This window comes from Notechis scutatus, chromosome 1 (assembly GCF_049901735.1).
Source record: "Notechis scutatus isolate UNSWTSFEM ecotype Mainland chromosome 1, rNotScu1.2, whole genome shotgun sequence".
Taxonomy (NCBI): Eukaryota; Metazoa; Chordata; class Lepidosauria; order Squamata; family Elapidae; genus Notechis; species Notechis scutatus.
This window is the reverse complement of record NC_142009.1, coordinates 328,487,736-329,023,111: the sequence shown is the minus strand read 5'-3', so window position 1 is coordinate 329,023,111 and position 535,376 is coordinate 328,487,736. Positions and strand designations below refer to the sequence as shown.

General features: G+C 43.9%; 10 protein-coding genes, 2 long non-coding RNA genes and 1 other non-coding gene across 41 annotated transcripts in view; 6 read left to right on the top strand and 7 right to left on the bottom strand.

The window, feature by feature from the left end:
* NCAN (neurocan) overlaps window positions 1–79,699 on the top strand; it is a 162,895-nt gene extending 83,196 nt beyond the window's left edge. Inside the window, exons 6-15 of the mRNA XM_087952674.1 lie at window positions 9,507–9,800; window positions 22,957–23,940; window positions 35,250–36,626; window positions 43,893–44,009; window positions 44,880–44,993; window positions 60,062–60,220; window positions 62,175–62,257; window positions 69,263–69,407; window positions 77,087–77,269; window positions 79,464–79,699. Of these exons, the coding sequence (XP_087808800.1) occupies window positions 9,507–9,800; window positions 22,957–23,940; window positions 35,250–36,626; window positions 43,893–44,009; window positions 44,880–44,993; window positions 60,062–60,220; window positions 62,175–62,257; window positions 69,263–69,407; window positions 77,087–77,269; window positions 79,464–79,612 (3,605 nt within the window). The 3' untranslated portion in view covers window positions 79,613–79,699. The remainder of the gene's footprint in view (window positions 1–9,506; window positions 9,801–22,956; window positions 23,941–35,249; window positions 36,627–43,892; window positions 44,010–44,879; window positions 44,994–60,061; window positions 60,221–62,174; window positions 62,258–69,262; window positions 69,408–77,086; window positions 77,270–79,463) is intronic.
* A 16,376-nt stretch (window positions 79,700–96,075) lies between these two features.
* On the bottom strand, window positions 96,076–125,752 carry HAPLN4 (hyaluronan and proteoglycan link protein 4). Its single transcript, XM_026683169.2, has 4 exons — window positions 125,662–125,752; window positions 122,713–123,075; window positions 112,828–113,130; window positions 96,076–96,425 (listed from the first exon to the last, which is right to left on the bottom strand). The coding sequence occupies exons 1-4, from the start codon at window positions 125,720–125,722 to the stop codon at window positions 96,076–96,078; spliced, it is 1,077 nt and encodes a 358-aa protein (XP_026538954.2). The 5' UTR covers window positions 125,723–125,752.
* An 11,198-nt stretch (window positions 125,753–136,950) lies between these two features.
* On the bottom strand, window positions 136,951–164,486 carry TM6SF2 (transmembrane 6 superfamily member 2). The gene is made up of 10 exons (XM_026683164.2): window positions 163,980–164,486; window positions 152,899–152,996; window positions 150,484–150,581; window positions 149,249–149,352; window positions 147,507–147,589; window positions 145,834–145,958; window positions 142,634–142,735; window positions 140,460–140,552; window positions 139,816–139,935; window positions 136,951–137,653 (listed from the first exon to the last, which is right to left on the bottom strand). The coding sequence occupies exons 1-10, from the start codon at window positions 164,069–164,071 to the stop codon at window positions 137,453–137,455; spliced, it is 1,116 nt and encodes a 371-aa protein (XP_026538949.2). The 5' UTR covers window positions 164,072–164,486; the 3' UTR covers window positions 136,951–137,452.
* A 6,617-nt stretch (window positions 164,487–171,103) lies between these two features.
* Window positions 171,104–201,895, bottom strand: SUGP1 (SURP and G-patch domain containing 1). Of its 2 annotated transcripts, none has more exons than XM_026683162.2 (14): window positions 201,820–201,895; window positions 198,821–198,992; window positions 197,830–197,927; window positions 196,969–197,193; window positions 193,702–193,825; window positions 193,331–193,437; window positions 191,673–191,796; window positions 190,132–190,514; window positions 184,033–184,139; window positions 180,359–180,536; window positions 178,430–178,536; window positions 177,099–177,244; window positions 174,320–174,449; window positions 171,104–172,267 (listed from the first exon to the last, which is right to left on the bottom strand). In XM_026683162.2, exons 1-14 carry the CDS (start codon window positions 201,842–201,844, stop codon window positions 172,241–172,243), a joined length of 1,953 nt encoding a protein of 650 aa, XP_026538947.2. In that variant the 5' UTR covers window positions 201,845–201,895; the 3' UTR covers window positions 171,104–172,240. The 2 variants fall into 2 exon arrangements, with proteins under 2 accessions (XP_026538947.2, XP_026538948.2); XM_026683163.2 differs by having other exon boundaries at window positions 191,673–191,784.
* A 2,013-nt stretch (window positions 201,896–203,908) lies between these two features.
* Window positions 203,909–245,862, top strand: MAU2 (MAU2 sister chromatid cohesion factor). The gene is made up of 19 exons (XM_026683134.2): window positions 203,909–204,562; window positions 207,317–207,334; window positions 208,016–208,081; window positions 208,994–209,089; window positions 212,019–212,113; window positions 212,515–212,542; window positions 216,877–217,032; window positions 218,733–218,879; window positions 220,468–220,558; window positions 221,457–221,560; window positions 222,607–222,684; window positions 224,434–224,499; window positions 231,446–231,529; window positions 232,078–232,127; window positions 235,100–235,177; window positions 236,200–236,311; window positions 238,624–238,714; window positions 240,443–240,570; window positions 242,738–245,862. The coding sequence occupies exons 1-19, from the start codon at window positions 203,984–203,986 to the stop codon at window positions 242,810–242,812; spliced, it is 2,142 nt and encodes a 713-aa protein (XP_026538919.2). The 5' UTR covers window positions 203,909–203,983; the 3' UTR covers window positions 242,813–245,862.
* Window positions 245,863–249,847: 3,985 nt separating this feature from the next.
* GATAD2A (GATA zinc finger domain containing 2A) lies at window positions 249,848–356,008 on the top strand. Of its 27 annotated transcripts, none has more exons than XM_087952654.1 (13): window positions 249,848–250,063; window positions 304,000–304,074; window positions 314,658–314,795; window positions 320,534–320,811; window positions 338,440–338,569; window positions 339,967–340,098; window positions 340,593–340,685; window positions 343,168–343,299; window positions 346,562–346,729; window positions 348,152–348,434; window positions 349,348–349,640; window positions 350,821–351,004; window positions 354,693–356,008. In XM_087952654.1, the coding sequence occupies exons 3-13, from the start codon at window positions 314,763–314,765 to the stop codon at window positions 354,824–354,826; spliced, it is 1,860 nt and encodes a 619-aa protein (XP_087808780.1). In that variant the 5' UTR covers window positions 249,848–250,063; window positions 304,000–304,074; window positions 314,658–314,762; the 3' UTR covers window positions 354,827–356,008. The 27 variants fall into 27 exon arrangements, with proteins under 27 accessions (XP_087808780.1, XP_087808789.1, XP_087808795.1 ...); XM_087952669.1 differs by having other exon boundaries at window positions 249,982–250,063; window positions 350,821–350,935; XM_087952650.1 differs by having other exon boundaries at window positions 250,045–250,063; window positions 346,541–346,729.
* LOC148133538 (uncharacterized) lies at window positions 262,461–265,021 on the bottom strand. Its single transcript, XR_015746963.1, has 2 exons — window positions 264,717–265,021; window positions 262,461–264,165 (listed from the first exon to the last, which is right to left on the bottom strand). It is a non-coding gene; the product is annotated as an uncharacterized LOC148133538 (long non-coding RNA).
* LOC148133537 (uncharacterized) lies at window positions 331,835–333,974 on the top strand. The gene is made up of 2 exons (XR_015747436.1): window positions 331,835–332,176; window positions 332,479–333,974. It is a non-coding gene; the product is annotated as an uncharacterized LOC148133537 (long non-coding RNA).
* A 5,683-nt stretch (window positions 356,009–361,691) lies between the features above and the next one.
* NDUFA13 (NADH:ubiquinone oxidoreductase subunit A13) lies at window positions 361,692–372,963 on the top strand. The gene is made up of 5 exons (XM_087951524.1): window positions 361,692–361,880; window positions 364,314–364,392; window positions 366,442–366,513; window positions 370,760–370,829; window positions 372,752–372,963. Exons 1-5 carry the CDS (start codon window positions 361,781–361,783, stop codon window positions 372,869–372,871), a joined length of 441 nt encoding a protein of 146 aa, XP_087807650.1. The 5' UTR covers window positions 361,692–361,780; the 3' UTR covers window positions 372,872–372,963.
* A 56-nt stretch (window positions 372,964–373,019) lies between these two features.
* Window positions 373,020–387,309, bottom strand: LOC113422319 (uncharacterized). Its single transcript, XM_087951481.1, has 5 exons — window positions 387,192–387,309; window positions 384,633–384,776; window positions 380,827–381,545; window positions 378,486–378,643; window positions 373,020–375,505 (listed from the first exon to the last, which is right to left on the bottom strand). The coding sequence occupies exons 2-5, from the start codon at window positions 384,748–384,750 to the stop codon at window positions 375,316–375,318; spliced, it is 1,185 nt and encodes a 394-aa protein (XP_087807607.1). The 5' UTR covers window positions 384,751–384,776; window positions 387,192–387,309; the 3' UTR covers window positions 373,020–375,315.
* Window positions 387,310–393,161: 5,852 nt separating this feature from the next.
* On the bottom strand, window positions 393,162–393,268 carry LOC113422323 (U6 spliceosomal RNA). The gene has a single exon (XR_003372254.1). It is a non-coding gene; the product is annotated as a U6 spliceosomal RNA (small nuclear RNA).
* Window positions 393,269–394,186: 918 nt separating this feature from the next.
* TMEM259 (transmembrane protein 259) lies at window positions 394,187–424,386 on the top strand. 2 transcript variants are annotated; one of them, XM_026683157.2, is made up of 11 exons: window positions 394,187–395,854; window positions 398,947–399,222; window positions 405,400–405,571; window positions 407,255–407,365; window positions 409,634–409,756; window positions 414,050–414,150; window positions 415,673–415,730; window positions 419,076–419,159; window positions 420,149–420,281; window positions 421,911–422,010; window positions 423,165–424,386. In XM_026683157.2, exons 1-11 carry the CDS (start codon window positions 395,630–395,632, stop codon window positions 423,867–423,869), a joined length of 2,088 nt encoding a protein of 695 aa, XP_026538942.2. In that variant the 5' UTR covers window positions 394,187–395,629; the 3' UTR covers window positions 423,870–424,386. The 2 variants fall into 2 exon arrangements, with proteins under 2 accessions (XP_026538942.2, XP_026538946.2); XM_026683161.2 differs by having other exon boundaries at window positions 394,224–395,854; window positions 405,400–405,517.
* A 6,031-nt stretch (window positions 424,387–430,417) lies between these two features.
* Window positions 430,418–479,302, bottom strand: LOC113422320 (glutamate receptor ionotropic, NMDA 3B-like). The gene is given in 11 exon segments (XM_087951406.1): window positions 430,418–430,802; window positions 438,150–438,217; window positions 439,719–439,883; window positions 440,168–440,319; window positions 442,148–442,263; window positions 444,752–444,897; window positions 447,428–448,189; window positions 448,725–449,013; window positions 450,192–450,787; window positions 478,807–478,933; window positions 478,935–479,302. Coding segments are annotated over 11 exon segments (3,174 nt in total).
* Between the last annotated feature and the right edge of the window lie 56,074 nt (window positions 479,303–535,376).

Below are 535,376 nucleotides of genomic sequence, written 5' to 3'. Positions count from 1 at the left end.
GCCTTTCTTGCCCCGGTTGTTAAGTGAATCACTGCATTTGTGAAGTTAGCAACAGGGTTGTTAAGTGCATCTGGCTTCTCCGTTTCCAGAAGCAGATATTTCTCTCTCTGGGCACAATGAGACTATATCTGCTGAACAAAACTCCGCACTGGCAACAGGAAGGGCATCCGGCCAGTAAACACTCTGCTAGCTCCATTCAGTTGCCCAGACTCCACCCCACAAGGGATTATGGGGTTGTTAAAAGATGATGATGAAGTAAGACCGTTAAGTGAGTTTTGCCCCATTTTCTTGCCACGGTTATTAAGTGAATCACTGCAGTTAGTAATAAGGTTGTTAAGTGAATCTGGCTTCTCCCTCAACTTTGCTTGTCAGAAGGTCGCAAAAGGGGATCACATGACCCCGGGACATTGAAACCATCATAAATAGGAGCCAGCTGTCAAGCTTCTGAATGTAGATAATGTGACTGTGGGAATGCCGCAAGGGTTGTAAGTATGAAAAACAGTTGCAAATCCCTTTTTCAGTAACTTTGAACAACCGGAAAGCTCTAAAATGGTCCATTTTCAAGTTCAGAACTTTTCTGGCGTGTCTGGAATGGTATTAGACCAATTCCAGCACAACTGGAATCAGCAGAGGTACAGCCACAATTGAGTCCAAAATTCCTGTTGTTAATTGAGACATTTGTGAAATGAATTTTGCCCCATTTTACAACCTTTCTTCACACAGTTTTTAAGTGAATCCCTGCAGTTCGGTGGTGGGATTCAAATTTTTTTTACTACCGGTTCTATGGGCGTGTCTTGATGGGTGTGGCAGGGAAAGGATACTGCAAAATCCCCATTCCCTCCCCACCCCACTAACCTGCTTTCCAGCTCCGTTCTCCTGTGCAGGGCAACCAAAGAAGACCCAGCCAATCAGCTGGGATTCGGGAGGCGGAGAATAGATGGGGTGGGCGGGGCCAGTCAGAGGTGGCATTTGCCAGTTCTCCAAACTACTCAAAATTTCCACTACTGGTTCTCCAGAACTGGTCAGAACCTGCTGAATACCCACCTCTGCTGCAGTTGATAAGCTAGTAACAAGTTAGTTAGATAAGTTAGTTGTTCAGTGAAACCGACTTTGCTTGTCAGAAGATCACAGGACACTGCAACCATCATAAATCAGTTACTAAGTATCTGAATGTTGATCGTGTGATTCCAGGGACACTGCATCATTCGTAAGTGTGAAAAGTGATCATGAGTCACTTTTTTCAGTGCCATCGTAAATTTGAACGGTCATTAAATGAATGGAGAACTAGCCGTACTCTTTGGAGAACAACCAGAAGGCTCAGAATGGTTCATTTATACGTTCAGGACTTTTCTGGCACGGTTGGAACAGTATCAGTTCACCTCCAGCACAATTGAAACCCGTATTTTAAATTCTCAATCATTCTTTTGACTGTGAAATGGGGCATTTCAAGCTTGAAATATTTTGAGTTTGGAATGTCTTCCGGATCTCTGACTTTGTATCCCCCAAACTCCAAAGGATGGAATTTAGGCAGAAAATGCATAAAACATGCAAAGCTAATTCCCCAGGTAAGGAGGCCACAGGCTGTCTGCTAAAAGGTAGGTAAGGCAGAGATTAAAAAGTGAGCGGAGCTAGGAGGAGAAAAAAAACAAACACCCAGTGAATTAACTGAGTTTCATTTCCATTAAATTCATTAAATATTGTTGATTTAATTATTAGGGTTGTGGAGTATTTGGGCTTCCATCCAAAAGGCACGCGTTGAAGATTTCGGGGATGCAAATGTAGCACCTGCCTACAGCTTTTAAAACCCAGTTGCCTCTTTTGGTTTCTCTCTTTAGCCCTACAGTTAGTCCTCAAATTATGAGCATAATGGAGCCCGCCCATCATGCCCGTCATGATGGTCATAAATCAAGTCACCTGGGTGACTGCTCCAATTTTATGACCTTTTTGTGGCGGTTGTTAAGTGAATGCTGCGGTCATTAAGCAAGCCAATGTTTTTTTTTGCTGAAAAGCAGAAGTTGATGCTGGTTTTTGGTTTTTGGTCACACGTGATTGTGGGATGCTGTCAACGGCCATCAATGTGGGCTGTTTGCTGAACACCCAACATCCAGTTATGTGACTGTGGAGATGGTGGCCCTTAGACCTTCAGAACTGGCTTGTAGCTATCCCCAGGGAGGTCCGTCATAACCGGTCGTAAATTGAGGATGACTAGTCCTATTGGAATTTGCACGTTCTAAGCCAGGGGTGTCAAACTCAATTTCATTGAGGGCCGCATCAGGGATGTGTTTGACCTGGGGGCTGGGGTAGGCGTGGCCAGCATGACATCACTCGTGTCATGGGGGCGCCTGTTGTGGCCTGAGAGCTCTGCCAGCAAAAACAGGCTCCCGAGCTCTGTTTTCGGCTGCAACAGCCTCCTGCAACCCTCTGCCGGTGAAAATGGAGTTCAGGAGGGACATGGGGTGGGATTCAAATTTTTTAACAACCAGTTCTGTGGGCATGGTTTGGTGGTCATGTGACTGGCTGGGTGTGGCCAACTCAACATCTCTCACATCGAGGCATGCATCTTTTCGTTTGGCTTCTCATTACTGTGGGAATGCTGCAACAGTCGTAAGTGTGAAAAATGGTCATGTCACTTTTTTCAGTGCCATTGTAACTTTGAATGGTCACTCCACACAAGCAAAGTACCAGCAAAGGAGGGGAAAAAAACTCCAGAGAGGTTCCTGAGACAGGAAGTATAGTCCTGCCAAGAATGTAACAAGGGTTAACGGAGAGGCAGTTTCTGTAAGCAACACCAGAATGTTTCCTTCCTGCCTTCCTTACAGGATTAGGCCAGTAATTTCTTCTTACAACCGGTTCTCCGAACTGCTTAGAATGTTAACGACCGGTTCTAGCGAATAGATGCAAATCCTACCCCTGGGAGGAACGCATGCAGGTTAGAGCTCCGTTTTCACTGGCAGAAGCACTGTGGACCGATCCTTTGTTTTTTCCAAGGTGGCCCTGCAGGCCAGATCTAAACACCCCGAGGGCCACATCTGGCCCCCGGGCCTTCAGTTTGACACCTTTGTTCTAAGCTAAAACACAGAGCAAAATAAACCTCAAATATTTTTCACGGAAATGACTTGGTGCTGTTTTTCCAAAACTGGAAAGGGGTTTTATCATACATTTGCTCCCTGTTTATTAATCTGCCTCTAAACACCGCTTTCTAGCAACTCTAGTAGGACAGGCTATTGAGGCTTCTTGGAGACCTTTTATCGGTCATTCTGGGAAGCATTGAAATGGACTTCAAGGACCTATTTGGAGCAGATGGCTGTTGATTGAATGATACCTGCCAGAAGGAAATGAAATGCCACTCTGTTAGAGGCTCCTTGGAAACTCTTGTCACTGATTGTTAGAAAAGAGCTGAAGCTGGCTTGATCTTGGATAACTCAACTGAACATCACTTGTGTTGCAAAATGGAGTTTCTTCTGTCCCAGTCCTGCGTAAACCCAAAAGGTGTTGGCTTAAGCAAGTTGCTGAATCCATTCTTCACATAACTTGTGTACATCCCTTGTCTGTGTTTTCAGAGGAACATAAACAAATGAGAAATCCCCGATCCTTGGGAAATTAAAGTTAATTAAAACATAGAAGGGGACATAGGATGAGGTTCCATTCAGAACTGGGTTTGATGTTGGTCTCAAGCAAGTATTTGGCTTCCCGCAGGGTACCTATCCTGGCTAGCTTAATATAAAGCTCTGTCTGACCATTTTTACAGAGATTTGAATGTTGCTTCAGCAATAGAAATAAATCTAAGATGGACTAGACTTGTGGTTTGGCTAAAGAGCAATGAATAGGGAAGGAGAATTGGATAAAGATGAAAGAGAGAAGCTGAACAGAAGGTGGCATATAGAGAGGGAAGAAAAGAGACCAGAAAGAGAAAGAATAGCAGGAAGCAGATGATGGAGAACAGAGAATGAGGGGAAAAGAGAGGAGGATGAAGAAGAAAGACAAGGAAGATGGAGAGAGAGAAGCAGACATAGAAGATGCCGGTGAGAAAAGGAGGAAGGCAGAGAGGACATGAAGAAGGGGAAAAGAGGAGGAAAAAGAGAATGACTTTAGGATGAAATGGGAAGATGTTGATGGGGAAAACGAAGAGGCAGCTTGAGAACTAAACCTGTGAGTTTTAAAACTAAAAACACACACAAAAAAACCAACATCCTTGGAATAGAATGGAATGGAATGGAATAGAATTGTTTATTGGCCAAGTGTGTTTGGACACACAAGGAATTTGTCTTGGTGCAAATGCTCTCAGTGTACATAAAAGAAAAGATACATTCGTCAAGAATCATAAAGTACAACACTTAATGATAGTCATAGGGTACAATAAGCAATCAAATCATACTAGGAAACAGTCAATAAAAATGGTAAGGATACAAGCAACAAAGTTACAATCATACAGTCATAAGCGGAAGGGGATGGGTGATAAGGAGTGATGAGAAGATTAACAGTACTAGTAGTGCAGACTTTGTAATAGTTGAACAGTGTTGAGGGAATTATTTGTTTAGCAGAGTGATGGCGTTCGGGGAAAAACTCTCCTTGTGTCTAGTTGTTCTGGTGTGCAGTGTTCTATAGCGTTGTTTTGAGGGTAGGAGTTGAAACAGTTTATGTCTGGGATGTGAGGGGTCTGTAAATATTTGCATAGCCCTCTTTTTGACTCATGCAGTATACAGGTCCTTGATTGAAGGCAGGTTGGTAGTAATTGGTAGTTGGTAGAATCAAAACTTTAAAAAAAACCACGAATAAGGTCTGGAAATAAATGAAGTTGAAACTACAGAATCATCAGGTGCTTTTTCATGTAACCCTAGATTTAAATGTTGATTCTTGTACGTGACACCAAAACTTCAAATCCTGAAAAACATGCTCCAGGGGAATGAAATCAGCAAACAAAAGCTGTTCATGAAATATAATGATAACAGTGTTCAGGAACACATTTAAATTGAAAAGCTGTAAAAAAAAAAAAACTTCAAACCCGGAGCAAGATGTCCTTAATCCACTTCTCTGGCAATTATCATTTGTTCTCCCTAATTAAATGCAACATTAGTGGATTGATTTGCCATTGAAACCCATGAAAGGTTGCCAAGAGCCTTTTTTATTTACCACCGATCAATCATGTTTTCAAACCTGAAATTGGATCTTCTCGCTATTGTTCGGGCTCCCAAGATGCCAGCAGGCAAAATTTACAATCCCAAAAATGTCTGTGGCGGGCTGATAAATGTTGCTTGAGCGTTGTTTGGAAACAGGTGACAGTGACATGCAGACCCACACACGTTGACCAAAAGCGAATCCTGAAGGACTGTTGCATCGACCTCTCTGTTTCTTCCATCCAAAGGAACTGACGCGGCCATTTTGGGGGGGAAAATGTTCCTCATGAAATGAAAGAGGCCATCAAAACTGTTGTTTTGTCTCCCGAGAGCCTTGAGGGAAAAATCGGAAAGGCTTTGATAAATCGGCCTGCTGCTTAGCTACCTTTCTCTCGTTTATGTCTGGAGAGAAGAGGGCTGGGCAACTTATCTTCACTGAGCTTTGTTCCTTAAGTAATGAAGTTTTCCCCCCCCCAAATGCCTCTTTGAAACTGAATAACAAACCAAAAGTAAAGGCAGATTTAACCTAAACAACCAGAGGCAAGGGAATCTCATTGAAAACAGCCTCACCCTTTCCAATAAAAGTACTTTTTTCTGCCGGCAGCAAGTTGAGCTTCCTTTACAGATAGTCCTGGACTTAGGACCACAATTGAACCCAAAATTTCAATTGCTAAGCAATTGAAGTTGTTAAAGGGAGTAGAATAGGAATAGAATTATTTATTGGCCAAGTGTGATTGGACACACAAGGAACTTGTCTTGGTGCAAATGCTCTCAGTGTACATAAAAGAAAAGATACATTTGTCAAAAGTCAAAAATCATCAGGTACAACACTTAATAATAGTCATAGGGTACAATAAGCAATCAAATCATACTAAGAAACAGTCAACAAAAAAAGTAAGGATACAAGCGACAAAGTTAGTCATACAGTCACAAGTGGGAGGGTATGGGTCATAAGGAGTGATAAGAAGATTAATAGTAATAGTAGTGCAGACTTTGTAAATAGTTGGACAGCATTGAGGGAATTATTTGTTTAGCAGAGTGATGGCATTTGGGGAAAAACTGTTCTTGTGTCTAGTTGTTCTGGTGTGCAGTGCTCTATAGCGTCTTTTTGAGGGTAGGAGTTGAAACAGTTTATGTCCGGGATGTGAGGAGGTCTGTAGATATTTTCACAGCCCTCTTTTTGACTCGTGCAGTATACAGGTCCTCGATGGAAGGCAGGTTGGTAGTAATTGTTTTTCCTGCAGTCCCAATTGTCCTCTGAATTGTGTCCCATTTTATGACAGTTGCCACAGTTGCTAAGTGAATCGCTGAAGCTAAGTGAATCATTCGGTCGTTAATGCGGCTTTGCTTGTTGGAAGCTGGCTGAGAAGGTTACAGATGGTGATTATACAAGCCTGGGACAGTCACATACCCAAATTTTGATCACGTGACCATGGGGGAATGGTGCAATGGCCATAAGTGTAAAAATCGATCATAAGCCAATTTTTTCAGTGACGTTATAACTTTGAGTGGTTGCTAAACAAATGTAAGTCAAGGACTATCTATTGAATAAATCCATTTTTCATACAATATGCTGGACCATAAGTCAAGCAACCACCCCTGATTTTAGACATCTAATATGGAAAAGGCTAGGTGTTTCTAAAACCATGTGTGAATTTACGAGTAATCCTCGACTTACAACCGTTCATTTAGTGACCGTTTGAAGTTACAATGGCACTGAAAAATATGACTTAGGACTGTTTTCCACACTTACGACCGTTGCAGCATCCCTATGGCCATACAATCAAAATGTGGATGCTTTGCGACTTGCTGCATATTTATGATGGTTGCAGTGACCCCCTTTTGTGACCTTTTATTTTTATTTTTTATTTATTTATTTTTATTTGTCAATCACTTACAAGATAATAGGTATAAGTATATACATAGTTATGAATATATGAAATGGGTACATATAAGAAAAATAAAAGAATCAATAGGACAGGGACGGTAGGCATGTTGGTGCACTTATGCACACACCCTACAGATCTCTTAGGAAAGGGGTGAGGTCAATAGTAGACAGTCTAAGGTTAAAGTTTTTGGGGTTTGGGGAAGAAACCACAGAGTCAGGTAGAGTATTCCAGACATTGACCACTCTGTTGCTGAAGTCGTATTTCCTGCAATCAAGTTTGTTGCGGTTAACCTTGAGTTTGTATCTATCGTGTGCTCTTGTGTTGTTATGGTTGAAGCTGAAGTATTCATCGACAGGTAAGTCATTGCAATGTATGATTTTATATACCATACTTAGATCAGACTGAAGACGGCGTAATTCAAGGTTTTCTAGGTCTAGAATTTCAAGTCTGGTGGCATAAGGTATTCTACAACAAGTAGAGGAGTGGAGAACTCTTCTTGTGAAATATTTCTGGGCTTTCTCAACTGTGCTAATATCAGATACGTAATGTGGATTCCAGACTGATGAGCTGTATTCGAGTATTGGTCTAGCAAATGTTTTGTATGCTCTAGTTAGTAGTGTGTGATATTACCAGAGAAAAAGCTATGTAGGATTAGGTTAATGACTCTTAATGCCTTTTTGGCTATGTAGTTACAGTGGGCTCTAGCAATTAGATCATTAGAGATGAGTCCTTTACAGAGCTTGGATCATCAACAAGGTCTTGATTATTCAGCTTGTATTTTATTTTCTGATTTTTTTTTGCCAATATGTAAGACAGAGTATTTATTTGTTGAGATTTGAAGTTGCCATTTCTTTGACCATTCTGATACATAGTCAAGATCTTTTTGAAGGGTAGCACTATTGTCTGCGGCATTGAACAGCTTTACATCATCAGCGAAGAGAACACAATTGCTCTTAATATGATCACAGAGGTTATTTATGTAGAGTATGAAGAGAGTTGGTCCTAGAACACTGCCCTGGGGGACACCACTATTGACAGGTACAGAATTTGATAGGACACTCCCAATTTTGACCATTTGTTGTCTGTTTGACAGGAATGCTTCTATCCAGGTATGCAGTTGTCCAGAGATACCATAAGATTTTAGTTTTAGGAGTAGTTTGTCGTGTACCACTGAATCAAAGGCTTTACCGAAGTCTATGTAGATTGCTTCTATTGTTTTGCCCTGATCGAGTTGTGTAGTCCATATGTTTTTGCAGTGTAAGAGTTGCAGATTACAGGATAGTTTTTTCCTGAAACCAAATTGTTTATTGGAGAGTAGGTTGTTTGTCTCTAAGTGGAGGATAATGGATTGGTTAATAATTGATTCCATGACTTTACAGGTGACGCAGCATAAGGAGATTGGTCTGTAATTTTCAATTAGGCTGGGGTGCCCCTTTTTGAAGATGGGGATGACCGTGGCTTTGTGACCATAGGTTAGGCAAGGAGCTGGTCCTGAAAGATTTTTCAAAGATTATGCTTAGAGGTTCTGCTATGGCAGTGGATAGCTTTTTTAAGAAGTAGGCACATATTCCATCCGGTCCAATAGATAGAGATGGTTTTAGATTACATAGTGCTTTTTCAACATTGTCTTCTGTAAAATCGATATGTATTAGATCATTGTAGTTTTCTGTGGTTCGGCTAGGAAATACTGGGCATGATCCATTGCTGTTTACAAATACTGAGCCGAAGAATGTGTTAAAGATGTTGGCTTTAATGGTGTCGTCGTTGCAGTCTTTACCATCAGGTCCTATCAGGGGTGGGATGGACCTTGAGTCTTTTAGTTTGTTGTTTAGAAAATTGTAAAAAAGCGCGGGTGGAATTGGTGCGTAGAAGGTTTTCCTCTTGTTTAATGCGATAATTGGTGCATTCAGTCTTTATCTAGTGGCATAAATTTTTGTATCGGCTTTTGAAATTGGCAACGTGACCAGATTTGTTTTTCCACCAGAGTGATCTCTTTTTGGATTGAAGCAAAGTCCATGGGGAAGCCAGATTCACTTAACAACCATGTTACTAACTTAACTCCTGCAGTGATTCACTTAACAACCGTGGCAAGAAAATGGGGCAAAACTCACTTAACTGTCTTGCTTCATCATCATCTTTTAACGACCCCCTAATCCCTTGCAGGGCGCAGTCTGGGCAACTGAATGGAGCTGAGTATTTTACTGGCCAGATGCCCTTCCTGTTGCCAGTGCGGAGTTTTGTTCAGCAGATATATTCTCATTGTGCCCAGAGAGAGAAATATCTGCTTCTACCTAGGATCGAACTCACAGCCTCCTGATTTTGAGGCGAGAGCTCCACCTCTAGGCCATTGCCACCACTCCTAACAACTGTCTTGCTTAACAACATGAATGTTGGGCTCTACTGTGGTTGTAAGTCGAGGATTGCCTGTATACCAGTGGAAAACCGGAGGTGTAATAATGTCCTGTGTGGGTCCAACCTAATGAAGTTCTTCCCGCCATTTCAGGAAAAGTGTTTTATGCAACCAGCCCGGGCCGGCTGACATTTCAAATGGCCCAGAAGCATTGCCTGAGTCGAGGGGCTCAGCTAGCAACCACCGGGCAGTTATACCTCGCCTGGCAGGAAGGTCTGGACCAGTGTGACCCAGGGTGGCTGGCTGATGGAAGTGTGCGCTATCCAATCCGAACCCCACGGAAGAAATGTGGAGGAGATGAACCTGGTGTAAGGACAACCTACCAATTCTCAAACCGGACTGGCTTCCCGGATCCGGCATCCAAATTTGATGCTTACTGCTACAAAGGTTTGTAGGATTTGTTTCTTTTTTTTAAAAAAAATTACATCTCAATTTTTGTTGCTTCTGCTTGATTTGGATTCTGCTTGCTTGAAATGTCCTGGGCATGATGCAGTCTCCTTTTAAAAAAGATTTTAAAAGCACAGAGGGACTGCCAAGATTTTATAGATGCTTCCAGAATATATTATCTATCTATATCATCTCTCTCTCTCTCTCTCTTTCTCTCTCTCTTCCTCCCTCCCTCCCTCTTATCTATCTATCTATCTATCTATCTATCTATCTATCTATCTATCTATCTATCTATCTATCTATCTATCTAATCTATCTATCATCTCTCGTCTCTTTCCCCCTATATATATATATATATATATATATATATATATATATATATATATATGTATGTATGTATGTATGTATGTATATGTATATGTATATGTATATGTATCTATCTATCTATCTATCTATCTATCTATCTATCTATCTATCTATCTATCTATCTATCTATCTATATCTATATATATATATATCTATATCTATCTATCATCTCTTATATCTCTATATATATATATATATATAGTATTTAGGTTTCTTCGGGTATTTTCCCACTCTTAATATTTGTGCTTTTATTATAGCGACGTTTTGGCAGAACCTCATCTGCAGGCAGAGAATCTCTTTCCTGAACCACAGACCCCACTTAAATGCAAAGATTCTAGTTCACACGTTTCTGAATAAAGGGTGAATGCAATCCAGATCCATGAGGTCAGTGTAGGCTAAGAGATTTCTCCAGTCTGAAGGCAGAAATTGTTTTCAGCTACCCCCTATTATTCACAACCGTGAACTAGGAACTTTTCATGTAAGAAGCCGGTTTTCACCCTGAGTAATGGTTGCAATTATTTTCTCAGCAAAAGCCAGCTTAAATGGCCTCTCTCCCTGGTCTCTGTGTCTGCATTGCAAAAAGGCACAATTGGCCTATCGGTGCCTGGACTTTCAAGTCTCTGGGAAAAAGAGCATTGTTAATGTGAGCAATTCTCTGTCAGCATCTCCCAAAAGCATCCCTATTATTGATGGATTGATTTAATTTATACCCTGCTTTCCAGCTTGGCAAAACCATCAAAGTTGCAGTGACACAAATAGAAGCGAAGACACAGCTCACAAAGTAGAAAAGAATGATCTAATGCCAGTCAGTGTTTCTCGGCCCAGCCTACCTCTGAAGTTTCTTTTTTTATGGATATATAATTGGAAGGCAGAATCCTACAGAGCTACATAGACCTGCTGGGGGAAAGAGTGATGTAAATCCAATTAATCAAACAATAAATCAAGAAAAGTAGAAGATGAAACTCAAAACCTTCTTTAAGAATCAGACCTGGTCCAAAAGCTGTCCAAATGATATGGATTTGACTTTTTCAAATGCAATAAAAACAGGCAACAGTTTAGAAGTTTAGAAACAATTCAGGGTGAAGCTTTCTCCTGCTTGCTGACAATCAGAGCTTGTTAAAATAGAATAGAATAGAATTCTTTATTGGCCAAGTGTGATTGGACGCACAAGGAATTTGTCTTCAGTGCATAAGCTCTCAGTGTACATAAAAATACGTGCATTATGAAACATTACAACACTTAGTGATAGTGATAATCAAAGAATACTAAATAAGCAATCCAAATCAAACTAGGAAACTAAATAAAATAATATAAATTGTAAAGATACAAGCAACAAGGTTATAATCACAAGTAGAAGGAGATAGGTAATAGGAAGGATGAGAATAATAACAGTAATACATTCTTAGTAAATAATTTGACAGTGTTGTGGGAATTAGTTGTTTAAGCAGAGTGATGGCATGTGGGAGAAAACTGTCCTTGTGTCTAGTTGTTCTGGTGTGCAACGCTCTATAACGTTGTTGAAACTATTTATATCCAGTGTTTCTAGTTTCAATCTTAATGTCTGGAGAGGTTGCTAAGGTACTTAGGCTTTAAAATTAGTTAGCACTTTGAAGAGGGAAGCCAATATATTGAATTGTATTTGGAAAATAAGTGGCAACCAATCTAAATGTCTATCTCAGTCATCCAGGTCATGGTTGTCTCAAAGGTGCTTTTTCAAAACACAAATGGACTCCATAACAAGTAAAGAAGAGAACAATAAACGAAGCAAAGTTACCATTCCATACATTGCAGGAATATCCAAAAAAAGCTCAGGAGGATTTTCAACCAACACAGAATACATGCAAACTTCAAACCCAAGAATACACTAAGGCAGAAGCTTGTCCAACCCCAAGGATATCCCAAAGGTGCTTTTTCAGGAGGCAACTGGACTCTCTTGTTTTTTCTTTTGAAGATGTTTCGCTTCTCATCCAAGGAGCTTCTTCAGCTCTGACAGGATAGTGGGGAATGGAAAGATTTATATTCCTTGTAGACAGCTGGTAACCGGCATGCTTTTAAAAGGTACTTGAAGCACTTGCAGGTTTATCTGTGTCCTTAGAGTCACCTGAGTAGGGCTGTGGTCTGCCATCTTTCCTGGATGACTGAGAATCTCTACAAGACTTTTTAACCCCAAGGATAAAACACCCAGGTACAAACTGAGCAGTGTGATATATGCAGTACAACGCAGTGAGACTTGCGCAGATCTGCACGTTGGAGAAACAAGGCAACCGCTTCACACACATAGGATGGCACAACATAGGAAAACAAGGCCATCGGTGAGTGAGTCAGGTCTGATTTTTGCTGGGGTTGTTAAGCAAATCACTGAAATCGTTAAGTGAATCATGACATCATTAAACCAATCCAGCTTCCCCCATTGACTTTGCCTTGTCAGAAGCTGACTGGGAAGGTGGCCGATGTTGATCATGCATCCCTGGGAGACTGCAACCATAATAAATACACTAGTCCTCGACTTACAAACAGTTCATCTAGTGACCGTTCAAAGTTACCACTGCATGGAAAAAGTGAGTTAGGACTGGTTATCCCACTTACGACCTTGGCAGCATCCCCAGGGTCGCGTGATCAAAATTCAGATGCTTGGCAACCGGTTTGCATTTATTACCGTTGCTGTGTCCCCAAGGTCATGGGATCCCAGGGGTGGGATTCTACCTGTTTGGACCGGTTCTATAGAACCAGTTGTTAGGATGCTGCGCCGTTCGGGAGACCGGCAAATTGTACGCCTGGCTCCCCGCCCGCCCCTCCCAGTCAGCCCTTATCGCGCATGCGCGTCATCCCGTGCAGGCCCAACATCGCTGATTGAGTTCTCCCCCTCCCAGTCACTCCTTAAGGCAGGGGTGTCCAACCGTGGCAACTTTAAGACTTGTGGACTTCAACTCCCAGAATTCCTCAGCCAGCAAAGCTGGCTGAGGAATTCTGGGAGTTGAAGTCCACAAGTCTTAAAGTTGCCAAGGTTGGACACCCCTGCCTTAAGGTATTTCTTTTTTTCCCCTCCTGATGATCATCTGTTCTGACAATCAGCTGTGCCAGGATCCCCCTCACTGTCTTACTGCTTCGCCCAGGAAGCTTCCCTGAGGCCTAGGAGGCAAAGCGGGGCTTGCAGGTGGTGGGGAAGCTGCCCCCAGCGCTCCATTTTTTGCTTTCCTGGGCCTCAGGGAAGCCTTCTAGGAGCAAAACGCCCCCGGATGCTCCCTGAGGCCCAGGAGGCTCAAAACTGGAGCACAGGGGGGAGCTGCGCCCCTCAGGCTCCATTTTTTTCCTTCCTAGGCCCCAGGGAAGCCTTCTAGGAGCAAAAATGCCTCCCCAGGACACTCCCTGAGGCCCAGGAGGCAAACCCCCGAGGAGGGTTTGCTGCAAAAAAAAGAGAGAGCCACGTCCACCCAGTCACATGGCCACGCCCACCGAGCCACGCCTACCGAGCCACGCCCACAGAACCGGTTATTTAAAAATTTGAATCCCCCTCCCCCACGGGATCCCCTTTGCGACCTCCTGACAAGTGAAGCCAATGGGAAGCCAGATTCACTTAACAACGGAATTAGTAACTTATCAGCTGCCGTGATTCACTGAAGAAGGGTGGCCAGAAAGATTATAAAATGGGGGCGACCGATGTCACTTTAACCGATGTCTCATTTAACAACATAAATTTGGGGCTCCATTGTGGTCGTAAATGGAGGATTACCTGTAGATGCCAGTTGCCACGCACCTGAATTTTGATGACATCACCATGGGGATGCTGCAATGGTAGTAAGGGCGAGGACCAGTCCTAAATCACTTTTTTCAGTGCTGCTGTAACTTCAAAGAAATGACTGTAAGACAAGGATTTCCTGTGTTCTCTCCCAAAAGCAGAACTAGGGCCATTGTTGTCACATTGTCTCTGGTCACCTGCACAGAGGTGGGATTCTACCAGTTCGCACCTATTCGCTAGAACTGGTTGTTAACATTCTAAGCAGTTCGGAGAACCGGTTGTTAGAAGAAATTACTGGCCTAATCCTGTAAGGAAGGCAGGAAGGAAACATTCTGGTGTTGCTTACAGAAACTGCCTCTCTGTTAACCCCTTATTACATTCTTGGCAGGACTAGACTTCCTGTCTCAGGAATTTCTCTGGAGTTTTTTCCCCCTCTTTTGCTGATACTTTGCTTGTGTGGAGTGACCATTCAAAGTTACAATGGCACTGAAAAAAGTGACTTATGACCCTTTTTCACACTTACGACTGTTGCAGCATCCCCACAGTCATGAGAGGCCAGGCGAGGAGATGTGTGCCTCGATGTGAATGATATTGAGTTGGCCACGCCCAGCCAATAACATGACCACCAAGCCACGTCCACCCAGTCACATGACCACCAAACCATGCCCACCACCTAAGCCACGCCTATAGAACCAGTTGTTAAAAATTTGAATCCCACCCCTGCACCTCAGGCTGTGTCTACAGCAGAGGCATGCATGGGAGAGAGTCAATGACGATACATGTGCACAGATGTCCTCTTGCAAATGTCCCAACGTCTCTCCCTACATCAGATGTCAGGAAGCATGTATCTCACTGTTGTGGCCCTCCCGCAGAACTGGCGGCACATCCGGACAGTGAGGAGGTTGGGGAGGAACATGGGCCAGTCCTAGAGTCTGGGGAAGGCTCGGACAAGTGCTCTGCGTCAGAGGCGGAAATCGGGCCAGGGCCGTCTGACAGTTATCAGCTGCCTTCGGAGTCGGAGATCAGTGGGGCAGAAGAACAGCGGGAGCCTGTTCCCAGTGTGCATATGCGCAGAGCTGCCAGGAGAAGGGAACAGTTACGGAACAAGGACCGACTCAGGAGTAAAGGCTCAGGTGGACGGTGAATGGCCCCTCCCATAGGGAATAAAAGAGGAGCGGAAGGGGAGTGGGGTTTGCAGGAGACAATTAGTTCATTAGAGTGAACATCTGTTCTTGACTTCTTGCCAAGTAATTGCTGCTATAGTGTGGCGTTTAGAAGCGATTGGCCTGGCAACTCTCCAAGCCTGTTAAAGATCCGTAGTTGTGAAATCTCATGAAAGACTGTTTTCTGGGACTTTGCTGGAGAGGAATTCCCTTTAACCTGAATAAAAGGGGTTTTATTGGGACGAGGAGGCTGCTTCGTGGTCTTGGGAAGCCTGAGTCAGAGCAGTCACGGTGGTATTTGCATGACAATGCTGTAGTGTACACGTGGCCCTTGTGGCTTGCAGCTACAAATGCCCCTTGTCTACAATCTTCAAAACAGCCAGGGATGAAAACTGCTTACCTCAGTTGTTTCTACTTTGTGGGTCAGCATCACCGTTACACCAGGTCATCCTCGACTTAATAACAGTTCATTTAGTGACCATTCAAAGTTACAACAAAATGGAAAAAAGTGACTTGTGACCGGGTTTCACACTGACGACCCTTGATTGCAGCATCCCCGCAACCACGTGATCAAAATTAGGATGCTTGGCACAGCTGGTTCCTATTTATGATGGTTCCAGTATCCTGGGCCCATGGTGACCGTTTGACAAGCCAAGTCAACAGGGAAAATGGATTCACTTAAAAACCGTGCTGCTACCTTAACCATTGCAGCGATCCACCTAACAACAGCGGCACGAAAAGTCTTAAAACGAGGAAAACTCACTTAACATGTGTCTCCCTTAGCAGCAGAAATGTTGGGCTCGGTTGTGGTGGTAAGTCAAGAACTTACCTATATGTGTATGACAATGCCATAGTGCAGTGGTTGCCAACCAGTCAGCTGGGGACCGCTGGTGGTCCACGAGAAAATTTTGGTGGACCTCAGAGAAATGTCACCCCCAAAGCAATTAATCCAGGCTGCGCGGGAACACAAGGCTGCGCTGCCCACATGACCCGTGGGAACACAAGGCTTGTGTCACTTGCATTGCGAACAACACGAGGTAGTGAGGGGAGGGGGGAAAGGGCAGAAGTGGGGGAACTTGCCCCACTTGCCTCACACACCTGGCCTGGCCACCAGGCTGCTTCTTTCTGCTTTTTTCTTCTGCTTTTGGCTGCACGCAAGGAAAGCAGCAAAAGTCTTTGTTTCTCTCCCCTAAACTCCACCAGAAATGAGTCTTTGGGACCCTGCAAGGCATCCTACTCCAAGAGGCTGCACCGGCCAAGACTCATTTCTGGCGGAGTTTGGGGGAGAGAAAGAAAGACTTCTGCTGCTTCTGCTGCTTTCCTTGCATGAAGCCAAAAGTCTCTCCCTCTCTCCCCCTGAGAACGGAGCTGAAGTTGGTATCCTGCGATCCCAAATAAAGAATGATCGATCGGTAGGAAAACAGGGTGTAGAATTTTACTGCAGACTTTTTTGGGATTTTCCCAGGATCTCTAGTCCACAGGATTTAAAATTATGAGTTTGTTGGTCCCTGAGGTCCAAAAGGTTGGCGACCCCTGCCATAGTGCACACATGGCTCTTGTGGCTTGCAGCTGTGAACACCCCTGGCCTCCGGTCTTCAAAACAGCCAGGGATGAAAGGAGTTGACATCAGTTGTTTCTTCTTTGTGGGTCAGCACAACTGCTACTATTTCAGCTTGGGATTTCCTGAGGCTGCTCACCCATCATCCTTAATTAGCCGGAGCTTTTGTTCTGCTTCCCCAAATGCTTTTCTGGGGAGCCGAGAAGACTTTCGCCCCGAAGTTGTGAATTGCTTATTTGCAGCTGCATGGCATTTCCCCCTAAACAATTTCCTGGGATAACAACAAGGGAGGGGAAAAGGGACATGCTGGGATTTATCACCCAGCCTGAGATACCAGTAGTAAACAAGGGCAGGCGCTTCGTTTTATTTAAAGAGAGAGGACTTGAAAGAGGCGGCGTGCCGTGTCTGTCTCCCTCCTCTTTCCAGCAGCCCCTTCATAAATCAGCCCGCCTGGCCAGGGAATGCGCCAGCCTCTTTGTGTGACAAAAGGAAAATGGAGTCCCTGGGCCCACGAACCAGCATGCAGCTCAGAGCCTTTGCAATAATTGCCCATTAAATCCTGCCTTCTCAATCAGAGAGGCGTGGAGGGAAGTTGGCTCGGGGAAGCAGAGCGTGGGTTTCACCCAGAGAAAATTGAGGGTCTGCCCCTTCTCCTATTCTTCTCCATCGTCTGTTTTAGGAGTGGCTTTAGGAGAATAGCCCATCAGTACAGAGGTGGGTGTTCAGCAGGTTCTGACCAGTTCTGGAGAACCGGTAGCGGAAAGTTTGAGTATTTGGAGTAGTTTGGAAACTGAACAAGGAGAGATTTCACCTGGAAATAAGGAGAAACTTTCTGATAGTGAGAACAATCAACCAGTGGAACAGAAGTTGCCCTCGGAAGTTGTGGGAGCGTCATAACTTGAGACTTTCAAGAAGAGATTGGACTTTCATCTGTCAGAAATGGTGTAGGGTCTCCCGCTTGGGTGGCGGGAGGTGGACTAGATGACCTACAAGGTCCCTTCCAACTCTGATTATCTGTTATCTGTTATTTAATCAGCAAATCCCACCTTCTGACTGGCCCCACTCCCATCTATTCTCTGCCTCCCGAGTCCCAGTTGACTGGCTGCTTCTTCTTTTTTGCCCTGCACAGGAGAATGGAGCTGGGAAGCAGGTTAGTGGAGTGGGGAGGAAATAGGGCAGTGGTGGGATTCATTTTTTTTAATTACCAGTTCTGTAGGTGTGGCTTGGTGGGCGTGGCAGGGGAAGGATACTATAAAATCCCCATTTCCCTTCCCACTCTGCTAACCTGCTTTTCAGCTCCGTTCTCCTGGGCAGGGCAACCAAAGAAGACCCAGCTGATCAGCTGGGACTCGGGAGGCAGAGAATAGGTGGGGGCGGGGCCAGTCAGAGGTGGCATTTGCCGGTTCTCCAAACTACTCAAAATTTCCCCATACCGGTTCTCCAGAACTGGTCAGAACCTGCTGAATACCACTTCTGGAATGGGGATTTTGCAGTAACCTTCCCCTGCCACACCCACCAAGCCATGCCCACAGAACTGGTAGTAACAAATTTGGAATCCCACCACTGCTTCAGTTGCAGCTCCTTAAAAATGGACTCAAAACACCCCAAAGTTGATTAGGGGACTTGGAAGCTAAAACATATGAAGAACAGTTGCTGGAATATTAATGAAGTTTAATGAAAAGAAAGAAGGACTAGTGGGGTGACCTGATAGCAGTGTTCCAGTATCTCAGGGGCTGCCACAAAGAAGAGGGGGTCAACGTCAACCTATTCCCCAAAGAACAAGAAGCAACTGATGGAAACTAATCAAGGGGAGAAGCAACCTACCACTAAAGAGAAATTTCCCCGTCAGTGAGAACAATTAATCATTGGAACAACTTGCCTCCAGAAGTTGCGAATGCTCCATCACTGGAGGTTCTTAAAAAGAAATTGGACACTCTTAAAAAGTGTCCAATTTCTTAAAAAGAAATTGGACACTTTGCTTGAAATGGTATAGGGCATGCACCTCCCACCGGTCAGGTGGACATGCACATGTGAAGGGGACATGCACATGCACAGGGGCCATGCACACATATGCAGGATGCATGCAGGGACGAGGCGCATGCACAGGGGACACGCATGCATTGCATTTTGAGGGTGCGTGCACACTTTGGACACTCAGTCACTGGTATAGGGTTCTTGCTTGAGCAGGGGGTGGGACTAGAAGACCTCCAGGGTCCCTTCCAACTCTGTTATTCTGTGTTCTGTAAAAAGCCCATAGCCATAGAAATAATACAGACAGTCCTTGATTTACTTACAACTATTTATTTTGTGACTGTTCAAAGTTACAATGATACTGGGGAAAAAAGGGACTTATAACCGGTTCTTGCATTCATGACATGGCAGCATCCCTAAGGCCACATGATAATTTGGGGCGCTTGGTAAAAAGCATGCATGTATTTACGATGACTGCAGCATCCCATGATCTGTTGGAAGCTAAATCAACCCCCTGCAGAACCCAAATATGCTAATCCTCCTGATAAAGACCCATTGGAGTGTGTCATCCACTCTGGACTGTTTTCTATCCCCAACTGTGTTCACTGAATATGTTAAAGTTAGTTACTGCATTCTCATTTTCTCAGCTCATGGATACATTGAAGCATAAACTAACCAGCAGGCTCGGTTAAAATTTATCAGGCTTAGCATGTTGGTCCAGATGCGGTGATGTAACAAACCTACTTAAGCATTAAGTCATACAAACCCATGCATTAGGTTTGTTCACCTGTTGGACTACACTGTTTACTGCCTGAGTCAAAAAGAGGGCTGTGAAAATATTTACAGACCCCTCACATCCTGGACATAAACTGTTTCAACTCCTACCCTCAAAACGATGCTATAAACTGAGCACTGCACACCAGAACAACTAGACACAAGGACAGTTTTTTTTCCGAACAGTTTTTTCTTAACAGACAGGAAGCAGCAGGTGAAGCTAGGCAGAATCACATCTGATACCTGTACAATCAGCACAAGGGCCCCCCCGCCAAGGCTGTGTGCTTTCTCCACTTCTCCCTATATACCAATGACTGCATCTCAAACGACCCATCTTTTAAAATGCTGAAGTTTGCTGATGACACAACAGTGATTGGTCTCATTCGAGACAACGATGAATCCGCATATAGACAGGAGGTTATATAACTTGCCTCGTGGTGTAACCGGAACAATCTGGAACCGAACACACTCAAAACCGTAGAAATGGTGGTAGACTTTAGAAGAAATCCTCCCATACTACCACCTCTTACACTACTAGACAACACAGTATCAACAGTGGAGACTTTCAAATTTCGAGGTTCTACTATATCACATGACCTAAAATGGACACCTAACTTCAAAAACGTCATCAAAAAAGCACAACAAAGAATGTTCTTTCTGCGCCAACTCAGAAAGCTCAAACTTCCCAAGGAGCTGCTGATCCAGTTCTACAGAGGAATTATTGAGTCTGTCATCTGCACCTCTATAACTGTCTGGTTTGGTTCTGCAACCCAACAGGACAGACACAGACTTCAGAGGATAATTAGGACTGCAGCAAAAACAATTACTACCAACCTGCCTTCAATCGAGGACCTGTATACTGCACGAGTCAAAAAGAGGGCTGTGAAAATATCTACAGACCCCTCACATCCCGGACATAAACTGTTTCAACTCCTTCCCTCATAACGACGCTATAGAGCCCTGCACACCAGAACAACTAGACACAAAGACAGTTTTTTCCATGACCATGCCATCACTCTGCTAAACAAATCATTCCCTCAACACTGTCCAACTATTTACAAAGTCTGCACTACTGTTGCTATTAATCTTCTCATCACTCCTTATGACCCTCCCACTTGCGACTGTATGACTGTAACTTTTTCGCTTGTATCCTTACGATTTATATTGACTGTTTCCTAGTATGCTTTGATTGCTTATTGTACCCTATGACTATTATTAAGTGTTGTACCTGATGATTCTTGACTCTTGACGAATGAATCTTTTCTTTTGTGTACACTGAGAGCTTATGCACCAAAGACAAATTCCTTGTGTGTCCAATCACACTTGGCCAATAAAGAATTCTATTCTTACCATTCCCTTCCCCATCTCTCTGTGCTCAAAAGGATGGTAAAATAATGGTGGAAGGGGAATACTAGGAGTCCTCGACTTACAACAGTTCGTTTAGTGACCCTTCGAAGTTACAGTGGCACTGAAAAAAATGGCTTGCCCCCGTTTTTTACACTTACGACCTTTGCAGCATCCCCATGATCGCATGATCAAAATTCAGATGCTTGCCAACTGGTTCATACTTACAATAGTTGCAGCATCCAGAGGTCATGTGATTCCCCCTTTTGCAAGCCAAATCAACAGGGAAACCAGATTCACTTAACGACCAGGTTACTAACTGATCAACTGCAGTGATTCACTGGGCAAGAAATGTCGTAAAATGGGGCAAAAATCACTTAACAACCATCTCACTTAACAACATACATTATGGGCTCAGTTGTGGTCATAAGGTTGAGGACCACCTCAACTATAGAGATGGTTCCTGACTTATGACCACAAGCCCAAAATTTCTGTCACTAGGCTGTTAAGCGTGTTTTGCCCCATTTTACGACCTTTCTTGCCCCAGTTGTTAAGTGAATCACTGCAGTTGTTACTGTATATGAGTAACACAGTTGTTAAGTGAATCTGGTTTCCCCATTGACTTGGCTTGAACAAAAAGTCATAACAGGTAGATCATGTGACCCTGGGACATTGCAACCATCATAAGTATGAGTCAGTTGCCAAGCATCTGAATTTCGATCACATTGACCATGGGAATGCTGCAATAATCTAAAGCAGGTGTCCCCAAACTTGGCCACTTTAAGGCTTGTGGACTTCAACTCCCAGAATTCTCCAGCCAGCTATGGTGGCTGGAGAATTCTGGGAGTTGAAGTGCACAAGCCTTAAAGTGGCCAAGTTTGGAGACCTCTGATCTAAAGTGTGAAAAATGATCATAATTCACTTTTTTTCGAACTGTTGTCAATAAATGATGGGTTTTCTTTTTTCTTTTTTTTGCGGGGCTGGGGGGGGAGTGGAAACCCAAATGCCCATTTTCTGGCAACAAACATCAATCACTCGTGTGAATGTGGGACACTGCAAAGCGTCATAAATGCGGGCCGGTTGCCAAGGGCCCCAAATGTGGTCACGTGACCGCAAGGAGAGAGCCATTGGTACACTGGGTTGCAAGCAGCTGTCGGGAGGCCTGCCATAAGTTCAGGCAGCCGTGAAGTGACCGTCGTAAGGTGAGGACCCCCTGTCCTGATTCAAGTTCAACGTTTCTGTTTTCGACATTTAAGGGACCAAGATTCCTGCACACAGCTTGTCCAAGGTAGACTGGAATAATGATGAAGATCGTTTCTAAGTTAATTATCCTGGCACGCCAGCCTTCTCTGCGCTCACTCTTAATGCTCACACATGCACACCCACACGCTGGGCTTCAGGGAATGCCTATTAGTATGCCAGAGGCATTGCCTGGACGCATCTGTCTGAGCTGCACCAGTGAATGTTTCTCCCCTCCCTTCTCACCCTTTCCTATTTTGAATATAAATGCTTTCTATCCAATCTTTGCATGCCTCGCTGGCTGATTTGTTTTTTAATCTACCTTTTCTCTCTTTTAATTTTTTTCCAGAACAGTCATTTGCCAATTCTCTACCTCAGGTGTGCTGGACTTCAACCCCCAGAATACCTCAGTCAGGTCTGGGAGTTGAAGGGTTCTGGGAGTTGAAGTCCAGCACATTTAACAGAATAACAGAAGAGTTGGAAGGGACCTTGGAGGTCTTCTAGTCCAACCCTCTGCTTAGGCAGGAAACCCTACACCATTTCAGACAAATGGTTGTCCAATCTCTTCTTAAAAACTTCCAGTGTTGGAGCATCCACAACTTTTGGAGGCAAGTTGTTCCACGGATTCCTGACAGTTCTAACTGTCGGGAAATTCCTCCTTAGTTCTAAGTTGCTTCTCTCCTTGATCAGTTTCCATCCATTGCTTCTTGTCCTACCCTCAGGTGCTTTGGAGAATAACTTGACTCCCACTTCTTTGTGGCAGTCCCTGAGATACTGAAACACTGCTATCATGTCACCCCAGTCCTTCTTTTCATTAAATTAGACATACCCAATTCCAGCAACTGTTCCTCATATGTTTTAGCCTCCAGTCCCCTAATCCTCTTTGTTGCTCTTCTCTGCACTCTTTCTAAGAGTGTCAATTTGGAAAGCACCTGTTCAGAAAAGGTTTTGCTCCAGCGGTTGAGTTTTTCCTGAATCCATAATTCTCTTTTTATCCCTTTGCAGGGCATCAGTTGGCCAAGATACTGGACAGGGCAGCCTTTGTAGAGGAATCTGTCCATCAGGCCATGGACCAGTATTCGGAGGGAAGCCACGAATCAGGAATGGAGAACATCTTGGTGGAGCAGGATCCTGACCTGTCCTTTTTGAGCCAGAACGAGCTATTCCCCAGGGAAAACGAGGAAGCTATCGTGTCGGCAGATTCCAAAGAATCAGCCAAGGATCTTTACGACCCCTTGCACAAAATGGCGGTGCCGTTACTGGAAGAAGATGAGCAGCTCCAGATGGTAACGGCTTTCCCAGTCAGAAGAGAAAGCATGGAAGAGAGCTCCATGGTACCCAATGTCTCTTTCCTAAATGGAGAAGTTAGGGGGGCTGCCACAGAACCCTCGGTAGATGTTCTTCACGAGGGCAAATTATTCACCGTAGTTGATGATGCTGATACGATGAATGTCACAGAAGAGTCACCGAGCATGGTTTCGATGTTGGGCAAGACGTCTTTGGAGGGAGACGCTGAGGATGGCATCTCACCAGGCGCAGACCTTCATCTGGTCACTCCAACCTGGTTGCAGGGAAATACCGGGGGTTTATTCCCACAGGATGCTGCCTCTCCGCAACCATCTCAAGTTCCAATCCTAAAGGACCGTCCAACAATTCCCTTCCTAATTCCGTCCCCCGCTTCTTCAAAAGATCCCCCCGCTGCCACTGGGGCAACACCAGCTTCAGCTGGCATCCCGGAATCGAATCAGAACGTTTACACGGGACTGAACGGGCGGTACTTCCAGGAACAGTGGAAAGAGGAGCTGGGAAAGACTGATGGGAACCCAGAGGGTAGCACCATGCTGCCCACTACGTTGACCGCCTTGGCCTTGGCAGGGCATGAAATGGCAGACAATGCCATTGAGATGTCAGCTGGCATGGGCCCGAGTCCTTCCTCTGCTCTTGGGGGAGATATAAGCTACTCGCTGTCCAACGAAGTCGATGAAAACAGTAAGTTGACTTGGAATTTGATTTCTGCTGCAACATCCTTCCATCGAGCGCAGGGAGCCTGCAAATTGTGGAAGCACCTTGAGAAGAGGGGTCTTTCCTAATGGGAGTGGCTGGGCTTGGATCCCATTTTCAGAGCCATGGTGGCGCAGGCGTTAGAATGCAGCGTTGCAGGCTGGGTCACTGCCTACTGCCAGGAGTTCGATTCTGAGTGGCTCAAGGTTGACTCAGCATTCCATCCTTCCGAGGATGGTAAAATGAGGATCCTGATTTTGGGGGGGCAATAGGCTGACTCTGTAAACTGCTTAGAGAGGGCTGTAAAGCACTGTTGAAGCAGTATATAAGTCTAAGTGCTATTGCTATTGCTGTTCATATCCAGGGGTAGGATTCAAATGTTTTAACAACCGGTTCTGTGGGCATGGCTTAGTTGGTGGGAGTGGCTTGGTGGTCATGTGACTGGGTGGGTGTGGCTTGGTGGTCATGTGACTGGGTGGGTGTGGCCAATACAATATCACTCACATCGAGGCACACTTCTTGCCTGGCCTCTCATGACTGTGGGGATGCTGCAACAGTCATAAGTGTGAAAAATGGTCATAAGTCACTTTTTTCAGTGCCATTGTAACTTTGAATGGTCACTCCACACAAGCAAAGTACCAGCAAAGGAAGAAAAAAAACTCCAAAGATGTTCCTGAGACAGGAAGTCTAGTCCTGCCAAGAATGTAATAAGGGTTAACGGAGAGGCAGTTTCTGTAAGCAACACCAGAATGTTTCCTTCCTACCTTCCTTACAGCAGGGATCCCCAACCTTTCGACGCCGCGGCCCGGTTCCGCGCAGCTGGCGCAGCGGCCGGTTCCGGCGTCAGCTGGGCGCGCCATTTTGCGAAAAATCACTTCCGGTGCGTCACGGAAGTGATTTTTATCAAGCATGCGCAGCGCGGTGAGCTTTTTCGGGTAGAAATGGCTTTCTACCGGAAAAGCTCACCAAGCGCGCCGCCATCTTTTGACAAAAATTGCTTTTTTACCAAAAGATGGCGGCCCCAGCAACCAGCGGCCCGGTAAGGCTTGTTCGCGCCGGCGTCCGCGGACCGCGGTTGGGGACCCCTGCCTTACAGGATTAGGCCAGTAATTTCTTCTAACTAACGGTTCTCTGAACTGCTTAGAATGTTAACAACTGATTGTAGTGAATAGGTGCGAACTGGTAGAATCCCACCCCTGTTCATATCCCACAGTACTATGAAGGGATACTAAATCAGGATTGTTGCAGGACAAAATTACAGTAGCTAGACTTGGTACATAACAGGAAGTCCTCGACTTACAATCACAAGTGAGACTGGAAAATTCATCATTAAGCAGTGTAGATCAATGGTGGGATTCAAATTTTTTTTTACTACTGCTTCTGTAGGCGTGGCTTGGTGGGTGTGGCGTGGCTTGGTGGGCATGGCAGGGGAAGAATACTGCAAAATCTCCATTCCCACCCCACTCCAGGGGAAGGGAACAATATACTGTAAAATCCCCATTCCCTCCCCACCGCACTAACCTGCTTTCCAGCTCTGTTCTCCTGTGCAGGGCAACCAAAGGAGACCCAACCAATCAGCTGGGACTCATTGGGAGCCAGAGAATAGGTGAGGGCGGGGCCAGTCAGAGGTGGCATTTGCCGGTTCTCCGAACTACTCAAAATTTCCACTACTGGTTCTCCAGAACACGTCAGAACCTGCTGAATAACACCTCTGGTGTAGGTGTTAAGTGCGGCATCATGAGCCATGGTGGTGCAGTGGTTGGAGTGCAGTACTGCAGGGCTACTTCTGCTGACCGCTAGCTGCCTGCAACTTGGCAGTTCAAATCTGACCAGGCTCAAGGTTGACTCAGCCTTCCATCCTTCCGAGGTCGGTCAAATGAGGACCCTGATTATTGGAGGGGGGGGGTGATAGGCTGACTCTGTAAACTGTTTAGAGAGTGCTGTAAAGCACTGTGAAGCGGTATATAAGTCTAAGTGCTATTGCTATCATGTAAATGAACCTCCTTTATGAACCTTTTTATCACGGTCATCACATGATCACGATAACAGGCTTTGTTGAAAGCCTGTTACGAGCGCCCGGGCCGCCCCCAAACCAGGAGCGGGCGTAGTCTGCTTCCCCCAAATTGGAACGAGTAGAGGACTACCTATATACATTTTTTCCGATCAAGCGCCGCATTTCCATTTTCCGTCATCTCCAGATAAGGGAGTGGCAGCATTTCTTCGGCGCATTGCCCGTGGTCACCAAATTTAATTTAAAAAGAGGGGGGGGGTGGGAGAAGCAGAATTTTATTTTCTTTATAACATTTTTCATATACATTAATTGCTAAAGTTAGGAGAACACATGAGGAGTGCCATGGTAGGTGTGGAAGAATTGACTCACTCTCCATATGCTAATGAATTGCTTCCAATCTGGGGTAGCTGTGTTCAGCGTTTTACCCCGGAGGCTTCTCTGAAATAATCACTGCTTTCCTGATTTGGCTGGGTTCAAATCCCCATTCGGCCCTAAAGCTTCTATGCAAATTTTATCTCTTGCCTGCTTTACCTCACGGAGTTGTTGAGAAGGTTTTATAAGCAATCTCCTCTATCACTTGCGCAGCCTTAACATTGAACACAGGGGTGTCCAACACAAGGCCCACGGGCAGGGGGTGGGCTGCTGGTGGTTTTCAGGGGTTCGGGAGAGCCCCTAGCTAAGATTCAAGGCAGTCCGGAGAACCCCCAAATCCCACTCCTGGCTGGCCCCGCCCACCTCACCCCTCCCAGGAGGCCCGTTTTGGATGTAGGTAAGTGCAGGGTGTGCGCAGAGGGTTGGGGAGGGCGAAAAATGGGCCTCCCGGAAGTTCAGGAAGGCTGGAAATGGGCCTATTTCAGGGGTGGGATTCTACCAGTATGCACCCATTCGCTAGAACCGGTTGTTAACATTCTAAGCAGTACGGAGAACCGGTTGTTAGAAGAAATTACTGGCCTAATCCTGTAAGGAAGGCAGGAAGGAAACATTCTGGTGTTGCTTACAGAAACTGCCTCTCCGTTAACCCTGATTACATTCTTGGCAGGACTGGACTTCCTGTCTCAGGAACTTCTCTGGAGTTATTTTCCACTCCTTTGCTGGTACTTTGCTTGTGTGGAGCGACCATTCAAAGTTACAATGGCACTGAAAAAAGTGACTTATGACCATTTTTCACACTTACGACTATTGCAGCATCCCCACAGTCATAAGAGCCCAGGCAAGGAGATGCGTGCCTCAATGAGAGTGATGTTGAGTTGGCCATGCCCAGCCAATCACATGACCACCAAGCCACGCCCACCAACTAAGCCACACCCACAGAACCGGTTGTTTAAAAAAATTGAATCCCACCCCTGGCCTATTTCCAGCTTCCAGAGAGCCTCCAGAGCCCAGAAAGGCCATTTTTGCACTCCCGGAGGCTCAGGGAAAGCCTCTGGAGCCCGGGGAGGGCAAAAATGACCCCCTCCGCCATGATGCAGGAGGCTGACTAAGCCACACCCACCCAGCAACTGGGCAGAGAACCCGTTGCATTTTTGAAGCCTACCCCTGCTCACGGGCCGCATCTAGCCTGCAATGTGGTCGGATCTGACTAGTGGGGTCATCCTGGAAAATGTAAGGGGCCAGCCCATGTTGCTTCGGCCCAGTCTACCCAGTGCAAAGAGGACATATGCCAGTACTTTGGGAAGTGGCATCACGCTGGCCACACCCACCCAGTCAATGGCGCCAAGTGAATGGTATCAAGCTGGCCATACCTGCCCAGTTGACCACACCCTCCCAGTTGGACACACACACACACACACACACACACACACACACACACACCACTGAGGTCAACCACAGCCCTGAGCAATGGAACTGAGTATGACACCCCTGATTTAACATGAGCTGCGGTGACGCAGTGGTTAGAATGCAGTATTGCAGGCCGACTGCCCATTGTCAGGAGCTCGATCCTGACCTAATGAAGGTTGACTCTGCCTTCCATCCTTCCGAGGTCGGTAAAATGAGGGCCCAGATTTTGGGAGAGGGGGCAATATGCTCACTCTATCAACTGCTTAGAGAGTACCGTGAAGCAATATATAAGTCTAAGTGTCTGTGGAGATTCTCAGTCCTCCAGGTCATGATTGTCTCAAAGGTGCTTTTGCAAAAGGCAACTCGATTATATTTTTCCTTAGGCAAGAAGATGTTTCGCTTCTCATCCATGAACTGATGAAGCTTCTTGTATGAGAAGCGAAATATCTTCTTCCTCAAGGAAAGATGGTCCAGTTGCCTTTTGACAAAATTTCCTTTGAGAGAAGGCTAAGTGCTATTGCTATTTATCTATTAAATCTCACTATCGAGGGATTCTGGGTAGCTTGATATAGGACCATGATGGCGAACCTATGGCACACATGCCACAGGTGGCACGCAGAGCCATTTGGGCGGGCACGGGAGCCAAACTTACCTGCACCGTGCATACATGCGCCTCCCAGCTGATTTTGGGGCCATTTGTGGCCTTTTTCAGCCTCCCAGAGGCTTGAGGGAAGCCTCTTCAGCCTCGGAAGGCCGAAAAACAGGCCTTCCAGAAATACCAGAATTGCCGAAACGGGTCCGTTTTTCGGCCTCCAAAGGCTGCAGAGGCTTCTCTCAAACCCCCGGGAAGGTGAAAATGGCCTCCCCCGGGCTCCAGAGACCCCCGGGAGACAGAAAATGGGAACTTCCGGTATTTCCAGAAGGCCTCCTGAGGTTGTTGAGTGTCTGGGAGGCCGAAAAAGCCCTCAAACGGGCCGGAAATCAGCCGGGAGGCACGCACATGCACAGTGCAGGTAAGGGGCCAGTGGGTGGGGGGTTTGCGCATCAGATGGAATTCTCTTAGCCAGGGGTGGGCAACTATGGCCTTTTATGAATTATGGACTTCAACTCCCAGAATTCCTGAGCAAGCATGCCTTGCTCAGGAATTCTGGGAGTTGAAGTCCATAATTCATAAAAGGGCCATAGTTGCCCACCCCTGCTCTTAGCCCTCCAATTTCAAACCCACCCTGCCTCTGGGCTGCTGATTTTGGGTGGATTTTTAAAAACTCTCTTTTCCCTCTGCTCCAAAAAATAAAAATAAAAAAATCACAGTTTCCTGCGCAGCTTTTAAAACTCTGCCTCCTGAAAGAGCCTTAAGTAGCCATTGGTGCCAATTAGCACATGTTTGCAACCTGATGTAATGCACTCAGGCGTAATTTCAGCTGAAAAGTGTTAGCACCAATTAAGAGAGGGAGGAGAGAGAGGGAGAGAAGTCTCTGAAGACAGAGTTATTTTGCAAGCGTGCATAATTTTGACACTTACGGCTGCACAGAGGGTTGGGTGAATAGTTGTCGATGCTCCAATTAAGAATAAGCATCTGGTACAACGCTGAGCTGCTGAGCTGTAGGGTGGCAGCTGCCAGAGCTGGTGGGGGAAGGGAGGGAGGAATCGGGGTAGGAAGAATGGAATTCTGGAAAGTTAACCTGCTTGGTATACAACTAGTCCTCCTCTTAGGACCGGTCACTTAGCAGCTATTTTAAATTATGACCTACCTTAAAAGGGGGACTTATGACCCGGAGCCAAAGTACTGATGGTCCTCCCCCCCAGTCATATGACTGCACTATGGCGCTCAGCTGCATTTACGTCCATTTCCATCAATCTGTGGTCACATGACCAGGATTTAAGTTTTTGCCTGAAAATCTATATTTACTTTGATTTTTCAACAAATCCCTACCGTAGCAAACAACAACCATGGCATTCGCTTAACGACCACTGCAAAACATGTAAAACTGAGCTGGTTTACATGACTGATCTGTTTTACGACCATTACAACTTATAACTGTAATGGGCAGGCTCCATTAAGGTTGTAAATACTTGTCCTTCTGTGCAGCTTTCTTGCTTTCGATTCCCTTCCGTCAAAACCTGGAGCAGGGGGGGCACTGGATATTTTGATAACACCAATAAGAATATTAGGTTTATCACACCCACGTCAAGATGGATGGCTTTTAGTTGGATTCTTGGGAAAGGGTCCAGGGAGACTTGCATTCAGTCAATCTTCTCCTCTTGCCTTGCTTGTGGGATTCCTGCAGGATGCTGAACGAGGAAAACACTTGGTCTGTTCCAGTGCTATCCCTCGTAGGCTCTTAAAGGTTTTCTCTACAGCAACTGCCATTAAATCTTGTAGCACAAAGTGCTTTTCTTTAGCATCGCAACTTCTCCACTATGTATCCTATCCAGTCCCTTAACATTAAGAATTCAATATAACTTGGATGGCTTTATAAATGCCATAGATAGGTAGGTAAGTAGGTAGGTAGGTACGATAGATAGTTAGAGAGAGAGAGAGAGAAAAACAGACAGACAGACAGAGAATGATAGATGATGATAGATAGATAGATAGATAGATAGATAGATAGATAGATAGATAGATAGATAGATAGATAGATAGATACTCATAGAAAAAGAGAGATAAACAGATAGAGAATGACAGAGAGAGAATGATAGAGATAAATAGAGAATGACAGACAGATAGATAGGTAATGAGAGAGAGAGAGAGAGAGAGAGTGACAGACAGATAGATAGATAAAGAGAGAGAGAATGATAGAGAGATAAATAAATAGAGAGTGAGAGAGAATGATATATATATATAGAGAGAGAGAGATAAATAGATAGAGAATGACAGATAGATGGATAGATAGAGAGTGAGAGAGAGAGAGAGAGATGTGGATAGATAGAGAATGAGAGAGAGAGAATGATAGAGAGAGAGATAAACAGAGAGTGACAGAGAGAGAGAGAGAATGATATATATATATAGAGAGAGAGATAAACAGATAAAGAATGACAGATAGATAGATGGATAGATAGAGAATGAGAGAGAGAGAATGATAGAGAGAGAGATAAACAGAGAGTGACAGAGAGAGGGGGAGAATGATATATATATAGAGAGAGAGATAAATAGATAGAGAATGACAGATAGATAGATGGATAGATAGAGAATGAGAGAGAGAATGATAGAGAGAGAGATAAACAGAGAGTGACAGAGAGAGAGGGAGAATGATATATATATATAGAGAGAGATAAATAGATAGAGAATGACAGAGAGATAGACGGATAGATAGAGAATGAGAGAGAGAGAAGATAAAGGAAAGATAGGTAGGTAGGTAGTCAGCAGCCCTGTCCAATCAAGAGGAGGGGAGTCTCCTCCTTTACTGGTAGTCCTCGATTTACAATCACAATTGAGCCCAAAATTTCTGTTGCTAAGTGAGACAGTTGTTAAGTGAGTTTTGCTCCATTTTACAATGTTTCCTGCCACAGTTGATAAGTGAACCACTGCAGTTGTTAAATTAGTAGACACGGTTAAGTGATTCTGGCTTCCCCATTGACTTTGCTTGTCAGAGGTTTCAAAAGACAACCACACGACCCCAGGACAACCGTCGTAAATATGAGTCAGTTGCCAAGCATCCAAATTTTGATCATGTGACCACAGAGTTGCTGTAACAGTCGTAAGTGTGAAAAACGGCCATAAGTCACTTTTTTCAGTGCTGTTGTAACTTTGAATGGTCACTCTAACGAATGGTTTTAAGTCGAGGTTTTATCTGTACAAACCTAGAGGCAGTTTGACCTAAGATATTTATCTCTCTGCAAATCTTCGAGTTCTCTTGATCCTATTAATTGTGTCCTTGGGAAAATTTATTTGTTATGTTTTAAAAAATAAACACTGACAGTGTGAATGTCCAAATATTCTGAGCCATCCTGTTCAGGAGAAGTCTATCTGAACTTGGGCAGGCAACCATGCCCTGTGTTATGGCCATTTTGGAAAAAAGAACCAGATGGAATCATTATTGTTTTTATTTTTTAAATTAATCTGACTATATTCTTTTTGCATTCTTATGGCCCCTGGAAAAGTGATGTATTTATGGTCGCTTAGTTTTCATCCCTCATTCCAATGGGCGCTCAAAATAGCATACAGGGATCAGGTGCCACGAACAATATGAAATAATAAAGTGTATAAATCCCCAAATGAAAAGGGTAAAGATGAATTTTTCCTTGCTGGAACAGAGGAAAAGCCAATGATAATGTGCACAGATGCTTTTCATGCTGGCATATAAAACGACACAGCTTTGATATCTGGCATATTTGGAAGGCATTTCAGAGTCACGATCCTTCTGTAGAAAAAGCCCTCCTTGCTGTGCTCTGACACGGCCTTCTCTTAACAAAAGACCCATCCAGTAATCCTGCCAAAATAAAAAGTCAGGCTGCTTTCTATTGTAGACAGAGGAGTCTTGACCAGATCTGTCTGAATTTTAAATAAGAAGCATGTGTTGAAACTGACTAAGTATTCTGGACTGAGGGGAATACATTGTTTATGGGACTGGGAGAAAGGGAGGAAAAGGGAGATGAAGGAAGGAAGGATGTAGAGCGGAGGAGAGGAAAGGAAAGGAAAGGAAAGGAAAGGAAAAGGAAAGGAAAGGAAAGGAAAGGAAAGGAAAGGAAAGGAAAGGAAAGGAGCATGAGTTGCAGACAACCATAGAGAAGTAAATAGCTAGGCAAACCAATCATAGACACAGACAGGTACGGAGAAGATATTAGAGAGCAATTAATAGGTAGAAATATAAATACTGAAAGCCAATTCTTTAATTGCTATAGAATCTGTTTCCCCTTTCTGCTGTACATATTCTCTCTCTCCCTCCTTCCCTCCCTCCCTCCCTCCCTCCCTCTCTCTCTCTCTCTCTCACACACACACCCCCCCACACACACATAGTTGTCCCTACAAATTCCACAACATTCAAGGGTGTTCCTTCTTTCGTCTAACAGACTGTTCATCGTGCTCCACTTATCCCAGCCCTTCTTCTCTCTCCGCACTCTCCACCCCAGCCCTTAACCCTCCCAGGGAGATTAAGACCCTTAGAAATTTAGGAATCCCCCTGCTGAACCCTATTAGCTCAAAGGACCATCGCTGCAAGGCGATGCGGCTAATAAGGAGGCAGTTGCCACAGAAACCATTCCCACATGCTCCTCGGCATTGTAGCCGTTGCCAAATGCCTATGATGCAGCCCTTCCACACAGGCACTTTCGGAGGCCCAGATGGAGAGGTGCCAATTTCCTGTACTTATTAACACCCAGACAGATGGGCTGGCCATGGGAGAGTGAGCAAGAGGGGAAGGGAAGAAGCTTTAATAGAAGGTGGCATAGAGTCTGAAACTGTTAATTTAACAAATTTTAAGTCAAGTTCATCAAAATCATAGTGGGTAACTATGGCAAATTTATGACTTGTGGACTTTAGCTCCCAGAATTCCTGAGCCAGCAATGAACTTGGCATGCCATGGACTTAATTTCTACGTGGTATATTTTATTTGCATGATGGCAGCACCGTTATATGATGAAAATACCATGGTGCCCTTCGCTTCAATTTCATGGACTTTTCTAAGTTAGCGATAAAAAGAAAAAAAGGTTTCCCCTGCCCAGTTGTGTCTGTTTCTGGTGTGTGTCTGTCTGTGTCTGTGTGTGTGTGCTCGTCTCTGATTCACAGCCGAAGAATCAGTGTCACCCAGAAGATGCTTCTGTGGTCATGCGGCTAACAGGTGCACAGAACACTGTTATCTTTCTACAGAAATGGTACCTATTTATCTACTTGCATTCACCTGCTTTTGAACTGCTAGGTTGGCAGGAGTTGGGGCAAATAACGGAAGCTTGCTCCATCACGTGGCTCTTGAGTCTGGAACTGCCTACCTTCCGCTAGACAAACACAGCATTTTAACCGCTAGGCCACCGTGTCCCTCAAGTTAGAGATATCCCCTCACCATTACTGTACCAGTAGTCCTCATTTAACAACTGCCTCGTTTAGTGACCATTGACAGTTACAATGGTGATGAAAATGTAACTGTCAGCATTCTGAGTAATGCACCCATTGAAAGTAGAACTCTGAGGCAAGTAGATTCCTCAAAGAACAGGTTTATTGGATACATCATATTGGCACAACTGATAAAAACTGACACTAAAAGTTCCCGCAGTTTTTCACCTAATTAAAAAGTGAAAGTTTCCCCCCCCTTCCCCAGATCATCAGTTGCATGGTCCAATGAGGTGCTGACCAGTCACTTGGTTACTCCACTCCTCCTCTCTCAGCCACTTGTTTAAATGACCTTGGTTCCCACAGGTAACTTTTTGTTTTGACTGCCAAGCCAGGCTATTTACTTCCTCACTAACAGCATCATAACAGATAATCAGAGTTGGAAGGGACCTTGTAGGTCATCTAGTCCAACTCCCCCCCAAGCAGGAGATCCTACACCATTTCGGACAGATGGCAGTCCAATCTCTTCTTGAAGGTCTCAAGTGATGACGCTCCCACAACTTCCAAGGGCAAGCTGTTCCATTGGTTAATTATTCTCACTGTCAGAAAGTTTCTCCTTATTTCCAGGTTAAATCTCTCCTTGTTCAGTTTCCATCCATTGTCCCTTGACTGGCCTTTGGGTGCTTTGCAAAATAGCTTCATCCCTTCCTCTCTGTGGCAGCCCCTCAAATATTGGAAGACTGCTTTCATGTCTCCCCTGGTCCTTCTCTTCACTAGACTAGCCAGGCCCAGTTCCTGCAACCGTTTTTCATATGTTTTAGCCTCCAGTCCCCTAATCATCCTGGTTGCTCTTCTCTGCACTTTTTCTAGTCTCAACATCTTTTTTATAGTGTGCTAACCAAAACTAGGTGTGGTCTTACTAAGGCTTTATAGAGTGGTATTAGTACCTTCTGCCTTGTGGCAGCCATGAATCATCAAAAGATGGTTCTAGTCAGGTTGGCTTTAGGGTTGACAGTAACTTTATGACCAATCCTCACATTTACAATCTTTGCACGTTTACAGAGCATAGCAAAGGCTGAAGTAAGATCGTATGTACAGTTGCAGTTTCACTTAGCAGCCATTTTGTTTAATGGCCAGGTTGCTAGTCCCAATTATGGTCACTAAACGAGGATAACCTGTACATTAAAGTAAGGTTTCACTGTGTCTTTTTTACTGGATATGAGCCCATTTGTGTGTATCACAGGTATGCCGTACTTTGGATCCTGTTTCACACTGTGCTTTGGAGTACATGGGGATTTGAACCCAACATCTGTCCGTAACTCTTTAAAGCAGCTGCATCTTGTCCTAAGATTTGAAGCTGTCCCTGGTGTGTGATCCCAGAAAAAGACAGGGCTACTTTAAAAAGTTAGTGACAGATGCTGTTTTCACACCCCTGCATATTCTGAAACATTTTGAAAATTAAATTGGAAGCACTGTACACTCCTAATATATGCATCTGTTTTAATCCTGTGCATATCTTCCCAGGGTTGCCGTTACTTGAGAATCGAGGCCCCAAGGAAACCACCTTTTCTCCTGCGTCAACACCTCATTCTTTGGAAGACATGAGTGCTGAAAGAACCAACCAAGGATATTGGACCATGTCTGGGCCAAGAAGCCAGGAGAAGGACGTATACAATGAGCACGTTCCCATATCATTGCCGGTCTCGGATAATGTTCTACTTGATCTGCAGAAAGTTGCTGTGACTACAGGATATGATCCAGAAGATGCTTCCGTGACGACCAGCATGCGAAGCGACTATCTTCAAGGGGTGACCCAAGCTGGAGACCATGAAGATGAATTTTCTGGCCATGGACAGTCGGTTACCCCAGCAGAATCCCTTCTGTCCTCTGACCACTGGAGAAACAAGCCACACGTTGATGAGTCAAGTGGAGAGTATGATTACAGCTCCCGAGAAAGTCACATCAAGACAATGAGCTTTGGCAAAGAGCTTCCAGGACCTGTTTTTGAGGGCCACCAAAACTTTCCAGAGGATGCTGAAGAAGAAACAGAGCCGGAAATGCTCCATTTTGTTAACCAAGAGGAGACAATGAGTCTCCTCGATATCGCAGAAAAGGACGCCATCTTGGAACAGAGCAGCCAACATTCAGAAGCGGCGTCTGAACTGAGGGGACAAGAAGCTGTGACCCTCTCCCCAAAAGACATCATCTCCCCAACTCCAGGAAATGTGTATTTGCAGGAATCTCAATTCCTCCCTGAGAAAACTGAGGCATGGTTGGTGGACCACGACAATCAAGATCGTGTGGAGACCACCAGAGCAAACAAAGCAATCCTGAGACCTCCAGATGGTTCCACTTTCATGGAAGTCATAGATATTTCTGAGGCACAAGGTAGCTGGGAACAGGCTACTCAAAGCATGGAGAGCCACCTAGAATCCAGCATGGTAGAGCAAATTCACCACAAAAGCTCGGAGGAAGACAATGGTGGCTACTATTGGCCAGATGGTGCCACTACAGGACCTCCAGCTCACAATCACACCATCTTCTTTCCTTCTTCTCAATCCCTTCCGGATGAGGCCAAGAACGGAGAGGAGACCACAGCCCTGAGTTTGCCTGAGATGAGGACTCCATTCATACTCCACAGTACCTCAGAGTTTATACGCTTACCGCAGCCAGCTGCCTTTGAAAACTCGCTTGTGGTTCCAAGCTCACAACCTTCCATCTATCCCACCGAGAGAGAGGTGGAAGCCAAGATGGACCAGGAAGGGTACATCCCTTCTGTCCCTGGAGACTTCCTCCCAATGGAGACCGACAGTGGGAGCGGGGAAGAGAAAGAAGATGCACCGCCACTCAAAGGAATCCCCCGTCTGGTTTGGGCCCAGGAGATGAATGACAGCTTGCTTGGTAAGAATCCCGCCTCCTCTGTACTGTGTCTTTGTCGGGAGGGAAGAAGATGTAATGTGAAAACAGACAGACCTCAGCTCCGTTCCTTCTTTTAGACAAGTTCTTAGAAGGTCCCCATCCTTACATAGCCACAGGAAGGCCTTTTACAGGGAGTTAGTCCTCCAGAAGTGGGCTTAAAATTTTTTAGCAATGGGTTCTCTGCCCGGTTGCTGGATGGGTGTGGCCATGGTGGGTGTGGCCTAGTCAGCCTCCTGCACCATGGCAGTGGGGTGCTTTTGCCCTCCCTGGGCTCCGGAGGCTTTCCTTGAGCTCCAGGAGGGCAAAAACAGCCTCCCTGGGCTCCGGAGGCTCTCTGGAAACCAGAAACGGGCCCATTTCCGACCTTCTCAAACTTTCTGGAGGCCTGTTTTTTTTTGCCCTCCCTGAGCCTCCGTGCACACCCTGCACTTACCTGCCTCCAAAACAGGCCGCGTGGGGATTCCGGGGAGGGGAGGGGAGGGGCCAGCCAAGGAGTGAGGTTTGCGGGGTTTTCCAAACTGCACAGAATATCTTAGCTAGGGGCTCTCCTAGCTAAAGGGACTGACCTAAACAAAAGAATGGAGTTAACGTTGCTTTCACTTCACTTGGAAACCACTTCTGGACTTTGTGCTTGAGGTGTGTGGGGGGGGGGGAATGAATAGACTTTAACTCACAAAAATCCCAGCCACAGCCATGCTAGCTAGTGGAAGTTGAAGGGCCCACCCAAGATCAGGAAAATGCCTGAATTCAGGAATGGAGGCACTTTTATGAGAATGGTCTTGGTTGAGAATGGCTTCTGTTGTTTTAAATTGGTGAGGTTCAGGATGCAACTGATTAGCATAGAAAGTGTGTGTCCTGCCACTAAATCCCTTGAGATACCTGATGATCCTAGCAGATAGATCACAGGTATAATTTAACGTGCTCTGATCTTAGGCAAGCCGGGGTATTTTTCTGATCCCTGTTCTGTGATCCTTTTTAACAAGAATTGCGGGGATTCAATTTCTCGACTTATGACTGTAACGGAGCCTGCCCATCACAGTCCTAAGTCTTGATGGTCGTAAAATTTAGAAGCTTTTAAAAAGTGGTTATTAAGCAGCTGTCGTGTTAAGTGAACACGGCGATTGTTAAGTGAACCAACGATTCACTAGGAGTACGGTTCTGCCAAAAATGGAAATAAAACGCCTGTTTTGGGCAAAACCGTTGTAAAATGTGGTCACATGACCTCAGGATGCTGCAACTATCGAAAATACATGGTTGCTAAGCACCCCCAATTTTGATCCATGTGACCATGGAGTTGCTGCAATGGTTGTAACTGTGAGTAGAGATCATAAGTCACTTTTTTCGATGCCATTGTACTATTTTCCCCCGAAAAGAAGACCCGATCTTATTTTCTTTTGATTCCTGAAAAAACAGCTAGCGCTTCTAGTGGTCTAATTACTGACTCCCCTTGCTGCCACGGCACCGACCTGCTGCCAGCCCACTTCTTCTGTGGCCTCTTGGCACTGCTCATACGTGTCGACCCTGGCCTCCGTGTCACCGTTAGAGCCTTCCGGAAATAGACCTCCGCAACTGAAAAACGGGCTCCAGATTGATGCGTGTGGCACTCCCTGGCTTCCATTTCGCCTTCATATGCTTTCCAGAAGGCATCTGTGGCTGATAAAAAGAACTCCGGATCAATCCAGAGCTCTGTTATCAGCTGCAGGGGGCTTTCCAGAAGTCTCTGGTGGCGAAACGGAGGCAGGGGATGACACACACAAGCGGCGGCAAGTGGCCCATAGAAGAAGCGGGCCTGCGAGGCGAGGCAGGTGTCGGGGTGTGTGAGGCCTGGTAAGTAGGGCAGCTCCACCAGCACCCCCTATCCCCACCCTAGCTTAATTTTTACCCGTGCGTCTCGCTCTACCCCCTGTACCCTGGGGTGGGCGGGGGTCTTAATTGGGGCTAATTTTGGAGGTAGGGCTTAATTTTAGTGCATGCGTTCAAAACCCATGATAGGGCTTCTTTTTGGGGTGGGGCATATTTTTAGGGAAACGCTGAACAGTGACCAAACAAATGGTTGTAAGTTGACTTGCAACGTCTTCTCCAGGGGCAGAAAGCAACAGGGGACCCCCCCACCTTCCTTTCCAGAGCTGGAGAGGAGAGGGGGGGAAAATTGGCAGTTGGCATAACATTATTTGTGCTTTGCTGGCAGGGCTGCACTATTCAAGGCTCCCCGCTGTGTCAAGCGACATTTACAGCTAACTGAATCCTGTTCCCCCAAAAGCATTTTTTTGGATCACACACACACACACACACACACACACACATATATATTTCCCCTAACTTCAAAGGCTTCGAACAGCTAAACTCTTGGGACTCTGTCACTCGTTACTGATTCGAAACGGGGCTTTTGACACAAACGTCCTAAAGTCTCTGCTTCTGTTTTCCAAAGCTCGTTGTAATGCACTTTTGCGGAAAACACATTCGGGGTATTGATTAACTGGATTTATTCCCATGTTCCTAACGTCGTTACAAAGCAGAACATGTCCTCCTCACGCAGCCCAGATGACTAACACGGCTCCATAGATTCCCACCGCCCCTTGCTAAATATACAAAATGCTTCCGCATAGTTTCCTTACTCCCCAGAGACCCAAACTTTCCCCTGTATTTCTTCCTTTGGACCCCACAGAGCTGTGAGTACAGGTAGTCCTTGACTTACGACCACAATCGAGCCCAAGATGTCTGTTGCGAAGTGAGACATTTGTTAAACGAGTTTTAGCCCCATTTTACAATCTTTCTTGCCATGGTGGTTAAGTGAATCACAGCAGTTGTTAGGTTAGTAGCACGATTGTAAAGCAAATCTGGCTTACTGGTTGACTTTGCTTGTCAGGAAGTCGCAAAAGGTGATCACAAGAGCCCAGCCGTCATAAATAGGAGTTAGTTGCTGAGCGTCTGTAACAGTAATAGATAACCAGAGTTGGAAGGGACCTTGTAGGTCATCTAGTCCAACCCCATGCCCAAGCAGGAGACCCTACACCATTTCTGGCAGATAGGAGTCCAATCTCTTCTTGAAAGCCTCCAGTGATGAAGCTCCCACAACTTCCGAGGGCAACTTCTGTTCCATGGGTTGATTGTTCTCACTGTCAGAAAGTTTCTCCTTATTTCCAGGTTGAATCTCTCCTTGTTCAGTTTCCATCCATTATTTCCTAGTCTGGCCTTCGGATGCTTTCGAGAATAGCTTGACCCCTTCCTCTCTGTGGCAACCCCTCAAATATTGGAAGACTGCTATCATGTCTCCCCTGGTCCTTCTCTTCACTAGACTAGCCAAGCCCAGTTCCTGTAACCGTTCTTCATATGTTTCAGCCTCCAGTCCCCTCATCATCCTGGGTTCTCTTCTCTGCACTTTTTCTAGAGCCTCAATATCCTTTTTATAGTGTGGTGACCAAAACTGGATGCAGTACTCTAGGTGTGGTCTTACTAAGGCTTTATAGGGTGGTATTAGTACCTCCACTTGATCTTGAATTTTGATCACGTGACTATGGGGACACTGCAGTAGTCGGAAAATGGAAAATGGTCATAAGTCATAAGGGTCATGTCAATTTTTTTCAATGCTGTCGAGCGGTCACTAAACAAACTGTTGTATGTCGAGGACTATCTGTATTGCAAAACACAATGGTCATAAGAGCAATGATTACATACTTAACTTCCATAGGATCCTTGTGAGATGCCAAATGCCAAAGTGGGTGGATTCTTGGTCTGATCTAGCTCCACATTGCTTCTTATCTTCTTAGGACCTGTTACTTGAAGCAGGGAGATCTTCTATTTCCATGAGATTCCTCCTGTCTACCCTTTCCCTGGCAATCACAGTGTCATAATTCACTTTCTGGTCACACAACTGCGATTGCTTAAAAGATCCCAGTACAGGCAAATCCTCAACTTACAACCATTTCTTTAGCGACTGCTCAGAGGTACAGCAGCACTGAAAAAGGTGACCTCAACTTACAACTGTTGTGGCATCCCACAGTCATGTGAATAGAATTCGGGCGCTTGGCAATCAATATGTATTTATGACCAGTTGCACCATCCCATGCTCATCTGGTTGCCATTTGGGACTTCTCAGCCAGCTTCCAAAGTCAGTAGGAGAAGCCAGATTCGCTTCTGTGACCTGTGATTTTGTCCCAAAGGTGCTTTTTCAAGAAGCAACAGGACTTTCTGGTTTTTCTTGGAAGACGTTTCGCTTCTCATCCAAGAAGCTACTTTGGCTCTGAGAACACTTCAGAGCCGAAGAAGCTTCTTGGATGAGAAGCGAAATGTCTTGTCATGCCCCTGTTGGAATCTGATTCTGAGGGAGAGGTGGAACAGCTGACAGGGAGTGGGAGTGTGGCTCCAGTGGCTGTGGAGAAAACTGGAGAAGGGCACAGTCCGGCTGGGTATTCAGAGGAAGACCCAGGCCCACCCCCTCTTCATCCTAGGGCACGCAGGGAGGAACGGATAAGGGAGCAACATGGGTTATGGGGGAGAAAAAGGCCCTGATTTCCTTAATTAGCTGCAGCTGGGAAAACAGGATAAAGAAGGTTTGTGCACAGCTCCTTGCTGGAAGCAAAATGTGAATTATTTTGGTTTGTCAAGTCTGATCTGAGTTCTGGCATCCTCCCAACTGTGTGTGTTTCGTTATCTTTTGAAGTCTTCAATTCCTTATCCTGCCCTGTCTCGTTAATTGCTGCAGTGTGGTTTGTGTTGGTTTTTATTTATAATTTATATGTACTTTGAGTTCGGAGGGAATTTCTTTCCTTTGAAAACTGTTCTTAGGAGATTTTTTTTCTCCAGCCAAGGATAACTGGACATTGGGGGCCAAGTTGGAGGTATTAAAGGGACTTTACCTATTTTTGTGACTTTGTTGCTTTTGTGCCATGCCCCGGTCATCACACATCTTCCAAGAAAAAACAGAGAGTCCACTTTCCTCTTGAAAAAATACCTCTGGGGCAATCGTGACCTGGATGACTGAGACTCTCCATACAGACCTGTGATTTTCTTAACAATTGCAGTGATTTGTGGCAAAAAAAAGGTCATAAAAATTGGGCTTGCAACTCACATAACTGTCTTGCTTAGCGATGGCAATTCTGGTCTTCCTTGTAATGCTAAGTTGAGGACTATCTGTAATGAATCCCAATTAATTCTCCAAACAGATGCCATGGCCGTTCCACAGTGCATTGCGGTGGGAATTGGGCTTGTAAAAAAAAAAGGCCACTTGACACGGTTATGCTTTTCATCGAGGCAGAGAGGGGACACACTGGCGCACACAGCAGAGCCCTTGAGCTGGCGTTGTTTGCTCCGTCAGCATTGCAAAAATCAGACAAGGCCTTTGAGCGCGAGAGGTCCAACTGAGGCAGGGCGAAGCGACACACTCAGCCGCAATGTCACTCATCAGAGCAAAGGGCTTGCCTAGATATAATGGGAATCCAGGAGAGGAGGAGGGCAGGGAGGTGCCAATCTGGGTCAGAGGACTGGAATAGTTATACCCCTTGATAAGGCCACACGTGGAAGACTGCGTCCAGCAACAAAAAATGATTAGGGGACTGGAGGCCAAAACATATGAAGAATGGTTGCAGGAATTGGGTATGTCTAGTTTGTTGAAAAGAAGGGCTAGGGGAGACAGGATAGCAGTCTTCCAATATCTCCGGGGCTGCCCCAAAGAAGAGGGAGAGTCAAGCTATTCTCCAAGCAGTGGCACCTTTTTGTGCCGCCCAGTACCGGCACACAACCCGCCCCCGGCTCGCACGCAGGCAGGCGAGCGAGCGACCGCGCCAGCCGCCCGCTTCCCCCCACCTTCAACTCCTCCTTTGTCCTTTGTCGAGGGCAGCGCGGGCGGCCCCTCGCCTCCTTGGTGCGAAGACCCGCTTGTTGTCCCCCCCCGAGAAACTAGGCGAGGCCTCAGACAAACCCCTCACCCCCGGACGCCTTTTTCATCAAAACAGAGGCCCCGGCCCGTGGTTCCACGACCCCCCGCCTCCAAAGCACCTGAGGGCAGGACAAGAAGCAACACATGGAAAGTAGTCAAGGAGAGAACCGACCTAGAAGTAAGGAGAAATTTCTTGACAGAACAATAAATTTAGTGGGATGGCTTTGTCTCCAGAAATTGTGGGCTCTCCAACACTGGAAATTTTTAAGAGACCGGACAATCATTTGTCTTGAAATGGTATAGGCAGTGGTGGGATTCTACCAGTTCGGCCCAATTCAGGCAAACCGGTAGTAAAAAAAAAAAAACAGCTACTGGTTCAGCCGAACATTTTCTTTTTTGTTTTCTTTTCCTCCCGACGATCAGCTTCTCAGCTGTTCCAACAATCAGCTGTGATGGCGTCCCCTTTGCTGTCTTACTGCTTCCCTAAGGCCAAAGAGGCCGAACAGGAGTGTGTGTGTGTGTGTGTAAACGGAGTGTGTGTGTGTGTGTGTGTTGCTCCCAACCCCCGTTCTTTTTTTTTGCTTCCTGGGCCTCAAAGAAGCGTTCCTGGGAGCAAAAAACGCACCCTCCAGGAGAAAAAAAATAGAAGACACCCCTACCCAGTCACATGACCACACCCACCTAGCCACGCCCACAGAGCCGGTTTCCTGTTTGAGCAGAGGATTGTACTAGAACAGGGGTCTCCAACCTTGGCCACTTTAAGCCTGAGGGACTTCAGCTGGCTGGGGAATTCTGGGAGTTGAAGTCCTCCAGGCTTAAAGTGACCAAGGTTGGAGACCCCTGTACTAGAAGACTTCTAAGGCCCCTTCCAACACTGTTATTCTGTTATTTGACCCAGCAAGATGGGCAGAGGTGATCCCACAAACCACCTGGCCATGTGCCCTGTAAGGCTTTAAAGCATTAGGCCTCACGCGCAGGCCACACCCACTCCAGCTCCGCAAAGGGGTGGGTGGGAAATGTCACAAAACGTCAGGTGACAGCGACGTGACGTGGCAAGTTTGACACCCATGCTTTAAAGCTTGAATTGCACTCAGAAAGCAACCAGGAATCAGTGTCACTCATACAAAAGGGCAAATTATGGAGTATATTTGCTGCTTTATTCTAGACCCGATGTCATGACTTTTGGGTAGTCTTCAAGGGCAGACCTCCTGTTGAACATATTGCTGTGGTCCAGCCGGAAGATGGCCAAGCACGGATGACCTGAGCAATCCTCTCTGCAATCTGGATTTCCTAAATGATAAAAACAAACAACAACCCTCTCTCCTCATCTCCCGCTTGTTTCTTTTTTTTTTTCCTTTTTTTTTTTTTTGCAGCCGAAACTGACCCTTGCGATATCGATCCATGTTTGCACGGGGGCACCTGCCAGTCGAGTGGAAACCTTTCCAGCTGCCACTGCCTGCCAGGATTCACAGGCGAAAACTGTGAAATAGGTGAGGAGATTGGAAGGGAGGGGAGGGAATGGACAGCTTCCGCTGGAAAAGTTTACGGGAATTAATTCCCACACGGATACAGGTGGGTAAAATGAGGACCCAGATTGTTGGGGGCAATAGGCTGTCTCTGTAAACCGCTTAGAGAGGGATGTAAACGCACTGTGAAGTGGTGTACAGGTGGTCTGTCAGCATTCCAGCAAACCCCCATTCCAATCAGTAACTCCGAGACCAGCATAATCTCAAAAGTACTTTTATTAGAATAACACCTGGCACATCTGTGGAATCTCGAAACTAAACGTTTCCCGGACTTCCCACAATGTTCCAAACTACGATCCATGCCCTTTTCCCCCATCGTCACATCACATGGACCGATCACGATCAGTCCCAGTGTCACTTTTTTTCAGTGCCATGATAACTTTGGATGGTCACTAAGTGAACTGTTGTAAGTCGAGGACTACCTGTAAAGGCAGGATATTACAATAAAATAAAATATATTTAAAAAATCTATCGGGTTTCCTGGTAAACAGAACCTGGACAATTGGAAGAGGGACTTGTGAATTCCATGCAGCAGATAACAGATAAAACAGAGTTAGAAGGGACCTTGTAGGTCATCTAGGCCAACCCCCCACCCAAGCGGGAGACCCTACACCATTTCTGACAGATGGGAGTCCAATCTCTTCTTGAAAGCCTCCAGTGATGAAGCTCCCACAACTTCCGAGGGCAACTTCTGTTCCATTGGTTGATTGTTCTCACTGTCAGAAAATGTCTCCTTATTTCCAGGTTGAATCTCTCCCTGTTCAGTTTCCATCCAGCAGTAGCTGCCATAATGGGATGGAGTCCCCGCCTTCATACACGCTCTTCTCTCCACAGATATTGATGACTGCTTATCCAACCCTTGTCAAAATGGCGGGACCTGCATTGACGAGATCAACGCCTTTGTCTGCCTGTGCTTGCCCAGCTACGGAGGGAGCTTATGCAACCGAGGTGAGAAGGACCCTCTACAATTTTTTTTACAAAAACCATGCAGAAGAAGAATAAAGCATCCCAGAGCATGTTTAGCTTTTCTAGGGGTGTCTGGCCGAAAACCACAGCCATGGCAAAATGATGTCATGCATGTCGTGACCCAGTGGTGGTATTCAAAATTTTTTACTACTGGTTCTGTGGGCATGGCTTGGTGGGCTTGGCGTGGTTTGGTGAGTGTGGCTTGGTGGGCATGGCAGGGGAAGGATACTGTAAAATCTCCATTCCCTCCCCACCCCACTAACCTGCTTTCCAGCTCCGTTCTCCTGTGCAGGGCAACCAAAGAAGACCCAGCCAATCAGCAGGGACTCGGGAGGCGGAGAATAGATGGGGGTGGGGCCAGTCAGAGGGGGTATTTGCCAGTTCTCCAAACTACTCAAAATTTCCGCTGTCGGTTCTCCAGAACTGGTCAGAACCTGCTGAATACCACCTCTGTCATGACCTAATGGTGCAAATCACACAGTTGTTTAATGAGTTGACTGCGGCGTGAGGTGACATAACAGAAGTGCAGAATTTGTGCTGTTCATGCAAGGACACGCAGGTTGTCACATTCCCCAAACTTGTAGATACTCATGGCCATTGAAGTAAAGAGGAGAACCATCCTGTTTGCCTCCGTGGAGATAGTAATAGCAATAGCACTTAGACTTATATACCACTTTATAGTGCTTTACAACCCTCTCTCATAATTGCTCCCAACAAATTGAGTCCTCACTTTACCTACCTCGGAAGGATAGAAGGCTGAGTCAAACTTGAGCCTGGTAGGATTTAAACTGCCAAATTGTAGGCAGCTGGCTGCAGAAGTAGCTTGCAGTACTGCACTCTAACCATGCGCCACAGAGGCTCCTAGATGTAATAGTAAAGGAAGTGGTGGCCACCATCTAACTGGATGGCTTTTTTTTTTTAACTTCGCAGTCTAGTCCACAGAGAATAGAATAGAATAGAATAGAATAGAATAGAATAGAATAGAATAGAATAGAATAGAATAGAATAGAATAGAATAGAATAGAATAGAATAGAATAGAATACTTTATTGGCTGAGTGTGATTGGACACACAGGGAATTTGTCTTGGTGTAAATACTCTCAGTATATGTAAAAGAAAAGATACATTCGTCAGGAGTCGAGACAAGAGGATCTCTTGGTGGTCTCCCATCCCATCATTAGTCAAATGGCATCCTATTTTGTTTTTCAAGCTCAGAGAAGGCGGGCAAGGACAGTACCTTGTATTTAGATGTGTCAGTTGTATGTGTATATGTATATATGCGTATATAAACATACAGAGAGAGAGAGAGAGAGTCTTCAAGTTGCAATCATTTGTTTAGCAATCATTCAAAGTGACAAGAGCACTGAAAAAGTCCTCAAAATTGCAACCGCTGCAGCATCCTTGTTTTGTATGAATAGATTCAGTTGCTTGGCAACCGGCATGTGTTTATGACGGTTGTAGCATCCTGTGGTCGAGTGAACTCCAATTGCCACCTTCCCTGCTGGATTTTGACAAAGAAAGTCAATAGAAGCTGGCTTTGCTTAACATCCACTTGATTCACTTAACAACTGCACTTAACAGCCACGGCGGGATAGATCATAAAATCGGGCATTACTCACTGTTGCTTAGCAATACAGATAGTCCTTAACTTATGACCATAACTGAGTGCAAAATTTATGTTGCTAAGTGAGAAATTTGTTAAGTGAGTTTTGCTCCATTTTACAATTTTTTTTTGCCACATTTGTTAAGTGAACCACTGCAGTTGTGATATTAGTAACACAGTTGTTAAGTGAATCTGGATTCCCCATTGATATTTGCTGGTCAGAAGGTCGCAACAGATGATCACATGACCCTGGGACACAGCAACCATCATAAATGTGAGTCAGTTGTCAAGCATTTGAAGTTAAATCACATGTCCATGGGGATGCTGCCATATTCATACGTGTGAAAAACAGTCATGAGTCATTTTGTTCAGTGCCATCATGACTTCAAACGGTCACTAAGTGAACTGTTGTAAGTCAACAACCTGTATAGATCGTGGTCCCCACTGTGGTTGCAAATTGAGGACTGACTGTAAATCACTTTTTAGTCCATCGATCAATCCTCCCAGAGGAAAAAAGATTGAAAAGTTTTGAAAGCTCCACCTTATTGGAGACAATAACTTGGTCTTCAACACCAATTAAGACCAAGTAGCTTATATAGAAGGAACAGATCAGACATCCAACCCTTGCTTATCAATGGAGACCGAGTGGAACAAGTGGAACAAGTTTTAAGTTCTGGGTGTTACCCCAAAAGAGGACCTGACCTGGGGTGCTCACATTGCAGCCCTGGTCAAAAGGGCCCAGCAGAGATTATACCGCCTGAGACTTCTCAGAAAACAACAACTGAATGAAAAACTGCTGGTGACCTTCTATCGCTGCACCACAGAGAGTATCTTAACTTATTGCACCTCTGTATGGTTTGCCAATTGCACAGTGGCTGATAGGAAAGCACTCCAGAGGGTTAATGTCATTGCCCAGAGGATCATGGGTTGCCCTCTCCCCTCTTTGGAAGAGCTTTATAGCTCCAGCTGCCTTCAGAAAGCTCAAAACATTCTCAAAGATCCATCTCATCCTGGGAACCCCCCCCCCCTTTTTTTTTTGAACTATTACCATCTGGCAGATGGTACAGGATAATAAAAACAAGGACAAACAGGCTGAAAAACTACCCCAGGGCAGTAGCTCTGTTGAATTCTATTGCAGAGTGCAGTGTTGGTGTGGTGTTGGGATTTTCAATTCAATGTGTGGAGTGTGAAGGATGTGTGCTTGTGTTTATTTTCATGGTCATGATGTGCACTGAAGATGGTGTTTGATTTCATTGTATGAGGTGCAATGACAATAAACTAAACTAAGTGATCTCACTATTAGAGGACAGGAGAGATTTCCTATCACAGTTCTCCAGATTCTGTACTCTAACCCTTCATTCTTAGCATTAAAATTCACTCAAGAAGGTCTGGGTGAATCTTGTTTCCTTAACTGCACTCTGCATTTAATAGGTTTGGCAAGGCTGCTAAATGGCTGAGTCCACCCCACACTATTATCTTGGTCAGTTAATTAGTCCACCTTCTGTGTTCACTGAATCTTAATCAAGTGGGCACATCACACGGCACCCTATTGACTATCAGCCAAACTTTGTTCTTTGCGCAAAGGCAGCCAATACATCTTGAACCAATGTGGTTAAGTCAGCTGTATGAACCCAAATAGACGTCAAGCATCGTTTGAAAGGGGAATATTGCATCAATTTCCCCTGACAGAAGCTGCCCATTGAATCCAGAATCCTGTTGTGGTTTGCCAGCAGCAGATGCGGATGGCTGAGGTCTCGGAGAGCGAGGACTCAGATGAGGGGCCTGCCTGTGATACAGGGATGGGGCCAGGACCATCAGGGAGTGGAGTGCTGCCTTTGGAGATTGTAGAGGCTAGCAGCAGTGATGAAGAGGCCCCCGAGGAGCCTGTGCCCAGCGCGCATGCACGCAGGGCTGCCCGAAGGAAAGAGCAGCTGCAGCAGCACGGGCGACTCGGGAGAAAGGCTGCAAGGTAACGGCCCCTCCCAGAGGAGATAAAAGCCAGCTGAGAAACCGCAGTTCTTTGCAGGAGGCAAAGAAGTTCTACACTTGAGCCTGGTGGACGTTAGGAATATCTGAGTTGGTGTTGGAGACTCTTTGTGTTTGCATTATTGCTTAGTAACTTTATCTGGTGTTCTTGGCAGCCTTGCAAAACCTTGGCAAGGCTCTTTCTTATCGGAGCTAATTGGTTTGAAGCAGCCTTTTACCTGTGAAGGAATGGGATTCGTAAAGAAACATGAAAAGGTTGTGCTGTTACTTTTATCTCGTGTTTGCTTCCTTGGAACCAGGTTTGGGTCAGAACAAATCCTCTTTTTATAAAAAGGAAAAAAACACATGGCTTTGGAGTAAGCAATTCTTGGCAACCAAATCCAAGCCTCCTTTAAAATTGCTCCTACTATTATTCTTGTTCTTGTTTTTTGTGTCCGTCCCCCCCAGTTCCTACTATAGCTGGAACTCCCTCCTCCATCCACAGAGAAGCAATCACCTTCTTCCCATTTCTGTAAAGAGCTAAGTTTGTTTGGAGGGAGGGAGGGAGGGGGGAAGAAAGGAGAAAAGGAATCTTACTTGCAGTGTCATCTGAAGAAAGTCTTTTATTTATTTATTTTATTTGTCAAGCATGCATTAGGTAACAGGTATAATTAGGACATGATTATTGATTACATGAAATGGGTACAAATAAAAGAGGACATTAGGACAGGGACGGTAGGCACGTTGGTGCACTTATGCCCGCCCCCTACAGATCTCTTAGGAATCGGGTGGGGTCAACAGTAGACAGTCTAAGGTTAAAGTTTTTGGAGTTTGGGGCAGTAGTGGGATTCAAATTTTTTTACAACTGGTCCTGTGGGCGTGGCTTGGTGGACATGGCTTTGCTTGGTGGGCGTGGCTTGGTGGGCGTGGCAGGGGAAGAATACTGCAAAAAAATCTCCATTTCCACTCCCCTTCCCCACCCAACTAACCTGCTTTCCAGTTCTGTTCTCCTGTGCAGGGCAACCAAAGAAGACCCAGTCGATTAGCTGGTACTCAATGGGAGGCAGAGAAGAGATGGGGGCAGGGCCAGTCAGAGGTGGGATTTGCCGGTTCTCTGAACTACTCAAAATTTCCTCTACCGGTTCTTCAGAACTGGTCAGAACCTGCTTCAATACCACCTCTGGTTTGGGGAAGAAACCACTGAGTCAGGTAGTGCATTCCAGGCATTGATAACTATGTTGCTGAGGTCTTTCAGCTTGAGTTGTCTTGCCGTTGTCGCAGCCATGGTGTCTCTGAGTTCAATTTGTTGCCTGACTATCACAGGTCTATTAAAAAATACTTATACTGAAACAGTAAAATTAGATAGTAAAAAAAAAAAAGGAAAGATCCAAGCAATCTTATCAGTGCTGGTTCATTGATAAGACCACAGAAGGAAAACATTCCTGCTGTTTTGTTTATTTATTTAGTTTGTTTGTTTGTCAAGCATGTATGAGAAAACAAGTATAAGTATGAACATAACATATAAACATATAAGTATTGTTAGGGTTTGAGGATTAACCCCTAGAAAAGTATTGCAGCAGTAGTCAAGCCAGGCAACCAAAGGAGAGCGGAAGGGCCCCAGAGTATACACACACTGAACACAAACACTGTTTGTAGTTTAAATAGTTTTTAATCCAGTTAGAGTTTAAGCATTGTCATTCAGTCCATTAAGTCATTCACAGTATTTCCATCCAGTAAGACTCACTAGTATAGTCCAAGTTAAGAGTCCTTGCAATATCTTTATCAGCCGATAAAGATATCTTCTCCTCCTCCGGTTTCACTCTCCAGAGAAACAAACGCTGGATATTCAGTAAACAGTAGCAAACAATAACAGTTCAGTCACAGGCACTCACAGTCAGTAATCACAGTTAGTCGCAGCAGCACACAGTTACAGCAAGCACTCAGTTACAGTCAGTAACAGACAGTTAACTTTCCAGCTTCTAATGCTTCCTTATATTGTAATTTCTAGCCGCACCCTTAATCGGCTAATTGCCTGCTGCATTGTGCTTAAAGTGATAAGCACTTAAACCATGATATCTAAGTTTTATATATTTATTCACCCAAACCATATTTGGTATCAATGTTATACCTAACATACTCCCCTTTTGGGTGAAATAAATATATAATACCTTTACAATCTTATCCCATATTTTTCACAACTCTCCTGGTGCTTACTGGCACCTTGGGCTTTAGTAAAATTATCAGCTAAATTGTCCTCCGACATACAGTACTCTAGCTGAATCATCTTACTTCTTACAGATTGTCTCACGTTTAGGTATCTTAGATCTGTATGCTTGCTCCTTGTTTTTACTCCAATATTTGTGGCCATTTGAATTGCTGCCTGATTATCTTCATGAATAATTATAGGATAATCTACAGTTATACCTATATCAATTAACATTTGTTTATACATTATTAATTCTGTACATAACAATGATAAACAGGAGAATTCTGCCTCCATAGTAGACAAACTTATATGCTGTTGTCTTATTGACTTCCAGCCTATTAATGTCTTACCCAGCATTATGGCTGTACCTGAAGTCGACTTTCTAGTGTCTCTTTCTGATGCAAAGCTAGCATCTGCATATGCACTTAGAATTAAATCACCCTTTGGTTCTAAATACAATGAATAATTCATTGTCTTTTTAAGATATCTTAATATCCTCTTAGCTGCAATCCAGTGTCTTTCACATGGTGCAGAATTGAATCTAGCCAACTGATTCACGCAGTACGATATATCTGGTCTAGACCAATTACTAATATAACTCAAACTACCAATTAAAGATTGATAAATCACCTTATCAAACTCAGGGCTTTGTTCATCAGTGTTGCTAAACTCCTGACTCATTGGAGTCTTAGCTGGCTTACAAAGCTCCATCTTGTAATCTTTTAGCAATTTGCTTATCTTATCTTCCTGAGATATCTTATAACCTTTCCGTGTTTTCTTTATATTCAAACCGAGATACTTCTTTATCTCCCCTAATTGCTTGATCTTTATTCTCTTTCCTAATGATGCTATTATTTTATTTGCTTCATCATTAGTTTCAGTTATCAAAGCAATATCATCTGTGAATAGTAATAATAATGATACTTTCCCATTTGTCTCCTCTTAAACAGACATGGATCGGCTAAACCAGCTTTAAATCCTATATTGTCTAGTTCCTTTACAATATACTGGTTCCATTCATAGCCTGATTGTTTTAGACCATAGAGGCTTTTCTTTAACAACCAACAATCATTATTATCCTTATTTTCACTTTTAATACCAACAGGTTTTTTCATATAAATAATATGTTTTAATGGGGCGTGCAAGTAAGCAGTTTCCACATCTAAATGGTTAACTATATAGTTTTTACTAGCTGCCCACACTAAAGCTGCTCTCAAGGTTGCTGCCTTAAGACTAGGTGCAAACACCTCATCATAGTCATTAGCATTCTGCCTAAAACCTTGGGCTACTAACCTTGCCTTATGGATTAAATTACCATCTTTATCTATTTTTACCTTAAATATCCATTTGCAGCCAATGGATTTCTTTCCTACAGGTAATTTGGCATTTTCATACACCTTCATATCTCTTAATGAATTCAGTTCCTTATTCATTGCTGCATACCATCTTTCTTTTTCCTTATTAGGATACTTTTTAATTTCTTCAACAGAATTAGGAACTTCATTAATCTGACACACTGTGTTAGCCTGGTACCTATCAGGCGGTCTAGATATACGTGTAGTTCTTCTGGGAATTACAGGGCTTACAGGAGGACTTTGTTGAACTACTACCTGTTCATCTTCCTCATCCTGTTCAGCTATTGAATCTGTTTCTTCCTTTATGGGCACTATTTCATCCTGTATTTGTCTCTTTACTTTATTTTTAAAGTTACAGGGATAACTAATGGGATTTCTATAGGATTCAATAACTACATCTTTATTGGCATCCTGTTCTAATTTCTCCCATCCTTCATGTTCTAGAAATTGGGCACTAGCACTACATAACACTTTAGATGTGCCTTTCTCCCAAAATCTATATGCCCTATGGTTTGCCTGATAACCAACGAAGAAAAATCTTTTAGCTCTATGTTGCCCTTTTTTTCTGAGTTGTGCAGGAATATGTACCCATGCTGGTGCACCAAATGTGTGCAGGTAACTTAGATCAGGTTTCCTGCCATGCCATCTGGTAAATGGAATTTCACCTGTTGTTGTATTAACAACGTTGTTCAATATGTTATTAGCACACATTGTAGCCTCCCCACAAAGAATCAGGTAACCCAGAATCATTTAACATTGTTCTAACCATTGCCTGTAGTGTTTGGCCTCTTCTTTCAATAAAAGCGTTATGTTCTGGCCTGTATGGAGCAGACTTCTTATGCTCTATTCCAGCTATCTTAAGTCTGTTCTGGAATTTGTTATTAATAAATTCCGTACCATTATCTGTCACCAGGGTTATCAGTTGTCGTTTAGACTTTCTTTCAGCAAACCTAAGCCAATTGAAAAAATGTTGATATGTTTCAGTTTTGCTTTTCATTAAATAGCAAAACCCATATCTAGAATAATGGTCCATAATGCTCAGTATATATCTAGCACCCCCATACTGGGTTTCTTTGGACCTATTATGTCTGCAAATACTACTTCTAAAGGTTCTTTTGTTTTGAAACCATTTAGCCTATTTGCAGGCAATACCTTGCTCTTATCTTCACAGCAAACATTACAACGTAAATATTTATCACAAGATTTTAACCTTATTCCTTCAGATAACTCAACTGTACGTTTTAGCATTTTAAAATTTACATGCCCCAAACGCCTATGCAATAAATGGATACATTCTTCATGAGGCTTTATATTATTAAATACAGTTTGAGCCTCCCTTTCTTACTATTATCTAATACATATAATGTTCCATTTAAAGCTGCAGTTACCCTTTTGTTATCTTTTTCAATTATGCAATTATTATCCTTAAAAGTAATTACATAACCTAATTTATCTAATACCCTTACTGAAAGCAAATTAAACTTTAGTTGCGGTACATACAGCATTTTTATATCCTGGTTTATGTACGGACAACGTGCAAAACCTTGACCTTTCGCTTTCAGGTTCCAGCCATTTGCAAGTGATATATGTTGAGAACTTTTAGACATTTTTATAAATTTTGTCTTATCTCTTGTGATGCAGTGGGATGCGCCACTGTCAACCACCCATAAATTATTCTTCACATCAGAGTTGCCAAACGTGGCTAGTTCAAATGCTTTCTTTGGCTTTTTTACATTCTGGCTTTTTCTCTTTTTGCAGAACCTTGCCAAATGTCCTCTGTCTCCACAATTAAAACACTTTTTAATTGTGTATGCTGTCGAAGATAAATTCTCTTCTTCCAGGTGCTTTACTTTGCTTTGCTGGTTTCTTTCAAGCTTTGAAGATAATTTCTCTTCTTTCTTATCTTCTCTCAGCTCGTCACGCTCACGCCTTCTTCTGGCTTCTTCTAGTAGCCTGCCTGTAATCTCGGTTAATGAGAGACTTTCTTTTGGCAATACTTCCAACGAAGTCACATAGTCATCATAGCTTTGATCTAATGAAGATAATATTATGTAGACTTGTTGCAGTTCATTAAATATAAGCTCTTTTTCTTGCAAATTTTGAAAAATGCTCTTCATACAGTTTAAATGAACTAACATATCTCCATTCCTCTGAAGATGCGTTCGAAAAAGCTTCCGTGTAAGATTTATATGTGCTCCTACACTGTCCCGAACATAAATCTTCCTGAGGTTCTCCCAGCAGTTTGCAGCATTTTCTTCTCCACGAATATGGACAAGCTGCTGATCACAGAGAGTCAGTCCTATGATGCATAAAGCCTGCTCATTCTTCAGTTTAAAGTCTTGTAACTTTTCTTTATCATCATCATCAGCAGGATCCCATCTACTCACATCTGGTGGGTTTGCTATAATGTCCCACAAACCTTCTTTGCGTAGAAGTAAACTACATTTCATTGACCATGAAACATAGTTTGTTCCATCCAGCCTGGATATCATGGACAGTTGTGACAAATTTACTTGTGCCATTACTCTTCAGATATTTTGACTATTTTAAACTAATTAAAACAGTTTGTTTTTACAGTAATGTGCAACTCACACCAACTCTCTCTGCTATATCCTGGTTAGTTAGACTATGCTGCTGGGCCCATAACCAATGTTAGGGTTTGAGGATTAACCCCTAGAAAAGTATTGCAGCAGTAGTCAAGCCAGGCAACCAAAGGAGAGCGGAAGGGCCCCAGAGTATACACACACTGAACACAAACACTGTTTGTAGTTTAAATAGTTTTTAATCCAGTTAGAGTTTAAGCATTGTCATTCAGTCCATTAAGTCATTCACAGTATTTCCATCCAGTAAGACTCACTAGTATAGTCCAAGTTAAGAGTCCTTGCAATATCTTTATCAGCCGATAAAGATATCTTCTCCTCCTCCGGTTTCACTCTCCAGAGAAACAAACGCTGGATATTCAGTAAACAGTAGCAAACAATAACAGTTCAGTCACAGGCACTCACAGTCAGTAATCACAGTTAGTCGCAGCAGCACACAGTTACAGCAAGCACTCAGTTACAGTCAGTAACAGACAGTTAACTTTCCAGCTTCTAATGCTTCCTTATATTGTAATTTCTAGCCGCACCCTTAATCGGCTAATTGCCTGCTGCATTGTGCTTAAAGTGATAAGCACTTAAACCATGATATCTAAGTTTTATATATTTATTCACCCAAACCATATTTGGTATCAATGTTATACCTAACAAGTATAAACAGGTATAAGTATATGCATAATAAATGAGTACGAATAAATGGGAACAGTAGGACAGGGACAGTAGCAGAGGTGGTATTCAGCAGGTTCTTACCAGTTCTGGAGAACTGGTAGTGGAAATTTTGAGTAGTTCGGAGAACCGGCAAATACCACCTCTGAGTGGAGATTTTACAGCATCCTTCCTCGCCACGCCCACAGAACCAGTAGTAAAAATATTTGAATCCCACCACTGGACAGTAGGCACGCTGGTGCGCTTATGCACGTCCCCTTACTGACCTCTTAGGAATGGAGTGAGGTCCACGCTAGACAGTTTAAGGTTAAAGTTTTGGGGGTTTGTTTGAGGATGTAACCACAGAGTCAGGTAGCGAGTTCCAGGCACTGACCACTCTGTTGCTCAAGTCGTATTTTCTGCACTCGACTTTGGAGCGGTTTACTTTGAGTTTGTATCGGTTGTTTGTCCGTGTATTATTGTGGTTGAAGCTGAAGAAGTCGTTGGCAGGTAGGACGTTGTAGCAGACAATTTTGTGTACTCAGCTTAGATCAGACCGTAGGCAGCGTAGTTCTAGGTTGTCCAGGTCCAAAATTTCAAGCCTGGTAGCATAAGGTATTTATTTATTTACTGTTGCTGCTCCTCCATGTTAATCTCTAAAAACGGCATATAAAAATTAAAATTAAAATTAAAAAAAAGAAGCAAGGGTGATTAAACCCTGTTAAAAATTAGTTTAAAAGGCCTAAAAGAATAATTAACATATTGAAACATTAAAACTACATAGATTAAAAATTTTAAAACTAAATTGAACCAAACTCTTATTCTACATGCTGGCTAAAGCCAAGCGTTGATAACAAATGCATCATGGTTTGCAGAATCCAAAACGACTAAAATTTGGCAGTGTGTGGTCACTCTGAGAGTCTGGAATGGCATGCATTTTCACCAACGTGAGCTTCCTCATTCTACCACAGGGATTTTGAGAGAGAACACAACTGTGCCTGGCACACACATACACTCCTTCCAGACTCAGAGAGAAGGTGAGAGTGAAGGATGGGAGCCTCCATTTCTTTTCTGCTCTGCTTGCCAGCTGAAAAATTCCCTTTGTGTGGGAAATTACCAGCTCAGCAGCCGGAGAGAAAGAAGGCCATTAATCCAATGTGGCCCTTGACAGCCTATTTCCTTCCCTCCCAAGTGGCCTTTGGAGGCTGCTAATAACACAATAGCAAAGTTTCATCTATCCACCTGAATGAAATAAAAGGCAAAGATTACAGGCAGCTCACTGTTCTCTTGAGGGCCCTACCCAGGGGTGGGATTCTACCAGTTCGCACCTATTCGCTTGAACCGGTTGTTAACATTCTAAGCAGTTGGGAGAACCGGTTGTTAGAAGAAATTACTGGCCTAATCCTGTAAGTAAGGCAGGAAGGAAACATTCTGGTGTTGCTTACAAAACTGCCTCCCCGTTAACCCTTATTACATTCTTGGCAGGACTAGACTGCCTGTCTCAGGAACGTCTCTGGAGTTTTTCCCCCCTCCTTTGCTGGTACTTTGCTTGTGTGGAGTGACCATTCAAAGTTACAATGGCACTAAAAAAAGTGACTTATGACCATTTTTCACACTTACCACTGTTGCAGCATCCCCAGTCATGAGAGGCCAGGCGAGGAGATGTGTGCCTCGATGTGAGTGATATTGAGTTGGCCACGCCCAGCCAGTCACATGACCACCAAGCCACATCCACCCAGTCACATGACCACCAAGCCACACCCACCAACTAAACCATACCCACAGAACCGGTTGTTAAAAAATTTGAATCCCACCCCTGGCCCTATCTCAAGCCTCAGATGCTAGATAGGTGGGTCAAAAAAATTAACATGGCAGCCTAGATCAGGGGTCTCCAAGCTTGGCAACTTTAAGACTTGTGGACTTCAATTCCCAGAATTCCTCAGCCAGCTTTGCTGTGGATTTCAATTTCCAGCTTTGCGGGCTGAGGAATTCTGGGAGTTGAAGTCCACATGTCTTAAAGTTGCCAAGGTTGGAGACTCCTGGCCTAGACTATGTGATCAAAACCCTGCCTCTTTTGTGCGTGTGTTGTGGATGAGCCACATAGGGGCAGGAGTTCATTTTCAGGGTGGTGTCTGCTATATAGATATTGCTTACACAAACACACATACACACACACTCATGGATATACCACCTGTATGGACTGGGTCTTTCTTTCTTTGATACCCAGAATGGGCTTTCTGAGTGGTTCTTAGAGTACAATGATCTTCTAGAGCAGAGGTGCCCAACCTTGGCAACCTATGCACTTCAACCAGCATGGGCAGCCAGCCAGCACTGGCAATGTTTAAGACTTGTGGACTTCACCTCCCAGAATTCCCCAGCCAGCATGGCAGACTGGGGAATTCTGGGAGTTGAAGTCCACGTGTCTTAAAGTTGCCAACTTTTGGACTCTCTTGTTCTAGAGCAGAGGTCTCATTCTCGCGGCCTCACGGGCTGATTGCAGCCCGCTGGACGATATCCTGTGGCCCCCACCGTGATATGAAAGTATAATATTAGTGCGTTCTCCATGCGTCGCTAGCTGGCTAAACACTTCTATGTACGGCCCAGCCTCACCCAGACTCTGCCTCCAGCGGCCCCCAGGTAAATTGTGTTTGAGACCCCTGTTCTAGAGCAATCACCCCCAACCTGGTGCCTTCTCAATATGTTGTTGTTATTATGTGCCATCAAGTTGTTTTTTGATTCTTAACAATTACATCTTTCCTGGGGAACCCAGTGAACTAACTGAGAAACCTAGGAAGTGATTTACAGGTATTTATTTATTTATTTATTTATTTAGTCAACGATTATAAGATAATAAGTATAAGTATAAACATAGTTATGAATACATGAAATGGATACATATAAGAAAAATAAAAAGAAACAATAGGACAGGGATGGTAGGCACGTTGGTGCGCTTATGCACGCCCCCTACAGACCTCTTAGGAAGGGGGTGAGGTCAATAGTAGACAGTCTAAGGTTAAAGTTTTTGGGGTTTGGGGAAGAAACCACAGAGTCAGGTAGAGTATTCCAGACATTGACCACTCGGTTGCTGAAGTCGTATTTCCTGTAATTAAGTTTGGTGCGGTTTACCTTGAGTTTGTACCTATTGTTTGCTCTTGTATTGTTGTGGTTGAAGCTGAAGTATTCATTGACAGGTAGGACATTGCAATGTATGATTTTATGTACTATTCTTAGATATAGCCCTCATTTACCAAAAGCGTTAAACCCTATTCTCTATATGGACTCCTCCGTCAGCACAAATTGGAGGAAAGTATTCCTCAGGTTGGATACTGTCAAGAACAGCAGGCGTCCTAAGTCCTGTCTGACGATTGCCAACTCGTAAAACATTCCTATGCCTGTTTTTGAGTTGCCATAAACGGGGGGATCTAAAAGAGCAGTAGGGCAGTTTAAAACCAGAAGTACATTCCGCACTTATCTTACAAAGATCGTAGCTAGGCTACCGGATCTTCTGCCCGAGAAAATCCTTCATTGGAGAACGTGATTGATGACACCCAGACCGTGAATGTGCTTCATTGGATAATCTGATTTATGATATGCCCAGGGGGGAGGGGGGAAACAGGGTCATAGGTGACTGTAAATTACTTATGCCAGAGTTGGCTTCATTTAGGTTAATGCAGACATGTTGTTCCTAATAAATCTTTTGAATTCTTTTGAAACTTGGCTCGAGGCTCATGATTTAATTAGGGTAATTGCCGGAACCCTGACAACGATATCGATGGAGAAGTCTACTGTTACATGGCTGGCTTGGAAGACCATGTAGATTGGGAAATGATGACCAGAGACAGGCAATCCCACAAATCCAACCCCATATAGAAATGGACGGACTAGAGTGAAGGGGAGAGGAACCGTCCATTGCCTCCTTCCGAGGGCTGAGAAAGAGGGACTGGCTCAATCCCCTTCCCAAGGCAGGACTAGAAATCAGAATCACCTAATTTCTAGCTTAGTATCTTAACCACTTCACCAAACTGGCTCTTTTTGTAAGATCTTTTTGTAGTCCATGAGTCATGAGCACAACTGGCAACAAAATTTTCATTGCTAAGCAAGGGGATTAGTTAAGTCAGTTGTTGTTGATTTTATGACTTTTTATGCCACAGTTGTTAAGCGAACCACTTCAGTTATTAAGTGAATCCTGCGGACATTAAATAAATCCAGCTATCCCCCATTGACTTTGCTTGTCGGAAGCCGATGAGAAAGGTCGCAAGTAGTGATCACATGGCCCTGGGATACTGCGATCATCATAGATATATGCGTATAACCAAGTGCCCAAAATTTGATCACATGACCTTAGCAATATTGCAACGGACGTCAGTGCAAAAACCGGTCATAACAAGACCCTTCTTTCAGTGCTGTTGTAATTTCGAAGGATCACTAAACGGATGGTTATAAGTTAAGGACTACCTGTGACCTCTCTAGCACTCACGCAGGGTGAGAGTCATTAGTTCTTTTCATCCTACTCCGGTTTCACTTACCATAAAATGCCGTAAGTGATCAGGCTGCTTCCCGGCGTGATAATATCTTCCAACAGCTCTTCCGTCTGTCAGTTGCAAATTGGCACGCTCATTAAAAAGAAGATAAAGCTGACCTTTTCGTTGTGCCCCATTAGATGCTTTTTCCTCCCTCCAGACACAGAAGGCTGCGATCACACGTGGCGTAAGTTCCAGGGTCACTGCTACCGCTACTTTGCCCATCGGCGCGCCTGGGAAGACGCGGAGAGGGATTGCCGACGTCGGTCAGGACACCTCACCAGCATTCATTCCTGGGAAGAACATAATTTCATTAGCAGTAAGTAGGAACCAAGGGTGGGCTTCAAAAACGTTAGCAAAGGGCTCTCTGCCCGGTTGCTGGGTGGGCGTGGCCATAGTGGGGCGTGGCCTAGTCGGCCTCCTGCACCACAGAGGGTGGGTGGGTGCGTTTTTGCCCTCCCCGGGCTCCGGAGCCTTCCCTCAAGGCTCCGGGTGGGCAAAAACAGTCTCTCCGGGCTCCAGAGGCTTTCTGGAAGCCAGAAACAGGCCCGTTTCCGGCCTTCCCAAACTTCCGGAAGGCCTGTTTTTTGCCCTCCCCGAGCCTCCACACGCACCCTGCATCCAAAACGGGCCATGTGGGGGACTCCTGGGAGGGGTGGGGTGGATAGGGTGGAGCCAGCCAGGAGTGGGATTTGGCGGTTCGCCGAACTGCACAACTAGGGGCCCTTCCAAACCCCTGTGAACCCCCAGCAGCCCACGCCTGGTTGGAACTGTGGGAGAAGAAGGGAAGAAAGGAGCCACAGAAAGAGAGAGGATGCCCCCTCTGAGCAAGTTTACTAGTTTACGGCTAGCTGCAGTTTCATGTGAATTGAACACTGGGAAGCAATGTGTGGATTGATCATCCCATTTCGCCAGGGGTGGGATTCAATTTTTTTTAACAACCGTTTCTGTGGGCGTGGCTCAGTTGGTGGGCGTGGCCAACTCAATATCACTCACATCAAGACACGCATCTCCTCGCCTGGCCTCTCATGACTGTGGGGATGCTGCAACAGTCATAAGTGTGAAAAACGGTCATAAGTCACTTTTTTTAGTGCCATTGTAACTTTGAATGGTCACTCCACACAAGCAAAGTACCAACAAAGGAGGAAAAAAAAATTCCAGAGACGTTCCTGAGACAGGAAGTCTAGTCCTGCCAAGAATGTAATCAGGGTTAACGGAGAGGCAGTTTCTGTAAGCAACACCAGAATGTTTCCTTCCTGCCTTCCTTACAGGATTAGGCCAGTAATTTCTTCTAACAACCGGTTCTCCGAACTGCTTAGAATGTTAACATCCGGTTCTAGTAAATAGGTGTGAACTGGTAGAATCCCACCCCTGCATTTCGCCAACAAACAGAAAGAAAGGACCCTCATTTTAGAGGAATAGAAAAAAATGCACCCCCAAAAAATAATTTGTCTTATTCTTCCTTTGGAAGTGGTCTCTCCGCCCTGTGTCCCAGGGTCTTTCCCACATGCTACAACCACACCTTAGAGGGGAGGGAGGGAAGTTTTTGCAGAGCAGTACTGAGTAGTGAGGGATATGGTGGCTCAGTGGCTAAGATGCTGAGCTTGTCGATCAAAAAGGTCGGCATTTCGGCGGTTCGAATCCCTAGCACCACGTAACAGAGTGAGCTCCCGTTACTTGTCCCAGCTTCTGCCAACCTAGCAGTTCGAAAGCATGTTAAAAATGCAAGTAGAAAAATAGGGACCACTTTGGTGGGAAGGGAACAGTGTTCCATGCGCCTTCGGCATTTAGTCATGCTGGCCACATGACCACGGAGATGTCTTCGGACAGCGCTGGGTCTTCGGCTTTGTAATGGAGATGAGTAGCGCCCCCTAGAGCCGGAAACAACTAGCACGTATGTGTGAGGGGAACCTTTACCTTTACTGAGTAGTGATGCCAATCACCTCCAGATGGCAGCAAAGAGTTAGGAGGTTCTGTATCTATTTGCTGCCATCTACTACTTGTTTTGTTTTAGCAATCCTGATATGCAGTCCTTGCAATTGTGCAGGTTGTACACACAAGGACACACACACACACACAGACACACAAACACATGCACACCATCTCACAAGGCCATTTCCTTTCAAAATCCCATCCAATCCACCACACCCCATTTGGAATATTGGAGCGGCCTATAGACAGCTGCTGATCAATGAAGGAAATCAACAATCCAGGAAGAACTCAAGCTTCTGAGACATGCATTTTTCTTACTCCCAAGTTCTTCTCCCCCTCAGGTTTTGGCCACGAGAACACTTGGATCGGCCTCAACGATCGCATCGTGGAACAGGATTTCCAGTGGACGGACAACACCGGATTGGTGAGTCTATGGAAGAGGAGATTCGGTCTGGGTCAGTGCACCTTTTTTTGAGTGCCAAAAGTCTCTGGGTTGTGTCTTGGCAATTCAAGCAGCCAAGACTGGAGCTCCCAAATAGGAGATGACCAGGCTGAGTCCGATCAAACACATCATGAGTTTGGAATCTATATATTCCTGTAAGAAACCTAAATCCAGACCCCCCCTTGAAGTCTGTTGACTTTGTCAGGGATGACTTGACAGCAGTCTTCCAAAATCTAAGGGGCTGCCACAAAGAAGAGAGGTTCAACATATTCTCCAAAGCAGTGGTCGCCAACAGCTGGGCTGAGGACCACTGGTAGTCCGCGAGAAAATTTTGATGGTCCGCAGAGAAATGTCACCCCCAAAGCAATTAATCCAGGCTGGGCGGAAACACAAGGCTGCGCCGCCCACATGGCCTGTGGGAACACAAGGCTTGCGTTGCTTGCTTTGCGAACAACGTGAGATAGTGAGGGGAGGGGGGGAAAGGGCAGAGGGGGGGAACTTGCCCCACTCACCCCATGCACCTGGCCTGGCCACCGGGCTGCTTCTTTCCACTTATTTCTTCTTCTACTTTTGGCTGCACGCAAGGAAAGCAGCAAAAGTCTTTCTTTCTCTTCCCCAAACTCCACCAGAAATGAGTGTTTGGGACCCTGCAAGGCATCCTGCTCCAAGAGGCTGCACTGGCAAAGACTCATTTCTGGCAGAGTTTGGGGGAGAGAAAGAAAGACTTCTGCTGCTTCTGCTGTTTTCCTTGCATGAAGCCAAAAGTCTCTCTCTCTCTCTCTCTCTCTCTCTCTCTCTCACACACACACACACACACACACACACACACCCTCTCCCTCTCTCCCTGAGAACGGAGCTGAAAAGCAGGTTAGGAATGTGGCTGCATTGGAGGAGGTGTGGGGGGGGTATGAGGGACTTCTGTGTGTGTGTGTGTGTGTGAGAGAGAGAGAGAGAGAGAGAGAGAGAGAGAGAGACAGAGACAGAGACAGAGCTGAAAAGCAGGTTAGGAATGTGGCTGCCTTGGAGGGGTAAGAGGGACGTGTGTGTGTGTGTGTGTGTGTGTGTGTGTGAGAGAGAGAGAGAGAGAGAGAGATCCAATCTAACCTCGGAGGGCTGGCGGTGATGTTCTCTCTCTCTCTCTCCCTCCCTCTTTCTCTCTCTCTTTAATAATAATAAAAACAATTAAAATAAACTTTTATTTAAAAAAGAAGATACTTGTTTGCCACTTGCCTGAAATGACATAGGATAACCTGCTTCAGCAGGGGGTTGGACTGGAAGACCTCCAAGGTCCCTTCCAACTTGGTTATTCTGCAACGACTCTTATCTGTTCAGATTCTTGTGCATGGGTGGAATACACTCCTAGTATTTTTCAATCTTATCCCAAAGAATTCCTTTGAACCCTATTTCAAAGGTGTGTGTGTGTGTGTGTGTGTGTGTGTGTGTGTGCGTGGCCGGGGGGGGTATTATGTTTATTCTTTGCATATTTGCATATTTTTATTGATTGTAAGCTGCCTAGGGTCACTGAAAGTGAGTGGGCGGCCATATAAATTTTATAAATCAATACATCAATATAATGTGGGCGCCTGGTATGGTGGTTTGACATTGAAATGAGACACAGGGAACTGTCTCTGAGAAAAATGCCAACCCTGAGAGAACTCAGGTAGCAGTATTTATTGAGAAAAAACACAAGCAAAATATACAGTATGCATATTCAGAAAACAATGACCTCAACAGGAGATTACTTCACCAGCATGAGAACACACAATCTTGGAAAGTCCCAGATGTTACCTTGCTAGGATGAGATCATACAGCCACGGAAAGTCTCATGGGAAAGTTTGGAAAGTCCCATGAGAAAGCACAACTGTGTACCTTGTACCTTGAACTTTCACCCATTTTCCTATTCCTTCTAAACTGGCAGAATCAAAACAGAATGAGGCACTCTGAGCAAAGATACTCCTACCCCCACCAAGAATGCCCACATCTCCTAGACTTACTGCTAGTTATACAAAGGCCTTACAGAAAATGATAAAATGATTAATAAAATATATTACCACATTCCCTCCTTTTTTATTTATTCAAAGATAGGGGGTGTTTTAGTGGCATAGTACACAGTTCCCTCATGACCTGATCCCACACGCCGGAAGACTGAGGTACACATTTGTAATAGATTAGGAATACATTGAATAAAACAACATAATAAGATACATATAGCAATAATAATAACAACCCCTTGCAATAAGGAGCGAAACCATGATCCATCAGGAAGCCAGGACCACAGACTGTCCCAGAATGATGCATTAAACCCATCAGCTCCAGATTGATGCTGAGCAATACGATCTTCCATGTCCTGAACAGTCTTTGTAATGTTTGGCTCATAATTATGTATAAAAACACAACAATGCGAATGAATTAAAGCACAAACTCCTCCTTGGGCAGCTAACATAATATCTAAAGCATATCGATTTTGCAAAGTAACTGTACGAATTTCAGACATTTCTACATTAATCATCTTAATATTCTTTATAGTATCATTAAACATAGCAACAGTAAAATTATTTAAAATATGAATATCCCTATAGTTCATAGCAATTCCCAAAGGCGGGATAAGACCTCGAGAAATTTGTGTCCATAGATTACCTCCCATGGCTAGGATCTGGAATTGCTCTGTTGTAGCACAAGACAACTGTTTTCTCCAGGTTGCATTCTTTATTAAATCTTTTTCCTCAAAAGGCACTCCATGCAATGTTAGTCCTTCTCCCACTCTCCCAGGAAGGTGCATACACAACCAACAATTGGTGATGTTCAAGTTTTTGGCAGTTGAGCGCAAATCTTTAATGTAATTATTATCTGTCCACAAATCATCGCCCAAATCTCCGGCACGCTGAACATACTGTCGCTGCTCTCTCCGCACCCGAGCAGCCCAGGACAGATTAGGCAGAATCAGCAGGATCAGGAACCACAGATGCGCCATCCTGCTGTTCCGAAACTTCCTTCACAGGTGCCTGCGAATGATCAGGCCGAACGCACCGACCAGGAACCCAACGAATTTGACCAAGATGTTCAACTGCTGCATAACCACGTCCCCACGTTATCAGCTCAGCAGGAACCCATGCTGGATCTGGAAGGAACCGCACCAACACCCGAGGTCTCACCGCATCTGTAGAAGGAGAAGAAAAATGCCTGCTGGCCGCGCTCGCAGGGGGGTTACCAGACAAATTTAAAAAATTTAAAGTATATAAAGCTAGATTTAATTGATCTTGAATCGCCGGAAGCCCCAGGAGCTTCTCTCCTTTTTTATTTAATTTAGTCAACATGGTCTTGAGCATGGAATTATGACGTTCTACAATAGCCTGCCCAGTAGAATTGTATGGAATCCCAAATTTATGTTCCACGGACCATTGTTTGCAAAACTGATCAAAACCAGTGCTCCGATAAGCCGCACCATTATCAGTTTTTAAAGTTTTAGGTGTACCAGCAACTGAAAAAGTCTTAATGCAATGATTGATGACATGTTTAACCATCTCACCTCTTTGAGGGGTAGCCATTAAAAATCCTGAATAAGTATCCACAGTCACATGTATATATTTCCAGGGCGCAAATGATGGATATTGAGTAACATCCATTTGCCAAATCATTGAAGGTTTCAACCCTCTGGGGTTAACTCCCATAGGGATATTCGTGCCCTGCTTTGAACAAGTTGGACATTGTTGAATTATGGCAGCAGCTTCTGCAGTAGTAAGTTTGAATTGCTGTGCCAATGCTTTAGCGTTTTGATGAAAATAACTATGACTGTCCCATGGCTGGACAGTGAGGACTGAAGTTACAGCACTGTCAGCTTTGGCATTACCTTGTGATAAAATTCCAGGCAAATTACTATGACTACGAATGTGAGCAACAAAACACACATTCACACGCTGCTCCAAACATCCTTGTAACAGCAAAAGCAATCTTAAAATATCAGGTGATATTCCAGGAGACAAATAAGAACCTGCTACAAAGGGTAACAAATTATACACATACAATGAATCCACTATTAAATTAAAATCCTGATTGTGAAAATTTTGAAAAGCCAAAACTACAGCAGCAAGTTCTGCCTGCTGGGCAGACTTCTGCTCTGAAGTCACTTTTGTATGCCAAATTCCAGATTTATCTTTCCAAACACAAGCACCAAAAACTTTCCCTCCATCAGTAAAAACTGTAGGAGCATCTGATATGCCCAATGGTATCCTTTCTTACATTTTGGGCACACTGATTTAGGACGAACACCCTGTCCCATTGATCTCTTATTCTGCTGACTTTGATCTCCTCCAGGAGCCCGACATTGCGCTTTAAAATGTCCAGGCTTCCCACAATTGAAACAATTCCCCTTTTGAGCATGTCCTGTTTGTAAAGCCAGAGCTAAAGTCTCCATGTTAAAAGACTGACTCCCAACCTTTCTACATGCATTAATCAAATCCGCGATTTCTCGCTCTCCACTTGCTATAAGTGGATTTAAAATCTTTTTGCAATCTGTGTTAGCTTGTTCTACTGCTAACTTAAAAAGCAACTCTTTCTGGGCGAATTGATTATCAATTTGTCTTTCTATAGCCAATTTCAGTCTGCTAATGAAATTTTCATAGGGTTCATTGTTCCCTTGTTTGATGTTAGTAAAGGTCTTTTCACCACCTTCGCCGTCAGGGAGAGACCCTATGGCTTGAAAAATTATTTGTGGGAGAAGAATGAACCCTTCCTCAGGCATACCATCTCTCTGTTGTTCCACTGTTGTAAAATTACCAGCTCCGTAAAGCTGATCTGGGGTAACATTTGTTGTTCCCCTCTGGACTGCCAGCTGTCTCCATTTCTGATCTAACACCAAATATTGAGCTGGAGTTAAAATCATATTCAACAGAGCTTTCCAGTCAGCCGGAATCATTTTATTTCCATAACCAACTGCTTCTAACAATGCCTGAGTATATGGCGTTCTAACACCATATTCTTTTGCTGCTTGCTTAACTTCCCTCAAAATTCTGAGCTGTAAAGGCTTCCACTCCCGCCGCGGATTTAATGCAGCATCCATGACAATTTCTACTGGATTAAGTTGAACTTCTACTCCAAACTCCACCAAATCATCTCCTGATAATTCCCTCTATTCTTTGCTTCTTGAATAGCTGCAGTAACAGCATCCACCTGAACCCTTAAAGGTAAACTCTTATCCTCTGACAAAGTATTTCTAGCGCCGGACAGTCCCCCAGATTTATCTGGAGGTGCCGTCGGCGGCAACAAACGCACCGCATGGTAAAGCGGCAAACCTTCTTCGGGGGTGCTAGGAGCGGTTGTTCATAAGTAGCTAACGCATCCATAATCACCTCCAGGTTAACAAAATTGAAGAAGGGGCACGAGGTTCCTCGTGCAAAAATTTCCCTATCTTTTCCAGGACTCTACTTTAATACTACCTCCCTCCGGATATGACTTAATATTTTTCCAAACATACTGTAGTAAGTCCTCAATTTCTTTCTTTCCTACAGCACAACCCCTACTGCCAATTCCAAACCCAAAACTATTCCCAATGATCCCTCTCAATTCCCTGATGTGCTCTTTCTGAGCCTTCGAGAGATCTCCCCCATACTCACGAAAAGAATCTATCTTCGTCCAGCGAAGAAGATGAGGGCCCAGTCGACGTCCGCTGACGATGAGTATAGGATGCGGAAACGTATAGCTTCAAGCTATCACGTCGGGTCACCATTTATGGTGGTTTGACATTGAAATGAGACACAGGGAACTGTCTCTGAGAAAATGCCAACCCTGAGAGAACTCAGGTAGCAGTATTTATTGAGAAAAACACAAGCAAAATATACAGTATGCATATTCAGAAAACAATGACCTCAACAGGAGATTACTTCACCAGCATGAGAACACACAATCTTGGAAAGTCCCAGATGTTACCTTGCTAGGATGAGATCATACAGCCACGGAAAGTCTCATGGGAAAGTTTGGAAAGTCCCATGAGAAAGCACAACTGTGTACCTTGTACCTTGAACTTTCACCCATTTTCCTATTCCTTCTAAACTGGCAGAATCAAAACAGAATGAGGCACTCTGAGCAAAGATACTCCTACCCCCACCAAGAATGCCCACATCTCCTAGACTTACTGCTAGTTATACAAAGGCCTTACAGAAAATGATAAAATGATTAATAAAATATATTACCACAGCCTGGCATCTGTTGCAACAGGCAACAGATCACACCAAGCTAGACTCCCTCCCTTTCAGACAACTGTTCCTAGATTTGAGCTTTAAAAAGGGCCATGAAAAAGCTCTACCTGAATCAATAGCAAGCTGTAATCAATGGACAGAATACTGGAATGCATGGCAAAAATTGATTTTCCACTCTCAACCACTCTGGGTGGCTTGCAACAATCAAAGATATTACAATAAAATCATTACAAATAAAAGATGGGAACTACAACTGCCTGTTTTTATGTGAGTTGTATATTTTATGTGCAACACACATTAAAAAACCTGGCAAAGCTTCGATCCTACTCTTTGGGTTGCCACCTTAACTTTTTTGCTAAAACCCCTTAGAAACCACTTATGTGGTAGAAATGAAACAAGACATTTTCTCACTTAGAATAGTGGTGTCCAGGGAGGTACACAACCCAAGCAGCAAATTATAAAAGCAGCATTGTGCTGATGCAATGCAAGCACCATTCCTTTTGTGGCATGCATGAACTAGAAATCAGGGACGTCCAAACTTGGCCACTTTAAGACTTGTGGACTTCAACTCCCATGCTGGCTAGGGAATTCTGGGAGTTGAAGTCCAAAGTTTTAAAGTGGCCAAGATTGGACAATTGGCTGGGGAATTCTGGGAGTTGGAATCCACAAGTCTTAAAATGGTCAAGATTGGACATCCCTGATCCAGAATAAAAAAAATTAAAAGGAAGAGGCAACGAAGGTGCAATCTTGGGAACTATTTTTTTTAATTTCCGTGTCATTCTTTGTTGTTTGCTAGCAATACGAGAATTGGCGTGAAAACCAGCCAGATAATTTCTTTGCCGGTGGCGAGGATTGTGTGGTGTTGGTGTCCCACGAGACTGGCAAATGGAACGATGTGCCGTGTAACTACAAACTTCCATACGTCTGCAAAAAAGATACAGGTAAATACCGCAAGTCTGCAAAAAAAGGCACAGATATGCATTCACTATGGGTTTTTCTTTTAATTCTTTCCTCAGGACGAACTTGAAGAAACCCCATTGGCTATTGCTCACAGGATCATGTATTTTTTGGCAGCCCATCATTTCTTGTTCCCCTCTTTAAACAGGTAGTCCTCAATTTATGACCGGTCACTTAAAGACCGTTCTGACAGACCACCCAAGAGGTTCTTGTGAACGGTCCTGTTAGCTGTGTTCCCCCTCCCTGGGGTCACATGACCACATTTTGGGTATACAGTGACCAACCCGCATTTACTGTTCCCAGTGTCCCAGGCTTACATGACTGCAATGTACAATGGTTTTGCCCCGAAACAGCATTTACTTCTGCAAAAGCAAAAATAGCCCACAGTGAACAACGGGTTCACTTAATGATTGTAGTCTTTGTTTAACAACTGTCACTAAAAAGGTCATAAAAACAGGTCCTGTCATGTGGTGACCTACTTTACTATTGTCACAGCTTATAATCTTAGTTGGGAAGCTCCATGATGGTTGTACGTTGAGGGCTACCTGTATCAAAACGACTCAAGGTGGAGCAGTCTTGAGTTTCTTTTTCACAACTTCCTGTTTTCCTGGGCTGTTTCATATATTATCACCTATTCTCTTCAGTTTCACCTCCATGTTCTCTGACCCTATCCTACATTGCAATCAGCTATTGGGTGAAAAAGAACCCTGGATCCAAATAGAGGAAGTTTTAAAGTTATGACCATAACAGAGCCTGCCCATTGTGCTCATAACTCACAATGGTCGTAAACAGTGGTGGGATTCAAAAAATTTTTTACTACCGGTTTGTGGGCATGGCATGGCTTGGTGGGCGTGGCTTGGTGGGCGTGGCAGGGGAAGGATACCGCAAAATCCCCATTCCTTCCCCACCCCACTAACCTGCTTTCCAGATCTGTTCTCCTGTGCAGGGCAACCAAAGAAGACCCAGCCAATCAGCTGGGACTCGGAAGGCAGAGAATAAATGGGGGCGGGGCCAGTTAGAGGTGGCATTTGCCGGTTCTCCGAACTACTCAAAATTTCCACTACTGGTTCTCCAGAACTGCTGAATACCACCTCTGGTCGTAAATCAGGTCTCCCCTATGACCAACATGATTAAACATGATTTCTTTACAGCAATGATTAAACAAATCCACGGTTATTAAGTGAATGCTACAGCCGTTAAGCGAACCAAATGGTTTACTATGGGGGTGCATGCGGCTTTGCAGAAAAACCTGGAAGCCAATGCTGGTTTTCAGCGAAACCATCCTAAAGCAATGTCACATGATGGCAGGATGCTGCAAATGTCCATAAATGCAGGCCAGTTGCTGACTAACCGAAGTGACCACATGATTGGGGTGTGTGTTTGAAACTGTCAGAACTTTGAATCCAAATTGTTAAATAATCCCCCAAGGAGCTCCATTGTAACTTCAAACTCACAGGTTGTAAGTCAAAAGGCCGAATTCGACCGGTTGTAAATCGAGGACTATCCATATTAGAAGCAAATGCTGTCAGTCTCTGAGCTTGCCTACCTTGCCTTCTAATTTCTATTCAACCTGTCCTTGTGGAAAGGGGTGTGTGTGTTGAAACGAGTACCGTATTTGCCGGCGTATAAGACGACTTTTTTGCCCTGAAAAAGATGCCTCCAATTGGGGGGGTCGTCTTATATGCCGGGTCGTCTTATACGCCGGCAAATAGTAATTGGGAAGCACTGCGGCTGCCAGCGGCTGAGGCACTTTGCGCACCGTGGAAGCGAATCCTGTGAAGCCGAAAGGAGCAGCCAGCCTTCTCCCAGCTCCCAAGAAACGAGGCTCGCACCGCCCGAGCTCCGCTGAGGTATCCGGCTGGGGCTGTCAGGAGTTGTTACCGCTGGCGCGGCTCAGCGCGGCTCCAGTCCTGCGTTGCCTCGGGAAGGGAAAGGCAAAAGCCGCGGCTCTTCCTTTTGCCTTTCCTTCCCGAGGCAACGGGACTGGGCCGCGCCAGCGTAACAACTCCTGACAGCCCCAGCCGGATACCTCAGCGGAGCTCGGGCGGTGCGAGCCTGCTTCCTTGGGAGCTGGGAGAAGGCTGGCTGCTCCTTTCAGCTTCACGGGATTGCTTTCCAGGTAGACAAAAGTGCCTCAAAAAAAAAAAAGTGCAAAAGTGGAAGGCGTGCGGAAGAGGGGCGAGTATATAACAAGCTATATTTTGAGTGGAAATGTTGGGGGTCGTCTTATACGCGGGTGCGTCTTATGCGCCGGCATATACGGTATCTATAACAGGGGTAGACAAAATATGGCACCTTTACAACCCTGTGGACTTCAACTCCCAGAATTCCTGAGCCAGCATGGCTGGCTCAGGAATTCTGGGAGTTGGAGTCCACAGGTCTTTAAAAAGGGGCCATTGTTACTTTACCAGTGCTCAAAAAAGAAGGAAATATAAAACAATACTCAGGGGTGGGTTGCTGGGGGGGGGGTTGCAGGGGTTCAGGAGAGCCCCTAGCTAAGATTCTGTGCAGTTCAGAGAACCCCCAAATCCCATTCCTGGCTGGCCCCGCCCACCCCTCCCCTCCCAGGAGTCCCCACGCGGCCATTTTGGAAGTGAGATAAGTGCACTGAGGCTTGGGGAGGACAAAAAACAGACCTCCTGGAAGTTTGGGAAGGCTGGAAAATGAGCCTGTTTCCAGCTTCCAGGGAGCCTCCGGAGGCCGGGAGGCTGTTTTCGCTCTCCTGGAGGCTCAAGGAAAGCCTCTGGAGCCTGGGGAAGGCCAAACACACACACACACACACCCCTGTGGTGCAGGAGATCGACTAGGCCAGGGGTCTCCAACCTTGGCAACTTTAAGACTTGTGGACTTCAACTCCCAGAGTTCCTCAGCCAGCTAAGCTGGCTGAGGAAATCTGGGAGTTGAAGTCCACAAGTCTTAAAGTTGCCAAGGTTGGAGATCCCTGGACTAGGCCAGGCCCACCATGGCCACGCCCACCCAACAATCGGGCAGGGAGCCCTTTGCTAAAATTTCTGAAGCCCACTCCTGACACTACCCCAAGGATTAGTTGAAATGAGATTATTTTTTTATACCACACTTAATTCATACTTAACAGCTTCTTTAAAAAGAAAAGGAAAAAAAAAAGGTTAACTAAAGCTGTGGCTTTCCCAGCATCAGAGATTTTTTGTTGTTGTTGTTTTTTTTAAAAAAACCAACCCTGGGTGTCCTTACTCAGGGGTCCTAATTTCTCTGTTTTCTAGCTGGTGGAGGCCGAAACGAAATGAGCCTCTTTGGGGGGCTGTTTTCTCTCACTTACGTTAATTTGCCTTTGAAATTCTCCCATTAAAACTATTTAAGACCCTCCAAGTTGCTTGTTGGAAAAGTCACATTAACCTCCAGCTGTTTGTGACAGGCTTGAGAAATGGGTCTTCCGTTCTCCAGGGCTAATGATATATTAGCTCTGAGAAAAGTTGTTAATTTAAACATAGAAACCCCACTTCCCCCATGTACCCCAAGTACTGGAATACAACTTCACCCCCCAAATGGGCCCTTTGGCATCGGTTGGGTTTATAAAAGGTCCTAGAACATCTGAAGACATAAATAAATTGCTTAAGCAGAAAGAAAATCCTTGGGTGGGTCTTCAGAATTCAGGCTGTTGCTTCCTTTAAAGCCAGATTTGTAAAGGATGTGGTTCAGGGGTGGCCTTCAAAAATGTTAGCAACGGGGGTTCTCTGCCCAGTTGCTGGTGGGCGTGGCCATGGTGGGTGTCGCCTAGTTGGCCTCCTGTACTACAGCGGTGGGGCATTCTTGCCCTCCCCGGACTCCGGAGGCTTTTCTCGAGCCTCCGGGAGGGCAAAAACGGCCCCCCCCAGACTCCAGAGGCTCTCTGGAAGCCAGAAACGGGCCCATTTCCAGCCTTTTTGAACTTCCGGGAAGCCCGTTTTTTTGCCCTCCGTGAGCCTCCGCGCACGCCCTGCACTTACCCGCAGGGGTGGGATTTAAATTTTATATCAACCGGTTCGGTGGGCGTGGCTAGGTGGGCGTGGCCCTGTGACCGGGTGGGCATGGCCTTTTTTGCAGCAACCCCCTCCACCCCATTTTTGGGGCCTTCTGGGCCTCAGGGAAGCCTCCAGCACCCCTCTGTGCTCCGTTTTGGGGCCTTCTGGGCACGCAGCCGCTCCCTGCGCTCCGTTTTGGGGGCTCCTGGGCCTCAGGGGAGCCTCCAGGGAGGCGTTTTTGCTCCCAGGAAGCTTCCCTGGGGCCCAGAAAGGCAAAAAATAGTGGGGGGGGTGGGGAGGGGCACCCAGGAGTGGGATTTAGGGGTTCTCCGGACTGTGCAGAGTCTTAGCTAGGGGATCTCCCAAACCTCTGCAAACCCCCAGCAGCCTAGCCCTGATGTGATTCCCTCTCCTGCATCTCTTACAATGCGATAAAACACAGATTGTAAACTTTCTGAGGCAGAGATTCATCTTGTTCCCTCATTGTATTTTATAACGCAGAGCAATTTCAAATTTCAATCAGCATCATTGAACGCAGAACTATCCACAGAGTCAGGAGGAAAATAGTGAAGGCAACCTCAAATCCAGTGTCTCTGGTGACTTACAGGGACACTTTAATGTCATTTTTTTTTTTTTTTTGGCAATAGTATGAACACGTGGGGTCCTTGGTGCTCTCTGAGCTTGGCTGTTTTCCTGCAGACCTTTCATTACTCAACTAGGTATCAACATCAGTGTTAGCAGGTCGTCCTCATTTAACAGTTGGTGGCTTAATGACCGCTCAAAATCGACACTCAACAAATGTTACAGGGGGTGCTTGACTTACGACCTCAGTTGAACCCAAAATTTTTGTTGCTAAGAGAGACATTTGTTCAGTGAATTTTTCCTCAATTTAAGACCTTTCTTGCCACAGTTGTTAAGTGAATCGCTCCAGTTGTTAAGTTAGTAACACGGTTGTTAAGTGAATCTGGCTTCCCCATTGACTTTTACTTGTCAGAAGGTTGCAAAAGCTGATCATATGACTCCGGGACACTGCAACCACCATAACTATGAGTTATGGGGATGCTGCAACAGTCGTTAAGTGTGAAAAACGGTCATAAGTTCCTTTTTACAATACTGTTGTAACTTTGAACAGTCACTAAATGAGCTGTGGTAAGTTGAGGACTTCTTGAACTTACGTCTCATCCTCAAAGTTACAACTGCCAAATCCCTCCCTCATGGTCATGTGATCTCATTTCAGGTGCTTGGTCACCAGCTTGTATTTATGATAGGTTGCAGCATCTTGAAGTCCTGTGACCATACTTTCCGATCTCTTTTTGCTGTTTCCTGGCAGGAGATGGCAAAACCCACTCATTGGATATGCTGGATTCCTTTAACAACCATGTGATTCACTTAATGACTGCAGTGACTCACTGTAAAAGCAGTCACGTGGTGATCGACTTAATGACCACAATGACTTATTCCCAGGTTGCTTCTCTCCTTGATTAGTTTCCGTTCGTTGCTTCTTGTCTTGCTATCAACTTACAACCAAATTCCAGGCTCTGTTGTGCTCATAAACCGAGGACTGTGTGTTAGGGGGTCTGTGACAACTCGCCACAGCCAACTTTCTGCAGCCAACTCTTCCTGGGACAAGAGTTATACTAATATCAAATAAATAGTGGAATAGAATAATTAAAGAAAGGATGCCAAAGGAGGGACAAAATGAAATGTGGATGACAAACATTAAAATAATCTTTTAATTATTTTAAATAATTAAATTGAATTGTTGCATTGTCCTGTGGCGAGTTGGCTGTGATGATTGGCCGTGGCTAATTGGCCATGATGAGTTGGCCGTGGGGTCTTGCTCATGGCGAATTGTCCAATTCTGACCTGCAAGGCCCTCCACGCAATGATAACAGATAAACAGATAATCAGAGTTGGAACGGACCTTGTAGGTCATCTAGTTCAACCCCCTGCCCAGGCAGGAGACCCTACACCATTTTTGACAGGTGGGAGTCCAGTCTCTTCTTGAAAGTCTCGATGAAGCTCCCACAACTTCCGAGGACAACTTCTGTTCCATGGGTTGATTGTTCTCACTGTCAGAAAGTTTCTCCTTATTTCCAGGTTGAATCTCTCCTTGTTCAGTTTCCATCCATTATTCCTTGTCTGGCCTACAGGCGCTTTATAAAATAGATTGACCTTCTCCTCTCTGTGGCAGCCCCTCAAATATTGGAACTGTGCTATCCTGTCTCCCCTGGTCCTTCTCTTCACTAGACTAGCCAAGCTCAGTTCTTGAGTTCAGGGGCTTCTTCGGGGGGCGGGGGGACACAGGTTGCTCCCGTCGAAGGAGAGGGTCATGCATCAGTTCGAAAATCCCAAAGGTGCCTTTTTTTCAAGAGGCAACTGGACTTGAAGATGTTTCGCTTCTCATCCAAGAAGCTTCTTCAGCTCTGACTGGATGATGGAATCAGAGCAGTGGTGGGATTCAATTTTGTTTTTACTGCCAGTTCTGTGGGCATGGCTTGGTGGGTGTGGCAGGGGAAGGATACTGTAAAATCTCCAATCAGAGGTGGGATTTGCCGGTTCTCCAAACTACTCAAAATTTCCGCTACCGGTTCTCCAGAACTGGTCAGAACCTGCTGAATACCAATGCTGAGTCAGAGCTGAAGAAGCTTCTTGGATGAGAAGCGAAACGTCTTCAAAGAAAAACCAGAAAGTCCAGCTGCCTCATGAAAAAAAATCGCCTTTGGGACAACCATGACCTGGATGACTGAGAATCTCCCTAGACCAGCGGTGGGAAACTTGGCTCTTTTATGGACTTCAACTCCCAGAATTCCTGAGTGAGCCATAAAAGTTTCCCCATCCCTGGCCTACTGGTTTTTCAGTTGTGGAGGAAATCAATGTTTGACTTGAATGGGACTGTTTAATATATTATATATTCTTTATATGTCCTACATTTGTTTATTAAACAGTCCCATTCAAGTTAAAAATTGATTTCCCCCACAACTGAAAAACCAGTAGGCCAGGGATGGGGAATCTTTTATGGCTCACTCAGGAATTCTGGGAGTTGAAGTCCATAAGTGATAAAAGAGCCAAGTTTCCCTACTCCTGCCCTAGACAATCAGTTCGAAAAGATTTCCAAAAGACACAATGAGTATAAAATCTGACAATGTTTGCTCGTTACTGTAGAACTTTTTCTTTCTGCCCATTTCAAGAAGACAATCTCCACAAAGTCAGTGGAGTCGTGAACAATCAGACCTTACGAGTCACTAAAAAAGAATTATTATTACAGCTGCGGGCTTCAGGAAACGGATAACGTTACCGGAGCGAGCAAAGGTCTATCAGGGAGGTAACAAGCGAGCGAGTTGCGTGACTATCAGCTTATTGAAGTTATAAGCGGCAATAGTGCACCTGGGGCACCAAAGCACTCGCCCAAGGGTTAAATAGAGCTTGGTAGAATTGTTGCCTTATGACACCCACGGATGCTGAGGTAATTTAAAATGCGATTCCTAGTAAATAGGGTGAAAATGTCCCAGGAAAAGAATAAATTGTCCTGAGCTGGAAACCATAAGCCTAAAAACTGAAAAATTGAAAGGGAAAAAAACAACAACACAGTAACAAGAAGGCCGCCTTTTTGAAATCAGTCTCCGGCTGTTGACAAAGGGAGGTTTTCTATGCCTTTCCGTCTACAACTTGTATGGTCTTTGTAGTGCTGTGTGGGCCGCCCCCTCTGGTGGAAAACGCCTCCCCCATCGGAAAGAAGAAGGAGAGGTACAGCGTGCACTCGACCGTCCGATACCAGTGCGCAGAAGGCTTCCTCCAAAGACATTTGCCCACCATCAAATGTCACGTCAACGGCCTGTGGGAGAACCCCAAAGTCCTCTGCACAAAACGTGAGTCCCTGCCGCCCCTTTCAGAGATGAGGATGGAAACGGGTGGGTGGCTCAGAGGCTAAGAAATCTCAATCTTCCCCTTTCCCGCTTGTGCCCTCTTTGGCTGGGCAGGACTTCAGGTGGTCTGGGGCAGGGGTCCCCAACCACCGGGCCCCGGACCGGTACCGGTCCATGGAACATTTTCTACCGGGCCGCCGGTTTGCTGGGCGCCGCCATCTTGTTTCGATGAGAAAGTGCTTCCGGGTGAGCTTTTCCGTTTGGAAAGCGGAGTTTGGGTCCTGAAGGAATCGTCGCACCTTAGTTTCATCAAAGCGGGGAGTGGGTGGCTTCGAACGAAACTAAGGCGCGAGGATTCTTTCAGCACCCAAGGCAAGGCGAGCCGAGCGACCGTCCCGAAGCCGTCCCGAAGCCCATCGACAAAGGCACAAAGGAGGAGTTGAAGGTAGCGGGGAGAAGCGGGGGACAGCTGGCTGGCCGGTTGCTCAGCTCGCCTTGCCATGCGTGCTGATGCCGGTACCGGGCCGTGGATCATTTTGTGATGCCGGTACCGGGCCGTGGCACAAAAAAGGTTGGAGGCCACTGGTCTGGGGAAGGAAACCTGGGAAGAAGGGCTCGTGCAGAGGTGGGATTCTTGCGGTTCAGACCGGTTCTGGCGAATCCCTTGCCCCCCAAGATGAGCTGGCAGGGAACCGGTTCGCTATGACGAGCCCACCCACCCACCCACCGCCCCTGCTTCACTCCCTTTGGTGAGAGCACAGCTGATTCGCAGGGCAGAGTAGTTTGCCGCGCCTCAGCTGTTTTAGTCACAGGGACTGCAGGAGGAGGTCAGTCTATAAAAGCTTTTTGAAACGTGGAGCATGCGCACAGAGCGCGCAATCACCGAACCTGGTCGTTAGACCGTTGGAATCCCGTCCCTGGGCTCACGGTGCCTTTAGCATCGCGCTAAGTACCAGCTACTCCCGGGGTCGGAACTGAGAGAGCTCTTTTGCTCCTTGGGGTGAAAAAAAATAATTGGGTAGGTGAGATTCGGGACGGGGGAATGGGAAAAGGGCACCAGAGTGTGTGGATACAGGGAGAAAAGTTCTGGAAAAATAAATCCTTCAAATAAACCAGCTTAATTCTTGTTGTTTTTTTAAAAAATGAACATGTCGATGTACCTTCCTTCCTCAATTCCTTCAATTGTTTTTTTTATCCTTCCTTCCTTCCTCCCTCCTTCTTCTTTTTTATCCTCCCTTTCCTCCTTCCCTCCCTCTTTCTTTTTTATCCTTCCTCTCTCCCTGCCTCTTTCATGTTTTTTTCCTTCCTTCCTCCCTCCCTCCCTTTCTTGTTCTCCTTCCTTCTTTCCTCCCTTCCTCCCTCCCCCCTTTTCCTGTCCTTCTCTCTACTTCCTGCTGCAATAGTCATGGGATTTCCTAGTGGTCTCCCATTCTCAAGGTGTGACCAAGTCTGACTTGCCTTCAAGATCAGCCAAAGGCAGCTGCGGGCTCACACCTAGGTCAGAAAGAAAAATATTGGGGTGGGGGAGAGTGGCACTGGGACACATGTAGGAGGATAAATGAATATATGATATGGATCAGCGAGTTTCTTATTTATTTGATTTATATTCCACTTTTGCTTGTACAACTGCAATTGGCGCTCATAAGGCTTCTGCCTCCTCTTCCTACTACAACGGTCCTGTGGGGCGGGACAGGCTAGAAGAGAGGGACCAACCCAAAGTCACCCAGCCGACTTTCCTACCAATGGAGAGAATAGAACTCGGAATCTGCTGGCTTCTTGTCTGGCAGTTTTGCCCTTCTGTCAAACTGGCTCTTGATGTGTAATGTTTGTGCAGGCCATGCCTTTTAGAAAAGTTGGGTATAGGCAGTCCTCGTTTAGCAACCCCAATGGGCAACAACAGCCCAGCCATTAAATGAAAAGGTTGCTATGTGAAACCGCAGTGATGTTTTATGATCGTAGTTCAACTTTCCGTGGGTTTGCAGACCTGCCAAGGCCATAAAGGCAAGGGGGCTGGTTGCAAAGTTATTTATATCATCACCGCCGTAATTGCAAATGGTCACTAAATGAGGCAATGGTTAAACGAGGACTACCTTCATGTAGAACTGTTGGGTGGTAGCTACTCCTTGTTGCATTGACCACCTTAGTCTGGACTGAGTGACTAATGCCTCCGTTTCTCCTGGCTGTTGGTTCCTTGCAGCCCGACGGTCCCACAGAACTCGGCGGCACCATCGTCACCACCGCCAGCGCCGGCAGCACCACCATCGCAAATCGCGCAAGGACCGGAGGAAACACCAGAAGCAGCGTCCAAAGCTGGACTGGGCAGAGGATGGCAGCAACTACTTTTAACCTCTGACCCCAATGGAAGCACAAGCTTTGACAAACCCCCCCCTCCCCCTTCCCATATCTCCAGCCCCTTCCTCCCCCACCTTCCTCAGCCATCCAGGATGTGACGGGGATCCATATGTGATGGGAATTCTTCCCCTCTTGTATCTCTTCCCAGGGCCCGGCTGCAGGATGGCACAGTTGCGTGCAGTGCATACCCACTAGGCGTTCATGCAGATATGCTGAAAACCTGGCACTTAAAAACATAAATAAATTTGATTCCAGTCAGGTTCCCCATGGCTCCCACCCCCAGCAAAATTGGGGCGCAAAGCCCGGATTTCTGAGGATTAGCTCTCATTTTTAAAAGAGAAGTTGCAAAAGCTCGTCTTGGTTGCAAAGATCTTCTGGAAAATGGGGGCTTAAAATTCAGAGGGGCAATCAAATTGCCCAGTGATCGGAGGAGAGTTGGCTGGACGCAATGCAGTCCTGAATTGCCAAAATTGCTCATTCATTCTGTTCAGCATTTGAATAGCATAGAATAGAATCACAGAGTTGGAAGGGACCTTGGAGGTCTTCTAATCCAACCCCCTGCCTAGGCAGGAAACCCCTACACCACTTCAGGCAAAGCTGGTTGTGCTTTGGTCTTCTCAGCCTGCGCCTCACCTCTCTCGCCTCTCTCCCTTCCCCACATTAGAAACTTCTACAAATTAACAAAAGAAGAGCAAAAATTTTGCGTAATTTTAGAAGAGAAAAGGGAAGACGTTTTTCTCAGCACAAGATTCAGGCGGCCTATCTTGCCTCCTCCGAAGGTTTTGATGTCCCACCAGCATGGGCCTGATCAGGGGATGGGAATTGTCGTCCAGTCTATCTGGAGGCAACTGAATTGAACATAGCTGGTTTAAAACATTTCCTTTTGCTGCCAGTTCTCTCTTATTGCTACTTAGCCACCGTATGAAAGGATTTTATCTAAGGCAGCGGTGTCAAACTCAAAGGCCTGCCGGCTGGATCCAGCCTGCGGGGTGCTTAGGTGGGCCCGCGGTGCCTCTGCCAGTGAAAATGGAGCTTGGGAGGGCCAGGTGTGGTCTGCCCGGGCTCCATTTTCAGCCATGACGGCCTCCTGCAACCCTCTGCCAGAAAAAAACCGAGCTCAGGAAGGCCATATGTGGCCTGCCCGGACTCCATTTTTGGCTGCAACAGCCTCCTGCAGCCCTCTGCCAGTGAAAATGGAGCATAGGGAGGCTGTGCGCAGCCTTCCTGAGCTCCATTTTCACTGGCAGAGGGCTGCAGGAGGCCGTCACAGCTGAAAACGGAGCATCGATGAGTGACGTCGACCTGGCCACGCCCACCCCGGCCATGCACCCCTCCAGCCCTCCTGAGGTCAAACACAACCCTGCTGCAGCCCTCAGTGAAATTGAGTTTGAGACCCCTAATTTAAGGGGGAAAGGCAAGGCGGATTCTATTCAATTGCCATCTCTTCCAGGGATGAATGACATCTGCCATTCCCACTTTTAAGAAAATAAGTGCCCTGAGATATGCCTGGCTGGGGAATTCTGGGAGTTGAAGTCCACAATTCCTAAAGTTGCCAAGTTGGGTGACCCCCTAGTATATGGGAATGACCTTGGCAGATAAGAGGGAGAGTTACAGACTGGATAACCAGGTTGTAAAAGATGTCTCAGTCCACAGAAGGACAGAAACCTTGGGAAATGGTTTCTGTGGCTCCATTTCCGTCTCCCAAGGCCATTCTCACACACCCATTGCATAAACCAGCTAGGAAACTAAGTTCCTTAGGATGCAAAGACTTCCAGGGAAACGGAGCTCTTCTTCAAACATGGTCTGGGATTCTCCATTAACTAGTCTTTTCTCCAGAAACCTCAAACCCCCCCGCCACCTTTCTGATCTCATTTTTAATTCTATTGCTTCTTTGAAGCATCGTTAGGATGGGGAAGGAACATAGTACATGTTTCTCAACTTTGGCAGCTTTAGGATTCATGGACTTCAGCTTGACTGGTTGGCTGAGGAATTCTGGGAACTGAAGTCCATACATCTTAAAATGGCTAAGGTTGACGAGCACTGCTCCAAGGTGTTACGAATTTCCCACCATGCCCCACAGCTCTGACATAGCACAATCTTGGGCTATTAAAACAGATGCTGCCCGGCCCAGCAGCTACATTCACATGAATATACCGGCTCTAGGAAGCCTGAGTCTGGAGCATGATCTTAAAACAGATCGTGAAGATATTAGATCTAGTGATGCTTTCCCAATTCTCCTCAATTCTTCTTTTGCTTAAATTTTATTAGAAATTCTGTATTGTTCTTGTTCTTAGGACTAGCATATCTAGGTTGCAAAACTCACATAACCCACCAGATGGCAGGAAGGTGCTTGGGTTTGCTGTTTGCTGCCATCTGATGGCCATGAAGGATATGGCAACCCATATAAATAGTAATCTGGTTGTTTGCTCTCTTTATCCCCGGAAGCACAAGGCCCTCTGTTAGCAAAGTCCACTTGATCTACATTTATTTTTCATTCAAACATAATTTAAATTACCTGACTAAAATTCCCCAATTCCCCAATAATATCCCTTTCGGTCACATTAAAAAATAATAATTTAGTAACATTTGCCTGAGGCTGGATGCAGCTTTGAAAGGCAAACTGAATATTCCCAGAATAAAGCAATGGAAGGAAAGGAATATTTTCACCTTAAATCAGAAATGGGAAACTTTCAATCCAGAGGATTCAATCTGCAGGGAAGTCTGTGATCAACGCCCTGCCTCTTTTTACAATGGAGGGAAGGGGCTCAGTAGTATAAGTGTAGCCACCATCTTGACTTTTTTGACCTTGGGGACACTGCTGAATCCGATCTCTAAATGAAACATGAATCTTTTGAGCCAAAATATCTAGATTTTCCCTGTGTCACAGCCCACTTTCCTCAACATCAGCCCTTTGAGGTAGTCTATAGGTAGTCCTCATTTAACAACCACAACTGGGCCCGGAATTTTGTTCTTTGTGGTTGTTAAATGGACTAACACATGATCTAACTCAATTTTAGAACCAGTTTGTTCAAGGGTCGTAAAATGAGTCACCATAGTCATTAAGCAAATCAAGTGGTTGTTAAGCGAATCCAGCATATCCAATGCATCTTTTTTTTGCTGGAAAATGGAAAAGAAAACATTTTAAAATGTTGTCATGCAATGCAGGACATTGTAAAAGGTTGTAAATGCAAGCTGATTGCCAGGTTCCCCAAATGTTACACATGACTGCAACAGAGGTGCTGTAGTTATAACTTTGAGAATGGGTCATATGTAATTGTTGTAACATTGTACAATCGTTAAGTGAGAACTATTTGTAGGTGAGGAACCAGGTGCCCAAGGTATGCTAAAATTCAACTCTGTTGTTATAGGTTATCATAACAGAAAATCTTGATCTGGTCTCTCTCTTTTTGGTCTCATTACATCTATAATTCCATCCACTTTTGCATCTGGCTCTGGCCAGGGAGGATTTTAAAAAATCAAAATGGCAGGCGTGACTTTATGAAGGAAACCCCGTCCCCTTTTTACACGCATCATGCAACTGCTGCTGCCATCTTGACTTTTTTGACCCTCCCTGGGGACGTCCTTGGCAATGTTGCTGTGTGTGTTAATCGGACTCCTGTTTGCCCTGATGTCTTTCTCTACAAGGAGATGTAGGCCAGCCTTGACAAAAAATCTTTCAGTGGCCTTTGGATCCTAAGGCCACAATGGTGAAACTGTGGCCTTCCAGATCTATCAGCACTACAACTCCCATCATCGGTGGCCACTAAATACAATTCAGTCGATAGGTGCTTTGTGAGCCCTAGAGATGTGCTTGAATTGGCTGCAAAGTACATTTTAATTGAGGGTTTCCCAACCTTGACAACTTTAAGACCTGTGAACTTCAACTCCCAGAATTCCCCAGCCAGCATGGCTGGCTAGGGAATTCCGAAAGCTGAAGTCCATGCAACTTAAACTTGCCAAGGTCAGGAAATTCTGCTTTAATTCAAGACACAACATCCTTTGACACTTAATCAAGATCAAAATGTGTTGCAGCAGGAAAGCCTGAGACACCTGAGGGGAGAAAATGAAGATGGCAGCCTTAACTGAAGATGCCATTTTGACTTTTTTGACTCTCTCCCCGCCCTCGGCAGATGTCTCTGAGCAAAGTGACCAGGAGGGCAACATCCCCTTTCAAACCTTATCCCAGATTCACCAGGTGGCCTTAAAAAAAGCCACCTTCTCTCAGCCACAATTTCAGAACAAGGTTAATTCTAGTCCTGGCCTACCTGACAGGACAGTTGTCAGGCTAAGCCTTTGAACCCTCGAAAAATGGCGTGCTAATACTCAATATTATCATTGCTCTTATCAGTAGCCTCCATGCTGACCTTCGGTGCTCATTCAGAGACGAAGAGGAAAGTTTAGGGACAGGATGGCTGGGTGGGAGGGATGGGGGGAGGTTGTCAGTATGGATTGAAAGTTCATTTCATTTTTTATTTTTCTTAAATGGCTCTTAATGTTTCAATTCTTGATGTCTTTGGCTGAGACACGCTTGCAAGGATGTGTAGTTGAGGGAACAAGTGTTTATGGAAATTCTCAATCAACCACATCATGGTTGTCCCAAAGGTTCTTTTTTTTTTCCTTTGAAAACATTTTGCTTCTAATCCAAGAAGCTTTTTCAGTTCAGAAGCTTCTTGGATGAAAAGCGAAATGTTTTTCAAGGGAAAAAAAAACAAAAAAGTAAACTTGCATTTTGGAAAATTAGCTTTGGATTGAGGGAACAAGATGCAAGGGGGTGCAGGGGGGAAGGATATTTAACTCCTGGTCTCTTGCCGTGGCTTTCCAGCAGGTTTGCAGAGCGATAAGAGCAGAAAAGCAACCATGATATTGATGCAGTGAGTAGGAAGGAACTTAGAGGTCATCTAGTCCAACCCTAGGCCTCCTCCATGCAAGAATATCAAAGCAGAATTCAAGGAGATGACCTTAACTGTTTTCCACTTGAAAGAGCTTCCACCAGCCCCAGAGAAAATGTATGCCCCAACAAAGGACTCACAATTTGGAATCTCCCTCTAACAAAATGATGCAAAAGATTATTGTCACAGGTTGCAGCAATACCTTTTAGCCCCACCTCAACTGTCCCCATTTTTGGGGGAGGATGTGGCTGGAGGGTTTGGGGAGGATTACAAAGGGCAAAAAAAAACGCATGTCTTAAGTGATGCAAAGGCCTAAGGAAGCCATTTTGTCTCCTCCTCTCAATAGATACCATTTTTGGAAGGTGGCTCTGTCCACATGGAATTTTTGGAGCATTAAAATATGTGGCCCTACAATCATCAGCCACATTTTGCTCCAACATCTACAGTGCTAATTTGGGTGGGGAAAAAGCATTCTCGTGGTCCTTTGGATCAGATACTCCTGTGGGCAAAACATATGCCAGCCTTTTCATTGTTCCTCCTAGGGTTCCAACATCACTACATCTGTGATTCTTTGAAATACTTTGCATCTCTCTTATCAAAAAAGGAAAGAACTCTTTGGAAAGGATATCAGACTAATACAAGAGAGGAAGATAAGGTTTCTGGGTGAACATCCAGAGCTTCACCACCACCAGAAGTATTAAAGAACACTCCCCCCCACCTACAAAATAGGAATGCTTTTTGTTCAGTCTTTATGAGATTCCTCCCCCCACCCCCCAATATCTTGGCTATTCAGGGCACTTCCAGATCATCAAGGACACTTCCAGCTGTTTTTGATTTAATTCTCTTCTGGGATCCGGCCAAATTCTTTGGGGCAAAATGAAATTGGATTCTGCTGTCCCCAGGTTGCTGTGCGACGGAGGATATCTATAAAAGCTTATGGCAGTTTCAATTTCTACTCACTTCTGTGTAAGATAGAAGCCATCAGTAAAATACCAGAGAGAAGAATTCGTTCACGATTTCAATAAAATGCGGATTGAACCAAGACTTAGGCTAACCAATGTGATCAAGCACCACCGCAGAAGGTGGCAAACTGTCTCTTTTTCAAGAGACAGTTGGACTTTCTGGTTTTTCTTTGAAGACAAGGAGTATAAATCTTTCCATTCCCCGTCATCCAGTCAGCTGAAGAAGCTTTTTGGATGAGAAGGGAAACGTCTTCAAAGAAGGTCCAGTTGCCTCTTAAAAAAGCACCTTTGGGACATCCATGACCTGGATGACTGAGAATCTCCATACTCCAAATTGTGCTATCCAAAAGGGTGGGCGAGATGTTGAAAGTTAACATTCCTGTAAATAAAAATGTTAAATTCCTCCTCTGCTGCATTCCAGAGATGGCTTATGTTTTACATGGAAGTGAAGTGATTAAAAATCAAAAGTGCACAAAGTTTTATAGGCACCCTGTATGGAGGCTTCCTTTGCCATGAATTATACTATGCACAGGATAGACTCCATCACTATGAGATGCAGTCGTTCAGTGAGTCAGACCCATTTTTACGTCATTGTTTGCCATGGTCGTTAAGTGAATCAACATAGTTGTTAAGCAAATCCAGCTTCCCCCATTGACTCTACCTGTTGAAAGCCCACTGGGAAGTTTGCAAATGACAGTCAAATCGCCTCAGGATGCTGCAACTATTGTAAATACATGGCAGTTGCCAAGCTCCCAAATTTTGATCACGTGATTTTAGGATGCTGGGGTGGTTGTAAGTGCGAGGACTGGTTGTCAGTTGCTGTTTTTCAGTGCCGTTGTAACTTCATTCAATCATTAAATGGTTGTAGGTTGTAGGACGAGGACTTCCTGTACCCCTTGTACCCACCTATATTGATTTCAATGGGACTTGCTTCCAAGCCAAGGCCTAAAGCAGGAGTGGAGAGAAATGGCCTTTTTATGATTTGCGGACTTCAACTCCCAGAATTCCCCATGCTGGCTCAGAAATTCTGGGAGTTGAGGTCCACAAATCATAAAAGCGCCATCATTCCCCACCCCTGGCCTGAAGAATTAATGTAAAGATCTGGTGAAGCAAACCTGGACCAGGGATGGCAACTACAGGGAAGAAGGGGTCAAAATGGTGGCCATGCTCGTTATTGTGCCATGGCTGCCATCTTAATTTTTCTGACCACAGGGATGTCCTTGACAGGGAGAAGAGGTCACTTGAGGAAATCTTTTTATTTGTCTCAATTTTTTCCCAGTCCACTCAGTGGAAAAAGGAGAGTTCCTAAAGTGATGGACTTGTCTTGGTTGGTGGCTTTCATAGAACTACCGAGCAGTCAGACCTGTTTTCCAGCACTGGCATAGGGTTAGACTAGATGGCCTTTGAGGTCCCCCTCAATACTAGAGAAAGGAACAACCCAAGAATGGATGGCAGGAAATCTAATCCTGTCCCCTAAAGTGATCTACCTGAAAGCTTCTGGTGGGTGTTCCTGTTCCTGAGGTCATCTGCGCAACCCAGAAGACTTCTGTGCCAGCCACATCCTTTGCAAATGCAATTGCTTTTGCACCCTTTTCCCTGCACAAGCGAAATGTGTCACATCTGAAACTGGGTTTGATTTGTGGGTGTATGTACAAGTGTGAGTGTGTTTGTATGGGTGGATATGGGGTGCGCATACACAAAAGTGTGAGTGTGGTGTGTGCAGTCAGCACCTTTCCAACCTCTGCTGTTTCAACATAACTGCAGTGTCCAGTCCTCCTTTGTGTGTAACCCCTCCCTCCTGCCCCTTGGGTGGTTCCCCCCACAAAAAAAGGGGGGGAAGTGGGGGAGAGAAAACAAGGCCCTTTGCGGTTTCTGTACTGCTGGACATTTTAATAAATTTTTTTAACAGTTCCTAAGACCGCCGTCTGCTTTCTTCCATCATCACTCTCTCTTCCAGAAGATTCGCATCCAGGTTAAAGTGGCAGTTGTGCGAAATGTGCACACAAGGCTGCCCTTCCTGCAGAAAAGTGCCAGGGCAATGGACTTAAAACACATAGGACCATACCTGTCTGCAAAACACAACTGGCAATGAAACTCATTTCCCACCAATGTCCCTTTTAAAGTATAATAAATGACAAGAATGAGAAAACGATAATGCAGCCTGTAAATCATTTTTACGTGGGATTTGATTAGGGTTGCCAATGCAAACATTATTTGGCATAATACAGTCTCAGGGATTGGGGAAGTGAAATGAAATGCAAAAGATGGATAAACAAAATAAAAACTCTTGGGAAAATCCATTGAGCTGGAAAAGTGGAGTGGGGGGTGGAGAATCTGAAATCTAGGCAAACCCTTTCTCTTGGATCCACCAAAGTATCTCAAACACAAGGCAGTTTTTCCATCACAGAAAGAGGAAAGTGCAAAAGTTGGCTTGAAAGTCAATATTAAAAAAAAACTCAGATCGTGGCATTCGGTCCCATCCCTTCCTGGCAAATAGAAAGGAAAGAAATGGAAGCAGTGACAAGATTTTATTTTCTTGGGCTTTAAGATCATTGCAGACGGCGATTGCAGCCATGAAATCAAAAGACACTTGCTCCTTGGGAGGAAAGCTATGGCAAACCTAGACAGCATATTAAAAAGCAGAGACGTCACCTTGCCAATAAAGTCAAAGCTATGGTTTTGTGTGGCTGGGTCAAAAAGAAGGCTGAACGCCAAAGAAGGGATGGTTTTGAATTGTGGGCTTGGAGAAAACTCTTGGAGAGTCCCATGGGCTGCAAGGAGATCGTATCGGTCAATCCTAAAGGAAACCTACCCTGACTGTCCATTGGAAGGACAGGTACTGAACCTGAAGGTCAAATACTTCGGCCACCCAATGAGAAGAGAGGATTAATTGGAAAAGACTCTGATGTTGGGAAAGATGGAAGTGGGAAGTTCTTGGAGTGGGCTCATGATTTCAAAATTATACCACCATTGATATAGTCCAGGATCGCCCTGGCTCTTTGGGTAGCTGCAGCACACTGCTGGCTCATGTTTTAATCTGTCGGGGACAATGCCTCCATAATAAAAGCTAGTCTTGAGGATCTAGAGCACAGAAGGTCTTTCCCAGCCACTAAATCATGTCCAACTCTTCGTGACCCCCATGGATAATAGCACGACAGGCCCCCTGTCCTCCACTGTCTCCCCGAGTTTGCCCAAACTCACGCTCACAGCATCAGTGACACTGACCATCTAATCTTCTCATCCAAGAAGCTTCTTCGGCTCTGACAGGATGGTGGGGAACGGAAGGATTTATATTCCATGCAGACGCTGGTCATTTGCACTCTTTTAGAGGGTTGTTGAAGCATTAGGGCAGTGGTACCTAACCTTTTGGGGCTTCTGTGCCAAAAATTGTGCGTGTGCTTGTGTGCAAGCGCTCGCATGCCAGCAGCCAGAGTGCAATGCACACACACACACACACACACACCCTGCGCATGCACATGCAATCCCCACCCACCCACCCCCTTACCTGCACTGCGTCTCCCAGCTGATTCTCAGCCCGTTTGAGGCCTTTTTTGGCCTCCCAGAGGCTTGAGGAAAACTACTGCAGGCTTTGCAAGCCGAAAAATGGGCTGTTTCATCACTTCTGGTATTTCCGGAAATACAGGAAGTGACGAAACGGGCCTATTTTTGGGCCTGCAAAGGCTTTCCTCAAGCCTCTGGGAGGCGGAAAAAGGCCTCAAACAGGCCAAAAATCAGCTGGGAGGTGCGCACATGTGCAGTGAGGTAAGTTTGCCTGCAGCTCATGTGCCGGCACAAATGGCTCTACGTGCCACCTGTGGCACGTCTGCCATAGGTTTGCCATCATGGCATTAGGGGATTTATCTGTGTCCTTAGGGTCACCTGAATAGTAGTGCTCCTGGTTCCTGTAGTCTGCAATTTAATCAGCTTTCTGCAAGGAATATAAATCCTTCTATTCCCCACTGTCCTGTTGGACCTGGAGAGGCTTCTTGGGTGGGAAGTGAAACATCTTCAAAGAAAAGGATAGGAGAGTCCAGATGCCTCCTGAAAAAGCACCTTTAAGATAACAATGACCTGGATGGCTGAGAATGGAATTATTGTCAGTGTCCAAGGGTAACTTAAGAACTAACAGATGGAAGCTTGATAGAAGGATAATTCTCTTGATCTATAAGAGAGAATTTCCTGACAATGCAAGCTATGAAGCAGAGGGCCAGGTCTGCCTCTTGTAATCCTGGGAACTCCATCACTGGAGGTTTTCAAGCATAAATTCAGCAGGCATTTGTCTGTATTCCTCCCAGGGCAGGGGGTTGGACTAGAAGACCTCTAAGGTCCCTTCCAACCCCATGATACTGCCACTCTATGGTTGTCACTGGGACTAATCAGGTTTGGAGTCTTATTGCCATGAAGAAGGTCACTGAATTCAGGAAAATGTGAGGAAACGGCCATTCTGATAGCAGATCTGGGGTGGGGGGCAACTGATGCATACCTGGTCCCAGGTTGTTGGCTGTTCTCAGCTGCTTCATTTCATTTCATGGGAGGAGCCAAACAGGTGGGATGTTCACACAGGCATACTAGAATAGAATAATTTAGTGTATCTCTTGAAGGTTAATAGAGGCTGGAAAGCACCTTTTCCAACACATTTTATTTGAAAGCATAAGGGGTTTTTTTGAGCTGCAAACTGTCATAAAATGTGCTAGTTGGAAAAAAGGTGCCACCAGACCCATTCTGGGGTTGTTTGATAATATAGATCACGTGGTTTCAACCTTTTTGGTGGATGGAGAGAGGCTAGTCTCTTTGTGCCTTATAGACAGAGATTGATTAACAACAGTGCAGGTGAGAAGCCAGCACAGGAAGGGGCAACCTGTGAAAACCTCTCCTCCTATCTGTTGCCATTTGCCCAATGTGTGGTCAGATGGACTTATAGATGCAAAAGGATGACACAGAAAATAGGGGAAGGAAAGAAAGGGAGGAGGAGGAGAGAGGGAAGGAAACCAGGAGAGGGAAGAGGAAGAAGAAGAAGAAAAGGGAGGGTGGGAGGGAAGCAGGAGGGAGAGGAAGGAAAGGGAAACAAGGAGCTAGGGAAAGAGGGAGGGAGAGAGAGGGAGAAAAAGAGGGAACAAGGAGAGAGGGAAAGAGAAGGAGAGGGAAAGAAGAAAAGGAAGAGGACAACAGGGAGAGGGAAGGAGAGAAGAAAAAGAAAAGGAAGCCAGAGGGAGGGAGGGAAAGAGGTGTAGAAAGTTAGCACTCACCCCTCTCCTAGAAGAATGAAATATTTTGGGAAATATTTAAAAAAAAAAAGGGCAGAATATTATATTTCCCTAAAGGAGAAACATGCTCTTGGAAAGCAGCCCCCACCTTTGGTTAATAGCCCCAGCAGTACTGGGCCAGTTTATCTTACAAAACAAAAAAGATCTTCAGCTCCAGGGTGATGGATTAAGACAGGACTCTCCAGGATATTATAGGATTATCTAGCAGCAGGACTCACTGCAATGCAAAATCTAAGGACATTGCATCACCCAGCAAGCTTCCCAACCAGACAACCTCAGTTATGACCCCTGCATAAGCCCCATGGGAGTCTGATAGCAGCCACTAGAATACATATTCTTGCACAGGAACAGGAAGCTCAAGTTCAAAGCCCAAGAGAAAGTATAAATACCCCTCTCTCTCTCAACTCCATGTGGTCAGCTGCCCAAGACCTCAAACCCATATGGTCCTATCCATCAGTAAACCATCGTTCCAATTGGCCTCCGGTGTCTTTCTCCCCTCTTGGAACTGAACCCAGATGGATATTTCTTCCAACGGGGGGAGGGAAGGAAAGAGGGAGGGAGGAGAAAGAAGAAAAAGGAAGAGGGGGAGGGAAACATGGAGAGAGTAAAGAAAAGGGAGAGAGGTGAAGGAGAGAGAAGGAGGAGAAGTGGAGGAGGGAGGCAGAAGGAGGTGAAGGGATAGGGAGGGACCGAAAGAGAAGGGAACGAGGGAGAGAGGAGCTGCCTTCCAAGCCAACTTAGGCCAGGATCATCGCTTCCTGCCTCTTCTAGAGTTCAGTGAACTTCCCAGTGAACTTCTTTAGAGAAATCTGCAAATGATGCCCAGCTGTCAACGAGGTTGCTGGATGTTTTATATGGGGGGCCATTAACCAAGATGTGCTCATTATGCTGCAGCCTCCTCCAAGCAGGAGGCAGCTTTTCTGGTGCATTAATGAACTCACCCACTACCAGCCTGCATAAAACATATTCAGCTGCTCCAAAACCTGGGTGGAATCTTGCCAACCCTTAGAATGTGACATTAGCCCCTTTTTTCCAGCAAAAAAAGAGAAAAATTTCCCTGAATACAGATCATTAATTGGCCCATCACTCTCTGGTCATTTTTTTTTTTTTTTTGGCAATCTTTTAAAATTAAGGTTGCCTATTTATTACAATTCTGCTGCATAAGGGGCAAGATTGGACTCGCCAATAGAGTGAAAATGTTACCCTTATAAGATTTAGTTGTTTGTTTTCCATGAAATTTATAGCTTTTAGTCCCCAGTAATTGATCTTTGGGTAAATCAGTTGAACTGCTTGAAGAAATTCAGCAATTACTGGTCTTCAGATCTTGGTGTCAACTGCCTCTTTTTCCACCACAGAAAAGAGAGAAAAATAAAAATAAACACAAAAAAAAAGGCTCCAAAGTCTGCCACTGGCTTCATCAATCAACTGAAAAGTATCTTGTTTTCTTTTTCTAAAAGCAAGGGCCTATCCTCAAAACTCTTAAAGTTTTCATAGCTTTTATTTAATGATCGGTCTTTGTTTTTGGGGAGGAAAATAAGGGGGGGGGATTCTGCCTCTGCCTACCAGCATCCATTGGTAGTCATCTGGCTAGCGTCCTGTCAGTGTGTGAAAGAGTTGAGGGCTGTTTGGAAATTGAAACATGGAAACTGAAAGAGTATTTGCTGTGTGAGCAAGAAAAATACAGCAAGGAGCCTGGGCATGGCTTAGCTCAACTGTTCTGTGCAAAAGCTGGTTGCTGCTGTGAAACTGAAACGGAAACTCCTCTCCTCTGCTTGTGTTTTGCATTTGGAACAGATTTCTTTTCAGGTGGGGAGGGGGAGTAGAACTCCTTAGCATCAGAGCATGTTAATAATAATATAGGAAATACTAATGCTCTGATGATCATTTCGAAAAATCCTTTCTTAGTGAGCACCTAGAAGCCAAGAGGAACATACGTGCCAAATTTCAAGTTTGTAGGCTTTACGGTTCTGGAGATTTTGTGATGATGCGTGACTGGTATTTCGCTTTTAGATGATAGATAGATAGATGATAGATAGATGATAGATGATAGATAGATAGATAGATAGATAGATAGATAGATAGATAGATAGATAGATAGATAGATAGATGATAGATAGATAGATAGATAGATAGATTGAGATAGAGATAGATAGAGATATAGAGATAGATAGATAAATATATATAATTATATATATAATTGTGTGTGTGTGTGTGTGCGCGCGCACACGCACACATGCACACACCCATACTCCTACCCTTATATGTACTATCTGCAGGAATCTGAAATAGTAGTGACAATGAATAGGCAATGCAGCAAACATTGCTGGCTTGATGAGCTATGATTAGCAAAAGCTCGAATTCAATTACAGAAAGTGTGAGAAATTTCACAGTGTTTTCTGGACACACTCATGCCCTCTGGGTTGCAGGACCTGGCCACAAACATGTTTTTAAACAATGTAGTATAAGATCAAGATCGTGTAAAGTATATTAGTACCACTCTATAATGTACCAGTTAGACCACACCTTGAACTTTGGGGGGGTGGGGCTTGGCCAGAGGGCGTGGCCAGCTCAATGTCACTCATGTTGGGGGCGCCTGTGGTAGCCTGAGTGCTCTGCCAATGAAAACGGGCTCCAGAGCTCCATTTTCGGCCGCGATGGCCTCCTGCAACCCTCTGCCAGTGAAAACGGAGCTCGTGGGGTGGGGGGCACACGTGGTCCCTCCAAGCTCCATTGTCGCTGGCAGAGGCACCATGGATTGGTCCTTCCCTGTTTCCAGGGTGGCCCTGCAGGCCAGATCTAAGCACCCTTTGAGTTTGACACTCCTGAACTAAGAGAAGGACTAGAAGGGGTGATTCATTTTGTAATTTTCAGGAAGTTCCTTTCCATACAGTTCTCTAAATTCATGATTATCCCTGCTCAGAGAGGATTCTGAGGTAGCATCAGCTCAAGAAAAAAAAAATGTTCAGTAAAATCTAGAAAACCAGCCTGGTGTCATGGTTACGGTACTAGAATACAAAGCGGGAAGGCCACGAGTTCTGGTTCTCCCTTAGGCATGGAAGCTGATGGGATGACTTTGGACCAATCACCAGAAGACAGTGAGTTCTAGTCCCGCCTTAAGAATGAAAGGCTTTGGCCAGTCCAATCTACAAGGTTGTTGTGGAGAAAATAAGAAGTGAGAACATTACCGCTACCGGTTCTCCAGAACTGGTCAGAACCTGCTGAATACTGAATACTACCTCTGCTTTGGGTGCTTTGGAGAATAGCTGGATCCCTTCCTCTCTGTGGCAGCCCCTCAAATACTGGAAGACTGCTATCCTGTCTCTTCACTAGACTAGCCAGGCCCAGTTCCTGTAAGACATTACAGAGGGTGGTGAGCACAGCACTAAACATCGTGGGCTGTTCCCTGATACCACTAGATGACCTCGCTAGGGCTCGCTGCCTTAGAAGAGTGAGGAAAATTCTCAGGGACGACTCACACCCTGGTCAGCACTTCTTCACTCTCCTACTATCAGGTAAGAGATATATAGAAGCATAGCCAGCTGCACCAACAAGGCTGAAGAACAGTTTCTACCCGTGTCAGACTTCTGAACGGAAAATCACCTCATGTCAACGTAGTATGATAGATTTGTGGGGCTGGCATGTTGTGCAACAAGGTCACATAGTGTAATAAGATTGGGACTGGGTTAGGGATTTCTTCCTCACTGTGAGTTGTGTTGGGGAGGAGGGGTGCACGGAGGGAGGTTCAGCCAATCTCATTGTACACATGTTGTACTCTGACCATAAAGGTAATAATTAACCGTTCTTCATATGTTTTAGCCTCCAGCCCCCTAATCATCCTGGTTGCGCTTCTCTGCACTTTTTCTAGAGCCTCAACTTCTTTTTTTTACAGTGTGGTGACCAAAACGGGATGCAGGATTCTAGGTGTGGTCTTACTAAGGATTCTCCCTCTGCTCCAAGCCACAGTTGGATTACTATCTTTCAACTAATTGTGTGTGTGTGTGTGTGTGTGTGTGTTCATCTTTCAGCCACTCTTTGCAAACCCTGGGTGGAGACTGCCATTTGGGTCCAAAAATCCATCCTCATCCCAACAATATTACGCACAGGTTTTATTCAAAGCATCAGCTGAGTACACAGGATGGCTTACAGAGTCAATGCAAGCAAAGCAAACATACCGATGGAGGGGACCAAGTCCAGTTCTACAACCACTGGCTCATGGGAGAGTTTGGTTCACCTGTAAATTTTTTCAGCTTTGTGGTTTGAAGCCAGGACGGGCTGGGGAGCTTTTAACCGACAGTGGTTGCAACCTGAGAAAGCAGGACAATGGAAAACGTGGAGGAGAGCAAAGGAGAGAAATTTGGCTTTTCCGCTGTGGTCAATGCCTTCAGGATAAAAACATACAGATACAGATTAATGGAAGGGGTCTTGTAGGTCATCTAGTCCAACCCCGCTCCTCCCCCAAGCAGACCCAATACCATTTTTGACAGAGGGCAGTCCAGTCTCTTCTTGAAGAAAAAAAAAATGCTTCCAGGGATGAAGCTCCCATTCTGAAGAAGCTTAGGATGAAGTTGCCGCCAGAGGGGAGAAGGGATGGAATCCTCCTTTCCTGTTTTGTTTTGTTTTTTTCAACTCACTTTTGGCACACGGGGCAGCTCTCCAGATCATGCAGGAAAACACAGAATTGTCTCCTCCAACGACAGGGGCTCGGGGTACGGCAGACGAGTTGCCAAATGCAGCCTTTCACCAGTCCACTCTGCTCTAAGGAACCCAGGGGTCTCCTCTGCCCCTCTACCCGTGACAATCCCCCCACAGTAGCACCATCGGCAATGTAGCAGCAAATGCGAAAGGCATAAAGCAGAGGTCCTCAAACTTGGCAACTTTAAGACGCGTGGACTTCAACTCCCAGAATTCTCCAGCCAGCTATGCTGGCTGGAGAATTCTGGGAGTTGAAATCCACGCGTCTTAAAGTTGCCAAGTTTGGAGACCTCTGAGCTAAAGCGACCCTTTTCTTCTTCCGAGATGCTGAAGAAGATTAAGATGAGTAGGCAAGGATCAACGGGGTCAGCTCCAGCCTAGCGGTGATGCAGCACATGCCAGACACTTCCAAAGATTCTGGATGTTTCAGCCGAACTGCTGAGGAAGCAGGAATCCTTCCCTTTCCGTTGAGGACTATGCAAGCAAACTCCCACCCCTCTTTTCTCTTTTTTTTTTTGGGTGGTGGGGGAGGACACAAATAACAATTCCCCTAAAAAGAGGAGATGGAGACAGATCTCATCACCGAGACTCGAACAGCAAATAAAACAAGAGGCGCTGAGCTTTGGGCTGCCCCCGCCCCCCGTTTCTATTTATACATGGAACGCTTTCCATCTTCCTGGAGCATCTTTGTCCTTTTTGGGGGGCTTCTCCCCGCCCGCCTCTTTGAAGCAATAGACCCCAAAGAGTTTGTATTTCTTGTCGGGGAAGCCCAGGTTGCGAACACCGGGTTCCCGGCCCCCACAGCGAGACCTGGGGTTGACGATGGGGTAGCGGACGCTTCCATCCCCGACCCAGCCGGCCTCGCATTTGTCCAAAAGCTGGATCTTCCAGGCGGCGTAGAGCTGGCCCACTTTGGCTACCGTGGCTCCGTTTTGCTTGCAGGCCAAGACGGCTTCGGGGAAGCTGAGTTTGCGGTAGGTTTTGAGGAAGAAGACTTTGCCTGCAAGAGAACAGGAGGAGAAGCATCAGAAAAGGGTCAGGATCGGTTAGGTTTTTCCTGTCCGATGTCTAGGGGAGACATGATAGCAGGGTTCCAATGTATCTCAGGGGCTGCCCCAAAGAAGAGGGAGTCAAGCTATTCTCCAAAGCACCTGAAGGCTGGACAAGAAGCAATGGGTGGAAACTGGGGTGGGATTCAAAATAGTTCACTACCGCTTCTGTGGGTGTGGCTTGGTGGGCATGGCAGGGGAGGTTACTGCAAAATCCCCACCCCACTAACCTGCTTTCCAGCTCCGTTCTCCTGTGCAGGGCAACCAAAGAAGACCCAGCCGGTCAGCTGTGACTCAGTGGGAGGCAGAGAATAGATGGGGGTAGGGGGGGCAGTCAGAGGTGGGATTTCTCCGAACTACTCAAAATTTCCTCTACTAGTTCTCCAGAACTGGTCAGAACCTGCTGAATATCACAACTCTGGTGGAAACTAATCAAGTAGAGAAGCAACCTAGAACTAAGAAGAAATTTCCTGTTAGAGCAATTAATTAGTGGAACAACTTGCCTCCAGAACAGAGGTGGGTATTCAGCAGGTTCTGACCAGTGCTGGAGAACCGGTAGCGGAAATTTTGAGTAGTTCAGAGAACCGGCAAATCCCACCTCTGACTGCAGAATTTTTCCCCTACCACGCCCACCAAGCCATGCCGACAGAACCGGGAGTAAAACAATTTGAATCCCACCACTGCTCCAGAAGTTGTAAATGCTCCAACACTGGAAATTTTTAAGAAGTGATTGGACAACCATTTGTCTGAAGTGGTGTAGGGTTTCCTGCCTGAGCAGGAGGTTGGACTAGAAGACCTCTAAGGTACCTTCCAACTCTGCTATTCTATTCTATGATCCAGGGCCGTTTTAACAGCGTTATGGGCCCCTGGAAAGCAGTGTACTGGGGCCCCTACGACAGCTACTCAAAGAATAAAAATGTAAAGGGTCAATAAAATGAAAGATATATATTTGCATGTTAGTATTGATTTAAAAATGCAGTAAATGTAATAAATATAGCATATTGCTGTATTTATATGATACAAAGTGCATTGAAGGGTTAACATACACATATTAGTATGGGGCCCCTATACTTGTGGGGCCCACAAGCAAGGCCCCTTAAGCGTTAAGACAGCCCTGCTATGATCTGCAGCATATATGTGGACCTTTTAAGGTAATCCTCCACTTACAACCATTCATTTAGTGATTGTTCAAAGTTATGACGCCACTGAAAAAAGTGATTTATGACCGATTTTCACACTTACACCATTGCAGCGTCCCCACGGTTACATGATCAAAATTTGGATGCTTTTCAACTGGCATATATTGATGATGGTTTTTGCGACCTTCACTAACTAGCCGTGCCCAGTTCCTGCAACCGTTCTTCATATGTCTTAGCCTCCAGTCCTCTAATGTGCATTTATTACCATGTAATCACAATTTATTATTTTTGCCTAAGCCCAAGCATTTTCTTCTTAATTTTGCCAAAAAAATGCTGCTGGTGAACAATGGGTTTCTTTTAACAACTGCTTCAAAACAGGTCATCATATTGGGTTGGTCATGTTGGTGACCTGCCATTGTGACTTATGACCATAATGAGAAGGCTCCATTATGGTCGTAAGTTGAGGACTACCTATATCCGGAGGACAGCCAAGCGAAGATTCCCAGAACAGTCCCAGGTGAGAAGGCATCGAGGGACAAACATCATCAGGGACAATGACAACAAACAAAGACATATTGTGTAGCCGCTCTAATTTTTGTTTTTAGAAGAAAATCTGTCACATTTTTTACTTATTTATCTGATTTGTCAATTGCTTACAAGACAATAGATATAAGTATAAACATGAGTAAGAATACAGGAAATAGGTACAAATAAATGGGGACAATAGGACAGGGACGGGAGGCACGATGGTGCACTTATGCACGCCCCTTACAGACCTCTTAGGAATGGGGTGAGGTCAATAGTGGATAGTTTGAGGTTAAAGGAGGGGGGGGTTTGAGGATGTAACTACAGAGTCAGGTAGTGCATTCCAGGCATTGACCACTTTGTGGCTGAAGTCGTACTTTCTGCAATCAAGATTGAAGCGGTTTACACTGAGTTTTTATCTGTTGTGTGCTCTTGTATTGTTTGGGGGACAGTTTAAATTTGGCAAAGCAGCAATACCGAGAGAAAACAACACAGCAGGCAGAAAGTATAAGGATGATAAAGCATAAGTGCACCAACGTGCCTACTGTCCCTGTCCTATTGTCTCTCATCTTTCTCTTGGCAATGCCCCATAGATTCTCTATGGGGTACAGGTCAGGCAAGTTTGCTGGCCAATCAAGCACAGTAATCCCACAGTCATTGAGCCAGGTTTTGGTGCTTTTAGCAGTGTGGGCAGGTGCCAAGTCCTGCTGGAAAATGAAGTCAGCATCGCCATAAAGCTCATCTGTGGAAGGAAGCATGAAGTGCTCCAAAATCTCCTGGTAGACAGCTGCGTTGACCCTGGACTTAATGAAGCACATGACATGGCTCCCCAAATCAACACAGACTGTGGAAACTTCACACTGTACTTCAAGCATCTTGCAGCGTGTGCCTCTCCATTCTTCCTCCAGACTCTGGGTCCTTGGTTTCCAAATGAGATGCAAAAGTTTGCTCTCATCAGAAAAGAGAACTGAGCAACAGACCAGGTCTGTTTTTCTTTAGCCCAGGTAAGACGCTTCTGACGTTTGTTGTTCAGGAGCGGCTTGACAAGAGGAATACGACATTTGAAGCCCATGTCTAGGATCTAGTCTCTGTGTGGTGGTTCTTGATGCACTGACTCCAGCCTCAGTCCACTCCTTGTGAAAGTCCCCAACACTTTTGAATGGCCTTTTCCTGACAATCCTCTTCAGGCTGCAGTCATCCCTGCTGCTTGTGCACCTTTTTCTTCCACACTTTTCCCTTCCACATCACTTTCTATTAATGTGCTTTGATACAGCACTTTGGGAACATCCAACTTCTTTTGCAATTACCTTTTGAGGCTTTCCCTCCTTATGGAGGGTGTCAGTGATGGTTTTCTGTACAACTGTCAGGTCAGCAGTCTTTCCCATGATTGTGATTCCTACTGAACTTGACTGAGAGACCATTTAAAGGCTCAGGAACCCTTTGCAGGTGTTATGGCTTAATTAGCTGATTAGAGTGGGACACTTTGAGCCTAGAATATCGAACCTTTTCACAATATTCTAATTTTCTGAGATTGTGGATTTGGGGTTTTCATGAGCTGTAAGTCATAATCATCACAATTATGACACATCAACAGCTTGAACTATCTTGCTTTGTATGTAATGAGTCTATCTCATATATTAGTTTCATTACTGAAATCAAGGAACTTTTGCACAAGATTTTAATTTTTCGAGTTTCACCTTTATGTATCCATGTATTCACAACTATGTTTTGACTTATACCTATTATCTTGTAAGCAATTGACTAAAGAAAGAAAGAAGGAAGGAAGGAAGGAAGGAAGGAAGGAAGGAAGGAAGGAAGGAAGGAAGGAAGGAAAGAAAGAAAGAAAGAAAGAAAGAAAGAAAGAAAGAAAGAAAGAAAGAAAGAAAGAAAGAAAGAAAGAAAGTTAGTGAACCTAGCCCGGGCATGCCTCCAATACACAAGGGAAGATCTCAACCGTTCAGCCTTGCTGGCATGATCCAAATGGGCGAGATGCAATATGAGGCTTGCAGCATCTCTAGGGATCTAGTGTGAAGCTGCGAGTTGGATCAGGAGTGGCATGAAAGGTGAAAATTGGAATTCTACACCCTTAAAGTTGTAGAATTTTTCTCAGAACCCCCCACCCCAACCCACCCTTCCTCCCCAACTCCACCAGGAGCTATTGCAGAGTTTCTCAATCTCGGCAACTTTAAGGCAGAAGGACTTCAACTCCCAGAAGGTCCATCCCTCCCTTGTTAGGACCTGATGGTAAAGACTGCAACGACGACACCATTAAAGCCAACATCTTTAACACATTCTTCGGCTCAGTATTTGTAAACAGCAATGGATCATGCCCAGTATTTCCTAGCCGTACCACAGATAACAACAATGATCTAATACATATCGATTTACAGAAGACAATGTTGAAAAATCACTACGCAATCTAAAACCATCTCTATCTATTGGACCGGATGGAATATGTGCCTACTTCTTAAGAAAGCTATCCACTGCCATAGCCGAACCTCTAAGCATAATCTTTGAAAAATCTTTCAGGACCAGCTCCTTGCCTAACCTATGGTCACAAGCCACAGTCATCCCCATCTTCAAAAAGGGAGACCCAAGCCTAGTTGAAAATTACAGGCCAATCTCCTTATGCTGCGTCACCTGTAAAGTCATGGAATCAATTATTAACCAATCCATCATCCTCCACTTAGAGTCAAACAACCTACTCTCCAATAAACAATTTGGTTTCAGAAAAAAAACTATCCTGTAATCTACAACTCTTACACTGCAAAAACATATGGACAACACAACTCGACCAGGGCAAAGCAATAGACGCAATCTACATAGACTTCTGTAAAGCCTTTGATTCAGTGGTACACGATAAACTACTCCTAAAAATAAAATCCTATGGTATCTCTGGACAACTGAATAACTGGATAGAAGCATTCCTGTCAAACAGACAACAAATGGTCAAAATCGGGAGCGTCCTATCAAATCCAGTACCTGTCAATAGTGGTGTCCCCCAAGGCAGTGTACTAGGACCAACTCTCTTCATACTCTACATAAACGACCTCTGTGATCATATTAAGAGCAATTGCGTTCTCTTCGCTGATGACATAAAGCTGTTCAATACCACAGACAATACTGCTACCCTACAAAAAGATCTTGACTATGTATCAGAATGGTCAAACAAATGGCAACTTCAAATCTCAACAAATAAATGCTCTGTCTTACATATTGGCAAAAAAATCAGAAAATAAAATACAAGCTGAATAATCAAGAACTTGTTGATGACCCAAGCTCTGTAAAGGACCTTGGAATACTCACCTCTAATGATCTAAGTGCTAGAGCCCACTGCAACTACATAGCCAAAAAGGCATTAAGAGTTGTTAACCTAATCCTACGTAGCTTTTTCTCTGGTAATATTACACTACTAACCAGAGCATACAAAACATTTGCTAGACCAATACTCGAATACAGTTCATCAGTCTGGAATCCACATTACGTATCTGATATTAGCACAATTGAGAAAGTCCAGAAATATTTCACAAGAAGAGTTCTCCACTCCTCTACTCGTTGTAGAATACCTTATGCCACCAGACTTGAAATTCTAGAACTAGAAAACCTTGAATTACGCCGTCTTCGGTCTGACTTAAGCATGGTATATAAAATCATACATTGCAATGTCCTACCTGTCAGTGAATACTTCAGCTTCAACCATAACAACACAAGAGCACACAATAGATACAAACTCAAAGTAAACCGCACCAAGCTTGATTGCAGGAAATACGACTTCAGCAATAGAGTGGTCAATGTCTGGAATACTCTACCTGACTCTGTAGTTTCTTCCCCAAACCCCCAAAACTTTAACCTTAGACTGTCTACTATTGACCTCACCCCTTTCCTAAGAGGTCTGTAGGGGGCGTGCATAAGCGCACCAACGTGCCTACCGTCCCTGTCCTATTGTTTCTCTTATTCTTTTATTTTTCATATATGTATCCATTTCATGTATTCACAACTATGTATACTCTTATACTTATTATCTTGTAAACAATTGGCAAATCAAATAAATAAATAAATAAATAAATTCCCCAGCCAGCATGAGTTAAATCCACCAGTCTTGAAGTTTCTAAAGTTAAGAAACAAGAGTCTAGTGGAAGAAGCTTCAGCATGGCTGGCTGAGGAATTCTGGGAGTTGAAGTCCACCCATCTTAAAGTTGCTAAAGTTAAGAAACGCTAGTCTAACGGAAGGAGAAATTATAAAAAAAAAAATGCAGGATGCTTTCGTGATCCTCTTGGGCGACTGGTTCCTGAAATATAAAAATGCTGCACACTGGGGCCATGAGAGTCCTCGAGTTATGACTACAATCAAGCCACGTGGTGGTCAAATGACCAAACCTATTCTATGGCATTTTTGGTGGTGGTCATTAAGTGAATATCCTGGTCATAGAGTGGCTGCCATGGGCATTAAGCAAACACCATAGCTGTTAAGCCAAGCCATTGTTTACCCATCGTTGAGCCATGGTGGTACAGTGGTTAGAGTGCTGTACTACAGGCTACTTCTGCCGGCTGCCGGCAGTTTGGCAGATCGATTCTCACCAGGCTCAAGTTGACTCAGCCTTCCACCCTTCTGAGGTGGGTCAAATGAGGACCCAGATTGTTGGAGACTATAGGCTGACTCTGTAAACCGCTTAGAAAGGGCTGTAAAAGCACTGTGAAGCGATATATAACTCTAAGTGCTATTGCTACTGTGGTTTTGTCAAAACTCAGAAGTAAATACCGGTTCTTAGCAAAACCATCATAACACCTGGTCATGTAATTGTGGGATGCTGCAAATGTCCATCCATCCATCTTGCTAAGTGCATTAAGTTCGGTCAGGGGACCACAGAGATGCTCTGGCCATAAGTCCAACTACTAACTTTCAATGGCCGCTAAGCAGAGGTGGGTATTCAGCAGGTTCTGACCAGTTCTGGAGAACCGGTAGCAGAAATTTTGAGTTGTTCGGAGAACTGGCAAATACCACCTCTGACTGGCCCTGCCCCCATCTATTCTCTGCCTCCTGAGTCCCAGTTGATTGGCTGGGTCTTCTTTTGTTGCCCTGCACAGGAGAACGGAGCTGGAAAGCAGGTTAGTGGGGTGGGGAGGGAATGGGGATTTTACAGTATATCCTTCCCCTGCCACGCCCACCAAGCCATGTCCACAGAACCGGTAGTAAAAAAATGTCAATCCCACCACTGCCGCTCAGCGACTAGTCGTAAGTCAAGGACTACCTGTATTTTCCTCCCCTGCTAATCTTCCTGCGGAGGTTCCTTCCAAGCTTTTCCTCTGCGGGATGGCAATTTCTCCTCTCTCTCCTACCCTTTTAATTGTACAGAGGTCAAATCTTGCACAAGAAGAGACGAATGCAGAAAGGAGAGGCACCCCCAGCCTGCTGCAGAATCACAGCCTCCCCAATTTCTGTTACCCTCAGGTTACAGGATAACAGAGTTGGAAGGGACCTTGGAGGTCTTTTAGTCCAACCCCCTGCTGAGGCAGGAAACTCTATGCCATTTCAGACAGGTGGTGTACAGTGTTTTCTTAAAAGCCTCCAGTGCCCACAACTTCTGGAGGCAAGCTGTTCCACTGGTTAATTGTTCTCACTTTTAGGAAGTTTCTCCTTAGTTCTAAGTTGCTTCTCTCCTTGATTAGTCTCCATCTGTTACTTCATCTCCTGCTTTCTGGTGCTTTGGAGAATAGCTTGATTCCTTCTTCTCTGTGGCAGCCCCCCTCAAATATTGGAAGGCTGCTATCTCATCACCCCTAGTCCTAATGAGCACCCAAGGATCTATGCAGTCATTTGCTCTTGAGATAGAGTGACCGCCCAATCTCTTCTTTAAAAAGCACACACAATGTCAGGAGGCAAGTTGTTCCACTGGTTAATTGTTTTCACTGTCAGGAAATTTCTCCTTAGTTTTAGGTTGCTTCTCTCCTTGGTTAATTTCCATCCATTGCTTCTTGTCCTGCCCTCAGGTGCTCTGGAGCAGGGGTCTCCAATCTTGGCAACTTTAAGACTTGTGCACTTCAATTCCCGAATTCCGGGAGTTGGAGTCCACAAGCAAAGATGGCTGAGGAATTCCGGGAATTGAAGTCCACAAGCAAAGATGGCTGAGGAATTCCGGGAGTTGAAGTCCACAAGCAAAGATGGCTGAGGAATTCCGGGAGTTGAAGTCCACAAGCAAAGATGGCTGAGGAATTCCGGGAGTTGAAGTCCACAAGCAAAGATGGCTGAGGAATTCCGGGAGTTGAAGTCCACAAGCAAAGCTGGCTGAGGAATTCCGGGAGTTGAAGTCCACAAGCAAAGATGGCTGAGGAATTCCGGGAGTTGAAGTCCACAAGCAAAGATGGCTGAGGAATTCCGGGAATTGAAGTCCACAAGCAAAGATGGCTGAGGAATTCCGGGAGTTGAAGTCCACAAGCAAAGCTGGCTGAGGAATTCCGGGAGTTGAAGTCCACAAGCAAAGCTGGCTGAGGAATTCGGGAGTTGAAGTCCACAAGCAAAGATGGCTGAGGAATTCGGGAATTGAAGTCCACAAGCAAAGATGGCTGAGGAATTCCGGGAGTTGAAGTCCACAAGCAAAGCTGGCTGAGGAATTCCGGGAGTTGAAGTCCACAAGCAAAGCTGGCTGAGGAATTCCGGGAGTTGAAGTCCACAAGCAAAGATGGCTGAGGAATTCCGGGAATTGAAGTCCACAAGCAAAGATGGCTGAGGAATTCCGGGAGTTGAAGTCCACAAGCAAAGATGGCTGAGGAATTCCGGGAGTTGGAGTCCACAAGCAAAGCTAGCTGAGGAATTCCGGGAGTTGAAGTCCACAAGCAAAGATGGCTGAGGAATTCCGGGAATTGAAGTCCACAAGCAAAGATGGCTGAGGAATTCCGGGAGTTGAAGTCCACAAGCAAAGCTGGCTGAGGAATTCCGGGAGTTGAAGTCCACAAGCAAAGCTGGCTGAGGAATTCCGGGAGTTGAAGTCCACAAGCAAAGATGGCTGAGGAATTCCAGGAGTTGAAGTCTACAAGTCTTAAAGTTGCCAAAGTTGGAGACCCCTGCTTTGGAGAACAGACCCTTAAACAGACCCTTAAACAGACTTCTTCTTCTCTGTATCAGCCCCTCAAACATTGGAAGGCTGCTCTCATGTCACTCCTAGTCTTTTCATTTTACTAGACATACACACAATTGCTGTGAGAAAGGTTGCAAGGCCTTGTGTTCCTCCTCCTCCTTCTGTTCTGGGTCAGAATCTTTTTACTTGAGATATACGAGTAGTTCCTGAACTTACAACCATTCGAGCAATGACTGTTCAAAGTTACATCTCTGGGGAAAAACGGGACTTATGACCGCTTTTCATACATCTGTATCCACACCTCATCAATCACATGAACCAAGGATCTGCCTTCTCAGTTCTTTGCTACGCCACTCTCTGTGACCTTGAACTAATAACTCATAATAGTGTTTTTTTTCCTAAGAACTATTCAATACATCACTTCCTCTCTCCAGAACTCTATGGGCAACGATGAATCCCAGAGTTGACACACGGTTTCCTTAACATCGGCGGGTGTGATTCACTTAACAACTGTGGCAGAAAGGTCGCAAAACGGGACTAAACTCTCTTAATAACTGCCTTGCTTCGCAGTGAAAGTTTTGGGCTCAGCTGTGGTTGTAAGTCGAGGACTACCTGCAGTGCAGTGGTGGTATTCTACCGGTTCGGCCCGGTTCTACCGAGCCGGTAGCACCAACGAGCAGCGGAGACCAAACCGGTTCTCTCCGACACTCTGCGGTTGGGCCCACCTGCCCACTTGGGCTCCCATACTAACTTTTATGTCCTGCTTTTGAAGCACAGCAGCTGCTGAAGTGTCAGGGAGCGTGCAGGATTGCAGGAGGTGACTCAAAACACCTCTACGCCAAGCGGGCCCACCAAGCCACGCCCACCAAGCCACGCCCACCGAACCGGTCATAAAAATATTTGAAACACACCACTGCTGCAGGGGTGGGATGCTGCCGGTTTAACAACCAACCCAGTGAGTGTGCGCTTTGCACGTGTCTAAGGCGCTTGCATCCAGAGCTGAAAATGGAGCATTTAGAAGCTCAGCTGCTTACCTTCCAAGTCAGCGACAATAAGTAAGAACGGTGACGGGGAAAGCGGGGGGAAAAATCAGCTGTGCCGCGCAATTGAGATGAGCTACAAAGCAGGAAATAAAGGATAGGATAGGGCGGGGCAGGTGGGTGGGGCCAGCTGATTGTCAGGACTACCGGTTTGCCCGAAATGGTGCGAATCGACAGATCCCACCCAGTGATGGGATTCAAAAAATTTTTACTACCAGTTCTGTGGGCGTGGCTTGGTGGGCATGATGTGGCTTGGTGGGCGTGGCAGGGGAAGGATACCGTAAAATCACAATTCCCTCCCCACCCCACTAACCTGCTTTCCAGCTCCGTTCTCCTGTGCAGGGCAACCAAAGAAGACCCAGCCAATCAGCTGGGACTCGGGAGGCGGAGAATAGATGGGGGCGGGGCCAGTCAGAGTTGGTATTGGCCGGTTCTCCAAACTACTCGAAATTTCCGCTACCGGTTCTCCAGAACTGGCCAGAACCTGCTGAATACCACTTCTGATCCCACCACTGGATACCTGTGTCACAGGTTTTCTCAGGCTGCAAGGCCTTTGTGTTCCAACTTCTTCTGTTCTTAAAAAGAATTTTATCCCCAGTATATAGCTCATTCTTTCCCACCTACCCACCCACATACACACACACACACACACACACACACACACAGAGTTTCCTTCACATAATCAAGGCTAACAACAGGAGATTAAATGCCTCCCATGCAAAGATGGATTGAGTTGATGAAAGCACTTTGTTTCAAGGCTGATCTGCTGCTACTTAACTGGCCTCTGATTACACAGAGGAAAGCTCTGATGCTCCCCTCCCCCTGCTTGGATCCCCCCTAAGAAAAAGCAATTTACACCATTTGGAACAAATCCCATCGGAGTCTTACATCATCTTGCCAACTCCAAGCATAATTACCACCTTTTTTTTTTCTTTTTTTTTCTTTTGAGCGTCCCTCGTGGGACACGGAGCCCAAAAAAGGAGCGAGCTCATAAACTGCCCTGAAATGGCCCAAGCTTTCTCTTAAATGTGTTGCTATGATTTGTGGGAACTGGCTGGGGGTCTGTTTCATGTTCTTGCGTTGACTAATAAATTAACTTTCCTCGTGTTGTGTCGTCTGGACCACTAAAAGAGGACCATCCATTAAAAGCTCTGGGAAACATAAACCAGCCAGAACGGTAGAAAAACTGTGATCCGGCACATTGATGAATTATCTCCACCAAGTCAATCTTGATTCTTTGAGAACCACAATAGATAGATTCTCTCCGGGGTGATTTTGTCCCTAAAGTGGCCCTTCAGCTGTTCTAAGGGTAGGTGCACCCATCACTACTGTTACTGAGTCCATCCGCTTCACTGTGGTTGTCCTTGTCTTCTCTTTCCTTCCAACCTTCCCAGTGTTGGCAGGTTGGGATGGGATGTGGTGGCCCAAGATTACCATCTGTTAAACACACACTTGTACACAAACAGAGTGAGAGAATATATACTAAGATTCTTTCGGTGCACTGTTTTATGAGGGTGCTTGTATGCTTTTCGATATCAGCAAAACACTAACACCAAATCTTGATGTGACAATATACACTGAGCTCTCTTTTTTGCATTACTTTTAGTATATTTGTGTTAATTAGTGATCTAGTACAGGCCACAGAAATTATCTATCTATCTGTCTATCTATCTATCTATCTATCTATCTATCTATCTATCTATCTATCTATCATCTATCTATCTATCTATCTATCTATCTATCTATCTATCTATCATCTATCTATCTATCTAGTCCATCTATTTCTACCTACCATCTACCTTTCATCTCTCTATCATCACTCTATATCTATTTGCCTCTCTCTCTCTCTCTCTCTATCTATCTATCTATCTATCTATCTATCTATTTATCTCTACCTACCTACCTATCTACTGTATCTATCTATCTATCTATCTATCTATCTATCTATCTATCTATCTATCTATCTATCTATCTATCTATCTATCTATCTATCTATCTATCTATCTATCTATCTATCTATCTATCTATCTATCTATCTATCTATCTATCTATCTATCTATCTATCTATCTATCTATCATCTATCTATCTATCATCCGTCTATCATCCGTCTATCTATCTATCTATCATCTATCTATCTATCTATCTATCTATCTATCTATCTATCTATCATCTATCTATCTATCTAGTCCATCTATTTCTACCTACCATCTACCTTTCATCTCTCTATCATCACTCTATATCTATTTGCCCCCCCCCCATCTCTAACTACCTACCTACCTACCTACATATCTATCTCTACCTACCTACCTATCTACTGTATCTATCTATCTATCTATCTATCTATCTATCTATCTATCTATCTATCTATCTATCTATCTATCTATCTATCTATCTATCTATCTATCTATCTATCTATCATCTATCTATCTATCTAGTCCATCTATTTCTACCTACCATCTACCTTTCATCTCTCTATCATCACTCTATATCTATTTGCCTCTCTCTCTCTCTCTCTCTCTCTCTATTTATCTCTACCTACCTACCTATCTACTGTATCTATCTATCTATCTCTATCTATCTATCTATCTATCTATCTATCTATCTATCTATCTATCTATCTATCTATCTATCTATCTATCTATCATCTATCTATCTATCATCCGTCTATCATCCGTCTATCTATCTATCTATCATCTATCTATCTATCTATCTATCTATCTATCTATCTATCTATCTATCTATCATCTATCTATCTATCTAGTCCATCTATTTCTACCTACCATCTACCTTTCATCTCTCTATCATCACTCTATATCTATTTGCCCCCCCCTCTATCTCTAACTACCTACCTACCTACATATCTATCTCTACCTACCTACCTATCTACTGTATCTATCTATCTATCTATCTATCTATCTATCTATCTATCTATCTATCTATCTATCTATCATCTATCTATCATCTATCTATCTATCTATCTATCTATCTATCTATCATCTATCTATCTATCTAGTCCATCTATTTCTACCTACCATCTACCTTTCATCTCTCTATCATCACTCTATATCTATTTGCCTCTCTCTCTCTCTCTCTCTCTATTTATCTCTACCTACCTACCTATCTACTGTATCTATCTATCTATCTATCTATCTATCTATCTATCTATCTATCTATCTATCTATCTATCTATCTATCTATCTATCTATCATCTATCTATCTATCTATCTATCTATCTATCTATCTCTATCTATCTATCTATCTATCTATCTATCTATCTATCTATCTATCTATCTATCTATCTATCTATCTATCATCCGTCTATCATCCGTCTATCTATCTATCTATCTATCTATCTATCTATCTAGTCCATCTATTTCTACCTACCATCTACCTTTCATCTCTCTATCATCACTCTATATCTATTTGCCCCCCCTCTATCTCTAACTACCTACCTACCTACCTACATATCTATCTCTACCTACCTACCTATCTACTGTATCTATCTATCTATCTATCTATCTATCTATCTATCTATCTATCTATCTATCCATCCATCCATCCATCCATCCATCTAGCTATCATCTAACTATATCTCTCTCATATGATGTGATTTTCTTCAGTTCACGTGTGCTACATTTGACTGAAGAATGTTTGTGTTCCTGAGCACAGGTAAAACAGAACACCTGAAAGAGGCACGACATAACATAATCACATAATCAAGGGGGGGAAAGTGCTTCATTGCAGCACTTTAGCGGTATACACCAGAAAGCAATGAGTACACTGGAACTCCAAAGAGCAAAATCTTCCATTGGACCTTGTCCTACCTACTGTTCTTCAATCCCTAATCTCTTTGGAAGTACGCTGGAGGGGATGGCTTTAATAAATTTAATGAAATAAATAAATGGCCGTTTCCCATGCTTTTCAGGGGGGTCTTCCAGCTTTCAGTAGCTCCTATGTTAGGAAGGAGAACATGGCTACAAATGATGATCATCCAGCTTAGAGAGCAGCGTTTCTCAACCTTGGCAATTTGAAGAAGTGCCTGGGCTTCAACTCCCAGAATCCCCCAGCCAGTGCTGGGATTTGGAAGTCCAGACATTTTCAAGTTGCCAGGGTTGAGAAACACTGCCTTAAAGGAACAGAAATACTTTCCCCAAGCACCAAACCATCATTAAAACAGCCCCATCTATTATAGATTATAGGCACACAGAGACCACATCCCATTTTCTTATGAACTAGCGCAGACAAGCTGCGGCTCGCTGCTTTTCCACGGCTAAAATCAAGAACGCATTCCCTCGCCCTCTTTTTCCCCCCTCTAATTACAATTTTTATGGCTCAGACAGCTTGATTCATGGCTGCTGAAATACTGCTTGCTCTAAAAATCGGACGGGCCTTATGGTTCCACAGGCGAGAACAGCTGCCCACAAACGATCCAAGATTCCCACGGTACAGTTCAGGGATCAGGGCAGGGAGCAATAAACGCCCAAACCAGAAGGGTGAAAGCGTTTATCCATGTGGCGAAGCGGTTTTGCTCTGTGGCAGAAGCCAGAGAAGCATCTCTTCACGATCCATTTGTCAAGCCAAGAGGGGTTTCGTGACCTGTATCAATTATGCAAAGGGAGCACAGCGTACAATCTTCCCTTGCATAACATTGTTATCATATTTTTTTTATTTTTTGCAGCTTTTCCTCTTAACACCTCTCCTAATTACTTGAGTCACAATCTGCTGAAGCTTCAAAGCTCAACCTACGTTGGCTGAGCAAATTATCCATCCACATTTGTGTGTGCTTCTTGGTTTCCTTTGAAAACAAAAAATTAACAAGACGAGCAGTGGTGGGATTCAAAATTTTTTACTACCAGTTCTGTAGGTATGGTTTGGTGGGCGTGGCTTGGTGGGCACGGCGTGGCAGGGAAGGATACTGCAAAATCCCCATTCCCTCCCAACTCCTGGGGAAAAGTTACTGCAAAATCCCCATTCCCTCCCAACTCCTGGGGAAAAGTTACTGCAAAATCCCCATTCCCTACCCACCTTACTAACCTGCTTTTCAGCTCCGTTCTCCTGTGCAGGGCAACAAAGGAAGACCCAGTCAATCAAGTGGGACTCGGGAGGCAGAGAAGAGCTGGGGGCGGGGCCAGTCAAAGGTGGTATTTGCTGGTTCTCCAAACTACTCAAAATTTCCACGACCGGTTCTCCAGAACTGGTCAGAATCTGCCGAATACCACCTCTGAAGAAGAGGCTTTGACTAATTCTCGTCAGAGGGAGATTCAACCAGGAATATTTCATTTAGTGGCCGTTCTAAGTTACAACAACACTGAAAAAAGTGACTTTTACTGTTTTTCACCCCTAGAACCGTTGCAGCATCCCCATGGTCACATGATCAAAATTCAGATGCTAGGGCAACTGGCTCATATTTGTGACGGCCACAGCGTCCCAGGGACACGTGAGCAACTTTTGCGACCTTCCAACAAGCAAAGTCAATGGGGAAACCAGATTCACTTTACAGCTAAGTTGCTAGCTTAACACCAGCGCTGAGTCACTTAACCACTGTGGGCAAGAAAGGTCATAAAATGGAGCAAAACTCCCTTAACAATGATCTGATTTAACAACAGGAATTTTGGGCACAGCTGTGGTCGTAAGTCGAGGACTATCTGTAAGGAGGAATTTGCCTGACAGACAGAACAATGAATCAATGTGAATAGCTTGCTTCTCGGAGTTATGGGTGCTCCATCACTGAAGATTTTCAAGAAAATGTTGGATAATCATTTGTCCAGGATTGTATAAGGACTCCTGCCTTCGACATGTTCTGACCTAGGTTTCCCCAAAAAGCACTAAGCAGACTTTTTGTCCGGGCAAAACCCCTTTTCTTAAACGAAGGTGAATTTCTTGCATTCGCATTCAGCCAAAGGCCTGGCAAACAGACTTTCAAGGGTGTAATTAGGAGCACAGACCTTATCTAGCCTGGAGAGCTGCCAAGGAAATATTTCCAAACACAGTGCTGACAAGGAAGGACTCAGCACTGAGTCTCTGAGATGCACAGACAGATCTTCACACTGATGGAACGAACGAATTGTTTCCTGCAAAAGCCCCCTCCCCTTTTGCTCCTCTTTTAAACCCTATGGGAGGGGCCATTCACCATCCACCTGTGGCCTTACTCCCAAGTCGACCCTGAGTTCGTAATTGTTCTTTTCTTTTGGCAGCTCTGCACATGTGTAGGCTGGAAACTGGCTCCAGCTGCTCCCCCGCCTCACTGCTCTCTGAGCCCGAAGGCAGCTGATAACTGCCAGCCTGCCTTGGCCCCATCTCTGCCTCTGACGCAGAGCCCTCGTCCGAGCCTTCCTCAGCCTCCAGGACTGGCCCAGGTTCCTCCCCAACTTCCTCACTGTCCGACTCTGCTGCCAGCTCCTCTAGCCACCGGCAAACCACAAGAAGACGGGGGGCTGGACTGAAAGACCTCCAAGGCCCCTTCCAGCCCTATGATTCTATGATACCCACCAAAATGGCTCTCCAATGGGAGGGAATGCAAACAAGAAAGGGCATGTCTGCACAAGGCGCACAGGAGGCACAAAAGCTGGCCTTACCGTTCAGATTTGAAGTAAAGCAGAAGGCATCATAACGCTCGCGGTCCTTGTGCCGGTAGCCATAGTTCCTCACTCCAACTGGGGTATCTTTTCGTCCACATTCATCGCGAGCCTTGGAGATGGGATACTGGACAGAGCCATCTTCCAGCCACCCAGCGTTGCACCAATCCAGTCCATCCAGCCAGGCTTCGTGCAACTGGTCGTAGGAGGCCAGGATGCCGTCTTGCTCAAGGCAGGCCTTCTGGGCTTCACGGAAATTCAGCATGTAGCGCCCCAAACGAGGGTGGTAGGGGAAGATCACCCCTAAAAGAGAGGGAGAGGAAGCTCAGGAGTTCAGGTCAAAGGCCCACCTTAACCCGGCTTACCACACTTGATGCCTTCCCAAAGGATTGGATTTCCAAGAGAACAAATGCACTGCATTTGTTACCTAGGGTGATAATGAGACATTTGTAAGAAAACAACCAAGTTTTAGAGAGCGCCAAGGATCCCTCATTTCAAACACGAGCTACAAATAGTCTGTTGGGACAAAACTAATGCCTTTACAGAGGGATGCCAACATGGAAATTGAGGTTACACCATTTTAACCACTCCGGTTTGAAAGGATGTGAATAGGATCAGACAATGCTAGGGTCAAGATTGAACCGTTCTGCTTCTTTCAAACCTTTTCATTATTCAACTTGCCAATGAACTGGGGGGAGGGAAGAGTGGAATAGAGTGCTGAAAATTTGTGCACAGACTTTGAGAGTCTGGAAACTTATCAAGGTCACGACTGCAGGTGTTTGAGAAGGAGGTGGACTGTTCCCATAACAAAAGGACGTCTCGTAATTGGACAATGTGAACACCTAGGGGCAGGGAGAAAGAGAAGCTATTGTTTAATTAGGCAAGCATTTGCATGGCTAAACCAGAGCTGGTTTTGATTCTTCAGTACCGAAATGGTGTATCCAATAAAGTTTTACTTTTGGGAATTCAGAGCTCCCGAGAGTGTTTACTTGTTTAAAGGACCGTAAGTCCTCAAATCCCAACCTCCTCCTCTTCTTTCTCCTCCTCCTCCTCCTCCTCCTCCTTCCTCCTCCTCCTCCTCCTCCTCCTTCTTCCCCACCACCATAACATTTGTATGCTGCTTGACCCCATGCCTCTGGGCACCTCACAAGTACAAATATTAAAATAAAAATACAAAAAGGGACAAAATAAAATCCCAGATGATCTTACTATAGGGAGGGAGGGAGGGAAGGAGGGAGGGAGGAGAGAGAAAAACATTCCTATGTACAGGAATATGGAGATAACTTTGAACCAGGCCAGGAGCCATTGAAAGAGGAAAAAAATGATGACTCTATCCTGGGAAACCGGAAGGTGTGAGAAAGGATCTCAAAATAACTCAGGCTTGATTCTCCTTGGTACAAAGGGGATAGAAAGAAACATTGTTAGGCTTTCAAGATGGTCTTATTATATTCAGCACCAAACCCCTTCCTTCCTTCCTTCCTTCCTTCCTTCCTTCCTTCCTTCCTTCCTTCCTTCCTTCCTTCCTTCCTTCCTTCCCATGTGTATAAATCTAATTTTCACCAATAAACTTCCCTGTGCAGAATCCCTCCTTGCATACATGCATCCTGTTAGGAATATGAGTCACCTAACAGGTATTTGGGTTAGAAATATATAAACCAGGATAGACATTTTAATTCTGTCTCTTTAAGAGCTTGCTAAAAACTGCAATTGGGTGTGGTTACTCAAACGGCCATAAGACGGAGCCAGAAACCTGGGTTGTTTTAGTCTTCGTCTTAGTCTCAGAAGAGAGTGTGAGTAAGTTTCTGTTTCCTTCTGTTGGAGAGTATTGCCGTTCCATTTTTCTTAATTGACTGATATTCCTGGATTTGATGTAAGTCTGATACTGAACTGTTTTTGACACTGGGCTTTGTTATTGGATTATCCCTGGATTGAAAACTGACTGATTTATCTGTGAATGATTTTGGACTGCTTGTTTTTGAACTTTGCTTAAACCTTTCTGGAAGTAAAAACCTACATTTACTGTACAGTGTATCTGTGTGCTGTGTGTGTATTATTCAAACACTACTCTCAAATACGTCTCCCTGTATGCGCTCATTCTCCTAACGGGGAATTACCTCAACACATCCTACATGTATAAATCCATCAGACAAAACAGATGGGCAATGCTGCAGTTGTGAGGCTACCCACAACTGATGCCGAGAAGCAACGGAAACTCTCTTATGGGGGTCTTGTGTGAATGAATTGAACAATCCAACTAGGCTCTAGGGAGCCAGATCTCAGAAGCACCTACAACCCTGGCAGAAGGCAAGAACGGAGGGAGAGGGAATTAATTTGAGACTGCAATGCTAAAGAGGCACCATCCTTGGAGGAAGTGCTTTTCTTAACTCAGGCGTCCCTAACCTCCAGGCCATGGCCCACGATTGGGCCTTGAGCCCTTCAAAACTGGGCTGCGGAAGTGGTGGGTGAGCACACACGCACACACTCATCTCCACATGCATGAGCAGCAGGCAAATACAGGCACACGAATATGCCCGCTGTTATGTATCATATATCGCCGTGTTGGTGAACCTACGCTACACGTGCCGGAAGTGGCACGCAGAGCCGTTTCCCCCGGCACGCGAGAGGTCACCCGGAAGAGCCCCACTGCGCATGCGCACCGCCGCCAGACAGCTGATTGTCGGGTATCTGGTGCGCATGCACAGGGGGCATGAGGGGGCCAGCACTCATTGCCTTCTGGGTGCTGGCACGCGAGCGTACACACTATTATTGGCACAGGAGCCGAAAAAGGTTAGCCACCACTGGTATATATAGTGTAGAGTTGTCAGCTGAAGTTCTCATTCTGGTCCTCTGAGTTGGAGCAGTAAAATACTCTCTCCTGATTGGTTGTTTGGCTGATCAGTTTCCTATAAAAGGAGCTGTGTCAGCCAGGGAATTCAGTTGCCTCACAGGCAATATTGAATAAAGAGCTGTTAGAAATCACTCCGGCCTCACCTCCATTCTTTGCCCAAAATTTAACACCCACCACTCACACGGAATCATCCCCTCTCCCCACCCTTCAAACCGGTCCACAAAGCCGGAAAGATTGAGGAAGTCTGCCTTAGCTGAACCATTTTTTTTCCTCAGCAAAGTTAGTACTTCCAACAGAATTCTATTTGATTGCCTCAAGCCGCGTCTCTTCTCCTGTAGAGTTGTAATTGCAGGAGTGTTCCAATCTCGGATGGCAAACCTCAGATAAAGAATGTTTCCAAGCAAATACAACTCAGGCAAACAAAGTCACTAATCTATGGATAAAGGAGGATTAGAGAGGGGAAGTAGACATATGTTAGACTTTAACTAGAGATAATTAATTGTATGGGTTACTGTACTAAACAGTAACCAAAGTTAAGCAGTAACCAAAGTTAACCAATGATGGAGGATAACTAAAAATGTATATAAATGCAAGACTATACTCTAATAAAGATCATCATAATTCAGTTGTTCATGATCAAACAACTCGACTGCCTTACATTACTGACTACATTACAACATTCTCCATCATCCCACCCTAACTCAATCTCATCAGGCTCCAGCTGAGCATATATTTTCAGCGGAATGAGATATTGATTTAACGCAGCAGCAAAAGTCAGAGAAAGTGTTGGAGGGTGAAGGGATTCTCTACACACAGGTTCTGTCTGTGACATTTCATAGGTCACGAAAGCTTATGCCCTCTAATAAAATTAGTCAGCAAAGATGCTGCCAAGCTCCGAATGTCTGTAATGACAATGATGACAATGATGTTATCCGTTCAATCATGTCCAACTCTTGGTGATTCTATGGAGCCAGGTCTCTCCACATATTGCACTGCTGCTTTGGGTTTTTCTATGCTCTGGCTGGTGTCAGCTTTGATGGTGTCCAGCCAGGGTTCCTGTTTGCCAGCACATCTCCAGGTGATTTTTGTTCTGACGGGGTGCCGAGTTGGCTCCACGTCCAGTTGCCTGGGTTGACTTGTTCTGCGCTCACCTGGCCACACCCACCTAATGCCCCCTACCTGGCCACACCCACATGGTTGCATCTACCTGGCCACGCCCACCCAGCCGCCCCAAGTCAGCAGCCCCGAGTCTTCTGTGCCAAACCAGCTGCACCTAATTCTTCCCTTTGACCTGGCCACACCCATGCCCACCTGGCGCAGCACGCAGATTTCCACGCCCACCGAGTCACACCCACCAGGCTTCAGTGAGTCATCCCATTCCATCCGGCCACCGTGTAGTTTGGCGGCCTGATTTCCTTTAACTCTTCCAAACGTGATTGCTTTCTCTGGTGAATTCCCCCGCATGATATGGCCAAAATAAGTGAGACACACTTCTGTGATTTTGCCTTCCAGTGACATACCTGGTGTTATCAGTGGAAGGATTCATACTGTTTTACCACCAGTTTGGTGGGCGTGGCTTGGTGGGTGTGGCTTGGTGGGCGTGCTTTGCCTAACGCCAGCATGCAGCTTTCCCCACACCATCTGAGACCTGCAGGGCCAATCAGATGAGAGGATATACAGTAGAAGAATACCTTTATTGTCATTGCATTCCATGAATACAATGAAATTTGAAAGCTACTCCAGGCACTAGAGCACACCACATCACAATCACACTACAGAGGATTTAAAAATTAAAATAATAATAATAATAATAATAATAATAATAATAATAATAATAATAATAATAATAATAATAATAACAACAACAATAATAATAATTGATCACATACTGAGCTGTTGCAAGACAATAGCTCAGACTGACTACAAACAACATCACAACACAGTCGCTCAGATGGTCCACTGGAACTTGGGTCACAACTACCATCTGCCTGTAGCAAAGAACTGGTGGGATCATAAGCCTGAGAAAGTGATCGAAAATGAGCATGCAAAACTACTGTGGGACTTCCGAATACAGACTGACAAAGTTTTGGAACACAATACCCAGGATATCATGATAGTGGAGAAGAAAAAAGTGTGCATTGTCGACATTGCCATACCCTGGTGACTGCAGAATCGACGAGAAACAACTTGAAAAAAATCACCAGATATCAGGACTTGAGAATCGAACTGCAGAGACTCTGGCATAAACCAGTGCAGGTGGTTCCAGTGGTACTTGGCACACTGGGTGCTGTACCTAAAGACCTAGGCAAACACTTAAAAAACAACTGGCACTGACAAGATCACCATTGATCAGCTGCAAAAGGCCACCTTACTGGGATCTGCTCGCATAATCTGTGAATACATCACGCAGTCCTAAACACTTGGGAAGTGTTTAACTAGTGATTTGTGATACGAAACCCAGCATGGTTACCTCGTTTGCTGTGTATACTGTCATTTTTGTGAATAATAATAATAATAATAATAATAATAATAATAATAATAATAATAATAATAATAATAATAATAATAATAATAATAATAATAATAGCCTAGTCTAAAACCTATCTAAAACATAAAGAAGAAAAAAGCGCAAGGGCGGGTAGGAGGGCCGATCCTGCACTTTTCTCTTCTTTTTCCTCTCAGCTGTTTGTTGGGTTTTTTTTTTTTACTACCGGCCTGAACCGGTCGCATACCACCACTGGGTGTTATGCACTCAAGGATTTGATTATTAGTCCTTATTAACCTGAGCAATGACTAATCTGGTACAGGATTCTTTTTCTGTTGTCTCCTCGTGGTTAAAATGTCTATAATGAGAAGCATCAACAAGTGCTGGTGGTTACCTATAAAGCTTTACATGGGTTGGGACAAGGGTACCTGAGGGATCTTCTTTTTTTTTTTTTTTCAAGGAGTTCTACCCGTCCGGCTAGATCCAATAGGATAGTCATGCTGCAGATCTCATCATCCCAAAAATATCAGCTGATGAGGACTAGAAGGCGAGCTTTTTCTGCAGCAGCTCCAGCTCTGTGGAACATCCTCCCTTTGGAGATTAGGATGTTCTCAACCACGTTAGCCTTCTGTAAAGTTTTAAAAACCTGGCTGCGTTTGGGGTGCCTACATGTGCCAAGGGCCCAGCCTCCTGCCTCTATTGTTAACAGGCCAGATATCTTGCTTTGTAGATACTTCAAATTAGATGTCTTAATGTTTTTCACTGTTTTAATGGGTGTTTTTTAATTGTTTTTATTGTTTTAGAATGTTTTAAGGTTTTTAATTGTAATGCATGTTTTGAATTGTGAGCCGCCCAGAGTCACAGCTCATGGCTCACAGATAGCTGAGATGGGCAGCTATAGAAATCAAACGATACAGCCCTCCCTAAGCAGTTTACAGAGCCAGCCTCTTGCCCCCAACAGTCTGGGTCCTCATTTTACCCACCTCGGAAGGTTGAGTCAACTCTGAGTGAGTCAGGATTGAGGGAATGTAAGTAGAGTTAGCTACAATACAGGGTCCACAGGGAATGGTCAAACAAGGCAAATGGTGGCCACAACAGTGCAATTCAAACTCCCCCTGCTTTTTCATGAGCATCACATGGGTGCACCATCAGTACCTCCATCTTGACTTTTTTGACACACTCTGCAGGCACTCTTATACGTATGTTTCTCGGGCACAAAAGTCATACTCAGTAGTAGATTCTTGTTTCTCTGCGCTGCTCATTTGCTATGGATATCGCCTTCATTTGGTTTTAGATGAGTTTTAAAGGTCATTTAAATTGCGATGTCCAATCTATTATTACGGGAAATAATGAGCTCGCCCTTTTCTAAATTGGCCATTTATATCTGTTGTAAATTTTTGTTTTCACTGATTTAACTTAGACATCGCCGGTTGTTGCTTTCTCATATTTTAAGACTTGACAATTGTTGGGTTTAAATGTTCTTATTGCTGTCTTCCCAAATGGATCTTTGTTGTGAAAGGTGATACAGCAACTCTTATCTACGTATATATCAGTGGGCCAGTTCCTTTCTCCTTAATAGACAAGTATTAAAGATCAGCTATTCTTTACATGATGGTTGTATATTGATATTTTCTAATGGATTTTTCTTCCACATCAGAGGTGATATTCAGCAGGTTCTGACCAGTTCTGGAGAACTGATAGCGGAAATTTTGAGTAGTTTGGAGAACCAGAAAATGCCACCTCTGACTGGTCCCACCCTCATCTATTCTCTGCCTCCCAAGTCCCAGCTGATTGGCTGGGTCTTCTTTGGTTGCCCTGCACAGGAGAATGGAGCTGGAAAGTAGGTTAGAGGGGTTGGAAGGGAATGAGATTTTGCAGTAGCCTTCCCCTGCCACGCCCACCAAGCCATGCCCACAGAACTGGTAGTAAAAATTTTTGAATCCCACCACTGTTCCACATGCCTGGATTCATGCTGGAAACTCACTTTCCACCCCTGCAGTGTCTACCAGTCGTCCTCAATTAACAAGTGGTCATTTATTGACATTACAACAGATTCCCCAAAAGCTATGTAGCACTTGGTTCCAATAGCTTCACATATCCCCACGGTCATATATGACCGCATTTCTTTTGGGTCAAAACAAACAAACATGGGAATAAATGGATTTGCTTCATCACCACGGTATTCACTTAGCAACTGTCGCAAATAAAATCAGGTTCGGTCGCATGGGTGCCTCGGTATACGAACATCATGATGTACAATGGCAATTTCAGGCTCTGTTACTGTTGTAGGTCAAGAACTATCTGTAATACCTGCTTTTTGGAAAAGAACAATTACAACCGCCTCCATTATAATCTCACTCCTGGTGAGGAATTCCTTTCTTTTTAATACCCTGATTTTCCTACAAATTGGTTTCATTGTGCCATTCCCAGTTTTATCCCTTTCCTCCCCTCCCCTGTTGCACATTTTTCATGTGTCTCTCTGCCATATTGATTTAATTCTCACCTCACATCTCTGATTGACTTAAATTTATGTTTTCAATTATCTGGTTCCTGGTGAGCTGAGGGCCTTCTCTGTTTCCAGAGAAAAACAACCAAAGAAACACCGTACACTGTTATATTAAACCCATCATCTTCAATTGGCTTGGTGCTACGATCCTTGGATTCCCAGACAGAATGGCCGAAAGGAAATGTTTAGAACCACGACAACTGGGCTGCAAAATCCAGATGTCTGTTGGATCTAAGAAAGTTCAATACATTCTCAAAGATCCATCTCATCCTGAGCACCCTTTTTTTTTTTTTTTGAATTATTACCATCTGGCAGACGGTACAGAATATTAAAAACAAGCACAAATAGGCTGAAAAACAACTTCTATCCCAGGGCAGTAGCTCTGTTGAATTCTACTGTATAGTGCAGTGTTGATGTGGTGTTGCGGGTTTTCGGTTCAATGTGTGGAGTGTGAAGGATGTGTGTTTGTGTTTATTTTCACGGTCATGAGGTGCACTGAAGGTGGTGTTTGATTTCATTATACGAGGTGCAATGACAATAAAGTAAACTAAACTAAACTAAATCTAGTGGCCCAAAAGCCAAAAGATATTTGCAGCTGAGATATGGGAGCTCCAGAGGTTGTATAGGTAGTCCTCGACTTACAGCCACAATTGAACCCAAAATTTCCATTGCTAGATCAGACACTTGTTAAGTGAGCTTTGCCCCATTTTACAGCCTTTCTTGCCACCATCAATAGGTGAATCACTGCAGTTGTTAAGTTAGTAACATGGTTATTAAGTGAACCTGGCTTCCCCATTGACTTTGCTTTTCAGAAGGTCACAAAAAGAGATCACATGACCTTGGGACATAGCAACCATCATAAAATACATGCCAGTTGCCAAGCATCCAAATTTTGATTACATGACCATGGGGATGCTGTTGTAACTTTGAACAGTCACTAAATGAACGGTTGTAAGCCAAGGACTACTTATAATCAGGAGTGGTTTGAACCGGTTTGGGCAAACTGTTAGTTCCAGTGATCATTTGGCCCCGCCCACCTGCTCCTCCCTTTCCCTGTGCTTTATTTCCTTGTTTTTGAGCACATGTCAACTCATAAAATATTTCTATGGCCTTTTTAGAGTTGCCAACAGAAGGGGAGGGGGGAGCAGTGCAGCAACTTGCAAAACCGAAAGTGCATTGCATAAATAGGTTTTCAAAACTAGGTGACTGAAGTTTCTGCATTGCAAAATTCTAACTGGAGAGCATGACTGATGACTCTTGGCTATGGATGTGTCCCATTGGAGAATATGAATTATGATACACCCAGGGGGTAGGAGAAAACCAGGGTCAAGGGTGACAATGAATTATGTGTCTCAGAGTCGGCTACACCCAGGCAGTGCCGGACATGTTAACTCCCAATAAATCCTTTTGAAGTTTTGGAAGTTTGGCTCGAGACTCATGATTTAATTGGAGGTAACTGCCGGAATCCTGACATCATAGGTGATTCACGTGGCAGAGAGGTTTGCCACGCATCAGTTGTTTTACTCACTGGGGCTGCAGCAGAAGGTAAGTATTATAGCTAAAAATGGTCTTTTCTATATGCTATGTGGGTGCGCGGGCGAAGCGTGTGCTCACTGAACCAGTTGTAACCACGGTTGAATCACGCCACTGCCTGTAATCTTAACACAGCTGGACAGCTTCTATTTAGGGAAGGCTGGATTAGTTAAAAGATTTCAATAAGGCAGCGCATAAATAAAATTCACTCACACAAATAAAGGAATGTCGCCATCTTAGGGGAAGTTCCCCATTCATTTCCGTAAGAAGTAAAAAGGCATAATCTGCCACACATTCACTATTGCGCTAAAAAATTAAAAAGCATATCATTTAATCTATTTTTTTCTCAGAAGAAAACTGGTGGACAACCGGTAGCAGAAATTTTGAATAGTCTGCAAATCTGACTGGAGATTTTACAGTATCCTTCCCCTGCCACGCCCACCAAGCCACACTTACAGAACTGGTAGTAAAATATTTTGAAGCCCACCCCTGACCCAATCCACCTCCACCAACCTTCCAGATCCAACTTCACCATTCCAGCATCATCTTCCAGCTCGTTGGTCACCTCACACTCGTAGCGCCCATAATCCTGCAGAGTGACATTCCGGATGATGAGGGAGGCGTCGCTGGATCCATCCTCCTGCAGGGTGGTTCGACCCCGGTAGTTCCCAAAGGCTCTGCGCTCCTTCCCCATGGCTACAAAGACGTCCTCAAATGACATGGGCTCCACCATCTTGGTCCACTTCAAGCGGATCTCATCGGGCTCGTGGGCCGACACGTCGTAGTGGAAGCGGCAAGGCAAGATGATGGTGCCCCCACGGTGTGTGACAACCTTCCCGGGTGCTGTCTGAACCACGACGGCACCGGTGTCGTCCTCTGCAAAGAAGAACAGAGACCTTGAGCATCATTTCAGATCTAGAACAGGGAAATAGCAATAGCACTTAGACTTATATACTGCTTCACAGTGCTTTTATAGTCCTCTCTAAGAGGTTTACAGATTATTGCCCCGAATAATCTGGGTCCTCCTTTTACCCACCTCGGAAGGACGGAAGGCTGAGTCAACCTTGAGCCTGGTGAGATTTGAACTGACAAATTGCAGGCAGCCGGCAGGCAGCAGAAATAGCCTGCAGTACTGCACTCTGACCACTGCACCACCATGGCTCAACAACGGGTTGGCTTAACAGCTATGGTGTTTGCTTAATGCCCATGGCAGCCACTCTATGACCAGGATATTCACTTAATGACCACCACCAAAAATGCCATAGAATAGGTTTGGTCATTTCACCACCACGGTGGCTTGATTGCAGTCATAACTCGAGGACTGTAATGGCCCCAGTGTGCAGCATTTTTATATTTCAGGAACCAGTCACCCAAGAGGATCACGAAAGCATCCTACAATTTTTTATAATTTCTCCTTCCATTAGATAGTGTTTCTTAAATTTAGCAACTTTAAAATGGGTGGACTTCAACTCCCAGAATTCATCAGCCAGCCATGCTGAGGCTCTCAGAAAATCTGATCTTGGGAAGTCAAGTGATGCAGATGTCAAAGCTGTCCTCGACGTATGACCCCCAATTGAGCCCAAAATTTCTGTTGCTCAATGAGACAGCTGTTAAGTGAGCTTGGCTTCATTTTATGACCTTTCTTGCCACAGTGGTTAAGAGAATCACTGCAGTTGTTAAGTTAGTAACACAGATGTTAAGGGAATCGGATTTTCCCCAGTGGTGTATTAACCATTAAGCAGACTAAGCCCGTGTTTAGGGCATCAGGCCCAAAGGCGGCACCAGAAAAACTTTTATGTAGCCTAAGCTTGGCTTCATTTGTACAGTATGTGTCAGGATTCCAGCATACGTAGTCTGGATACGTAATTCACTGTCACGCTTGACCTTGCTTCCCCCCACCATCATTCCAACAAAACACATCCATAGCCCAGAGTCATCAATCATGCTCTCCAATTAGATTGTTGCGTGGCAGAAGCTTCAGTCATCTAATCCGTCTCTGAAGAAAATATGAATAGAACGTACTTTCGATTCCACACTGCCGCCTGCTCTTTGAAACTCCCCCCTCCTTCTTTCTGTTGTCAACTATAAAACGTGTATACAAAATGTTTTATGGGTTGACATTATGTACAAAGGAGTGGGGCACCAAGATTTGTCAGTGAGTCTTAATCCACCACTAGATTTCCCAGTTGACTTTGCTTATCAGAAAGCTGCGAAAGGGGATCACGTGACCCTGGGATGCTGCAACCATCATAAATACATGCTAGTTTCCAAGCGTTCAAATTTTGATATGTGACTGTGAGGGTGGTGCAATGGTCAAAAGGGTGAAAAACAGGGTAAGTGACTTTTTTCAGTGCCATTGTAACTTCAAACAGTCATTATCATCTTCTTTTAATGACCCTATCATCCCTTGCAGGTGGAGTCTTGGGCAACTGAATGGAGCTGAGTGTTTTAATGGCCGGATGCCCTTCCTGTTGCCAATGTGGAGTTTTTTTCAGCAGCTATATTCTCATTGAATATAATAGAATAGAATCCTTTATTGGCCAAGTGTGATTGGACACACAAGGAATTTGTCTTGGTGCAAATGCTCTCAGTGTATATAAAAGAAAAAATACATTCATCAAGAGTCAAGAATCATGAGGTACAACACTTAATGAAAGTCATAGGGTACAATAAGCAATCAAATCATACTAGGAAACAGTCAATATAAATTGTAAGGTGTGATGACCCAGGGTGGGATACAAAACAAACACAGTCATAAAAACCCGGTAAAGCCCCTTTTATTCCTTCACTTTGTTTCCAAGCTCCAAATATCCTTGACAGAAGACAAAAAACACCCACACGAACAGTTACAAGAAGGAGGAAAAAAAGCAACACAACCAGGCAAGAAAAGGGCTGGAGGACATCCGCAGATAAGAGAACACAGACTGGGAAGGACACCAAACTCAGAGAGGAACCATAAACTAGAGATATTTCCACGCTTTGTTTCCAGCGTTCGCCCTCACGCATGTCCATCCTCTTATCCAGTTGTCACAGCTGCAGCCCATGAAGAGGATCAAGGCCCTCTCCTCCCCAGTAGACCATGTCTCTCCCTTATCCTCTCCTCCCTGTGTGCCCTAGGATGGAGAGGGGATGGGCCTGGGTCCTCCTCTGACTGCCCAGCTGGCCTTTGCCCTTCCCCAGCCTCCTCCACAACCTCCGGAGCCACACTTCCACTCCCTGTCAGCTGTTCCTCCTCTCCCTCAGAGTCCTCCACCAGGGGCATGACAGCCTCTTGATTGTGAGGCGAGAGCGCCACCTCTAGGCTACCACACCACTCTTCAAACAGTCATGAAATGAAGGGTTGTAATTCGAGGGCTACCTGTATCTAGGATTTGACAGATATGAACAGCAATGATCAATGAAGCTGATCGGAGTCCCACCCAGACCAGGTCTCAAGAGATGCCAAGGGGACTTCTCACGTACCGGAGACATGGATCACTTTCTTCCGGTCTTTCTGGGCCAACGCAGATTGCTGGGAAAGCATCAGGAGATAGAAAAGACAAGAGAGCAAGCATTGTCCCGGGAGCATCTAGCAGAGAGACAAAAAGAGTGTAAATAGTACACACCACGGACAGAAAGAGAAGATGCATCGTAGGTGTGTATATCCATGTACTGCAGGTTTATATTCTGTAATTATCATCATCATCGTTTAACGACCCCATAATCCCTTGCGGGGTGGAGTCTGGGCAACTGAACGGGGCTAGCAGAGTGTTTACTGGCCGGATGCCCTTCCTGCTGCCAGTGCGGAGTTTTTGTTCAGGATATTTTATTCTCATTGTGCCCAGAGAGAGAAATATCTGCCGCTACCTCAGATCAAACTCACAGCCTCCTAATTGTGAGGTGAGAACTCCACCTCTAGGCCACTCAACATTCTGTAACTATAACCAGTTAAAATTGAATTATCCAATTGCCTTGGGCTTATATTATTTAAAAAGTCTAAACCGGGTTGATTTAGCTTATTGCTTGAATGAAAGGTTACCAGAGGTATAGGCTAAACAGGGACATTTAAAAAAAAAAGTCATAGAAATCAGCAAGCAGCCACTTCCTACTGTTGCTAAGAAAATGGCATGGATGTGCACCGCTGAGAATTGATTGAGGAGTTGTAACTGAGGTTGGCTCCTAATACTATTATATAGGGCTAAAATCCACAGGATTATCCACATGACATTTGAGTCATCAGCAGTGCTGTTTTGGTCAATTCCAACCCCCCCTGCTCAAGTAGGACACCCTATACCAGAGGTCTCCAAACTTGGCAACTTTAAGGCTTGTGGATTTCAACTCCCAGAATTCTCCAGCCAGCTGGCTGGAGAATTCTGGGAGTTGAAGTCCACAAGCCTTAAAGTTGCCAAGTTTGGGGATCCGTGCCCTATACCATTTCAGACAAACAGTTGTCCAATCACGTCTTAAGAGCTTCGATCGATGGAGCACCAACACCTTCTGAAGGCAAGCCATTCCACTTATTAATTCGCAAAATCCCTTCCCTATTTCCATTATGTTTTAAAATAAAGAAGTCCATTCCTTAGAATAAAAGTTGTTGGGAGGGTGCTGAAGAATTGAATGGACTGGCTATTATTGGAATTTTATTGTCCCAAAATATCAGAATCCATTTTCAAAATTAGTTCATCAGAATACAGAATACAAATAACAGAATAACGGAGGTGGAAGGGACCTTGGAGATCTTCTAGTCCAACCCTCTGCTCAGACAGGAACCCCTATACAATTTCAGACAAATGGTTATCCAATCTCTTCTTAAAAAGCTCCAGAGTTAGAGCAACCGCAACTTCTGGAGGCAAATTGTTCCACTGATCAATTGTTCTAACTATCAGGAAATTTCTCCTTAGTTCTAAGTTGCTTCTCTCCTTGATTAGTTTCCACCCATTGCTTCTTGTCCTGCCCTTAGGTGCTTTGGAGAATAGCTTGACTCCCTCTTCTTTGGGGCAGCCCCTGAGATATTGGAACACTGCTATCATGTCATCCCCCTAGTCCTTCTTTTCATTAATTTAGACATATCCAATTCCATAGCTGCCAACCTTACATAATGACTCAGCACAGCTTACACAATAATAATAATAATCAAAATGTGTTAAACATCACTAAAACAACAAATCTGAATTTAAAAAGAAAAGCAAAATAAAAACAAATTAAAAAGAACAAAAACAAAATGGTGGCCAAACACACAGTGTAATGCTCCTTGAAGCTTATTCCATAATTATTCCATAACCTTGGAGTTTATTCCTAGTGGTTAATTCTCCCAATCTGGGACAGTTGAGTAAGTATTTATTCATTTATTCTGCTTAGCTCAAGGGTGGGCAGCTATGATCCCCTTTATGATCTGTCAACTTCAATTCCCAGAATGCCTGAGCCAAGAATTCTAGGACTTGAAGTCCATATGGGTCACAAAGGGGCCGTAGTTGCTCATTGCTGTCTTAGACAGTGCTCTGCTCAAATCAGTTCTGGCTCGCTCCAAGCATAAAAACCACACAACAAAATGCAACCAAGAGAATAAAACATAAAGAAGATGACGAATTGCCATGGCAACAAACACGTTGTGCGACATACAAGAGAGTAGCATCACCTTAGCTTTAAGACCCTCCAGAAGAGAATTGTAGAGATGGTGAAATCTTGCTTGGTAGCCAGGGGACCAATGAACCCTGAAGACAAGAGATTGACAACATGACCATCAGTCAATTATAAAAGGCAGTTTTACTTGGAACAGCTTACTTCCTGCAATGATACATTTAATTAACATTTTCACTCATCCTGTTTGCATCTCATTACTTCAGGAGCCTCTGTGAATTCCAGATGCCTGAGGCCTGTTAATCTTTCCACTAAATTGACAAAGCTTGCTTATTAAAAATATATAAAATTGAGGTTGACTTTAAACCCCACCCCTCCCAATTTCTCCTCCATTAGGCTATATAGGATCTGAAGGGTAGTTTCATGCTGCCCTAGTTCCATTCTATTAGAGAAATTAAAATCCTCCCTCTCTCTCTCTCGACTTTATAAATGTAGTCCCCAAATTACAACAGTTCATTTAGTGACTGTTCATGTTACAACGGCACTGAAAAAAAGTGATTTATGTCCATTTTTCATACTTAAGACCTTTGCAGCATCCAGATTGGTGCACAAATCTGTTGGATTCATGTCCAACTAAAGTGGAGCCAACTCACAGTTTGCAACCTAGATTCATCAATCATGGGGTTGATGGATGGGCTATTATCAAAAAGATCCAGATGAAAACCACAACAGTGCCATCAAAATCCACCCTTTATACATGTATCAACATATGTAAAAAAAAGTGGGGGAGGTGGGGCTTTGACTGCATTGTCATGGCTACCAAATTGGCATTTTTCATCAAAACAGTCCTTCGTTCAAACCATAAGGACTAGAAATCTATTTTAACCTTGAGGGACTCTCCCCATCCCATCCTATACCATATCTCCATTCATTAGAAATTTGGGAGAAGATCCCAGATTATATTAATTACATTATATTAATTATACTAATTAAACTAATTATATTATATTATATTATATTAATTATATTAATTATATTATGTTATATTATATTATATATTATATTATATTATATTATATTATATTATATTATATTATATTATATTATATTATATTATATTATATTATATTATATTATATTATATTATATTATATTATATTTATATTATATTATATTATATTATATTATATTATATTATATTATATTATATTATATTATATTATATTATATTATTATATTAATTATATTATATTATATATTATTATATTATATTATAATTATTATATTATATATTATTATATTATATATTATTATACTATACAATACTATACTATATTATACTATTACTATACTATACTATACTATATTATACTATTACTATACTATATTATACTATTACTATACTATACTATATTATACTATAATATTCTTATCTTATCTTGTCTCATTATCTTATGCTATGTTACATTGTGCTGCGCTGCATTGAGTTGCATTACATTATGTTACACTATACTTTGTATTGTACTGTATTGTGTTGTTAACATTTCACGTGACCTTGATTCTATTCCTCTGTTTATGCATGCTAGAACTGTGTTGGCTTTTTTGGCAGCTGCAGCACACTGCTGGCTCACATTTAGGATAGGATAGGATAAGATAGGATAAGATAGGATAGAATAGAATAGAATAGAATAGAATAGAATAGAATAGAATAGAATAGAATAGAATAGAATAGAATAGAAACAGTGTTGGAAGGAACCTTGGAGGTCTTCTAGTCCAACCCCCTACTTAGGCAGGAAACTTGTATTCTATTGTATTATATTATATTACAGTGGAGCCTCAGTCACGACCATAATTCATTCCAGGACTGCGGTCGCAACCTGATTTGGTCGTAACCGGAAGCACGACCATCTGTGCATGTGCAGACTAAAGAAAATGGCACCAAAGGGGAAATCGGCGCGAAAAAGGAATCGTTCTGTGCCAATTTTGTTCACCACCTGATTTTTGAATCATGGATTTTTTGTTCGCCACCCGATTTGGTCGCGAACAGGAGTATTCGCGACTCGAGGCTCCATGTTATGTTGTTATGTTATGTTATGTTATGTTGTTATGTTATATTGTTTGTTATGTTATGTTATGTTATGTTGTGTTGTGTTGTGTTATGTTATGTTATGTTATGTTATGTTATGTTATGTTATGTTATGTTATGTTATGTTATGTTATGTTATGTTATGTTATGTTATGTTATGTTATGTAGTATTATTATGCTGCCCATCTTCCCTGTAAGATTCCTGCAAGACTCATATCTAACAATTTCTGCCATCCCACTAAAACTGCTTGGATTTGGGGACGTTTGCTGGTTTGCAAGAAGCAGGGTTTTTATTTCTGATGACTTTTCAGTCCTGAGATCTGCGGATGGAGAAGCATTCATCGCAGCTGTAACCTTTCTTTTGCAACCAGTGAGTGAGGAGGCGGCTACCACGCTGTAATTTGGCAGATTATGCATATCATCTATGTATGTAGAGCCATGTTGAAGTTCTCAAGGTCAAACTCCGGCCTGGCCTCTCATTCAATTCATAAGTAAAGAATTTTCTCTGCTGAAGCTCTTGGAACATCCTTGCCTGTCCGAGCAGACAATACCGTCTGAACGGCCAAATAGTTGAGAACCACAAAGATTCACTTCCTTCGTCTTTTACCGGATTTAATTCAGTGGCATGCATTAGATTACAGGCTCAACCCTGAGCTATTTCCACTTTTTAAAAAAAAGGAAAAAAAGAATCAGCAAGTGATGGGGAAGTCCTCCCCCTCCCCCTTGAAAGCCATTATAAGTCAGAATATATAGTGCTAGAGAAATGAATGATTTCAACCAGCCTTTTATTCAGAATCATGAGGACTAGGATCTTGCTTCATTCTAAGGGGTAGAAACACAGCACCATGGCTGAACCTCCCTCCCCCACCACAAAGAAAATAGACAATGGAAAAGAGATTTCTCCACCTGGTATGGTGGGCAGCTGCTGCCAAGCAGAGTAAGCAATGTGGGGCTAGAACAAATAAGGCATGAAATGGGCCTTTCTCATTACAAATCAGACAACAAGGAGTTAAAAAAAAACCAACCCAAGCACTTCCTTTCGCAGAGAAGAGATTTGCAAAGTTCTCCAGCTCTGTGGAGATTATGGATCTCTCCTCCCCACCCCAAACCCCCACCCCCACCCCATCCTCAAACAACTGGAAGAGAAATGTTCTATCCCCTTTTTTTTAAAAAAAAAATCATTTTCACAGATTTAACATCTAACCTCAGGGCTGCAGCAGAATTGGGAACTCTGAAATCAGACTTGCTGTCCCATATCCCCCCCCTTTTAACATTTCATGCAGAGAATTCAAAATTAATCAAAATCCTTGGTAGAACATTTTCCAAGCAGAAAATCCCCCTTTTCAGTAACCTAGCTGCCTCCTATTCTATACCGTTTCCCTCCTATTCTGCTTAGCCCAGCAAAAAAAAAAAGTGGTACCCAAGTAAGGGATGCCAAAGGATGCTCTCGAGACATCCGGCTTATTACATCGACTCCGGATCAGCCAACGCTGCATTATCAAGGTGAAACCAAAAACTGTAACTCTGCCTTGCACCAAAGAAGACTCACCGTTTCTGTTTCTCCTTGAAATGGGGAGAGGAACAGGAGATGTCCCGGGCCAAAAAAATCTCAGCCAGTGACTGAAGTTGAGATGACTGCAGAAGAGGCAATGCTGAAGAAACTGGGCAGAAGCGGAGGAGAGAAGAGAAAAGAGAAGAGAAATCTGTCGGTTTTAGTTTGTTTTGGGAGGGTTTGAAGTCTCCTTTTTCTTCCCTCCTTCCTTCCCTCCCTCCCTCCTTCCTTCTTTTTCGTTTCTTTCTTTCTTTCTCTTTCTCTTTCTTTCTTTTTCTTTCCTTCTCCTTTTTTTAATTTAGCAGCATGATGCTGACAGCTTCTTTTCAGAGTCTTAGTCAGCAAACTTCAAGAAGTAGGGAGGGAGGGAGAGAGGGAGAGAGAGAAAGAAAAAGGAAAGGGGGAAGAGAGAGAGAGAGAGAGAGCACTGCTGCCACCTGGGAATGAAAAAAATGAGCCCAAAGTTGTACGAAAATGACCGAGGAGCATTAACTGCATTACAGCAGCCTGCACAGACCAGCAGAAGGGAGGGTTTGGCATCAAAATGTGGAGAGGGTGAAGAGAAAAGGGATGGGGAAGGAGAACCTGCAAATCCTTTGGCTGGATTCCTGGACAGCAGTAAAGTAGGTCGGAAGCGAGGCAGAGCCAGGCCCAAAATCCTGGTTCCGATTCTGGAGTTTGAGCCTCATCCTTACGAGAAGCGGCATCCTATGTTCTACTCAAGGTAGCTGGGTGGGAAAAGCCAGGAGAATTTTGCCTTTTCCAGGCACGTTGTGCAGGCAGTCCTCCACTTAGGACCCAACATTTCTCTTGCTAAGTGTGACGATTGTTAAGGGAATTCTGCCCCATTTTTACAACCTGCCTTGCCACAGTTGTTAAATGAGTCGCATGATACAATTGTTACGTTAGCAACCCAGCTGTTAAGTGAATCTGGCTTCCCTTCTCAGAAGGTCGCAAAAGGGATCACTGCAACCATCATAAATATGAACCAGTGACCAAGCCTCTGAATTTTGACCAGGGGGATGCTTGCAAGGGTTGCAAGTGTGAAAAATGGTCATAAGTCACCTTTTTTTCCCCAGTGCATTGTAATTTTGAACAATTACTAAACAAATGGTTGCAAAATTGAAAGCCACCTATACAGATAGACCTGAATTTATGACCATTCATTTAATGACCCGTTTGAATTTACGATGGTGCTGAAAAATGTGACTCACAACTGGTTTTCACACTTATGACTACTACAGCCTTCGTAAGTTCACACGACCAAAATTTGGGCCCTTGGCAAACTTCCGTGTATTTACAATGGTTGCAGTGATTGGTGCCCTTCCCAGCCAGCTTCCAAAAAAGCCAATGGGGGGGAAGCCTGATTTTGCTTAACAACGTTCTGATTCATTTAACGACTGTGATTTGCTTCATGACCATGGCAAAAATGGTAGTAAGATCAGGCACTACTTATTTAAAGACTGTCTCACTTAGCAAGGTCCCGATTGTGCCCATAAGTCGAGACTACCTGTATTAATAAGAAGAGCCCCTATATGTTCTAGGCAGGGGTGGGATGTAAAACTCCTATCAGCCGGTTCTCTGCCCGGTTTCTGGGTGGGCGTGGCCTATCGGAACTTCGGGAGCAGAGAGGTAGGTATTCAACAGGTTCTGACCACTTCTAGAGAACCGGTAGTGGAAATTTTGAGTAGTTCGGAGAACCGGCAAATACCACCTCTGACTGGAGATTTTACAGTATCCTCCCCCTGCCATGCCCACCAAGCCACACCCACAGAACCAGTAGTCAAAAAAATTTGAATCCCACCACTGTTCGGGAGGGCTGTTTTTCGCCTTCCCCACAGTCCGGAGGCTTCCCTCAGGCCTCTGGGAGAGCGAAAACGGCCTCCCCCTGGCTCCAGAGGCCCTCTGGAAGGCAGAAACAGGCCTATTTCCAGATGTTTTTTCACCCTCCCAGAACCTCTGTACGGACCCTGCATTTACCTGCATCCAAAACGGGCCGTGTGGAAATTCCTGGGAGGGGAGGAGAGGGGTGGGCAGGGCCAGCTGGTTGGTTCAACTACTGGTTTGGTGAACCAGATGTTAAATTTAACATCTAGTTCACCTGAACCGGCTGAATCCCACCCCTGGTTCTAGTCCAGGAGTCTCCAACCTTGGCAACTTTAAGACTTGTGGAATTCTGGGAGTTGAAGTCCACAAGTCTTAAAATTGCCAAGGTTGGAGACCCCTGTTCTGGGCAAGGCTGCTGGATGGGAGAATGCAGGATTGCAGCACAAAAGTGCGTGCGCAAAAGAGGTCCCCACTCCCCCCACTTCCAGCACATACGTTTCTGGTGAACCCCCCGTGTGACCGCAGCACAATTGGGGGTGAGGTTGCATCAATGAAAATGCAAAATACAGGCTGTCCTCGACTTACGACCACAATGGAGCCCAATATTTCTGATGTTCACTGAGACATTTAAGTGGGTTTTGCCCCATTTTATGACCTTTCTTGCCACAGTTGTTCAATGAATTGCTACAGTTCATAAGTTAATAACCTGGTTGTTAAGAGAATCTGGCTTCCCTGTGGACTTTGCTTGTCAGAAGGTCGCAAAAGGGGATCACATGACCGTCATAAATATGAGCCAGTTGCCAAGCACCTGAATTTTGGTCACATGACAATGGGAATGCTACAAAGGGTGTAACTACGAAAATGGTCATAAGTCACTTTTTTCAGTGCAGTTGTAACTTTGGACGGTCACTAAACGAAAATCAAGGAATACCTGTAGGGCAGGTGGGGATGAATTAATGCAGCACGTTAGGCCTTGCTTTGTTAAATGATGGTTTGTTGATAGGCAACTAACTCTGACTTTCTGTATCAGGCGAAGCCATAAATTGGCTTGAAATCCATAGTTGTTTCGCTCTGGGCCTTGCAGATCTTAAAGAACTGTGACCTCTCTGCTATGCCAGGAATGTCAGTGGTGAAGAATGCTGGGAGGTGTAGTCCCAATAATCACCTTCTTTTAACAATCCCATAAGCCCTTGCGGGGGGTGGAGTCTGGGCAACTGAATGGAGCTGAGTGTTTAATGGCCGGATGCCCTTCCTGTTGCCAATACAGAGTTTACTTCAGCAGATATATTCTCATCATGCCCTACCTACAATTGAGCTCACAGCCTCCTGATTGTGAGGCGAGAGTTCCACCTCTAGGCCATCGCACCACTCTGTGTAGTCCCTACCATGAGGCATATAAAAAATAATAGTAGTAATAATTTATTAAAATTTGTACAGTATGCAGTCCGACGACTCCTTGACACACAGCAACTTTCGAAAATGGGCAGGGCTTAGATCACCAACATTTTGGTTTTTCTGAACCTCTCCCACAGGCACCATAAGCCATAATTGGTAGGATTCAGTCAGCACTCTGACCGTAAACCAGGCTTACAAAGCAAACTGATTGGGTTCACATAAACACGCTAAGCTGCACATTAGCAAATTTTACTAGCATGTTATGTTAAACCGTCATGGTTCTCCCACAAGCCCCTTTCTATCATGGTCATTTAGCAATAACAATTCAGCTGAATGGCCACCAGCAGAGTGGTGGGATTCAAATTTTTTTTACTATCGGTTCTGTGAGCGAGGCTTAGTGGGCATGGCAGGGGAAGGATACTGCGAAATCCCCATTCCCTCCCCACCCCACTAACCTGCTTTCCAGCTCCGTTCTCCTGTGCAGGGCAACCAAAGAAGACCCAGCCAATCAGCTGGGACTCAATGGGAGGCGGAGAATAGATGGGGGAGGGGATCAGTCAGAGATATTTGCCGGTTCCCTGAACTATTCAAAATTTCCACTATTGGTTCTCCAGAACTGGTCAGAACCTGCTGAATACCACCTCTGCTTTCCAGGCAGTTTATCTGTGAATATTACTTTCTGGAATTAAATAACCAGGGAGGGGTGAAGGACGCAAATATCTCTATCCCATAATAGTGTATAAGTAGTCCTCGACTTGAAACAGGTTGTTTAACCACCAGTTTGAAGTTTCAACAGACCCCCAAAAAGTACTTACCACCCAGTTCCAATGGCTGTCCCTCTCCCATGATCACATGACCATATTCAGGAACTGGCAGTGACCATGATTTATGATGTTTTTGTCCAAAACTGTCATTTATTTTCCCCTTTGGCAAAAATGCCACATAGTGAATGGTTTGCTTAATGACTGTTGCATTCGCTCAATGATCGCTGGGGAAAAAAGTCCTCAGTCTTGTGACGACCCACGTTATGATCTTCACGCCCTATGAATATAACAGGAAGGATCCATCACTGCAATAAGCCCAGGACCGCCTGTACTTTTTCAGGCGCATCTGTTACAGAGGTGGTATTCAGCAGGTTCCGACCAGTTCTGGAGAACCGGTAGCAGAAATTTTGAGTAGTTTGGAGAACCAGCAGATGCCACCTCTGACTGGCTCCGCCCCCATCTGTTCTCCGCCTCCCAAGTCCCAGATGATTGGCTGGGTCTTCTTTTGTTGCCTTGCACAGGAGAACGGAGCTGGAAAGCAGGTTAGTGGGGTGGGGACGGAATGGAGATTTTGCAGTAATCTTCCCTTGTCATGCCCACCAAGCCATTCCACGCCTACAGAACCGGTAGTAAAAAAAATTTGAATCCCACCACTGATCTGCTGCATAATGGAAAGCAGAATTTTTAGATGAGATTGATCTTTGGGCTCTGCAAAGGTAGAACATTATTCTTCTAGGAGCAAAAGAACAAAAGAGCCATGATGGTGTGGTGGTTAGAATGTGGTATTGCAGGCTAATTCTGCTGACTGCCAGCAGTTCAATTCTGATCGGCTCAAGGTTGACTCAGCCTTCCATCCTTCCGAGGTCGGTAAAATGAGGACCCAGATTGTTGGGGACAATAGGCTGACTCTCTAAAACCGCTTAGAGAGGGCTGCAAAGAACTGTGAAGAGGTATATAAGTCTAAGTGCTATTGTTATTGCTAAAAAGAATCCTCCAGTTACCCAAATATATGGGGTACAACAAAAGAAGAAGATTGTTGACTTTCTGCCCAGCCTAAATGCTTCCCAGAACAGGTGATTGGCAGCTAGAAGAAACAGGACATTCACTAGATCGGAGATCTCCAACCTTGGCAACGTTAAACCTGGAGGACTTCAACTCCCAGAATACCCCAGCCAACAAAGCCAGGAGTTGAAGTCCTGCAGGCTTAAAGTTGCCAAGGTTGAAGATTCCTGCACTAGATGGTGAATTTGAACTTGCACTGCATTATTAAATCCCGTCACTGGAGCCGACAACTGCTCTGTATTTGATAGCTTTTGTGAAGGTAAAAACCATTTTTTTTAATTTTGCATTTTTTTAAACCCTGCCTTCATTACTATTATTTAAATAACTCAAACCCCAGTGGTTACATTCACACAATGCACTAAGCCAAACCAACCAAACTTCCCAGGGCTGTCTTGTGGACACAGCCAGTATGGACCTAGATAGCATCAGTCAGTTTAGCCAAGCACAGACAAAAGACACAAGAGCCAAGTTCTTTAAAAGTCATATATTAATCTGTGCTTTTTAAAAAAAAACTTTAGAATTCTGTAAACAGTGACTTCTTGGCACTGTTCCAGGTCCCTTGTTTCTGCATTCTGAACAGGTTCCTTTTGTTCACAAATTAGCACCCCTCCTTTCCAGGTGAAAAATAAGAAAATGGATAACAAGATAGCCAGCGTCTTCACATCCCTCAAAGGCTTTCAAATCTCTCTGGTTCTTCTCTATTTTCACATCTCCCAGGAACCCCCCACCCCAAAATCTCAGTGTAGTTTTTTTTTAAAGACCTAAAACCATCATGCCTTTAACTTTGTTTGCCACATCAAAAGGATCTGCTATAGACAAATGAACGTTTTTGACTTCACCGTTTCAAATCAGCTTCAAGTGTATCACGCAGACAAGACAAGGGATGGCTGAGGGTGTACAAAAACTCCGGAATGGATTGGGTCACTCATCCCCAAGTTACTTAAAACACTGTCAGAACTGGGGTTCTCCCAAGGAAACACCTGTGTGTAACACCATTTCTTTTTTCTTTTTTCACTGGTTCTTCTTCTCTTTGGACTGGGAAACGGAGCTGCAGAAAAAGGCAGGTTTGTAGAGACAACGGTAAGCTAAGATTTGTGGGCCCACCGCATAGGCCACGTTGCATAGGACAACAAACCACCAATCTCTTTCTGGGATGCGGTACGGAAAAGGAGTGCGATGGTGAATGGAGGCAGCAACGTGGGAAAACTGAGCCTGAAAAATGGAAGAGACAGAAAGGATTTTGAACAGCGGGTTGGACTATTAGACCTCCAAGATCCCTTCCGACTCTGTTATTCTGATTTTATTTTCAAAGTGGAAAATATACATTTAGGAATTGTCTGGTCTGGTTGTGTGGGTTTTTTGTTTTTTTTTGGTAAAAGTAAATAAAGTACGTAATTTTTTTTTGTATAGTGTTCTAATTTCCAGCTTTGCTTATTGCATTTGTGCCTTCTTCCCTTCCACTCATGTCTGGCACAGAGAGGCAACATAATACAGATTTTTTTTTTTGTATGTTGCAACACACTGATGCTTAGGAGCACAAACATGCCTTAGTAAAGCCTCTTCTAAAAGGAATCACAATATCCTTTTATATAAAGCAGTGTTTCTCAACCTCAGCAACCTTAAGATATCTGGACTTCAATTCCCAGAATTCCCCAGCCAGCACACTGTCCGGGGAATTCTGGGAGTTGAAGTCCACACTTCTTAAGGTTGCAGTAGTTGAGAAACACTGATGCAGAGTTGCATCAGAAATGATTATTTTTATTTCAGGCAGTCTCATTCAGGCGTGTGTGCCAATTGGCAAATGCTTCAATAATTCCAGGAATAATTTTGGAAATTCTGCTGGGTAAACTGAAGTTAGAGGAGTGGAACACAGCAAAATGCAAATGTAGAGGACCAGAAAGAAATGCCACAGGGGGAATGATGCATTTTTCTACATCTTCTGGGTGCCCTACTCAAAATTATTGACCCGGAAAGTACCCCTGAGGTCATCTAACCAACCTCCACAGAAGAGTGTATTCCAGTGGTTGGCAAAAACTAAAAACAAATGACGTTACTGAGATTTCAACAGTCTCAGCCTCTGAATCTTGCTTGAAACGCTGAGATTTTATGAAGTCTAGTGCAGTGTTGCCAAAATCTCTCTAAAGTTTATTTCCTTCTTGAAGTCTCACAAAATACAGGTAGGTCTCAACTTACAACTAGAACTAGGGGGAGAATTTCCAGAGCCAAACAAGATGATTGGTAACTGAGTCACATTGGAGTTTATAACGTTTTTTTGTGATGGTTGTTAAGAAAATCACTGCCGCTGTTAAGTGAAACGTACAGTGGTTAAGGAAATTCAGTTTCCCCCATTGACTTTGCTTGTTGGAAGCTGGCGGGCAAAGTCTCAAGTGGCATTTAATGTGACCATGAGACATTGCAGCCGTCATGCTTAGCAACAGAAATTCTGGTCGCAATTCTGGTTATAAGTTGAGGATTGCTATAAGGATTCTTTCCAATAAAGTTTTGCCGTATGACATTTGTAAAAATTTAAAGTGTCCAGTTTCTGCACTATTCTAACTACTGAGAGCCGGGGTGGCGCGGTAGTGAGAGTGCAGTATGGCAAGGCTAACTCTGCCCGCTGCCAGGAGTTTGAGCCTGACAAACTCAAGGTTGACCCAGCCTTCCATCCTTCCGAGGTCGGTAAAATGAGGACCCAGATTGTTGGGGGCAAGAGGCTGACTCTGTAAAACCACTTAGAGGAGGCTGCAAAGCACTGTGAAGCAGAATGAACAGTATGTCTAAGTCTGTGATGGCGAACCTATGGCACACGTGCCACAGGTGGCATGCAAAGCCATTTGTGTGGGCACACGAGCCCCAGCGAAACTTACCTGCACTGCACATGAGCACGCCTCCCAGCTGATTTTTGGCCCGTTTGAGGCCTCTTTCACCCTCCCGAAGACTTGAGGGAAGCCTCTGCAGCCTTTGGAGGCTGAAAAAAAAGGTCCGTTTCATCACTTCCTGTATTTCCAGAAATACCAGAAATGACAAAACGGGCCCGTTTTTCAGCCTCCAAAGGGTACAGAAGCTTCCCTCAAGCCTCCGGGAGGGCGAAAACAGCCTCAAACAGGCCAAAAATAAGCTGGGAGGTACGTGCATGCGCAGTGCAGGTAAGGGGGGCGGGGCGGGGGTGTTGTACACACTTGCGTGGGGGGGAAGGCACATTGCATTGTGGGTGCCGGCACGTCCGCACTTTTGGCACACCACAACCAAAAGGTTCGCCATCACTGGTCTAAGTGCTGTTCTTTGGTGTTGCAAGTCAAAGAATATGAGAGTTCTGAATGTTAGGATCTCTCCTGACATGGAACTGGGCAGAATTCTCAAGCTCTGCTACGTACCTGTCCAATAGCACCAGCAAAAACCAAGGCCCAGTCTCCCATCCACGTGCATCCAGGAACGAGCAATGCATAGATGGAGATGCAGAAATATGGCAGGGCATAAAACAGATACACCAACATCTGCAAACAAGCCCCCCCCCACACACAGAATATTAGATTCCAGCACAGATCAAGAATAGAAGATCTCTTGAATGACAATGCCTATAGAGATTATTAATCATCCAGATCATGGTTGTCATGGTGTTTTTCCAAAAGGCAACTTGATTTTTTTGTTTTATTTTTTTCCTTTGAAAATGTTTCACTTCTCATCCAGGAAGCCTTCTTTAGTTCTGAGACCCGAAGAAGCTTCTTAGATGAGACGCAAAATGTTTTCAAGCAAAAACAAAAAAACAAAAAACCTTTTGGAAAAGTACTTTTGGGGTTTGAATGACAACCAAATCTGGATTCAGAGGCAACCACATTAATCCAGATTTTATGAATGTGCTATGAAAAGCCCTGCTGTTACAGGTGCTGTCATCATAATGAAAGGAAGAAGAAGCAGTCAAGAGCTGCGGATGCAAAAATCCGAAGGGCAACAGATTGGAGAGAAGTTTGCAAAAGATATTCAGCAGGGAATTTTCCCTTCCCAGACAATTTGGATGCACCTGAATCTTGGGATAGGCCACTGGATCTCGCAGGTATGGTTCTTGCAGGTAAATGTAATCAAAGCAGGAATTAGCTGGGCAGTCCAGAACAACCTGTAATTGCACAGAGACACAAAAACATACACACACTGCTTGTAAATCTATTTCCTTTACCCCTCCCAAAATCACGAACGACTCTATTATACTCTATGCTTCTAAAATGGGAGGATTACCACTCTTGGCATCCTATTTTACGCTGTATGCATCGTCTGTATCAAAAGAGACTTCCCAAAATGCCTCATTTGGTTTCGCTACTTTTAATGGACTCATTAAATTTCGCTATTTATTTTATTTTCGCTACTTTTAATTTCTCATTTTAATTTCGCTACTTTTCATTCAAGCAGGAACGAATCATGGATTAGAGTACAGATAGTCTTCATTTCCTGACTGCCATTTCCTGGCTGCTTCATTTAGTGACCACTTGCAATTACAAAAGTGATGAAAAAAATAACTTTATGACCCATCCTCGCATTTACAAGTCTGCAAAGCAAAGTTGAGGTAAAATTGTAAGCTCGGTCTTAGTTTTACTTAGTAATAAGTAATAAGTTGCTTAACAATCAAGTTGTTAAGCAAAGCAGTGGCTAAGTAAAACCATGCCTGAGTTTAGGATTGTATTTGCTCAGAATTGGAAAAGCGATAAAATTCCAACAGAGAGAAAAGTGATTGAGAAAATATTTGAATGTGCAGAGATGAATGAATTAACATTAGTAATTAAAGAAAAAGAAGAAACTGAATACTATAAAATATGGGATATATTTTATCAATGGTTGGAAAATAAAACAAGTTAAAACTGAGCAGATGAATATATAGAGAAATAAGTGAATATTGATATAGAGGTGATAAATGTAAGGGATAACAATTTATAAAGGAAATGTAATTATTGTTATATTGGTAAGAAAAATACTAAATTACAATTGTTAGCACAAGATATATGTACCCAGTCCACACACTGTTTTAAGGAAAGATGAATTTATTGTAAATATAAAATAAAAAAAACTTTTGAGGAAAAAAAAAACAATCAAGTTGTTGGTTCCAGATGTGATTAGAATATAATATTGCAGACTGCCAGAAATTCGATCCTGACCGACTCAAAGTTGACTCAGCTTTCCATCCTTCCAGGGTGGGTAAAATGAGGACCCAGATTGTTGGGGGCAAGAGGCTGACTCTGTAAACTGCTTAGAGAGGGCTGTAAAGCACTGTGAAGCGGTATATAAGTCTAAGTACTACTGCTAAGTGCTATTGCTAAACAAGGACTACCTTCAGTTACTTAACAACTGTCCTCGATGGAAGGCAAGTTGGTAGTAATTGTTTTTTTCTGGATGGGTTGTAAGTCACTTTTATTCTGTGTTGTGGTAACTTCAAATGGTCACTAAATAAATGGTTGTAAGTTGAGGACTACCTTATGCAAAACATCTAAGGTTTAAATAACCGGTCTAACTGGGAAAAATTGTTCAAGGGCTGTTTTAAGGGCAAGCTGGCCCAAATTAAGGCATCAGGTCTCATTCTATGTGCAGAAAACAGTACCTTGAAAGGAAAAACAAGGATAGATGGGTGGATAGATAGGGGTGGCCCTGGGCATCAGCAGGATTGGCAAAAGTCTCCTGACCATGCAACTCATCAGGAGATCGTGACCCCTCTATTAAGGATGCTTACAAAATGCAGATCGGGACTGAAAATGAACCTGCTGATCTCAACATTTTGGACACACTGCAGTCTTGGCAGAATTTATCGCCACAAGAGATCAGTACTCGCAGTCCAGCATTGATGGATTACCTGCTGTTCAATCAGGGATCGGGAAAGTCCCCATTAATTGCATGAGTTGGATCGGGTCATCAACCTCTCCCGTGCACTAGTAGGAAATAAGAGTCTGTCCAGAAGAGTATTTCTGAATCTTAGCCACTTTAGGAGGCGTGGATTTCAACTCCTAGAATTCCCCAGCCAGCAGGGCTAACTGGGGAATTCTGGGAGGTGAAATCCACACCTCTTAAAATGGCCACGGTTCAGAAACAGTGGTATAGACAGACCAGGGGTCTCCAACCTTAGCAACTTTAAGATTTGTGGACTTCAACTCCCAGAATTCCTCAGCCAGCAAAGTATAGACAGACAGCTAGACAGACAGAGACGATGATCTTTACCAGTCCTCGGAAGAGTGTGTAGATCACAGCCAGAAGGAGAAATCCTACCAATCCCAAATCCATAGGGCGCTGGAGCAGATTCTTGTTTTGTTCCTCTGCAACCTTTCCCAAAGCAAGAAAAGAAAAAGTAGAAGGTAGGATTAAAGAGTCTTTGTTCTCAAAATGGGATAGGGGGTTGGGGTGGATTGAAAACGGGGACCTGACTGGACAAGATCATTCCTATCAACTTGTTTTGAAAGTGCAGCCAGATTGTGAGCTGGCAGGAAGTGATAACGCAATCATAGGGTTGCAGTCAGTGGTGGTATTCAAATTACTTTACTACTGGTTCTGTGGGCGTGGCTTGGTGGGCGTGGTGGACGTGGTGGACGTGGTGTGGCGTGGTGGGCGTGGTGTGGTGTGGTGGGTGTGGTGTGGTGTGGTGGGCATGGCAAGGGAAGGATATACTGTAAAATCCCCATTCCCTCCCCACCCCACTAACCTGCTTTCCAGCTCTGTTCTCCTGTGCAGGGCAACCAAAGAAGACCTAGCCAATCAGCTGGGACTTGGGAGGCAGAGAAGAGATGGGGGTGGGGCCAGTCAGAGGTGGGATTTGCTGGTTCTCCAGACTACTCAAAATTTCCGCTACCGGTTCTCCAGAACCTCTCAGAACTGGCTGAATACCTCCTCAGTGTTGTGATGTACAACAGACATGGTGGAATGAGTGGAAACTAATCATGGGGAGAAGCTAAGCAGCTTAGAACTAAGGAGAAACTTCCTGACAGAACAATTAATCAGTGGAACAACTTGCCTCCAGAAGTTGTAAATGCTCCAATACTGGAAGTTTTGAAGAAGAGATTGGATAACCATTTGTCTGAAGTGGTGTAGGGTATCCTACCTAAGCAGTGGGTTGGACTAGAAGACCTCCAAGGTCCCTTCCAACTCTGTTATTCTATTCTATTCTATTCTATTCTTTTTTAAGACTGTAAACTGACGCCCAACAAAGACTGACTAGTCCAATCTTGGGAGCTTTATAAACTTCAACTCCCAGAATTCACTAGCTGTTAATGGAAGTAGTAATTTACCAGTCAAACTGATACAGTTGCTCATTTATCCAAGTCAGTGCTTCTCAACCTTGGCAGCTTTAAGATGTGTGGACTTCAATTCCCAGAATCCCTCAGCCAGCCCTGCTGGCTGAGGGATTCTGGGAGTTGAAGTCCACACATTTTAAAGCTGTCCAGGTTAAGAATCATTATTCTAGTTCAGGGGTCTTCAAACTTGACAGCTTTAAAACTTGTGGACTTCAACTCCCAGAATTCTTCCTCCAGTTGTGTTAGCTCAGGAATTCTGGGAGTTGAAGTCCACAAGTCTTAAACTTGCTAAGTTTGAAGACCCTTGCTCTAGTCTGATAAATTGTTTTCTGGATGGTTTGTCAAGTATCAATCAGACTTTTACCATGTATTGTATAATTAAACAGATACTGTACCTCTGTCTCCCTTCCGCCCCACCAAGAGTCTTTCACCAAAAACTTTTATACTTCTGCTTTAAAAAAACAAAACGCTGAACCCTCACTTTTATGCTGTTTTGGCTACGTAAGCAAGAATACTTGTCTCTGAGCATTGGAAATAGAAGGAATGAATTAAAAACCGCACTGAATGCTCCTGGAGAGGTGGATAGGAAAAGCCAGGGACAAATCAATGGAAAGAATGATGATTTGGGTTTAATAATAAAAAGCACTATTATATACAAGTCAACCCAACACAGTAGCCAGATTAAAAATCCAATACCTTAGAGGTCAAAACTATGTTTATTGTAACTGCTGCCTTGAGTTATTAGAGGGGGGATAAAGGTGGAATAAAAAGCCGGTTTGGTCTAGTTAAGCACCGGGCTAGAAACTGGAAGGCTGTGAGTTCTAGTTCTGCCCTAGGCATAAAAGCCGGATGGGTGACTTTGGGCCAATAATCAAGAGACTGTGAGTTCTAGTCCCACCTTTGGATTGAACGTCAGCTAGCTGACTTTGGGCCAATCACCAGGAGACTGTGAGTTCTAGTCCTGCCTTAGGCATGAAAACTGGCTGGATGACTTTGGGCCAATCATCTGGAGACTGTGAGCTCTAGGCCCTCCCTAGGCATGAAAGCCAGCTGGGGGAACCTTGGGCCAGTCACTCTCTCTCCGCCCTAGGAAGGAGGCAAATAACAAACCACTGCCCAAAACCTTACCAAGAAAACCATACTGACTCAAAGACACCTCCAAGAAAACCACTTTAAAAAAAAGGAAACTTAACTTATTATATAAAAAGCACCACCATATACAGGGATTGATGGTTATAGAACAGGGCTCTCCAAACTTGGCAACTTTAAGACTTGTGGACTTCAACTCCCAGAATTCCCCAGCCAGCATAGCTCTCATCCGCTATAGAACTAAGGTAATTCTCAACTTACAACTGCAATAGAAACCAGAATTTCTGTTGCTAAGCAAGTTGGTTGTTAAGTGACTCATTACCATTTTTAAGCCCCATTTTTGCCATAGTTGTTAAGCGAATACTGCAGTTGTTAAATGAATCATGCAGTTGTTAAGTGAATCAGGCTTCCTCCATTGACTGTGCTTGTCGGAAGCCATCTGGGAAGGTCACACATGATCTCCTGCAACATTACAACGGTCAAAATATATACAGGTACTCCTCGACTTACAACAGTTCATTTAGTGACTCTCCGAAGTTACAATGGCACTGAAAAAAAGTGACTTATAACCATTTTTCACACTTATGACCATTGCGGCATCCCCATGGTCACGTGATTTACATCTGGATGCTTGACAATTGACTCATATTTATGACGGTTGATGTGTCCCTGGGTCGGGTGATCATTTTTTGGGACCTTTCTGACAAGCAAAAATAATGGGGAAGCCAGATTCACTTAACAACTGTTACTAATTTAACAACTTCAATGATTCACTTAACAAAAGGGGTAACAAAAGTCGTAAAATGGGCCAAAATCCACTTAACAAATTTCTCACTCATAAGTTTTGGGCTCAATTGTGGTCGTAAGTTGAGAACTACCTGTACTGGTTGCCAAGTGCCCCAATTTTGATCATGTGCCTGTGGGGATACTGCAATAATGTGTGAGGACAAGTTGTCATTTTTTTCCAATGTCATTGTAACTTTCAACAGTCACTAAACAAATAGTTGTAAGTCAAGGCTACCTTTATAGATATATTTTTCATACCTGATCAGCTGTTGGCAGAGGGCAGGTCCTGGGCTGGTCAAAGAATCTTTTGGCTGCCCAGATGGGTATGATGAGATAAGGAAGGTTGAACAGAAAGGCTGGCTGGATCTCAGAGCTGTATTTCCCTATAAGTAGTAAAGATCAGGATTTATAAATTTTTGATATATTTTTAGAGAACAGTTTGGAGCTTTAAAATGGAGGTTAAAAAAGGTTTTTCCCTTGAAGTTTAAAGAATTTGAAAGAGTACAGTGAATTTTTGTTAATATAAATGATGATAAAGATTAATAAGAAATATATATTATTGTCCATGGGGGGGTGGGGAAGTAGAGATGTTAAATTGATTGGTTTATCTAAAGAAAAGAACGTATCTAATTTTGTTTTATTTTGGAAACCACTTCTGGATTTTGAGATTGTAATGGAAAAATGACTTTGATTTTGTTGATTATATAGGTTCATTGTTACAGAAATGGCTATTGTGTAAAAGTAAAAAGTTGAGACTGTAAAGTTATTATCTTCCACTATGATAAAAAGAATCAAAGTCAATGCCCTTTTTTCTCCCCCCCACCCCACATTTTCCCCTTTTCTCTTCCCTTAATTTTCCATTATTTTCATTTTCCTTTCATTTTCATTTCCTGACTCAATAGTAGTAACCACAGTTACAGTAGTAACTGTAACTTCTAGTAGACCAGGGGTCTTCAAACTTGACAGCTGTAAGACTTGTGGACTTCAGCTCCCAGAATTCCTCCTCCAGTCATGTTAGCTCAGGAATTCTGGGAGTTGAAGTCCACAAATCTTGCCAAGTTTGAAGACCCTTGTAGTAGACAATCACTTAAATATGAGCCAGGAATGTGCTGCAGCTGCCAAAAAAAAAAAAAAAAAAGCCAATACAATCCTAGGCTGCATTAACAGAATCGGAACCATATGAAGTGTTAGTACTGCTTTATAAAGCCTTGATAAGACCATACATGGAATATTATATCCAGTTTTGGTCACCATGATATTAAAAAAGAAGTTGAGACTCTAGAAAGAGTGCAGAGAAGAGCAATGAAGATGATTAGGTAGACTGGAGGCTAAAACACATGAAGAACAATTGCAGGAATTGGGAATATCTAGTTTCATGAAAAGAAGGACAGGGGGAGACATGATAGCAGTCTTCCAATATCTCAGGGGTTGTCACAAAGAAGAGGGAGTCAAGCTATTCTCCAAAGCACCTGAGGGCAGGACAAGAAGCAATGGGTGGAAACTAATCAAGGAGAGAAGCAACCTAGAACTAAGGAGGAATTTCCCGACAGTTAGAACAATTAATCAGTGAAACAACTTGCCTCCAGAAGTTGTAAATGCTCCAACACTGGAAGTTTTTAAGAAGATGTTGGACAACCATTTGTCTGAAGTGGTGTAGGGTTTCCTGCCTAAACAGAGGGTTGGACTAGAAGACCTCCAAGGTCCCTTCCAACTCCATTATTCCATTATTTATATTTTGTATTCTGATAAATTAATACACATTTTGAAAATGGATCCTGCTATTTTTGAAAACAAAAATTCCAATAATAGCCAGTCCATTCTATTCTTTTAGCACCTTCCAAAAATCTTTTATTCTAAGGAGCGGACTTCTTCATAACGGAAATGGGGGAGGGATTTTGTCAAGACCAGGAAAAAAAAAGCACAGGACTCACCAATCACATTTCCCAACAAAAAGACCACAAGTGCCATAGTGAAGGATCCTGTCCAATAGAGGCCGACGTTCCGATAACTCTTTCTAGAAGGCAGAATGTTCTGGTAACTTTTTTTTTTTTAATAAGCAGATATCCCGGAAAGCATTACAGATAGTCCTCAACTTATGACCATCATTGAGGCCAGAACTACGGTTGTGGTCATTAAGCAGGTCCCCATGTGACTACAGCCAATTTTATAACTTTGTGGTCATAGTCCCCTCTGGCAATCTTCTGACAAGCAAAGTCAGCGGGGAAGCTAGATTCACTTAACAGCCGTCTTACTAACTTAACAAGTGCAGTGATTCACTTAACAACAGTGGGAAGGAGGCTCATAAAATGGGGCAAGATTTGCTTAACAACTGTCTCGCTTAGCAGCGGAAATTTTGGGCTCAGTTGTGGTTGCAAGTCGAGGACTATCTATACCTCCCCATCCTTTTATACTTCAGTGCGTCAAGGAGACGTTTGCCTGGGCCACCTCACAATATTACTGTCAGGGTTCCGACGATTGCCCTAATTAAATCATGAGCCTCGAGCCAAGCTTCAAAATAAATCCAAAAGATTTATTAGGAGCAACATGTTCGGCACTAACCCATCTGAAGCCAACTCTGAGACACGTAATTTACTATCACCTTTGACCTTGTTTCCCCCCCACCCTCCTGGGTGTGTCATAATTCAGATTCTCCAAAGAAACACGTTCACAGGCTGGGTGTCATCAATCATACTCTCCAATGAAGGATTTTCTGTGGCAGAAGACCCAGTAGCCTAGGTTACAATCTCCACAAGATAAGCGTGGAATGTGCTTCTGGCGTTCATCTGCCGCACTGCTCCCTCCTTTCCCCGCCCTCCTTCTTATGGCAACTCAGAAACAGGCATAGGAATGATTTACGAGTTGACATTTACTTTGTTTCTCCGGACTTAAAATATGTTTCATCCCCCTTTGCCCAGGTTATAGTTCTTGCATGTTTTCATCAAGGTCACCTGTTGTGGTTCACCGGCAGCCTGTGCAGACGGCAGCGGAATCAGACAGTGGGGAAGAAAAGGGACCAGTCTGGGACTCTGGGGAGGACTCGGACAAGGGTCCTGAGTCTGATGCAGAGATGGGGCCAGAACCATCTAGGAGTGGGGTGCTGACTCCGAAGCCTCCAGAGTCTGGCAGCGGCGAGGCAGAGGAACAAGGGGAGCCTGTTCCCAGTGCGTGCATGCGCAGAGCTGCCAGAGGCAAGAGCAGTTAAGACAAAAGTAGCGACTCGGGAGTAAGGCTTGGAGGTGATTGCCTCTCCCCTAAGGTATAAAGGAGGTGCAAAGGGACAGGAACCTTTGCAGGAAGCAACATCATTCGCTCTGTTCAGATTAAACCTTGAAGCTCTGTGTGGACTTTGTACTTCAGTTGGTTTTTTATAGTTACTCTGGCACTTTAGTTGTTGGCAGCAATTCAAAGGAGATAAAGGTGGGTGCTTATCTTGAGGGACTGTTTGGGACTCATTACAGGCTGGGAATGAACATAATTCCCAGCGTTGAAATAAAACAAGAGTTGTTTGGACTAAGCGCGTGCTTAATTACAGTCTCAGGAAGCCTTGGTCAGAACATCACCTCCCTTTGTCTCCATAGCTACCATACCCTATAAAAATACGGTAGAGTCCCAGGAGTTTTTGAGGTCTACTTCTTGACCTGGTCTGTCTCAAATGGCTGAGACTCGGCCTCACCTTTGAACAATGGCTGCAACCATGAGGAGATACATGGCGAAGTTCACCACAGCATGCCAGTAGGAGATCATAATGCCATATGCTGTGCCCAGATAAGGCTCACCCTGCAACCCAGAGGGAAAAAACAGGAACACCATCAGAAAAAAAACTCATCTTTGAACTCGTTCCTCTCCCAGAGGCCTTCACAGAACAAGTCAACCAGCTGAACGCAACAAGCTTGTTCTCTGTAGCTCCAAAAGGCAGGACTGGAGAGTGCATCAAAACGAAACTGAGCTAAATTTTGGAAGACAATAGGACAAGCTTCCTTGAGAGATGGCAGGGTCTCCTCCATCGGAAGTCGCAAACCAAAGGATACAAGATTCCTGAGCAGAACTCTGGATCCCTGAGTACCCTTTCAACTCGATTGGAGCTCACATGACACTTCAACCATGCCAGTTAAAAACTCAGCGAGTGAATTTTCACCGTGATATTGTACAGGTGGTCCTTGACTTATGATCACAACTGAGCCCCACATTTTTGTTACTGAGCAGGGCAATTGAGTGAGTCAAGCCCCATTTTATGATTTTTTTTTTTAAAAAAAAGCCAGTCTGGGATTTCCAGGTGGTTTCCCCCATCCAAAAACTAACCACCTTTAGCCCTGCTTAGCTTTTCGAATTTTGAGATCAGCTAGTTGGTGCCCTGTAGAAGGGTAAAGCAGCTGAATTGCACCACTTTGAATGGCATCCAGAACCAGCCAGTTAACAGTCAAGGAGCACAAGGGGTAAGGTTAGGATAAGGGTATAGATTGCTCTCAGTGGGGCTGGGTTTCTTGTCCTTCGGCAATAGTTCAGAAACAATTTCGAAAAGTTAACAAGATCTAATGGGGAAAGAGATCCTTAGGAAATTCCAGAGCTGTGTCGTAGATCGGGGGATTTAAAAAATATTGGAAAGAAGGCACGGTGGCGGAAAATCAGTTGATTTTTTTTTTTATCCCATTACCGATCTGGGGAAGATCAGGGAAACTATCCTAACTCCTCACCCTATCAATCCTGAGACCGCATCTCCCAAACGACTAATTATCCCCTAAAAGTGATAAAAAAACTCAAATAGGCAATGCACAATCAAAGCTTGCCTTTTTTTTTTTCTTTTTTCTTTACATACATCATTGCTTCTCGAGGCAGGCTATAGAGACACAGCATTTAATGGGGGGGTTTCCCCTACTTGCAAAAGCACAGGCTGGGTCCCTGCAGACCAACCTCTCTGATGTAGAAATCGGCGAAGCTGCTGGTGTAGCCGTCTTTCTCCAAAGCGATCACAGCATCAGTTCCAGCGATGAAACAAAGGACCATGAACACTGGTGGAACAGAGAGAGCCAGTAAATGGGCATTATGTGTGTTTTCGCAGGCTTTGAACTCTTGAAGCGAGACCATTACATTTCTTAAACAAATTCATTAATTGTCATTTTATAATCAATCTCTCTTCTAAACTCTGCAAGCTTAAGGCGGTGCCCCTCCCAACCTTTTGGGCACCAGGGACCGGTTCCGTGGAGAGAGGTTTTTTCCGCGGACTGGAGGGGAGCGTGGTTTTATGTGCTGCTGGCATCCTGCGGGTGGACCTTCACTTGTTGGCATGGCCCAGTTTCTGACGGGAGTTGGAGATCCCAGCCTTAGGGGAACTAGCAATTCTTATAACCCACGGAAAATGATCTATAAAAAAGAGGACTGTTCATTTAGTCCCAGATTGATTGCTAGAGGCGATAGGCTGATTCTGTAAACCCTTTAGAGAGGGCTATAAAGCACTGTGAAGTGGTATATAAGTCTAAGTACTATTGCTAGTCTCCAGATCAGCGCTTCTCAATCTTGACAACTTTAAGAGATGTCGGCTTCAACTCCCAGAATTCCCTCAGCCAGCCAGGAACTGTTCTTATAATTAAAACAAGAGTCAGGGTTCCAAGTAACACACCAACAGAATCAAAACTCCAAGGCAGGATAATAATAATAATAATAATAATAATAATAATAATAATAATCCCCCATGGGGTGCCGCCTTGGCATGGTGGGGAGCTTAACTGCTCCAATGAAGCTGAGAGCTGTGCTGGTGGTAGAACAAACTACCAGCAGCAGGCCCAACCATGTCAGAGAGGCCTAGGCCGAGGAGCGGAACTTAGTTCTAGTCCTCCCTTTGAGAGGGAAGCCAGCTGGGTGGCTTTGTATAGAATGGTGATGGCGAACCTTTTTGTTGTGGTGTGCTGAAAGCATGCACGCGCACGACGGCACCCACAATGCATGCATGCGCAACAACCCTGCCCCGCCCCCTTACCTGCGCTGTGCATGCGCATACCTCCCAGCGGATTTTCAGCCCATTTGAGGCCGTTTTTGCCCTTCCGGGAAGCCTCTGCAGCCTCGGGAGGCCGAAAAACGGAAATACCAGAAGTGTCCATTTTTCAGCCTCTGGAGGGCCTCTGGAGCCCAGGGGAGGCCATTTTTGCCCTCCCGGAGGCTCTAGGGAAGCCCCTGGAGCCCCGGGAGGCTGAAAACTGGCCCGTTTCGGCACTTCCGGTATTTCCGGAAGGCCAGTTTTTCAGCCTCCCGAGGCTGCAGAGGCTTCCCTCGAGTCTCCAGGAGGGCGAAAATGGCCTCAAATGGGCCTCAAATCAGCTAGGAGGCGCGCGCATGCACAGTGCAGGTAAGTTTGGCTGGGACTCGTGCGCGCGCACAAATGGCTCTGCGTGCCACCTGTGGTCCCCGTGCCATAGGTTTGCCATCATTAAGTTTCTAATAAAAATGATTAGCTCTCTTTCCTTGTTCAACTCTGACTAACATTTCCCCAGTGGGCGAATACAGGTAGTCCCCTGAGTTATGACTACAATTGAGCCCAACATTTCTGTTGCTAAGCAAGAAAGCGGTTAAATGGATTTTTGCCCATTTTATGACTTTTCCTGCCACCATTGTTAATGGAATCTGCCTTCTCCAATGACTTTGCTTGCCAGAAAGTCACAAAAACATCGCATGACCCTGTCATAAATACAAAGCAGTTGTCAAGTGCCCAAATTTTGATCCTATTACCATAGGGATGTTGCAAAGATTATTAAGTGTGAAAAACAATCATAAATCACTTTTTCAGTGCTGTTGTAATGGTCACTAAATGAACGGTTGTAAGTCAAGGACTACCTGTATAGGAATGTAGAAAAAAAGCTGTCTCCACAGTTCAGAAACCTCCTTTTCATTTATCCATCCTGCAATCATTTCGTTATTTGGCAGATACATATTTGCTTATCTGCTGTAATCTCAATCTGTTCAGCTACCTTCAGGGGCCTTATTTATGCGAAAACCACTTCCAAACTGATGTGATTTAACGTAAAAAAAAAAAATTCAACCACACTTTCCTGTTCAATGATCGAATCCAGTGTATCTCGATCTTGACAGCTTGTCGATGTGTGAACTTTTAACTCCCAGCATTCCCCAGCCAGCACGCTTGGCTGGGGAATTATGGGAACTGAAGTCCCCACATTGGTCAAGTTGAGCAATGGTGATCTAGTTGAGGTAATCAGGAAGTCAGCGATTATTTCCATTTGTCCCTCATGGTCAAAGGATCAACCAAGATGGGAGTGAGAGGCGAAGAAAAGTGTCATGCGTGACGAACCAGACAAGTAAAATGGAAAAGGAACATACCGTATAAAAGAGGATCCTCGTAGGAGCGGTTTGGGAGATAAATCAGAACAAACAAAGGCGACAGAATAATAATGCTGAGGACTGCAATCATCGGAGGGCTGTAGGGAGGAAGGAACAAGCACAGAGTTCAAATGCTAAAGTCGTTAATTAAAAAGCCACCCCTGGGAACACTGTTACGGGCTCCCTCCATATTCTCTACGAGATTCAGGCATCGGAATTTTAAACTAAATTTAAAGGGGACGGAATTCCCTGGGAACTGCTGTGGTGGCCTAAAGGGCGACGCTCTCGCCTCACAATAAGGAGGCTGTGAGTTCGATCCTAGGTAGGGGCAGATATTTCTCTGGGCACAATGAGAAGATATCTGCTGGACGTAACTCTGCATTGGCGACAGGAAAGGCATCCGGCCAGTAATCACTCAGCTCCATCCAGTTGCCCAGACTCCACCCAACAAGGGATTAGGCGGCCATTAAAAGATGGCGATGGAATTCCCTGGGATACAATACAAGCAGAGACGCTGACAGGGAGAGGGGTTAACAAAGTCACGATGGCAATCCCCCCAGGACTTCCATTCCCAGCATGGACCACTGTTCCCAGGACTTGGCTTACATTTAGAGTTGTCCATGAGGTGGGGATGAGGTCAACTAAGTCAAGATGGAGACACCACTCCTATGCGCTCAAAGCCCTGCCCATTTTACATGACACAGATGAAAAAAGAGGGGTGAACATACCTAATATTCCTTCCTCCTCCTGTTTTCCTCACAACAACAACCCTATGAGGTGGGTTGGGCTGAGAGTGACCAGCAGCCCAAAGTCAGCTAGATGGCTTTCATGCGTAAGGCTTTCATGCTTAAGGCAGGACTATATAATTCACAGTCACCTGTTGATTGGCCAAAAGTCCCCCAGGTGGCTTTCATGCCTACGACAAGTCTAGAACTCACAGTCTCCTGGTGATTGACCCAAAGTCACCCAATGATTTCATGCCTAAGTCAGGACTAGAACTCACAGTCTCCTTATGAATAGCCCGAAGTCCCCCAACGACTTTTATGCCTACAACAGGACTAGAACTCACCATCTCCTGATCTCTAGCGTGGTGCCTCAAACCACCAGACCAAAATACCTCACTTATTATCGTTATAACGTTATTGCTTCTGTGTAATTTTTACTGGGGTGATTTGGCCTCGGCCTCCGAGTAGGGAAAGATGGAGCCTTATAAATAAATATTTTATTATTTATGTCTTAAATCTCTATGTTATGAACCAAAGCAGCTCTGGGTGGCTTACGATATAGTGTAATTTTGCTCGTTTGTCATCATCGTTTGTAACTCCATTGCCCGTAATATATAGGTCCTACTACAGAGAGAGGCTGCAGAATGAAGCACTAATTTTAGCCATATGACAGTTCCGGTAAAAAAAAACCAAAAACCATTCCTTCATCAATGTTCTGCTGAATTGCTTTGCAGATGGGAGTGTGTGGTTGCTAAATGGCCACCTATTTATTCTTAATTGACTGGCATAAAGGTTCCGTACTTGCCCATTTACAGGACTCCAAAAACTGCAGTTTCCAACTAATTCTGATTATTATTATTTTTTAAGAGTCCAAAAGCAAAGGAAGGTCTTTTCTGCCAGGACTCCTTTCTAACTGAAAAGGTGAGACAGCTCGACCTGCCATGGTTTATGCACAGAGCATAATATCCCCGCTTCCCTGTCTTGACTGCCCCAAACCAGAGAGGAATCTCTCTTTGAATGCAAACTGCTCAGCCGGTTTATGCCATTAGCAGCCAAGGCACCGAGCCCTGAGCAAGCGTTGCAGAAAAGAGCCGCTGCCTGGTGTCGAACTGCAATGCAGATCCAGGATTCATGCAGCGAGCCCGGCGGTTTAGAGAGGTCAGAAAAGGCCACTTAGCATCTGCAGAGCTGCACGGGGGTTCTCCAGATCAATAGTTACAGCTGGAGAGGCAAAAGAGGACGTGATAGAGGGAACACAGAGGGCTCCCTCCCATCCCCGTGGTTGTAGTATTTTTTTTTTAGATGGACTCCAAGCTGCCTTTCAGCAGGAAAATGCCAAGCGAGCCAGCTCAGCATTTAGCTAAGCATATGACAGTTTTCTCTTTGTCGGTTGAGTTTTGATTGTTCTCTACATTACAAGCATTAGAAAAAAAGGCATTTTTCACTGCTTCTAGCAAGTATGTTAAATGTGGCTCGAGGCTACGCTGGCTGCATTCTTCCCCTTTCTCTTTCTGCAATGGTCAGAACATTCCTTGAATACAAGCAGTTTTTGACTTATGCCCATAATCGAGACCAACAGTTCCATTGCTAAGCAAGGCTTTAAGGAAAAGACGGACTAGGGGTGACATCATAGCAGTGTTCCACTATCTCAGGGGTTGCCACAAAGAAGAGGGAGTCAAACTATTCTCCAAAGCACCTGAAGGCTGGTCAAGAAGCAATGGATGGAAATTAATCAAGGAGAGAAGCAGCCTAGAACTAAGGAGATATTCCTGATAGTTAGAGCAATTAATCAGTGGAACAATTTGCCTCCAGAAGCTGTGAATTCTCCAACACTGGAAGTTTTTAAGAAGAGATTGGACAACCATTTGTCTGAAGTGGTGTAGGGTTTCCTGCCTAGGCAGGGGGTTGGACTAGAAGACCTCCAAGGTCCCTTCCAACTCTGTTATTCTATTCTATGATCCAAGGCCGTTTTAACAAGGTCCCTTTCAACTATTCTATTCTGTTGTTCTGTTCCTTCTGTTCTATTCTATTCTATTCTATTCTATTCTATTCTATTCTATTCTATTCTATTCTATTCTATTCTATTCTATTCTATTCTATTCTATTCTATTCTAGTTTCTGTTTCTGTTTCTGTTTCTATTTCTATTATTTCCATTCCATATAAGTAATGCCCAATTTTATGACCCCTTTGTCACAGTTGTTAGGCAAATCACTGCAGAATCACTGTTAAACCAAACACACGGTTGTTAAGCAAATCTTCCCCCATTGACTCTGGGGAGCGTTGTAATTGCAAACGCTCACTAACTAAACTGTTGTATGACTCCCTGTAATGGATTCAGGCACTAGACTAGATGTTCTCTAAGGCAGTGATCCCCAACCTTTTTTACGCCGCGGCCTGGTATCCCCAACCTTTTTTATGGCGCGGCCCGGTACCGACATCAGCTGGGCGCCGCCATCTTGTTTTGATGAAAAAGTGCTTCCGGTGAGCTTTCACCCGGAAAAGCTCACGGAGCGCTGGCGCCGCCATCTTGTTTTGATGAAAAAGTGCTTCCGGTGAGCTTTCTACCGGAAAAGCTCACCGGAAGCACTTTTTCATCAAAACAAGATGGCGGCGCCCAGCAAGCCAGCGGCCCGGTAGGACTTGTTCCACGGACCGGTACCGGTCCGCGGACCGGTGGTTGGGGACCCCTGCTCTAAGGGACCTTTGTAAGCCCTCATATCCTACAGTATGTTTCTGTATCAGGGAAGAGAAGCAGTTTGGTGTAGTGGTTAAGGCACCGGGCTATAGAAATCAGGCGCCCTTGAGTTCTAGTCCCTTTTTATGCACCAGACCAGCTGGCTGATTTTCAGCCAGTCCCTCTCTCTCAGCCCTCAGAAGACGGCAATGGCAAAAACCATTTCCGAAACCTTGCCAAAAAACCCGACAAGGACCAGCCTAGGCAGTCGCCAGGAGGCCAACACTGAGTCAAATGTTAGGGAAAGGCCAGATGTTGACCAGATGTTGAAGGCTGAACATTTGAGGAATTTCTCCCTGCAAGGATCATTTGCACAGACTCTCTCCTGATAACCAGGTTTTAAAAATGACGGGTCCCTTCCCATCCCCCCTTGCTGTGTTAGTTCCTCGTAGCTTTGGGACACGTTTCAAAAACGCTCTGCAAGAAATTAGCCTTCCTTCCATTCAGCTGCTTGAGTCTGTACACAAGAGCGAGCTGCCTTTTAAGTCTTTATTTCCTTTTAAAAATAAGAAGAAGACGACACACTATATTGCTTTATGCACTCTGCATATATTGCTCTGCGGACTAAGATATAATGAAAAGCTTAATAAATGCATTCATTTTATAACAGATATTATTTATCCTATGGATGTTTCCTCTGTTAATTAACTTTGGGTTATGTTGAGTTCATTTTAATTACTGTAACACTTTTTTTTTTCTTCATTGCACAATTACTATTTAATGGAGGCATCGTAGGAGGAGAGCTATGCTATTTATGATAGCCAACATTAAGCAAGAATCTTTTACTGGTTAACACACTTTCTTAAAGCCATCAACTTTCACAAGCTGCAGCTCCCAAAAGCTTCTGTCTTTTAATAAAATATATTGATTTGAAAAGCTGCTACTCGATTCCTCCTGAACAAAGATAATCCTTGCTTAATAACCATCTCATTTAGCAACCGCTCCCAGTTACAATGTTGATACTGAAGTGACTTTAGGGCCAGTCCTCACATTTACAACCTTCACAGGTCTGTAAAGCAAAACTCAAGCAAGATCATAATTTGTTAACCTCCTAACCTTTGAATTTTTAACCTTATTTATTTTTACTTGTCGGTTTTAATGTGTTTTTAACTCTGGTAAAACTCTGCTTAAGCTATGCTTTTATTCACATACTTATCTGATTTTATTGCACTGTTTGTAAACTGCCTAGGTGAGATGGGCAGTGTAGAAATTTAATAAATAAACACAAGTGTAGTTTCACTTAGCGACCAATTCATTTAACAAAGTTACCAGTTTCAATTGTGGTCACTAAATGAGGACTACCTATAGATCTTGGTTGTGCAACTTTTTGGCTTGCCTGGGCCACATTGGGTGAAGAGGAATTGCCTTGGGTCACATACAAAATATATAATGTAGTCATTATCCATACATATATAACAAACTTCCTTTATTTTTTATTATTTTGTGGGGCCCATGTTACTAGCATGCAACCTTTGGGCCAGAGGTTGGACATACCTGCTGTAGATGCTTTTCTTTTATATTTCACTGGCTGGACAAATAAAAGTACAGGTAATCCTCAATTTACAGCCACAACATTTCAGCCCAGCATTTATGTTGCTAAGTGAGACATTTGTTAAGTGAGTTTTGCCCCATTTTACGATCTTTTTTGCTGCAGTTGTTAAGTGAATCACCGCAAGTTCTGTTAAGTTAGTCAAATGGTTGTAAAGTGAATTTTTACTTGAGACATTCAAGAGGAGATTGGACTGCCATTTGTTGGAAGTGGTGTAAGGTCTCCCGCTTGGGCAGGGGCTTGGACTAGATGACCTATAAGGTCCCTTCCAACTCTGATTATCTGTAATCTGAATGTGGCTTCTCCCTCGAATTTGCTTGCCAAAAGTTTTCCCAGGGAAGATCATCACAATGATCCGGAGACTGTCCTAAATATGAACCAGTTGCCAAGCGTCCGAATTTTGATCATGTGATCATTAGGGATACTGCAAAGGTTGTAACGGTTTTTAAAAAATGGTCATGTCATATTTTTTTTCCAGTGTTGCTGTAACTTTGAATGGTCACTAAATGAACTGTTTAAGTCAAGAACCACCTGGAATAGAAACAGACAACATTAGGCCTATACTACATAGGATATCAGCACCTCCACTCTGAGTTCAGAGAAAACAGTCTCTATAAACTTCCAGGACGCTGTGTCAGCCTGCAAATTGTGTCAGAATTGGATCCAAAGGGCGGCTAGTCATCGGCTCCAATCAATCTTTGCAATATCCAGCCAGAGGTAAGCCGGCCATTCAAAAATTGGCAGCTTGGGGTCACCCAGGCTGCTCGCGTCAGCCCCAAATATTTAGCTGCCCGAAACAAAACTTTAAGATGGTGTTTCCTCCCCAGTTTGTGTACAAAAAGCTGGGAAGGGCTGGCAGATGATCCCTTCCCTGAAGAGGGGGAGAGAGATAAGTGTTCCTTCCTGAAACAAAAATAAAGCCTTGCCGATCATTACTATAGAAATGCTGATGGGTTGAGTGGCCTTATGGACTAGAAACTTGGAATGTTGGGTTTTGGGCTACCGTGGACTATCAATAGAATAGAACAGAATTCTTTCTTGGCCAAGTGTGATTGGACACACAAGGAATTTGTCTTTAGTGCATATGCTCTCAGTGTACATAAAGAAAAAATAAAATACATTCATCAAGAATCGTAAGATACAACACTTAGTGATAGTCATAGGTTACTAAATAAGCAATCAAAATCATACTGGGAAACAAATAAAACAATATAAATTGTAAAGATACAAGCAACACGGTTATAATCATAAGTGGGAAGAGATAGATACTAGGAAGGATGAAAAGAATAATAGTAATCCAATACATTCTTAGTAAATAATTTGACAGTGTTATGGGAATTATATGTTTAGCAGAGTGATGGCGTTCGGTAAAAAACTGTCCTTGTGTCTAGTTGTTCTGGTGTGCAGTGCTCTATAGTATCGTTATGAGGGAAGGAGTTGAAACAGTTTATGTCTGGGATGTGAGGGGTCTGTAAATATTTTCACAGCCCTCTTTTTGACTCGTGCAGTATACAGGTCCTCGAATGAAGGCAGGTGGGTAGTAATTGTTTTTTCTGCAGTCCTAATTACCCTCTGAAGTCTGTGTCTGTCTTGTTGGGTTGCAGAACCAAACCAGACCGTTATAGAGGTGCAGATGACAGACTCAATAATTCCTCTGTAGAACTGGATCAGCAGCTCCTTGAGAACCTTCACATTCAAGTGCAGCATATCTGATGCTGAAGACAAGTGCTGGTTTATCTCTTTCTAAAAGAAGTTGCAAACTTCTTTGTTGTTTTTTCTGCAGTTCTAATTATCCGTTGAAGTCTGTGTCTGTCGACTTGTCTTGTCTGTCAAGATTCATCTCTCCCAGAATGTTTCTTTCTATGGAAAATTCAAGGGGAATTCGAGGGGATAGAAAATTCAAGGGGAAGTGTGGAATTAAATTTGTTGAGGGTGGCTTTTTAAACGTGCTGGCTGGGGAATTCTGGGAGTTGAAGCCAACACATCTTCAAGTTGCAAATGCATTAATGCAAACTCAGACATCCATCCAGAGTAGGATTTAATGCAGAGGTAGCATTTTAATATGGCCACTTCAAAAGTGCTTTTCCCCCCCTTTTGTTTTGTTTAAATTAAAGAAGGGGAGGCTATCCTATGTTTTAAGGATTGCAGTGAGTGACTTCATCACCTGCAAAGTTTTGAATCCTAATTTTGCTCTTTAAAGCCTCCAACATTAAACTAACAAAAACATAGCAACATTTTGGCCACACCTACTGTGGGGCAGTCCAGAGGGGCAAGAAAGGGTTGCATTTGGGTTATTTGATATACCTAGACTGGTGAGGGGTGGGGTTTATCCCAAGGCTGGGTGCCATGCAAATATATTCTGTGGGTAGAAATGAAAGCATGACTCTTGGTGGTGAAGTGCAGTACTGCAGGCTGCCTGGAATTTGATTCTCAGGGGCTCAAGGTTGACTCAGCCTTTCATCCTTCAAAGGTTGGTAAAACGAGGACCCAGATTGTTGGAGGCAATATGCCAACTCTTTAAGCCACTTAGAAAGGGTTAGAAGAAGCACGGAAGCACTGTAAAATGGTATACAAGTCTAAGTGCTATTGCTATTTGGGAAGAGAGACAAATGCTAATAGAATAGAATAGAATAGAATAGAATAGAATAGAATAGAATAGAATAGAATAGAATAGAATAGAATAACAGATAACAGATAATCAGAGTTGAAAGGGACCTTATTGGTCATCTAGTCCAACCCCCCGCCCAAGCGGGAGACCCTACACCATTTCTGACAAATTATAGAATAATACTAGATAGAATAATACTAGAATAGAATAATGCTAGAGAATAATAGAACAGAAATAATAGAGAATAATAGAATAGAGAATAATAGAATAGAGAATAATAGAATAGAATCTGGAAAGAACATTGGAGGTTGTCTAGTCCAACCCCTGCCTAGGCAGGAAACCCTACACCATTTCAGACAAATGGTTATCCAACATCTTCTTAAAAACTTCCAGTGTTGGAGCATTCACAACTTCTGGAGGCAAGTAGTTCCATTGATCAATTGTTCTGTCAGGAAATTTCTCCTTTGAAATGCCTTCAGTGTCGAGCTCTAATTAATAGTATAAAATCGCTGCCCTGCATTCCTTTGGAATTGCTTTACACCAGCAACGGGCAAATTGCCATAGCATAGATTAGCTGGCAGACCCCGGAATGTATTTTTAGGCACAATCATTAATGATTTCCCTATTTCCTGCCAAAGGAGACAGGCCAGGAGCCCTGGCAAGCCGGCTTGGCGAGAAGCAGGGAAACTAAAGATCAAATGGATCATCGTTGTCTACAGTGGCTTTTCGTTGATTACTACATAGTGTTCGACCTTCGACTCAAACCCTGACACTGAATCCTGGGATTTGATCCCTGGATTTGAGTTGGACTCTTGCTCTATGATCAAGGATGCTCTCTACAACAAGGCCCTCCCTATTCCCCAGGGCATGCGGAGCCCATCACCATATCGAAGTTCCTTAGGCCGTCTTGGAAAAGAGCTGTTCCCTTAACATCTACTCAGTTTAACCCCTAGTGTGCCTGGAGTGGGGAAAGGTACAAAGTATGAGCCGTGGTGGCGCAGTGGTTAGAGAATGCAGTACTGCAGGCTACTTCTGGTGACTGCCAGCTGCCTGCAATTTGGCAGATCGAATCCCACCAGGCTCAAGGTTGACTCAGCCTTCCATCCTTCCGGGGTGGGTAAAATGAGGACCCAGATTGTTGGGGCCAATAGGCTGACATTTGTAAACTGCTTTAGAGAGGGCTATAAAAGCACTGTGAAATGGTATACAAGCAGGGATGGGCTGCTGGGGGCTCGCAGGGGCCCTAGCTAAGACTCTGCGGCACTCGGAGAGCCCCCAATAACCTCAGAAAGACAAGCAGCAAGGGAAAGCTCTTAATAGGCTTAATTGAACCTCTGGGCATTCAGCCAAGAGCATTTCACACCTGTAAAAGTGTTGCAAGCTACATAAACAATCCACTCAGCACTCGTGAGGGAGAGCCATTGAGAAAATCAGATAACACAGCCACTAGCCTCCGAGGGGATTAATTCCCAAACAATAAGAATCACGTAACTCACCAGAAACTCCACTAAGACTCCAAGATCCCTCTCACAGTCACTGCTATTAAGCCTGGTTTCACCCAGCCTTTCATTTAAGTATTAAATGCACAAAATAATAAATGCTGTGGTTCGCTGGCAACAGGTGTGGGCGGCTGAGGTCTCTGACAGCGAGGACTCGGATGAGGGGCTGCATGTGTTAGCATCTGTTGCTAAGTGAGACATTTGACAAGTGAATTTTTCTCCTTTTTACAACCTTTCTTGCCACGGTTGTTAAGTGAATCACTGTACTTGTTAATTTAGTAACACAATTGTTAAGGGAATGTAGCTTCCTCATTGATTTTGCTTGTCAGAAGGTTGCAAAAGGGGATCCGGTGACCCGAGGAACCCAACCGTCTTAAGTATGAGTCAGTTGCCAAGCATCTGAATTTTGCATCACATGACCATGGAGGACCATGCAATGGTTGTAAGTGTGAAAAATGGTTCATAAGTCACTTTTTTCAGTGATGGGGAGACTTTGAACAGTCACTAAATGAACTGTTGTAAGTCAAGGACTACCTGCATATATTTACTTCTCTTCTGTTTTAATAACTGCAATTTAATTTTTAAGTCTTGCAGACCCAATGCTTTTTCCCTTTGTCCTATGATTTTTTTCATGGGCAGATTTTGAGGCACAGCAAGTGACAGGCAGATGCACTTGGAGCAGTGGTGGTATCCAAAAATTTTTAATACCGGTTCTGTGGGTGTGGCTTGGTGGGCATGGCAGGGGAAGGTTGCTGCAAAATCCCCATTCCCTCCCCAGCCCACTCACCTGCTTTCCAGCTCCGTTCTCCTGTGCAGGGCAACCAAAGAAAACCCAGTCGATCAGCTGGGACTCAATGGGAGGCAGAGAATAGATGGGGGCGGGGCCAGTCAGAGGTGGGATTTGCTGGCTCTCCAAATGACTCAAAATTTCCACTACCGGTTCTCCAGAACTGGTCAGAACCTGCTGAATACCACCTCTGAATTGGAGAACGTTACCAGATCAGGTGAGACACAAACCTGCAGATTTTAATAGAGGCTCAGCCTGCCAAAATTTCAGGGTTCCCCTCCCAAATGATGATTTTAAATAGGATCATCGCGATCACTTATACCTGCCAGGAGTAGAGAAGGCACTAGGGCAAATTGGCAGTCAAAATTGTAGCTATGTCAAACAGGGCCCCATCATTATGATAGCTATTGTTACTATCCTTATGCAAAACAAATCTTTCCCTAATGGCATTAAATTTTAAACTATCTCATTTCAACCCTCCTACATTAAACCCCCTGCTTTTAAACGGTCTACTTTGCATTACATTTTAAAGCACCGAAATTCACTAAAACAAAACAAGCGCTTTAAATCAAGGTAAAATTGGAATTAAAGCTATTGAAAAGCTACTAAAATGATCAAAACTCAGGAATTTTTTTTTCAGGCTTATTTGAGGACCACCAGAAAACAGTCCAGCCCTACAAGGAGAGTGTGCCTTTACCGAAAAACCTACCAAAAACTAAGAAGCTGAAGAAGCTTCTTGGATGAGAAGCAAAATGTCTTCAAAGAAAAACCAGAAAGTTTAGTTGCCTCTTGGGGGAGGGGGGAAGCACCTTTGGGACAACCTGGGACTAACATGGCCATAAATGGGCTCTACACTACCAAAGATACTGATGGTTTCCATCTTTGCAATTTGGAATAGACTCTCTTGCTCCAGCAGGGGGTTGGACTAAATGACCTCCAGGGTCCCTTCCAACTCTGTTATTCTGTTATTCTATGTTCCCTCCCGTTGTTTATCCTGTGTATTCCCTTCCCACAACTCGACCTGTGACAAGTCACCCCGGCCGTGCCAAACCTTCTTCCTGGTCCCCAGAAGTCGTGGGAAAAAGAGGTTTAAGAGGGTCAAGGGAGGAGGGGGAGGGAAACCAACAACCCCGGGGCAAATCCGTGTCCTTCGTGCTTCGTTCACACGACACACGTACCTGAGCAAAGCCGCGACGGCGTTCAAGAGGTAGAATAACGGGAAGGCGGAAAGGAAAAGGCCGACGGCGGCCCAGAGCGGGTGCAGCCGCATGGCCAGCGGCGCGGAGAGCAAACCTGGAAGAAGAGGGTCGTGGGAAAGGGCGACGAGGGGCGATCGCTCCAGCAGGGAAGGGTCGATCGGCCAAGCGGCGGGTTCCTGGGCGTAACACAAACCTCCTCGCCTCTCATGCGATCCTCTCGCCCAAAAAAAAGGGGGGGGGAGAGGACTTTCCGCCCCCCCCTCCTCTATCCAAAGGTCGTGACTGTTGGCAGCTTTGTTGCTCAAGCGATCCCGGGGGAAAAGAGCGGCGCACCTCTTGAAAGGGCAAGACACACCTTTGTTGGTTCTCTCCCCCCCCCGCCCCCGCTTCCCCCCCAGCACCCCTTCGAGGATCGTGGATTTGGCCTTCCCTGCAAACCGGCCTGGAGAGAAAAAAGTGCTTTTTCCGCGCTGATTCCTAACCCGGGAGAGGCGCTGAGTAAACCAACCGCTGCAAATGGTATCTTGCCAATGGGGTCAATAACCATCCGATGCGGACTTCATGCCAAGTGTGGCTCAGCCTCTGGCTGGCATAACGAAGCCCTAGCAGCGGGCTTGCTCCCCGCCTCCCTCCCCCCAAAAACCTTATCCTAAGATTTGCGCAATGAATTGCAAAGTCCAAAACAAACGTGCCTGTGCATCTTTGGAGATTCTCAGTCATCCAGGTCATGGTTGTCCCAAAGGTGCTTTTTTTTCTCCAAGAGGCAACTGGACTACCTTGGTTTTTGTTTTGTTTTTCTTTGAAGACGTTTCACTTCTCATCCAAGAAGCTTCTTCAGCTCTGACTGGGGGACTTTGGTCTCGAATCTGGGATTGCCCATTCTTTTGCATTCTTTTAACAACTCCTAAAAGAATGCAAAAAGGACCAGCTGTCTGCAAGGAGAATAAATCCTTCCATTCCCTGCCATTCAGTCAGAGCTGAAGAAGCTTCTTGGATGAGAAGCAAAATGCCTTCCAAGAAAGAAACAAGAAAGTCCAGTTGACTCTTGGGGGGAAAAAAGCATCGTTATGGGAAACCTGCCTGTGTGGTTTCATGTTGTCAAGACTGCCTGTCTGTCATTGAGATGTTTTGAATTCAGCAAATCAAGTTTGCCAGTCCCTGTGGCTAGGACCAAAAGAACACAGGGGTTAAGAAAGAAGCATAAAGCCTTAGTGGCAATACACCCTAGAGGTCATCCAATCCAACCCCCCCCTGATCACTGCTAGATTTGCTGCAGCATCTCTGATGGAAGAGCATATTTAGGAGCAGCCTGTCATCTTTTTCAGGGTCACCAGGTATATATTTGCTCTGCTTGTGCAGCTTACTGGCAAGAAACCTTGATAGGATTGCAGCTGTAAATCAGGCCAGTGTTAAAAATACTTGACGGAAAAGGGAGAGAGCTGCCTATCAAGGCAGAAATGTAGGTAGCTGGCAGAGCTTTTCCTATTAATCCATCATTTCCAGTGAGCTTCCCCTGTTTCAGTTTTGTTGTGTTGGCAGATTGCTGTTAATTGCAAAATAAAAAATAAAATATATGCCAGAATGGGTTGCGAATCCGTTTTTTTAAAAAAAGGAGAACCTGCATGGTTATAAGTTGGCTAGCTTTTAGATTACCCTATAATGCTTTCCTGACTCTAAATTTAGAACAGTGATTCTTAAAACTGGGGGGGAATTTTCCCAGAGGGAGAAATTTGGGCGCATCCTGGGGGAGTAATAGAGCAATTGGTAATTACTTATTTGTGAGTTGAGGATCCATTTTGGGATTGCTGTGGCTGAGACGCTTGTGTAAAACTAGTCTTTTTATATTTTTTTTAAATGGGTGTAATAGTATTATTTGAGGAAAAGGGATAATTGGCTGTGACAATTTAAGTGCCGCTCTTTTAGATTAGAATACATTTTAAGGCCTTGCGTCTGTTCTCTCATGCCAAATCAGTAATGTTGATTTTCCTCATCAACTGATGTGCTAATTATTTTTATGTTGTTATGATGATGAGCAGTGTCATTTTGAATTGGGCAGACTTACAAATTCAGTGTATGGAATTAAAATAACAAAAGCTCCTTTTGACTTGTGTTTCCAAGAGGCCCTCAACTTACGACCACAACCGGGACCAGAATTTCTGTTGCTAAGCAGTTACACCCCATTTTTGCCACAGCTGTTAAATGTATTGCTGTTAAGTGAATCAGGCAGTCGTTAAACAAATCTGACTTCCTCCGCTGTCTTGGCTTGTCATAAACCAGCTGGGAAGGTTGCAAATGGTGATCATATGACCCTGGAAACATATAAATACATGTTGGTTGCCAAGTGCTTGAATTTTGATCACGTGACCGTGGGGATGCTATGACGGTTGTAAATGCGAGGACCAGTTATTTTCAGTGCTGTACTTATTTCAGTCAGTCACTAAAGAAATGGTTGTAAATCAAGGATTAGAATTCTTTATTGGCCAAGTGTGATTGGACACCCAAGGAACTTGTCTTGGTGCAAATGCTCTCAGTGTACATAAAAGAAAAGATACATTCATCAAGAGTCAAGAATCATAAGGTACAACACTTAACAATAGTCATAGGGTACAATAAGCAATCAAATTACTTGCATTTATTTTGTCTGGGCCATTCTTGAGTTCAGAAAGCTGTTTCTTTTTTCATTCACGGTGCTCTTTTTGTCTTTAAAGATCTTAATGGAGTGTTTTTTAAATCTGGTACATTGGAAGACATGTGGACATCAACTTCCAGAATCCCCCAGTCAGCATCACAACAACTCCAGATGTTGGACTCCAGGAGCCCCAAACTCCCAACCATCTTATTAAGATTGAGTCACAGCTGGCATGGGGCAGGCACCTGAGCAGGTTATACTGGTATAGCTTCATTTGTTTTATTGATTGATTTTACTGTATTTAGAGCCTGCCACAGACGATGGACTCTGAGCAGAGTACTGCAAAATTCCTTCCCAAAATTAATTAAAAACAGAAACACGTAATAGAAATCCGTAAAAAGGTTTTCGCCGACATACAGGATGATGCAGTAGTGGAGGTGTTGAATTATGAGTGGGGCGACCAAGATTTTAATTCCTTCCTCAGTCATAGAAGCTTATAGGCTGAATTTGGGCTAGTCCCTCCCTCCCAGTATAAGAGCCAATCAGGGGTAGTAGGGGGTTGGGCTAGGAGTGGGGAGATCCAGGTTCCGTATTCTAGGAAGCTCATTGGTTGTCTTTCAGCCAGTCTCTCCCCCCCCGCCCAATCAGCCCAGCCTACCTTGCAGGAATGTTGTTGTGGGGAAAAATAGTGAACTCCCCCAAAGTTAGAATATAATACAAGGGTCTTCAGACTTGGCAAGTTTAAGACTTGTGGACTTCAACTCCCCGAATTCCTGAGCTGACACAAGTCTTAAAAGTTGTCAAGTTTGAAGGCCCCCTGCTCTAATAAATAAATATTCAGGTACATCAAAGGTGCCATTTACTTCACTGGAAGGCTAAATAAGTATTTTCAAAATACCTGAAGGGCCTTCCATAAATTGGGAATCATCACCAAAGCAACCCGTCACTTGACCAATGAACCTGGTGAGCAACAGAGAGCCAGAAGGACAGGCCTTCCTTTAAATCACCAAAACGATCCATGAAATCATCATTTTCGCAATGGGCCATTGTTCAGTGGATCTTGTTTTACCTTCATTAAAAGATAGGCTGCAGTCCAAGTGCAACAGATACTTAATATAAGTAGTCCTCGACTTACAACCACAACTGAGCCCAAGGTTTATGTTGCTAAGTGAGTTTTTCTCCAGTTTACTAACTTTCTTGTCACAGTTGTTAAGTGAGTCACTGCAGTTGTTAAGTTAGTAACACGGTTGTTAAGTGAATCTGATTCCCCCAGTTGACTGCTTGTCAGAAGGCTACAAAAGGTGATCACATGACTTCAGGACACTGCAACTGTCATAAATATGAGTCAATTCCCAAGCATCTGAATTTTGATCATGTGACCACGGGGATGCTGCAAGGATTGTGTGGAAAAAATGGTAATGAGTTGCTTTTTTCAGTGCTGTTGTAACTTCAAACGGTCACTAAGTAAATGTTGTAAGTCAAGGACTACCCGGATAGAAAGCCACTTTCACACCAACCATTAGTCCAGCTTAGAATTTTCTACACCAATAAATATAAAGGATAAGTACAATGGTTTCGCTTTTCTTGACCCAGAAAACATAAAAACGGCTGCCAAAAACGAAAAGCGATGAAAATTAAACCCCGTGGGATTCTTACGTGCTTATAAAACGCTGGTTTTCCCACTTCTAAAGAATAATTATGAATGTAGCGCATACTGTAATTTTTTAAAATTTTCTTCATCTTGCAAGGATACAGAGAATTTGCTTCTTGTTATCAACTGGGACATTTATCAAGAGAATAAATTTTTTTAAGCTGCCCTGGAAGATTTTGGATAATTTCTATAAAGGACCGCAGTCTCAAAGAGAGGGAACAAAAAAAAGATAAAGGATGCTTGTATCTTTATAGGCACATTTTGATAACAGGATCGAGGGTCAAGTAATCATCAATGAGAAAACAACTGATTATTTTTTTTTGAGAGTGGGGAGGGGTTTATGGGTTCTCAGTTCATGAAATTTAAAAGTTGTAAGCCACCTGGAGTTACCCTGAGATGGGCAGCCATATGGATTTGTTTCATAAATATCAGTAGTTCTCGACTTACAACTACAATTGAGCCCAAAATTTCTATGACTAAACAAGACAGTTAAGTGAGTTTCGCTCAGTGGTGGGATTCAAATTTTTTTTTACTATTGGTTCTGTGGGCGTGGCTTGGTGGGCGCGACAGGGGAAAGGTTACTGCAAAATCCCCATTCCCTCCCCACCCCACTAACCTGCTTTCCAGCTCTGTTCTCCTGTGCAGGGCAACAAAAGAAGACCCAGCTGATCAGCTGGGACTTTGGAGGCAGAGAATAGATGGGGGCCGGGCCAGTCAGAGGTGGGATTTGCCGGTTCTCTGAGCTACTCAAAATTTCCGCTACTGGTTCTCCAGAACTGGTCAGAACCTGCTGGATACCACCTCTGGTTTCGCTCCATTTTACTACTTTCTTGCCATGGTTGTTAAGTGAATCACTGAGTTGTTAGCTTAAGCTCACATGGTTGTTAAGTGAAATTGGCTTCCCCCTTCAGTTCACTTATCAGGTCACCAAAGAGGATCACATCACATGACCCCGGGACGCTGCAACCGTCATGTGAACCCGTTGCCAAGCGCCTGAGTTTTGCTCACATGACCGGCGGGGGGGAGGCTGCTATGGTTGCCAAGATCATCATTTTTTTTCAGTGCTGCTGTAGCTTCAAATGGTTACTAAATGAATGGCTGTTAAGTCGAAGACAATCCGTACATAAACAGCTGAAGATCCTTGGTAACCTCCCATGTGTTATTATTAAAAGATGAGGTGACAGCAGCAGGTCAATACTTATGCCGTTGTAACTTTTCTTAGTGGCCAAGGACCACTTCTACCGACCAGCTGTTTCCTCCTGCCAACCAAGGTGAAGAAGTTAATAGTCCCACCCATCTGTTCCCCAAGGGACAAAAGCTATGAGAATGTACAGGCATTTGTTTAATGACCATTAAAATTTACAATGCCTCTGTCATGCCCCTGTTGGAATCTGATTCGGAAGGGGAGGCCGAGCAGCTGACAGGGAGTGGGAGTGTGGCTCCATTGGCTGTGGAAGAAACTGGGGAAGGGCAAAGTCCGGCTGGGCATTCAGAGGAAGACCCAGGCCCACCCCCTCTTCATCCTAGGGCACGCAGGGAGGAACGGAGAAGGGAGCAACGTGAGTTGCGTGGCTTATGGAGAAGGAAAGGGCCCTGATTCCCTCCATTAGCTGCAGCTGGGAACACAGTGTTTAAAAAGGGAAGTTGCGCGCAGCAAACTTATTGAGAGCAAATCATGAGTTATCGTTATTGTCAAGGCTTATCCGGGTTCCTGGTGTCTTCCCAACTGTGTGTGTTTTTCTGGCCTTTCAAGTCTGCAATTCCTTATCCTGCCATGTCAAGTTAATTACTGCAGCGTGATTTGTGTGGATTTTAATTTACAGTTTGTATGTTTTCGGACTGAATTTCCTCCACTTAAAGGCTGTTCCTGGGAGAGTTTTTCTCAAGCCAAAGGTATCCTGGAGATTGGAGGTACTAAAGGGACTCTTCTTACTTATGTGACTGTGTTGCCTTTGTGCCAGGCCCCGGGTCATCACAGCCTCTGAAAAAAATATGTCTTATGACAGCGCCTCACACATATGACCATTGCAGCATCCCCACAGTCACATGATCAGATTTTGGCTGCTTGGCAACCAACAGGCATTTATGATGGTTGTAGCATTCTGGGATCACCATTTGCGGCTTTCCCAGCTGGCAAATTAAGAGGGGAAGCCAGATTCGTTTAACGGCCATGAGTCCACTTAACAACTGTAGTGCTACACACTTAGCAACCTTGACCAAAAAAAAGGTGGTGAAATTGGGCATGACTCAGTTAACAACTGTCTTGCTTAGCAATGGAAATTCTGGTCGTAAGTCAAGGACTAACTGTACTTGCACTGAGGGATACTTGGAAGCAGTGGTCCTATCTCTAGGGACCCTGGCACGGAGGGTTTCCTGTGTGCATCCTCTCCCAACCTTGGCAGGTAAGAAAGTCCATTTCCCCCCCAAACTTGCATAGAGGGGTGCTGAAAGTGGTGCGGTGGCCTAGAGGTGGAGCTCTCACCTCACAATCAGGAGGCTGTGAGTTCGATCCTAGGTAGAGGCAGATATTTCTCTCTCTGGGCATACCGAGAATATATCTGCTGAACCAGACTCTGCGTTGGCGACAGGAAGGGCATCCGGCCATTAAAACACTCTGCTAGCTCCATTCGGTTGCCCAGACTCCACCCTGCAAGGGATTATGGGGTTGTTAAATGAAGAGGATGATGCATAGAAGGAGGCTACTTCCCCATTCCTTCTCTACCTGAGAGTCATGTACACTCATCCATCATTCTTGGAATTTTGGAAAAACAAACAAACTCATTGTCAGGACATTCAAAAGGAAAAAAAACAATCTTCCTCGCATTATTTCTCTAGCTTTATTAACATGTTTGGCAAAAGCCCAACGTATCAACTCTACATCATTAAAGTTTAACAAAAATGAAAATAAGCATCGTTTCAGAGCCTACCTGAAGGAACCACAGTTTTTTTTAATGTTGGAAGATCATGGAAGAGAGAGGTTTGCCTTGGTGAACAGGGCATGTAATTGTTGTAAAACAAAAAGATTTTTTTTGGTTTTCCCCTTCTCTAACCTTTCTCCTTTGGAACAAATCTGAAAGATTATTAAAACCTACTAAGAATTAAGCAAAGGCTGAGAATCGAGCTAAGGATGTGTTTGGTTTTGGCCTCTGGCTTGGTCTAAGAAACAATTCAAACTTCCTCGCTCTTTGAAATAACTAAAGAGTGAGGAAAAGGAGAGCCAATTGTCCTCTAAAAAGAGAAGGTTGGCCGATACACGGTGGTTTTGCATGCTTTCACGAGATTCCCTCAGAACTGAGGTAAAAATGACAGCCTCACAGAGACGCAATACTCTGGGATAGTTTGTCTCTCCCCCCCCATTTAAAAACAGTTCCCCTTTCCTAAGTTACTGCAACCCAAATCTTGCTCTTTTGAACTGCAGCTGGAAAGCCTCTCTACCATATTTGGGGTAAATAAATTTCTTTATTTATGCCTGTGTTGGTGGTCGCCTGTTACATCCCATACTGTGATCCTTCCCTGCAGGGACCCACCATCAACAAGGAACAGCAACCCAGAATTTATTTCTATGTTCATGGGGAAAGAAACAGGGCTTCAAAGGAAAACCATGAAACCAAGTAGAATGAAGATTACACGTTACATTAACAAATGTTTTTAGGCCAATTCCCCCTTCTCACAAATGGTTGGGAACATTTTTTCTGATCATCTCAGTTCCAAGTTGCTCCTTCTCTTTCTTTAATGGTATCACATTTAAAATAATAATAATAATAAACGAGGGGGTGAGCTCTGCAACCACAATGAAAAAGTCCAACATCTGTGGGCGGGTAAACAGATGGGAGGTTAACCTGAAACAGAGTCCTAAACGAAAGAATGGGACATTTTTTTAAAATAAACTTGTCACAGTAAACAATCCATCACTGGAGGACCAGGGAGTAGGTGGGAGGTGAGAAGAAACACACTGCAGCATCAATAATAAGGACGCCGAGGGTTGTTCTGGAGGAGGAGAAAAAAAAAAGACAAAATTCAAATCATCATGGTAAGAGAAGGCCAACAGAATCTGAGGCTCCAACCCAACACCATCCTTTTTGAAGTGATCATCACATTGTTTGATATCACATGGGTGTGTGTGTGATTGTTCAAGGTTTTAACACGTTGGATGAACCGATCACGTTTAACCCTGAAGGCTTAGAAAGTTGCATCCATTCTGGTGTATCCAATAAACGTGATGAAGCAACCTACATCCTGGTGCAATGTGTGAATCCGTTCTTTGAATTCAAGGGAGAAGAAAAACCAGAACAGGCTGACATTCTACAAAGTTAGTCAAATGGTCGTTAAATGAATCTGACTTCCCTATTGACTCTGCTTGTCAGAAGGTCACAAAGAGGAGCACATGGCCCTGGGACACGGCAACCGTCATAAATAGGAGCCAGTTTGCCAAGGGTCCGAATTTTGATCATGTGACCATGGGGATGCTACAACCGTTCCAAGAGTGAAAAATGGTTATAAGCCTCTTTTTTCAGTGCCATTGTAACACTGGTCATTAAACAAATGGTTGTAACTTGAGGATTACCTGGACTCAGGCTTCATTCCAAGAATGAAGAACAGCAGCTGTTCCTGCCGTTTATAAACAACATTTATAACTGTTGTTTGCATGTTCTATAATACTTTTCTCAACTGCTTCTATTTTTAGTGTTCCCACAGTTAACGTGGACTTAATGTTGTGTTACATATGCAAGATTAAATAAAGGCTGAGCTATAAAGAGAGAAAATTGATACATGTAATTTTGAAGATTTATATTTGAAGGATTTCTCAAATGAGATTTAAATAGGCTAGCAACACATCGTGAGAGAATAGAAGGGAGTTTCTGGAAAAAGAAAACTTGGGCGAGCTGGCTGGCACCATACAGGGAAGTTATCTTCTCCACAACAAAGGAGCAGGATCTCCTTCCTAAATATGCTTACACGAATTCTTTCTGCAGCACTGGATACAGCACTTTAAGTGATTAACCTCATTTTGATGTTTGGTAAAATAATCCTTACAATATAGTGCTGCAAATTGTTTAGAATATAGAATAAAAATAGAATATACAATTGATCAATCTATATCAATATAGTCAATCAGTTACAGTGAAGCAAGCAACCTGTTCAAATAGTTCCTTCAATACATTTTTTTTTTTTTTGCAGTCAAAGGCAACTCAGATCAGGACATCTCAATGAAAACAGACCGTCCTGGCATTTTCAGAGTAAAATGTCAAGAAATTAAAAGTTCATGCCTGCCCTTGCCTGCCCTGGTGGTGCAGTCGTTGGAATGCAGTATAGCGTAGGCTAATTCTGCCCACAGCCTGGAGTTCGATCCTGACCAGCAGTCAAACCTGGCTCAACTCCATAGCTGCCTGTACCTGCTTTCATCAGCAGCTTTGCCTTACAGTGACGGGAGGAGGGTGGTGAATTCCTAAGGGTGAAGGGAGGCTATGGAACGCAAGTGAACCGCTTCTTGCTAGACAGACATTTTATCTAACAAGGCCAAGGGATGAAGAATATTTTGACTGAAGCAGAGAGCTTTTCCCAAAGCAAAAGAACTGAATTCAATTGGTGAACTACGAACTGTGGGTGGCCGGAGGGGAAAAGAGGAGTTAACTATGTGGGTTTTCGAGGGAAAATCCCAGAACTTACTTTGCTTCTGCCGTGCCTAGATAGATTTTTCAATAAAGCTACTGGCTATTAACTGTTGGATAATCTAAAGAGTTTCTTTTGTTCAATGTGGTAAACGGGACCAGTTGACATTGGTTCAAGGTTGACTCAGCCTTCCATCCTTCCAAAGTTGGCAAAATGAGGACCCAGCTCGTTGGGGGCAATAGGCTGACTCTGTAAACCGCTTAGAGAGGGCTGTAAAAGCACTGTGACGTGGTATATAAGTCTAAGTGCCAGATTATTTCAAAAAGACTGTTCCAATGTATCCCTAACCTATTTCGGATATAAATCAATTGTATAAGCATAATTTCTGACATGGGAAAAAGGGGCCCCAAGGGGTGGGGCTTCTCTCACCAGTGGGTTGGGCCGGAATCTGTAGGCCAACATCATCCTCTTCCGAAAAGCCTCGTACTCATCATCATCCTTGGACAAATCAGCAGGACGGTCGATCCCAAACCCTGCTCCATCCACAGCCGTCACCCCCCTGGTTGGGAAAGAGCTGCGTTTATCTTATGTGCGTGGATATGAGGAAGCTGCCTTAGACCAGACCTTTTAAGATAGGGTGGATTAAAACCATAGAGTCAGAGGGCTGGAAGGGACTATGGAGGTCTTGTAGTCCAGGGGTCTCCAACCTCGGCAACTTTCAGACATGTGGACTTTAACTCCCAGAATTCCTCAGCCAGCTTTGCTGGCTGAGGGATTCTGGGAGTTGAAGTCCACAAGTCTGAAAGTTGCTGATGTTGGAGACCCCTGTTCTAGTCCAACCCCTTTCCAAGGTATACTTTATTACAGGTAGTCCTTGACTTACAACTACAACAGAGTCCAACATTTCCATTGCTAAGCAAGACATTTGCTAAAGGAGTTTTGTTCCTTTTCACAACCTTTCTTGCCATAGTTGTGAAGTAAATCACTGCAGCTGTTCAGTTAGCCACATGGTTGTTAAGTGAATCTGGCTTCCTCACCGACTTTGCTTGTCAGAAGGTTATAAAAGGTGATCACATGACCCCAGGATACTGCAACCATCCTAAATATGAGACAGTTGGCACGAGTCTGAATTCTGATCGTGTGAACATAGGGATGCTGCTATGGTCATAGGGGAGAGAACAATGGTCGTAAGTCACTTTTTTCAGTGCTGTTGTAACTTTGAACGGTCACTAAATGAACTGCTGTAAGTCGAGGACTACCTGGATTTAGGGACTTTGCCCTTGGAGCTGAAGCAGGGCTGCCATAACTTCCAAACCAAGTAAGAGAACCGGAGTGGTTATACTGGGATATCATGAGGATGGTGGGCCAGAACCAGGGCAAGGTTCTAGTAGTTCCCCCTCAGCCACAGAAATTCTCTGGGGAATTTTGGGCCAGTCTTTGTTCCTCTACCCAATTATCTCACAGGAAAAATAGAAGAGGGAAGGTACATACCCCACCTTGAGCAACTTTATGAAATCTGAGGTAAAAAATCCAACACAACACAGGTAGTCCTCGACTTACACCCAGGCACTTAGCAACCATTTGAAGTTATGACAGACTCTCCAGGGTTACTTACCACCCAGATTCACTGTTCTGATGGCTGGGTCCAGCTGTATGTTGGGTGCTTGGCAAATGGACCACATTTACGGCTGTTCCATGTCATGTGACTACAATCTACGATGGGGTTTCTTTTTGCCAGAAAAAGCTTATTTCCAGCAAAAAAAAAAAACCCAACAACAAAACCATTGCTGATTCACTGAATAGTGCTTAATGTCCATGGTGATTCGCCTAACAACTACTGCAAAAAAAGATTCTAAAATTGGGCACAGATGTGTGGTGACCCACTTAATGACAGGCATGATTTACGACCAGTATTCTGGTCTCAGTTTACGGTCATAAGTCAAGGACTACCTGCAAATACATTTAATTTCTTTTTTACACTGGGACACCTTGCTACCAAGCCAAAACCTGTGACTGCCAGAGAGAGAGAGAGAGAGAGAGAGAGAGAGAGAGAGAGGGAGGAGGGAGGGAGGAGGGAGGGAGGGAGGAGAGAGAGAGAGAGAGAGAGAGAGAGAGAGAGAGAGAGAGAGAACGTTCATAATGACTCTGGTGTGAGAAGGGGTTAGCAGGTCATCCCCTCCAAGCAGATCATCTAGAACAGTGGTGGCTAACCTTTTTGGGCTCCCGTGCCGGAAATACCAGAAGTGCCAAAATGGGCCCGTTTTCGGCCTCCAAAGGCTGCAGAGGCTTCCCTCAAGTGTCAGAGAGGCTGAAAATGGCCTCAAACAGGCCGAAAATCGGCTGGGAGGTGCGCGCATCCACAGTGCAGGTAAGTTTGGCTGGGACTTGCGTGCCCCCACAAATGGCTCCGTGTGCCACCTGTGGCATGTGTGTCATAGGTTCGCCATCACGGATCTAGAATAACGGCCCCCCAACCTTTTGGGGCACCAGGGACCTGTTCTGTGGGGAGATGTTTTTCTATGGACCGAAGGGGGCATGGTTTTGTGTGCTGCCTGCTTCCTGTGGATGGGGCTTCGCTTGTTTGCGTGGCCCAGTAGCTGGCACGCTGCAGACCGGGTGCCGATCCACGGATTGGGGTGTGTGTGTCCCCTGATCTAGAATGACCACTGATAGGCAGACTCATGGCAGTGCACGTGACACACATGACGCTACCTCCAACTCCTTCCTGCCTGTTCAGAGAAGGAAGCAAAATTTCCTTGCTGCGACAATGTCATTCAGTCTGTCCACATGAATGCGTGGGGGAGGGTGGGGGAGGAAGAGAAGAGAGAGACAGGCGCTTGCTTTGGTTTTTCCCTCTGCAGTTTCTCCTCTCTACCATCTGCTGAAACATCCCTGATTCTCATCTGTCTGCAGCCAAACACCTGAAAAGCAAATTATTCTAAACAACTTGGACTTTCAACTGCTAAGCCAATATGTCACATCAGAAAGCACATCCTGGTGATGTTATATAAAAAGTAGATTTTATTCTATCAATTTTATGACTGTCTTCTTTCTACACTGATGTTCTATATATTTTGGGTTGTTTTTTTTTAAAAAAAACTTGGTTTTCTAGCTTGTTCGCTGCTGTGTGTGTTTCTGAGCAGGGGAAAATGGAAGGATTTCCCCCCCTCCAAATCAAGATATAACAAAAGAGGGATCAGACACCTACTTGTTCACAGGAGCTTTGATACCCTGACCATCAGATCCCAGACCATCACCTTCCTTCCAGCCCATTTTCATCAGCATCTGGTAACCTATGTTTTCCACGGTCAGTTTAAATTCTTTGTATTCAGAGTAATCAGGCTCACGGCCTTCCTGTGGAGGAAGAAAACAATAGTTTGAAAAGAAATCATGCATGAGAATCTGCTTCAAAACAATGTCTCTCAACTGTGACAATTTAAAGCGATGAGGACTTCAAAATTCCCAGAATTCTCCAGCCAGCAAAGAATTCTGGGAGTTGAAGTCCTCGCCTCTTTTAGTTGTCGAGGTTGAGAAACACTGTTCCAAGCTGTCACTATGACTGACAAGCAATGACCTTTTTCAGTCCCCTTCCAAAGGCCCATGCCACCTGTCTGGAGGCAGCGACCCTTTAGTGCAGGGGTCCTCAAACTTGACAGCTTTAAGATTTGTGGACTTCAACTCCCAGAATCCTTCCTCCAGTCATGTTAGCTCAGGAATTCGGGGAGTTGAAGTTCCACAAGTCTTCAACTTGCCAAGTTTGAAGATTCTTGCTTTAGTGCAGGGGTCTCCAACCGTGGCAACTTTAAGACTTGTGGACTTCAACTCCCAGAATTCCTCAGCCAGCAAAGCTATTTGAGGAATTCTGAGAGTTGAAATCTACAAGTCTTAAAGTTGCCACGGTTGGAGACCCCTGCGTTAGTGGGTCTTCTAGATCTTGGGGGGTGGGGGGAGGGTGTTGGACAATCCTCCAGTTCCATTACTATTAGAACAGAAGTATAAAAAAGTATTCTCTAGGGAATAATTTTATATAGCTATTTCTAGACTGCAAAGCTCTCAGCAGTTTAGGATTTCTCTATAGAGAGGTGGTGCCTCAGTAATCTCCCATTACTTTTGGTTATCCTTCTTTGCTCCTTTCCCAGGTTTGAGGCCATGCTCTTTGGGGTGAACACACACAACCATGAGGTAGAAAAATTCTGAATCTGAAACGTTTCTAAGTTTGAAGGGGCCTCTTGGAGGCTTAAGTGCTGTTCCAACTGCCCTGCCAATATTTTCAGTTGCAACTGGTATACTTTGGAGTTGAATGCCAACCCATTTGGAACAAGCCTCCTTTTGAAATTGTTTGAAATTGTTTTGTCTATTGCATGTATCTAATGCGTTGCCCAATTTTTTTTTTCCAAACAGGAAAAACAGATCCTCTTTCTCTTCCCTCCTCCCCGCTCCCATCCTCTTCCTCTTCTTCCTCCTCCTCCGGAAACATTCAATCACACACACACACACATATATAAGCTGTCCTAAAGAGAAGGACACTAAACATTTTACCTTCAGAGCTTTGAAGGTTTCCATAAACTTCTCAAGCTCATCAGGTGGCAGAAAATCTCCAATGAAATGTTTTCCTCGGCCCATTTGAGTCAGCTGCTCCGCCCATTCTGAAAAAGGACCAGGCAGAACACAATTACTTCTCAGCAAGACGTTGTTTGTAGAACATACAAGATGTCCTTGACTTAACAACCATTTGTTCAGTCACGGGTTCGAAGTTACAATGGCCCTGAAAAAAAAGGGACTTACGACCGGTCTTTACACTTACAACCATTGCAGCATCCCCAGGGTCACGTGATCAAAATCCAGGTGCTTGGCAACTGGCTCATATTTATGACGGTTGCAGGATCCTGGGGTTGTGGTCCCCTTTTGTGATCTTCCGACAAGCAAAGTCAACGGGGAAGCCAGATTCACTGAACAACCGTGTTACTAACTACTGACAACTGCAGTGGTTCACTTAACAATGGTGGCAAGAAAGGTTATAAAATGGGGCAACTGTCTCACATAGCAACAGAAATCTTGGCCTTAACTGTGCTCGTAAGTCAGGGACTATCTGTACAGGGTCAATACACATTAAGCCCATGAATTTGTTGGGATCAGCAATTTTATGCTGGACCCAAGAGAATTTCTTTATAACATCCATATAACTCCAGGCACCAGGCTTATAATTAAGGAGGAGCAGGGAGCACATTCTCACGCATGGCAACTTGAAAATGGGTGGACTCCGAATCCCAGAATTCCCAGCCAGCATGGGGGAGGGGAAAGCCACAACCGATGAGTTAAAATTGAGTCCTCTTGCACCAGATTCTGTAGAGTAGCGGTTCCCGATCTTTTGAGCCCAGGGACCGGTTTTGTGAAACACGGTTTTTCCACGGACTGGGGAGAAGGAGTGTGCAATCTAGGGCCCGTGCGTGTGTGTGTGCAGTTTCGCTCGCCTGCTGCTCACCTCCAGCTGTGCAGCCCAGGTCCTAACAGGCCATGGGCCAGTGCTGGCCTGAGGCGTGGGGCTTGGGGACCCCTGCTGTAAAAATAGAAGCTTTACAAGGAGAAAGTTATGGCTTTGTTAAGAGTAATGAAGAGTTTAAGCGCTGGGAAAATTTACAGAATGTTAAGTGTCAACTCATAAAATATTTCTATGGTCTTTTCAGAGTTGCCAACGGAAAGGGAGGGGGGGTAGCAATGCAGCAGCTTGCAAATCTGAAATTGCATTCCATAAATGTTTTAATGGATAGTTTCGAGGTGACCGAAGTTTGTGCTGCGCAAAATTCTAACTGGAGAGGCATGATTGATAACTCTTGGCTATGGATGTTTCCCATTGGAGAATATGAATTATGATACACCCAGCGGGTGGGGGAAAACCTGGGCCAAGGGTGACAATGAATGATGTGTCTCAGAGTCGGTTTCACCCAGGCAGCGCCGGCATGTTTACTCCTAATAAATCTTCTTTAAGTTTTGAAAGTTCGACTAGAGACTTATGATTTAAATGGGGGGGGGGGCAGGGGGGGTAACTGCCGGAGCCCTGACAGCAAGGGTTGGAAATGATTGTAAGACTCGGCGAGTTTGTTTTCAGTTTCTGGCAAAAAAAAAAAAATCCATTGAAGACAATGGATTTGCTTTACAACTGCCGCAAAAAAGGTCGTAATGTAGGGCATAGTGACCCAACTCACAAACAACATAGGCACAGCTTATGACCCTAATTCCAGGCTCAATTCTGGTTATAAGTCAAGGACTATCTGTATTGTCTAGATCAGGGGTGTCAACCTCACGTTGTCATGGCACTGTCATGTGACGTATCGCGACTCCCCCCCCTTTCGCTAAACTGGGCGTGGGCATGGCCAGTGTGTGTGATGCATCCGGGCTGCGAGTTTGACAGCCCTGGCCGAGATCAAGGCGGACACGAAGTCTTCCCTGTCTCCCCTGTTAAGCACTAACCACGGGTCTTGTCCATCTCCATGCGCCTCAGCTGGTGCTCCCACGTGCCCAACTCATTGTCGATTTCCTCATCGCTGTCGTAGCCGGACTGGTGCTCTTTGATTGTCCTCTCCCACATGATCTGCATCTCCTGCATGGCCTGTTTGTGCTTCATGATCATGTCGTACATTTGCTGCATCTGTAGAACAGAGTAGGATTCTTTACTGGCCAAATGTGATTGGACACACAAGGAATTGGTTACCGGTGCATAAACTCTCAGTGCACAGTACATACAAACAACAAAATGATAGATATCATAGATCGTAAAGGAGAATATTTAAAGCTCAGCACTGCCATGAGGGGTCCTTGGTGCTCTCTGAGCTTGCTTGTTTTCTTGCAGACATTTCATTACCCTAATCAGGTAACATCACCAGTGCTATCGTAGTAAGGAGTGCTGTTTGTTGTCAGATTATATTCTGGTATCTTGCTTGCCTGTGTGAGTGAGGGTGGTGGTTGGGCTGTTTACTGATGGCTCTTTGGCACTTTCTTGATTGGGATATTGCTTATGTCAGCGTTCCAGAAAACCTCCACTCCAACAAATAACTCCGAGACAGACATCATCTCCAAGGTTCTTTTTATTAAGAGTAGTAAACTGGCATATCTGGGAAATCCCGAATCTGAAAGTTCCTTGCAATAAGTAAAAACTACAAATCCAGGCCCTGCACCCATCATTGCATCACATGCCCCAATCACCATCCGTCCCAACTTGAGACGTCCTCTCACCCAGGTGCAGAAATAACATGACCTTGACTTAGAAGAAGAATGCTATTATTTCTATCCACATACACTCCAAGAACTTCCCCGCTCCCACTTTCCCAGGCTCAAGAATGAGGCAGCATGGAAGCATCTGGTGCTAATATGGCTTCCAAAGCTGACAGCTTATTTGATTGTTGGTCTGAAGTTAACCTTGGAGTTAAGCTACGCTGATCTGAGTGCGGATTACTGGTGGAGAGATGCTGGAGTCTTTTTGTTCTCTTTTGGGCTCTTCTGCATAGTCTATATAGATGTTGTCAACATCTATGTGTCTATTGATGACTGATTAACTATCCTTTAAACTCTGTACCTAATCTGTTTGGTTGCTGTGCCAAACTGGACAGTTGTTGAGGTACAAATGCAATAATTCCTCTGTAGAACTGTTATCAGACAGAACCTTGGGCAATCTGAGCTTTCTTAGCTGATGCAGGAAGAACATTCTTGGTTGTGCCTTCATATTCTTGCATAAAAAAAAACATGGCGGCCAATCCCAGGCGTAGGCCGCCTTTGGCAACTTTAAACCAGTGCAGTCCTGCAAAGTGCTCACCAGCTTCCCTAGGAATGGGCTAAGATGGAAACTTCAGGAAGAGAGGTAAAACCCTATTTTAATAGAACGCCTGAAAGGCTTGAAAGGGTGTGTTTTGCTTTGGAGAACCCTCCATTTCTCCACCTTTTTATCATTTCCACCAGAAAGTCAAGCTGAGAAGAGAAGCGATTTATAACGAAGGTTTGGACTGCAGAGGGCAGCAAAATTATCTGCCTCCTTATGCTGTAAGGTGATGTGGAAGCTACAAGCCCTGAACTGGCAACTTCCTCTGTAGGGACGGGGATCCTGATGCTCCAGGAAGGACTTCTTACCCATGACTGCAATGTTTCTCTACCGTGGCAACTTTACGATGTATGGACTTCAACTCCCAGAATTCCATAGCAAGCATAGTTGGCTTTCTTAAAATTCTAAGCAAGAATTCTGTGGAATTCTGGGAGCTGAAGTCTATACATCTTAAAGTTGCCAAGGTAGAGGAACAGTGCCTTATCGCAGGGGTCCCCAACCGCCGGTCCGCGGACCGGTACCGGGCCGCGGAACAACCCTTACCGGGCCGCTGGTTGCTGGGCGCCGCCATCTTTTTTGGTAAAAAGCGCTTCTGGTGAGCTTTTCCGGTAGAAAGCTCACCGAAGCGCTGTTTCACATAAAAGATGGCGGCGCCAGCGCTCGGTGAGCTTTTCCGGCAGAAAGCCATTTCACCGAAAAAGCTCACCAGAGCGTTGGCGCCGCCATCTTTTATGACGAACAGCGCCCGGTGACGCCACCGGAAGCGCTTTTCGTCATAAAAAGATGGTGGCGCCCAGTTGACGCCGGCACGGTCGCGGCGCCCAGCTGATGTCGGAACCGGGTCGCGGCGTCAAAAGGTTGGGGATCCTGCCTTATCGGATCTCTTCCTCAACACAGAGAATACTATCTGTGCTTATATGAGCCTTGTGGCAAACCATGTTTGAAGAAAGCCCGAGGAAGCACATGCCTCTACTTCTGCATCATTCAAACCCTTCCCAACTAGAAGATAGATGTCCCAATTAGCTCCATTCCACAATTTTTGCTTTGCAGAACCAGGAAGAAACCAGAAAGCAGCTGCTTAAATCTTTCAAACACAGGCTACAGTCTCATCCATACTGTATCATATGCCATTTGCTGAATAAATTAGTTGCTTGCATTTGTGCAATATAGTAAGTCACAAGCATGGTATTACACATCAAAAACACTAGGTTTGCATAATATGCTAAGGCAAAACATTTGTAAACCTACTCTATAAGACTCCAGGAAATAATGGCGCATATCTGGCTAACGTGGCCATAAGAGAGAATTTCTGTGTGTTTTTGGCTTGGAGGATTCTGTTACTATAGCTATTCTAATAAAAGTAGCTTTAAGTCTACACAGTATCTGTTTCTGTTTCTTAGTCTAGTCTACCTTAGAAGACTGACATAGATCTTGTAAGTCTGAATGTGTTTCCCTTCCACTCTTTTTTATCTTCATATTAGTGTGTGTGTGTGTGTGTGTGTGTGTGTGTGTGTTTCAGAGGTATTTTGATAAACGATTTCCTTGATCTGGGCTGAAACCTACTTTATCTGATTGATGCTTTGGTAATGGATTCTCTTCCTGTCCTTCAAAGATCATTCTCTATACCAGGGGTGTCAAACTCATACGTGATGTATTGGGACTTCCCCCGCTTCGCCAAACCAGGTATGGGCATGGCCAGCACATGACGCATCCGGCTCATGGGTCAGGAGTTTGACAGCCCTGTTCTATTCCGTTCCGTTCCGTTCCATTCCATTCCATTCTATTCTATTCTCTTCTCTTCTATTCTAATTCTATTCTATTCTTCTATTCTATTCTAATTCTATTCTATTCTATTCTAATTCTAATTCTATTTCTATTTCTATTTCTATTTCTATCCTATCCTATCCTATCCTATCCTATCCTATCCTATCCTATCCTATCCTATCCTATTCTAATTCTATTCTAATTCTTTCCCTCCCTCCGGCTTTTATTACTTTTACAATAACTCAAGGCAGTGAATATATCCAACACACCTTCCACCTCTTACTTCCCCACAACAACCCTGTGAGGTGAATTGGGCTGAGAGAGCTGACTTTTATGGCTAAGGTGGAACTAGAACTCAGTCTCCTGGGGGTTGGCCCAAAGTCCTCCAGATGGCTTTCATGCCTAAGAGAGTCCTAGAACTCAGACTCCTGGCTTCAAGTCTGTGTCTTAACAACTAGACCAATACACAGAAAACTGGATGGCGGCGGCGGCAGCAGCAGAGACACAAAAGCCAAAGAATGCAGTAGCCCCAACAAGCACACACCAAAATAATGTGACCTTAATTTACCTCTTGCTGTTCCTTCAGCTGCTTTTTCTGCGCATCTGACAGCTCTGTCACACCCACCAATCCAACTGGCTTCCCCTTCTCGTAGCCAAGTCCCTTGAGGTCCTGGACTGGAAAAGAAACAAGGATTAGAAGAATTAACTTAGTCTCCACTGGACTCCTTTCCCCAACTATTGTGGCTTAAAAGCACCCTATCCTCTAGGTTAGGCTACTATCTCTGATCCAGATGCATCAAGCAACATTTTAGCCTCAACATTCTTGAAAAACAATTTTACTCCTTCTTTGGTTGTTCTTGAAAGCGGTACCTAGCTGCCATTGACAAGGTGTGTTCAAGAGACTCAAGTAAGTTCTTTGGTTTTCCTAAAGAGGCAATTGGCATAGCTTTCTGGAAGAATAAAACATTGGACACGCCAACTCAAAAGCAAAATCCACCGAGCCCACTGAGCGAAGTATTTCTAGGAAGACACGTGCGTGATTGTGTTTTTGAAAGCTACAAACGTTTGCGTGTAGAACAACATACTATTTTTTTCCCAGCCAGGTGGCCCATTTAGTCTCTGAGTGCCTTGCCAGGGTTAACCCTCTCTATAAAGGGAATTAATCTCGATAGCTCTGAGGCTAAGGCTCTTAACAGCCAGAGGCACGGCCATGGTGGGGCTTAAAAAACATCACTGGAGCAGATGAAAGGTCCTATTACAAGCAGTCCTCCAACTTATGACCATGATGACAGCGGCAGACAGGACAGCTCTCCAGAGGGTTAACAACATCATTGCCCAGGATATCATTGGTTGCCCTCTCCCCTCTTTGGAAGAGCTTTATAGCTCCTGCTGCCTTAAGAAAGTTCAAAATATTATTAAAGATCCATCTAATCTTGGGCACCTTTTTAAAAAAAACTATTACCATCTGGCAGGCGGTACAGGACAATAAAGACAAGGACAAATAGGCTGAAAAACAGCTTCTATCCCAGGGCAGTAACTATACTGAACTATACTGTACAGTGAGTGCAATATTAATGCAATATCAGGGGTTTTCAATTCAATTGTATAGAATGTGAAGGATGTGTACGTGTGTTTTTATGTGTAAGTAGCCCAATACCCGTGCTTTGCTATGAAACTATGTGGTTGGACTTAGTTTTTGGGGAGGAAAATAAGGGAGGGGGAGAATTCTGCCTACCAGCATCCATCGGTATTCATCTGGCTAGAGTTGAGGAAGCTGTTTGGAAACTGAAACAGTATTTGTTTTGTGAGCAAGAGACAGCAAGGAGCCTGGTGTGGCTTAGCTCAACTGTTCTGTACTAAAGGTGCTTGGTGCTGTGAAACTAAAACTGAGACTGAACCTCCTCTCCTCTGCTTGTGTTTTGCATTTGGAACAGATTTCTTTTCAGGTAGGGAGGGGGACTAGAATTCCAGAGCATCAGAGTATGTTAATAATAATATAGGTGTCAACTAAAAAGATATTCCTAATACTAATGCTCTGATGGTCATTTCGAAAAATCCTTTCTTAGTGAGCACCTAGAAGCCAAAAGAAACATACATGCCAAATGTCAAGTTTGTAGGTTTTATGGTTCTGGAGATTCTGTGATGATGCCTGAGTGGTATTTCGCGCATACATACATACATACATACATACATATATTTTCTGAGGTTTTCGTGGGTACTTGTATGTGGATCTTTGGTTATTCGGGTTTTCTCCCACGTAAAATTGGAAGTATCTAGGCGACGTTTCGATGAAGTCTCATTCATCATCTTTAGGCTTGTGTCTTCGGCTTTGTGCTTCTCGGAGTAATGTGAGCTTGCAGTTGCTTCTTCCTTTTAACTGCTAGTGGGGGTGTGACTTGATTGGGTGGGGGCTTGGCTGTGTTCTGATTGGGTGGGGGTGTGTTCTGATTGGTTGGGGTTTGGCTGTGTTCTGATTGGTTGAGGGGTTGGCTGTGTTCTGCTTGGGTGGGGGGTGTTCTCATTGGTTGGGGGTTGGCTGTATTCTGATTGGCTGGGGGTGTGTTCTCATTGGTTGGGGGTTTGGCTGTGTTCTGATTGGGTGGGGGCTTGGCTGTGTTCTGATTGGCTGGGGGTGTGTTCTCATTGGTTGGGGGGTTGGCTGTGTTCTGATTGGCTGGGGGTGTGTTCTGTTCAGGTGGGGGCTTGGTTGTGCTCAGGTTAGTCTTAGTTGCCAGGGGATTTGAGCTGGTGAGGGCCACACAAGATGCTACCACCACACTTCCACGTAGAAAGCAGACTCACACCCACACAGAAGATGAGACACGACCTCGGACCAGAAGCCGTACTGCAGCTGCATCACTACCCGCTTCAAACCCCTCCGACCCATACATGAAGTGAACTGACGCCCACCATGAAGATGTGGCACGACCACAAACGCGAAGCCAAACAACAGGATCACAGCTCACCAACTCAAACACACACAACAACCCCCCCCCCAAAAAACCCACCCCCCCCCAAAAAAATATCTCCCTCCCCCCCCCCCCCCCCCCCCCCCCCCCCCCCCCCCCCCCCCCCCCCCCTATCTATAACACACATGGTATTCAGCTTTGTTCGGGTATTTTCTCACGTCATTATAGTTGTGCTTTTAAAGTTGTAGCAACGTTTCGGCAGAATCTCATCTGCCATCATCAGGCTTCTGTATTGTGTTCGTCTGTGAGTCAAACTTTTACAGTTGTTTCAGTTTTAAATTTGGGAACACACTTCCTCACTAGTCCAACACATGAAAGCCACAGGTCATAGCATCAACTTCAATGGCACCAAAACCCTAGCCACTATAGAAAAGCCCAGCCACAGAATTATCAGAGAAGCCATAGAGATTGAAAAAAGACCTGAAAGCATGAATAGAAGAGATGATTCCACCAGACTGTCAATTATTTGGAAGCCTGCACTCACAAACAAAAAAATCTCCACACCACTAACCAGGCAAACACCTGGGCACAAACAGATCCCCCCTGATACCTCCAGCTCAAACAAACCCCAACCAGGCACCCAGATGAAACCTAGCTTCCTAACAAATGATAGCCATCCATTCACTCAGAGCCAAGCTGCACTAAAAGCCTCCAATACAGGAACACAATGTTGCCAGCCAATCAAGACAAAAAAAGCCACAAAACAGACAAAAGATAGTAGAAACACCAATCAAGCAGAACACAGCAAACTCCAAGACCAAGACTTCTACACAGACCAAGACTTCCAACCAATCAGGATGAAGAAAAAACCATTCTGGCACAGCAGTAGGCTAGCCCCAAATTTAAAACAGAAACGGCTGTGAAAGTCTGACTCACAGATTAACACAATACAGAAGCCTGATGATGGCAGATGAGATTCTGCCGAAACGTTGCGACAACTTTAAAAGCACAACTATAATGATGTGGGAAAATACCCGAACAAAGCTGAATACCATACATTTAAGTACCCGCGAAAACTTAAGAAAACAAACAAATACACACACACACACACACACGTGCCCAGCCACATACATTGGACAAACCAACAGGAGAATAAATGCACACATCGCAGAACACAAAAACGCAGTCAGAAAAGAAGAAAATACTTCCTTCCTCTTCCAGCACCTTAAAGCCACAGGACATGAAATTAATTTCGAAGGAACCAAATTAATATCCAACACTGAACACTCCAGCAAGAGAATAATCAAGGAAGCCATCGAGATAGAGAAACACCCCATAACATGAATAGACAGGACGATACCTCCCGCCTACCAGACATCTGGAAGCTAGCCCTCACCAACAAACGAATCCCAGCCATGAAAACCAACACCAGACCCGAAACAACACGGGACACCACTGCCAATCCCCCTCATCAGACCCAGGCCCAAGCCCATCCTATAAACGAAGGACAACCACCATCCAGAAAACAGACCATGGCTGCCTTGCCAGCTGTCGCACCCCCCGACCCCAAAACCAAACAAGCTGACACACGCCAAGAACACAGACCTAGACCCCAAACTCGAAGCCAGACTAAAACCCAGAATGCTACATCACAGCCACCCGCTCAGGATATCACATCAGAAAACTCAGGAAATTACACAAGAACTCAAGAAGTTGCAACACAGCAAATGACTCAGGATATCACAGCACAAGACCAAGGATACCACAGCAATAAGTCTCACAAGGTCATCACACAACCCATTACCCAAGCACACAGGAGGCTAATGGAAAAGAGATCAAAACACAAACGACCCAGGAGATTACAACGCAGGACCCAGGATACCACAACAAAAGAACTTGCAATCCCATCACACAACCCATTACCCAAGCCGTTAAAACACGAGAGGCTAATGGAAAAAAGATCACTACAAAACAAACGACCCAGGAGATTACAGCACAAGATCCAGGATATCTCCACAACAAGACTCACAAGGCCATCACATAGCCCATTATACCAACATCAACTCCATCAACCAATCAAGAGGCAGCAGCGCAGCCAACCAGCCCAGCACACCAGCCCCCACCACCAGTATTTATAGAGAGACGGCAGCTCCAATCACACACTGCTTGCACTGGCACGAAGCCGAAAGCACCAGCCTAAGGATGGTGAGTGGGACCCCGCCGAAACGTCACCAAGATACTCTTAATCTTACACGGGAAAAGACCCGAACACACCTAGACCTACATACATACATACATACATACATACATACATACATACATACATATATGTATATATACACTGAAGATGGTATTTAATTTCATTGTATGAGGTGCACTGACAATTAAGTAAGCTAATATAATACTAATTAGGACTCAGATTGTTGGGGCCAATAGATTGACTCTGTCAGCCGCTTAGAGAGGGCTGTCAAGCACTGTGAAGCGGCATATGAGTCCTTAGACCAGGGGTGGGCAAACACGGCCCGCGGGCCACATCCGGCCCGTTGGTTTTTTAATCCGCCCGCCAAGATTGGTACAGAATTAAGGTTTGATGTGAATGATTGAATGATTGCATTCATTTGATTTTGACTTGTAATGACAGGCATTTCGACACCAGGTGGCGGCCCGTCTGTCAAATTTTAAAAGTCAATGAGGCCCCCCGAGCCAAAAAGTTTGCCCACCCCTGCCTTAGACTCTATTGTTCTAATAGAGCCTGCCCATTATGGTCATAAGTCAGGAGGTTGTAAAGACAGGTCAGTCATGTGATCTTTCTTCGCAGTGATGATTTGCTATGGGCATGATTTTGTCGAAAAGTGCAAGTGCCCAGTTTGGGGGGGCAAAATGTGCTCATAGGATTCTGGAAATGGCTGTAAAGGAGCCCACACTGCCCAGTTCTCAGAGGTTTGGTCACATGACCCTCCAACCATCGGAACTTCAAATCTGGGTTGTAAGTTGCCTCAAGGTACAGGCAGTCCTCGACTTACAACAGTTCATTTAGTGAACATTCAATGTTACAATGCCACTGGGGAAAAAAACGACTTATGATCATTTTTCACACTTGTGACCATTGCAGCATCTTCATGGTCATGTGATCAAAATCCAGATGACTGGCAACTGACTCACATTTATGACCGTTGCTGTGTCCTGGGGTCATGTGATCCCCTTTTGCGACCTTCTGACTTACGACTACAACCGAGTTCCCAATTTCTGTCACTTAGTGAGACAGCTGCGAAGCGAGTTTCGACCTGTTTTATCGCCTCCCTTTCCACAGTTAAGTGAATGACGGCGGTTGTTATGTTAGTAGCACGGTCGTTAAGTGAATCTGCCTCCCCCCCCGACTCTGTCAATGGGGGAGGAAGCAAAGTCAATGGGGGAAGGCAGATTCACTTAACGACCGTGCTACTAACATAACCGCTGTCATTCACTTAACAACTGTGGCAAGGGAGGCGATAAAAACAGGTCGAAACTCGCTTCCCAGCTGTCTCACTAAGCGACAGAAATTGGGAACTCAGTTGTAGTGGTAAGTCAAGTGCGGCTGGTAGGTCCGTCGTAACCCTGAAGGGTCAGTAAGTGGCCAGTCGTAAAGGTGTCGGTGTGCTGAAGCTGCTTCTCTAGCACTTTGCCCTCTGCTTGAAAGAAAACTGGCTGGCTGGGTGAGGAAACTCACCCCCTCACAAGCCCCAGCTCTGCACTGGCTTTAAAACACAAGAAGAGCTAACCAGACAAGGGCGTTGGCGACGGCTCCTGCGTCTGCTGAGCGAGCTCTGGAGGAGGCAGGTCCACCTTCTCCTCCTCTGGGCCCCACCGGCTTTTCCGCTTTTTCTTCGCACTGGATGAGGCTGCCTGCTTCGGCAGAGAAACCGGGGGTGCTGCTGTTGAGGAGGAGGAGGAAGAGGAGGAGGAGGAGGAGGAGGAGAAGGAGGAGGAGGAAGAGGAGGAAGAAGAAATGGAAGAGGAAGGTCCTCCCTCAGAAGAGGCCTTGCGCTTCAGGTTGGCTTCCGATATTGGCGGAATGCCCTCGATGTTACTGTTGGCTTTCCGGAATTCCTCCAGCTTCTGCTGGTAATACTTGTATCCGGAACTGTTGGGCTCGTACAGAAATCTGCAAGCGCACACAAAACAAAACAAGAGTGTCAGCTGCCACCTCATGCTTGCACTTTGGCTACCATTCAGTATCAGTTGCCATGAACCTTGGGGGTAGGCTGGATGGGACGGGGGGGATGCTTCAAGGGAAAACGAAAGTTCATGGTATCTCTCCGAGGTGGGCTTCAAAATGAACTGGCTGGGAACTGGACACAGCTGCATACCAGACCTATGCCTGAAGTGATTGTTCTAAAAACATCCGGTTCGAATTTGATTTGACCTGGGGGGGGGGGGTGGCCAGTAATGGGAGGCAACTAAGGGAGGGGAAAGTTAGACTTGAGGATTTTGGCAAGTGATTTTCAGTTCTGGCTATGCACGACTGTAATTCACTTGACTTCTAGTAAACTATACCTTTCTCAACAAACGGAGCTAAGGGTCATTCTTACTTAGAGGATCAAGCTGAGGAAAATCTGACACAGCCACTCTAAATCCAGCAAGCTGTCATTTACAGAGGCAATAAACCCAAACAGCTTATCCAGCTATTTTCAGGAGGGCATGGCTATCTCTCTCCCTTGATGAAAGGAGTTTTGTGAACCCATGAGTGTATTTTTATTTCCATTACAGGAATTTCCAATTCTGCAATACACACAGACAGCTCCACCTCCACACTCTTTCTGAATTCAAATATTGGAAGATAAGCACAACTGCAACAGGAGTATGCTCTTCCCACAGAAAACAGGTTTATGGTTTGACTTTGTTTTCAGTAACTCTTTCACATGGTCTCCACAGAAAGTTGATCAAACCATTATCCCCTCAGATTTAAACTTAGTTGACACACCAGGATACAAAATCAGGCTCAGAAATCCAAGTTTAAATCATTTACCCATCTAAGTACACATAAAAACAGAGAAGGATGGGTTTGGATGTTCAACCTGAATCAAACTAAGATTTCATTGGTCAAATGTCCAGATTTGGGGGGGGCGGGGCAGGAACTGACTCTTTTTTTGGCCCCACCTACCCTGAAACCCACGAAGAAGAAAGCTCCAGTCCTGAGACAGATCATCAAAAAAATAAATTTTTTTTTGTGTGTGTGAGATTTTCAGCATTTAAAAATCATTTGGGAATCTGAAAAGCTGGCATCTCTGCCAGCGTCTCCCTTCTCACCGGCCCTCTTTACCTGAATGACTGATTCTCTCGGTGGTTTTTCAGGGCAACCATTTCCACCACGGGGCCCCCGTCGGCCACAAACCGAGCCAGCTTCTCAGCACAGTCCTTGGTCTCTTCATCCTCTGGGGGTGAAACTTTAAGCAGGCTGTCAGTACGGTGTCCCCAACTCACACACCCAACAGTCACAAGATTAATCTGGCTTTAAGGATCCCAAAGGGTTGGAATAAGTGGGAAGAGGATGGTTGAAATGTTTGCTTTGTTCCCTCTTTTTCTTTATAAATGCAAGTTAGAAAAAAAATAATGGATCTAGCCTTTGACATTGCTCTAAAAAAGACCGGGAGAAGGCTAGCCTGGAAGTGTGGCAGTGGTTTGGAGGCTTTCCGTTACATTGCTAAACCAAGGAAATGCTTCTCAAGCAGGTCCTTCAATAGCTGCAAAGGCCAAGAATGATACTTTAGTCTAGTACATTATTTCTCAATCGTGGGACCTTTAAGATATGTGGATTTCATCTCTCACAATTCCCCAACCAACATGGCTGGCTGAGGAATTCTGGGAGCTGAAATCCACATATCTTAAAAGGTGCCAAGATTGAGAGCACAGCTGTAATGAAACCTCAGTGCAAAGGATTAATCTATTCTGATGAATGCCACCTGGATTACAGAAGCAGCACGTATTCATTGTGACAAGATACTCTCCAATTTAATGGTCATTATCAACAACTCTTCCCTGAATTAATTTGATAAAACAACAGCTTTCAACATTTTGAAGGTGCAATGCTTGGAAATATTTTATTTCATTCAATCTAGATCAGGGGTATCAAACTCGCATTGTCACATGACATATCACAGCTCCCCCCCCCCTTTGCTAAACTTCTTTGCCAGCGAGTTTGACACCCCTGATCTAGATCCTCATTTTTCCTTGCAATGACTACTACTTTAATGGTCTGAATTGCACTGCACAGGACACATTAAGGGATGCAGGGTGGTAATGTAATAAGTTAAAAGTCTATGTACTTTAAACACAAAACATTTCCTTTTTGATATCCAAACCACATTGTTAATTTGCAAGGAAATATTTTGCCCAGAAACCAACCTAGAAATACTTTTAAAAAAACTATAATACAAGCAACTATATATCTGAGGTGTCTGAAGTAAGACCTGATTCCTCACTTCTGGTCTGATTTCCATTTTTCTAACTGTAGTAAGAAATCTACCAGGCACAGCAAGATATGAATGTTGAACACAACAGAATTCTTCTTTAGATAACAATAAGAAAAAACCCCATTCTTCTGAACTTTCAAATACAACCGGTACAATTTAAGTACAAGTAGTCTTCGACGTACGACTGTAATTGAACCCAGAATTCTACGTGAAAGTTATGCTTAATTGGGGAACCAATTAAAATGCACCCAATCTCGTTAACACTATCACATTCATTTTAACTACCTAATCTAAGCTGACTGGCTGATCACAACGCTGTAAGCCAGGGTTTTTCAACTGTGGCAACTTTAAGACATGTGGACTTCCAACTACCGGAACTCCTCAGCTAGCCGTGCTGGCTGGGGAATTCTGGGAGTTGAGGTCCACACACCTCCTAAAGTTGCCAACATTGGGAAACCCTGCTGTAGAGCAAAGCAAATGACTTCATGAAGCTGTGAAACAGTCTCACCTTTCCGGGTAGGTGGGGTCTCCTCTACATCTTGGCCCTTCTTCCACATCTCAGCCAGTTTCTTTCTGTAGTAGAGAAATTCTGGGCTGTTCTTATCATGTAGGAACCTGAAAGCAAGAAAGAAGGGCGAAGGGGTGTATTTAAGGCTGTTTTTGGGATGGGAACGGGGGGCTGCAGACCAATGGATCTCCAGTCCCCAAAGTAGGATGATATAAGGGGTCCTGGATATGCCCTGGGAGGAGAAGGAAGATCCCGTGGATGGAACCACTGAGAGGGGAACCACTGACAGGAGCTTAGGGCTTTTGGTGATGAGTTTGGACCCAATCCCTATCAAGGGCACCCTGCACGTGGAGAAACAGGAAACAACATACGCAAATACTGGGTTATCCTTGCAGTCTTCCAGCGCGACCTTCTCCATTTCTGGGCCCCCTTCGGCCACCACCCTGGCCAGCTTCTCAACGATTCGGCGGGTCCGGATGTCCTCTGGGGGGCAAACTTTAAGCAGGCTGTCAGTACAGGGGGCTCTCTACTCACACACCCAACAGGCACATTACTTCTAAGAGCCATGATTGGCAGGGAGAAGGCAGGGTAGGGAATGAGAAGAGGAGGAAATGATGGAGACATGGTGGACAGCAATGTAAGCCGGGCGCTTTTAATCCGGGAGGGGAGAAAGGAAGGTGCGTGGGAAAGACACGTGGTAGGGCTGAGGTTCATACATCTTCAGGTTTGGAGTAATAGCTACTAGATGCACCCAGGGGCCGCGGCAGCTTCTGCAACAATAGAACCCAATACCAAATCAGATCTTTGATCTGAGCTTGCGAAAGGACTGGACCTTAGAACCCAGGGCCCCAAAACCTGCAGGAAGAAAGGCTGAAATTCATCACCCTTGAGGGGCCCTTGGTGCTCTCTGAGCTTGGTTGTTTTCCTGAAGATGTTTCATTGCCCAAACCAGGGAAACCAGTGCTTAGCACCGATTGATGTTACCTAGTTTGGGTACTGAAACATTTGCAAGAAAATAACCAAGCCCAAAGAACACAAACAACCCGCATCTCAACCCTTAGCTACAAACATTCTCCTTTACTGGTATCATCATCCTTGAACACCTGTGAAAATTATACAAGGAGTTTCATTTCTCAAGTGTCCCAAAGATAAGACTACCAAATAGAAGCTTTGCTATCTGCATTAAGGCAAGGTTGAGGAAACCTGCAACTCCAGTTGTTGCTAAATAATTAACTCATAGCACCCCCAAAACAGAATGTGCTGGCTGAGGCTACTGGTACCCTTCTACCTTCTGATTTCAGGCAATTGTTTTTGAGATTATACAGTCCTGTTCTGAAATCCAGGAACGGCCGTCGGATTAAGTAAAGAACGCAATCTTTTCTTGATTCTAGTCAAGTGAACAAAAATCAAGTGGGGAAGTCTTGTTTCTCCCCTTGATAGAGCCTAAACTGGCCCACTTTTTCTGGCAGAAGTTCAGCTAGAACTGGCTTTCAGCCCCATTTTTCTGCCTGGTTGTGGAAGAAGGGATTAAAAGAAATTAGCGTCTGCTTTTAAGTACTGAGGTTTCCTGTACCATCTGAATCAGGATTTATGACTGATGGAAACTAAGCTTAGTTTAAGTATATCAGCTTCAAAATTAGACAAAGCTTGTTTAAAAGTAACACCGGTTAATCAGAATGACCTGATAAATAAGGGTCAGTTCAAATCTCCTGGTTATATGTAAGGGAGATGAGATTTATGATTTGGAAGGAGCCTAACTATATCTTAATCTAATACCTGAATGCTGCCTGCTGTATTCCTATTCTGAATATCTCTCATAGTTGGCTGTTCAAAAGAACCCATCTGGCAAATTTTGTAATTGTTTTGGACAGGGGAGAAAGCTGCTAGATATCCAAACTGTAATCTGTTTTCAAAACAGATCAGTGGTCGGGGCAAACTTCATCAAAGCTATACAGTCATGGCTGTGAAAGTAACCTTGTCTGCTACAAGATACACTATTCCCTTGCACCATGATGTCAGATTGTTCTGTTAAGCATTACAAAGGGAAAAACTGAGAACTAGCTTTATTTGTTTTTGGTATGATCTGAATAAACCAAAAAAGGATGGATTCATGTATCATAAAAATAACTTCTTAGTTGACCTAGACCTAGGAACTGTGGTAGTACAGTGGTTACAATGCAGTATTGTAGGTTGATTCTGCCCACAGCCATGAGTTCAATCCTGACTGGCTCAAGATTGACTCAGCCTTCCAAGGTCAGTAACATCAGGACTCTGATTGTTGTGGGCAATATTGTGATATTTGTAAACTGCTCAGAGGGCTGTAAAGCTCTATGGAACAGTATATAAGTCTAAGTGCCAAACTTGACAGCTTTAAGACCTGTGGACTTTAACTCCCAGAATTCCTCCTCCAGTCATGTTAGCTCAGGAATTATGGGAGTTGAAGTCCACAAGTCTTAAACTTGCCAAGTTTGAAGACCCTTGTGCAAGACACTCGGTAACCTAGTGGATTTCTTCTGTTCTTAGCAATGATATGGAAGAGGTTTGTTACTGCTGTCGTACCACATTAAGCCATAAAAAAAAATCAGAATATCCACAAGATAGTCAGTTTAAGCATGTGGCACAGGCCAAGCATACCTAGCTGGTTTAGCTTAGCGTAAACCATAGTTTAATTTATTTTGAGAAACTGTACTAGCAAACACAGTTTATACGTTGCCATAATGTACAATTCCTGACAATGGCCTGATTCATGTGCCATGCTAACCATGATGAGGTTGAGCCTGGTGTGATATCTGAACCTGGGATAGGGATTTGAGTGGTACTTAAGGAGGAGCACCTTCATCATGATTTGAAATAAATGTATCCACCTAACACATAATTTAGATCAGTGTTTCTCAAACTTGGCCATTTTAAAATGGGTGGATTTCATTTTCCAAAAGGCACACTGGCTGGGGAATTCTGGGAGTTGAAATGTTAAAATGCCCAAGGGTGAGAAACATTAATCTAGATTCCAGAGCATTACTGAAATCTAAACAAGATCTGTTCTACCCTTTATATAGACAGAAGACAAGAGCTGCCCCAAATGACAAGCAAGATGTGTATATTCAAATCCCTCTGGATGTATAATGTTTAATATTGAAACAACTTTATAAAAAACAAAGAGGATTTTTTTAGCTGAACAGCCTCTGATAGGATATTGGCTGACGTGGTAGTTAATAAAGAGCCCACAACTAACCCTGATTTGTCATTTTGTCCTGCACCAATTCAGTGGCTTAATATGTTGTGTAAATGTATTCAGTGATTGATTATAGGACCTTTTAGCCTATTTTTTGGCTTGCTTACTGAATCATAGTGAAATCATTCCACTTTCTTATTTCCTTCCATTTTCTCCCTGCTATCCTTCCCAAAAAAACTGCCCCAGCAGGATGTGAATGCTACATTTCACTCAGCATTTGTTTTTAGCTCGCAAACAAAACCGGCATCTTTTTTTTTAAGGCATTCAAGCACTTTCAGCATCTTCTCTACCATCCATTTTTTTTAAAAACAAACAAACAATAAAGTGCTAAAGTACCTCGGGGCAGAAGAATCACATTTTTAAGATGGCATTAGAGAAACAGATGACATCCCGCCAAGAAACTTACTTTTGATTTCCAGCCACTGCTCATAATCCTCTTCTTCCTCGTCATCTGGCGACTGGAAAACACTCGGGCGATTCGTTACTGGGGTCTGCTTGGAATGGGTGTAGTTTTTGACTTGATTCAACATGCTGCTCACACTAAGATTGGGACGCTTCCCAGTCAAGGGGGGTTTCTTCACTGTACTTGCAGCGGGGAGATGGGATCTCTCCGAGGAACTGGAAGAAGCACCTGTACAATTGAAGAGTTGCGGAGGGGGGAGGGGGGAGGAGAGATGGAAAGACTGATGTGATACAGCATTAGGAGCATCGGCTACTTCAGATCCCTGCTCAGATTTCTCAAGGATGCCGTAGCCAAGTAATTTTATTCACTTTCCATCCCACAACATGGGCAGATTGAGGCATTTCTTAGAGAGCAAGGTGGCACTGCTAGATCAGGCCCAAAAAAAAACCATCAAGCTCAAAATCTGCAGCCACGTAGCACTCAACAAATTATATTCCTAAAATTTACCAATGTGGACAAGAGGACAATTAAATTTTATTTTAGATATATCGGAAATATTAATTTCTCATTCACAAGAAACAAGTTTATTTTTTCAAATGGAAGTGAATATACGTGTCCCAGGATACTGTTGCCAGATCCAATCTCGGTTGGTCCCTGGGACCAAAGGTTTTGCCTTGCGAGCTTTCAGACTTGTGCTGGAGCCCGTCTTCAGCAGTTTATTTTTTAGTTGCCCATCCTAAGTGCTTGCCTCCTAATCAGGGCAATTCTTAATAGATTCTGTGGTGTGAAAAAACTCTGCTGAAACTACAATTCTGATCAACGAGTGTTAATGTGGTAAAACAAAAGTAAACCTCTTGCTACTACCTTGTTTTTCCTTCTGTAGCTTCAGGAACTGCTGGAGGAAGCTGCCATCATTAGCAAATTTGTTTGAAACACCACTTTCACCATCACCACTATCGTCACTTGAAGGGAAAAAGAGAAAGGGTATTAAAAGTTGCAAGAGTCGTAGTATTGGGATTTATTTATGCTTCTATATAAGCCCATCCACTCCCTCTTCCAGTATTGGGAAGGTGCCTGAGGTGTTGGTTATGATCTTTAAAGCCCTACATGGCACGGGGCTATGGGAAATAGTCTCTATTACAATCTGAGGGCTCATCCACATAGTCTAGTTATTGTTCTGACTGAGAAAACTTGTCCACTTATAGATAAAACTCCTTCTCACCACCTTATCCTCTTGAGCCTTTTTTGTACTAATCACACCAGGGCTAAGCAATTACCAATACGCAAGCCTTCCATCACCAATTCACCAATTCATTCTTTTCGCTGCTGCCCCTATGGTGGATTGACACTTGAAATGAGACTCAGGGAACAACTGTCTCTGAAAAAATGCCAACCCTGAGAGAACTCAGGTAGCAGTATTTATTGAGAAAAAAACACAAGCAAAATACAGTCTGCATATTCAGAAAACAATGACCTCAACAGGAGATTACTTCACCAGCATGAGAACACACAATCTTGGAAAGTCCCAGATGTTACCTTGCTAGGATGAGATCATACAGCCACAGAAAGTCTCATGGGAAAGTTTGGAAAGTCCCATGAGAAAGCACAACTGTGTACCTTGAACTTTCACCCATTTTCCTATTCCTTCTAAACTTGCAGAATCAAAACAGGATGAGGCACTCTGAGCAAAGATACACCTACCCCCACCAAGAATGCCCACATCTCCCTAGACTTTGCTAGTTATACAAAGGCCTTACAGAAAATGATAAAATGATTAATAAAATATATTAACACCCCCACCATCACCTGTTTGTTAGTTATATCAGAATGATAATTAAGAATCAATTCTACATACTCGCTCCCCTGTGAAGCCTGCTGGGTTGGCAAGTGGTTCCGTTTGGCTTGCCGTTCCATCTTGGCTTCAATTTCCCTCTTCTTCTGAGCAATCAGCTTCTCCTGGTAGAGGATGTTCACGTTGGTCTTCACCGATTTGGGCATCGCAACTCCAAACCACCGGCTGGCCTTCCCTGGTTAGCAAGAAGTGGGGACAGAGAATTACTAAAAGCTGGCAGCTGAGGATTTGCTAGGATATAATTGCAAAGGAAGAGAGATCCAAAACGACAAGTCCCCCTTTCCCTCTACAAACGCAATGTCAGCACAAAAATTAAGGATTAAAAAGTGCTGAAGTGTGAATGTAGCACCTCCCTGCTTTAAGTTGTTGCATCTGTCAATAATGTACTAATTTTTATGTGCTGCTTTTTTTCTGGATTGTGTTTTTCTTGTGCCGCAATTAACTTTAGCATTTTAATCTGACTGCATCAAATCTTATATACTATTATAAATTGCTGTAGAACAACTTAAACTGAAAGTCAGTGTAAAATCCATTAGGTAAACCAAGAATAATAACTGGACTTCTGGCTAATAAAATATATTTTATGTCTTTAAAACAATCTAAGAAACTGAGATCTGATCGAAGTATTTTGCCAAAATTTGTGTCAGAAATGAACAAGTTTCCTACTCTTCATGGGGGGGGGAAGGTGTTATTGCATACTTTACCTTAGCAATATAATGAAATGTAGGTGGAGCATGACAAAGATGCCATGTTATTCTTACAATTGTAGGAAAATCAGCATTGATTTGACGTCTCAAGTCATCTAAAGACCTTCCATCAACTAAAGATTAAAAACATTCTATGTTCACATGCACTGTGCTGCAGCGACTTTATGAACAGTTATTTAGCAGGTAGCCTGTACCACTAATATCCACTTTCAGCAATCAATAAGCTGCAAATCTTTGGCACTGCTGTACTTTTATTAATTTTTTCCCAGAACAATCAGAACAAAAATGTCACAAAATTAAAAGGAGATAATTTCCCAGTGCAGTAAAAGTCAATTTCCTAGCCACTGACAATTGAGGAAAACAGTACTGATAGCAACAATTACCTATTGCCTACCATAGAAGTATATGACCCCTTTTACAACACCTCTCTAAGGTAGATTAATCTGAGAGTGCATGAGTGGCATGAAGTAACCCGGTGAATATATACATCTGAGAATAATTTGAGTATCTCTGCAGTCTCTTGCAACATATTTTGTTAGTTCTGAGCAATGCCAATATTACCTCCAGTGCTTGTCAGTATATGGCTTTTCAGGTTACTCAGAAGCCACTGAACTAGCACAGAAATTGCAGTAAACAAAGGAAAGGTTAAATGACTACACAAAGACTTATAATGTATTAAATCAAGAAGTATTTGAAGAACAGAATAACAGAGTTGGAAGGGACTTTGGAGGTCTTCTAGGCAGGAAACCCTATACCAGTGGTGGCTAACCTTTTTGGGCTCCTGTGCCAAAAATTGTGTGTGCCCAGAAGGCAATGCGCCCCCCCCAAGCCCCCTGCACATGCATGCGCTATCCCCCCCACGCTGCCCCCTTACCTGCACTGCGCATGCACACACCTCCCAGCTGATTTTGGGCCTGTTTCATCACTTTCAGTATTTCTGGAAATACAAGAAGTGACAAAACAAGCCTGTTTTTCAGCCTCCAAAGGCTTCCCTCGAGCCTCTGGGAGGCAGAAAAAGGCCTCAAACAGGCCGAAAAACAGCTGGGAAGCTCACGCCTGTGCAGTGCAGGTAAGTTTGCCTGCAGCTCACCTGCTGGCACAAATGGCTCTGCGTGCCACCTGTGGCACGTGTGCCATAGGTTCGCCATCACGGCCCCATACCATTTCAGACAAATGGTTATCCAATCTCTTCTTTAAAACTTCATGTTGGAGCACCCACAACAAGACAAGTTGTTCCTCAGATCAATTGTTCCAACTGTCAGGAAATTTCCTCTTAGGTTGCTTCACTCCTTGATCAGTTTCCACCCATTACTTCTTGTCCTGCCTTCAGGTGCTTTGGAGAATATATTCTTTGTGGAAACCTCTCAGATATTTGAACACTGCTATCACGTCACCCCTAGTCCGTCTTTTCATCAAACTAGACATACCCAATTCCAGCAACTGTTCTTCATATCATAGAATAACAGGGTTGGAAGGGACCTTCGAGGTCATCTAGTCCAACCCCCTGCTCCAGCAGGAGAGTCTATGCCAAATCTTTTAGCCCCTAGTCCCCTAATCATCTTTGTTGCTGTACTCTGCCCTCTTTCTAGAGTCTCAACATCGTTTTTATATCATGGCGACCTAGTGCTTCTTTGGGGACCTTTTTATTTTATTTATTTAGAAAATTTATACTGCTGCCTTTTTGGTGAATGACCTGTTCCAACTCGGCCCAACAAGACAACATCCTTATGGCATGTACTGTTTGAATACCACCAGAGCTATGGTTCTCCATCACATTCACACCCTGAGACATAACCATCCTGTCCCTCTTCCCCGTTTGCTTGCTTGCTTGCTTGCTTGCTTTCCTGCCCTCCCCACCGTAATATCATAATTCCCACAGGGAAGCTGTTCCAATTCCTGGATCTTTGCATTTCTTCTCCTTCTCCTCCAATCTTTTACAATTAAAATCCGGGGGAGAATTAGTCAACCCCAAAAAACAGGCACGGCAGTAAACAACAACCGCGCCAGCACAAGAGACCGAGGCAGACGAGAAGCCCTTTGCCGTCGCGCGCCTGCCTGTACCCCGGAGGGGAACTGTAGTCCGACGCGCCTGTGGAAAGCATTCGGGAGGGGATGGTGGTCCCTCGCCACCATTCATAAAGCAGGCCGAAGGCCTACAAAGCAACCACCACCGGACAAAGGGCGTTGTCACTAGGCATTGTTTAAAAGAGCGGGGAGGGAACCCTTCCCAGGGGGCGGAGGGGGGGAGAGAGGGGGGAGGGGGAAGGGGCGCCCCACCTGAGGGCCGAGACTCACCTGGCGCATCCTTGCTGTTCTCCATGGCTGCAGGTTGAGCCCCCCCTCCCCCCGCCGCTATCGCGCTTCCCACAATGCACTGCGGACGGGTACACACCCGGATGGGCCGGGAGGCGGCGCGGCGCGATGCATTGTGGGAGAGGAGGGAGCAAGACGGCCCCTCCCCTCAAAAAAAGAGGATGCCGGGTATAGTAGTTTTAACAGAGATAACAAGCGTTGGAAGTCCCCAAGGTGCTTTTTCAAGAGGCAACTGGACTTTCTTGGGTTTTTTTTTCCCGCTTTTGAAGACGTTTCGCTTCTCTCATCCACGTCTTCAAAAGAAAACAGAAGAAAGTCCAGTTGCCTCCTGAAAAAGCACCTTGGGGACAACCATGACCTGGATGACTGAGAATCTCTACAGAATTTTAGAAGATTTGGAAGTGACCTTCTAGGACTAGGTCATCTAGCCCAGGGGTCTCCAACCTTGGCAACTTTAAGACTTGTGGACTTCAACTCCCATAATTCCTTAGCCAACTTTGGGAGTTGAAGTCCACAAGTCTTAAAGTTGCCAAGGTTGGAGACCCCTGATCTAATCCAACCCACTGCCCCCCAAGTCTGTAGACCTGCAGAGGCTGGAAAACTATTTGTGGGGGGGAGTTTTACGAGTCTGGGAGTTTGTAATGCTACTGTTACATTCAAATTTCGAGTTTTGTTTTGTCCACTGGGACAAAAAAAGGTAAGCACTATCCTGAACCAAAGGGCAGGACAAGAAAGAATGGATGGAAACCAATCAAGGACAGAAGCAACCTGAAATTAAGGCGAAACCTCCTAACTTGGAGGCTTGCCTTCAGAAGTTGTGGGTGCTCCATCACTGGAGGGTTTCAAAAAAGAGACAGGAGGTTCATTTAGAATAGAACAAATGAGCTAGAAGGGACCTTGGAGGTCTTCTAGTCCAGCCCCTGCTCAAGCAGGAGAACCTATACCATTTCAGACAAGTGATTGTCCTGTCTTTTCTTAAAAACATCCAGTGATGGAGCACCCACAATTTCTGAAGGCAGGTTGTTCCACTGGTTAATTGTCCTCACTTTTAGGAAGTTTCTTAATTCCACATTGCTTCTCTCTTTGATTAGTTTCCAACCATTGTTTCTTGTCCTGCACTCTGGTCTTTGGAGAATAATTTGTCTGGAATGATAGGGTCTCCTGCTTGAGCAGGGGGTAGGACTAGAAGACCTCCAAGATCCCTTCCAGCTCATTCATTCTATTCTATTCTAAATGATTCTCCAGTCTCCTTTTTGAAAGCCTCAGTGATGGAACACCCACAACTTCTGAAGGCAAGCCTCCAAATTAGAAGGTTTCGCCTTAATTTCAGGTTGCTTCTCTCCTTGACACATTTCCGTCAGGTGCTGTGTGGCAACAGGGAAGGAAAAAATAGTGGTTTTTACCAGACTTGTTTACAGGCAGCAAAACTTCCCCTCAGCTATTGTAGTCCTGACTACGAACAGGGAACTATATTTCCCATGATGCAAAAGGAGTTAAAGGCCACTATTACTAAAGAGTGGCACATGTTTGTTTTGAAATGTGTGCTTCCCCTTCAGGTGGCTGCTTTCGAAATGACTCTGATGATCAAAAACATCGCTTTTCATTCCCATAAGAATCAAAGATCCAAGACTTTAATAAAATGCAGGCATTATAAAGCAAATAAGTACAGAACTAATTTGCTAAAAGTTCTAAAAATAAGCTGTGCACATTTTTTTAAAATTAAGTCTTAAATCAGCAACACACTTTTGGAAATAAGGGCCGGTGAAGTGGATGGAGTTGGACAAGCATCTCATGGCGGTGCAAAGGTGTACTTTTGTTTTGATGTGATGCACATTATTATTATTATTTTTTAAGGAAGAACAGAGGTCTAGAAAGAGGAGGGGATGAGATTAAACCTCTCTAGAAGGAGGAGCCGTTTCCTGACCCGGGTGGGAGAAGTGGGGATACAGATTTCCCCGGAGTGCAGGATTCTTTGTCTCCCAATTTAGCCTCTCCACGCTGGATGGGGATGAAATAAGCTGCCACCGTCTCCAGGACTCACTTTCCCATCAAGCGTTGCGGCGCTTGCGCCTGCGCGGTGAGTCTCTGAAGTCCGCCGCGCAGCGACCTCCCGTTGCCTCCGGGTCCTTACGGAGGCCAAGCCGAGATGGCCGCCGTCGGGGCGTCGGGCGGCTCGACGGAGACGGCGGGCAACGGGGGCGGAGCGCAGGTTTCCTCCTCCTCCACCGCTGCCACCACCACGACGGCTCCAGCCTCTTCCTCCACTCCTTCGTCGTCCGGCGCGGGAGCGGCGGCGGCGGCGGCGGCAGCTTCAGCCGCCTCGTCCGTAGCAGGACCACCCCAGCCCGCGGTGGGAGGGAGCGCCGGGCCCGGCTCGGGGGCGGCGATCTCCGGCGGGGCTGAAACCACGGCAGGAGGAGGAGGAGGAGGCGGCGGCGGCGGCTCCGCCGGTTCCTCGTCGTCGACGTCCTCCGCGTCCGGGGCCGGCGGCGCTCCGGTGTCTTCGGGGGCGTCCGAGTCGTGGTACGTGGCGCTGCTGGGCTTGGCCGAGCACTTCCGCACCTCTAGCCCGCCCAAGGTGCGGCTCTGCGTCCACTGCCTCCAGGCCGTGCTGCCCCGCAAGCCCCCCGCTCGGGTCGAAGCCCGCACCCACCTCCAGCTCGGCTCCGTCCTCTACCACCACACGCGCAACGGAGAGCAGGCCCGCGGGCACCTCGAGAAAGCGGTGCGTCCCGGGGTGACGTGGAAGGGAAGCGGGGTGACCGGCGGCGCCCCTCAGATTGCCCCAGGGAGGGAGGGAAGGAGGGCTGCCGCGCTTGTGTACACGTGTGCCTTGGCTGTGTGGCCCCAGACAGGGGGAAACACTGGTAGTCCTCGGCTTCCGGCCACAGTGGAGTCCCCAAATTTCGGTTGCTAATTGAGACGTTTGTTATGCGATGTATTTGTTATGTATTTTGCCTCCTTTTATCAGGAACCTTTCATGCCACATTTGTTAAGTGAACCACATCAGTTGTTAATTTAGCAAGGGGTTTTGTGAAGTGAACCCCTTGACTTCGCTGGTCAGAGGGTCACAAAAGGAGCCCTCTGGGACACCACAAAGGTCATAAAGAAGAGTCAGTTGCCGAGCCTCTGAAGTTTGACTACGTGCCCATGCAGATGCTGCGATGGTCGTAAGGGTGAATAACAGTCATAAGTCATGTGGTAACTTGGGTCGAACTGTAACTTCAAACAGTCACTAAACAAATTGTTGTAAGTAGAGGACTTCCTGCATTTGTAGACCCAGGTAGACAGACCTGTGTAATTTCCTGACAGTGAGAACAATCAGTGGAATGACTTGCCTTCAGAAGTTGTGGGTACTCCATCACTGGAGGCTTTTAAGAAGAGACTGGACAGCCACTTGTCTTCACTGATATAGGGTCTCCTGCATGAGCTGGGGTTTGGACTAGAAGACCTCCAAGGTCCCTTCTAACTAGGAAGACCATTTAGAGTCAAAACTGCTGCTGTCCAGACATGGTGGGCCTTCTCAGTGGTGGCCACTCAGTCTGCAGTAGTTTCTCCTGAAACTCATTGGGTGCCCATTATAGCATTTCTTATCCTCTTCACCTGGGTCTTCCACCCTGGAGGTGAAGGTGCTAGCTCCATTCATGTTTTGGTTCTATTTTTCTTTTCATCCCTGTCCCTGAAATATTTAAACATATTTCTTTTCTCATTAGATTCTTATCTTGCCTTTTGATCAGGAGTGCAAGGTTGTATATTTAGCACTCCTTTCTCCTTCTTTTCCATAGAAGGACAAATATGTTACTGTTGTGGACTAAACTTTTGCTGGTGCTGCATTTGAGCTATTAAGAGGCTTTGAGAATTAAAGTGACATATTTTAATTGGGAGTGCTGTTGATTGTAAACCAGCACATCTGGAAGACATCAGGTTGTGCAAGGTAGTTCAAAAGGAATCTGGCTTAATGTTTGCTGCTTTTGCACATAAACTTGGCAAAAAATCTAAGGAAGATTGTACAGTTTCTCTCTATTGTGTCACATATTGCTACATTGTTATAAACGAAGGAGTTTGAGGTATTTTTTTATTTTTTTTCTCTACATGTATAACTGGATAGATTTTTAAGGCAGTTGTACAATACACAAAAAAGAGTCTATAGGTAAATTATTTGTAGGTATTAGCAAAGGAGGCAGGTGCTTCACCAAAAACTTGGTGGAGTAAAATGCATAGCTCTTAAATTCTGACACTTGAAATAAGTTAATAATGGGTTGAACAGAAAAGAAAACATCTTTTCTAGGAATAAAAAGGGAAAATAAGTAGAAACATAGAAACTTTATACAGGTAGTCCTCGACTTACAATAGTTCATTTAGTGACGTTCAAAGTAACAATGGCATTGAAAAAGTGACTTGTGGCCATTTTTCACACGACTTTTGTAGCATCCCATGATCATGTGATCAAATGCTTGGCAAGTGACTCATACTTATGACTGTTGCTGTGTTCCAAGATCATGCGATCACCTTTTGCGACCTTTTGACAAGGGAAATCAATGGGGAAACTTAACCGTGTTACCAACTTATCAACTGCAGTGATTTGCCAAACAACTATAAGCAAGAAAGGTCATACAATGGGGCAAAACTCACTTAACAAATGTCTCACTTAACAGAAATGTTGGGCTCAATTGTGGTCATAAGTCAAGGACTGCCTGTAATGAAACCAGACTTTTGTCTTGCATTGTAAACTAACATTGGAAAGGGATCCCATTTCAGCCTCAGGACTCAGTTCCTTTATGGATAATCGCCCAAGGGGGCATGTGCCAACAGTGGGCAGAATCAGTGTTCCCAGTCTCAGAAATATCAGTGATAGCCTCTCCTCCAAGAGCAGTTTGTAGCAGTATTCCCACCTTCTAGTCTCTTAGTTGTTTCCCAGCAATCAGGTGGAAGAGAGAAAATAAGGCGAAAACCCAGATGAATACATGTGTGTTATTAATGTGTACATTAGCCTGCCAGCTAATTTCCCTTTCATAGTTTATACTGATTAGCAGTGATCTTTCTGAGTCAAGCCTGTCCATCCAACTTGGGAACTTGGGAATTTGACTATTGGGGCTTCCGCTGAGCTTATCGCCCCTTAAACAGATGCAACATTTTAAGAGTGAACTTCAGGAGGTATAGGAAAAATGAAAAGTGACTATTTCAAGGAATAACAGAATAAGCATTTCAAAGAAGGTCGTGAGAGTAAAGTCTGGCTAAACAAGAATTGGTCTTTTCTTAAGTTTTGAGACTGCAGGAAGATTCAGTTTGGCAGGAAGGAAAAGGACAGTGCACTTCACTGTGTCTTGATTAGCCATAAACCATAATAAAAATTATTTGTTCGTCTATTGTGTTTCAGAAATGTATCATTAACTGTTCCCCGTTAGAGATTGCTATAAATTCCATGGGAAGGGGATTTCAGGAATTGCTAATTTTTTTTCTCTCTCTCTTCTTTTTTCAGTGGCTGATATCACAACAAGTATCCTTTTTTTGCTGATCTCATGAAAACTGGAATTCTCAATTAAACTTCTGTAGGTTGTTTTGAAAGTTAACATCAACTCGGCTTGATTTCCTGCCACTCGTGCACATATGGGGATGGGCATACAGGAGCGGGTAGAACAGAATAACAGAGTTGGAGGGAACCTTGGAGATCTTCTAGTCCAACCCTCTGCTTAGGCAGGAAACTCTACACCAGGGGTCTCCAACCTTGGCCACTTTAAGCCTGGAGGACTTCAACTCCCAGAATTCCCCAGCCAGCTGGCTGGGGAATTCTGGGAGTTGAAGTCCTCCAGGCTTAAAGTGGCCAAGGTTGGAGACCCCTGCTCTACACCATGGGTTACATCACACATGCGTTCGCCCACCACTTCCACAGTCTGGTTCCGAAGGGCTCAAGGCCTGGAAATGGGCTGAGGCCCAGGGGTTGGGGAACCCTGATTTAAAAACATTAGGGCCTAACTTTGCTGAAATTATTCAAGCAGCCTGGAAAGGGGATGGTCAGTTAAATATATTACAGACAGGAGCACTGGGTAGTTATAAAGAGTGTAGTTCAGTACTTGGCATATTCTACATTAAACACAGCATTGGGATTTTTCCAACTAAGAATGTCTATTGTTTTAACTTTTAACAGAAAGTGTTATTAGCTTAACTCGGACACTACCAGATTCCACAGTTTGAGGATGTCAAATTTGAAGCTGCCAGCCTCTTGTCTGAGTTGTACTGTCAAGAGGTAAGGAGAAGAGCATTTTTCCTATGCAGTTCTTCAAATGCTAATATTTAATGGGTTCGATACACAAAAGATGTGTAAGACTTTCTTCCATACAAAATAGAAAAGAGCTGAGACCCTTTATCCATCTTCGTTACCTGACTTACTTGCATGTCAGTAGCACTTCCGTTAAAAGGAACTGAGTGTTTGTTCAGTTTGATTATGTCTTATTATTTTGATATGTAAGATGGTGCAATCAATAGCAAACAGCAATTTATATAACGCCCTGTTGTGCTTTTACAGCACTCGCCGGGTGGTTTACGATGTCAGCATATTGCCCACAACAATCGAAGTCTTCATTTTACCAACCTCAGAAGGACGGAAGGCTTGAAACTGTCAGGATCAAACTCCTGACTGTGGGCAGAGTTAGCCTGCAATACTGCATTCTAACCACACCACCACCGGGCTCCTAACTCCTAACAAGTAGAGTTAGCATCTTGATGCCCCTTTTTGGGAGCTTCTAGGTGTTAGGTGTTCAGAAGCAGACATCATTTTGGGTGAATGCAGAATATCTCTCACAGAATTTCCAGTCATCTATTCTGACTGTCCTTCTCTAGAAAGGTAAAACAATCTGCCCAGTACATCCATCTGGGATGCATTGTAACTGTAGATGCCATGAACGGGAATCTCTGTGCTTGCTTTGCTCCTGATCTTTGGACCTCCTCACACAGCTTTTACACAAATATATTTGCTAAAATGTATCTTTGGGAAAAGTGATGTGTCATTTTTGCAAAATTGTTCACTCTCCCATTAATAGAATGGTATTCCACTTGCTTTACGAAGCGTGACTTTTTCCAATTGATTTTGTGTTTGAGTCCTCCTCCTCCTCCTCCATCTCTGTATGATAATTTGATTTTTATTGTCCATACTTTTCAGAATTCTGTTGACACAGCAAAGCCACTGCTGCGTAAAGCCATCCAGATTTCACAACAGACTCCTTACTGGCACTGTCGCCTTCTTTTTCAGCTTGCGGTAAGCTCAATTTCGCTATTCTCCAATGGTTTAAGTTACAGCTAGTCCTCGCTTAACAAATCTACGTGGAACGGAATTTCCATCCCTAAGCGAAGTGGTTATTAGGTGAAACATTGTGTGATTCCACTATTTAATGACAGAAGTTAATGGTAGTCTTGTTGCAGTCTTTAGGTGAGGACCTTACACTTCTGCTCTGCTGCGATGGCCTCTGCTCCCCTCACCCACTTATCTCTCCCCATTGCTGCTTTTTTGGTCACCCTGCTGTCCACTGACACACCCACCCACCCACCCCCTCCCTCCTGTCGTCCTCCACCACCCTCAGCTGACCTTTGTTACCTTCTTCTTCCCACGGCTGATGATGCAGCCTGCCACGGGAACCGCTGGTGCATGTTGTGGCTGTAAATGTGGACAGGTTGCCAGGCATCCAAACTTTGACGCTAGGACCATGCAGATGCTGCAGGGGCTGTAACTTTGAGGACTGGATGTAACTACCATTTGTTCAGTGGTAATTTCGAATGGTCGCTGAACCAGTGGTTGTTAAGCAAGGACTACTTGTATGAAAAACAGCATAGAGCTTGGGGGGGATTCTACAGTACTTACATCCGAGAGGGAAACACATAAGAGAGATTCTGCTACGTTAAAAGCTGCAGGGTTGACATTACCGCTGAGACAGAGTGTCCTTGCAGTAGAGACGAAACAACCCCAAGTATCTGCCCATTGAACAGCAGGAGATAAAGCAAGCGGGACTGCACTCAGCTGTGTAAATTACTATTATTATTATTATTATTGCTTTTATTTCTGTAGCATTCCTCCTCCTGGGGGAGCCCAAAGTTGTTTATAACAAAGTAATAAAGAAAGCCTTCAAGAAAGGTGCAAGAAATCCAGCACTGTTTAAAAATAATAAATACAAAAAAGTGAAACAAGATTCAGTGGCAGGCGTATGAATAGAACGGAGGCAAAAAAGCAGCATAAGAGAATTTAAAAGAGAGTCTGCTCCTGAAGTAGCTATTCCACAAATGCCTAGCCGTGTCTTCTTTTCTCTTCGGAAAGAAGATAGCATGGAGACCTTCTGAATTGATCTTTAGGAAAGAGTTTTGTAACTGGGGCACTTCTTGTCCCTTGGTACGAAGTTGTATAGGTGAGCAGGTGAGTGGTGGTTCATATGCTCAGTTCTAAGTATTGAAGCAGTAATGGCACCCTCATAGTGTGTCAAAAGAAACAAAATCACAGTTGCAGCATTGCAACCAAATCCCCAATCCCTTTGTAGTGTCAGCATAACAGATAATAGGGGAGGAAGTTTTATTACTGTGCTGTGACCACCATTCTGCCTGTCTTAACATCCGCCCACCTTACAGATTCGGTTCTACGAGAAAAATGTAAGTGGGGAATTCTGGAAGAGGTCAGTTACATTAGTAACTTTTTGCTTTGTGGTACCAGTGCTTAACAGAAAATAAATGGGTTTGTGGCATCAACATCACCTTAGAGGTTTGCAGAACCTTAAAAAATTTTGAGCTTGGAAAGTCTTGTTTGAAAATTTATTTGAATCCCATTTTTACTGTTTTTAACAAATAAAGGGAGTGAACATATCCGATACACCTTCCTTCTCCTATTTTCCCCACAACAGTCCTATTGAACATGAACTAGAAAAGAGATTTTCAATTCAATTTGAAAACTTGAAATTGAAACTTGAAATTGAACTTAAAATTGAAAATAGGTTTTCAATTCAATTGTACAGAATGTGAAGTGTGTGTGGGGGGTTTTTTTTAATATATAATGTACACTGAAAATGGCATTTAATTTTGTTGTGCAAGGTGCAATGACAATAAAGTAGCTGGACTTTTCTTTGTTTTTCCTTGAAGACATTTCGTTTCTCATCCAAGAAGCTTCTTCATTTCTTGGATGAGAAGCTAAATGTCTTCAAGGTAAACAAAGAAAAGTCCAGCTGCTTTTTGAAAAAAAGCACCTTTTTGACAATCAGATTTGATGGAGCCCATCAAATGGCTCGTGTGATCTGCTGTCATCGGGGCGGAAGGTGGGAGTTGGGGTTGATTTTTTTTTTCCCAGATTTTGTTCTATTGTACTTTATTAATTTATTTGATTTTTTTATATTAGTTTTTATTGATTTTTTCTTTTAAATATGGTTTTACATTCTGTAAGCCGCCTCGAGTCGCCATGGGCGAATAGGCGGAAATGTAAATTCAATAAATAAATAAACAAACCATGACTTGGATGACTGGGAATCACCATAAACCCGTGATGGCGAACCTATGGCACGCGTGCCACAGGTGGCACACAGATCCATTTGTGTGGGCATGCGAGCCCCAGGCAAACTTAACCTCACTGTGCATGTGCGCGCCTCCCAGCTGATTTTCGGCCACTTTGAGGCCTTTTTCAACCTCCCAGAGGCTCGAGGGAAGCCTCTGTAGCCTTTGTAGGCCGAAAAAAAGGCCTGTTTCATCACTTCCTATATTTACAGAAATACCGGAAGTGACGAAACGGGCCCATTTTTCAGCTTCCAAAGGCTGCAGAGGCTTCTCTTGCAGCTCAAAAAGGCCTCAAACTGGCCGAAAATCAGCTGGGAGGTGCAGTGCAGGTAAGGGGGGGGGAATCGTGCGCGCATGCGCAGGGGGCGTGGGGGGGCGCGCGCATTGCCTTCTAGGTGCTGGCACGTGAGTGCACGCGTGCAATTTTGGGCACAGAATCCCCCAAAGGTTAGCCACCACTGCCGTAGACAATCCTATGGGGTGAGTTGGATTGAGAGAGAGTGACTAGGCCAAGGCCACGCTACTGGCTTTGAATGCATGTCTCCTAGTTTCTAACCTGGTGCCTTAATCAGCCCAATTTGATTCTCAAAATCAAAATAAATAAATCTGGACTGTTTCAGAGCTTTTTCAACCTTAAGTGTGTTTCTCTATGTATTCCTCATTAGCAACTTCATACGCTTGAAAAAGATTTGGTCTCCGCCTGCGACCTTTTGGGAGTTGGAGCAGAATATGCCCGCGTAGTAGGATCAGAATATACAAGGTGCGTGGCTTTTTTTTTTTCACAGGGAGCTATTGAACAGACAAGAGTTATGAAATATGTTCTGTATTTTATTGAAGTCTGTCTTAATGTAAAATACAAATGAAAGTAAAGACAATAGGAAAAATGGGAAAAGAAAAAGAAGGGGAAAAGATGTGAAGGAAAAAGAAAAGCAGTGACTTCCACCTTTTTTGGTACAGACATTACAAAGTAAAGTTACAGTCTCAACTTTTTAGTTTCATATCATCAGGAAACTTGGTCATTTCTGTAATAACAATAACTAATCATGAAAAGTTACAGTTTCATTTTTTTCTGAAATATTTTTTGGATGCAGTTTTAGGGTTAGGGTGAGAATACATTGTATTTCAGTGTTGGAATCTTAATAACTTTCCTTTCTTTTTCAGAGCACTGTTTCTACTAAGCAAAGGCATGGTAAGTTTTCTGGGGCTTAGACAAAATAATACTTTATTTATATATTATTTTAAAATCTGTAGTCTTGCTTTGTTTTCCTTATTCGGATATAGAAGCAATGGATAGTAAGTAGATTTTGGTCTTGTAGAGCAGTGTTTCTCAAACTTGACAACTTTTAAGATGTGTGGACTTCAACTCCCAGAATCCTTTATTTGGCATGCTGGCTGGGGAATTCTGGGAGTTGAAATCTACATATTTTAAAGTTGCTGAGATTGAGAATCATTGGTCTAGACGTCTGTTGAAACGAGCAATAGCATTTTGTTAACCCGTCACATCATTTCAAATGTGTAACTACCCCACCTATGTTTTAATATTTGGTGCAATTCAAATCCATGTGGAAACTTCTTGAGAACTTTTTAAATGCTATCGGGAGTCTTAGAGAGGCAACCATAAAAAAGTAAATTTGTTTTTGGATTGGAATAATTAAGATTCCATGAAATTAGGATTTGGGAAGCTAATAATTATACTTCTGCTTGTTGTTGCCATTTTTATCGTGTGTGTGTGTGTGTGTGTGTGTGTGTGTTTTCTTAAGTTTTCGTGGGTACTTGTATGGTATTCAGCTTCGGGTATTTTCCCACATCATTATACTTGTGCTTTTAAAGTTGTAGCAACGTTTCAGCAGAATCTCATCTGCCATCATCAGGATTCTGTATTGTGTTCGTCTGTGAGTCAGACTTTTACAGTTGTTTCAGTTTTAAATTTGGGGCTAGCTTACTGCTGTGCCAGAATGGTTTTTTCTTCATCCTGATTGGTTGGGAGTCTTGGTCTGTGTTTATTGGTCTTGGAGTTTGCTGTGTTCTGTGTTTATTGGTCTTGGAGTTTGCTGTGTATGTATGTATATACATACATACATACATACACACACACACACACACACACACACACACACACATGTATGGTATTCAGCTTTGTGTTACAGACAAACACAATACAGAAGCCTGATGATGGCAGATGAGATTCTGCCGAAACGTTGCTACAACTTTAAAAGCACAACTATAATGACGTGGGAAAATACCCAAACAAAGCTGAATACCATACATGTAAGTACCCGCGAAAACTTAAGAAAACATATATATAGGTCTAGGTGTGTTCGGGTCTTTTCCCGTGTAAGATTAAGAGTATCTTGGCGACGTTTCGGTGAGGTCCCACTTGCCATCCTCAGAATGTGAGATCACACAAGATGGTGGCTCTTCGGACTTCGAGTTTCTCGTAGGTCCTGGTTAGCCGGAAGGTTTCCTCCCCGTAGAGGTACGATATTTGTTTTCGTAGATTTTCATGGGTACAGGTATGTAGGTCTAGGTGTGTTCGGGTCTTTTCCCATGTAAGATTAAGAGTATCTTGGCGATGTTTCGGTGAGGTCCCAATCTACGAAAACAAATATATACATACATACATACATACATACATACATACATACAAACATACAAACATACAAACATACATATACATATACATATACATATACATATACATATACATATACATATACATATACATATACATCTTGAACAGACAAGTACCTAACATGATGAATGACACCAGACCCACACCCACGAGGGCCACACAAGATGCCACCACCACACTTCCACGTAAAAAGCAGACTCACACCCACACAGAAGATGAGACACGACCACAGACCAGAAGCCGCACTGCAGCTGCATCACTACCCACTTCAAACCCCTCTGAGCCATACATGAAGCGAACTGACCCCCACCATGAAGATGCAGCACGACCACGAACTCAAGCCAAACAGCAAGATCACAGCTCACCAGCTCAAATCCCCAGTAACTAAGACCAACCTGAGCACAACCAAGCCCCCACCTGAACAGAACACACCTCCAGCCAATCAGAACATGGCCAACCCCCAACCAATCAGAACACAGCCAACCCCCAACCAATGAGAACACACCCCACCCAATCAGAACACAGCCAAGCCCCCACCCAATCAAGTCACACCCCACTAGCAGTTAAAAGGAAGAAGCAGCTGCAAGCTCACATCACTCTGAGAAGCACAGAGCTGAAGACAGAAGCCTGAAGATGATGAATGAGACTTCATCGAAACGTTGCCTAGATACTTCCAATCTTACGCGGGAGAAAACCCGAATAACCAAAGATCCACATACATACATACATACATACATACATACATACATACATACATACATACACACACACACACACACACACACACACACATACATACATTTATGTATATATATGTATATATATGCTGGACTAAGCTGATCTCAGATTAATTTAGCAAATAAGTTTTATATTGTGTGGATTAATTAGGTTTGCATCTGTTAAACAAAGGGTGGGCAGTTTTGGGCTGCATTTAATTGCTTCAGAAAACCTATGAGTGGTAGGTTAAGTAATGGGATAAAATGTGTGGGACTCCACTGTGTGTCAGCATTCCAACCAAACTCTCCATTCCGAATTCAGCACTCAGAGACTAATTCCATCCAAGTAAGAATGTATTCATGTTGGCACATCTCGGGAAAACCCGAATTCCTGTGTTTTCCCCCCTCTACACTAAAACTCACACCCTGCCCCTATTGATGACCCTCAAGTCACACTCTCCAGTCCACCTCAATTCTGAACTCCCGCCAAGTCCAGCCACTCCCCTCCAAACTCCAGCCACTCGGCCTTGAGCTCTAGCGAAAGAATGTTGTTGTGGCTATCGTCCTTCTCACTTCTCTCCCGTTCCCATAGCATGCCTATCCCCCTCTGTGGCAGCCCTAAATCTGTGAATCAAGATGGATCGGGAGCTGACACTGTGCATATAACTTTGAAAATATTTGTTTTTTGGGAAGGGACATCTTTAAAATTTTCCAGACACCTGAAGACTTTAAGTTTACAGTTCACATACATTCTGCTTCAGAATGATAGGAAGTCACACAGCTGGTTTGGAGCAACTGTGCTGTGTGTTTTTAACAGTGCAGTCAGAGAAATCTCTGGGAGCCCCAACAAAATGTGTAGATTGTCTTTTCATATCTTAAATGATCCTGAGAATAACAGAGATAGACCTCCAAGGATTGAATCAGTGTTAGAAAGTGTCATTTAAAACTCTGAAATTTGCATAGTACCATTGTATGTATTCCAAGCGATTGGCATGGAAGGTATAAATTGTAAGTTGGTGTATCCTGTTTCCCCGAAAATACGACCTACCCTGCACAGGTCAAAATTAAGCTAGGGTGGGGATGGGAGGGGTGGAGCTGCCCTACTACTTACCTTTGGATAGTTGTAGCCAGGTCTTGCACACCCTGATACCTGCCTTGCCGGCCTATTTCTTCTGCAGCCCACAAGGCTGGCAAGGCTTTTCCTGAAGGCCTCTGTAGCTGATAACAAAGATCCGGGTCGATCTGGAGCTCTGTTATCGGCCGCAGAGGCCTTCAGGAAAGTCTTGCTGGCCACAGAAGTAGTAGATCCTGAAGGCCTCTGACAGTGAAAAGGAGGCCGGGAGCGACGCACACAAGTGAGGTTAGTCAGTGGATGGCATCCCCTGAAAATAAGACCTGGTGCCTTCTTTGATGGCGAAAATAATAAGACAGGGTGTTATTTTCAGGGAAACGCAGTACATACAGAAAAAACCACTGAGAGAAAACACCTTCTTTGAACTTGTAGTTGAATTTTTACTTATTCCTGTTGTAATTGGGCTACCTTATTTTTGATGTCGTTTTTTTGTATGTTCTTTGGGATTATGTTGAAATGATGAGAAGCAAAATGAATCACAGAACTGAGGACTTAGAAATAACTCTCCTCCCCACGCTTAATACAGGTAGTCCTCAACTTACAGCCATTTGCTTAGTGACCATTCAGAGTTACAATGGCTCTGAAAAAAGTGATGAATGACCATTTCTCACACTCAACAACTGTTGCAGCATCCCCATGGTCACATGATCTAAATTCAGGTGGCTGACGACTGATTCACATTTTTTACAGCTGCAAAGTCCTGGGGTCATGTAATCGCCTTTCATGAACTTAGGACAAGCCAAGTCAATGGGGAAGCCAGACTCACTTAACAACCATGTTACTAACTTAACAACTGTTATGATTCACTTAACAAGTACGTGGTGAGAAAGGTTGCAAAATGGGGTAAAACAAACATAACAATGCTCTCGTTTAGCAACAGAAATTTTGGACATAAGTCGAGGATCACCATACTGTTTTTTGTTTTCCTTCTTTGTTTGAGGAAATCAGTCCAAGACTAAGGAAGCCTGAACCCAGAAAAGAGGCGCTTATTAAGGGTTCTGAAACTTTCGCGGTTTCTTTTCTCCTCCCTTCCTTCTACCTAGCTGCTCCTCATGGAGAGGAAACTGCAGGAGGTGCACCCGCTGCTTACGCTTTGTGGGCAGATCGTTGAGAACTGGCAGGGGAATCCCATCCAGAAAGAGTCATTGCGCGTCTTCTTCTTGGTACTGCAGGTGACGCATTACCTGGACGCTGGTCAGGTGAGTTGAAGCAGTTCCAGTGACCTTTTATGACAAAAAGTGTGTTGTGGCCTGCTGGCCGAGTTGGCAGCAGAGTCGGACAGTGAGGAGGTTGGGGAGGAACCTGAGCCAGTCCTGGAGGCTGAGGAAGGCTTGGACGAGGGCTCTGCGTCAGAGGCAGAGAAGGGGCCAATGCAGGCTGGCAGTCATCAGCTGCCTTCGGGCTCAGACAGCAGTGAGGCGGGGGAGCAGCTGGAACCGGTTCCCAGCCTACCCATGCACAGAGCTGCCAAAAGGAAAGAACAATTACAAACTCAGGGTCCACGTGGAAGTAAGGCCACAGGTGGACAATGTATGGCCCCTCCCATAAGGATTAAGGATTAAAAGAGGAAGGGGCTTTTGCAGAAAACAATTCGTTCGTTTGTTCCATCATTGTGAAGATCTGTCTGTGCATCCTAGAGACTCTGTGCTAAGTCCTTCCTTGTCAGCACTGTGTTTGGAAATATTTATTGGGCAGCTTTCCAAGGTAGATAAGGTTTGAGCTCCTAATTATACCCTTGAAAGACTGTTTGCCAGGCCGTTAGCTGAATGTGAATGCAAGAAATTCACATTTGTTTAATAAAAGGTGTTTGGTCGGGACAAAGAGCCTGCTTAGTGCTTTTCGAGAAAGCCTAGGACAGAACAATGTGGTTACTCGCAATATAAGAACAGGAGCCTCATTATGACTTAAAAGCCTCTCCTTTACACTCCTGAGTCCGCGATAGGTGTAAAGTGGATCCCCCGTGCGATCGATCCAGCTTTAGGATCTTTTTGAGGTGGTTGTAACGTGACCACTGTAGTCGTGAAGGAAATGAGTCACAACCACTATCGGGCCCAGAAGTCTGGTTGTTACTCGTAATTGTAAATCGAGGCACCAATGCGACTAGACCTTTTTTAATCTTTGACCTTTTTCACGGCCATCACTAAACAAATCAAAGGTATGGTTGTTAAGTGAACCCATTATTCCTAGTGAGTGTTTTTTGCCGGAAAACAGCAAAATAAATAAATAAATAAATCGCAAATCGGTAATCTTGTGACCACAGGAAGATACATCCGGTCATAAAGGTAAGCAGGTTGCCAAGCACTCAAAATGCGATCACTTGATTGCTATGGGGACACCTGAGCTGCAGTGGCGCAGTCGATAGAATGCAGTACTGCAGGCTACTTCCGATCACCGGCTGCCAGCAGTTTGGCAGTTTGGGTCTCGCCAGGCTCAAGGTTGACTCAGCCTTCCATCCTTCCGAGGTGGGTAAAATGAGGATCTGTATTGTTGGGGGCAATAGGCTGACTCTGTAAACTGCTTAAGAGAGGGCTATAGAAGCACTGTGAAGCGAGTGTAGAAGTCTAAGCTTATTGCTATTTTACGAGGGTTGGAGGTACTTTATGGGCCATAAAGCATCGTAACGCTGAACAGTTGTAAAACGACAAGTCATAACTCAAAGACTACTCCAGAATAGAACTGCAGAGCAAATATATGAAGGAACAATGAGTGGAAGAAGATAAAAATGCAAGCTTGACAGGAACCTTCAGAGATATTTAATGTTCCATCTTTAGAGAAGATGAACTGAGAAGAGGACAGCAGCCATCAAGATAATGGGTGGTTGACCTAGGACGTGGGGTGGCTTTGATTTGGGCCTCATGTTTGGTTTTGACTTTGTTGAGGCAGCTTCTCTTTTCCTCAGGTGAAGAGTGTCAAGCCGTGTCTAAAGCAGCTGCAGCAGTGTATCCAGACCATCTCAACTCTTCATGATGATGAGATCCTGCCCAGCAACCCTGCAGACCTCTTCCATTGGCTGCCCAAGGAGCACATGTGTGTGCTGGTTTACCTGGTGAGATGCTGCATCTGATCTTGCCAAAATAAGTTGTGCAAACTTGGTTGCAGTGATCCTTCCAAGAGGGGCTTTCTAGGATCAGGGGCCCAGGAAGTAGTGTTTTGCACATAAAGAAGGAGCTCTCTACTTCTCCTTTAACATCATCATGGCAATATCCTCTTTTGCGTTGAAAGGATGAGCTGGTGACATTACCGTTGCCCGGGCGACATTCATGTCCCCAGCTGGAGCAAAGGACGGGAGCTCACCCTGCCCCACAGCAGCACTCCTGTCTCGAACACCAGGCTTACTAACTTCCAACTGAGAGCCCTAACCACGTGAGCCACAGTGCTCCTCTAGTGTCCCAATTTACAATTGCAGCAGTTAGCAGGGTGGGGGTGCATTTCTGGCTTTCCTTTAAATTGCCTCTGCGTAATTTTTGTTTTTGTTTATAATATATTCCAAAGAACTAATGCCTTATATTTTATTACCAACATTCCTAGGCAGCAGGTGGTAAGAAAGACATCAGTATGTGGCTTTGGAAAACCAATATTCATGTTAATGGACAATACTGAGCTCAATGGGTTCAGAAGACGACAAGGTTTCCTGTGGGCATCATAGCTCATTGATAGAGTCCTTTCTTTGCTTGCAGAAATGTCCCAGTTATAGTCGCTGGACTTTCAGCTAGCAGAATGTCTAGTAGCAGAGAGGTTTTTCTTCTGGAGACTTTGGGGAGTTGTTATAATCAGGTATTGTCGGCATTGGCTTGATTGGGGGTGTCCAACTGTGGCAACTTTTAAGACTTGCGTACTGCAAATCCCAGAATTCCCCAGCCAGCCAGTATTCTGGGAGTTGAAGTTCGTAAGTCTTAAAGTTGCCAAGATTGGACACTCCTGGGCTAGATGGTTTTTAATGGTCTAACCTTTAGGTGTCAGGAATTCTGAAACAGTAATTTAGAAACAATTTTTGGACTTTAGCTTGAAACCGAAAGAAATGAAAATGTAACCTTGGGATTTGATGAGTAGAACTGTTTTTAACTAAAGAAAAACTTTGTGATTTGGTTTAATCTACTTGCATTTCATGCTTGTATCTGTATATCAGAGAGTCGGGAGTTACTTTTTGTTTTCTCTCTGCACCACCCAATTTTGTGTTTTTCCTGCTTTCCCCCTTTCTCCCCCTTTTTAAACCAGTTAAACCATCCCTTCCTCCTCCTGTGTTCTTTTGAAATTTGATAAAAGTTATATTTTGTTTCCTTAACAAAAAGCATTAGAAACTAAAGGCAGAGAGGCTTTCTGTGTTTTTTGTACATTAATTGCATCATTGGCCACAAGGCTTTCCCAATGAGGACAATTTGGCAGTGCCTTGTGCCCTGTTGTGAGGAAGATGAATGTGCCTGTTTTTAATTGCACAGGTGGCGTGCCAGCATGGGCGTTCACAGTGTTGCTAACTGCATGCATTCTCATTTAGAACTGTATCCTGTCTTTGTTTTTCATGTAAAACGAGTCATGTTAATTTGCAGCAGGGAGAACATTGAAGCAATTTGTTTCAGGGTTGCAAAATGGTCTGCCAAACAAACATGGTAATTTTATTTTATTTATTTTTTTGCCAGGTGACTGTGATGCATTCGATGCAAGCCGGATATTTGGAGAAGGCCCAGAAATACACCGACAAAGCCTTGATGCAGCTAGAAAAACTCAAAAGTGAGCAGAGTAAATTTCTTTGGTGTGTGTCTTCACACGGATTCTGTTCTTCAATGCCTGACTTGCATGCTCCATTTATCTCTATTCTCCCTTTTACATTTGCTGCTGCCTTTTCAGGACACCAGTGTCCTTTTTCAGGGCTACTGATGGGTCCTCTCCTAAGCACCAGAAAACTCTCCTGAGCATCAGAGTTGCATGGTCAGCCAAGATCTTTTCTGAACTTAAGGAAAGGAACCAATATTACTTTGCTTTTCACTTTAGCAGTGCCAGAAAGAATCACCTGATTCTTATGGTGGAAATTTTTTGGCATATTTCTTTTCTTCACACGGAGGGAAGAATTGGATAGACTGGTGTTTTTGCCAGCCTGATGTCGCATGTCTCCCAAGAGTTTTGAGCAGTTGCTTTTATAAAAACCTAAAATATTACTGCCTGCTTCAGAAAAACAATTAAAGGTAGTTCTTAACTCAACGACCGTAATGGAACCTGCCCATTATGGTCGTAAGTCACAACAGTCATAAAGCAGATCATCACATTCACCGACCTGACTTTACAACCCTTTTTGTGGTGCTTCTTGAGCAAATCCCAGAAGTAAACGGCTGATTTTTGGTCTAAAAAGATATAAATTGCGGTCGCGCAACCACGGGCCACAAATTTAGGCCTGTTGCTGAGTACCCAAAATTGGTCACATAATTGTGTGCGTGGGGAGATTAGATGTCAAAACTTCAGAACCAGGTTGTAAGTACCTTTGGAGAGGGTCCATCATGATAACATCGAACAGTCGCTACGGAACTGGTCCTAAGTCGAGTACATTCAGCATGGTCACTCCACCAAATGTAGAGCTGTCTGTTCCCTTTCTCTTTTTTCTTTTCCCTAAACTGCATCATTTCTTTCCTTCCAGTGCTTGATTGCAGCCCTATCTTATCATCTTTCCAAGTCATCTTGTTGGAACATATCATCATGTGCCGGCTAGTCACAGGGCACAAAGCTACAGCCCTGCAAGAGGTAAAGACTTGCATTGGTTTAGGGGCAGGGTTTCTCAACCTTGGCCATTTTAAGGCCTGTGGACTTCAACTTCCAGAATTCCCCAGCCAGGCACGATTGAGAAACGCTGCTTTAGGGCATTCGGTGTCCTTTGGAACTGCGGGTGGTGATGGGGAACAGATGTGTGGAGGCTGAACTGAAATCACCACTCTTTGTGGTTGTTGAAAAGGAGATAGTCCTGGAAGACCTTGGACTGTCACTGCCATAATTGTTCTGTCAGGAAATTTCTCATTAGTTCTCCGTTGCTTCTCTCCTTGATTAGTTTCCATCCGTTGCTTCTTGTCCTGCCTTCTGGGGTTTTGGAGAATAGATGGGCCCCCTCTTCTTTGGGGCAGCCCCTCAAATATTGGACGACTGCTATTAGGACTAGAGGTGACATGAGAGCAATGTTTTCAATTGTGTAAGGAAGACGGGGCCAGCCTATTCTCCGAAGCACCAGAAGGCAGGACAAGAAACAATGGATGGGAACTAATCAAGGAGAGAAGCAACCTGGAATTAAGGAGAAACAATTAAGGGCAATTAATCAGTGGAACGACTTGCCCCCAGAAGTTGTGGGTGCTCCAACACTGGAAGTTTTGAAGAAGAGATTGGACAACCCTTTGTTTGAAATAGTATAGGTTCTCCTGGGTTGGACTAGAAGATCTTCAAGGTCCCTTCCAACTCTTGTCATTCTGAAGGCACCCAAGAGTCATGAGTGGGCTTATTCTGGCCATTTCCAGCATTGCAGATTATTTGAAAAGTATGGTGAAATGAAATGAAAGCTGGCCAAAGTTCCCCAGTGAAACTTTTATCTGATATTTTTTTATACTAAAGTAGGAGGGGGTGTTGCAGCAACACAAAAGTGATTTTTACAAAATAATGAAGCAATCCCCAAAGTGCAGCTGGAATCAGCGGTTGTGTCAGAAAAGAGGAAGGCAAAGAAAGGAAGCGAACCCTGCTAGGCTGGGTAGAGTTCGCCGTGAATCACCCTAGGATGTTAAGTCATGTTCTCTTCTGTTTGCACCAAGATTTCACAGGTATGCCAGCTCTGTCAGCAGTCACCCAGGCTCTTTTCTAATCATGCTGCCCAGCTACATGCCCTTCTGGTGAGTATCACTTCCCAGTCCCCGAAGCATTCTGTGATGCATGTGCATCTAGGTTTTCATGAACCTGTAGAATTTTATTCACTGTGGGAAACCGGAGGTCCATTCCTTGAAAAGCTGTCAGTTTTCAAACAAATGGAGCCCCACAAGGCTTTGGTAACAAGGACAGGTAGTCCTTGATGCACAGTCACAACTGGGACCAGAATTTCCACTGCTAAGCAAGGCAACGGCTTAGTGAGCTGTACCCCTTTTACAGACTCTTTTTTTTTTTTGGCCATGGTCGTTAAGCAAATCACTGCAGTTAATCATGCCGTTGTTAAGCAAATCCGGCTTTCCTCATTGGCTTTGCTTGTTGGGAGATTTCCAAGTGGCAATCACACGATCCCGGGATGTTGGGGCATTGTAAGGACACGCCGATTGCCATGTGCTTGAATTTTGATCGTGTGACTGCGGGGATGCTGCAGCAGTTGTACGCGTGAGGATGGGTGGTAGGCAAGTCACTTTTCTTCAGTGCCATTGTAACTTTGAACGGTCACTAAAAGAAATCCTTGTAAGTCAAAGGCTACCCGTGCAACTCAGTTACCCCTGCATAAACACAGGAGGAATAGCTCTCTAACTTGGCTATTCCTCCCATTTTGTAAGGGTTTGGCCTTGCTGTGAATTTGTTGAAATTCTTTCAGTGCCTATAGATGGGGGTGGGAAACCGCGGCATTTTTATGACTGGTGGACTTCCACCTCCCAGAATTCCGGAGTCAACCAGTTCAGGAATTCTGGGAGTTGAAGTCCACTGTCATAAAACGGCCATGATTCCCCACCCCTGATCTACAGATCCTCCTTCAATAAATCCTCCTTAATTCTCGTCAGCAGGGATTGATGTGTACGGTTTCCCCCAGTTATCTGTGCTGTGTGTACACACAAAAGTAGCATTTCTATTGAGTTTTCCCTCAAGACGAGTAGACAACCTTGAGATCAAATTGGGGGTAAGTTTAAAAGGCCAGGAATAGGAAAATTTGGATCTAATATCATGAATGTTCATTGAAGCTATGGAAAGAAGCAGAAGCAGAATATGAATTGCTGTGATTAACTCTATTGGGGAGCAACACTGACAACAGTAGGATTTAAATGAGTTATTTGTGTGGAGAGAAAAAAGCAGGGCAAAATCATTTCCAAAGCTTAATGCCATGTTACAAAGATACGGAATATGTTTACAGGCAGTCCTCGAATTATGACAACAATTAAGCCCAAAATTTCTGTTGCTAAGTGAGACATTTGTTAAGTGAGCTTTGCCTCATTTTCCGACTTTTCCTGACACACTTGTTAAGTGAATCACTGCGGTTCCTAACATAGTTACATGGTTGTTAAGTGAATCTGGATTTTCCCATTGACTTTGCTTGTCAGAAGGCCACAAAAGGTGATCACATGACCCCGGGACAGTCAGTTGCCAAAGGTCTAAATTTTGATCACATGACCATGTGTTTGTAACTTCAAACAGTCACTAAACGAACTGTTGTAAATCAAGGACTACCTGTATTTCTCTTCTGGAATTTCTGCTAGGTTCTTAGGTGGGAAGAGAAGTTAGATTCATAACTATTAAAACAAATGGAACATGAACATAGATCTGAACTAGGAACATAGATCTATACTAGGAACATAGATCTATACTGCACTGTTGTTCAACTTCCTCCGCTAAGTCTTCATTCCTAAAACCCAAAGTACCTTCCCTTGAACTTTCCCTACTGTTTTCCATTGAAGGGGCTATATTGCATTTCTGTGAACTGCATGGACAACGCGGAAGCACAGTTTACCACAGCACTTCGGGTAAGTTTCTTTTGTTTTGTGCTTGTGGGTGTAAGTCTCCTCTTCAAATAATCTAATTAATTAAATAACTTGGAAGGCTGATACAGCAGTCCTTGGCTGAAGACCATAACGGGGACTGGAATTTTGTTTGTAGGTCATTGCGGTTGTTGCGCTGTGGTGGCACAGTGGTGGCACAGTGCAGTACTGCAGGCTGGCTGCAGTTCAGCAGTTCGAGCCTCAGCAATTCAAGGTTGACTCAGCCTTCAAGCCTTCCCAGGTCTCTAAAATGAGGACTGAGATTGTTGGGGGGAAATACGCTGGCTATGTAAACCGCTTAGGGAGGGCTGTAAAAGCACTAGGAAGCGATATATAAATGCTATTGCTCAGGGGTGGGATCCGACTGGTATAACTACCGGTTCTGTCTATTAGCGTCACGCGCACATGCACGAGTTGCGCGAGTGCAATTTATAACCTGCCGAGTGGAGTTCCTTAGACCAATAGTCAGCTCCATAGGCTCACCTCTACAAAACCTAGCCAAATTTCTCGCCAAACAACTACAGCCCTATGCAGAATCCATCAACTCACATGTAAGAAACTCATTCCAGTTCATCGAGATCATAAAGAAACAAAACTTACAACCCAGCGACCTACTAGTTAGCTTCGATGTCATATCCCTCTTCACCCAAGTGCCAATAAAAGAAGCCTTGACAGCCATCCAAAACAAATACAACCCCCAAGCACATCCTAGATCTGACCAACCACTGTCTATCCAATACATACTTCACCTACAATGGACAAAAATACAAACAAATAGAAGGAGCACCCATGGGATCACCCCTCTCACCTGTCATCGCAAACCTCTACATGGAACACTTTGAAACACAAGCTCTAGAAAAATATGATCACAAACCCAAACTCTGGCTCAGATACGTAGATGACACCTTCATAATCTGGCCACACGGGAAAGACAAACTGAACAACTTCCTCACACACCCCAAAATACAATTCACCATGGAAACAGAAGCTAACAATCAACTTCCTTCCTAGATGTCTTGGTATACAAAAAACCCAATGGCTCCCTAGGACACACCATCTACCAAAAGAAAACACATACAAACCGCTATCTACACGCACTCTCACACCACCACCCAGCACAGATCAATTCCGTAGCTGAGACACTCATCTCCAGAACAAAATGCTTAGCTGATGAACAACACCTAAAAACCGAACTAAACACTCTCACCAACGTACTAACAGCCAATGGATTTCAAAGAAAGAAGATCACCCACCTAATCCAAAAAGAAACCCCAACCAAAATCCAAGACAGAGAACAAGAGAACGGCAAAGCCCTCCTCCCATATATAAAAGGCACTACAGACAAAATCAGCAAGATCCTCCAAAAACACAACATTAAAACAGCATTCTGCACAAACAGAAAAATATCCACCATCCTAAGAAACCCTAAAGACAAAATCGAGTTAGAAAACCAAGGAGTATATGAAATCCCCTGCACTGCCTGCCTCACCACATACATTGGACAAACTAACAGAAGAATAAGTGCACGCGTTGAAGAACATAAGAACTCAATCAAAAAGAAGAACCAACCTCTTCCCTGGTCCAACACCTCAAAGCCACAGGACATGAGATTGACTTTAAAAATACCAGAACTATCGCCAAAACTGAACACCACAGCAGCAGAATAATCAGAGAAGCCATAGAGATAGAAAAACGCCCACACAGCATGAATAAAAGAGATGACACCTCCCGCTTACCAGCCATTTGGAAACCCGCCCTCATGAACAGACGAGTACCCAACATGATAAATGACACCAGACCCACACCCATGAGGGCCACACAAGATGCCACCACCACACTTCCACGTAAAAATCAGACTCACACCCACACAGAAGATGAGACACGACCACAGACCAGAAGCCGCACTGCAGCTGCATCACTACCCACTTCAAACTCCTCTGAACCATACATGAAGCGAACTGACCCCCACCATGAAGATGTGGCACGACCACGAACTCGAAGCCAAACGAACACAGACCCAGACCCCAAACTCAAAGCCACATTAAAAAACCCAAAATGCTACATCACAGCCACCCGCTCAGGACATCACATCAGAAAACTCAAGAAATTACACCTCAAGAACTCAAGAAGTCACAACACAGCAAATGACCCAGGATATCACAGCACAAGACCAAGGATACCACAGCAATAAATCTCACAAGGTCATCACACAACCCATTACCCAAGCTGTTACTACACAGGAGGCTAATGGAAAAGAGATCAAAACACAAACGACCCAGGAGATTACAACGCAAGACCCAGGATACCACAACAAAAGAACTCACAAGCCCATCACACAACCCATTACCCAAGCCGTTAAAACACAAGAGGCTAACGACCCAGGAGATGACAGCACAAGATCCAGGATATCTCTACAACAAAAGGCCATTACACAGCCCATTATACCAACATCAACTCCATCAACCAATCAAGAGGCTGCAGCACAGCCAACCAGCCCAGCACACCATCCCCCACCACTTGTATATAGAGAGATGGCAGCTCCGGTCACACACTGCTTGCACTGGCACTAAGCCGAAAGCACCAGCCTGAAGATGGCGAGTGGGACCTCGCCAAACGTTGCCTAGATACTTTGAATCTTACGCGGAGAGAACCCGAATAACCAAAGATCCACATACAAATACCCAAGAACCTCAGAAAACAAAATATATATATATATATATATATATATATATATATATATATATATATATATATATATATATACATATACATATACATATACATATACATATACATATACATATACATATACATGTATGGCATTCAGCTTTGTTCGGGTATTTTCCCACATCATTGTAGTTGTGCTTTTAAAGTTGTAGCAAAGTTTCGGCAGAATCTCATCTGCCATCATCAGGCTTCTGTATAGTGTTCATCATTTAAAAGTACAACTACAATGACGTGGGAAAATACCCAAACAAAGCTGAATGCCATACATGTAAGTACCTGCGAAAACTTAAGAAAACATATATATATATACATACATACACACACACACACACACTGCTCAAAAAAATAAAGGGAACACAAAAATAAGACATCCTAGATCTGAATGAATGAAATATTCTTATTAAATACTTTGTTCGTTACATAGTTGAATGTGCTGACAACAAACACACACAAAAATTATCAATGGAAAACAAATTTAGCAACCCATGGAAGTCTGGATTTGGAGTTACACTCATAATTAAAGTGGAAAAAAACACTACAGGCTGATCCAACTTTGATGTAATGTCCTTAAAACAAGTCAAAATGAGGCTCAGTTGTGTGTGTGGCCTCTACATGCCTGTATGACCTCCGTACAATGCCTGGGCATGCTCCTGATGAGGTGGCAGATGGTCTCCTGAGGGATCTCCTCCCACACCTAGACTAAAGCATCCCCCAACTCCTGGACAGTCTGTGGTGCAACGTGGCATTGGTGGATGGAGCAAGACATGATGTCCCAGATGTGCTCCATTGGATTCAGGTCTGGGGAACGGGCGGGCCAGTCCATAGCATCAATGCCTTCATCTTGCAGGAACTGCTGACACACTCCAGCCACATGAGGTCTAGCATTGTCGTGCTTTAGGAGGAACCCAGGGCCAACCGCACCAGCATATGATCTCACAAGGGGTCATCTCGGTACCTGAGGGCAGTCAGGCTATCTCTGGCGAGCACATGGAGGGCTGTGCGGCCCCCGAAAGAAATGCCACCCCACACCATTACTGTCCCACTGCCAAACCAGTCATGCTGAAGGATATTGCAGGCAGCAGAACGTTCTCCACGGCGTCTCCAGACCCTGTCACGTCTGTCACATGTGCTCAGTGTGAACCTGCTTTCATCTGTGAAGAGCACAGGGTGCCAGTGGCGAATTTGCCAATCTTGGTGTTCTCTGGCAAATACCAAACGTCTTGCATGGTGTTGGGCTGTAAGCACAACCCCCACCTGCGGACATTGGGCCCTCATACCACCCTCATGGAGTCTGTTTCTGACCGTTTGAGCAGCCACAAGCACATTTGTGGCCTGCTGGAGGTCATTTTGCAGGGCTCTGGCAGTGCTCCTCCTGTCGCTCCTTGCACAAAGGCAGAGGTAGCGGTCCTGATGCTGGGTTGTTGCCCTCCTACGGCCTCCTCCACGTCTCCTGATGTACTGGACTGTCTCCTGGTAGCGCCTCCATGCTCTGGACACTACGCTGACAGACACAACAAACCTTCTTGCCACAGCTCGCATTGATGTGCCATCCTGGATGAGCTGCACTACTTGAGCCACTTGTGTGGGTTGTAGACTCCGTCTCATGCTACCACTAGAGTGAAAGTACCTCAGGCATTCAAAAGTGACCAAACCATCAGCCAGAAAGCATAGGAACTGAGAAGTGGTCTGTGGTCAGCACCTGCAGAACCACTCCTTTATTGGGGATGCCTTGCTAACTGCCTATGCTTTCCACCTGTTGTCTATTCCATTTGCACAACAGCATGTGAAATTGATTGTCAATCAGTGTTGCTACCTAAGTGGACAGTTTGATTTCACAGAAGTGTGATTGACTTGGAGTTATATTGTGTTGTTTAAGTGTTCCCTTTATTTTTTTGAGCAGTGTATATGTACATATATACATATGCATATACATATACCGTGTTTCTCCAACAATATGGCCTCCCCCAATAGGAAGTCCCAGCATGCTTTATAGGCATAAAATCAAATTAAGCCCCTCCTCCCAAATTAAGGCCTATATTAAACATGGGAAATGGAGAGGAATGGCGGGGGGGGGCTTGCCGTTAGGAAGTAGTTTTGTTGCATACCCGGATATGGTGCTGCCTGCATTGACTTCGGCGGTGGGACACTTCGTATCGGGAGACCTTCCGCCACTGTTGCTTTCCCTTCTCCCCATGCTGCCACAGCATTTAGAGCAACGCCGCGCTCTTTGGCGCAGCCACGTGCGGCCAGCCAGGGCTCCTCCCTGCAACCAGAGCCCGGCGGAGACACTCGGCTTCAGGCGCTCCTGTCGCCGCCTTCCCTTCACCTTTGAAGGCAAAGCCAATTCTTTTAAAAACGACGCCCTACTACCAGTACGACAAAGACTCCCCTGCCCGAGAGGGCAGCCCAACCCCACATGGGGAGGCGAATCTCCTGGGGCTGCAGCGCAGGATCGGCCCACCCCGGGAGAAGCGCCCAGCCGCCATCCCTGCCTGGCGCCAGGCAGAGCGTGAAGAGCTTCGCCTGGGGTGCCCAGCGCAGCTGACAGGCGGGCCCTCCTGCCTGGCGGCAGAGCTCTGGCCAAGGCAACGAGCACCTCCCCACTGGGCCCTCTGCTCATCCTGCCAGAGCCATGCTGGCTGAGCAGAGCCGGGAAAGCAAGCTGTGGGTGTGCGCCTGCCTGCCAAGAGCCGGGCCGCCCTGAGCTTGGCTTCCTTCCCAAGTCCCTCCAGCCCGAACCCGAAGGGGCCACTGGGAAAGGCTGCCCGAGGCAGTGATAGCGCCCACCTGTCCGTAGAGAGGGAGGCAACGCTGCTTCCCTGGCCGGCAGCTCCGGCGGAGAGAGCCTGAAGCTGCCCGTCCTTTCCACCCCTCGCCCAGCCCGTCCCCGTCCCCACGCATCTCCAAATGCGCCGGGAGCTCCAAACGCTGCAGCGGCACGGGCATTGGGCAGAGGCACTCACTCGGCAGGTCTCAGCTCGAAGGAGGATGTGGCGCAGGATGTCGCCTTGCCTCCCTGTCCACGGATGGGTGGGCGCTATCACTGCCTCAGGCGGTCTCTCCCGGTGGCCCCTTCGGGTTCGGGCTGGAGGGACTTGGGGAGGAAGCCAAGCTTGGGTCGGCCCGGCTCTTTCACTTGGCAGGTGGGCACGCACCCGCGGCTCGCTTTCCCAGCTCTGCCCAGCCAGCACGGCACTGGTGGGATGAGTGGAGAGCCCGGTGGGGAGGTGCTCGCTGCCTTGGCGAGAGCTCTGGCGCTGGGCAGGAGGGCCCGTCTGTCAGTTGCGCTGGGCGCCCCAGGTGAAGCTCTTCGCGCTCTGCTTGGCGCCAGGAAGGGATGGCGGCTGGGCGCTTCTCCCGGGTGGGCCGATCCTGCTCTGCGGCCCCAGGAGATTCGCCTCCCCACGTGGGGTTGGGCTGCCCTCTCGGGCAGGGGAGTCTTTGTCGTACTGGTAGTAGGGCGTCATTTTTTTATAAGAATTGGCTTTGCCTTCGAAGACGAAGGGAAGGCGGCGACAGGAGCACCTGAAGCCGAGTGTCTCCACTGGGCTCCAGTTGCAGGGAGGAGCCCTGACTGGCCGCGTGTGGCTGCGCCAAACACTGCGACGTTGTTCTAAACGCCACAGCACCACGGGGAGAAGGCAAAGCAACGGTGGCGGAAGGTCTCCCAATACGAAGTGCCCCACCAACGCCGAGGTCAACATGCAAGCCGTCGCCGCCCGCCCGCCCGAGGATGCAAGGGGGGAATTAAGTCACCCCCGAAAAGACGGCCTAGCCGTTTTTTCGGGGGTAAAAAAAAAAAAAAAGGCCCGGCGTTATTTTGTGAGAAACACGGTACGTATACATATACATACACCATATACATATACATACACATACACATACACACATACACATATATATATGTCACATGACCCTGGGAAGCTGCAACCAGTCATAAATGCAAGTTGGTTGCCAAATCCTTAAAATGTAGTCATGAAACGAGGTGCAATGACAATAAAGTAAATTAAACTAAACTAAACCATTAGGGGGCAGCACAGTGTTTCACAATGGCTGGAAGTGTTTTGCAGGCTATAAAACCCCCTTTCCCAGAACGTTGTGACTTCAAATGGTTGTTACAACGACATAAGTTGAGGACTTCCTGCAAGAAGGGGAAAGTGCTTTAAACCTCTTTTTGGTTATATGTGTCTTGTCTGTTCTCTAGCTCACCACCCATCAGGAATTGTGGGCTTTTATCGTGACAAACTTGGCAAGCGTCTATATCAGGGAAGGAAACCGGCATCAAGAGGTAAATGTCCTGGCTGAAGTATTGGGCTTTAAATGAAATGTGAACAGTTGGCTTCATCATATAAAGCACAACAGGGGGGGGGGGAGCATTTACTTTATCCATGTTGTTTTTAAAAAGTCATTTAAAGATGTTCTGTAAACAGCATCTTTTGTCTTCTAAGCTTGTGTCTTCTTATGTCTTTTGTCTTCTTCTAAACTACAGCTCATAGAACAATTCCAAATTTTCATTCGTGTGGCTCAGAATTTAGCTCACTATCTAGTTGTGAATACAATTTTTTTTTTATTTTATTTGAGTAAAATAAGAATCATTTGAAATCATCAGAAGCCAGGCAGGCTGATTTGTAAATGTGGAAATCCTTTCAGTTTGTAAAAAATACGCTGAGCTGTATCCGAAAGAGAATTTTTGGCTTCCTCAGACAACCTCTCAGCCCAGGAGGCCTTGGAGAATATTCGCATGATAAACTGCTTGGGTCAAACTGCCTTTGTCCTGTATAACTGTAAACATGATTTAAAAACTAACTAACTTCCTCGTGTGTTCCTCCTCTCCAGCTTTATAGCTTGTTGGAAAGGATAAACCCAGACCACAATTTTCCAGTGAGGTAGGTGAATCAGTAATTCCCATTACAATATAATGTTATATAAACAATATAAAGCCATTATATTGGATGGCTTGTAATGATTCCTTGGCACCAGCAGCGCTTTTAACTGTTGTATGACTCTGGTGAACTCTCTGTTTCACAACAACATTTTTATATGCCAGGAATTTAGATAGGCAGTTTGATCAACAACAGTAACTAATAGTAATCTCGGTGGACATTTAAAACAGTATAGTATGCCTTGTCAGTCTGCACTTGAATCCCTGTTCCTTCTTTTTAGTTTAGTTATTAATTACATTTACATCCTGCTTTTCAAAGAATAGAAGTGACGTACACATTCTGGTATGAAGGCATAATAAGGAAAGAATAAAACTGAAACCTGAATAACCTGAAACAATAAAACTGAATAATGGAGTGCGTAGTCTGAATGGTTGTATTTAAATGTGGTGTTTCACAGTCCACTTAAAATCGAGAGACTCTGCCAATGGTTCTCCCTGGTGGAAGTCTTTCTGAATAGGCCTTTGAAACTGACCTTAGGGCTTGGATAGCTTCGGATTTTTAAGGCACACTAAAGTAAAAGAGAGATGAGTAACTTGTCATCTCTCTTTTGTAATTTGTGTGACAATTGCCCTTCATTATTTGCATCTCTCTACACTTCCTCTGCTCTTTAAAGAGAGAAGTAATAGAGGCTGCCTGTGTTAAATGTACATCATCATCAGGCTGCAGGCCTTGAAACCCACCAATTTTTGCCTCTATTCCAAGTTTTTCAAAACTTGTCACCTCAAAAAAAGTCTGTTCCAATTTGCTGGACAGTTCTATAAGGTTGAGCTAGTTTAGCAGCCCTCAAAACATATATACCATACATACATACATACATACATACATACATACATACATACATACATACATAACATACACAACATACACAACATACATACTTACATGAGGGTCCTTGGTGCTCCCTGGCTTGCTTATTTTCTTGCAGATGTTTCATTACCCAAACTAGATAACATCAGCAGCACTGATGATGTTACCTAGAGTGGGTCATGAAAAGTCTGCAAGAAAACACAGCAAGCTCAGAGAGCACCAAGGATCCCTCATGCCAACCCTGAGCTACAAATATTCTCCATTATATATGTATACATACATACATTCATTGTCACATTTTATATGGTCATCCATGCATCTCATAAAAAGCGACTGTGGGAGGCATTCAGCAAAATGATAAAACAGTAAACATTAAAAAAAAAAACCTTCTGTTTCCAGCACAGAACATCCCTTGAAATGATTTGCTTAAGAGATTGAAATGTTTCACATGGGATGTTTTATCCTATATTTTCCATACATGCATAAAGATGTGGAGGCTAATCCCTCTGGAGAGGCAGTGAAGCATAGAAATCAGGTTTCGGCTACTATTTCCGTTCAGCTTGAGAAAAGCAATGCCAGTGGCAAAAGGTGCAAAGAAGCAGTGGAAATAAGGAAGAAGAATAGATGGCAGGAAAAAGAGTGGGCCAGTTGCCTCTTTTAGAAATGGGCTATGGGGCTAAGAGACACTCTAGAGTAGGGGGTCTCCAACCATGGCACTTTAAGACTTGTGGACTTCAACTCCCAGAATTCCTCAGCCACCTGGCTGAGGAATTCTGGGAGTTGAAGTCCACAAGTCTTAAAAGTTGCCAAGGTTGAGCAGGGGTGTCAAACTCAATTTCACTGAGGGTCGCATCAAGACTGTGTTTGACCTGGGGGGGGGGGCTTGGCCAAGGTGCATGTGGCCAGCTTGATGTCACTTATGTCAGCATCTGTGGTGGCCCGAGCGCTTTGCCCGCGAAAACAGGCTCCCAAGCTCCGTTTTCAGCTGTGATTACCTCTTGCCGTGCTCTGCCAGTGAAAATGGAGCTCAGGGAGACCGCATGCGCCCCCTCCCGCCCCCAGCTCCATTGCCACTGGCAGAGCGCAGCAGGACGTTGTCGCAGCTGAAAATGAAGCCTCAGAGGGCTGCATGCGGCCCTCCCAAACTCCATTTTATCTGGCAGAGGCACTGCAGGCTGGTCCTTTGCTCTTTCCAGGGCGGCAGCATGGGCCAGTTCTATCCAGCCCACGGGCCTCGAGTTTGACACCCCTTCTCTAGAGCAGTGGTCCCCAACCTTTTTTATGCTGCGGCCCGGTACCGGCATCAGCTGGGCGCCGCCATCTTGTTTTGATGAAAAAGTGCTTCCAGTGAGCTCACCGGAAGCACTTTTCATCAAAACAAGATGGCGGCAGCTCACCGCAGCGCTCGGTGAGCTTTTCCGGCAGAAGCTCACGAAGAGCGCGACGCTGGCGCCGCCATCTTGTTTTGATGAAAAGTGCTTCCGGTGAGCTTTCTACCCAGAAAAGCTCACCGGAAGCACTTTTTCATCAAAACAAGATGGCGGCGTCCAGCAAACCAGCAGCCCGGTAGGATTTGTTCCATGGACCGGTACCGGTCCGCGGACCGGTGGTTGGGGACCCCTGCTCTAGAGACATTTCCTTTAGTGCTTATGGGCTGCAGCCTGCCTTGTCTAGGCTGGTGCTGTGTGAAGATTCAACCAGCTTAGTTGCCATGAAGGGTTTGATGTAACGTTGATAGCTGCAGGTTGGGGTAGTAATCTGTGTGTTTGATAGGAGAGATTCAGTAAAGATGATCTCATTGAACCAACAAATACGTGTAGTTGTCTGGCTAATTTTTGTCTGGCCTTCTCTTTACATGTATCAATTCAATAGGAATCTATATTCCTAAATCCAGCACTTTAAAAGGTGTTTTGTAGAAGGAAACACACACTTTGTGGGCAAAGTCTGACAATATTGGTTTGAAAGCAAGCCCAAATACGTTGATTAACCTATCGGTTGATAGGGGTTCCCTGGTAACGTGCAATTTGGCCAGTTGGAACCCATGATCTCCCGCTTGGGCCGTGAATGCTTGCTTACTTGTCTGTGTGCCTGCTCTCTGTCTCTTCCAGCTCTCACTGTCTTCGAGCTGCCGCTTTCTACATCCGAGGGCTGTTCTCCTTTTTTCAAGGAAGGTACAATGAAGCCAAGTGAGTCACAAAGCATTTCTTCTTTTTAGCGAAAAGGCAGGTCAAAGGCGGGAATTCTGCTCAGTTGCGCTGCTGTTTGATAACAGCTAAATACTCTGCTAAGGCTCTGCTTTCCCTAAGCAGGAAGCTGCCCTTTTGTATGAATGAGCGCTGCCCCATGGCCAAGTTTAACGTATGGGTGCCAGCAAGTGCCCCTTTCTCTACTCTTATCCTCTTAATAGCTTACTTGGTCCTCTCCAGTCTCAGCGCACAGGTAGTCCTCGACTTACGACCACAACGGGGCCCCAAATCCCTGTTGCTAAGCCAGACAGCTCTTAAATCGGTTTTGTCCCATTTTGCGACCTTTCTGGCCGCAGTTAAGTGAATCATTGCCGTTGTTCAGTTTAGCAACGCGGTTGTTACGTGAATCTGCCTTCCCCATTGATTTTGCTTATGAGAAGGTTGCCAAAGCGGATCACGTGAGCCCAGGACACCGTCAGCGTCGTAAATATGAATTAGTTTGCGAAGTGTCTGAATTTTGACCGCATGACCATGGGGAGGCTGAGACAGTCATAAGCATGAAAAACCATCCAAAGTCATTTGTTTCAGTGCCGTTGTAACTTCAAACGGTCACTAAACTGTTGTAAGTCAAGGACTACCTGTAATCTCTGTGGTTAGCAGACAGCTCCCTTAATTGCAACTGAATAAGTATAAACATTAAACGTTAATAAAACTGTCTGAATTCTGTTGAGATATCAAAAGTCCATGATTGAAGGGATAAAATGCCTCCAGGCCACTACTTCACTATTAGTGGCGAGTTTGAAGGCCTGTAATCAAATTACAGTAATTCAGCTACTTAAAGCTTCTTTAAAAAGCAGAGTTATAGATACTATAGGATGTCTAGAAAAAAACAAACCAGAGTTATAGATACTATGGGAATGTGCAAATGAGGTGCTGAAGTAGTTGCTGGAAGAGCCAGTTTTTGGTTAAACCTCTTACATTGCCCAAAATGTTTTCTTTCTTTTAATCTTTTGTTTTGGTAGACGTTTTTTACGAGAGACACTAAAAATGTCAAATGCAGAAGATCTAAACCGATTAACAGCATGCTCTCTTGTTCTTCTGGGTCACATCTTCTATGTGTTAGGGAATCACAGGGTAAGTCATAAATCCTTTTTAGTGGTGTTGATGATACTTCCCTTTTTCTCTTGCCAATGAAATTAAGAGTGTGAAATTAATCTTAACGCAAAGTTTTGCCAATGTGTGTATCAATGGGCTGACAGGTGGTGATGATAGTCATATGGTGTGCTGGAAAATTTGTGGCATCTGTAGTAATCGAATGTTCAAATTGTGATTTATTTATTTGTTACCGTGTGGGGCAATCGCATACATATAGATATCAAAAAACAAACTCCAGGCGCTTTCTGAAAAATACTTGTAACTACGAATCTTCCCATTTTTTCCTCCTCAGGAAATGTGAAAGATTGATAATTACTATATTTCTTTGCTACGCACTAAATTATTCCACAAACACTGCAATTTATCTGCTTATTGCAAATAGTCAAATTGGTGCCCTGAAGTGAAGTGTGAACTTGCAGTGAGAAATTAATTACAAATAATCCTCTTTTAACAACCACAGTTGAGACCAGAAATTCCATTACTAAGCCAGACATAGTCACTAAGGGAAAAATCAAATAATCGCACCGAATTGACATCAGTTCCACTGTGGTCATTAAACAATTTCAATCAGGGACTCCAGCATGAATCCAAAAGCTCGGAAGACTAAGCCTCTGGTCCTGGTGACCGACCTAGATTGTATCCTGCAACATCAGCCTGGAACACATATACTTGCCTTTATTCATTAAGCAAATTACCCTTGGTTGTTAAGTGGGACATTGCATGATTTTGCGATGCTACTGCCACTTCCTTCATTTACTTTGCTTGTTGGATGTAAGCTGTGAAGCTAATAAATGGCAATTACATAACTGCAGGGACGGTGCAGCTGTTTTAAGTTTGACAGTAGTTGTGAAGTTAATTTTTCAGCACTGTTGTAACTTCAAATGGTCATTAAACAGGGCAGTTGTTAAGCCGGGAGTATTACAATGAGATTATTTAAGTCTTGTTGCAGTTGTTATCCCCGCACATGGCCTGCAGGATTCGGGATGTTAGCCTTGTCTCTAAATGATTTTTGCTGCATCTTTGAATGTTATGCGGTGACAAAGAAATAATGCAATCATAGCTGAACACTCAATAAGAGGTTATCCATCGTGTCCCTGTCTTGTTTCTTTCAGACAGACAGTAGAGAAATGTTTGAAACAGACTCGATTGATTCACATCAGACAAACTTTTCTGAAAGAGGCTGTTTCTTACTCATTTACATATTTAGATGAAACTTTATTGAAAGGAAAAATGCATTATTTTTTTGCTGGGGGAGAAGGGAAATGAAGGCAGCCATCTGGATAGCACGTTTTGTTTTATTTTATTTTATTTAAAACATTTATATAGTCATTCAGCGTATAAGCAACTCTCAGCCTCTCCCAATCAAAAGTTAAAACAACATATACACTTTAAAACTAAACATATTAAACCATTAAAAATAACAGAAATCCGGTGCCAAGTCAAACTTCTAATGTGCAGGAATCTAATGCTATCCCAGGACTTGCAGGAAAAGCCTGATCTTCAAAGCTTTATGGAAGGCTAGGCCTGCCGAGCTTCAGGGGTCAAAATGTTTCACAGGGCAGGGGCTACCACAGAAAAAGCACGCTTCCTAGCTCACATCGTATTATTATTATTGTTATTAAATTCGTTTGCCTGCCCATCTCGCTGCAGGGTGACTCTGCCATGGCACTATTTAGGGCAAGGGACTTGGAGCGTGCCTAGCATAGCTAACCTGGCTGGATGTGTAGATGGCCTTAGGGAAAGGTGGGGTCCCATGGATAACTTGGCCCTGTGCTGTGTAGGGCTTTAAAGGTAATACCTGGCACCTTGAATTGCACCTTGAAAGAAATTGGAAGCCAGTGCAGCTCATGCAGTGAAGGTGTTACATGGGCCTTACTTTCAGTGAGAGATCTATTAAGTATAATGCCCCAAAGGTGCTTTTTCAAGAGGCAACTAACTGGACTTTCTTTGTTTTTCCTTAAAGACATCTCGCTTCTCATCCAAGAAGCTTCTTCAGTTCTCTGAAGAAGCTTCTTGGGTGAGAAGCGAAACATCTTCAAGGAAAAAAACAAAGAAAGTCCACCTGCCTCTTGAAAAAACACCTTTGGGACAACCATGATCTGGATGACTTGAGAATCTCCATAGATATTAAGTATAATATGATTATCAAGAGATTTGTGTTGAATGGTGACAGGTGATACCCTGCAAACCCGTGTTTGATTTATATGTGGGTGCTCCCAATCAGTAAATTCAGGGGAAATAACCACGTCCAGCTGCCATTTTTGTTTGATCAAGACCCCTTTTATCTCTAGGAGAGTAACAACATGGTAGTCCCAGCCATGCAGCTGGCCAGCAAGATCCCCGACATGTCTGTGCAGTTGTGGTCATCGGCCCTCCTGAGAGGTCAGTTAACGCCAATGGGTCATAATTCAAAGGATGCATTTGTACGCTGTGATAAACTATGATTTCTTTCATGATTGAAATAACTCCCATAGGGAGTTGGGTTGCACAACATGCTAAGACATGAACCACCGTTTGCAAACCACGTTGGCCAAGTTGTCTTACATTAAGACTGGTCATTGATTTTGCTTGTCAGAAGCAGGCAGTGAAGGTTGCAGATGTTGATCACGTGACCAGAGTGCTGTGACATCACAATTGTGAGCCAGTTGCCAAAGACCTGGATCATGATCACAGAAATGCGGGAACACAGAAGACCACTTGTGAACACCACGCATTCAGCATCACTGTAACTTCGAATGGTCGCTGAATGAGTGGCACCTGCAGTCTGTTTTCCATTAAATATCATTTTTGTTAGATGCAAGTTACTCAGCACTCTTACCTGTGTCAACTTGGCTATTCAAAGTAATTTAATCAGAACTTACATTGCCATCTCAACATAACCCAGCTTAATATAAAGCAGTGGTGCGTTTCAAAATAGTTTGCCACTGGTTCGGTGGGTGTGGCTTGGTGAGCATGCTTTGTGCGTGGACACACACTTTGCACGTGTGTGCACCAAATGCGCACTTTGCACGCACACACAGAGGCTTTCCTACTCACCTCCTGTAATCCTGTACTCTCCCTGTCGCTTCAACAGCTGACACGCGGCAATCTGCTGTGCCGCGCAAAGCAGCTACGCTTCAAAAGTAGGGAATGAAGGTCAGTATGGGAGCCCAGGCGGGCAGGTGGGCCCAACAGCAGCTCCTTAGAGAATACCAGTTCGGTCTCCACTGATCTTCAGTGCTACACCAGAACTGGGCCGAACCCGTAGAATACCACCGCTGGTATAAAGATCTTTGATTATGATGCTTGCTCTTCCTTTTCATCCTGTATGTTTTAGAAAGCCATGAATTCTTTTCAAAGAAATTGAAAGTGTAGATAATTAAATAAAATGGATTTAGATTCTAGAGTACTACCGGTACTTCTTTCTTTAAAAAAAAGTTATATATCAGCTTTTCTAATTCCTAATGCTTTTAATAACATTTACTTCTTATTAGAGTCAGTTTGATGTAGTAGTGTTACATACCTAGCCTAGAAACCAGTAATGAGGTCTTAAGTTTTGCTTACGTACTGCATGAAAGCCAACTGGATGACTTTGGGCCAGTCCTCTCACTCAATCCAGCCAAATTTATAGGCTTAGTGTTGTGGGTGGGGAAAACAGGAGGTGGGAGCCTTAGGTTGACCCAGTCGCTACATTTTTAAAAGGTATGATAACAATATACAGGTAGTCCTCAGCTTACGACCACAATTGAGTCCAAAATTTATGTTGCTGTGAGAAATTTGTTAAATGAGTCTTGCCCCATTTTATGACTTTTCTTGCCACATTTGTTAAGTGAATCGCTGCAGTTGTTAAATTAGTGACATGGTTGTTAAATGAATCTGGCTTCCCAATTGACGTTGCTTGAGTCACTTTTTTCAGTGCCTTTGTAACTTCAAACTGTCACTAAGTGAACTGTTGTTAAGTCAAGGACTACCTGTAATAATATTTATCATTGACTTAATATTATTTAATACAGAGTGGGTCATTTGTTTGTTTGTGAATAGTTTGCTCCATAAAGGGAGAGGATGGGTTCCTTGCCTGAAAGGATTCGCAATCTAATGTCTCTGTTTCTCTCTCCCTCCTTTCCAATGAAGACCTTAACAAAGCCTGTGGGAATGCCATCGACGCCCATGAAGCAGCGCAAATGCATCAGAACTTTTCCCAGCAGCTGCTCCAGGATCACATTGAGGCCTGTAGCCTCCCAGAGCACAACCTCATCACTGTATGTTGGCCACTTTTTCTTTCCTTCTGACCCTTGCTCTCTGTATGCCAGTGGTGGTGGAACCATGGCCCTTTTATGACTTGTGGACTTCAACTCCCAGAATTCTTGAGTCAGCCCTGCTGCCGCCTCATGAATTCTGGGAGTTGAAGTCCAGAGTCATAATGGGGGCTATCATTTCCCACACCTGCTATATGCTAACCTGAGTGGGTGCTGTGGGGAAGGGGGTGGGAAAAACAGAAGATCCCAGGAGAAAGATCTTCTGTCCCCTAGCTGCTCAAGTTCAATATGGCAGGTAGTCCTCCACTTATGACCGGTCGCTTAGTAATTATTCAGAGTTACGACAGACTTCTCAGAAGGTACTTACTGCCCATTTCCGAAGTTCCAGTGGCTGCCCTCCAACCACAGTTAAGCACTTCAGCCACACAACAGCTGTCTCATTTACATTTGTCTGCAGCATCTCATAATCGTGACCATGTTTTACAGCATTTTTGCTGAAATCCAGGAGTTATTTCTGAATTTTCGACAAAATTGGCTTATAGCAAAACCATTAATGTCACTTAACAACTAACAACTGCCTGAAAAAGATCATAAAATTGAGTCAGTCACCCGGATGGACCCATTGATGACCATGGTGGGCAGGCTCCATTACAGTCATAACTTGAGGACTACCCGTATTGAAACCTGTACAGTAGATAGAACATTGTGGGCATTCTTTTCCTGATTTTTCCACTGGCCGCCTTGTTTTAGGACAGTAATGGGCTGAAAATACAGAAAAGGACTGGGTGGGCAGTTAATTAAACAGCATACTTTTGGCTTTTGATAGAAATAACAATGTCTCTTGAGAATTTTTAATTTTGTTAAGAAAACAAGCCAAAGCTGTTGATTTAATCTCTAGATGAGGGGTCCCCAAACTTGGCAACTTTAAGACTTGTGGACTGAGGAATTCTGGGAGTTGCCACTTTTGTAGACCTCTGCTCTAGATCTTATGTCCTCTTCTGGGTATTAAAACCATCCTATTCTTTTCTCCATTTAGTGTTATTAATTGAAAGGTCTTGACCACAGTCTTATTTAACAACGTTTAGCTGCTATCCTCCAAAAACTATTCAACTGGGCAGGCCCATATTTAAAAAAAATGAGTAACTTCTACAATGAAATCCAGCATTACAATAATTGTAATAGAGTCAATTAATATATAGCTCACAAGCAGCAAAACATTGCAAAGTTCCAAAATTCACAAAACATGAATGATTTTAGGAGTACTTGGGGGAAGGCTTCAAAATCCCAGAATTTATTATTTTGGGATTCTGGTTCATGTTTTTTGAGGGGTGTTGACTGAAATCTGCCTAGAGTTGAAAAGTAGTACACAAATTGAGTAAGTAAGAGTATCTTAATCTCCTTTGGTTTATTAAGCAGCTGAGAAGAGTAAAGTAGTAGCAGAGTAAATTTGGGTCGGGCAGCATGGTCACCCAGGTATCTATGATGTTTTAAGCTGCCTAGAGTAGCTTGTTAAATGAGATGGGTGGCATATAAATGTAATAAGTAAGTAAGTAAATCTAATCTTGTTCAGTAGAAGATAACATTTGTAGTTCAGGGTTGAACTGTGGGATTCTTTGTGCTCTCTGAAAATGGTTGTCTGCTTGTTTGCAGACATTTTATTATCCAACTAGGAAACATCATCAGTGTGAGGAGGGAGTGGGGTTTGATCTCTATTTTATATACAAGTGGCTTGCCCTTCCAGTGTTGGTGGGAGTGTTCCTGTAGTTTCTTGATTGGGGTATTGTTTCTTGTTTGACAGTTGGTCTGGTATTAATCTGGGTGTTAATCTCTGCTTATCTGGTCAGTCCTAGCCAGCAGAGCAATAACAAGAAATCATGGAAATTGCAGTCATTTGCATGTCGCCTGTTGCTGTTTCAAAGTTGTGCGCAAATATTTCTGTAATATAGAATCTTTAAAACTTGGTGTTTGTTTTAAAAGCATTACGTCAGGGGTGTCCAACCTTGGCAACTTTAAGCCTGGAGGACTTCAACTCCCAGAATTCTGGGAGTTGAAGTCCTCCAGGCTTAAAGTTGCCAAGGTTGGACACCCCTGCATTACGTCATCAGATGACTCACCACGCGCCAGTCAATAAACGGCATCTATTTCTTTGTTGTTGTTTTCCTGCCTGCAGTGGACAGATGGGCCTCCACCAGTACAGTTTCAGGCACAAAATGGACCTACCACCAGCCTGGCCAGTCTATTGTGAACCTACTGTCTTCACTTGGGAAGAAGATGGAAACCATTTTGTACACTCGGCTTTTTTCTTTTTTTTTTTTAACAACCACAAAAGAAAAGGACGGGCAGCAAACACTTCTCCAAGCCCTCTAGGAGATGACCATTGAGGTTACCTTTCCTAGACCCACAATTTGGCATGGCCATTCTGAGCTCTTTTTTAAGGTGTGTGTGTGTGTGTGTGTGTGTGTGCGTGTGTGTGGATCACCTAGGTTGCAGGGATGTGTAATGTAAGTAAACACACAGGGTTGTAAGAGGCAGCCCTTCCTATTTCTCAGAATTTGGTATTACATGACGTGGATAAAACAAGGGCCCCTTCAAATAAGATTTATTTAAAAGAGAAAGAAATCAGCCCATATAATGAAGGTATAGGGAGGTTGAGATGAAATAGAGAAAGCCATGCCTGCTTCCTTGCTAATTAAAACTGCCCCTGAAAATGCCTATATTTTTATGAAGGCTCTATTGCCCTTTGTATTATCAAGGCTGCTAGATTTGCTTCTTGAGCACACTTGCTCTAAAGTATCTGTAGTTGGTGTATCTAAATAGCATAGGCCCCATTCTCTGGCAGGAAATGTTCTGTCTCTGTTTTAGTGTGTTTCAACCTTAGCGACTCCCAAGATATGTGGGCTTCAATTCCCAGAATTCCCAGAAGCTATGCTGGCCAGGGAATTCTGAGAATTGAAGTCCAGACATCATAAAATTACTAAGTTTGATAAACACTGCTCCATTTGCTTACCTTTCCATGAAAAAAAACACCTCAGTAAATTGGTTAAATAATGTGGGAGGTGTTTCCTTCCTTACGTCACTTTAGGGAACTTGGGCTCTGCATTCTTCGGAATAATTCTTCAGATAATTCATATTTGAGCAAAGCTTATGGTAATCAGCTGCTGTCAGTGTTTTAAGTGCCTGTTTGGTTCCTTAAAAGGTGCATGCTTTTTCTCCAGGGTAATCCTTTGGTTTTTCCTCAAGACATATTACCCATCTGGGTAAAAATCATGATTATTATTTTTTTTAAAATACTTTTTGGAAAGCAACTTGACTTCACCTCTCTTTTCAACTCTTGGATCTGAAATAAGGACAAATGGCGGCTTGGAAAAACAGCTGGCCTGATCTGGAATTGTGTGGTTTGTTTGAGATTAGGCTGCAGCCAGGTCTTCCAAGACTTTTAATTAGAATGTAGAGAGTTGTATCTGGTGCAGAATTCAGCTTCTGAGAATCTCGGCATTCAGTATCTTTTAATCTTTTAGCCTCTAATAGCTGCAAAGATACAAAGATACCTTTGAAAGGATATGGGAGATAACTTCCCATATCACCGACTCAAAATGGGAAGCTTAAACAAGTTTTCCAATGATTGGGGTAGGAATTCTGTGCCCTTAGCCTTCCCGTGGTTAGCAAAATGATCATATATTATGCAAAGTACCTAATTTGGAATGATTATGCAAAACAATTATGCAAGTGACTGCATAAATCATATTACACTAGAATCCAGCTTTTCCAATTACTTTTTAAAATTATATTATTTGAAGGCAGGGACACAACCCTGCTTCTAGTGTGGTGTGTGGTGTATCAATTTTAAAAGGAGATAGTTTATCTTGTTACTAGTTCAGTGAGTTCTTAATTATGGATTTTTTAACATTATTTTACCATCCAAAAGCTATAACCAATATTTTCAGGAATAATGCAATCCAGTTCCTTTCTGAAGTAGGTTGATGTGTAAAAAGCAAAGGTGTTTGCAATATGCCGGGAAAGAAATAGGGGAAGGAAAGTTCAGGATAATAGTAACTAAATAAGTAGTAACTAAAAGAACTGAAAGAGGAAGAGCTGGTATTCTTAAACTTTAATGTTGTCTATTATTTGGAATGTAGGTCTGTTTATAACATTCCTTAACAGACCCTGGCAAAAAGCAGTCCTGCCCTCCCTCTTTTTCCTTTTCCCTTTCCTTCAGAAAATAGCAACAAATGCTTATTATTTCATAGACTGAACATTTACTTATTCCTGAAGAAATACATTGTGATTTGCTCCATGTTTGGGATCTTTAAAAAAAAAACACCCTGCAAAGGGCCCCTCTTACTTCTATTTAGGATTTTTTTTTAAACCCTCTGGAGTGCCAAAAATATAGGCTTGGGTTGGTAGGGAAGGTGTCGGGAAGCAGTTGGATCTGTACAATGATTTACCTTTTTAATTGAGTTGACTCTCCCAATTTTCCCACTGCATCTTTAAACTAGATGTAAATAAGTCAGAAGGCTAGAAGTTTTGTTTTGTTTTTTAAACAAATCTGGGGTGAAAATTGATTTATTCCTCCAGTTCGTAATTCAGGGATGTCTGTTATCCATATTCCTAGGCTCTCTTCTCCATGTATAGTTGAGGGACAGAAGCTATATATTTTCCAATTAACAGATTCTTCCCCCCCACCCACCCCCGCTTCCTAAGCAGTGTTCAGCCTCTAGAAAAGAACTACTAATGCATACGCAATCAAAATTTGTATTTAGAAAAGGCTTCCTTTTCTACATAAACCAAAAAGTAAAAAAAATGTTTCTTACCGTAAAGACGCAAGACGTGCGTCCTTACTAACAAACCTGGGCAGACCTAAGAGGCCTGATCTGAAATAGACCCAATAGGATTGAATCTAGCTTTCAGGATGCTAAGGCAGGCTGTCTTTGTTAAAATACACATACCTCATTTCCTCCTCAGCCCCTTCCCAAAGAATATACCCCTTGATATACGCTGTCCCATCTTCCTGGAAATCTGCATTTTAGCTCATAGAGGGTGGGCGATTAGATCACGGAACTTGTGATTTTGCACAGTTGAAATGTGGAGTCTGCCAACGCGTGTGTGAGTTCTTGCTGTTCACACTTCTGAGACACCTGCAGCTGTTCATTAACACTCTTTATGAAACAGTTCTTTTTATGTACTTAAAATGTGTTTTAGTAAATTTGTACAGTTTTGTCTTTTAGCCTTTTTTCCAAAAAGTGTTTAATCTTTCTTAACAACAATGTGTAAACATTAAAAAAAAAATGTACAGTAGAAGTAGAGTTTTTGTCTTGTTTTCAGGCTCAATTTTCTTCCTAATCCCGGGTGAGAAAATATATGTGGGAAGCATATCTTCAATTCTACCCAGAGTTGTATATAGGCCACTAGAGGCAAGAGCTATGTAAAACTTCATCTTTAAAATATTTTTACAATCTAGTTGTGCAGGTATGCAAAAGAAGAGGAGGAGAAAGAAAGAAAAAATGTACCCCTAATTAGAATAGGTCTAAAATCTTAATCTTGTGCCCATAGTTTGCTTTTGGGTTTTTTTTTCCCTTATCACTTGGCCTGATATTTTAGTAGTTGAAAAAAAAAAGTATTCCCAAATTACAGTTGTTTAAGTGAATCCAGCTTTCCCACTGACTTTCCTTGTCAGAAGGTCACAAAAGGTGATCACGTGACCCCGGGACACTGCAACTGTCATAAATAGGAGTCAGTTGCCAAGCACCTGAATTTTAATCATGTGACCATGGGGATGCTGCAAAAACTAAGTATGAAAAATGGTCATAAGTCACTTTTTTCACTGCCATTATAATTTTGAGTGGTCACTAAGTGAACTGTTGTAAGTCAAGGACTACCTGTACCATCATTGGAAAAAAAAATCTAGTTCAGGGCTTAAGGCTTGTGGACTTCAACTCCCAGAATTCCTCCGCCAGCCTGGTTGGCTGGCTGGGAAATTGTTAGAGTTGAAGTCCATAGGTCTTAAAATTGCCAAGGTTGATCTAGATCAGGGGTGTCCAACCTTGGTAACGTTAAGCCTGGAGGACTTCAACTCCCAGAATTCCCCAGCCGGCTGGCTGGGGAATTCTGGGAGTTGAAGTCCTCCAGGCTTAACGTTACCAAGGTTGGACACCCCTGATCTAGATCTTAATAAGTCTGAAAAAATACCGCTTGTTTGGGTAATCTATATTGTTGGCAATATGCTGATTATGTAAACTGCTTAGAGAGGGCTATAAAGTACTGTGAAGTGGTGTATAAGGCGAAGTGCTATTGCTATATTGTAATCATGTAAGAGGTTGCAGTGGGAGATGATCAGAGGTGCTATTCAACCGATTCTGGTGTACCGGTTGCAGAAATTTTGAGGAGTTTGGAGAACTGGCAAAAACCACCTCTGGCTGGCCCCGCCCTTTCCTATCCTTGTTTTTTTAGTTCAGCTGATTTTCACGGCAGAGCTCAAGATCCAGATGGATCTTGACAGACTAGAACACTGGGCCGTATCTAAAAAAATGAAATTCAATGTAGAGAAAAGTCCTACACTTAGGCAAGAAAAACCAAAAGTACACTGGGTGAAATCAGGTTCAATAGCAGTAACTGAGAGGGATCTTGGAGTCTTAGTGGACAACCAGCTAAATATGAACCAGCCGTGTGCAGCAGCAGCCAAAAAAGGCTAATGCAATCCTAAATTGTATTAACAGAGGGATACAATCAAGATCAAGGGAAGTACTAATACTACTCTATAAAACTTTAGTAAGACCACACCTAGAGTACTGCATCCAGTTTTGCTCACCACGTTATAAAAAAGATGTTGAGACTCTAGAAAAAGTACAGAGAAGAGCAACCAGGATGAGACTTAAAACATACGAAGAACGGTTACAGGAAGCTGGGCTTGGCTAGTCTAGTGAAGAGAAGGACCAGGAGAGACATGACAGCAGTCTTCCAATACTTGAGGGGCTGCCACAGAGAGGAAGGGGTCAAGCTGTTTTCTAAAGCGCCTGTAGGCCAGACAAGGAATAATGGATGGAAACTGAACAAGGAGAGATTCAACCTGGAAATAAGGAGAAACTTTCTGACAGTGAGAACAATCAACCCATGGAATACCTTGCCCTCTGAAGTTGTGGGAGTGCCATCACTTGAGAGCGGATTGCCTCGCCCCACCTGAGCTAAAAAAACAGCTCAGCTTACCAGCACTGACAAAGGGCGGTTTTTGAGCATGTGCGAACTGGTAGGAAAAAAAATTGGAATTCCACTACTGGAGATGATTTTGATTGGGCTTATCTAACCTTGTACTCCCAGATGTGCAACTCCCGTTATCTCATGCCAACACTTGACCAAGTTACACCCATACTTCAGCCTGCAATTACAGTTGCAAATCTTGCGGGTCACATAACTGACCCAACTTTATTTTTTTGTTTTTTGCTGTAGTTGTTAAGGGAACACTACAGTCATTAAGGGAATGCCATAGGCATTAAACAAATCCATCGTTTGCAATGGATTTTTTTTTTTTGCTGGAAACTGAAAGTAAACACAAGGTTACAGGAACCACACACCCCCCGCCAATAAACTGCAGTCATGTGACTTTGGCATGCTGCAAGTGGCTGTAAGCAGCGGACTAGTTGCCAAATGCCCAAAACGCAATCACAATCATTTTCTGGGGAGGGCAGAAATCAGAAATTCAAACCTTTTTTTTTTTTTTTTTTGGGGGGGGTTCCTAATCTTTTTTGCAGGTCTATCATAACTTCAAACAGTTACTAAGCAACCAGTCATTAAGTGAGGCTCACCTGAAGTAGATACTATGTTCTGAAAGGACTAGTTTTTCTTCCTCAAAATAATTTCCCTTTATGGGTCAACTTAAATTTCCTTTGAATACAGTAATAGGTTTTTTTTGGCTTTTGTTATCCAATTTTTTATGGGAACAGCAGCAGCTTTTCAGGTGAGTAAGTTTATGTTTTCTTTAAAATCTTATTCCCATTTTCAGTTGGGAACTTAAAGGATACAAGGTGCACAAGGAACTTGTGATTTTGGGCTTCTTTCTCTATTCTTGTTGCTGCTTTGTCTCCATAAATATTCACCCACCATTGCAGTGTTGATAAACTCAGATTCTTTCATAGAATGCCAGCTGCCTGCTCATTTTCCAGAAATGCATGGAGAAGTCTGGTACTTTCATCCTGGAGAGTAAATTTTGTAGTAACTATGGCATAAAGTGGTTTGATCCCTTTTTATGACCAAACATCTTTCTGTCGCCACAATTCAGCAGGAATTCTTTGGCTTCAAATTCTCATCAGTTTCTTCCAATTTTGAGAATACAGATAGTCCTCAACTTATGATCACAATTGAGCCAAAATTTGTTGCTAAGTGAGAAATTTGTTAAGTGAGTTTTGCCACATTTTCTCATCTTTGTTAAGGGAATCACTGCAATTCTTACATTAGTAACATGGTTGTTAAATGAATCTGGCTTCCCCATTGACTTTCCTTGTCAGAAGATTTTGCAAAAGGGAATCATGACTCCAGGACACCGCAACCGTCATAAATGTGAGTTAGCTAACAAGCATCCAAATGTAAATCACATGACCAACAGTCGTAAGTGTGAAAAATGGTCATAAGTCACTTTTTGGTGCTATTGTAACTTTGGTCACTAAATGACCCGTTGCAGGTTGAGGACTACCTGTATACGATTATTTTAGTTATGATGGAAGTTACTATTTTTGCACACAGATTTTTTACAGTCAGTCCCAGTAGTATGAAATGTACCCCTCCAACATGTCACTTTTTGACACTTCAATTTAAGCAAGTATTATACTGGAGGTAATTATATTTTCCACTTCCCATTTGAAAAGTTCATTTGGAGTTTTTTTGTTGTTATAGTTTTAAGGTCGAATAGTTTTCTTTTAGTGGAAATGAATGACACGGCAAAGGAGGGGAGGTAAAATGAAATAAGGTGTGAATTCAGATTATAGCAATCCATGGCGAGGCTCTTTTATCTCGTCTGTTAATTTATTTATTATTGGATTGATATTGCCGCCTATTCGCCCATGGCTACTGCTACCTTTCATTGGCCCCTCGTCGCCGTCTGGAACTTTTCATTGGTGGAATAACTTTGGTTGTCAACCAAGTTGGCGAATCAAAGTGAAGGCGAGCCAAGCGGGCGTTGCTTGTACCAGAAAATGGAGGCGCTCGGTTGCGGAGGCGGCGCTCGGAAGGAGATGGGCGTGGCCCAGGAAAGGGCGAACTCTGAGAGAGGGCGTGGCTTGATCGGTGGGCGGCTGACGTAGAAGGAGAGTTTCAGGCGGAAGGAGGCGTTTTGACGGACGGAGCGCCCTCAAGAGACGTGAGGGGAGGCGTCTCCCCGCAAGGACAGCTGAGGAAGAGGCGTGGCCCCCAAGAGGGCAGCGAACCTCTGAAGAGGCGTGGCTTTAAAATGGGAGCGCGGAAGACGACGAGGAGGAGGAAGAGGAGGAGGAGGAAGGAAAAAAAGAAAGAGGTGCCGGCGGTCCACTGCCTCCGCGCGTGCGCAGATGTTTGGCAGCCAACGAAGGGAAGCGCTTGAGGAGATCGCTGAAGGGGGGATGGGGCGGGGCGTCGCTCGGCGCGAGACGAAAGCGGCTCGCCCGCCTTTTTTTCCTACCGTCTTGAACGCTCCCCCTTCTCGCGGCTTTCCCCCCTCGCGCGTGCGTACTCCACTCGTGACCCCTCCCCTCCACGGCATCCCCCGTAGTCGTCCGCGTCCTCCTCCTCCTCCTCCTCCTCCTCCTCCTCCTGTCAGTGGCCACCTGAGGGAGCCGCGCTCTCTTCCCCCACCCAGGCCCGGCCCGGCCCTGTGAGTTGGAGAAGAAGGAGGTGGCGGCGGCGTCGACGACTTGAGGTAGTGCGGGAGAAAGGGGAGCGCCGAATAGGGCTGAGGGGGGGGAAGAGAGGGAGAGGAATGGGTTTGTTTTTCTTACTGTCGTCGGAGTCAAAGGGGGGGCGGCGGCGGGAAAGAGTTTTCCTCGGGTGTGTAGAGAGACCGAGGGCGCGCGGGTGGGAGAGAGTCCCCTTCCCGTCCCGTGTTATGGGAAAGAAAGCCGTGTGATTGACAGGGTTGGGGGGGGGTGTCTCAGCTGGGAGAAAGAGGCTTGGGTTGTTTTTTTTTGGGGGGGGGGAGAGACACATTTTGGGATGGAGGAAACATTTCGGCGAGGGTACTAATTAAAGCGCGGCGCGTATCGGGCCTCGGCCCACACAGTCAACTTGATTTGACTTAATTAGCGCTTGGATGGGCGACCATCAGGAAATACTCGGGCCGTCGGCTGGCCTGGAAAATTGGGGACGGGGGGGACGGGGGACGGGACCAAAACCATCGTGGAATAAGGCGGTGCCAAACCGCTTCCATATTGTTGACAAGAAACTACATGGACTCTCTGGAGTCACCAGGAGGGTCAAGCTCAACTTGGAAAAAAACTTTTTCTTAAACACCTATCTGGCCTGTGACTCTTTATCTGATCACCACTGGTGGCTGGGGGAGAATGACAGTTTAAGATGCCAGAAGTTTCTTGAGTGGTTGCTTGTTTGGTTAGTACTTTACTTTTTTTTTTTTTTTAAGGGTTTTCTGTTGGGAGATTTTAGCTGCACAAAGATGTGCAACTAAACTTGCTCATCTGTTTGAAGAGGGAAAAGGCGATATACTGTAGTGTTCCCTCTTCAATCAGTAATGGATATGTTGAGAATTAACTTTTCTGCTTGACGTTTAAAAAGTGTGTTGTGAAAGAAAAAAGGTACATTGGTGGAATTTTATTTATGCAATCCCCACCTCGGTCTGGAAGGACTTGAGGCAAGTTTTAATAATTATAGTATTTAAACACTACTTGTTAATACTTGTTTTCTTGACAGCTTGTAAAAAGCATTTTAAAGAAATATCTGATTATTTCTAACAACTGCTTCTGTTGTAGTAGTCTGCTACTTTTAAGTTAAGAACATATTACCAAAAAGAGAATAGAATACTGTAGCTCTGAAATTTAAAGTTGTTGGGATGTGTGGTTTAAAACTTAAACACTGTCACCTATTGCTTAGAGTATTCATACAGAATGAAGGGAATTTATAGGACTGCCCAAATTGGGGAAATACAGATTGAAGGATTTTTGATAATTGTTGATTCCATTGTGTTGCATGTTAACACTAGATTCCAGATAAAGAAAAAAGTCACATTTTTGAGTCAGTGAGAGGGTTAATAAGTAGTAGGATCAAAAAAGAATTTGATCCAGTCAGCTAATCCATAAATAGTCAAGCTTAACTTAAATCAGACCTAATAATACACTGAATAATTTCATCTAGGCAAGACAGCACCTAAAACCAATAGTTGACCTGTTTTTGCATAATTAGTCCTCCAAGAAAAAGAGCTGGGGAGAAAGAGTGACAGGCTGCTTTGTTACAGAACTCTGGTGGTAAGTCCTGGCAGTATTCAAAACACACTGATTGGCTGTGATGATGAATCATCTTTTTCCTACCTGACCAATGAAGAAGGGGCTAGTGATGGGCTGGAGAATTGCCAGTATTGTCTTAGTTCATGAGATAATAAACATTTCTTGAAGATGGATGAGAATGTTGTATTCCTCATATGCTAATTTTTGATTCATCTGGTTGAGCTGGTAATTGTATGTTGGGGCAATCACCATTAAGGAAATCTGATTGGATTAAATGTATTGCAAAAATAAGGACTGCTAAATAATGAAAAATTGAGATTTTTTTTTATCCTTACAACTACTTTAGCACAAAATGTGGATAAGACCGTGGAGAAATATGCCAGTAGTCTGTGAAGAAATTAATGTTTGAAAGTTGACTTTGACATAATTTGAGGAGAAAAGAGGAAGCTAGCTGATCTCAGTCAAAATTTAATTTCTTAACAGAGGGAATAGTTAGAAGCTTATTACAACAGGTTGTTTCTTTTGTGTAAGAATATACAAGGTTTAGGGGAAACTATGTAAATGAGCATCTGAGTGTATTTTTGCAAGGTAAAATTGTATTTAATCTTCAGGCTTATTCCTGAACTCCCTTGGGAGCTAGTTTAAGAACCTCATCGGAACAGTTGGAAGAGATGCCATTAAATGCAAAGTGCCTTTTGGGAGGTAATTGCCTGTGCTTTCATGGTAAATGTGTTCCAAGTGCAATAAAGTTTGAGAGGATTAGGGCTATTTAGGTATATTTCATGCATTTAGAATGAAAAATGGAATGAAGTATATCTGCCTGGAAGAAAACACAGGTAGCAAAATGACATTCAGGACCATGAATGGAAATGCCAGGAGCACTAATACCTATGCAGGGGGAAAGAAAGGTAGGTATTCCATTTGCACACTGTAACTGTTGAGTAAACTTGGGTGTACACATCAGTGAAGTGTAGAAATTGTGGCTACTGGGCATTTTGGACACTAAGACACAAGGAATTGGACAGTTGACTGAACTGAAAGATGCTTTGGAAAAGAAGGGATCCTAGATACAAAGAATTTGTTGTACAACATGTTACTGAGAAATAAGCTTTGTAAAACAGTGAGATTTACCTTGAGTCAAGCTTGAATTCTGGTGACTTCATAGGCACAATGAATAATTTTTTTGGGGGGGAGACAACTTTGTGTTTCAATGGGAAATCTTTAAAAGAAGGAAAGGCAGTTATAAAGTCATTTTTCCTGTTTCTGAAGTATGTTTAGGGACAAAATAAACTTATTTAAAAGATCAGCCTAAGTGGTTCCAGGAGAAAATAATTTAGAGACACTTTCTTGATTTAAAAAATATAATTCCAGTTTTGAAAATTCAAGTTCTTCATTTACTGGATAAAATCTTTCCTATGAATGGCTATGAAATAACCATTGGATCACATCTGGATGAGAACTAAAATCCAAGGCCTGTCTATGGAATGGTTAACAACATCCCCACCCATTGATTTGTTTCTAAAATAGCTCTGGAAGTGAGACATTTCCTTCCTGTTAAATACAATGACAGGGATGGGTCTTCAGGTGATGAGAATGCCCTATTTTTCAGGTTATTCAGCTGGGACATTCTGGGGGCACCAAATTAGGAAATTCTCACTCATTTTCATACCCATTACCTTAAAGGAATGTTCTTATGACAAAGATTTTCTGAATGAGATCCAAGACTTCTTAAGCGATGCTAGAGTTATACCATTTTATGCTTTTTAAAATTGTTTTATGTAACTTTATTAAAACTTTAAAACGAAAAATTACAAACTAATATTAGAATAAAAAAGGAAACAGAAAAAACAAAAGTGCAGAAAAAATATATAAAGAAATAACATCTGATTTTCTTTTGCAGCAGTTAAACATATAGCCTCTTACTCTATAGGAAAAATTACAGGTAGTCCTTGACTTACAACAGTTCATTTAGTGACTTCAAAAGTTACAGCAGCCCATTTTTCACGTTTACAACTGTTGTAGTATCCCTGTAGCCACACAATCAAAATTCAGATGCTTGGCAACTGACTCATGATGTTTGCAGTGCCATGGGGTCATGTGATCAGCTTCTGCAACCTTCTGACAAGCAGTCAGTGGGGAAACCAGATTCACTTAACCATATTACTAACATAACTGTTACAACAAAAGTTGTAAAATGGGTAAACTTCACTTAAATGTTTTACTTAACAGAAATTTTGGGATCTATAGTTGAGGACTACCTGTAATGTAACCATAATCTTTTCTAATCATTAAAACATAATTTCAGGTTGTTTAATTTCATACAGTCAATAAAGGATTTCCAATCAGCATTAAACTTGCCTTGTCTCTAATTAAAGCGATTGGTTTGGCCATTTTAACAAGCTCCATCATCCTCATCTCTATTCCTCAATTGTGAGTAAAGTCAAATCTTTCTACCTTTAATAGTCTTACCACTGTCAACTTAAAACTAAGTTCCAAGAGTTTTTTTTCTTCTATCTATATAGTGCCTTTCTCCTGTTTTTCTGAATCTTTTTAAAAATGGGATTCCCAGAACTGCGCACAATACTTAAGTTGGGATCTGACCACATACATGCATGCATGCATACATACAATGGAACACTTAATTGACAGGATTGGAAATAACAAGGACAAAGTTCCTTCTATTATCTAGTTAAACTGCTTTCTCAAATTAATCTTACTATTCAATCCTAATGATTTGAAACACACACTGATAAAGTATGCATCAGTTTAACTCTTATCCAGAAAATAAAATTTGGATGCTAGAATGAAATTTAAAAACACAGGAGGGGAAAATGGAATACAGAAAAAGGGCAGTCTAATTGTAACTTCTTGACAGTTCCAATTACTTTAGTTACTATAACTGTTCTGAATTTTGTTTTCCTAAAACATGAGGTACAAGCAGTGGTATGCTCGACCTGGCTTATACTAGTTCACACGGGCCAATTGTTAGAGCAGAGCAGAGCCACAATACCTAGCATGCTGGTCAGATACCTGGTGGCTCATGGCGTGGCAGCAGCAATGGAGATAGCAAAGCTGGTAATTATGCATTTATTAGCATACCACTGAGTGCGAGCCACTTTTCTATGGCCTTTTTCCCCTTAGGATTTGTGAAATCAGTGTTCATACAAAATTAACAATTTTAGAAGTATATATTGCAAAAGGCATCTTAACAAGCTTTAAAATAACTCATGTTTAGTTGCTTAGGAGAAACTAAATATGCCTAGTTGAGGAAGTGATTCTTTATATGGATCATGTGCTCTTTTGAATGTCAATTTTATTTATATCTCACCATTGTTTTTACAAATAACGTTCAAGACGGTAGGAAAAAAAGGCGGTGAACATATCCAACAAAGGCTGCTTGCTACAACAAATATGGTATAAAAATTATTTTTAAAATAATGTTTCTTATTTTTGAAATGGAGATTAGACTGAAATATTGACTTGCATCAAGGATTAATTCTACTTGTTGGCTGAGATGGAATTCTTGCCTCCTAATTTAGTAGGTCATGTTGAACTTCCAACCTTGGCCAAAATCAGGTTATTAGGATGCTTCTGTTTATGTGTCTTTCACTAGGCTTTTTAATTAACAATTTAATTGTCACTTAATATGAGACTTTGAGCCCAACATTTATTCCACTCTTCCATTATCCCCCCTTATTCCACTCTTCCATTATCTCTCACGTGTACTAATTGTATTAGGTCACTGGCTCCTTCTTAATCACAGTGCATTTTTTGCTGCCTCAGCATTCACTTGTACTTATTACATTAAGCAGGTTCATTTAATAATCCTCTCAAGCAAGTCCCCTTTTAGTTAAGAATGTTAATAACTAAGCAGATATTTTTTTAAATTTGAAATGTTTAGATTTCTAAAAATAATCTAATAAAAGATTCCACACATCAGTTCTTTCCTTTAACTACCCTGTTTCTCCAACAATATGGCCTCCCCCAATAGGAAGTCCCAGCATGTTTTATAGGCATGAAATGAAATTAAGCCCCTCCCCCAAATTAAGGCCTATATTAAAACATGCGAAATGGGAGGGAATGGTGGGGGCTTGCCGTTAGGAAGTACTTTTGTTGCACACCCGGATATGGTGTTGCCTGCATTGACCCGATACAAAGTGCCCCACCAATGCCGAGGTCAACATTCAAGCCATCGCTGCCCGCCCGAAGATGCAAGGGGGGGATTAAGTCACCCCTGAAAAGACGGCCTAGCCATTTTTTCAGGGCTCAAAAAAAAATAAGACCCGGCCTTATTATATGAGAAACACGGTATATTAGAAAGATCAAAGATGTACTAAATTAACATTACTGTATATAGCAAGTCATACAGTTGTCCATATCTATAATACAGTTAGTAGATTAGCCTATTCTAGAGTATTAGAGATATGCTACAGTGATTCTGAAAGGCTTATTTTCATGCATCTCAGTACAGGTAGTCCTCAATTTATTACCACAACTGAGCCTAAAATTTATGTTGCTAAGCAAGTCTATCAGTTAAGTGAGTTTTGCCCCTTTTTATGACCTTCCTTGCCACACTTGTTAAGTGAATCACTGTGGATGTTAAGCTAGTAACATGGTTAAGTGAATCTGCCTTCCCCATTAACTTTGCTTGTCAGAAGGTTGCGAAAAGCAATCACATTATCCTGGGACATTGCAACAGTCATAAATATGAACCACTTGCCAAACATTCAAATTTTGATCATGTGACCATGGGGAATGCTGCAACGGTCGTCACTTTTTCAGTGATGATGTCACTTCAGTGATGATGTCACTAAATGAACTGTTGTAAGTTGAGGACTACCTGTATCATGATTCCTTATAAACATTTGACAGCTGCTGAGGGAGATTGCTGATTTAAATTTTGAAACACATCAAAATAGAATTTTTGGAGAGGAAGAAGCAGCCCAGGGCTTCAGCAGTTGCCCCTGGGGACTCTGCTCCATAATCCCTACCACACCCAGCTGGCTTTCACCATCTTCTTCCCATTGCTAGTGAGGTGCACCCAGCCTGACCTGTGGCTGCTAGCCGTGCCAGGCCGCCTTCCTGAGGCTGTTTGCGCCATTCTCCAAATCGTGTGCCTGTTCTCATGAGACTTGGCAAAGATGGCCTCATGTTGCCAGCAGCCAGGACAGGCACAGCAGGAACAAGATGGCAGAGGTCAGCTGGGATGGTGGACTGCAGGGCAGCAAGGGACCTGGATGCAGGATGGCTGGAGCTTCCCGGAGTACTTGCTTTATGCAGCAGCAGCAGCAGCAGCAGCTTTCATTGCACTGCTAGAGATTCCTAGGTGGCTGTTTTGCACCATGTTGCTTCATTGCAGCTCAGGGGCGTCTTGCAGCCCCAGAGCTGGAGCACACCAAGAAATTCCTAAACTATAGACTATGCTTTTCCTGCACTTCCTAAATTCCCTTTGCATTGCAACCTCCTCCCCAACTTGTTCAGTTTGTGCTGTACAACCCCCACAGCACTTTTTACTTGAGACTCTCTCTACTTCCCACTTAAGGAACTGCATGTCTGGAGTTACAATAAGAACTGCTTGGATTGCCATTGCTAAACATTGTGGTCATGTGACATCACACTTTACAACCACATCACTTAACAATGGAAATTTCAGTCCCAATTATGGTTGTAAGTTGGGACTACCTGTATTCCTGTCAGCTCATAGACAGGGTTGAGACATTTGGCTTAATATGCTATGCAAGCTCAATTATGTGCCATCACATCAATGTCAGCCCTTAGTAGCCAAATCTGGATAGCTTTTCTCCACATGAATCTCCTTAAATCTGGTTCTTCATCTCTTAGCCCATGACAATATTTTATGGCTCAGTAGATCTATGAAACCAGAACTGGGTTTTGGGAAACCCATGCCTCAATTAACCCTGAGTAATTGTGTTGTCTGGTTTTAAATCATTCTACTATGGAATGGATAGCAAATAAATTTAATAAAATGAAAAATATCCTCCTCTAGGTTCAAAACTGAATATTAGAACTTTCCTGACAAAAAATCTTGGTGCATCTTCACAAGTTCTATTTTTTAGAAGTATTTCTTAGCTTTTATCTGAGCTTGACCCTCATTGTCTGAACATTGAGCAAGGTAGGTCCAGAAAATTGTGGTGGCTTTCCAAGACAACTGCTTCTCTCAGGAGATTTTTAAATTAAAGGGAAGGTGATTCTGTACCACTGCAGAAGGAATTTCTATAGTACTTTGTTTCTTGTAGCAAATGAAAGCAGGAGGTAGTAATTAACTTCACACAAAATGTTAAAATGTGGTTTGCTTGTTTGTGACTTGTTTGCTGCATGGATCAATTATATAAGTCAATAAACCTTGATTAATCAAACCATGATTTAATGTGTTCTCTGAATACATTCATTGATGTGGGAAAAGGAATAAATTTTGAGATAAAATCAAATCTACTTCAGGTGCTCCTAGTAATTGGCTGTTCTCAAATTCAGCAAAAGGACTACAGACCTGTATGCATTATGTGCAATAAAACTTTCTCAAAAATCTTGACAAAGCTTCTACAGATAATTTGCTTTAAAATAAGTATCTCAAAGAGAGGCTTTTGTTGTGTGCCCTGAGAACTGGAGTTAAAGATGCATGCCTCTCTTGATTCATGATGGATTGGGGAATGTCTAAGTACTTGGCTATATGCCTAAGTTATCTGGCGATGAGCCGTAGTAGTGCACTAGTTAGAATGCAGTATTGCAGGCTAAGTCTGCCTGCTGCCAGGGATTTGATCCTAGCCTGCTCAAGATTAACTCAGGTTCTCATCCTGAGGTTGTTAAAATGAGGACCCAGATTTTGGGGGGCAATATGCTGACTCTGTAAACCACATAGTGCTGTAAAGCACCGTGAAGTAAGTGCTGTTGCTATGCATAAGGTATTGAGGCACAAACTAGCTTGCTAACTTATCCTAGGGTGTATATGCAGAGTGGCTGCAGCAGATATTGATCATCCATGTTGGTGTCCTTTCATTTCAAATAAAGGTTAAAATCAGTTGCTAATCAAATATCCTATATTTAACTTTTTTTTTTTGCATTAGCCAATAAGTCTCATTTCTATAACCTTTAATGAGGCAAAATGGTGTGCCAGAGTAAAGCATTTTGAACCAAGGTACCTCAAATGGGCTAATGTACAGATTCCATCAAAAACCTAGGACTCATGATGCTTGAAGGAATGAATTCTGGGGAAGTTGTAGCTACTTCAAGCTGCTGCTGTGGTGACATGACAGTTCCCAGCTACTGTCACAATCCCTCACTCTTTGCCTGTGGGGAAGGAAAGAGGGAAGGAAGGAAAGAAGAAAGGGAAAGAGGAAAAGGGAAGAAGTTCCCCTGTGCATTCTTCCTGGCACACACACCCCCCAAACCCATATGGCACCTCATGTACATCCCCATGCACTCTTCCTCATCTGTACACCCCATCCCCAGCATGCCATCAGTGATTCACACCACTCACACATGCTCCCAAGCACCACCAGGCACTCTATCGCCTCCTTTACACCCCCCTCTGCCCCAATTGCACACACTCACATCCATGCAGCTTTTTTAACCCACACCACTGCTCCCTTCACAACCTACACAACTATGCAGCATCTCTTGGGCATGTCCTTGCATAAGCACACCAACGTGCCTACCGTCCCTGTCCTATTCTTTTATTTTTCTTATATGTACCCATTTCATGTATTCATAACTGTGTATATACTTATACCTATTATCTTGTAAGCTATTGACAAATCAAAATAAATAAAAATAAAAAACCTGCACCCCCTTGCTCCCTCCCCCTACACAGCAGCAACCACTTACCTGCTTGTTGGCCTTGAGGTTGCAACTTCCTGCTGGCTTCCCCACTGCCTTTTTTTCTCTGCAAGCTTCCCACTAGCAAAGTAAATGGGGAAGCCACCAGGGAGGGAGGGAGGGGGAGGGAACAGTCAAGAAGGGGAGAGAAGACAAAGGGAGGAAAGATTTCTGATTCTCCCTGCCAGTTTCCCAGAGGTAAACTCAATGGGGAAGAAGCAGGCAAGAAATTGGAAAGCACTTTCGCTCTCAACTGGTTTTTTTTTTTTTTGCCCAGGTCATTCTATTTAGGTTAGGAACTACATCTGAAATGACCCAGCTGAGTATGAGTTGTTTCATGAGATTCAGGAACAGCAAAAATTATGACAAGAGATTCATTCCCTGCTCCGTTCCCTTTTTCAAGGATTTTGGATTTGAAATATTATGCATTGCACCAAATGAGTAGACTGGAAAATGTCTATGATATTATTTATCCATCTACTGAATTTAACTTTCAAGGAATTGGTGTAGTTGCTACACTAAAGGACAAAACAAGTCCATCTCTCTTCATTTTCCCTAGGTGAAAATAGATAGCCTTTTCCCTCTAGAACTGTCTTGCTGCTGCTGATCCACAAGGGAGTATGATTAACAGAACCCAGCTGATGCCCTCCTATATCTTCAAATATGATGTCATGTTAGGGATATGCCCTAGGATTTGACACTTCAGGGACCTTGGAATGCTGGCAGACATTTCAAGGCTTAGGAGCAATTAAATTATATGTCTTTTAATGATTCTGGATCTCATTTAGTATATTCAGTAAAAGGTATCGGATGTATTTCTGCTTTTTAGTACTGCACTGTTCTTGCTTTGGTTGCTAGAAAGGAAATCATTTAACAAACCAAGATAGTGGGGATGAGGAGGGAATAAGTTATTAATGACTTTTTAAATAAACAATTGAAAAATATACAATACAGGAAGCTCGGGTTAGTTATCAATGGAAAACCTAGAAAGGGTCAGCATTCACTTTTGAAGACTGGCTTTGGCTTGACATTCAAGAAGTTTCATGTGCTATTCCCAGCATCTTGAAGTCCTGGCAATGAAGATAGGGGGGAAGGGTCTTGTAGCTGAAAGACAGAGGCAGAGCAACTCAATGTACAAAATATTGGACAAAGAGACTGCCGTGAAACATCCGGAGTAGTAATTATAGAGAATATCTGTTACACCTCTGTATAATTAACTGTTCAAGACTCATTTCCTTTTGATTAATTTATGCAGGGATCTCGTCTTGGTATTAAACTAATCATCAGCATTCACTCATTCCTAAAGCAGAAATCACTGGCACCCAGAAGTTGTCATTTGTTTCTTTGCTTGAATTGGTGCTCTTGAGTTTGAGCCTTTTATTATAAAGCACAATCAGGCTGTCAGACAGAGGAACACCATGGATTCTTCTGAGAGCAAGGAATTTCTAAATTTCAATCCTTTTAAAAAGCATAAGATTTTCTGAGTGTAATTTGAACAGCAAAAGTTAACATACCAAATTTGAATTTCAGAAGGTGTCTTAATAAGTTGGACCACTGGGATTTATAGTCTTTGAGGGCACTGTCACAATTATGAATTTTTATTTTTTTTATTTGAACCCTCAGGTCCATTAATCAGATCTAGACAGAAAATAGTGTCTTGAAAGGACAGAATAATCAACAAAATGCTTTTGAACACATACTTTACTTAGAAATTTCTTTTCAAGTCCAGAACTTAAGCCTTTTGTGTATATATAGTTCAGGTGATATTTCCCATCCATTCTTAAAACCTCAACTGATATTTTCAGAAAGGGAAATAACTAATTGTGAGCCAGAACCAGTGCTGCACATCACCAATAGAGCCTCATTTTCTGTTAGGCCCTTACCTAGTCCAATGCAATGTGTCACAATAATTCTTCAAATTCCTCATTTCTTTAAACTAGAGATATTAGGAACAAAATCTTGGATTAAATCCATATAAAATATCCATTCTGTATCCTGAGCTAAGTAGCGTATTTACTCTGCAGGCTTCGGTTTCTTCATCTGCCAGAACCTGGATTCTCTTCCAACAGGGGTCTCTTGTTAAATTTGACTTCCAATAATTAATTTTCATTAATTAGTATCACCAAGTTGGGATCATTTAGACCAGGGTATGGCCCTTTTATGACTTGTGGACTTCAACTCCCAGAATTCCCTACCTTTGATTTAGACTATCAGTTCCCACCCTCTGCTCAGTGCAGAAATCCAAATTAAAGCATCCCCTGAATAACATTTTGCTGGATCATTGGTTCCACTATGGAATTGTTCTTGCAGTTAGAAAGTTCTTTATAAATTTCAGTTAGAATCTTTCTTGATTTGCATGACAGAAATCCCCAAGATGCCCTATTATTCAATGGATATTGCTGAATAAGGTACCCCTCTTCCATCAATCGGTTCATTAAAATGGGGTTTCACTCTTTTAACTTCTACTCAGTGCTGCACATGTTCCTATTAAATTTCATTCTGATAATGCCAGCTAGTTCTTCAAGGTTTTGAATTCTATTTCTGCCTTCAAAAGTAGTAGCTATCCCACCTAAACTTGTTTATACTTCAAGCTTTTCATATTCACACCTTTTCATTCAAATCATTAATACAAATAATGAGAAAATCCAGTTTCTGGTCCTGTAGTATTTAATACTTCTCCAACTTGATGAGGCTCCATTAATTGAGCACTATTTAAATACAATTTTCAAGCAGCTCTGTATCCACCTAAACCAAGGATCTTCAAACTTGGCAAGGTAAGACTTGTGGACTTCAACTCCCAGAATTCCTGAGCTAACATGACTGGAGGAGGAATTCTGGGAGTTGAAGTCCACAAGTCTTAAACTTTCCAAGTTTGAAGACCTCTGACCTAAACTGTCATGCTGTATCCAAGCTATCCTCCATTAATGACATTTAGGACTGAGATTGCCATTACTGATGCAGTCATAAAACGCAACATCATGTGACCACGCTGCTTGTAACTCCAGCAGTCCCAGTTTACCATTATTAAGCAAAGACCTCATGTGACTCAACTTCCTGCCACTTCTCCATTGACTTTGCTCATGGGAAACCAGCAATCACAATCATGTAATAGCAGCTCACTGCAATATCATAAACTGAAAACCGGGCACTATGCATTCAGATCACAATCACATGACCACAGGGACACTGCAACAGTTGGAACTGTCAGAACTGGTCCTAAGTACCACTCATTCAGTACACTGTTGCAAGTTCAAACAATAGCTGAACAAATGGATGTAAGCCAAAGACTATCTGTGCTTAGTTAAGACATTCTGTCAAAGGCTTTGTTGAAATCAAGATATATCTGTAGTATTCCCACAATCAAGAAAGCTATTCAATCAAAGATAAGGTAAGATTTAATCTGGGAATCTTACTTTTGAAGGCTGGGATATTTTCCTCCAATTGCCTTTAATGTCATTTTAAAGACATTATATAGTGATTAAAACTGATGCAATTCTGATCCCAGATAATTACATTCATTAAGGTAAACAAGTATTTTCTGATCATGTTTCTGTCAGTTGCAAACTCAGTTCTGGCCTTATCACAATTTTATGATGAAAGAGTTTTTGGTGGAAGTCTGATTAGCTTTTGTCATTTCTTTCTAATCTGTTAAAACAATTTGCTTTTATTGGTATGACAATGTGTTATTTTTAGCATCCTTTACTAATGCACATCCTGATAATTTTTACTGTATTTACATAAGCTGTGCAGTTCTATATTACCTGTCTATATATTGTGACTTGGCATCCTTGCATTTTCTGACATGTCCTTTTAAAAAAAAATCTGGCTTCTTCAACAGTCTACTACCAGCACCAACCACCCATTTTACTTTTTGCAACTGTATTTTAATAAAATCTCCATTAGAAATGTTCCTCCACCTTCAGCTTCCTTTTCTGTTACCTGATTCATGTGGAATCTAATAAATACTTGGAGTAGCTACAAATCCAGTTCTTAACATTCCAAGATGTATGCTTAATTTTGGATTCTTTTCAAATCAAGAACTCCAGCATTAACAGAGTGACTCTTCCATAATATTCCTGCTCTTTCCAACACCTTTCAAAGGAGAAAACTGTCAAGGAAGGCATGGCAAATTCTTCCTGGAAGGATCATGTTTTGCACAATTTCTCTCAACAGATTTAAGGGCAGAGTTTCTTATCACGGGGGCTTCATTCTGCTTAGAAAGATCTACAGTTCGCGTTTATTTTCTGATGGGTTGGATGGACAATGGTATCTTACAATGGCAGAAAATGTTGCAAATGACTGTTCTAAACAAAATGTGATGGAAAGCAGGTTAGGACGCTTGCATGCCAAACACCTGAGGGGAAAAAAAAATCCCATTTTAATAACGTTCCATTTTCTTTCCTCACCATTATCTGGAAGGAATCTTTACTTGAAATTTACTTATGAAACACTAATGTTCCAGGCTATTTGCCATTTTATTGCAGAAGCACCACTTAAGAATATATACATCAAATGAAGGTGTAGGAGACAACACTGTTACTTATGGTCAGAATAAACCTTACGCAATATTTTTAACCTTAAGGGATTTTTTTCAAAGATGTGGCATATAAACAGTTCTATACTCACTGGAATACTGCTCAAGGGATTTGGGGGCATTTCGTAAAATGTGAATGCAAATTACGGGCAGCATTCAAATTATGAGAATCCGTCGTCAGACTTAACCATTCAACTGTGTGAAATTCGTGCAGCGATGGAGTTAAATAAGCAACACAAAAGTCTGTGTCGGTTGCCGTCCTTACTATTCCTAGAATAAAACCGCCAGGGTCTTTGAAAATTAAAATAACACACAACTCGGGCAACCCCCCGCCCTCCCACCATGCATAATAACACAGCAAAGATCCCAACCCGAGAAGAGCACTTGGAGAGCCATCTAGCCTGACGGAAGAATTGGCAAAGCTCGTTCGCGATTTTGAAGCTTGTCGGTGGGTCGTTCCGGAGAGGCTGCCGTGTTTCACTTTCTGCAGCCGGTGATCCGATGAACGCGGACGGAGGCAAGAAATCTTCCCCGAGCAAGTCCGTCGCGCTCCTGTTATGAAACGCTCGGAGAAGCGACGCCTTCTCGGTAGGGCGACTAGGCTGTGACTAGGCCGCGCGGGATATTCCGAGCCCTGGTTCGCTCTTCTCGCGACGAGGCCAGCCTGGACACAATCGGAGCGCCCTCGGAAGCACCGCCCTGCCCAGGCTTGACGGCGGGCGCTCCTCCTCCTCCTCCTTTCAGGAGGCTCAGCAGGGCCGGGCGTATCAGCCGCCGCCGCCACCTCTTCTCTCCTCGGTGGGAGCTGCGCGCCCCAACACGTGGAAGGAAGCGCCAATCTCTCCGGCCACACACCAGCGGCCTTCGTTGGTTGCGTGAGCCCTATTAGTCCGGCCTCTCCACGTGGCCCCAAAGTGCCGCGTAAAGAAAGAAGGGGGAGCTTTGCTGCATCATCAGCTCCCCGGTCTCCAATCTCCGGGCCGGCCTTCCGACGCCGATTTCTTTAACCCTCGCCTAGTTACAGGTCCAACTCTACCAACTGTTACCTCTCTTTCTCTCCGCCTCCAACTCTTCCATTTTACGCCAAATAAAAGGGAGGGGGTGGCGGTAGAGGAGGAGGAGGATTTTTGCCAATGCAATCTAATTAATAGCTTAACCGGGAGGAGGAGGAGGAGGGAACAACCCAAGTGAATTAGGCACCGTGTGCGCGCATGCTCTTCCGACCGACTGCACGTGTAAGAAGCGCATTTGGTAAAGGAGGGGGCGATGGAGCGGCAGGATCAGAAGGAAGGAGGAATCTAGCCGGCTGATTTAAAAGAGGAGGCTTCTTTTCTACATTCCCCCACCCACCCCCTTCCCCACGATTTTGGGAGACGACGTGGGGGGAAAGGGAGAAAGGAAGCGGATTCTAGAGGACGGGATCTCCTCTGGATCGCGAGCCAGCAGTCTTGTAAGTGCATCCTTTTGAAAGTTTTTTTTCCCCTTAATGAAACCGGGGGGTGGGGGGTGGGGAGAGGGAGGGCGGCGGTGTGGAACCTGCGTCAAAAAGCCTCGGCTTAAAGGCCTCTCTCCAAGTTCGGCTTGTAGTAGTTGGCGCGACCCTAAAGCTCCCCGGACAAGTTGGAAGAGCGGGGTGAAATGTGGCGCTGGGGCTCCCTACGTTGTCGCCGAGGTTTGCAGGCGCCCCAAGAAGAGCTCGAAATAAAATACGTTCTTGTAAACCCTTGCGGCTTTCGAAATGTTTTCTTTTTAAAAAAAAAGACTCCCAAGGAAGTTGATTCTGGGCTTACTTCATGGAGGGGAGCGGGGAGCAGAAGCGATGATCTGGAGGTGGGTTGCCCTCTCTTCCTCGCTCTTCGAAATAATGTTTTTTTTTTTAAAATCATTCTAAAACAAAAGCAGCATCGCGTGAGGCTGATCTGTAGCCCGCCGGCCTTTTCCTGGTTTGTTTTGTGGGTGCGGGCCCCCCCCCGAAATATTTGTTTCGGAAAGTTGTAATAGCTGCTCCCTCCCCCCCACCCCCTTTTGCTGCCCGTGCCTGCTTCCTCTTCCACCATCACACACGCTTGGGAAGCGAATGTAGAACTAAGATTGGGGGGCAGAGGGGGAAAATGACTGGGGATCCCCTCATCCCCCCCTTTTTTTTGCTATATAAAGTCGCGGTTTCAGAAACAAACCCTCGTGGGACCCGTCCGCTACTTTTGTTGCAACAACAACAACAACAACAAAACAAAACAACCAGGTGTGAGTTTTAGGGCCGCTTCGTTTGGAGGAGGCCGGCGAAGGGCTCTGAACGGGGTGCTCCAAGTTTGGACAATGGGGTCCTGTGTTCCAGAGATGATGGCCCTGGAGAAGAAGAGATAGCGGAGGCAGCTCTCGGGGAGTTTGGGGGTGGGGGTGGTGGGGGGATGGGGAGAGAATCAGCCTTAAGAGCGGAGGGGGGGAGGGGCGGGAACCTTAAGGGGACACATCGGTGTTTTCTTCTGGCCCTTAATCTGGTTTGCAGCCGGAAAGAATCCGATGTCAAAGTAAAAGTCTTCCCCTCTCTCCTCCTCCTCCCCTGGTCCTGTTCACGTAATTATTTTGCCTTCGCTTTAAACATGCGTAAAGGGGGGGCTGTTGCAAGCTTCCCCCCAGGAGTCTGGTCGACCTTGTAGTTCCCCCTTTCTTACCCCACCCCTTCCTAGATGCTTGTCCCTCCCCTCCCTTCCTTCCAGGACGGTTGTGGGTGGTGTTCTCCTAAAACCCCTTGCATATTTTTTTTTGAAATTATGTTCCACCGAAGTTAATAGAATTGCAACGTATTTTAGAGATGGCACTCTGGCAAAACTTTCCTCTCGTTCTAGGCTAGGGCAAATACTCCCATTCCCAGCCATGTCTGTCTACATCTTTTTTTCACAGTCACGAGGGATTCCCCCTGCTTTTAAGTTTTTATAAAATTACAAATGCAACATGCAACTCTCCTTCCTATATTAAAAAAAACAAAAACAAAGGAACACTGAGGAAAGAATTGGCAACACGTTCTCTCAGGACATAGCAAAACAGCAAAAAAAACAACCCATTTAGATGACTGGGAAAAATCTTGAAGAGAATGTGGACAGTTATTATAGAACATCCATGCATAGATAGTGACAGTGTATCTGTAAATATTTCATTGGAAGTAAGTCTGAGTGCGCTCATTTTTATTCCCTAGCACCATAGATTCATAGTTCTGAATCAGTTTAGAAGCCTCTTTAATCATCATTTTCAGGATTTGTTCCCAGATTAACCCAACTTTAGACAATGCTAAAAAGGTGAATACAGATGGTTGCTAAGCCAACCCAATGTAAAATGAATGAGCAACGTGTGTATGAAAGCTGTGGGTGTTTGGGGGGGTTGATACTTCGAATTGAGTGACTTTAGTAATCCCCCAGTGGCACTTGACAGTGAGATGGACAGCATGTAAATTTAATAAATAAATGGCACAGGGTGTCCCATACAGCTTGTATTATACAGATTTCCTATGGGTAGGCTGAGATGATGAGCAAAATAGTTTGTAGGGTTTGTTGGTAATGTAAGTATTTAGCTTTCTTTAAAAAAATTGAAGTGTATACGTTATGTGCTGCCTATTAATTAGCCACAGAAGCTGAAGACCATGGTTTTCTCTAGCCATAATACAATATATAGTATTATTGGAGCAATTGCTGGGAGCAAAGTGATGCCTTTTTGTCTTGCTTGTATTTTGCTCTAATCCAGCAAGTCTTTTACAGTATTATTGGAAATGTCAGGGGCCACTTGCAGAGGCCAGCAGTAAGCAAATTAAGTCACTTATTAGCCATGATAAATTTCTATGTTCAGAAGCTGTCTATCTTTGAACACCAGGGGCTGGGAATACAGAAAAGGGAGAAGTCTTGCTGTAGGCTTTTCTACAGCAAGACTATTTCTATTTCTTTGACCACTTTGAGGACTTTTTTAGTCTGAGTTTGATGTCAGAGGTGCAGCTGGACAGCCTATTTACTTTTAGAATTCACTGTTGATTGCATTTTCTTCAGTGTAAGAAAACTCTGGGTTTTGATGAAATTTAACTTGTGAAATGTGCAGGCCTAGAGTTTGGGGATTAAAGTTAGCTTGCATGCAACACGTTTGTATCGGTTTTGCTTTTGGTTCTGAGTTCCTGGGCTTCCTCTTGCTTTTCAGCTGTGAATTTTATATGTGTGGTGAATTTAAACCTGAACTATTCCGTTTCGCTGGTGTATATTGCTTGATAGAGATAACCAAAGAAGAGTCAAAATAAATACTGCAAAATAAATTCCTTCTTCAACCATTGTTAGCAGAGAGGCAAAGAAGGAAGATCAAACACTAAGATTTGGAAGAATGTACCTAACCACTAAGGAGAATGGCTTAAAATGGAAATCCGATGATCTCAGTTAACATTACTTCCTGGGGGAAATGTCCTCTCTAGCTTATAACGTGATGATAATATCTGTCATTCTTATTGGTTGGTTGCAAGAGTGGTGGGAAGAGAATGCCTTGAAAGAACTCAAATGATTGAAGTGCTTCCATTCACAGGTAGTCTTCAACTTACAACCACAGTTGGGACCAGAATAGCCGTTGCTAAGCAAAATGGTTGTTAAGTGAGTTGCGCCTGATCACTAAATTTGTTAAGTGAATCATTCGGGGAATTAAGCTTCCCCTTTGACGTTGCTTGTCAGAAGCCATCGGAGAAGGTGGCAGATGGCGAGCACTGTAGCCCAGGATGCTGCAACTGTCATAAATATATGCTGGTTGGCAAGGGGGCCAAAGTTTGATCATGTGACTGTGGGCTGCTTCAGTGGTCAAAAGTGTAAGGACCAGCCCTAAGTCATGTTTTTTCAGTGCCATTGTAATTTTGAATGGTCATCGCACGAATTTGTGTCCTCATTTATTATATGTGGAGAGGTATTTTTCGTAAGATCTTTGGCAGCAAAAACAGCTGCTAGCCTTATGGTACCCAAGCATTTATTACTGCATAAGTTTTTGAAGATCATATTTCACTTGTGTCTTATGGAATAGATTGTGTCCTCTTAGATTAGAAGGGAGTGTGGTTCTCAATTTACAACAGTTCATTTACTGACCGTTCAGAGTTACAACATTACTTAAAAAAAAGTGACTTATGACCATTTTTCACACCGTTGCAGCATCCCCATGGTCACGCAATCCACAATTCAGACGGTTGGCAACTGATTCACATTTATGACGGTTGAAGTGTCCCAAGGTCATGTGTTCACCTTTTGCAACCTTCTGACAAGCAATGTCAATGGGCATACCAGAATTACCTAACAAACACATAACTAACTTAACAACTGCTATGATTCACTTACCATCTGTGGCAAGAAAGGCTGCAAAAGGGGCCAAAACTCACTTAACAAATAAATGTCTTGCTTAGCAACATGAACATTGCGCTCAATCGTAAATTGAGAAATACCTGTTACTGTAGAATGGAAACTTGTAGTATCTTCCTTCCAGTAATAACGAGCTATCTTCCCTTAAGGCACATGCTGGGACAAGTGCTCTTTATCTCTTTTGCTACCCATTCTTGCATCTCCGTTGCCAGGTGGAGGAATGGTCAAAGAAGAAAGGGAAGATGTTGCACAGTAAAGCTGTGTTGTTGCATCAGCACCTGCTTTTGTTTGGCACACTTCACAAACCTGGATAGCTCACCTAGTACTTTTCCCAACTCTTTGCTTACTTACTTTAACATCTGGATCTTAAAGAAGGCAGTGGGGAGTGAGTTGGCACAAATGGCGCAGTGTAAAGAGAGAGACAGATTCTTCGCATACAGTAGATTTAGTGTTCAGGGCTACGTCATTCCTACCAGTTGTCCAGGGAGCTTCACCAATCCATGGCATTCTCCAGCATATCCCATTTCATTATTCTTAGTCATCCAATGGCCGCTTTTCAGTTAAGGGCTTACAGAGTGGCTTACACTTGGAAACGCCGTTCATGTAATGTCGTGGGCTACATTTCATGCCCGGTGAAAAAGATTTCCATTTGCAAGGAGAGGAGTTTTCTCTTCTAAACCCTAATCCATCCAGTCCCTCGACTTTCTGGAGCAGATAAGGAGGGAGCATTCCAGTCTCCCAGATGATTTAGTTCTTACAATCGGTAAAAGACAAATAAAATTGTAGAGGGTGAAATTAAAAACATTAAAGTGCAAAGCAAGAACTAAAAACAAACAAACAGAAAACCCTGTTTTAGGAGGTTGTGTGTGTGTGTGTGTGTGTGAGAGAGAGAGAGAGAGAGAGAGAGAGAGAGAGAGAGAGAGAGAGAGAGAGAGAGAGAGTTTTCACCTGAAACTGAAAATAAAATGAAGATGCCATCAGATGACTCAGGAAGAGAAATACCACAGAAAACACACCACAATTAAAGAATGAGGAGCAAGTAGCCCTTAAAAGGACATTAGTCCTGACCATGAAAAGCTGTGTGCTGAAATTGGAGTTGTAGGGCTGGGTGAGTATGTTGTTATGTTGAGTTGACCATGAAATAATGTAGTCATAACTTTAATTGTTTCAAAACTGGTGTAATATTCTCTCCGTAGCCCATTCCAATTAATAATGGCTGTATTTGTCATTAACTGTAGTTTCTAAGCACCCTTCAAAGGCAACTCCAGGTAGAAAGCATTGCAAAACTTTCTTATACAGGTAGTCCTCAACTTACAACCGTTCATTTAGTGATTGTTTGAAGTTACAATGGCACTGGAAGAAGTGACTTATGACCGTTGTTTTTCACGCGTATGATCATTGCAGCATCTCCATGATCACATGATCAAAATATGGATGCTTGGCAACTGACTCACCTTTGTGGCGTTTGCAGTGTCCCAGGGGTCATATCACCTTTTGCGATCTTCTGACAAGCAAGTCAATGGGGGAGGCAGATTCACTTAGCTGTGGCAAGAAAGGTAAATTGGAGCAAAATTCACTTAACTGTCTTGTTTACCAACAGAAATGTTGGGCTCAATTGTAAGTCAAGGACTAGCTGCATTGCATTCTCCCTTTATTGTCTGAATGCATTCCACGGCACTTTGGCCGGCTGAAAAGGTGTTTGCAAATGGTTTTTTTTTTCCCCTCTTGGGGGAAAAACTGCTGCCTGTCATTAAAATATCCTCAAAATTTGTTGAACATCTGGAAAAACAATTAGCAGTTCAGGAGCTGCTAATGATATAGTAAGCTGCCCTGAGTAGCCCCATGGCGAGATGGACAGCAAATAAATTTAACAAAGAAATAAATGCAAAGGAGATTACTAACCATTCCCTAAGTTTTGGTCTTTGGATCAAAACCGAAGTTTGATTGATTGGTTTGATTCTGGCAAAGAGTGGTCCTCATACATTATAATGATCATCCTGTAAATATTCACCTGATTTATCTTCCTCCTCCTGAGTCCTTGTGAGGCCTATTGTTTCTTTGATTTTGGCTGCAGCTGTTTTCCACCTTCATTTAATTGTGGACAATAGTTGCTGCTACTGAGGAAGGGGTCACATGGGTCTGTGGGGTGATGTCACTGCTGTTTAGCCAATAGCAGTTGCATTAATACCACTGGGTAATTTACCTGGACTCAGTCAATCCTAAAGGAAACCAACCCTGACTGTTCATTGGAAGGACAGATCCTGAAGGTGAATCTCAGATACTTTGGTCGCCAGATGAGAAGAGAGAAGTCATTGGAAAAGGCCCTGATGTTGGGAAAGACTGAAGGCAAAGGAGAAGTTCCAGGAGACAGTGGAGGACAGTGGGGGCCTGGCTTGCTATGGTCCGTGGGGTTGTAAAGAGTCCGACACAACATAGCAACCGAACAACAACAACAATTTACCTTGACTGAAAATTACCTCGAGGGAATTGGATTTTTTCCCTCCGGGAATTAACAAACAAATACCTATCAGAGGCAGACAATTTCTTTTTAACATTGCTGTTTATCTGGAAAATAGTTGATTCAGCTTGGGCCACAGCTTCTTTGATCCATAACATCAACCTGCCCCACCCAGTTAGGCAGGGGAGGAATATTGTGGACCCCGTCAGTTCAAGAATTTTGACTTGTCTGCCGTTGCCCCTGCTCTCCGGAACGTTCTCCCCCGCCTCAGAACTGAGGCCAATCTCTACTCTCACTATATATACACAGGTTTAATGTTTTATGTTTCAATATTTTATTTGTATACCACCGAGTGTCCCTTTGTGTGGAAGATGGGTGGTTTTGAAATGTGATCAAGCAATCAAATAGATCCACTTGATTAGTTTGAACTGCTATCTTGAATACCACTTGTACTCAAGATCATTGAATTACCACATTCAAAATCATTGTAATATAATCTTGAATGTTATCTTGAGATGTGTAACTGTACTAAGTAGGGATTCTGGCCTTGCTTTTTCCTTTAAAGTGGACAAACAAATGCTCACTGGCATCTTGATAAACTTAAAAGAGGATCTGAGAATTGCTCCGTATCCTTTTCCTTTCTTGAAATTATAGGAGCCTGATAATTTTTGCCCATAAATTTTAAATTTCCAAATGGAAGCACAATCTAAGAAAACTATCTAAAAGTTCTCACACCTGGAATTTGATTTAAAAGCTTCAACACCCACAAAACTGGATAAGGTAGTCCTCAATTTATATCCACAATTGAGACCAGAATATCTTGTCATTTACCAAGGTGGATGTTTAAGTAAATTGCACCCAATTCTGCAACCTTTTTTTTTTGCTATGATGGTTAAGCAAATCACTTTTGTTAAGTGAATCATGTGAGCATTAACTGAATCTGGTTTACCCCATTGACTTTGCTTATTAGAAGCCAGCTAGGAAAGTCATGACTCCCAGGACGCTACAACTGTTGTTAATACACGCCGGTTGCCAAGTGTACGAATTTTTATCATATGACCATGAGGATGCTGTGATGGTCATAAGTGTGAGGACCAATCATAAATCACTTTTTTCAGTGCTGTTGTAACTTTGAACAACAGCTAAAAGAATGGTTGTAAGTTGAGGATTGCCTGTATCACATGGCTGTGGCGATTTGTTACTTGGCCAGCCAGAATATGGTCATCTGCTTTCTGTGGTAGTTATGGGTTTCAAAAGATGAGCAGTTTCGAAATGCAAAAACGAAGATGGGCCATTCCAAAAATTGAATACATAAAATAAATGGTTTTCAAATAGACTTCTGAGACAGCTCCATGTTGCAGCCATCTAGCCTGGAGGCGATAAAAGTCGCAAGTCACCCTTGGCAAAGTGTAGAAGCTTGTGGAGAGAGCCTTGAAGAAAGAATGCACAGGCAGATACATAAACACCATCTTAGGAGAGAGGGGGGGGTGATAAAGAAATTCAGGATTACTCTGCCTTGATTTCTCTTGGATATAAGAGGGAGAAACTCTCAGGCATTCAAGACTCAATCATTGCTTCCATAAATTAAAAGTTCCAACAATCCTTATAGAGCTGGAGTGTCAAACTCAAAGCCCGCAGGGTTCTTAGATCTGGTCCCTGGGCCCACCCTGGAATCAGCGAAGGACCAGCCCACGGTGACCCTGCCAGCGAAAACAGAGCTCAAGGACCACGTGCAGGCCTCCCAGGCTCCGTTTTTGGCTGCGACGGCCTCCTGCAACTCTCCCGGGCTCCGTTTTCACTCACAGAGGGTTGCAGAAGGCCATCGCTGCCAAAAATGGAGCCTCGAGTGATGTCAAGCTGGCTACACCCCTCCGCCTCCCCCCACTCAGGTCAAACACAACCCTGGTGCAGCCCTCAATTAAATCAAGTTTGACACTCCTGTTTCCTGACCTTGAAGGCTTAATACAAGGCCTCCTGCCTCAGGATTGCCACAGGTCATCCACCAGATCTTGATAACGGCAACCACAAATTCGAAGGAATGCCTACGTTGAAGACCTTGAAGAAGTAGTTATAGTATTCTCCTTCAGAAGAATACTATATAACACGGTCAGAGCCAGCATAAGAGCTGACAGAGATGCAGGCAGATTTTGGACAAACAATAACTCCATCTTGCCTGGGTCCAGCTTACATTGTTTCCCCCCCCCCCCCTTCTATCCCTCCAGACATCAGACCCTGAGTCAAGACTTCTGTATCTCCAGTTTGGCCCATGATTGACATCCAGGTCTAGTAACATTAGCAGACAAAAAAAACAAACTGGTGGATTAGTGTAGGTGTGCTTTTGAAAAACAGGAGAGCTGAATCCAAAGGCACTTCACAAAAGAGAGATCAGTTGTCTGACCAACTTTTCTCAGTACTGTTGACAGGAACAGACCATTTGGGGGAGTAGGACCCTCGTACGCTAGTTAAATCTTCTTTCAGCCCCTGAAGATGGTACATAACAGGGGTCTCCAAGCTTGGCAACTTTAAGCCTGGAGGACTTCAATTCCCAGAACTCTGGGAGTTGGAAGTCCACCAGGCTTAAAGTTGCCAAGGTTGTGGATACTCCTGGTCCAGGGGTCTATCATTCTATAGTATTGAATGTAAGGTTCAGTCGGCCAAAATCTTTCATAAAAAGGGGGAAATGGAGGGTGGTTGAGGTTATCTAATGTCATTAGATCAAAGCATGCCTCTTCAGAAGTAGGTTTGCCATCACTTCCTTTTAAGGGAGTTGGTACTTTCCAAAGAGGCATGTACCACTTTCCAAATTGAACCCATGTCATCTGGCAGCCCAAAGGAGCAAGTAAGACATTGGTCTTGTCCACAGAACTTTTTGCTGTAAGAAATTATTCACTCTCACGGGGTGTCAAATGAAGCCCATGTAACTTTGTTCCAGTCACATCCAGGCCTACTCAGATGTGGACAGGTCCAGATGTGACTGAATTTCATTACGTTGAAATTTACTTCTACAGCTTGCTCTGATCTCTTGTTTAGATCGGCCACAGCCAGCATGGCAGATTCTCTTTTTTATGAAAGTTTTTATGTAATTTTACACATCTCTTCACGTGAGCAACATGATTCCAGATTATAACACTTGTACATAGTCATACTTTCATCTTTAAATAAAATTGCATTTCATATTTCAATTCATTAATTCAATATCAATATCATTTCATCCACACACAGATTTTCAATTCTTTATCCCCTATTATTTCCATTTTCAGCTTACCACCTATTTTATTTTACATTACACAGCATTATTATCCTTAATTTTCTCTAAGCCGATATATAATTAACAATCTAAAAAGAGTAAAAGTAAAATAAAGTCAATATATTTAGGATCCACATGGTATTTTCCATTCCCCTACTTTAATCATAATAAAATACTCTCATTGTACACTTCTAATATCCATTAAATAATCGACCCATATTTTAAAATGTATATATTTTAAAGTATCCCCCCAGTAAATTGCTAAAATAACTTCTTAATATGTCTCATTTTATCTTCACTTTACTTATAATCATTAATAATCATATTTTTTCTTCCTTTCCACTTTGCCAAAGTTTATATATTTTAATTCATTTCCATTCCCGTTTTTAATCCTCCCCCAAAAAGAGCTTATAACAGCATAATTCATACATAATTCGTATTCATATATATATAGATAGATATATAGATAGATATATAGATAGATATTTGTTTTCTGAGGTTCTCACGGGTATTTGTATGTGGATCTTTGGTTATTCGGGTTTTCTCCCGCGTAAAATTGTACAATTTTACGCGGGAGAAAACCTGAATAACCAAATATATATACACACACGTGTGTGTGTGTGTTTTCTTAAGTTTTCGCAGGTACTTACATGTATGGTATTCAGCTTTGTTCGGGTATTTTCCCACGTCATTGTAGTTGTGCTTTTAAAGTTGTAGCAACGTTTCGGCAGAATCTCATCTGCCATCATCAGGCTTCAGAGTATTCTGAGAAGCACAAAGCCGAAGACACAAGCCTGAAGATGATGAATGAGACTTCATCGAAACGTCGCCTAGATACTTCCAATTTTACGCGGGAGAAAACCCGAATAACCAAAGATCCACATACAAATACCCGCGAAAACCTCAGAAAACATACACACACACACACACACACACACACACACACACACACACTCCTAAAATATTTCCCAGCAAGTTTTAGACTAAATACCAATATACATTCCCATGTGGTATCCCCCTTATAGAATCCCTAACCCTTATCTCTAAATTTTTCGGCTTTATTATTTCTTTTAATTTTAGCCAGCTTTCCCTTTTCTAAGTTTCCCCAGTCTTTCTTCTTTTTTTCCTTCTGATATTATTTTTATTCCCCTCTGCCTTTCAGCTATGTTTTCCTTCACCCTTTCCAGTTCTCTTTTTAGGGGGTTTCTTCTTATATAATTCCTTCTTCTTCTTGGTATTGGGAGCCTTATCTCTTTTATTTGTTGTCTCTGTTGTCAGTGTCTCTATTTTAAGTCCTTTTATATCCTTTGGCAATGATCCTTGTTCTCCATATTCATCTGGGCTGTTGTTTCCCTCTTCCATCTCGTCATCTCTGAGCTTTCTTTATTCTTCTACAAGCTGCAATGCCATTACTTTACTAATCATTGTGTTCAGCAATTTCATTCTTTCTTTTAAAATACCTCACAGTTTGCAGCTCTGACTTAAATTCTTTGCTTATTTCTTTATTAAAGATCAAATTTTTCTATTATTATAGAGTTCTGGTTTGCAGGGCTTCGGCGGCAGCAGGAATCCGCGATCGTGCGTGGTTTCTGCTTGCACTTGCCACTGGAGTGCCCCGAGCCAGCCGGCTTCGGGGCTAAAGCCACCCTGTAGAGGTGGCTGAAGACATGGGAGACCCGGCAGGGTTCGAGGGGAGCCGCACCTCCCCTCCTCAGCTGGCTTAACTCCCTTTTCTGAAGGCGAATGTGCAGGAGGAAGCTAAGAAGTGAAAGTTTTGCTTGATGGGGATAAGAAGCAACATTCAAGATATCCTGGAATTTAAATTTTAAAAAGATACATCGTTCCCAAAGAAGATCCGGAAGCAGCGAATGAAAGTGAAAAGGGAAAGTTTGTTTTTTCTCACTCTCCTTCCTTACGGTGACAGCAGATGAATGAGAAATCGGAAAAACCCGCTTTGGCATCAGCAGGTAATCAAACTGAAAATTAAAGCCAAGGGGACAATAAAGATTTCTGAACACTGAAAAAACTTTTTTTTGTTGTAAGTGGGAAGGGAGAGGAAAAGAATAAGAGTAAGATTTGGCTGGAGGAGATTGCTTGGAATTTAAAAGACTAAAGTTAAATTGTAACAAGACTTCTAAAAGATACATTTTAATTGGAACTTTGTAACTGAATTGCAACCCCAGGAAGAGAAAGTGAAAAAAAAAGAAAGTGTTAAATGAAACAGCTTGTGTGTATTTGGACTGCTTGGTGACTTTGGAACTTTTGGAAATTATATTTGAATTATTAAAAACACTTGGGTGGTTGTTTAAATTTTTTTTACAATGGCATCACTTGTGGATGAACTGAAAATGGAATTCAAAAAATATAAAGAAGAGGAACAAGAAGGGAAGGGCTCTTTTGGCAGCGTTTTTCATTTTTTAGAAATGGCGATCTCTACTTATGAGAAACTACAAGAATAAGAAGATTGGGACAAAGAAGAAGCCATCTTTAATGAACAAGTAACTTTATCTGTGGAAGAAAGGGGAAAGGGGGGAAAGAGAATGGAGAATTTAAGACCTAAAAAAACAACCAAAAAAGTGAAAAATAAGGTGAGAAGTGGATATAATGTCAGAAAGCAACAGAAAAGAGGAATACAGAAGAGGGAAATGGAGATGAAGAGACAAGGGGGTAAAAAGGGTAGAGTGGAGAAGCAAGGGAGGAAGGAAGGGAAGAGAAGCTATAAAGGTTTGAAACAAGATGTAAAAAAACAGGACTTATTTAGAGATAATGGGTAAAAATATAACTGAAAAAGAGATTCTGCAAAGGTACATAAGACTATTGTTGTATTTGTATTAGAAATAATGTTAGAAAATAGGAACAACATATGATTATAAAATGGGATAAAATATTCAATGTAATTTAGTAAAACTTTTTTTTGAACAAAATAAATGAAATGAAATATGAGAGAATTGAATTAAGTAGGAATGGGAACATTTTAATTATATAATGTTTTAAAATATAAGTGAAATGGGGGGGAAGTAACTACGCAAAATTTATAAGTGTTCCCATAGAAGCATGATACCTATTTGAAAAGGAAGGTGTAAAATGTTTAAGATTTAAATGAATATTAATTTTAACGATAGAGTTCAATTGGTATGGATTGTTGTTTTAATTATATTATATATTTATAATTTTTTCTTTTCTTAAAAGATAGTGCGTAGCTTTAGAATGTACTAAGCAGAATCCGAATGAAAGTTATGTATTATATTAAGTGTTAAATTTAGGGGAAAGATATAAAGGCGTCATACTCCAGGAGAAATTTTGTGTTAATGAGAAAAGATAATAGACAGCTGAAACAGGACAGACAAAAGATATAAGTATAATGGTTTAAATTGAGATGAAATAAATAAAATAGAATTAAGAGAGTGAAAAGAGGGGAGAAGCTATATAGAAAATGTAGAATGGTGATAAGATATGGAATGGTATATAAAAGTGAGCATGAACTTGAATTTATGTCTGTACGAAGAGATGTAACCCGGGATCAAGCTGCTTTCAAAAAAGATGTTTTATGTTTTCATGTTTTGTTTATATATGTTTGTTTGTTTTTAAATTAATAAATTTTTTGGGGAAAAAAAATTCTATTATAGTCCTTGCCAAAAGTTTCCATTTCTCCCACTTTCTCTTTCTTCTGTTTTCTTGTCACAGTCAACCTCCAGCAGTCCCAAAATATTGTATTTCTTTATATTTTACTATAGTCCCCTCTTTAAAAAAAAAAAACTTCTGGGTTTTTTGTTGTATTAATAATCTTTTATTCCATTTCTTCTCTCTTTCAAATATTTATGCGACCAGTAATTCTCCATAAAAACATAAAAGAGGAAAATCTTTACCCATTAGGTGGTGCTCTATATCACTTTCTTTTCAAAGTTTTTTTTAAATTCTCTTTTCCGTAGTATTAATGTTAATTTTTATCCATTCCAAATAAGTCCACCATTTTATCCAATGCCTAATTAATGTCCAATTCTGTATATTCAAATTTAATCTCTGATTTTATATAATTCTTTTATTTCCAGTTTTTCCTTTACCTTATATTTTCCTCTTATTCTCTGTTCGCTGCTATCATTCTTCCAAGCAAGGACTCTTTCTTTTGGCTTTTCAGGGTTTTCAACAAAAAAAAATTCAAAGTCTTTTATCCAGTTACACACCGCTCACCACTTCCACTCTTCAGCGCAAACTTAGATCCCAGCAACTTCCTGTCTTCAGGGCAGCCCTTACGCTGCTGCTTCTCCCTGTCTTCTAGGGGAGTAAGTACCAAGCCAGGGAGGGGAGATGCGGCTTCCCTCAACCTAGCTGGCAGTCTTCCCCTCTTCCCCCACCCCTACAAGGTGGGTCAGATAGTTCCGGTTCCTCGGAGACCCCTCCAACAGGGCAAGCACAAATCAAAGCCACGCATGATTGCTGTCTCTGGTCCGTCTTTGACGGAAACGCCATCGGAAGTCCCCAGCATGGCAGATTCAATGATCAGAAGAGCATCTTGGGATCGGTTCAAGTGGGATTTAGCAGGTTCCAACCATTGTTTTAGAACACAGGTGTCAAACTTGATCGTGTCACATGATGTATCGTGACCCATCGTGACATTTTGCCTTTGCGGGGGTGGGTGTGGCCTGCATGTGACGCATCTTGCCCTTGGGCCGCCAGTTTGACACCCTTTTAGAAAAATTGCAGAAATCTGTAACGCATTTTTTGTTGTTGAAAGCCATCACAAAAACATAGTGAAGTATAGAAACAATTTAGAGGGTGGGGTGGAGAATCATAGAAAATCTTTGGTGGGGATTATATAGCAATGTAGCTTTTTTTTATTTTTAATTTGAGGTGCAAAATAGAGTATGGGAATGCAGTAGGCATAGAAGATCTTTATTTTATCAAACTAATTGATGGACTGCCCTCCTATTTATCTTCTACACTGCTGAATCCTAATGGCAGTTCACAATAGCAAAGTAGGACAGTCTAAAATAAATACATGATTAGGTTTAAAAAACAAAACAAGTGAGAAAAGTATTTAAATACATAGCAGGTGTCATAAACATAGCCTTGAATACCAATTCCCCTGCAGAATTTGGTTTTTACTGCTTTGTAGAATAGTGTTAAAGTCTCTGTCAGTCTACCCTCAGGAGGGAGACTATTCTGATCAGTAGGTGTGGACTGGATGGCATGACAACAGGTAGATACACAACCGGCTTGAAAATTATATTCAAAGAGTACTCATTAGTTAGTAGTTCTGGTATTGAAAGGTGTAAATGGGGCACTGCAAGGTTTGGTCCTAGTCCAGTAGTCTTCAACATTTTTATTAGTGACCTGTTGGAGAGAGTAGCTTTGAAAGTTGCTAATTGTGCAAAACTGGGTGGAACAGTTAATACTTGAGGGGAGAAATGCAAAATGTTTTTTACTGATTAGAGTAGTGGATTGACCAACAGAAACTAAAGAAACAAATGCAAGGTTACTTGTTTAGGAGAAAGAGATCTAGTGGACTGGTAGAAAATGAGAGATATCCTTGACAAGAATTTGTAAAAATTTGGAATTGTAGTTGATCATAATTTCAATATGAGTAATCAGTGCTTCATATTTGCAAAAGAAGACGAGAACGAATTGGCTGCCTCAATAGTACAGCAGGTAGTCCTCAATTTACAACCATTTGTTTAGTAACTGAAGTTGCAATGGCACTGAAAAAAATAACTTACAACCAGTCCTCAAACTTACAACCATTGCAGCATCTTCATGGTTACATGATCAAAATTTAGGCACTTGGCAACCGACATGTATTTATATTTATAGTCACAGGTTCATATGTTCACCATTTGTGACCTTCCCAGCTGATGTTCAAGAAGTAAAAACGTGGGAAGCCAGATTCACTTAATGTCCATGGCATAAAAGGTAATCAAATTGGGTGTGACTCACTTTAACAGCCACCTTGTTTAGCAATGGAAATTCTGGTTGCAATTGTGGTCCTAAGTCAAGGACTACATATATTGTGTCCAAATCACAGGAGGTTAATCATTCCATTTTTGTTCTACATGGCTTAGTTACTGTCTTGAGTGTTGTGCAAGGCAGATTGGGCTCCTTCCAGTTCAAAAACATGGTAGTTAATTTGGTTAGCACGATTTTGACTTAAACACCATCTAAGTGCAGTTTATTTGGCAGCCTAGGCCTATATTGCTAGCAACAGATGAAACAGTATGTTGTCTGGGCTTTGTATTCTGTCACACATACAACAAAGCACCATAAAACAACAAATCGGTCTTCCTCACTGCTTTGAGAATTAGCATGTCAGCAAGTAAGACCCAGTTGTGTTGATTCACGAAGCAGCTAGACTAAACAAATGGACCGCTGAAACATTGGAGATATCTGTCCTGGCAACGGAAGTTGTATATTATTTATTTATTGCGTTTATATCCCACCGTTGAGGGTTGAATTGATTGCAGTACATAGAAATTTAATAAATGTCTGCTTTGGTATCTACATGATGGGAAATGGACCGCTTGCAATTTTACAGTTGCTAAATTTGCATCTTCGAGCCAGATCCAAGAATACCTCATTATTATTGTTTCATGCGCATTGTGAACCATCCATTCGTTGTCTTTACACCTGATGTATCCTAAAAGTAGACATTCCAGGAAAGCCACACTTGTCTGTAGTGCAAAAAAAGTCCGGAATCTGGTACACCTAGTCCTCGGCTTTCGACCACAATTGAGCCTAAAATATCTTGCTGCTAAGCGAGACAATTGTTTAGTGAGTTTTGCCCCATTTTATGATTTTGCCACAGTTGTTAAGTGAATCATTGCAGTTGTTAAATTAGTAACACGGTGGTTATGTGAATCTGGCATCCCCATTGACTTTGCTTGCCAGAAAGTCTCAAAAAATGATCACATGGCCCGGGATCATGTGTGATCACATAAATATGAACTGGTTGCCAAGCATCCAAATTTGGGGCACCAAGGGGGCACTACAACGATTGTAAGTAATTAATTTTTTTCACTACCATCGTAACTTTGAACAATCACTAAACAAATGGCTGTAAATCAAGGACTACCTGTAATAGCAATTTTCTTTAAAGCAGAGCCTGCTTTAAAGTGTCAGCTTTTGTGAGATCCGTGTTGCCCCATCAGATGCATCCTGTAGCCACTATGCGTCTGGTGAAATGAGCTGCAATTCATAAAAGCAATTTTTGTTTCTCGGAGTAATACTAGTAACTTAAACTAAGCTTGGAATCTCACTACTATTTTGTAGAAGGATGACCAAGTGTCCCCTTGACAAAAAAACAACAACGAAAGGGGTTTTGGTTTTGCCATTTCCTAAGTGATTCCTCAATTCCTAAAATTGGGGCAAATTAAATGGGTTAGCAGGAAGCCCTTTCATTAGGGTAATTATGCTGCCCCTTTTATCTGTCACCACAGTCAACCCGTGTGGGCAAATTAAGAATGTCACTTTGGTGATAATGACTTCCCTTCAATGTTTTCTGCCCCCCCCTGCAAAGCTGGGCCTCTAGCAAACTTTGCAAAGATTTGCCTCTTTATAGGTGAGCTCATGTAAAGATTATGAGGGGCCTATTAGGCCTCTTAAAATGGTGTCCATGGTACAAGGTCCCCAAGGTGGTTGGGAGGAGTTCTCTGGTGACTTCCTCCCAACAAATTTAGAAGTAGTGGGAAGACAGAGATGATCCTGAAGAAGGCCAGGCCAGAAGGTCCCAGTCGGTATTCTCTGAGACAGTGGGGTCCTCTCTTAAAAATGAACAAAGACAAAACTTGTGGAAAGTACTTAAGTTGAGGGGGGGGGGTTTGCTTTTCTAAAATGCCAGTGGAGGTGGGAACAATTGTTCTTCTACCTTCCTTCGTAGACACAAGAAATGATAATTGCATTAATACTGGGAAGGATTGTATTATGCAGGTAGTCCTCAACTTACAACAGTTCATTTAGCGGCCGTTCAAAGTTACAACGGCACTGAAAAAAGTGGTTTATGACCATTTTTCACACTTATGACCGTTGCAGCATGCCCGTGGTCACATGATCAAAATTCAGATGGTTCATATTTATGACGATTTCAGTCTCCAAGGGTCAGGTGATCACCTTTTGCGACCTTCTGACAATCAAAAGTCAAGGGGGAATCCAGATTCACTTAACAATTACGTTACTAACTTAACAAACACAATGATTCACTTAACAACCGTGGCAAGAAAAGTCATACAATGGGACAAAACTCACTTAACAAATGTTTCACTTAGCAACATACATTCTGGGCTCAAGTGTGGTTGCAACTTGAGGACTATCTGTATTTTGCACTGATGATAGAATATGTCTCGTTTTAACTAGCTACCTGGTTCTCTAAAGTAGTACTTTGCTGCTCCATTTAATGATGTACTCGAGTTATTTTCTCTCAGAAGAATCACTTACAGAAGCTTGGAGTTGTTCCGGTTCCTTTCCTCAATTCCCTCCCTCCTAACACACACACACACACACACACACACACACACACACACACACACACGAGTGACAACAAAGGTTCTTGTTTCCATGAGAACATGATGTGGGTGAAGTGAAGACAAAAGGCTCATGGGAGGTTCCAGTCCAGCCCTCTGAAGACTTTAGGAGAAACATAAAAATAACCAGGGAGGTGTTGGCCTATTTCCAGATTAGATCGCCTTCTGACACACACACTTCCACCCATTGCTTCTTGTCCTCTCCTCTGGTGCTTTGGAGAATCAATCAACTTCCATTTCCCTGTGATAGCCTTTCAAGTATTGGAAGGTCTCCCCTAAGCCTTCTCTTGTTAGGCTAAACATACCTAGTTCCCTTAGTAGTTCTAGTTCATCATACAGTTTAGCCTCTGGACCCCTTATCATCTTCGTTCTTCTCTGCATTCTTTCTAGGATCTCAGAATCTTTTTTTATCTTGTGGTGACTGGATGCAGTATTCCTAGTGTGTGGCCCCACTAGTGCAGTATAGAAGGTTCCTGTCACTTCTTGTGAACTTCATACTATCCCTCTGTTGAGGTAATCTAGGAATGCATTGGCCTTTGTGGCAGCTACAGCACACTGATGACTTATACTTAAGCGATGGTACACCAGGGCCCCAGCTAAATCCCTCTCACAGGCACTAATATTAAGCCACGTACTACCCATCCTGTACCTATCCATTTGGTTTTTCCTGCTTAAGTGCAAGACCTTAACTTTTCTTAACACTGAACTGCATCTTGTTGGATAGGGCCCGCACTTATAGTCCTATCAAGATCCTTCTGAATGTTGAATCTGCTTTCCAAAGTGTTTGCAATTTCCTCCAGCTTGGTGTCATCTGCAAATTCGATAAGCACCTCTTGGTTCCTTCAGCTAGGGCATTTATAAAGATGTTGAAGAGCACTGGGCCTAAGGCAGAACCATGAAATACCCCACTGCATGCTTCCTTTCATGTAGATGTAGTAGTGCCATTGAGGACTTGAGTGCTGAGTGCAGCTGATCAGCCAACTGCAAATCCATTTGGTGATGGTACTGTCTATCCTGCATTGTTCTATATCAGTGGTGGCTAACCTTTAGCCAAAAATTATGTGCGCACTTGCATGCTCGCGCTCACATGCCAGCACCCAGAAGGCAATGCGTGTGTGTCCCCCCCACGTCCCCTACTCATGCGTGCGCAATCCCCACCCCCGCCAACCCCTTATCTGCACTGCGCCTCACAGCTGATTTTCTGCCGGTTTAAGGCCTTTTTCGGCCTCCCAAAGGCTTGAGGAAGGTTTCTGCAGGCTTCTACAAGCTTTGTAGGCCGAAATCTAGCCCCATTTCGTCACTTCCTGTTTTTCTGAAAATACCGGTCGTGTCCATCTTAATTTTCTTGACAATACAGGTAGTCCTCAAGTTACAACTATAATAAACCCTGCCCATTACAATCGTAACTTATGATGTTCGTAAAGTGGGTTGGTCATGTTAGGCGGTTACTAAGCAAGCCAATGCTTTACTATGGATTTTGTTTTACCAAAAACCAGAAGTAAATGCCGTGTTTTGGCAAACACATCATCAAATATGGTCATGTGACTGCAGGACACTGCAAACTGCTATAAATGCACCCTGGTTGCCAGAAGTGAGTCATGTGGCTGTGGGGAGTATGTGACCGTTGGAACTTTGAATCTGGGTCATACGTATCCCCCCCAGATTGGTCCGTTGGAAGTCTGAATGGTTGTTAAGCAACCAGTCGTAAAGTAAGGACAACCTGTAATATGGAAATGGTTTGCCATTTGTCATCTTTATTTTCATCGTCTTACTCTACCCTACATGAGATTTCTCTGTTGACTCTCAGTGAAAAATTGTGTCCAAGAATAGTCAAGGTTGGCTGTGTTACCACCTGCTCTGATTGCAAGATAGAAAGCCTTGTATAATAGTAGGACGTTTGGTTTATGACTAAGCTTATTCTGTCAGTTGTTTGTCCTAATATGGGGATAATTACAGGTTACATCTCAAGTAGAAGAAAAATCCATTTGCATGTAAAGCTCTCTTCAATCCTTCATGTTTCTTAAGACGCCATTTTCAATGCGGTGCTTCAAAATTGGATAAAAAGATAAACCACACCAACGGCCTGAGAGAACTGTTGAAGCAGCATAAATGGGACATGGGGTGTTGCAATGGGATGAGAAAATCGGGAGGATTCATCAGGGCAGTCTTAAGCAAGTGGACCAAACTGCCTACTTAGACAGGAAATGTGTGGATCCAGGTCATTTTAATATTTTCCTGGTTGCTATGTAAATTATTAATCACATGTTTTATCCTCACAGTTACCATGTGAGGTACGCAGGAGGCAAGGAAGTAAATTTATGGCTGGGCATAAATAATATGAAGGTGGATCACTTTGGATTGAATTCAACACTGTAAATGCTATTATAGCTTCCATTTTTTGCAATAGATCCTTGGAGTTCTCTGGCTGGCTGTGTCTTCATTAGCCTCCATTTATTTATTTAAATCATTTATATACCACTTCCCATGAAAGGCATTTTAAGGATGAAATTGAAAAGCAGTATAATCAAATGACAGTAAATTCAAACATAAAACGTGTACATTAAAATGAACTGTGGGATGAAAAGAAGAAAATAGCTCCCTGCCACTTACAGAGGAAGTGCTAGGTGAAAACAAAAATTGGCTACATTAGATGCCTAAATATAGTAGGCCTCCTTCAATAGTAGGCTACTCCTAAATAGTACTCCTAAATAGTAGGCCTCCTTCAAATATCAAAGAGCAAGCAACACCATGGAGAAGACCATATTGTGAATGGCCAAAATGATGTCCATTTTACAATGCCTATTGCAGAGCCTTCCCAAGTGATCATTCTGATTATTCAGGTTCTAATGCCTTAGAGCAGGGGTCCCCAACCTCCACCCCACCTGCGGGGCCAGGGCTCGTACAGAACCGGGCCGCAGAAGTGGCAAGTGAGTGTGCGCACAGCTGCATTTGTGTGAACAACAGGTGAATTCGCACCCAAAGTTCCATTTGTGCAAGCGGCGGGGTGTGCGTGCACGCCCACCTCTTGTGCAAATGGAGTTGGGCGCACACATTCCCCCTTTGCGCAGAACCATCCCCTCTCTCTCTGCCGGTCCGCAAAGCCAGAAAGGTTGGGGAAGAGAATATTCACATAAATATTCATTCATCTCTCAAAAGTCCAGCCTCATAAAAATCTGAGAATTGGTAGAGACATTGAGTCCAGCCTTCTCAATACAAGAATCCATATTAAAGCAAGTAGTTGCAAGCGGCTTCTAAATCTGTTTAAACGCATCCAGTGAAAGGGAAACCTTCTACCACCTCTCATTGGTGATTGGTGTTGACCTGTCCTTATGGTTCACTTGTTTTGGTCCTAACATTTGGCTCAAATTGACTTCCATGTCCTGTACTGGGGGATGAGAGAGAATGGATTGTAGGTGAGACTTAACAACTATTTGAAAAGGGCTATCATCTGCTTTTCCAGGCTAAGCAAACCTAATTTATTATATCTCTCCTCATAGAATTTAGTTGCTAGAATGCAAAGCAGTAAGTATGCTGCATATTTGATCGCCTTGGAGGGATCTCACTGCCCTCTTCTCACTTCTTTATCTTGCTAGCACTTTTTTTGGGAAGTCATTCTTTACAGACTGGCATGAAATGTCTAATCCTCTTCTCCACAAGAAGGAAGAATTACAATGAGCTAGCATGGCTGGCTCAGGATTTCTGGGAATTGCCCACATCTGCCTTTCCTCTTTAGAAGAAACTTCTGCTGTTGCCAGATACCTGGAGAGTCTATCCTAATCCATGAAAGTTCACTGAGTGACACCAGACCAATTTTGTTCTCTCAGCCCCAACCTATTTAACACGGGTTTTTTTTGTGAGGGGGTGGGCAAACACAAATTGCCGTATTAAACAGTCTTGAGCTCCTAAAAAAAACCATGGGGTATAAAATCAATATAGAGGGTTATTGTTGTACAAGCCAAGTAGAGATTCATATATGGACTTTTTCATATTAGCAAGATAAGGAAACCCCACTTATCCAAGTTTTTTTTAAGCATCTTCTCCTTTTAAGTCAAGCTTACTTCATTATCTGCCGTCAGGAAACAAACTTCTAGGGCCTTTGTAGCAGCAGCCACAGCAGCAGATATTCTTACAATCCAGGATTTTGCATTTAATATGGCAGAACAAATACAGTATAAATATTAACCTCTGAAATTTGGGGGAGCTGACTAGGCCTCAGTTTGTACATACTCTAAATTTACCACAAGGTCCCCACTAATGATTTTTGTGAAAAAATTTAAATGGGGACTCCTTGCTGCTGTCACTAGATAAACTAGGAAAGCAACCAAAGAAATAAATATACAAGTATTCTCAACTTACGACCATAATTGAGCCCAACGTTTCTGTTGCTTAATGAGACAAGAGTTTTGCCCCATTTCATGACCTTTCTTGCCACAGTTGTTTGTTTATTTATCAAGTTTATTGGCCGCCGGTCTTAACCACAAGGTAACTCTGGGCTGCTAAACAATAATAAAAGTGAATCACCACAGTTGTTAAATTAGTAATATGGTTGTTAGGCGAATCTGGCTTTCCCACTCTCTTTAGAATAGAATAGAGTGAACGAGCTGCAAGGGATTTGGAGGTCTTCTAGTCCAGTCCCCTGTCAAGCAGGAAATCCTATAACATTTCAGATACCATAAGTGACTATCTAGATCAGGGGTCTCCAACCTTGGCAACTTTAAGACTTGTGGACTTCAACTCCCAGAGTTCCTCAGCCAGCAAAGCTGGCTGAGGAATTCTGGGAGTTGAAGTCCACAAGTCTTAAAATCGCCAAGGTTGGAGACCCTGCTCTAGACCAGTGATGGTGAACCTTTTCGGCACTGAGTGCCCAAACCGGAAACGCGCATGCATGCAGGCTGGAGCGCCGGAAACCCGAAGACCAGCTGGCCAGTGTGCATGCATGCGCTGGCCAGCTGGTCTTTGCGTGCGCTGGAGCGCCAGAAACCCGAAAACCAGCTGGCGACAGTGCGTGTGCCCACAGAGAGTGGGTTCTATTGGTTAATTGTCCTCACTGTTAAGAAGTTTCCCTTTAATGCCAGGTTGCTTTTGTCCTTGATTTGTTTCCATCCATTGTTTCTTGTCCTGCCTAGAGGTCTTTGGAGAATAATTTGACTCCCTCTTTTTTGTGTATCATTTTTTTTCTTTAGACCAGCCAAACCCAAATCCTGCAGCCTTTCTTCATGTTTTAGTCGCTTTGCTTGTCCAATGCTTGCAAAAGTTGATCACATGACCCTAGTACGCTGCAACCGTCATAAATGAGTCAGTTGCCAAGCATCTGAATTTTGATCATGTGACCTAGGGATGTTGCAGTGGTTCTGAGTATGAAAAATGCCCATAGCTTTTTCAGTAGCATAACTTCAGACAATCACTAAACAAATTTTGTAAGTCGATGACTACTTGTATTCTGTGGACGTCCAGAGGGGAAAAATTTACATTGAATTAGCACAAGTCAGATACATGGGGTATATGTGTCTATTTTGTTGTGCTGTTGATAGTCTCAGTACGTATAGAGAAGACCATCACTTACAGCAGACAACTTGTGCATTGTAGCCAGACAATAGGTACTTGCTTGGGAGTGGTATTCAGCAGTCTAATTAATTAAAATCCAGTAAATGAACTGTAGTTATTAGTTTTAATTCACAAGAAATTTGTTCAGGAATGTGTCCGTTGATTTGTTTATTTCACTGCTTGGAGAGATTCCCCCAAATGGATATTTCCTGGCAAGCAGCTTTTTACTGCCATATGATTGATTTAAATATTTTCTTTCCCCCTTCCTTCCTTTTCAATTTTTTGTTTTGTTTTTGCAGTGAGTCAAGTGACTTCTTCCTGTGTCGTCTGTTTATAGGATACTGTGAGAGAAGGGGAAGATCTGACATTTTAGGATGAAAGTGTGCAGGTTGGTGATGGTGTTAATGGCCGTGAGGAAACTTTTGTATTAAAAGAAAGGAGTGCAGCTTGGTTGACACTCTAGGCCTGAAGCAGCGGGTGTGGCTTTTGCTATATTAAGTCCTGGGCTGGTGCCAGCATAGTCTTGCAATGTCCATTTAAAGGCCTTGTCTCACGTAATGGATCCAGGCTGGCTTTCTGTAAAACCTTGGAATTTTATTATAGTTTATCCATATAATATTTGAATGGCATCACTCTAGTTTTTCTGTACTTCTCAGGGATTGGATAATAATTATTAAATAATCCCTATGAAATAAGACAATCAAGAAAGGATTTTAGGTGGAAAAAAAGATGTATCAAAAGCAAGCAGTTACAGTCAGTACCTAAAATAAAATTTGCTGAAATTAATTCCCCTTACAAGAGGGAAAGTCTTAACTAATCAGCAGAAGAGCTTCCGGAGCCATGGAATTGTACAGTTTAGATCAGGGGTCTCCAACCTTGGCAATTTTAAGAATTGTGGACTTCAACTCCCATAATTCCTCAGCCAGATGAGATTATCAAGGATCTACTGTATGTCTTGTCCCTTTGATCTGTGATCAGTTGGATCACAGATAGCTTTTCTGTCAGATGTTACAAGACCAAGCAGGGTGTTAAGGAAGTGATTCCCTAAAATTATGCTGTCTTTTAGAGTTTCTAAATGAATCGCTTATACACTGAAAGAGTCGCAAAGCGATAACTAGATTGCAGGATTGGTGTGAATGATGGAATCTCCTGCCAACAATGCTGACTGCCATTTGAATGGTATTAGGCGAAGCATCAGACTAGGCTAGGGAAAAAGGGCAGGTTGAAATTTACCCTCTCCGTGTCACTAAGGTGATGTTAAGTCAAGGGTTTTCTTGGATTAACCTACCCTGTTTCTCCAACAATACGGCCTCCCCCAATAGGAAGTCCCAGCATGTTTTATAGGCATGAAATGAAATTAAGCCCCTCCCCCCAAATTAAAAAGACAGCCTAGCCATTTTTTCGGGGCTCAAAAAAAAATAAGACCCAGCCTTATTATATGAGAAACACGGTACCTCCCCAGGCCTTTGTGGTATAATGGTCAGAGTAGAATCGTTCCCTATGTTGCAGTAGTCATATACTTTGGAATATAATGTCCTTATTAATGGTCAGGAATGTTGGGTCTTGCATATTCAAAACATAAGAAAGGCCTTGACCCAAAGGTGCTTTTTCAAGAGGCCACTGGACTTTCTGGTTTTCCTTTGAAGACGTTTCACTTCTCATCCAAGAAGCTTCTTCAGCTCTGACTGGATGGCGTGGAATGGAAGGACCAGCTGTCAACAAGGAGTATAAATCCTTCCATTCCAAACCATCCAGTCAGAGCTGAAGAAGTTTTTTTGGATGAAAAACGAAACGTCTTCAAAGAAAAACCTGAAAGTCCAATTGCCTCTTGGAAAAAACAAAGCACCTTTGGGACAACCATGACCGGAATGACTGAGAATCTCTATAGACAGATAATCCTTGACTTACAACCATTTGCTTAGCAACTATTTGAAGGTACAGTGGGCACTGAAAAAAGTGACTTATGACTGGTCCTCGCACTAATGACTGTTGCAGCATCCCTACAAATCATGTTATCAAAATTCGGGTGCTTGGCAGCTGGCATTTATTTTCAAGGCTGGCAGTGTTCTAATCGTCATTTGTGACCTTCCCAGCTGGCTTCCAACAAGCAAACTCAATGTGGAGAGCCGGATTTATTAAGAACCTCATGATTCACTTAACAATTGCAGTGATCCGCTTAACAACTGGCAGAAAAGGACACAAAATTGGGTGCTACTCACATAACTGCTTTGTTTAACCATGGAAATTTTGCTCCTAATTGTGGTTGTAAGTTGAGGATTATCTATAGTGTTGGCGCATGGGTTTCAAATCCCTACCTCAGCTACAAAGCTCAGTGGCCTAATTTACATCAGTTATTTCTCAACCCTAGCAAATTTAAGGTGTGTAGACTGCAACTTCCAAAATACCAAAGCCAGCATTTTTCCCCCCTGTTATTTGTTACATACTGTTGTTATTTGAACATAATGTCCTGAGTTGCATGTCAGATGGACAACTGTATACATTGAGTTAGTGAATGAATGAAACAATCCTTTCAGGAATGTGATGGTGGTGATAATGAGAGTTTTGCTTTATTCTTTTTCCTAAGGAAGTTCAGAATGATAAAAAAGGGGGGGTAATAAAGTAGTCTGCACTATTATCTCAATCTAGTTAGGTTCCTCTTAGAATATTAGCAGAGTATGCTTATTTGTACTTTATGAATGGTGAATCTTGTAGCACATGTGGCCTTTGGCTATCTGGAAATATTTCCTTCACTGTTTTTTAAAGCTCCTAGTCCCAAAAACATACTTGAAAATTATTCTTGTGTTTTCTGTGACAGCTTAGTGAACTTCTAAATCCATCCATCCATCCCATCTGAGAACAGCTTTACTAAATCAGACCAAGAGCTCATCTAGTCCACCCCTTTTGCTTCCTAGAAGTGGAGTACTGATTTAGCAAATGTCTCTCAAGTATGCTTTTTTCAAAAGGCAAACGGACTTTGTTTTTTTTCCCTTGAGGAAGACATTTTGCTTCTCATCCAAAGAAGATTCTTCAGTTCTGAATGGAAGTAGTTTCTTGCATGAGAAGCGAAATAAGTATCTTCCTTGCGTGGAACCATCCCCTGCCCCCACACTACCACCACCGGTCTGCAAAGCTTGGGGAACTCTGATTTTGATGGTTAGCCAACATGTTCACCTAAAAAACCAGATTCCAAACAACAGAAAGGGAAGCCTGCAATCTTCACATCATATTGGGCAGTTTTACTGGCCATTTTCTGCTCCTTCAGGCATTCAAGGCAAATTGCAACAGTAGAGAATACGTGACATTCAAATTAATACAGAGTCCTCGACTTACAGCAGTTCATTTAGTAACTGTTCAAAGTTACATTGGCACTGAAAAAAGCGACCCATGACCCTTTTTTCACCCTTATGACCGTTGCAGCATCCCCATGGTCAGTCACCCTGATCAAAAATCAGATACTTGGCAACCAACTCCTATTTATGACAGTTTCAGTGTCCTGAGGCCACGTGCTCTCCCTTTGCGACCTTCTGACAAGCAAAGTCAATGGGGAAGCCAGATTCACTTTGCAGCCGTTGTACTAATTTCACTGCAGTGATTCACTGAACAACTGTGATAAGAAAGGTCACAAAGTAGGGCAAAATTCACTTAACTGTTTTGCTGAGCGACAGAAATTTTGGGTTCAATTGTGGTCTTAAGTTGGGGAAATCAACTCACAGATCACAAAGGACTAGTGATGTAAATGAGTGCCTGCTAGCAGTTGAAGTTCTGCTTTTACTCATTAATTTCAATAGTAGTGATTTCTTGAGGTTAATGAATAATTACATTAAAGAAATGCTCGAAGTGCTTCCTGTTTTTTTTGAAATTACAACAGCCTTGGAAAGTGAACAGGTATTCCTCCTCCTTGCATTGGCGATGAAATGCGGGTTTAATGATCATATCATATGGGACAAAATTCCATCTCTTAATACGATATGACCAGTTTTCTGCTTTAAAGAAATCTATATCCATTTCTTCATACAATGTATAATCATAAATTGATGTTTTTTAAATATCTGAATGAAACGTTTCAACTATTGTTGATTTTCTTCAGCTGTATTGAATGAATGAAATTAAGTGCCGTGTTTAATGCCACTTGCTATATAAGTATCTCTGAACAAGCTAAAGTGTTTAAAGTAGATGTTGGACTAAGATACTGCTAAGAACTAACTTAAAAACTACATTTTTCTCATGAAATTTCATGGAAAACTTTAGACTATATTGGGTTGCAATGTGTGTGTGTGGATAAGTCTATTTAGCAGTAAGACCCACTGGCTGAGTGGGGCTAATTTTCATGAAATAAAACAGGTACATGTTTTCATTTTTAATGTGAATTAAGCTGCTTTGTTAAAACAAATTCCAAGCTTATTCTGACACTTTTATCTGAAAATGTGCTCTGCAATTATTTTTGGAACTTCCCAGTCCAAGTGATAATACATCTGGTTCTTGTGTTGCCTGCAAAATAACAGCTTTAAAATGAACAAAAACAAACAAAAATTACAGAACATTTGCAGCGAAAGGTTTTTTTGTAGAACTGTCTGCCCCTTCAACAATTTTCAGTGTTCATTGAGGTAGGGATCCTATATAAAGACTGCCAGTACACCACATTTTATAGACTGAACTGTTTGCCAGACTCCTTCAGTAGAAGGTGCAATGTCCTATCGCATCTTTGCCAAATAAAATGCTTCCACGTGGCTACAGCCTTGATATCTGGGGTACAAAGATAAGGATATCCACTAGATGGCAATCAGTGTTACATCTTCTGTTTCTTTGCTGCCATCTTGTGGTGGTCACAATTTATGTATCCTTAACATACTGATAGAGGGATGCAGTGGTTCAGTGGCTAAGACGCTGAGCTTGTCGATCAGAAAGGTTGGCAGTTCGAATCCCTAGCACTGGGTAACGGAGTGAGTTCCCGTTACTTGTCTCAGCTTCTGCCAACCTAGCCGTTTGAAAGCAGGTAAAAATGCAAGTAGAAAAATAGGGACCACTTTGGTGGGAAGGTAACAGCGTTCTGTGCGCCTTCGGCGTTTAGTCATGCCAGCCACATGACCTCGGAGACGTCTTCGGACAGTGTTAGCTATTTGGTTTTGTAATGGAGGTGAGCACCGTTCCCTAGAGCCGGAAACGACTAACATGTATGTGCGAGGGGAAACTTTAACATACTAATAACTGTATAACTAATACGTTTAACATACTAATAACTGAGGATGTCTGAATCATTTTGAAACAGATTGCAAGTTAGTTCTCGTTACAACTATTTGGTGACTTTGCTGGGTATGATAGACTCCATAATAGAAAAAAAATATCAATATTTAATCTTGCACATTATAACGGCAGCTAGAATAAGTTATGCTCAAAATTGGAAACTGTCTATTGTCCCTTCAGAGGAGATGGTCATTAAAAAAATTCACGAGTGTGCAGAGATAGACAGCCTAACCAAATTACTAAAAAAACAACAAAGATAGTGAATACTACAAAGTTTGGAACTGTTGGTACGAATGGTTAAAGAAAAAAGAACATTTGACAACTGAATAAGTTATGAAACTATGAAGGACGTGCGTTTAATCATAAAGTATTCTGTGAAATTAAAACATTAAAAGAACGAGGAAGGTATTGTAACAAGGCAGATCACGTCAATGTTATGGGATAAAAGAAAAAAAGAAAAGAAAAATGTAGCCAATGCTCAATACCTGCTGCAAAATGTATATACGTATATATATATATTTGTTTATATGTTTGTTTGTTTCTTCTTAAATGTTTTAAATATATGGAACTTAAATAAACTTTATTTAAAGAAAAAAAATTCAGATGCCTAGCAGCTGGCATGTATTTCTGACAGTTGCAGTGTCCTGGGGTCATGTGATTATCTTTTGCAACCTTCTGACAAGCAAAGTCCATGGGCAAGCCAGATTCACCTAACCTTGTTACTTACTTCACAGCTGTGGCAAATCACTTAACAGCTGTGGCAAGAAAAGTTACAAAATGGGGCAAAATCGCAGCTGTCTTGCTTAGCAAAGAAATCTTAGGCTCAGTTGTAAATCAAGGACTACCTATACTAGCAGCCAAACTGAAAAAAAACATGAGTGAGCAATAATCCAATTCCACTCACTAAAGCAGGGGTCTCCAACCTTGGCAACTTTTTAAGACTTGTGGACTTCAGCTCCCAGAATTCCTCAGTCAGCTTGGCACTAAAGGGCACAAGGAAAAAGCTGATTGAAGTTAACACCCAGGTGTCTATCAAGACTCTGAATCATCCAGGTCATAGTTGTCCCAAAGGTGTTTTTTTTTTCCTTCTAAAAGGCAACTGGACATTCCTTGTTTTTTCTTTGAAAACGTTTTGTGTCTCATTCAGTTCTCCTGAGAACTGTAGAAGCTTCTTAGATAAAAAGCAAAACGTTTTCAAAGGAAAAACAAAAAACAAAGTCCAGATACATTTTGGAAAAAAGCATCTTTGGGATTAAGACCCAGGTTTTTTTATATGACAAACCTATCCTGAATCTAAACAATGGTCTAAGCCAGGTAAATATTTTCATTATTGGCTTGCTTTGTGATTGCAACTTTTATTCCAGAATCTTCACTTTCCGCACAGTTAGTCTATCTCTGAACTATCCACCACACAAATCTACTTAGGAGCAGGGGTAGGATTCAACCAGGGGTGGGATTCTACCAGTTCGCACCGATTCGCTAGAACCGGTTGTTAACATTCTAAGCAGTTCGGAGAACTGGTTGTTAGAAGAAATTACTGGCCTAATCCTGTAAGGAAGGCAGGAAGGAAACATTCTGGTGTTGCTTACAGAAACTGCCTCTCCGTTAACTCTTATTACATTCTTGGCAAGACTAGACTTCCTGTCTCAGGAACTTCTCTGGAGTTTTTTTCCCCCCTCCTTTGCTGGCACTTTGCTTGTGTGGAGTGACCATTCAAAGTTACAACGACACTGAAAAAAGTTACTTATGACTGTTTTTCACACTTATGACTGTTGCACCACCCCCACAGTCATGAGAGGCCAGGTGAGGCGATGTGAGTGATATTGAGTTGGCCACGCCCAGCCAATAACATGACCTTCAAGCCATGTCCACCCAGTCACATTACCACCAAGCCACGCCCACCAACTAAGCCACGCCCACCAACTAAGCCATGCCTACAGAGCCAGTTGTTAAAAAAAGTTGAATCCCACCCCTGCTTAGGAGCAACACTAGCTGCCTAAGGTCTTTTCCTGCAGCAACATACGTTGTGTGATCCTCAGCCTGTTGAGGTTCTCTCCTGCAGATCGAGAGGCTTTTTGGGATCTTCCTGATCAGAATCCAGGGCCTTGGGGTTCTGTACAAACAGGAACCAATTCCTCCTCCCTGCTGTGCTGGGCCTGTATAATTAAAATAACCTTTTAAAAAACCTGGAAAGGGTGGGGTGTGGGCCCAAGCTGTACCCTTGCAACAAAATACTGGAAAAGGTTGCAGACAGAGCAGGCAAGAAACTTTTAATGTGGAAGTTCGTGGTAAAACTACGAGCTGAACTCAAATGAAAAACAGGTCTTTAACTTCCTTAATCAGAAAGTCCTTGAAAACACCTCCAACTTTCTTCTACTGGTGTGTTTCACAAAGAAATTGCAACCTATCATTAAATCTGGATCGAGTCTTTCAAAACAAACAGGGAATAAAAATGATCTGTGTTCATTGCGGCTGTTTACATCATAAGAAATATTCCCTCAAAGTTATGAGTAATTTCCAAATGCTGTTTTCCCTGCATAAACCTCCCTCCCTCATTCTGCCATTAGGAACAGTCCGATAGGTATAAAAACAGCTATGTGTGAACAGCAGTTTTCTGAAAACTTAGGCCGCAGACGTTCCATATTTGTACTTCGGCAGTTGAAGTTGAAAAATCAGAAAATAAAGATCAGGTAAGAGCCCAGGTGGGCAAACACATCAGCAGACAGAACCGGTTCTATGTCTGCTGCTCTTCAGAACTACCGGTTCTACAGAGGTGGACAGAACCGGTAGAAAACCACCCCTGCCCAAAGGCATCAACCAGTCACCGCAAGGAATTGAATACAGGTAGTCCTCGACCAAAATTGAACCCAAAATTGATGTTGCTAAGTGAGACATTTGTTAAGTGAGTTTTGTCCCATTTTACGACCATTCTTAGCGCAGTTGTTAAGTCTGAATCTGGCTTCCCCATTGACTTTGCTTGTCAAAAGGCTACAAAAGGTGATCGCATGACTCCAGGATGCTGCAACTGTCATAAATAAGAGTCAGCTGCCGAGCGTCTGAATTTTGATCACATGACAATGGGGATCATGTGGTAAGTATGAAAAACGGTCATAAATCCCTTTTTTAAAGTGTTGGCGTAACTTGGAACCGTTGTAAAGTCGAGCGCTACCTGTATTACAGCATACTATTATATGCTTAACTTATTTTTAGCAGGTTGATGTGTTAGTGTAGTTCAGAAATAGTCATTGTTTTATAGTAGTCTGTCTCTATCAAATCACAGAAGTGGCCGCCTCTGTCACAACCTGTTTGTGAGGCTTTCTGAGTCATCTGGTTGTTTACTTTGTGGGGGGGGGGGAAGTAGGATGTGGGTTTCAGTCTGATAGAGCAGGAGTGGTCTTTTTATCAGTTCTTGCACAAGGAGGCATCCTCGTGAAGCCTCCATGTTCAGAAGCAGTCTCTCTAATAATATCAGCTGCCCCAGAACAAATGGCGGGCAGGGTGGGGGAAATCCTTGTGATTTGTCATGGTTTAGTGTGGCCTTTTGTCTAGCTATTGTTGAAAATTGTACACTGGATGAAACAGACCAAGTTGTGTTAGTAGGCATGGGGACTTTTAAAGGGCACTGGAAGATCCCTTCATTTATAGTGTTTCCCATCTTTATGATGTGTGGAATTCAACTCTCAAAATTCCCCAGCTGACAATACCGGCTGGGGAATTCTGGGAGTTGGAGTCCACACACTTTAAAGGAAATTTAAGAGCAAGAAACACTGAAGAAGAAGATCCCAAACTTGTCCACTGACGTTGTCTCTTACTGAAGACACACATCTTGGTGGCTTTGTAAAGACAAATGAGCTCCGGACAATGAGCCCCAAGTTACCTTTAATTCAGCATTCAGATCTTGCATCTTCCGGATCTCTCGTTTCGACACTTCTGCGGATGATGCTCCCAAAATTCAGCAACTTGCCAGATGTATGTTTACTTCCCCCCCCCTTTTTTTTTTCAAATGCCACAAATTTACTTAACATCCCTGAAAAGCCTCCAAAATGCCTAAAAAACCTAGCCCTACCTTCTGCAGAACCTCTACATTTCGAGGCAGTGGTCCTGGACAATTTAGAAAAGAAACGCATCCCCAGGTTTTAAAGTAGACAAAGAAGAAGAAAAAAATGCAAGTGCGATGGACAGCCTGATCTTGTGTTCCAGTGTGCGTAACTTTGTCTCTCCCTTGTAACTATTTTTCTTATTTCAACGAGAAAGTTGTAATCTTTGTTCTAAATGATCATTTCAGTAGAGTTCTGTAGCCTGGTCAGTTATTGTTTTAAAAGGGACCCTTTGTTGTTCGATGCTGCCTGCTAAATCTTCCAGTTCACCTTTTCTTTCTGCCTTGCTGTGCAATTCTTGAAGGCCTCGTCTTCTTAGTAAATGCAGCCTCTTTAGCACAATTACTTCTCTCTCTTTTTTCCCCCTCCCTCCCTCCCTCCTCTCTCTCTTTCTCTCTCTTCTCTTTCCCTCTCTTTCTCTCTTTCTATCTCTCTCTCTCTCTCTTTCTCTCTCTCTCCCCTCTCTCTCTCCCTCCCTCTCTCTCTTTCTCTCTCTCCTCTCTCTCTCTCTCTCTCTTTCTCTCTCTCTCTCTCTCCCTTTCTCTCTCTCTCCCTCTCTCTCTCCCTCCCTCTCTCTCTTTCTCTCTCTCACTCTCTTTCTCTCTCTCTCTCCCTCTCTCTTTCCCTCCTCTCTCTTTCCTCTCTCTCCCTTTCTCTCTCTCTCTCTTTCTCTCTCTCTCTCTCTTTCCCTCCCTCTCTTTCCCTCTCTCCCTTTCTCTCTCTCTCTTTCTCTCTCTCTCTCTCTTTCCTCTCTTCTCTCTCTCTCTCTCTTCTCTCTCTCTCTCTCTCTCCTCTCTCTCTTTCCCTCCCTCTCTCTTTCCCTCTCTCTCCTTTCTCTCTCTCACTCTCTTTCTCTCTCTCTCTCCCTCTCTCTCTTTCCCTCTTCTCTCTCTCTCCCTCTCTCCCTTTCTCTCTCTCACTCTCTTTTCTCTCTCTCTCCTTTCTCTCTCTCTCTTTCCCTCTCTCTCTCCTTTCTCTCTCTCTCTTTCCCTCTCTCCCTCCCTCTCTCTCTCTTTCCTCTCTCTCTCTCTCTCCCTTTCCCCTCTCTCTCTCTCTCTCTCTCTCTGTGGAGTCCTAAGGTCATTCCTGCAACTGCTCCGGAAGCGTAAGCCAGCTTAGAGGGGCAAGAGCCGGCCTCGTTTATTGGCTCCCTTAGAGGAGGAAGCTTCTTCCCGGAGTCTCTCCCTGACTTTTTTTCGGAACGCCCACTGGAAACAGCTTCCAGTCTCTGATGTGACACTTGAACGCACAGATAACCTCGTTCCACGCTGGGGTATCTCTTTTTATTTTTATTTTTCTTCTCCCCCTTCAACCATCACTTCGCCCCCAAGTGGGGAAGGGGCTCTGTTCTGAAAACCCGTGCTTGAGCCGTCTTCTTTTTCTTGGCCGCTGAGCTTTTGGAGGAGGTCGTACGCGGCGGCAGCTCTTTGCGTGAGAAGTTGACTGGAGTTCGGCAGGCTTCCCTGCCGGGAAGAGGAGGAGGAGGAGGGGAAGCTACGAAGTGGGGCAGGGCCCTGAGCCTCCACTCAGCTGGTAATTTCCTCTTCTTCGTAAGCAGCAGCAGCAGCGGCAGCAGCGTGTGGGTCAGATGAAGTCAGGGAGAGCGGAACGTCGAGCCTTGTGGGAGACACCTCTTTGTCATCCTGAGTCCCTCGGGGGGGTCTTTTCTGAGGAAACAGAATTAGGATTTCCAACTCACTCGTAGCTTCGTGTTCTGTCGTGTTCTGTTTTTCTCCGCAGCGTCTTGCGTTTGGCTCTCTTTGCTCTTGGGTGGGAGGAAGAAGCTTGGTGGTTCAACTTTTGTTTCAAAACCTTTTCTGCTTTCTGTCTCTCTTGTCGGCGTAAGCAATACTGTAACGCCGTGCCTTAAGAGACACTGATTTTGGATTTAACAGGGGGAAATGAGAGACGTTGGGCATTAATAAAAAGTAAACAATCGCTTAGAATTTATGGTAGTATTTTTTTTTTTAACCAGTTTCTATGGGGCCGCTTCCTCCGTTTCAATTTGTTTGGCTCCTACTGAAATTTTGCCGTGTGCTGCATGAGGCCAGTGGGGCAGCAGAAAAGGTTTGCCAAAGCGAGCAAAAACCTTGCCCCACCCCAGTCTTCCGCGATCAATCGCAGCAATGCATTTTGTTCCTGCCAAGGGTTTTTCAAGCTTGCCAGGGGAACCTCGAAAAGCAGGTATTCAGGTTGCTGTTGAAAACAAGGAGGAAATTTCCCAGGCTGTCGAATTCAGCACCCCGTACCAACTTCTGTAATGCATCTTTAAAAATGGGCGAGGAGTGTGATTTAATCAGGAAGTCCCCATCGTTTTAAGATAAAAGTTTATGCGGCATGAATATATTCGTTTCCAGGGTCTTTTATTTTTAGTATGTGTTAGGGAGAGTAATTAAGGCAGCTGTCTTGAAACACACACACACACACACACCCCTATATAAAGGGAGGAGGGTTTCATAGAAAGTTTGATTTGATTGCTAAAAGTTTAATTTTTGAATTGGTTTGATGGCTCCTTTTTTTCCTCATCCAAAGCAAGCAAATTATAATAAAACTTTAAAGCAAAAGTCCAGTAGTGTGGGGGGTGGGGTGGTGGTCAGCATTTTGGGTTCCACTGAATTAAATAGACAAAAGGAAAATAGAACAGGAATGTGCTTGTTATATTAAAAAAAATATCACGGAAAAAGGGTGTAGACTTTTTCATATGAACATTGTAATTTAAACAACTGATTGATTAGTCATAAGGTCTCTTCTAGTATAGGTCTACTACTCTAAATCTTAGTCATAAGGTCTACTCCACAACTGAAGGCCCTCCAGAGGTGTTGGGACTACAATTCCCAGAATCCTAAGCTGAAACGGAGCACACCAAGATGACCCCAAAATGGTGCCTTCCCTTTCCAAGCCAGAACAGTAGTGTTTGAAAATTCCGACAATTGATATTTGCATATATGGACCAAGGTTAAAGAAAAGGCATTTTTAGAGTTTTGGTGCTTTTTCCATCTTTTTTTCCAAGATACCAGGAATTGAATTTGGGGTTTTGAGCCTGCAGAGCCTCTGTTCTGCTCTTGAACCATAATATAGCATGGAGACAGTCTAACAATGTGTGACATCAAACTAAAGAATTCTCTGGGATGGAAACATTGAGAGGGATTATATAATGCAGATGAGGTTAGGGGAGGTTCTTTTGCACTCAGGAGAAATTGATTTTTGCTGTGAAATTCCTAGTAAGACCAATGCTGGGACAAGAAGTACATTTTAAATATGTAGGAATGTTTGGTTACCAAGATGACCTCTGAGTAGCTTCACCAGGTGGGCCATGCATAATTCCCAGGTTGTCAACCCAGAATGTCTATGACTAAAAGAGCTGCTAGCTTTTGGTTACTTTTAGGGTGAGGTCAGGCTGTAGTTTCAGATCCTGGGCTTCCTAGTTCAACCTCTTACCTGCTTTACAGGAGCTGCACATTTTGGATTTCCTTTGGGCATGGGACTAAGTCTGTATTTTAAAAAAACCCATTCCCAATAGAACTATAAAAAACTGGAGAAAAAAGGGGGGAGACTACAGGGAGTCCTTGACTTATGACCACAATTGAGCCCAACATTTCTGTTGCTAAGTAAGACACCTGTGGAGTATGTTTTGCCCCGTTTTATTTTTCTTGCCGCCGTTGTTAAGTGAATCGCTGCAGTTAACCTAGTAATACGGTTGTTAAATGAATCTGACTTCCCCATTGACTTTGCTGATCAGAAGGTTATAAGAGGGGATCACATGACCCCGGGACGCTGCAACTGTCATAAATGTGAGTCAGTTGCCAAGTGTCTGAATTTTGATCGTGTGACTATGGGGATGCTGCGACGGTCATAAGTGTGAAAAACAGTCTTAAGTCACTTTTTTCAGCGTCGTCGTAACTTCAAACGGTCACTAAATGAACTGTCGTAAGTTGAGGACTACCTGTACGGTCGGGCCTTGCTTGATTCTATATACCTAGAATTTAGTGAGCCACTGCCAAACAAAGAAGATAGCAATAGTACTTAGACTTATATAACACTTCACAGTGCTTTTACAGCCCACTCTAAGCGGTTTACAGAGTCAGCCTGTTTGCCCCTAACAATCTGGGTCCCCATTTGACCGACCTCGGAAGGATGGAAGGCTGAGTCAACCTTGAGCCTGGTGAGATTTGAACTGCCAAATTGCAGGCAGATGGCAGTCAGCAGAAGTAGCCTGCAGTACTGCATTTTAACCACTGCGCCACTTTAACGCTGAGCAAGATTCATTTGAACAAAAATTCACATCCGATTCTCTTCTAATCTTAGTTCTGGGACAAAATGATACATTTAGAACATAGTAGGTTTGACTCCAGTTCCTCCAGTTACAGCATGTCAGACAGCCACAAAGGGCTGCTGGCAGATGAAGTGCAGTACACTTAGACCTTGAGTTAACAACCGTTGGTGTAGCACCCATTTGAAATTACAGCAGTACTGAAAAAAGTGTATTGCAACCAGTCCTCGTACTTAACAACTGTTGTAGCATCCCCACAGTCACGTGATTAAAATTTGGTCACTTGGCAATGGACATGTAGTTACAATGGCTGCAGCATCCCCGGATGATGCAATCACCATTTGTGACCTACCCAACCAGCTTTCCCACTCCTCCGTCAAAGTCAGTAGGGAAAGCCAGATTTAACAACCGTATGATTTGTTTAACAACCATGGCAAAAAAAAGTGGGGGGTCAGAAAATCAGGCTTGACTTACTTAACAACTGCCTTGCTTAGCAGTGTAAAATTCTGGTCTTAATACTGGTTGGAAGTCAATGCCTACTTGTAAACAGCCTCAATGATGCCATGGCTTGACTAACTAAGCATCATAAATCACAATAGAAAACTTCCTGCAATTTGAAGTAGGGCTTCTGTTTGGAAGAAGTGAACCCCAGTTCCTGTACTTTTGGGCCATGAATTCAGTGGATAGCTTTTTCAGCCATTGGATTTTAAATAGTCAATCCATGGATTTTGGGGGCAGAGGCATTAAAAAAAAATCTATTGTTGATTTCAGGAGGTTGAAACTAGGCAGTAAAAGTGATAATCCAATCTGCAGTGAGCTAGTTTCAAATCATGTAGCTTGTACTTTATTTCTGCTTTTGCACCATCACTCTAGCCACTTACTAGCGTAAGGGAACCAGGATATTCAACATCCTCTTTGTCTTCTTGATAGGTTCTTTGACTTTCGATCACCCTGCCAAAAGAATTATACGGTTCTTCCTTCAGAACTCATGAACATCCAGAGCAGGTAGGTACACCTTCTATATATACTCTGTGTGTGTGTGTGTGTGTGTGTGTGTGTGTGTGTGTGTGTGTGGCCTGTTGGAGCTTATGCAGATGTTGTGTTAATGGCAGTTAAACTGGGATCTTCCACCTTTGAAGATAATCTAATTTTTATTTCCAGTTGTCAGGAGTAAATAAAATGAAAAGGTATTGCTGTCACGAGTTGCTTTGTGTTCTCACAAGAAACATTTGCCCCTCTGTAAGCAGGCAGCAGAATGCTGGCCTTAAAATGGCCCTGTCTGTTACTCAGCCTACCTTTATGCTATATTAGCAGCTCACCTTGCAGCATTCAAAATTCATAGGAAGATATTTCCTGCATTTCAAAGAATCTCCAGTACTGCATTTGATATCCCAGGTCCCATACCTCTAGCTTCTGTCCCATACCCTAACCCTTTTCCTGTGTGATGAAATGCATTGCTAAGTGAAACAGTGCTAACACTTAAGCTGTTGGTAGTGGTTTGACCTATGCTAGAAATTAGCACTCTGCTAGGGAGGCCCAGATGCTCTCATTGCTAAATCGTAATTGACCCCACCTCCATCCCATCTGTATACTGGCTCTTAAAATACCTAATTTCTCTTAACTTTTAATATTTAACGTTTGTAGTTATGCTTTTATGATGTAAGCTGGCTGTCCACAGTTATCTAACAATGCGGTGGGCAGCATATAAATGTAATTGATAAATACATTTAAAAAGTAAAATAACTGATGCTGGAGTTATACAATTAATTATATGATTTATCATCCCACACGTTGATATACCGGCATAACTGGGATTGAAACATCTCTTGTTGGATGCTATCTTAATTCCAAAGTGCTTTATTTATTGCAAGCATGGTTTAAGGTACTGGTTGGGACTGTGGAGTTAAGGGCAATGTAGTATCTATCTTGGTCTTTCCCAACCTGGACACATGCATGTGCTTCGCAGTATCCCCAAATCTTCACATTTCTGGGTACTATTTAATTTTGTTTAGCATTGCATCCTGGAGGCATGGAATAGATTACTTAAAAGTGACATGGCAACTCTAATGTAGCATTCCATAATTCACCATGCTCTTCTTTCATCATTGCTGAGTTCTGACAGCGGAAATGCTTCCAGGTGGGATTTAATCGTGGAAATGTATAAGAATATGAACTAATTTGCTAGTGTTATGATTAGCTACCAGTAGTAAGTCTGTAGAGATTCTCAGTCATCCAGGTCATGTGCACAGATATCCTTATTAGTTTGTAAAACTTTTCAAACTTGGTTTATGAGCTCAGGATCTCCAGTTTCTCCAAGGGCAAGGAAATTTTCTAAGGCTTTAAGTTCAAAGATATTTGGAAACTGAACTGGTTTCACAAACCATGTTCGAGATTCAGTGCAGCAGAAATAAACTTCTTTCTATGTGAAACTACAGAAGAAGAGAACAGGAGGTGCACCCCTGGAAAGATGGCAGAATTTTAGAAGTGCATGGACCACACTCACACATAACCCCCTCAAATGCCATGGCGCTAAGATGAGAGATGTGGGGCAGGTTGATCTGGAATGCCTTTTTGTTGTGGTTGAGTAGGTCAGTCCCAATTTGCAAATTTCTACTATCTAACCATACTCAAAAGGATTGTTGTCGTAAAAAATAAAACGGAATAATTCTAATTTTAACTCGGTAACAGGAGGCCAAGATGAAACTCAGATAACATTTCAAAGACAATCTAGGACCGTGAGGGCGAACCTATGGCACGCGTCAGGAAGCCTTGGGAGGCTGAAAAACGGGTCTTCCGGAAATACCTGAAGTGCCAAAACGGGCCCATTTTCCACCTCCAAAGGCTTCCCTTGAGCCTCCAGGAGGGCGAAAACAGTCTTCCCCGGGCTCCAGAGACCCCCTGGAGGCTGAAAACGGGCACTTCCGGTATTTCTGGAAGGCCTATTTTTCGGCCTCCCAAGGCTGCAGAGGCTTCTCTCAAGCCTTCGGGAGGGCAAAAACAGCCTCAAAAACAGGCCAAAAATCAGCTGGGAGGCGCGTACATGTGCAGTGGGGCGGGGTGCATTGCATTGTGGGTGCCAGCGCGCGCACGCTTTTGGTATACCATAACGAAAAGCTTCGCCATCGCTGATTTAGGAGCTTCATAAACTTCTTGACTTCGGCGTTGACTAGGTTGACAACCATTGACTAAGAGTCCGTGGTGCTTAGCTAAGATTACTGGATGAATGCACTCATGATCAAAATGGCCGGCGTTTTGTTGGTGTGACTAGGAGACCAGTGCAATCTTTCCTAAATCAACTGGTGGATGTGGCAGTGGCAGGTCCCTTCGGGAGTGCGGTATTGTTCTAATTGCTTGGGTGTTTCTGCTTTGGTCTGTGGACTTCCCTGCTAGTCTGGGCTCGTAGGGAGATGATCTACAGAGCAGGATGTCAGTCACCAGTCTTGACCCTTTCTGTGGGGGTGGATTGTAATAACTGGAGTAAAGTTAGGTGGTTTAACTAGATTGGAGCAGAACTAAAAGGAAGGATGCGCTGTATCATTTGCTGAGCTGGAAGAAATTGAAATTTTAGTATATTATTATGGTCAATAATCCTCTTCTTCCTCTCTGGAAAGCATAACATTATAATTGCTCAGGCGGTACAGTTGAAAGTCAGGAATAGCCAAGAATCAGAGGAGCTCTTTAAGCTGCCGTAGAGTACAGATAGTCCTTGACTTATGACCACAATGGAGCCCCACATTTCTGTGGCCAAGTCTTGAGATCATTGTTGGTTGAATGTTGTCCCATTTTATGATCTTTCATGCCAAGTGAATAACTACAGTTGTAAACAACTTGCAGTTGTTGAGTTAGTAACACGGTTTTTAAGCGAATCTAGCTTCCCCAATGACTTTGCTTCTCAGAAGGTCGCAAAAGGGGATCACGTGACCTCAGAATATTGCAACCATCATGAATATGAGCCAGTTGCCAAGCGGCTGAATTTTGATCATATAAATGCTACAACGGTTGTAAGGGTGAAAAACAATCATAAGTCACTATTTTCAGTGCCGTTGTAACTTTGAACGGTCGCTAAATGAATGGTTGGGACTACCTGTACAGTGGTAGCCTTGTTAACATGGCTTTGATTAGGAGTAGACCATCCTTCCAGCTCTAAAGCATTTTAGACAGTATGGCGTTCCTAAAGCAGGCTACAAATTAGGTTGGCTTATAGAGCAGGGGTCCACAACCTGTGGGCCGCGACCCACTGCTAGGCCGTGGCCTAATCACCACTGGGCCACACGAGTAGCCGGCCAGTGCATGTGCGTCCGTGCACACCCCCACTTGTGTAAGTGTTGCTACAGACACGGTCCCATTCACACGAGCCTCATTGTGGGCACTCACACACACGCGCGCGCGCGCGCCAGCCCCTCCCACAAAATCATTCCCTCTTTCCCCCCGCCCCCCCCCTTTGCTCCAGACCGCCAACCAGGAAACATTGGGGGACTCTGCTATAGGGTGTAAGAGAAGAGTTATTCCATTGACATTACCCCTCGGGGATTAAACAGAGCCTCCATGCTACCAAGCATTGTACACCACTGCTGTAATTAGCTGCTGGAGAACATCAGAAGGAGAGAAAGCTGTTAATTTCATAGACTGCTTATGGGTTCTTTAAAAACCCACACTTTAGGAATCAGGCTTGCTGGTCTAGAGAATCTCCCTGAACTAGGCCAAAACAGTAACTGTAGTTCAAGTTGTGGGATCCCTCAGTATGTCAATCAGACCACTGGAGGAAGTTGTACAGATAGTCCTCAACTTACCATCACAATTAAGCCCAACATTTGGGCTGTGAGTCCTTATGGTTGCTAAAGTGGGCTACCATGTGACCTGACTTGATTTTATCATTGCTTTTACGATGGTCGTTAAGCAATTTACATGATCGCTAAGCAAATGCAGCATATCCAGTGGGCAGTTTTTGCCATATTCTGCTGGAAACTGGCAAAAAATGTGACAAATCGTGGTGTTTTGACTGCAGACACTCACAAAAATGTGACAAATTGTGGTGTTTTGACTGCAGACACTCACAAATGCAAGCTAGCTGCCAAGTGCCCAACATGCTACCATGTGACAGCATAAGGTGCTTGTACAGAAGTCATAACTTTGAGGATGGCTCATAAATAAGCCTTTCGCAAGTCCGTCATAGCTTCAAACAGTGGTTAAGTGACTGGTTATTAAACTGAGGACTGCCTGTTCTGTGATTTATTTACTTAAGCATGGTGTAGAACATGAGTGCAGAATGAGATTCCTTGTTAGATCTTAAGTCTTGATTACTTGAATTTCAGTAGCCCTTGTATTAGAAAAACAAGGGCTGATACAAGCAAGTTACTTTACGATGAAGTAGGTAGCACATAGGGCATAGAAGAGGTCTGTGCATTATACTTTCAGGTGATTTCAACACTTTGCCCCATTTTTCCCTTTTGATGATGAAGCTGAGGGCACAATTGCGATGCTGCTGTGTCCATAATTACTCCATCTCTCAGTAGGATTGACTCATAATCACAAGTGGGGAGAGATGGAGCTAGGAAGGTGCCCAGCTATGGCTGAGAAGAAACTTAAGAGGAAGAAGTGGGAAATGGAGGAAAATGTCAGGTACCAAAATATAGGATGGGGGAGGCCTGGCTAGGGTTGGCAATACAGTTAGTCCTCGACTTACAACCACAATTCAGCCCAACATGTTCCTAAATGAGAAATTTGTTAAAAATGAGCTTAGCCCCATTTTACGACTTTTCTTATACTTGTTAAGTGATTCACTGCAATTGATAAATTAGTAACACAGTTGTTAAGTAAACCTGGCTTTTCCCATTGACTTTGCTTGTCAGGAGATGGCAAAAGGGGGAATCACATGACTCCAGAATACTGCAACCATCATAAATATGAACCAGCAAGCACCTAAATGTAAATCACATGACCATGAGAATTTTGCAACACTCATAAGTGTGAGAAATGGTCATAAAGTCACTTTTTTCAGGGCCGTTGTAACTTCAAACGGTCACTAAACGAACTGTTGTAAGTCAAGGATTACCTGTGTGGTACATTTAAGAGGATTCTCTGGATGTCCTCGCCCATTACAAATTATAAAAGTGAGCCAGCAACGTGATGCAACTGCAAAAAAAAAAAGGCAAATACTGTTGGGGTGAATCAACAAAAACGTAAGAGTTCAAATCATGGAAATAATGGTTCCCATTCTGCTCTGCCCTGGCCAGTCCTAGTTTGGAGATATGTATTCAATTCTGGACAACACCATTCAAAAGGGACAGTGAAAAAATAGAAGAGGACTACCAAGATGGCAAAAAGTTGGAGATATGTAGCCCAATGAGGAATAATTAAAGGGTCAGAAAAAGGCAAATGGGAAATACAATATTAGCCTTCAGTTATCCGAAAGGGTCTCATCCGGAAGAGGATATTTCATATTCTCTGTTGCTCCAGTGGACAGGACTGCAAGCAGTGGACTAAAATTAAGAGGAAGGAATTTTTGGTTAGATGTCTACAGCAGCGGTCGCCAACTGGTGGGCTGTGAGAAAATGTTGGTGGGCCGCAAAGAAATCTCACCCCCAGAGCACCCCCCCCCCAAAGCAATTAATCCAGGCTGCACAAAAACACAAGGCTGTGCCGCCACCCACATGGCCCGCAGGAACCCTCCCCGCCCACTCACTCCTTACCCAGCAAACTTGTCTGCTAAGTTGCTATTTTTCCTTTTTCTGACCATCATCTGTTCTGCTGTGCCGGGAGATTTAGATTAGCTAGGAAGCAGGAAATGGTTGGATTTCTTGCTTTCTAGCTAGTCTTTAGAGCTTCGGCTCTGCTTCCCTTAGGATTGAAGGTTTGCTTGCAAGCAAATTCAGTGCAGACTCACCGCAAGCAAATTTGAGAGACTGAGCTAGCCGATGGCAGATAGATAGATCACTGAATGGTTCTGTGAGCAACTCAATCTGCCTGCTTTGCCTGATTTTGGATAAAAGTTGCTTTATTAAAAATAAAAAATTCAATATTTACATGCATGGTGTGTTGTGAGTTAATTTTATGAGTTTGCTTGCAAGCAAATTTTATGTGACAGACTGAGCTAGCCAATGGCAGATAGATAGATCTCTGAATGAATCTGTGATTCTGTGAGCAACTCAATCTGCCTGCCTGCTTTGCCTGATTTTGGGTAAAAGTTGCTCTTTTTTTAATAAAAAAAAGTCAATATTTATATCAATATTTATAATATTTACATACAAGCCATGCCCAGCCAGTCACATGACCACCAAGCCACACCCACAAATTAGGCCACGCCCACAGAACCAGTTAATGGTCCCTGGGATCTAAAATTATGAGTTTGGTGGTCCCTGAGGTCCAAAAGGTTGGCAACCCCTGGTCTAGAGGAACTTCCTCTACAAGCCGTCAGCCAGGGGAACAGCCTGCCACATGACATCATGAGATCTCCTTTTGCTAGAAGCCTTCTTCAAATAGAAGTTGGATAGTCACATGTCGGAGATGCTATGGATCCCTGCACTCGCTTATGTGGGCTGACCCATTTCTTAGTTCCCCACCCCCGCCATATCTTCCATCATCCCCATTCTGCCTTCACTTAGTAAGGTTCTGCTGTTAGAAGAATGATGGGAGTTGTAGTTCAGCTGTAAATCTTGCCTAGAGCAGCTTCTTTGAAGTATTTGGACTTTTAATCTTTAAAATGTATGGGACTTCCACTCCCAGAATTCCCATGCTGGCTGGTGAATTCTGGGAGTTGAAGTCCACACTTCTTCAGACTGCTAAGGTTGAGAAATGCTGCTCTAGAGCAGTGGTAGCTAACCTTTTTCGGCTCCCGTGCCAATAATTGCACCCATGCTCACTTGTGCGCGCTCGTGTGCCAGCACCCAGAAGGCCCCACGCCCCCTGCGCATGCGTGCGCAACCCCCCCTCGCACGCCACACAAATACACACGCAACTCCCTCCTTGCGCACCACGCGTCTGCACATACGCGCACGTTTCCCCCTCATACGCAGCACATCTGCGCATGCACACACACTCCCCTCGTACGCAGCATGTTCCCCTCACGCACAGTGCGTCCCTGCGCATGCACGCACGTCTCCTGCGCACCCCCTCCTCTGCCCCCTGCGCATGCACGCCAGATGTTCGACAGTCAGCTGTCAGGCGGCGACACATGCATGCGCAGCGGGGCTCTTCCGGGCAACCTCTCTGCGTGCCACTTCCGGCACAGGCAGCATAGGTTCACCAACACGGCTCTAGAGACCTTCAAGTTATATCCCAGAAATTGAAGGGGTTTTTTGGGGTGGGTGGGGGGGCAGATTACAACAGGTTTAGCTTTCAGTACTTAAAGCTGTGTAATCTTTTTTTGGGGGGGGGGGGAATCTGAAAATACGGGGTAATTTTGGTAGTTCTAAATCTCTGCTCAACATACCTGACAACAAACTTAATGCATTTCCATGTTTATAGAATCACAATTTGCTTCCCCTGCTAAGAAAACTAGCTGGTTTTGTTAGCATTAAAACTTCTGTCTATTTTTTTAAAAAGTTAAAATGCAAAATTGAAGTCAGGATTTTTTTTTTTCTCTATACTTCTTTTTTCAAATTGTTGTTGTTCATTAAGTTTAAGCTTTAAAGTCTTATTTTAAAATAAAACTTCTGAAAAGCTTTTAACTGTTGCTATGGCTATTTCCCTCCTCCTTTCTTGCAAGCAAATTAGAATATCTCATAAACCCATTTGACCTTGGGAGTTTTTCTTTAGGTGTTTTTGATTCAGCCTGCTGAAGTGTGTGACTGACAGTGAAAGGAAGTGTGGCAAGGAAAGGGTTAAGGTCTGCCATTTTGTTATGTAACACCCTTAATGGACATATCAGTGAATGGCATGAAGATGGCAGGACTTAACCCTTTACATGCTGGAGCCAAGGCCTTTCAGTTCAGCCAAGCCTAGGAGTGTGTTGGGCAACTGAGGGTATTTTTTTAATTTCCAAGAAAAAACCTGGATTTTTTGTTTCCTTTCAAAAGCTGCACATCCTTATCTCCACCCCCTTTTCATCTATTATAATTATTATTAAATTTTGTTTGGGTAAATGAAATTAAACTTTATTTTAAAATTAGAACAGTAGTAATAGGCTTCCGTAAACCACTGGAAACTGTTTTTAATAAAGGTTTTGGATGGGAAGCAGGAATTTAAATAGACTAATGCCAGAATCATAATGTTTAGGAAAGCAAGGATATAAGTGAGTTGAAGGAAGAAGAAAAAAAGCCTTTTAGTACTACAATACTTCTGTAGTTAACCAGGAGTTTGAGATATGGAAGATTGCATGGCCTTTAGTAAGATGAGGGTTTTCTGACCAAAATTATTGGCAACCAGAGGTTTTATTTTACTGAATGCCCTTATAGCAAAGCAAGTTTTAAATTGTATTCCTTTAGTACCTCCTGCTTGTTTGTATTCCATCCTGAGGTGTTAAAAATATTAGTCACTTTCAGCTGCCCAGCCTTTATAGCTCATTTGAGAAATATTTTTGAACATACATGATTCAAGATAGTAGATACCATTTGTGGCTAATCATTTGACTGAGATGGTGTGAGGAGAGTCCTGCCTTGGGCAGGGGGTTGGACTAGAAGACCTCAAAGGTCCTTTCCAACCCCATGATTCTGTGATTCTGTACCAACTTTTTGTGGCAATACAAAAGCGGATATATTTTACTTTTTAAGTTTTAAAAAATCTGACTACACACACACAAGAGTATCTGTGCAGGTAGGTAGGTAGGTAGTCTTTGACTTACGACCACAATTGGGACCAAAATATCCATTGCTAAGCAAGGTGGTTCTTAAGTCAGTCATGTCTGCTGTGACTTTGTTGCCCTGTTGTTAAGCGAATTGCTGCGGTTGCTAAGCAGACCATGCAGCCGTTAAGCAAATGCGCCATGTCCCCATTGTTTGTCGGAAGCCAGCTGGGAAGGTCACAAGTGATGATCACATGATCCTGGGACATTGCAACCATTGTTAAACATACGCCCGTTGCCAAGTACCCAAATTTTGTTCACGTGACTGTGAGGATGCCGCAACAGACATAAGGGCAAGGACTGGATATCATATGAGTCACATTTTTTCAGTGCCACTGTAACTTCAAACAATCTCTTAACGAGTGGCTGAAAGTCGAAGGCCCTATTGTTATTTATCTGAGCCTTTCTCTTCAAGAAACCTTCATCTCTGGTCCCGTGTGTGCAATATATAAGGACCACAGCCCAGTGGGAACAGAGCACACGTTTTGAAAGCGGAAACCCCAGGAGGATTCACCGGCATCTCCAGTGAAAAGGGTTTCTGGTTAGCCCATTGTAGGCAACTCTCATCTTTATCCAGGCCCCTGGAGAACATTTTTCTCTCAGTAGTTAAGAGTACAGATCTTTTCACAGTGTAGGGCAGTGGAGAAGGTGCTGGACTTGGAACAAGGACATGAGCTGGCTGAGGAATTCTGGGAGTTGAAGTCCACAAGTTGTAAAGTTGTCAAGGTTGGAGACCCCTGAACAAAGAGATCCAGGTTCTAGCCCCCTTCAGCCCCAGAAACTCATTGGTTGATTTTCAGCCAATTCTTCCCTCTCAGCCCAAAAACCAATCAGGTAGTGGGGACTGGACTATGGGCAGAGAGACCCCAATTCTAGTCCTCCTCTGCCACAGAATCAGCTAACCTTTAGTAGAATAGAATAACAGAGTTGGAAGGGATCTTGGAGGTCTTCTAGTCCCAAACCCTGCCTTCCCGACAAATGGCTGTCCACAACCAACAGGCTGAGTTAAAAAGGACATCCCTGTAGCATTACCATTTAAGGGGCGGGCAGACGAACAAGCCCTCTGAAGGTATTCAGCCCATGTTATAACCTAAACAGTATGGTGTATGGTCACTACCTGAGGAAAACATTTGTCTAACATTTGGAGGGTATTTTCCACACCTGTGTAGCCTTCAGATATATGGGACCATAGTTCCCAATAAGCCCAGCTATAGATGCATTTCCACAAGTACAAAAGTGGGACAAAACTGAACATAAGAGCAAAACAAATACAGTACTGAAAAGAATATCTTCGCACATGGTCAGTGTTGAAAGGTCACATTGTTTGGGTGGATAAGCTGTTGATTACTTGTTCCCAGGGTGGTACCAGAGATGGCCTAATTCGCTTCTTGGCAATTTCATCTGCGGAGGGGGAATCAGGATAGCAGGATATTGGGGGGAAGGAAACCTATTAGGAGAAAATCTGAAATTTCTGAGCCCCATGGACAAAGAATGGTGAGATGGCACATAGCACAATATTCTATAAAAACAAATGATCCCTTCTCCCATATCAATGTCCAGCAATTTCTTTGTTACTTGAATGCAGACAATAGATGAAAATCTGTGAGATAAATTATGATTTGAGAGGTCCTTGGTGCTCTCTGATCTTGGTTGTTGAAGTTTTCTTTAACTGGACAACTAACTTTTCTTTTTGACACAGTGATGTAGTCTACTCTGGGAAACCCGGGTGTATGCCTGATTCTTCTCTTATATCTTAAAATGGAACTCATTTCTGTTGTTTTTTTGTTTTCTTCCTACGCTTTCCCAACAGTGGCGAAAGAAAGCAGTAATTGCCCAACAAGGTCCCTTCTCTCTGCCTGTCTTCAAGCAGAAGGTGGTTCAGTCAATATGTGATAAAATTCTGTCACAGACACCCATGCTGGAAAAGACACTGCCTGAATTATCCCAGGTTGGTCTTCTTTTCTTTAAGGGAGAGGGATGGTCCTAAACACATTTGGGGGCTGCCAATGCAAATGCCGCTTTCCAGTGTTGGAGCACGGACAATAAGTGGTCTGTGATAGGTTGTTTGTATGCATAAATTTTATAAGGCGAGAAAATAGTAAAATGTTAAAAGTAGCACTGAAAAAAAAAGTCTAAATCACAGTCTGGTTGCCTGTGGTGAATTGAGATTTCTCTCCCAGTAACTCGGTGAAATAATTTTATCAAAGCTGTAGATTTCTCCATACAAAAATAACTAGAATATGTAAGTGGCCTACTTTGAACTAATGCTATTTTAAGATGGACAAATCAACAAACAAAAAATGGGTGTGACTTGGAGTACTACCTGTCTTATCAAGTCAAACAGACATTTGATGTGCTCTGTGTTTGGGCTGAGAGGACAGAATAACAAGAGTTGGCAGGGACCTTGGAGATCATCTAGTCCAACCCCCCTGCTGAAGCAGGATTTCATAGGCTGACTAGAGGTTACTTGAGGATAACCAAGCAAAAACTGAACAATTTCCCAGTATCACAAAGGGGTGTGCGTGCACATATGTTTGTGTTGCAAGTGGGCTACTAATGTCCGTGAAGTTATATACAATGTGAGTCACAAACTATGCATTCACAGTCCAGTCTTTTGCAATGGATGATATCAACCAACGGTAATGAGTTGAAAGAAGTTGTTAGCAGGAAGCTTTCTGGCTCTTTGACAGATATTCTGATCCACGTAGAGCAGTCTTCCCCAAGCTGGGCTTCAGTACGGGCAGTCCTTGACTTACAAACATATGTTTAGGGACGTTTTGAATTTACAATGGACCTGAAAAAAGTAATTTACAACCATTTTTCATATTACGACTGTTGCAGCATCCCAATAGTCATGTGATATTTATGATGGTTGCAGCGTCCTGGGATCATGTGATCAGCTCTTGCGACCTTATGACAAGCAAAGTCAATGGGAAAGCCAGACTCATTTAACAATCATGTTACTAACTTAACAACCGCAGTGATTCACTTAAAAACTGTGTCAAGGAAGATTGTAAAATTGAGCAAGGCTCACTTGACCACTGTCTTGCTTAGCAGCCGAAATTTTGGGCTGAATTGTGGCCAGAAGTGAAGGACTATCTGTAATCGATAGCCAGCTATGCCTAAGGATTCTGGGAGTCAGAGTAGACTATATTGAAAGCATCAAGTTGTGGGTTGCTAACATACAAAGGAGATGTCCACTGGCTTATGGCCCCCAGGGAAAGGTGAAGCATTTGCAGGTGGTATACAAATTACTATAATAAGAAAATAAAGAACCCTGCTAAGCAGCAGGTATATAAGATGAGGGTTATAGCCTGCTGGTTTAATTGTGTCTCAAGGATATTGTTCCTATATGAAAACTCTCTTTGCCCCAAGTTGGATGTGGACTAAGACTGGGTACACAGCATTATATTGGGATGAAGCTTTCTTTTTTGACTCTGGTGTAATGGAAGCTGGAAGCTGAGATGTACAAGGTAAAAACTTAAGATAGGGTATCATTACTACATAGAGGTTTAAAGCAGGGTCTCCAACCTTGGCTGAGGAATTCTGGGAGTTGAAGTCCACAAGTCTTAAAGTTGCCAAGATTGGAGATCCCTGGTTTAAGAGGGGTAGAAGGAGAATCAGTGGTTAGGAGCTATTTGCAGTCTCTTTCTTGTTGTTGGTAAAAGGCTCTTTACTCTGGGCAAAATATGCCCCAATTAAAAACAAATTGATTGATTTACTAGCTAGGAATTCAGGAAGAATTGGATCCCTGTTGAACCATCTTTATCTTTGTTCTGAATTTTATTTGACGCTCCCACGCCCTCTCTTATCTCTAACTTGCATGCCTCTAACTTCCATCAGGGTCTTGAGTGTTTCCTATCGTTCTCTCTACATCCAAACATTTCCCGGTCATCCTTAAGTAGCAAATGTATTCATGCAAAATGGGAATGAGGCGCCATAACATTGGAGGTAAAACTCTGACACTCAGTTTTTGGCCATCTCTAAGTTAGGGCTGGGAGAGATTCTGGACAGATAATGACTGGGTGGTTCAATTATGCTTAATTACCCTATGGAGTTTGTTTTGTCTTTTGCAAGCTGCATTGGTTGCCATTTTCTTGCTGGATCCAATTTGGGGTGTTGGTTATGACCTTTAAAGCCTTTCATGGCATGGGAACAGGTTTTCTGGGGAACTGGCTTGCCCCAGTGGCATTGGCCTGCTCCACTTGCTTCAGCAGGAAGAACTTGCTACAGAGCCCATGGCCAAGGAATTTCAGCTAGCCAGAGTCTAGAAGAAAGCCTTTTCTGCCATAGTTCCTATGCTCCAGGACAACTGGCTATTATGAGATCTGCCACTACTCTTTTGGCCTTCCAGAAAGGCCTTAAAATGTGTCTCTGTTGTATCTTCATTTCGCATTGGGGACTCAAGAATATTGTAGTGCAGGGGTGTCCAACCTTGGCGATTTTAAACTTCCAGAATTCCCCAGCCAGCTCTGATAATTGAAGTCCATATGTCTTAAAGTTGCCAAGGTTGGACACTCATGTTGTAGTGTATGAACCCGACATCTATCTATCTATCTATCTATCTATCTATCTATCTATCTATCTATCTATCTATCTATCTATCTATCTATCTATCTTTCCTTCCTTCCTCCTCCTCCTCCTCCTCCTCCTCCTCCTCCTCATCATCATCATCATATATAAAAGCAAAATACCACTCAAGCATCATCACAAAATCTCCAGAACCGTAAAGCCTACAAGCTTGACATTTTCCACCTATGTTCCTCTTGGCTTCTAGGTGCTCACTAAGAAAGGATTTTTCAAAATGACCATCAGAGCATTAGTATTTCCTATATTATTATTAGCATGCTCTGATGCTAAGGAGTTCTACTCCTCCTCCCCACCTGAAAATAAATCTGTTCCAAATACAAAACACAAGCAGAGAGGAGAGGAGTTTCCGTTTTCGTTTTAGTTTCACAGCAGCAAGCAGCTTTAATACAGAACAGTTGAGCTAAGCCACACCCAGGCTCCTTGCTGTCTCCTTGCTCACTTAGCAAATACTGTTTCAGTTTCCAAACAGCCCTCAACTCTATCACACACTGACAGGAAGCTAGCCAGATGAATACCGATGGATGTTGGTAGGCAGAGGCAGATCCCCCCCCCCATTTTCCTCCCAAAAAATTAAGCCCGATCACATAGTTCGTAGTGAAGCACGGGTATCCAGCTACTAATAATATAATATTGAAAGTAGTGGACCAATGAGGCAGCTTCCATTGATTCCCCCATACATTTGTTCTTCAAAATTAAGAGGTCATTATAAACCAACTATGTAAAATAGCAGCTGCCAGTTATTTAGCTGGTATTGACCTTCATTTGCCTCAAGTTCTTTCTAAGAACCTGGAATATCAAAATATATTAGGGTGTTTATATGTTTAGATCCAAGCAGTGTAGTCTTGGTAATTGACAGGTGGAAATGTTGTCAATGCACAAATTATTAGTATTATTATTTGGATTTTGCCTGCCCAAAATCTTGGTTTAGTCTTTACCATTTCTGGAAACATTTAGGGAAGAACCCCACCTGTCTGAAACCAGATACCAGTCAGTTTTGACAAGATTGGGCTCTGCAGACAAATGTTCAGAGAGGAAGACAGGTGGGAAACAACTTGTTACCAATTCCTAATAGACTTTATTTATCTGAACTGCTGCCACATGTGTCACACATGAACTGAGAGGTTATTAGGCCTGTGTAGCAGTTGCAAACTAAAAAGCGGTACAATATCCCTTCGGGTGAAGCACCTCCACACTAACTAACCCAAGACTCTTGTGGCCATATTATGGTTTATGCCCCTTGTGCCCTATGAATAGCATATGCCGTAATTGGAGAATTAAAGAAATGTAGGTTTTCCTGACTTATTTTTCCTCAGAAAGTCAAATCGTCAATGGGCAGAGACTTTCTGTATTTCCAGGGTGTCACAGTCTGAAACCTTCAAAAGCCCTCAAAATACGTTAGCTCCAAACCAAGATTCTCTCAGGGTGCTTTTTTTGCTGAATTGTTGTAGCACAGAAAATAAACGATGATTTTGTTTCAGCAGGTTGTTGGTCTTATGATGTGTTTTTTTTGAGGGGGGCGATGTATAGAATTCGAAGAGGAGCAAGGAGTAGCACGGAGTGAAAACTCAAAACTGAAATGTCTTGAAAGTAAAAAAGCCTTCTTGCCTTCTTCGCTTTGGAATGTTTTCTCCTGAAATATGTCTTCTTTTACTTTCCAAGGCTCCCCCCATGACTTTCTCTGGTTTTTCTCGCAGTTGCACTGAGAAAGTTACACTGCCTTTGCCAACGATTCCTCCCCCCACACAAAAAAAAAAGTCTCACTGCCCCTTTCCTCCTCCTAATTCTGAGTTGGAGTCTTCTTTCCCTTTTCAGCTTACTTTTATTTTTATTTATTTATTTTTAAAGGGATCTCCCCCAAAAAAAAAAAAAAGTGGCTTTCCCTGGCGAAGTGGTGGTACTGGTGTCCGGGCAGCCATTGCTGCCTTGCTGGTGTCAAAGCACGCTGCCCCTTTAAGAGGAGCCGAGGGGATGGTCCCCAGGACTTCTGTTGTGGAATGCCAGCTGCAGCAGATGCCGCAGCAGCACCACGCCAGCACTGCAAGATGGTGTCTCCGCTAGGGTTAACGACACTTAGCTTGTTGTCTGGAACCAGTTCAGACCGGTTTTCTGGAAAGTGCTTTGTGTCTCCGACTGAATCCTGGGAAAGGGTCATGTGTAGATCCAGTGATGTCATGGGATCACAAACTGACTCAGCTCTCCTCCCCCCACCCCTATCAGATATGTGTGTTTCTTGCAGGTAGGGTTGTGGAGAGGCTTGGTCAGAAGCAGGCCTCTCTCCCAGTGCATAATGCCAAACAAAACTTTTTAAAGCCCTTTTCCCTTCAACACCTCCCCGATTCCCACCTGATTCCTAAGGGATCCCGGAGCACTTTCAGAGACTTAAAATTGTTGGGATGGGAAGAGTAAGCCAGCTCCTGGTTTTTAAGGACGTTGCCGGATCAGGTGCCTTATTTTCAGCATCAGCTTAAAGTTTCTCATTTTGAGCCAGGAAGAGTTGATGGGGGCAGGGGGGAAAGGAGCCACCCCCTCCGGCCCTCTTAAAAGAGGAGGGACTTTTTCACTCTGGAACACTTCACCAGAAATAAAACTTTAAAGAAAATTGGGTCTCTAAAATGATAGGAAAAACAAGCTGCGTTGTCAGAAGGAAGTGCTCCAGATTTCCTATGGGAAGTTAGGCATACTTGCACCTGTTCCCCCCTCCCAAACAATTTTGGCTTTTGATTATTTGATTTCCACTTAAGGATGTGATGGGGGAAGGGGAGTGTGAGTATAAGGGATCGGAGGTGAACAACTTGATTTGCCATATATGTGGTAATAATATATGGCACCTGGTTGGTGTACTGTTGGTGTCCTGTTAATATACTCTCATTCTCAGAGCATGAAATTGAGCTTTGTGTCTGTATAAAGAAGTTCAACCCGGGACCATGCTATTTTCAAAAAAAAGATGTTTTACTTGTATTTTGTATGTGTTAAAACCCAAATAAAACTTTATTAAAAAATATATATATATTCTCATTCTCTCTCTCTCTCTCTCTCTCTCCCCCTCCCTCCCCTCTCCACTCCCTCCCCCCCCACCTCTTTGTGCTACTTTTCCAGAGCACCATAATGACGGAGGAAGCTTGCAGGACACGAAGTCAGAAGCGAGCACTTGAACGGGAAATCACCCAAAACGACGTGGACTGTAAAAAAATGAAAATGGACAAGGGGCTTTTGGGGGGCCCTGAGGCCAACTCCGAAGGGGGGGACCTTAAGCTAAAGACTGACTCTGGATCTAGTAAAGTCCAAGGATTATTGAAAGGAGGGGAGATGAAAGCAACCATCAGAGTGGAAGTTCAGACGGGAGATGAGCCGGTGGATATGAGCACCTCAAAAAGGTAAGCAATCATAAATGAGTTTTAGGAAGCAAGTGGCTGTGCCTCTCATTCACTTGTCCAGGCATTTTGCGGTGGGAGGAGGGGAGAGACAGAAAATATGCTGACATATAATAGAAACCAAAAGACAGGAAACTGAAGGAAGCATCTGGTTCATCATGGAATCGGTGGAACTCCTTGTCACATCATATATTTTTTTTAGCTAGATTGCTTTAATAATTGCCCCACTATTGAGTTTTAACAACCTCGGTTCTTTAGGGTTGTTTTTCCCAGCAGCATTTCTTCTATAACTGCTGCTGACTCAACTGCTTTTGCTTATGCAGTTAACCAAGCACACGGGCTCCTGTCTCATACGTATGCATTGGGAAACTTTGGGGAGAAATGAATGAGGACTGGGATGTATCTGGAGAAACGAAAGACTGAAGTGGCGTGCCAGTCCAAGTTGGAAAGGGAACCGAAGGAGCGTTCTGGAGGAGGGGGAGGGTTGGTTGAAACAGAGGACAGGGGGACTTCTCATGGCTAAGACACGGTTTGCCTTTGGCATTTTGGAAGTTGAGGGACAAGCAGGATTCAATATTTTTCTTGTACTGCAAGAGTGGGAAACTATGGATGCTTTATGACTAGTGGACTACAACTCCCAGAATTCCTGAGCCAGCCAGGAGTTGAAGTCCACAAGTCATAAAGCACCAATAGTTCCCCACCTCTGTTGTACCCAGAAAGTTTCCTAGGAGTTTTTGACTAGTTGTGCTTAAACAAAGTGCTGGCCTTGATCTCCCAAATATCTCATTATAAATTAACCCGCAAGGCCCTATCCAATGAGATTGTTTCTACCTGAGATTCTCTGATAAAATAGAAAACAAAAATAGCATAATGCAAGCAATGGGGAAATATTATTTGTATTAATTACCCTGAATAGTTGCTGTTGCAAATCTCTGCCTTGCCTCTCCCCACCCCCACCCAAAAATTAATTTTTGCATTAACTGGATTCCATTGCATGGTAAGCCTGCTCCTTTTGGGAGTGACAGGTAGTCCTCAACTTACAATCGCAGTTGGGACCAGCATTCTGTTACTAAGCAAGAGGGTTGTTAACCAAATCGCACCCAATTTTAAAACCTTTTTTTTGGCCATGATTATTAAGTGAATCACACGGTCATTAAGCAAATCTGGCTTCCCCTCCATTGACTTTGCTTGCCAGAAGCAAGCTGGGAACGGCTCAAATTGCAATCATGGTACCCCAGCCATAAATATATGCCAGTTACCAAGCGCCCCAATTTTGACCACGTGATCGTGGGGTTGCTGCTACACTCATAAGTACAAGGACCAGACATAAATAACATTTTTCTGTGTTTTCCCCACACACACACAAATTCAGACGCTTGGCAACTGGTTCATCATTGTTATGATGGTTGCAGTGTCTTGGAGTCACCTTTTGCCAACTTCTGATAAGCAAAGTCAATGGGGAAACCCGATTCATTTAACGACCTTGTTACTAATTTGCAATGATTCACTTAATTGTGGCAAGAAAAGTCGTAAAATGGGACAAAGCTCATTTAACAACTGACTAGCTTAGCAGAAATGTTTAGCTCAATGATGGTCCTACGTCGAGGACTACCTGTATATTGACCAGAGCTGAGAGGGATACATAATACTGTTTATTTCATCAATCAATCCTGTCTTTATTATTTTTATAAATACCTCAGGGTGGCAGCTAATCTTTCTTCCTCATGTTTTCCTCACAACAACCAACCTGTGAGGTGAATTGGGCTGAGAGAGAATCACAGCCTTTCATGGCTAAGTCAGGACCAGAATTCACAGTTTCCGACTTTCCGGACTGTTGCTTTAACCACTAGGCCAAAGTGGCTCTCTATATAGCATCACTGTGGATTGGAGATTTACAATTTGGTGTAAAATAACAAACAGGTTTGTAAGATGGAATTACCTAGAGAGCCAAGTAACACTAGATTTCAACTCACCTGAGTGATTTGGACCCTAAACTTCTTTGGCAGAAATCTTGAAGACAAACTGACTGTGATGGTTTAGAAGGGAATGGTGTCTTGAACTCTTTGGAAAAACAGTGGAATTTAAATGAAGATTAATAAATGAATTAATTAATAGACATTGACAAACACACTGAGAAATTCCACTCAACTCACTGAGAAGAAAATAAGACAATACAGGTAGTCCTCGACTTACGATCACAATTGAGTCCAAAATTTCAGTGGCTAAATGAGACATTTGGTAAGTGAGTTTTGTCACTGCAGTTGTTACGTTATTAAATGGTTGTTGAGTGAAAGTAGGTTGAATTTGCTTGGTAAAAAGTTGCAAATGGTATTCACATGGCCCTGGGACATTGCAACCGTCATAAATGTGAGTCATTTGCCACGCATATGAATTTTGATCCACATGACCAAGGGGATGTTGCAATGGTCATAAATATGAAAAACACTCAGAAGTTACTCTTTTCAATGCCGTTGTAATTTTGACCGATCATTAAATGGACTGTTGTAAGTTGAGGACAAACCTGTATTTTGGGGAAGGGTGAGAAAGTTTCAATTGAAATGTGTACGTATTTTTCGGACTATAAGACTCTCCGAAGTATAAAACTCGCCTAGCTTTTGAGGAGGAAGACAAGAAGAAAAAAGATCTGCCTCCCAGCAATTTGTCACCTTTAAAGCCCTTCATGGCTTAAAGGCTAGGTTACCTGAGGGAACGTCTCTTGCCAGTCACATCTACCCAACCCATTGGAGCAAGGAGGCAGGGAATGCTGCGGGTCCCATCCCTGAGGGAGATACACCTGATGGGACCCAGAAGAAGGGCCTTCTCCATGGTGGCTCCCTTTTCTGGAACATCATCCCCCCAGAGATTAGAATGGCCCCCTCTCTTGATACTCTTCCAGAAGGCACTGAAGACCTGGTTCTGCCAGTGGGCCTGGGGAACCTAGAGCAGAATGGAGCTTGTGTGATCTGCTGTCGTTGGGGCAGGGGGTGGGAATTGGGGGTGATTTTTTTTATTTATTTTTTCCAGATATTGTTCTATTGTACTTTATTAATTGATTCTTTTTGTAAGTTGATTCTTTTCGTTAGTTTTTATTGTTTTTTATTTTAAATATGGTTTTACATTCTGTAAGCTGCCTTGAGTCACCATGGGCAAATAGGCAGCAATATTAAATAAATAGATGATAGATAGATAGATAGATAGATAGATAGATAGATAGATAGATAGATAGATAGATAGATAGATTTGCCTCCTTGCAGCAAACTGCAAACAGCCTGGTCAGCTTCAGTACAGTTTGATTCTAGGAAGCCGCTGATTATCAATTGGATCAGCCTCCCGACGATCAGCTGTTTCAGGCTGCAGGGATCATCGCCTATTGGCACCTCCGCGCACCCCATTTTCGGCCCGTTTAGGTGGCAGGGATTGGAACAGGCTGAAAATGGAGCATGTGGAAGCTGAAAACGGGGGGCGCAGAGACCGATAACGGGATGGCAATAGGCTATGGCGATCCCTGCAGCCTGAAATAGCTGATAATGGGGAGGCAGATCGAACCGACAATTAGCTGCTTGTGCTAAATCAGGCTGTGCTGAACTTGACCAGGCTGTTTGCTGCAAGGAGGCAAATTGCTGGGAGGCAGAGGTCAAAGGGTGGAGGCCGTCGGGTGGGTGGGGCTTTGGCAGCATTCGCTGTATAAGACAGATAGACATTTCCTCCCACTTTTGGGTGGATGGGAAAGTACTACTTATGCACCTAAAAATATGGGTGTGTGTGTGTGTGTAGAGAGACAGACAGACAGACATCTATTTCTAAAGTAATATTGAGTATGGGGGAGACCCGTATTGTTTGGACAGTTGCTGGTGGGCGATTTTTCATCAAGCAAAGTAAAGGAAAGCCAAGGCTATTTTATGTTTTGGTAGGTGTTAAAAAAAAAAAAAAGTAATTCATACTAACTCTGAAAGACTGAGTTTGATGTAAGCCACTGTCCTCCATGGTTTCTCTTAGGCTTCACCATGTCACAAAAGCCCACGGTGGCCCTTGTATGTAAGGCATTCGATAGTGTGCCCACTGGGCCTTAAATTATTCCTGTCCCCTCCCCCTTCACGCCAGCACCTGCTGACACGTCAGTTTCTAGCAAAGGTGTTGCATGTTGAAACCACCAGCTTTTCAATCACACTTTTGATGGACTTACCTTGTGGCTGTGTTTCTCTGCAATCTAATGAGCAAGGAGCCATTCTGGCTGGGAACGGAGCGAACTGCAGTCCCAGCATATTTAAAGTGAGGAAGCCGATGCTGGGCATTCAGTTGGAAATTTCCGAGAAACAAAACATGCATTTCCCTTGAGCAGTGCTGAGTCCTGTAGGCCTCTGCCTAGCGATCTATTCACACATAATGTTGCCCAAAGAATGGGAGCTTTTGAGGGGCCGTACGGCCCAAATTACAAAAAGCTCAATGTTCAAGAATATAAAGCCATGGTGGCGCAGTGGTTAGAGTGCAGCACTGCAGGCTACGTCTGCTGACTGCTGACTGCCTGTAATTCGACAGTTCGAATCTCACCAGGCTCAAGGTTGACCCAGCCTTCCATCTTTCCGAGGTGGGTAAAAGGAGAACCCAGATTGTTGGGTAAATTGCTTAGAGAGGGCTATAAAGCACTGTGAAGCAGTATATAAGTCTAAGTGCTATTGCTATATAAATAATCCTCTACTTATGACCACAATTGGGTTCATAATTTCCTGTGGGAGGTGACCAGGCTGAATCCAAGGCAAGGGCCAAACGTGTCATAAGTCACAAGTCCCTTCACACTCGCAAGAGATCCAAGTCCAACCCGCCTGGATGACTGTCTTATATTCCCTGCATTTTTCTTAATGGTCAGTTGGCCAGATTCTTGTAGAGAGCTTAAGCTTGCAATAAATCTTTATATACTCATTTGAATTGCCCTAATCTCCTGATTTCCTAGGTATTTGACATTTCCGTTGCTAAGCAAAGTGGTTGTTAAGTGAGTCACATCCAATTTTACCACCTTTTTGCCACAGTCATTAAGTTCTGTAACTCTAGTTGTTCAGTGAATCACACATTCATTAAATGAATCTGGCTTCCCCCTTTGTCAGAAACCAGCTGGGAAGGGTAGGGTGCAAACGGCGATGATATGAACCTGGGACATTGCAACCGTCGTATATACATACTGAATTTTGATCACATGGCTATAGGGATGCTGCACTGGTCATAAGTGTGAGGACCAGGTCATAAGTCACTTTTTTCAATGGCATAAACTTTGAACGGTCACTAAATAAATGGCTATATGTTTCAAGGGCTACCTGTATAGCTGCTTTTCTTGAAGCATTTAACCTCAGGATAAAAGAGTTGATGCAGATTTCGTACTGATGGGGAACAGTGAGCTCTGATTGGGGTCTTGGTTTTAGATTGGGGTCTTGGTACATGAGTTCATGCCACTTTAGGTCCTGTTACCCTAAAACAGCCTTCTAAAATATCTCACACTAGCCAGTCCATGTTTGACAGTCAGAATTTTAAATAATTCCATTGGAATTAAAAATGAGGATAGTTGGTCAACCTGTTCTTCTGGGTAGGCAGGTTATACTGATGAAGCACATATAAGATATATATATATATATAGACAGAGTGTGTGTGTGAATTTGTATCAACCCACCCTACCCTCCAGCTACTTTTCATTATGCACAATTTTATCTTGTGCTGGATATGCCTCTGATTTTTGGAGGAAAGGAAAAATGGCAGTGGCGTTTTCTTTTTCTTTTTTTGCTTCCTGTTTGCAAATAAGTTATCTTCTTCCTCTTTTTTGTTTATTTGAAGGGGAGGTGTTCAGATTTCTCCTCAGATGTTCTGGTGGGTAGGTAGAAAGTTTTCACAAGTTTTCCAAGTGACCCACATTTTCCAGAGGTGTTTTACATTGTAAATATAGTAGGAGCCTGTGTACTATTGGTATACGTGAGGAACAGCCCAGATTTGGAGACCAGGTAGCTCTGTTTGTGGGAATTGGTTGCCTTCAAGTCACACTTCTTTTCTTTTTCTGAGACATCTGGGTAGCCAGGGTGAAAAGCAGGAAGTGTTGCAAAATGGCCCTGCACGTTTATCGGAAAGAGCTGCTGCTAAGACTTTTAAGGTGATGCTCAACATACCATTCAGTGTCCTGATAACCTTTTCTTTGAGAAAGTGTGCCAAGATGTATTTGAAACTGTGTGGGCACCATTTGATGGAATCTCAGAGGCCAAATGCTTGTGTGTATTACTGGTTTAACAACTTGAGTCTTTTTCTCTCCCCCACCACACCCCGCCTCACTTATTTCTCTCGTTCTCTTAAGATTCTAGTCGAGGGAAGGAAAATCCATAGTTCTAAAACTAGCTAAACTACAGTTCCCAACAGCCTTAGCTTACATGGCCAGAGTTCAGGTGTAACTCAGCCATATCCATCTTTTTTTTTTTTTGTAGTCATGTTTGACTCAAAAGGGTTGATAAAGCACCTAGACCTTGCTTAGCAACCACAATGGGGACCAGCAACTTGGTCTGTACCTGCCAGAGTCACTAAGTGGAAATTCATGGGAGCACGATAGGTTTATGACCTTGTTTCCCACTTTGGTCATGAAGCAAAATGACCTCATCACTAAGTGGAAAATCATATAACCACAACTTCTTAATCCTGCCTTCCATATTAACTGCTTGTCGCAAGCTGGGTGTGAAGTATGCATATATGATGATCATGGGACTGAGACTCCACAATGGTCATAAATGCAAGGATTAGTCACAAAGTTGTTGTTTTTTTTTTAACACCAACGTAGCTTCAAACTGTTGCTGCATAAGGCAGTTGGTAAGCAAGGACGACTTGTATTGGTACTCCTTGAGTTATCACTGAGCCCAAAATTTGTTTTGCTAAGTAAAACATTTGTTTAAGTTGAGTTTGCCCCATTTTACAACTTTTCTTGCCACGGTTGTTAAGTGAATCACTGCAGTTGATAAGTTAGTAACACAGGTTGTTGAACCTGGATTCCCCCTCGACTTTGCTTGTCAGAAGTTCACAAAAGCGGCTCACATGACTCCAGGGCACAGCAGCCGCCATAAATACGAACCACTTGCCGAGCATCTGAATTCTGATCACGTGACCATGGGGGTGAAGTGTGAAAAACGGCCATAAGTCACTTTTTCAGTGCCATTGCTACTTTGAACGGTCACTAAATGAACCCTTGCACGTCAAAGTCTGCCTGTACTAAAATATTGGCTAAAATCTCTGTGAGGATGAAGATAAAAAGTTTTCTCGTGATTGGAAATAAGCTGCTCTGCAGAGGCCCATCCCCCGGGGGGCGGGGGGGAACCACCAGCATAAATTATGCAATATAGCCGATTATCGTGCTAGTTTGCTAAGTTAGCATGGAGATGTTGGTTGCAACATCCAGCTTGGTTGGTGCAAGATTTTAATTCACTCCATCTCTACCTTATCCTAACTGACCGGCTTGCATGTGCCAGGAAGAAGGTGGGGGCAGTTTTACCACTTCTCTTCCTTATGCCTGGAAGTCACTGTCATTCTGAAGTGGCCAGGCAGGGCTTCCTTGCGACTCTTTTGTTCTGACGATTTGAGTCAGGCAAATTAAAATAACAGCAAAGGAGGAGGAGCCATCAGTTCAGCTGCTCCCTGAATCGGAGTGGACATCTTGCTGAGACCTGGCCCCCAGACAATGCCGACCCACCCCTCAAGCTGAGCATTCATTGGATGGTTCTTCTAGTGATCCAGCAGACACAAGTCAGATGAACCCTGGGTTTTTTTTTTTTTTTTTTGAGGAACAATCCATGGATTCTCCATTTAACTGCTTGCTAAGAGCACAAGTTTGGCTTCACAAACTGGACTTCCTAGAATTATCACGTTGTCCTCCGACTAGTTGCTAAGGAATCAGCTGAAGATGCAGAAAGTTGGGGAATCATATGCACCCTAATTTTCTCCCGGGTCAAAGGCAAGAGATCTATGATGCCTCTTCTCTGTTTGTTTGTTTGTTTGTTTTTAATTTTATTTGGAAAGGCTCTTAACACCAACCATAGCAAATAGCTTGGAAGGAGATTACAACTATTCTTAAAAGTAACAACAGATGCAAGGAGCTGACACATTCTTGCTTTGTTGTTATATCTATTCTTCCTTCCTTCATTTATACATTTATTTATTTTTGTGCAACTCAATGCTGTATACATGGTGTTTCTCCTTTTCCCCCCATGTAAACTAAAAAAAAAAAGTGAGCAAATCTGCGACCAAAAGGTTGCTGAGATATCTCTGGAAAATACACTGATATTTTTCCTTGATAAATGTGTCGTCAATTAATTGCATGTTCATTCTCAGCGATTACATAGGTGGACTAGCTCGATACCCGTGCTTCGCTACAAAACTATATGATCGGGCTTAGTTTTGGGGGATGAAAATAAGGAGGAAAAATTGTGCCTCTGCCTACCAACATCCGTCGATATTCATCTGCCTAGTGTCCTGTCAGTGTGTGAGAGAGTTGAGGGCTATTTGCAAACTGAATCAGTATTTGATGCGTGAGCAAGAAGGAGACAGCAAGGAGCCTGGGCGTGGCTTAGCTCAACTGTTCTGTACTAAAGCTGCTTGCTGCTGTGAAACTGAAACTCCTCTGCTCTGTTTGTGTTTTGCATTTGGAACAGATTTCTTTTCAGGTGGGGAGGGGGAGTAGAACTTCTTAGCATCAGAGCATGCTAATAATAATATACGAAATACTAATGCTCTGATGGTCATTTCGAAAAATCCTTTCTTAGTGAGCACCTAGAAGCCAAGAGGAACATACGTGCCAAATTTCAAGTTTGTAGGTTTTACGGTTCTGGAGATTTTGTGATGATGCGTGAGTGGTATTTCGCTTTTATGTACATATAGATTTTATCCAGGATTATCTGTCCCTAACTTGGTCCTCCACGGTGCCCCCATCACCACTGGGGGGGGTCCATCACCCTTGCTGCGGGGTTGTCCTTTTTCCTTCACCTTTTCCAGTAGATTCTTCTCCAGAGACCTAGGTTTTTGCATACAGGTAGTCCTCGATGTATGACCATGATTGAACCCCAACTTTTAGTTGCTGAGCAATGCAGTGAAGTGAGTGGTGTCTCATTTTACAACCCTTTTTGCCACTGTGAATCATCATGAAGTGTCTCCTGTGGTTATTATGTGAACCTAGCTTCCCTCAATGTCTTTGCTTGTTGGAAGTTGGCTGGGAAGGTTACAAATGGTGGTCACGTGACCCAAGAACAATGCAGTTGCCATAAATACCTGCCAGTGGCCACGTGCCTGGATTTTGGTCATGTTTTGACCTGACCATAGGGATGTTGCAACAGTCATGTGAAAAATGGTCATAAGTCACTTTTTCAATCACTAAGCAAATGGTTGTAAGGCAAGGGCTAGCTGTACAGGTAGTCCTCAACGTACAACCATTGTTGAGTCCAAAATTTATGCTGTTCAGTGAGAAATTTGTTAAATGAGTTTTGCCCCATTTTACGTCTTTTCTCGCCACCTTTGTTAAGTGGATCACTGCAGTTCTTAAATTAAGCAACACAGTTCTTAACCGAACTTGGCTTCCCCGTTGCTTGTCAGAAGGCTGCAAAAGGCGATCACATGACCCTGGGACACTGCAGTTGTCATAAATTTGAGTCAGTCATCAAGCATCCCAATGTAAATCACATGACCATCGGGATGCTGCAACCGTCATGAATGTAAAAAGCAGTCACAAGTCACTTTTTTTGTAGTGCTGTTGTAACTTCAAACGGTCATTAAGTGAACTCTTGTAAGTCGAGGACTGCCTGTAATGTGTCCAAAACAGGATAATTTGAGCCTAGAGTCATCTAAATCAGGGGTCTCCCTTAGCAACTTTAAGATTTATGGTCTTCAACTCCCAGAATTTCCCAGCTTGGCTGGCTGAGGAATTCTGGGAGTTGAAGTCCACAAGTTCTAAAATTGCCAAGGTTGGAGACCCCTGATCTAAGTGACAATTCCAGGTTGATCTCTCTCAATTTGTGTGTGTGTGTGTGTGTGTGTGTATTTGGGGGGGGGGGGCTACCCATCAAGAATCTTCTCCGACACCAAAGTTCAAAAGCATCAGTAATTTTACTGATCTGCTTCTTCAGAGTCCAACTTTGGCTTCCGTAGAGGGTCATGGGGAATATCGTGGCCTGCAGTATTACAATTTTTGTAGGTGCAGGGAGTCTTTGACTTACGACCACAATTGAGTCCAACATTTCCATGGCCGAGTGAGACCGTTGTTAAGTGAGTTTTCCCCCTTTTATGACCTGTTCATAATTGTTAAGTGAATCAGTGCAATTGTTTGATAACACAATCATAAAATGAATTTGGTTTCCCCATTGGTTTTGCTGACCAGAAGGTCGCCAAAGGTGAATCCCATGACCCCGGGACACTGCAACAGTCATAAATACAAGCCAGTTACCAAGCATCTGAATTTTTATCATGAGACCATGGGGATGCTACAACAAACGGCCGTAAGTGTGAAAAATGGTCATAAGCCCCTTTTTTCAGTGCCATTGTAACTAAACAAAAGATTGTAAGTTGAGGGCTGCTGGCATAGGCACATCATAGGATAATAATTTTACAACGTCCATGGCTTCCATGATTGCATTTTACAGGGTGGGGGGTATTCCTTTGAATAGTGCAGAGGTGGGGAACTATGGCCCCTATTATGACTTGTGGACTTCAACTCCCAGAATTCCTGAGCCAGCATGGTTGAAGTCCACAAGTCATAAAAGGGCCATAGTTCCCCCCACCCCTGGATTAGGGAAACAATTTACAATTTTTCCTCAAAGCACTGCAGACCACATGTGTGGAGTATTAACCTCTTCTAACAGTCTAAACTGGCCAACAGGATTAGCCATATTCTCTCTCTTGGCATCTCCAATGCAGACACATTTGTTTGCCATTATAAATGGCCACCCAACTCACAGACAGGTGACACTTAGGCAGCTTACAACATTAAAAATTCACAAGGTTTTTTTAAAAAAAGAGTAAAACCTCACCTTCACCAGGCTCACTGACAAAAATACATCTTCTTTCTGGACCTTTTACAAGAATAACAAGTTTGGGAGCCTATTTGTGTAATAGTGGCAGCAGAGACAAAAGCTTATCCTGCTACTTTTCTTCTTGGAGGGAGATTATTGAAATTTATTTTAAAGAGAGAAGGTTTCTTCCAAAAAGAGATGTTCTACCTCTTGATTCAAATAATGCAGCCTATTTTTCTGCAAAGAAAGTCCAGTCCTGAAATGCTAATAGATACTAATAAAGAGGAGAAGAGAGAGATGTTATTGGGGTTGATGGTTATCACACATATATCACAGCAGGTGATAGCACTTAGGTGACTTAGGTCAGGGGTCCCCAACCACCGGTCCGCGGACCGGTACCGGTCCGTGGAACAAGTCCTACCGGGCCGCTGGTTTGCTGGGCGCCGCCATCTTTTTTTGATGAAAAAGTGCTTCCGGTGAGCTTTTCCGGGTAGAAAGCCATTTCTACCTGGAAAAGCTCACCAGCATGCGCTACATCTTTTTGATGAAAAAGTGCTTCCGGTGAGGTCACCGGAAGCACTTTTTCATCAAAAAAAGATGGCGGCGCCCAGCTAATGCCGGTACCGGGCCGCGGCATAAGAAAGGTTGGGGATCACTGACTTAGGTGATCTTAGTAATGTTAAATTGAGTCACATCTGATCAGTATCTGGAAGGGAGGTCACTGGGAAATCACAGGACTACAGGCTGGACTGAGAATAGAAGCAAATGTCCCCAGCGAGTGCTTTTCTGATGTTTCAAGTGTTGCATTTTGCCATTGCATTGATATTTTATTGCATTGGGCACCCAGAGTTGTTTTAGATGAGATGGGCAACCATATAACACTAATATTTTTTTTAAAAAAAATACATTGAACCAGAACATACCCTGAAAAAAAATAATTGCAAACTGCTTTCATGTGCCCAAGATGGTACCTGAGCTACTTAAGATTTTATTTATTAAAAATTCAGTGCTGTCCATCTCACAGTCCAGTGAGGTGGACCGTGGCCAAGGAAGATAGCAAGGAAGTCTATAGAGATTCTCCGTCATCCAGGTGATGGTTGTCCCAAAAGTACTTTTTTTTCAAGAGGCAACTGAACTTTCCAGAAAGTCCAGCTGCCTCTTGAAAAAAGCACCTTTGGAATGCCAACGAAGCTATCTAGAACTGTCCAGGTCCTAAGAGTATATATATTTCCTTAACTGGGGGGTAAACATTCTGGGTCCAAGCATTTGTTCTGAGTCTGTCAACGTGAAGTGAAACGAAATTCATTATGTTTCCCTCCCTCATCAAAAATCAAAAGCCTTCCTTCAAGCTTTCTTCATTTCATCAGCATTATTCGCAACAGTCTCTATTTCCTTGGTCCCTTTTAGTGTCGGAACTGTAGTTTATAACCTTTGGCCATAACTTCTGGAATCCAATCCGCATTCTCTGGACATTGCTGAATGCCAGGTTGCAGATTGATTTATGGTGGATGGCAATTCTCCCTCCCCCCCCCCTTTTTTTGTGAGCTTTGTTTCACTACACATCTGAGAGAAGTGTTGTCTCCTAAGACGTCCATCCTCTTTGGAAGTGTGTGTGTGTGTGTGTATGTGTGTGTGGTTTCTCCCCCCTTCCATTTTCTTACTGTACCTGTCTTAATCATTCCCCCCCGCCTCACCATTCCACAAAATGAAAGCGATGTGTCACAACACCAGTTCCAACCGGTTTGTTACCGTAGCTTTTCCACTACATGGGAAGGAATGGTTAAAAAGGGTCAGATGACTGACAAAGCATGTCCCAATCAGTCACATGGTGTGTTGGATGCTTGTTAGAATAGAGGAAATAAGCTTTTTGTGATGATAGTGGATCAAGAGGGGGGCTCAGGTGACCCACACCCAGCCACGTGCGTTCCTGCTGAAAAACTTCTTGCAAACACAGGAAATTTTCTACTTTTTCATTTATATTAAAAGGTTTTACATCTATAACGAGGAGTACATTCAAAGCAAAAGATACAGTAAATGTGAAAGTGAAATAAGGGAGAAAGGAGAGAGAAAAGGCAATAGAAGAAAACAAAAAGAAACAATAGAACAATAGTCTCTCTTTGAGAGAGATGGGAGGTAGAGAAATGCGGAAAAAAATAAAAACATGAAAAGAAATATGAGATTGTTTCTGATTTTCCTTTTGGCAGTTATACATACAATTCTATTCAAACCTCTCTCTCTTAATCCCATCATTTCCTTCTTTCTATAATCAATTGTTTCTAATCCTCAAGACCATAAGTACAGAATCATTTTCTTTTTAATGCAAGAAATCCATAAAGGGTTTCCAGTCCGTGATCAGAAAATTTCTGTCACATCTGGGCTATGAAGAGGACCAAACGATTTCTCTGATGAAAGCAGAGACCAGGTTTCAGACTTGAAATCCCCTTAAAAACCTCTCCTGAACATGATTCCTTCAGGATCAGTTCAGTCTCTCTTAAATATCAGGCAAGGCAGATCCTCCAGTTGGCAAATGAAAAGTCTGCTTGTCTAGGGAAATTACACCTGCAAGTTTTATGCGAGGATTGATACCAGGCACAAGTACAGGCAGTCCTCAACTTACGATCACAATTGTGACGTTGTTAAGTGAGAGATTCGTGATGTGGCTTTTGCTCTCATTTTGCAACCTACCTTGCCACCTTTGCTAAGTGAAGCACCGCAGCTCTTAAATTAGTAACACAGGTCCTTAAGTGAATCCAGCTTCCCCATTGACTTTGCTTGACAGGTCACAAAAAGTGACTGATCACATGAACCCCGGGATACTACAATCGTCATAAATCCGAAACCAGTTGCCAAGCATCCAAATTTTGCTCACATGTCCATGCTGCAACTTGTCATAAGTGGAAAATGGTCATCATTTACTTTTTTTTTTCAGTGCCTTTGTAACTTTGAAAGGCACTAAACAAACTGATGTAAGTTGAGGACTACCTATAACCAGGAACAGGAGTTGAGTTCAAAGTTTGTTACGTGCTCCCTATATAGACTAACAGTCAAGCCAAGTTAGCGCTAGATAAGGGTCAGTGGAATTCAGCGGGGGGCTTTAGGTGTCCTGTGTTAGCGCAATGACTCCATACTTACATGCTTGACCCTCTCTCAGACTCAGCTCATCTACTACAGTTGATGCCATGCATACTGACAAAAAGTTTTCCTGGGAATTGTCCTTTTTTTCAAAGGAATTGGCTTTCATCGCATCAGTTACTTGTAAGAAATCTTAAGACTGTGTTTCGTTGCCACTTTGGAATTGATCCCGGTTCTTCCTTCCAAACTTCTCGCTCGTAGCAACCTAGTCCCTTTCATCCTCTCCTCCCCACTTTACAATAAAATAAATAAATAAATAAAATAAAATAAAAGCTTCAGTATTCTCAATGTCTAGAGAGATTCTCGTTCATCCAGGTCATGGTTGTCCCAAAGGTGCTTTTCAAAAAGTAACTGGACTTTCTTTGTTTTTTTTTTTTCCTTGAAGATGTTACACTTCTCATCCAAGAAGCTTCCTTCAGTTCTTTAAAATGTGATCAGTTCTTAAGAAGATTGAAGGAATCTTCTTGGATGAGAAGCGAAACACCTTCAAGGGGAAAAAAAAAAAAGTCCAGTTGTTTTTTGAAAAGCACTTTTAGGAGTTTAGTATTCTCAAGTCCTTTTTTTTTTTTTTTCAGGTAAGGTGATCATTTGAAAATGAATTTGGGCAAACTTTGGGAGACGGGGGAGGATGAGTGGGGAGGGGAAACCTGGCATGTTATGGTCCATGGGGGTCACGAAGAGTCGGACATGGCTTAGCAACTGAACAACAACAAAAAGGTGATAATTGGGGCTGGCAAGGAATTGGCAACAATTTTAGATTCCATATCATGTATGCAATAAATCATAACATGTCCATTCAATCAAAGTAAAATTATCTAGACTCTTTAAACAGGGTTGGTCCCCCCCCTTTAAGATTGGACTTCAACCCCAGAATTCCTGGCTGAGGAATCTGGGGTTAAGCCACAAGTTAAAGTTGCAAGTACCCCTGCTCTAAAGTATTAGAGATCAGTATTAGAATATTAGTATTAGATTGAAGTATTAGAGCAGTTGGAATTTTTCTCAGGAAAGTTAGGGGGGGGGGGAAAGAGACATATGACCAGTTACAAATCAAACCAAACCTTTATTACGAGCTAAGACCAGCCTATAACATGGGGAGGAAGGAAAACATAGCATTCTCAGAGAATTTGGGCCTTGTTTTCCCCAGAAACGCAGCGTCTCAAAGCCTAATTTTGCAGAATTGTATACTTAAAGAGTTTCCTTGGATCTTCATAATTTACAAGAAATGAAATGTTTAAATTTAAAGGTTGCCTTGGGCTTGAAGCTCATTCATTGTTTGGAAACGTATTAATAGTATGTAGTTCTGGGGTAATGCATGCAAGGTAGAATAATATAAGAAGTAGCGAAAAAGACCCCCCCCCCCCTTTTGATTCTGGAGTTCAACTTTTAACGCTCATAGTGAAATATTGCTTTATGGTGCCACCTAGAGGAATTTGTATGTATTGCCATTTCACTTTAGATCAGCTGTTACAATCCTCTTGGGGTGGAAGTTTCACTTCCACAAAAAACTTTTTGGTATATTTCCTTGTTAAGCACTTGGTGATGCCCCCTCAGACCATTCCACTGCAGAAATTGGGTGAGTGGGGAGGGGGGCAGAGAGGTCAGTTGAATCCATCTGGGGATATGTACTACTATATTGACTTGTTCAAACTCAGAAGGAAGCCTTTAATTAAGTAACTTTCTACAGTAGCCTCCAGGAACTTTTTAGATTATAGTTTCATAGAATAACAAGAGTTGGAAGGGACCTTGGAGGTCATCTAGTCCAACCCCCTGCTCAAGCAGGAGAGTCTATTCCAATTATTATAGCCTCTACCTAGGATCGAACTCACAGCCTCCTGATTGTGAGGCAAGGGTGAAGGCATGTAGGCTATCTTAGTGGCACTTTGGCTATCTTGCAGCTCTGAGAAAACCTGTATATTTCTCACTTTTGCAGAAAATCAGTGAAAGTGAACTAGTTACTTCCTATGAAGAAGAAAAAAGCTTTTTCTTTGCTAGTTTTCAAAATGAAATATTGACAAAACATGAAAAAAAAACACTTTAACAATACAATGAAATGTAACAGTTCTTAAGCTTAAAGAACAGACAATGGAAAACAAACATGATAAAGATAAAAACAAAAAAAAGAAAATCTGCCTTATATATTAAACCTCAATAATCACCGATTTTTAATCAATATTATTATAAAATCAATAGAAAATATTATTGTAAAATTTCACAAAATCTGTGCCAAAGCAGTACATAATCCTTCAATATTTGACTGGCAGAAAATACTACTTTTCCCAGGATGGATAAATCTCCCATTTCCAAAAGACATCCCATTCTTTTAACATCTGGAATATTTCCTTTCCAATTTCTCGGGATAATTATTTTAGTCACCTCACCATGCTCAATCAGCCATCATTCCTGATAAACCGGTTGCAAAGCTTTGTACATAATTTGATATCACATCAACATCTTTAACCCTTAAGAGATTTTTTTATAAATCTACTTACATGCATTAAAACACATCTCAAAAAGATACCAGATGATCACATGACCATACCATATGCCACTTCAAATTCTCTGCGTTTAAAAGGCATTTTATTTGTCTGCTTCATAAATTACAAATGCACTTCATATAATTCATTTGTTCTAGTTTTCTCTTAGCCTTGGAAAGTCAAGGAATCATCATAAGAGGCCCTGGTTCTCTGATGGTGTTCTGACCAAGGCTTCCTGAGACTGTAATTAAGCACACGCTTAATCCAAACAACTCTTGTTTTATTTCAACGCTGTTAATTATATTCATTCCCAGGCCGCAATGAGTCCCAAACAGTTCCTTGAGATAAGCACCCACCTTTATCTCCTTTGAATTGCTGCCAAAAACTAAAGTGCCAAATTAGCTGAAAAAACTCAAGCGACGTACAAAATCCACACAGAGCTTCAAGGTTTAATCTGAACAGAGTGAACAGCTTTGCTTCCTTATGGGAGGGGCAATCACTTCCAAGCCTTACTCCCGAGTTGCCCCTTTTGTCTTTAGCTGCTCTTACCTTCTGGCAGCTCTGCGCACAAGCGCACTGGGAACAGACTCCCCTTGTTCCTCTGCCTTGCTACTGCCAAGTTCTGGAGGCTCCGGAGTCAGCACCCAACTCCCAGATGGTCCTGGCCCCATCTCTGCATCGGACGCAGGAGCCTCATCCGAGTCCTCGCCAGACTCCCAGACTGGTCCCTGTTCTTCCCCACTGTCCGATTCTGCTGCCATCTGCACAGGCTGCTGGTGGATGGAATCCCTAGCCATTTGTTTGCTTTCTGAATATCCCTCTCATCCTCTTGCAGCCACCTTAAGTAGTACCTGGAAGGTGGAAGTGTCGTTTTGGTTCCCCCTCCCCCCAAATAGGCCTGAAAATACACATGGCGGAGTGGGGAGAGGATGGGCGGGTGGGTGGGTGGGGTCTTAGGATTTATTCATCCTTTTCCTTAAAAAAAATATCCCCGTTCATGTACCTTCCCTTTTTTTCAGTGAGGCAAAGCGGGAGAGGAGAGTCCCTTCTCCTGATGTAATAGTACTATCGGACAACGAGCCGTCAAGCCCAAGAATGAATGGCTTAACCAAAATAGCATTAAAAGAGACCAGCGCAGAAGTGCTAATGGTGAGTCTGACCCAGCAGTCATAAAACTGAGAGCAACCTGACTGTATCCCGCTTCTCCCCCCCCTCCCCTCCCCCATTTGATATGTTCAGATCGTCTGGCCAAGTAAATCATGAGTTCGCGTTTGGGGACGCTTCCCATCTGCACCATATCATTTCTTCAGCACAAGCAGTACATACATCGACTTTTCTCTCTCCATTGGCAAAAACCTATGGTGCCCTCTGCTTTGTGGCTAGGAGGGTTTTCTCTACTGTGATTTCCTCTGCTGGCTTCCTGTTTCCCTGGCTTTGCTCTCCCTCATCCAACCCCCTGCTTCCTTCTATTCCTTCAATTGAAGTGCATGAATTTCTCATCCATTTCAAGTGCACCAGCAGCTCAAAATTCTCCCACTCACTCCCATACTCTGCTTTTTCTGTTCTTTGACGCCTGGGCCACTTAGACGAATCATCTGCCTGTCTCTTTTTGACCCTCATGCTTGGAATTTCTCCTGCAGGACTAAAGTCGTCCTCCCCTTGCCTTGTACCCTCCTGGGATGATGACAATCCTGTCACTGCTGGCTTGGAACTTTGGCAGTTGTCCTTTAACATGTCTGTAGGACACTGGATTAGAGAAGGCTGGCCAAAGTCACATTGGTGTTGTCTCTCTCTCTCTCTCTCTCTCTCTCTGTTGTGGCCCGCCAGCGGCTGACAGAGCTGGCAGCAGAGTTGGACAGTGAGGAGGTTGGGGAGGAACATAGGCCAGTCCTGGAGGTTGAGGAAGGCTCCGACGAGGGCTCTGCGTCAGAGGCAGAGATGGGGCCAAGGCAGACTGGCAGTCATCAGCTGCCTTCGGGCTCGGACAGCAATGAGGCGGGGGAGCAGCTGGAACCGGTTCCCAGCCTGCGCATATGCAGAGCTGCCAAAAGAAGAACAATTAAGAGCTCAGGGTCAACATGGGAGTAAGGCCACAGATGGACGGTGAATGGCCCCTCCCATCAGGATTAAAAGGGGAGGGGGCTTTTGCAGGAAACAAGTCATTCGTTCATTCCAGCCTCGTGAAGATTTGTCTGCGTAATCCAGCCCATCCCTGTCAAGCTTTCCAAGATAGATAAGGTCTGAGCTAATAAGTATACCTTTGCAAGACTGTTTGCCAAGCCATTGGCTGAATGTGAATGCCTTAAATTCACATTAATTTAATAAAAGAGGTTTTGACGGGACTAAGATAGTTGGCTTAGTGCTTTTTGGGGAACCGTAGGACAGAACACACACTCCCCCTCTCCCTCCTTCTCTCTCCCTCTCTCTTTCAACTTCAAATCCCTTTTTTAAAGTCAGCCCTTCTGTCATTCTCCCTAATTTGACTCTCCCCCTCCCTCCCTCAATGAAATTAACACTTTTTCTCCCAATCACACGTGTCCTTGTAGAAAAGCAGCCCAGAGGAACGGGAACGAATGATTAAACAGCTGAAAGAAGAACTGCGGTTAGAAGAAGCCAAGCTTGTCTTACTGAAAAAATTACGACAAAGTCAGATACAAAAGGAAACCACAGCCCAAAAGGTGAGCAGAGTCTGCCTTTTTTTTTCCTCTCCTTCTTCTGTACTTGGAGTTTATTAAGATTTATTTATAGAATTCCTGGTCACTGGATTTTGAGCTATAAATGGTGCTGTATGGCTGGACAGAGAGAAAAGAGAAGATATAAACACTATGAGAAAACGCAGGCTAATCATTATAATAGAGGCTACTAGCGGTTTTTTAAAAGCTGTCCATCCCTGACAGAAGTCCACAGTCTTAAAGTTAGTTGGACACCCACGATGTAAATGAAAGCAGCATTCTTCCAGGAAGCAAATTTGCCATCATTCCTCCACTTCTCCCCTCTGCTCTTGGAAAACTGGGCTAAAGTTGTGCAACCAAAAAAACATAGGCACTTTGGCGCCACATTTTGGCAGTGAAAACTCACCGCCCCATAAATGGAGAACCAAAAGAGAGCATTCAGAATAGCCAACTTCTGCTCTAATACATCTCTCTTCCCCGTGTGTTTGTCTGTTTCATAGCCTCCTGGTTCTTCAGGTAGTGCCGTAGCAACACCTCCCCCATTGGTGCGGGGAACACAGAGCATGGCATCCAGCAAGTCGGCCCTTCTACAGGTAAGGACATAAGAAAGGTCTTTGTTAATTAACTCAGTCTTATAAGCCGCTTCAGTACAGGCATTGTATGCATCGGGCGTATAACACGTGCACTTTTTCCCCTGAAAATAGGGGGCAATGATGGCGCGTGTTATACGACATAATGTTAAGAAGCCTTCGGCGGAGGCCATGATCGGGGATCAAGGGACACAATGAAAGAAGGGAGGGAGGAAGCAACCGAAGCCTGTCCTTCTCTGGGTCAGCTCTCTCCAGTTGCTCTCTCGCTCCTCCACCAGCACAGGAAGAAACTGCTTCAAGACAGCGGGGGCTTTTCCTGTCGCCTCTCCCCCACCCCCCACCCCGTCCGCCCGCCCGCAGTGCCTGAGTTTAGCTTGCCTGCCTGCCTTCGTTAATGGTTGAACGAACAGCTTCGGCTGAGTAAAAGAGGCGAATAGTTATTATTCTCAGCCAAGCTGCCCTCAAACAACCAGAAACTAAGGCAGGCAGGCAGAATTTTTTAAATTTTTTTCCTGAAATTTCCCCCTAAAATGAAGATGCGCGTTATGCACGCCTGTAAAGCGTGTTATACGCCGATAAATACGGTATCGTCAATTTACAACCGTGACGGACGTCCCAATTAGGGTCATACGTTTGTCAGTTGTAAAGTGAGTCACCCATGTGGCCGATCTGCTTTTATGACTTTTTTTTTTTTTTGCATTGGTCATAAAGCAAATGTTAAGCAGATTCATGGTTTGCTATGGGGCATTTTTGCTGATTATGTGGCTTCCGGATGCTACAAACAGCCCAATTGTGGGATTCAAATTTTTTACTACCAGTTCTGTGGGCGTGGCTTGGCGGGCGTGGCAGGGGAAAGGATACTGTAAAATCTCCAGTCAGAGGTGGTATTTGCCGGTTCTCTGAATTATTTCAAAATTTCAATTACCGGTTCTCCAGAACTCGTTAGAACCTGCTGAATACCACCTCTGAAACAGCCATAAATGCAGGTTGGTTGCCAAGCATCCAAAATGTCACGTGATTGTGGGAACCAGGTGATAGGTACCTTTTGAAGGCTCCGTTGGAACTTTGATGAATTTCTAAGCAACTGGTTGTAAGTCGAGGAACCCCTGTAATGTTTCTGTTCCTACAAGTAGTTCTGAGCGGATAAAGAAATTGGAAATGAAACTACATGTATTAATCTGAATACTGCCTTCAAATGAGGATTGATGATGGCTTGTGACTGCTGGGATAAGTCCCTGCAGTTTTCTGGGAAGATTTCAGAAGTGGTTTGCCATGGCCTCTTTTAGAACTTTTAGAATTAAGTTTATGGTCACTTTGAATGTGCACTAATTGGCATACATTAAAATGAAATTTTATTGCATACAACTCTCAAAGGGTCACCACCTCCAATATACATTACATAAACATGACTAAATACATACATACATACATACATAATTATGTATATACCCACAAATATTATATGAGACAGAGAAACAACTTAGTCTAGTTCGGATGTATACATATACATGGCAAGAAAAATGAATCTCATGAGCTTACCAGACTTTTGCCTTCAATGTTCAATTCAATTTAATATTCAATTCAGTTTTGAAGGATATTCCCTTCAAATCAGGGTTTGACTCCCTGCGGTTTTGTTGGGAAGACTTCAGATGTGGGTTTGCCATTGGCTCTTTTCCTTGGGCTGACAGTGACTGGCCCAAGATCACCCAGCTGGCTTTGTGCCTGTTGTGGTTAGCGAGCAGCAGGTGCAGATGGCTGAGGAGAGCGATGACTCTGATGAGGGGCCAGGTACCATCAGGGAGTGGACTGCCGCCTTCAGAGATTGTGGGGGCTGGCAGCACTGATGAGGAGGTTCCCGAGGAGCCTGTGCCAAGTACACATGCCTGAAGGATTGCTCTGAGGAAAGAACAATTACAGCAGCACAGGCGACTCGGGAGTAAGGCTGCAAGGTAATGGCCCCTCCCTCAAGAGGATAAAAGCCAGGTTTGAAAAAGCGTTCTTTGCAGAAAGCAAAGAAGCTCTGAAACTCAACTGGTGGACATACTTGCTGCTTTTTGGAGAATTCTGTAAAGTAGTTCTTTATCTCTGTGTTTTTGGCAGCCTTGACAAACAACTTGGCAAGGCTCTTGTCGGAGCTAATTGTTGGAAAGCAGCCTTTTTATCTGTAAAGGAATAGAATTGTGATTAAACCTTAAAAGGTGGGGGCTGCTGCCATTGTCTGTGTTTGCTGTCTGGGACCTGGTTGGGTCAGAACAGTGTCTGAGGTAAAATTAAAACTCAAAATCTCCAGGTTTCTTACCTGCTATCTCAACCACTATACCAAATTGGCTGTCGAAGCTGTATTAAGAAAGTGGTTTATGTGCACAAGGGAAGTAGGGAGAGAATGCCCTTGATGGATCTTCGACTGTCTGCAGTTACAAAGCAAAACCATTTTTTTCTCTCTATTCCCTGTCTTCCCCAACCCCCCTCCCCCCTCCCAAAACAGAACACTTCTTCACGTATTCCTGGGCCTGTTATTCCTCCTCCTTTGATTCGAGGTGGGCAGCAGACATCTTCAAAGCTGGGCTCTCAACAGAACACGCAAATAGTCATGCCACCGCTAGTCCGAGGAGCACAGGTAAGTTATTGTTGTACCTTATATTCTTTCTTTCCTTTTTCCCTTCCCCCCACACTTCACCTTTCCTCTCCCAATATCCTGATTATCTCTGCCTGGCTGGGAAAAGTCCCTTTCTGACTGAAACTCCAGAGAGTTGCTGTTGGCTGGGTTATACTGGGCAAGAGAGGCTGAGTTGGGTCAAGTAGCTGGTTGTCTTTACGGTTGGAATCCTAAATCCTTGGCAAATTCAAGATGCATGGACTTCAACTCCCAGAATTCTCCAGCTAGTCTTGCTGGCTAAGTAATTTTGGGAGTTGAAGTCCATGCATCTTAAGCTTATCAAGGTTGAAAAACAGGAAGACAAGAGCTTGGGTAGCCTCTTTAATGGAATGACTTACCTCCAGAATCAGAAAAAGAAGAAGCACTTTATTGTCATTGTACAAGTACAATGAAACTGTGGACGCACCCCAGCAACTGTTCACAATAGAATAAAACCAGAGCACTTAAAAATGAAGATAAGAAAGATAAGAGTACCCACGTGGATGAAGCAGTGGATGCTCTATCACTAGAGGTTTTTAAGAAGAGACTGGACAGCCATTTATCTGAAATGGGGCAGGGTCTCTCCTGCTTGAACAGGGGGCTGGACTAGAAGATTCCAAGGTCCCTTCCAACTCTGTTATTCTTGATAGTTCCTCCACACAGACAGTCTTTGTTTAGCTAAGAGCTGTGGTGGTGCAGTGGTTAGAATGCAGTACTGCAGGCTACTTCTGCTGATTGCCGGCTGCCAGCAGTTTGGCAGTTTGGGGCTCACCCGCTCAAAGTTGACTCAGCCTTCCATCCTTCCAAGGTGGGTAAAATGAGGACCCCGATTGTTGGAGGCAATAGGCTGACTCTGTAAACCGCTTAAAGAGGGCTGTAAAGCACTTTGAAGCGCTGTATAAGTCTAGGTGCTGTTGTTACTGCCTTGTTCAGCAACTGTTCACAATTGTGATGGTGATGAAAAAGTAGTTCTTCTGGCCAATGCTTGCATATATCACCTTCATATAGACCTGTAAACCAAAGGAAAGCTGAAGAAAGATCATAAGCACAGTCACAGTTTTACTTAACAACTGTTTTGTGTAACAACTAAATTGTCCATGAAGTAGCCTCAAGTTATTTTGTACCCAAGGGGGACACTAGAACATGGATCTTTTGTTTATTATTTATTAATTTTGAGTTATGCCCTACGCCAGTGGTGGCAAACCTTTTTCGGCTCCCATGCCAATAATTGCACTCACGCTCGCATGCCAACACCCAGAAGGCAATGCATGCAGCCCCACCCCCCTGTGCATGCTGGCGCGATCCCCTTGCCGCATGCCTGTGCATGTGTGCATGATACCCCTGCCATGCACCATGCATCTCTGTGCCTGTGCGCATGATCACACACCAGACATCTCTGCGCATGTGTGTGTGATCACCCCGTGCGCCATCCACCTGCGCATGCGTGCACGATTCCTCCACATGCCGCGCGTCTGTGCATGCACGCATGACCACCAGTACGCACTATGCATCTTTTTACTATTCTGTATTCTGTACAGTGGTAGATTTTGCCTTTTATACAGATGCAGACAGATAAACTCAACAAAACATTCATACAAAGTCTTTATTATTGGTTCATCAGGTATCCTCATAACTCACATTTGTGATAAAGTTCTTCTTAATGTCCAATCCTTTGCATATTTGTCTTGTAGGTAAAAAGATGGTTATCTCCTTATCCCTTTCCTCCCATCTCGTAGCGGTAGTTACCACAAGTCCATGAGTTCAGGCAAGAGTGAAGAAAGCTCCCCCAACCCACCGAGGGTTAATTTAGTGACCAATCAGGATTACAGATGTGGTCACGTGACATGGACTACATTTCCCAGGATACCTTAACTACATTTACCATGATGCATTCCCTTAAGGGGACAGCTCACAATTGCTAACTAACTATCCAATTCCCATACACTGGCTGGACAGCACAGATGCCGTCCATCGCTTCTTCCATTGCCTTTTGTTCTCTTAATTTCTCACCTCTCTTTTTTCAAGAGCTCATCAGCTCCATCAAATTGCAATTTTCTCAGTCTCTGTCTGTCTCTGTCTGTCTCTGTCTCTCTTTCTCAACACATTTATTCTTCTTCCATATATTCATTCTACACTTTGAGCCTCATATATTGTCATGATTAAGCCCATCAGTCACTTGTTTTTTTATTCCTTTCGTGTTTCTTCAAAATCTTTTCATTCTTGACCTTCTCTCTACATAACACATCCTAAGTAACCTGTTTCCATTGCTTTTTATTTAGATACGTTTAATAAATCATGACATACTCAATCTTTACTCTGTGTAATAAAGAAGGCAAAATTGGTTGCACGTATAGCCATTTTTGCATCTTTTAACCAACATTCCACAGAGAATACCATATACTGCTCACCAGCTTTCTACCAGTACATCTTAAAATTAATCTTTTCTTGTTTTTTTGTCATTTATCTATACTTTTACCATCCTTATCAAACACAACTGCCTTGGACTTGGGCACTTTAATTATCAGATCCACACTCTTGTCTAATATTTACTGCAAATAATTCGTGTTTTCAGTCAACAGCAAGATATTGCCTGCCTGCAAACGTACACACACATTCATATTCCCAATAACACACACGTGACATTACACCTACTTGTCTTGCTCCCTGCCAGCGTTTTCGAACCGTTTGTTGAGTTGGTCTCACGCCTGCTTTGCTTCCACTATACACTGCTCTTAAATTCCCCCAGCCTTTCTATAATCCAGGCCTATTCACTACAGGTACTCCTCAGCTAACAAACATTCATTTAGCGTAAATGTGGAGTTAAAATTGTACTCCAAAAAAGGGCTGCGAATCAAAGTGCAATTATGAAGCTTATTCTTTTTGCAGGTTGATATTGAATTATTTGATTATCTGAGCAGAACGGAAAAAAAACACTTCCTCTTAGAATCCGATGCATCCTGAAAATCTTCCAACCGTTCTGAAAATAAAGCTACACGCTGTTGGCTTTGGGAGTATTCTTTTTTTTTTTTTTTTTGGATAAAAATAAAAAATAAATGAATAGTTTTTCCTTCTTATTTCCTTCCCCCTTTTTGCATTGCTCCCGTGGCATCTTGTTGTTACCATCCCACCCTTCCCCTTCTCCTGCCTTGACTGGCTTTCCTTCTCCCCTCCCTTTTTCCTGCCCTCCTCCCATCTTGTCCTCCCACGCATCCATCCGTATCAGTCCATCTCTGTGTCTCCCCAGCAAATCCACAACATCCGCCCGCACTCCAGCTCAGGGCCTCCTCCACTGCTCCTTGCTCCACGGGCTTCCGTTCCTAGCGTGCAGATCCAGGGCCAGCGGATCATACAGCAGGGCCTCATCCGCGTTGCCAATGTCCCGAATACGAGCCTTTTGGTCAACATCCCGCAGGTAAGCAGGCAGCACGGTTGTCCTTAAGCCTTTCTTTCCTCCCGACGGTCATTCAGGAAGGGCGAATGGCCCAGTCAGAGGCACGCATGCCTTCCTTGTCTCTATACAGGTAGTCCTCGACTTACAACCATTTCGTTTAATGACCATTCGAAGTTATAACAGCACTGAGGAAAGTGGCTTGTGGCCAGGTCTCAATTTATGACAGTTGAAGAATCCCGACAGTCACGTGATCAAACTTCAGGTGCTTGGCAACGTACAATGGTTGCAGCATCCCACCACGGTCCTGGGATTGTCAATTGCAACTTTCCCACAGAGCTTCTGAGAATGGGGAAAGCCAGATTCACTTAAAAACCATGGCAAAACGGTCATAAAACAGGGCATGACGACTCAGTTAACAATTGTCTGGCTTAGCAATGGAAATTTTGGGCTCAGTTATGGTCATATGTCAAGGACTACCTGTAGGAGGATGCTTGTAGTGGTCTTTTTGTAACTCAGTGGTCTCATTTTATCTCCTTCCTATTTTCTATAGCTATAGGGTGGGTTGATGGAGCTGATTCTGGTGTGAATATGAGGGATATTCCCTCCCCTAAAACTCTCTTTATGACCCTGTAATTCCTGAATTCAGGGTAGTGTCTGGGTAACTGAATGGAGCTGAGCGTTGACTGGCCTTCCCTGATGCTTATGACGCAGATATTTTGTTGTCTGCGCCCAAGGAGAGAAGGATCTCCTACCTAGGAATTCTCAACTGTCCAAGTGGGAGGCGAGCATCTATCACTTGGCCACCACACCACTCCAAATATTCCCTCCCCATTCATAGAAATGCCAGTAGTCCTCGACTTACAACCACAGTTGAGCCCAACCCATTGTGAAACAAGTGAAACAAGAACAGTTAAAGTGAGGTTTTGCCCCATTTTACGACTTTTCTTGCCACGGTTGTTAAGTGACTCACTGAAATTATTAAAGTTAGTAACATGTTTGTGAAGCGGCTTCTCCATTGACTTTGGTTGTCCGAAAGACATAGAAGGTGGCCATGTTGACGACAGGACACTGCAACGGTCATCAATAGGAACCAGTGGCCAAGCATCCAAATTTTTGATCGCATGACCACAGGGATGCTACAACGGTCATAAGTGGGGACAAATGGTCGTCAGTCACTTTTTTCCAATCCTGTTATAACTTCAAACGGTCACTGAGTGCACTGTTGTAAGTCGAGGACTACCTGTGATTTTGAAAGAGCCAGATTTTCCATCCATGACGTAGGTCTCTGCTTACATGCAGGGAAGTCCCAGATTCCGTTTCCTCCACTGAGAAGACTCCCACCTTACGTGTAGATCTCTGCTATCTTTTGAGTAGCGCGTAGTGGGATTGGATGGTTATAAGAAAGACTTTTCTCTCCCCCCCACCCCCCTTTTCATTTCCCAGGCCTCCCCAACTTCATTGAAAGGTGCAGCTGGGACATCTGCCCAGGTGAACGCATCGACCGCCAGCAGCGTGGCTTCCATCGTCAACTCGAACGACTCCCCTGCCAGCCGGCAAGCAGCTGCTAAGTTGGCCTTGCGGAAACAGCTGGAGAAAACCCTGCTGGAAATTCCTCCGCCGAAACCTCCGGCTCCTGAAATGAACTTCCTGCCCAGTGCAGCTAATAATGAGTTCATCTACCTGGTTGGGTTGGAGGAAGTGGTGCAGAACCTACTAGAAGCTCAAGGTGAGGAGGAGGAGAAGCTGTTAAGGGGGCCAAACGTTGAAGCCTTCCAACTTAGAACTCTTGTTAGTCCTGGCACTGTCGGAGGCCACCTAGAGAGACGTGAAGCTGAGATTTTATATTGCTTGGAGTTGTGAGCTGTTGCTGGACGTCGGTTCCCATCATGCTTGATATTTAGTCATGTTAGGTAGAAGTGGATAGGACTTCAGACCAATAGCTTTTCTGGGGGGACACTCCAGGCTGGGAAAAGCAATTTTAAGGTACTCCGATAAGTAATCAAAAGAGCAATATAAAATCAATTATAAATATAAGAACAATTAAAATTACTGAGGAGTTATAGACGAAAAAACCCAAGTGCCTTCCCTTTCACTGCACCCAGCCATTTCCAGCATAAAGGATCTACATCGGGGGGCTCACGCCAATCTGCAGGGCCAAGTCAGAAGGCCCCTTCAGGAAGCCAGAAGGATGGGGCCTGGCCTCACCTCTGGCAGCAAGATATTCCAGAGAGCTGGGGCCATGGGAGACAAGGCTTTTCTGCTAGATCCCGCCAGCCGAAATTTTAACTGGTGGATTAGAAATATGTTTGCCTGATCTGAATCTGTTGGCTTTCTGTGTTATTTTTGGTGGGACTTTATTTAGACTTGCAGTGGTGTTTTTAAGAGCCACCAAGAAGCCCTTGATTCTGTAGAGATCAACTCTACTTGCTGTTTTAGAACTTTTCTTTGTAAATCTCCATTGCTTGCCTTCCCGGCTGTCTCCCAGTCATCTAAAATATAACTCCCATACATTGCACTGTTTGAATTGGCTTGAGGAACAAGAGAAGAGGACCGTCCTACTCTTATGCCTTCCTCTTCTTGCTGAGCTTTTTCCTGCCCGCCTGAAAAACCCTTGGTTGATCCTTCTGTCTCTTGCTCAGGTAAAGTCTCCGTCAGCCCCTCCTCGCAGGAGCCCTACACCTGCGTCCAGTGCAAGACGGACTTCACCTGCCGCTGGAGGGAGGAGAAGAGCGGCTCCATCATGTGCGAGACGTGCATGTCCTCCAATCAGAAGAAGGCGCTGAAAGCCGAGCACACGAGTCGGCTGAAGGCTGCCTTTGTGAAGGCCTTGCAACAGGAGCAGGAGATCGAGCAGCGGATATTGCAACAGGCCGCCTCTCCGATTCAGAGCAAGCCAGAACAGATAGCTCAGCAACATCACTCACTCAAGCAGGTGGGGCATCTTTTGACTTGCTTTCTCAAGCTTGCAGGCTGAAGAAGAAGTCCTCACAGCGCTGGGGGGATAGAGGTAGTCCTCGGCTTACATGTACCGTGGTGGCACTGTGGTTAGAATGCAGAACTACAGGCTACTTCTGCCGACTGCCGGCAGTTTGAGTCTCAGCTTGAATATACAAAGAAATAAAGATGCGCAAACGGAACCTCTTAACACTTTCCCCAAGTTGGCACAAAAATAATTTAGAATGTAATACGAAAGGGGTGATTGAAAACACGAGTGCTTATTTCTGTACTTATTTAATGTGACTCTTGTACTATAACTCCCCACTGTGTTATTCTAAAAGCAAGTTCAGTTCTCACTAGTTGCATGTCCACAGCCTAGAAACCCATCAGTTCCCCTGTGGCATAAACTAGAATCTACCTTGCAAAGGGGACTGCCCAAAATCAGGACTGAGCACATGAAAACAACACTAAAAACAACTAATTCACTTTTTCCTGCTTGGGCATGGGAGTTAAAGAACACATAACTAAGATGATTAAAGACCTCGAGATAAAAACATATGTGGTTGTAGGAATTGGGTATGGCCTGTCTAGAGAAAAGAAGGACCTGGGGTGACACGATAGCAATCTTCTAATATCTTAGGGGTTGCCACAAAGAAGTGGGAGTCAAGCTATTCTCCAAAGCACCCGAGGGCAGGACAAGAAGCAGTGGGTGGAAACTAACCAAGGAGAGAAGCAATCTAGAACTAAGGAGAAAATTCGTCACAGTGAGGACAATTAACCAGTGGAACGATTTGCCTCCAGAAGTTGTAGTTGCTTCAACATTGGAAGTTTTTAAGAAGAGACTGGACAACTACTTATCTAAAATGACATAGAGTTTCCTGCTCGACCAAGGGGCTGGACTAGGAGACCTCCAAGGTCCCTTCCAACTTTATTCCGATCAGACCTGTGGTTTCCAAGCTTGGGAACTTTGAGATGTGTGGACTTCAACTCCCAGAATTTCCCAGCCAGCTTTCAACTCTGGAAGTTGAAGTCCGCATACCTTAAAAATTCCCAAACTTGGGGGACCATTGCTATAGTCTGTATGATTCCAAGAATGTGATTCTACGCTGGCCTCCTTTCCGAACCCTTGAGTTTCATGGGTTTATTTTCTCTTCCTTGCCTTGGTCCTTGTTCAGGCCTCTAGCCAGCTGCCCCGAAGTGCCAGCACCCCTCGTGGAGTCTTGCATGCATTTAGCCAGTCGCCCAAGTTGCAGAACGCCTCCGGTGTGGCCGTGCTTGGTGGCAGGCAAGGTAAGCGTGCTCAGAGACCCATCGGCAAAGGAGGTGCTTACACTTGGAAGAAGACACCCGTCAATGCAGGTAGATGACTTGCTCTTGAGACTTCTTGTCTTTATCGCCGCTGGCCGCGCTCCCTTGTCCGGTCAGCATTCTTTCTGAAAGGAAAAAAAAAAAAAAAAATCTCTGGGTAAAAAGGGTGTTTCTCTTTATTTCTCTTCCTTTCTTTTGGGTGCATTCATTCTTGCAAAGCAATATAAGTATGCTAAGGCCTCTCTCCACTGCTGTGACCTATTCAAGGTAGTCCTCAACTTACAACCACAATTGAGCTTAAAATTTCTGTGGCTAAGCAAGACACTCGTGAGTTTGGCCTCACTTTACGACCTTTCTTGCCACCGTTGTTAAGTGGCAATTCTTACGTCGGTAACGCACGGCTGTTCAAGTGAATCTGGCTTCCCCATTGCCTTTTGGTGATCCAAAGGTCGCAAAAGCTGATCCCATGACCCCAGGACACTGCAACCGTCATAAATATGAGTCGGTGGCCAAGTGTCTGGATTTTGATCACATGACCATGAGGATGCTTGCAAACGTCATAGGGGTGAAAAGTGATCATAAGTCACTTTTTCCAGCGATGTTGTAACGTTGAACGGTCACTAAATTGAAATGTTATAAGTCAAGGACTACCTATATGTGGTGTCAGGTTTCCAAGTGATGAAATCAATTTAAAAACAATAAAAGTCCCATTTTCCAAGACAATTTCTTTTATTTAGGCTTGATGGATGGATTCTGAGCCTCCCCATGACATCCTTGAAAAGGGATATTGGGAAACACCAGTGTCCTTTTGGTAACTACCAAAAGAGCTACAAATTAGAAAATCTTGGTCTGTTTCATTTATATTACTTGCCGTTAAAAGCCCAGGAGGGGTATATTTTTCTAGTTTCTTTTCACGACAATGAAACCCACTCTGGGGTCATGTAATGAATTTCCCTCTCTTATTTTGAGACGGGGAGAGGGCAATTGAACAAGCTGATCAGACTTCATTATTATGATCATTTAAATTTTATTACAGGTTGTCCTCGACTTGTGACCACAACTGAGCCCAAAAGAAAAATTTGTTGCCTCTTTTTACGACCTTTCTTGCCACCGTTCTTAAGTGAATTAACTGCAGTTGTTAAGTTAGTAACAGGGTTGTTTAAGTGAAGCTGGCTTCCCCGTTGTCTTTGCTGGTCACAAGGTTGCAAAAGGGGATCAGGTGAGCCTGAGACATTGCAACCGTCCTAAATACATGCCAGTTGCCAAGCATCCGAATTTTGATCATTGGACCATAGGGATGCTGCAACAGTCCCGTGAAAAACCATCAAAAGTCACTTTTTTCAGTGCCATTGTAACTTCAAACAGTCCCTCAATGAATGGTTGTAAGTCAAGGACTACCTGTATTTGAAGTCCTCCATAAACTGAAGTTTCTACCCTGTTTCTCCAACAATACGGCCTCCCCCAATAGGAAGTCCCAGCATGTTTTATAGGCATGAAATGAAATTAAGCCCCTCCCCCCAAATTAAGGCCTATATTAAAACATGCGAAATGGGGGGAAATGGTGGGGGGATTTGCCGTTAGGAAGTACTTTTGTTGCACACCCGGATATGGTGCTGCCTGCGTTGACCCCGATACGAAGTGCCCCACCAACGCTGAGGTCAACATCCAAGCCATCGCCGCCCGCCCGAAGATGCAAGGGGGGGGGGAATTAAGTCACCCCCGAAAAGACGGCCTAGCCATTTTTTCGGGGCTCAAAAAAAAAAATAAGACCCGGCCTTATTATATGAGAAACACGGTATATTTTCAGGGTTTTAATGGTGGGACTTAAGCTTCAGGGAGACAAATGGCTTTCACCACAAGCTTAAAATGGCACCTAACCCCCAAAATAGGGCCTGAAATTAGTATTTTGAGTTTATTTGGAGGCAATTGGAAAAATGGGGATAGTTTGCCTCCCATTCCCAATTCCATCCTTGATTAATGGGAGAGGATCAACCCTTCGGCCACCAGAATGGTGAATGCACAGGGCCTCCAACCAGCATTGTAGATGGAGACAAGCATCACATGATTTTCTCAGCAGCCTCCTGTTCAGATGTCCTGAGTGTCACCTGACTAGCCGGCTGTTACTCACCATGTCCTCTACCTCTTCTTCCAGCTGTGTTTCAGTGTTACAGATAGTCCTCGACTTACAACCACAATTGGGACCAGAATGAAAGGGTGGCTAATTTATTATTATTATTCAGCGTATGATGGGAAACATGACAGAAGAGAACTAAACATAAATACACAGTCCACGTAGTTATAAGTAAAACTTCTACGGGGGTATCACAGTGGTCTCACCGAATGTCCAGTTCAGCCATCCAGGCAATCACCTCTGGCGTGGCTTCGTGCAGGCTTTCTAGGGAACCAGGGGACGCATATCACGGGCAATCTTGCACAATACAGGTAGTCCTTGAGTTATGACTACATTTGAGCCCAAAATTCATGTTGCTAAGTGGAACGTTTGTTAAGTGAGTTTGCCCCCATTTTACAACTTTTCTCCCCACATTCATTAAGCGAATCACTACAGTTCTTAAATTAGCAACATGGTTGTTAAATGAATCCAGCTTCCCCATTAGCTTTTGCTGGTCAGAAGGTCGCAAAAGGGGATCATGTGACCCCAGGACATTGCAGCCGTCATAAATGTGAGTCAGCGGCCAAGCGTCTGGATTTTGATTATGTGACCATGGGGATGCTGCAACGTGTAAAACGGTCCTAGGTCACTTTTTTCAGAGCCGTTGCAACTTTGAACGGTCACTAAATGAACTGCTTTAAGTCAAGGACCACCTGTATGTTTAATCGTTTGCGTTATCAAGCACCGCCATTGCAACAAGGGGGAATCTTTATTGGCTAAGTGGTAGCAAACATTAAACAAGTCATCATGTGACTAATTTGATGACGATTCTTAGGGTGGTCATTCAGCGAAGCATGCGGTTGTTATGTGAATCACGCAGCTATAGAATGAATCAGGCTTCCCCAATTAACTTCGCTTGTCAGAAGCCAGCCGGGATGGTTACCAGTTGCAATTAAGTGGCCGCAAGTTGCTGCAAACAATACATGCGAGCCAGTTAACCAATATCCAAATTGCGATCATCTGACTGACAGTTATAACTTTGAAGATGGGGGTTGCAAGTCACTTTTTCCATGACTTTGAACCGTTGTTAAACAAAATGGTCCTAAGTCAAAGACTACCTGCATCAAATGGCAGAATGTGTTTGGTGCTTGGGGGGGCGGTGTCTTGTTTTTTGGCTTTGGGCTTTTCTGTCTATCTGTCTATAGTTTGATTAATTATATTTTGCAAACTCTTTTTTTTTTTAAAGATTTCCCCAATAACACTTTATCTCTCACCCTTATTCTATGCTGGCTTTGTCCCCAGACAGGGATGCCTTTTCCCAATCTGGCTGTTTCTCAGTATTATTGAGAATGCATTGCCTTGTGGGAATTTTAAGACATGCCCATCTTGTTATATACATCTGAGGAAGGCCAGAAAGGGGAGAGAGAGAGAGTGCCTAGATCAACGTTTCTTAATCTTGGCAGCTTGAACATGAGTGGACTTCAACTCCCAGAATTCCTCAGCCAGCATAGCTCATCTTCAAGCTGCTAAAAGTTGAGAAACGCTGCCCTAGACGCTATTAGAATGGGGAAAGCAGCCTCTCCCTTTAAGAGTTCATTTCAATGCACCCTTCGTGTTCCTTTTCTCCAGGAGGGACGTTGAACTTCGTTAGCCCTGGTCTCACCGTGCACAAAACCACCTCCTCGGCTGTAGATCGCCAGCGTGAATATCTCTTGGATATGATTCCTCCACGGTCCATCCCTCAATCGGCCACATGGAAATAACGCAGGAACCTCCGCCCCGAGTGGAAGACTTCAATTTTTTTTTTTTTTTGATCTATTACATCTTCTTGGGGTTTTTCCCCCCCCCCTTCTTCTCCTTTTGATTCTGCCATCCTTCCCTCCGAAATCTCGCCATGCAGTGGAAAAGCCGCTTTCAAGTCTAACTGGATCTGCCCGCGGGGTTTGCCGGAAAGTATTTTTTACATTTTTGGTGGGTTTTTTTGTTTTTGTTTTTTGCGCCAGTCCAATCGGGGGCTATTTTGCTTCCTCTGCTGGATAGAATGGACGCTCAAAAAGGGTGGTAATGAACATTTAAGCTACCAAGTTCTTGCAAACTTTTTTCTTTTGGGGAGGGGGGGGCTGATGGTTGAGATCATCCCCGAGGAGAATCTCAATTTAATATTATTGTTTTCTCTGTGTATTTTGTCTCTTTAGTTTGGGGATTATTATTATTTTCTCTTTTTTTTTTTTGTTTTTTGGATCAGCACTAGTATGGAACCAAGGACTCATGCAAGAGATTTGATGGCTCAGTTGCTTCCGGCCTCAGTCCCTTCCCTTCTTACAATACAGTCTCTCTCGTTTTGTTTTGTTTTTAGTTACCTTAGCTGAATTTTACTTTGGTTGATCATACCGTGGCCCTTCGTGACCAAGGATATATTTCACCCGTTCATAGAAAGTAGAAGTGGGACCTGGCAATGTTGGGGAGAGCGGGGGGACAAGAAACAAAAAAATCCAGAAAGCTGGACCAGTTTCCTCACGGCCTTGTTTTCTCTAAAACCCTTTGTAATTCCTGAGGAGGCTTTATTCCAAAGGATAACAGCAGGCGTTTGCCGTTTGGTTTGGAGGTTTCATTTTGTTTTCTTTTTAACCCAGTAATATACTACGAGCAAATGCAGACGGACTTGCCACCGCCAGAAGAAATGGAGCAACCGAACATAGGATGTGCATCTTCTTGTTTTCGGGGTGTTTTTTTTAAAAATAAATAGAACCTTGTTTCAGACAGATGTTCTGCTCTGGACCTTTGCTAGTTTAAAAGAATTACTGGACAGTTTATATAAAACAGCTCTATTGAATCTCCTCAATCTGAAACGAATGAACAGGTTGTTTTTTGTTGTTGTTTTTTTAAAAAATATATATAAGAAAAATAAGAAAAAAAAATAAGTCTGACGCGCCCAAAGAGAAAAAGTGAACTGTGTGGAGATGAATAATTTTTTTTCCCTACAAAAAAAAAAGCAACATATGATTGAATCTCCCGTCCCCTTTTCATTTTTTTTTTCTAGAAAAGTTTTTACTGGGCTATCTTAAGAACAGTGTGCAATTTAGTCATGTGGAGCAGAAGGGACCAGAGAAGTACATTTTTTTTGTGTTTTTTTAAAAAAAGAAATAAATAAAAACAACAAAAGAAAAACATGAGACAAAAGTCCACATCTCTCTTGCTACCAATTGTTGTGGGGAAAAAGAAAACAGCTTTGCCGTAGGTAAACCGTTATATTACTGGTGCCCTCCATACGCGCTGGACTAAGCTCCCATCATTCCCAGCCAGGGGCACAAATAGAGGGTGCCTAGTGTAGGCGGGGGGGAAAAACCCACAGGGTCTCCGGCTGTATAGGCACAACATGGGTGCAAAGAACTGTTGTCTCTGGTATGTTCAATCCCATCCTTATAAATGTAACCAATTTTTACTAGCATCTTGACTAATGTTGGCTTTAAACCGCACTTCCTCTTCCCATTCCCCCTGCCGAATTCAGAGAAATACAGGGGGGGGGAGAATGTCATAGTTTTATTTTTCCCCTTCGATGCCATTTTTTTAAAAAATTTGATAGTAGAGGCAGAAGTACAGACCTTTCTATACCTATTCATATTAGCGTATTGGTACTAGATCTAGTGCTGATATAAGAGTTTGTTGCAAAAAAAAGTATATATAAATGCATATATAAATATAAATATATCTAAATAAATCAAACTATATATATATATATATATATATATATATATATATATATATATATATATATATATATATAGTTTTTGAGGTTTTCGCGGGTATTTGTATGTGGATCTTTGGTTATTCGGGTTTTCTCCCGCGTAAAATTGGAAGTATCTAGGCGACGTTTCAATGAAGTCTCATTCATCATCTTCAGGCTCTTCTCGGAGTTGAAGCACAAAGCCGAAGACACAAGCCTGAAGATGATTTTACGCGGGAAAAAAACTGAATAACCAAAGATCCATATATATATATATATATATATATATATATATATATATATATATATATATATATATATATATATATATATATATATATATATATATATATATATATATATATATAAATAAATAAATAAATAAATAAAAAAAAGCAGGGTGGGAGGGGATTAATACTGTGCAGGCAAACCCTTTTTGGGGTCTGGGGTCTGGTATTTTGTTAGCTACAAGTGAAATACCTAATTTAAGAACAGACCTACAAATGTTACTGTATCAGGAAGGGCTCCTGTTCCAATGACATCTCTTGCATTTTAATAAAAAGTTCCTCCTAATTCCCCCTTTTTCCTTTTCTGTAAAGTTGAGAATATTTAGATATAATGTTTTAAAGTTCTGATGGATAGCAAACGTATAGGGTTTTAATTTTTCTGTACACAGTTCTTCTGAATTCATTGTTTGTGGTGGGGTCCACTTTTGTTTGTACATCAAAACTATTGCTTTACTCTCCATCCTCACCTCTGTTTGAGCTTTAAAAGCATTCTTGTTGATTTCCTACCCATAGTTAAGATACCTTAATACCGTTTGTTTTCTTTTTCTCTTGCACTTCAGTTCCATATAGACTTTTTGCACCAGTATAAACAATTGGAGTTCCAGCCTCCTAAAGAACTTGTGTCATTTCCAGATTAACCCCAAGATTTCTCTGATGGGTCAAGTAGACTTAAAACTGGTATGAAGCTGTAGTGTAGACGTAACTCTTCAATTTCTCTGGCGTTTTTCACATTTACATCATTGGTCTGCCTTGGATCGGATGCGAATCAGAAGATTTGCATTTCTAAAATTCTAGCCTTGCTTTTTGCGTAGGAGCTGGATTAATTTACAAATCAGGAAGGATAGGTTTGTCCATGTGAAGTTTTTAAGCTGGAGCAGTTTGACCAACAGTTGCGAACCTGTGTTTCCAAAAGCCATTTCTTTTTTCTTTCTTTTTTTTTAAAGATGAAAACCCCCAGCCATGTCAGAAATCTCTTTTTGATCGGGTTGGAATTGTCCAGGAAATTTTGGAGGTCCAGAAAAATAAATCTTTTAACTTGAAGCAATTCCTGTGTTGGATCTTTTAAGCCTCGGGTTGAATTACCAGACTTTGATACGTCATCATTTGGGGGATTATAACTTCAATATTGCTCAAATAGGCATCAAAAGATGGTTAGGCTGTTCTAGAAAACAAGCAATATTCTCCTGTGATGATGCCTAAGAAAAATGTTTTGATATTCATTGAATATTGAGGAAATTTGAAATACAGCTGAATACGATATAGAAAGCTTTCTGATATTCTCTCTTATGTATTAACAAAGGTGGTGACAAAACTGTCATTATTTCTTCTGATTCCGCTTCACCTGCAATTCATTTACTTACTTAGAAGAGAAACATTAATGTAGTTTTGCTAATGACACAAGTGCACACCTGTCTAGAAATGGACTTGGGTGGAAAGCAGAGAATAGAAGTTTCTGAAAAGTCATAATAAAAACACTATAATTGCATCCAAGATCAAAATCTCTGAAGCACAACAACTGCACTAAACGGATTAAAAGCCTGCGTACTTCTGTTATCCAGGATAATTTTTATTTCACGGCTTTTATTGTGAGCCACTCAAGAGATGTATTCCTAAGGTGGGGGCAGCCATTTAAATCTTTTAAATAAATACATACGCTTAGCTTGCAATTGAAAAACTTCATGTGCCCTGCAATGCAATGCTAGCGTTTGCAGTGACAGCTGTTCTTAACACACTGAATTGAGTGAGCTGGTAGCCTGACACTTTGCTCCTGTTGTAAACATAAAACGTGAATTCTACAGGAAGGAAGTGAAGCGTGCTGTGAGATTTTCATATTTTTCCCCTGAGATCTGGGAAATGATTTCAAAGATTCCTCCAAAGTTACTGTGTAGCAAAATGGGTGGTATTTTACACTTTTCATTTATTTTACAAATAAATGAATAAAAGGTTGAGAACACCTGCTTTAGAGTTACTTTTGGGAGAGAACAGGAAAGAATTTTTGCTGCAGAATTCTACATTCTTGGTCAAGTTTGGTGTTGTGCACGGGTAGTCCTTGACTTACAACCATAATTGAGCCCAAATTTTCCACTGCTAGGCAAGACAGTTGTTACGTGAGTTTTGTCCCATTTTACAATCTTTTTTGACAAAGTTGTTAAGCAAATCACTACACGTAAACAAATCTGGCTTCCCCCATGGACATTGCCTGTCAGAAGCTGGCTGAGAAGATGGTGATCGCATGACCCTGGGACAGTACAACTGTCAAAAGTACATGTCAGATGCCAAGCACCCAAATTTTTGACCACATGGGGAAGCTGTAGCAGTCGTAAGCGTGAAAAACGGTTGTAAGTCATTTTTTCCATGCCATCATAACTTTGATTACTAAACAAATGGTTGTTAAGTCAAGGACTACTTGTACTGAATCATGATTTAGCCAGATAAATTTTTGTTTCCTCTCCCCCCTCTCCCGTTTGCTAATGGCATTTGATTATGGGCTTCTCAATCTTGGCATTCGCACAATAATATCAATATAGAAAAATAACTTGTTATACAGGACATAAGTTAGATGACTGCCTAAAGTTCCATTTATTCTGACAACAGATTAATGGGGCAGGAAAATCTGTGAGAGTTGCTAGCTAGCCATCATAGCTAAGCTGAACCTCCATGGACAGAGGTAGTATATCCCTAGATTGGAAATCAGGATCAGGAAAAACATGCCTGTTACTTTCCAAGTCAGATCCTGAATTTTGGACACTAATATGTTCTTAGTAGTGATTGTTGTCTAATATCGAATTTTACAAATGCCACAATGTAAAAATGTTGAGACTCTAGAAAGAGTGCAGAGAAGAGCAAAAAAGATGATTAGGGGACTGGAACATACGAAGAACGGTTGCTGGAATTGGGTATGCCTAGTTTAATGAAAAGAAGCACTAGGGGAGACATGATAGCAGTGTTTCAATATCTCAGGGGCTGCCACAAAGAAGAGGGAGTCAAGCTATTCTCCAAAGCTCCTGAAGGCAGAAGCAACGGATGGAAACTAATCAAGGAGAGAAGCAACTTAGAACTAAGGAGAAATTTCCTGACAGAACAATTAATCAGTGGAGCAACTTGCCTGCAGAGGTTGTGAGTGCATTCAAGTTGTGAAAATCAAGGAATGTTTTAACTCCTGAAGGCAAAATAAAGCATGAATATCATGTATTGGGTGCAAGGAGGTAAATATCCTGTGTTCTATTATTAATCTTTTGAAGTAAGTATTCGACCATGCCAGTTGTTCACTGCATAATACAGGCAAATTCACGCAAAGACGAAATGAGTCTTGTTTGGCTTTGTGTGTTTTCTGAATTAAGCCACATAGTTTGTTAACTGTGATTCAGACTTCAATGTAACGTGTGGATCCATCTATTATATCTATTATAAACAACATAAGTAGAACAAAACTTGTTCAATAGTAACAGGATGCGTCCCAAACTCCTGGCTTCCTGTGGCTGCTTTTGTGACAGCTTTCCAGGAATTTGAAATCAATTTGAAGCCATATATCCTGTTCCTCCTCACGATTTCTTCAAGACCTTAAGTTGCAATTGTTAAATTATCAACAAGGTTAAGTGAATCTGGTTTCCCCATTTGACATTGTCAGAAAGTCGCAAAAGGGGATCAAATGACTCCTGGACAATATAATCATAAACCTGAGTCAGTTGTCAAGCATCCAAATGTAAATCATGTGACCATGGGGATGCTGTAACAGAAGTGTGAAAAATGGTCATTAAGTCACTTCTCAATGCTGTTGTAACTTCAAATGGTCACTAAAGAAACTTTTTAAAGTCGAGGACTACCTGTGCTAATTAAATATTAGGGGACTGGAGACTAAAACATGAAGAACGGTTACAGGAACTGGGCCTGGCTAGTCTAGTGAAGAGAAGGACCAGGGGAGACATGATAGCGGTCTTCCAATATTTGAGGGGCTGCTACAGAGAGGAAGGGTTCAAGCTATTTTCCAAGGCATCTGTAGGCCAGACAAGGAATAGTGGATGGAAACTGAACAAGGAGAGATTCAACCTGGAAATAAAGAGAAACTTTCTGACAGAGCAATCAACCAATGGAACAGATGTTGTCTTCAGAAGTTGTGGGAGCTTCATCACTGCCATCTGTCAGAAATGGTGTAGGATCTCCCTAGAAGATGATCTACAAGGGCCCTTCCAACTCTTAATCTGTTAAGAGTTCATCCTTAATTTTCCTTTAAAAAAAAAAAAAAAAGGTTGGGCATCCTTCTGTCCTCGGATTGCTGCCTTGCAAAACCCCTTCAATGCTAGCATTCTGCATATCATAAACCAGAAGTCTCCAAACTTGGCAACTTTAAGACTTGTGGACTTCAACTCCCAGAATTCTCCAGCCAGCTATGCTGAAGTCTTAAAGTTGCCAAGTTTGGGGACCCCTGTCATAAACGTTTCCTGCAAGGAGATGGGCGCTAGAAAGAGGAACGGGTTTCCAAGCGCGCTCCGGGACCGAGGGACGAAAAAAAAAATCCCCCCTGCGCGCGATCCGCAGGAGCAGCCTCGTCTTCCGAGTTCCCCTCCCTCCTCCCCGGAATCCATGTCACGTGACCGCCAGTCTTCGGCCGAGCTCGGCTTTCGTTGCGGCGCTCGCGTTACGTCATCCACAAGTGACAGATCGGGGTAAGAAGCGTTGGGTCGGGAGAGAAGCCGCCCGCTTCCAAGATGGCGGCGGGAGCCTGGAAGGTGAAGCAGGACATGCCGCCGTCGGGCGGTTATGGACCAATCGACTATAAGAGGCGATTGCCCTATCGGGGGATCCCGGGTGAGGATGGAGAGATGGGGTGCTTTGAGTCTTCAGGAGGTGGCCGGCTCTCGGGTCCCTCGCCTAAGCTAAGGATGGCTGCCTTGAATAAGCCACCATGGGCTGTGATGATATGCGGGGTCCGTGCTTTTCCAACCCTTCACACGACGTGCTCAACCTGTAAGATGAGCCTTTGTCTTTCTTGCAGCTTAAGGCCTGCTGCTGCCAACCCAACCAATCGTGATTTATTCAACAAACCATGGTTGGGTCGGGTGTGTTCTGCAAGACATCTGAGCATCTGGATGTGAGCGTTGGGGGTTCTTCATAGGAGCCCAAAGGAAATGGGGGCGCAGCCTTTCAACCGACTTCACTCATAGATCCCCCATTTGAGCAGCTTCTGAAGAGGGTCTCTTATTATCCTTCCCATTCAGCAGATTCTGCATGCTGGGTTCCTATATAGGCAGTCCTCGACTTACAACAGTTCATTTCGTGGGAGTTCGAAATTACAATGGTGCTGAAAAAAAGGGGCCTATGACCGTTTTTCACACTTACGATCATTGCAGCATCCCCACGGTCATGGGATCAAAATTAAGATACTTGGCAACTGGCTTGTATTTATGATGTGTCCCACTTTTTGCGACCTTCTGACAAGCTAGGTTAATGAGGAAGCCAGGTTCACTTAACCAACCGGGCTGCTAACTTAACTGCAGTGATCCACTTATCAACTGTGAGCAAGAAAGGTCATAAAATGGGCAAGGCAAAGCTCATTTAACAACCGCCTCACTTAGCAACAGAAACTTTGGTCTGAATTGTGGTCATAAATTGTGGAGTACCTGTCTATGACATTTCAAAATCAACCTTGCAAAGCAGCTGAATGTGTTAGTTGGGATTGTCTTCCAGGATCAGGATGTAGTGCCTCCTGCTAATGCCCCAAACTTACCTTCTGAAGGCCAGCAGGAATGATAGCCTTAATATAACTGAGAGGAAAGACCTAACCTTTTGAAGGGAAAAATATTCTCAAAATATCTCCAGACATTTTCCCCGAAACAGCTCCATATAGCAGGTTTGTTGAATGTATCCTCATCGTCTGAGATACCTGTTTTCTGACTAGACTGTAGTTATATTTGGAAATGTGCTGGCTGGGAAAAGGAAAGGCCATTTGGTGGTTAGATCTGTTCATATGGAATATACGCTTTTGTTCCACAGGCATGACTGATAATAATACGGTCAAGAAGATGGGAAAACATATGAGCCAGTTTGGTCTGGTGCCATGATGGCGAACTTATGGCACGCATGCTGGAAGTGGCATGCAGAGCCATCTCTCCGGGCACACCAGCCATCACTTGTTGCTCTTCAAAGTTCCAGCACACGCTTGCGCACCAGCCAGCTGGCCTTTGCTCGCATGGGAGCACCGGAAACTGGAAGAGCAGCTCCCCAACACGCATGTGCATGCTGGCCAGCTGGTCTTCACATGCACATGCATGTTGGAAAGTGGAAGACCAGGTGGCCGGCACGCATTGCACGCACCAGGGAGCTGCTCTTCTGGTTTCGGGCACACATGTGTTTCGGCACTTGGTACCTTTTCGGCACGCGTGCACACTCATTTCGGTACTTGGTGCCAAAAAAGGTTAAGCACCACTGGTCTAGTGGCCAAAACACCAGGCTATAAACCTGGACACAGTTGAGTTCTGGTCCTACTTTAGGCATGAAAGCTGCCTCAGTGACTTTGGGCCAGTCACTCACTCTCAGCCCAGTTCACATCAAAGAGCTGTTGTGGGGAAAGTAATAGGAGGAAGGAATATTACGTATATTAATTGCCCATAAAAATAAAGCCTGGCTAAAATAAAATAAAATAAAGACAGGCAGTCCTTCACTTAGAACCATTCATTTAGTGACCGTTCAAAGTTACAATGGCATTGAAAAAAGGGCCTTATGACCCGTTTTTCATACTTACAACCATTGCAGCATTCCATTGCAGGTCACATGATCAAAATTCGGACTACTACTGTAGCTCATATTTATGACGGTTGCACTGTCATGTTTTTGCGAACTTCTGATAAGCAAAGTCAACAGGGAAGCTTGATTCACTTAACAGCTGTGTCACTAACTTAACAAGTGCAGTGATTCACTTAAACAGTTGTGGCAAGCGTGGTCACAAAAAATTGAGCAAAACTCACAACAACGGTCTCACTTATCAGAAATAGGGGGCTGAATTGTGTTTGTAAGTCGAAGACGACCTGTAAAATAGTTATGATGGAAAACTGCAATCAGGTCGTGGAATCAGCAAGCAAGGAATCTCCCTGAAGTTCATGCCTAAAGAAAAAAATCGAGATGTCCTCGTGGCCTTTGGAAGCTTAGCCAACCCTTGGAGATCTTTTTACTACTTGTTTTACTGTTACAAACAGTTATTTGTATTTGCTAATAAACACACGGATCTCATTTTGTTATTTCTAGGTTATGGCCTTCTTGCCATTGGACTTGGAGCTTTTGTTTTTGGAACCTACATTATTTTCAGGTGGAACTGGGAGAGAAGGTAAGTTTGCAATCATTCCCTTCATTTAATTGGCCCGAAAAATATGCATGACAGTCACAGGCTGCCTTTGCTCGGTAGAAGTAGTCCTCCACTTACAACAGTTCATTTAGTGACCGTTCAAAGTTACAACGGCACTGGGGGGAAAAAGTGACTTGTGACCATTTTTCACTGTTATGATCTTTTCAGCATCACTTCATTCAAATTTGGATGTTTGGCAACTGATTCATACTTACGACAGTTGCAGCGTCCCAAGGTATGTTATCATCTTTTGCAACCTCCTGACAAGCAAAGTCAATTGGGAAACCAGATTCACTTAACAGCCAGGTTACTAACTTATCACCTGCAGTGATTCACTAAACAGCTGCAGCAAGAAAGGTCGTAAAATGGGGCAGAAGTCATTTAACAAATATCTCACTTAACAACATAAATTTTGGGCTCGATTGTGATTGTAAGGGGTGGATTCTCTGTACATTTGTCTGGGTTCCGCTAATTGCGATTTATTCATTAATCATCCATGATTAAGAAAACTTTGGCATTGTTTGTTGTTTGACAGCAGCCTGTAATTTCACAAAGGCAGGGAGGGTTTTCGGCAGAAAATCAGAGTGATCTACATTTAATCAACAGATCCAAGTTTTATATGGAGAATTTTGAGATATTGATGAAAACAGTTATGTGGAGAAGTTAAGTATTCCAGGGCAGATAGACATAGCATCCACAGGGCACATTGAAAGAACTTGGAAGGATGAACTTGCTTACGTTCCAGCTTTATAACTGTGATAAGGAATGTTCCTTCTTCCTGGGTGTTCTGGATAAATTTGCAGTTGTATTGGAAGAAAGCAAGTATAGACTTGGGATGTTTTTACAGCTCAGTATTTTCTATGCTCCTCAGACAGGTTGTTTTTTTTCTCATTTCAACCTAGAAATGCCAGGATTTGAATCTGAAACTTTCTGAGGGGAAAACAATTATCCTTTTAGCACTGCATGTTGTTTCCCATCCTGGTGCCTTAAACCAGGGGTCTCCAACTATGGTCCCTTTAAGCCTGGCGGACTTCAATTCCCAGAATTCCCCAGCCAGCTTAGCTGGCTGGGGAATTCTGGGAATTGAAGTCCGCCAGGCTTAAAGGGACCAAGGTTGGAGACCCCTGCCTTAAACTACCCTGGGAGGGATTTTGTGCGTTGACATCCCTCCATTTTGGCCGAGATCAGGTGGAGGCCTCTGCTGTAGTCGCCTCAGATTCTCCAGAAGGGGAGACAAGAAATCCCAAGGTCTCGGAGGACCTGGATGGTGTCCACACATTTTATTTCCTCTTTCCTGAAGGGTGAATGAGGTCTCCTGGTTTTTCCAACCCCGGTAACTTTAATATGTGTGAATTTCAATTCCCAGAGTCCCCTAGCTCCTATGGGTAGATTTTCAATTAGAAGAATTCCTCAGCCGCCATGCTAAGAATTGAAATCCATATCGGGGGTGGGCTTCAAATCATTTAACAACCGGTTCTCTGCCCTGTTGCTGGGTGGGCGTGGCCAGGGTGGGCATAGCCTGCACCACCCTGGGAGCGAAAACGGACCGCAGGAGGCCTGTTTTTGCCCTCCTCGGGCTCCAAAAGCTCTCCAGGAAGCCCATTTTTGCCCTCCTCGGGCTCCAAAGGCTCTCCAGGAAGCCCATTTTTGCCCTCCTCGGGCTCCAGAGGCTCTCCGGGAAGCCCATTCTTGCCCTTCTTGGGCTGCGGAGGCTTTTCTCGAGCCTCCAGGAGGCCTGTTTTTCACCCTCCCGAAGCTTCCGCCTGGGCGCCGCAGTAACCTGCGATCAAAAATGGGCCAGGTGGGGACTCCTGAGAGGGGAGGGGCCAGGCAATTGTAGGAACTACCGGTTCGCCAAACCAGATGGAAGATGAACCCCCGGTTTAGCCGAACCAGCTGAATCCCACCCCTGGTCCATTATATCCTAAAGTCGCTGAGGTTGGGAAACCACTTGTGTTTTACAAGATCTGGGAACCAGCTTTGACCTTTCCTTTTGTTGTCACCTCCCTGCTCTTTTCCCACCTTTTCTAGACACCTGGCCTTTGAGGACATGGAAGCCAGGATAGCCCTGATGCCTCTCATGATGGCTGAGGACGACCGCAGGTAGGTTCAGCTCTCTAGACCTGGGCGCTGAGGGAATTTTTGCCTCCCCTTTTTCCTGTTATCTAAGCCAGTGGCCCCCAACCTTTTTTGTGCCACGGCCCGGTACCGGCATCACAAAATGATCCGCGGCCCGATACCGGCATCAGCACGCATGGCAAGGCAAGGCGAGCCGAGCGACCGGCCAGCCAGCCGTCCCCCGCTTCTCCCCGCCACCTTCAACTCCTCCTTTGTACCTTTGTCGATGGGCTTCGCTTCAGGACGGTCTCTCGGCTCGCCTTGCCTTGGGTGCTGAAAGAGCCTTAGTTTCATTCGAAGCCCCCCCAACCTCGATGAAACTAAGGCGCGACGATTCCTTCAGGACCCAACCGCCGCTTTCCAACCGGAAAAGCTCACCCGGAAGCACTTTCTCGTCAAACAAGATGGCGGCGCCTAGCAAACCGGCGGCCCAGTAGGAAATGTTCCACGGACTGGTACCGTCCGCTGCCCGGTGGTTGGGGACCCTGATCTAAGCCAGTGTTTCTCAGCTCCGGCAACTTCAAGATGTGTGGACTTCAACTCCCAGAATACCCCAGCCAGTCCTGTTGACTGAGGATTTCTGGGAGTTGAAGTCCATCTGTAAATCAACTGAGGGTTGAAAAAAAAAATTGACCTAGGCAGAAAGCAGATTTCTCCTTCCCTAGTTCAGGGGTGGGCAAACTTTTGGCTCGGGGCCGCATTGACTTTTAAAATTTGACAGACGGGCCAGGTCAGCACAAGATTTTTTGGGAATCGCCCCTCTTCCCCCCTTCTCCTCCTTCCTCCCCTCGGAGGCCCTCTGAGTCAGGAGTTGCTACCGCCGGCGCGGCTCGCGCGCTGCTCCAGTCCCGCGTTGCCTCGGGAAGGAAAGGCAAAAAGGAAGAGCCGCGCAGTGCTTTGCAACGGGAGCAGCAGCACCGAGGCTCAGGCTCAGCGGCTCCTGGTTTTGCCTTTTCCTTCCCAAGGCAACACGGGACTGGAGCCGCATGGAGCTGCGCCGGCGGTAGCAACTCCTGACAGCCCCAGCCGGACACCTGAGCGGAGCCCGGGCGAAACTGCCTCTTGCTGCTGCCGGAGCACCGCGGGTCACCTCCTCCAAGCAGCCTGCCCGCCCACCGGGCTTCCCTCTGCCGCGTGGCTCGGGGCCAGGCGCAGCGCCCGCGAGTTAAAAGGAAGCCAAAAGTTGCTGGGAAGTTGCTCGGGTGCTGGGAGCAGGCTTTTAAAGTGCCGCCCGAGCAGGACCGCCGAGCCGGGAAACGGGCACCAAGGCAGGGCAAAGCTCCACCAGCAGCGGCCTAGCTTTAGGTGGCTCCAAGCAGCCCGCCCGCCCACCGGGTGGAACCCTTCCCACTCCTCGGCGGAAGACACTCCAGCCTGCAAGCTTTGCCTTTGCAAAGTTTAAGCCTGGAAGCCCGGAAAAAAGGGGGGATCGGGCGGGGACTCACCTTCGCAGAGGTCGCACTCAAGGTGATTTCGAACTCCCAGCCGAGGCCTTTGCAAATTTCTTTTCTTTCCTACCCCTAGATCGCTCCGCACTGTTTTGCAGCTTTGGGGCCACGCAGCACAGGGCAATTACGCCACACCCAGCGATTTTTTTCAGGGGCGGGCCGGATTGGACAGACCAATGGCAGCAATTTTTTTCAGGGGTGGGCCGCATTGGACAGACCAACGGGCCGGATGTGGCCCGCGGGCCGTAGTTTGCCCACCCCTGCCCTAGTTAGATCTATCGTCCTTAACTGTCGCCCACGTCCAAAGCACCAAGAAACTTTGTTCTTCAAATACAGGGTGTCCTTGACTTACAGCCGTTCATTCAGTGTCCGTTCAAGATTGCAACGGCATTGAAAAAAAGTGACTCGTGGCCGGTTTTCACACGACCGGTTGCACCATCCCCCATGGTCACGTGGTCAGAATTTGGGCACTTGGCAACTGGCGTGTATTTATGACGGTTGCCCTGTCCCAGGGTCACATGACCACCATTTGTCTCCTTCCCAGCCGGCTTCGGACAAGCAAAGTCAAGGGGGGAAGCCAGACCCGCTTAACCGCTCCAGTGATTTGGGCTGCTTGCAAATGATTAAGTGTGCGAAACGGTCGTAAGTCCCCATCTTCAATGCCGTTGCAACTTCAGGCGGCCACACTGAGCGAATGGTTGTAAGTCAAGGGCTAACTTTATTGCAGGATTTGGTGAGGTGTTTAAAGTTATGTGTTTGTGCAAGATCACATTGTGTGGGTGGTCCCCAGAGGTGTGGTATCCAGAGGGTTCTGACCAGTTTTGGAGAACCCGTGGCAGAAATTTTGAGTAGTTCGGAGAACCGGCAAATCCCACCTCTGACTGGCCCCCCTGCCCCCATCTATTCTCTGCCTCCCGAGTCCCAGCTGATTGGCTGGGTCTCCTTTAGTTGCCCTGCACAGGAGAACAGAGCTGGAAAGCAGGTTAGTGGAGTGGGGAGGGAATGGGGATTTTGCAGTATCCTTCCCCTGCCACGCCCACCAAGCCACGCCTACAGAATTGGTAGTAAAAACATTTGAATCCCTGCACTGGTGGTCCCCAGCACATTAAAAATTTACAGGCCAGAGGGGCCAGAGTTTTCCTGACACTCTGAATGGAGCCCCATATGACTTCCATTTGCCAAAGGCAGGAATTCATTTGCACAAATACCCAGCATGCTTCATTCCTCCCCAAACTCACTCTCTCTCTATAGACAGGTAGCCCTCAACTTACGACTGATTGCTGCTGTAACAGACTCCGAAAAAGGGACTTAGAACCTGGTTTCAAAGTTCCAACATCAGTTCTCTCTCTCCCCCCTCAGTCACGTGACCATATTTTGGGCTCTCAGCATCTGGCCTGCATTGGTGGCCATTTGCAGTGTCCCACTGTCAACATTATTTTTTGCAGGAAGAAAATTGGCATTTGCTTGCAGTTTACAGCAAAGCCCAATCCATAGTGAACAATGGCTTATGTAATGATCAGACGTTCACTTAATGGCCACTGCTGTGTTCTCTTAGTGACCACTGCGAAAACGTTCATAAAATTGAGTCGGGGTCCTACGGTGAGCCACTTTGTAACTGTTGCAACCCTAATGACCGTAATTGCCAGACTAAATTACTAGTGAGGCTACCTGTATGTGAGCCAGATGATCCTGATTCTCTTTATCTACTTCTAACTCTCCCTCTCCCCTCCCTCCCTCCCTCTCCCCTCCCTCTCTCCCTTCCTCCCCCCTCCCTCCTTCTCCCCTCCCTTTCTCCCTTCCCTCCTTCCTTCTCCCCTCCCTCTCCCCCTCCCTCCCTCTCCCCTCCCTCTCCCCCTCCCTCTCCCTCCCTCTCCCCCTCCCTCTCTCCCTCCTCCCCTCCCTCTCCCCCTCTCTCCCTCTCCCCTCCCTCTCCCTCCCTCCTTCTCCCCTCCCTCCTCCCCTCTCTCCCCCTCTCCTTCTCTCCCTTTCTCTCTCCCTCCTTCCCACTCCCCTCCCTCCCCCCTCCCTCTCCCTCTCCCTCCTTGACCCCCCTCCCTCTCTCTCCCCAATCCCCTCCCTCTCCCCTCCCTCCTTCTTCCCCCTCCCTCTCCCCCTTTCTCCCTCCTTCCCTCTTCCCTTCCCTCCCCTCCCTCCCTCCTTCCCCTCCCTCTCCTCCTCCCCTCCCTCTCCCTCTCCCTTTCTGTCTCCCTCCTTCCCTCTCCCTTCCTCCCCTCCCCCTCCTCTCCCCCTCCCTCCTTGACCCCCTCCCTCTCTCTCCCCAATCCCCTCCCTCTCCCCCTCCCTCCTTCTTCCCCTCCCTCTCCCCCTTTCACTCTCCCTCCTTCCCTCTTCCCTTCCTCCCCTCCCTCCTTCCCCTCCCTCTCCTCCTCCCTCCCTCTCCCTTTCTGTCTCCCTCCTTCCTCTCCCCTTCCTCCCCTCCCTCTCCCCCTCCCTCCTCCCTCCCTCTTCCCCTCTCTCCCCTCTCTCCCTTTCTCTCTCCCTCCTTCCATCTCCCCTTCCTCCCTCTCCCTCTCCCCTCCCTCCTTCTTCCCCTCCCCTCCCTCTCCCCCTCCACCCTTTCTCTCTCCCTCTTCCCTTCCTCCCCTCCCTCTCCCCTCCCTCCTTCTTCCCCTCCCTCTCCCTCCTCCTCCTCTCCCCCTCCCTTTTCTCTCTCCCTCCTTCCCTCCCCTTCCTCCCCCTCCCTCTCCCCTCCCTCCTTGTCGCCCTCCCTCTCTCCCCCCCAACCCCCTCCCTCCCTCCCTTTCTCTCTCTCTCTGTTGAAGGACACTGCGTCTTATGCGTTATAACTTGGATGAGGAAGCCAAGATCATGAAAGACGTCCCTGGCTGGCAGGTTCGAATCTTTGCAAATTTCATAATAAAAGGAATTCCTTTTTCCTCCTGTTGCAACCCCTGCCCCAGTTTTTTCTCTCCAACCCCCCACCACCACCTCCGAATCCTTGGCCGCCCCTCTCCTGCGAAGCCTTTCCCTACGGAGCTATAATATGCGGGCCCTTTATGAGTGGATTCTTCCTGGTGGCCCGAGGTAAATTCAGGGGCGGTTGGAAAAACTCCCAATGCCCTCTTTCGACCAGGTGGCCAGAGGTACTTTTGCAGACTTTTACGAAGGCCACCCTTGGAATTCAGCATCCAGTTTTGGTCGCCACGATGTAAAAAAGAGGTTGAGACTCTAGAAAGAGTGCAGAGAAGAGCAACGAAGACGATTAGGAGAATGGAGGCTAAAACATATAAAGAACTGGTTGCAGGAACTGGGTTTGTCTAGTTTAATGAAAAGAAGGACTAGGGGAGATGTGATAGCAGTGTTCCAATATCTGCCCCAAAGAAGAGGGAGTCAAGCTATTCTCCAAAGCTCCTGAGGGCAGGACAAGGAGCAATGGGTGGAAACTCATCAAGGGGAGAAGCAACCTAGAACTAAGGAGAGATTTCCTGACAGTTAGAACAATTAATCAGTGGAACAAATTGCCTCCAGAAGTTGTTGATGCTCCATCACTGGAGGTTTTTAAGAAGAGATTGGATAACCATTTGTCTGAAGTGGTGTAGGGTTTCCTGCCTGGGCAGAGGGTTGGACTAGAAGACCTCCAAGGTCCCTTCCCACTCTGTTACTCTCTTCTGACATTAATGGAGCAAGGGGGCAGGGAGGGGGGCACAGATCAGTACCGATCTGTGGCCTGTTAGAAACCGGGCCCTGCAACTGGAGAGGAGCAGAGGCAAACGAGCGAAATTCTGTCTGTATTTGCAGCTGCTCCCCAGCGCTAGCATCACCGCCTCCGCTCCCCCTCAGATCCTCAGGCATTGGATTGTCACAGGAGTGCGAGACCTACTGGAAACCGCGCGTGGGACAGACCTAGGTGTCACACTCCTCCCCTTCCCGTTCTGTGGAAATAGACAAACCCAATTCCTGCAACCATTCTTTATATGTTTTAGCCTCCAGTCCCCTAATCCTCTTTGTTGCTCTTCTCTGCACTCTTTCTAGAGTCTCAACATGTTTGTTACATCGTGGCGACCAAAACTGGATGCACTCTTCCAAGTGTGGCCTTACGAAGGCCTTATAAAGTGGTATTAACACTTCATGTGATCTTGATTCTGCCTTTCTGTCTATGCAGCCTAGAAGTGTGTTGGCTTTTTTGACAGCTGCAGCCCACGGCTGGCTCATATTTAAGTGATTGTCCACTAGGACTCCAAGATCCCTGTCACAGTTACTACTATTGAGCCAGGTACCACTTATACTGTACCTGTGCATTTGGGTTTTCTTTGTCTTACTTTTGTCACCATTGAATTTCATTTTGTTAGATTTGCAAGCTAGAGTTCCAAAACGGGAGCAGAGACAGTGATGAAACTGTGGGTCTGGTCCTCACGTTTGCTGCCTATATTATAATCATTTATTTGATTTTTATCCTGCCTTTATTATTATTTATAAATTTATTATTTATACCTCCTTCCTTCCCCTAATTTCCCCACAATCACAACGCTGTGAGGTGGGTTTTGGCTGAGACAGAAGGACTGGCCCAAGGTCAACCAACCGTCTTTCGTGCCTAAAGCAAGACTGCAGCTCACAGTCTCCCGGTGATTGGTCCAAGATCACCCAAACCGTTTTCATGCCTGAGGCAGAACTAGAACTCAACCTCTTCTGGTGATTGCCCCAAAGTCATCCAGCCTAAATCTCCTGTTCCTAAGCTAGCACCTTAACCACTGGACCAAAACCACTGCTTTTCCTTCCTGTGTATTGGCTGACCTGTCTCCTGTCTGTTTCCCCAGGTTGGGGAGTCCGTCTACCATACCACACGCTGGGTGACGCCCAGAGCTGATGAGTTGTACTTCCTTCAGCCATCAAAAGTTCAAGAGGATATCTTCTTCGGTTACACCTGGAGCACATAAGCAGACATGGTTGTGGAAGGACCCACGTCTCTTGCTTTCCCAGGACGGAACATATTTCCTAATAAACGAATGCTCTCTGGAGCATCGATCCATTGCGGGCTGCCATTGTCTTTTCTGCCTCCCCGTCTTCCATTTTGCCCGTTGCCATAAACAGTTAGAAAAAAAAACAACCACACGAGAAATTGGCAAACCTTCAACTTTACCCCAACAAATACATCAAAATAAGTTCTGTGAAAAATTGGCAAACAGAGACGAGTTTACCCTTAATATTTTAAAAAAAATGTATTATGACTGTTTAATGGGGAAATCGCCAAACCAGCTTGTCCCCCCCTCCTCCACTTTTACAGTTCTCAATTAGGTTGCATTTCAACCAAATTTGAACGCTATACGCATCCTCTGAGGAGCTGTGTAATTTGTGGGTTGCAACATACGCCTGGCACCTTCTAAGGTAGATCAGTAGATACCATTTATTTATTTATTTACATCCCGCCTTTATTTTTAATAAATAACTCAAGGCGCTGAACATACCTAATACTCCTTTCTATTTTCCCTTCAAGCAATAGCAGACTTATATATCGCTTTACAGCCCTCTCTAAGCGGTTTACAGAGTCAGCCTCTTGCCCCCAACAGTCTGGGTCCTCACTGAGGATGGAAGGCTGAGTTAGCCTTGAGCCTGGTGAGGTTTGAACTGCCAAATTGCAGGCAGCCGGCAGGCAGCAGAAGTAGCCTGCAGTACCACACTCTAACCACTGCGCCACCGTAGCTCATCCAACAACTACCCGGTGGGGTGGGGTGGGATGGGCTGAGAGAGTGTGACTTGCAAACTTCTAGAAGGAATTTTGAAGGCGAGGCATGGATGACTTTGATAAAACAGAATATATGTAATTCAGGGTTAAACTGGGGAGTCCTTGGTGTTGTTTCCTTGCAGACGTTTCATTGCCAATCTAGGTAACATCATCAGTGCTCTGTACCTTCATAGCTTCTCAGGGAAGTCCAGTAATTTCAACCCCCAAAGTTCCAATATAAGTGCACTTGAATAGTTAGCTAACCTTTCTCTATTTCCTCAGGCCTTAGGAAGAAAGCTTCATCCGCGTGAGAACACGTCGGAAAATCTTGAATGCAAAGCCTTATTAAAGGAGAAACGGTCTTCCTGGTGATTTAAGTGACTTTTTCTAAGACTGCTGCAGTTTGGAAGCAGGAGCCACCCCTACATCGTATTGCATGCGGCAGGATAGGCCCGATATGGTTCTTAACAGTCTCCAAAGTTTTCCAAAACTTAGGAAAGGAGGGTAGAGAAATCCCAGCCCTGCCTCTGTGATGTCACATGGCTTCCTTTAATGGTTGCGTTGGGACTTTTCCCCCTGTCTCCACTGTTGAGTTCATCCCAGCCAGGACCATCAAAAGACCAGATGGTTTTATGGACAGGCAGTTTTCGACTTGCAATCCTTCGTTTCGTGTCCGTCCGATGATACGACAGCACTGGAAAAAGGGACCCATGACCGGTTTTCATATTTATGACCTTTGCGGGCATCCCCATGGTCATGTGATCAAAATTCGGACACTGCCAACTGGCGTGTATTTATGAATGTTGCAGTGTCCCTGGGGTCATGTGATTCCCCGCTTTGCGACCTCCTGACAGGCCAAATCAATGGGGAAGCCAGATCACGTTATTAGCAATAGTGCTTAAGACTTATATACCGCTTCACAGTCCTCTCTAAGTGGTTTACAGAGTCAGCATAATTGCCCCCAACAATCTGGGTCCTCATTTGACCCATCTCGGAAGGATGGAAGGCTGAGTCAACCTTGAGCCTGGTGGGATTTGAACTGCCAAATGGCAGCCAGCAGGCAGCAGAAGTAGCCTGCAGTACTGCACTCTAACCACTGCACCACCCAGGCTCTACTAACCGAACAACCGCAGTGGTTCAGTTAACAACCGTGGCAAGAAAGAGTGTAAAAATGGGGCAAAATTCACTTAGCCTCGCTTAGCAACATAAATTTGGCACTCAGTCGTGGTTGTAAGTCGAGGACTACCTATCATTGGGAATACCACCACCTCCGCTCCACAGCATTCTATGAAATTTAGGTTTGATTCTTCGAGATTAGTGCATCCAAAGCCAAATTATTGTAATATTTTGTTATAGCAGGAAATGGTATGTTAAAATATTTCTCTCTTTGGGCAGACAAGAATGTATCTGCTGAACAAAACTCCGCATTGGTGACAGGAAGGGCATCTGGCCATTAAACCCTGCTAGCTCCATTCAGTCGCCCAGACTCCACCCCCGCAAGGGATTATGGGGTTGTTAAATGATGATGATAGTAGGAACTGGTAGAGGTGATGGCTTCTCAGCCTTTGAATGTGTTTCTATGGGAATCCAGGCCCCGAAAGGAGTGGTTTTTTTTTTTTTTTTTGTCTTTATCCAACAGGATTCTTCTAAGGTAGCAGCTCAAGGTCCTGGGGCCACCTGTAACACACCTGTACCTTGAGGAAAGCTGTTGCTATTCCTGATCAATCGAATTAACCTGTTCTTGGCAGTCTCCATATCAGTGACCTCAAATGCCTTCTCTCCCACGTCTGCTTTGCCATATTTCCAGGACTGAATCCGAGGAAGCTCCAGGAAGTCCTTCCGTTTTTCCCTAAAAAACATGGGCGAGGAAGAGAGAATTAATTTGTAGGAGGAAATTCATAAAATCAGCCCTATTCTTTTCACTGTACGCACAGTCCTCGGTTTACAACTGAAATGGAGCCCTGATTTATGGTCATAACTCATGTCAGTTGTTAAGCAGGTCCCCCTCCCACTCACCTGATCGTTCTACCGGGTTTGTTGGTTTTGTTTTGCAGCCATCATTAAATGAATCCCCATGGTTGTGAAGTGAATGAGGTGGATGTTAAATGAATCCATTGTGATCCAATGAGCCACGGTGGCGCAGTGGTCAGAGTGCAGTATTGCAGGCTACTTTTGTTGACTGCCGTCTGCCTGCAATTTGCCAGTTCAAATCCCACCAGGCTCAAGGCCAACTCCGCCTTCCGTCCTTCCGAGGTCGGTCAAATGAGGACCCAGATTGTTAGGGGCAAACAGGCTGACTCTGTAAACCACTTAGAAAGGGCTGCAAAGCACTGGGAAGCTGTATATACGTCTAAGTGCTAAGTGCTCCTGTCCACAGTGGAAACCAGAAATAAACGTCAATCTGTCCAAAAACAGAAAACCCGTCGTAAAGAGCCGTCCCGTGACCAGAAGATGCTGCAAAGAGCCGTAAATGAGGGCCAGTTGCCAAGAATCCAAAAACATGATCATGTGTGGGGGGACAGGTGTCGAAACTTTGAATCTTGGTTGTGAATGGTAGCCATGGGGAGGTCTGTTGTGATTCAAACAGTTGCTAAGTAACCAGTCGTAAGTCAAGGACTACCCATAATGTTCTTGCCTTTGCCGATTCCATCCCAAAGGGAACACACCTTGCAAATTGGAGCAGAACAAAGGGGTCGCATTTCACAAAACCTCCCAGTTTTTGCAGCGGCCTATCGGATCGGACAAGGGGTTGGACTAGATGACCTACAAGGTCCCTTCCAAGTGTGTTAGGGGTGTCTTTGAGCAGGGGTCCCCAACCACTGGGCCCTGGACCGGTACCAGGCCGTGGAACATTTTCTACCGGGCCGCCGGTTTGCTGGGCGTCGCCATCTTGTTTCGATGAGAAAGTGCTTCCGGGTGAGCTTTTCCGGTTGGAAAGGGCGTTTGGTCCTGAAGGAATCCTCGCGCCTTAGTTTCATCGAAGGGGGCGGCCGAACAAAACTAAGGCGCGAGGATTCTTTCAGCACCCAAGGCAAGGCGAGCCGAGCGACCGTCCCAAGCCGTCCCAAGCGAAGCCCATCGACAAAGGTACAAAGGAGGAGTTGAAGGTGGCAGGGAGAAGCGGGGGACAGCTGGCTGGCTGGTCGCTCGGCTCGCCTTGCCATGCGTGCTGATGCCGGTACAGGGCCGTGGATCATTTTGTGATGCCGGTACCAGGCCGTGGCACAAAAAAGGTTAGGGGCCACTGTCTTTGAGGATCCCAAAGGTGCTATTCCTAAAGGCAACTGGACTTCCTTGATTTTTCTCCTTGGAAAAGGTTTTGCTTCTCATCCAAGAAGCTGCTTCAGTTTTATCTCCTGCCGAAAACTCAAGATAGAAAAATGGAAGTGAAAACAGCCTGAAACTTTGCTGTCCAATTCAGCCATTTTGCTGCTTAATATGGGCATGCGACTGCTGGCTTACGACCGTTTTTCACCCTTAACAACCATTGCAGCATCCCCACAGTCACATGATCAAAATTCAGACGTTTGGCAACTGACTCCTATTTATGACGGTTGCAGTGTCCCCGTGTGTGTGTGTGTGTGTGTGTGTGTGTCACATTATCCTCTTTTGCGACCTTCTGACAAGCAAAGTCAATGGAGAAGCCAGATTCACTTAACAACTGTGTTCCTAACGTAACATCTGCAGGGATTCACTTAACAACTGTAGCAAGAAAGGTTGTCAAATGACAGAAAGGTCCCTCAGCAACTGGCTCACTTAGCAACAGACATTGGGGGTTCAATTGTGGTCGTAAGTCGAGGACTACCTGCAATGGATTTCCCACCATTCCTGTTGGCTTTTTGCTGAATGCTTTGCATTGCCCACCAGTGGTGGGGTTCAAAAACTTTTACTACCGGTTTTGTGGACATGGCTTGGTGGGCGTGGCAGGGGAAGGATATACTGTAAAATCCCCATTCCCTCCCCACCCCACTAACTTGCTTTCCAGCTCCGTTCTCCTGTGCAGGGCAACCAAAGAAGACCCAGCCGATCAGCTGGGACTCAATGGGAGGCAGAGAAGAGATGGGGGCAGGGCCAGTCAGAGGTGGGATTTGCCAGTTCTCCAAACGACTCAAAATTTCCGCTACCGGTTCTCCAGGACTGGTCAGAACCTGCTGGATACCACCTCTGTTGCCCATGTCCCCCAAGACAGACCTCCACCTCCAAGCCAAACACCCAGTTTGTGGGAACGCAACCAGCCTGAGCCAAAAGGCTCTCCCTGGCTCCCCAAAAGCTTCTTGAGTTCTGACTGAACCGTGAGGAGCTACATCAGAACCGGAGAAGCTTCTTGGATGAGAAGCAAAATGTTGTGTTTTTTTTAAAGTCAAGAAAGTCCCTTTGCTTTTTGGAAAAGCACCTTCCGGACAATCCTGACCTGGACGGTTGAGAATCTCCATAGGCGCCCCTTTGGGGGACCATACCCCTGTGGGCATTGTGTGCCAGGGACAGCCAGCCAGTGGATAATGGAACAACAGGTCCAGGATAAGCAATGGAAGATGGGGCTGGAGGAGATTGCTGGAATAACGGCTTCAGACAAACGGATGTGATGACCGTTCAGCCTGCAGAAAAGTGCCAGAAAGATGGAGGAGGAGGAGGAGGAGGAGGAGGAGGAGGAGGAAGAGGAGGAGGAGGAGGAGGGGAGGAGGAGGAGGGGAGGAGGAGGAGGAGGAGGAAGGGAGGAGGAGGGGGAGGAGGGGAGGAGGAGGAAGAGGAGGAGGAGGGGGAGGAGGAGGAGGGGAGGAGGAGGAGGAGGAGGGGAGGAGGAGGAGGAGGAGAAAAGGGCCAATTCTTACCTTTGATCTGATTGACACGCACTGCTCCCCAGCAGCTCTTCCCGCAAGGAATGCAAGACTTTTGCAATCAGCAGATGGTTGCTACTAGTTGTCCTTTCCTGCAGCTTTTGCAAAAGCAGTTGGGTGGGAAGTTGAAAATCCGGGGAGGAATCGGTGGGCTGGGGAAAGGGAAAGCAGAAAGTTGGCTGCAGGATTTGTCTAGGCAAACCAAGTGGACTTCTCTGTATTTTTAAATCCCCTTTTCCCTGACTAATACAAGGAGTCGTACATAGCAGAGCTGTTCTACCTTCCTGTATAGAGAATAATAGAGTTGGGAGGGACCTTGGAGGTCTTCTAGTCCAACTCCTTGCTCAAGCAGGACTCTCCATCTCATTTCAGACAAATGACCGTCCAAGTTGCTTTTTGAAAGCCTCCAATGAGGGAGCGCCTACAACTTCTGAAGGCAAGCTGTCCCATTTTGGTTGCTTGCTCTCGGCAATTTCTCCTTAGTTCTAGTTCTGCTTCTCTCCTTGGTTAGTTTCCATCCATCCTTTCTCGTCCTGCCTTCAGTTGCTTTAGAGCAGGGGTCCCCAAACCTGGGCCCTTGAAGACTTGTGGACTTCAACTCCCAGAATTCTCCAGCCAGCTATCCACAAGAAGTCCACAAGTCTTAAAGTGGCCAAGTTTGGGGACCCCTGCTTTAGAGAGTAGGTGGCCCCCCTCATTTTTGCAGGAGCCTCCTCAACGTATCTTCAACTTATGACCACAATTGTCAATGGGACTTTTGTCGCTCAGTGATGCAGTCATGAAATGAGTTGTGCTCACTTTGTGACTGGTGGCTTACGACCATTTTTCACACTTAACAGCCATTACAGCAGTGATCCCCAACCTTTCTTATGCCGCGGCCCGGTATCCCCAACCTTTTTTATGGCGCGGCCCGGTACCGACATCAGCTGGGTGCCGCCATCTTTTTTTGATGAAAAAGTGCTTCCGGTGACCTCACCGGAAGCACTTTTTCATCAAAAGATGGCGGCGCCCCTTCGGTGAGCTTTTCCGGGTAGAAATGGCTTTCTACCCGGAAAAGCTCATCGAGCAGCTAGCGCCGCCATCTTTTTGATGAAAAGTGCTTCCAGTGAGCTTTCTACCCGGAAAAGCTCACCAGAAGCACTTTTCATCAAAAAGATGGCGGCGCCAGCAACCAGCGGCCCGGTAGGACTTGTTCCACGGACTGCACCGGTCCGCGGACCGGTGGTTGGGGACCCCTGCATTACAGCATCCCCACAGTCGTCTGATCAAAATACAGACACTTGGCAAGTGAGCCATGTTTATGACGAATGCAGTGTCCCCGGGGAGGGGTCACATTATCCTTTTTTTGCGACCTTCTGACAAGCAAAGTAAATGGGGAAGCCAGATTCACTTAACAACCGTGTTCCTAGCTTAACATCTGCAGGGATTCATTTAACAACCATAGCAAGAAAGGTCATAAAGTGGCAGAAAGGTCCCTCGGCAACTGGCTCGCTTAGCAATGGAAATTTGGGGCTCGATTGTGGTCGTAAGTCGAGGACTGCCTGCAATGGATTTCCCACTATTCCTGTTGGCTGAATGCATTGCCTTGCCCATGTCCCCCAATGTCATGACCCTGTCGGAATCTGATTGGGAGGAGGAAGCCGAACAGCTGACAGGGAGTGAGAGTGTGGCTCCGTTGGCTGTGGAAGAAACTGGGGAAGGGCAAAGTCCGGCTGGGCAGAGCAGGGAAGAGGTAGAACAAGGCAGAGGGAATTCAGAGGAAGACCCAGGCCCACTCCCTCTTCATCCTAGGGCATGCAGGGAGGAGAGGAGAAGGGAGCAACGTGACTTGCATGGCTTACGGGGGAGGAAAAGGCCCTGATTCCCTTCATTAGCTGCCACTGGGAACACAGTGTTTAAAAAGGGAAGTTGCGCACAGCAAACTGTTGATAGTAAATCGTGAATTATTTATTATTGTTATTGTGAATTATTTGTCATCTGTGTTCCTGGCGTCTTCCCAACTGTGTGTGTTTTGCTGGCCTTTCAAGTCTACAATTCCTTATCCTGCCCTGTCAAGTAGTTTGTGTGGATTTTTATTTACAGTTTGTATGTACTTTGTTTTTGGACTGAATTTCCTCCACTTGGGAGAGTTTTTTCTCTAGCCAAAGGTAACCCGGACATTGGGGGCAAAGTTGGAGATACTAAAGGGACTCTTCTTACTTATGAGACTGTGTTGCCTTTGTGCCACGCCCTAGGCCAAGACAGACAAGGAATCCCCACCTCCAACCCAGACATCCAGTTTGTGGGAACACAACTGATCTGCTGCCTCCCGCCCCCAAAGTACAAAGGCGCCCACCGGCTCCCAAGAAGCTCCCGGTCCTCCTGGTTCTGCTGGTCTCTTTCCCTGGAGTGGAACATGGTTCTGGAGGTTACTCTTGGAGAAGAGAAGTGGCATTTGGATTTGTGGTTGGATAGTCTGGATGGTAGGCAAGGTGATTTTCCGAAGCTGTGTTGATTCTCCTGGAGGCGCCCAAGTGGTTCTTTTGGCGATCTTGATCTTCTTCCTGTAGAGCTTGGAGGCTCCAATAGGAGGCAAGAAGATATGAACTCTGGGAATCCCACGATCCTTGGGGAAGCCAGCAGGCGTTTCGGGAGCCTGATCTTCACCTCCTCCTTCCAAGCAACCTTCATCTCCGAAATCACCAGAGGTGGAAGAAGGACACCCCTCCTGCAGCAGCTGTTTCTTCTCCAATGGTTTCTTTGGCCAAGAGTCCACCGGATCGATGACATTCTCCAGGAGGGGTCGAAGGTCAACTAAGATCTTTCGGGGGGGCTGCTTTTCGGAGGTGACCAAGATCTTTGGGGCTGGCAAAAGGGGTGGATTCATATCTGGAGATCCTGGTAGTGTAGACACTTGTCCATCTTCTGGTGCATTTTCTTGGCTGCAACCTGTCCAGCGGGGAGGCCATTTTCCTTCCCTGTTCTTTTTGTCTCTGATTCCATCTTCACTCCTGAAACCTTGTTTGGACGCTGCTATTAAATTTCTCTCTTGCCTCCTGTTTTTTCTAGTTGTCACTGAAATTAAGAGAGAGAGAGAGAGAGAGAAGATGGAAAGAGGATTATTTATTTATCTGCATCATCCTTTTGTAAGCAGGAACCCTCTAAATGTTTAGGTCTTCAACTCTCATCATCCATGACTGATCGCTAAAGAATTACTACAATACAGGTACTCCTCGACTTACAACTACAATTGAGGCCCAAATTACAGATTAACAGAGTTGGAAGGGACCTTGTAGGTCATCTAGTCCAACCCCCCGCCCAAGCAGGAGACCCTACACCATTCCTGACAGATGGCAGTTCAGTCTCTTCCTGAAAGCCTCCAGTGATGATGCTCCCACAACTTCTGAAGGCAACTTCTGTTCCATTGGTTGATGGTTCCCACGGACAGAAAGTTTCTCCTTATTTCTAGGCTGAATCTCTCCGTGTTCAATTTCCATCCATTATTCCTTGTCTGGCCTTCGGGTTCTTTGGAAAAATAGCTTGACCCCCTCCTCTCTGTGGCAGCCCCTCAAATATTGGAACACTGTTATCATGTCTCCCCCTGCTTCTCTTCACTAGACTAGAGAATTGTTTTGCCCCATAAGTACAACTTTTTGTGCCACAGTTAAGTGAGTCACTTCAGTTGTTAAGTTAGTAACACGGTTGTTAAATGAATCTGGCTTCCCTATTGAGTTTGCTTGCCAGTAGGTCTCAAAAGGTGATCATGTGATTAGAATTAGAATTAGAATTCCTTATTGGCCAAGTGTGATTGGACACACAAGGAATTTGTCTTGGTGCAAATGCTCTCAGTGTACATAAAAGAAAAGATACATTTGTCAAGACTCAAGAATCATAAGGTGTCATGATCCCAGGACACTGCAACCGTCATAAATCTGAGTCTATTGCCAAGCGGCTGAATTTTGATCACATGACCGTGGGGATGCTGCAATGGTCACTAGTGTAAAAAACGGTCATAAGTCACTTTTTTCAGTGCCATAGCTTTGAACAATCACTAAATGAACTGTTGTAAGTTGAGGGCTACCTGTATTATTAGCCTCAATCAATCTGCTACTACAGTGATCCCCAACCTTTCTTATGCCGCGGCCTGGTATCCCCAACCTTTTTTTATGGCGCGGCCCGGTACCGACATCAGCTGGGTGCCGCCATCTTGTTTTGATGAAAAAGTGCTTCCGGTGACCTCACGGAAGCACTTTTCATCAAAAATGGCGGCGCGCTTTGATGAGCTTTCCGGGTAGAAATGGCTTTCTACCGGAAAAGCTCACGAAGCTGCGCCGCCATCTTTTGATGAAAAAGTGCTTCCAGTGAGCTTTCTACCGGAAAAGCTCACCAGAAGCACTTTTCATCAAAAAGATGGCGGCGCCCAGCAACCAGCGCCCGGTAGGACTTGTTCCACGGACCAGTACCGGTCCGTGGACCGGTGGTTGGGGACCCCTGTGCTACTAGATGAAGGCCAATTATGGACCATTATCTACCGCCCTATTCCAGGCAAGGTTGATAAGGCAGAGGTTTTTCAACATCCCAGTATTAGAGGTGGAGGGAGGAACTAATTCCTCAGGAGTTTCCATGGCTTGGAACTTGGAACTTGGATTTTCCCACCTTTGATCCAGACCCCATCATTTATATCACAATAGTTCTTTGCTAAGGAGTATACACAAAGGAGTATATACAACACATCTGGCCAGAGATGATACATATCTGGTGTCTTTTTCATCTGTACATACTACTCAGAATGAACCAAAGTGTCAAAATATCAATCAATAGCTAACATAAGTAAAGTTAAAGGTTAAAGCACATACATGCTAGTTGTTTCTGGCTCTAGCGGGCGGTACTCATCTCTGTTACAAAGCCGAAGAGCCAGCGCTGTCCGAAAACGCCTCCATGGTCATGTGGCCAGCATGACTAAACGCCAAAGGTGCACAGAACGCTGTTACTTTCCCACCAAGGTGGTCCCTATTTTTCTACTTGCATTTTCTAATGTGTTTTCAAACTACTAGGTTGGCAGAAGCTGGGACAAGTAACAGGAGCTCACTCCATTATACAGTGCTAGGGATTCGAACGGCTGAACTGCCCACCTTCCTGATCGACAAGCTCAGCTTCTTAGCCACTGAGCTGCCATATCCCTTTCTAATACAGGTAGTTCTTGACTAATGACCACAATTGAGCCCAAAATTTCTGTGGCTAAATGAGACATTTGCTAAGTGAGTTGTTTTGCCCCATTTTACGACCTTTCTTGCCACCATTGTTAAGTGAACCATTGCAATTGCTAAGTTAGTAACACACGGTTGTTAAGTGAATCTGGCTTCCCCCTTCACTTTGCTTGCCAGACGGTCACAAAAGGGGATCACATGACCCCCCCTGGAACCCTGCAACCGTCATAAATATGAGCTGGTTGCTAAACGGCTGAATTTTGATCATGTCACCGTGGGAATACTACAATGGTCGTTAAGTATGAAAAACAGTCATAAGCCACTATTTTCAGTTTGAAATGTCACTCCAGTCAGGGAGTCTGGGGAGGACTCGGACTCGGATCCTGCCTCCAATGCAGGGATGGGGCCAGGACCATCTGGGAGTGGGGTGCTACCTCCAGAGCCTCCAGAGCCTGGCAACAGCGAGGCAGAGGACCCAGGGGAGCCTGTTCCCAGTGTGTGTGTGCACAGAGCTGCTAGAAGGCAAAAGCAGCTGAAACAAAAGGGGCGACTCGGGAGTACAGCTGGGAGGTGATTGCCCTTCCCATCAGGGATAAAAATCAGACCTCAATGACGAACTCTTTGCAGGAAGCAAAGTAGTTTGATAGATTCTGAGTCCTCCTTGAAGCTCTGTGTACTCTGGTCAGTTTTTTTCTGGTACTTCGGTTGGTTTCTGTTATAATTAATTAGAATACTTCTGTTTTTGGCATCATTCCACAGCACTGAAAGGCATGGGGAACTGTTTAAGATTAGTTCTGGCTGGTAATGAAAGTAATTCCCCGCATTGCATTAAAATAGATTTTGCTTTTAAAACAAGTTTGCGTTTCATTACGTTTGACGAAGCCTGGGTGAAAACAATTGGGACAACAGCTCAGTCAAAGTGAAAACTGCACGCACACACACACACACACACTACCTTCGGATGGGATCTTACGCTGGGGAACCTGGAAGACAAGATTGGTCCAAACAATGCACGGCAGCTTCAGCTGATCCTGGGAATCCTGGCCTGAGAGTCCCACAGCAGCTGTCTTCATCTCTTCGAAGGAGGAAACTTTTTGGCCTGCAGTGGGTGTAACAGAACAACAGAGTTGTAAGTCTGGAGATTCTCAGTCGTCCAGGCCACGGTTGTCCCAAAGGTGCTTTTTTTCAAGCTGTAACTGGACTTTCTGGTTTTTCTTTGGAGACGTTTCACTTCTCATCCAAGAAGCTTCTTCAGCTTGGATAGGGAGCAAAACGTCTTCCAAAGAAAAAACCCAAGGAAGTCCTCCGGTAAGTTGCCTCTTGAAAAAGCCCCTTTGGAACAACAGAGTTGGAAGGGACCTTAGAGATCTTCTAGTCCAACCCCAGGCTCAGGCAGGAAACACTATACCATTTCAGACAAATGGTTGTCTAATTTCTTCTTAAAAACTTCCAGTGTTGGTGCATCCACAATTTCTGGAGGCAACTCATTCCACTGATTAGTTGTACGGATAGTCCTCAATTAATGAACATTTGCTTAGAAACTATTCAAAAAGAATAGAAAGAAAAAAAAGAAAAAGCCTTAAGAAAGTTCAAAACATTCTCAAAGATCCATCTCATCCTGGGCACCCTTTTTTTTTTTTTGCACTATTACTATCTGGCAGATGGTACAGGATAATAAAAACAAGGACAAACAGGCTGAAAAACAGCTTCTGTCCCAGAACAGTAACTATATTGAATTATACTGTATAGTCAGTGCAATATTAATGCCATATAGGGGTTTTCAATTCAATTCTATAGAATGTGAAGGATGTGTGTTTGTGTTTATTTTCATGGTCATAATGTATACTGAAGATGGTATTTCATCTCGTTGTATGAGGTGCAATGACAATAAACTAAACTAAAGTTGCGATGCCTCCACCACCCCCAAGAAAAGATCCTGATGACCTGGTTCCAGTGTTCCCACAGCAGCATTCACACGACTCCATTTTGAGCACTTGCAACTGGTTCACCTTTACAACTGGTTGCAGCGTTCAGTGCCACGTGATGCAATGTGCGGTGTCTATAGGCGGATTTCCAGCATACAAACATATTAATTCACTGAACAACCAATTACGATTGCAATATCAGGTCAGTCATATGGGTGCTTCGACTCCTCAAGTTCGCGTCCTCAAGTTACGACTGCAACAGAGTCCAAATTTCTTCTGTTGCTAAGTGCGACTTGTTATGTGAGTTTTACCTCATTTTACAACTTTTTTTTTGCCATAGTTGTTAAGCGAATCACTGCAGTTGTTAAGTTAATAACACGGTTGTTGAGTGAATCTGACTTCCCCATTGACTTTGCTTGTCAGGAAAATTACAAAAGGACCCCCGGGACACTGCAACCATCATAAATATAAAACAGTTGCCAAGCAACTGTTCTAGGGGGCGGTGCTCATCTCCGTTACAGAGCCGAAGAGCCAGCGCTGTCCGAAGACGTCTCCGTGGTCATGTGGCCAGCATGACTAAACGCCGAAGGCGCACGGAACGCTGTTCCCTTCCCACCCAAGGGGTCCCTATTTTTCTACTTGCATTTTTAACATGCTTTCGAACTGCTAGGTTGGCAGAAGCTGGGACAAGTAACGGGAGCTCATTCCGTTACACGGTGCTAGGGATTCGAACTGCTGAACTGCTGACCTTCCTGATCGACAAGCTCAGCGTCTTAGCCACTGAGCCGCCACGTCCCTTTCTAATACAGGTAGTTCTCGACTAACAACCACAATTGAGTCCAAAATTTCTATGGCTAAACGAGACATTTGCCAAGTGAGTTGTTTTGACCCATTTTACGACCTTTCTTGCCACCATTGTTAAGTGAATCATTGCAATTGCTAAGTTAGTAACACACGGTTGTTAAGTGAATCTGGCTTCCCCCTTCACTTTGCTTGCCAGACGGTCACAAAGGGGGACCACATGATCCCCCTGGGACACTGCAACCGTCATAAATATGAGCCAGTTGCCAGTTTTGATCCCGTGAGTGTGGGGATGCTGAAACAGCCACGAGTGTGAAACACAATCATAACTCACTTTTTTCAGTGTCATTATCACTTCGAGCGGTCACTAAACAAATGGTTGTAAGTCAAGGACTACCTGTATATATACGCCCTCATGCCCAAAGTTGGAGGGCACATTTTGACAAGAAAGAGTTGATGGCCAATTTCTCATCGGATGAATGTTAGGACCTGAACACTTTTGACTGCTACTTCCTTTTAATGATCCTGTCCTGTTGGTTGGGATCAAACCATCCACCTGTCAGCTTTTGAGCCTAGCCCTAATTTTCACCCGTCACCTCTCACGAAGCCGCTGGAAAGAGGCAAAGCCACTGATCGATGTATTTCCGTGCGGTCATCATTACAAACTTCAGGTTTTAAAATAAAATACCCTGAGTGGAAAGAAGTAGAAGCAAGCTGCAAGGAGATTCAGATCTAAAAGATGAAGGGATACACCAATGTCACCTAAACAAAATTTACACATTACTTACTCTAGGCAGATTTTTAATTTTTTTGCCACCCGATCTATGCCAGTGGATCGATTCCCCAGGAAATCTAACCTGAGCGGCGAATATTTCTGCAGTTCTAGATCTCAAGAGTTTGTCTTTCGTTTTGTTTCTTTCCACTTCTTTGTGTGCCTGCTGTATTTGAACGCCTCTAGTAACTAAGCAATGGAGACAGACACACCGTTCCAACCACCCAGACAAAAACCATAAGCCATATTTAAATATCCAATGGGTTGTCTGGTTGTTGGGTGGCTGGGGGCAGACAGAAGGCAGGGGAGGAATAATATTGGATTTTCTGAAATAGGTAAGGTTGCCAGAGCCTTAAAAGAACCACGGCAGGTGAGTTTCTTTATGAGAAAACATTGCACGAAAACACCCAGCAAAACCACTTTTAATCCAATTACAGAACAGAATAACAGAATTGGAAGGGACCTTGGAGGTCTTCTAGTCCAACCCCCTCCTCAAGCAGGAAACCCTATACCCATTCCAGACAAGTGACTGTCCAGTCTCTTCTTAAAAACTTCCAATGATGAAGCACCCACAACTTCTAGAGGCAAGTCATTCCACTGGTTAATTGTTCCAAATATCAGGAAATTTCTTCTTGATTCTAAGTTGCTTCTCTCCTTGATTAGTTTCCACCCATTGCTTCTTATCCTGTCCTCAGGTGCTTTGGAGAATAGCTTGACTCCCTCTTCTTTGTGGCAGCCCCTCAAGTATTGGAAGACTGCTATTATGTCACCTCTAGTCCCTCTTTTCATTAAACTAGACATGCCCAATTCCTGAATCCGTTCTTCATATGTTTTAGCCTCCAGTCCCCTATTCATCTCCGTTGCTCTTCTCTGCACTCTTTCTAGAATCTCAACATCTTTTTTATATCACGGCAACCAAAACTAGGTGCAATATTCCATCATAAAACTTAGGGACCCTGGAGGTCTTCTAGCCGAACCCCCTGCTTAAGCAAGCGACACTACACAGAGGTCTCCAAACTTGACAACTTTAAGATTTGTGGACTTCAACTCCCAGAATTCCTCAGCCAGCATACTGGCTGAGGAATTCTGGGAGTTAAGTCCACGTGTCTTAAAGTTGTCAAGTTTGAGGACCTCTGCACTACCCCATTTCAGACAAATGGTTGTCCGATCTCTTCTTAAAAACTTCCCGTGTTGGAGCATCTGCGACTTCTGGAGGCAAGTTGTTCCACTGATTCATTGTTCTGTCAGGAAATTTAAAGGGGGGGAATCCAGTATTAAAAATGCACAGATCAAATTTGCAGGCATACACATAATGGTTTACTGTGTAATGATTAAAAAGAACACCTCACATTTTCATTGATGAATGTGATGAAAGAAAGATGCATAATTTTGTATTGGGATCCCACCAGGCTTTGAAATTCATTAAAAGTGAGAAATATAACTTGAGATTTCAGGGAAAGGTAAGGTTTCTTCTGTGTGTTTAAAAAGACTATAAATCCCTCTGCCTTCTGCAGATCTAGGCCTGTTGGAAAATTACTAACTTTCAGTTTACCTTGCTCCCAGTACATTCCCACCAGAGGTGGGTATTCAGCAGGTTCTGACCAGTTCTGGAGAACCGGTAGTGGAAATTTTGAGTAGTTCAGAGAACCGGCAAATCACACCTCTGACTGGAGATTTTCCCTGCCACGCCCACCAAGACATGCCCACAGAACCGGTAGTAAAAAATTTGAATCCTACCACTGATTCCCATGCAATCCCTAAATACAGATGAGAGTAAATACATAGGCCCCAACCGTTCAGATTAGCTAGCAAAAATAAAGTTTCTTTGTTTATTAAAACAGGGCTCTCCAATCTTGGCAACTTTAAGACTTGTGGACTTCAACTCCCAGAATTCTCCAGCCAGCTATACTGGAGAATTCTGGGAGTTGAGGTCCACAAGTCTTAAAGTTGCCAAGTTTGGGGACTTCTGTATTAAAACATCAGCAAAGATCAAAAGCCGTCAGTGGCAAAACAAGGTTAGAAAGCAAGCAGGCAGAGGGAAAAACATGAACAAAAGATAAGAATAATATATACACAGATAGTCCTTGACTTATAACCATAATGGAAGACAGAATGTCTGTTCTAAGTCATGAACATTGTAAGTCAAGGCACTCACAAGATCGAGCCAATTTTACTGCTTTTTTTGTGGTGGGGCATTGAGCACAGTGGTCATTAAGTGAATCAATGCATTCCTATGGGCATTTATTTTGCCAGAAACTGGCCAAAAAGCCCGGTTTGTGGCAGCAATGCAACATAAATCATGTCATGCGATTGCAAAATGCTGCAACAGGCCAATTACAACATAAGACTCACTTTGTTATAATCAAATCTTTACTAAACACCAATCCCATATATCATAATTTCAATTTTTTTCCATTTTGCACAAGAAGTCCAAAAGATGCTTCTGGTCTTGGATGTATAGTAACCTTCAAAATTGTATGAATTAATATATACAGTATGGTATTCAGCTTTGTTCGGGTATTTTCCCACGTCATTATAGTTGTGCTTTTAAAGTTGTAGAACGTTTCAGCAGAATCTCATCTGCCATCATCAGGCTTCTGTATTGTGTTCGTCTGTGAGTCAGACTTAAGCCTGACTCACAGGCGAACACAATACAGAAGCCTGATGATGGCAGATGAGATTCTGCCAAACGTTGCTACAACTTTAAAAGCACAACTATAATGACGTGGGAAAATACCCGAACAAAGCTGAATACCATACATGTAAGTACCCACAAAAACTTAAGAAAACTAATATATACAATGTATACACAGGGGGATTGGACTAGAATACCTCCAAGGTACCTTCCAACTCTATTATTTTTATTATATATGACTATATGTATGTATGTACGTACGTACGTATACGTACGTACGTATGTATGTATGTGTATGTGTATGTGCAGGAGTGGGATTCAGTGGCCTAATTTGTGGGTGTGGCTTGGTGATCATGTGACTGGATGGGCGTGGCTTGTCGATGGGACATGGCTTGGTGATCATGTGACTGGCTGAGCATGACTTGTATGTAAATATTATAAATATTTATGTAAATATTGAATTTTTTATAAAAAAAAGCAACTACCCAAAATCAGGCAAAGCAGGCAGGCAGGTTGAGTTGCTTGCAGAATCACAGATTTACCCAGAGATCTATCTTTCTGCAATCTGCTACCTGAGTCTGCACTGAAAAATAGAAGCTTCAGTCCTAAGGAAGGTTCAGCTCTGCTTTTAGATTAACTAGAAAGCAAGAAATCCAACAATTTCCTGCTTTCTAGCTAATCTAAATATCACATCTGATAGTCGGAACAGCGATGGTAGGGAGAAAAAAGGAAAAATAGCAACTTACTAAATATTAGGTGAAGGCACAAGGCAGGCAAGTTGGATGGAGTGCATGACAGGTAAGGAGTGAGTGGGAGGGGAGGGGCCAGCCTGTGGTGGGATTTGCCAGTTCTCCGAACTGCGCAGAATCGTAACAACCAGTTCTATAGAACTGGTCTGAACAGAGTAGAATCCCACCCTGTGTATGTGTATGTATATGTGTTATGTCCCACCTTCTAAAATAAACAGTTAAGGCTGAAAGCAGCAGTCCTTGTAAAGAAAGGCAGCAAACAGGAAAATGTTATGTCCCACCTTTTAAAGTAAACAGATAAGGCTGAAAGCAACAGTCCTTGTAAAAAGGCAGCAAACAGGAATTTTCACAGATAGCTCAATAAGTAAAAGTTCCAACGAACTAAATCCAAGACTCAACAAGATTCTTCAGATCAAAATCCTTCACAAAATAATTCCAATAAGTAGAAGTTCCAACGAATTAAATCCAAATCCCAACAAGATATTTCAGATCAAAATCCTCCAAACTGTGCTCTTCAGTTCTCCTTGCAAATAGACACTTTGTTCCGGACAAAGTGCAAAGTCATATCTCTCCCTTTATAGAGTAACTAATTAGTCTAATTGCTGGTCTGCTCTCCTACTGTATCCTCGTTGGTTCCTCCTTGTCAGGAGAGGCGTCTTGTCCTGACATCTACCCAGCAATCATCCAAATTATCATCTTCTTCACCTGAAGATATCATTGGTTCCTCATTATCACCCGTTCCCGGCTGACCACCTAATTGAAGGGTGGAGGAGTTTGAAGGTTCAAGCCGATCTTGCAAATCAAATGCATTCATCTCCTCCTCATCGTTAGAACTTGCTGATTCATATAAGTCCTCCTCGCTGGAGCTGTCATTCAAAAAACCTGTAGCAGATGCCGGAATCACAACATATATGTATATATGTATGTATGTAATCTATCATCTCTCTCTCCCCCCTCTCATCTATCTATCTATCTATCTATCTATCTATCTATCTATCTATCTATCTTCTATCTATCATCTCTCTGTCCCTCCCTCTCTCTCATCTGTCTATCTATCTATCTATCTATCTATCTATCTATCTATCATCTATCTATCTATCTATCTATCTATCTTCTATCTATCATCTCTCTCTCCCTTCCTCCCTCTCGTCTGCCTGCCTGCCTGCCTTATCTCTCTCTATCATCTCTTTCTCTTTACCTGTCATCTTTCTGCCTGTCTATCATCTATCATCTATCTATCTATCTATCTATCTATCTATCTATCTATCTATCTATCATCTATCTATCTATCTATCTTCTATCTATCTATCTATCTATCTATCTATCTATCTATCTATCTATCTATCTATCTATCTATCTATCATCCATCTATCTATCTATCTATCTATCTATCTATCTATCTATCTATCTATCTATCTATCTATCTATCCATCTCTCTCTCTCTCTCTCTCTCTCTCTCTCTCTCTCTCTCTCTCTCTCTCTCTCTCTCTCTTTCTCTTTACCTGTCATCTGTCTGCCTGTCTATCGTCTAAAGTGGGTGGATTTCAATTCCCCAGAATTCTCCAAATGGGAGCATGCTGGCTAGGGAATTCTGGGATTTAAAGTCCATACATCTTAAAGTTCACAAGGTAGAGAAACACTGGATTAGAGTGTTTTGGGGGAATAGTGATGGACAAGTGAGGAAGGATAAAGAAAAACAAAGAATGGAGAAGTAGGAAGAGCTTACTGCAACGTTCCAACAGGAGAGGGGCGGAGAGAAATTTTCAGGCAGAGGCTCTTTCAAGGCTAAAGGAAACTTTCAGGAATAATCCACAAAGGAATCCAGGGCAAGAACAGACTTGTTATTTTTCTCTGCAACAAAAATATTGGAAAAGAGATTGCTTGTATATGCATACACATATATACATGCACTATCTATTCCTATAAGTAGTTGTGGAGCTCCCCCTGATAGACATGCTACGCAATTGCAGGGGCTACAATACCACATAGTCCTTATTTCCCCAATCTTAGCTACTTTAACTTAGATATGTGAACTTCAACTCCCAGAATTCCCCAGCTGGCTGAGATTGTGAAATTAAATAATGATTTCGAAATGGATCTTTGAATGTTACCAGTTCCCATGATCTCTATCAGAATTCACCAGAGTTGGGTGATTTATTAATTCAAAACAAACGAACAATTGCCAAGTGTGGCCCAGCAAGACTTCTTGCATGCTGAAACAAAGCCTCCACTTCTAGGAGCAGTCCAACTTTTTGCTCCATTTGTTGAGGATGTAGCATAAAGTTTTAATTTTTGGAAACCGATGACCACTGGGCTAATGGATGCACTGCTTCAATCCAGCAAAGCCACTTCGATGACTGCATATTTTAAAACCTACACCAAGATTTCATTTTTTTAAAAAAAGAGGAGTTGAAAATGCTGCTGCTGTAGTTTGGAATTTAGATGATAGGATGCCTGCAATATTTCCCAAAGCCACAGATAACATTGCAAAAAATAGGAACAATAGAAAACAATAGTAACGATCATAATAGATTTAGTATCCCGATGCGAGAACTATGTTGCTTAGTGGAGTCAATGAAAGGAAAGAGGCGAGAAAAAGCATCAAAATATGGAACGCTTCACGAATTTGCGTGTCATCCTTGCGCAGGGGCCATGCTAATCTTCTCTGTATCGTTCCAATTTTAGTATATGTGCTGCCGAAGCGAGCACAAACTAACGCTTCAGTTAAGAGCTATATAAAGCTCATGATACCAGAATATTATAAGGTATGGTGACAAACTATGTATTTTTTTTTCCTTTTTTTAAAGATCTACTTTGTATTAACCCAAAACAAGCTGTGTCTCTTTTATAGCTCGAAGTTTAGAGTATATATTTTAAAAAATCAGAACAAAACTACATTTTCCGCAGAGGATGACCGGCAAAGTCGGGTTATGGAAATCAAGGGGCGTGGCTACGGAATGGGGTGGGGGGGGACATATGGAGACAAAGAGGTAAGTAAAATGTCGAGCGTTTCAAGGAGCCAAGCACGTGAAGTTTCGAATCGTAGCACCGTAAGGTCGAATCCTCCATGTGAGGTCCAAAGGGGGATAGAACGAGGTCTGAAAATAAAAAAGAGGCAATAATTAACCAACGTTGTTGTATTGACGGCTTCTGTTCTATAGCCCAGTGAAGAGTGAATAGCTCGCAGTAGTATTTGCGTAAATGAAGATTTCCACGATGCAATAATATTTGCAGCAAAGAGTAACAGTTCTGAGTTTTCCCGGGTCAAAAAGCCTCCTATTATGATACTTATGGAGAAGGTGGAAACTCGATAAAGTTACATCAGAGTGGATAAGTTAAAGAAGAGAAAATAAAAACGAAGCCTTTAAACTTTTTTTCCCCCCTTACTTGCCGATTCAGATATTTTGGGGCGAGGGCGCGGGTGGCTTTGGGTTGGTTTTTTTAAGTATTTGTCAAAAAAATAATAATACCGGAAGTGTTCCTAAAACCTTCCTCTTAACCGTACCCCTTTGGAGCTCGCTTTTCCCACCCCGCCCTACGCATCGCGCGCTCCCCTTCCGGGACTCCTCTAGTTCCCCCTTCCTTTCCCAGGATGCTTTTCGCCCTCGCTCGGTGTTCCTCCACCCTGCCTGCTCTCGGCTGACGTCATCGGGACGGGAGGGGCGGGAGGGAAAGGGGAAGCGAGCTTGGTATTAACATGGCGGTGGACCGGGCGGACGTGAAGGTGGACTGAGAGGCGGAGGCCCAGAGGACCGGCCGCTTCCCGGGAACGCGGCCGAGCTTCCCTTTCTCTCCCCAGCGTCCCGTTTTTGCTTTGCGGGGCGCCGCTGCTTCGCCCGGCTTCCTCCATACCGGGCTGGGTGAGGGCTCTCCATCTTCCTCCTCTTCTTCCTCGCTCCTTCGAAGCTGTTTTCCCCTTCCTGGGGGCTGGAGGTGGAGGGGCTTCTCTCTCAATATCGGGCTCTCCCCCATTTTCCTCCCTTCCCTTCAAGTTTGGAGGGCGGGCCTTCTCCCCCCCCCCCATTTATCCTCTCGGATTCTTCTGACGACCCTTTTTCTTTCCCCAAATTAAGCGCCTCCGTTTTGAGGCTTGCCTCCCCCCCTTTCTTCCCCTTTTCCGAGAAGATTGCAAAGGGCTTCTTCTTTGCTCTGCCCACCCACCCCAAATTTTTGGGTATTCAGAGTGTCTCCCCCTTTCTTCTTCTATTTCCCCTTCTGCCCCAGATTCCTCTGCTAGAAATTGGTGAGGTTCACCAAATGCCTCTTGTTTAAATAAGGGGTCATTGACGCTTCACACACCCCCTATGTCACCCCTTCAGAAAAATATCTCCCCTTCCCCTTAACTTATCCTGGCAAAATTTCTCTTTCTGCCCAACGTAATTCCTCCCTTTCCTCTCCCTTGTGATTTGATAGCCTACTCCCCTATCTTGCTGAATCCCTCTTCTGTCTCTTGAATAGTCTGTCCACAATCTCCCCACTTTTTTTTTTTTGAAATTTTGGGGGTTCTGCCATCCCTGACCTATTAAACCCTTAACTCCATTTTGATAGATACACCTGTCTTTTTTCCCTGGGAGAGGCAGATCTGCCCACATTTTTTTCTTTTCTTTTCTCCTGGCAGCTTCGTCTTCTCATCCTATTTGTCTTCCCTAATCCTGAAGCATTTTTAGGTTCTATTCGAGGTTTGCCTTCCTACCACCCGGGATCCTTATAGGGGATTTGGTTAGTTTGCCCTTCTGTTCAGCTCTTGCTGAGCGACTAACCCTTCCTTACTTGTTTCCAAATTGGTGCATCTTTCATGCCAATCCCTTTAAGGACTATTTGTCTTCTAACTCAGACTATGGGCTACTTTGTTGTAGGGTAACTCTTTCCAGTTTTCTTTTTCCTTCCCTTGTGCCAGTTTGGGAGGTGAATTCATTGCTTAAGTTCTTTCTCCTATCGGCAGACTTGGTTAATATCTTGAAATTAAATTTATATGTGGGAAATTGGAGCCAAACTCTTCTAAGAGAAGACTGCAGGAGAAGCCTCTGAAAGCAGCCCTGTCAACCCTCTGGGCACCTTCACCAACTCAGGATGTCAGAGAATCAGCCCAACAACACCCATCATCCATTGAACAATAATGGGGTGGGTGGGCCCCCCGCCGGCAATAACCGAGGGGTCCGCAATCTCAACCAGAACCCTCTCATCAATGTTCGGGATCGCCTCTTCCATGCCCTTTTCTTCAAAATGGCTGTCACCTATGCCCGCCTCTTCCCACCGTCTTTCCGTCGCATCTTTGAATTCCTCATGCTCCTTAAGGTAATGGTGGAGGGGAGATAACATTTCCCTTCAATGTGTATATTCTCACATGGGTTTGGAATAGAGTTAGTGATGTTTGAATGCTCACTAAAGCTTATGGGGGAAAATGTTTTTTAGCCTCTACATATTTGGGTGGTAGTGGGACATTTTTTCCCCTTGGAGAACATTTTATTGGCTTGTGATAGATTATTCTCTCCGTGCCTCCTCCTTCACATGCCTCCTGCATTTCTATTCGGATTTTCAAAACTTCCCAGTGCTTAACTTTGATTTCTTGTGCTAGGTGTCACCCAGACTTTTTTTTAAGAGCCATGGGGATTAATTCATTTTATTCAAGCTTTAAAAATTGCGTTTTATTTATTTATATCTCATATTTCTTAACTGCCCATCTCCCTTAGTTTTGCTGTGCATGCAGTGCATGTTCTGTACTGTATCATTTTATTTGTGTTTGTGTATATATATTACATAGGGTATCCTCTGTTGTTTTAGCTTTCAAATGTTTTTGTGTTACTTTTGTGGTCCTCACAGTACTCTCAAAATTTAACAAATGGGAAAGAAAAAATTAAGGCTGAAGGGAATATGATTTGTCTAGAGCACTACCTGACGTAGCAAGTTTGTGAAGAATTAAGTGTAACTTCCTGTGATGTTTCTAGTATAATGCTTCCTAAATTCATGCTAGTTTTTTTCCTAGTTACACAACACTCTGGGCTCCTGTTCTGATCAGCTATTTCAAATTCTCTTTACATCTAATGCAATCAAGTCACATACTCACCACTGTATATGTGTGCTTACACATGTGTATGTTGTACATATCAGTTATAAATGGAACTGTATATGCCTTTGTGGAGTACGTTCAGTCCATTTTATTTCTCTTGTTCTGAGGTGTTACCAGTTAGAAATCCACCAAATTCCATATCAACTTTGGTAAAGATTGGTTTCGCCTTTTTATTTAAGTTGTTGATAAACCTGCAGGAAAGCACTAGGCTTAATGAACTTCTCTAAAGTTCTACTAGTTCCTCACTTCTCTGCCTTAATTTTACTATAACTAAATTAGTAAAGATATCCCTGTCAGTCATGTCTGACATTAGGGCACAGTGCTCATCTCCGTTTCTTGGCCAAGGGAGCCAGTGTTGTCTGAAGACAATTTACATGGTTGTCAAGCCCAGCATAGAACAGAACAGTGGTCATATGGCCAGCATGGTTACATTCCAAAGGTACACGGAACGCTGTTACCTTCCCACTTAAGTGGTACCTATTTATTTACTTGCGTTTCCAAGCTTTCGAACTACTAGGTGGGCAGGAGCTGGGGCAAGGAACAGGAGCTCACCCTGTTGCACAGAACTTGGGTCTCAAACCCGAGCTGCCAGCTCTTTGAAGCTCAGTGTCTTTAAAATTAGTAGGGCTGTGTATTTTCTTGCAGTGGCATTTACAGCTCTGTAATTTAAAGCCCTTGTTCTTGAGGATCATAAAATGTTTTGGATATGTTTTGCCACTTTCTCCAAATGGAGAGCCTCATTCGCTTGCAGTTTGAAGGCAACAGTATTGGTTTTACCACACGGGACCATTGTAAGGATTATAACAAGCTAACATGATATGTTTAGAACTCCCAGAAGAGCAAGGAGGAGATAATTTCTGTTGGTTAGTTTTAAAAAGCTCCATAAAATTACTAGGCTATAAAAATGGTTTATTACTCTCCCAGAAGGCTACTAATCCGTGTTTCCATAGTAAAGCAGGAAGAAAAATGCATTTGAAATGAAGTATTAGCAAACTGATTGTTGTTGCTTTGTTGTGGTATCTTAAAAGTTGCCTTCTCATAATCTGGCTCTGCCTAGCCAGCTGGCAGCACTAGCTGACCTTGACGGATCTGGAAAGCGAAACAGGGTCAGCCCTGCTTGATAAATTTGGATGCAGAATGGCAGGGAGGTCCAGGGCCGACAACTGGACCTGGGTGGTAAAACAGAATCCCAGAAGGTGTCAAGGGCTGATTTATGAGCTGTAGCCAAGGAAACTGCCTGATGTGTAAGTCACCACAAATCAAACTCAACTTGATCGAGACTTTACTTAATGATGCAGCATTGGGTATGATGAACAGAAACATATCACAGCAGCTGCCTTAATTTCTGCGGTACTCGATTTACAACCTTTCATTTAGTGGCCGTTCATAAAGGCACTGACTTATGGCCTTCTTTCACATTTGCTGCATCTCTGCTACGGTCACGTGATCAAAATTCGGATGCTTGTCAACTGGCATGTATTTATGACGCTTGCCGTGTCCCGAGATCATGTGATTCCTCTTTTGTGACCCTCTGACAAGCAAAAGTCAATGGGGTAGCCAGATTCACTTAGTCCCCGTGTTACTAACTTAACGATTGCATTGATTCACTTAAGTGTGGCAAGAAAGATTGTAAAATGGAGCAAAACTCAGTTAGCTTGCTAAGCAAGGCATAGCAGGCTCATTTCTGGCCGTAATTCAAGGACTACCTGTAGTTACAAAGGAAGAAACCCTCTACATTTTGCTCAGAAATGAAGTGAACTGGCTGAGAAGAAGGAGGGAATGCTGACTTCCTTTTAGAAACCTATTCAGAATGGAAAACCTTTGAAAGAAGGTTTAGTCCATGGGAAAAGGCAATTATGGATGGAAGATGCATGGTGCCAGAACCAAAACTGAGTCAAGTTTTAATTATTTTATACCCCCTATTTAGCTTATGTTATTTTATGATGTTTTTATTTATTATTTATTTATAATTTTGGTCCAGTGGTTGAGACACTAGGCTACAAGCCAGGAGACTCTGGGTTCTAGTCCTAGCTTAGGCATGGCAGCTGTTGGCTGAGTGACTTTGGCCCAGTCACTTGCTCTCAACCCAATTCACTTCACAGGGTGTTTTGATGGGGAAAACAGGAGGAGGAAGGAGCTCACCACCTTGAGTTACTTATAATAATAATAAAAGGCGGGGTATTCATAAAAATATGACGCACTCTGTGTAATCGGGTTCCTTGACAGAATTGAAGCTTGATGGAACATTCATACTTGTCTTGGAGAGGTTTGGGAGACGGGGAGGCTGCACTGTTGTAATTTGTTATTCTTTGTCTGCCAGGCTCTCTTTGTCCTCTTCATTCTGGCATACATTCACATCACCTTCTCCCGTTCCCCCATCAACTGCCTGGAACACGTCCGGGATAAATGGCCACGGGACGGCATCCTACGAGTTGAGATCCAACGCAATTCCAGCCGTAATCCTGTTTTTCTCCAGTTCTGCGAGAGTGAGAGGTTTCCAGGCATGATGATTGAGCCTGCTGTTGGGGAGGAGGAGGAAGAGGAGGAGGAGGAAGAAGAAATGACTGTGGAGATGTTTCAGAACAGCTCCATCAAGGTACCATGAGGGAGAAGAATTTTTTTTTTTTTTTAATGATTATGCTTTTTTCCCCATTTCACCTTCCCAAACCATGAATTGTTATCCCCAAGTGGTTACCCTTTGGCCTGATCTAATATGGCTAGTATTATGTGTGTGAGAGAAAATTCCTTACATTCTTTAAATAGGTAAATGTATTTGCCTCCAAATGTCCCTTATGTGTTTTTGTCTCCGGTGAAAAAAAAATCCCCCCAATTGTGAATTTCAGTGAGCGGGGAGATACTTCAGCACCTGGTTCATTTGAGTTGCTCATTTCCTTTTAAGCTCTCTAATATTCCTTCATAAGATGGGCTTTGCTGGGAATTCAAAGCTATAGTTATGTAGACATGAACATTCCTATGGTTAAATGTCTGTGGAAGATTCTCAGTCAGTCATACTTATGTCAAAGGTGTTTTGTTTTTTTTCCAAAAAGGCAACTAGACTGTTTTTTGAGGAAGATGATGTTTCGCTTCTAATCCAAGAAGTTTCATCCTTTGGGATTCCTGTTTCTTAATCGACCCCAAGGAAAAGATTTTGCAAAATGCCCCGAGAATACTTTCTGGAATATCATATAAATAAGAGAAGTAGACAAGAGATGTCCTTGTTGGATCAGATTGTCCAATTGATTGTCCAGTTGGATCAGATTGTCCAGTTGATCCGGTTTCAAATTTTCAGTTTGTGGCTGATCCAGTTCCGCAGAGAAAGGGCTGTCCTCTTAGAGCTGTGGTTCCAAAAGATGGACTGCTCCCAGATTTGTATTTGTGTGTGTGAGAGAGAGACAGAGACAGAGACAGAGAGACACTGTCAGAATGTAGTTCATTGAAAAGAGGATAGCCAGGATGGGGAGTTGTGAAATATTTAGCCTGATAAAAAGACACATTGAAAGGTGACATTTTGTCCTCAGATAATCTGTGGAGCTCTCACGTGTAAGGAATGAGGGCAGATCTAGAACCAATGAAGAGCTGATTCAGAGAAGTATTTGAGGGAAACCTTCTCCCTGAATGATGAAACACAAACTGCCTTAAGAGGTGAAGGACTGGTTTTTGCTATGTGTATTTAAACAGAAGTTCAAAAGGCTACCAAGGGTTAAAAAAATCCAGGCTCCTGCATTAAACAGGTATTAACTGATCCTCCTAGTTTTATACTTCTAAATACAGATTAAATTTAGCGATAGTAGATAATGGCCTTCAGTAGACCTCTTAGTTTTTAAAATGATTTGAAAATGCTTTTTTTCTGGGTCTGATTCTGTGAGTCACCATGGAAGGCTCTACTTATTTAATGATAGCATCTCCATCCTCTCCTTTGCAAAAATCACAAAGCATAAAATAAACACGTCATAATATAATGGTACATAGATCTTTAAAAAAAACTTTTAAAGCAATTGAATATGTTAAATTAACAGTCTCTGTATAGCAAACAAAGAAACATTGCAGCTCTAGATTAGAGCATTCTATTACTTAGAGAAATACAGGGATAATTTGTTACTTATATGTTGTAGAATTATACTGTATAGGGCTTCTCAATTCTAGAACGACTACATACAGTGTAGTAAAATCAGTCATTACAGACTTTTCAAAAAAAAAAAAAAAACTCCCCCTACCCTGAAACACTGGAAGAAATACAACCATTAAACGACAAACAGACATGTGGGAGCTGCCACCCATCTAATTCAAGGACAAGTTTTCAAAGCCTATGAATGCAACCAGGATGGAGACCAGCCATCTGAGGGAGGGTGTTCCAGCGGGCAGGTGCTGCAGCAGAGGAGGCCAATTTCCTAGACTCTCCCCCCCAAAAGCACGTGGCGTTGCTTAATTGCTTCAGCCTTGGGTCACAAGGCAAACAAGGAATTCCTACACATGGGATAATTGGTGCATCTCTGAGCTCGGTTCTTGTAAACAACTTGCACTTAAAAGTGTCATCTTCTGCATTGCTGCAAAGTGTCTAATTCAGGTGTCCAACCTTGGCAACTTTAAGACTTGTGGACTTCAACTCCCAGAGTTCCTCAGCCAGCTTTGCTGGCTGAGGAACTCTGGGAGTTGAAGTCCACAAGTCTTAAAGTTGCCAAGGTTGGACACCCCTGGTCTAATTAGAGGTTCTCTCCTCATCAGTCTGCAGTCAGGGGAACTGCACCGCATCCGTTTGATGCTTAGGAAAGTGATGGCTTTTTGCAAACTATGAAGCAAGTCAGTGGCAGTCAGAGGACACAAAATAGGAAATCAGGTTGGGAATGAGGTGCTGATTAGCTCTGAGTGAAATGCTGTTGGAGACCTTTGAATCTTTGACATTGAGTTGAGTGCCTGGCAGTGATGCTACTTTCTGGACATGGGTCACAAGGAAGGTGGCCCCTAAAATGGCCCAGCAATTTATCTGTCCTTTAAAAAAAATGACGTTTCCAGTATTTTGGCTCTGGAGTTAGGGACGGTCTCAGAAACTGCACATCCTGACATTGGCTAAGACTGAGCATTTAATGTCCTCTCTAAACAGGGCTTCTCAGCTGCTTGCATCATAAGCTCATAAACACCGTGAGGAGTTTTCTGTACTTGCTTCTCTTGGTTTTTCAATAAATAAACTCTCTGGTGGTTTTATTTTTTCAATAATGTTTTAAAATTTTTTTTGATTGTAATACTAAATTTCCATAACTCATTATTAAGGTCTGAATGTTTCAAATTTATCTGGACCCTTAATTCATTTCTTGGATCAAAGTCTTACTCAGTTTTTGCCATATACTCCAGTTCTTTAAATTCTTAAGCTTACGGTTGATTCTTCTTTTGTTCAAGAGTGGAAGCTTTTCAAATTTGTTGGCTCTGAAGTTCTCTAATAGCCCTAAAGTGATAACCTTTCTTATGCCAATGTCCCCAAAGTGATTTGAAATGAATGAACCTGATGTCGCATTAACACAGTGATCGCCAACCTTTTTTGATGAAAAGTGCCCGGTGACATCAGCGGGCGCTTTCATCAGAAAGCGGACCGGCATCACGCCATGAGCTTTCCAGGTAGAAATGGCTTTGATGAAAAGCTCACCAAGCTCACCGAAGCCATCTTTTTGATCAAAAGATGCGCGCCACGGGTGAGCTTTCTCCGGAAAAGCTCACGGTGAGCTTTTTCATCAAAAAAAGCGGCTCACCGGTAGGACTTGTTCACGGACCGGGAGTCCGGCGGCCAGCAAGCCAGCGGCCCTGCCTAAAGTGTTAAATAGCCAATGTCTGAAAGTGATTTGAAAATGAATGAACCTGATGTCCTTTAACAGGCTCCATCACAGTTGTGAGCTGTTGTGAGTTGCCTTTTTCTCCCCGAGCTCAAACCTATGGGAAACCGCCATCCTGCGGTCTGCGAAGAGTAGCCATTCGAACCACAGGAGGGTCACTTCCCATCCTCTCCTTATCTGGAGAAGTTTTGTAGAACCAGTCTACCTATAGCTCTTCGCCACGGTCATTGTCTCTGACCATTTGGAGACATGCTAGTTCATTTACCATGCACTCCCAGAAGTTGAACTTTGTGATGTCTTTAACTGTCACCATGTCCTGCAGCTAATTTGGGTTTGCAAGCACAAATCTACCTTCCCTGATGGGAAGATGGTTCGTAATACGATCTCCTCCTACCCATAAAATACAAAAAAGCTGCAGAACACACAAAGAACAATAGAAACTTAGCTTAAAAGAGGTGTATACGTTTCTCCTTTGTATGATTATTGATACTGGTAGGTACCTCTAATTGATTTGTTAATCCCTATTCAACCTGTAAACCAGAGAATTTGCTGAATTAAGCTAAATCTCGGAAGCTGGTTTAAACAGGGTGTTGAATTATGCAGGGGAAGAAATATATGCCAATTCTCTTTAATTTACATAATTGGGTTACACATGAACTTAAGTAAAACTTCAAGACACATATTACATAGATGATTACATCCGGTGAGATTTGAGGAGCGGGAAGACACACATTTCTGATTTATATGAAAATTATATGGATAATTAATTTGCTTTTCATTTGTCTTGAACCTTCTCGTTGATTTATAGGGTGAGGAAAACGTCAGAGTCCACTTTTCCCGTTTTTGATTATGTGTAGATGCATTACAACTCCCCCCACTTCCCGCTCCATTATGCTAAGTTAATGCTTCAGACTCAACCGTATTCTGGTACTGAAAAGCATAACTCAGCCTCTTGGGTAATCGGAGTCATCTGTAGGATATAAATTTAATTTATTATGGTTGGTTACATAATCAGCTAGTTGTTTAGACTGGATTTGTCATTTTTATCTACCTATCGAGTCTTTCCCAGGGATGTGGGATAGACAGATGTTGTTTGCTGGTATTATTATTAAGCAGAATTCCCCAGCCAGGGGGAAATCTGGGAGTTGAAGTCCACAAGTCCACAACACTGATTTCTGTTGTTGATGCTTAACTAACCTTTTTGAAGTCCACAAGTCCACAACACTGATGCTTAACTAACCTTTTTTCCCCCCTGCTTTCCCACCTTTGTAGTTCACTTAAGCTGCTTATTATGTCTGTGTCTGCAACTTGTAGTTTGTGACATAAAGTTACCTGTCTGCTTTTCATTGTGGTTGTTGTCTTCCTTCTTCTGGCTTATTGCAAGATCTCCACAATCAGTATACATTAGTATGTTCCTTTAAGATACTATCTGACCTCTACTTTTTAAGTTCATTTCCATTTCTTCATATAATTCCAATATATTCCTTCCAACAGGACTCGAGAGAAGAGATTAAAAACAAGTGCGGTATTATTAAATGACAACCAGCAATAAAATAGTGCAGTGTGAATGTTTATGATCAAAATGGTAGATTTATGTCCACTGCAATACCTTTCCCTTTTCTGAATAATGCATAGTTTATGTGGTGTTTCTATTTTGCATTTTATAGTGGTACCTTGGTACTCATCATTAATTGGTTCCAGGAGGCATGATGAGTAGCACACAGATTTTTCCCTTAAGGAATAATATAGTGAGTGAGTCAACAGCAGCCAACACTGACACGTTCTAGCTTGTATGTTGAGTATCAAACACACAATGAGTACTGGGGCAAAATTTTTGCGTCGAAATGTGTTGAGCACCAAATTCAGTGAATTTCAAAGTAGTTGAGTATGATAGCAAGGTACCACTGTATGAGCATTCCTCAACTGACAATAGTTCATTCGAAGTTACAATGGCACTGAAAAAAGTTACTTATGACCATTTTCACACTTTCAACCACTGCAGCATCCCCAGGGTCACATGATCAAAATTTGGATGCTTAGCAACCGGTTCACATCTATGACCATTGCAGTGTCCTGGAGCTATGTCATTATGTTTTGCAACGTTCTGATAAGCCAATAGGAAAGCCAGATTTATTTAACAACCAAGTTACTAATTTAACAACTGCAGTGATTCAGTTAAAAACTGTGGCAAGAAAGGTCGTAAAATGGGACAAAATTCACTTGACAAATGTCTCACTTAGCAACAAAAATTTTGGTCGTAATTGTGGTTGTATGTCAAGGACTACCTGCATTTGATTTTACACTATTTTACTCTGTTTTACAAATAGTCTTTGTTTTGATGACTCAGTCAATAAGTGAAATGTTTGCTAAGTAAAAAAGTAAGAGAGAGGCTGTGAACATCACTGTCTGCTGCCGTTTTCTTCAAATAAAGTTCTCTCAGACAGTGTCATATGCCTGACCCTTTTTTCTCCTTTTTTTTTGCCCTTGGACAGGTCAGAAGGATTACTTAAACAATCTATCTCTTCCTGAGCTGCTTATTTCTGCACAACTAAAGTTCACAAACTCACCTGTGTGAACTAACGTAGCTGATTAGAACTGTAACTGCTGGTAACTTCTGCCTGAAACTGACCAGACTCTAATCAGTTTCATGCTGACATTGCGGTCAACCTAGGCATTGGGCGGAAAATGAATCGTTTATTGCCATTTATTACTGTCCCATTTGCAAACGGCCACTATCTGTGGCAGTTGCTAAACGAGGACTGCCAGTATTGTAAGCTGCCCAGAGATCAGTTGAGCTGTGATTGGTTAAAACATTTTAATAAGTAAATAAATTGGGGTTGGGGACAGAGGAGTTATAACTTCCTCTGTTGTTGAAGACATCAGACGTGATGTTGCTCTTTATGCCCTCATCAATTCCTCTGTATGTTTTTCTTTTCTCTTCCTTCTTTTGATAGTTTGATCTGGATATTGAACCCAAGATCTTCCACAAGGCAACTCGGCTGAGTAATGCCCATGTTTTGTCCCCCAACGAAAGCCAAGAATTCTCCTTCGGCAGCGAGCCAGCCTCTAAAGGTATGCAGCCTCTCAGCGAGACTGTGTCCGAATTTGAGATGCTAGCCAAAGCAGGTAAAGATACGTTGTTCTTAACTTCCCATCTTATTCCACCTGTACATCACCTTTTATTTTCCCCTCCCATTCTCTCCCTTTCATCGGTCACTTTTTTTTTTCCTTTTGGCATGCGTTTGGCATCCATCCACCACTCACTCTATGCTTCCCTCCCCCCAAAGATTTTAACTTGATTTCTAAACTGGCATGTGGGCTAATGTCCTTGGGGAAGTAGTGGACTTGCCAGAGGAAACTCCTCGGCTTGTGACTGCCTGTTGGATCTACGTGATGCGGAACCTCTTCTGTTGCATTTGTTGATGGAGGGGCGTGTATGGAAGGCAGAACAGTATCGCAATAGAGAAAATGGCGTCACTTTGGATAGGAAAGCAACATTTGGGGGTCATTTGTGTCTGGGATCCATTTATTAGTATCCTGAGAGCACTCAGGGTGGAGAGGCAGGATACAAACTTTTCTTTATAGGGACTTTTCTTCTCCGTCCGTTATGCCGAAACATCCTTGTTGTGCACCTTAAATAAGAATTTGAGGGATGAAATAAAATGCTGTGCCTCACTCTTCAATCTTACGAACATCGCCGCATCCCCATGGTCATAGGATCAAAATTCAGACACTTGGCAACTGACTCATATTTATGACTGTTGCAGTGTCCTGGGGTCATGGGATCCTCTTTTGTGACCTTTTGACAAGTAAAGTCAATGGGGAAGCCAGTTCCACTTAACAACCATGTTACTAACTTAATAACTGCAATGATTCACTTAACAACTGTGACAAGAAAGGGCGTAGAATGGGGCAAAACTCACTTAATAAATGTCTCAGCAACATAAATTCTGGGCTTAATTGTGGTCGCAAGTCAAGGACTGCCTGTATACAGGTGGTTGAAAGGGGGTATTGCTTCCCAGTATAGGCTTGGGAGAGTCTCAAATGCTGTTGGGTGACAGAGTGGAAGGGCTTGTAGCCTGATCCAGCAGGACTATTCTTATATTCTTATACTCGTGTTTCACTCTTTTTGTTAAGACCAGTCACACCTGAAATCAGAAGTTTACATTCTTACCTGGTCTGAAAAGTTCTGGCTCCTTGTTTCTGAAACTTACCTGAAATTCGTGCAAATCCCAGTTTGCGTTCCTACTTAGTAAGGGCACAAAAAGTCAGAATCTTGGTTAGTTTTGCCTTGACTTTCCCACCATTGGATCTCCCAAAATGCCTGGACTACAGCTTTCAGCAAATTTGCCATGCCGGAGTAGCTATTCAGAGATCTTGTCCAGTATAGCTATGGGGTGAGGACTTGAGACCGGCCAATAATAACCTGAGCCTTCAGAAGGAGCCCAATACTGCAAAATTAGCTTATGTACACAGTTTATAGTAAACCAGGATTTTTCAAAACCCCAATTGATTACTTATTTACTATATTTATACCCCACTGTCCTGTTCAGAAAAAAAACACCATTGAAGTGGGCTTACTTTTTCAAATGTGCACACCAAAGCACAGAAATCAATCAATAAAACACAAAGAATGCAGGTTTTTTTTTTTTTAAAAAAATGCTGCTTGTCCATGCAATCATTTTGACATCACAATGCCTGCTCTGATTTTTATTTTCATTTGAATATTTCATTTGAATATTTCTAAACTGCGTCTTTATTTCTTCTATCCTCGCCTTCTAAAACGCTTCTTTTTGACTGGATTGGTAGTGTGGCCGCAGGAAGAATACATTGTGGAATATTCCTTTGAGTACGGATTCCTCCGATTATCCCAAAGCACCCGTCAACGTCTGAGCATTCCTGTCATGGTGGTGACTCTGGGTAAATGTCTATTTTACCATTCCATTCTTAACCATTGCTAAGCCTCCAGAAGTTGTGGGTGCTCCAACCCTGGTGGTTTTTAAGAAGAGATTTTTCTGAAGTGGTATAGGGCAGTGTTTGTTTGAGGATGGGTGGACTTCAACTCCCAGAAGTTGAAGGCTGGGGAATTCTGGGAGCTGAAATCCACCCATCTTCAAGTTGCCAAGTTTGAGAAACATTGATAGGGTTTTTTGCCTGAGTAGGAGATTGGAGTAGAAGACCTCCAAGGTCCCTTCCAATTCTGTTATTCTATTAAGAACTCATAAGTTTGGAAACTAAGATAGAAGAGTTATCAAACTAATAATCAGACTGCCACAGTATAATATTCTGTTTCGGGTTTTCTTTGGATGTTGCTGTAGATCAGGGGTGTCAAACTCAAGGCCGGGGGAATCTGGCCCACAGGGTGCTTAGATCTGGCCTGTAGGACCACCCTGGGGACAGAGAAGGACTGACCTGTGGTGCCTCTGCCAGTTAAAACAGAGCCCCAAGGACAATGGTGGCTAACCTTTTTGGGCTCCTGTGCCAAAAATTGTGCGCTCGTGCTCGTGCCAGCACCCAGAAGGCAATGTGCGCCTATGCCCCCTATGCATGCGTGCACAATACCCACCCACCCATTCCCTGTCGCCCCCTTACTTGCACTGCGCCTCACAGCTGATTTTCGGCCAGTTTGAGGCCTTTTTCAGCCTCCCAGAGGCTTGAGGAAGGCTTCTGCAAGCTTTGCAGGCCGAAAACTAGCCCCATTTCATCACTTCCGGTATTTTCGGAAAAACAGGAAGTGATGAAACGGGGCTAGTTTTTGGCCTGCAAAGCCATTTTAATAATTAAAATGTTCCCATCCTTTCCTAATTTAATTCTCTCATTCACTTTATTTCATTTATTTATTAACAAACATTCCACTAGATTATGATAAATATTTTATCCATCATTTTAATCATATTTTCTAAAATGGTTTCTATTTGTAATATAACAATACTACCTTATGTACCTTTGCAGAATCCCTTTTACAATTAAGTTTTCACCCATTATCTCTAAACAGGCTCGTTTGTTGCATTTCATGGCTCCCAAACTTATAGAGAAATTGTGAATTTCCATACAACTGTCTCCATACAGCTAAAACAGCTCATGGATATTTGATCTCCTAAGAGGAAGCCCAAATTAAAAATAGAAAATGGGAATCCTGATTCTATGGCACATGAGGCCCACCAGGCTGCAGAATGGAGGAGGCCAACATTTTCTTCTTTAGCCACGGGGTTCCCCAACGTGGTACCCAGGAATGCCCCTCCCCAACATAACACCTGCGGTAGCCATCAGTCTCCTTATCCTAGCCAATATTTTATCAAAATGTTCTTTTTCCTTAAAAAACAGAAAACTGACATACTACTAAACACAGCACCAGCCTCCAGCATCATATTTGGAATATCTCTAGGCTCCAAGCGATTCCATAAATGTCCTTAACAAATAAGAAATATGCTTTATTTTGTTTTGAAGTGTCTCCCCAATTATCCGCCTGGGATCCACAACTTTTAAAGTTCTCAGCAGGCCCACCAGAAACATTTGAGGCAATGGTTAGTTAGTTAGCTAGTTAGTTGATTAGTTAATCCTTGTGGTTAAATAGCAAAGGCAGAATTTGCTGCAGGCTTTTAGTCATAAGAGTTTTCCCAAGGAAAGAAGAGAAGATAAAATCATTTCCAGTTAGTATGAATATCAGTCTTTCTAGGACCCAGGGAAGAGTCAATCATCAGAGTTGATTTTATTTCCTATGTGCTCAAAGTCTTATCCAGTTCCTTTCAAAACTGATTTTCCTGACATTCAGTTTCCATTTTGGATAAGTCTGACCATTGTTATCTTGTTCAGACTTAACTCTTTGAATCCAAAACCTTTTCTCTTAAGACCAAGACTCATTCATGTTTTCCTTCACTATGATTTATTTAATAATACAGTAAAGATTACAGTATTTTAAACCTATATTTTTAGTGGCAGTGTCTGCCTTGAAAGTCTTAAGTAACACATTTCAGATAATTTAAGCCTGCAAATTGACCCCACCTTCCTGAAAGGTAGAGGCTTCTTCCTTCTTCTAACAATTTTCTCCCAATTTTGGGAATTGTAGCCTACACATTGGAAAAAGCTCCTGTGGTTGAGAAACACTTGTGCTAGACTTTTGTGTGAAATTCTGCCTTGTGGGTCTTTTCTGCTATAATTTAACTTTGTCCGCCGTCGCTCTTCTTACAGATCCCACCCGGGACCAGTGCTTTGGAGACAGGTTCAGCCGCCTCTTATTGGATGAATTCTTAGGATACGATGACATTCTCATGTCCAGTGTGAAAGCCTTGGCTGAAAACGAGGAGAATAAAGGTTCGGAAAAAGGGCACGTGGGTCGAAGCATGAGTACAAAACCTCTGCAACATGCTCTATATTGTTCGGATTGTTGTGGTCTCTTGGCTGCTACACGTGTTGCCATGTTTTACATTATATTTTGCATTGTTTTCCCCTATTATAAGCCACCCTGAATCACTCAGTAGAGACAGGCAGGTCTAGAAATTGAAAGCCATCTCCCAGAAAACAGAAGCGGGCAAATGTTTGACATTCGGCTGTTTGAAGTGAGAGATGGTCTTGATACAGTTAAAGGTAGACCTCGACTTACAACCACTTGTTTAATGACAAGAGCACTGGAAAAAAAAAAGACTTATAGGTTCTTACACTTATGACCATCATAACATCCCCATGGTCATGTGATCAAAATTCAGGTGCTTGGCAATTAGCATCTATTTAATGATGGTTGTAGCATCCCTGGGTCATATGGTCATCATTTGGGACCTTCCCAAACAGCTTCCAGCAAGCAAACTCAGTTGGGAAAACCAGATTCACTTAACTATCCTGGGATTCCCATAACAATCCCGCTGCGATTTGTTTAACAACCGTGCCAAAAATTGCAAAATCGGGTGCGACTCCCTTAACTTAATGTCACAATTGTGATCAAAAGGACTACTCCTTTATCCCTGGGATGGCTGTGTATTTGTGGAACAATATCCCACTACTTTAATTTGCACAGTCTGTGGCTGAGCCATTTTTTTTTTTCTTTACGACAAACGTCACAGAATTGGAAGGAGCCATTGAGTCCAGCTAACTCCCTGCTCTGTACAGGAATCTCAATTAAAGCTGTGATAATAGGTAGCTGGCCAGCACTTGCTTAAGGGGTATGAGTGTGAGTATCTTCTTCCTATTTATAATATACTCATTGTTTGCAGAGATGAAAGCCTTAGCTTTGCTTTCTGGAATGCAGTTCTTCTTGCCTTGGATAGGGAGTTGTGCTTGTTAAATAATCTTGAATAGATTATACACTCTCTTGGAGAGGGGATTGTTTTGAAGATTGTCCAGACCCTTTCAGACAGAGGGGCAAGGTTTCAAATTGGTTGGAGACTGGCTGTTTGGAAAATTGTACAGATGCTGTGTTGTGTGAGCTGCTTTGATTGCCAGCCTGTTTCTAAAACATAACAGAAGAAACTTTGGATGCTTGTTTTAAAGTCTTCAAAGATTGCCCCTTTAATATAACTCTTTGGTGATTTTTGGAAGACCTCCTGACCCCCCCCCATGAAATGATGGCTGTGGGGCTTCAGTAATGGAATAACATCTTTACACCTCATTTTTAAAATTCCTAATCACTATGGCTGAAAAAGAAAATGGAAATCTCAGGAGCCGAAATAGGCACATTTGAAAAATCTCAGGGGTAGAACAAGCTTCATTACTTCTCTTTGTAGTTGGTGAACCAAATGTGGATGCACATTTAGCAAAATTATATATAATAATTATATATAATATATAAACCCCAAGAGGTTTCCGCCTGGCACCTTCTTCAGGCTGTCAAAAAAAATGTTGAGTGTCCTTTTGGGAGAGTGATTGGTGGTTGACTGACTGAAGTACAGGTAGCCCTCAACTTACTACCACAATTGAGCCCAAAACTTCTGTTGCTGAGTGAACCATTTGTTAAGTGAATTTTGCCCTATTTTGCTACTTTTCTTGCCTCAGTTGTTATGTGAATCTGTCAGCATTCCAAGTAATGCACCCATTGAAAGCAGAACTCCGAAGCAAGTAGGTTCCTCAAGTAACATTGGATACATCATATTGGCACAAAGTTAGCACGCTTTTTACCTGATTAAAAATGTAAGTTTTCCCCTTCCCCCAAGTCTCAGTCACATGCTCCAATAGAAGTGCTGGCCAGTTGCTTGGTTACTTTGCTCCTCCTCTCCCAGCTGCCTGTCGGACTGACCTTGGTTCCCACAGGAAAAAACTTTTGTTTTGACTGCAAAACCCCAGTTAATGATTTCTCTCCCCCTCCCACCTAGTGGCAAACTCTGAAGCCTCAAAAATGGCCCCAGCCAGATTCGCTTCAGGATTGACATTAACATCAATTGGAATAGAGCTGGAAGGGTCTTCTAATCCAGCCCCCTGCTCAAGCAGGAGAACTAAAGCATTTCAGACAAGTGACCGTCCAATCTGCTTAAAAACCTCCAGTGATGCAGCACCCACAACTTCTAGAGGCAAGCGGTTCCACTGGTTAATTGTCCTCACTTTTTAGGAAGTTTCTCCTTAGTTCCAGGTTGCTTCTCTCCTTTGTTAGTTTCCATCCATTGTTTCTTGCCTTGTCTTCTGGTGCTTCGGAAAATAGATTTAACCCCTCTTCTTTGGAGGGTTAAAAAAGTATAGGCGGCAGTCATAACCTTGCATGAAAACCAGACATGGATGCATATAAAAAAGGGATAAGGCTGGTTTTTTTTACATCCCTCTCTTTGCGGATAAATTGGTAGAGGATTTTATATTGGATTTTATGTTATGATTAAAGATAGTCCTCAATTAATGACGTTAAGTCAGCCCGCAATTTTGCTTGTAAGTTCTGATGAGAATAGAATAGAATAGAATAGAATAGAATAGAATAGAATAGAATAGAATAGAATAGAATAGAAAAGGAATAAGGAATAAGGAATAGAATAGAATAGAATAGAATAGAATAGAATAGAATAGAATAGAATAAGGAATAAGGATAGAATAGAATAGAATAAGGAATAAGGATAGGATAGAATAGAATAGAATAGAATAGAATAGAATAGAATAGAATAGAATAGAATAGAATTCTTTATTGGCCAAGTGTGATTGGACAAACATGGAATTTGCCTTTGGTGCAAATGCTTTCATGTACATAAAAGAAAAGATACCTTTGTCAAGAGTCAAGAATCATAAGGTACAACACTTAATGATAGTCATAATAAGCAATAAATCATACTAGGAAACAGCCCATATAATCAAATCATACTCGGAAACAGTCTGTCATGCGCCTGGTGGAGACTGACTCTGAGGGAGAGGAGGAACAGCCTACGGAGTGGAAGTGTGACTCCGGAGGTTGTGGAGGAGGCTGGGGAAGGGCAGAGGCCGGCTGAGCAGTCAGAGGAGGACCCAGGCCCATCCCCCGTCCATCCTAAGGCACACAGGGAGGAGAGGATAAGGGAGACACGCGGTCTACTGGGGAGGAGAGGGCCTTGATCCTCTTCATGGGCTGCAGCTGTGACAACTGCATAAGCATTTGGACCTGCGTACTGGTGAACGCTGGAAACAAAGCATGGAAATATCTCTAGTTTATGGTTCCTCTCTGAGTTTGGCGTCCTTCCCAGTGTGTGTTATCTGTGGACATCCTCCAGGCCTTATCTTGCCTGGTTTGTGTTGCTTTTTTCCTTAACTGTTTGTGTGGGAGTGTTTTTGTCTTCCGTCCAAGATATTCGGAGCTTGGAAGCAAAGTGAAGGAATAAAAGGGGCTTCACCTGTTTTCTGTGACTGTGTTTGTTTTGTATTCCACCCTGGGTCATCACACAGTCCATATAAATCATAATGATACAGGCAACAAAGTTACTGTCATACAGTCACAAGTGGGAGGGGATGGGCGATAAGGAGTGATGAGAAGATTAATAGTAATAGTAGTGCAGACTTTGTAAATAGTTGGACAGTGTTGAGGGAATTATTTGTTTAGCAGAGTGAAGACGTTTGGGGAAAAACTGTCTTTGTGTCTAGTTGTTCTTGTGTGCAGGGCTCTATAGCGTCCTTTTGAGGGAAGGAGTTGGAACAGTTTATGTCCGGGATGTGAGGGGTCTGTAGATATTTTCACAGCCCTCTTTTTGACTTGTGCAATATACAGGTCCTCGATGGAAGGCAGGTTGGTAGCAGTTGGTTTTTCCGCAATGAGTTCTCATGTGACATGACCGATTTTATGATCTTTTTGTGGCCGTTGTTAAACACAGCGGTTATAAATCTAAGCGCCTAGTCGTAAGTCGAAGACTCCCTATATTGTAAAGTGCCCAGGATCTTGGGAAGCTTTGTAGGTGTCCTATACACAAATGAGAATAAAACTCCTCTAAAACAGCGCAGCAAATGCTTTGCATTCAGGCGAGGCTTTATCTCTCTTTGGTTCGCGGTTAGCTTGGCTGGTTGTGGGCTGGTCGCACGGAAGTATCCCAGGCTGTGTGGAGACTTTCTTAAGAGAGCCAGCGTATCAAATATTTAGGAAACGCTGTTGAATGAACGAATGAATTCCTCCATTCCTCATGTTGTTATCTTTCCTCCCTCTCTTCCCCTCCTCCCACTTTTTCCTTACTGGTCTGACAGGTTTCCTTCGCAATGTGGTGTCTGGGGAACACTATCGTTTCATCAGCATGTGGATGGCTAGGACTTCCTACGTTGCAGCCTTCGTCATCATGGTGATCTTCGTGAGTATTTCTCTTCTCTTCCTTTTTTTTTTTCCCCTCAGCCTGAATCGGCCGTTGTTGTTTCCCAGAATTTTCAACCTCTTGTGGGAGACACCCAAAGCCTAGTTTGTGTTTCATGGGCCGCAATCCTGCCACAGCATAGCTCAAGGCAGCTTCGCCGGGGATGCGGAAGGGTTCCCTGTTCAACGGCTTCAATACAGGCAGTCCTCGATTTACGACAGTTCATTTAGTGACCATTCGAAGTTACAACATCACTAAAAGAGAAAGGTTTACTGTTTTTCACACTTCACAGTCATTACAGCACCCCTGGTCACGTCATCAAAATTCAGGTGCTTGGCCATGGCGATTCATATTTTTATGATGGTTGTGGCGTCCTGAGGTCCTAAGATCAACTTTTGAGACCTGACCAGCAATGTCAACGGGGAATCCGGATTCACTTAACAACCGGGTTACTAACTTAACAAGTGCAGTGATTCACTGAACAACGGTGGCAAGGAAGGTCGTAAAAGGGGGTAAAACTCACTTAAGAACAGAAATTTGTGGCTGAATTGTGATTGTTTTGTAGCCTCTGGATCTTATCAGCAACTGAACCAGCAAGGAGAGGAATCCAAGATAAAATGTTACGCAGATGGCTCCTGCTTACAGTTAACCCAACCACAACACTGTACATGACAGATGATAAAAGCAATCAAAGGTTTTGGCTGCCTTTCTGCATGCAAAATTAACAAGAAGGAAACAAAGGCGTTTTAATTTCTAAAGAACAACATTATGTGAAAGAAGAGAATGATTGTAACAAAAATACCCCCAGTGAAATGTTTAGGGCTTTATCGGATGCGATATAATGAAGGTAGTTTCCAAAGTGTTTGTTAAAAAATGTGGAAAGAAATAAAACATGACCTTGAAAGGTGCAAGAACTGAAGATTTTCCTGGCTAGGACTTACTACAATAATACTGTAAAAATGAACATATTACCTGAGATAATTAAATTAATGCATATGAGTTAAAATCCTAGATCAGATATGTAAGAGGACTGGTTCCCTGCAAAATGGCTAGCACCTGGGCTGGCGGTACCCTGTCCCTTTAAAACCTCTTTCCTAGCCAGACCAGCAACCTGTGTCTATAAAAGCTGAGCAGAGAGACAGTTGGATGTGATGGTATTGGCGGGGAAGAAGGTGGTTTGTTTTAGTTTGAGAAATTGAAGTAGCCTAAGACAAATTTACTGTTACCGTTCTCCAGAAATGAGAGTCACAAAGAGATGTAGTAGTGGAAGAACAGCAGTTGTAGAACAATTTGCAAGGCTGACAGTTTTTCTGAGGACAATAGCCCATTTCTGTCAACACTTTAAGAACAAAACTTTGGAATGGTTAAATGAATTGTGTTTTTCATTTTAATTCTGGGCAAATTAATTTTCATTCCAGAGAGTGCTTTTCAACTATCAGAATCTATGTGAAGGCTTTCCCGCTTTTCATGGTTGGCCTTGGGGCTTTCAGGCTTTAATGTTTACCAACCTGTCTCTTTTCAGACTCTCTCTGTTTCCATGCTGTTGCGTTACTCACATCACCAAATCTTCGTTTTTATCGGTAAGTTTTAAAAATCCTTGCCCTGAGTTTCTGCAGTGCCTGCTGTCCAGGTGGGCTTGGAATGAGCATGAGGGTGAGTTGTGAGTCGTGATGGTACAAGTGGTTAAAATGCAGAATTGCAGGCTGACGCTGCTCACTGCCAGGAGTTTGATCCTGACTGGGCTCAAGGTCGAATCAGCCTTCCATCCTTCCCTACTCAGCACCGACTACCCAATGGGGACCCAGATTGTTGGGGGCAATATGCCAATTTTGTAAACTGCTCAGAGAGGGTTGCAAAGCACCACAAAGCAGTATATAAGTCTAAATGCTATTGCTGTTGCTATGATGAGAGTACTGAGAAGCCGCAAATTATGGGAGTGGGTTCAGTGTTTTGACCGTAGTTTAAGGAGGAACTTATTTCAATTTATTCCATGCCGTTAATGTGATTATTCTGAGCACAGGAGTAATAGTGTTAGGTACAGTGGATACATTTAATTTTAATTCAGTGTAAATGAAAAACGTTCCATTTGCTATTCAGCATGCCAGGCAAAGATTGAGAATAGCTATCAGCCTTGAAAACCTGCACGTTCTTGGTTTAAACACTGCTATGGTCCATTTGCATCCTAATACATGTTAAATAACTACTCCCCGGTATGGTGCTTGCTGTGATTTATTTTAATGTGCAGTCTTGAACAGCGCAGCCAAGAAATATTTCGTTGTTTGTTCACCCTTTAATGAATCATCATTTTGGCATCCTGATATTAGATAGCAGCTGGCTGGAATCCTCTCTAGTGATGGAAATTTAATTTTCTAGCAGGGAGTAAGGTTGCATTAGCAGCTTTAGGAAGACTGCAGCTGATGTTTATAAGCGGACCTTTACAGCAATAGCAGTAGCACTTAGACTTATATGCTGCTTTATAGTGCTCGACAGGCCTCTTTAAGTGGTTTTACAGAGTCAGCCTCTGGCCCCCAACAATCTGTGTCCTCATTTTACCCACCTCGGAAGGATGGAAGGCTGAGTCGACCTTGAACCTGGTGGGATTTGAACTGCCAAATTGCAGGCAGCCGATAGTCAGCAGAAGTGGCCTGCAGTATAGCACTCTAACCACTGCGCCACCGAGGCTCTTATGCAGACAGTCCTTGACTGATGACCCCAATCGGAGTCAGAATTTCCACTGCCAAGCAGTGGAATTGTTACGTGATTCGTGCCTGATTTTATGACCATTTTTTTAAACCACAGTTTTAAGCAAATCACTGCAGTTCTTAAGTGGATTGTGCAGTTGTTAAGTGACTCCCATCTTCTCCCATTGCTTGTTGTGAGCCAGCTGGGAAGGTCACAAATGACAGTGCACATGACCCTGGGATGCTGCAGCTGTTGTAAAATTGAAGGCATTTGCCAAGTGCCTGAATTTTGATTGTATGATTGTAGGAATGCTGCAATGATTGTAATTGTGATTGTAAGTCACTTTTTTCCCCCCAGTGCTGTTGTAACTTCCATCACTCAACGAAAGGTTTTAAGTCAAGGGCTGTTTGTCAAGTAGGACAGTGTTTCTCAACCGTGGCAACTTGAAGATGCGCGGACTTCAACTCCCAGCATTCCCCAGGCTAGCTCATCTGACTATTTGGGGAATTCGGGCTGTGTGGGGTACGCTGGGAATTGAAGTCCGCACATCTTGAAGTTGCCACGGTTGAGAAACCCTGAAGCAGGAGAGATGCTAAAATTGAGATTTTTTTTTGCCCCCTTGTCAGTGCTGAGCAATGGCTTCTTAAGTCAGAAATCGGAGGTTGCTTTCCAAGACCTTGAAGTATGTATAGGTTGTCCTCAACTTAGGACAGAAGTTCATTTAGTAACCATTCGAAGTTACGATAGCATTCTGGACTTCTGGTTGAGAACATCCGATGGGATAGCGATAAAAAAAGATTTTAGATTGCACGGAGATGGATAGGCTTACACTAGAATTAAAAGGTAGAGGTGATTCGGAATATTATTTGGTTTGGGACGCATGGCACAATGGCTAGAAAATAGAAGTCAAGATTAGTAATGTAATTATCATGCCTATACAAGTACTTTCAATGCTGTAGCGCTGTTACAAATGTTGAAAAATGTTCAATAAAAATATTTTTAAAAAAAAACGAAGTAACAATAACGCTGAAAAAAAAGATCTGTGAAGATTCTCGGTCGTCCAGGTCATGGATGTCCCAAAGGTGCTTTTTCAAGAGGCAACTGGGCTTGTCTTGTTTTTTTTCCTTTGAGGACATTTCGCTTCTGAACCAAGAAGCTTCTTCCACCATCCAGTCAGAGCTGAAGAAGCTTCTTGGATGAAAAGTGAAACGCCTTCAAAGAAAAAAAACAAGACAAGCCCAGTTGCCTCCTGAAAAAGCGCCTTTGGGGGCACTGAACAAAAAAAAAGACTTCTGACTGTTTTTCACACTTACAATCGTTGCAGCGTCCTCACACTCACGTGATCAAAATTCAGCCGCTTGGCAACTGACTCATATTTATGACGGTGGCTGGGTGTCCCGGTGTCCCGCGATCCCCTTTTGCGACCTTCTGACAAGCAAAGTCAGTGCGGAAGCCAGATTCCCTTAACAGTTGTGTTCCTAACTTAGCAACTGCAGCGATCCACTTAATCTCACTTCTTGTGGCAAGAAAGTTTGTAAAAATGGGGCAGAATTCACTTGAGCAAACGTATCACTTAGCAACAGAAACGTTGGGCTCAATTGTGGTCCTAAGTCAAGGACTGCCTTGCATTCTGGAATATACATTGGCTTTGACCTGTATGGCCTCTACCCTACCACTGAATGGCCGGTTGTTCTTGTTGCGTGAAATTGCCTTGTACTTTGGAATAGGGCTTTGCCCCGATTTCTTCTTACTCTGCCCAGCAGCGTTTCTCTAAATTCTTTTACCTGGGATCCCATTTGACTTTTAGCTGTAGGCTAGGTTCCTGGGTCACCCCATAGGCCAGGGGTTTGCAACCTTAAACACCCAAAGAGCCATTTGGACCCGCTTCCCACAGAAAAGAAAACACTGGGAGCCAATACTTTAACAGCCGGTGTGACTGGGTGGGCGTGGCCAACTCGATGTCACTCACTCCCACACAGTCACTTCCTGCTCTGGAATATGGAGTCTCCATCCCCCGCCATCCGCCATCACCCTTACCTTCTCAGGCCAGGCGAAGAATGATGGGGAGGGGAGGGACCAGCCAGTGGTAGGATCAGCCGATAGGGAGCCGCAGCAGAGGGCTGAAAGAGCCGCATGTGGCTCCAGAGCCGCAGGTTGCAGACCCCTTCCATAGGCCAAGAAAAAGGAATTTACCTCTTGCCTGACTGCTGTCTTCTGAATTTGGCCTCCTTTCCCTTTTACAGTGGACCTGTTACAGATGCTGGAAATGAACATGACAATCGCCTTTCCCGCAGCTCCTTTGCTGACCGTCATCTTGGCTTTAGTAGGTAAGGAGACCACCTCCGCTTTTAACCTCCAGAAAGGATCCGCAATGGTGGGGAAAGGGGCAGGAAGCCCCTATTAATTGGAAAGAACTCAAACACTTTTCCAGTCAAGACTTTCCTTGGTTCTGCTTGTTTATTCGTTTAATATTTATTTGACACATTACTATAGTACAGTGTTTCTCAGCCTTGGGGATTTGAAGTTGTGTGGACGTCAACTCTCAGAATTCCCCAGCCAGAATTGAAGTCTACACAAGTCTGGGAGTTGAAGTCCACACAACTTCAAATCACCAAGGTTAAAAAAAACAACTGTAAAATCCTCCTTTCCAACCTATTGAAGTATCCTTCAACTACCCTGTTTCTCCAACAATACAGCCTCCCCCAAGAGGAAGTCCCAGCATGTTTTATAGGCATGAAATGAAATTAAGCCCCTCCCCCCAAATTAAGGCCTATATTAAAACATGCAAAATGGGGGGGAATGGTGGGGGGGGGGGCTTGCCGTTAGGAAGTACTTTTGTTGCACACCCGGATATGGTGCTGCCTGCATTGACCCCGATACGAAGTGCCCCACCAACGCCGAGGTCAACATCCAAGCTGTTGCCACCCGCCCGAAGATGCAAGGGGGGGGGGGGAAATTAAGTCACCCCCGAAAAGACGGCCTAGCCATTTTTTCGGGGCTCAAAAAAAAATAAGACCCGGCCTTATTATATGAGAAACACGGTACCTACCTGCCTTTTGTCAACTGTCTTAACCCATCGTATTGAAGAAATACCTTCTGAAGGACTGGAGGCCTTTCTTTCTTAAAGATGAATGCAGAGCTTCCAGGTTTTTTTGCAGTTATGCCGAGCACAGTCTGTGGATTTAAAGCCAGTCTCTGTGTGGCAGAAGTTTCATGGGTGCAAGAAGGCATCGTATTTGGGCTGAGATTTATGGAGGGTGATAATCTCGCAGGCAGCACGTTGATGTTCTCTTCCTTGTCTTCCCTCTTGAAACAGGCATGGAGGCCATCATGTCCGAGTTCTTCAATGACACCACCACGGCCTTCTATATCATCCTCATTGTGTGGTTGGCGGACCAGTACGATGCAATTTGCTGCCATACCAACACAAGCAAGAGGCACTGGTTGAGGTACAAACCTGGGACGGGACTTAGTCAGAGACTGACCAATGGCCTCCCTGGATCAGAGATAGCAACCTTTGGGAAGTAGGGCAGAGTGGAGGGGGGGGGGGCTTGTAAATATTTTTGGAGGTGTCACAACGGGCAGGATAGATAACTTATTGTACCTGGAGGCTTTTCTAAAATATTTTGTTATCCCTTTACTATTTTTTAAATAGCTCAAGGCAACAAATACACATAAAACTCCTTCCTTCTCCTATTTTCCCCATAATAACAATCTTATGAGGTGAGCTAGGTTGAGAGAAAGAGACTAAACCAAAATCACTCAGCCGACTTTATGCCTAAAGCAGGACCTAGAACTCACAGTCTCCTGGTGATTGGCCAAAAGTGAACAGCCAGCTTTCATGCCTAAGGCAGGACTAGAACTCACAGTCTCCTGGTGATTGGCTAAAAGTCACCCAGCCAGCTTTCTCTGCCTATGGCGGGACTAGAACTCATGGTTTTTAGCCTGGTTCCTTAACCGCTAGACCAAACTGTCTTTTAGGGTTTTTCAGAAAAGCAATTTAACGAGTCACAGAATGGCCATTCTCCATTCAGGGAAGCACTTAGATGTCCATCTAACTCCACCTTGTCTGATGGATTGTCTTATCTTTTAGTGTCACACGTGGGGCTCATTCCTCCCCACCCCCAGATTGGAGGCAATCTTTGTTGATGCGGCCCTCCCAGGGCCAGTTTGACTCCTTAAATCTCTGCTACTCCGGCATCGTCTCCCTTCTCAGCAGCAGCCCTGCCCTTTCCCTGCCCTGGTTATCACCCCTCATTCATTATAGGACTGGGCTGTTTCTCTCTCTCTCTCTCTCTCTCTGTTCACTTTTACACTTCTCTGAAGCGAAGTGGGGGGTGGGGGAAATACAACCATTTGTGTTCAGAATGGTAGTAAACCAGGGTGTTATGTCTCACCTGTATCCACAGGTGAGCAATCAAAATACTAAAGTTCCAAAAATATAAGCAACCAAAAACAAACCCCAACAAAGATAACGGCTGAGGTTTTTCCAGTCCTCAGCAGTAGTTCTGAAATCTGTTTGGCAATCCTGAAGTGTCTATAAATCACAATGTCTCAGATAATCTTCACAGTACTTTCGCTCTAACTTTGCTTCTGGCAAATTTCTCAAGCCAATCCGTTTCCTTTTATCCCCTATGGGGGTGTGTTAGTCTCATTAATTAATCACTGGCTTGATGCTTCTTTCCCAATTGAGATTGACGTCTCAATCTCCGTCTATTTCTCACGTCAAGCCAGGATCCCTCAAAGTCCCCCTCCTCACTTGAAACCTCTCGCACGTTTTCCTGATTATCTGTTACCGGCTGCTGTGTAATCAGAGAGGGAGATTCGGGGGAAGGAGAGGACTCTGACACCTCCAATAAATTAGGTTCGTCTCTCATAACTAAGTCCACTTCCTCATCCTGGCTACCTTCAAAATCACTTAATAATGCAGGTTCGAATCTCAGTGCCAGATCCTCTTCACTCGAGCTCACATCTGCTAACGGACCAGATTCAAATCCCGGAGTCACAACACCAGGGATTGTGTAAATATTGTATGTAAATGAGTGTGCCTGCATATTTACATTTCTGTCTCTCTCCAGGTTTTTCTACTTGTACCACTTCGCCTTCTATGCCTACCATTATCGCTTCAATGGGCAATATAGCAGTTTAGCCTTGGTAACTTCGTGGCTTTTCATACAGGTACACTTCTGGCTCTAAACAAGGCCGTACAGCATTGTGTGAACCCCTAAAGCATGACAGATTTCAAAAGATAGAATCCGTTCTACAATTTAGCCTTCACTGAGAAAATGCTATTTCAGACATTGTTTGCCAAATTTCTAGTCCTTTGGCTTTCAAGTCTGTAAATAACAGGCTTGAAATCTCAGAAATTATCCAGCTGTCATTTTGTCTTCCTGAATACCTAGACTCTCGTAAAAGACCAAAATCTGGGTTGTGGGACACAAAAAGGCAAGGCAAGTAGTTGACGGAGAATTTTCTGCAACGATTCTCCCCATCTTAGCCAGAAAATTAGTGGTTTGCACTGGCTGTGCTGCTTTCATTTTGAGAATCATCGCAGGGCCAAGAGAATAGCTGGGCCGGGGCTGATTCAGGAAAGATGGTTAGGATTGCAGGCTCATGATCTTGCTTTGCTGACACGGATCCCACTCAGTCTTCACCAACTGCCTTCAATAAAGTTGGAGCAGAAATGGGCATAGTGGAATGTTTCATGCAGGGTAGGGAATTTGGCCTTTCCTAACAGCATCTAAGTTACTTGGGTGGCAGATAATGCACAACTGCTGTGATCCCACCTTCACTTTCAACACCCCAAGGTGGCATATGTAATGCTCCTGCCCGTTATTTTCCCACGAGAAAAGCCCTTTGAGATGGGCTGAGCTGAAAGAGAGGGATCATCCAAAGCAATAGCAATGGCACTTAGACTTACATACCGCTTTGTAGTGCTTTGCAGCCCTCTCTAAGCGGTTAACAGAGTCAGCCTCCTGCCTCCAACAATCGGGGTCCTCATTTTACCGACCTTGGAAGGATGGAAAGATGGCTCAAGCTTGAGCCCTGTTAGGATTGAACTCCTGCAATCCTGCATTCCAACCACCACGGCTCCTAAGAAGGCACTTAGCTGGCTTTGTTGCCTAAGGCAGGACTAGACCTCCTTCTCTCCCAGTTTCTAGCCCAGCACCTTAACCACCACACCGGTTCTCTTTAAAGCTCGAGGAGGAGCGATTGATTTATACATTTTGGGAGGTTGGGGAGGGGTGTGTCTAGAGGGGAGAACTTTCTTGCTCAACCCAGGTATCTAAAGCTTTTCTCCTCTCCTGCTCCTCTCTTCCCCTCCTTGGCAGCATTCCATGATCTACTTCTTCCACCATTACGAGTTGCCAGCCATCCTCCAGCAGATCCGCATCCAGGAGATGTTGCTCCAGAACCAGCAGGTGGGGACCCAGACCGCTCTCCAGGACAACCTCAACAACAACACAACCGTGGCGGCCACCAGTTCGGCCGACCAGCAGCCCCACCTGGACGCCAGCACAGCCGGGGCAGGAGATGGCTCCCCAGCTTCTGGGGAAGGCCACAGCCCCCCGGCCTCCGGCGCTGGCGTCTCCCTCGGGAATGACTTGAATTGGGTGGCAGAGACAGCCGCTGTCATCACAGAAGCCTCCTTTCTCTCCAACCTGGGCAGTTCCTTTCTGGACTCGGGGGCCACTCTGGCCGTTGTGACTAGTGGAGGGACTTTGCAGGACCTGGAGCCCGCCTCGAACCCTGCGACCCAAAGTTTGGTTAGTAGTGACCGTACGGAAGTGAGCTCCGTCACGATTGAGGGAACGCCCACCGTTGGGACCTCTGGGACCAACACACCTTCTCCCGCCACGGCCCAGTCAGAGCTGGAAGACGTTCCCCAGCCGTCAGAGAGTTCGGTAGGCCGAGCTGAGCCTCTGAAGACAGACTCTTCCCAAGGCTTGGCTTTAAGGGGACTCCTGAGTCAGGCCTCCGAAAGGCCTGCCGAGAGGGATCCCACGCCGCCCCCCCCAGAAAATAGGATCTCCTGATCCCAGGAAGTCCCTGCTGCTTCTCCTCCCGGAACTCCTTCTGCCGCAGGAGGCTGGGCGGCTTTCCGATGGCATCAATTCGTTTTCCACACCGAGTTCCTCTTTTAGAGAAGAAAGAGGCAGAGTTAGAACATAAGATGAAGGGAGAGGCCTCATTTTCTCCTGCCTTCCAAGTACCAGGAAAGGAAATTGGGGGGGGGGAGGGGGGAGGAGAAGCTGAATAAAAAGAAGGGGGAAGCGATTGTAGATGTCGGTCCCTGCGTCGTCGGAATCGAATCTTTTTGTTAAAGAAGCGGCTTTCCGCATCTCTTGTCAGTGAATTGCGTTGAGCCCCAATTTCTCATCTCTGCCTCCACCCTCCGTTTTCCCAGACTGCATGGAATCATGGGGACTCCGTCTGAGTATCTGCTGGAGATCCTAATTTGCATTTAGATCCTTGTCTGTTGGCATTCAGTTTTGTCTGAAAGGGTGCTTTAGAAGTGGGGGGGGGGGGGAGGAAAAAGAAAGAAAGAAAGAACGGGTATCATGACAAAAGTTGTTTTTGTGGATGCACCTTGGAATTGGGTGGGGGATGATAAAGGCCAGAAACCCTGGTGTGGTGATTATAAAGAGAAATGGATCCTTAAGCAGAAGGTGCAGCGTGGAAAGTTGGCATGAACTGGCTCCGGAATTATCGACGGGAATTGTTATTGGAAGGGTCTTAATACTTGAGTCCTAAAAAAAAAAAATTCCTCATCTGCTTATGTACAAACACCATGTTAATTTCTCTCTCTTTTTTTTCCCTAAAGAGGGTTGTAGGGGATTATTTAAATAATACAACAGGCTTGAGGGGGCCAGGACACAGTGTCTTGCCCCATTCCCCCGCCCCAGGTCCTTTGAACCCAGATCTTTTTCTTCAATAACTTGAGAGTCTTAAGTGATTCTCTCCTTTAAGGTGGGCCTGCCCCAATGAAAAGTCTACAGCCTTCCGATCGGTGGTTCTTTGCCTTTTACCTTCTCTTGAGTTAGCCTCCAAGTGGGAGAAGCCCAGTGATGGGTTGAAAACAAATGTGCAGGAACTCTGAGATTGTGGGCCCTTTGCACTCGTGGGGAGGTGGCTGGATGAACAGAGCCGTTCAGAATTTGCTTCGGCTTACGACAGTTCTGAGTTGGTGCGAGTTAAAACGCTTTCAAAGAATTGAAAGGCAAAGAATTGTTCTCTTTTTGAGTTGAAAGAGAGGAGCTAATAAAATGGACCGGGCAGGATGCATTAGAGCACTGTTTCTCAACCTTGGCCACTTTTTAAGACAGGTGGACTTCAACTCCCAGAATTCCCCAGCCAGCCGGTTGGCTGGGGAATTCTGGGAATTGAAGTATTAAAAAATGGCCAAGGTTGAGAAACATTGCCTGAAGAGCCAGAGGAACGGCTGAAAAGTGATTTTTTTTCTTCTGTCAATTCATCCAAAGAGTTCCCATCCGCTGCTGCTTATACACTTAAATGAGGATGATTGCATTGTCTGGATTGACCGGATTTCAGCCGCCGCATCTTTCCAATGTGACGCCTTTGACTAGCTAATACTGAACTTCCTCCAAGGAGGAAGTTGCTTCCCCAGCATGACCGCTTACCGGGAGGGTCACACTTCTTCCTTTCCAGAATGACGCTTCTCCTATCGAGTGGGAGCAGCCCGTTTCCATAGTTGGCTTTGGAATGGGGTTCCCCAGTGCCTTCCGTAGACTCCCCAAATCTGGCAAGAGGGAGGAATGATTGGGGGGAGAGGGGGCAGTAAGAAACTGAGCAGACACCCCCACACCAAGTCTCTGACCCCCACCACTCCCTTCTATGACCTTCCGAGCAAGAATCACATCTCTGGGACAGGCAACCTGATGTTGGGTGCCACAAAGGAGAGAAGCCGATGGCAGATCAGTCCAGGGTGCAAGTGGTTTTGGTTTCCACTTGGTTTGGAAATGGAAAAAACCAAAACCCAAAATGGCAGGCCGGCGCTTCCCCTTCCCCCAACGAGGGTGGCCCATTCTTGTGCAATAGATTAGTTGAGTTCTTGGCCGTGTGCCGATTCTCTACCCAGATCAGTGGCCGAAGACGCTTGTAACTGGTCAGACTTCAGGCCTTTCCGCTTTAGAGCGGGGTTTTTTTGGGGGGGGGAGGCAGAATTGGATGGAAGAAAGAGAATCAAAACTAAATCACATTAATAGAGTTCATTCTGTTTAATGTACAAAATGTTTGTATGTGTGTACATATATATATATATATATATAGTATATATACTGTATAAATACTGTATTTAATCATTGCTTGCTCCTTCTCCTTTTGTCGGTTATACCCTTTGGGGGGACGTGGGGAGGGGGGGGTTTCAAATGCCAGCACCATAGCAAAACGCACAGCAACCAGGAGAGATTCAGCTGCTCCTGGTAGGAAGGTCTCTTTTAGAGAGCTCTGTTTCCTTTACAATTCTTAAAGATTTCACTTGCTCCAGCTACTGGATTTGCCCATCCCCACGTGAATGGCTTCTGCCTCCTGCTCAGCATGGCCGCTCTCGGCCTCTGTCACCCTCCCCTCCCAAATCCTGGAATTCAGTCGCTCTCCAGAGGTTGAGAATAAGGCTCCGGAAAACAGGGCTTCAGCGGTTTACCGACAGATAATGCGAGAGAAACAGGACATTTCTCTCATTTTAATTTTGCATTAGAGCAGATTTAATTTTTGTGCTGGCTTCCCCCACGTCTTGGCCTGGCGCCGTCTGCCTTGGAGGCCTGGCCCAGCCTCGCCACTAAAAAGCCAAATGGGACCCTCAGCTGGCAATATATTGCAAACTCCTGCTCCAGAAGCTCTTAATACGAACTAATCTCTCCAAAAAGGTGTCTATCTACTCATTGAGTTCACAAAATATTCTCTGAACTGGAGAATCCAGCTTAGTTTATTTTTCCATTCCCCGCCCCAGATATTGGGCTGTGAGGAATACAGGATCGTTTGGGGAAAATCCAAAGCAAAGTTTGAGTTTCCAGAATGCAAGAAATTAAAAAAAAAACATCATTTTTCTAAAGATGACAATGTTTTAATTCCTCTTTTGATTCTTAGTCCATTACCCATCTAATTTTGTTTTTAAAGTAAATAAAATTACGAGGACAGGATTTTTTTGTTATAAAAATGGAGCAGTAGCTCAGTTCAGCATTCTTCCAATTCCTGCCCCCTCTAGATCTGTAGGACTACACTTCCCATCATTTCCGAACATTATGGGTTGACGGAGATGGGAACTGGACGGTTGACGGAGATGGAATACATCTTAAAGGGCGTCAAATTTTGGAAGGCTGTTCTGCATAGAAATGTTAAAAGACCTATTGCAATATCCACCAACTCGCTTGAATTTGCACTGTCCAAAAATAAATACCAAAGGGGAACCCCAATGTGGCTGATGATGTAAACCTATAAAGATGTATTTAAACTTTGGTTTCATACCTCAGGACCATCCCAGCTTTAATTTTCAGCAAATTCCTTTTGAAAAAAATGGGGCTTCGGGATTGGTACTTGGCATTTAAATGTATTTTATTTGGTTTTAAATATATTTGTAAGATTTATAAAATGCCTCATGCTAGATCATCTGTGGGGAAATGTCATCTCTGAAAAGGCCCTATGTGGAAACTCTCAGGCACACCTGATGTATTTCTTTGGTTTCCAACCTGTTCATGCTTTATGAAAGAAAGAAAGAAATACTTAAAACAGGTGTCTTGGCACTTAGATTTGACTAACTCCCAGAATTCTCAGCCAGCAAAGCTGGCTGAGGAATTCTGGGAGTTGAAGTCCACAAGTCTTAAAGTTGCCAAGGTTGGACAAGCCCTGCTTTAAAAGGTGATTGTTCTCTCTTGCCTCTCTTGGTGTTATGTATATGAAGTAGAGCTATGCAGAGCTGAATTCAAATGGCAAATGCTGTGTTTGCAGCACACACATCGCACCTGCTGGGAAGAATGAAAGTAGCTGCACTTTGCCCTGGACTGATGTGATTGCCTACTCCTGCTTCTGTGTAATTGTGAGAAAGAAGACATTTAGCATAAGGTGACCCTGATAAGGGCCTACACAAGGACCTGTGTGTGTGTGTGTGTGTGCTCTGAATTCAGATTTTGCCCTTTTAACTTGAAATCTGCCCAGCTGTAATACCAATCTGCCTCCTAAGGATGGCTGTGCATGCCAAGCTGGTTTAGTCTATCATAAGTTTGTTTCTCTTGCCCAGAATGAAATACTACTCCCATCTGGGTTCTAAAGGAAGAAAAGCTTATTTAAATAGGACAGTTTTTAGGAAAGGCAGAGTTGAGATGGATCTCTAGCTCAAAATAGGTAATCATTGACTTGATAACTGAGCCCCAATTTTCTGTTGCTAAACAAGACAGCTGTAAAGGGAGTGTTTTACGAATTTTACGAATCTTTTTGCCACAGTTGTAAAGTGAATAACTGCAGTTGCTAGTAACACGATCGTTAAAATCTGGCTTCCCCGTTGACTTGTTTATCAGAAAGTCGCGAGAGGTGATCACGTGACCCCAGGACATAAATATGAATCAGTTGCCAAGCACCTGAATTTTGGCCACGTGACCATGGAGATGCTACAACGGTCGTAGGAGTGAAAAACGGTCACAAGTCACTTTTTTTCAATGCTGTTGTAACTCTGAAAGGTCATTAAATGAAGGACTACCTGTATTTTCTGCTGCCAGGGATATTTAAAGACGAAAGTCAGCCATCTTTCTCTTTTTGTAGCCAAAGGATGCAGGACTCAATACAAGGCAACATTTTTGGAGGGGCTGCAAATTTAGCTCTTTGCTCCAACTCCATGTGCTGGAGATGGCAACTCCCATAATTTCTCCTTAGTTCTAGGCTGGGTTTCTCTTTGTTAAGCTTCCATCTGGTTCCAGGAAAGCTGCTCTGTCCAATCCAGAATTGGCTCAGGAGAGAGGAGGCCAGCATGGAGCCCATCTGCCTTGTCCTGAGTCCCATTGGCAGAAGTTTCTTTCAGCCTCAGATCCTGACTCCACCCGCTAAGACAAAGGGGAAAGGGAGGTCCTGAAGCAATTCCTTTTGCCCACCCTCTCAAAGTTACAGAGACAAAATTTTGGTGTAAAATTATTGAAAAATAAAATTAAAATGATGGAAGGAATAATAAATACACTCCACGAGCATATAAATTTTCTATTAGGCTTACCCAATATCAGACCTCTCCCCATTGCTTCTCTCTTCTCCCTCCCCCTCCCCTCCCCTCCCCTTCTTCTCTTCCCCTCCCTTCCTTTCCTCCCTCCCTCTCCTCCCTTCCCTCTCTCCCTTCCCTCCCTCCTTTCCTCTCCTTCCCTCCTCCCTTCCCGTTCCCTCTTCTTCCCTCCTCCCCTCTTCCCCCTTACCTTCTCTCCTCCCTTCCCCTCCCCTCCTTTCTTCTCCTTCCCTCTTCTCCCTTCTCCTTTCCTCTCCTCCCCTCCTTTCTTCTCCTCCTCTCCTCCTCTCCCTCCTCCAGGAATCCTACTTCTGTCTACTTTGGTGATGCCATAATGCTACCTACTGCAATCTTTGGTTGTGCTGTCCCACGGGAGATCTCCCAGGGCCTCCCAACTGCTGGGACGTTGCTCCCTCCATGTAAACAGACCTCTTTCCAAGAATCGAGTCTCTCCCCTGCTTGTTCCACGTGGTCCTTCATCAGCTTTGTGCTGTACCACTAAAGGATGACCCCCCTCCAGCTAACCTCAGAAAAGCACCTTATCAGATGGAATGTTGCATCGTTTGGCTCAACGTTGCCTACCCTGTCTTCCAAAAGCTGCTCCAAGGTTAACACAAACTTCGTTTGAGGATACCAGGAAGTGAATGCCTATCCCACCCCCCTCCAACTCCACTCAGCTGTGGCTGCACCTGAGACGTGGCTAGCTGAGCTCAAGTCCCATAATTTGGGCTATGCAGCCTGGAGACTAGCTGGCTGTGGTGGGTCAACGAGCTTCAGGGTCCCCGGCAGAGAAGCTGCAATTGACCTTGCTTTACAATGATTTAAACCGGAGACAACCCGTTCTCCACCCGTACCTTCTCCCAGCCTTCTCTTAATTCAGCGGTTCCTGTTCTTTGAAGCTTCCTACAAATCGTGCCTGCCTGCTAAAGGTTCAAAAGACGAGCGAAAGCTCCGGAAGTGTGCTCCTAAGTCGCCCAAGAGATCTGTGCCAAAAATCAGCAACAGGACCCCACAGAACAGAAAAGTCAGGATCAACTTGCTGAATGTAAAGGTTAACTTAACAACATTCGTGAATTAATTAATTCGGATTCTGAACGTCCCTGGCCCTGCCTGCTTGTCCTTCTCCTCCTGGTGGCTTTTCCAATGGACATGGATGAAGTGGGACTTTCCACATGCAAATAAGGGTGACCAGCAGCAACCCACACGGGGCCCCTTGGATGAAAACTGATCTGGGGAAGGCAGGGAAAGCTAGAATAAAACACCTCCCGACCAGAATCTACTCTTCTGTTGTTTTGCTCTTTGCGCTGGCATTCTTCACTAGGAACAGGAATCCAAGCAGAGTCCAGTTGGAGGCCCCTCCTCATTCCATCACCTGTCCTCATTGCTCTCCCTGATCAGTGCCTTCAGCGCAGGGGGCAGCCGAGGAGCTTTGGGGGGCGGTCCAAGGGCCACCATGAGCTCACTCTTCCGCACCAGGGCGACCCTCAGCTGCTCTCGCATATCTTCGATTTTGCTCTCTAGCTCCTTCAGTTCCTTCTCCTTGGCTTCCTTGCTGTCCTGCTGGGGATCCTGGCCGTTCATGCAGTGCCAAACAGGCCCTGCTCTCTCGTCTTCGGAGGCCTCCTCCGGGGCGTTATCAATGTTGAAGTGCACCCGTTTCTCTTCCTTCTTTATCGTGGTGCAACGGAGGTTGTTCCAGCCCTCCTCGTTGGGGGGCGGCTGGGGCTCATCTGGAGGCGTTTGAAGGTTGCATCTTTGGAAGAGGAGAGAGAGAGAGAGAGAAAGAGTAAAGACCGAGAAAATCTGGATGTCCCTTTAAGAAAAAAAAAAAAAAAAAAGGAGTCGCAACAAATTTAGCAATCCCTTTAAAAGCGCCTTCACCTTTGCCGCCATCAAAATTGGCGAAAATTTATCCCAATCTTTCCCCTGCATGTTGGAAGTGCAATAAGGAAAATGGAGCGTATTATTTAGGGTGGAATTGTAAAGAAGCCCAAAAGCTTTGGCAGAAAATTCAAGAATGGTTAGAAGAGATGTGTAAGATTAAAACAGAATACAGACCTGAAATTTTCTTGTTGGGAATTAACGTGGAAAATACGACAAAGATATTATATACCTAATAATTCATGTAATTGCTGCTGCAAGATTGGCCTGTGCACAACAGTGGAAATGTAAAGAAACTCCAAGTGAAATAGAAATAATTAGGAAAATTTGGATGCACGCAGAAATGGACAAATTGACAAAAGAATTAAAAAATAAGGATGAATCGGATCATTACAAAGTATGGGATAGTAAGAGGTTTATTGAATAGTCATAAGACCTTATCAGTAACATAACATAAATATATAACAAGACAAAATACAGATAAGTTAGATATATAAGAATACAATAATAAAAACATATGTGGAAAACCAGGGAGTCAAAAATCGGATAATAGATCACCCTTGCAGGATACACCAATTTGTTCAATATATTGGGTTCTTAGGACCGCTGCCTTGATTATAAACTTAGCAGTCCTACGGACAATGTGTACATTAGAGGCCCGGAGGAAATATAACAATCTGTGGTTTGATTCCCAATGGGCTGTTCTTTCCAGTAGAAATGATAAAATATTTAAGCCTAATGGGGGCATATATTTGGCAGTTGAAGAAGATGTGGGAAATATCTTCAATGGCAGATGAACCACATAAGCAGGTTCTCTCGTGGTATGGTACATGGTGGAAGCGCCCATGTCTGGACATGGAATCCAGTAACTCAAATCTGGCTCTGGTATAGGCTCTTCTCTGTAATTGTGGCATACCCATTGAAAGGTATTTTTCAAGTTGGAAGATGTTTTTATTCTTAGCCAACCATCTTATTGATCTGTTTTTTGCTAATAATTCCATGTCAGTCTGGGCACTAATATCCAAGACTCTCTGTTTAAAAATTTCCCTTGCCTGGGAAACCCTTGTCAATAAATATTGGATAGAAAACCCATGTCTTAAGATGGCTCTGTGGAGTTGACTGGCCCAGGAGTTAAATTGGAACTTATTTAACTGTTCAGTTAGGCATAGTTTGGGAAGTCTATCCGCATCCATTGATTGTATCTTTAGCCAGTATGTAAATGTTTTAATTATTAAGTGGCTATGTAAGGAGTGGATACCCAATTCCGCTCTGACTGCTGAAGCAGAAGTGTTCTTATCAGTCCCCAATAAGTGTCTTAAAAAGCGGGTCTGTGTTTGTTCAAGTGGGGAGGCTTTATTTAAACCCCACAGTTCTGCACCATATGTCAGCATTGGAACTATTTTTGCCCTAAATACTTTCAACATAGGGGTCAAAGTGCCTGGGTAATTATGGTTAAATAATTTATATAATCTTTTGGTGCTTATCTCAGCTCTTAATGCACTACTTTTAAAGTGATTAAGCCAAGATCCTGTATTAGTAAAGACCACTCCTAGGTAGGTGTAAGAATTTACTTGTTCGATTGACTCCCCATTAATCTGCCAATTATATTTCCTACTTTTTGTGCTGAAAACCAACACTTTGGATTTACTTTTATTAATATTTAAGAAATTCAAAGTACAATAGGTATTCAGCTTATGCAACAGTCTTCTCAGGCCTATTTGTGAATGAGCCATTAATACCATGTCATCGGCATATAAAAGGGTATTAATAAATTTATCAAGAATCTTTGGCATATGCAAATCTACTGCATGCAGGAATCCTGGTGAATCATTGTCATAGAGATTGAAAAGCATTGGGGCTAAAATGCAGCCCTGTCTTACGCCAATATTGGTAGGTAGGCTCTTAGACAGGGCTCCATTTACGCCAGTACGGATTTTCACATGGGTGTTTGAGTAAAGGGCCCTAACCAGATAAAGGGGCTCCATGTTCAGGTCTGCCAGTTTCCTCCACAAGATATTTCTGTTTAACGAATCAAAAGCCGCACTTAGATCAATAAATGCAGTGAATAATTTCTTACTCATTTTTAAATACCTTGTTACCAAATGATATAATGTGAAACAATTATCTATGGTAGATCACTCTGGTCTAAAGCCTGCTTGTTCCTCCGCCAAAAGATTATTCTCCATAACCCAGATTTCAATTTTGCTCAACAAATGCCTTGCATACATTTTAGCAACAATTCCAATTAGGCTTATTGGCCTGTAATTATTTGGATGCGGCCAGTATTGTTTATAAAGGTAAATAGTCCTGCTAACAAAGGCGCCCACCAGTCCATATAAGTCTTAAATAATTCCGGGGGCAAAAAATCTTCACCAGGTGCCTTATTAGCTTTTAATGATCGAATAATGGATTTAATTTCTGAAACAGAAACAGGGGGCCAGATAGGAAGATTTTCTAAAGTTAATAAATCATTGCTTTGGGTATGCATAGAGTCCTGATTGGGTTTAAAAAGATTAGAATAAAAATTATCCCAGGTTGAAGCAGGAATGGGGATATCAAAATAAAATTTACATTCCTTCAATATACCTGAGACAGCATTCCAAAAGAAAGCTGAATTTGACCCTTTTGCCCAAATTTCCAAGTCCAACCATAATTTAGTTCTAAAGGAAGCCTTCTTTGATGCTATCGGTTTCTTATAATCACGCCTAATTTTCAACATGTTGCTATAGTTTTTTGAGGTGGGACATCGCTGAACTCTACGCATTGCAGCTCTCAAATATTTTCTACTGTGCAAACAGTCAGAATCAAACCAGCTAACTCCAACTTGTTGGCGGTTTCTTATCGGAAGTTTGACAGTAAGAAATTTCTTCAATGAATGACATAGATCGTCATAATGGGCCATAATATTGTCTCTTGAAACACATATATAATCTAGAACGCTACTGGAGTTACTTGAGTGATAAGTAAAAGGATATATAAAACCATAGTCCTTACCTCCTATAATATAGAGATTACAGTTATAAATCATACAAACCAATTGTGTACCTGCAATATTTATTTTGTAATCACTGGAATGCCAGGGAGTAATAGATAGTAAATAATCCTCAGGAATAACACCAGAATAAACAAAGTTATGTAAAGATGCCCCTACCCTGGCATTAAAATCTCCTGCCAAAACTATAGTAACGTTAGGATGTTGGACATTTAATTTTATAACTGTCTCTTCTAAATTTGCCCAGATATGAGGTGTATGATAAGGGGAGGAGCGAGGAGGGATATATATATTCAGCAATATCAATCCGAAAGAGCCATAGAAGAACTTGACAATTAAATGTGAAGCAGAAGCATCACCAAAACCGAGCTTCTGGGCTTGCCAGCCCAACTCTGCTTTGGCTAAAATTGACAAGCCTCCAGAGTCCCTTCCTTTAGTCTTAGATTTAACTGCAAGAAAAGACCACGAATCAGAGCCAGGCAGATGGATCTGTTCTTCATCCGTGGTCAGCCAGGTCTCCTGAAGGGCTATAAAATCAAAGTTTATCAGGAAATCCTCCAAGTCACCATCCATGGCTCTGGCTTTCCAGCCAGCAATATTTCAGGACAATAGGTGAAAATAATCTACTTGCTTGTCATTTGTCATTATAGGGAGAGAATTAATGTGAGCATTGGGAGGGACACTAACATTTTCCAGTCATTCCACAGGAGTAATATTATCCAAGATTCCCTCAGAGTCAAAAAAGACGCACTGGTTTGTTAGATGTTTGCCTTCACGACTGCCAAATTGGTAAACAGACTCCAAATGCTTCTGAGGGCCTACAACCTGTTGCAAAGGTATCATTGTAGGTTGGCCCAGTGGGATAGTGTCCGAGACCAAAGGGAGTAGTAACGAGCAGGTGGGAACCTCCTTATGACGCAATTCAACACCTACTCCAAGGTCATTTCTATTTGTTGTTCTATTTGTTGTTCCACAGTAACTGAGCAACCACTCCTTTCTTCTCGCCTGTACACCTCTTTTACAGAGTTATTATTTGCAGCATCTATATAAAGAGGAATTTCATCAGAATTCTCAGAAAGAGCATTAATAACATCTGCAACCAGGATAGTAAATTCTATGGAAGGTTTTGCAGCTTTACATGTGACTTCTAAAAGATCCTTCAGGTCATCTAATCTTTTAATGATGCCCGCTTGTTCTAGCTCTGGCAAAGTACAAAAAGAATTAATCAGGCTTGACTCCAGTATCTCAGTACGCTGCCGGATAGGAGGTTGATTTTTCAAGTTGCCACTTCTCAAGGGTGCGGGAGAGATAACATCCTTAGAGTTAACAACTTTAAAATTGTTGCAATTAGGCTTGTGGAAAGCAGTGCTCTTCTTGCCAATATGAGTTATTAAAGGACTAATACCCTCCTTAGTAAACACGCGAATAGGAAAAATTCCAAATTCACTAAGGAAGGAATTCATTTTAAACAGCATACTGGCTATAGTGGTTGTTTAATAGTCAACAAAATACGTTTAAAAGCCCCTATGGAGGGAAGCCATTCCACCCTCTGCAAATCCACCAGCTGCCTTTCACAGCGAAGAAGCTGGCTAAGGGAAAGAACAACCGCATTTCTAAATCCCCACTTCCCTTTATTCGTTTGGTTATTTAAAATTTGTAAGGTAATCTGATGCCGCTGTAGATAACAGTTAAAACTTGTGTGCTTTTTATCCGAGACTTCTTGGGAGAGAGAACCTTGCTTAGCATGCACCTCTAGGTGAGGGAGTAGATCACATGACAAGTTTTTTATGCTTTTAGTGAAACCCAAGTTAGCGTCCATCTTTGGATCAGCAAACTTAACAGTTGACTCTTTTAATGAGTCCACTTTATTGTTGACCTCGGTTAAAAGCTCAAAAGTAGTCAGCACTGTCTGTGCCCTCAGCATGCATTGCCTAGATATAAAATCAAAAAAGTTTTTATTTTGTAATTCCCCATACTCTCGTTGCAACAAACCCTCAGCGGCAGCACCGACAGCTGATGTTTGAAAGAGGGAAGACTCCCCTGATAAAGAAGCAGAAATGTCCGGAGGATGTGAGCTCTCTACCTCAGCTTGTAAGTCCCATTCCAGTGGATCGTATCTGTTAGAAAGGCTAACAAGTGAGGATGATAATGTATTACTTACGAACGTTGACTGAATATCATTTAAAAAGTCATCCATTTTAAGTTGTTTGGTAAGGTTGCATATGGACTGTGTTGATGAAAGAGGACGCTCCCTCTTCTTCTGTTTCCGTTGCTCATGGCGCTCCGTATTTGAAGTAATGCTTGCAAGAGATTCTATAGTGGACGTGTTCCAGGAGTTCTTCGAAATCATCAAACGCTCCCACTTGCAGTTCCCGTGCCTCCCAGCTCAGGTCCCTGAGATGCACGCTCCCACACACAGCAGCGACAGCCCTGTTGCACGCAGCGACCCAGACACGCGGCCAACAAAGTGTGGGATAAGTTTTATTGTTGGTTAGAAAAGAGGAAGGATCGAGATAATAAGAAATGATTATATGTATATATTATATACTATGGTATATAGAATGTAAATATGTACTATTTTTATATATGACTTAGCAATGTAAGACAACTATGTGGGTTAGGAGGATTGCACCAGGTTCATTGTTTTTAATGTTCTTCTTTTTTGTGTTTGTCTAATAAAAACTTAAATAAAAAAAAAGTGCCTTCACCTTATTTACAGCCACACATGTCAACTCGTAAAGCATTCCTATGCCTGTTTTTGAGTTGCCATAAACAAGATGAGGGGGCAGGAAATCTGAGGGAGCAGGGCTGCAGTTGAAAACCAGAAGTACATCCCACACTTCTCTTACAAAGATTCTAGCTAAGCTACCGGATCTTCCGCCTGTGAAAATCCTTAGTTGGAGAACGTGATTGATGACACCCAGCCTGTGAATGTGCTTAATTGGAGAATCTGATTTATGACACACCCGGGGGGGGGGAGGGGGGAACATGTTGCTCCTAATAAATCTTTTGGTTTCTTTTGAAGCTTGGCTCGAGGGTCATAATTAGGGCAATCGCTGGAATGCTGACAACACACACATTTTTTAAAATGTACAAAGAATTTCAGTCGTAAGCTCAGTAAAAGGTGCGCAAAGTCAGGAAAAATAGCAATAGAAACACAAGATCATTTAGGATGAAACTGTATAATTCAATGTATCTCAAACTTGGCAACTTTAAGATGGCTGGACTTCAACTCCCAGAATTCCCCGGCCATGTGTCACAGGTAGTCCTCGAGTTTCGGCCATAATGGAGCCAGTGCATGGTGACAATGGTGATAAATTGGGTCACCCACATGACAGATAAGATTTTACAATTATTTTTGCAGTGGACATTGTGCAAATGCTGTGATCAGTTAAACAAGTCAATAGGTCACTAAGAGCTGGTTTTGCCGAAACCAGAAATAAATGCCCATTTTTTGGCAAAAATGCCATACAATGCAGTCACGTGACTGCAGGATGCTGCAAAAGGCCATCTATGTGACCCAGCAGCCGAGCGCCCAGAATGCAGTTATGCGACTACAGGGAGAAGGAGAGCTGTCAGAACTTCTAATCCAGGTCGTAAGTACCTCCAGGGCAGGGGTCTCCAACCTTGGCAACTTTAAGCCTAGCGGACTTCAATTCCCAGAATTCTTACCCCTCTCCTGGAAAAATGAAATATTTTAGGACTATATACTAAAAAGGCAGAATATTTCCCCTAAAAGAGAAGTAGAAACTCAGAGAGGCAGAAACTCAGCCCCACTGCCACCTTTGTTAATGGGTCATTAAGACCCGGGCCAGTCTATTCTACATAACAAAGTTCTACCTCCTTCACACAGAACCATTTCATTGCCCTTCATTGCATTACCAGCCAAGTTTCAACCAAACTTAACACAACCTACAAAGCTAGCTATGACCTCTGACAGCAACCAATCAGGATACACTTCCTGTGCCCCAGGAAGTTCAAAGCCCAGAGAGGGTATAAAACACAGGGACTCTCAGCGTCTCTTCCTTTTTCCTCACCCAAAAGCTCCAAAGCATGTGATCCTACCCACCATTAAACCATCTTTCCAAACAGCCTCCATGTTTCCAGTGTCTTTTTCCCCACTTGGAACTGAACCCAGAAGGATATTTCTTCCAACATTTCTTCCAAATTTCTACCTGTAATGTGAAATGGGTTGGCAAAAGAAAGGAAGATGTGAAAAGAATGTACCTTTTCTCCAAATTCAGCTTCTTAAGCCTCTGTTCCTCCAGTCCCATGTTTAGAGCTCGGTGTATTTTCTGGGTTATGCATGTTAAAAAAAAAAACCACAAAGAAAATAAAAGCTTCAGAGATTTGTAAGATGAAGAAAAGTAATTGGGACAAAATAACTTCCCTAAGAATAATTGGGAGGAGTGTCCCAATTGCTCAAATGTTATTATTATTCATTGCTTTGTTCCACTGCAATTATTTCTCTCAAATTTTGCACCCGTTTTATCATACAGCTTTTAATTTGTTCTGCCTCTGTGTCACATTTTAGCAACAATTCAAAAATATCTGCTAGCATCACAGTGGAGGGGATTGATCGACTAACAATAGGCACCCCCCCTCAATCCTGCCCCCCCATCCTGCCCCTGCCCTGCCCATCTTTAAATGGATCATAGCCTTTGCTGGTAGTCATTTATATCTTTAATATAGATCAGGGGTGTCCAACCTTGGCAACTTTAAGACTTGTGGACTTCAACTCCCAGAATTCCTCAGCCAGCTTTGCTGGCTGAGGAATTCTGGGAGTTGAAGTCCACAAGTCTTAAAGTTGTCAAGGTTGGACACCCCTGATATAGATGATGATAGATACATGATAGAGGATAGATAGATGATAGATGATTGATAGATACAGAGTATATGTGTGATGTAAGCATCTGGTAAGATGGGTGGCCAATAAATTTTATAAATAAATAATAAATACATAAGTACATACGTAAATAAATGGGTCTTGGTTTTGCACATGCATTTCAAATTATGTCAAACGGTGGGAGGGGGGGAGGCAACCCTGACAGAAACCAGAGGTGCCACCACCTGATCAAACCAGCCTTCAAGGACATCAGGTAGGGCCAACATCCAAGCTGTTCCCAAAACATCTAGATGGCGTGCTGTTGGACACTGATGGTCAAGAGCGGAGGGCCATGGAAAGGGGAACAGTGTAACCTTTGAACAGGAATATTCAGATCTAGCTTTTCTTTCGCTGCAACCACTGAACTTTAGCAAAAGAACCTAGCACTTCAACCAAATGGCGTTGAGGGTCGTTCTTTCCTAGGGAACTAAGCTGGGGCAGGCCTGATATGAAGCTAGATCTGAATACTTGTTGGATATGCTTGCCACCTTAAGCTATTTGTAAAAATAATAAAGGTGGGGTATCGATCAATCAAAAGGGTGATCATTGCTTATAAGTCTTTTTTTTTTTCCCCAGTGCTGCTGTAACTTCGAATGGTCACTAAGAGAATGGCCATCAGTCAAGGATTTCCTGTAGTGACTGCTTTTTTTCCAAAACAAAATGCAGAGGTGGGTATTCAGCAGGTTCTGACCACTTCTGGAGAACCGGAAGCGGAAATCTTGAGTCGTTTGGAGAACCGGCAAATACCACCTCTGACTGGAGATTTTACAGTATCCTTCCCCTGCCATGCCCACCAAGCCACGCCACGCCACGCCACGCCCACAGAACCAGTAGTAAAATATTTTGAATCCCACCAGTGACAAAATGGGACCCCCTCCTCCAACCCAAGATAATCCAAGATTATCCCTCACCTGGCTGGTATGGAGCCAATAATTGAATTTCTTCTTGCGCCGAATGCGAGGCAAGATGAGTCGGTAAAAGATGTGCTCTCCAAGGGAGGTGAGCAGGGAGCCACAGAACCCGATGCAAAGGAGGACAAAGAGGCCGGAGAAGTGGTAGATCCCCATCTGCAGAGTCTGGAAGTGATGGGGGAAGGAGGAAAGACAGGCAGGAGTGATTGAACCCACTAGGAACGTTCAAATTTGAAAAACACAAACTCCTCAAGGTCACTATATTATACGTGTGTATGGACCAAGGGCGGAGGAGGCACGGCAAACCTCTCGGAACACTCCTGCCTCCAAAGTCGCTTGGTACAGCGGCCTTTTGCGGGCGCAATTAGGAGCGCATCTAGGGGCCTTGGGAAGTCCGAGGGGGTGGAGCAGTCAAGAGGGGAAGCTCTTTTCCCGCAGAGCCTCCGTACCTCAGTAACGGCAAAGACCCTTTTCCCGCAGGGCACCATCTTGTACCATTTGTCGTGCAGGAGGTCCATGAAGCCGGCCGACTTGTAGCGGCTGATGAACTCGGAGATGTTGGAGGTCAGAGGCGAGTTCTGCGGAAGGCCGATGCCATAGCCTGGCACAGTCCAAGAGAATTGAGAGGGGTGTAAAAGAGGAGACAATATCTACAACAGGTCTTGAAATGGACACCTTATATCAAAAGTTGTCATAAAAAAAGCTCAACAAAAAGAACGTTCTTTCTGCGGCAACTCAGAAAGCTCAGGCTGCCCAAAGAGCTGCTGATACAGAGGAATTATTGAGTCTGTCATTTGTAGCTCAATTAACGGTCTGGTTTGGCTCTGCAACCAAACAAGACAGACACAGACTTCAACGGATAGTTAGGACTGCAGAAAAAACAATTGCTACTAGCAATTGAGGACCTGTATACTGCATGAGTCAAAAAGGGGGCTGTGAAAATGTCTACAGACCCCTCACATCCTGGACATAAACTGTTTCAACACCTTCCCTCAAAACGACGCTATAGAGCACTGCACACCAGAACAACTAGACACAAGGACAGTTTTTCTCCCCATGCTATCACTCTGCTAAACGACCAATTCCCATAACACTGTCAAACTACCTAGTAAGGCTATATTACTATTCTTCTTTTCATCTTTCCTATTATTCTATTTCCTTATCTTCTTATGACTATAACTTTGTTGCTTGTATCTTACAATCTATATTAATTGTGTTATTATTGTCCTAGTATGATTTATATTGATTGCTTATTTAGTATCCTATGACTGTCACGAAGTGTTGTAGCTTATGATTTATGATGAATGTATTTTGTGAGGATTATGATCATATATTACTTGTTGCTTGTATGTACGCTGAGTGCTTATGCACCAGAGACAAATTCCTTGTGTGTCCAATCGCACTTAGCCAACAAAGAATTATTCTATTCTGTTCTATTCTATTCTGTTCTGTTCTGTTCTGTTCTAATTATTCTATTCTATTTTACACCCATGGAGATTCTCAGTCATCCAAATCATGGTTGTCCCAAAGATGCTGTTCAAAAGACAGTTGGCCTTTCTTGTTATAAAGTGGTTGGATGTTACAGCTTGCAATGTTGTAAGAGACTGAGTTGGTCCCGCTAACCATTTGTCTGAGTTCCCTCTTTGTGGATTCTGGGGAGCTCATATACGCACAGAGTAACTTTCCCAGAGCAAAGGCAGCAGTATTGTGGCTTGTCCTTCAGTAGTTGTTCCAAGAATGCAGTGATCAGAAAGTTACCTTTTGAAAAGCACCTTTGGGACTGCAGTACAGAACACCTGCAGAGAAAACCTTCCCTTTAACTACAGACACGGGGAAAGCAACTTGCTTCCTTTTGCTATCAGATGCTTTCAACTGTGATGCAACCAGCAGTTTGTTTTCTCTCTCTCTCTCTCTCTCTCTCTCTCTCCTCTCCCCCCCCCTCTCTTTCACACACACACACACAGAGCAAATGCTCCTATTTTTACACTCAGGTTTCTGGATACAAAGTGAAGTATTTCATGAACCAATGCATAATTATCTTTTTGGAGCCTCCTGGGAAAGCCTTATAAAAATTAAGTAAAAGTAACATTCTCCATGAAAGGAGGAGTAATATTTCTGCATTTTTCCTAGCTTTAATTTTTCACGCTTAAAGACTGAGGACAACTGTTTTCAAAAGAATGAGCCAATAGAATTCTTTATTGGCCAAGTGTGATTGGACACACAAGGAATTTGTCTTGGTGCAAATGCTCTCAGTGTACATAAAAGAAAAGATGCATTCATTAAGAGTCAAGAATCATCAGGTACAACACTTAATAATAGTCATAGGGTACAATAAGCAATCTGAATGAAAGCCTCATTTGGCTACCGAACCCCTTCCTTGCTCTGCCTCCAGATGCTTTCCTCAATCCAGAGGTGTTTTTTGGACATACCTTCAATAGCAAAAGGCTTTCCAACGGTTAAGAGTTTGCAGTCGGAATCAATGGAGACCTCGTATTCCAGCAAGGATTTGTCCATGATGAAGGCATTGAGCTTTGGTGGGCTGGTCCTGGTGAGGAGAAGCAAATTCCTATCAAATTGGGCAGCATTGATTAAGTCTGCAGGTAGTCCTCATTTAGCAACTGCCTTGGACAGCAACCCTTTGTAGTTACGACAGTGATGAAAAAGCAACTTTGCAACCAATGCCCACATTTACAAATTTCATAGCATCTCTCTCTCTCTTCCTCCCTCGCCCTCCCCCCTCTCTCTCCCTCCGTTTCTCTCTCCCTCGTTCCCTCCCTCCCTTTCTCTTCCTCCCTGTTTCTCTCCCTCCCTCTCCCTTCTTCCCTTTCTCTCCCTTCTTTTCTCTCTCTGACTCTCCATCCCTCTTTCTCTCCCCTCCCTCTTTCTCCCCCTCCCTCCTTCTCTATCTCTCCCTCCGTTTTCTCTCTCCCTCTCCCTTCTCCCTTTCTCTCTCCCTCCCTCCGTTTCTCTCTTCTCCCTTTCTCTCTCCCTCCCTCCGTTTCTCTCCCCCTCGTTCCCTCCCTCCCTCTTCCTCCCTCTCCCTCCGTTTCTCTCTCCCTCGTTCCCTCCCTCCCTTTCTCTTCCTCCCTCTCCCTCCGTTTCTCTCTCCCTCATTCCCTCCCTCCCTTTCTCTTCCTCCCTCTCCCTCCGTTTCTCTCTCCCTCTGTTTCTCTTCCTCCCTGTTTCTCTCCCTCCCTCTCCCTTCTTCCCTTTCTCTCCCTTCTTTTCTCTCTCTGACTCTCCCTCCCTCTTTCTCTCCCCCTCCCTCTTTCTCCCCTCCCTCCTTCTCTATCTCTCCCTCCGTTTCTCTCCCCTCGTTCCCTCCCTCTCTTTCTCTTCCTCCCTCTCCCTCCGTTTCTCTCTCCCTGTTTCTCTCCCTCCGTTTCTCTCTCCCTCATTCCCTCCCTCCCTTTCTCTTCCTCCCTCTCCCTCCGTTTCTCTCTCCTCTGTTTCTCTTCCTCCCTGTTTCTCTCCCTCCCTCTCCCTTCTTCCCTTTCTCTCCCTTCTTTTCTCTCTCTGACTCTCCCTCCCTCTTTCTCTCCCCTCCCTCTTTCTCCCCCTCCCACCTTCTCTATCTCTCCCTCCGTTTCTCTCCCCTCGTTCCCTCCCTCTCTTTCTCTTCCTCCCTCTCCCTCCGTTTCTCTCTCCCTGTTTCTCTCCCTCCGTTTCTCTCCCTCCCTCTCCCTTCTTCCCTTTCTCTCCCTTCTTTTCTCTCTCTGACTCTCCCTCCCTCTTTCTCCCCCTCCCTCCTTCTCTATCTCTCCCTCCTTCTTTCTCTATCCCTCCCTCCTTCTCCCTCCCTCCCTCCCTCTTTCTCTCTCCCTCCCTCCCCTTCTCTCTCCCTCCCTCCCTCCCTCTTTCTCTTTCTCTCTCCTTGACTTGTGAAGGCACTTGGAACCAACATTTCAGCTGCTAAGAGATGTGGTTGTAAAGCATGATATTATATGATTGCATTGCTTAGCATTCTCATTACATCGTTAAGTGAGGATCACTGGGTCATTCAGACAGCACCTCTTTTCAATTCCTTCCAGCTTCCCCCATATAGACTTTGCTCGTTGGAAGCCAGCTGGGAAGGTCGCAAATGGTGATCACATGATCCCAGGACAGTCCAATTGTCATATTACACACGCTGGTTGCCAAGTGGCTGAATTTTGACCATGTGATCACGGGGATGCTGTGACGGTCGTAAGTGCAAGGACTGGTCATAAGTCACTTTTTTCAGTGCTGTTGTTCACTTCACACGGTCACTAAATAAATGGTTATAAGTCAAGGACAACCTGTATTGCTTCCTTAAGGATTACAGATACCCAAGAACAAATGTCAGTGACATTACCTCACCAAACAAAATGGGGCTTTAATACATTATAATGGTTAATCTGTAAGATCCCCGCAATCTGTTTCACGTGTAGCTTGCACAAATGGGCCCATTCAAGTTGGTAAGATGTTTATTATTCAGGGGGCATACGTGGCTCTTCCCTCTCTCATTTCCCCCTGCCAGAACAAACTGAGGTGGGCTTGGGCTGAAAGAAAAGGGTAGGCCTAAGTCCTTCAAGAAGCTTTTTTAGCTTTGGGCTGAGAGAGAGGGGCTACCCCAAAGTCTGAGGTAGGACTTGAACCCGGATCTCCCTGTTCTTGGTCCAGGACCTCCACCACTGGACCAAAATGGCTGCTGCTGGGATGAGAGAGAGAGGGACAGGTCCTATGTCTTCCAGGGGGTCTTCCATGGCTGAAGGGAGACTAGAACTCAGTCCCAGCCCAACCTCTTGAGATTCCACCTGTTAGCACAACACGGATGACTGGAGAGAGGGATGATCTCAGCCTCCGCTCAACCAAACCGTTGGCTGTGTCCTTAAGGAGAAACATCTCTAGATGTTTTAAGTGATCTCCAGCAGAAACCTTTTGAAATTAGGCGGATGGCCCCCAAAGGCAGGAGCTACAACCGGAAGAGATGCCAACCCATCACAACATCAACATCTCTTCTCACCCCCCCCCCCCGCCCTGAATTGTCCTCCCTCAGGCCCCGCCTTCCTTACTTGAGCATTGTGACCCCCTCAGGGGTGGTGGGGACACTGTGCCGCCTCATGTACTCGTGCATGTCGGGGAAACTCTTCTTGATATATTCCTCTGCGCTGCTCTCCCAGACGGTGCCAAAACGAAAACCCTGGGATGGATGGTGGAGCTGCAGAGGGCAAAATTGGGAATCAGGCCATTTGCTCCTGGATTTGGGAGGTTTTTTTTTGTTTTTGTTTTTAAATTTGGGGGAAGAGGGGAATTATTGTCTTTTAATGTGAAACGTTTGCAACAGAAATCAGGGTGAGAGGGGAGCCAAAGAAGGGAAAGAAACGGGTGGATGAAGCAGAAAAAGAGAGAAAGGGTGTGATTTCATGGGATGTTTGCAAATGAGAACATGTCAGCCACAGCAGGATGATAGACATCACAGAGGGTTTGAGAACAGGGGTGGGGGGAAGCGGGGGGGGGGCTGCAGGATTGTCTTCTGGCATTTCAGGTGATGAAAACAACTCCGGGACTAAATGTTAAAATTTTAATTTAGGGGGAATACAGAATAAGAGAGTTGGAGCAGGAGACCCTGTAACTAACCATTTGTCTGAAGTGGTGTAGGGTTTCCTGCCTAAGCAGGGGGTTGGACTAGAAGACCTCCAAGGTCCCTTCCAACTCTGTTATTCTGTTCTAAATGGCTGTCCGGTTTCTTCTTGAAAACTCCAGTGTTGGAGCACCCACAACTTCTGGAGTCAAGCTGTTAATTGTTCTCACTGTCAGAGAAAGTTCTCCTTAGTTCTAAATTGGATCTCTAATAAGTTTCCATCCGTTACTTCTTCTACTGCCCTCCAGTGCTATGGAAATAAATTAAAATGTAATACTTGAAGAGGTTTTTAAATACGATTCAGTGTGTGAGAAAAAGGGTGAAAAGGATGTTTCTTTTTTTTCCATTCGGACCTCATGGGGTTACTAGGTTGATCGGTTTGAGATTGCTTCCCCCAAGCAAATAGTCATGCAAGATTTCACCATCTCAAGGTGATAGACGGAAATGTCAAAGGTTTTTTTTTTAAAAAAAAGACTAGATAAATTCATGGAGATGGAGGAAGAGGAAGAGGAGTGGAGATATGAATGGGCCTTCTTTTTCTAGATATCCAGGTAGTCCTTGACTTACAACCACAATTGAGCCCAAAATTTCTGTTGTTACATGAGACACTGAAGTGAGTTTTGCCCCATTCGATAACTTTTCTTGCTACGGTTGTTAAATGAACCAGTGCAGTTGTTAAACCAGTAACACAGCTATTAAGTGAACCTGGCTTTCCCGTTGACTTTGCATGACGGAAGTGCTGCAAAAAGTGATCCTATGATCTTGGGGCACCGCAACTGTCATAAATATGAGTCAGTTGCCAAGCATCTGAATTTTATGGCCGTGGGGATGTTGCAACGGTCGTAAGTACGAAAACGGTCATAAGTCACTTTTTTTCAGCCCCGTTGTAACTTCGAATGATCACTGAATGGTAGGACTCACTAAGTGGTGGGACTCATCTCCAGTGGGGGGATGAGTCTGCCTATCGAGATAAGGCTGGACCGGTTGCTTTCGTGGTGTGGATACAATAACTTGGTCCTCAACACCAATAAGATCAAGGAGCTGACAATGGACTATGGAAGGAACAGAACAGACATCCAGCCCTTGCTTATCAATGGAGACCGAGTGGAGCAAGTGGCCAGTTTTAAGTTTCTGGGTGTTACCCTAAAAGAGGACCTGACCTGGGGTGCTCACATTGCAGTCCTGGTCAAAAGGGCCCAGCAGAGATTATACGACCTGAGGCTTCTCAGAAAACAACAACTGAATGAGAAACTGCTGGTGACCTTCTACCGCTGCACCATAGAGAGTATCTTAACTTACTGCACCTCTGTATGGTTTGCCAATTGCACAGTGGCTGATAGGAAAGCACTCCAGAGGGTTAATGTCATTGCCCAGAAGATAATTGGTTCCCTTCTCCCCTCTTTGGAAGAGCTTTATAGCTCCCGCTTCCTTAAGATGGTTCAAAACATTCTCAAAGATCCATCTCATCCTGGGAACCCCCCCACTTTTTTTTAACTATTACCATCTGCAGACAGTACAGAATAATAAAAACAAAGATAAATAGGCTGAAAAACTGCTTCTATCTCAGGGCAGTAGCTCTGTTGAACTCTACTGTATAGTACAGCCTTGGTGTAGTGTCAGGGGGTTTCAGTTCAATGTGTGAAGTGTGAAGGATGTGTGTCATGGTCATGATATGCGCTGAAGATGGTGTTTGATTTCATGGTACGAGGTGCGATGGCAATAAACTAAACTAAACTAAATGAACTGTTGTAAGTCAAGGATCATCTGTAGCCTAACACCGAGTATGTGCTGTTGGGGTAAATAACGAGGGAGAGGATCTGCAGACTTCTCAGAGAGTCTGATCATCCAGGAACATTAAGGGGAGAAAACCAGAGTCAACAAACTTTGATTAGATGCAACACGATTATTCTTTTTTTGAACGGTCCACGAGACTGGAAGGTGACGGAGGGGAAGCCAAGTTCAAGTGTGGGACACAGGCAAAGCAGAGGCAGAGAAGAAATTTAGAAGAAAGGAAGAAGATGGAGAAGAATTTGAGTAAGACAAGGGAGACCAGGCAGGACACTGTGAAAGAAGGGCAAGGAGCATAGAAAGAAAGTGTTTGTTCAACCTTGGGATCGTGAATCCCAGAGAGCTCCTCAAAAGTTTTCTCGCCCACCATCACGGCGGCCAAGTTGGCTGTGTAGCTGGAAAGGACCAAGAGGCAGAAGATGGCCCAGAGGTTCATGAGGAAACGGCCCGTCCAGCACTTGGGCGTCTTGCTGGAGACGGTGCGGCCAAAAAGGATGGCGTAGCAGAGGTTCAAGGCTGACGAGTAGGAGAAGATCTTCATACGGTTGCGGCCGTGGGGCGTCATGCCGTAGGGGCTCTTCCACTCGTACAAGGTGAGGAAGAGGGCCGTCATGTGGAGAGCCACGAAGATGCCCACCCACATGGACCAGTGTAATGGCCACATGAAGGCCCCGATGGGCGATGCAGTGTCCCAGATCCTCACCAGGATGCCCAAGCTGGTGGAGAAGAAAGGGCTGGTGAAGTCGATCACTTGACTCCGGGCTGAATTGATGCTGAAGGATGTCACGGCCATGTGGGCCGTGCCACTCAGGAGGTCTCCTACCAGCCCTGTCCAGCGGCCGTTCTTCCACGCCCCGTATTTTCCGTCTCCCACGATGTAGAGGTCGAAGTCAAAGGGCATGTCTTCGGCCAGCTTCTCCAAGAGGTCGATGCAGTAGCCGTAGCAGCATTTCCGGTACTCCATGGGCACCGAGCCGTTCTCCGAATTCAGCTCCTCGAAGAGGGCATTGAGCACAGAGGAGTCATTGGTGTGAGGATCCAGGCAGAGTTGCCCCGCTGGACAGTTGCCCTCTTTGTCTACCTGGAAAGAGCACCAGTTAATAACCTTTTGAATATCAAGCAGGAAATTGAAGGAGCTGGCCAGGAGATACCTGGAGATCAGCCAGGGGTGAACTGCTACTGGTTCGCACTGGTTCGGGCAAACCGGTAGCTAATTTTATCATTTTTAAGGACTGGTTCGGCAAACTGGCAAATCCCACCCCTGGCTGGCCCTGCCCACCCTCCCAGGAATCCCCACTTGGCCCATTTTGGATGGCTGGTTAAGGGCAGGGCCTGTGCAGAGGCTCGGGGAGGGCAAATAATGGGCCTCCCGGAGGCTCCGAAAAGCCAGAAATGGGCCCGTTTCCAGCGTCCAGAGGGCCTCCAGAGTTCAGGGAGACTGTTTTCGTCCTCCTGGAGGTTCTAGGTTCAATGGGCCTCCCAGAAGTTCCAGCCTCCAGAGAGCCACCACGGTTTTCGTGGTGTTGCACAATTTTATATTTTTTGCAACAGAGAAATGTCTGTGAGGCAATCGGCAGCTGCCTCCCCCCCCCACATGTCCCGATGTACCTACGCACCTCCCGGATGAAGACAAAGGGGTGCTCCACCAAGGTCACCACCCGCAGCTTCATGCGCGAGAAGCCCTCGCCCTCGGCCTGGTTCTTGCGCTGCAGGTGCTGCGGCCAGCTGCCCTCCTCGGCTTCCATTTCACCCCCCTTCCAGCTCCCCACCGTCACCCATGTGGGCTGGCCCACCGAATCCCTCAGCAGGCTCCAGATTTTGTACTGACAGTCCGTGTGGATGTGAGACGTGTTGTGCACAAAGACCTCGCCTGTCTGGCCATGAAAAGATGTGTTGGCTAAAAACCTGCAATAGGGAAAGTGAAAAAATAAAAAAGCAGGAATCAGAATAACAGGATAACAATGTTAAGAGGGTCTTTGGAGGTCATCTAGTCCAGTGGTTGCCAACTGGTGGGCCGGGGACCACTGGTGGGCCGTGAGAAAGTTTTGGTGGTCCGCAGAGAAATTCCACCCCCAGAGGGCCCCCCACCAAAGCAATTAATCCAGGCTGCACGGGAATACAAGGCTGCGCTGCCCACATGGCCTGCGGGAACCCTCCCTGCCCACTCACTCCTCACCCGGCAAACTTACCTGCTAAATTGCTATTTTTCCTTTTTTTACTCCCGACCGTCAGCTGTTCTGCTGTGCCGGGAGATTTAGATTAGCTAGAAAGTAGGAAATTGTTGGATTTCTTGCTTTCTAGCTAGTCTTTAGATGAGCCGAACCTTCCATAGGACTGAAGCAGTCCAGACTGAGCTAGCCGATGGCAGAAACACAGATCTCTAAGTGAACCTGTGATAATGTGAGCAACTCAATCTGCCTGCCTGCCTTGCCTGATTTTGGGTAAAAGTTGTTCTTTTTCTTAATAAAAATTTCAATATTTATATAAATATTCATAATATTCACATACAAGCCATGCCCAGCCAGCCCCATGACCACCAAGCCACACCCACAAATTAGGCCACGCCCACAGAACCCGTTAATGCTCCCCAGGATTTAAAATTAGGAGTTTGGTGGTTCTTGAGGTCCAAAAGGCCTGGGACCCCTGATTTGGGCTTAATCATGGTCATATGTCGAGGACTACATGGTGGGAGAAGGGGTCGGTTACTCTTATGCAGGGGTGTCAAACTCGATTTCATTGAGGGCTGCATCAGGGTTGTGTTTGACCTTGTGGGCCGGGGTGGGCGTGGCCAGCTTGATGTCACCCAGGTTGGGGGCATCTGTGGTGGCCCAAGTGCTCTGCCAGTGGGCAGAGAGTGGCAGGAGGCCGTCGCAGCCGAAAACGGAGCCTGGGAGGGCCGCACACAGCCCTCGCCAGCTCCATTTTCACTGTCAGAGGCACCACAGGCCGGTCCTTTGCTGATTTTAGGGCAGCCCTGTGGGCCAGAGCTAAGTACCCCGCAGGCTGGATCCTTCCCCCGGGCCTTGAGTTTGACACACCCCTCTGGCTCTTATACATCCAAAAATCAAGAGCAGCTTACTCACTGGGAAAGGTAGAGTCCAGAGGATTCAGAGTCCACAGCGTGTTTGTCGTTGCAATTCACCATGCTCTGGATGAGGGCAAGGTCAGGCCGAATGTAGACAGCCCGGGAAATGGCACGGGACACCAGGACGATGGCATCCTGGATGAAGTGTTCCAGGGAGGGCCTGTCCACCTCCCCAAAGGCCAGAAGACCTAACGGCAGCCCCTCCGTCTGGAGCTCATCCACATTCTGGGGTTGCCCCCAAACCCAGTGGAACTGCTGAGTGACCCCCAATTCCTTCGCCATCCGGAAGATGAGCTGGGAGAAGGGAGCATTGCACCCGAAAAGCAAAGCCGGGCCAGGCAATTCGCGGTATTCCTCCATGTGCCGCCGAAGATGGCGAGCAGCTTCTCTCTCCTCCAGGAAGCTCAGGTCGATCACCACCGTCTTCTCCAGGCGGGCATGGCTGGTCCAGAGGTCGACAAAGGCAGAGGCATCCCAGGCTTGGCACAGAACCAGGGTGACGTCCTGCCAATGGTTGGCATGGAAAATGGTGACCAGCAAGTCCAGGAGAGTCTCGAAGTCACCGCATTGGTCCATGTGGAGATGGAAGGGGTTCTGCGAGGAGTCAGGGGTGGAAAAAGAAAGTTTAAAAGCAAATGAATACAGGCAGTCCTCGACTTATAGCAGTTCATTTAGTGACCGTTCAACGTTACAACGGCAATGGAAAAAAGTGACTTTTAGGACCCCTTTTTCACCATTACAACCTTTGTATAGTATCTGCAGGATTATGGGGATCAAAATTCATAGGCTTGGCAACTGGTTCGCACTTATGATCGTTGCTGTGTCCCAGAGTCACGTAATCCCCTTTTGTGACCGTCTGACAAGCAAAATCCATGGGGGGGCATCCAGATTCACTTAACAACCGGGTGATTAACTTATCAGCTGCAGCGATTCACTTAACAACAGTGGCAAGAAAGGTCATGAAATGGGCCGAACCTCACGGAACAAATGTCTCACTTAAGAACAGAAATGTTGGGTTCAATTGGGGTCATAAGTTGAGGACTACCTGTAGAGCAGTGGTCATCAACCAGTGGGCCACGAGAAAATTTTGGTTGTCCGCAGAGAAATGCCACCCCCAGAGCATCCCCCAAAGCAATTAATCCAGGCTGCGTAGGAACACAAGGTTGCGCCGTCCACATGGCCCGCGGAAACCCTCCCCGCACACTCACTCCTTATCTTGCCTGCTAACTTGCTATTTTTCCAACCATCAGCTACTCTGCTGTGCTGGGAGATTTAGATTAGCTAGGAAGCAGGAATTGGATTTCTTGCTTTCTAGCTAGTCTTTAGATCTTCGGCTCTGCTTCCTTAGGGGACTGAAGCTTTTATTATTCAGTGCACTGCAAGCAAATTTTATGTGACAGACTCAAGTAGCCGATGGCAGGTAGATCTCTGAATGATTCCGTTAGCAACTCAATCTGCCAGCCTCCTTTGCCTGATTTTGGGTAAAAGTTGCTCTATTTTTTATTTAAAAAAATCAATATTTAGATAAATAGTTATAATATTTACATACAAGCCATGCCCAGCCAGTCACATGACCACCTAGCCACACCCACAAATTAGGCCACGCCCACAGAACCGGCTGTTAAGAAATCTGAATCCCACCCCTGCCTCTGTGTGTTTGTGTGTATGTGACAGAGAGAGCGGAGGGGAGAGAGAGAGGTTAGATCAGATCTCTCTCTCTCTCTCTCTCACCAACATCAGCAAGCCACCGTCAGTCAAAATTCATATTAGTGGTCCCCAGGATTTAAAATTATGACTTTGGTGGTCCCTGAGGTCCAAAAGGTTGACAACCTCTGGACTAGAAGACCACCAAGGTCTATTCTATTCTATTCTATTCTATTCTATTCTATTCTATTCTATTCTATTCTATTCTATTCTACCCTATTCTGACTCGTGGACAGCTGCTGTCCTAGGGAGCCTACCTCGCTCTTAGAAAGAGTTTTTGAGATTCAGGTGTGGATAAAAGTATGCCTTTGCAAATGATGATAGCAGCACAAGCATTCCTCCCTTTCTGCTTAGCAGTGTCCCAAGAGGGTTGGTCATTGCTGGCCCACCTGTACCATCCGTAGCCCCACAGCCGCCTTGCAGGAGAAGGCTTAAAACCAGAAGTGGGGCAACCCTGTAAATGTGGTAGCTGCCACCAGAGGGCAGAAGATATCCGCAGCTAAGCTTTAAATTCAGCCCCGCCAGAGAGGTCTCCGATCAGAATAAAACTAAAAGTGGAATTTCAAATAAAGCTAAAGGGTCCCTTGAGTCCAGTTTCGGGCAAAAGACAGAAGTAGTTTGCACTGCCTATTTCTAGGATGCGTTTTTATTTCTTAGCCTGTCCTACAGTCCTGGAATTCTCTGGAGATCTCCTATGCGCGTAGATATCAGGCCTGATGCTGATTTGATTTCATTTTTCGATCAGCCGTGGTCCGAAGAAAAAATTGATGCAGCTCTATTTCCATATCACTCTCTAAAAGAGCCCCCCCCCAAACTCTCCAGCTCGTCGGCATCTTCATGAAGCCTTGGATTGTTCACTGACACCCAACATCTACTGGAAGGAAGAGATTTAGGGCTGGTCTTTGAAGCTGCAGCCATCACAGCAGTCACATGATCACGATTTGGGCTCGTGTTTGCAATTATGACAATCATAGGTCTCAAGGTCATAAACTTTCAATCCTGGCTTCCAACAAGCAAAGTCATTGGGGAAGCCTGCAGGAGGCCATCAATGGCAACCATGTGATGTCACAGGGTTTGCTTAATAATGGCAACTGGAAATGCCAAAGCCACTGTTGCTAACACCGTCCTGGTAAATTGCACTTCACAACCATATCACTTAGCAACAGAATTCCCATTCCTAATTACCGTTTTTTAGCCAAAGACTATCTCTGTGACAAATAATAATGTAATAATAGAGACAACTCAAGGCCGCGCTTGCTGGCAGCTGACCCCACAACTCTGACTCACACTGTTTCACTAGTAGCTCCTTCACCTTCAGGACTAGGAACTGGCCTGGAATTCTACAGGGCCCGCAAAAGATGAACTACTAATCCCAATTGACCTTCCATCATTTATTGATCCCCAGCCATTTATCAATCCTTTAGATCAGAGTTCCCCAACCTTTGTAGTTTAGTGGCCCGGAGCAGAGACAAGAGGGGAAAGAGAGATGGTTCTGTGGGAGGGGCAGGTGCAAGGTGGTGCAAGTGTGCAATGCTTGCACAAGTGAGGCCCCGAGCACTGACAAGTCTCATGCAAGTGGGCCTGTGCGCACACATGTATGCACTTGCCCAGGGGTGGGCTGCTGGGGGGGGGGTGGGGGTCGCAGGGGTTCGGGAGAGCCCCTAGCTAAGATTCTGTGCAGTTTGGAGAACTCCCCATATCCCACTCTTGACTGGCCCCGCCCATCCCACCCCTCCCCTCCCCTCCCAGGTGTCTCCACACGGCCCGTTTTGGATCCAGGTAAGTGCAGGGCACACACAGAGGCTTGGGGAGGGTGAAAAACGGGCCTCCCGGAAGTTTGGGAAGGCCGGAAGTAGGCCCATTTCCAGCTTCCAGAGAGCCTGCAGACCCCAGGGAGGCCATTTTCGCCCTCCCGGAAGCTCAACGGTAGCCTCTGGAGCCCCGGCAGGGCAAAAAGCCCCCCCCCCCCCCCCCAGTGGTACAGGAGGCCCACTAGGCCACGCCCACCATGGCCACGCCCACCCAGCAACGGGGCAGAGAACCCGTTGCTAAAATTTATGAAGCCCACCCCTGCAAGTGCCCCAGCCACCCACTCATGCAACCCAGTTGCGAATAAGCTGCGGACTGGAAGTGGGCTGAGGCCCACAGGTTCGGGATCCCTGCTTTAAATAGTCCCATCAGGCCTTGCGGGTGAATATTGACACTTGGGGGAACCCTGATCTAAAAGACTAAGGAAGACATCCTGATGAGAAACCAGTTTATGAGTGGATTGATCGTGAATTTACCCTATCACAGGGGTGGGCAAACTTTTGGCTCGGGGCCGCATTGACTTTAAAATTTGACAGACGGGCCGGGTCAGCACAAGATTTTTTGGGAATCGCCCACCCTTCCCCCCTCTTCTCCTCCTTCCCCCCCTCGGAGGCTCCCTCCCTCGGAGGCCCCTGAGTCAGGAGTCAGGCTCCGCGCGGCTCCAGTCCCGCTGCCTCGGGAAGGGAAAGGCAAAAGGAAGAGCCGCGGCGGTGCTTTGCAACGGGAGCAGCGGCACAGGAGGCTCAGGCTCAGCGGCTCCTGGTTTTGCCTTTTCCTTCCCAAGGCAACGGGACTGGAGCCGCACGGAGCTGCGCCGGCGGTAGCAACTCCTGACAGCCCCAGCCGGACACCTGAGCGGAGCCCGGGCGAAACTGCCTCTTGCTGCTGCCGAGCACCGCCGGGTCGCTCCTCCAAGCAGCCTGCCCGCCCACCGGGCTTCCCTCTGCCGCGGCTCGGGGCCAGGCGCAAGCGCCCGCGAGTTAAAAGGAAGCCGAAAGTTGCTGGGAAGTTGCTCGGGTGCTGGGAGCAGGCTTTTAAAGTGCCGCCCGAGCAGGACCGCCGAGCCGGGAAACGGGCACCAAGGCAGGGCAAAGCTCCACCAGCAGCGGCCTAGCTTTAGGTGGCTCCAAGCAGCCCGCCCCGCCCGCCGGGTGGAACCCTTCCGCTCCTCGGCGGGAAGACGCTCCAGCCTGCAAGCTTTGCCTTTGCAAAGTTTAAGCCTGGAAGCCCCGGAAAAAAAAGGGGGATCGGTGGGGACTCACCTTCGGAGAGGTCGCACTCGAAGGTGATTTCGAACTCCCAGCCGAGGCCTTTGCAAATTTCTTTTCTTTCCTACCCCTAGATCGCTCCGCACTGTTTTGCAGCTTTGGGGAGCACGCTGCACAGGGCAATTACGCCACGCCCAGCGATTTTTTTTTTCAGGGGCATTGGACAGACCAATGGCAGCGATTTTTTTCAGGGCGGGCCGCATTGGACAGACCAACGGGCCGGATGTGGCCCGGGGCCGTAGTTTGCCCCACCCCTGACCTATCATTTAGGGCTCACAATGCCTCATTAGTGGGAAAGACTGCAAAGCCTCCATGTTCAGAGGCAATCTCTTTCTCAATGCAACAAGGAACTGCGGCTTGTGGCATTGCTGGAGATTTGCTTGATCTGGGGCCCTCCAGATGTGTTTGATTGAGGCTGCTAATTATTCCACAGGTGGCATATTTAGCCCATGGAACTCATTTCCACAAAATATGATGAGATCTGCAAATAAAAAGCTGAATGAATTTATAGAGGACAGACTGTCGGTCTTGAAGATTCAATCTATCTCTAAATTGCATCGAGGTGACATGACTTCAAATATCCGTTGAAAGGAAACAATAACAGAAAAGGGACAAAACTCCATTTATTAAGAAGCATCAGATTGGCCTCCAAATGAAATGCTGGACCAAGAGAGACTTTGGCATCACGCAGGAAGGCTATTCTTATATTTTTACAAATGCAAATATTTCATTTTGAAGACATTTTTAAAAATGTCCATTGTCATGGTCTCCATCACCATCCTGTTGATCGCGACACAAATCAAGGCAACATTCTGAGTAAAGAAACAAAAAGGATTAGCAGATTAACAAATAATCAGAGTTGGAAGGGACCTTGGTCATCTAGTCCAACCCCCCGACCAAGCGGGAGACCCTACACCATTTCTGACAAATGGCAGTCTAATCTCTTTTTGAAAGTTTCAGATGATGGTGCTCCCACAACTTCCGAGGGCAAGGATACCAGGGAAAACCCTTGTAAACAACCCTTAGGGATTATCAGTAGACAAAATCTGGAATTGGAAAGAAAACGTGCCATTTTCATGGACAAGTTGTTCTGTTAAACAGGTCTCCTCCGTTGGAACATCTCAATGATTGAGCCACACCGGATCCAGGAAGGATAAACCATTTTGGAAAGCAAGGGGTTGTGTGTGCCAAATCATGCAGCGTTGCAACGAGCATATTCTGCTATGCAGGTAATTATGTTGTACTCTTCCTTGTAGGTCAATCCAATATTTCTAACACGAACTTGCCAACTCATTAATTCCTTCGGCAGCCTGACGAGCAATTTTATGTGTTTAGGGTATTCAATGATTCCTGCCGGTCTCAATGATGCAAATCTTCTCCCAGCTTCAGCTAACCTCTGACTCTCTATGGTAGGAGTGCGGAACTATGGCCCCTTTAGGACCCGGGGACTTCAATTCCCAGAATTCCTGAGCCAGCCTGCTGCTCTACAGCAGAGTTGTCAAACTCAACGCCCCACGGGCCAAATCCAGCCTGTGGAGTGCTTAGATCTGGCCTGCGGGGCCATTCTGGAAACAGCGAAGGACTGGCCTGCGGTGCCTCTGCTAGCGAGCTCCGTTTTCACTGGCAGAGGGTTGCAGGAGGGCATCACAGCTGAAAATGGAGGTCGGGAGCCCATTTTCGCTGGCAGAACACTCGGGCCATCACAGGCACCTCTGACACCAGCGATGTTGAACTGGCCACGCCAAAGGTGGCATTCAGCAAGTTCTGACCAGTTCTGGAGAACCGGTAGCGGAAATTTTGAGTAGTTCAGAGCAGTGGTGGGATTCAAATATTTTTACCACCGGTTCGGTGGGCATGGCTTGGTGGGCGCACTTTGTGTGCGCATGCATGCCAAACGTGCACTTTGCACAGGTGCAGAGGCATTTGTGCAAGCTCAGAGGCGTTTTAACCAGGGGTGGGATTTTACCAGTTCGCACCTATTCGCTAGAACCAGCTGTTAACATTCTAAGCAGTACGGAGAACCGTTTGTTAGAAGAAATTACTGGCCTAATCCTGTAAGGAAGGCAGGAAGGAAACATTCTGGTGTTGCTTACAGATACTGCCTCTCCGTTAACCCTTATTACATTCTTGGCAGGACTAGACTTCTTGTCTCAGGAACTTCTCTGGAGTTTTTTCCCCCTCCTTTGCTGGTACTTTGCTTGTGTGGAGTGACCATTCAAAGTTACAATGGCACTGAAAAAAGTGACTTATGACCATTTTTCACACTTGCGACTGTTGTGGCATCCCCACAGTCATGAGAGGCCAGGCAAGGAGAAGCGTGCCTCGATGTGAGTGATATTGAGTTGGCCACACCCAGACAATAACATGACCACCAAGCCACGTCCATCCAGTCACATGACCACCAAGCCATGACCACCACCTAAGCCATGCCCACAGAACCGGTTGTTAAAAAATTTGCATCCCACCCTTGGTTCTAACTCACCTCCTGCAAGCCTGCACTCTCCTGGTCGCTTTAGCAGCTGCCGCGCACCACTCTGCTGTGCTGCGCAAAGAAGCTACCCTTCAAATTCAGAGGATAAAGATGAGTATGGGAACCTGGGCGGGCGGGTAGGCCCAACAGCAGAGTGGCAGAGAGAACCGGTTCAATCTCTGCTGCTCATCGCCGCTACTGGCTCGGCAGAACCGGGCCGAACCAGCAGAATACCACCACTGGTTCAGAGAACCAGCAAATCCCACCTCTGACTGGTCCCACCCCCATCTCTTCTCTGCCTCCCGAGTCCCAGATGATCAGCTGAGTCTTCTTTGGTTGCCCTGCACAGGAGAACGGAACTGGAAAGCAGGTTAGTGGGGTGGGAAGGGAATGGGGATTTTACAGTATATCCTTCCCCTGCCACACCCAGCAAGCCACACCCACAGAACCGGTAGTAAAAAAAAATTGAATCCCACCACTGGGCTACGCCCACCCTGGCCATGCCCCCTGCCCGCCAGTACCTCACCCTGAAGTCAAGCACAACCCCGATGCGTCCCTCCATGAAATCGAGTTTGACACCCCTGCTCTATAGTCAGTGCGTCCATAGCAATTCCTCAAGCACAGACATATCAGCCTGACAATATTGTTGTCAATGTACTTGCAGTGCCGCCCACAACTGCTTTATGATTTATGATTTGCGATTTTCCAACATCCCTTTAACATCAATTACAGCCACTTGCTTAGTGAACGTTCGAAATTACAAGAGCCACTGAAAAAAGTGATTTATGATGGTCCTTGCATTTATGACCATTGCAGCATCCCATTGTCACATGATCAAAATTCGGGTGCTGGGCAACCGGCATGTATTTATAATGGTTTGCAGAATCCCAGCGTCATGTCATTGATATTTAGGAACCTTCCCAGCTGGCTTTCAATAAGCAAAATCAATGGGGGAAACCAAATTTGCTTAATGACTGCACGATTCACTTAACAACTGCAGTGATTCAATTAACAACAATGGAAAAAAAGGTTATTTAACAATTTAACTATTACTCATTTAACAATTGCCCTGCTTAGCAACAGAAATGCTGGTGTTTGTTGTGGTTGTAAGTCGAGGACTATCAGTACAGAGCCATTTCTGTCTCAGCACAGGGAAACAGGGCAAGCTCTTGTGGAAATAAATGAGTCCAGCAAAGAACAGATGAGATGCGGCCTTCGCAGATTGCAGAACCTTTGGAAGCTGCCCCAGACAAACCTTGTTAGAGGAGGCTTGGTCCTACACAGCTATGACCCTCTACAAGAGTCCTGTATTTCCATCAACATCACCAACCAGTGGTGGCTCGTGGGGTTAGGATGCTGGGATGGAGGTTAGCAAGCCAGTGTTCGAGACCTGAGTGCTGCTTGTGAGATGGGGTGAGATTCCCATCCTTTGCTCCAGCTCCTGCTAGGGACATGAAAGGAGCTTTCAACTGGGCGTCCCCCGGCCACCAGTGATGTCACCGGCTAATACTTTCAACCCAGAAGTGCCTCAGTGCTTCCGACATGAGGGCAAGCAAGCCAACGTATAAAGCCCACTTCGAATGGAATTGCTAACACTAGTACACAGAGACATGAAATGCAGGACAACTCTTGTGCAAGTGCTAACATAGGTAAACGCATTTGTAAAAACCAAGGAAACCTCCTCCAATCTCGCAATTTCCAGGTACAGGTGGCCAAAAACCTAACAACGGCCCACATCTCGTAGATATGAGGGACACCTACGGTACCCACAATCTATTTGGATCTTTGTTTCACTTGGTATGGCAGGCTCCTGCCACCCACCCACCCAGTGGTGAGATTCATATTTTTTTACTACCAATTCTGTGGTCATGGCTTGTTGGGCGTGGCTTGGGAAGGATCCTGCAAATTCTCCATTCCCTCCCCTCTCCTGGGGGAAGGTTACTGCGAAATCCCCATTCCCTCCCCAGCCCACTAACCTGCTTTCCAGCTCCGTTCTCCTGTGCAGGGCAACCAAAGAAGACCCAGCCGATCATCTGGGACTCGGGAGGCAGAGAATAGATGAGGGCGGGGCCAGTCAGAGGTGGGATTTGTCGGTTCTAGTCTAAACTACTCAAAATGTCTGCCGCCGGTTCTCCAGAACTGGTCAGAACCTGCTGAATGCCACCTCTGAACCCACCCACTCAAAACCCACATGATTGTCTACCCTTCCCTTAAAATAGCGTGTTTTTCAACCTTGGCAACCTGAAGACGGGAAAACTTCCACTCCCAGAATTCCCCCAGCCCTCATGGCTGGCTTACCCAAAACCACTTATCAGAAAGTCTTATTGAATTTCAAGGATTAGTAATAAGTCCCTTCCCTCAGAACTGTCATGCCTTTGAACAGACATTAAACAAATTATCGTAATTTGAAGACTAGCCGTATTATAAAACCCATTGTCACTGAATGAGTTTTATATCGTTGCAGCAAAATTATCATCCCTAATTTCACCAATTTTCATCTTCATAGGAATACTTTAAGTTGAGATATTTTAAATATATATTTTAGTGCACATGGTAATATTTTAAGTAAATTTAAATTTACCTGTTCTTTCCCTGGTAATGGGTTTATGTGTCACCACGGGCCAAGGAAAAACCATTTTTACTCAGTTTTGGATGGAAGCAGTTATTGTCTTACAACCACAACTCAGCCCAACATTTCTGTGGTTAAAACGATGCTGTCAGGGCTCCAGCATCCACCCCCATTTAAATCATGGGTCTCTAGCCGCATCTCTCAGAGTTTGAAGAAGATTTATTAGGAGTGAACATGTCGGTGCTACCTGGGTGTAGCTGACTCTGAGACACATAATTCATTTCACCTTTGACCCTAGTCTTCCCCCCACCCCCTGGATCTATCTACTCCAATGGGACACATCCATAGCCAAGAGTCATCAATCATGCTCTCCAGTTAATAATCTTGTGCGCACTTCGGTTGCCTAGCAAATATCTGTGAAGCATTTAAGGAATGCACTACTTCCCCCACTCCCTTTCTGCTGACAACTCTGAAAGACCAGAGAAATATTTTTGAGTTGACAGATACATTGTTCAGTGAGTTTTACCCAGTTTTGTGACCATCCTTGCCATAGTGAATCACTGCGGTTGTATTCGGCTTCCCCATTGACTTTGCTGGTCAGACGGTCGCAAAAGGTGATCACATGAGCCTTGGACACTGAAACCGTCATAAATATGAACCACTTGCCAAGCATCTGAATTTTGATCATGTGACCATGAGGATGGTGCAACGGTTATGAGTGTGACAGTCAAAAGTCACTTTTTTCAGTGACATTGTAACTTTGATCGGTCACTAAATGAATGGCTGTACGTCGTAGGTTAAGGACTACTTGTAATTTACTCAAGTTATAAATCAAGGTCATTCCATATGCCTACCAAGCAGATAAGGGCTCTTCTGCATTGCATATTCAGCTCCATCCTTGATTATTATTATTTTTAACCTCCTCCCTGGATTGAAGAAGCCTCCTAATGCAGCGGTATCAATCTCCTTATTTGACTAAAGCCTCACTCTCAGCAAGAGCTCCTGAGCAAAAGCTGGAATATACATAACATAGACAGAAACTTCAACAGATCCATCAGCTGGTCAATGAAGAGTAGCTTGCTCCTAAGGGATCTTCCACATTAAAATTAGACTGTGAAACTTCCATAGAGGAGAACAGCAAAAAAGAAAAAGAAAAGAAAAAAGGGTAACCGAATATGCTATGAATAAATTCAGGGTTTATTTTGGTCAGGGTTTAGCAGAAAAGTGAGATGGATATTCCCGGAGCATCTAAGGGAGGTAGAGAAGGGGATTGTTATAGTTTTGGGCAATCTCAGCCATTTTTAAGATGCTGTATGGACTTTAACTCTGGGAATTCACCAGCCAGCATGTTGACTGGGGAATTCTGGGAGTTAGAATCCATGCATTTTAAAACTGCCGTGGTTGAGAAACACTGGTGTGTTAGAAATAAAAGAACAAATGGAAGAAGAATTAATGCATTTCGATAATCAATCCAACCAATTAGCCCAAAAAAAGGCTAATACAATCCTTGGTTGTAGAAACAGAAGCATAGCATCAAAATCACGTGAAGTATTAGTACTGCTTTATAAAGACTTTATAAAGACACCTGGAACACTTTATCCAGTTTTAGTCACCACATTAGAAAAAAGATGCTGTAAACTTTGGAAAAAGTGCAAAGAAGAGCAACTAAGATGATTAAAATGGTCACAACATGGGGGAATGATATGGACGATGTGGGAGTGAAATATCCCAGAAGAAACCTGCAGCATTTGGGGAGCTTTTCTTGCAGTTTAAGCAACTTTAGGGTGACTGAGAAAGTACAGGTAGTCCTCAATTTACAACCACAACTGAGCCCATTTCAGTTGCTAAACGAGACAGTTAAGTGAGTTTTGCCCCCATTTTATGACCGTTCTTGCCACAGTTGTTAAGGAAATCATTGCAATTGTGAACTTGTACAGTTGCAAAATGAATCTTTTTGATTTTGCTTGTCATAATGTCATGAAAGGGGATCACATTATCCTGGGAAACTGCAACGGTCATAACTGTGAGTCAGTTGTCAAGCATCTGAATTTTGATCGCATGACCATAGGAATGCTGCTGCAATGGTCATTAAGTGTGAAAAACATAAGCAACTTTTTTCAGTGTTGTAACTTTGAACGGTCACTAAATGAATGGTTGTAAGTCGAGGACTACCTCTGGACCACCTCAAAAAAACTCAACAGTGATCCAATGATCCATCCCATGTTGTACAGGAAAAAAAATCTTCATATATCATTTCAAATAGGTGGTCAACCTCTTCGTGTAACATCCTCATTTTCTAAAATAGGTTATTCCACTAACAAACAACTCTTGCTGTCAGAATTCTTTCCCTGGTTCCAAACAAAATCCCCCCCTCTTGCTTTCAAAATTCAACATCTTCCTTCTTCACCGAGCAAAAGAAAATAAATTTACAAAACAGATAAATGCAAAACATACACCCAGATCCAGTGAAAACAGCTTTTGACGTGACTGCTAAAAAAACTCCTCTCAAAGCTATTGCCGAATTGCAATTGTCTTCCTGTGAGATAAGGAGGAGACATAATAAATATACAATGTGGAAGTTATTGCAGCAAATAGATTTCATTAAACATGCATGTGAATGAAATGAAGTTTATTTATTTATTTGGTTTTCATCCCAGCTTTATTTTTTATAAATAACTCAAAGCAGCAAACACCTAATATTCCTAATAAGCCTCCTATTTTCCCCACAACAACAATCCTTTGAGGTGGACTGGGCTGAGACAGAGAGGCTGGCCCAAAGTCACCCAACCAGCTTTCAAGCCTGAGGCGGGACTCGAACTCTCAGTCTTCTGATGATTGGCCCAAAGTCACCCAGCCAGCTTTCATGCCTGAGGCGGGACTCGAACGCTCAGTCTCCTGATGATTGGCCCAAAGTCACCCAACCAGCTTTCATGCCTGAGGCGGGACTAGAACTCTCAGTCTCCTGATGATTGGCCCAAAGTCACCCAGCCAGCTTTCATGCCTGAGGCGGGACTAGAACTCTCAGTCTCCTGATGATTGGCCCAAAGTCACCCAACCAGCTTTCATGCCTGAGGCGGGACTAGAACTCTCAGTCTCCTGATGATTGGCCCAAAGTCACCCAACCAGCTTTCATGCCTGAGGCGGGACTAGAACTCTCAGTCTCCTGATGATTGGCCCAAAGTCACCCAACCAGCTTTCATACCTGAGGCGGGACTAGAACTCTCAGTCTCCTGATGATTGGCCCAAAGTCACCCAACCAGCTTTCATGCCTGAGGAGGGACTAGAACTCTCAGTCTCCTGATGATTGGCCCAAAGTCACCCAACCAGCTTTCATGCCTGAGGCGGGACTAGAACTCTCAGTCTCCTGATGATTGGCCCAAAGTCACCCAACCAGCTTTCATGCCTGAGGAGGGACTATAACTGTTGAGGTAATTCCCCGTTAGGAGAATGAGCGCACACAGGGAGACGTAGTGAGAGTGGTGAAGAATAACACACAACTAGCACACAGATACACTGAATAGTAAAATGTAGGTTTTTACTTCCAATAAATGTTTAAGCAAAGTCCAAACAAGCAGTCCAAGTCATTCACAGTTAAAGCAGTCAGTTTTCAGTCCAGGGATAATCCAATAACAAAGTCCAGTATCAAAAACAGTTCAGTAACAGACTTACATCAAATCCAAGAAGAACAGTCAATACAGGAAGGCAACAGTCTCCAGAAAAGTACAGAACAGAACAAGCCAGGTTTCTGGCTCCATCTTATGGCCGTTTGAAGAACCACACCCAATTACAATTTTAGCATTCCCTTAAAGAGACAGTATTAAAATGTCTATCCTGGTTTATATATTTTCCAACCCAACTAACTGTTAGGTGACTTACATTCCTAACAAGAACTCTCAGTCTCCTGATCATTGACCCAAAGTCACCCAACTAGCTTTCATGCCTGAGGCGGGACTAGAACTCTCAGTCTCCTGACGATTGGCCCAAAGTCACCCAACCAGCTTTCATGCCTAAGGCAGGACTAGAACTCACAGCCTTCTGATTTGTAGGCCAGTGTCTTAACACCAGGTGGTTGAGCTTTCATTCTAGTTCTTCTCACTATTTGGGGGAAAAGTAGCTGCCAAGATGCTGAACAAAAGCTAATTTGAAAAGAAGGGTGGGTAGTTTCGCAAGGCTATGAGTCCAGAAGATTGTGATCATATTGTATTTAGAAAATTAGGATCACACATCAATCTTTCATCGGCCTGGCCTAGACTAAACACATTGAATTCTACTTTGTACTGGATAGGTTTTGTAACCTGTTCTCAGCAACACAACTTAAGAATTAATTTGGGAGATATTGAAGAATTTTAATGAAAAAGGATAGGGCGGGGTCCCCAACCCGTGACGGGACCGTCCGTGGAACAAGCGATCTTTGATGAAAAGTGCTTCTGGTGAGCTTTCTGGGTAGAAAGCTCACCGGAAGCACTTTTCATCAAAAGATGGGGCGCTGCGTCGTGTTTCGGTAGAAAGCCATTTCACCCGATACGAGGGCACGCTCATCTTTTTGATGAAAAGTGCTCCGGTGAGGTCACCGAAGCCTTTTCATAAGGTTGGGGATCACTGGACTAGGGATTTAATGAAAAAAAAGGGACTAGGGGTGACATGATAGCAGTGTTCCAATGTCTCAGGGGTTGCCACAAAGAAGAGGGAGTAAGCTGTCGTGTCTTAGGCAATATTTATCTTCCAAAAGATGCCTAAAATAAGCAGTTAAAACTCTACGAAGGCTCCCATACAGTTTCTTTATTGGATCACACCAGGCATCCTCAAAGTTATGTTGAGATTAATCTAATGACCAATCTTTGCATAGTTGATGTCATAGTGTGAAAATATGGTTATCTTCATCCCATAACGATGCAGCAAAGGGAAAGATAACCAGCACGATACTGGATCCAAGCAAGCAATAGAACAAAGGCTTCCCCCAACCCAACTAGAGGTCAATTCAGTGATCAATCAGGATTACAGAGGTGACCACGTGACATGAACTACATTTCCCATGAGGGGGAACAGGTCCCAATTGCTCCCAATTCCCAATTAACTATATACTGTCTGAAAAGCACACAAGCTGTTCTCCAAAGCCCCTGAAGGCAGGACAGGAAGCAACGGATGGAAATTAATCAAAGAGAGAACCAACCTAGAATTAAAAAGACTTTTTCCTGACAAAACAATTAATCAATGGAATGACTTGCCTTCAGAAAGGCAAGGGGGGGCTCCAATACTGGAGGTTTTTAAGAAGAGACTGGACAACCATTTGTCTGAAGTGGTATAGGGTCTTGTGCTTGAGCAGGGGGTCAGACTACAAGACCTCCAAGGTCCCTTCCAACTCTGATAAAGGAAGAAGCAATCAAGAAATACCGGTATGTAAGCAGACATGAAATTGATAGAGCAGCCATGAAGATCCTGTAAAACGGGAACCAGATATTGTGATGTGTCCGTGCCTAACAATGATCACAATCATGCACGCCATGATATTCCCCGTGATGTTCTAGGAAAGGAAAAGCTGGACTTTGAAGAAGCCTGACAGGGACAGTATTGATGCTTTTGAACTTTGACGTTGGAGAAAACTCCTGAGAATAATGTGCACAGACAAGAAAACAAACCGATGGATGATTGAACAAATCAATCCAGAGTTTCACTTGAGGCCCAAACCATCAGGCTGAAATGATCCTAACTCAGAAACTAAGCTAAGACTCAGCTTCCGGGAGAAGGAAGGCCACTTGGTTTTTCTTGCCTTGCTTTTCCAACCATTGAATTGAATCTATATATATAAAAGCGAAATACCACTCGCACATCATCACAAAATCTCCAGAACTGTAAAGCCTACAAACTTGACATTTGGAACGTATCTTCCTCTTGGCTTCTAGGTGCTCACTAAGAAAGGATGTTTCGAAATGACCATCAGAGCATTAGTATTTCCTATATTATTATTAACACGCTCTGATGCTAAGGAGTTCTACTCCCCCTCCCCACCTGAAAAGAAATCTGTTCCAAATGCAAAACAGAAGCAGAGGAGTTTCAGTTTTAGTTTCACAGCACCAAGCAGCTTTAGTACAGAACAGCTGAGCTATACCACACCCAGTCTCTTTGCTATCTCCTTCTTGCTCACACAGTAAATACTGCTTCAGTTTCCAAGCAGCCCTCAACTCTCTCACACACTAACAGGATGCCAGCCAGACGAATACTGATGGATGCTGTTGGGCAGAGGCACAATTTTTCCCCTTATATTCCTCCCCAAAAACTAAGCCCAACCACATTGTTTTGTAGCGAAGCACGGGTATCGAGCTAGTTGTTGATAAATCACAATATCACAACTGGGTGAGGTTTTCCAGAAGTGGTCGCAATAAAAGAAAATGGTGGCAAGAAAGGTCGTAAAATGAGGCAAAACTTACTTAACAACTGCCTCGGTTAGCATTGGGCTTGGTTGTGGTTGTAAGTCGAGGACTACCTGAAAGACCCCATATTTCTCTTCCAAATATGAAAAAGAAGAACCTGCTGGAAACCACCTGTTGGTTGGCTGCCATCCTGTCGTTATCAGCTTGACCAAGAATGGGATGTAGAAATACAAGCTAATGAAAACTATCTCTCCATGTTCAATATTTATTCATTTATAGCTTTTTTAGAGAGATCGGACAGCTATTTGTCTGAAATAGTACAGGGTTTCCTGCTTGACCAGGGTGGGTGAGTGGATGGACTAGAAGATCTCCATGGCTAGTGTGGGCCTGGCTAGTCTAGTGAAGAGAAGGACCAGGGGAGACATGAGAGCAGTCTTCCAATATTTGAGGGGCTGCCACAGAGAGGAGGGGGGGTCAAGCTATTTTCCAAGACACCCAAAGGCCAGACAAGGAATAATGGATGGAAACTGAACAAGGAGAGATTCAACCTAGAAATAAGGAGAAACTTTCTGACAGTGAGAACAATCAACCCATGGAACAGAAGTTGCCCTCGGAAGTTGTGGGAGTGCCATCACTTGAGGCTTTCAAGAAGAGATTGGACTTTCATCTGTCAGAAATGTTGTAGGGTCTCCTGCTTGGGCGGGGGGTTGGACTAGATGACCTACAAGGTCCCTTCCAACTCTGGTTATCTGTTAAGGTCCCTTCCAATTCTGTTATTCTGCTTTTGATGTGAGGCAGAAGAAGCGCAAGCTACCCAGCCAGCCTTTCCCCCCAAAAACACCCCAAAATAATTATTAGCCAAAATAACTTGGAGTTTCTATCCGCCTACAGGGTGTCAGGCAAGGAGAGGACAAATTGACAGAGATTTATGACCCAGCCATAAACAAATGAATTGCTTGGCTGGATTTGATCCACCTGGCCCAATCTTTTGTCTCCAGCAATAATCTGTAAGGAAGAACCCTTTTCCCCCCAAGAACACTTTAAAAAAAAAAAAAGCAAACACTAATAGAAATTGAACACGGTGGTAGGCAGCCATTGGATTGGGAGATTCTGTTTTGGATTCCTACACCAGTCACATATTCCTCTACAATCCGACTCTACTTGTCATTTTCCCCCCCGTAAACAATTGCACGTGCTCAGTCTTTATCAGGCTTGTGTTTTCAACGCAAAAGGTGCTCCCTTATTTTTTATTCATGCAAGATCTCTTGTAGTTCTGCACAGCATGACAATTCTTCTTTTTCCGTTTGTCACGATTTGGCATTTTTCCTGTACTCTCTCTCTTTTTTTTTAAATACTTGCAATTTGAGTTTGAAATCAGACGCAATGCTAGACCCATTCTTTAGGGATTTGCATGCTGTTGGTTTTTGTTTTTTTTAAAGACATCTCAACGAGCAGAGTGATCATCAAAGTCAAAAACACAGTTAGCCCTTGCTTTCCTTTCCTTCTATGGCCAGAAGGCTCCTCCATCACCTGGATACGAAAAAAGAGAGAATGTTTTGTACCATCTAATTGTACCCCAAACTCCTTTGTTTCCTCTCTCTGCTCCTTGGCTTTCTTGTTTGCAAAATGGGGATGACTAAGCTGTTTGCCACAACTCAAAGCCACATGAAGCAGTTATGCCCACAAAGCACTTTGCAAACAAGGATAAGACAGAAAGCAGATGGTACGCTTGGAAGCATTTCGCTGAAACCCATGAGTGGGCCAAAGAGAATAGCTGGTATTCACAGCTGAAATAATTAGCTGATTAAAGGCTTGTGTCAAAGGCCCAGGGCGCTCCCAGAGAGGAGGCTGACTGATGTGATTCTGAATGAATATCTAAACTGACATTGGTGCCTCCTGGTCGCCTGGCTTTGAGTAGGTGATCGTGGAATGTATGGGGGGGAATGATATGCAACAGTTTGGGGAAATTCAGCAGTGTAATTGGACCAAGCTCAAGGAAGGAAGGAAGGAAGGAAGGAAGGAAGGAAGGAAGGAGAGGGAAGAATGAAGAAGGAAGAAAGTAGAGGGATGAAAGAAGAAAGGAGGGAAGGAAAAAGGATGGATGGATGGAAGGAAGGAAGGAAGGAGGGAGGGAAGGAAGGAGAGGGAAGGGAGAGAAGAAAGAAGCAAGGAAGGGACTAAAGGAAGGAAGGAAGGAAGGAAGGAAGGGAGAGGGAAGAATGAAGGAAGAAAGTAGAGGGATGAAAGAAGAAAGGGAGGGAAGGAAAAAGGATGGATGGAAGGAAGGAAGGAAGGAGAGGGAAGGGAGAGAAGAAAGAAGCAAGGAAGGGACAGAAGGAAGGAAGGAAGGAAGGAAGGAAGGAAGGAAGGAAGGAAGGAAGGAAGGAAGGAAGGAAGGAAGGAAGGAAGGGGAGAGGGAAGAATGAAGAAGGAAGAAAGTAGAGGGATGAAAGAAGAAAGGGAGGGAAGGAAAAAGGATGGATGGAAGGAAGGGACAGAAGGAAGGAAGGAAGGATGTCTGATGCTCCCTACCAGATTCCCACAAGGACATTTTATGGAGAAGCAGCAGGAAGTCGGAAGTCACTCCAGCCTTCATGTCTTTTTTTGCCCGTCCTTCATCATTCTGTTTCTCTGTTTAAATAGGAAAATATCTCTGAAATGATTACCCAGTGGGACCCAGATTGTCTAGTAGTTCCAAAAAGAATCCTGCTTACGAAAGTAGCCCAACTGTAGTAGAATATTTGTAGCAGTAGTCAGAAGGAGAATGGTTGTAGTAGCATTTTGGTGAAGCATGTTTTTAGACTTAACACATTTTATTAAAGGCATATATTTTCATGAGCTACATGGTATTCCCTCTGCCTTTCCAGGAGGCAGGAAACTGGCTGCTGATATATGATATAAGGGAGTGAAGGATTGCTAGACTGGCTGGGAAACTGTCACAGAATGTTGAAAATGAAGATCACGTGACCGCAGCAGCAGCCAGTTGCACCGAAACAGCCACAACTTTCCCAAATTTCATTCCCTCAGGAATTATACATTCCAAATTTTGGATGCATTCTCTAAGTCCATTTTAGGTACCTTGGTTCAAAAACCGTTGCCCTATGGTTCACTATCTCACCCAGTGAAAAGTCATCATGAGAATTTTAGTAGTACACAGATAGATAAAGTCAAGCAATTCCGCACGCTTCTCCTTTCAGTTCTTATTAAGTCAGATGAAAGAGCATTTGCCATCCCATTTGCTTTCAGAGATTTCACGCATGGAATAAGGCATTCTTTCATTCCTTGTGTGATAAGGCAGTCCGGGGATTTGTGGTTAGGTGCATATGCGTGAGTGAATGAGTAAGCATATGATCTGTCTTATATTGTATATTCTTTCACCTGCAGAGTAGCAGGTTCCTGATTTCTCCTCCTTCCATTCAACCCCAAGGAAACTTTTCCAGTGGGATTTCTCCAAAAAGCAGTGACAGAACTTCTTCACCCTTAAGAAGCTGTTAGAGAATTTCTCCTCCTGGAGAAATTTAGTAAAACCTCCTGTCTCATTTTTCTGCCCTCTTAATCTGATGCAGAATCTCGGGAGGTGATTAATGACCAGCTCCATTCCTAGCCTGTTTCCTCGACTTACAACCACAAATGTAGTCCTCGACTTACAACCACAAATGAGCCAAACATTTCTGTTGCTAAGCAAAACAGTTGTTAAGCGAGGTTTTCCCGCATTTTACAACCTTTCTTGTCACAGTTGTTAAGTTCAGTGAATCTGGTTCTTCACTGACTTTGCTTGTCAGAAAAAGTGATGATATGACCCCAGGACACTGCGACCGTCATAAATATGAATCAGTTGCCAGTGTCAGGATTCCGGCAGTTACCCCCATTTAAATCATGAGTCTTGAGCCAAACTTCCAAAACTTCAAAAGGATTTATTGAGAGTTAAAATGTCCTGCACTGCCTGGGTGTAGCTGACTCCGAGACACATGATTCATTGTCACCCTTGACCCTGGTTTTCCCTCCACCCCCTGGGTGTATCATAATTCATATTCTCCAATGGGACACATCCATAGCCAAGAATCATCAATCATCCTCTCCAGTTAGAATTTTGCATGGCAGAAACTTCAGTCACCTAGTTACTATCTTTGAAAACATTTATGGAATGCAGTTTCGGTTTGCAAGCTGCTGCGCTGCTCCCCCCTCCCTTTCTGTTGGCAACTCTAAAAAGACCATAGAAATATTGTATGAGTTGACCGGCAGGCCTCTGAATTTTGATCACATGACTATAGGAATGCTGCAAGGGTTGTAAGCACGAAAAACAGTCCCAAGTCACTTTTTCGATGCCGTTGTAACTTCGAACAGTCACTAAATAAACTGTTGTAAGTCAAGGACTACCTGTATCCCTTCTGCCTATAAGCACACAAGACAGCAATGTTTAATTGAAACACCCCGTAAAAGAACCCAGGAAATCTCTAGGGTGCCCAGATCCTCGCCTGAAAATCATGAAATTATTATAAGTCTTTCTGAAAGCAGATCAAAAGACGAGACCCGTCTTTTGGCTGAGGACTGCAGTCAGTCTTTTCCCACTTAGAAATGTATCTCTGTGCAATTGCAATTTCACCATGTATGATGCTGTTGGGAGTTTTGCAAAGATGCAGTGGAAAAGAGGGAACAGATAACTAATGGAAGCTGAAATCTTGTATAAGAAAATAACCTACTGAACTCAGGGGTCACTCATCCAGTTACCTTTCTGCTAAGTTTAGAAAATAATGCATTTTCTTTCAGGAAAAAAAAAAAAAAAAAGCACAGACCTTGACCAACTCAAAATGTTCATTCCCATCATTCCATTCCCCTCCCTTCACCCCAATGTTTTAAAAGCCAATGCGTTATAATGGTTAAGTGGAGAACCAACTTTCAAGTCCCCCCTCAGCTGTGAAGTCCTATGTACCTCATAACCAGTGGTGGTATTCTTCCGGTTTGGCCTGGTTCTGCGGAGCCAGTAGAGCCAATGAGCAGCAGAGACTGAAACAGTTCACTCTACCACTTTGTTGTTAGGCCCAGGGGTGGGATTCTACCAGTTCGCACCTATTCGCTAGATCCGGTTGTTAACATTCTAAGCAGTTCAGAGAACCGGTTGTTAGAAGAAATTACTGGCCTAATCCTGTAAGGAAGGCAGGAAGGAAACATTCTGGTGTTGCTTACAGAAACTGCCTCTCCGTTAGTCCTTATTACATTCTTGGCAGGACTAGACTTCTTGTCTCAGGAACATCTCTGGAATTTTTTCCCCTCCTTTCCTGGTACTTTGCTTGTGTGGAGTGACCATTCACAGTTACAATGGCACTGAAAAAAGTGACTTACGACCCTTTTTCACACTTACGACTGTTGCAGCATCCCCACAGTCACGAGAGGTCAGGCGAGGAGATGCGTGCCTCGATGTGAGTGATGTTGAGTTGGCCACGTTCAGCCAGTCACATGATCACCAAGCCACGTCCACCAGTCACATGACCACCAAGACACACCCACCAACTAAGCCACGGCCACATTTTTTGTTAAAAAAATTGAATCCCACCCTGGTTAGGCCCACCCGCCTGCCTTGGCTCCCAGACTTTATTCCTTGCTTTTGAAGTGCAGCTGCTTTGCGCGGCACAGAATAGGGCTGCGCGGCAGCTGCTGAAGTGACAGGGAGAGTGCAGGCTTGCAGGAGGTGAGTTACAACGCCTCTACACCTGCGCAAAGTGCGCGTTTGGTGTGCGCACGCACACAAATGTGTGCCCCCGCACAAAGCATACCCACCAAGTCACGGCCACCGAACCGGTGGTAAAAATCTTTGAATCCCACTACTGCTCATCACATTTGTTGTTATGAGCAGTGGCCCCCAACCTTTTTTGAACCAGGGACCGGTTTCACGATTATTTATTCTTCCACAGACCGGTACCTGAGTAACGCGAGACTCCACCGCCATCAGGACGGCTCTTCGTTCGAAGCCGCCCCCCCCACTTCGATGAAACTAAGGCGTGAGCACCCAAACGCCGCTTTCCAACCGAAAACCCGGAAGCAACCGAAAACCCGGAAGCGCCATCGAAACAAGATGGCGGCGCCCAAGCTTTGCGGCCCGGTAAAAAATGATCCACGGACCGGTACCGGTTCGGGGACCGGTGGTTGGAGACCCCTGGTTATGGGAATAAAATAAGGGATGTCTCACTTTGGGACATTGTTTTAAGTGAGGGTGGGTGGGTGGGCTTGTGTGGATTGGTTGAGAGTTGGCATTGTCTCTGGTTGGCTGCCTGGTTGTTTTCGATTCTAAGGGGTTCGTAGGCTGGTTGGTGGAAATTGCTTGTGGGAAGTGCCAGGCTTCGATGAACTCACGAGCGTGCCGAGTGGTAGCGTGGCCTTAGGTAATTTTTGTGTTGCTCCAATCAAACTGGTGGCGCTTGGTGTCAACGTGGGTGGAGGTTAAGGATTTGGTCAATGAAAAATGAGGACCCAGATCGTTGGGGGCAATATGCTGACTCTGTAAAACCCGTTAGTGAAGGCTGCAAAGCAGTATATAAGTCTAAGTGCTATTGCTATTTGGGATCATGGTGTTTGACTGACCCTCATCTGATATAACCTCCCCATCACAAGACTCATCACAAGTTCTCACTGATGACTCACACCTGACCCATCACAAGGCCCTCACTTGACATACCCACACCTGAAGCCCTTAGCAGAGGTCTCCAAACTTGGCAACTTTAAGACTTGTAGACTTCAACTCCCAGAATTCTCCAGCCAGCTGGCTGGAGAATTCTGGGAGTTGAAATCCACAAGTCTTAAAGTTAAAGTCTTAAAGTTGCCAAGTTTGGGGACCCCTGCCCTTATAAACAGAAGAACACTGACATAACAGATAACAGAGTTGGAAGAGAACTTATAGGCTATCTAGTCCAACCCCCCGCCCAAGAGGGAGACCCTACACCATTTCTGACAGATGGGAGACCAATCTCTTCTTGAAAGTCTCAAGTGATGACGCTCCCACAACTTCCGAGGGCAACTTCTTTTCCATTGGTTGATTGTTCTCACTGTGAGAAAATTTCTCCTTATTTCCAGGTTGAATCTCTCCTTGTTCAGTTTCCATCCATTATTACTTGTCTGGCCTTGGGAAATAGCTTCATCCCTTCCTCTCTGTGGCAGCCCTTCAAATATTGGAAGACTGCTATCATGTCTCCCCTGGTCCTTCTCTTCACTAGACTAGCCATGCCCAGTTCCTGTAACTGTTCTTCATATGTTTTAGTCTCCAGTCCCCTCATCATCCTGGTTGCTCTTCTCTGTACTTTTTCCAGAGTCTCAACATCTTCCTTATAATGTGGTGAACAAAACTGTTCACCACATTCCCTAAACTCCACTGAGTTTACCTAGCCTGGTAACAAAATGTTCTGGAAACCAACCCACAAGCTCAGACAATGAACCTTCACCCTCATCCTACATCCGAGCTACAGATATTTTCCACTGTTGCTTTAAGTCTCAAGCGAAAGAATGGAATATCGATGCAATAAGGATGGAACCACAACAGCATTTTTTTGCCAATGGCTGTTTGAACCAAAGTGGGGCTGGTTTTGTGTTGACAAAGAGGGACATTTTCAGCCTGAAACTCACTGAAAATCCAACCGACAACATTGGTAAAGTGTTCTTAAAGAACAAGAGAGGGAAGATGAAGAATTGAGCGCTGGGAACAGGCTCCCGTTGTTCCTCTGTGTTGCTGCTGCCCAGACTCCAAAGGCTCCGGAGTCAGCACCCCACTCCCAGATGATCCTGGCCCCATTTCTGCATCGGATGCAGGACCCTCATCCGAATCATCTCCAGTATTCCCGGACTGATCCCCTTTCTTCCCTACTGTCTGATTCCACTGCCATCTGCACAGGCTGCTGGTGAACCGCAACAATGCCAATCTATAGAATTCCAAAGATGCGGATTAAATAAGAACTATCCCAGCCAACCTGAGCCTTTCCCACCCCAGCACCCTAGGTGTAGTGGAACTAAAACTCCCAGAGTCCCCAGTGTCTGTGCCAGGTAAGGAATACTGGGAGTTGCAGTCCTAACCTATCTAGAGCTCACTGGACTGGGAAAGTTGACCCAGCCGCTTTCTACACTGTTCCGGTCTCTTTTCATGCTCTATTTATATTTCATACCTCTCTCACCAATTCTCCGCTTTGCAATTCCAGTCTCTCAACTGGAATTAAGGTGTAAAGTGCTCCGAGCCCAAAGCATCAATTTAAACCAAGCTGAAACTATCCAGTTCTCAGCAACTGACCATTTGCCAGATCAGTTCGCTTTCCAGAGGCTTTCTCCTGCTCTCGGGGAGACAACAATTGTTTCACAGGGATGAGTAAAATCTCCAGGGCTTTCCGGCTACTATTATAGCCGCAACTTCTGAACCTCGGAGATGTCCAGCTTGTAAAGGCCATCATGCTGGGATGAAGTGAAATGCCCTCAGGTTTTAAATGCAAACTCCACACAAGCTTTTCGTTCTGACTGTGCCTTTTCCCCCCCACCCTCTCATTCTTTCTTTCTTTTTACCGATGTGCCGGCAGGAAATTGGTTTTTGCCAAGCCTATAGATGAAATACAAATGGCCTGCCAGGGAAAATTACTTGCCGGGGGACGAGGAGCAAAAGATGCTTTCAATCTGATCGATAGGATGTGAAAATGAGGGGGGGGGGGGGACAAGGGAATGGGGAGAGGGGGAAATCCCCCTTTGGCATCTTGACATGACCTTGTAAGCCTGTTTATTCTGTAAATAATTTCCTGAAGGGGGAGAAAAGAGACATTGGAGATTCCAGAAACTCTGTTTGTTCCCCAAATAGTGTTTTAGCTAGATGGCACACAGTGGAATGGGTAAAACTATGCATGCTTGATCTCATTGTTCCAATATACCCTAGTGGCTTTATTTTTGCCAGGCGTAGGTGCCAACAAGCCCAGCTTTGGGTACCTGCCTTCCCTCTGTTCCTGAGTAGCTCCCTGCCCTTCTTGGCTTGACAAACCCAACCCATTTCTTAACTATCCTCTGCAGGCTACTGCAGAACGGCAGAGGATGGGGAGCGTTATACAAACACCAGCAGGGCTAAAGCAAAGTGGCCGTGCGCCAGTAAAAGTGGGCATTGTTCAAAAGAGGGCTCTACTACCAACCTCATTTTTTCTCTCCCTCCATAGAATCTTGATCCCTTAGAACAGTGGCCCCCAACCTTTTTTGAACCAGGGACCGGTTTCACGATTATTTATTCTTCCACGGACCGGTACCTGAGTAACGCGAGACTCCACCGCCATCGGGACGGCTTTTCGTTCGAAGCCCCCCCCTTTGACAAAACTAAGGCACGAGCAACCCAAATGACGTTTTCCAACCGAAAACCCGGAAGCAACCGAAAACCCGGAAGCGCCGTCGAAACAAGATGGTGGGGCCCAAGCTTTGCGGCCCGGTAAAAAATGATCCACGGACCAGTAACGGTCCAGGGACCGGTGGTTGGGGACCCCTGCCTTAGAAGCTTTATTTCTAGCCTCAGCCAGTGGTGAATTGTTTGAGCCAACCCTGGTCCACACGGACAGATTATTGTATTGCCACTGCAGAATGATCAGGCGTGCCTAACCTTGGCAACGTTAAGACCTGTGGACTTCAACTCCCAGAATTCCCCAGCCAGCGAACAGGGGAAGTCCCAAAGTCGTAAAGTTGCTAAGGTTGGACATTCCTGACCTAAATGGCAATTCTCTTGAGAGGTAGAGCAGAGAAACAGCAGACTAAAAAATCCCAGCTCTGGAATCAATGTCGTTGATTGGACTTGAGCCAGTGATTAACCTACCTTGCAAGGTTGTTGTGAAGATAAAAGAGGAGTGGTCTGATCTATTTGGAGGCAGGAGAGGGTTCACAAGTGGGAAAGAACTGTAAGAATGGCACACACTTGCATCTACCTACCTGCATCTACACATTTGCAGAAGAACCTATTTCTGTCCCTAAAATATCTCAGTTAAACATCCATCAATAGACACATAGAGATAAATCATACCATTTAAGAGGCAATAAAACAGAAGGAAACGAAAAGACCACTGACACATCCTCTCCAACACCATATAAACAAGGATTGACACCAGACAAACACTTGAACAGAAAATAATACCCCAACCAAGGAAACCACCAGAAAAAAACCCGCAGGGCCACCAACACTTGCAGGGCAAACTACAGTGTATAAACAAGAAGGAATCTACTAGATATGCATACACTCACTCTCACTGATGATGTTGCCTAGATGGATACTGAAACATCCACAAACAAACAGCCAAGCTCATCGAACACCAAGGTCCCCACCGTTAAATCCTAAGCTATTTATATTCTCAGCCATTAAATAGAATAATTATGTGACATAGAAGAAAAAAAAAGCTTTCCTTTACAAAGGTCTTACAAATGTATATGCTTTTTTAAAAAAATTAAATCTAACTACAGGCAGCAGCTACTGAGGATCCAATTTTCTGGAACACCTGACAGCAGCTGTAGAAGAAAGAGGAAAGCACAGCAAAAAAAAAAAAAAAAAGGATCCTGAGATCTCTGCATGGAATAGCAATTGCTCAGAGGAGAAACGATCCACTGGAAACCCAACTTAGAGTGCCAGAGAACCAAAACTTCCACTTTTTGGAAAACTACTTCATTCTGCAAAATATGCAACAAATATGAAAATAACAGAGACATTCAGAGCTTCTAAACAGAAGGTTTAAGAACCTTTTATTTTTGGGGTGGGTGGGGGGGACACCCCCATTAGGCTGAAAAGTTATTTCTCCTATTGCAACAGCGGTGGGTGTGATTCAAGAACAGAGAGGAAGGCAACCTATGGTTCAAACAGCCTCATTTTATACCGGAGTGCTGGAACAGGTATTGGGGCTAACACAAAATCTACCTTCTTGTCCCCTCCTGAAATGTTAAGTGAGTAGGATCACCCAGGGAAGAGTTAAGGCTATAACAAGCACCCTGTGCTTTGAGATCAGAAGAACATCAGCATTGGGAAAATTCTTCTGGTTTAGACCCCAGTGTTTCCAAGAAAGGCTGGGAAACCCATTCTGTCTATCAGATATCTCACAGAGCGAACACAGGTAATATTGAGCTTACAGGTCTCAAAATTCAAATCTTCCCTATGTTTCTGAGTACCATGAGATGCTTTTCCATCAGAAATCTTCAGTCTTACTGATTTCTGTCTGATTCTGACAATTCCAATTCCAATTCCAGAGCTAATAGGGCTGGTGTCCTGCCATTTTCTTTCTTAACCTAGTTTCTTTGACCCATTATTTATAGGTAGACCATTCTGAACATGGTGGCCTCCCAGTTTCTAGCATCTAACATTAAGGGATAGATTGCCTCTGAATAAGGAAGCTCCACCGTGCATAATGATTGAAGAAGATTGAAGAAGTCTTGATTTTGAAACAGGAAAAAGCCCCACCTCATGAATACATTCTAACATTCCCCTTTCCTACACCGAGTAGCAATGATGACTCCAAGAATGCCACAAGCAAAGAATGAAAGCGACAAAAGATCTTTATTTTGTCCCCAGGAATGGCACAGGCAGATTGCCACTATACTCTCAGGCTCAATTTAATTACCACACCTAGTAGGAGACGGGAAAGCCACACGAGGACACATAATAATTTATTCTTTGCCAAATGAAATTCATAGCAAGAAATGGCTATTGCAATCTTCCCAACCTGATGCTCCCCAGATGTGTACTGGCAAAAGATGCTGAGAACTGAAGTCCAAAACATCTGGGAAGCAACATGTTCCTTTGCTCCAGCATGTCTTTCTGACTCTGGATACTGAGGGTGCTAATGGGTAAATTCTTGCGAGAGCTTCCATATCTAAGAATAGCTTATCTGCTGGAGGACTAGAAGTACAGTGCATGAGCTGGGTTACAATTGATACCTTTGTTTGTCCTGAATATAGGACGATGATGTACCACGGGTATTTCCTGCATCCAACAGATGAAAGTCGGCAGTTGGTGTCTATGGAAATTCACGGGAGTAGTAAATAATGGTTTAAAGATAAACAGCTCAGGCAACAGAATTCTCCTGCTGGCACTCCTCTAGCATTCAAGCAACCTGAAGAATGGACGCTTGGCGGATGTGGAAATCAATAGCAATCATCACAACCCTCCATTTACAATAGCAGGGCACCACAGGAGTCAACCAAAAGGGCCACAGCAACCAGAAACCGCCCAATCTTCTCTCCCCAGGGATCTACCACCCCCTAAGATAGACTGCACCGGCATATGGAGGCTCCCAGCATCCTTCAAACGGGACAACGGCTTGCCTTGCTCCCAAGCATCCTTCAAACGTTTGAAGGACGCTGGGAGCCTCCATATGCGAGTGCAATCTATCTCTTTGGAAGATAGGCTGCCCCTGGCTGTGGAGGCTCCAGAGAAGGAGGGGGCGAAGGAGGCTTACCCAGGTCCTGAAGGGCATCGGGGGCTCGTCGACATCGTCGCCCGGATCGCCCTCCTGGTCCTGACCCTCCGGCTCCTGCCTGATGCTGATGAAGGGGATGTCCAGAAAGGCGGCGGCGAAATCCACCTAGCAGCTCCCGCCGCGAGGCGGGAAAGGCGAGGACGGCGGCGACCCCTCGCACCACCAGCGCCTGGCACAGCCAGCGGGCCAGCGAGGCCGGGTCCCGATAGAGGGGAGCCCCGGGCAACACCTCCAGGCTGAGGTTGTACGGCAGGAAGGCGGCGGCGGCACGGCTGGCTCGAGCCAGGGCGTTGCGCACCCGGCTCTGCGCGCCTCCTCCGCGGGGCAGCAAGGCGCCCAGCTTCACCGTGTGCCCGATCCGCGCCAGGATGTGGCAGGGCTGCGGGTGGCCCCGGCCCGGCGCGGGGAGCAGCAGCAAAAGGCTGCAGGGGAGCGCCAGGCACCAGCAGCAGAGGAGCGCCCGGCGCAACTCCATAGAGGAAGCCTGCGCGGCGTGGGCGGGCAAAGTTTGGGGCGCCCGGCCCTTCCGCCCCCCTCCTGGCCCCTGGGTGAGCAGGAGGGCTGGGGGCGCCTAGGAGGGGAGGGAAGGGGCCGGGCAGGGCCCGCCCATGGGGACGTCGGGGGCGGAGGAAAGAGCCGGGCGCTGCTGCCGGAGCTGCAGCCGATCCAAGTGGCCGGGCGCTCTTCTGCGCTCTGCCTGGCGCTCGCTTTCCCGGGCGAAGGCGGGATAGATAGGCTTGCCTTGGCGCCGTTGGGCCACTGGGGGCGCTGGACGCGGCGGGGACCCGCCAAAAGAGGGCGGGCCGGTCGGCCGAAAGAACCGGCCGGCAGCCTCTGGGCCAGGGAGGGTGGCATCGCTGCCTCGCGGGGCAGAGAACCGGGGGGGCTTTTCAAACGGGGTGGCCCGAGCGATGAGAGACGGGCGATGGGGACAAGGACGCGTCCGAAAAGCCAGCGGGAGAAGGAAAAAGCGAAAGGCGACGGGTTCAGCTTCGGCACGTGGCGCCTGAGCATGCACAGAGGGCGGAGGAGGAAGCCGGCCAGGGAACGAAGATGGACGAGGCTGCGGCGAGAAGGGCGATCGGCATGTGGCGGAGGAGGTAATCAATCAATCAATCAATCAATCAATCAATCAATCAATGAATCAATCGGAATAGAGCTGGAAGGGACCTCGGAGGTCTTCTAGTCCAACCCCCTGTAGAATTTCAGACAAGTGGCTGTCCAGTCTTTTCTTAAAAACTTCCAGCGATGAAGCACCCACAATTTCTGGAGGCAAGTCGTTCCACTGGTTAATTGTTCTCACGGTCAGTAAGTTTCTCCTCAATTCCAGGTTGCTTTCTGTCCTTGATTAATTCCTGGTAGAGTAGTGGCTTTGTGGGTCTTCTGCCGGATAGGAGACGGAGCTCCGAGCAGACGGAAGGGTGGGTGGGGGATTCGAGGAGAAATCGGTTCCTGCGCACGGAGCCGGTGCAAGAGCGTCTCTGAGGGCGTGCAGAGTGCAGGGAAGGGCGATTCAGGAGGCCAGGGAGGGACGGAGAGGATGGGCCGCTGATGTCCATTGATGTGAGCAATAAGACAAGGAAAAGCACCTCTTAAACATAGGCGGAGTAGAAAGAAAGCGGGCGAAAGAGGGATGTTTCAAACGGGATTCGATATGTGCTTGGCGAAAAGTCCCGATTTATCAGGAGTTTTAGCCTGTAGCAACAAAAGGGAACTTCCTTGTTCAGAGGCAGTCTATCTCTAAGCAATAAACGCCAAGGACAAATAGAGAAGGTTGATTTTTTTCCGGGCTCCGCATTGCTGGAAACAAAATAATGAGCTAAATACATGTTTTATCCAAGCCAAACTTAATTAAGTTGAGAAAGGAGTTTACTTTACATCTGACTTCCAAAGGAACTGCTTTAGCCAAAAGGGAACATCACTTGGTGTTAACCAATAAAACGATTTTCAAAGCATTATTCTTATATGGATCGATAGTTTGTCATTCAGTGCAGGATCCAATTACACCAATGTGGATTATAATCAATACTGGGTCTAGAGGGAGTATTAGTCATAGTAAGGACAAAAAAAAGACCCTCCTTATTTAGATGCAGTCTACCTCTGAACACCAGGTACAGGTGTTTTACCACAAAGGGTGAGGAGTGGGATGGAGACTTGTAAATAACTGGAACAGTCATGCCGAGGAAATCTATACATCTCCCTTGCACACAAAAATCTTACTTTCACACCACGTTCTTCTTTTAATAAGCTATCAGTGTTGAAATTTCTATCTCCCCCATCAACCAAGCCATTTTATTTGGAAATCAATTCACTTAAAGTGGTACAGTAATTGTATTTTCAACGTGGGTACCCTTGGCTGTCATAAAAAGCCCTTCAGGAACCAACAGGAGATTTTCGGCATCGGGAGAAAATATTAAAATGCTAGGAGAATCCCAAAGCGGAGTGAAATGAAACACCATCTATTTGTTTGGGGTTTTTTTTCTTTTCTTAATATTAATAATAATTAATAATAATTAATTAATTAATTAATAATATTAATTAATAATAGTTCCTGGAGTTTCTGCAGCCATTTTTTTTTCCCAAGCATCTTGTCTTTTTCACTACTCTGTAAAATGAAACCTTTGAAAACTCATTCCAGGCATTAATTTTCCCCCCAGCTTTTCAAATTATAGGTTCAACATGAGGTATTAATTCCAGCCAAATTGATATTTATTCTTTCCGTTTCAGAAGATGAGACTATATATTCTTCCTCCTCACACGGATGGTGAGATTGTTTCATAATGTCACAGCAGTTGAGCCAATCAGTATCAGGGATGACACTATAGGTAGTACTCGACTTACAACAGTTCATTTAGTGACCGTTCAAAGTTACAGCGGCACCGAAAAAAGTCACTTATGACCATTTTTCACACTTATGACCATTGCAGCATCCCCAGGGTCAGGTGGTTTACATTGGTCACTTGTCAAGATTTACATGCTTGACAGGTGACTGACATTTACGAACGTTGCTGTATCCCAAGGTCACGTGATTCCCCTTTTGTGACCTTCTGACAAGCAAAGTCAGTGGGGAAGCCAGATTCACTTAACAACCATGTGGCTGCAGTGATTCACTTAATAGCTGTGGTGAGAACAGTCCTAAAATGGGGCAAAATTAAAAAAAAATCTTACTTAACAACATAAATTCTGGGCTCAATTGTGGTCGTAAGTTCAGGACTACCTGTATAAGAAGAATGTCCTACATAGGCAGTCCTCAACTTACAGCCACTTGTTTAGCGGCCGTTCAAACTTCCAAAGGCACCGAAAACAGTGACTTACGACCGGTCCTCGCACTTATGACTGACACATGATCAAAATTCAGGCACTTGGCAACCAGTGTGTATTTGTGACGTTTGCAGTGTTCCAGGGTCACTTCAGCGCCATTTGGGGTCATAAGTCAAGGACTACCTGTATATTTCTGTACAGATTCCCAGCCTGAAGAGAGCATGACAGACATGGACTGCTGGTTTTACTAAATACTATTTGCGTGCTTCACATTATTCAGAGCGTTCAAAGCTGGGAATTAATAATGAGTACCAAATCCTGTAACCTATAAATAATACACTGCTCAAAAAAATAAAGGGAACACAAAAATAAGATCCTAGATCTGAATGAATGAAATATTCTTACTTTGTTCATTACATAATTGAATGTGCTGACAACAAAATCACACAAAAATTATCAATGGAAATCAAATTTAGCAACCCATGGAGGTCTGGATTTGGAGCTACACTCAAAATTAAAGTGGAAAAAAACACGACAGGCTGATCCAACTTTGATGTAATGTCCTTAAAACAAGTCAAAATGAGGCTCAGTCGTGTGTGTGGCCTCCACGTGCCTGTATGACCTCCCTACAACGCCTGGGCATGCTCCTGATGAGGTAGCGGATGGTCTCCTGAGGGATCTCCTCCCACACCTGGACTAAAGCATCCCCCAGCTCCTGGACAGTCTATGGTGCAACGTGGCATTGGTGGATGGAGTGAGACATGATGTCCCAGATGTGCTCAATTAGATTCAGGTCTGGGGAATGGGCGGGCCAGTCCATAGCATCAATGCCTTCGTCTTGCAGGAACTGGGGAACAGGCGGCCAGTCCATAGCATCAATGCCTTCGCCTTGCAGGAACTGGGGAACAGGCGGGCCAGTCCATAGCATCAATGCCTTCGCCTTGCAGGAACTGGGAACAGGCGGGCCAGTCCATAGCATCAATGCCTTCATCTTGCAGGAACTGCTGACACACTCAGCCAGGTCTAGCATTGTCTTGCATTAGGAGGAACCCAGGGCCAACTGCACCAGCATATGGTCTCACAAGGGGTCTGAGGATCTCATCTTGGTACCTAATGGTAGTCAGGCTACCTCTGGCGAGCATATAGAGGGTTGTGTGGCCCCCGAAAGAAATGCCACCCCACACCATTACTGACCGCCAAACCGGTCATGCTAGAGGATATTGCAGGCAGCAGAACGTTCTCCACGGTGTCTCCAGACCCTGTCATGTCTGTCACATGTGCTCAGTGTGAACCTGCTTTCATCTGTGAAGAGCACAGGGTGCCAGTGGTGAATTTGCCAATCTTGGTGTTCTCTGGCAAATGCCAAACGTCCTGCACGGTGTTGGGCTGTAAGCACAACCCCCACCTGTGGACATCGGCCCTCATACCACCCTCATGGAGTCTGTTTCTGACCGTTTGAGCACCCACATGCACATTTGTGGCCCATTGGAGGTCATTTTGCAGGGCTCTGGCAGTGCTCCTCCTGTCCCTCCTTGCACAAAGGCGGAGGTTGCAGTCCTGATGCTGGGTTGTTGCCCTCCTACAGCCTGCTCCACGTCTCCTGATGTACTGGACTGTCTCCTGGTAGCGCCTCCATGCTCTGGACACTACTCTGACAGACACAGCAAACCTTCTTGCCACAGCTCGCATTGATGTGCCATCCTGGATGAGCTGCACTACCTGAAACACTTGTGTGGGTTGTAGACTCCGTCTCATGCTACCACTAGAGTGAAAGTACCTCAGGCATTCAAAAGTGACCAAACCATCAGCCAGAAAGCATAGGAACTGAGAAGTGGTCTGTGGTAACCACCTGCAGATCCACTCCTTTATTGGGGATGCCTTGCTAACTGCCTATGCTTTCCACCTGTTGTCTATTCCATTTGCACAACAGCATGTGAAATTGATTGTCAATCAGTGTTGCTACCTAAGTGGACAGTTTGATTTCACAGAAGTGTGATTGACTTGGAGTTACACTGTGTTGTTTAAGCGTTCCCTTTATTTTTTTGAGCAGTGTAGTATTATGTAACAGCATTCTGTTTTTATCAATCAGAGGTCCATAATAACAGGACTATGCTGTTTCCTTGGCAACATTTTCAGAAGTCATTTGCCAATATCATCTTCTGGGGTAGTTTTGTTTTGGTTTTTTTTTTAAATTCCCTGCCTCAGTAAAGAGTAACAGGTGGTCCTCGACTTGCAACAGTTCATTTAGTGACCATTCAAAGTTAAAACAGCACTGAAAAAAGTTACTTATTGCAACAGCACTTAGACTTATATACCACTTCACAGTGCTTTACAGCCCTCCCTAAGCGGTTTACAGAGTCAGCCTTGTTGAGGTAATTCCCCGTTAGGAGAATGAGCGCATACAGGGAGACGTAGTGAGAGAAGTCTTTGAATAATACACACACAGCACACAGATACACTGTACAGTAAACGTAGGTTTTTACTTTCAATAAACGGTTAAGCAAAGTTCAAGATAAGCAGTCCAAAGTCATTCACAGGTAAGGCAGTCAGTGTCCAGTCCAGGGATAATCCAAATATCAAAGTCCAGTATCAAAAACAGTTCAGTAACAGACTTACATCAAATCCAAGAATATCAGTCAATTAGGAAAAATGGAGGAACGGCAATACTCTCCAACAGAAGGAAACAGAGACTCACTGAGACACACTCTCTTCTGAGACTCTTTTTTGAGACTAAGACTAAGACAACCCAGGTTTCTGGCTCCATCTTATGGCCGTTTGAGAAACCACACCCAATTACACTTTTAGGATTCTCTTAAGCAGTGGCCCCCAACCTTTTTTGAACCAGGGACCAGTTTTACGATTATTTATTCTTCCACGGACCGGTACCTTCTACTAGTCCCTAAAGCAGCACGGAGCTGCTTTAGCCGGGCTTCTCTCCCTTCTCAGTCTCTCTCACCTTCCTCAGTGACCTGTCGCCTTCTTCTTTCCAGCCTCGGGCAAAAACCAAAAAAACACTTGGCATAGCCGGCTAGAAAGCACGCCCGAATTCCTCGCAGCTTCCCATCTCCGCCTGCGAGGAAGTGGGCGGCGGGGGACGAGGGGTGCAAGTGTGGGCCGGGAAGCGACTGGTCAGGGAATGACCTTCCCGGGAAAGTCGGAGGCGCAGCCGCCGCCGCAGCTGCTGCTTCTTTGCTTTCTGGCAACGGACGCCGTGGCGCTCTTTCAGCGCCTGTGCTCAATCTGTTCCTCCGGGTCGTGGTGCAGCAGCAAGCAGCAACAGCTTTATCTGCGGAGGCGGCGCGCTGCGCGTGTGTGTGGTTGACGGGGAGAAGGGAAGAAGAGGAAAAGGGAGACTAGCGCTGGGCATACCGTAGCGCTCTTTCTCCCTCTCTCCCCTTGCGGCGCCCAAGCTTTGCAGCCCGGTAAAAAATGGTCCACGGACCGGTACCGGTCCGGGGACCGGTGGTTGGGAACCCCTGCTCTTAAGGATACAGTATTAAAATGTCTATCCTGGTTTATATATTTCCAACCCAAATACCTGTTAGGTGACTTATATTCCTAACAAGCCTCTTGCCCCCAACAATCTGGCTCCTCATTTTACCCACCTCAGAAGGATGGAAGACTGAGTCAACCTTGAGCCTGGTGGGATTCGAACTGCCAAATTGCAGGCAGCCGGCAGTCAGCAGAAGTAGCCCTGCAGTTCTGCATTCTAACCACTGCACCACTTATGACCATTTTTCAAACTTACAGTTGCTGCAGACGCTTGGCCACGGATTCATATTTATGACGGTTGCAGGATCCTGGGGTCACGTGAGTCCCTTTTGCAACCTTCTGCCAAGCAAAGCCGATGGGGGAAACCAGATTAACTTAACAACCGGGTTACTAACTTAACAGCTAAGGTGATTCTCTTAACAACTGTACCTGGAAAGATTGTAAAATGGGACAAAACTCACTTAACAGCATACATTTTGGCCTCAATTGTGGTCGTAAGTCGAGGACTGCCTGTAGCTGGCCCAAAATCACCTAGTTGGCATTTGTATCTAAAGAAAGATTAGAGCTCAGTTCTCCCTGTACCTAGTCTAGCACCTTTAACTCTGTAGAATGCCTGCACGGTTGCTTTTTTTTAAATAATCAATAAGCTATTTAATAATTAAAAAATAGGTCAGTAGTTTTATCCTTTTTTTTGCAGACAGGACTGGATCTCAGGCTTGGCTGTTTTTTTACAAAGAAAGGAAAGTACGGTTTGAAATAGATGTGTTCATCCCAGAAGTTTAACCTGCTGAAATAAGCCATTTTCTGACTAGTTAAGGCTGTCGTGTGAACATTGACACTGTCCTTTTTGAAAAAGTGGGTGTATTGAGTACTCTTGTCCCACATCCCACAAAAGAATGAATTCTTACCTAGAGTATACTTCAGTATTTGAAATTATCAGATGAATTATTGTTTTTCATTTGGATTGGTAAAATGAATCAATTAGAATACATTCTGTAGTATTTCCAGTGGACATATTTTACATTTCCCAACGTATTTCTATTTTATTGGGCCATTGTCAGCCAATAAAAAATAATTGAACAGCAGAGAAAGAGAGAATCAGTCTTCGCATAGCCAAAATACTGCCAAATTCGAGGGGAAAAAACCCCCTTCCTGTTGTACTCAATAACCTTTATCCAGACATTATGGAAATGTTGATATATATTTTTTTAGAACCATGAAGCTATTTTTGATGATAACAATGTCTTCAGAAGATAATATTTGTAGCTCAGGGTTGAACTGGGAGTCCTTGTTGCTCTCCAAACTTGGTTATTTTCTTGCAGACTTTTCATTATAGCAATAGCAGTTAGACATACATACTGCTTCATGGTGCTTTACAGCCGTCTCTAAGCCATTTACCGAGTTGGGATATTGTCTCCAACAATCTGGGTCCTCATTTTACCGATCTTGGAAAGATGGAAGGCTGAGTCAACCTTGAGCCGGTGAGACTCGAACTGCTGGCAGCGGGCAGTGACTTAACCTGCAATACTGCATTCTGATCACTATGTCACCATGGCTAGCATGCACTCCAACCAGACAGTTGGGACCATTGCTAAGCAAATTGCACCCAGTTTTATGATCTTATTTGTCATGGTTGTTAAGCAAATCATTAAATGAATCATACAGTTGTTAAGCGAATCCAGCTTTCCCAGTTGACTTTGCTTGTTGGAAGCCAGCTGGGAAGATCATAAATGGTGATGCGGCAATTCTTGTAAATACCTGCCAGTTGCCAAGAGCCAGAATGTTGATCACCAGGGATACCGCAACAGCTGTAGGAGCGAGTAATGGTCATAAATCACTTTTTTTCAGTGCCATTTTAATTTCAATTTCAAATGGCCACTGAACAAATCGTTATAAGTCAAGGGCTACCTGTAACATCTTCAGTGCAGTGAAGATGTTTCCAAGTCAACTAATGAAATATCTGCAAGAAAACAACCAAGCTCACAGAGCACCAAGGATTCCGCAAAGATGTTTTTATTCATCCAAAATCCCTGGAATGTGATTTGCATTGTTGAGTGTGAGAAATGGAGACCTTAAGTAGCTCAGTGTAGCTGTTTTGATAATGAATAATCCAGGAAGAAGACTGATTGCATGAGGGAAACATTTAAGGAGAAACCTCTCCCAAAGTTAAATTCCTTCTAATTTTTTCTCGACTCTTTGGTTTTCTATATCAGAGACCAAAACACAAAAGTATGCAAACATACTTTTTAAAACAACCTATTTCCTGTGGATAAATATGGATTTGTATGCATAACTCATCTTGCATTGTTCTTTTAAAAAAAAACACCCAATTTTTATTCCACCCATTTTCCAACGGACTCAAGGGAATTCCATTCACTGCCTGTGGTTTATCTTCACAGCAACTCTTAGCTGAAACTCAAAATGCTGTTATTCCTTTCTCTAGAGTTGGAGCAAGAGAAACATCTGTTTAATTCATGCCCCAGGTTCAATTACTGCAGTGAGAATAGAAGCAGTTTGCATTTTTAAAAGTATTTTTTTCTTAGGGTCTGAGGTGCTGTCCAAGATGTTTTGGATGCTTGGAAAAACAATAGGACCGCTACTGTTATTACTGTAACTACTCCTGTTAGTATTCTATTTAGCAAGGCATGGTGCAAATAAGAAAAAAAAAGCAACCCAAAGTCCACCCAACAAAATTAGTTTCCACCTTAACAGCCAAACCAATAAGCACATTAATAATTAAGACAAACTAGATGCAGCTGCTACTCTACATATTTAAAGCAATGCCTTGCAGTTTGCTCCAGTTTATATAGAGTGATTATCTGCCATTAAGTTGGTGCCTTAGTGGCCACATAGATTTTCTCTGTAAACTGGTCCCAAGCACTTATAAATCCATAATTAAAATAAAAGAGCTACTAATTTAGGAACTGCCAATATGAATGAGATATATTGGGATTATCAGTCCCTACTCCAACCTGCTCATTCAATATAAAAACCTATTTTGAAGACCATAAAACTTTCACAACAAAGAATGGAAAAGCGGAAATGATTCCTGAAAACCCAAGGCTTGGAGTCTTTGATCCTGGAATAGGGAATAGAAAGTAGATTCTGCTCAAAGAAACGGAAGTAATGGGCAGAGTGAAATAACAGTGGATAGATTTAGAGGTTGGGATTCACTTATTCTTGTAGTAGTTTTATTTATTTATTTATTTATTTGATTTGTCAATCGCTTACAAGTTACAGGTATAAGAATGAACATAGTTTTGAATACATGAGATAGATACTTATAAGAAAAATAAAAAGAAACAAAAGGACAGGGACGGTAGGCACAATTGGTGCGCTTATGCACGCCCCCTAGGAAGTGGGTGAGGTCAATAGTAGACAGTCTTAAGGTTAAAGTTTTTGGGGTTTGGGAAAGAAACCACAGAGTCAGGTAGAGTATTCCATTGACCACTCTGTTGCTGAAGTCATATTTTCTGCAATCAAGTTTGGTGCAGTTAACCTTGAGTTTGTATCTATTGTGTGCTCTTGTATTGTTATGATTGAAGCTGAAGTATTCATTTGCAGGTAGGACATTGCAATATATGATTTTATATACTATATTTAGATCGGACCGAAGGCGGCGTAGTTCTAGGTTTTCTAGGTCTAGAGTTTCAAGTCTGGTGGCATAAGGTATTCTGCAATGAGTAGAGGAGCGGAAAACTCTTCTTTGTGAAATATTTCTGGACTTTTTCAATTGTGTTAATATCAGATACACGATATGGGTTCCAGACTGATAAACTGTATTCAAGTATAGGTCTAGCAAATGTTTTGTATGCTCTAGTTAGTAGTGTGATATTACCAGAGAAAAAGCTACGTAGGATTAAATTAACAACTCTTAATGTCTTTTTGGCTATGTAGTTACAGTGGGCTCTAGCACTTAGATCATTAGAGATGAGTACTCCAGGGTCCTTGACAGAGCTTGGATCATCAACAAGGTCTTGACTATTCAGCTTGTATTTTATTTTCTGATTTATTTTTTTTGCCAATATATAAGACAGAGCATTTATTTGTTGAGATTTGAAGTTGCCATTTGATTGACCATTCTGATACATAGTCAAGGTCTTTTTGAAGGGTAGCAGTATTGTTTGTGGTGTTGACATCATCAGTGAAGAGAACGCAGTTGCTCTTAATATGATCACAGAGGTCATTTATGTAGAGTATGAAGAGGGTTGGTCCTAGAACACTGCCTTGGAGGACACCACTGTTGACAGGTACAGAATTTGATAGGACGCTCCCAGTTTTGACCATTTGTTGTCTGTTTGACAGGAATGCTTCTTTCCAGTTTTGTAGGTGTCCAGAGATACCATAAGATTTTAGTAGTTGTTCAATCGCTATGTTGTGTTTGACTCTTTGCAGCCCTATGGACCATAAGACGGCAGGATCCCACCTATCCTTCACTGTCTCCCAGAGTCTGCCCAAATTCATATTCATTACATCAATGACACTATCTAACCATCTCCTCCTCTGCCATCCCCTTCTCCCTTTGCCTTCAGTCTTTCCCTACATCAGGGTTTTTTCCAATGAATCCTCTCTTTCTTCATATTTGTGTGTGTGTGTGTGAGAGAGAGGGAGAGAGATTAGATCAGATCTCTCTCTCTTTCTCTTCTCTCTCTCTCTCTTTCTCTCTCTCTCTCTCTCTCTCTCTCTCTCTCTCTCTCTCTCTCTTTCTCTGTCCCACCAATGTCAGCAAGCCATCATCAGTCAAAATTCATATTAGTAGTCCCCGGGATTTAAAATTATGAGTTTGGTGGTCCCTGAGGTCCAAAAGGTTGTCGACCCCTGACCTAAAGAACACAAACATTTTCAGAATGTGCTTCTCAGGAACTGAATGTCAACAAGTGTTCCTCAAGTATCTTGGAGTTACTGGGGACTTAAAATGTCTTGATATCAAGGTATGCTTTACCTCTGTGTTGTCAGCTGATTATCAAGTAAGGCTCGAGATTTTACAGTTCTTCAGAATGAGTTACTTTGAACAAAAAGGATATTGCTTTTTATTGTTCAAAAATCTGTTTCTCTAGCAGCAACGGGCCATGTTTTCAAAGATGGAGAGTCTACTTTAGGGCAAAGGTCGCCAACCTTTTGGATCATAGTTTCTCTCTTTGGGCTTTTGAGTGGAACTTCTCTGATACGCCTTTTTTGTTTCTTAAAAGGAAAAAAAAAAGTATTTTAGGACTTGCCCCATTCAATTGGAACTTCACCATCCTCAGAACAGGTGTGTGAGGATGGACTTCCAAAAGCCACAGAAAAGCCTTGAGGCTCTGTGTAGGTGCAAAAAAAAAAAAAAAGGAGAATCAGGGGCTTTCCCAATGTGGTTAAACTACAACTCCCAGCAGCTCCTGCTAGGCTGTCTCTATGTGAGGATTATTTATTTTATTAGATTTGTTTTTTTGAATCCTACCCATATTGTTTTTTATAATTAACTCAAAGTGGTGACGATACGTAATACATCTTCCTCCTCCTATTTGCCTCACAACAACACCTCTGTGAGGTGAACTGGGCTGAGAACAGTGACTGGCCCAAGGTCCCCCAGCTAGTTTTCATCCCTGGTTTCTAGTCTGGTGTTTTAACCACTAAACCAGGGGTCTCCAACCTTGGCAACTTGAAGACTTGTGGACTTCAACTCCCAGAGTTCCTCAGCCAGCAAAGCTGGCTGAGGAATTCTGGGAATTGAAGTCCACAAGTCTTCAAGTTGTCAAGGTTGGAGACCCCTGCACTAAACCATTGTTATATCAAGAGGGATACCAGTAACCCACCCCCTCTCCAAGAGGCAACTAGAAAGAGTTCCTAACACACCTCCTGCATGGTGTGCCTTTTTTCATTCCCAGTGCCAGTGCCTAAATCCAGGAATTTGCATGGGAAGCAGACGCACTGTTGCACATTAGTTAATCCTCGAAATAAATGGCGGGATGCATGCCCTTAAACAGTCTTGAGGTTAACTGCTACCTTCGTTTATATTTCTCTGTTCTACCTGCCTCTCTGCCTCAGCCCATTGGGTCTAGAACAGGGGTGCCTGAGGCTACCCAGCTGCGAATGCAAACGCCATGCATCTCAATCATGTCCTGCCTAGATTGTGTGTTTGTGTGTGTGTGTGAGAGAGAGGGGGGGGTGGGGGAGGGAGGAAGAACAGCCAGCTGAGTCTGGAGTTTCATGCAGTGAAAGATGATTCTCCATCCTGGTTCCATTGCCAGGTCCTAAATGTTTGGATAGCTTTAATCCATGTGACTTAAAAACTGCATCTATTAGAGGGATGGATGGAGGAAGGGAGGAAGGAAGGAAGGAAGGAAGGAAGGAAGGAAGGAAGGAAGGAAGGAAGGAAGGAGAGAAGGAGAGAAGAAAGGAGAGGAAAGCGAAAGAAAGGAAAGAAAGGAAAATAAAAGAAAAAGGGAGGAAGCAAAGGAAGGCAGGAAAGGAAAGGAAAAAGAAAGGGAAAGAGGAAAGGAAAAAGGGAGGGAGGGAAGGGAGAAAGGAAGGCAGGAAGACAAGTGTACAAGAAGCAGACCAATGTGAAATCTAGACCAATTCCTGCTGCCTTTTTAGTAACCAGAACAAGGCGTTATATTATTATCCCTCTCTTCTGTTTTTCCCCCCCAGTCATGCTTCACTGTATGTGTGACCAGAATTCAAAATCTAAGCGCTGAGATTTTTTTCTTTTCCTTTCCATTTTTTGGGGGTGGGTGGGGGGGAGGGGCAAGAGACAAGCAGTAAAGAGGAAGGAAGGGTTAAGAGATTATGTTTGTTCCAGAAAGCCTTCAAGCCTTCATTATTGCTACAAATAATAAAGCTTAGATTGTCTTGGATTGTGTTTTGGAAATAAGATAATACAAACAATTATACAGGTTATTTTTGTCCATCGATAACTGTGGATATTTGGGAGATTTCTCCCAGGAATTTACAGTTCTGGATTATAGACTTCTTTTTTTTTTCCCAAATGAAATCACTTTAAATATTCTTCGTTGGGCTGTTTTTTTTAAAAGAAAAATACCCTTTTGATACATAAATAATTGGAGTGGATGTGGGAGGAGAGATCCAGCCTGCAGCCCCTATTGCAGAGGTGTCAAACTCAAGGCTGGATACGGCCTGCAGGGTGCTTAGATCTGGCCCATGGGGTTACCCTGGAAACAGCGAAGGACATGCCTGCTGTGCCTCTGCCAGTGAAAACGGAGCTCAGGAGGGCCACGTGTGGCCTTCCCAAGCTCCGTTTTCTCTGGGAGGGTTGCAGACGGCCCTCATGGCCGAAAACGGAGCTTGGGAGCCCATTTTCTCTGGCAGAGCGCTCGGGCCGCCACAGGCACCGCCTACCCGAGTGATATCGAGCTGGCCACGCCCCCCGGCCACCCAGCCCCCCCCGAGATCAAACACAACCTTGATGTGGCCCTCAGTGAAATCAAGTTTGACATCTTGGCCTATTATGTGGGGTGCCATAAAGACTCTCTCATCTGACAGCAACATGAAGCCTCTCGGTGAGTTAAGCCTTCAGTTTGGAAGGAGATAAAAGTATTCGAATTACAAGCATTTGTTTAGTGGCTGTTGGAGGTTACAAAATTCCTGGAAAAAGTGACTTGCAACCGGTCTTCACGCTTACGACCGATGCAGTGTCCCCACATTCATGTGATCAAAATTTGGATCCTTGACAACTGGCATGTATTTAGGACAGTCGTGCTGTGTCTGGGGTCATGTGACCAGCATTTCTAACCTTCCCAGCTGGCTTCTGACAAGCAAAGTCACTGGGGAAGGCGGGTTGGCTTAATGACTTCAACTGCCGTGACTTGCTTAACAACTGTGGCAAAAAAAAAAGTTTATAAAATGAGGTAAAAGTCACTTAAAAATGGCCTCACAGCACCTCCATGGTCGTGTGATCAAAATTTAGATGCTTGGCAACCGGCATGTATTTACAACAGTTGAAGTGTGCTGAGGTCATAATACAGGTAGTCCTCGACTTACAACGGCACTGAAAAAAAGTGACTGATGACCGCTTTTCACATTTACGATTGTTGCATCATCCCCAGGGTCACGTGATTTACATTCAGATGCTTGATAAGTGCTTCATATTTATGATGTTTGCTGTGTCCCAGGCCTGCCTGATAACATTTTACAACCTTCTGACAAGTATATGGGGGAAGTCAAATTCACTTAACAACCGTGTGACTAATTTAACAATTGCAGTGAGTCGATTAACAAACGTGGCAAGAAAGGTCATAAAGTGAAAGCCATCACTCTGCTAAACAAATAATTCCCTTGTAATTCCTTTGTATTTCAACTATTACAAAGTCTGCACTACTATTACTATTAATCTTCTCATATTCCTTATCACCCCTCCCCTCTCACTTATGACTGTATGACTGTAACTTTGTCGCTTGTATCCTTACGATTTCTACTGACTGTTTCCTTGTATGATTTGATCGCTTATTGTACCCTATGACTATCATTAAGTGTTGTACCTTATGATTCTTGACTCTTGACTAATGTATCTTTTCTTTTTATTTATTTACTTTGTCAAGCGATTATAAGATAACAGGTATAAGTATAAACATAGTTATGAATACATGAAATGGATACATATAAGAAAAATAAAAAGAAACAATAGGACAGGGACAGTAGTTGGTGTGCTTATGCACACCTTTTATGTATACTTTTATATTTTTTTATTCTTTTATGTATACTGAGAGTATTTACACCAAGACAAATTCCTTGTGTGTCCAATCACACTTGGCCAATAAAGTATTCTATTCTATTCTATTCTATTCTATTCTATTCTATTCTATTCTATTCTATTCTATTCTATTCCTATTCTATTCTATTCTATTCTATTCTATTCTATTCTTCCCTTCCCTTCTTCCTTCCATTCCATTCCATTCCATTCTATTCTTCTTCCAATATTTATTCTATTCTGTTCTGTTCTGTTCTGTTCCGTTCCGTTCCATTCCATTATTCTATTCTATTCTATTCTATTCTATTCTATTCTATTCTATTCTATTCTATAAGTGGGGCAAAATTTCTCACTTAGCAACATACATTTTTGGCTCAATTGTGGTCATAAGTCAAAGACTACCTGAATCTTGAATGCCTGTGGGTCTGGATCGGGACCAACAGCAGAGTAATTCCTTGTAAGGCCAACTGAGTTTTGGAACCCCTGGTTGTGTGCAGCTTCCCTCTCTTGCTCTGAATGGGATTGTAGTACTATGAGCCATTTTGGGATCCTCTGGATTCATGGCGTCCACTCGGAAAGCAGGAGGTAGCCATGGCCAGGAGGACCTCTGCAACAGCTTCATTGTCCCTGTCCCTGGACTGGGAGGCTCTGCTCTCCATCAATCATGCCTTAATCTTCCCCTGCTTGTATTACTGCAATTTCCTCTTCGTCAGGCTGCCCTTGAAGAGGAGTTGGAAGGTTCAGCTCAATGCAAAATTTGGTGGCATTGATAGTTATGGCGAGCAGCCACTTGGAAGATTTCTGCACCATGAGCTGCACTGGCTACCAGTATGCTGCTGGGTGCAGTACACGGGGATTACTTTTAAAGATAAGATCATGTAACTTATCTTATAAATTAGTTATACGTTATAAATAAGATAATGTATTGTCATTCTTTAATGTGTCTGGCACACATTAAAAATGAAATTCTGTTGCTTACTCTCAAAAGTGTACACATATATAATACAGATATAGATATGTTATGTACATACATATGTATATACCTATATCCGAAACATATACTATAAAAATATGTTGAGGCTCTAGAAAAAATGCAGAGAAAGCAACTAGGATAATTAGGGGAATTGGAGACTAAAACATATGAAGAACAGTTACAGGAACTGGGCATGGCTAGTCTGGTGAAGAGAAGGACCAGGGGAGACACGATAGCAGTCTTCCAATATCTGAGGGGCTGCCACAAAGAAGAGGGAGTCAAACTATTCTCAAAAGCACCTGAGGGCAGGACAAGAAACAATGGATGGAAACTAATCAAGGAGAGAAGCAACTTAAAACTAAAGAGAAATTTCCTGACAGATAGAATAATTAATCAGAGGGACAACTTGCCTCCAGAAGTTGTGAATGCTCCAACACTGGAAGTTTTTAAGAAGAGATTGGACAACCATTTTTTTAAAATGGTTTCCTGACTGAACAGGGGTTGGACTAGAGGACCTCTAAACATATGAAGAACGGTTATAGGAACTGGGCTTGGCTAGTCTAGTGAAGAGAAGGACCAGGGGAGACAGGATAGCACAGTTCCAATATTTGAGGGGCTGCCACAGAGAGGAAGGGGTCAAGCTATTTTCTAAAGCACCTGAAGGCCAGACAAGGAATAATGGATGGAAACTGAAACAAGGAGAGATTCAACCTGGAAATAAAGAGAAACTTTCTGACAGTGAGAACAATCAACCCATGGAACAGAAGTTGCCCTCGGAAGTTGTGGGAGCGCCATCACTGGAAGCTTTCAAGGGGAGACTGGACTGCCATCTGTCAGAAATGGTGTAGGGTCTCCCGCTTGAGTTGGGGGGGCTCAACTAGATGACCTGCAAGGTCCCAACTCAGTTAATCTAATCTAATCTAAATATTAATCACTGTCCATCTTGAACACATGGTGGAAAGAGGAAGCTTGAGAATTCACAAGGTTGATACTGTATGGAACAGGGGTCGCCAACCTTTTGGATCTCAGGGACCACCAAACTCATAATTTTAAATTCTGCGGACCACTAATATGAATTTTGACTGACGGTGGCTTGCTGACATTGGTGGGAAAGTCAGTCCCGTATTCCAGAGCTGCAGGAGTCACAGGACTGGCCCTTTGGTCATTCCGGAGCAGCTGCTCCTCCACCGGGTGCACCGGCCTGCCATGGACTGGAGGAGCTGCTCTGGGATGACCAAAGGTCCAGTCCTGTGACTCCTGTAGCTCTGGAATATGGGACTGACTTTCTCACCAACATCAGCAAGCCATCCCGGAGCGGATTTCCCTCCCCCGCCATTGGTCTTACCTTCCAGTTCCAGCTCGCATGGCTCTACTCAAGGTAAGGTTTGCGCTCAGCCGAAGGGTGGGGGCCAGCGGGTAGTCAGGCCATGTGGGTGGTGCAGCCTTGTGTTCCCGCGCAGCCTGGATTAATTGCTTTGGGGGTTGTGCTTTTTGCGGGGGGACATTTCTCTGCGGACCACCAAAATTTTCTCATGGACAACCAGTGTTCTGCTTAAAGTCCTTCGTGGCTTGGAGCAGGGTTACCTATGGGACATAGGATCTCCCCAATCATGTTTACCGTCCTGTAAGATCCAGCAGGAGAGGCATGCTCCAGGTTCCACCAACAAGAGAGCATCATCTGCTGGGACCACCAGAGATTAGACCTTCCCCAATTCTAGTGGCCTTTCACAAGGCACTGAAAATCTGGCTTGCCATCTGGGGCCCTAATAGTCGGGGTGAGTCAGTTTCTTGACCTTGCATGTGTTTTCGATTGCTATGTTATTTTATGTTATTTCTATTGTTCTTAAACTTGGTTGTTTTACACTACATTTTTATCCTGTTTTTAACCATTACCTGCGCAGAGTCATACATGCGTTATAGGTGGCCACATAAATGTAATTAAATAAATAAATATTTCATTGATGGATAATTTGCCATAGTGTTCATTTCTTTGATTGGCTCTGGTCTGATTTTGACTAATTCTTTTTTGTCAGGTCGTCTCTTTGAGAGCTGGTATCCGGAATTGTTATAGTGGCTTTCTTATTGTTCACATACCTCTGCATATCCTCGTTTTTTCCTTGGCTTCAAATTCCATTCCTCTATTTCTTCTAATCTTTTAATTCCTCCAGACAAGTCATAGAGGTGTATTTTGTAGATAGAGGAACCAACTAATTTTTCTTGTAACCTAACTGAACTCGCAGGTTTGATGGGAAAATTGGAGGAGGAAGTGCTTTTCATGCTGCCTTAAATGTTGGAGGAAAGGCAAACTATAAATATAAAGCATGAAGGAATGAAAGAATGAATGGATCTCCTTAGTTTTCCATGTAGCGAAATCTCCTTCTTACAGCTTGCAGTTGGTGGTAAGAAACCAGAAAAAGGTGAGACAAGCAGAAACATTGTTTGGTGAAGGTCAAAAAAATTCAAGATGAGAGTTGTGGCTATGCCCTCAAAGTTCTACCCTAACTGAAACCTAAAATAAAAAGGACAGAGCTTTGATCTAGCACTGTGAACTCTACGTAGGTGACAGGAAGGGCACCCGGCCAGTAAATGCTCAGCTCCATCCACTCAGCCCGACTCTACCCTGGATTCAGGGATTACAGGTTCGTAAAAAGAGAGAGCTTTGATCTAGTAGCTGTGTTTTCCATCTTGACAGGTGTGAGTACCCTTGGACACTTGCGAGAACTATTTCAGCCAGAGATTTATGGAGAAAAGAGCACAGGTTAACCACTACTGCTGCTGACTTTCCAATTAAATTTTCTAGGCAAGCAAAAAGAATAGTCAAACATTATGGTAAATGTAAAGGTTTCTGTCAGTCATGTCTGACTCTAGGGCACGGTACTCATCTCTGTTTCTTGGCCAAGGGAGCCAGAATTGTCTGCTGGCTACATGCCAAAGGCGCACAGAACACTGTTATTTTCCCACTGAAGTGGTACTTTAAAATTAATCTTCTTGCATTTCCATGCTTTTGAATTGTTAGATGGGCAGGAGCTACAGCAAAGAACCAGAGCTCACCCTGTTGTACGGGTCTCAAACCCAGGTTGTTGGGAGCTCACCCTGGTGCTCAGGTCTCAAAGGCTGCCAGCCTTGTGCTCAGGTCTCAAACGTTGCCAGGTTGCCAACTTTCCAGCTGACAAGCTCAGCATTTTGAGTTTCAGGGTTTTCCGCTCCTCATTTTTCTTTGCTTCCAACTCCTCTCTCTGCACTACTCCAAGCAATTCTTTCTTTAAAATTGCAGTATATCTCATGATAGCTATATAAATCTATTGCAGGGCCATTTGGCTTATTTGGAATCCACTCTGAGAAAAATTTGATTGTTGCTTAAAATGATAGGCGCAGGGAGAGAGAGTGATTTTTCTCCAAATGTGCACGCGCAAAGCTTACAGATAAGTCTCTGATACTCTTTGCAACTTTGCCTGGTCCCACGCAGTAAAGTTAGGAGCAGGCAATTGCATAATGACTACGCTTCCAAATCCATTTCTAGGAATAATTACTCCCGGGGAGTCAAATTGACCTTGAAAATAAAGTGGCATTTAATCACCCTGCAGGGGTCATAAGATAGAGATAGCTGGAGAAGAGAAAATAGCCAGTGATGGCAGTCAGTGTATATTTGTATACAGTTCCCCCCCCCACTAAGGGAACCCATAATGGTGAGTCATATATTGCAGCCCAATAAAAGTTAACTTTCGGCTAATGCAATAATCATAACAATGACCATCCAAATGGCTTAGCTGCAACCAACTAGAGCAGAAAGTATGTATGTTGTAAGAAAGAATTTTTAAAAAGAGATCAGGAAAGAAAGCCACAGACTGGACAACTGGTATGTATCTCAGCCTGCAGGACGAGGGAGGGTGGGGGTGTTTTTAGTAGGGATCCTTCTTAGTTTTCTGGAAGTAAGAAGGAAAGGAATGGATCTGAAGAAGCTTCTTGGATGAGAAGTGAAACATCTTCAAAGAAAAACCAGAAAGTCCAGTTGCCTCTCGGAAAAAAAGCTCCTTTGGAAAGGAAGGGAGAAATAATTTCAGTCTTGCAAGATTCTGCTTAATGTAACCTTAACTGTGACCTTAATCTTAACTCACTTAACTGTGAGAGGGGTCTCGGAGTCCTAGTGGACAACCACTTAAATATGAGCACTTAAATAGTGTGCAGCAGCTGCCAAAAAAGCCAACATAGTTCTTGGCTGCATAAACAGAGGGATAGAATCAAGATTACGTGAAGTGTTAGTACCACTTTATAATGCCTTGATAAGGCCACACTTGGAATACGGCATTCAGTTTTGGTTGCCAAAATGTAAAAAAGATGTTGAGACTCTAGAAAGAGTGCAGAGAAGAGCAACAAAAGTGATTAGGGGACTGGAGGCTAAAATATACAAAGAATGGTTGCTGGAATTGGGTATGTCTAGTTTAATGAAAAGGAGGACTATGATAACAGTCTTCCAATATCTCAGGGGCTGCCACAAAGAAGAGGGAGAGTCAAGCTATTCTCCAAAGCACCTGAGGACAGAAGAAGAAGCCATGGATGGAAACTAATCAAGGAGAGAAACAATCTAGAACTAAGGAGGAATTTCCTGACAGTTAGAACAATTAATCAGTGGAACAATTTGCCTCCAGAAGAAAATAGTATAGGGTTTCCTGCCTAAGCAGGGGATTGGACTAGAAGACTTCCAAACATATGAAGAACGGTTACAGGAACTGGGCCTGGCTGGTCTAGTGAAGAGAAGGACCAGGGGAGACATGAAAGCAGCATTCTAATATTTGAGGGGCTGCCACAGAGAGGAAGGGGTCAAGCTATTCTCGAAAGCATCCAAAGGCCAGACTACGAATAATGGATGGAAACTAATCCAGGACAGAAGCAACCTAGAACTAAGGAGAAAGTTCCTCACAGTTAGAACAATTAACCAGTGGAACGACTTGCCTCTAGAAGTTGTAAATGCTCCAACACTGGAAATTTTTAAGAAGAGATTGGATAACCATTTGTCTGAAGTGGTGTAGGGTTTCCTGCCTAAGCAGGGGGTTGGACTAGAAGACCTCCAAGGTCCCTTTCAACTCTGTTATTCTGTTATTCTGTTAACCTTACAAAAAAGATAGAGTTAGGACAGGTAGTCCTCAACTTACAGCCATTCATTTAGTGATTTAGTTCAAAGTTACAACAGTGCTATAAAAGAGACTTATGGCTGTTTTCCACATTTAAGACCATTGCAGAATTCCCTTGGTCACGAGATCAAAATTCAGATGCTTGGCAACTGGCATGTATTTAGGACGGTTGCAATTCTCAGGCTCATCTGATCCCCTTTTGCAACCTTATGACCAGCAAAGACAACGGGGAAGCCAGATTCATTTAACAACCCTGTTACTAACTTAACAACTGCAATGATTGACTTAAGAACTGTGGCAAGAAAGGTCATAAAATTGGGCAAAACTCACTTAGCAAATGTCTCATTTAGCGACATAAATTTTGGGCTCAATGGTGGTCATAAGTCGAGGAATACCTGTATATGATCTGTTGCAAGAAACGAATACAGATGGTCCTCGACTTACAACAGTTCATTTAGTGACCGTTCAAAATTATAACAGCACTGAAAAAAGTGACTTACAACCGTTTTTCACACTTACGACCGCTGCAGCATCTCCATGATCATTGTGATCAAAATTCAAAGGCTTGGCAACTGATTCATATTTATGACGGGTGCAACGTCCTGGGTCATGTGATCAAGTTTTGCGACCTTCTGACAAGCAAAGTCAATGGGGAAGTCAGATTCACTTAACAACCGGGTTACTAACTTGTCAATTGCGGTGATTCACTATGGCAAGAAAGGTAGTAAAATAAGGCAAAACTTGCTGAACCAATGTCTCACTTAACAACAGGAATCTGGGGCTCAATTGTGGTCGTACGTCGAGGACTACCTGTAGTGGTTGCCAGAAGTCAGAACGGCTGCGTTGAAGAGTTGGCCTTCTGTTTTATATGGAAATTGAATGCAGTGTGGCGAATGGGTACTTAAGAGGCACCGTGTGATGAAAAGAAGAAGGAAGGGCGAGAATGAAGGGGCGCTGAACAGGACGTGCCTCAAATGCAAAACGAGTGACCAGGGGAATAAAGAGCTTCGTGCAGTTTAGGCATGTAATTGCAAAGCAAACATATGAAGGAAAAGTGACTGATTTGACAGGAGGACTGAAAAAGTGCGACAGACATGGATGGATAGAGTTAATGAGATGCTTGAGGGGAAAAAAGAGAGAAATATAAGCATAGGCATGCAGCGTGGGAAGAAGTGGGTGGAAACTAGCTTGGATTGACGGGAAGGACAGTCCCCTTGGTGTTAGTCGGATTACCTTGAAACCACTTGGTTGAAGAGTCCACTTGGGGGGAAGGGGTGCAAGTCGCTTGCCAGCGTCTGTTAAATTCCAAATTTTCTCATTTGCAGTTATGTATTTCCTTTGCATAATGAGGCGGTTACGCAAGGGAATGCAGATGGCATCGTTTGCATCGATGCCTATTGGTTGCATAGGCAAATAACTCAAATCCCTGAGACTGATGTAACTTTGTATGTATGTTTTATGTAATGACACTATTATACAAAGGATGCGAAATTAATGCAAAATTGCCATGACTTTTAACTGGATGGCTTCTGTTTATGCTACTTTGTGGAAATGTCTGGAACGAAATTGGATCCACTGGCAAAGTCTGTTTTGTGGGTTGTCTATTAAATTAAGGTTTCATTCTATTTCTTTTTCTCATCTCAAAGTCTAATTTCTTTAGCTTCCTAATCCTTACTTCTTTTTTCTTCACTTTACTTAATGCTGCTTAACCCAAAATCGAGTAGTATGACGTGTGTGTGTGTGTGTGTGTGTGTGTGTGTATACACATACCCCTCTAAAGTGGAATCGGTTATAGGGAGTATCACCAACAATAATTTCAATTTGTCTAATCAAGGAGACAGGTGAAATACACAAAGTCCTCGACTAACAACAGTTTATTTAGTGACCGTTCAAAGTTACAACGGCACTGAAAAAAGTGACTTATGACTGTTTTTCACACTTACGACCACCGCAGCATCCCAATGGTCACGTGGTCAAAATTTAGAGGCTTGGCAACTGATTCATATTTATAATGGTTATAGTGTGTTGGGCAGGGGGGGTTGGATGCTATCGGTTCGCCCCGGTTCACACGAACTGGTTGCTAATTTTATCATTTTTAATGGCTGGTTGAGCGAACAGGCAAATCCCACCCCTGGCTGCCCCCACCCATCCCACCCATCCCAGGAGTCTCCACGTGGCCCATTTTGGATCCCAGATCCGTGCAGGACCCGCACGGAGGCTTGGGGAGGGCAAAAAACGGGCTTCCCAGAGGCTCTGGAAGGCCAGAAACAGGCCCTCTCGGAGGCTCAAGGAAAGCCTCCAGAGTCCGTGGAGGGAGAAAATGCTCCCCCACGCTGTGGTGCAGGAGGCCGACTAAGCCATGCCCACCATGGCCACGCCCACCCAGCAACTGGGCAGAGAACCGATTGCTAAAATTTTTGAAGCCCACCCCTGGTCCTGGAGTCATGTAATCCCCTTTTGCGACCTTCTGGAAAGCAGTCAGTGGGAAACCAGATTCACTTAACAGCCATGTTACTAATTTAAGAACTGCAGTGATTCACTGAACAAATGTAACAAGAATGGGGAGAAACTCAATCAGTAAGTGTCTCACTTAGCAACAGAAATTTTAGGCTCAACTGTGGTCGTAATTCGAGGATTGCCTGTATTCTTTTCTGTATGAATCATTAGCCATTCATCTGTCTCAAAAATCCATAACCGTGTATTGAAAGATCTGCTGAAAGCTTCTTAGTACTAATAAAGTTACATTAGCTAATGCTGTGTGAGAAATATGTTTCCTGCGGCAATAAAATATTTAATGAGAGGAATCCAAGTTAGGGGGAGATTAATCCTACATGCTGCGACAGTGCCTGTGTAATATTTTGATTTTGTTATTTATTAATTAATCAAATTTATATGGTTGTCTTTCTCGCAGAAAGTGACCTTGGGTAGCGTACAGTAGTCCAGTAAAAGAGTAAAAATATAAATGTCATTATATAAAGCCATTAATTATTAAAAAGCATTAAAAACTGTAAAAACAAAATCTAAATCAAAAAAGGAAATCATAGGTGAAGGAATTTATGGTTCCTGGGGGTGGGATTGACAAGACATAGATTGAGAGAAAGATAAACTTTAACAATTTATCACTCACGAAAGCAAATTTGCATGGCTTAAATTGGTTTGACTGGTTCAAGCTGAAAGATTTGGCTTTCCAATTTATGACCTGTCAAACCCCGATTTGACATTTCAGGGTGGGAATAAATTAGAATTTACCATTTATTTATGGGATGTATCTATCTCCACAATCAGTGGGATTCTGGAACAGTAATAATGTTTTTCTTTTATTATATTTATATCCTACTTTTCCTCAACCGGTCTAAGTAGTGTACGCACTTAACATGATTTTAATTTTTTCTTCATAACAACCCAGTGAATTAACAGAATAACAGAGTTGTAAGGGACCTTGGAGGTCTTCTAGTCCACTCCCCTGCTCAGGCAGGAAACCCAATACCATTTCAGACAAATGGTTATCCAACATCTTTTTAAAAACTTCCAGTGTTGGAGCATTCACAACTTCTGGAGGCAAGTTGTTCCACTGATGGATTGTTCTCACTGTCAGGAAATTCCTCCCTAGTTGCTTCTCTCCTTGACTAGTTTCCACCCATGGCTTCTTGTCCTTCTCTTCAGGTGCTTTGGAGAATAGCTTGACTCCCTCTTCTTTATGGCAATCTCTGAGATATTGGAAGGTGAATGGATTGCCAAGTGCCGAAATCAGTGGTGGGATTCAAAAAAATTTATTACCTGTTCTGTGGGTGTGGCTTGGTGGGCGTGGTAGGGGAAGGTTACTGCAAAATCTCCATTCCCTCCCCACTCCAGGGTCTTATTTTCGGGGAAACAGGGTACCTGCCCCAAAGATTGAAGGCGAGGGGGTTTCTCTTCCTCTCTGTGCATATCCTTCCTGCTTTTCCGTAGAAGGGCAAATTCTCTTCTGACAGGGAAGCAATCCTTTTAATTCCAGCAGGCAGAAATCCAACCAGTGTAGCTTCTCTTTGGTCTCTTCAGTCTCTTTTAAGTAGCTGCCAAAGGGGGAGCCTTGCGCGTGAGTCAGACGAGCACTTTATCTAAAGTTAATTTTCGAGAATAAAAGACGTTTCTTTTTTTTGTTGTATCCTGCCTGGGGGATCGATAAACCTTTCAAAAACTGTTATCTATTTAAGTCCTGGCTCCCATAAAAAGAAAGTAGGGGGGGGGAGCGGATTTATCCCCTTGACTGTAGTCAAAGAACTGAATCCCAAAATAACATCGCAGACCTCCTTTGTGCAGAATGATTTGCTGGGGAAAAGGGCTTCATTTAAAAGCTCATTTCAATTCAAACCCATCCTCTGTTTTAATTGCATCGTCCTGGCAATTGTGGGAGTTAAAAGGGCATCTCTGAGTATGTGCTAAGTTATGTTCTCCGCTGGTGCTCGATTCCCCTTGAGTTTTGCAACATACAAGGATGATGTTATCTGTTTTGACCCTTAGCTATTTTGGGTGGTGGCCAACAAACGTCCCCTCAACACTTTTGGTGCACATTTTTCAGCCTGATCATTCGCCAGGAGAAATCAACAATGATATACCTGGCTGCTAAGTTTCAATCGAAAACTCCTTGAAATAAGTTTAAGCTGCCCCCCACCACCCCAAGTTCAGTTTTCAGTGGGAAGAGAACTTGGAGGTCTTCTAGTCCAACCCCCTACGAAAACAGGAGACCCCATTCTGGACAAATGGCTCTCCAATCTCTTCTTAAAAATATCCAATGATGGAGCACCCACAACTTCTGAATGTAAGCTATTCCGCTGATTAATTTTTCTCACTGTCAGGAAATTTCTCCCTCGTTCCGGACTGGATCTTTCTGAGATAAGTTTCCATCCATTGCTTCTTAACAGATAATCAGAGTTGGAAGGGACCTTGTAGGTCATCTAGTCCAACCCCCCGCCCAAGCGGGAGACCCTACACCATTTCTGACGGATGGGAGTCCAACCTCTTCTTGAAAGTCTCAAGTGATGGCGCTCCCACAACTTCCAAGGGAAACTTCTGTTCCATTGGTTGATTGTTCTCACTGTCAGAAAGTTTTTCCTAATTTCAGGTTGAATGTCTCCTTGTTCAGTTTCCATCCATTACATTATTCCTTGTCTGGCCTTCAGATGCTTTCGAGAATATCTTGACCCCTCTTCCTCTCTGTGGCAGCCCTTCAAATATTGGAAGACTGCTCTCATGTCTCCCCTGGTCCTTCTCTTCACTAGACTAGCCAGGCCCAGTTCCTGTAACCGTTCTTCATATGTTTTAGCCTCCAGTCCCCTCATCATCCTGGTTGCTCTTCTCTGTCTCTGTACTTTTTCTAGAGTCTCAACATCTTTTTGGTATTGTGGTGACCAAAACTGGACTCAGTATTCCACGTATGATCTTAGCAAAGCAGTATATAATGGTATTAACACTTCATGTGAACTTGACACTATCCCTATTAATGCAACCTAGGACTGTGTTGGCTTTTTTGGTAGCTGCAACACACTGCCAGCTCATACATATGTGGTTGTTTTGGATCCCAGGTAAGTGCAGGGCCCGCATGGAGGCTTGAGGAGGGTGAAAAATGGGGCCCCTGGAGGCTCCGGAAGGCCAGAAACAGGCCCGTGGTGCAAGAGGCTGACTAGGCCACGCCCACCATGGCCACGCCCACCCAGCAACCGGGCAGAGAACCGGTTGCTAAAAATTTTTGAAGCCCACCCCTGGCTAAAACATACGATGAACAATTGCAGGAATTGAGGATGTCTAGTCTAATGAAGAGAAAGAATAGGGTTGATATGATGGCAATCTTACAGTACTTGATGAGCTGTCACAGAGAAGAGGAGTCAATTTATTCTCCAAAGCACCTCAGAGTAGGACAGGAAGTCCTGGGTAGGACATAATTAAAGAATGATCCAACCTAGAACTAAGAAGAAATTTCCTGACAGTTGGATCACTTAATCAGTGGAGCGGCTGGCATCCAGAAGTTGTGGGTGCTTATTATTAGAGATTTTCAAGAAGAGACTTTTTTCTGATCCAAACCTGGTTCCAAGAGAGAAAACACGAGGCAAAGGTAACAGCACAACCTTTTAATGTTTCATTTACGAATCCTGTTTCTTCACAGATAAAAGGCTGCTTCCAACTAATTCGCTCCAATAAGAAAGAGCCTTGCCAAGTTTTTGCAAGGCTGCCAAGAACAACAGACAAAGTTCCTAAACAAGAAATCGAAGAGTCTCCAAACACCAACTCGGATATTCCTAATGTCCACCAGGCTCGAGTATCAAACTTCTTTGCCTTCTGCAAAGAACTGCAGTTTCTCAGCTGGCTTTTATCTTCTCAGGGAGGGGCCATTACTTTGCAGCCTTTCTCCCGAGTCACCCGTGCTGCTGCAGCTGGTCTTTCCTTTGGGCAGCCCTGCGTGCATGCGTGCTGGGCACAGGCTCCTCGGGGGCCTCTTCATCACTGCTGCCAGCCTCCACAATCTCCAATGGCGGCATTCCACTCCCTGATGGTCCTGGCCCCATCCCTGCCTCACATGCAGGCCCCTCATCTGAGTCCTCACTCTCTGAGACCTCAGCCGTCCACACCTGCTGTTGGCGAACCACAACAAGACTGGACTGCCATTTGTCCAGAATGGTATAGGCTCTCCTGAAGGACTAGGAGACCTCCAAAATCCCTTCCATTCTTATTATTCTGTTCTGTGGTCTTCTACTCTATACCCAACTGTCTCTAGGGCTGAGAGAGAGAGAGAGTCTAGCCCAGAATCCCCCCAAGGAATTCCCTTCCCTGTCCTTAGTCCGGCATCTTCACCATCCCATCGCTATTTGAGCTGAGAGAGAAGGACTTGCTGAGTTCTCATGGTGATGTAACCCTATTTTAGTGTAGTCCAAAGTAATGGCTGAGCCAAGCCAATTGTCAGGGTTCCAGCAAACCTCCATTCCAATCAATAACTCCGGGACAGACATATCCTAAAGATCCCTTTATTTGGATAGTAAACTGGCACATCTGTGGAATCCTGAATCTGAAAGTTTTCGGACTTCCTTCAATATTCAAACTACAAATCCATCCCCCCCTTGGTCGTCATCACATCACATGGCCCAATCACAATCCGTCCTAAAGTAAGATTATTGTTTCATTCTGCGCTATACTCAATGACCTTGAACTAACAAAATAATTTTATTTTGTCTACTTAGAGGTGCTCAGGCTTTTGGCAGTGTGGGAGCATCCACTCTCAAAATGGCTTCCAAAGCGGACACCAATGTTACTGTTTCCTCATCACAGAAACTAAGAAATGGCCTGTTGGGACCAAAGTAAGTTTAATGGAGCCCAACACTCAATTTCCAGTGGCAAGGTAGACGCAATCTGGAAATCTACCAACATCTCTTCCTGCCTCACTTGCCTTTAGCATCTTGGGAACACGAGGCAAAATGCTACCTAAGGACAAATCATTATTTATTTATCACATTTATAATAGCCAACCAAGTCACAAAATGAGACTCCGAGAAGGAGAATTGTACGTTCAGACTTGCAAGTTTCTGTTAATGCTAACGGTAAAGTATATTTTCCCCCAAATTAAAAGATGGCTGCTCCTTGATAGGAAAGCTATGGCAAACCTAGACAGCATATTAGTAATGCATGGCTATGGGAGTTGGACCATAAGGAAGGCTGAGCACCAAAGAACTGAGACTTTCATATCGTGGTGCTGGAGAAGACTCCTAAAAGAAACCAGAGCCTAGTCATGCAAATCACTGACTTGCAGTGGGTTTCATAGATTAGGGATACCAATCTGGTGAGATCCAAGAGCTGAGGATGACCACACATAATTTTTCAATGCAGGGATTTTGAGTAGGCGACATAAATATATATAGGATATTCCCTTCCCTCCCTAACTCTTCCCCATCTCTTCTGCTATCAGTGCAAAAAATAAAAATAAAATAAACCACCAGCTGCTCTTGCAAAAGGAAAATCAATTACAATAATAGCTGCTTGGGGAGGGAAGAGGGAAATTAATAAAAATTGCCAAGTACCAACTGCTGAAAACTATTGATTATCCCACAGGCAAATGTGATGAGAGTTGCAATGAGCTAATGAATTTCTTCCACTTCAGTATGGAAAAATTTGCTTTTCTTTTAAAAGTGGGTGGGGGTGGGGGGGGCAGAGAACAAGCCACTAAAAGATGAAAGCCTTTCTAAATGAGTTTTGATGACTGGAAGGGGGAGGGAAACAAAACAAAGCTCCTAGTAAATTGATGAAGCAGATGATGAGCTTAGCAGCACTTGTTAAATAGGATAACTAAATGGAAACATCAGGTTCAGAGGCAGTCTACCTTGGTACACTGGTTTCTGTAAAGCAGCAGTTCTCAAACGTTTTTACCTCAGGACGTTTTTGTCTCCTTAAAAATGACAGGACCTCAAAGAGCTTTGGTTTATATGGGTTATATCTCTCAGTGTTTATCATATTAGAAATTAAATGGAGACAGATTGAAATACAGGTAGTCCTCAACTTATGACTGTAATGGAGCCTGCCCATCATAGTCATAACGGTTATGAAGTGACCGACCCAATTTTACAATCTTTTTTGTGGCAGTTGATAAGCAAACCAACGGTTTATTGTGAACTGGTTTCACTGAAAACTGAAAGGAAATGCCAGTTTGGGGTAAAACCGTCATAAAACATGGTCACATGTCGCAGCTGCCCACGTTTACAGATGTAATATGACTACATATGTGGGTGGGTGGGACGCAGAGGTGGTATTCAGCAGGTTCTGGATTCAAATGTTTTTACTACCGGTTTTGTGGGCATGACTTGGTGGGCGTGGTGAGGGAGGGATACAGTAAAATCTCCAGTCAGAGGTGGTATTTGCCAGTTCTCTGAACTACTTAAAATTTCTGCTACCGGTTCTCCAGAACTGGTCAGAATCTGCTGAATACCACCTCTGGTTCTGGCCAGTTCTGGAGAACCAGCAGTGGAAATTTTGAATACTTCGAAGAACTGGCAAATGCCACCTCTGACTGGCCCCGCCCCCATCTTTTCTCTGCCTCCCGAGTCCCAGCTGATCGGCTGGGTCTTCTTTTGTTGCCCTGCACAAGAGAAAGGAGCTGGAAAGCAGGTTAGTGGAGTGGGGAGGGAATGGGGATTTTACAGTATCCTTCCCCTGCCACGCCCACCAAGCCACGCCCACAGAACCGGTAGTTAAAAAAATAATAATTGAATCCCACCACTGGTAGAGGGGCCATTGGAACTTCAGAACCACGAATTTCATAAATACCCCCAGGTAAGTCCATTTCTTTTCTTCTTTTTTTAAACAAATTTTATTCAGTTTTTCACATTGAAAACAAAAATCTCTTTTTAGTGGACAACATATTTCCGGGTCATTACCTTTACATACAAATATGACAGCAATTATACATTCATATGTGCATACTTAATTCTAATATTACCTTTTCCATGCCAAATTTTCAGTAAGGTGAAAAACAAACACATTAATTCTAGCCTCTTTCATTAATCTCAATCGAAATATCTTTTTTGTTTCATTTCAATTATTTCAAATATAATCCTTTAATATTTATTTTAAAAATAAAGATAAACAATATGTGTTTGCCTAATAATGATAATGATAATAATAAAAAAGTTACCAATGTCTCTCCTTGCTTTTAATAGTCTATATTAACTTATTAATTTAGTTGGTTCTTTAGTCTGTCATATTCTCTTTCCATTACACATTATTTTTATAAATTCTAGATTAATACAAATTTTAACACTAAAAAAAAAAAAACAAGTACAGGTTTCCCTGCTTTTACTGCTTTGAGTGTGACACCTCAATGATTAAAATATACATTTATTCCTTCATCTTGATTCCCAATAAACCATTATTTTTAAGAAGTTACAATAATAATCATTACATCTTTTCATTTGGATTCCGCAGCATATTTTCCCCCCTTGAATTTTAATAAGAGTTATCAGTATCTATATTACCCTTTTTTTCTAAATGTTTTTAATTGCAGAAATATTCTTGTTACCCCTTGTCACCCTGCAGAATCCCCTTTTTAATTCATCAACCATTATCTCTGAAGAAACAATTTCTTTTCAACATTTTACTATTTCCGTATTTCTTTATTTCATGCACCTGTTTCTTACTGCTTCTCCTCCCCCTCTTTTCCCCATATCTTTTCTCATTCCGGTTTATATCCCTCTCTTTCTTAATATCTTCCTTTCCCCTTTTCTGCTGGGTCTTTCTGCCTTTCCTGACTTCACAGGTATTCCCCCTTTTGATTGCCTTCTTAAATCTCAACTTTTTAACCTTCCTTCTTTCCCCACTTCTTTGTAGTGTTCTTTGTGTTAATTGTCTATTTAAAATGTCTTCTCCTTGAATCGACTCCTCCTCCTCTGAAGCTCTTTCTTCTTGTTCTTCAATCGCCATTTCCATTTTTTCTAACACAGAGCAAAGTGATACGCCTCTTTCCTGTAGTAATTCTCTCATATTTTTAAGTTCTATTTTTAATTCCTGAAGAAATATCACCATTACACACTCTTATATTTTATGATCGTTAAAGTCCACAAAAAAACACTTTTACTTTCCTTCTTTCAATTTTCAAAAGTTCTCAGTTATTCCAGCCCAGGGTCTATACCAAAAACATCAATCAATCCCACAGTCAGTCTTTCCTTGCTTTTTTCTTTATTCTGGTTCTGCTTTCACTTTCTAAGATCCTTACTTTGTTTCAATATTTCTTTAATGTTATATCCACACAAGTTCATTCAGAAACAGGATGCTTTCCCTTTTGTTTGAGCTCAAGTTTTTGTCAAAAGGTGGCACTCTCCATTATACAAAGTCTTCACCTTTTTCCCCTATTTTTTTATTTAGGGTTTTTCGAACCTCAATATTCCAGCACAGTCCAGTCTCCAGTTTGTAAACTTTAGTATTATTATTTTTTGACAATCTTAAGTCCAGCTTTATTTTATGCCTGTTTATTCCCAAAATATTTTAGTCCAATTTAGTTAAATCTTTAGTTCCAGCTTCTTCCTTTCCCGGTTCGAAGCCCTGCTTAGCTGTTCAAAAATATTTTTTTATTTTTTTCCTGTCCCTTTGTAATTTTGCCGCTCACTTTTCTTTTCTTAAAAATTCCAAATTACCTTAATCCCGGGGTACTTTTGTTTAGTTGTATTGCCCAGTTGTCCCGGTTCAAATGTTATCCACCTCTTTCTTCCCTCCTGCACAAATCTTAATCCAGCTGAGGCCTCCTCTTCGGGGTGGCCATTTTAAACCACCGCTGCAGTCGTCTTCGGGGAGAAAAAGACCAAGCCCAGGGGGGGAGATGCAACTCCCCTCAACCTGGCTTGCGGCTTCCCCTTACTCTTCCCCTTCCCCTTACTCCGCCGGCCCTCCAAGGCAGCTTCAGCTCCTAATCGTAATGATCGGGGCTCTCCAACGAAAGAGCACGGACCATAGCCGCAGAGAGTCGCGATCTACAGTCCGTCAGCGAGGAGGCTCCACCTTCTTCTCCCAGGTAGGTCCATTTCTAACACTGAATGATCACTAAGCATCCAGTCGTAAATTGAGGACTACCTGGATTTTAAAATTTTGACTTTGTAAATACCCCAAAAGAGTCTCAGGGACCCCAGGGTTCCCCATTCCACACATTTTGAGAACTACCGTTGTAGAGCAACGCCGAGAGTTCCCATCTGCTTCCCTCTGTGGGGTCTAGAAGTAGGTGATTGGCCAGTTGCTAAATTAAATTGTGTTTAATCTTGCAAAGTGTGTGTGTTTTCAAATGAGTCTTGACTCCTGGTGAGTATATGGATAGCCCTGTGATGTTTTCTCGGCACGTTTCCGGAAGCGACTTGCTCAAGGTCACCCACAGCTGGCTATTGTGTCTAAGGCAGGATTAAAACTTGCAATTTCTTAGCTTCCAGTCCAGTGCTTTGAATCACTACCATTAAACAGGCTGGAAAAACCAAGAATAGAGTTTTAGTACAGTATCTACTTCTGAATGCGAGCATCTGGGGGTCCCTGTTGCTTTGCTCCTCTGATTAATGGAACTTCCTGGAAGCATCGAGGTAGCATATGGAGAATTCTGATTTTTCTGTACCACTTTTAAATATTTTACAAATGCTTTCAAATTACTTCAGTTAATGGCTGATACCTGGAGAGCTCATGGAGATTATCAAAATCAACTCTTTCATCAACCTACAAAAAGAATCTTAAACAACATTTTTCATTGCTTGCCTCTTTGACAGCAAAAACTGAGGAGAAAAACACAGTGAAGTCAAGTGTTGCTAATCACATGCTGGCAAATTAAGTCTGAATATTATTTCAGAAATTCTTCTAGTTAATGCCAGAATTTCTCAAATGGGGGGCAAGTTTCTCAAAAAGCGAAGACATATAATTTTCTTCATCATCTTAAAGGCTAGAAAGCTAAAGAAAGACCTTTCAAGTTTTGTGAACAAGAAATATAAGACAGACCGCTAATCTTATAGTAAAACAAAAGGAGCCTTGATAAAAGCGTAAAATGTTCAAATAAAATATTCTAATACCGTGTCATAAAAATATTCTTACATGGGTTAGAAACCTTAATTTGTTTGAAAGATAAATTCCTTTGAAGTTGGGATTTCCATACATTTTATCCTGAATTGGAATATACAGTACGTGGAATTGTTGAGCCAAAAGATGCTGGCTGATGAAAGAAATTTGGGTTAAATATTAAAAGGAATTTCTTTGTGAGGTGAAGAGTTGCAATTGGGTGCGTAGTATGAATTCTTTGAAGTAGGAAGCAGTGGATTCTTTTTTCGTGAAGATTTTTAACCAGAGTTTGGATGTCCACCAATCACAAAGGCCAGGGCAGCAAGTGTCCTATGTCAGCAAACAGTTGGGTTAGATGATATTTAGAGTTTTCTTCTCATTGTGTGATTGTATAAATAAACACATTCAGCATTTGCCATTAGAGCTCCTGATCTATTTTTCTATCTATCATGAACCATCAATTTCAATATATATATATATATATATATATATAATACCCGAACAAAATACCCGAACAAAGCTGAATACCATACATGTAAGTACCCGTGAAAACTTAAGAAAACAAATATCAGACCTCTACGGGGAGGAAGTAAACAGCCAGACCAAAACCTATGAGAAGCTGGAAGTTAAAAGAGCAGGAATACTATGTGACCTCAAATTCCTACGCAGCTGCAGAGAAGAAAAAAACATTCTGGCACAGCACTAGGTTAGCCCCAAATTTAAAACTGAAACGGCTGTGAAAGTCTGACTCACAGACGAACACAGTACAGAAGCCTGATGATGGCAGATGAGATTCTGCCGAAATGTTGCTACAACTTTAAAAGCACAACTATAATGACGTGGGAAAATACCCGAACAAAGCTGAATACCAAACATGTAAGTACCTGCGAAAACTTAAGAAAACAAATATGTGTGTGTGTGTGTGTGTATGTGTATAAATATATATGTGTGTGTGTGTGTGTATCTATATCTATCTATCTATCTATCTATCTATCTATCTATCTATCTATCTATCTATCTATCTATCTATCTATCTATCCCTTTTATTTCTACATAAAAATCCTCTTAGTTTTACCTAAAACCCTTCCGTTTTATTTAAACACAGGCGAATAAAAGCTAGTGGAAACTGATCGCCATTTGAAGAATTAACGTCCGTGAAGGACAGCATATTTTAGCTTTCTGGTGTTTACCTTGAAAGCATCCCAAATTGTTTTTCAGACATCGGGATGGCAGAGATCCAAAAGTCATGGAGGGAAGAAGCCTGAAAGGAGGTGAAACAGGAGAGGCCTTTTCAAAGATTCCTAAACACCTCAAGGGTGGCAGAATAAATTAGAAAAAGGGAAAACTCGACTGACTTTGGACTGAAGAGCAAATTTCTGACCCGTGGAATTGAATGGGTAGTCCTGGGCCAATCTCTACTATTAGAACCCAGCTCATAGAGCTATTTGTTATTCTTATTATGTATTTTTACCCAGTCTTTATTATTCATGTGGAAGATATCAGGGTTCCAAGTAATAGATCCATAGCAAGCAAATCTCTGAGGCAATTGGATTCCTGAAAGGGTAGCTTTATTGGAAATATCATATTGGCACCTATCTGGTGAAAACCGACTCTTGAGGGTTGCTGTGCTTTTCACCTAATTAAAAGCAACCGTTTTTCACTTTCTCAAAACAGTCACATGGTCCAATCACAGCTCCGTCCAGTAACATCCTTCCAGGGACCAGGTGTGAGAATGTCCTTGGTTCTCAAGAGAAAGTGTTTTGTTTTGGCTACAAAGTCCCAACTATCTCAATCCCCCCCACCATCCCTCAGCTCCAGTGTGGCAGCAATGAAGCTCCAAGATGGCTTCGGTCAGGTCAGCTTCAGGGTTGACAGAAGACAGTGAAGATACCTAATACTCATTCTTCCTCCTCCTCCTGTTTTCCCCACCAAAACAACCCTGTGAGGTAGGTTGGGCTACGAAGAGAAGGACTGGCCCAGTCACCCAATCAGCTTACATTTTTACAGCACGGTAGACATCAGTCTCTTGATGATTGGCCCAAAGTCACGCAGTTGGCTTTCATGCCTATGGCGGGAATAGAACTCACTATCTCCTGGTATTTGGCCCAAAGACACTCAGCCAGTTTTCATGCCCCAGGCAGGATTAGAACTTACGGTCTCTTGGTGATTGGCCCAAAGTCACCCAGTTTCATGCCTCAGGCAGGAATAGAACTCACTGTCTCTCAGTGATTGGCTCAAAGACAGCCAGTTTTCATACCCCAGGTGGGACTAGAACTTACAGTCTCTTGGAGATTGGCCCAAAGTCACCCAACCAGCTTTAATGCTTAGGGCAGGAGTAGAATTCAGAGTCTTCAGCATCTGAACAGAATAGAATAACAGAATTGGAGGGGACCTTGGAGATCTATGGTTTTCCAATTTCTTCTTAAAAATGTCCAGTGTTGGAGCACCCAAGCTTCTGCAGGCAAGTCATTCCACCCATGTGTGTCCATGTCAAAAAAGTCAAGATGGCTACCTGTACATGTGCAAAAAAGATGGATCTTCACTTGGTTGGCTGCAGCCACCATTTTATTCCCTCATCTTGCGGCCCGTGGCTTGATGCATGGTGCCCGCTGCAAATGACATAAAACAAAGAAACTGCAAAAGGCGACATGTTTTGTAACTGATTTGGAGAGAAGAAAATTCCAAAGATGCTGAATTTATTCTCAATAATTTTAATGGCAGCATTGTCCACAAAACTGCAAACTTCCATTTGCAATGAGATCTAGAGTCTTGCTTTTATTTTATTTTTTTCTTAAGATGCATGCTGGTTCTTTTTCCTACGTCAAGAAAAGTTTACAATACTTTTGAAATATTTTTGTCCGTCCCGTTTTCTGAATGACACCTTTGAATAAATCCTTTTTAGAAGAAGAAGAGCACAGTGGATATTTTAAATGCCACTTTGAACAGCTCTTAGAAGTACAGTAAGCTAAAACATTTCTTAATTAAGGTGATGCTTGATCTGTTCCATTGATGAGTCCTCATTAAGCTGGAAAGCTTTGACAAGGGGGCTGTTCTGTGTTCTGCTTGATTAGGAGTGGGCGTTAACTTTGATAAACTAACAAACAAAGAACAAGACGGGTCAATGTCTTTATAAAGGATCAACCTATTCTCTATAGCAGTGGCCCCCAACCTTTTTTGTGCCACGGCCCGGTACCGGCATCACAAAATGATCCACGGCCCGGTACCGGCATCAGCACGCATGACAAGGCAAGGCGAGCCGAGCGACCGGCCAGCCAGCCGTCCCCCGCTTCTCCCCGCCACCTTCAACTCCTCCTTTGTACCTTTGTCGATGGGCTTCGCTTCGGGACAGCTTCGGGACGGTCGCTCGGCTCGCCTTGCCTTGGGTGCTGAAAGAATCCTCGCGCCTTAGTTTCGTTCAAAGCCCCCATGAAACTAAGGCGCGAGGATTCTTTCAGCACCCAAACGCTGCTTTCCAACCGGAAAAGCTCACCCAGAAGCACTTTCTCGTCAAACAAGATGGCGGCGCCCAGCAAACCGGCGGCCCGGTAGGAAATGTTCCACGGACCGGTACCGGTCCGTGGCCCGGTGGTTGGGGACCCCTGCTCTATAGCACCTGAAGGCAGGACAAGAAGCAATGGATGGAAACTAATCAAGGAGAGAAGCAACCTAGAAATAAGGAGCAATTTCCTGACACAACTATTAATGACTTTCCTCCGGAAGTTGTGAATGCGCCAATACTGGAAGTTTTAAAGAAGAGATTGGATAACCATTTGTCTGAAGTGGTGTAGGGTTTCCTGCCTGGGCAGTGGGTTGGAATAAAAGAATGGAATGGAATGGAATGGAATGGAATAGAATAGAATAGAATAGAATAGAATAGAATAGAATAGAATAGAATAGAATAGAAGTAGATAACAGAGTTGGAAGGGACCTTGGAGGTCTTCTAGTCCAACCCCCGGCTCAGACAGGAACCCCTATACGATTTCAGACAAATGGTTATCCAACATCTTTTTAAAAACTTCCAGTGTTGGAGCATCAACAACTTCTGGAGGCAACTTGTTCCACTGATTAATTGTTCTAACTATCAGGAAATTTCTCCTTAGTTCTAGGTTGCTTCTCTCGTTGATTAGTTTCCACCCATTGCTCCTTGTCCTGCCCTCAGGAGCTTTGGGGAATAGCTTGACTCCCTCTTCTTTGTGGCAGATATTGGAACACTGCTATCACATCTCCCCTAGTCCTTCTTTTCATTAGACTAGACATATCCAGTTCCTGCAACCGTTCTTCATATGTTTTAGCCTCCAGTCCCCTAATCATCTTTGTTGCTCTTCTCTGCACTCTTTCTAGAGTCTCAATATCTTTTTTACATCGTGGCGACCAAAACTGGATGCAGTCTTCCAAGTGTGGTTTTACTAAGGCATTATAAAATGGTATTTACATTTCACATGATCTTGATTCTATACCTCTGTTAATGCAGCCTAGTGCTGTGTTGGCTTTTTTTGGCAGCTGCCACACGTTGCTGGCTTACATTTAAGTGATTGTCTAGAAGACTAATGATGTTGTGCATTCTGTGTTGTTGTAAGAGAATGGAGGATATACACAACTGAGTGGTGTGGTTTAATATCTTCTCCAGTGGCATAATTAGTATATCCAATTTTGGAAAACCAATGAGTCCAAGTTTTAAGAAATGTAAACATATCTCTCATAGTTTGACAATGAAGTCAATACATCAGAAAATAATTTTAAAGAGTATTTTTAAAAGGTTGGATATTAAATAACTTGCTTGGCATTGCAAAAAGTGGCAGGACTCTGACTCATATGATTTGGTCTTGTCTAGCCATTTCCCCGTTTTGGCTTAATTTAGTATCTAAAGATGTTAAGTGCAATATTGCATTACACTCCTAAAATATGGAATATGAAATTTGATGAAGAACTTGGCACTTAGTGAAGAGAACTATTGGATATAGATGGAAAGACATTTATTTCCCCTGGGTTAAAAAATTGGTTCAAAATATGTTTTTGTTATTTGAAGCTTCGATGTTTTTATATTCCACAAATAAGAACATTTTTCCATATGGTATCTATTTAATAAGCTTAAGGATTGAATTAATCCTATAGTGATATTATACAGCTCTTCTTTCTTCTCTTTTTCCTAGTTTTATAAACACAAACACACATCCTTCACATTCTATACATTGAATTGAAAACCCCTGATTAATATTTCACGTTACAGTGGAATTCAGTAGAGTTACTGCCCTGGGATAGAAGCTGTTTTTCAGCCTATTTGTCCTTGTTTTTATTATTGTTTGCAGTGCCTTGCAGTCATATGGCTGTGTTTTGCAAGATTTTTGTCAGTTAATTCTGCTTTTCAGCAAAACCATGCCCATGGCAAACCATTGGTTCATTTAATGACTGGGGCATTTGCTTTACGACCGCCTGAAAAAAAATCGTGAAGGAGAGAAGAGAGGCTATGTCAAATGCCTGAGAAATCAAGAGATTTAGGCAGTTCAAATGAGTATAAAGATTGCAAGTGTAAGTTCTCTGTAAGAATCTGGCCAAGTGGCCATTAAGAGAAATGAACCAGAGTTAAGAATAGAAAGGAATTCAAGGTGAGATGGACTTAGATCTTCTGCAGGCGGAAAAGGACACTGGACTTATGACAGGTTTGATTCCTCCCTCGGGCTCAGCCTGGTCGTTTCCTACAGGCTGTTTCCCAAGCAAAATCAGTCTGGAATCCTTGCTATGTAGGAAGAGATTCCGCGTGGATCCTCCCTAACCTTATTTCGCAGGATAATGCTTAATAGTGATACAGATTGTGCTTTATGCTGGCACGATTGCTGTCTATAGGTGAGAAACAAGAAAGAAACTGCAAGTCATCCTGTCATTCTTGTTTCCCTGCATCTGATAATTGGTTAGGTTAATCAATCCATTTTACAACCATCACGACCAGTAGTGGGGATTAAAAAATTTTTACCATAAGTTTTGTGGGTGGTGGCGTGGCAGGCATGGCAGAGGAAGGATACTGTAAAATCTCCATTCCCTCCCCACTCCAGAGGGAAAGTTACTACAAAATCTCCATTCCCTCCCCACCCCACTAACCTGCTTTCCAGCTCCGTTCTCCTGTGCAGGGCAACCAAAGGAGACCCAGCTGATCAGCTGGGACTTAGGACGCAGAGAATAGATGGGGGCTGGGCCAGTCAGAGGTGGTATTTGCCGGTTCTCTGAACTACTCAAAATTTCCACCACTGGTTCTCCAGAACTAGTCAGAACCTGTTGAATCTGATCACGACGTACAACCATTACAGATTAACAGAGTTGGAAGGAACCTATTATACAGTAGTACTGTACTGACAAGGGATTGCAGGTGAAGCCTATCTCCCAAGGAATAGTCAGAGCAAATATGAGTGCTTCGTGGCTTCCACCAGTTTCTGGGGACAATGCAAAGACTGGCTTGAACTGATAATGCTTTAATACCGCTTTATAATGCCTTGGTAAGAGCGCACTTGGAATACTGCATCCAGTTTCGGTCGCCATGATGTAAAAAAGATATTGAGACTCTAGAAAGAGTGCAGAGAAGAGCAACAAGGATGATTAGGGAACTGGAGGCTAAAACATATAAAGAACAGTTGTTGGAACTGGATATATCTAGTTTGATGAAAAGAAGGACTAGGGGTGACATGATAACAGTGTTCCAATATCTCAGAGGCTTCCACAAAGAAGAGGGAGTCAAGCTATTCTCCAAAGCACCTGAGGGCAGGACAAGAAGCAATGGGTGGAAACTAATCAAGGAGAGAAACAATCTAGAACTAAGGAGAAATTTCCTGACAGTTAGAACAATTAATCAGTGGAACAACTTGCCTCCAAAAGTTGTGGATGCTCCAACATTGGAAGTTTTTAAAAAGATGTTGGATAACCATTTGTCTGAAATCGTATAGGGGTTCCTGTCTGAGCCAGGGGTTGGACTAGAAGACCTCCAAGGTCCCTTCCAACTCTGTTATCTACTTCTCTTCTCTTCTCTTCTCTTCTCTTCTCTTCTCTTCTCTTCTCTTCTCTTCTCTTCTCTTCTCCTTTATTCTATTCTATTCCATTCCATTCCATTCTTTTATTCCAACCCACTGCCCAGGCAGGAAACCCTACACCACTTCAGACAAATGGTTATTCAACCTCTTCTTTAAAACTTCCAGTATTGGCGCATTCACAACTTCTGGAGGCAAGTCATTAATTGTTGTGTCAGGAAATTGCTCCTTATTTCTAGGTTGCTTCTCTCCTTGATTAGTTTCCATCCATTGCTTCTTGTCCTGCCTTCAGGTGCAATAGAGAATATGTTGATCCTTTATAAAGACATTGAGCCGTCTTGTTCTTTGTTTGTTAGTTTATCAAAGTTAACACCCACTCCTAATCAAGCAGAACACAGAACAGCCCCCTTGTCAAAGCTTTCCAGCTTAATGAGGACTCATCAATGGAATGGAATGAGTGGAACAACTTGCCTCCAAAAGTTGTGGATGCTCCAACACTGGAAGATTTTAAGAAGAGATTGGATAACCATTTGTCTGAAATAGTATAAGGTTTCCTGCCTGACCAGGGGGTTGGACTAGAAGACCTCCAAGGAGCCTTCCAACTCTGCTATTCTGTTATTCTGGTCAATCCTACATGACTTTGACATTTAGAGCCGCCATTTGCAGTAAGACTCAGTCCATCCAACCTCTTAGTCCAACTCACCTCATAGGGTTCTTGTGAGAAAATATAAGGAGGAAGGAGTATTGTGTATGTTTGCCACTTTGAGTTATTTCTAACAATAATAATCTCTTCTGGATGATATTTGATGTGCAAAGTGGTCCTGTCCATGTATTTTTGTTGCATTTTGTGCCTCTGTGATTACTGTATTCCTAACTCCATTTATTTCAAGTCTTCATCTTTTATTAATTTATTTTGGAAATAATTGATATGAAAATTTATAATGGAGGTTTTAATTACATTACAGTTAAACTGTTTTAACTTGGCAGGAAGTCTGATTAGATTAGAGCATTACAATAGATTATAGCCTCGCACACATAAATAACCCAAAGGCAGACGTGGGATTAAAGGAGATCTTAATTTTATTTTTAATTTTATTTTCTCTTCTTAAGATAAGACCCAAACCCATCAACATCCAGTGATAAAAAAATGAGGATTACAAGTAACTGTTAGGAAAAATTTCCTAGCCTGGTGGTCTTTTGCTCAGTGGAGGAGGTGGCCTTGAAAAATATGTTAGGGTTTTTCTTAATATATGGTACAGAACAAAGATACACAGACTACACATTTTTTTTTAACATGGCACTCAACTTACAATTGCAATTGGGACCAGAATTTCCATTGCTAAACAAGGCCGTTGTTAATTGAAGCATGCCTGATTTTATGACCATTTTTGCCACTTCATTAAGTGCATCCTCATAGTTGTTATGTCAATCAGGCAGTCATTAAATGAATCCAGCTTCCCACATTGCCTTTATATGTCAGAATCAGTCTGGTAAGGTTTGCAAATAGCCACCACATGGCCCAGGGGTGTTGCAACTCTCGCAAGTACATGCCAGTTGCCAAGCGTCTAAAATTTGATCATGTGACTGTGGGGAATGAGGTGATGGTCTTAAGTGTGAGGACTAGTTGTAAGCCAGAAGTGGGATTTGGGGGTTCTCCGAACTGCACAGAATCTTAGTTAGGAGCTCTCCTGAACCCCTGTGAACCCCCCAGCAGCCCAGCCCTGGTGGTGGTAATTTAACAACCGGCGAGAACCGGCTGAATCCCACCACTGGCTGTTAAGTGTAGAAAATGATCATGTCACTTTTTTTCAGGGCCATTGTAACTTCAGTCACTAAATGAACTGTTTTAAGTTCTTTTTTCTTTTTTAAATAAAACAAACTCTCGAATGAAGAAGAGAGTGAGGCTGCCTCAACCCTCTTCCCAGGTAAGCCCCAAAACTCTGGACCCCAGGAGGAGGCAAAAATAGGCTTGCTCATTCCAGGTGACAAGTTCATCCTTCCACAAAATCTTCTAGCTCCCTTAGAAGATTTTTAAATACAGACTAGATCAGCGATCCTGCGTGACACAACATTCCCTAGAGTGGCAGGGCTGGATTGGATGATCTTTGAGGTATCCATCGTCCTGATAATATCATGTTGGTGCATAAGCGCACCAACGTGCCTACCATCCCTGTCCTATTGTTTCTTTTTATTTTTCTTATATGTATCCATTTCATGTATTCATAACTATGTTTATACTTATGCCTGTTATCTTATAATCACTTGACAAAATTAAATAAATGAATGAATAAATAAACAAAGAAAGAAAAAGAAAGAAAGAAAGAAAGGTTTGCGAAGCAAAAAGAGTCACCCGCTTCACCCCCCCCCCCAAAAAAAAGACATAATGTTTTTTGCAGCAGCTGTGGGAGTTTGCCTTAACCAAAAATTAGCAACAAGGCCAAATAAGCTATTAAGCAAATTCTCAGGATGGATTGTTTATCTGCCTGGGGGCTGACAGTTAATTAAGGAAATCGATTGCGGCAGGGTTCAAGCGACAGGATCTCCCCTTCAGCGTTCTTGCCACCTTTAAATAAGCCAAGAAAATACCCTGCTAACCACTAAAAATGACTCAGGTTTATCCAGAGTTTTTTTTCGGTGGGGAGCGGGAAGGAAGGAAGGAGGGAGGGACATTGGGATTACTGAGTGTTGCTCGCCAGGCGGAAGACTTCACGTCAGCCGAAATGAAGGCCTCACCCCCTCCGAGCTGCAATGCGTGGTGTATCCTTCACCTCCACTGCCTCGGCGTCCCAAAGTGAGATTGATCAGGTATCTTTGAGTGGTATGGAAAGAAGTGGGTCTGGGAGAGTGTGTCTCCCTTAGAGATTCCTGCCTTTCCTGTCTCTGGTGTACGAAGACAGGACATCATTTCTCAAGTCCTGTCAGCTGAAGGGAAGTTATTATAGAAGTAAATGATGCTGCAGAAAACAGAAGGAAAGGCACCTTCGGCTCAAGCTTGGTTCCTGCTTCCTGTATTCCTCAACCTTGGCAACTCTTAAGATGGGTGGACTTCAACTCCCAGAATTCCACAGCCCAGGGGATTCTGGGAGTTGAAGCCCACCCATCTTAAGAGTCGCCAAGGGTGAGCAACAGTGCTCTTACGCAACCATTTAGGCTTTGTAGTCCCCCGTTAAAAATATTCTGATTTTTCTTAGCTTCTAAGGCTAAACCTTCAAAGACTAGGCCTTCCAAGGCTATATACAAGTAGTCCTCAACTTATGACCATCACTTTTAAAGTTATGAGGGACTTCCTCATAAGTACCTGTGACCTAGTTTTGAATTTCTGATGGCTGTGTTTCCCTTCCCTGCAGTCACATGATCACATTTTGGGCGCTCAGTTACCAGCCCAGCTTTATGGCTGTTTGCAATGTCCTGGGAACACATAACCACATTTTTTGGTATTTTTTTTTTGCCCAAAAAGCAGCATTTACTTCCAGCTTTTTGTTAAATAGCGACCCATAGTGAACAATTGGTTTGCTTAATGACTGCAGTGCTTGCTTAACAACCATGCCAAAAAAGATTGTAAATTTGGGTCAGTCATGACTTAGAACTATGACTTAGGACCATAAGAACTGCAGTGGCCCAATGATTAGAATGCAGTACTGCAGGTTAATTCTGCTGACTGTTGGCTGCCTGCAATTTGGCAGTTCGAATCCCACCAGACTCAAGATTGACTCAGCCTTCCACCCTTCTGAGCTCGGTAAAACGAGGACCCAGATTGTTAAGGGCAATTATGCTGACTCTATAAAATTGCTTAGAGAGGGCTGTAAAACACTGTAAAGTGGTATATAAGTGCTGTTGCTATTGGTTCCAATACAGTCATAGGCCAAAAGGACTACCTGTGTAGACTTGCTGAGACATTTCATGGACGAGTTTCCAAACCAGGGAGGGGAGAAATTATACACAGACACACAGACACACATATCCATAAACAGAAAATAAATAAGTTGTGGTTGTACATATTGTGGGGGGAAAAGGCAGTACGCCTGTAGAAAAACAATGTATGAAGTTGTCAACCATCTTTGCTTTGATAGAAGTACAATATGGGGATGAGAGAAAAGAGTGGTTTTCAAGGATAGAGAGGTATAGAGAAGTAGAACGAACAGGGTTGCTATAAATTACTTTTAGCTCGGTTCCTTTTCTTTAATTCAGAATTTTTATTTTGGGGGAGGGGGCTTTGGAGGCCTTCGTTGACACACATCGCATCACATTGGATTGGCAGGTAAATAAATTTAGTTTAAACTGTGGTTTCATCTAAGTGTTTGATCGCAAGGCATGTGGGTAGCTTCAAGGACCTTTGGCAAAGGGGTCTGCCCTTCTCTATAAATGCAAACCTTCAGGGAGAGATTGATTCTAAATCATACACCCCCCCCAAAAAAAAAAAAACCACAAAAACAAAAAAAAAAAAAAACCCCACACCCCCACATGACGTTAGGGGAGCTGCGTCTTGGCCCTACAGTTAAATTATAGGTCTAGCAGGCCGCTTTACCTTTTCAGCTGGCAATCTGGGTCTCTCTGGGATCAGGCGCAAACTTGAAAAGGGCTGAATGCATTAATCCTACGCTCGCACCCCACTTTGGTTACCAACTTGATAGAAAATCTTGCACTGAATCATGAATGAATCAAATTGCTTTGATTAATAAAGGCAAGTTTAAAACCTAACCAAGCTTGCCTGAGGCCCAGGAGACAAAAATACAGAGATGCAAAAAAAGAGGAAGCCATGCCCACCCAGTCATATGGCCATGCCCACCTAGCCGTTCCCACCTAGCCACGTCCAAAGAACTGGTAGTGAAAATATTTGCATCCCACCCCTACATACAATGTAGAACATCAGCAGAGTTGGAAGGGACCTTGGAGATCTAGTCCTAGCTCATACAGGAGACTCTATATATACCAATTTGGACAAATGGCTGCCCAGCCTCTTCTAAAAAGCCTCCAGTGATGGAGCGAGACGTTCCATTGGTTGATTGTCCTCAATGTCAGTAAATGTCTCTAGATTCCAGGTTGCTTTTCTCTTGGTTAGTTTCCATCCATTGTTTCTTGCCTTCTGGTGCTTTGGAAAATAGGCTGACCCCTTCATCTTTGTGGCAGACCCTTAAATATTGGAACACTGCTATCCTGTCACTCCTGGTCTTTCTTTTCACTAGGCTAGACATATCCCTGGACTAGACATACATGAATATATGAATAGCGCTGCTTTCCCTAATCCCAATGGATGATCTGGCCAGATTCACTTAGTGACCGCATGATTCACTTAGCAACTGCAGTGATTAGCTTAACAAGGATGGGAAAAGATCCATTCAATTGTGCCTGATTCCTGGTGATTCTATCGGCCAGGTCTCTCCATATCTTCCAATCTAGCACTGCTTCTTTGACTCACCTAACAGTTGCCTTACTTAGCAATGGGAATTCTAATCCCAATTATAGTTGTAAATTGAGGATTACCTGTATTAATTTCAGCTGTTAAATGGATTCAGCCCTATGACAGGTAACTTTTGAACTGGACATCTGAAAAGCGCCCAACTTGCTGTTTGGAGTTATGACCTGCCCAATATTAACTTGCAAGCCAAACATTTCAGAAAGCACACCAAATGCATTATGGCAATATTTCACAGCCTGGTGGCTGCACTGAGCTGCCAAGAGGAGCACATCAAATTAGCCTAAAGTTCTCTGCACACAGCAGCAAGAAAAGACTACAGTGGATGCAATGAACGTCTTCAACATTCTCAAGATGTGCGTTTATACAATCCAAGCACTGCTCTTTTTGTATATGTCGAAAGGGTGGGGCTTGGGGTGCAGTTCTACACCCATGTTGCAGATTTTCACAACACCTCTTGGGCAGGGTGAATTTTGCACATACTTTTTAGAATCGTGTCCCATCTTCTCTGGCATCCACACCAAATGATAGCGCCAAAATGATGTGTACAGAGTGATGCCAAAGTGTAAACTCCACCTTTACCTTCTTCCATTTTGATTTGCGATTCGTGATATGCTTCGTGTTCCATAATTTGCCTCTCCTTGCTCCCACTGATGTGCCTACTACTCCAGCCCCACAAGGACATAAATATCCGCGAGGGATGATAAGCCACGGATAAGTAATCCCCAAAATGCAACAGGTAAATAAACAACCATTTCCAGCATGCACAAACCACACACCTAAACCCCAGCTACCAGATCAAGGTTGCAACAATCAGGTTAATCCTTATACACCTGCAAAATGATACTGAAAACTCGCTGGATAATTATTTTGACTTTGCTAGGGCTGCGAATGTGTTAGGGGGACCTTTACCTTTGGGCTGCAAACATATACATGACCAGTAGTTGGCAGCAAAGATTTGTAGTATTATGTCTGCTGCCATCTAGTTTTCAGCTGTATTCTTTCTTTCTCTCTTTCATTCTCTGATACACATGCCCTTTTAAAGAGTAGCCTTTGTATATCAGAGAGAGAGAGGGAGGGAGAGAGGGAGAGATTTTAACTCTTTGATGCCCTCCAGTGGCTACACATGTCCATTAACTCCTATGATCCCCCTTTTAATGAAATCCCACTAAATAAATGTGCAGCTTAATGCCTCTCAGGAAGCTAAAACATGCTGGTTGGAAAGGCAATACAATAGCCTTTTGTCCCTCTGCTCTATGAGAAAGGTATTCTTTGCAGGCGAATTGCATGTTGCCCAAAGAAACTTGGCCTGCTAAATCTCAAGGAATACGTGTACCAGCATCCTCTCCCTGCTGTGGATTGGCTGTTTTCAGATCATCTAGGGTAGAGATGGTGAAAGCCAGACTTAGATTACAGCCGGGAATTGGTGCAAATCCATATATAGGCTGATGTTTAGTCCAGAAGAAGAGAAGACTGTGGAAAAATATGACAGCTGTCTTTAAGTGTCTGTCATGTAGCAGACAGGGCAAAATCATTCAGAGTTGTTCCAGAAGACAAGAAAAGAAGCAGGATGTTTCTGCATATGGAAATAGATTTCCTTCTAATAGAATATTGGACATCAAGAAAAAAAATTCTTAAAACTTAAAGAGTGGTTTAATACAGGAAATCCTCGGTTTACAACCATTTGTTTATGGACTGTTTGAAGTTACAATGGCACTGAAAAAGTGATTCGTGATTGTTGCAGCCTCGCCATGGTCACATGATCAAAATTTGAATGATTGGCAAACTGACATGTTTTTATTGTGGTTGCAATGTCCTGGAGTTATGTAATCATCTTTTGTGATCTTCTGATAAGCAAATTCAGTGTGGAAGCCAGATTCACCTAGCAACCATCTTATTAACTTAACTACAGTGATTCAATTAACAACGATGGCAAGAAAGGTCATAAAAAGGAGCAAAACTCACTTAACTGTCTTGCTTAGCAACGGAAATTCAATTGTGGTCAGAAGCCGAGGACTACCTGTAATGAAACAGACTGTCTTGGGAGATGCGGATATTCCTCTGCTGGAAATATTTATATCGAGGCTGGACAGACTTTCACCAGAAATATAGCAATGGATGGCTACACTGGCAAAACATTGGACTAGATGACCTTTAGAGTTCCTACCAACCAAACCAGACTAGATAAAGGTAAAGGTTCCCCTCACACATACGTGCTAGTTATTTCCGGTTCTAGGGGGCGCTGCTCATCTCCATTACAAAGCCGAAGAGCCAGCACTGTCCGAAAACATCTCCATGGTCATGTGGCCGGCATGACTAAATGCCGAAGGTGCACGGAACGCCGTTCCCTCCCCACCAAAGGGGTTCCTATTTTTCTACTTGCATGTTTTACATGTTTTCAAACTGCTAGGTTGGCAGAAGCTGGGATGAATAATGGGAGCTCACTCCCGTTACACAGCGCTAGGGATTTGAACCGCTGCACTGATGATCTTTCTGATCGAAAATTTCAGCGTCTTAGCCACTGAGCCACCACGTCCCTTAAACCGAAGTATGACTGCTTAAACCAGACTATGACTCTGTTATTTACACAGATCTGAAGATGGATAAGGCGTTTTTTTTTGCTAGAGGCGTGTTTTTCAACCTTGACAGCTTTAAGAGGCATGGACTTTTAATTCCCAGAATTCCCCCAATAACCTAACTGCCGGGGGGTGGGTGGGGAATTCTGGGAGTTCATGCCAAGGTTGAAAAACACTGTGTTAGACCATCACTTTTAAAAGTTTGCTTCTTTGGCCAGGTTATTTTGACTTATACTGTATATTATATAGATGTTAAAGAACCTCCCACATCAGCTCCTACCTAGACGGAACACACAACAAAGGAGAAGCGACAGTTATTAAGCTAAAAGCATTATCTAAAGATCTTGGCTTTCAAACAGGACTTGCGGCTCAGACATTTTGGGTTATTAACTGACACTCTAAATCAAACGGGTTTTCCTTTGGGGCTGTAATCTGGACAGCTCTGCTGCTTTGCCTTAAAAATGCGGCTGAGGAACTGTTGGGGTGTCGGAGAACACAATTCCTTGCAGGTGGTGGAATTGCTCAAGAGGATGCCTAGCCCAATTTCTGCCTCACTTTATCCTAAATCCGGAGTTTCTCAATCTTGTTTAACTTTAAGAGGGGTGGACTTTGTTGGCTGGGGAATTCTGGGAGTTGAAGTCCAGCCCTCCTAAAGCGGCCAAGGTTGAGAAACACTGTCCTGAACAAAATCAAGGCATGTTTAAGTTTCTTTTGCTTGCTTCCATTTCTGCAAACGCCCCATCTTGGTTATTCCTTTCGTTTGCAAGATTAGTTCTACCTTACTTCACAATAACCGCTTAAGCCCTCGGGTGGGCTGTTCCCGATTCAGGTGAACCTGTAGCTAATGTTATGGCTGGTTCGGTGGACCGCCAAATCCCACCCCTGGTTGGCCCCACCCACCCACCCACCCTGCCCCTCCACTCCCCGGGGCCCATTTTGGATGGGAGGTAAGTGCAGGGCCTAGGCGGAAGCTCAGGGAGGGCGAAATATGGGCCTCCTGGAAGTTCCGGAAGGCCGGAAACTGGACAGGCCTGTTTCCGGCCTCTGGAGGGCATCCAGAGCCCAGGGGAGGCCGTTTTCACCCTCCCAGAGGCCTCCAGAGCCTGGGGAGGGTGAAAACGCCCCCCCTCCCCGCCATGGTGCAGGAGGCCAACTAGGCCATGCCCACGCCCATCCAGCAACCGGGCAGAGAACCAGTTGCTGAAATTTTTGAAGCCCGCCCCTGCTTAAGCCCCACCAGATTTCCTGTCTCAGGCAGCCACTGTCCTCTGTGCAATAACAATAGCACTTGGACTTGTACACTGCTTCACAATGCTTTACAACAGGGGTGTCCAACCTGGCAACTTTAAGACTTGTGGACTTCAACTCCCAGAATTCCTCAGCCAGCAAAGCTGGCTGAGGAATTCTGGGGAGTTGAACAAGTCTTAAAGTTGCCAAGGTTGGACACCCCTTTACAACCTCTCTATAAACAATTTAGAGTCAGCATATTGCCCACAAAAATCTGGGCCCTCATTTTACCAGCCTTGGAAAAATGGAAGGCTGAGTCAATCGTGAGCCGATGAGACTCGAACTGCCAGCAGTCAGAAGTAGTAGCCTATTTTTTTAACTCTTGTTCCTTGTTAGAAGTTGAATTGTAATAATTACCTTTGCACTCCTTTCTTCTCCTTACAGAGATCTGATTTCCTTGCTTTCTTGGGCTTTCCTCCCCTCAGACCATCCCTTCCTATAGCAATAGCACTTAAGACTTATATACCGCTTCACAGTGCTTTACAGCCCTCTAAGCAGTTTACAAAGTCAGCCTCTTGCCCCCAACAATCTGGGTCCTCATTTGACTGACCTTGAAGGATGGAAGGCCGAGTCAACCTTGAGCCTGGCGAGATTCGAACTGCCAAATTGCAGGCAGCCGGCAATCAGCAGAAGTAGCCTGCAGTACTGCACTCTATCCCAGGGGTCCCCAACCACCGGTCCGCGAACCGGTACCGGTCCGTGGAACAAGTCCTACCTGCAGCTGGTTTGCTAGGGCCGCCATCTTTTTGATGAAAAAGTGCTTCCGTGAGCTTTTCCGGTAGAAAGCTCACTGGAAGCACTTTTTCATCAAAAAGATGGTGGCGCCAGCTGATGCCGGTACCGGGCCGCGGCAAAAAAGGTTGGGGATCACTGCTCTAACCACTGCGGCTCATGTTTTTTCCTCAACTTACTCTTTTCCCTCAAGAAACACATCATGAGAGAGAAGGACCTGTACATTGACTACCATGCTGACTGTATCAAAAGTAAGCCACGCAACCCAATACTCAGCTTTTACCCTCAACCACAACCCTACCTCAACCGATCCACCATCACCCAAGACTAGGCACGCACGCCCCAACTACCTCAATTCCAACTACTGCCGGCCTTAAATGCAAACTACTCAATGCAAGAAGCCTCGTGAATAAAATACCTGAATTTCTCATCCTCCTAAATATGGCTAACTTTGACATTATATTTATCTGTGAAACATGGCTCAATGCATCTCCCCTGACTCCATTACCACAGTAAGAGACTATCATGTTTACCGATCAGATCGTGAAAATCGCCGAGGAGGTGGTGTTGCTATCTTCTATAAAAATCCTTACATCTAAAAATATCCAAGTTACCCAGGAGCTTGCCCTTCCTGAAACCATCATCTGTGAACTATCCTTAAATATCACAATTCGATTCTTACTATGTTACAGAGCACCTGATTATGACATCGAACATGTAAACAAGCTAAATACATTACTAACATGGGCTGCATCCTGCCCATACCCTTTATCTTTCTTGGTGATTTCAATCTACCTCATATTGACTGGACCCTAAATGATTGTACAACTGAAATCACACACACAACCTTCTACAATGCTATTACAAATCTGGGACTGGAACAACTAGTAACCAACAACACTAGACTAAACAACTGCCTCGATCTCATCTTCTGCAATAGTTTGAATTTAATTTACGGAATACAAACTAAAGAACCCTTTTCCAGTAGTGACCACAATATGATTGACTTTTGTCTCAACATACGTCCACACAAAAATCACCACAATGATGTAATCCCCAATTGTAACTTCAAAAAGGCAACTATGATCTTATAGACCGCGATCTCTCATCCCTTGATTGGCAATCTCTATTCACTGGATGCAATACTGTTGAAGACCATTACAACATATTTTTACTTGAAGTCAAAAGAGTCATCAAACTATATGTACCAACAACAACTCCCAAAACAAAACAAAAGCAGATTACCCATATCAATAAGGAAACTTCAATCCAAAAAGAGATCACTCTGGCGGAAAAACAAATCTGGTCACGTTGCCAATTTCAAAACCGATACAAAAATTTATGCCACCAGATAAAGACCGAATGCACCAATTATCACATTAAACAAGAGGAAAACCTAAGTACCAATTCCACCCGTGCTTTTTTACAATTTTGTAAACAACAAACTAAAAGACTCAAGGTCCATCCCTCCCTTGATAGGACCTGATGGTAAAGACTGCAACGACGACACCATTAAAGCCAACATCTTTAACACATTCTTCGCTCAGTATTTGTAAACAGCAATGGATCATGCCCAGTATTTCCTAGCCGTACCACAGATAACAACAATGATCTAATACATATCGATTTCACAGAAGACAATGTTGAAAAAGCACTCACGCAACCTAAAACCATCTCTATCTATTGGACCGGATGGTATATGTGCCTACTTCTTAAGAAAGCTATCCACTGCCATAGCCAAACCTCTAAGCATAATCTTTGAAAAATCTTTCAGAACCAGCTCCTTGCCTAACCTATGGTCACAAGCCACAGTCATCCCCATCTTCAAAAAGGGAGACCCAAGCCTAGTTGAAAATTACAGGCCAATCTCCTTATGCTGCGTCACCTGTAAAGTCATGGAATCAATTATTAACCAATCCATCATCCTTCACTTAGAGACAAATAACCTACTCTCCAATAAACAATTTGGTTTCAGAAAAAAACTATCCTGTAATCTGCAACTCTTACACTGCAAAAACATATGGACGACACAACTCGACCAGGGCAAAGCAATAGACGCAATCTACATAGACTTCTGTAAAGCCTTTGATTCAGTGGTACACGACAAACTACTCCTAACAATAAAAACCTATGGTATCTCTGGACAACTGAATAACTGGATAGAAGCATTCCTGTCAAACAGACAACAAATGGTCAAAATCGGGAGCGTACTATCAAATCCAGTACCTGTCAATAGTGGTGTTCCCCAAGGCAGTGTTCTAGGACCAACTCTCTTCATACTGTACATAAACGACCTCTGTGATCATATTAAGAGCAATTACGTTTCTTTGCTGATGATGTAAAGCTGTTCAATACCACAGACAATACTGCTACCCTACAAAAGATCTTGACTATGTATCAGAGTGGTCAAACAAATGGTAACTTCAAATCTCAACAAATAAATGCTCTGTCTTACATATTGGCAAAAAAATCAGAAAATAAAATACAAACTGAATAGTCAAGATCTTGTTGATGACCCAAGCTCTGTAAAGGACCTTGGAATACTCACCTCTAATGATCTAAGTGCTAGAGCCCACTGCAACTACATAGCCAAAAAGGCATTAAGAGTTGTTAACCTAATCCTACGTAGCTTTTTCTCTGGTAATATCACACTACTAACCAGAGCATACAAAACATTTGCTAGACCAATACTCGAATACAGTTCATCAGTCTGGAACCCACACTACGTATCTGATATTAGCACAATTGAGAAAGTCCAGAAATATTTCACAAGAAGAGTTCTCCACTCCTCTACTCGTTGTAGAATACCTTATGCCACCAGACTTGAAATTCTAGAACTTGAAAACCTTGAATTACGCCGTCTTCGGTCTGACTTAAGCATGGTATATAAAATCATACATTGCAATGTCCTACCTGTCAATGAATACTTCAGCTTCAACCATAACAACACAAGAGCACGCAATAGATACAAACTCAAAGTAAACCGCACCAAACTTGATTGCAGGAAATACGACTTCAGCAATAGAGTGGTCAATGTCTGGAATACTCTACCCGACTCTGTAGTTTCTTCCCCAAACCCCAAAACTTTAACCTTAGACTGTCTACTATTGACCTCACCCCTTTCCTAAGAGGCCTGTGGGTGCATAAGCGCACCAACGTGCCTACCATCCCTGTCCTATTGTTTCTCTTATTCTTTTATTTTTCTTATATGTACCCATTTCATGTATTCACAACTATGTATACATTTATACTTATCTTGTAAACAATTGGCAAATCAAATAAATAAATAAATAAATAAAATGTCCCCTCCTTTCCTAGGGGATGCCACTGCCCCCTCACTTTCTGCTTGCAGAAGAAGAGAGAGGATTTCCAGAGAAGTCTGATTCTTGGTTATAGTAGCAAGTATATCACCTCCGCTCCCTCCTTCTATATTCCTGTATGGGGTGGCCTACTCAATAGGTTAGGCTGAGACATCATGGATAGCCTGCCTCAGTAACCTTGTTAAGATCTCATTTTGAAAGCGCAAAGCAGAGCAAATGCTTCAGGCATCATCTTTACTTTCAAGGACCTCTCCAAGTCCAACAGCGTCTTAGAGTTGTTGTTTTTTCAAAAAAGGGTTAGCTGTGGTTCATGATTACATTTACCTGAGATGGGCTTTCTTATTGTTTGTCCTGCTTAGCTGTAGGATGCTAGCTGCGCTTGTTTGTTCTCGCCCTCAAGCGTATCCATGCAAAGTTTTTTGTTTTTTTTTGTTTAAAGCTGGCTTGTTGCAGAACCCCATGGTGATTTGGACTGAGTGACATTTGGACTGAGTGACGGGTCAAAGGCCACCCCGCTGGCTTCTTCTGGTGAAATCTCCAGCCAGACTGGAGGGAGGTGTTAAGAGCGGGCCAAGCTTAGAGTCCTGGCACTGCAGAAAGCTGCAGCCGAGGCCACACCTCCCCAGAATCCCTGAAGCATTACTCCCTTCCCAAGGGAATGCACTCGGTCTGGAGATATTCTTGTAACCCAAGTGACTATCAATGAAACTTCTGCTTGAGACTATTCACAAGTAGTTGTTGTTGCATGTGCTGACACTTCTGACTCTAAAGAAAAAAAAACTAGAATTTGGGTCTCCTGCTTCAAATCCGGTGTCTTTCAGCATAAACCACACTGCCTAAAACCATCCACTTATCTATTTAACCACCCACTCACCCACCTGATGCTACTACCTAGTTTGGTAAAGAAAGGTCTGTAAGAAAATAGTCAAGCTCAGAGAGCACCGAGGACCCCAGTTCAACCCTGAACTTCAAATATTTTCTTCTATTAAAAAAAAATCTCACAGGTTTCCCTGCTGTTAACTGTATTTTGGGAGTGGCCACCCCCAATAATTATATAACCAGAACCTCCCCTTTCCAAATCTATGGCAACCTTGAGAAAGTAACTGCAATTCCCGAATGTGCCCAAATTAAAGGGTGACTATCCCTCACATTTTTTTCAACAGGGACCAATAGACCTTTCTGGAAGGTTTATTCATAAAATGACTCAGCTGTCTTAAACAATCAATATTCAGGGGGTATACTGCCTCTAAACAAGAAGTCTTCATATATTAGCCATCATGTTAATATTGCCCGATGCCTTCCTCCTCCCGATCAATGTGTTAAAAATAAATATTCAAGGAGTTAAGAGAAGCAAGAGGACTCAAGAGTTGAAAACAGGAATATCCAGAAAAATCAAATTAAAAGGGAGTACCGGCTTTCACATGAAGTAAAGCAAACTAGGTGGGAAAAGCAAGACTGTGCTCTGTGATTGGCAAGAGTCAATCTCCGGGTTTTTTAAAAGGCATTGCCACAACCGAGAAGAAATTTCTCTCGCCATCTCAGATCAGCTCCTGCAAGCCACGTGAATAACACCGAGCTACCTGGGAAAATCGTTTGAAGAGCTCTAGGGCAGCATTCTAATATTCCCGTAAGCACAGAGCTCTGCAAAGGGAGCGTGCTTTGCACGTACTGTAGAATATCCCAAGGGAAGGAGGTGGGGGAGAGGAAGCGGGAATTCTGAGTCAGGGTCTCCGTTGGTTTCTCAAGACAACACAAGGCAGAGAAATTGCCCTGTCGGATACATGGCAGTTTCCAACATTCCTGGGTCTGACAAAAGCGATGCTGTGTAGAATTCTCACAGAAACCCGAATTGAAAATGCAGGTTCCATCATGCCCCTGAAAATGGGAGGCAGGAGATGGGATTCTTAGCCACCAGTAAGTCTTCTGGGGTCTGTGACAATTCACCATGGCCAACTCGCTGCGGGACAAGAGTTACACTTGGTGGAATAGAATCATTAAAGAAAAGGTGCAAAAGGAGGGACAGATGTAAATGGCAACAGTTATTATTTTTTATTTTATTCAAAATAATTAAATGGAATTTAATTGACAGACTAGAACACTGAGCCATATCTAAAAAAAATGAAATTCAATGTAGAGAAA

Excerpts from the sequence above, each read along its gene's own strand:
- HAPLN4 (XM_026683169.2), bottom strand. The coding sequence starts at position 125,722 with ATGCTTTCCCAGCAATCTGCGTTGGCCCAGAAAGACCGGAAGAAAGTG. Across the intron at positions 113,131-122,712 it reads GGTGAAGTTGGATCTGGAAG|GGGTGATCTTCCCCTACCAC; the intron begins GTTGGTGGAGGT and ends CCTCTCTTTTAG. Across the intron at positions 96,426-112,827 it reads CTTTACTTCAAATCTGAACG|GCAAAGTCTTCTTCCTCAAA; the intron begins GTAAGGCCAGCT and ends GTTCTCTTGCAG.
- TM6SF2 (XM_026683164.2), bottom strand. The coding sequence starts at position 164,071 with ATGCGGCTGCACCCGCTCTGGGCCGCCGTCGGCCTTTTCCTTTCCGCC. Across the intron at positions 139,936-140,459 it reads TGGCCTATCCCAAGATTCAG|ATGTTGGTGTATCTGTTTTA; the intron begins GTGCATCCAAAT and ends GCTTGTTTGCAG. Across the intron at positions 137,654-139,815 it reads TTGCTGGTGCTATTGGACAG|GCTCAGTTTTCCCACGTTGC; the intron begins GTACGTAGCAGA and ends TCCATTTTTCAG.
- SUGP1 (XM_026683162.2), bottom strand. The coding sequence starts at position 201,844 with ATGGAGAACAGCAAGGATGCGCCAG. Across the intron at positions 198,993-201,819 it reads GAACAGCAAGGATGCGCCAG|GGAAGGCCAGCCGGTGGTTT; the intron begins GTGAGTCTCGGC and ends CTTGCTAACCAG. Across the intron at positions 172,268-174,319 it reads GATTCCGGCCCAACCCACTG|AACAACCCTCGGCGTCCTTA; the intron begins GTGAGAGAAGCC and ends CTCCTCCTCCAG.
- MAU2 (XM_026683134.2), top strand. The coding sequence starts at position 203,984 with ATGGCCGCCGTCGGGGCGTCGGGCGGCTCGACGGAGACGGCGGGCAAC. Across the intron at positions 212,543-216,876 it reads TTCTACTAAGCAAAGGCATG|CTGCTCCTCATGGAGAGGAA; the intron begins GTAAGTTTTCTG and ends CCTTCTACCTAG. Across the intron at positions 221,561-222,606 it reads AAGCTACAGCCCTGCAAGAG|ATTTCACAGGTATGCCAGCT; the intron begins GTAAAGACTTGC and ends GTTTGCACCAAG.
- GATAD2A (XM_087952650.1), top strand. The coding sequence starts at position 314,763 with ATGCTGGAAAAGACACTGCCTGAATTATCCCAG. Across the intron at positions 314,796-320,533 it reads CACTGCCTGAATTATCCCAG|AGCACCATAATGACGGAGGA; the intron begins GTTGGTCTTCTT and ends CTACTTTTCCAG. Across the intron at positions 343,300-346,540 it reads CGCTAGTCCGAGGAGCACAG|TCCATCTCTGTGTCTCCCCA; the intron begins GTAAGTTATTGT and ends CATCCGTATCAG.
- NDUFA13 (XM_087951524.1), top strand. The coding sequence starts at position 361,781 with ATGGCGGCGGGAGCCTGGAAGGTGAAGCAGGACATGCCGCCGTCGGGC. Across the intron at positions 361,881-364,313 it reads GCCCTATCGGGGGATCCCGG|GTTATGGCCTTCTTGCCATT; the intron begins GTGAGGATGGAG and ends TGTTATTTCTAG. Across the intron at positions 366,514-370,759 it reads ATGGCTGAGGACGACCGCAG|GACACTGCGTCTTATGCGTT; the intron begins GTAGGTTCAGCT and ends TCTCTGTTGAAG.
- LOC113422319 (XM_087951481.1), bottom strand. The coding sequence starts at position 384,750 with ATGAAGACAGCTGCTGTGGGACTCTCAGGCCAGGATTCCCAGGATCAG. Across the intron at positions 381,546-384,632 it reads GCGTAAGATCCCATCCGAAG|TGACAACTAGAAAAAACAGG; the intron begins GTAGTGTGTGTG and ends TCTTAATTTCAG. Across the intron at positions 378,644-380,826 it reads CGGGAGCTTCTTGGGAGCCG|CCCACCGATTCCTCCCCGGA; the intron begins GTGGGCGCCTTT and ends CCCTTTCCCCAG.
- TMEM259 (XM_026683157.2), top strand. The coding sequence starts at position 395,630 with ATGTCAGAGAATCAGCCCAACAACACCCATCATCCATTGAACAATAAT. Across the intron at positions 405,572-407,254 it reads TGAGATGCTAGCCAAAGCAG|TGTGGCCGCAGGAAGAATAC; the intron begins GTAAAGATACGT and ends CTGGATTGGTAG. Across the intron at positions 414,151-415,672 it reads TCGTCATCATGGTGATCTTC|ACTCTCTCTGTTTCCATGCT; the intron begins GTGAGTATTTCT and ends GTCTCTTTTCAG.